Raw genomic sequence first — 576,716 nt, 5'->3', positions numbered from 1 at the left:
TTATGAATTATCAAATCATTGCATTGTATCTATTTATAATTTCCTATTTCTTTTGCTACGATACTCTTTCCATGCATATTCCAAAGGTATTGAGCCATTGCAAGCAAATGAATGACGGATGAATGTTGGAAAATTTCAGAAAATGCTACACAGCAGTGTAAAAATAGGTTTTGTCTTTGTTTACATTTCGAACCAGCGCAGTCTTTCGAGCACAGCGTTCGTTTTCACACCAAATATGTTTCTTGTCTCATTTTATCTAGACAGTTGGCATTGGTGACAAAGACCACTTGCAGTTTGAGTCTAAAATGCGGGGAGTTTATTGATGCATTTTTCGAAGCTGAATATGAAATATACGTGATGTAATATGCGTCTCAATACCGGCCTTCGCGAAACGTGATTTTGTAAACACTATCCAATATGGCGGAAAGCGCTCTACGGCGTTCGTGTAAGTGCATTTTGAAAACATCCCAACCGATTCTAGATTCATCGGCAACGTTTCAGAATTTTACTTAGCGATTTCATGTAAAACTGATATGAGTGATCATGAATATGTTATTTTGAAATTCAATACTCCCAGTAATTATCCGGTTTTCACATTTCAAAACATACAGCAAATAACGCTGTGAATCGCGATTTCGTACTGTGTCAAAAAATGGCGACATTTTCGATGAAGCCTATTTTGAAAGGTCATTTTCAGCACTTGAACTTTGTCTAAAATAATAGTGGGATGGTATCAAGAAACAGGAAATTTCCCGAAGAATTCGAAACTGTGAAGTGTATTTGTGTGCGTGGAATATTTTTTATTTTTATTGGACTTGAAATTGAGGGTTGAAGGGGAAGGACATATATGTCCCTGTGGCATCCAGGGGTTAAAGTGAATTTTGACAAGTCTTCCCAAATTCCTGCTACAGAGGTGGAGTATCTTGGTTACACCATTCATTCTGTTTCTTCAACAGGTCATCCAGTAATTAAGGTTAGGAAGGACAGGATATACCGTATAAAGCGGAGCATAAGACAGGTAGTAAGAAAACAGTGTTGTAGTGCTAGGTCCCTAGCCTCGAATCGCAGGACAGTGTGTTTCTGTTGCTTGGGTAGTATCCCCGGCGAAGTTGTTTTTATGGTTCAGGCTCATAACGCCGACCTTTCGACCAAACTTCACGGTTGAGCGAAAAAATATCGGCGTCCTGAGACTAGTTTTATTTTGCCAATTAATATAGGATTACGAGGACAATGAAGGATGAACGAGTTGCTAGAAGAGGATAATCCGGATTATGCGGATGAGAGCACACCTATAATGAGAAGACGACAACAGTTTATATTTATATCAGTTTATTTCCATACTTGAAGCACTCATCAACAAACACAGTTGACAGATTTTAACATTTTTTTACAATGATTCACATAAGTAAATACGTGACAATTGTAATAAAGACATTGCATATCCGATGCGTATTCATGATACATAGCAGACAGTTGATCCACAGAACCAAAAATGCCACAGGTGGAATGCTGAATCAGCAAACAGTTTCACGGACAGTGTTCCTTGCCTTGTCATCCAGTCGTCGCTCCAAGTCCCTGTATTTCTTGTTCTTGACGGACGCTTCTGACCAGCAGCGTACTGGGCCAGATTGTTTTCCGTGTTCGTCTGTTCTCGTGACAGGAACGGCACGATCGTGAAGATGTTTGGGTGAGCCTTGCCGACGTATCTCTTCAGACGTAAATGGTTGTTGGTTCTTATCCCATCTGAGTTGTGGTGGTTCCATATCGTTCCACTGCGATATGTTTACCTAGTGCGACGAGTTCACCTCATCAAAACATCTAGAGTAGATTATCCGCAACCCTAATTGCCTAATCAGAACCTAACCTTCAAAGGAAACCGCAGGTCGGCGTCCTGAGACTAGTGGAAAATCGAAAGGTCGGCGTCCTGAGACGACACCCGTTTTTACGTGAGATATACAGGTTGATTGCATCAATGACGTCTTGGGACACTGCACTATATCTTACTAGGCAGGCCACCGGAGAACTTGAGTGGTGGTTGGATGCTGTGGATGAATGGAATATTAGAACTTTTATTGATAGACCAATTGATGGAGCAGTTGACAACCGACTCTTCTGGTATCGGTTGGGGTGCCGTATTTGAAGGAAAGTTAGCGTCGGGTGAATCGAACAATAGAGTTAGTAGTTTGTCTCCAACAAGCGTGAGCTTTATGCAATCTTGATGGGCCTGATATCATTCAGACGTTCTATGTGTAATAAACATATACAGATATTGTCAGACAATGTTACTGCGCTTGCATATATTTCCAACAAGGGAGGTCCAAATGTATACTTGACCAAAATTGCCAAAGCAATATGGGCAGAGGCAGAAGACTGTGGACCTTTGCTGAGTTGCAGGCATTTGGCAGGAAGGGAAAACGTGACAGCAGATGCCTTGAGTCGCACTCTAGACAAGGCCAATTGGATGTTACACCCTCAGTTATTCAAAATGTTGGACAGAGTTTGGGGTCCCCACACGTTCGACAGATTTGCAAGTTGCACAAACACTCATTTACCAAACTTCAACAGTCGGTTTTACGAACCGTTGAGTGCAGGGGTGGATGCTCTGGCACAGGACGACTGGGACAGTCACAACAACTGGGTGAATCCACTGTTCTGTCTTCTACCCAAAGTTATCGAGAAAATCATTCAGCAAGGGGCAAGTGCAACAGTGATTGCCCCTCTATTTCCAGGTCGAGTGTGGTTCCAGAAGTTAAAGAAAATTGCGATAGCACCCCCAATCAGGATTCCAAATTGCAAGAAAGCGTTCCAAAGGATGGGCCCAGTTCCAGAGCCCAGGCGGAATCTGGGTTGGAAAATTCTTGCTTTGAGAGTTTGTGGCGGAGTGAGCTCAGATCTAGGGGTTGGCCTGAGAGGGCAATAACACAATTCCCTCTTTGTTGGGCTAAGTCAACTTTGCAGTCTTATAATGCTATCTTAAACCAGCTGTGTGTGTTTTGTAAAAAGCATAGTTATAATTTCCCACCCGTGTCTGAGGTAGCCACTGTATCTTTCTTTGTATGCTAGCAGATTGTTCTGAAAACCCAGATCTGTACTCAACACTGCCTTAGCAGCTATGTCAGCAATGTTTGAGGCGGTTCGCCTCCCCTGATTTAACTCGAATATCAGCTGTTCGACGGTTAGTTACCGCCCTGGTTAAATCTGGTACTTGTGAACCTATGAAATACTCTTCAATAATGCCTGTTGAAGCATTTTGTGCCTTGTTTTCAGGTATGGACATTAATGAACAATTATCCATAAAAGACTTGAGACTTAAAACCATTTGTCTGATGGCGCTAACACTGATGTTGAGACCGTCTGATATTGTTCCCAAGGGGATGCTGTTTGACCCTGTGTCACATTCTGAAACACCTATGGTTCTATCTACAAGTGACATTGTGTTTACAGATGAGGGCACAGCCAAGATAAAGTTGCATGGAATAAAAAATGACATTAGTAGAGCAGGTTTTACTGTTGAACTTCAGAGACACTCAGATACTAAGTTGGACCCTGTGCGTGCCCTTCGTTGTTACATTTACCGTACAAAAGGGCAAAGACAGTTAGTTGCAAGGAAACCAGTCTTTTTGAGTTTACGTCCGCCGTTCAACGCTATAACGGCTGCTACAGTGGGACATATTCTGGAGACTGGTATTCAGTTGGCTGGTTTAGGTGGTCGTGACTTTTCTGCAAAATCCTATCGGCCAACAAGTGCAACACATAGAAAAGAGTAGGGTGTAGATCCTAAGACTGTTCAAACAATTGGACGATGGAAGAGTTCGAGGTGTTCTATCAACATTACGTCCATACTAAGGTACCACAGGGTGTGGCCACTGATGTTTTATCATAGTTTACCCTCTAATGTTTTGGGAGGAATATGTTACTGTTACACATGGTTAATATGTTGAGGTTATAAGAGTTGTGAGTTTCAGGATATTTGTGTCTAACTTGAGTCATGTTTGTATGTGCTCATGGATTTGACTACCTTCATGTTCTTGTGAATCACTATGCTATATTTTATGGAGCTTCACAGGATTAGGTTACTGGTTATCTCCCCTTGACCATCATGAGCATTTAAGTGTTGAGAGTTATATTTCTGTGTTTTTATTACAAGCTTTCCAGTGTATTTTATTATATTCTTTGCACTCAGTAGTTGGTCATTTCGTGTAATAAAAGTTATTCTAAAATTTTATCACTAGTTGTGTTGCTTCACAATGATAGATATTTGTTAAAATAGTTGTCATGTGAAGCGCCAACGTGTACTATTACACCGGTGACGTCACTCTCTCGTGACGTCACGTTTTCATTTTTGTTTGTTCACTCTTTTCCTAGATTGTTATTATTATTGCATTGTGCATGTTGTATATTACTATCATAAGGATGTATAAGGAGACAACTATGCTGCGTGTAATATTGCAGGGATGGGCATTTCGTGTAATAAAATTTATGCTAAAATTTTATCATTAGTTGTGTTGCTTCTCAATGACAGATATTTGTTAAAACGACACTCAGCTTTCATTGTACACCTGAAGAACCGTTGAACGGCGAAAGATCTTGTGCAGATATAAAGGAGATTTGACAAGAAGAAATATCTGGACTCATGTTTATCACGTAGATAAATGAAAACAATGCCTTTTTCTCCAACATGTTTCGTTCTTTACTCTTCAGGGAGATTGTAGCGGTTACAGTATGACGTCATCTCTCTTAAACAAATGTGAACATGCCTAAATCAAAGAATTTATGTAAATATTTTTGGAATCTCTCTAATGTGTCAGTAGCTCTGCTGATGATACACAAATTCCTGAGGTCGTAACATTATTCACAATCATTCTGGCTCACTGATTACACCTGTTATGTGTTTTTTGCGCTTATTCAGTGTAGCTCTGTAACGCACAATGTGATTGATATAATATCAATTCCGTACCAGACCGTCAAACGTTTCTAGCGGCAGAGGCTTGTTTTGAGTTTTCCACGATTTCCAGGTTTCCTTTGTCAGAGCTCGCTGTACGACAGAGCACGCTGCACGACGTGTTTGCAAGGATTAGAAGGAGCGCAGTGTTGCAATATACAAGTGCTTAGATGTATCAAATAATACTGAATAATATTTATGTATCCAGTTTAAATGAATTGGTCTCAAAGTTCTGGACTGGCAATTGTCCTATTGCGCAATAGGAAAACCCAGTCGAGACTGTTGTGTAATCAATGTTTCTATAGTATAGAAAATTGTTTCACGGATTCATGTGTACTAAAGATATGAAATGATTCCATACATGGTGTCATCTTACTATATTTAATGCGCGATTGTATACACATACAGTAGATATACAAGTTACAAACATGTAGTGCTTGCTAGTTTTACACCCATGAACCATACCGTAAAAGTACGGGGATTTCCCGTAATTAAGCCCACTCGAAATTACGCCCATGGGCTTAAAAACGGGTATTTTTCCATTATTAAGCCCATGGGCCTAAATTAAGATTTCAAATGTTTTTGTTTAGAGTGACGTCCCTTTGCAAAAGCACATGGCGAACGTAAGCATATATAACTTTTGTAGTGCAGTTAGGGTTTTCACGTGTACAGAACGTTTCTGGAGTCCCAAGAGAGTCAGGTACTCTATACTCAAATAGACAATCTCAATTCATATGACTCAAAAGTAGTCGCAATAAAATATGATAATATCATTATTAAAGTTCATTCCATTTTACTGTGTCTTAGAATCATTTTCTTCAGTTACAAGCATTTCCTGAATTTAAGCCCTGGGCTTAATTATGGGGTTTATATTTGTTAACGAGGGGGGTCATTTTCCGTTATTAAGCCCAGGGCTTAAATACGGGAAATCCCGGTAGTAAATCCTACATAAGCTTGCAATCAGCTAAATACAGTTCTTGAAATGTTTGGTAGAATTTTAACAGTTGAGTGGTACCCCCGTCCATTCAGGTTCCAGTTGATAACACTACATTTGAGAAAGCTTCAAGACTTTAATGCTAAAACAAGTCCAGTGAAGAAATAACTGTCCGTTTTCATCATGTCCTTTTATGACTTTCATATAATATTATCACTACCCTCCCTAAACACTGCAGAGTTTGTTTTTGTTGCCACCTTTGACACGCCCACACATGTAAAATATGAAATCAAATCCCACAGAATTGGTCCCCATAGAGTACCTTAGATGACAACAAATGGGAAGCTCAGGCTAGATGACTTGGTTGATAGTGTGTACCAACCAACCATTAGTCTGGTTCATGTTCAGGCCAGTAGGAAATAATTTGAGCGTTCTGACATTGGTGTAAAACGTCCCATATCTCCATAAGGCATGTTTTGTCTAGTACCTGATAGTGCAGTGGTATCTCAGATGATTAAGAAATTGAAGCTTAACTTGGGATGAGTCATCATCAATCCAGTCTAAGTAAACCTAGGCTTAGTATTATTCGTTACACTGCTATACTGTATAGCAGAGCCTAAATTTACTTAGACTGTCATCAATCGTACTTTGCCGCACATATTATGAGCGCTTCAATCAGTCATTTAATATATAACTACAGTTTGGTTAATAGGACTGGATATTGCCCTGATTCCCATATTGCGATATATTTCAATAATTTAAGAGATATTACAATACATATTGTGATATATTGACTGGAAGGTTTCTGTCCAAGTGCGTACATCAAAAATTCATAACAGCTCTCTGTGTGTGACATCATCTTCTTAGTTGCTGTTACACCATACTTTCAGGCTCCCTGTCCCCATTGTGTATGGCTGTATGCCAATGGTTTACAGATAAATAAAATGATATAGAGCCTTAATGTAGAATGTTTAATTGAAGTACTGTATTGCAACAAAGTTTTGCGAACATAATGATAAAGGTAATAGTATAACATGATTTTCATGGTCAGTGTTGTTTGCTTCAACAGAATACACTTCAATGCAGTATGTAATTATTGTTACTGTATGTCAGTGATTCATTCAGATTCAATGCCAATTTAAACATGTGTTAACATGGACGTATTGCAAACTGAAAAAAAAATTGATTTAGGTGAACTACTTGAGCTTAAAATCTCATGTGACCTCCAATAGCTAAGATCCTTGACTAGAATGTCATTATACAGTGGTACAAATTTGACTTTGGCCTTTATGATGAATTGATAACATATGACCCATTATGAAAATAACAAAATTGTGAATTGTGAAATGGTCACTCAGAGCTAGAGGTTCTACTAATAAGTCCAAATAAAAGATTGGTCAAATCTTTGAAGGGCATTTATAAGTTGAATGCATAAGAAAAGCAAGATTTATGGATGTCAACTTCTTTATTGTGAAGAACACGACGTTTCGGAGTTTATATTTGCTCCTTCATGACCTGATGAAGGAGCAAGCATACACTCTGAAACGTCGTGTTATTCACAACAAGAAGTTGTCATCTTGACAAACCTTAAATCTTGCTTTTATTAAAAGATTGGTCTATTTGAGGCCACTTAATTCCTCCAAAACGTCACATATGAAACCATTCAAACCCACAAAACTTAAATCGTTTGGTAAAATATTTGGCAGTTTGGGTGCCACTTATAAAGACACTTCCACTTGTAAAATATTACATGAAACCTACAGAAATAAAAGTATATTTGGCACTTTCAGAGGCTCAGAGCACATTTGTTGTTATGGAATAAGGGCAGATAATTCAAAGGGAGCTAAGTCTGGATGGCCCCAATATATTGCAGAACCCGAACCATATCACGATAATCGTATCGTATTGTATTTATCTCCCAGTTCTTCACAAAAACAGTGCTTCTCAAACTTGAATCGTGTCCGTCCAAATTCGTGCCAACCTTATCTAAAGGTATGTTTGTGTAATACACAGTCGTCTAGAGAATGGTCACCCTGGATTGGGTTATGTCATCTGAGAATGGTCCTACCCTGGATTGGGTTATATCATCTGAGAATGGTCACATCATAATGGACACTACAGTTACTGATATGCAATTGTCGGACCATTTTGTGATAACAATGTCCTGGAATATGATGAAACCAAAGAATTCCACAAGGACTATTTACTGTCGGAATGTAAATAATATGAACGTTGAAGAGTTTAGAAGAGATATTGCTCATTCTGAACTTGTATGTAATCCACCGCAGGATGTGAATGAACTGGTTCAACTTTGCAATGAAACTCTGACAAATGTTCTTCAGAAACATGCTCCAGTCGTTACAAAGAAAGTGAGTGATCGGGAAAGCTCATACTGATTTGATGAACGTGTTCTGAAGGCTAAACGTAAACGTGGCATAGCTGAACGTCAGTGGCGAAAGTCTGGCCTTGAAGTACATCGACAGATCTACAAGAGTGCTAGGAATGATCTCAACCGGATTAACAGCAAATGTGGAAGTGACTACAAATAGGATAAAGGGAATGGAAGGGAATCCTGGTAAACTTCATAATTTAATGAAGCAACTGCTCGGTACAGAAGATGATCCTAAGTTACCGGATCATACTTGCAAGAAGACTCTTGCTGACTCTTTATCAGGATATTTTGAGGATAAAATCGCAAAGAACAAGGATGGTTTCAAACATGATGATCTGCCTCCCAAGACATCAAGTGAAATTGAGGATCTTGTGCAATTTCAAACATTCACCCAAGAGGAAGTTGAGAAGCTGCTTAAGTCTCCAAAGAGGACCACATACCTGTTGGACCCACTTCCTACGAAACTGCTTTTGATCATTTGGAAATCTTGCTGCCGGCCATTACTAACATAATGTAATTTTCTGAATAAAATTGATATTTTATACTTATCCTGACTCATGCTTATTGCTTGTCTCCCTTTCTTTCCGAATGCTAGTGGAACACTTGAATCCCCTTTTGAAGCTCCCTTCAAAAAGGCGGACGTAAAATGACTTACCAGGAGTCATCTCCCTTCTCAGGTTTTGGCGGGAAACGGCGCCACCTGTCTCCCATGCTCCTCACTCTCTCCGTATTTTACAGCCCGACACACTGATTTACTGGGAAATCCAGAGTTCCTTGAGGGGAGGTTGGGAGGGCTCACCTCATGAGTCAGGATAAGTATAAAATATCAATTTTATTCAGAAAATTACATATTTTTCCTTATCCTGACTCATGCTTATTGCTTGTAGAATCCGACGGAATTGGTGGTGGGTCAAGCCACTTCTGGATTCCTTAGTGATGAATTTACGTCCTATTTACCCCCCATGGGAACTTTTGATGGCACTGCTGCTGCTGTTGATCCATATGTCGAACTCTATCTGGTAAATTGGGGGGACCACAATATATCAAACTCTTCTGTAACCGTACATGTGGATTTCAATAACTCCAACTCTTGATGTTCGTATCAAGTGGAGCAGTGACCCTATCTGTGTACAAGTAATTCCTTACAAGTACAGGGTCCAATATTCATGCTAGTCTGTTCTAGACGTGTACATGGACGATAAGCTCTATTCTTTGGAGTATGAGCTTTGCATGACATGCGGTAAAAGGCCCAAACTGGTGGATACCGGAGACGTCCTCGGTAGCGATGTCTCTGAGGTAGTGGTTAGCAAACACTGTCTCCGATTTCCAATAACACCCTTCCATGATCGTGGATATTGAGCAGTTTCCATGTAGAGCGAGTGTAGATGCCAATGCTCTAACTTCGTGCGGTTTGGAGGCTCGTGGAGGCTCAAGTCCTGCTGCCTTGTAGGCTCGTAGTATGATTGCTCTCATCCAAACTGATATCGTAGTACGTGAGATCTCTGTGGGTGTCTCCGACGATATGGGGATGAAAAGGCGTTTGAATTTTCGTCTCCTGGTTTTAGACTTTTTGTAGATAGATTTTCAGTGCTCTGACTGGACATAAGGATAAGTCTTGTATATCCTGTGGACCAAGGATTGTAGATAATGCTGGGATGTGGAATTGTCTGTCCGGCTGACCTGGCAGTTGATTCTTGGCTATGAAATCCCATCTCAATCCTAGATGAACTATGTTGTGATGTGTCAAAAAATATTCGTTCGAAGTCCAGAGCATGTATTTCTGACATCTGCGCCGTTGTTGCCAAGGCGATCAGAAATAGCGTTTTCTGTGTAAGAAATTCATAAGAAGTTCTTTCTAGTGGTTCGTACGCATCACTGGTGAGATGTCGTAACACCACGTTGAGATCCCAAGCCGGCGCTTTAAATTTCCTTTGTTGGTCTTCCAGTTTAAAAGAGCGTAGCAAGGCCAGTAACTCTGGCACTTTCGTCAGTTTCACGCCTGTCTTCATAGTGATAACTGAGCTGAGAGCCGCTAGGTATGTAGATAACGTCGAACCTATTAATCTCTTTATTTGTCTGAGATGACAAAGATATTCCGCCACTTGAGGATGTGTTGCTTTCACTGCTGTGAAACCTTTCCTCGATGCATATTTCTCAAAGCTTTGCCACTTGTCGTCATACAAGTTACGAGTAGATCTGCGTAAAGCTAGTGTAACTGCTTTCGCTGCTCTGGCGGAGTATCCTCTTTTCGACAAGCAAGTCGTGATACGTTCCATACGTGTAGGTGGAATGATCTGGGATACTTGTGAACTTGCTTGGTGTGAGGGTGAATTAGTAGGTTCGACCAAACTGGAAGTTGTATTGTTGGTTTTCCGAGTTCTTGTAAGAGAACGGGAAGCCACATTCTTGCCGGCCAGTAAGGGGCGACCAAAATCAGTTGTAGATTGTTTGTCTGCCTCATTTTCTGTAATACCTGTGGTATTAACATTGGCGGAGGGAACGCATACGCGTTTAGTCCTTCCCATGGGATGCTTAGAGCGTCTGTCGCCCAAGCTTGCGGATCGGGAATTGGAGAGACGAATGTTGCCAATTGATTGTTGAATCTTGTGGCGAATAGGTCTACGAGTGGAGATCCTATCGTCTGTATGATGCATCTGTATGCTTGTGGATGTAACATCCATTCTGTTGGGGATGGTTGATGTGGTCGAGATAGCGCATCTGCTATTACACTCTTGGCTCCCGGAATGTGACATGCTTTCACATAGATGTTCAGATTGTCTATTATGTTGAATAGTTGAAAGCTGAAGTCTAGAAGATTCCAAGATCTTGTTGATCTTTTTTGTTTATGTAGAATGCCACTGTTGAGTTGTCCATATGGATCATCAATTTTGCGTTTCTTAGTATGTTGGACCAATGTAGTAGGGCATTTATTACTGCTTCCATCTCGAGCATCTTGATATGCAGATTCATTTCTTGTTTCGACCATTTCCCGGCAGCCTATTCGTTGTCGAGGTGTGCTCCCCATCCTTGCAGTGATGCATCTACGTAGAGGTGGACGTTGCACTCCGGCTCTATTAAGTAATTTCCGCCGCAAACATTCGACTTCGGAGTCCACCATAGTAGATATGGAATTTTGAAGGGATCCAGACTGTGTAAGTGAGCGTTCACAAATCTCTTTAGTGGACGCAGTTGTAGTCTTCCTCTGTGCGTCATGTCTTGATCTGACGTGAGGAGACCTAATAGGCTCTGCCATTCTCGTAGTGGTAACGGAGAGAGTAGAACTTGAGAGATCATTTGTTGTATCTTGATCCAACGATCCTCTGGAACGAGAATGCGATTCTTCGTTGCTATAAGCCGTATTCCTAGGAATTGTAAGTCCTGAGTAGGCTCTAGTTCCGACTTGAGGAGATTTACTAGCCATCCTAGTTGAGTGAGAAGTCTGATGGTGAAGTTCAATTGCAGTCTGAGTTGACTGGGATCTTGCTGAGCTTGAATCCCGTCGTCTAGGAAGAACGCACTGCGTAGACCTCGACAATGTAGATATATATGGATGGGCTTTGTCACTCGAGTAAACAACCAGGGGGCCGACGATATTCCAAATGGCAGGACCTTCCATTGGAAATGACGTCCGTTGAACAGGAATAGAAGATATTTCCTTGACTCCGGATGGATCGGGTTGTGTAAGTATGCATCCTGTAAATCTATGCTGGCGAGGTAGTCTAGCGGACGTATGAGATGTCGTAGTTGTGGTAGATTGAATTTCCTCATGTTGTAAATGAGTCGGAACTTTTCTTTTGAGTTTTTCTTTGGTACCAGAAAAATTGGGGAGTAAAAACCTGGTGTGACGCAGTCCTGTTTTATCTCTTCTATTGCCTCTTTCTCTAGTAGAGATGTGATGGCTTTCTAGTAGATTTTCCTTCTGGTCTGCAGCGTAGTTGTGAACCAGTGGGTTGATTGTTACTGGTGGTACTGCTTGTAGCTGTATCATGTAACCTTTGCGTAGAATCTGAGATACGAAGTCGTCTTGAAGAATTCCCCAATTCTTCCAGTAGAGTTGCAGACGTCCACCCACTTGTGAAGGTTGTACTGGAACGGCTGGGGGGTGGAAGACTCCAGTCGTTCCGAACCCGTTTTTCATCGTCTGGAACTTCTGGCACCTCAAAAGGGCCGACCTCTTCCGTAGTTACCTCTTGGAGCTGCGGATGGGCGACGAAAAGAATCCTTACTCCCTTTAGCGTTGCCTAATTTCTTATCCCTTGCTCTCTGGATGCCTGCAAACTTCGATTTGCCGGAATAATGTTGGGAGGTCTGACGTATCACACTGGCCAGTGTATCGATAGACTTGATCATCATCACCTCTCTGGAATCTTTAGCGACTTCTTTGGCGACTTCATCAATTTCTCCTGCAAAAATGGATGGTGCTGACCAAGGGGCTCTGTAGAGTGTCTTGCTAAATTTCTCGCTCCAAGTACAGGAAGATAACAGTCCTTGCCTTCTTGATAATGTTAAGCCTGCAGAAATGGATGATAGGTGTTCAGACATGAACTGATGATCCTTTTTCTGTGTAAATTGAGCTGAATAAACCATTCCATCTTCCTCTGATGTTGAATTCTTAAACTTTGAGATGAGGGTCTCGTTGATAGCTCTTGACGTGGCTCGACCGAAGAAGGTTCGTCTGGTTACTGTGTCTATCTGTGCCAGCTTTTTATCTTCTATCTTGTAAGATTTCGTCCGAGTGTCGTTGATGATCTTATAATTCTCGTCTATCTTGGAGCCTTCATGAAGGGTTCCATATGGTGTAGAGAGAACTTCTTAGCGTTGAACGACGGAATACTCTGAGTCTGGTATTTAGTTGCCTTCTTGAAGGCTGTGCTGAGGTTGTCTGGAACGTCTGAGACAGGGTCGATAGGTGGCATCGTGAGTGTTTCTATATCATCATTCAACATCAAGAACAATAGTGCTTTGTTGGTATCCTTAGAGGGTGATGCGAGTTCCAAACCGTCGTCATCTTCCTGCTCTGAGGATAGATGTCTTCTAGTGTCGTTTGAACGAGGAGATCTGTAAGGTGATCTGTAAGACGATCTGTAAGGCGACCTGCGTGGTGACCTTCGTGGCGAACCATACGTTCGTGAATGTGTTCGTGACTTCCTTCGTGGGGACCTGCGTGGAGATAGAGATGATCGTGCGCGCCTTCGTGCGAACCTGCGTGTAGGTGAACGGCTTTGTCGAGGGTTGGAGTCTTGTGACGAATTTCTATGCCTTCTTACGGGTGTTGATTCTCTTCTCCTTGGTAACGAACCGTTACGTGCAGGTTCGTGACGAACGTCCGTATCTGAAGTCGATGATGATCCAAGTAGGTTCGGCGAACGTCTAGTCCTTCCGCCGAACGGAGTCGGTGCAGGTTCCACGTTGGTATGGCTGCCAGATATTCGTGAAGACGCTGTAGTAGAGCTGGAATCTTCCTGTACGCTCTGCAGGACGTTGGTTCCCAACGGACATGGTGTGCAGCTCAGTTGACCTTCACTCTGGTTCGTCGCAGACGTCGTCTTCGTCGCAGCTCTCTCGCGTGCGAACCGTTGTTCCATCAGATCCAACATCTGTTGGGTAAATTGCTGCATAAAGGCGCCCGGGTTGAAGGTCTGCGTTGTCTGTTGTAACGACAACGCATCTGAGACGGATGAGGCTTCTTCCGAAGGGCGTTGACCCTCTCTGCCGAACGTCTGCGTTGCAAGGTTGTCCTGTGTGGTCACGGTAGAAGACGCCTTCGTCTTCTTCTTAGATGTGATCTCAGGGATGAGGATGGGCGGCTCATCGTAGACATCTATTTCTTCCAGAGGGACGATCTCAGCTGAAAAAGACCTCGTTTTCTGCATTGCCCTATGTGGAGACTTCGACGAAGTCTTAGTTGTAGCTGACTTCTTCCTCTGGGAAGATGATGCCCTAGTCTTCTTAGACTGCGATGAGGAATTATCAGATGTAGATGACCTCTTCCTCGAGCCAGCGTTGTCTACGGCAGCAACCTCCTCTGTAGACGACCCCGGTAGACCACTGGAATGGTGAATCTGCGCAGACACCAACTGCCGGTCCTCTGCAAGCTTAGCCGGTTTAGACATGTCGTGTAAATCTCGTCTGGACCTGTCCTTTGCACGTCTAGACAGATAATATGAATATTTGTAAAATGCAATATCAGACAGGTGAAAACACAACTGACAACGAGAGTCAGATAAACATACGGGCTTGCAATTAGGACATAGGTTATGTGGATCAACAGCAGACAATCGATACCTACAACCAGAACAAGATTTCATCAATTGTAAACAATCTGAACAGTCACGTAAAAACGTGATAAAACAGAGAAATTTGAAAAATAATTCTGTAGAATATTGTAGGTAAATGTTAACTAAAGCCTTATACAGCTAATTTAGAAGAAAGGCCTAAATAATAAAAGGATATAATGCCGTATAGGGGACCAGGTGCTCTCACAACCGCCCACTCTGGCGAATCAGGAGAGAGTGAGGAGCTTTGGAGACAGGTGGCGCCGTTTCCCGCCAAAACCTGAGAAGGGAGATGACTCCTGGTAAGTGATTTTACGTCTGCTGTTTTGAAGGGAGCTTCAAAAGGGGATTCAAGTGTTCCACTAGCATTCGGAAGGAAAGGGAGACAAACAATAAGCATGAGTCAGGATAAGGAAAAATATAAACACTAGCTTGTCTCCGGGTGTTTCCCCTGACGTCCTCAAGAAGGCAGTTATCACACCTCTTATAAAGAAGAACAACCTGGATCGAAATTATAGACCTGTATCTAATCTTACTTTTCTTTCATAGGAGAAGGCAGCACATGCAAGGTTGAGAGAACATTTGGTGAATAATAAACTTCTGGATGACTTTCAGTCTGCTTATCTCACCAATCACAGTACCGGGAGAGCATTATTGCGGGTACTGAATGAACTCAGTTCCTTTTCCAGAGGGCCAAGGTTGACAAGGGCCATATGGCTTCTCTTACATTATTGGATCTCTCAGTGGAGTTTGACACAGTGAATCATCAACAGCTTCTCCAACGAGTCAAGGATGAGATGAACATTCTTGGTGTTCCTCTTACCTGGATCCAATCTTATCTTGACACCGAAGTCAGCATGTTATCATAGGAGACAAACAATCTTGCTGTGCCAATCTTACATGTGGAGTACCACAGGGATCAGTTCTGGGTCCTTTACTCTTTGTGATATACATCATATATATCCTTTTCCAGTCTCCAGGTCTGTTTTGGACCTCTTTTACTCTTGCCTTGTGGGTTCGTCAAGCGCTACATTTATCACAGTTGCATCCCTCCTCCTCCTCCCCCTTCCAACAATTTCTCCAAATAAAAATACACGTTTAAGAACAGAATCATGTCAAAATGTGTGAAAAACCTGTGTTTAATAAAGTATAAAGTGTATATTTCAATGTCTGCTTCTGTGTATTTGTTTACATCATATGCCTGTGATGACAACCACATTGCCAGTGAACTTGCCAGATTTACTACAACAAGAAGACAAAGTCATCAATATCCCCCGCAATGACAAAATACTCTTCATGATTGTCTACGAGTTATGATTATGTCAAATATTTAGGTGTGTATAAAGAAAAGTGGAAGGAGAGTATTGAAAGGTTTTTAAAGTTCTGCTCCAGAAAGGAGCACTATCACCAATTTCAGTCTATGTCAAACTTGTTGCCATGGAAATGCCAAAAACATTTTATTCAAGATTCCAAAACTACCAAAAGGCACCCGTACACCACCAGATCTATCTATGTGCCAAGTTTGGTGAAGAAACATTGAACGGCTTTAGAGTTCTGCTCCGGAAAAGTGCACTACCACTAATTTCTGTTTGAGTCAAACTTGTTGCCACGTAAAAAGACAAAACTAGTTTGGTGAAAAGGCACCAGCACACCACCAGATCTATCTATGTGCCAAGTTTGGTGAAGAAATAGTGAATGGGCTTTAGAGTTCTGCTCCGGAAGAAATAGTGAACCAGAGTTTTCATTTCAGGCTAAGTCAAACTTGTTGCCATGGAAACGACGAAAATATTTTATTCTGAATTCCAAAACTACCAAAAGGCACCCGTACACCACCAGATCTATCTATGTGCCAAGTTTGGGGAAGAAATAGTGAACGGTTTTAGAGTTCTGCTCCGGAAAAAACACTACCACCAATTTCAGGCTAAGTCAAACTTGTTGTCATGGAAACACCAAAAATATTTTATTCAGAATTCCAAAACTACCAAAAGGCACCAGTACACCACCAGATCTATCTATGTGCCAAGTTTGGGGAAGAAATAGTGAACAGTTTTAGAGTTCTGCACCAGAAAAGAGCACTACCACCAATTTCAGGCTAAGTCAAACTTGTTGCCATGGAAACACCAAAAATATTTTTTTCAGAATTCCAAAACTACCAAAAGGCACCCGTACACCACCAGATCTATGTATGTGCCAAGTTTGGTGAAGAAATAGTGAACGGCTTTAGAGTTCTGCTCCAGAAAAGTGCACTACCACTAGTTTCTGTTTTAGTCAAACTTGTTGCCACGGAAAAGCCAAAAATATTTTATTCAGAATTCCAAAACTACCAAAAGGCACCAGTACACCACCAGATCTATCTATGTGCCAAGTTTGGTGAAGAAATAGTGAACGGTTTTAGAGTTCTGCTCCGGAAAAGAGCACTACCACTAATTTCATTCTAAGTCGAACTTGTTGCCATGGAAACGCCAAAAATGTTTTATTCAGAATTCCAAAACTACCAAAAGGCACCAGTACACCACCAGATCTATGTATGTGCCAAGTTTGGTGAAGAAATAGTGAACGGTTTTAGAGTTCTGCTCCAGAAAAGACAAATGTGCACGGACTGACGGAGTCCATTTTAATACCCCCTGCAAAACGCAATCCCTAAACCACATTATTTTCCCCATGTTGCCTGGCCCTCCATGCAATGCTAAAGCTCTAATTCAGAGCAAATGTAGGTTTCCTCAGGATCTTAATTTATCCATCTCACTGGGGCTCCTTTTCAATTTATATGCGATTATTTACCTTCAAATTATATATATTCAGAGACTGAGCGTCAAGATGTGCAGAACCAGTTGGGGCATCATGACATGCCTGCAGTACATATGGATACATCGAGATACAAATGTGATGTGTAATGTGCACTGTAGAATAAGCTGGAGTGATTACTGCACCAAACTAAACAAAGTCAACTTCTAACAATATTTAGCAATTATCTGCAGACCAATAGTTATCATAAGTGGTGGTGTTGTGCATAGAGCTCAGGGCCTCCTTTCACAAAGCACTAAGGTGGTCGTAAGTCACAATGTTAAAGAATGGGAGTTAAGGTTAACTTTAGTCAAGGTTGCTTCGTGAAAGGAGCCCCAGGTCACAAATCAGTTAAAAGTTAAGCAATGTTGAGCATAAAGAATCCTTGGATGGGTGACCATGTTTGGCGGCTTGACTCCAGAGTCCTGCCCCACTGATACATGCAGTCCAACCTTGGGCAAGTGAGTTTGTTCAAAACTTAACCATTCACTGAGGCAGAAAAATGGGTACCTGGTGGGACAAGTCATGTGACTTAACTTTCTTGAGCCTCACAGACAGCTTGGGTTATCATGGGTAACAATCAGATTGTATCGTGTGCTAAGAGCATGTCCCCGAGTGAGGTGGATGAGGTGCTATGAAAGTACTTATTACAATTATGTTACCTTTCGGAAACAAATACAACTTTAAAACTATCATAACGCAGTTAGCACACCAAGTTTTGCAGCAATCTTGTGTAAAGTTGGCATCTACCGACAGTGATTACATCTTGCCATGCTTAAAACCATGTCAGAATTTATCAGTGAAACAGTTCAATCCTTTGTTATTAACAACAAAACATAATTCAATGAAACGGTTTATTTGTTGTAAAATAAAACATTGGTTTAACAGACTCAATAGATTATTAACTGCATCCATTACAGTAGTCCCTCTTCTCATGTTCTCTTAAATGCTTCCACACAACTCAACTGACAAGCAATGGTTTAGTCATTCAAAGAAATTTGACAAACATACAATACAGCAAAGAACTGAACAAACACTATAGTACACAATAGAAAGATTTTTTTAGTCTGTTGCTATTTTTATATCGCTATTACACACATTGTATGTCATAACAGCAGAGTTATGGATAGAGTTAATAATCTATCAGTACCTGACTGCAACTGATGTTTTTTTAACAGTGAAAACAGGAGAACTCTCCTATTTTGTACTTATTTTAACATATTTTGCTAGTTTTTTCTAGTTTTTTTTTCAAACTGTAAGAAAGCAATTCTGCACCATCAAAAGGACAGACAAAATCATGCAAGACAAATCTTGCTTGCACAAACAGCTACAATTTACAATCCAGCTTCTTTTTACAGCTTAATTGTCTTTTGTCCAGATGTTCCCTGTCTAGCTTGACGGTGCAGAAATGACAAACGGAGGAAGTGATGAGAGATCACTTGTCGCCCTTGGACATGGCAGCAGCTTCTTTGGCCTGGTGGGCTTGCAATACAGCAACAGCCTCATCAACCTGGGGACAAAATAACATACTGATTAGCATTTCTAACATTAGAGAAAACACTCATTGACAGCATCAACCTATTCTATATCAGAAACAATCTATAGCCAAAATATTTTGAAAGCCGTTTTCATTCTCAGTGCTTAGCCAAGTATGATCTATCAAGACAGGAAATTACAAACATATCAATCCGATACTGTATCCAGTTTTACAGAAAATTCACTCAAAAAGGATTACAAGACAATAAATCTGAAAAATACTTTACTCAAAAGATAAACCCTCAATTCTGTTATTTCACTGAGGTAATTATGTCTGGTGGATATTGCAACAGTCTTGCAATTGCAGGTGTTTAGTAGTACACATACAGAGATAATTTCTTTGCTCCACCTACCTTTGCCTTGAGAGACTCGTTTGACTCCAACATATGAAGAAGTTCTGAGTTGTCGATCTCTAGCAACATGCCAGTGATTTTTTCAGCAAGCTCGGGGTACATCCTCTGGATCAGAGGGAACAGCCTCTCTCCTAGCATCTGCTTCTGTTCCTGTGGTGGGGCAGCAGCCAACATGGAGGCTGTCAGAGGCTCCTGCACTGGGATGACAACCGACTGCTGGGGCTGTAACAGGAGGAATGAAGACCTGTTAGCAACTTATCTTCCCATAACCTCAAAACAGTATTGTAGCGCCTAAACTTCCATCTTGAAAGATTGTTTAGTTCATACATTAGTTCTATTGCATCACACAGAAGACATAACATAAAAACTGGTGGTTGAAAAGATGTTGGGATATAAACTATAGTATTACAACATCCAACTACAACATTTCAACAGAAAGATGTCTCGAAAACATCTGAGCCATGTTTCAGTCAAGTGTAACGCAGAAAGCTCTACTGAACTATGTTTCAGACACTTGAAGACATGTAGGTCAAATATTACTACTAAAAGCAGTGATGTGGCTCTAACATTATCACAAAGATAACAAATCTTACATTTGAACACAATTGAGGTTCTGATTGACTGAAATCACTCTAAAAGCCTAGAAGTATAGTCTTTAAAATTGAAGGATGCCTACTCTTGTGCAATAAAAAATGAAGACAACCTGCCACTTGTCGCCCTTGGACATGGCAGCAGCTTCTTTGGCCTGGTGGGCTTGCAATACAGCAACAGCCTCATCAACCTGGGGACAAAATAACATACTGATTAGCATCTCTAACATTAGAGAAAACACTCATTGACAGCATCAACCTATTCTATATCAGAAACAATCTATAGCCAATATATTTTGAAAGCCGTTTTCATTCTCAGTGCTTAGCCAAGTATGATCTTATCAAGACAGGAAATTACAAACATATCAATCCGATACTGTATCCAGTTTTACAGAAAATTCACTCAAAAAGGATTACAAGACAATAAATCTGAAAAATACTGTACTCAAACGTAAACCCTCAATTCTGTTATTTCACTGAGGTAATTATGTCTGGTGGATATTGCAACAGTCTTGCAATTGCAGGTGTTTAGTAGTACACCATTCTCTTCCCACAGAGGTTACTTGTCATATCTTCCTACGAACCTCAGTTCTAATACGGCCATATTTCCCGGTTCTCGTAAAATCCCCTAGCGGCAAAAGATCGCAACACGAATTATCTCCCTTCTTTCTATCCAATCAGAACACATGTTAAATCGACTTAGATTCAACTTGACTAACACAAGCAAATGTGAGGCCACAAATATCCCCCATCTGCCGGGGACTTGTGTTGATGTTACACACAAGATGTTTAATGGCTAGCTTGTCCGTTGTCAACGAGGGCGATGGAGACGCCACTGATCCGCAATAACATGACTGAGTTCTGTCTAGAAACGTTTGCGCTTCGCGCAGGGGAAGAGGTTTAGTTTTCTCAAAGTATACGGAAATTACCGAGGCCTTGCGAATGATCACTTCTGAAACGTCACTGATTGCACAACTAAATCTGATTGCCTCCAATCACGAGTCTTGAACACTCACACCATGAAAGGGCCGTATTAGAACAGAGGTTACGTAGGAAGATATGACAGGAGTAACCTCTGTGGGAAGAGAATGGTAGTACACATACAGAGATAATTTCTTTGCTCCACCTACCTTTGCCTTGAGAGACTCGTATGACTCCAACATATGAAGAAGTTCTGAGTTGTCGATCTCGAGCAACATGCCAGTGATTTTTTCAGCAAGCTCGGGGTACATCCTCTGGATCAGAGGGAACAGCCTCTCTCCTAGCATCTGCTTCTGTTCCTGTGGTGGGGCAGCAGCCAACATGGAGGCTGTCAGAGGCTCCTGCACTGGGATGACAACCGACTGCTGGGGCTGTAACAGGAGGAATGAAGACCTGTTAGCAACTTATCTTCCCATAACCTCAAAACAGTATTGTAGCGCCTAAACTTCCATCTTGAAAGATTGTTTAGTTCATACATTAGTTCTATTGCATCACACAGAAGACATAACATAAAAACTTGTGGTTGAATAGATGTTGGGATATAAACTATAGTATTACAACATCCAACTACAACATTTCAACAGAAAGATGTCTCTAAAACATCTGAGCCATGAATCAGTCAAATGTATCGCAGAAAGCTCTACTGAACTATGTTTCAGACACTTGAAGACATGTAGGTCAAATATTACTACTAAAAGCAGTGATGTGGCTCTAACATTATCACAAAGATAACAAATCTTACATTTGAACACAATTGAGGTTCTGATTGACTGAAATCACTCTAAAAGCCTAGAAGTATAGTCTTTAAAATTGAAGGATGCCTACTCTTGTGCAATAAAAAATGAAGACAACCTGCCACTTGTCGCCCTTGGACATGGCAGCAGCTTCTTTGGCCTGGTGGGCTTGCAATACAGCAACAGCCTCATCAACCTGGGGACAAAATAACATACTGATTAGCATCTCTAACATTAGAGAAAACACTCATTGACAGCATCAACCTATTCTATATCAGAAACAATCTATAGCCAATATATTTTGAAAGCCGTTTTCATTCTCAGTGCTTAGCCAAGTATGATCTTATCAAGACAGGAAATTACAAACATATCAATCCGATACTGTATCCAGTTTTACAGAAAATTCACTCAAAAAGGATTACAAGACAATAAATCTGAAAAATACTGTACTCAAACGTAAACCCTCAATTCTGTTATTTCACTGAGGTAATTATGTCTGGTGGATATTGCAACAGTCTTGCAATTGCAGGTGTTTAGTAGTACACCATTCTCTTCCCACAGAGGTTACTTGTCATATCTTCCTACGAACCTCAGTTCTAATACGGCCATATTTCCCGGTTCTCGTAAAATCCCCTAGCGGCAAAAGATCGCAAACACGAATTATCTCCCTTCTTTCTATCCAATCAGAACACATGTTAAATCGACTTAGATTCAACTTGACTAACACAAGCAAATGTGAGGCCACAAATATCCCCCATCTGCCGGGGACTTGTGTTGATGTTACACACAAGATGTTTAATGGCTAGCTTGTCCGTTGTCAACGAGGGCGATGGAGACGCCACTGATCCGCAATAACATGACTGAGTTCTGTCTAGAAACGTTTGCGCTTCGCGCAGGGGAAGAGGTTTAGTTTTCTCAAAGTATACGGAAATTACCGAGGCCTTGCGAATGATCACTTCTGAAACAACGTCGCTGATTGCACAACTAAATCTGATTGCCTCCAATCACGAGTCTTGAACGCTCACACCATGAAAGGGCCGTATTAGAACAGAGGTTACGTAGGAAGATATGACAGGAGTAACCTCTGTGGGAAGAGAATGGTAGTACACATACAGAGATAATTTCTTTGCTCCACCTACCTTTGCCTTGAGAGACTCGTATGACTCCAACATATGAAGAAGTTCTGAGTTGTCGATCTCGAGCAACATGCCAGTGATTTTTCCAGCAAGCTCGGGGTACATCCCCTGGATGAGAGGGAACAGCCTCTCTCCTAGCATCTGCTTCTGTTCCTGTGGTGGGGCAGCAGCCAACATGGAGGCTGTCAGAGGCTCCTGCACTGGGATGACAACCGACTGCTGGGGCTGTAACAGGAGGAATGAAGACCTGTTAGCAACTTATCTTCCCATAACCTCAAAACAGTATTGTAGTGCCTAAACTTCCATCTTGAAAGATTGTTTAGTTCATACATTAGTTCTATTGCATCACACAGAGGACATAACATAAAAACTTGTGGTTGAATAGATGTTGGGATATAAACCATAGTATTACAACAGCCAACTACAAAATTTCAACAGAAAGATGTCTCGAAAACATCTGAGCCATGTTTCAGTCAAGTGTAACGCAGAAAGCTCTACTGAACTATGTTTCAGACACTTGAAGACATGTAGGTCAAATATTACTACTAAAAGCAGTGATGTGGCTCTAACATTATCACAAAGATAACAAATCTTACATTTGAACACAATTGAGGTTCTGATTGACTGAAATCACTCTAAAAGCCTAGAAGTATAGTCTTTAAAATTGAAGGATGCCTACTCTTGTGCAATAAAATATGAAGACAAGCTGAAATTTAAAGCTACCTGCTGCATGACCTGTGACTGTGGTACAGCTGTTGGGGGATTGCGCATCTGGGTGTTGAACTTGAATCCCTGTCTGGTGGGGGCGTTGGGCAACGCTGGAGCAGCAGCTGTTGGTCGGTTGCCCATACTGGGGCCCATCGCAGCCATGCGAGCATTGGGATTGGTTGGCACTGCACCAGACTGTCCAGTGATTGGCCGGGCATTGACACCTGCACGGACAGCTGGCTGACCAGCTCGTAGGGCAGTGGTGCGCATCTGGCCACTGGCAGGCATGCCTTGGAAACCTGCAAACAGCAACAGGTCAGTTTTTGCAGGGTAGTTAATTTACAGCACTTCTTTAAAGCACTTCTTTAAATGTTTCATAACAGGTGGAGACTACTTCCATGTAACCCAAACTATAGCAAAGTTCAGAAGTGACTCATTAGAATTCCTGTGAACAGTCTTATAACTTGTTACACAAGCAAGTGTACAATGTTCAATAACAGGTTTAGCTACATCATTAAAACTGGATCAACTAATGTTTAGTCTAACAAATACTTCTGTACATTCAGCACATACCCAATTTCTTGGAGACGAAAAATGTAATTTTTCAAGTAAAATTGATATTTTTATACTTATCCTGACTCATGATCTTTTGCTTATCTCCCTTTCCCTTGCGAATGGTAGTGGAACACTTGAAGCCCTTGAAGTTCCCGAAGCAGACGTAAAAATACACTCACCCACGAGTTACCTCCCCTTTTGCCCTTTCCCACGCAAACAGTCATGTGACCAGCCTTACTTGTCACTCTCTCCTGATTTTTCTGCCCATGCACTTGGATCTGCTGTGAAATCCAAAGTGTTTCAAGCGGGCAGGTTTAGATACATCCTGTATCCCCCCATGGGAACTGCGAAATGGCATTTCCGTGATCCTATTCTTCCAACTTTCTTTATAACTCGGGAGGACCACTTTCTTGTCTTACTTCCATCTCAGACAAGTTGAATTATCTTGATTCATGTGGCTTAAGATATACTAGTATCTTCTTTTTACTAGATATCTATAACAACCCATAGATTAAGATAAGATCTTTGTCATAAATGAGTTGCGACCCCTTCACGTACAGGTAAGATCCTTACCCGTACAGCATCTTTAATCACTGATGCTAGTCTGTCCTAGACTGTGTGCATGGACTTTCAAACTAATACTTTTCCTTAGTAAAAGTTATCAACAAGTCAACGTGATAAAGGGTGATATTTTCCAACTCAGCGCCTTTGAGGAACCGTTAGTTGCTGTGCTACAACGAGAGGCCCAAATTGGTGAATGCCTGAGACGTCTTCGGTGGCTATGTCTCAGAGGTAGTGGTTGGCAAACACCATGTCCGACTTCCAAAAGCAGCCCTCCATAATTGCTGATATAGAGCAATTCCCATGCAGAGCTAGTGTTGATGCCAGTGCTCTGACTTCGTGTGAGTTGGAAGCTCTTGGAGGTTCTAGTCCTGCTGCTTTGTAGGCTCTCAATATAACGGCTCTCATCTAAAATGATATCGTCCATTCTTGAGACTTCAGCTGATGTCTCTGTGGATAATGGGATGAACAGGCGCTTGCATTTTCGTCTCCTTGTCTTAAGTCTTTTGAAGATATATCTTCAGGGCGCTGACCGGACACAAGAATAGGTCCTCTATATTCTCTGGTCCGAGGATTGTAGATAGCGCTGGTACGTGGAACTGTCTATCTGGCTGACCAGGTGGTTGGTTCTTGGTAATGAAGTCCCATCTAAGTCCTAGATGAACTGCAGCATGTTGCCCCTTGTCGAATCTGGTTCGACCAAAGTCCAGCGTGTGTATCTCTGATATTCAAGCTGCCGTGGCTAGCGCAAGCAGGAACAGAGTCTTCTGTGTCAGCAACACGAAGGTAGTCTGGTCTAGAGGTTCGTAGGCATCACTTGTAAGATGCCGTAGAATTACATTCAGATCCCAGGCCGGAGCTCTGAACTTCTTTTGCTGGTCCTCCAGTTTAAAAGATCTCAGCAGAGCAAGTAATTCTGGTACTTTCATCAACTTGATGCCTGTTTTCATGGTAACCACTGTACTGATGGCATCGAGGTATGTAGATAATGTCGAACCCTTCAGATGTCTAGTCTGCCTAAGATGACACAGGTATTCCGCCACTTAAGGATGAGTAACTTTCATAGCAATGAAGCCTTTCCGCCTTGCTGAAGTCTCAAACTTCAGCCACTTGTCATTATACAGGATACGAGTAGATCTACGTAACGCTAGTGTTACTGCCTTGGCTGCCCTAGCGGAGTATCCTCTCTTCTTCAAACATGTTTTGATACGGTCCACACGTGTAGCTGGAACAGTGTTGGGTCCCGTGGACTTGCTTGGTGTGCGGATGTATGAGTAGGTTCGGCCAATCTGGTAACTTGATTGTTGGACTTCCGAGATCTTCTATTAGGTCTAGGAACTATACTCTCGCTGGCCAGTATGGCGCGACCAAAGTCAGTTGTAGCGCCTGCGTCTGTTTGATCTTCAACAGTACTTTCGGTAGTAATATCAGTGGTGGAAACGCATAAGCGTTTAGTTCTTCCCATGATATGCTCAGTGCATCTGTTGCCCAGGCTTGAGGATCTGGAACTGGTGAGACAAATGTCTGTAGTTGTTTGTTGAACCTCGTGGCAAACAGGTCTATGCATGGGCATCCTATTTCCCTTATGATGAGCCGAAATGCTTCTGGATGGAGCATCCATTCCGTAGGAGACGGGTGCAGTGGTCGGGAGAGAGCATCTGCAAGCACGTTCTTGGCTCCGGGTATGTGACACACCTTTATCCAGATGTTTGCCTCCTCCGTGATGTCAAACACTGGAATGTGAGCTGTAGCAGGCTTGGTGATCTTGTAGATCCTTGCCGATTTATGGAGACACTGTAGAGTCGACCATCAGCATTCTGTTGATCAGCAAGCTCGACCATAGTTGTAAAGTGTTGATCACAGCTTTCATCTCCAGCAGATTGATGTGAAGATGCTGCTCTGTTTTGGACCACTTCCTTGATGCAACTAGATTGTTGAGATGTGCACCCCAACCTTGTATCAATGGGTCTATGTAGAGATGTGTGTCAAAGGCCGGCTCTTGTAAATAGGTCCCTCCGCAGACGTTCGACCTGTGGGTCCACCAAAGTAGGTACCTCTTAAGATTGTCTGGCAGCAAGATAGGGTCAACGCTGTCCAGATGTTTTGTTGCAGCGGCCTTAGTTGTAACCTTCCTGTGCGAGTCAAGTCTTGCGCCGAGGTTAGTAGACAGAGTAGACATTGCCATGTTCATAGTGTTAAAGGAGAGATGACTGCTTGTGGAATCATGGCTTGTATCTTGACCAAATGATCTTCTGGGGCCACAATTCAATTCTGTGTTGTGATAATTCTTATTCCCAGCAATTGAAGATCTTGTTTGATTCTAACTCCAACTTCATCAGGTTCACTAGCCATCCTAGTTGCGTGAGCAACTTAATTGTGAAGTTCAGCTGCTGTCTAATTGATTGGCACTTTGAAGAACCTGTATGCTGTCATCCAGATAACCAGAACTGCGTAGACCTCGATGCTGCAGATAGGTGCCGATACGCTTGGTTATTCCTATGAAAAGGGAGAGAGTGACAAGTAAGGCTGGCCACATGACTGTTTGCGCGGGAAAGAGCAAAAGGGAGGTAACTCGTGGGTGAGTGTAGTTTTACGTCCGCTTCAGGAACATCAAGGGATTCAAGTGTTCCACTACCATTCGCAAGGGAAAGGGAGATAAGCAAAAGATCATGAGTCAGGATAAGAAAAAATAAAGACTTCTGAAATGCTCCTACAAGCTTTTTACAATAGAAGGGTCAACTGGCTCAACATTTCAACTCACCAGCAGTTGGCTGCATGGGTCGGACTTGTGTCTGCCACCTGGGACTGGCTCTGACCTGGGGCATCTGTGTTGGTGCAAAGAATCCACGATGGGCTTGGGGCATGGTGGGCACAAAGTAACCTGCTCCAGTTGGCTGGAACATCTCGTTAAACTGTGGGGTTTGCTGAAGAAGACAATTGCAAATATTTAACTAATCATTCACATCAAAACTAATTGTGAACCTGAGCTTTTTATATTACTTTCAATGTGTCAACTATAGAAGGAGAGTTAAGTGTAGTGTAAATACGGATTCCCAAAGGTTAAATGCACACCTGTTTATGTCATGTAACTTCAATAAGCGGATGCAGAATATCCTTCACACAGTAGGAAATAGGTTATAATTAGTGATAATTTACCATGCGAGGCAAAATGTTGCTTGAGCTATTTCAAACAATTACAGACAAAAGTTTGCCTATTCATTATGAACTTTGGTGAATTTATTGTCAGGTGACTTGTAACATATCAAAAGTTGAGATTAACCGAGCGTTTTTGTAAAAGGTCATACCTTGGCACTCATGATCTTGCCACATGGATCAAACAATTCCCTAATCTTGTCATCATCTAACGCGTCTTTGAAGTTCTTGATGTAAACATTGTTGAAGCGTTTCATCTTGTCTCCAAGGAGGGCGATTCGCTCTTTCCTAGGGATGAACTTGCCAACATACCTGTTACAAAGAGGGAGAAAGAAAGTAAGGAAAGCTGCTTAAATGCATTTGTGTACAAAATGTACTACATTATACATGTAAAATTGTAGTTCATGCACAAGAAACTTTCTTTAGAATGTACTTGTTTGAATTCTCAGTTTAAAACCATGACTCTAGCATTTCCAGGTGATATAAAATACCCCTAACCAACATTTCTGGAAAGAAACAAGTATCTTCACGTTCCATTTAGAGTCACTTTGAAACCTGTAACTAGCATGCAGAAATGTCAGACCATGCCGAAAAGACTAGTTTCATGTATGCAAAACCAGAACTGATTTAATTCATAGAACTAAACGTTTAAAGGCTTTGAATGGCATTCATATGCAAATGAGGGAACGTATGGACATGAACTTCTGTAATGAGGAACAACGTTTCAGAGTATGTCCTTAATCCTCCACCTGATGAAGTAATGAGGTAATGTACTCTGAAATGTTCATCATATTACAAAGTTGATGTCCATCAATTCCCCTTCAATTCAATGTGATCAAAAAGCAACCAGACTGAAATCTCCCAGTGCATTATAATTGGTTAACCCCATAGGATCTTCCACAAAGTATGAACAGACATGTAATCATGGGCAAGAGAAAACCTGTGTTAGGATTTATTGTGACTAACATTGCACATCATTATTAGACAGCACCATGGCCACTATATGCAACTGAATGCACTCATGCTCCTCAGTATCAAAGATGTCATCTGACAACTAAACAGTTAAGGATTGGTGACTTTTGGGTCACCAACACAATGCAAACATCTTTGGTATCAACCGAAGCGACGAGCATGGCATGGAATCAATACCATACGGCTGAATCAGCTTCCCAGGAACATGCAGGTGGTCAACACTGTTCCAAAACAGTAAAACCATTATCTCTTAACTGCAGAGACATTACTTCACCCTACTCAAAAGTGACCCTGTGAACACTTGAGACATTAAAATGTCTGCTTGATGTGTAATCGTCACAATGCCGTCTGTCACATTGGGGAAGCATTTGCAAACGACTTATGACCTCACAGGCAGATACATTGTGATTGGGTTGAAGATGTCAGTTTGACAGAAATTATCTGTACCACTGAGCAGCCTTCAACAATTTCTCTGAAGCTTCGAACTTTCAGTCTTGGTCAGATACCCGTTTTCACGGATGATCAGACTGCTTCTTAGCCACACATTTGTTGGCATTGTGTAACATGCGGGACATTTTCCTTCATTAAACATGTTTTCATGCAATATCATCTTTGGCTACCTTAAAGGTCACATGCAACCAAAAAATCAAACATAATTAAAACACAAGTATCACTTATTCATGACATATAATATACATCGCTGGTTATGACAAAAACATATAAACAAAATTATAAGCGTACAATCGCAAATCAAAAGTGCAATATTTTGTACTTGGGTTTACTTCCCAAGAAACGAAGCAGCCGTGATACCGAACCCAGTCAGAGCAGGTGGGTGTGCACTCAAGTGTAACGGCTGGTTCATTTGCAGATGCCGCCCTCATGCACGGCTCATTGTGTGTGTATATATAGAGATGTTGGGTTTTGTAAATACATGCTCATTTTTTGTGTATAACATTTTGCAATCAACAGACATCATAACACGTCATGTGTTAAGTATCACACCTGCCTGTCTGTGTAATTACATAATGTGACAGAGACCGAACTCGGGCCATAAATCAATGCATTTTGTTTATGGTGTATAGCCTGATAGGTGTTAAGTTCAAATTGCATGTGGTCAGTGATCGCAGTTGTGTATTGAATATTGTCATTAGCAGACAGGCAGGCACACACACAGGTGTCAATAAAACAAGACATTGAGTTTTGTCTGTGACAACAACATATCTATATCACAGTTAGAAATTCTGTCAACACTAAATAATGACATTGCTTTTAAGTATCGAACTGAGAAAGTGACTCGGTAAGAAGAACGTGTGGTGAAATAGACAAATGAAATTACATAAACAGTTAATTTACTGTCATAACATATCAAAAGCTCGCGCCAGTGAGATATCAACGAAACATTAGCAAAATAGCTCACACCAAAGCCTTCACCGAGTATTCACCTGACAACCCGCTTCCAAGTTGCGCGAACCTATGTCACTCGCGCACGTGCTATGAGCGCAGCCCAGCTGTTGGAACCACTTGAATTCCCCCCAAACGCTGGGGGAAATTTAGTGAATCGTTTGAACTAAGATTTCGCGCGTTTTTTTTCATTGCGTTATTTTTCAACTTTATAAGTTGAATTTGCATTTTTGATGATTTGTTTCGGTAAGTCCATACCGAAAGATATCAGAATCTGCAAAGTTGTGTTTTACGTTGCATGTGACCTTTAACAGATGTACACAATTTGATGCAGTTATGATTCCTAACATACAGTTGCATATGTCAGGAAAATGTAATTTTCTGATTAAAATTGATATTTTATACTTATCCTGAGTCATGCTTAATTGCTTGTCTTCTTCTTCTTGCTGGAACACTTGAATCCCCTTTTGAAGCTCCCTTCAAAAAAGTGGACATAAAATCACTCACCCCAGTAGTCTCCCTTTCCCCCATCTTTTGGCACGAAAAGTTGGTCACATGATCGGCCATGCTTGTCACTCTCTCCGTATGTTCGAGCCCGACACTTGGATTTGCAGGGAAATCCAGAGTGCCATGAGGGGAGGTTGGGAGGTCTAACCTCATGAGTCAGGATAAGTATAAAATATCAATTTTAATCAGAAAATTACATATTTTTCCTTATCCTGACTCATGCTTAATTGCTTGTAGAATCCGACGGAAACGGTGGTGTGTCAAGCCACTCTGGATTCTCTGCTGATTTATGTCCTTATACCCCCTTGGGAACTTCTAATGGCATTTGTCCTTTCTTCCAGCTTCTTCTGATGAGTAGGGGGACCACAACTTGTCAGATTTATCCTGGAATATCTTCTCCTGACATTCTGTGTGGATTTATGCAACTCCATCTATTGATGCTTGCATCAAGTGGAGAAGTGACCCTACTTCGTGTACAAGTAAGTCCTTACAAGTACAGGGTCCATCACTCATGCTAGCCTGTCCTAGACGTGCGCATGGACTTTAAAACCGTAACTCTGTTGAGTGTTGGCTTTTACAAGTCACGTGACAAAGGGGTGAGATTTATCTCAGCGCCTTTGAGGTACCGTCAATTGTTGTGCTACAACAAGGGGCCCAAACTGGTGGATGCCGGAGACATCCTCTGTAGCCATGTCTCTGAGGTAGTGGTTGGCAAACACTGTCTCCGATCTCCAAAAGCAGCCCTCCATTATTGTTGAGATGGAGCAGTTTCCATGCAGAGCTAGTGTGGATGCCAGTGCTCTGACTTCATGAGGATTGGAGGCTCGTGGAGGATCAAGTCCTGCTGCTTTATAGGCTTTCAATATGACGGCTCTCATCCATATTGATATAGTTGTACGTGAGACTTCTGTAGGTGTCTCCGTGGATAGAGGGATGAAAAGGCGCTTGAATTTTCGTCTCCTCAATTCAGACCTCTGTAGATATATTTTCAATGCTCTGACTGGACATAAGGATCGATCTTGCGTATCCTGTGGTCCTAATATCGACGAAAGTGCTGGGATGTGGAATTGTCTGACTGGTTGACCGGGCAGTTGATTGTTTGCTATAATCCCATCTTAGTCCCAGATGCACTGTGTCACGATGCGTGTCAAATCTTGTTCTTCCGAAGTCTAGAGCATGAATTTCTGACATCCTTGCCGCTGTTGCTAGGGCTATGAGGAACAGGGTTTTATGAGTTAATTTCTCATATGATGTCCTTTCTAGTGGTTCATAATCTTCACTGGTAAGATGCTGTAAAACCACAATGAGATCCCAAGCGGGCGCCTTGAATTTCCTTTGTTGGTCTTCCAACTTGAATGAGCGTAGTAGTGCCAGTATCTCTGGTACTTTGATCAGTTTTATACCCAATTCCATCGTGATAACTGTGCTCAAGGCCGCTAGGTATGTAGAGAGTGTAGATCCCTTCAATTGTTTTGTCTGTCTAAGATGACAAAGATATTCCGCCACTTGAGGATGTGTTGCTTCCATCGCAGTGAAGCCTTTATTCCGTGCATATTTCTCAATTTTGTCATCATAGTTACGGGTTGATCTACATAAGGCTAAAGTTGCTGCTTTGGCCGCTCTGGTGGAATATCCTCTTTTCTTCAAGCAAGTCGTGATATGCTCCATGTGTGTAGCTGAAACATTGTTGGATTTCAGTGTGCTTGCTTGGTGTGTGGATGAATCAGTAGATTTAGCTACTTAGAAGTTGTAGGATTGGCTTTCCTAGATCTTGTATAAGGTTGGGAAACTGCACTCTCGCTGGCCAATAGGGCGTGACCATAATCAGTTGTAACTTGTTTGTCACCTTGATTCCCTGTAATACCGACCGCCTGCGTGGTGTAGTGGTTAGAGCGTCCGCCCGGAGAGCGGAAGGTCGCTGGTTCGATCCCCGACCGCGTCATACCAAAAGACGTTAAAATATGGTACTTGTTGGTCCCTGCCTGGCGTTCGGCATTAATGGGTACAACAAGGACTGGTCGGCTCGGAGTCAGTATAATGTGTCTGAGTGGGGTATTCATGCTTCACTGCGGTATGGTATCTCAGTGGGCTAGCACTATAAAACCACCCTAAGTCTGATCTAGTACAAGCAGCCGCACATACACATACACACACATGCACGTTGTCATATGAGCGAAATATTCTCAAGCACGACGTTAAACCCAATTTCACCTCACCTCACCCTGTAATACCTTCGGTATTAACGCTGGAGGAGGGAACGCGTAAGCGTTTAGTCCTACCCAAGATATGCTTAGAGCATCTGTTGCCCATGCTTGTGGATCTGGAAACGGAGAGACGAATGTTGGTAGCTGTTTGTTGAACTTGGTTGCAAACAAGTGTACCAGTGGGGATCCTACTGTCTGAATGATGTCTCTGAACGCCTCTGGATATAACATCCACTCCGTAGGTAATGGATTCATTGGACAGTATAGGGCGTCTGCTATCACATTTCTGGCTTCGGGAATGTGCGATGCTTTTATGTCGATGTTCAGGTTGTCTTCTATGCTGAATAGATGAAGGCTGAGGTCTAACATATTCTTTGATCTTGTTGACCCTTGTTTGTTGATGTAGAACGCCACTGTGGAGTTGTCCGTATGGATCATCAGTTGTGCGTTCCTTAGTATGCTGGACCAGTGTAGTAAGGCGTTTATTACTGCTTCCATCTTGAGCATGTTGTTGTGCAGACTCTGCTCCTGATTCAACCATTTCCCTGCTGCCACTTCGTTGTCAAGGTGAACTTCCCAGCCTTGAAGTGATGCATCTACGTAGAGATGAGTGTTGCTCTGATAAGTAGGATCCTCCACAAATATTCGACTTCCTAGTCCACCATAGAAGATATGGTTTCAATCCGTCCAGTAGTCCTAAGGAGAACAGACGGTTGAGATGGGCGTTCACAAACACTTGTAGTGTGTGCAATTGTAGACCTCCTCTGCGAGTCCGGTTCTGGCATCATGACTTGAAGTTTATTTCTTCAATCTTCCGATAATATGTCAAAAGGACTTGTCATCAGAATCACCACAAGTGCAGTGATGCTGCATAATTCATCGTCTCTAGATGTACTCTGAAGTCTAATTATAGTAGACTGGCTGCCTCGAGCAGAAATCGTCAAAAGTATGTTGCTGCAATTCGTCAGATTACCAATCTTCAAACTGCTGACAGGGAAGGTCCTTATGACCCGTGAAGACAGTCGAATCACGCTGTACCCTGCTAACTGGACTGTAAATGGAGCCTTCCTCCCATGTTGAAAAGTTGTTTACGATTGTAGATAACTTCCTGACACGTGAGCTGTGCCTGACTTCTGCACAGGGCGTTGTCTCTCATGGACCAATCAGATTGCAGCATTTGATTCATGTCAGATTCCCAAGACGTGACATCACCGGTGTTGCAGGAAAAGATCCTTGTAAAATCTTGTGCAGTCGCTGATTTCTCTCATCAACACTCGCCTTGTCCGCAACTTCCTGGAATACACTAATGAACATGTGTATAACAGGCTGAGTGGAAAACGCGCGAAAGATTTCGCCGCGTAATACCGATGTAGGTAGACTGTTTCCCTGGCTGTTGTGACTTTTCTCTTCTTCACTGAAGATAATGCAGTTGTCATTTTAAACAGATGATCAGCTGAAGTTCCATACTTGCTTAACGTTGATACTTGTAGACTGTAGTCATCAGTCTCAATGAAGCGCCTTAAAATAACCGATTGTGTTGAATACACAAGAGTTATTGTAGAGTTGATACTTCACTACGATGATCGGAAAAAACGATATTACGCTGAAGACTGCAACAATGCCAATGCTACGACAGTGATAATTGTTAAGCTATCCCCTTCCTCACAAGAGCCAGCTCCCTGCAATGGAAGTCGTTGATAATTTTGTAGTTCTCGTCTATCTCTGGGGCCTTCATGAAGGGTTCCATATGGTGAAGAGAACTTCTTAGCGTTGAAAAGTGGTATACTTTGACTCTGGTACTTCGTTGCCTTCTTGAAGGCTGTACTGAGTTGTCTGGTACATTCAAGACAGGATGGAAGGGTGAACTTGTCAAAATCGTCGTTAGATTATTAGGTTATTAACGCATTCACCCTGTTGAGACATGACTTGTAATTGCTGCCTCAACTTGTCCTTGGCACGTCTATGAATAGAATATAAATAATTACAAAATTCAATTTGAGATAAATGCTGACAAAGTTTACAGCGGAGGCTGGAAGAACATATAGAAGTGCAGTTAGGACATAAAGAATGTGGATCAGCAGCTGACAACCAAAACCTGCAAGAAATGTAAACATGTTGTCAACAACGTGAAAAACGGACAAATTTAGAATAAATTTCAAACCATATTGCTGGTAAATCCTTGCTAAAGCCCTTATACAGCCTAATTTAGTATAAAAGCCGTATAGGGGACCCAGGCGCTCTTACAATCGTCCACTAGGGCGAAGAAGGAGAGAGTGACAAGCATGGCTGATCATGTGACCAACTTTTCGCGCCAAAAGATGGGGGAAAGGGAGACTACTGGGTAGGGCTTCCACGGGTACTCGAGTACTCGAGGACGAGTCGGGTTTAGCTGGACTCGAGTCCATTTTCAAGGACTCGAGGACTCGAAAAGGGGAGATAACTCGAATTATTGACGTTGACGGACTGTCTGCCATGTGCTAAGCATGAGCGGCCGTTAACGTCTAATATTAAGAAAAAGATATAACTTTATTATCCCGGAGGAAATTCTCATACATCCAAACTGTCTCAAAATAAATATATACACAGTTCACAAAAATATACACAACAATTACATGCTCAAAACGAATGCTATTTACAAATAAAACTGACATGATATAATTCAGTTAACCACATAGGTATAGAGGCTGAATAATTCTAGTTCTAATCACATGATGGTGATTCAAAATATTTGTTGCATTCACGAATACTTGATGGTATGAAAGACTGTCAAGCTCTGTTTTGAGGGAAGGTAATCGACAGCAGCGTCCAGAAGGAAGTACATGTAGTTCAAAATGGTGAGATCAAATATGTCAACTATCAAATCTAATTTTAGCTGTCTTTTGACTATACTCGAAATACACTCCAGAAATTTTGCAAGCAGTATTAACAATTTTGAAAAGTCTGTTTTTGTTAAGATGAGACAGATCCACATACCAAGATACAAAATTGTAGGTCAACACAGTTTGAATAAAGGTTTGATGAAAAACTGTCATTACGGTTTTGTCAATGCCTTGACGATAATAATGTTCAGAATCAGAAATTAGGCCAGTAACAGTGGCGTCATCTGCAAATTTCACAGTAAACAAGTCATATATTGACAAGTAACAGTCATTGGTATACAAAACGAAGAGTACGGATGAAGGAACACAGCCATGTGGATCTCCAGTAGAGGTTGAGAGAAAAGAAGATTGATAGCCATTGACACTGACATATTGAGTTCTATGTACCATGAATTCTTTAACCCATCTGATAATGTTTTTATTAACACCTAGATTAAATAGTTTACTCCTCACACGGTGTGGCTGTATGGTATGAGTTGTTACAAGTCTGCAGATGAGAGTAAATATTATACATCGATTGAGATTTCACTTCTTAAAATGATTAGGTAACTATCTTGACAATTGATCGTTTGCTTGAAAGGTATGAATTTCGAGTACTCGGGTCCGAGTCGAGTCTCACCCCTCGAGTACTCGAGTCCAAAAAAATGGACTCGTTGAAGCCCTACTACTGGGGTGAGTGATTTTACGTCCACTTTTTTTAAGGGAGCTTCAAAAGGGGATTCAAGTGTTCCACTATAGTTAGCAAGAAGAAGACAAGCAATTAAGCATGAGTCAGGATAAGGAAAAATGTAACAGACTGTCAAGGTACACCAAGGATTTGATAATGGCCAAAAATACCTAAAAACAGAACATTCCTTTAAAAAGAAAACCATAGGACTGGGTGACCTTGTCTCACAAGCCATTCGATAATTTGACACTGAGTGGCAAATACAACCAGATTAACCTGCATAAGCATTTCTCAAGGATGGTCGTCCATAGAGATGTCCAATGTTGCAAGTACTATCCATAAAGAGGATTGCATTCATTCACCTCACTGTTTCATGTAACTTTTGCAACAAAAGCCGGCCATGACACATTTGTCCTGTGTTAAGACAGTTTATGTTTAAGACAAACTTACACTTTCTTGCCGTTGAGCAACATGCCATTAACTTTCTCAATGGCCTGTCTGGCTGCTTCTTCAGTCTCAAAATAGACAAAGCCATAACCCTTTGAGCCATTTTCATCGGAAGCTATCTGCAAAAGCAAAATTTGGGGCCCTTACTTAAAATCTACAGACTAAAGGAATGTCAGTAGTAATGACTATAAAGAATTGTTGGAAATCAGATAAATGTAATTTTTAGAGTAAAATTGATATTTTATACTTATCCTGAATCATGCTCTTTTGCTTGTCTTCTTCTTCTTGCGAACATAGTGGAACACTTGTATCTCCTTAATTGAAGCTCCCTTCAATGTAAAATCACTAATTAGTACTCACCACGAGTTGCCTCCCTTTGCCTTCGGGCGGGAAAAGGTGGCGCCACCCTCTGGCCTCATGCTTCACTCTCTCCTGATTTTGCGAGCCCAACACTTGAATTTACAGGGAAATCCAAAGTGCTATGTGGGGAGGATGGGAGGGCTTACCTCATGAGTCAGGATAAGTATAAAATATCAATTTTACTCTAAAAATTACATATTTTTCCTTATCCTGACTCATGCTCTTTTGCTTGTAGAATCCTACGGAAACGGAGGTGGGAAAGAACAGAATACTTTGGATTTATAAAATTAGTGATTTATATAGATATAGCTGTAATAACCCCCTAACGGGAACTTCATAAAGGCACTGACTTAGGATATTTCCTCTACTATAAACCATAAGTTTATATATATTGCCATAAATGGGGTATTACAATAATAATATACTATGATATTAACAAATAAAGATATAAAAGCGACTCTGATAAGGAGAAGCTATACAACTGAACATAATCATCAGTATAAGCTTAAAGCTGAGTAGACTTAAGCTAAGTATATACATAGCCCTAGAACTCCGTAGAGTTATAAGCTAGATAATACAGGTATGAAATATACATAATAATCTCGTAAGACTATGTGTTAACGTCTACGAGGGACTGTCAACTGCTGTGCGAGGACCAAGGGACCGAAATGGTGAATACCTGAGACGTCCTCGGTGGTGATATCTCTCAGATAGTGATTAGCAAACACCATGTTAGATTTCCAAAAGCATCCTTCCATAATTGTATTCAATGAACAGTTACCGTGTAGAGCGAGTGTGGAAGCCAATGCCCTGATCTCATGGGGATTTGATGCTGTTGGAGGGTCCAGTCCTGCTGCCTTGTAGGCGCGAAGTATGACAGTTCTTATCCATATAGATATGGTGGTACGAGAGACTTCTGTCTGAGTTGTTGCCGATAAGGGGATGAATAATCGTTTGAGAAATCTTCGCCTTGTTTTGGAACGTCGTAAATAGACTTTGAGAGCTCTGACTGGGCATAGAGATAAGTCCAGTGTATCCTGAGATCCGAGAATCGAGGAGAGTGCAGGAATATGGAATAACCTGTCTGGTTGACCTGGCAATTGATTTTTGGCGATGAAATCCCATCTTAATCCCAGGTGCGCTGTGTTTTGATTGTCATCAAACTGTATCCTCTCATAATCTAGTCGTGAATTTCTGACATCCTGGCTGCCGTGGCTAGAGATAACAGGAAAAGCGTTTTTCTGTCAGAGAAATTCAAAGGTTGTCGATTCCAACGGTTCATAAGCCTCACTTGTGAGGTGTTGGAGCACTATATTCAGATCCCAAGCTGGGGCGTGGAACTTCCGCTTTTGATCCTCCAATAGGAAAGCACGTAGTAAGGCCAGTAACTCTGGAGTCTTGGTTAACTTGACACCCGTTCTCATAGTTATCACAGAACTAAGAGCGGCAAGATATGTTGACAATGTCGAGCCTTTTAAATGTTTGTTTTGACGTAGGTAACACAAATAATCTGCCACTTGTGGATGAGTAGCAACTCTCGCTGTAAATCCCTTATTTGCTGCGTAACTTTCGAAACTGTGCCACTTGTCGTCGTACAAGTTACGTGTAGAATAGCGTAAAGCAAGCGTGACTGCTTTTGCCGCTCTGGTTGAATATCCTCTCTTGTTTAAACACATTTTAATACAGTCCATACGTGAAGTTGGAATACTCCTGGGCTTCCGTGCACCTGTTTGGTGTGTGGATGAACTAATAGATTCGAGAGCTTTGGTAGCTCTAGTGTTGGTTGACCGAGTTCTTGAATTAGAATGGAAAACCACGTTCTGGCTGGCCAGTAGGGCGCGACGAAAGTGAGTTGGAGGCTCTGTGTTTGTCTGATTTTCTGTAACACTTGAGGGATTATTGCTGGCGGCGGAAACGCGTACGCATTGAGGCCTTCCCAGGATATGCTTAGAGCGTCCGTTGCCCATGCTTGTGGGTCCGGGACTGGTGACACGAATGTTGGTAGCTGATTGTTGAAGCGTGTGGCGAATAGATCTATTAGCGGAGCTCCTATTTGCTTGATAATCTGTGCAAAGATTTCTGTGTTGAGCATCCATTCTGTCGGTGACGGTTGATGTGGCCGAGAGAGTGCGTCTGCTAGTACATTCTTGGCTCCGGGAATGTGACATGCTCTGACATGTAAGTTGAGATCGTGGATTAGATCGAACAGTTGAAAGCTTAAAGTCAATAGGTTCAGTGATCTCGTTGAGCCTTGTTTGTTCACATAAAACGCCACTGTCGAGTTGTCGGTATGAATCATCAGATGCGCATTTTGTAGAATGGTGCTCCAATGAAGTATGGCGTTGATTACCGCTTTCATCTCTAACATGTTTATATGGAGCTTGCTTTCTTGCTGATTCCATAACCCTGATGCCGTCCGGTTGGCGAGATGAGCTCCCCAACCCTGGAGCGACGCGTCTACATATAGATGGGTTTTGAATTCCTGCTCTGTTAAACAAATACCTTCGCAGACATTCGACCTCCTGGTCCACCATAGTAGATGAGGTCTGAGGTGTTTCGGTAGACTGAATGGTTGTAGGTCGTTGAGATGTGCATTGATGAAGACCTGTAACGGACGTAACTGTATTCTGCCTCTGACTGTCATGTCTTGGGCTGACGTGAGGAGACCCAACAGGCTCTGCCAATGTCGTAGTGGTAACGGAGAGAGTAGAGCTGGCGGAATGGTCTGTTGGATCTTGAGCCAACGGTCTTCTGGTACGACGATACGGTTGAGAGTCGTGATAAATCGAATGCCTAGGAATTGCAGATCTTGCGATGGTACTAGGTCCGACTTGAGTAAGTTTACTAACCATCCTAGCTGTGTTAGTAGCTTTATGATGTAGTTTAACTGTAGTTTGAGACGCTGTGGATCTTGATCTACTTGTATCCCGTCGTCGAGGTAGAGCGCTCGCGTAGCCCTAGGCGATGTAGATAGGTGACAATAGGTTTCGTTATCCTGAAATTGAATAGCCAGGGGCTGATGATATTCGAATGGGAGTACTTTCCATTGGTAATGCAGCCCGTCTAGTCTAAATCGTAGGTATTTCCTGGATTCGGGATGTATCGGGATGTGAAGATATGCGTCTTGCAGATCTATACTGGCCATGTAATCCATGGGACGAATCAACTGCCGTAACTGAGGTAGATGTATCATCGCGAAACTTTGGCGGTTTGCGTAGATAATTTCTGTTGAATATGCTCATGTTGTAAATGAGTCTGTATTTCTCCTTGGAGTTTTTCTTGGGTACTAGGAAAACTGGGGAGTAGAAGCCTGGTCCGATGTTTACTTGATCTAGTACTTCTATGGCCTGCTTGGTTAAGAGCGATGTAACAGCCTCTCTTAACTTTGGTAGTTGTTGTGCCTGGAAGTCGAACTTGTGAGGGTTGACTGCCAGCGGAGGCGTGGCCTGTAGTGGGATACGAAATCCGTGTTGAAGAATGTTGGAGACATAAGGGTCTTGTAACATTCCCCAGTTCTGCCAGTGTAGTTGAAGGCGTCCACCCACTTGTGACGGCTGTACTGGAACGGCTGGGGGTGGAAGACTCCAGTCGTTCCGAACCTGTCTTTCAGCGTTTATAGTTGCGGGAACCTCTGGGTGCCCTGCCTCTTCCTGATCCTCCTCTATAGTTGCCATATGGGCGATGAAAAGAATCTTTTCCCCTGGAGCTGGCCATCTTCCTATCCCGTGCTCTCTGTAATCCAGTGAATTTAGATCTCCCTGAATATCTTTGTGAAGTCTGCCTGATGACGCTGGCTAGCGTGTCCATCGACTTAATCATAAGGACTTCTCTGGAATCCTTAGTGACTTCCTTGGAGACTTTCTCAATTCCTCCGTCAAAGATGGATGGGGAGGACCACGGGGGTGTATAGAGTGGAGCTGTAAAGTTCTCACCCCAGCTGCAGGAAGCGAGGAGGCCTTGACGACGAGCTAAGGTTAGCGCTGCTGAGACTGATGTGAGATGATCCGTTAGGAACTGCTGGTCCTTCTTTTGCATCAGTAGGGCCGAGTAGATCATCCTATCATCTTCAGAAGTCGTGTCACGAAATCTGGTGATAAGTGTCTCATTGATCGTTCTAGATCTATTAAGGCCAAAGAACATGCGTCTCGTCATGGTTTCTATCTGCACCAGCTTGCGATCGTCAATCTTGTAGTTCTTGTTCTTGACATCACTGATCAGCTTGTAGTTGTCATCGATGTCTTGTGCCTTGAAGAAGGGGTCCATGTTATGAGTTGAGAACTTCTTCTTAGCGTGAAAGTTCGGTAGGTGTGGCGTCTGAACTTTCGCATTGGCTTTATGGAAGGCTGTATCTAGATTCTGTGGCACGCGGCAATCGAATTCGATCGGAGGTAAGGTGGCGGCGTCTGCATCGTCTTCCTTCATCAGGTAGGTCTGCGCCGAGTTGCCACTCTTGGAAGGTGAAGAAAGGTCTAGGTTGTTTACCATCCAATATATCATTATCTCAGCGTCTGAGAAAATGATGCCTCCATCATCTTCTACCCCAGAATTAAGCTGATGAGAGGTTGATGCTCTTCAGATGGTGGACTGTGTGCTTCTACCACTGTGCCGGGTGACGTTAGGGGAGACCTGACTGTAGACTTCTGTGCAGACTTGTGTGGTGACCTGCGAGGAGATCGACGTGGTGATGAACGAGGAGATCGGCGCGGTGAACGGCGAGGTGATCGTTTTGGTGATTTGCGTCTATGGGTTGACCTTCTCGGAGACCTGTGAGGTGAATGTTGATAGCTTCGCGAAGCTCTTGTGGAGTCCCTCGATGTCCTTCTGGACGACGATGATATGGAGCCAGGTCCCCTTCCTCTGCATTCGGTCCTGGGGAACGGCGACTTGACCTTCGCGAAGGCTTTCGTGAAGTCTGGTGGTCTGAGTCCGCATCTAAGGATGAAGCCGAGGAAGGTGATGATCTATCCCGCCTTCGCGAAGGCTGTACATCTGGGTCCTTCGTCGAGGTGGTCTGTGACTTCCTTCGCGAAGGTGGCTTCGTCGTGGCCGCTACGTTGACGGGGGGTCCCTCTGGGGTGTCGTCTGCGTTGGAGCCTTCGCGAAGGCTCAGGCCCTGGGCTGGCTGCTTCTCCAGTCTGTAGTGGTCTTCCATCATGGCCATGATTTTCCGCATCAGTTCATCTGGGACGGTCTGCGACGAAGTAGTGGGTGCCCTCTCTGCGATGTTAGCGGCGGGGCCCTCAGGGAGATCGTCCGACATCGGTGTAGACACATCAGGCTGCATGGCGATCTCTGCTGACGTCACTGTAGCTGTCACCGGTCGCTTCTTGTGGCGTAGGTCGGGGATGATGATCGGCTGATCATCGTAGAGGCCCAGTTCAGAGGCTGGAACGATCTCGGCTGAGAAAGTTCTTGACGACTTCGTAGACTTTCCCTTGGAGGTAGACGCTGCCCTGGGGGTACGGAGTCTGCATTGAGTAGGCGTCGAGGCCCTCTTAGACTTTGGCTGCGATGGCCGGGATGTCTGGTGAGGCAGGGCGCTTCTTGGAAGGCGGGCGGACTGCATCCCACGCCCTCCTCGAGGGGCGCTCTAGCGGAACACCAGGCGGGAGGGGTCGACCAACAGCAGCTGACTGGATGGGGATTCGAAGTATCGGCCATGTCTAACCCTTGTTTGCGTGACCTATCTGCTGCACGTCTCAAGGCATAAAGATGATATTTATTAAAAGCAGAATTAGATAGATTAATGCAGTAACTGCAGCGTGAATCAAACGCACAAAGGCATTAGAACAACTAGGGCATATTACATGCGGGTCAGCAGCAGAAAAGCGTAATCTACAAATAGTACAGATTTTCATCAGCGTAATACTAGCTGAACAATCACGAACTCACGTGAATAAACAGTAGAAATACGATTAATTATCAATACATATTAATGAAGGATACTAGCTATACCTCTATAGTAACCTATAGGAGGTAACTAACTAAGAAAAACCAAAGGATATAGTGTGTAAGGAGACACAGGCGCTCTCACATCCTGCTCACTGGGCGAAGAAGGAGAGAGTGAAGCATGAGGCCAGAGGGTGGCGCCACCTTTTCCCGAGCGAAGGCAAAGGGAGGCAACTCGTGGTGAGTACTAATTAGTGATTTTACATTGAAGGGAGCTTCAATTAAGGAGATACAAGTGTTCCACTATGTTCGCAAGAAGAAGAAGACAAGCAAAAGAGCATGAGTCAGGATAAGGAAAAATTTGTACTTTTTAGACTTACAATTGAGCTTACTACACAAAATTAACTTGACAATAGCCTTGGTCTAGTGGTTAAGTCAGGCTTGCACCGATCGAAATCAAATGTAGATTAGTTGTGTGCATCAGGTGTGAAACAATACACCAAGGACACTATACAAAAAAATGACAAAGGACCCGCTAGGACAATGCGATATAGACAGTCATGTCATATCTCGAAGAAAAAGAGGAAAGAGTTCCTTCCGTTCACCCAACCCTAAACCTAACTCTAAACCTAACCCTAACTTTTTAGTCACTTTATGAGTTCTCCTGTAATTGTTATGTTAAGTTTTTTTAATAATTTCAGTATATTTATAAATATTATTTGGGATGGGGAACGGGAGGAACTCTTACCGGAAAAGATAGCAGTAGAAGCATGTTCATAATGGCTATTTCTCGTAGTAAATTCAAAACACTGATTATAATTCATTTTGCATTAAGTCCACAAACAATTGGCACACTAAGCATATCACCTTGTATAATAGAGGAAAAACTTATTTCATTAAGACTCAATACACCAGTGTATCTTTCACAACAGAGAATTTCATTGAATCTACCAAAATTAAATTCAATTAAATTCCTTGTCAATTGCCACTACCCAAAAATCCAATGTCAAGATCAACATAATCTTGTCTAACATACCTTACAAGACAGGATGTTCCCAAAAGCTGAGAAAGTATCGTATAGAGCCTTGTTGTCAATGCTCTTGTCCAAATTCTTGATGAACACATTGCCCACCCCAGACTTTCTCAAGGAAGGGTCACTTCGAGACAACATTATTCTGATTGGTCTACCTTGATAGTATCAAAGTTCATCGTGTCCAAAGCCCTTTCAGCTGTAAATACATAGAAAATACATGAAGAACATGAACATGGTATAAAAAAATGACTAGACTACAAAAAGCTTGTATTCGTTGTTGGTATAATGCAACATAACTGATTTTTTAAAGGGTACATTCAAATAATAGCTGAGAATGATATTACAGGAGAGGGGCGGTGGGGTAGCCTAGTGGTTAAAGCGTTGGCCCGTCACGCCGAAGACCGGGTTCGATTCCCCACATGGGCACAATGTGTGAAGCCCATTTCTGGTGTCCCCCGCCGTGATATTGCTGGAATATTGCTAAAAGCGGCGTAAAACTAAACTCAGTCAGTCAGTCAGTATTACAGGAGATATGCACAACATTTTATCTAAATATGAATAGCAACACTACAGCTAAAAACACCAAGTGCATGGATGTAAATTTATGGGAGTAATTACGAAAACAAGTTAATGCCAAATCCTTGATTAACAAGGAAACACAGCTCGAGGTAGCCCAGCATATAACTAGACTACTTGGCACTATTCATGGATCCGGGCATCTTCGCTAAGCCCCGCCCCCTTGGATACTGTCGCGAGGCACCCCATGCTTTCTAACAAAATGGCCGCCGCCGAGCAAAGCAATTGTCTCGCATGCATTCCTGAAAACTTTTCTGTGTCCTTTTTACCGATTGCTGATCAAATATCGACTAAGAGCATGCAAAAGGGACTTAATTATTACCAGCAAGGCTACATTTATGAGGTGACACTTCAGTTCCCGACCGTATCCGCCAAGTGTTGGCCATCACTCAGGAAAAACAACTCGCCTCATCGACTGTCACTTGACCTTGATGTCGACCGAATCAAATATGCTTATTGCTCTTGTAAAGCTGGGTAAGTTGCTATTTTCGCAGATGATTTTATACCTGTTACAAAACTGTGTGCGTACGATTTTAATTTATTGTGATGCATAGTACAGCCAATCTTGAAAGGGTCTAGAACGTAGAGGCCAGGCTCGTCAATGTCAAAATACTGTTTGGTTTTAATTATTGTGAGAGGCCCTAAATCAAATTTGTTGTTTATGAAGTTTTAGTCATTTCTAAAAATAAATTTCTCAAAGTGAATTAATGCAAATATACCACAATTTTTTGGTCCAGCATTTTCCCAATAAATCCATGCTTGAAGAAAATCTTAAATATTAGGTTAGAAGGCACATTTGTATGGTCATGGCATTATTTATTAGAACCAGTCTACTGAGTATCAAGTAAACAAGGTAAACTATAAAATCTACTCATAATCTGCTAAATAAATTTGATCTTTGCTATTTCTCTTTCAGATTAAGTGGAAAGTGTTCCCATATGATAGGTCTAATCAAGACATTGCAGGGATTCGAGCTCCACAACTTCAAAGAAATTCCATCTGATTTGAGTTCCACATCCATGCCACAACAATGGAACAAGCCAAGGGGAGACAAAATCTTGCCAGTGCCTATCAGCCAGGTTGTGGTTGCTAGACCAACTGAGCAACGCAAGCGGAAGCCAATACAATGCCACACCAACATGAATTACAAGTACATGTATAGTTATATTCTTATTTCATCAGACATTTTGCTAAAATTGATAATTCAAGATATCCATGTAACATATGTACATTTTTACTTGATTACAAGTTAAGAATGAATGATAACTGCCCTTATGTATCAGAATGAAGGAATTCTCTATTCATGATAGAAAATCTGCATTTTTAATGATGTGTAATTCATGTTACAAACAACTGTAAGATGATATTTTGTATATGATCTGTATGTATATCTGTGTATTTCAGGCTACCAAGGGTTGATATGGCAAGTCTTCAAACTCTACAGGGCACACCACTCCTGCATAGAACAGCACAACATGATTTGCCTTCGGTGCAAACTCCTATGGGAGATGTGCCAATTGGATCTGCACTATCTTATCAGGTATATATCTACATATCTATGTCAAAGAGGTGCAACTAACTTAAAACATTTCAGAAGAGTTTGAAAGTTTGTTTTATTACGAGTTGTTGTATACAGTAGTAGCTTGACCTCATTGAACAACTTAGATATGCACCAGTACTTAACAAAAACATCCTGAAATAATGTCAGGTGGCAACAAACAGACCAAATCTTGTTTATCCTTGAGAATAGAGATGTTGGAACACAATTTGACAATAATTTATATTGTTTCACCTTGTTAATAAGTCTCTCAATGTGAACTCTGTGCTTTGCCACTTTTTCTGTACATGAATTTTCTCCCATGTTGAATTGTTTTCCTGTCTTTCCTTTTAGAGGTATATTCAGTTTCAAACCTAGTTTTCAACTTCATTCTTGATAGAAAAACCTTTGTCAACCATGATGCCATCACCTTCATTAATGTGTCCAATTTCTTTCATTGACTTAATGACATCATAAAACCCAGACTGTTCAGTGATTGCTTTATCAGATATTGAACCAGTAAATAGTTCTGAAACAAACATTAAGCTTCCATTTGGATCACATCCAATCAAACCCATAAGAGTAGAAGAGGACTTGTAATCACTGTAGACTTGACTTTGCAAACTTACAGCACATGGGGTCTGTGTTTTGACTTCTGTCCCATCAATGATAATTAATGTTGTTGGATAGTCTCTACGGTATTTTACAGGCATATGTTGTATTATATCATCCCTATGTGGCCATATTGGAATCTGCCCTAGCTTGAAATATAACAGATCAAGCCATGTGTTGAAAATGATACCTGCTGACTGAGGACTTAGCCCAAAGCGAACTGCAATGTCTTTAAGTCCAAACCCATGCCTTAACCGACAGAGAGTAAGCAATAATGCATCCTGAGGTTTAAGTCTCTTGATGTCTTTTCTCCCTGATGAATAATCAATGTCCTCTCCTTGGGGTAGCAGAAATGTTAGTAGTGTGAGAAATCTCACAAATGTAACACCTGTATAGTGTTTGAATAAGTTTTTGATTTTTTTACCCCTGGTGATCACAACATCTATGGAAAATAATGATGATTGTTGAAGCTCTCTCTGTAATTCCTGAATTGTCTTCTCATGTGATGCCACTTTGATGTTCAACTCTCTTATTTCTCTTGACTTGTCTTGTAATTGTTGCTCCAAATCATGTTTCTCTGCTGCCAGAGCTAGTATGTCCATTGCTGATATCCCTGAAACGACAAAATATTTGAATGATTTATTTATAATTTCAGATCAAACACATCAAGAATGCAACACCAACTTCACACATATGTGGGAACACCAGTGTTATCTTGCCACCACCAGTGAAGCTAACCCAGGAATTTGCTCATCTAAATGATGAAGATACAATCTGTAAGGATCCCAAATCTCTTGAAATGAAAACACAGAGTCAGTCAAATGAACTCTGGTTTGATGAAGCAGAGGAAGCGTCTAACTGCATCAAGTTTTGGAAAGGTTTTGTCCAGAAAAAAAGACCAAATCATGGCTTCTTGAACTCTATTTTCACTAGAAAAATATAAAAGCACAATCACTAGAATATGGGAAGAAACATGAAAAAGATGCTAAGGCAAGGTACCATCAGAAATATCCAGACAGACATTTTCATGAATGCGGGTTTGTTGTAAACAATGAGTTTTCATTTTTGGGAGCAACACCTGATGGCAAGATTTGTGACAATGGTGAAAGTGGGATTGTTGAGATCAAATGTCCCTACTCAGCACGCAACATGACCATTGACAATGCTTGTGAAGCTTTAGACTTTTTCCTTAAAAAGGAAAATGGTGTAACTTCTTTGAAAGATCTCACCATCACTCACGCACAAGTACAAGGTCAGTTGATGGTTACTGGGTGCAGGTTTTGTGAATTTATTGGGTTCACTCAACTGGACATGCATGTGGAGAGAATAACTCCAGATATTGCTTTCATGCAGTCAATGTTAATCAAACTAGCCATGTTTTACAGAGATCATGCGGTATCCTACCTAAAGAATGCAACCACCGAGGAATAAATGAACACAGAATCTCCATATATACATACATGTTTCATCAGTCTGTGTAGATGTGTTGATCAGGAAGTCAGTGGACTTGTTTTCTGCTTGGTCATTGGGTAACAATATCTGAACTGAAGCAGTCGACTGGGTGGATGGCTTGCTGGTGTTTAGTCTGAAAAAAGCGAATGTATAATGTTTGACATGACTATGATGATGTTTATTATTTATTGTCATTATGAATATTATTTACATGTATCTTTCCATCATTAAAAAAACATGAATGAATCTACTCTGATGTGTGTAATTTGTGAAACGTATACAAGTCAATATTCTCTCTGAGAACAGACTACACTACATAATGAAAATAAACAAACATCTACAGTGAATAAGGGGATAATGAAAACTCTGGGCACTCTGAAAAAAGATATGAAAGACATAGAAATAGCAATGAAACCTAAAATTTGATTGAAGTTATTTAAAATAAATTTGCATACATACATTTCCAGAAATATTAATAATTATCCCACAATTATGATTTAGGCCTACGGTATATATGTATTTTCCATTATTGAATTTGAAGAATGCATCTAGTTTGATTTGTGTAAGTTTTTAAATACACACATGTCAATATTCTCTCCGACAAGAGATGACCTCTGCTTTTTATCCGACATGCAGGGAGTGTACTGGCTTGGGCGTTTCAGGGGTGGTTTCCTGACTGGCTTGGGGCAGGCTCCGTCTGCAGGCACTGGGTCAGGATATTCTCTGCTCGGTCCTTTTCCTCCTACAAAATGCTGGAATAAAACAAAATACTATCAGATAAGACAAACAGAAATACATGTCCATTGTCCAGCTATCTATATCTAATTACGCATCAGGCCTAAAAAATTACGTCGAATCAGAGATCGAGTTTCCTTTGCCAGAAATGGTTACAAATGAATTCTCCAGATATATTATTGCTCCGATCTCGTGTTATAACAGTGAACATTCTGTATAAAACTAAGTATGCCTTTTTTATAAATATTATTTAAGTGCAATAATTTTTACCTTAGAACATACAGGTTTGTGTTGATTTATTCTGGATAAATTTAGCTGCTCATGGGGACGACCGCAAGCTTTAATCCAGAGCTTGCATTTTTCTTCTTTCCGTTTGACAGTTGGAAATCGGACGAAAAAACCTCCTTCCAGTCTCTCAGGGTAACGTTCGTCAGCACCACACGGTAACTAAGGACAACGGCGTTTGTTTGTGGGTAAAATATGGCGGGCGTTTGATAGCAGATCGGCACAGAATGGAAGCTTTTTTCTGATTGGTTGATACCAGCTGTCAATCAATATGTGCGGATCCATGAATACCAAGGTGTGCTCAACGATGTAGGCCTTGGCTGGAATACGAGTTTATTCATATGAACTAAACTTGACGTTGATAGCGCTAATTAACGTATCGCCACCTGTCAATAAAACAAATGATTACGATTACACAATGCCATTTAGAAAGTGGTCAAAGGTAACATGTGTTATATTTGGGATTACACTTTCTTAATAAAGTACAAATTCTAGTACTTTTTGAGTTGAGCCCCATCCGGGATTCGAACTCACACCCTCAGAGTCAGGCACCCAATCGCCAGCACACAAAGTCAGCCGCCTAACCCACTCAGCTACCGCGACTTCCACAAGTTGCCTGATTGGGTGCCTGACTCTGAGGGTGTGAGTTCGAATCCCGGATGGGGCTCAACTCAAAAAGTACTAGAATTTGTACTTTACTAAGAAAGTGTAATCCCAAATATAACACATGTTACAATTAAACAAATGACTTGACCAATGAGAAACGTCAAATTATTCAATCCGTATCGCGCTGCCGTCAGCTGACAGCTGACCACCATTTTGTCTGACATCAGCGGTCTGGCGGACTTTTAAAAAATAAATCGACGTTTACAGTCAACTTTTTGATCATGGTGAAAAGGTGTAGCTGGGGTACCTGCAACTAGGACACGCGGTACCCGGAACGACTTGCTGGTGGTATCACCCTTATTCCATTCCCCAAGCCTGCCAGAAATTTTGACAAATGTCACGATGGATACGTTTGTGTGGTCGCCTCAAGTATCAACTGAACATGGACATACTTCGTGACCACAGCCGAGGAAAACATTTCTTCATATGTACAAAGGTATGGAAACTAAAATTGAATAACATCTTAACCAATGTTGAAGTTAATGTAAATTTAGAAATCTTTGACTTGGTAGACTTTCAGTGCTTTTTAGTTGTTATATAACCAGCTTACACCGATTTTCACTGATTTAGTTATTAATGTTTCACGCGTGGTATGTCAAGGACAGACGATGTCTGTGTTTGAGCATACGATTTCAGATACATCCATGTTGTTTTTCGTCGTTTCTATCGACTAATAAATGCGAGCTTATTTACAGCACTTTGTTGATGGAAAACCCTCCAAGACATTTCCGGACCCTGCGTCTGCACATGAACAAAATGAAAATCCAAAGACAGTAAGACCACGACCCAAACCACGCTTGCCATTTATGGGCGACAGAAAAAGGAAAGTTATTCTTGAAACACACAGGTAAAACATTGTTGCCTTTATACTTACTGCTCACAAAACACGAAGAAACCATTGAAACATAAAAATCAAACAAATCCTTGTTTATTCTGAGAGTATCACAGAAAGTTAGTAAAGGTAATGTCACACATTTAGATCCTTTGTAGTTACGAAAAGACAGAAGTATCACATGCATCACAAGATCACAATCATACTCAAGTTCTATTCATATAAGCATGATGAAGGGACTGATATCGCAGGTGCATATTGACATAAAAATCTAATTGCTCCAGACAAAACTGTTTCACGCAGGTCCCATAATATTGAGTGATAATACACAATAACTCTGAAGGATTCAAACTATTGATCACAATCCATCATGAATATTTCATCAACATGGACATTTGCTGTAACCACTGAAATCAGCCACGACAGTGGTTCTTTTAAATATGTTTAAATACAACATTAATTTACATGGACATTTGCTGTAACCACTGAGATCAGCCACGACAGTGGTTCTTTTATAAATATGTTTAAATACAACATTAATTTACATATTTATAGATGTTTTTTATATGGCATGGCCAGACACAGCCATTAGTCCCCTATCCAGAGATCGCTAGTATTTCATACAGAAAAGATGACTTCTCAAATATAGAGATAATGTATGAATCAGATGGTAATATCCACATACAACTAGTCCATTCATACTTGTCATTTCTCTGACGGGCACAGTGTTTCAGAATATATTCTTACTCCTTCATCAGCTGGGAGATGAATAAAACTAGGAAGCAGATGGCAATATTGAAAATTTTATAATACATTGTATATTTATATACTTATCCTATCTCACGGTATGCACCATCTCTCTCTTCTACGACCATGTGTGGAAACGTGCTGTCAGCTAAGTTAAGTCAAATCTAACTGGCCTCTGACCCGCCCTGACCTCTGCCCTCACCCCGACATCAACGCCTGTCAATCATCCACCAAAGCATGCAGCTCGCCCAAATGATCACATGACCACCTCTACCTGTCATTCACGTCTTGGAGCTTCCAGTAATCTGTGATGTGGGGCAGGTCGGGTGGGTCCTATCGCGTGAGATAGGATAAGTATATAAATATACAATTTATTATAAAATTTTCAAATTTTTAAACTTATCCTATCTCACGGTATGCACAATCCCACGGTTGGTAGGTGGGTCGCAGATTACCCCGTTACTACTACCACCAGGAAAAACGCATAACCCAAGGAGGCCAGGAGAAAGCACCAACTCCCGATATGCAAACTCCAAACTTGAGATGGGTTTCTTCAGGTAACCCCTTGGCTTATACAGCACAAAAACTCTAGGGAGTGGGCGCGCCCGAATTAATGTGGTTTTCAGCCGCAACTTTTGACAAGCAAAAGGACACAGTTTGGCAAGTAGGCCCCGCCGCCCCGCGATTTATCAGGTGACCCCAGTGAATTAAAGTCGAGGACCTTAATCTGGCCAGTCCCTGCTTCAAAACTACCCCCCACAGACACATGCTGGAAGGCGGTGAAAGAGGGAATAGCCCGGTTGCTCAACTAGTTTAACGTTCAGTACCAATCTCCCTAACTTGCCAACGGTGAGAAAGGACTTAGGAGCAGAACGCTTCGAAAACCACACAGGTAATCTGAATCAACACTTCACTGAAGAGTAGAGGTCAGTAAGTGGAATGTCGACAATCTCTGCATGTAGTACAGGACTTGCCTCATAGTCTTCTCGCCATGGATGACGCAAGAGCTCGGGTCTCATGAGGCTTGGCCGTTGCTGGTGGAGGTAGGTCAGCAAAGGTGTAGGCACGCAGGATCGTAGTTCTCATCCAAAAAGGTAGTACGGGAGACTTCCGGGTGGAGGCAGTAGATATAGGGATGAACAGTCTCTTACGTAGTCTTCGACGATCCTGTGAGGCAGCTAGATAAATCCTCAATGCTCGAACTGGGCATAAGGAAAGATCTTCAGTGTCTTCTGGGCCAAAGATGGTAGACAATGGTGGGATCGTGATTTGCGATCCGGCTGTCCTGGTACCTGATTTTTGGCAAGGAAATCCCACCGCAAACCAAGGACAACTCTCGCATGTCTAGACCTTCCAAACCATACCCGAGAAACATCAAGAGCATGCAACTCAGATATATGGGCAGCTGCAGCCAAGGCCAAGAGAAAAGATCTTAAATGAGACATGTTTGAAATCTTCTCCTCCAGAGGTTCATATTCAGCTGACGTGAGATGAGCAAGTACAACGGAGATATCCCAAGCTGGAGGCCGGAACTTCCAGGATTGGTCAGCCAATTTGAAAGACCTAGGAGAGACTGGAGTTCAGGGACAGTGGAAATCTTCACACCCAAGGCCGTTGCAATAACCATGTTAAGAGCAGCCAGGTAGGTAGACAGTGTAGAACCTCTAAGTTTCCTGGAGGTTCAGAGATGCTGAAGATAATCTGCCACCATCTGCGGGGATGCCGTAGTGGGGGATGAGATGCCCTTCTTCCTGCAGTATGCTTAAAACTTTCCCACTTGTCCTAGTAGAGTGACCTTGTAGAAGTACGATGCGCTGTTGTAATGGCAGTAGCAACCCGCTTCGAATAACCTTTAGCCGTTAAGGATTGATGTAGATGTGCCAAATGCAGATGTAGCGTCAACAGGGACCAATGTAGTTGGTGGGAGTGCGGATGAACCAGTAGATCGGGTCGATCGGGAAGCGGTATGGGATCTGGTTCGGCTAGGTCTTGAAGATTTACGAACCAACTTCTGGCCAGTCAGTAGGGCGCGATCAAAGTAGAGTCAACCTCCGTGTTGCTCACAGTTCCCTAGAATGCGAGGAAAAAGGGCCACTGGCGGAAACGCGTAAGCATTCAGGTCTTCCCACGGGATGGCTAGAGCCTCGAGGTCCCAAGCGATATTGGTGAAAGTCAAAGATATTGGTGACACAAACCAAAGCAGCTGATGGGCTTCACAAGTTGTACCCATGTGGGAAATCGAACCTGGGCATTAAGCGTGACGAGCGAACGCTTTAACCACTAGGCTACCCCACCGCCCCTACTGTCGGAGAAGTCATTGGAAGGCAGAAGGTTTGAAACACCTGAGGATGTAATTTCCATTCCGTTGGAGAAGGACGACTCAGTCGGGACAGGGCATCTCGATGACATTCTTCACCCCCGGAAAGTGGTTGGCTCGTACCATGATGTTGAGAAAGTCCACCAGATCCAAGAACTGTTGAGTCCACTGTAGAAGCTGTGGAGACCCCGTTGACCCCATTCTGTTGATATGCCAAACCACTGCTGCGTTGTCCGATCTGACCATGAGGGAAGTTGCTCATAGGACATTGTGCCAGTGACTGATTGCCAAAATCACCGCCCTGAACTCCAGAACGTTGATGTGACAGGCGCGATCTATGATAGACCAAGCCCTGCCACTTGTTGACTTTGATGCCTTGTGTTAGCAGTAGCGTCAGCGTACGGCATGAGGCGCCAGTATCCTCCTCTGTTAATCAGTCATCAAGACCTGCGACTACTCCAGTTCTACCTTTAGAGCAGGTTCATCGTTCAACGACGTCGTCTCTATCTTCGGATGGTACGTCCCAATCGGATGGTAGCATGTATGTTGTTGACACACCTTAACTACTCATCAGGATTGCCGATAACCTCCGTATACAGCGTAGTACTTAGTCGGAAGATTTATTATCCATTTTGATATGAAGCCAGGTAATTTTGGTTCCATCACGTTCCCACCTCGACCGTGTATCACTCAATTGGCAGCGTCTCTGGATAAGGCTTTTGGTAACTTGAGGAAGATTAAGTCCCCCTTCCAGTGGATGATAATATCACGTTGTTGGGAACTTAACAGAAAGCCTAGACGTAGGATCCCGTGCACTGATCCCGTGAGCTGAACTGAGTGGACCTAGCGCCGAAGTCAACACCTGGCAGGAAGCGCTGAAACCTGAGGAAGCGTTGTACCATGAGTCAATACAGAAGCCAGTGAACTATGAGGCAGCACCGAACCGGGAACACCATGAGTAAGCGCTGAACCTGGAGCACCATGAGTGAGCGTCGAACCAGGAACCCCAGGAGTAAGCGTTGAACCGGTAATACTGTAGGTAGGCGCTGAACCAGGAAGACTGTGAAGCGCTGAACTAAAAGCACCGTGATGAAGCGCCGAACCGGGAACACCGGGAGCAAGCGCCGAACCAAAGTCAATATGAGTAAGCGCCGAACCGGGAGTCCAGGAGGAAACCCCAAGCCAGTAACACCGGGAGGAAGCGCCTAACCAGGAACACTGGGAGGAAGCGCCGAACCGGGAGCGCCAAACCAGGAACACTGGGAGAAGCGCCAAACCAGGAACACTGGGAGAAGCGCCGAACAAGGAACACTGGGAGGAAGCGCTGAACCGGGAGAAAGCGCCAAACCAGGAATACTGGGAGGAAGCGCCGAACCAGGAACACTGGGAGGAAGCGCCAAACCAGGGACAAGCGTCGAACCGGAACCAAACAAGAGCGCCGAACTGGAAGTAAACGGCGCTCTGACCAAACATATGGGATCCATGACAATCGGCGCTCTGATCGTAGATACCTGTCCTGATGGAAGCGTCGCGTCAAAAGTAATCGGCGCACTGGTAGAAAAGCGCCGAACTGGAAGTAAGTGGCCCTCTGACCAAACACGTGGGATCCGCGACAAGTGGCGCTCTAATCGTAGATAACTGTCCTGATGTAAGCGTCGCTTCAAAAGTAAGCAGCGCACTGGTAGAAAGCGCCGAACTGGAAGTAAGCAGCGCTCTGAGCAAACACATGGAATCAGTGACAAGCGGTAACTCCTGATGTAAGCGTCGAACTGGAAGTAAACGTCACTTGTGATGTAATGTTAGGAATCACAATAGGCGCCGCATGAGTAGTCCCCATCTCCGACACGTAAAGGCGCTGAGGAACATTCACCACCAAAGACTGCTGGGATGAATACCAGACGTAGATAGCACAACAACTTGTGGTGGAGAAGAATCTTCTAGAGTAATGAGGCTATAAGAATGGGGACGGAAGAGTTGACGCAGATTTTCACGGAGGTAGGAATCAGACGCCTCTCTAAGAAATCTTCATTAGGAGACTTTGACTTCGAACGTCGTACTGCAGATATCAAACGGCGATCTAACTTAGGACGTTTACTACTCACACCCTCAGATGGATTCCGACAATCTCTGTCAAACTTGCGTCTACAAGCTACCCGCCGATATTTCGGAAAACCCATCGTCGTCACGGTTTGCACGCAAAGTGCAACGTCTAGACCATTCACACCGGCCTAAACAGTCAACACATAGGTTATGTGGGTCTGCCGCCGAGAAATTACTGTTGCAATTATCGCAATGTTTGCATTTATTAGAACCATAACGATTCGATTTTCCCATTGTAGAAACACAATCAAACTCTCTTATAGACAAACACACGTCCACACAACGTGGCGACAAGAAAGAGAATGACAGGTAGAGGTGGTCATGTGATCATTTGGGCGAGCGCTCTGGTGGATGATTGACAGGCATTGATGTCGGGGTGAGGGCAGAGGTCAGGGCGGGTCAGAGGCCAGTTAGATTTGACTCAACTTAGCTGACAGCACGTTTCCCACATGGTCGTAGAAGAGAGAGATGGTGCATACCGTGAGATAGGATAAGTTTAAAAATTTACATGTGAAACAACAACAGTCATATGATGTCAACTGTGGGCACTTAACAAGTGAAGCCAAAAGTTATTTATCGCTGAATTGTAATAGCAATAAACACATATATTAGAAAAGTTAATCCAGGCATAAATAGTCCTGATAGGTAATCAAGAAGTTATAGGAAATCGACAAAGATGGTAACCATTTAAAGGCTGAAATACATTTAAAGTTCAGGTATAAGATAATTTGGTCTTCATCTTCTTTTTCAGATGTAATCATGGTACTGGTATTTCTGATACACCAAATCATATGGATATGGAACATCCAGAGCCTACAACCATGCAGCAGGAATCTGATATTCTTGTCCAACAAAGTGACACCATGGGTAATTTTTTATGACGTTTGTTTCCTTGCAAAGTATGGTTTGAAGTGATTGACATATGTTTGTGACAGAGTTTCAAGCAGAGTCCTCAAGGTATTCCTATCTGGATATATCCGTTCAATGTTAAAGTCTTGTCTGGTGTAGGTTACAAAGTCACAAAATGGTGCCCCAGTTACAAGTAGTTGGCCCTGTACCTGATACCAATGCCTATCACATCTCTTCAAGTTGTAATATTTTCCTTCTTTTTTCAAAAAGAAACCAGTCATACAGGAGGCTTCATTAATGGTAAAGTCCCTTACAGCATAAGGACACTTAATTTCCACAATACAAGAAACAGAAGTGTCACACACTATAGCATCAGGGGTGGCTCCTATAAATGGAATAGATGGATTTACAACAAAGCCAATGTCATGAAGATGATTTTGAGGGTTTTTTAATGTACATTTGTTTCGCTATTTTCTCATTAGAATTCCCATAAGTTGTTGGATTGGAGGAAATTTTCTTTTTGTCAAAGGTGTTTCTGATAAATGTGTCATTGATTTGTTTTTTTGCGAGTCATAAGCAGACTAAAGTTTGAAGCATTAATTCGCCCTTTCCTCGCTTTGTACCACAAATCAGAATTGCTTTGAGATCTTGTATATGTTTCTAAACTATGGGACTCGTCAACTGAAAGTTCTAAATCTTTCTACTGACGTTTTAAAGTTGCAATTGAATCCAGTTCAGGTAAGTTGTCATCTTTGGGAAATGTGACATCTCCGCACCTGTCCTCCATCTTTGGGACCACTATTGGTCTAATTAGGGGTGCCTGTAAAGAGAAGAAGCCTGTTTATTCACAATAACTTTTATACAAGGGAGGTAATAAGGCTGTTTTATTTCTTAAATCTCAAATTGAAACAAGTATGTTGTGGGTGCTATGTGTTCATTCTTAACTTATTCTTTTGTGTGCAAAGCATTTTTTAAACATTACAAGAAGTCAGATTGATAATAGGTAAGTCTGTTTCAGGCCTAATAATGAGTTTGGTGCCCTAAACTAGCCAGATCATTTCTTCTCTGTAGAATGTATTATTGCTTGAAACAGTTGTAATTGCTTTTACAGGCCCTCTGCCACTGGATATGCTGGCTCTAGCTGCAGAGAACAAACAACTTAAAGAAGATATGGCCAAACTGATCCTAGAAAAGGAGGAGCTCATGCGTGCCCAGCAGATCAACACCAAAATTAGTGCTAAAAATGTTAAGCATGATGTGTATTCTTTTTGTAAAAATATAGAGAAAAAAGATTACAAGTATTACACAGGATTTCCCTATGAACAGTTTCAGAAAAGATATAATTTTGTTGTCCCTGGCAATGCTGATGATGAACCTTTTCAATTTACCAGAACAGTTAGCAGTTTGAAGTGTATGGGTCTTGAAGACCAGCTTTTGCTTGTTCTGATTAAACTTCGACAGAATTTTGATTTTAAACATCTCTCAAAGTTGTTTCTGATATCACCCCAAGATTGCAGTACTGCGTTTTCAAATTGGATAATACTTATATTATAGGTTTGAATCTGTGTAAATTTGGCCTTGATATTTTGCAGCAACATATGCCTTCAAAATTTCGCCAGGAATTTCCAAACACTTTAAGTATCATTGATGGAACAGAAATAAAAATTCAGAGACCCTCTTCACTGACAAGGCAAAGTCAAGCATATTCAGATTACAAATCAAGTACTACCCTGAAAGGTCTCATTGGTGTGGACCCAAGAGGTTCAATTACATTCATATCAATGATGTTTTCTGGGGCGATATCAGACAAAGAATTAACTGAAAAAAGTAGTTATCTGTCCCTCCTCAGAGAAATGGTTAAGTGTGGGAAACTTAAAGAGATGGTTTGATGGCAGACAAGGGCTTTAACATAGAAAATAAGGGCCACTGGATTACACCTCAACATTCCCCCTTTTGCACCAGGTAAAGGTCAGATGCATGTGTCTGATGTGGCAGAAACAGTGAAAATTGCAACACAGAGAGTGGTGGTTGAAAATGCCATTGGAAGGGTAAAAAATTCAAAACTGTTGGTAAAAAATTGCATTTAAGTTTGTTTTCCTCAGTAAATCAAATTTGGTTTGTGTGCTGTTTCTGTTTTATGCCATATTTAATTCAACATAAAGATTACTTACTTGATGTCCAAGAGTTGATCCAACAACCTGAGGACCTATTGGTGTGTGAACTGTCTGACTGGTGCTGGTACATGTATCTGTCAGGTATGAAATAGGGAATCCCTTCATACTGTGCAGCAGAGACATGTCAGACTCCTGTATTTGAACTTTCCTGCAAGTACAAAAAGTATTAGTCACAAATATTGTATTTGTGTATGTTAAAAACGTGCAATGTCAATGAATATTTTGTATGTGCTCTTGTTCCTTGTTCACTTAACTGAACTGTAATATTTATGCAAACAACTGCTCAATAGTCATCTGATATTGCTTTCTAAACTGTGATGAGTATTTTCTACCTTGGAAATATCTGATGATCATGGAGTAAAAATGTCATATAGATAATGCTTGCATTATGAGACATCATTTTCATAAAACAAGTTCAGAATCTGAAATAAAACTGTAAGTATATAATAACATCACCTGTTGTCATTGAATGTGGCCATCACAGGTCTCCTTGTCCTATTAAGATTTCCAGGCCTGGCAATAATTATCTGTGTCACTGCTTCAGATTCAATCTTTGGTCACCTTGGTTTATCCCACTGCTGAGGCAGGCTAGTGGAAGAGGGCTGTGAAGGAATGGCTTGATAGCCTGATATCTTCCAGCCTTCCAGTATCAGGACAAGTGCCAGTACATGGGAACACTTTTCACTTGCACTGAAGAGAATAATGTGAATAATGTAATTTTCTGAGTAAAATTGATATTTTATACTTATCCTGACTCATGTATTATTGCTTGTCTCCTTCCTTTCCCGAACGTTAGTGGAACACTTGTATCTCCTTTTTGAAGCTCCCTTAAAAAAAGCAGACGCAAAATCACTACTCACCACGAGTTGTCTCCCTCTGGTTTTGGCGGGAAAACGGCGCCACCCGTCTTCCCACACTTCACTCTCTTGGAATTGCTAGCCCGACACTTCGATTTACAGGGAAATCCAAAGTGCCTAGCGGGGAGGTTGGGAGGGCTTACCTCATGAGTCAGGATAAGTATAAAATATCAATTTTACTCAGAAAATTACATATTTTTCCTTATCCTGACTCATGTATTATTGCTTGTAGAATCCGACGGATCTGGTGGTGGGTCAAGCCACTTCTGGATTCCAATTAGTGATTTACGTCTTGCATACCCCCCCTATGGGAACTTCCTGGTAGCACTTCTATTTACTGCTAGGCTCTGCTGCTGCTGTAACCCTTTACTTCCAGCTTTCTCTGATGGGGGGACCACAATTGTTAACTTTTGGTCCTTGCTTCTGTTAACATTTTTATGTGGATTTTTGCAACTCCATCTCTTGATGCAAGCATCAAGTGGAGAAGCGACCCTTCTTATGTACGAGTACGTCCTTACAAGTACTGGGTCTTATCACTTATGCTAGTCTGTCTTAGACGTGCATATGGACTCTAAAGCTGTAACTCTCCTGAGTGTAGGCTTTTGCAAGTCATGTGATAAAAGGGCGAGACTCTGTCCCAGCGCCTCTGTGGAACTGTCAATTGTTGTGATACAACAAGTGGGCCGAAATGGTGAATGCCAGACGTCCTCGGTGGCGATGTCTCTCAGAAGCAGCCCTCCATTATCGTCGTGATAGAGCAATTTCCATGTAGAGCGAGTGTTGATGCCAGAGCTCTAATTTCATGTGGATTGGAGGCTCTTGGAGGATCAAGTCCTGCTGCTTTGTAAGCCCGTAGTATGACAGTTCTCATCCATATTGATATCGTAGTGCGAGAGATCTCAGTCTGTGTTGCTGTCGATATAGGGATGAAAAGACGCTTGAATTTTCGTCTCCTGGTCCTAGACCTTTGTTGGTAGACTTTCAATGCTCTTACTGGGCATAAGGATAGATCCTGTGTATCCTGTGGCCCAAGGACTGATGATAGTGCTGGGACGTGGAATTGTCTGTCCGGTTGACCTCGCCGTTGATTCTTTGCTATAAAGTCCCATCTCAATCCCACATGCACAATGTTTCGATTTTCATCAAATCGTGTCCTTTCAAAGTCGAGAGCATGTATTTCGGACATCCTTGTTGCTGTTGCTAAGGCGATCAGGAATAGAGTTTTCTGCGTCAAGAACTCAAAAGATGTCCTATCTAATGGTTTATAAGCGTCACTGGTGAGATGCCGCAGAACTATGTTGAGGTCCCAAGCCGGAGCTTTAAATCTCTGTTGTTGGTCCTCCAGTTTAAAAGAGCGTAGTAAGGCCAGTAACTCTGGTACCTTAGTCAGTTTTACACTCGTCCTCATAGTGATAACTGAGCTCAATGCCGCTAGGTATGTTAAGAGTGTTGACCCTTTTAACCGCTTCGTTTATCTTAGATGACAAAGGTAGTACGCCACTTGAGGGTGTGTCGCTTTTATGGCTGTGAAGCTTGTTTTCAAAGCGTAGGTCTCGAAGCTTCGCCACTTGTCGTCATACAAGTTGCGTGTTGACTTGCGTAAAGCTAGTGTGACCTGCTCTAGCTGCTCTGGCGGAATATCCTCTCTTATTCAAGCACGCCTTGATACGGTCCATGCGTATAGGCGGAACACCTTGGGGTTGCCATGCGCTTGCTTTGTGTGTGGATGTACTAGCAAGTTCGTCCACTCTGGTAGTTGCAGTTGAGGTGGTCCTAGTTCTTGTATGAGAATGGGGAACCATATTCTCGCTGGCCAGTAAGGCGCGACCAAAATCAGTTGCAGATTCTTCGTCAGCCTGATTTTCTGCAACACTTTTGGTATTAGAGCTGGTGGTGGGAACGCGTAAGCGTTTAGTCCTTCCCAAGAGATGCTTAGAGCATCTGTTGCCAATGCTCGTGGATCTGGTATTGGAGAGACGAATGTTATCAGTTGATTGTTGAATCTTGTGGCAAACAAGTCTATTAGTGGCGCTCCTATCTCTTGTATGATCTGTTTGAAGATTTCTGGATGTAGCATCCATTCTGTTGGGGATGGCTGAGTTGGACGAGATAGTGTGTCTGCTATCACATTCTTGGCTCCTGGAATGTGGCATGCTTTTATGTGGATGTTCAGATTGTTTATTATGCTGAACAGTTGAAAGCAGAGGTTCAGAAGGTTCGCCGACCTTGTTGATCCTTGTTTGTTTATGTAGAACGCCACTGTGGAGCTGTCCGTGTGTACCGTTAGATGAGCATTCTTTAAAATGCTGGTCCAGTGGAGTATGGCGTTTATCACTGCTTTCATTTCCAGCATGTTGATGTGCAGATCTTTCTCTTCTATTGCCCATTTCCCAGCTGACACTTCGTTGTCGAGGTGTGCTCCCCAACCTTGGAGAGATGCGTCCACATAGAGATGCGTCTTGCACTCAGGCTCTGCTAAGTAGGTGCCTCCGCAAACATTCGATCTCTGAGTCCACCATAGTAGATATGGTTTTAGTCTGTCCGGGAGTCCGAAGAGGTCCGGATCGTCCAGATGTACATTTACGTAGACCTGTAGTGGGAGTAGTTGTAATCTCCCTCTGCGCGTCATATCCTGTGCTGATGTGAGGAGACCTAACAGGTTCTGCCACTGTCGGAGTGGCCACGGAGAGAGTAGAGCTTGCGATACCATCTGTTGTATCTTTAGCCAACGGTCCTCTGGTACTGTTATGCGGTTTTCTGTTGTGATGAGCCGAATTGCTAGGAACTGCAGGTCCTGTGTAGGCTCTAGTTCCGACTTGAGGAGATTCACTAGCCACCCTAGTTGAGTGAGAAGCCTGATGGTAAAGTCCAGCTGTAGTCTGAGATGACTGGGATCTCGATGAACTTGAATCCCATCGTCTAGGTAGAACGCACTGCGTAGACCTCAATGATGTAGGAATGTGACTATGGGCTTCGTCACTCTTGTAAACAACCAGGGGACCAATGATATTCCAAATGGCAGGACTTTCCATTGGTAGTGTCGTCCGTCTAGTAGGAATCTGAGGTACTTCCTTGATTCCGGATGTATAGGAATTTGCAGATATGCATCCTGTAGATCTATGCTGGCCATGTGGTCTAACGGACGGACGAGATGTAGTAGTTGAGGCAGATGAATCATGCTGAACTTTGCTGGTTTGCGTAGATAATTTCTGTTGAATGTCCTCATGTTGTAAATAAGTCAGAACTTTTCTTTGGAGTTTTCTTTTGGTACGAGGAAAACTGGGGAGTAGAATCCTGGTGAGATCTGGTCCTGGTCTATCACCTCTATAGCGTCCTTCTCTAGTAGAGATGTGACCGCTTCTTGTAGCCTCTCTGTCCGATGGGTTGCAAAGTTGAACCTCTGTGGTGCCTTTGTTAATGGAGGGGCTGCTTGTAGTTGTATATGATATCCGTCTCTTAGGATGTTGGATACAAATGGATCTTGAAGAATTCCCCAGTTCTCCCAGTAGTGTTGTAGACATCCACCCACTTGGGAAGGTTGAACAGGAACGGCTGGGGGTGGAAGACTCCAGTCATTCGAACCCGTCCTTCATCGTCTATAGCCTCCGGCACCTCTGGGTGCCCTGCCTCGTCCGGATGGGCGACGAAAGGAATCCTTTCCTCCTTTGGAGTTCCCCATTTTCTTTTCTCTTGCTTTCTGGATGCCTGCAAACTTAGATTTGCCAGAGTAGCGTTGGGACGTCTGTCTGATGACACTGGCTAGTGTATCAATGGACTTAATCATCAAGACTTCCCTAGGTTCCTTAGTGACTTCCTTGGCAACCTCGTCAATCTCCCCTGCGAAGATGGATGTTGTAGACCATGGAGCTCTGTACAGCGTCTTAGTGAAGCGTTCACTCCAGTTACATGACGACAATAGTCCTTGTCTTATAGCGAAGCGTCAATGCTGCTGATATGGATGATAAATGCTCCGACATAAATTGGTGGTCCTTTTTCTGTGTTAGTAGGGCAGAATAAATCATCCGGTCTTCCTCTGCAGTAGAGTTCCTCAACTTGGCGATGAGCGTCTCATTAACTGCCCTGGATCTGTTCAAGCCGAAGAACATCCTTCTGGTCATAGTGTCTATCTGTGCCAGCTTTTTGTCATCAATCTTGTAAGATTTGGTCCGGGAGTCGTTGATGATTTTATAGTTCTCGTCTATTTCTTATGCCTTCATAAAGGGGTCCATGTTGTGTAGAGAGAACTTCTTTGCGTTGAACTGTGGGATATTAGGAGACTGGACTTAGTTGCCTTTCTAAAGGCTGCATCCAAATCATCTGGTACTTCCGAGATCAGATCAATTGGAGGTAGAGTGATCGTGTCCACATCATCGTCCTTCATTAGGTACGTAAATGCTTCATTCTCTTCCTTAGAGGGTGACGCTAGGTCCAGTCCATTAGCCATCCAATATTTTATCTCTGAGTCCGAAAATATGATACCGCCATCGTCCTCTGTATCATGTCCACTGGTATAAGATTGTTGACCATCCTTTGTTGGGGATCTGCGTGGCGATCTATGTGGCGATCTACGTGGCGATCTATGTGGGGATGAGTGTGTTGAACTACGTCTAGTTCTAAGAGGTGATCTGTATGGTGACCTGCGTGTAGGTGAGCGTCTTCTAGGCCGGGATTGCCTTCCTGGCAATGTATTCCTAAGTGGTGAATCCCATGACGACCTGCGAGATGTTGTTGACGCCCTTGAAGATAATTTGGATGACCTTCGCGGAGGTGAGAGGTTTTGTTGAGGGTCTGAGTCCCGAGACGTCTCTCTAAACCTTCTAGGTGGTGTAGGTTTCTTTCTCTGTGAAGTGGGTAGCCTGCGTGAAGGTTCTTCATTAGCCTCATCATCTGATGACGATCTATTTGGTTCTGAAGAGCGTGCCGTCCTGCGCGCAAGTTTGCTGACGTCATGTAGCATAGATCTGCCCTTGGTACTACAGCTAGATTCTCTGGTAGGCCTCTCAGATGTATCATCAGTGTGGGGTCCTTCGTGCAGCACTGGATCCTCTCTGAGGTTGATGACTTGGGCATGAGAGCCGCCTGGCTGTCCATCATGCGAGGTTCTTTCTTGTGCGAAGCGCTTCTCCATCATCTCCATCATTTGTTGAGAGAATTGCTGCATAAAGGCCCCGGGGTTGAATGTCTGCGACGACTGTAGAGATGTCGTATCTGAGATGGTAGCGATATGGTTCAGGGATCGCTGTGCCTCATGGATCTCTGTTGTCAGTGTAGAAGGTAACTCTGACTGCGTAGAGATGGCTGCTGACGTTACCGTTGCTGAGGCCTGCTTCCTTTTCTTATGCTGTATCTCTGGGATGATCAACAGCGGCTCATCATAAAGGCCTCTCTCTTCCATCAGGACGATTTCGGCCGAAAAGGTCCTCGTAATCTGCGACGAACTCCCCGTAGAACTGGTTGAAGTCTTAGGGTTGTAAGACTTCTTCTGCGTTGAAGATGGCCTCTTTTTCTTCATATGGGTTGAGGAGTTATCTGACGTAGAAGACCTTTTCTTGGATGTAATGGCGGACATCATCCCACGCCCATCTTCCGAGGACGCCTCCGGCAGGTCACTGGATGGAAGTATGTCGTCTGACGATAGACAGCTCTTTAGGGACTCAGCCGGTTTAGCCATGACTTGCAAAAGTCGTCTGGATTTATCCTTAGCACGCCTAAGTACAGAGAAATAATAATTATTAAATTCAATTTGTGTTAATTGCTGACATAATTTACAGCGAGAGCTGGAAGTACATATTGTTGTGCAACTGGGGCACAATAAATGCGGGTCTGCAGCAAATAACCTAAACCTACAAAGAAAACAGGTTTTCATGAAATGTAAACAAACTGAACAATCACGTAAAACCGTGAATACACAGTCAAATTACGAATAAATTTCAAACCATATTGTAGAAGGATACTCCCTGAAACCTTATAAAGGTAACTTATAGGGAAATAACTAAGTTAGCAAAGGATATAGTGCCGTGTTGGAGACACAGGTGCTCTCCCAACCGTCCACTAGGGCGAAGAAGGAGAGAATGAACCTTAGGAAGACGGGTGGCGCCGCATTTTCCCGCCAAAACCAGAGGGAGACAACTCGTGGTGAGTAGTGATTTTACATCTGCTTTTTTAAGGGAGCTTCAAAAAGGAGATACAAGTGTTCCACTAACGTTCGGGAAAGGAAGGAGACAAGCAATAAAACATGAGTCAGGATAAGGAAAAATAATTTGTTACAGAACTGTGATTGACAGCAGGAATATATAAAATAATTGAGAAGAAAATACATTTATACTGGGACTCTCTATTATCGCAGGCTCTCTGTTATCACGGCACGTGTAAACATCGGGAAAGCAGAAACACCACACCCCGCATCGGCTGTTTACATTTGCAAATTACGTAAATATATTCATAGCTCTTGAAAAAGTCATTATTTCATTTGGAATGTCATGTCTAATTGTAGAAATAGTAAAGCTTTCATCTTTTCAGTAAGTTCTAGAACATTTTGAAACTAGTATGATCCCTACTGCCATTACATCTAGCATGAATCAAAACTTACTTCGTCAAGAGTAATCCTGTGACAACTATGAGGTCATTTGCATATTTTCCATGCTAAAAATATAACAGGAAGTGACGTATTATGCAACTTAACTCTACACACGGCAGCAACATGTATGGTACGTTTTAAGGCGAAAAACAATATCTTGTAACAAAGTTACGTTATTGTTACCTTGTATCCAAATGAATAGAAGTTTCAGATGTTTGGGTTAAAAACAAGATGATATTATTAATGTGAATGAAATTCCTAAATATTTTTTAATGATCAAACTATTTAGATTCATTACTTGTCTTAGTAAACGTTTCACAGTGTCATCTGCTTGTACCGTGTGCCATAGTAAGAAAATAGCAACACCGCGATAATAGAGAGTTGCTTCAATTTCCGGGTGAAACGAGACAATCGGAATTGCCGCAATGGTATTAAACGAGTTGCGGCTATGTGTCACATTATTTGTGACAGAAATGAAGATTGAAATCAGTCAACTGAAAGTATATATAAAATACTAAATGCCAGTAGCCGTTCATAATCCCAATGGCGACAACATTAACTACCGCGATAATAGAGGGTCCCATGATACATGGTTTTATTCCCGCAATGCCTAATAACAGATATTGCATTTACCTCTTACATTTATTACAGAATCTGTTTCTTATGCGATGATTTAAAATATAATTTAAAGGTCACATGCAACGTAAAACACAACTTTGCAGATTCTGATAACTTTCGGTATGGACATACCGAAACAAATCGTCAAAAATGCAAATTCAACTTATAAAGTTGAAAAATAACGCGATGAAAAAAAACGCGCGAAATCGGAGTTCAAACGTTTCACTAAATTTCCCCAGACTTTTCTGGGGAAAATGGGTTTCAACAGCTGGGCTGCGCTCATAGCACGTGCGCAAGTAAATAGGTTCGCGCAGCTTGGAAGCGGGTTGTCGGGTGAATACTCGGTGAAGGCTTTGGTGTGAGCTATTTTTCTAATGTTTTGTTGATATCTCACAGGTGCAAGCTTTTTATATGTTATGACAGTAAATTAACTGTTAATATAAATTCATTTGTCTATTTCACCATACGTTCTTCTTACCGAGACACTTTCTCAGTTCGATACTTAAAAGCAATGTCATTATTTAGTGTTGACAGAATTTCTAACTGTGATATAGATATGTCGTTGTCACAGACAAAACTCAATGTCTTGTTTTATTGACACCTGTGTGTCTGCCTGCCTGTCTGCTAATGACAATATTCAATACACAGCTGCTATCACTGACCACATGCAATTTGAACTTAACACTTATCAGGCTATACACCATAAACAAAACGCATTGATTTATGGCCCGAGTTCGGTCTCTGTCACATTATGTAATTACACAGACAGGCAGGTGTGATACTTAACACATGACATGTTATGATGTCTGTTGATTGCAAAATGTTATACACAAAAAATGAGCATGTATTTACAAAACCCAACATCTCTATATATACACACACAATGAGCCGTGCATGAGGGCGGCATCTGCAAATGAACCAGCCGTTACACTTGAGTGCACACCCACCAGCTCTGACTGGGTTCGGTATCCCGGCTGATTCGTTTCGAGGGAGGTAAACCCAAGTACAAAATATTGCACTTTTGATTTGCGATTATACGCTTATAATTTTGTTTATTTGTTTTTTCATAATCAGCAATGCATATTATATGTCATGAAGAAGTGATAATTGTGTTTTAATTATGTTTGATTTTTTGGTTGCATGTGACCTTTAACATAATCATATGGGATAACATGGGTTTCATGGTCAACAACTGAAACGGCCGGCACACAGAGTGTAATTGATTTGATATCTATATATGCCGCTTATAAAACCCCAACAGATTTACACCATAAATTGGAAAGACACCCGAAGTTATTACGTGTACTACTCACCCACATTTGCAGCTACAATGGGCGTCAGTGAACGATTTGTGAATTCTGTCAAGGGACAAGTTGATTACATGAGCAGTTTCGGTTTTCCGTTGACTTCTATAAATCCTCCCGCAAATTGACACGATATTATCACAACATGAATGGAAAGTAATGGAATGAAGGTTTGAGGCCAAACTAAAAAAGCCACCCCAAGTAGGTTCATAAGGCAAATATTTTGGGCCAATATCATCGGGAATGTCTCTAAACGTTATCACGACTGCCATTTTGACAGTTGGTTTTGACAGCTATGTTGTCGAACCTTTTGAGAGTTATCTCCCTTTCTTTTTGGGGGCGTGGTTAAATCTCCATTGGCGATCAGTTAATAGACCGATCCAGTTCCGGCCGATAAGCCTCGCCCACTTCGTTTTTGACGTTAGGGGGGACAACCACTGACAAATCACAATGGCGTCACCGCCGGCGAAACGTTGTTGATGAATTCTGCTTGTGATACTTTGGTATCCGTCGTTTGTGAATGTTATTTAAAGAGGCAAGTTATACGCATGTGATTTTTAATATATTTTAGCTGGCAGATTGCAACTGGCGTGTGAAAATGAGGCACATGCCCGATGAAAAATCGTCTCGACTAGCTGCTGAGACTGTAGGAAGTATACAATTTCTTTCGAATCAATTAATCAATCTGGCAATTCACCTCCGTCACAGATATTAGCAGGGGAAGAGTAACTGAATTTTGTTGTTTGGGTTTATAATTTTATAAAACTTGTGAACACAACTACATGTTCATGTTGCAGATCGTTTCGGTATCTATAAATAGATTATCAACACTGCGCGTGGCGCCTTTACTTATCCGTTGGCGTTGTTCAAATTTAGTTAAATAATCTGAAAACATGGGTTTCTATTTTTAATGAATTAAGAGAATGGTAAATAAAAAGCAGAAAATATTTCCCGTCTACTACTTCATGCACCTTATTTGTCTGTATATAAGTAATGTAAACAAATCAATCACGGCATAACCTATTTGATCTTATTTGGAAATCTGAAAAAGGTAATTGGGCTTGTAAACAATATGTTTCCATGGACGTATCTGGACATACCCAGAAGCAAATATTCAACAGCTGATCTGCAGCAATTCTCAGTAAAGTTTCTCTCTTCAAAATCTGTACACCATGATAAAATGACACTAAATATAAGGAAATAATTTTTTAATCATCATTTCCATTTTATTTTTCTATATGTACTTTGTTGTGGAATCCTAATTTACATACAAACTTCCACAATACTGGACTTCATGAACTGCCAGCGTTTATGTACAGGTATGTCACACCACCAGAACATAAAAAAAGATCCAAGATACAGTCTGCACCTGTACACTGATCCATCTTCCAGAAATAGGAAACGTGTGATGCAAAATCTTGGAACAGAGGATCCACAGTTATCCGAACAATTAACTAGCATTGAAATAGAATGTTACACAAAATACAAATGTAGATCTATTGTTTTTTCATCAGAGATGTTTAACTGCTAACTACTAGTGTAAATAAGGTGCAAAGAATATATCCTATGTTCAAAGCTTTTTGTCAATACAATTACATATTGACATTATTGCTTCTTAATTATACAATGATAATCTTTGTTTTATTAGATCTGAGACCATATCCCTAGAGGACATAACACTGATTTTAATCTATTTCCTTTTCTGAGATACTTACTGGTGTCATAAAAATTATAGTAAAGTTGATTCAAAATGTGGTTAAAGTCATAACAAAGGTTTAGGAAAACAGACATGAAAATGTCCTGAAGCGTTCACCTCCTACAAACCAGTGTGCAATTTAATATGAAACTCATTTTACAAATAATCATCAACAAACCTTGAACAATTTGTCCAAATCCATCATCTTAATAAACACTAGCTCTGGCTCAGTCTCCAAATATTAGTAACCTCCTAAAAAACTGATTTATCAGAAGAATTACATCAAATATGGGTTAAATATATGTTTCAATATTTATTCCGTTACATGAAAGTCAACTGAGATTTGTGTAAGTTATTCTGTTCTAGGACTGGATAATGCCTGACCAGGGTTTGACCAAAACGTAGCATTTGCTTTTTCAAATTCTCTGGATGTTGAAATCACTTTAATGAGTTATGATACTAGCAATCACTTTCAGAATTATCTTATTAGTAAATGTAGTATTTAAAAAAACATCTAAAAGCAGGAGCCAAGAAACTAAGTTAATACCAAGTGATTGTCCTGCCATGATATGTATGGTGTTTGTTTGCCTAGTTCTGCCTTAAAATCATAAGAATCTGATATGTCAATCAATTAAATAAATATTTATTATTGATTAGATTATTATTAATTTTATTACCCTTCCACGTTTACTAAAAAAAGCAAGATTCTTAAAACATACCTTGCTATCATTTCCAGTGAATTAATCAAAATTACAGTTGTAATATTACTCCTAAAATGTACCAATATATGTGAATAATTTATGTGGTAACAAAACTTCAAATAATGTTCTCATAATTAAGATATACACTTTATTTCACTCCATCCAATACTCCAGAAAGTTACTATTCTTCTCACATAGTTTTCGTATTCGATCAACATGGAGGAAGGTAATTCAATTCAAAGTCCCATGCATCTCTTTATAAAAAATCTGAAATATGTAAAGCATGGTTTTATAGGCACTCATATGAGCTAATTTTGATACTTGGATATTGCATGACAGGCCACTGCTGACACTGACAATATTTCCGTTTGAATAAAAAATATTACTCCTCGATTACTTTGCTCTGTTAACAAGATACTGTAGGCCTTCAGATTGTGCTTATGAAACTTAAAACATCCTAAAATGTGTGACAAACTGAAGAATATCTAAGAGCGAAGGGGACAATATCTGCCACATTGTTCTTTCATGTAACAAGTTTTGCTATTTCGGTTGACCCTAACCGCAATGGAGATTTGTTTACATTGTGTCACGGCTTTCTCACCTGTCTCATTTGAGCTTTATGGCGTACCAACTCAATGCCTAGTAGTGACTAAAAACGTTAAGCAAAAACAATTTTGTAGTTGCAAGAATTGTCCGTGTTTATAACACTTTCAAAGTCTTGCATGCTGGGTATTGTGAGAGTGTACACATGTCGACGAAGCTCCCGAGATGGGTATTAGTCTAGAACAATACCGAATGAAAATAGGGACCTTCTGTCAACCCCACAAGTCAAGATAGACTGTGCATGGCATATCAATCGGAAAAAAGTATGTTTCGATGACTTTGAGACTAGTTTTGATCATGTCTTTGTTGCTTACCGAGTGTGGTGACGTGGAGACTAACCCCGGCCCCAAGTCTAACAGGCAGTCAACGCTCTCGCTAGAAGATACAGGTGCTGTAGGTATTAGTAAGGCCAAATACACTAACGATGATTTAATAATTGCTATATTGGACTTGAAATCTGACCTAAAGACTATTAATGATCATGAAGCAACATTGGATACGAAAGTTGACAAAATGGCGGCACAGGCAAGTGAGCAGAGGGAAGAAATTACCCAGCTCCGTTCTGATAATAAACTCATGTGTGACCAGGTAAAGCAGCTAAATGATAGACTTGATGATTATGAGTCCCGTTCAAGGAGAAATAACTTGCTATTCCACGGCATTGAAGAAGAGAAGGAGGAGACTTGGGACAAATCTGAAAATAAAGTCAGGGCTTTTATCAGAGACAATCTGGATATAGCTGAAGCGGACGATATTCTTATCACAAGAGCCCATCATCTACGGAATGGAAAACGAAATCCACCGATCATCATCAACTTTGTTCTCACAAGCGACAAGAATAATATTCTGCCTACATCCACAAGGAAACTACGAGACCGGGAAACCCCAAGACGTGTTACAGTGGATCTCACACAGCGTGTACGAGAAGCTCGCCGATCGCTTGCACCATTGTATTCATATTCTCTCGCGGGATTGAAACCAAAGATCCGACATGATAAGTTACGTTGATGGGAAAGTGTTCATTCATGACAGAGAAAATAATAAGAATGTGTGTATCTCGGGTGGAAACCAACGATCTCATAATTCAAACGGAGCACACACTCAAACAGAAAGCCACGAGAGAGAACTCCAAGTAGAATCACGCGATCAACAACTTACCGAGACAAATGCGGATTAGGCCATGGCTCATGTATTATCCTTAGTTGGAATATCGAAGGATTATACAAACACGTGAGTTCTATGTTTAGTGACTTTAAACAATTCTGCTCTAGATATGACATAATTGGACTCTGTGAGACCTTTGCTAGAGATCCGAAGGATTTTGAGACATTACTGTCCGGTTTTCGTTAATACCATTATTGTAGACCAAAGCAAAAGTTGATGGGTCGATACAGTGGTGGTGTCTCTTTGTTCATTAAACAAGAACTTGTAGACTATATTAGAAGAACGTTTGCTCATTTTGAGGATTGTGTGGTCATACTGTTTGAAACATCTAAGCTTGGACTTGATAAAGACACTGTGATGATGTTTGTTTATATCTCACCTGAAACTTCCCCCATATATGCTGATAAGGACATGGACGGAATCCAATGTCTGGAAAAGTATATTGTGACAATTAGCCAAAAATATAACCAACACCATATATTAGTGGGAGGGGATTTTAATGCAAGAATGGGTAACTTTTTAGATTTTATTCCCAGTGACAAGTTGCAATATATTCACGATAACAGTGAGGATTACCCGTATGATACTTTTAACATTCCAAGAAATACAAAGGATAACACATTGGACAAAAGGATTGTCCACGTACACAAATGTATTGTTCAATCGTTGTACTGATTTATTCACTACTGTTAACCATGGGCACAATGTGTTAAGCCCATTTCTGGTGTTCCCCGCCGTGATATTGCTGGAATATTGCTAAAAGCGGCGTAAAACCAAACTCAGTCAGTCAGTCAGTACTGTTAACCAGACAGGTTATTAGGTTTCAGTTTGTGTACATACGAACAGTTCGCGAAAACACACCTGACAACAACTTACTTCGCGGAAAGCTTGAGCATGCAAAAAGCATGCGTTTTCGCCACCTGTGGAGTTCGAAGTGAAAATGTAGTTAGTTCGTTTCGATAAGTTGATAAGGCAGCACGCCTTGAGATAGTTCGTTAGTGGTAACCATTTGGGCGTTAGATTGTTTGACAGAGGTTTAGTGTAATAGAAAGTTAGGAATGTAAGATATTGTAACGGTAATAAAAGCTAAATTAAAACAAATATTAGATTCTGATTTAGTGGTTTTATTTTGATATCACAACTAGTACAGTTCCTGCTGACCAAACAAGATACAACAAATATGGTGTTTCACTTGCAGATTTATGTTGTACCCATGGTCTTCATGCACTAAATGGGAGACTATTTGATGATAAACTAGGTAACTTCACTTGTATAACCCATAACGGTGCCAGTGTGGTTGACTATTTCATTTCAAGCACTGACTTATTTCCACACTTTAGCTCTTTCGGTGTGCTTGAGAAGGATGAGTCCAATCATTTCCCCTTACATTGTGCTATTGTCTTTCCTCTGGTGCCAGATCAACCAGCTCCATCAGATAATCAGTCAAATGACACAGAGCAAATGGACCAGGAGAGTTGGACCAAATATTACTGGTCTCAGGATACTTGCAATATATTTATGCTTCATTTCCAGGAGTTATTTTTAGAATAAAGTGATGATATTTTTAAGCAGATAGAGGAAAATGTTGAACAGAGTGTGGAATCTATAACATATCTTTATCAAAGAGCAGCAGATCAGTTCAAGAAAACTTATAGAAACCCAGGTACTGGTTCAATGAATATACATCAGCCACCTGAGGAGGAGTTGAAGCACAAGAAATACTCAGCCCTGAGATCTCATAGGGCTGTTGGAGGTAGTATTGATACCTACATATATTACAAAAGGCATTTTAAACTCACATTTCACCTAAAGAAAGAAAATTATGTTCAAATTCAAAGAAAAAGACTCAGTGAATCAAGGAAAGATCCAAAACAATTTTGGAAAGTGTTAAAATCATGTAAGATGAATCTTTCAGCTACTCCGGGCATATCTGTAGAAAAATGATTTAAGTATTTTAATGAACTTTTAAACTGTGTTTCCATTGATGATAATATTGAAGATGTGTGGAGCAAAGTGGATACTGACACTGATATAGAGGATGAACATTTAACTGTATTAAATGATCCTTTTTCGGAAGAGGAGGTATTTCTAAGCTTGAAAAATATTAAAAATAATAAATCACCAGGACCGGATGGATTAGTCGCAGAGTTCTTTAAAGCTACTAAGAATTACATATCACCTATATTAACTAAACTCTTTAACAAACTGTATGATAGTTCATTTGGGGGAAAAGCATCATATGCCCTTTGCATAAATCTGGTGATAAAACAGATCCAAACAATTATAGAGGCATTTCATTGATCAACTGCTTATGCAAGGTTCTAGCCTCAATTGCTGATAATAGACTGAAACAATGGTGTGACAATAATGTAATTTTTAGAGTAAAATTGATATTTTATACTTATCCTGACTCATGCTTATTGCTTGTCTTCTTCTTCTTGCGAACATAGTGGAACACGTGTATCTCCCAATTGAAGTTCCCTTCAATAAAAAATCACTAATTAGTACTCACCACGAGTTACCTCCCTTCCACAAGCGCGGGAACGAGGGCGCCACCTCAACCCATGTGCCTCACTCTCTCCTCATATACTGAGCCCAACGCTTGAATTTCCAGGGAAATCCAAAGTGTTATGTGGGGAGGATGGGAGGGCATACCTCATGAGTCAGGATAAGTATAAAATATCAATTTTACTCTAAAATTACATATTTTTCCTTATCCTGACTCATGCTTATTGCTTGTAGAATCTGAACGGAAAAGGAGGTGGGAATATATAATACTTTGGATTTTAATAATTAGTGATTTGAACTGTGATGATTGTAATAACCCTATGGGAACTTCATAAAGGCACTGAACTGATGAATTCCTGCTGCTAACTTATCAGCTGCCATATAAAGGTTATTACAATTTACTTATTATGATAAAAGTATATATAACATTAATACAATGCTTAAGACTAATAGACTTAAGCTTGTTAATATGATAGCATAAACTCCTTAGAGTTTGTTAGCTAAAATACTTTTATGATATAAACATAGTACTGAGCTTAAGATATGATTAAACTTAAGCTAAATATATAATAGCAAAAACTCCTTAGAGTTTATTAGCTAATATACTTTTATGAAGTAAACATAGTACTAAGCTTAAGATATGAATAAAACTTAAGCTATATATATAATAGCAAAACTTCGTAGAGTTTGTTAGCTAATATATTTTATGATATGAGTATAGTACTGTGCTTAAGATATAATTAACTTAAGCTACCTAAATAGCCAAAACTCCGTAGAGTTTGTTAGCTAATACATGTTATAATGTAACCATAATGCTTAAGATATGATGAAACTTAAGCTAAATATATAATAGCAAAAAACTCTTTAGAGTTTGTTAGCTAATATACTTATATGATATAAACATAGTACTGAGCTTAAGATATGAATAAACTTAAGCTACATATATAATAGCAAAAACTCCGTAGAGTTTGTTAGCTAATATATTTTTATGATATGAGTATAGTACTGTGCTTAAGATATAATTAACTTAAGCTACATATATAATAGCAAAAACTCCGTAGAGTTGTTAGCTTATATATTGTATGATATAATAACCATAGTACTGAGCTTAAGATAATAAAAGAACTTAAGCAAAATATATATAGCATGTAGGTATTTAGTACTGTTATAAGATAAGTAGAAATCTGTAAGATTGACTTATCTTCTCCGAGGAACTGTCAACTGTTGTGCGAGGACCATGGGACCGAATTGGTGGATACCTGAGACGTCCTCGGTGGTGATATCTCTCAGATAGTGGTTGGCAAACACCATATCGGATCTCCAGAAATAACCCTCCATTATGGTATTTCAATAGCACTTGCCGTGTAGAGCAAGTGTAGATGTTAGCGCTCTAATATCATGAGGATTAGAAGCTCTTGGAGGGTCGAGTCCTGCAGTCTTGTAGGCACGTAGTATGACAGTTCTGATCCAAAAGGAGATAGTAGTACGTGAGACTTCAGTCTGCGTAGCTTGTTGATAGAGGAAATAAATCTCTTGAATTTTTCCCTCCTGTTTGGCTCGGTGGAGATATATTTTCAGTGCTCTTACTGGCCATCGTGATAGATTCATCGTATCATGGGGTCCAAGTATATCATCAAAGCGTGTTCATAAACCTCACTTGTGAGGTGTTGGAGCACTATATTCAGATCCCAAGTTGGAGCGTGAAACTTCCGTTTTAATCCTCCAATCGGAAAGCTCGTAGCAAGGCGAGTAACTGGGTTTAGGTTAACTTGACGCCCGTTCTCAGTTATGACAGAGCTATTGCTGCAAGATAGGTGGACAAGTTGAGCCTTTTAAAATCTTAGTCTGACGTAGATAACATAAGTAGTCAGCCACTTGAGGATGAGTAGCATATCTAGCTGTAAATCCTTTCTTTGCAGCATAATTGACAAAACTGTGCCATTTGTCATCGTATAAGTTGCAAGTTGAGTTACGCAGGGCAAGCTAGACTGCTTTGCCGCTCTGGCTGAATAACCTGTTATTCAGACACGCCTTGATACAATCCATACGTGAAGTTGGAATATTTCTGGCTTTCCGTGCGCTTGTTTGGTGTGCGGATGTATTAACAGATTCGAGCACTCTGTAAGATGTAGTATTGGTTGTCCGATTTCTTGAATAAGAGTTGGAAACCACGTTCTCGCTGGTCAGTAGGCCGCGACCAAATTCAGATGGAGGCTCTGCGTTTGACTGATTTTGAGTAAACTTGTGAGATTAACGCTGGTGGCGGAAAAGCGTACGCGTTGAGTCCTTCCCACGATATGCTTAGTGCGTCTGTTGCCAATGCTAGTGGGTCTGGAACTGGCGATACGAATGTTGTCAGTTGTTTGTTGAATCGAGTGGCAAATAGGTCTATTAGTGGAGTTCCTATTTCCTTGATAATTTGAGTGAATATCTCTGTATGGAGCATTCATTCTGTCGGCGATGGTATGTGTGGCCGAGAGAGAGCGTCTGCTATCACATTCTTTGCTCCTGGAATGTGATATGCTCTGACATGTATGTTGAGATTGTCGATTAAATCGAACAATTGAAAACATAGAGTCGATAGGTTCGGGGACCTGGTTGAGCTTAGTTTGTTCACATAAAACGCCACTGTCGAATTGACTGTGTGAATCATCCACTGGGTATACTGTAGTAAGTTGCTCCAGTGCATTAAGGCGTTTATCACTGCTTGCATCTCTAGCAGATTTATGTGTAATTTGCTCTCTTGATTGCTCATAGCCCTGATGCCGTCCTGTTGGCAAGATGGGCTCCCCAACCTTGTAGTGACACATCTACGTAGAGAAGTGTTATCGATTCCAGCTCTATTAACGAGACGCCTATTCAAACATTCGATCTCTTGGTCCACCATAGTAGATGAGGTTTGACCTGAACCGGTAAATTGAACGGTAGAGATTCGTCTAGATGCGAATTGATGATGACTTGTAACGGATGTAATTGTAGTCTGCCTCTGCCTGTCATGTCTTGAGCTGAAGTGCGTAACCCCAACAGGCTCTGCCACTGTCGTAGTGGTAGCGGAGAGAGTAAGGCTTGTGGAAATGACTGTTGGATCTTGATCCATGGTCCTCCGGTACAATTATACGATTCTGCGCCGTTACAAATCAAAAACCTAGAATTAGCAGATTTTGCGAAGGTTCTAGGTCCAACTTAAGTAGGTTTACTAACCATCTAGTTGTGTTAATAGCTTGATGATGAAATTCAACTGTAGTCTGAGACGCTATGGATTTGGATCCACTTGTATCCCGTCGTCGAGGTAAATTCGCTGCGAAGTCCTTGACGATGTAGGTGCACAACCAGGGGTGACTGCCATCGTTGAACTTTATGTAAAAATTCGCCTGACTGCCGTGCCCTCGTCCTTACTTGACAGGGGAGGTCTCTAACCTCAAGAAGGCAGCCCAATCATGAAGGTTCAGATTAGCTGGACTGTAAGGAGGCTTGCTCGTTCACTGATATATTGTTGTCACTTGCAACCTATGTCTTGAACTGTGAACTATGATCGACCTCTGCGTAGGGCGTTGTCCATCTCGCACCAATCAGAACAAGGCATTTTGATTCTGTAGAGTACCCGAGCTGTGATGTCACCGGTGTAGCAGGAAAACGAACCTTGTATAATATAGTGCCGTCGTTGATATTAGAACAATCGTCGGTCTTCACCGTAGCTTCCCGAAGTTACCCGAGTGACCACGTGTTTCGAGGGTTAATGGTAAACGCGCGAAACCTCCGGCGCGAAATACCTCGCTCTGTAATATTAATGCTGGGTAGGTTATTTTCCTGGCTGTCGTGAAAGTAACTTCAGTCTTGAAGATAATTCCGACTTCCTTATATAAGGTTCAATAAAACTTGCAAGTTGTCAGCTTGTAGACTGTTAAAGCTGAACTTGTTGTACATATTTCTTCTCAGGAAATCGTTGACGATTATGAGTTTTACTCGCTGTAACAAGGCTGCTGTTCAATTTCGTTATTGAATTGTCTGCAGATCTGCGTAATGGTCACGCATGTAGATAATCGTATCGTAGTCCGGGATTGCATACCTAGCAATCTATACGGAAATGTTGATTCCTGTGAAGATCTACGAAACGTTGTTGATGCCCTTGATGTAGGTAGTCGGCTTGAAGATCCTTAATTAGGCTCTTCATCTGTTGATAAAATAATACAGCGACGTTCTGTGTTGTAAATAGCCTGTGCAATTGTCTTCGCGTAGGCTTGTAGACGGCATATGGCATACAGTTGATAGACAACTCATGCGATGTCTTGAACGGACTGACGAGTGGCTATATATGACGAGTGGCTAGTATATGGAGACCTTGGAGGAGACTTCCTCGGCGAACGCCGGGGACTTCGCGAAGATCTCGAATTATCCCTTCTAGATCTTCTGGGTGAAGTAGACTTGGAGCCACTTAGCCTTCGCGACCTTCGCGAAAGTATCTAGTCAGAGTCCGATCAATATATGAGCGCTTGCTTCGCGAACGACCTCTGTGTTCTACAGGGTGTGGGCTCGGCGAAGCGCTCCTCCTCCGCGATGTCCCTCGCAACTGGTGAGGCTCTAGCTCCTTCGCGGAGGCGGCCTGGGACTTCCTTAGTGAAGTGTCTAGAGTCCGATCAATATATGAGCGCTTGCTTCGCGAACGACCTCTGTGTTCTACAGGGTGTGGGCTCGGCAAAGCGCTCCTCCTCCGCGATGTCCCTCGCAACTGGTGAGGCTCTAGCTCCTTCGCGGAGGCGGCCTGGGACTTCCTTAGCGAAGTGTTCGCTACGGGCTGGATTGCCCTTCACGGAGGCGCGTTTGTGGGCTCTGGGGCCCTACGCGAAGCCAAGGCGGGCTCTGGGGCCCTGTATGACTTATTATGGGTTGGGCTCTGGGGCCCGTGGCTTTGGGGCCTCTGTAAACCGTAACGGTCCTCCATCAGTCTCATGATTTGGTTGACCAGGTTGTCTGGGATGGTCTGCGCTGGCGTTGAGGGTGTCCTCTCTGTGATAGTGACGGGACCCTCAGTTATAATCTCCGGCGTCAGCGTAGGCATTTCTGGTTGCATGTTGATCTGCGCTGAAGTGACGGTAGCCGATACTGGTCACTTCTTATGACGTACATCTGGAATGATAATCAGAATGTCATCATCATATAAACATAATTCTGAATATCAGAAGCAAAGTTTTTTAGTAGCCTTCGTGGATTTCCCTTTTGACGAAGCTGTAGACCTGGGGGTTCGAAGCGTACATTGAGACGACGTGGAAGCTCTTCTATTCTTAGACTGTGATGAAGGAACGTCCTGGGATGCAGGTCGCTTCTAGGATATAGCGGACTGCGTCCCACGCTTATCCCCCGAAGGTAACTCAGGATATATCTGACTCCGATCTATTAGCCATGACTGAAGATTGTTTCCGAGATCTATCTGCCATCCGTCACAAGACGGAATATAAATATTTATCAAAGGCAGAATTAGACAAATTAATACATAATTTACAGCGTGAAACAATAGAGCATGGAGATATGCAACTAGGGCATCCTAAATGCGGATCGGTAGCAGAGTAACGTAATTTACAAACAGTGCAGATTTTTATTAATGCAAACTGCTGAGCGAACATGGCGAACCGTGAATCAAGCAGCAGAAACACGAATAATTATCAATGCATGTTGAATAAGGATACTAGTTACACCTCTATAGATGAATATAAGAGGTAACAAACTAAATATAAATAAAGGATATTGCAGGGAGACACAGGCGCTCTCACGTCTTGCTCACTGGGCGAAGAAGGAGAGAGTGTGGCACATGGGTTGAGGTGGCGCCCTCGTTCCCGCGCTTTTGGAAGGGAGGTAACTCGTGGTGAGTACTAATTAGTGATTTTTTATTGAAGGGAACTTCAATTGGGAGATACACGTGTTCCACTATGTTCGCAAGAAGAAGAAGACAAGCAATAAGCATGAGTCAGGATAAGGAAAAATATGATACAATTTCAGAGGCACAAGCTGGATTCAGACGTAGTCCAAGAGCCCAGGGGTGATTTTTGTACCAAGAGAGGCCAAAAGGTTTGAACATGTATTCTGATGTAAAATTGCCGCACGAATCCAAAAATTTCAGTCTTACAAATCAAAGCTGTGGCTTTAGCCCACAAGGGGGCATGGAAGCGATGACTCCGCATTTTTTTCAGGTAAACTGCTGCATCCTTCTAAATGCCATTTCCCAACTACAAATACTCAGTATTTCACCCAAACTGGTTGCAATGCAAAGAAGAAAGATATATGTGTAATTTCACAAAATAAAATGTTTAACAATGTGGTATGTAGAGTAATGACATATTGCTTTTCTTCGTAGATTTACAATTTTTTTGTCATTTTACCACCTGAAGTTCAGTGTAATGAAACTAAAGTATAATATAATACAGTATTTAAGGCTTTTAATTGTGTAAAAATGTGTAAGGAATTCATATATCAAATATAGCTGCGAGCAGCGATTTAGGGCTCCTTTGGTTTCATACAATCTAGCCACTTGTACCTGTGATGTAGATGTTGAAAGTAGTAATGGCTACAGTTAATAGGAATCATATCACTGCCAGTAATGGGAAATTCGTCATTCGTTGACTTTGAATTCATATGGTCCAGGGTTAGATGCGTTAGATACAAAGAATTGTGTAGTATTGTGTGGATAATGACACTTTCGATGTAGATTCTTACATTGGCAAAACATCTAAGCCAGTAAACACCAGAGTGAAAGAGCACCAGGCATCAACAAACAAATTCGACAACAAATCAGCTATTTCAGAAGACATTCAGACCAACCTCAATCACCAAATACAGAATACACCAGAATACACAATCCTGGCAAACAATCTGGCTTTACCAAACGGATATTAACTTATGCCATCCACATCAAACGACACCGACCCCTGATCAACAGAGATCAAGATTATTTCATCCCCTCAGCATACGACGAACTCATCAACCAACCCTAACTGCTTGGATAACTTGTATAAACATGTCCAACCTCTCCTGCTCTGTACATCCCACTGGCTTATAAATGTAATCCATTGTCACTGGCTTCTACATGTAAGCCTTTATCATCACATTGTTTCTGTACTTTCCAATTAACTTCTTGTTCTTGTTATTATTTACTGTACATTTGATACATGCTATTTCATTTATCTCGAACAAGCATGAAAAACATATGTACCAAACGGTGTTACTATCCACATGCACCATAGAACATCAGCAAACGTTTGGGACACATACTGCTAACTTTCATTGTGCACCGATAGCAACTGTAGTGTGGAAAATATAATCATTTCTCCCACTATTGTGTTTGGAGATACATTACTGAAATCGGCAGATATGATCAGAACTAAAAGCCTACATGTACAGGTAAATATTAGTCGAAATCGGACGGTTGGTTTCAGAGTTAGGGGTGTTTGAAACGTATTTGAGGGCTTTAAATCGTCCAAAACAGAGCCAGAACACGTTTTTGACAGGCGAGCGGATCTTCCAAATACAGCCGAGGTCGCGGGGTCATGTACCTTTTAAGAAGTTCCCGAGAAGAAAGAGTTCCCTCTTTGACAGGCTGTAGCTCCGTTGTCCTTCGGTCTACAGTTAAAACAATTAGTGTTCTGGAATCGCCAGGACTTCAGCTATCAGATGCACACACACATGACAAGCGGATGACCGGAAATGCCTACCCGTCAAAAATGTGAAATTTCCTTAAATCCAATATGGCGGCCAAACGGTGCCTCGTAGCCCCATGGATCCTGCAGTTGAAATTGAAGGTAATTGGATTCCAGACCTGATCCAGAAATTTGGTAGTCATCGGACTTGTAGTTTCGGATGGATGGAAGTTGGAGGATGGAACTTTTCAACTTGTATGGTACGAAGGACCACAGGTACCTACATGTGTCACAAAACAAATGAGTAGCACATTTCCAGACCCTGAAGAATCAGATGAGGGTGAGGCTGGAGAAGATGACAGTGACTCAGCTACTGACGATGAGTATGATCCGTGATGAGGTAGCCCTTGCATTTTAACAGAAATACCAAAATCTCAATGTGAGTTTTCATAATTAGCTTAATAATTTTAAAACTATTACATGTGTGTGTGCGTGCATGCATGTATGTTTTACTGGCCTGATGACCTGTTATGTAACATGAAGAAATGTTGGTGATTAATTACTCTTTAAATATATGTCCAACTACATGTATATACACTAAAAAGCAAATTATATCGCTTTCTGAAAACCACATTTTACAGAGTTATCTCCCCTTGAGGGATTTTATGAAAACCACATTTACAGAGTTATCTCCCCTTGAGGGATTTTAAAGAAATACCCTTACTCTCTTTATCTTAGATAAAACACTAACCCTGAGTGACATATGCATTTTATTGATATATTTGAATTCCTTACACATTTTTACACAATTAAAAGCCTTAAATACCATATTATATTATACTTTAGTTTCATTACACTGAACTTCAGGTGGTAAAATGACAAAAAATTGTAAATCTACGAAGAAAAGCAATATGTCATTACTCTACATACCACATTGTTAAACATTTTATTTTGTGAAATTACACATATATCTTTCTTCTTTACATTGCAACCAGTTTGGGTGAAATACTGAGTATTTGTAGTTGGGAAATGGCATTTAAAAGGATGCAGCAGTTTACCTGAAAAAAATGCGGAGTCATCGCTTCAATGCCCCCTTGTGGGCTAAAGCTACAGCTTTGATTTGTAAGACTGAAATTTTTGGATTCGTGCGGCAATTTTACATCAGAATACATGTTCAAACCTTTTGGCCTCTCTCGGTACAAAAATCACCCCTGGGCTCTTGGACTAATGATTATTCTACAACAGACCATATCTTCACCCTTCAAGCTATGGTCACTAAATATCTGTCAAAGCAAAATGGAAGGTTCTATTGCCTTTTTATTGACTTTTCCAAGGCATTTGACTCATAAATTACTTTTTATGAGTTTGATAGAAAAGGGGGTAAAGTGAAAATTCCTTAAATTTATTATCAACATGTATTCTACACTGTGCGCTTGTGTAAGAACTGATTCGGGGTTATCACCCTATTTCAAATGTAATATTGGTACCCGCCAAGGATGCACTCTGAGTCCGCAGATTTTTATTATATTCATAAACAAACTTACTCAAATGCTGGAGGAAGATGGTGGAAGAGGTGTATTCACATCAACTCATATTCCTGATGTATTTTTGCTATTATTTGCCGATGATGTATCAACTGCTTTACAGCTCCAAAAGAAAATTAATATTGTTGAAAAATTCTGTGCAGATGCAGGAATGAAAGTTAATCTGAACAAAACAAAAATTATTGTTTTTAGAAATGGTGGTCCTCTCCGTTCTTATGAGAAATGGTTTTTAAATGGTGAACAAATAGAAGTTGTGAATATGTACAGATATCTTGGGATTGGGTTCACCCCTAAATTGTCATGGACTAAAGCCAAATCCTGTTTAGCAGCTCAAGCAAGCAAAGCTATATTCTCCGTCTATAATTACCAGAAACATTTTGGATGTATTAATCACAAGGACATTTTTAAGATATTTGACTCCATGATTACACCTATTCTGTGTTATGGATCAGAGATTTGGGGAACCACTTGTTGCAGACATACTGAAACTGTACATTTTAAGTTCTGTAAGACTTTTCTCAAAGTCAGCAAGTATACCAACAATAGCATGGTGCTTGGAGAGTGTGGCAGACTCTCACTGCAATACCACTATACCTCTAGATCAATAATGTACTGGTGTAGACTGTTGCAGCTACAACACCATAGACTTCCTTATCAGGCCTACCAAATGCTCAAATCTCTCGATGATAATAATAAATCTACTTGGGCTTCACATATAAGACAAATCCTTTTTCAGTATGGTTTTGGGTTTGTATGGATCTCACAAGAAATTGGCTGCATTAAAACATTTATATCCATCTTCAAGCAGCGATTTTATGACTGCTTCCTTCAAAATTGGCGTTCCTCACTTGACTCTTCATCTAAATGTAAATATTATTCACAATTTAAATCTTTACTTAATGTCGAACACTACTTGTCATGTGACCTCCTCTCATATCAAAGGAAAGTTATGGCTATGTTCCGCTGTAACAACTTTATATTAGCAGTGGAAACCGGCCGCCACACAAATACACCCTATGATCAACGTCTCTGCCTTTACTGCCACTTTGTTGGTTTAAACTATGTTGAAGATGAGTTCCATGTTCTACTCATCTGTGGTAAATATTCTGAAATATGAAATAAATGTTTCACAACCCACCAGACCCACCCTCCAACAATTGAAACTCGCAACGACATAAATTATCTAAAATTATTAACCACATTCCTCTCCACCGTATTAAAACTAAGACATAAATCCACTACTACTATCAATTGACCCTGTACTCCAATCGTCATCCTATATCCAGCATGTATGTATTCTTTATAATTGCACTATGTTGTATTATGGGCCAAGGGCCTATTATACTGAAATAAAATGTCTGTCTGTCTGTCTGTCAAAGTCTTAAACTGCTATTTGTTGTCATCAATTGGTAATGACTTTGCACATGTGCAAAAGTGTGGAAATTCGTGCAAATTATCTTTAAAAATCAGCAGGGAGACGTAGGTTTCCTGAACGATGGTGCAGACATTTAACTGATCGTTGGGCCTATCGCGTTTCTTGATCCGCCTCCATTTTTGTTTTCTTGACCATAATGGTTTTGTTAAAGGTACACATCAAATCGCAGCAATATGTAATAAATATAGCGAGTGTAAATGGCATAATTCGAAGCACATCGCTTCGGAGGCATCGTTTGACCCCGGAAATAAGTCTGACAAATCCACACAGCGCGCCCGGCCTGCTGATTGGCCAAAATTGACGCATGCGCCAGTTTTGATTGACAGACTGGATCGGTCCATATGCCAACCATCCATACAGTCTTTAACGATGAAAGTAAACATATATGATGCAAACGTGACAGAGGCGTGGGGAAATGTTTCAACATGTTGCCTGCCTTCACAATCCAAACCTCGTGGTGCGCATTTTCTTTTCAAACGCCGTCAACAACTTCAATATGCAATTTTAGTAAAATCTAAATATTTTTATATATTTGTGTACTTATCCTGCGCTACTTACTTCCTGCACTTATTGGCGTGGCTTGCCAGACGATGTTAAAAGACGTAGAACTGCAATCACTTCCTGGTCTCGGCTGCTACTCGTCTGCGCATGCGTCACCGGAAGGTGACGTCCGCCACCTCATTCGTAACTACTCGCCTCTTTCCGTGACCTACAAGAAGACTCGTACGCCAATCAAATCGCGCGTAGTAAAACGCATTTCGAAGCATGAAAATGGCGGCACCGTTGAAGTTTGAAACTTCGCTAAACTATGCAAAGCACAATTTCAACATAAACTTTGAGCTAAAGGACCAGAAACTTAAAACACTGAAACATATATACAAAGCGAGTGAGTGTATTGCTGTTTTGCCCAAGGGAAATAGGATATTCAAGGAACCATGTCTTGAAATTCAGAGTTATCTTTCCTTGGTAATAGTGCTAGACTATTTTCATCTCCATGCTCGTTTGCGCTTAGACAGGGCTAGCTAAGATACATAGCGTTCACTGACATGAACGCTATTTAGTCTCTGAATATATTTAATTTTGATAGTAACAAACAAGCCCATTTATATTATGCAGCACCTCCATAGGCTTTAGCGCAATGGTGGAAATCCTTTGTCGCACTTTCGCGCACTCGTTACGATTTTTGCGCACGAAAAACTTATATGAATTACTTCTTTGTGCTTATACCTACACGTGCGCCCTATTTTCGTTATCAAAATATCCAAAAATATATCTTTACAAGCCATCAAACATCTCAGTCGATCGCTCACATATGAGCGGGGCCATTTTGAATCACGTGATCTGTGACGCGATGGGGATATCCCTCCCAAAAATAGTAACACACGTGTTCCATACCTCGTTGCTTGTTGACAACACATTTTCATACATTTTAGGCAATTAAAACGATTGTATGGAGATTTTCGTTTCCAATCTAGACTGACTGACCACCCCTGCTTTTTCAATAGCTGTTTTCAAAGGAATTGCTGGTGAGTTTTCAATGCTTCATATAATATAAGATTATTGCTGTTACCTTCACAGTTCCATGGGTGTCTCTGTACTACTCCTGAACATTTGCCTTCAAAACACAGTTTACTAATTGAATTTAGGACTTAAATAAGTAATGAGTTCACGAATTAATTATCTATAAATTTCATGTATACCCCAAAACCTTAAATATTTCTCAGTTCACAACTCTCCTACCTTGTATAATATTTTAAATATTTCCATGTTGTATTAGGTCTCAAGCACCAGCTACAAACCTTGCCAAAATCATCTTTTCATTTCCATATTAGCAACCAAGTGGCCAAAAAGCGTTATTTGTCATCATGAATTATAAACAAATACTAAAATAAGGAGATACATCAATAAATCAATTGTTGAGGGGATCATTCAAATTACAGCACAATGCCACATATCATATTTAAACTCTTGTGCATAGCGTTCATGTCAGTGAACGCTATGTATCTTAGCTAAGACAGGGCCCAATCGTAAACATGGCCACGAGAGAGGTACGAGACGCCATCCGGCTTGCCGGAATGACACGAGTAGTTACGAATGCAGCCACCTCAGATTATTGCCAGAAATCCCACAGATGGCAAATAAAGCGGGGAGGTAGCTGATAGCGCAGGGTGGGCCCTTATCATAAGTAGTGCAGGATAAGTATACAAATATAAAAAATATTTAGATTTTACTAAATTTTTAACTATAATCCTGCACTACTGACTTCCTGCACTTTTATCCGACAGGCTGGAAGGTGGGCGTGTCATCTGAGGGATCGCCTCGCTTATGTAATAGCAGCCAGCTCAATCCGTAAATCCCCTGCTCGGGAAGCGTTGGTAATGCGCCTATAACAGAGAGCGAATCAGCTAGTGACCACCAAGTAGTGGTAATTCGCAAATCAGAACGAGTCTTAAATGAAAAGAAACCACTAATTTTAAAGCTGACGAAGCTTAAGGAATGCAGTAAAAAGCATGGACTTGAAATACAAGGATAACTCCTTAACTGACATACCTAGTTGTTTCTGAAGAAAAACAACTCATTCCCCACATGGTGGTCCGTGGGAAGAAACACAATGCAGGAGGGTCACTTTCTTCGGGCAATGGCTAGTTGCTGAGCAACCACCAATGGTCCGAAGCTGTGGACATCGTTAACGTCCATGTCAAGCTGTGGACATCGTTAACGTCCATGTCACGCAAATAATGACTGGAAAAAACTGTGTCCGACCGCCAAAAACAACCTTGCATAATGGATGACACAGTACAATTACTGTGAAGTGCCATAGTCGAAGCAAGTGCTCGAATCTCGTGTGGATGAGAGGAGGTAGGAGGGTCCAGCCCAGCCGCTTTATATGACTGAAGAATGGTCGTTCTTAACCATAAGGAAATTGTGTTTTTGCTGACATCTGACTGTAACGCCCGGGATAGGGGAAGAAATAACCGTTTCCTTTTACCACGGACGCCTTTGGTGCGATCAGTGTAAGTTTTGAGCGCACGAATCGGGCATAAAGGCAATTCAGCATCGTCTTCAGTGCCAACAATAGATGATAATGGCGGAATGGAAAACTGTCGATCAGGTTGACCTGGTAGTTGGTTTTTAGCGATGAAATCCCAACACAGACCCAAATGCACAGAACCATGACATCGACGTTCAAACTTGACCCTAGTCACGTCAAGGGCGTGAACCTCACTCACTCTAGCCGCAGTCGCTAAAGACAAAAGAAAAGCCGTCTTCCTGGATAAATCAGCGAGGGAAGCGTTCTCAAGAGGTTCATAAGGTGCACCATACAATGTCGTCATACAAGCGTCTAGTAGAAGTTCTGTGCGCCATCGCACTGGCCGAAAACCCCTTAGCACTCAGTGCTTTCCGCAAATGGTCCATGCGTGCAGATTGAACCGATCTGGAGCAGGATGCGGGAGACGGCTGTGAGGGTGCACGAGAACGTTCCTCCACGTGGGTAGAGGGAAGGGATCTCCTACCATTAGACTTTTTAGAACGGGAAACCAGTTCCTGGCCGGCCACCAAGGCGCGACCAAAATCAGTCGCAGGCAAGTTGTCACCTTGACTTTTGCGAGAACTTTGTGTAGTAGAACTGGTGGCTGAAACGCATCCGCGTGCAGTCCCTCCCATGATAGGCTGAGAGCATCCACCGCCGAAGCCGCTGGATCTGGGACTGGAGACATATACACTGGCAGTTGATGGTTTTGGCTGGTGGCAAACAGATCCATGTTGGAGAACCCAGTGCGTGACTTAGGAGAGTGAAGGCCTCCTTGTGTAGCATCCATTTCGTGGGAGCAACCCTGTCGGGTCTCGAGAGAGCGTCTGCTAGTATATTGCGGCACCCCGAAATATGCCGAACTCTCAACAGAATGTGGAGATCATCGACCAGTTGAAAGAGCCGAAAAGTCTGATCGAGAAGAAACTGTGAGCGTGTCGACCCTTCCTTCCGGATGTACCATACCACCGATGTTTTGTCTGTGGCCACTAGAAGACAAGTTCCTCGTAGTCGATGCGCCCAGTGATGGATAGCGAGGATCACGGCCTCCAACTCCAGACTGTTTATATGCCAGCTTTGGTGTTGACCCGACCAAAGGCCGGTGGCTGTCTGATCGTGTAAGTGAGCACCCCAACTCTGCATAGAGGCGTCCACGAACAGTTGGTAATCCGGAGGCCGCTCTGTCAAAGAGAATCCTCCTAAGACGTTCAATGGGCGAGTCCACCACAGAAGATAGCGATGTAACTGAGGTGGAAGACAAAACCCTTGATGAACGTCTGCCCGACGAATGTATGGTTGAAGAAAACGCTGCAGAGGACGAAGTTGAAGACGCCCTCTGCTGGTAAGATCCTGCGCCGACGTCAAAAATCCCATGAGTGCCTGCCACTCTCGGAGAGACAGAGGTTCGGAGAGCTCACGTGGAATCAGAGACTGAATCTTGTCCCACCTGTCCAGAGGAATCTGAACTAGGTTCTTGTCCGTCTGGAAATGGCCTCCGATGAATGTCAGTGTGTGAGACGGGACAAGCTCCGATTTGTCCAAGTTGACCAGCCAACCTAGTTGGCGCAACAGACGAAGGGTGAAATTCCGTTGTTGTATTAGAAGCAGATGGTCTAACAGGTGCATAAGGCAATCGTCCAGGTACGGGTCGAAATTGATGCCCCTCAAATGCAGATACCGGGAATAGGAGTTGTGATACGCGTGAGCAACGACGGGGCCGTTGAAATTACAAATGGGAGGACAGCCCATTGGGAATGTTGATTGTTGAAAATAAAGATCAGGTACTTCCTGTCGCTGCAGGTCCAGGCTGATGAGGAAGTCGTTGACGCATACCATAGATTGAGGTATTCAAGGCACGTCATTCGGAAGTGCGGAGGACGTTCCAGGAAAGTCTCGTTGAAATAGGACAGATTGTGAATCATCCTCATTTTCGTGGACCCTTTCTTCGGCACTTAGAATATTGGAGAATACAACCCTGGTGTTGTGACGGGATACAGGAGTAATTCAACGGCTCTTTTCTCAAACAGAATCGCTATGTTCTCCGCTAAGAGGTCGTGTTGAATCTGGGAGTGATTGTGCCGGAGCGGGAACAGCGTCAGAGGTGGATCGGAGAGGAGGGGGAGCCGAAACCCCTGCCTCAATATATCGGTGACGTATGGATCCTCTAGGATGGAACAATTTTCCCAAAAGATCCCTACTCTCCCACCTACCGGTGTAGGATAAACTGGGACGACTGGAGGTGGGAGTGTCCAGTCGTGCATGTCCCTCACTTCACTTGCCTCTAGCTATGCCCGTCGCCCCGGGCGGGAGCACGGCGACGTTGATATCCTCCCCTGTCTGATCTAGGCTTGGCACCACATCCCCTGCCACGAGACGGCGCTGTGTTTCTGGCACGCCGAACAGACGGTTGCCGAGGCTGGTAGGTGTTGGATGGCATGGAAGAAGGACGTTGTCCCTTTTGAAAAGCTTTCAAGGCAGTCTCCCCTTTGGCAAATTCACACACCTCCCGATAAATGTCATGAATGGCATTGTTAAACAGTGTCGACGATGACCAGGGTTGGTGGAATAATTTCCGTTGAACTCCGAATCCCATGAAGAAAAGGAGAGGAAGCCTTGCCGACGAATTACGCACACGTTGGCAAGCGCTGACAGAAGGTGCTCACGCACGACATGAGCATGTGTAGTGACGGCACGAGGGTGAGTTAGCCGTCGAATCATTACTGAACAAATGTTGCGTGTGAAAGAGGCTTGAGTGCAATTCCAGGCCAATTTCCATTAGCCCCAAATTTCTACATTAAACCATTTAATAGTGTACTTTCGACGTTTTTCGTTTCCCGTTTTTGTGTGAAAAAAAGTATTAAAATGCAAACGGAAAAACAACAAATGGTACTCACGTATTACACCGGACATGTAGATCTACCTCATATATTGGATTAGGTCCCTAACCCTAACGCTAACCCTAACCCCTCAGCCCTAACCCTAACCCTAACTCCTTGAAATAATCCTAATAAATAGAATGGATTGACCGAACCGGCAGTATTAAAATGCAAAAGGAAAAACAACATGTAACTAATATATTGGATTAGGACCCTAAACCCTAACCCTAACCCGAACCCGAACCCGAACCCCTTGAAATAATCCTAATGAATAAAATGTATTGACCGAACCGGCACAAACATGACTGACGTGTGCAGTGTAATGCATCATTACCGCTTCGAAAATAAAATACTAATTTCTATGTAATGGTTCAAATTACTGAATGAAAAAAATATATATGTATGTCAGTTCACATTGGTAAATCATTTAGACTTAATAGTTACTTAGAAACCGAAATATAAAATATACTTACATAATTTAAATAATTACATGGACCAAAATTGCGAATAATCGAATATATATAATATAGACCGGTGTAACGCATTCTCGCTAAATTTAAAAAATACAAAATACAATAATACACAAAACATTACACCTCAGCACCCCGTAATACAAATAAATATGAGCGTATTAGTGAAAAAAAGAAAAATATTTCAAACTGGTGCTTGCAAAAAACTACTGGAAACTCTCAACATCGTTGGGCATATGCAATGACATAGTTCGTAGAGATGAAACACCAGTGCGCGGACCTTATACACACTCGCTGAGCTAGACAACCGTGTTGCCATGGAGGCGTCATAGGGCATTGTTTCGAGAACGTGCTTTCGAACAAAATCACATTACATTACGTAAAAGGGTATTATGACGTATTTTTAAAGTTTGTGGTGCTGTATTCTAAAGGTAGGCCATTTATATATATGTATATCCACGTGGGGTAGTTGAAAATGCCGTTCATAAAGCAGTAAAAGTTCCAAAAGAGACACTTATGAAAACTAAAGAAACAAATACAGAGGTGGACATTCTTCCATTTGTTTGTACCTACAATCCTAATAACTGTACAATTATGCCCATTATAAAAGCAAATCTTCCAATTTTGTATAAAAGTGAACTATGAAAAAGGGTTTATCCAAGACTAAATTTATACGAAGCACTAGGCAGCCTAAAAATCTAAAACAAATCCTTTGTCCATCTAAATATTCACAAGATGCAAACGCTGTCAGTGTAACAAAATGTCACACACCTCGATGTGGAACTTCCTCAATCATAACTGAACACTGTTAATTTACATTTTGTGAAGACAAACTATTAACTATCAAAACCAACATGAACTGCCGCAGCAAAAATGTTATATATGTTTTAACATGTGCGGGATGTGGTGAGCATTATATTGGAGAAACTGGAACGCAACTAAAGGACCGACTCACTGTACACAAACAGCAAATTCGAGATCCTAATCTGCGATGTATAAATGTAAGCAAACACATTGATGAATGCGGGAATTTTACTATCTTTCCGTTTTATCAATTGTTTAACGAATGGAAAAAGAACAAATGTTCATAAGGCTGGTTAAACCTAAGCTTAATACAAAAGTATAATTTTGTAACTTTCTCAGTGTAACTCAGTATGTATTTGTGCACTGAAACCATAATGCATACACGTCCACCACTATTTTTTCTAACTATGACGTCAAAAACACGATGACGTCACAAACGTAACCTTACTGTCACCCATGACTACCTTTTACGTCTCCCGCTATTGTCACTAACTGCTTAACGTCATACGCATGATGACGACATAGCTATTACCGTTATGTGTCGCCTATGATAGTTGTCATGTGAAGCGCCAACGTGTACTATTACACCGGTGACGTCACGTTATCATTTTTGCTCTGTTCACTGATTACAGATCATTCTGATCTACTACTACACACTTTACATGATTTGGGTGTTAACCCCCCTGGATGCCACAGGGACATATATGTCCTTCCCCTTCAACCCTCAATTTGAAGTCGAATAAAAATCAAAATATCCCACGCACACACATACACTTGACAGTTTCGAATGCTGCGGGAAATTTCCTGTTTCTTGATACCATCCAGTATTATTTTAGACAAAGCTCAAGTGCTGAAAATGACCTTTTAACCCCCTGGCTGCCGAGTTTTTTTTCAGGCGCACATTTTCATACGGTTTGAAAAGTGATCGTTGTGCGAGAATTGCGCTCGCGTGGTCCTGGATCTACGTACGGCTATAAACTTATACCCAGAAATGTAGAATATTACATTTCCTATCCGATGGTATAAATATAAGTGCAACTACCTCGGCGGTTTGAGAAATAGACCTTGCTAAATGTTGTCCAATTTTTTTTGATGCGTTAAAAAACAGTAATTTTATCCGCTTTTTATCGCGCACCGATAAAAGCACTGTGCTACGAATTTTTTAATGTGGCATCTTTACGGAAAGTGTTAGCGAAGAAAATACAGCTTGATATCTGAACGACATAAGTGTATATGAATTGGGTTTATGTGCTTGTGCATAACGTTATACGCTCAACATTAAAAATGACTCGCAATAAATGTCAAAAATGGATTTTCTTCTATGACGTCAAACGACGACAGAGAGGTCATACACATATAATGATAAGGGGGGCATAACTCCGTTATGCGTAACACTAGGTCCATGTAACTCAGATCACTTGGAGAGAATTTGTTGTGGATACGGACGCTATATTTTCGTTATTTTATGTTCATGGTGAACCAAACTATCCCAATTCAAAGTTCCCCAATGTGAGCGGATGCAGTTTGGTAGTTTCACAATTTACAAGAAAAATGACAACGTATTACATGTGAAAGCACGTAATAGCGATTTGGATGGCCCTATCCGATATATAAGTTAGTTCTTAGATTCCCATATTGTCCTGTTTGTGTAGATGTATTTTGACTAATTTTGCATCGTTATTACCAGAGTACTAGCCATATCTTCAAATGTAATGAAATTGCTGAAAATAATACACCATTTTAGTTGACGTCATTGCTTGTTTTATGCATTTTGCGACGTCGAAAAAGACGACACTGGTATGCTGTTTAGTACATATCTCACCTAATTTCCTTTAATTGTGTGAAAGGTCTCGGCTTCTATGTCAGAATTTAAGACTCTTTAGACAAAACATAAAATGACTGATTTTTCCATTTAAATAGTGTCCTGAATATATCAACAATTAGACAGTTTGACTGTGTATCTTTTTTGAGAAACACGCGCACCTGTTTGGCATCAATTTAACGTAAATGAAAATAACATTTCACAACACCCGAATATTTTGTTTAGGATAAGAATTTTCTGATTATGTAGCTATTTCTCTTCATAAGTATGCATTGGAAGATGCAAAAAGATAGCTTTTTATATATGGGACTAGTACGTACTATATATTAGAATATGGATGTAAGATTTGTCCAAATTAAGACATGACATGGTTTATATATTTTTAAACAATTTTCGTATAAATATAGTTAGAGTTTGATATCCTGTCATCACAATATTTTTAAATCGAATATGAATTGATTATATTATCGAAAACAATGATAGTGAATCATAAAACGTTTCCGACAAACGCGCACCTGGCCAATCAATTTACATCATTGTTTTCTCTATAAACCGACACACAAATGTGCAAAAAAACAAGACAATTCCTTTAAATATGTGTGCATATACATTTCATACCATATATAAATCATTTTCATTAATATTATCAGTTTTACTTATAAGGTTGAATTAAATCGACGTTCATTAACCTGTTCATGTGAAACTGCAATATTAGTCCAAATGCATTGAATATTGTACATCATCGGAACTAACGCAATTGCAGTTATGGCTACGTTTGATCTTCTAACACTTGTGTAAAGGTTTAGAATATGGTGTATTGCACTAAATATGTCAATTTCCTATGTAAATATGATTCAAACAATCAAAAACTTTCAAAGAATAAAACACCGTAAACCCTATACGCACGTATGATATGATATTGAACAAGGCTAAATGTGGATACTGAAGTCAGTTTCATGAAAAAGTATCTGAACTATACGCAAAATATACACCATAATACTGACAGTGTAATCGGAAGGATTGGGCGATTGTGTTTACTCTTGTTCAACCGACCTTCACCTCAAAGAAATTGCCTAATATGTACAACAATGTTGACGTATGACATCACTACCGCTGACCGATTTCTTACAAAATGGCGGCTTTGCTGACAAGGGTACACAGGATTTTGCGAGGACCCTTCCATTGATTCAGGGATCGTTTGTTCATAAATATGAGATGTAAGTAATCAGAATGATTCTGACTATCTGTGTATTGTTATATGTTTTATCGTTTTCACTAAAAGTAAAGAGAAAAGACAGAAATCCAGATAATTACCGTTGTCGTTCTGCGTGATTTTCCGTCAGTCATGGCGTCACGCTGCACGGAAACTTTGACAATTTCTTATGAATTATCAAATCCTTGCATTGTATCTATTTATAATTTCCTATTTCTTGCTACGATACTCTTTCCATGCATATTCCAAAGGTATTGAGCCATTGCAAGCAATGAATAGACGGATGAATGTTGGAAAATTTCAGAAAATGCTACACAGTGTAAAATAGGTTTTGTCTTTGTTTACATTTCGAACCAGCGCAGTCTTTCGAGCACAGCGTTCGTTTTCACACCAAATATGTTTCGTCTCATTTTATCTAGACAGTTGGCATTGGTGACAAAGACCACTTGCAGTTTGAGTCTAAAATGTATGGGGAGTTTATTGATGCATTTTTCGAAGCTGAATATGAAATATACGTGATGTAATATGCGTCTCAATACCGGCCTTCGCGAAACGTGATTTTGTAAACACTATCAATATGGCGGAAAGCGCTCTACGGCGTTCGTGTAAGTGCATTTTCGAAAACATCCCAACCGATTCTAGATTCATCGGCAACGTTTCAGAATTTTTACTTAGCGATTTCATGTAAAACTGATATGAGTGATCATGAATATGTTATTTTTGAAATTCAATACTCCCAGTAATTATCCGGTTTCACATTTCAAAACATACAGCAAATAACGCTGTGAATCGCGATTTCGTACTGTGTCAAAAATGGCGACATTTTCGATGAAGCTTATTTTGAAAGGTCATTTTCAGCACTTGAACTTTGTCTAAAATAATAGTGGATGGTATCAAGAAACAGGAAATTTCCCGAAGAATTCGAAACTGTGCAGTGTATTTGTGTGCGTGGGATATTTTGATTTTTATTCGACTTGAAATTGAGGGTTGAAGGGGAAGGACATATATGTCCCTGTGGCATCCAGGGGGTTAAAATAGGCTTCATCGAAAATGGCGACATTTTTACACAGTATGAAATCGCGATTCACAGCGTTATTTGCTGTATGTTTTGAAATGTGAAAATCGGATAATTCCTGGGAGTATTGAATTTAAAAAATAACCTATTCATGATCACTGATATCAGTTTTACATGAAATCGCTAATTATAATTCTGAAACGTTGCCGACGAATCTAGAATCGGTTGGGATGTTTTCGAAAATGCACTTACACGAACACCGTAGAGCGCTTTCCGCCATATTGGACAGTGTTTACAAAATCACGTTTCGCGAAGGCCGGTATTGAGACGCCTATTACATCACGTATATTTCATATTTAGCTTCGAAAAATGCATCACTGAATTCCCCATGCATTTTAGAATCAGTTTGAAACTGGTCTGTGTCACCAATAATAACTGTCTAGATAAAATGAGACGAAACATATTGGGTGTGAAAACGAACGCTGTGCTTGGAAGACTGCGTTTGTGTGAAATGTAAATAAAGACAAATTCCGATTTTACACTGCGTAGCATTTTCTGAAATTTTCAACATTCATCCGTCTATTCATTGCTTGCAATGGCTCGATACCTTTAGAATATACATGGAAAGAGTATCGTAGCAAGAAATAGGAAATTATAAATAGATACAATGCAATGATTTGATAATTCATAAGAAATTGTCAAAGTTTCCGTGCAGCGTGACGCCATGACTGACGCCAAATCACGCAGAACGACAACGGTAATTATCTGCATTTCTGTCCTTTTCTCTTACTTATAGTGAAAACGATAAAAACATATAACAATACACAGATAGTCAGAATCATTCTGATTACTTACATCTCATATTTATGTACAAACGATCCCTGAATCAGTGGAAGGGTCCTCGCAAAATCCTGTGTACCCTTGTCAGCAAAGCCGCCATTTTGTAAGAAATCGGTCAGCGGTAGTGATGTCATACGTCAACATTGTTCTACATATTAGGCAATTTCTTTGAGGTGAAGGTCGGTCGAACAAGAGTAAACACAATCGCCATATCCTTCCGATTACACTGTCAGTATTATGATGTATATTTTGCGGATAGTTCGGATGCTTTTTCATGAAACTGACTTCAGTATCTACATTTAGCCTTGTTCAATATCATATCATACGTGCATATGGGGTTTACGGTGTTTTATTCTTTGAAGGTTTTGGATTGTTTGAATCATATTTACATAAGAAATTGACATATTTATTGCAATACACCATATTCTAAACCTTTACACAAGTGTTAGAAGATCAAACGTAGCCATAACTGCATTTACTTTAGTTCCTATGATGTACAATATGCAATTTATTTGGACTAATATTGCAATTTCATATGAACAGGTTAATGAACGGTGATATAATTCAACCTTATATGAAAAACTGATAATATTAATGACAATGATTTATATATGGTATGAAATGTATATGCACACATATTTAAAGGAATTGTCTTGTTCATTGCATAATTTTGTGTCGTTTTATAGACAAAGAATGATGCATATAGATCGGCAAGGTGCGCGTTTGTTGGAAACGTTTTATGATTCTCTATCATTGTTTTCGATAATATATTCAATTCATATTCGATTAAATAATATTGTGATGACAGGATATCAAACTCTAACTACTTATAGGAAAATTGTTGAAAAATATATATACCATCTCATGTGTTAATTCGGACAAATCTTATATCCATATTCTAATATATAGTTCCATATATAAAAAGCTATCTTTTTGCATCTTTCATTGCATACGTATGAAGAGAAATAGCTTCATAATCATAAACAAACAAAATTCTTATCCCAAACAAAATATTCGGGTGTTGTGAAATATTATTTTTATTTACGTTAAATTGATGCCAAACAGGTGCGCGTGTTTTTCACAATAAGATACGCTGTCAAACTGTCTAATTGTTGATATATTCAGGACACTATTTAAATGGAAAAATCAGTCATTTTATGTTTTGTCTAAAGAGTGTTAAATTCTGACATAGAAGGTCTAGACCTTTGATACAATTAATGGAAATTAAGTGAGATATATACTAATCAGCATACCAATGTCGTCTTTTTCCGACGTCGCAAAATGCATAAAACAAGCGATGACGTCAACTAAAATGTTGTATTATTTTCAGCAATTTCGTTACATTTGAAGATATGGCTAGTACTCTGGTAATAACGATGCAAAATTAGTCAAATTACATCTACACAAACAGGAGAATATGGGAATCTAAGAACTAACTTATATATCGGATAGGGCCATTCAAATCGCTATTACGTGCTTTCACATGTAATACGTTGTCATCTTTTCTTATAAATTGTGAAACTACCAAAGCGCATCCGTTCACATTGGGGAACTTTGAATTGGAATAGTTTGGTTCACCATGAATATAAAATAACGAAAATATAGCGTCCGTATCCACAACAAATTCTCTCCAAGTGATCTGAGTTACATTGACCTAGTGTTACGCATAACGGAGTTATGCCCCCTTATCATTATACGTGTATGACCTCTCTGTCGTCGTTTGACGTCATAGAAGAAAATACATTTTTGACATTTATTGCGAGTCATTTTTAATGTTGAGCGTATAACGTTATGCACAAGCACATAAACCCAATTCATATACACTTATGTCGTTCAGATATCAGGCTGTATTTTCTTCGCTCACACTTTCCGTAAAGATGCCCCATTAAAAAATTCGTAGCACAGTGCTTTTATCGGTGCGCGATAAAAAGCGGTGAAATTTACTGTTTTTTAACGCATAACAAAAATTTGGACAACATTTAGCAAGGTCTATTTCTCAAACCGCCAAGGAAGTTGCACTTATATTTATACCAACGGATAGGAAATTTAATATTCTACATTTCTGTGTAAATTTATAGCCTTACGTAGATCCAGGACCACGCGAGAGCAATTCTCGCACAACGTTCACTTTTCAAAGCGTATGAAAATGTGCGCCTGAAAAAAAACTCGGCAGCCAGGGGGTTAAAGTGAATTTTGACAAGTCTTCCCAAATTCCTGCTACAGAGGTGGAGTATCTTGGTTACACCATTCATTCTGTTTCTTCAACAGGTCATCCAGTAATTAAGGTTAGGAAGGACAGGATATACCGTATAAAGCGGAGCATAAGACAGGTAGTAAGAAAACAGTGTTGTAGTGCTAGGTCCCTAGCTCGAATCGCAGGACAGTGTGTTTCTGTTGCTTGGGTAGTATCCCCGGCGAAGTTGTTTTTACGGTTCAGGCTCATAACGCCGACCTTTCGACCAAACTTCACGGTTGAGCGAAAAAAAAATATCGGCGTCCTGAGACTAGTTTTATTTTGCCAATTAATATAGGATTACGAGGACAATGAAGGATGAACGAGTTGCTAGAAGAGGATAATCCGGATTATGCGGATGAGAGCACACCTATAATGAGAAGACGACAACAGTTTATATTTATATCAGTTTATTTCCATACTTGAAGCACTCATCAACAAACACAGTTGACAGATTTTAACATTTTTTTACAATGATTCACATAAGTAAATACGTGACAATTGTAATAAAGACATTGCATATCCGATGCGTATTCATGATACATAGCAGACAGTTGATCCACAGAACCAAAAATGCCACAGGTGGAATGCTGAATCAGCAAACAGTTTCACGGACAGTGTTCCTTGCCTTGTCATCCAGTCGTCGCTCCAAGTCCCTGTATTTCTTGTTCTTGGACGGACGCTTCTGACCAGCAGCGTACTGGGCCAGATTGTTTTCCGTGTTCGTCTGTTCTCGTGACAGGAACGGCACGATCGTGAAGATGTTTGGGTGAGCCTTGCCGACGTATCTCTTCAGACGTAAATGGTTGTTGGTTCTTATCCCATCTGAGTTGTGGTGGTTCCATATCGTTCCACTGCGATATGTTTACCTAGTGCGACGAGTTCACCTCATCAAAACATCTAGAGTAGATTATCCGCAACCCTAATTGCCTAATCAGAACCTAACCTTCAAAGGAAACCGCAGGTCGGCGTCCTGAGACTAGTGGAAAATCGAAAGGTCGGCGTCCTGAGACGACACCGTTTTTACGTGAGATATACAGGTTGATTGCATCAATGACGTCTTGGGACACTGCACTATATCTTACTAGGCAGGCCACCGGAGAACTTGAGTGGTGGTTGGATGCTGTGGATGAATGGAATATTAGAACTTTTATTGATAGACCAATTGATGGGCAGTTGACAACCGACTCTTCTGGTATCGGTTGGGGTGCCGTATTTGAAGGAAAGTTAGCGTCGGGTGAATCGAACAATAGAGTTAGTAGTTTGTCTTCCAACAAGCGTGAGCTTTATGCCATCTTGATGGGCCTGATATCATTCAGACGTTCTATGTGTAATAAACATATACAGATATTGTCAGACAATGTTACTGCGCTTGCATATATTTCCAACAAGGGAGGTCCAAATGTATACTTGACCAAAATTGCCAAAGCAATATGGGCAGAGGCAGAAGACTGTGGACCTTTGCTGAGTTGCAGGCATTTGGCAGGAAGGGAAAACGTGACAGCAGATGCCTTGAGTCGCACTCTAGACAAGGCCAATTGGATGTTACACCCTCAGTTATTCAAAATGTTGGACAGAGTTTGGGGTCCCCACACGTTCGACAGATTTGCAAGTTGCACAAACACTCATTTACCAAACTTCAACAGTCGGTTTTACGAACCGTTGAGTGCAGGGGTGGATGCTCTGGCACAGGACGACTGGGACAGTCACAACAACTGGGTGAATCCACTGTTCTGTCTTCTACCCAAAGTTATCGAGAAAATCATTCAGCAAGGGGCAAGTGCAACAGTGATTGCCCCTCTATTTCCAGGTCGAGTGTGGTTCCAGAAGTTAAAGAAAATTGCGATAGCACCCCCAATCAGGATTCCAAATTGCAAGAAAGCGTTCCAAAGGATGGGCCCAGTTCCAGAGCCCAGGCGGAATCTGGGTTGGAAAATTCTTGCTTTGAGAGTTTGTGGCGGAGTGAGCTCAGATCTAGGGGTTGGCCTGAGAGGGCAATAGCACAGTTCCCTCTTTGTTGGGCTAAGTCATCTTTGCAGTCTTATAATGCTATCTTAAACAAGCTGTGTGTGTTTTGTAAAAAAAGCATAGTTATAATTTCCCACCCGTGTCTGAGGTAGCCACTGTATCTTTTCTTTGTATGCTAGCAGATTGTTCTGAAAAACCCAGATCTGTACTCAACACTGCCTTAGCAGCTATGTCAGCAATGTTTGAGGCGGTTCGCCTCCCTGATTTAACTCGAATATCAGCTGTTCGACGGTTAGTTACCGCCCTGGTTAAATCTGGTAGTTGTGAACCTATGAAATACTCTTCAATAATGCCTGTTGAAGCATTTTGTGCCTTGTTTTCAGGTATGGACAATAATGAACAATTATCCATAAAAGACTTGAGACTTAAAACCATTTGTCTGATGGCGCTAACACTGATGTTGAGACCGTCTGATATTGCTCCCAAGGGGATGCTGTTTGACCCTGTGTCACATTCTGAAACACCTATGGTTCTATCTACAAGTGACATTGTGTTTACAGATGAGGGCACAGCCAAGATAAAGTTGCATGGAATAAAAAATGACATTAGTAGAGCAGGTTTTACTGTTGAACTTCAGAGACACTCAGATACTAAGTTGGACCCTGTGCGTGCCCTTCGTTGTTACATTGACCGTACAAAAGGGCAAAGACAGTTAGTTGCAAGGAAACCAGTCTTTTTGAGTTTACGTCCGCCGTTCAACGCTATAACGGCTGCTACAGTGGGACATATTCTGGAGACTGGTATTCAGTTGGCTGGTTTAGGTGGTCGTGACTTTTCTGCAAAATCCTATCGGCCAACAGGTGCAACACATGCAATAGAGAAGGGTGTAGATCCTAAGACTGTTCAAACAATTGGACGATGGGAGAGTTCGGAGGTGTTCTATCAACATTACGTCCATACTAAGGTACCACAGGGTGTGGTCACTGATGTTTTATCATAGTTTACCCTCTAATGTTTTGGGAGGAATATGTTACTGTTAAACATGGTTAATATGTTGAGGTTATAAGAGTTGTGAGTTTCAGGATATTTGTGTCTAACTTGAGTCATGTTTGCATGTGCTCATGATTTGACTACCTTCATGTTCTTGTGAATCACTATGCTATATTTTATGGGAGCTTCACAGGATTAGGTTACTGGTTATCTCCCCTTGACCATCTTGAGCATTTAAGTGTTGAGAGTTATATTTCTGTGTTTTTTATTACAAGCTTTTCCAGTGTATTTTATTATATTCTTTGCACTCAGTAGTTGGTCATTTCGTGTAATAAAAGTTATTCTAAAATTTTATCACTAGTTGTGTTGCTTCACAATGATAGATATTTGTTAAAATAGTTGTCATGTGAAGCGCCAACGTGTACTATTACACCGGTGACGTCACTCTCTCGTGACGTCACGTTTTCATTTTTGTTTGTTCACTCTTTTCCTAGATTGTTATTATTATTGCATTGTGCATGTTGTATATTACTATCATAAGGATGTATAAGGAGACAACTATGCTGCGTGTAATATTGCAGGGATGGGCATTTCGTGTAATAAAATTTATGCTAAAATTTTATCATTAGTTGTGTTGCTTCTCAATGACAGATATTTGTTAAAACGACACTCAGCTTTCATTGTACACCTGAAGAACCGTTGAACGGCGAAAGATCTTGTGCAGATATAAAGGAGATTTGACAAGAAGAAATATCTGGACTCATGTTTATCACGTAGATAAATGAAAACAATGCCTTTTTCTCCAACATGTTTCGTTCTTTACTCTTCAGGGAGATTGTAGCGGTTACAGTATGACGTCATCTCTCTTAAACAAATGTGAACATGCCTAAATCAAAGAATTTATGTAAATATTTTTGGAATCTCTCTAATGTGTCAGTAGCTCTGCTGATGATACACAAATTCCTGAGGTCGTAACATTATTCACAATCATTCTGGCTCACTGATTACACCTGTTATGTGTTTTTTTGCGCTTATTCAGTGTAGCTCTGTAACGCACAATGTGATTGATATAATATCAATTCCGTACCAGACCGTCAAACGTTTCTAGCGGCAGAGCCTTGTTTTGAGTTTTCCACGATTTCCAGGTTTCCTTTTGTCAGAGCTCGCTGTACGACAGAGCACGCTGCACGACGTGTTTGCAAGGATTAGAAGGAGCGCAGTGTTGCAATATACAAGTGCTTAGATGTATCAAATAATACTGAATAATATTTATGTATCCAGTTTAAATGAATTGGTCTCAAAGTTCTGGACTGGCAATTGTCCTATTGCGCAATAGGAAAACGAGACTGTTGTGTAATCAATGTTTCTATAGTATAGAAAATTGTTTCACGGATTCATGTGTACTAAAGATATGAAATGATTCCATACATGGTGTCATCTTACTATATTTAATGCGCGATTGTATACACATACAGTAGATATACAAGTTACAAACATGTAGTGCTTGCTAGTTTTACACCCATGAACCATACCGTAAAAGTACGGGGATTTCCCGTAATTAAGCCCACTCGAAATTACGCCCATGGGCTTAAAAACGGGTATTTTTCCATTATTAAGATTTCAAATTTTATTGTTTAGAGTGACGTCCCTTTGCAAAAGCACATGGCGAACGTAAGCATATATAACTTTTGTAGTGCAGTTAGGGGTTTTCACGTGTACAGAACGTTTCGGAGTCGCAACAGAGGTCAATTCATATGACTCAAACGTAGTCGCAATAAAATATGATAATATCATTATTAAAGTTCATTCCATTTTACTGTGTCTTAGAATCATTTTCTTCAGTTACAAGCATTTCCTGAATTTAAGCCCTGGGCTTAATTATGGGGTTTATATTTGTTAACGAGGGGGGTCATTTTCCGTTATTAAGCCCAGGGCTTAAATACGGGAAATCCCGGTAGTAAATCCTACATAAGCTTGCAATCAGCTAAATACAGTTCTTGAAATGTTTGGTAGAATTTTAACAGTTGAGTGGTACCCCCGTCCATTCAGGTTCCAGTTGATAACACTACATTTGAGAAAGCTTCAAGACTTTAATGCTAAAACAAGTCCAGTGAAGAAATAACTGTCCGTTTTCATCATGTCCTTTTATGACTTTCATATAATATTATCACTACCCTCCCTAAACACTGCAGAGTTTGTTTTTGTTGCCACCTTTGACACGCCCACACATGTAAAATATGAAATCAAATCCCACAGAATTGGTCCCCATAGAGTACCTTAGATGACAACAAATGGGAAGCTCAGGCTAGATGACTTGGTTGATAGTGTGTACCAACCAACCATTAGTCTGCTTCATGTTCAGGCCAGTAGGAAATAATTTGAGCGTTCTGACATTGGTGTAAAACGTCCCATATCTCCATAAGGCATGTTTTGTCTAGTACCTGATAGTGCAGTGGTATCTCAGATGATTAAGAAATTGAAGCTTAACTTGGGATGAGTCATCATCAATCCAGTCTAAGTAAACCTAGGCTTAGTATTATTCGTTACACTGCTATACTGTATAGCAGAGCCTAAATTTACTTAGACTGTCATCAATCGTACTTTGCCGCACATATTATGAGCGTTTCAATCAGTCATTTAATATATAACTACAGTTTGGTTAATAGGACTGGATATTGCCCTGATTCTCATATTGCGATATATTACAATAATTTAAGAGATATTACAATACATATTGTGATATATTGACTAGAAGGTTTCTGTCCAAGTGTGTACATCAAAAATTCATAACAGCTCTCTGTGTGTGACATCATCTTCTTAGTTGCTGTTACACCATACTTTCAGGCTCCCCGTCCCCATTGTGTAAGGCTGTATGCCAATGGTGTACAGATAAATAAAATGATAAAGAGCCTTAATGTAGAATGTTTAATTGAAGTACTGTATTGCAACAACGTTTTGCGAACATAATGATAAAGGTAATAGTATAACATGATTTTCATGGTCAGTGTTGTTTGCTTCAACAGAAGGCTTTTCAATGCAGTATGTAATTATTGTTACTGTCAGTGGTTCATTCAGATTCATGCCAATATAAACATGTATTAACATGAAACTATTGCAAACTGAAACAAAAACATGATTTAGGTGAACTACTTGAGCTTAAAATCTCATGTGACCTCCAATAACTAAGATCCTTGACTAGAATGTCATTATACAGTGGTACAACATTTATAAGACTTTGGCCTTTATGATGAATTGATAACATATGACCCATTATGAAAATAACAAAATTGTGAATTGTGAAATGGTCACTCAGAGCTAGAGGTTCTACTAATAAGTCCAAATAAAAGATTGGTCAAATCTTTGAAGGGCATTTGGAAGTTGAATGCATAAGAAAAGCAAGATATATGGATGTCAACTTCTTTATTGTGAAGAACACGACGTTTCGGAGTTTATATTTGCTCCTTCATGACCTGAAGAAGGAGCAAGCATACACTCTGAAACGTCGTGTTATTCATAACAAGAAGTTGACATCTTGACAAACCATAAATCTTGCTTTTATTAAAAGATTTGTCTATTTGAGGCAACCTAATTCCTCCAAAATGTCACATATGAAACCATTCAAACCCACAAAACTTAAATCATTTGGTAAAATATTAACTCAAAGGGAGCTAAGTCTGGATGGCCCCAATATATTGCAGAACCCGAACCATATCGCGATAATCGTATCGTATTGTATTTATCTCCCAGTTCTTCACAAAAACAGTGCTTCTCAAACCTGAATCGTGTCCGTCCAAATTCGTGCCAACCTTATCTAAAGGTATGTTTGTATAATACACAGTCGTCTAGAAATAAGACTCTTGAAATTTGTGAACTGATACTTGAAAACAATGTTGACTTTTATAATTCTCACTGAAACCTGGCTGAGAGAGGTTGGCGATGAAGCTAAGGTCAGGGAATTGGTACCTCAGAACTACAAATTCTTTCATGCCCCTAGGAAACATGCTACAGGCGGTGGTATTGCAGTCATATATCGTAATTCATTGAATGTTGAACTTGTTGCTGCTTGTAATGATAATTCAATGTACAACTCTTTTGAGATGCTAACATTCAGAGTGAGGTCCCAAACAACATGTGTTAAGGTTATTTGTGTGTACAGACCTCCGCCATCCAAGAACAACAAACTCAGTCATGCCCAATTTGAATTTGAAACACTGCTTGATAATACTTTGAATAAGAACACTGTCATCTTGGACGATATTAATGTGCATTTTGAGGACAAAAATCGCAGTGACACTAAGAAGTTTGTGAAGTTATTGACAAGTCATGGCCTATCTCCTGGATTGGGTTATATCATCTGAGAATGGTCACCCTGGATTGCGTTATATCATCTGAGAATGGTCCTACCCTGGATTGGGTTATATCATCTGAGAATGGTCACATCATAATGGACACTACAGTTACTGATATGCAATTGTCGGACCATTTTGTGATAACAATGTCCTGGAATATGATGAAACCAAAGGATTCCACAAGGACTATTTACTGTCGGAATGTAAAGAATATGAACGTTGAAGAGTTTAGAAGAGATATTGCTCATTCTGAACTTGTATGTAATCCACCGCAGGATGTGAATGAACTGGTTCAACTTTGCAATGAAACTCTGACAAATGTTCTTCAGAAACATGCTCCAGTCGTTACAAAGAAAGTGAGTGATCGGGAAAGCTCATACTGATATGATGAACGTGTTCTGAAGGCTAAACGTAAACGTGGCATAGCTGAACGTCAGTGGCGAAAGTCTGGCCTTGAAGTACATCGACAGATCTACAAGAGTGCCAGGAATGATCTCAACCGGATTAACAGCAAATGTGGAAGTGACTACAAATAGGATAAAGGGAATGGAAGGGAATCCTGGTAAACTTCATAATTTAATGAAGCAACTACTTGGTAGAGAAGAGGATCCGAAGCTACCGGATCATACTTGCAAGAAGACTCTTGCTGACTCTTTATCAGGTTATTTTGAGGATAAAATCGCAAAGAACAAGGATGGTTTCAAACATGATGATCTGCCTCCCAAGACATCAAGTGAAAGCTCTCGTGAAATTGAGGATCTTGTGCAATTTCAAACATTCACCCAAGAGGAAGTTGAGAAGCTGCTTAAGTCTTCAAAGAGGACCACATGCCTGTTGGACCCACTTCCTACCAAACTGCTTTTTGATCATTTGGACATCTTGCTGCCGGCCATTACTAACATAATGTAATTTTCTGAATAAAATTGATATTTTATACTTGTCCTGACTCATGCTTATTGCTTGTCTCCCTTTCCTTCCGAATGCTAGTGGGACACTTGAATCCCCTTTTGAAGCTCCCTTCAAAAAAGCGGACGTAAAATCACTTACCAGGAGTCATCTCCCTTCTCAGGTTTTGCCTTGGAGTATGAGCTTTGCATGACATGCGGTAAAAGGGCGAGATACATCTCAGCGCCTTTGCGGGACCGTCAGCTGTTGTGCTACAACCAGAGGCCCAAACTGGTGGATACCGGAGACGTCCTCGGTAGCGATGTCTCTGAGGTAGTGGTTAGCAAACACTGTCTCCGATTTCCAAAAACACCCTTCCATGATCGTGGATATTGAGCAGTTTCCATGTAGAGCGAATGCTCTAACTTCGTGCGGGTTGGAGGCTCGTGGAGGCTCAAGTCCTGCTGCCTTGTAGGCTCGTAGTATGATTGCTCTCATCCAAACTGATATCGTAGTACGTGAGATCTCTGTGGGTGTCTCCGACGATATGGGGATGAAAAGGCGTTTGAATTTTCGTCTCCTGGTTTTAGACTTTTGTAGATAGATTTTCAGTGTTCTGACTGGATATAAGGATAAGTCTTGTATATCCTGTGGACCAAGGATTGTAGATAATGCTGGGATGTGGAATTGTCTGTCCGGTTGACCTGGCAGTTGATTCTTGGCTATGAAATCCCATCTCAATCCTAGATGAACTATGTTGTGACGTGTGTCAAAACGTATTCTTTCCAAGTCCAGAGCATGTATTTCTGACATCCGCGCCGTTGTTGCCAAGGCGATCAGAAATAGCGTTTTCTGTGTAAGAAATTCGTAAGAAGTTCTTTCTAGTGGTTTGTATGCATCACTGGTGAGATGTCGTAACACAACGTTGAGATCCCAAGCCGGCGCTTTAAATTTCCTTTGTTGGTCTTCCAGTTTAAAAGAGCGTAGCAAGGCCAGTAACTCTGGCACTTTCGTCAGTTTCACGCCTGTCTTCATAGTGATAACTGAGCTGAGAGCCGCTAGGTATGTAGATAATGTCGAACCTATTAATCTCTTTATTTGTCTGAGATGACAAAGATATTCCGCCACTTGAGGATGTGTTGCTTTCACTGCTGTGAAACCTTTCCTCGATGCATATTTCTCAAAGCTTTGCCACTTGTCGTCATACAAGTTACGAGTAGATCTGCGAAAAGCTAGTGTAACTGCTTTCGCTGCTCTGGCGGAGTATCCTCTTTTCGACAAGCAAGTCGTGATACGTTCCATACGTGGAGGTGGAATGATCTGGGATACTTGTGAACTTGCTTGGTGTGAGGATGAATTAGTAGGTTCGACCAAACTGGAAGTTGTATTGTTGGTTTTCCGAGTTCTTGTAAGAGAACGGGAAGCCACGTTCTTGCCGGCCAGTAAGGCGCGACCAAAATCAGTTGTAGATTGTTTGTCTGCCTGATTTTCTGTAATACCTGTGGTATTAACGCTGGCGGAGGGAACGCATGTACGCGTTTAGTCCTTCCCATGGGATGCTTAGAGCGTCTGTCGCCCATACTTGCAGATCGGGAATTGGAGAGACGAATGTTGCCAGTTGATTGTTGAATCTTGTGGCGAATAGGTCTACGAGTGGAGATCCTATCGTCTGTATGATGCATCTGAATGCTTGTGGATGTAACATCAATTCTGTTGGGGATGGTTGATGTGGTCGAGATAGCGTATCTGCTATTACATTCTTGGCTCCCGGAATGTGACATGCTTTCACATAGATGTTCAGATTGTCTATTATGTTGAATAGTTGAAAGATGAGGTCTAGAAGATTCCAAGATCTTGTTGATCCTTGTTTGTTTATGTAGAATGCCACTGTTGAGTTGTCCATATGGATCATCAATTTTGCATTTCTTAGTATGTTGGACCAATGTAGTGGGGCATTTACTACTGCTTTCATCTCGAGCATGTTGATATGCAGATTCATTTCTTGTTTTGACCATTTCCCGGCAGCCACTTCGTTGTCGAGGTGTGCTCCCCATCCTTGCAGTGATGCATCTACATAGAGGTGGACGTTGCACTCCGGCTCTATTAAGTAATTTCCACCGCAAACATTCGACTTGAGTCCACCATAGTAGGTATGGTTTTAGTCTGTCTGGTATTTCGAAGGGATCCAGACTGTGTAAGTGAGCGCTCACAAATCTCTGTAGGGGACACAGTTGTAGTCTTCCTCTGTGCGTCATGTCTTGAGCTGACGTGAGGAGACCTAATAGGCTCAGCCATTCTCGTAGTGGTAACGGAGAGAGTAGAACTTGAGAGATCATTTGTTGTATCTTGATCCAACGATCCTCTGGAACGAGAATGCGATTCTTCGTTGTTATAAGCCGTATTCCTAGGAATTGTAAGTCCTGAGTAGGCTCTAGTTCCGACTTGAGGAGATTTACTAGCCATCCTCGTTGAGTGAGAAGTCTGAAGGTGAAGTTCAATTGCAGTCTGAGTTGACTGGGATCTTGCTGAGCTTGAATCCCGTTGTCTAGGAAGAACGCACTGCGTAGACCTCGACAATGTAGATATATATTGATGGGCTTTGTCACTAGAGTAAACAACCAGGGGGCCGACGATATTCCAAATGGCAGGACCTTCCATTGGAAATGACGTCCGTTGAACAGGAATCGAAGATATTTCCTTGACTCTGGAAGGATCCTGTAAATCTATGCTGGCGAGGTAGTCTAGCGGACGTATGAGATGTCGTAGTTGTGGTAGATTGAATTTCCTCATGTTGTAAATGAGTCGGAACTTTTCTTTTGAGTTTTTCTTTGGTACCAGAATAATTGGGGAGTAAAAACCTGGTGTGACGCAGTCCTGTTTTATCTCTTCTATTGCCTCTTTCTCTAGTAGAGATGTGATGGCTTCTAGTAGATTTCCCTTCTGGTCTGCAGCGTAGTTGTGAACCAGTGGGTTGATTGTTACTGGTGGTACTGCTTGTAGCTGTATCCTTTAACCTTTGCGTAGAATCTGAGATACGAAGTCGTCTTGAAGAATTCCCCAATTCTTCCAGTAGATTTGCAGACGTCCACCCACTTGTGAAGGTTGTACTGGAACGGCTTGGGGTGGAAGACTCCAGTCGTTCCGAACCCGTTTTTCATCGTCTGGAACTTCTGGCACCTCGAAAGGGACGACCTCTTCCGTAGTTACCTCTTGGAGCTGCGGATGGGCGACTAAAAGAATCCTTATTCCCTTTAGCATTGCCTAATTTCTTATCCCTTGCTCTCTGGATGCCTGCAAACTTCGATTTGCCGGAATAACGTTGGGAGGTCTGACGTATCACACTGGCCAGTGTATCGATAGACTTGATCATCATCACCTCTCTGGAATCTTTAGCGACTTCTTTGGCGACTTCATCAATTTCTCCTGCAAAAATGGATGGTGCTGACCAAGGGGCTCTGTAGAGTGTCTTGCTAAATTTCTCACTCCAAGTACAGGAAGATAACAGTCCTTGCCTTCTTGATAATGTTAAGCCTGCAGAAATGGATGATAGGTGTTCAGACATGAACTGATGATCCTTTTTCTGTGTAAGTAGAGCTGAATAAACCATTCGATCTTCCTCTGAAGTTGAATTCTTAAACTTCGAGATGAGGGTCTCGTTGATAGCTCTTGACCTGGCTAGGCCGAAGAAGGTTCGTCTGGTTACTGTGTCTAACTGTGCCAGCTTTTTATCTTCTATCTTGTAAGATTTCGTCCGACTTTCATTGATGATCTTATAATTCTCGTCTATTTTTGCAGCCTTCATGAAGGGTTCCATATGGTGTAGAGAGAACTTCTTAGCGTTGAACGACGGAATGCTCTGAGTCTGGTATTTAGTTGCCTTCTTGAAGGCTGTGCTGAGGTTGTCTGGAACGTCTGAGACAGGGTCGATAGGTGGCATCGTGAGTGTGTCTATATCATCATTCAACATCAAGTACAATAGTGCTTCATTGGTCTCCTTAGAGGGTGATGCGAGTTCCAAACCGTCGTCATCTTCCTGCTCTGAGGATAGATGTCTTCTAGTGTCGTCTGAACGAGGAGATCTGTAAGGTGATCTGTAAGACGATCTATGTGGTGACCTGCGTGGCGATCTGTAAGGTGACCTGCGTGGTGACCTTCATGGCGAACCATACGTTCGTGAATGTGTTCGTGACTTCCTTCGTGGGGACCTGCGTGGAGATAGAGATGATCGTGCGTGCCTTCGCGCGAACCTGCGTGTAGGTGAGCGGCTTTTTCGAGGGTTAGAGTCTTGTGACGAATCTCTATGCCTTCGTACGGGTGTTGATTCTCTTCTCCTCGGTAACAAACCGTTACGTGCAGGTTCGTGACGAATGTCCGTATCTGAAGTCGATGATGATCTACGTGGGTTTGGCGAACGTCTACTCCTACCGCCCGAACGTAGTCGGTGCAGGTTCCACATTGGTATGGCTGCCAGATATTCGTGCGGACGCTGTAGTAGAGCTGGAATCTTCCTGTACGCTCTGCAGGACGTTGGTTCCCAACGGACGTGGTGTGCAACTCAGTTGGCCTTCACTTTCGGGTTAAATTCGCAGGCGTCGTCTTCGTCGCAGCTCTCTTGCGTGCGAACCGTTGTTCCATCAGATCCAACATCTGTTGGGTAAATTGCTGCATAAAGGAGCCCAGGTTGAAGGTCTGCTTTGTCTGTTGTAACGACGACGCATCTGAGACGGAGGAGGCTTCTTCCGAAGGGCGTTGACCCTCTCTGCCGAACGTCTGCTTTGAAAGGTTGTCCTGTGTGGTCACGGTAGAAGACGCCTTCGTCTTCTTCCTAGATGTGATCTCAGGGATGAGGATGGGCGGCTCATCGTAGACATCTATTTCTTCCAGAGGGACGATCTCAGCTGAAAAAGACCTCGTTTTCTGCGTTGCCCTATGTGGAGACTTCGACAAGGTCTTAGTTGTAGCTGACTTCTTCCTCTGGGAAGATGATGCCTTAGTCTTCTTAGACTGCGATGAGGAATTATCAGATGTAGATGACCTCTTCCTCGAGCCAGCATTGTCTACGGCAGCAACCTCCTCCGTAGACGACCCCGGTAGACCACTGGAATGGTGAATCTGCGCAGACACCAACTGCCGGTCCTCTGCAAGCTTAGCCGGTTTAGAAATGTCATGTAAATCTCATCTGGGCCTGTCCTTTGCACGTCTAGACAGATAATATGAATATTTGTAAAATGCAATATCAGACAGGTGAAAACACAACTGACAACGAGAGTCAGATAAACATACGGGCTTGCAATTAGGACATAGGTTATGTGGATCAACAGCAGACAATCGATACCTACAACCAGAACAAGATTTCATCAATTGTAAACAATCTGAACAGTCACGTAAAAACGTGATAAAACAGAAATTAAACGTTAACTAAAGCCTTATACAGCTAATTTAGAAGAAAGGCCTAAATAATAAAAGGATATAATGCCGTATAGGGGACCAGGTGCTCTCACAACCGCCCACTCGGGCGAATCAGGAGAGAGTGAGGTGCATGGGAGACAGGTGGCGCCGTTTCCCGCCAAAACCTGAGAAGGGAGATGACTCCTGGTAAGTGATTTTACGTCCGCTGTTTTGAAGGGAGCTTCAAAAGGGGATTCAAGTGTTCCACTAGCATTCGGAAGGAAAGGGAGACAAGCAATAAGCATGAGTCAGGATAAGGAAAAATATAAACACTAGCTTGTCTCCGGGTGTTTCCCCGGACGTCCTCAAGAAGGCAGTTATCACACCTCTTATAAAGAAGAACAACCTGGATCGAAATTATAGACCTGTATCTAATCTTACTTTTCTTTCATAGGAGAAGGCAGCACATGGAAGGTTGAGAGAACATCTGGTGAACAATAAACTGCTGGATGACTTTCAGTCTGCTTATCTCACCAATCACAGTACCGGGAGAGCATTATTGCGGGTACTGAATGAACTCAGTTCCTTTTCCAGAGGGCCAAGGTTGACAAGGGCCATATGGCGTCTCTTACATTATTGGATCTCTCAGTGGAGTTTGACACAGTGAATCATCAACAGCTTCTCCAACGAGTCAAGGATGAGATGAACATTCTTGGTGTTCCTCTTACCTGGATCCAATCTTATCTTGACACCGAAGTCAGCATGTTATCATAGGAGACAAACAATCTTGCTGTGCCAATCTTACATGTGGAGTACCACAGGGATCAGTTCTGGGTCCTTTACTCTTTGTGATATATATCATATATATCCTTTTCCAGTCTCCAGGTCTGTTTTGGACCTCTTTTACTCTTGCCTTGTGGGTTCGTCAAGCGCTACATTTATCACAGTTGCATCCCTCCTCCTCCTCCCCCTTCCAACAATTTCTCCAAATAAAAATACACGTTTAAGAACAGAATCATGTCAAAATGTGTGAAAAACCTGTGTTTAATAAAGTATAAAGTGTATATTTCAATGTCTGCTTCTGTATATTTGTTTACATCAGATGCCTGTGATGACAACCACTTTGCCAGTGAACTTGGCAAATCTACTACAACAAGAAGACAAAGTCATAAATATCCCCCGCAATGACAAAATACTCTTCATGATTGTCTACGAGTTATGATTATGTCAAATATTTAGGTGTGTATAAAGAAAAGTGGAAGGTATTGAAAGTTTTAAAGTATTGAAAAAGGTTTTAAAGTTCTGCTGCCAGAAAGGAGCACTATCACCAAGTTTTGAAGTCTATGTCAAACTTGTTGCCATGGAAATACCAAAAATATTTTATTCAAGATTCCAAAACTACCAAAATGCACCAGTACACCACCAGATCTATCTATGTGCCAAGTTTGGTGAAGAAACATTGAACGGTTTTAGAGTTCTGCTCGGAAAAGGAAAAGTGCACTACCACTAATTTCTGTTTAAGTCAAACAAACTTGTTGCCATGGAAACACCAAAAATATTTTATTCAGAATTCCAAAAATACCAAAAGGCACCAGTACACCACCAGATCTATCTATGTGCCAAGTTTGGTGAAGAAATAGTGAATGGTTTTAGAGTTCTGCTCCGAAAAGAGCACTACCACCAATTTCAGGCTAAGTCAAACTTGTTGCCATGGAAACGCCCGAAAATATTTTATTCAGAATTCCAAAACTACCAAAAGGCACCATTACACCACCAGATCTATCTATGTGCCAAGTTTGGTGAAGAAATAGTGAACGGCTTTAGAGTTCTGCTCGGAAAAACACTACCACCAATTTCAGGCTAAGTCAAACTTGTTGCCATGGAAACACCAAAAATATTTTATTCCAAAACTACCAAAAGGCACCAGTACACCACCAGATCTATCTATGTGCCAAGTTTGGTGAAGAAATAGTGAACAGTTTTAGAGTTCTGCTCCGGAAAAGTGCACTACCACTAATTTCAGTCTAAGTCAAACTTGTTGCCACGAAACGCCAAAAATATTTTATTCAGAATTCCAAAACTACCAAAAGGCACCAGTACACAACCAGATCTATCTATGTGCCAAGTTTGGTGAAGAAATAGTGAACGGTTTTAGAGTTCTGCTCCAGAAAAGACAAATGTGCACGGACGGACGGAGTCCATTTTAATACCCCCCGCAAAACGCAATCCCTAAACCACATTATTTTCCCCATGTTGCCTGGCCCTCCATGCAATGCTAAAGGCTCTAATTCAGAGCAAATGTAGGTTCCCTCAGGATCTTAATTTATCCATCTCACTGGGGCTCCTTTTCAATTTTTTATATGCGATTATTTACCATAAAATTATATATATTCAGAGACTGAGTGTCAAGATGTGCAGAACCAGTTTGGGCATCATGACATGCCTGCAGTACATATGGATACATCGAGATACAAATGTGATGTGTAATGTGCACTGTAGAATAAGCTGGAGTGATTACTGCACCAGACAAAACAAAGTCAACTTCTAACAATATTTAGCAATTATCTGCAGACCAATAGTTATCATAAGTGGTGGTGTTGTGCATAGAGCTCAGGGCCTCCTTTCAAAAAGCACTAAGGTGGTCGTAAGTCACAATGTTAAAGAATGGGAGTTAAGGTTAACTTTAGTCAAGGTTGCTTCGTGAAAGGAGCCCCAGGTCACAAATCAGTTAAAAGTTAAGCAATGTTGAGCATAAAGAATCCTTGGATGGGTGACCATGTTTGGCAGCTTGACTCCCGAGTCCTGCCCCACTGATACATGCAGTCCAACCTTGGGCAAGCGAGTTTGTTCAAAACTGCCCATTCACTGAGGCAGAAAAATGGGTACCTGGTGGGATCATGTGACTTAACTTTCTTGAGCCTCACAGACAGCTTGGGTTATCATAGGTAACAATCAGATTGTATCGTGTGCTAAGAGCATGTCCCCGAGTGAGGTGGATGAGGTGCTATAAAAGTACTTATTACAATAATGTTACCTTTCGGAAACAAATACAACTTTAAAACTATCATAACGCAGTTTAGCACACGAAGTTTTGCAGCAATCTGGTGTACAGTTGGCATCAACCGACAGTGATTACACATCTTGCCATGCTTAAAACCATGTCAGAATTTATCAGTGAAACAGTTCAATCCTTTGTTATTAACCACAAAACATAATTCAATGAAACGGTTTATTTGTTGTAAAATAAAACATTGGTTTAACAGACTCAATAGATTATTAACTGCATCCATTACAGTAGTCCCTCTTCTCATGTTCTCTTAAATGCTTCCACACAACTCAACTGACAAGCAATGGTTTAGTCATTCAAAGAAATTTGACAAACATACAATACAGCAAAGAACTGAACAAACACTATAGTACACAATAGAAAGATTTTTTTAGTCTGTTGCTATTTTTATATCGCTATTACACACATTGTATGTCATAACAGCAGAGTTATGGATAGAGTTAATAATCTATCAGTACCTGACTGCAACTGATGTTTTTTTAACAGTGAAAACAGGAGAACTCTCCTATTTTGTACTTATTTTAACATATTTTGCTATTTTTTTCTATTTTTTTTTTCAAACTGTAAGAAAGCAATTCTGCACCATCAAAAGGACAGACAAAATCATGCAAGACAAATTTTGCTTGCACAAACAGCTACAATTTACAATCCAGCTTCTTTTCAGCTAAATTGTCTTTTGTCCAGATGTTCCCTGTCTAGCTTGACGGTGCAGAAATGACAAACGGAGGAAGTGATGAGAGATCACTTGTCACCCTTGGACATGGCAGCGGCTTCTTTGGCCTGGTGGGCTTGCAATACAGCAACAGCCTCATCAACCTGGGGACAAAACAACATACTGATTAGCATCTCTAACATTAGAGAAAACACTCATTGACAGCATCAACCTATTCAATATCAGAAACAATCTATAGCCAAAATATTTTGAAAGCCGTTTTCATTCTCAGTGCTTTGCCAAGTATGATCTATCAAGACAGGAAATTACAAACATATCAATCTGATACTGTATCCACTTTTACAGAAAATTCACTCATAAAGGATTACAAGACAATAAATCTGAAAAATATTTTACTCAAAAGGTAAACCCTCAATTCTGTTTATTATGTCTGGTGGATATTGCAACAGTCTTGCAATTGCAGGTGTTTAGTAGTACACATACAGAGATAATTTCTTTGCTCCACCTACCTTTGCCTTGAGAGACTCGTTTGACTCCAACATATGAAGAAGTTCTGAGTTGTCGATCTCTAGCAACATGCCAGTGATTTTTCCAGCAAGCTCGGGGTACATCCTCTGGATCAGAGGGAACAGCCTCTCTCCTAGCATCTGCTTCTGTTCCTGTGGTGGTGCAGCAGCCAACATGGAGGCTGTCAGAGGCTCCTGCCCTGGGATGACAACCGACTGCTGGGGCTGTAACAGGAGGAATGAAGACCTGTTAGCAACTTATCTTCCCGTAATTTCAAAACAGTATTGTAGCGCCTAAACTTCCATCTTGAAAGATTGTTTAGTTCATACATTAGTTCTATTGCATCACACAGAAGACATAACAAAAAAATGGTGGTTGAATAGATGTTGGGATATAAACCATATAAACCATGGGATATAAACCAACAGCCAACTACAACATTTCAACAGAAAGATATCTCGAAAACATCTGAGCCATGTTTCAGTCAAGTGTAACGCAGAAAGCTCTACTGAACTATGTTTCAGACACTTGAAGACATGTAGGTCAAATATTACTACTAAAAGCAGCGATGTGGCTCTAACAAATCAAATTATCACTAAGATAACAAATCTTACATTTGAACCCAATTGAGGTTCTGATTGACTGAAATCACTCTAAAAGCCTAGAAGTTTAGTCTTTAAACTTGAAGGATGCCTACTCTTGTGCAATAAAAAATGAAGACAAGCTGAAATTTAAAGCTACCTGCTGCATGACCTGTGACTGTGGTACAGCTGTTGGGGGATTGCGCATCTGGGTGTTGAACTTGAATCCCTGTCTGGTGGGGGCGTTGGGCAACGCTGGAGCAGCAGCTGTTGGTCGGTTGCCCATACTGGGGCCCATCGCAGCCATGCGAGCATTGGGATTGGTTGGCACTGCACCAGACTGTCCAGTGATTGGCCGGGCATTGACACCTGCACGGACAGCTGGCTGACCAGCTCGTGGGGCACTGGTGCGCATCTGGCCACTGGCAGGCATGCCTTGGAAACCTGCAAACAGCAACAGGTCAGTTTTTGCAGGGTAGTTAATTTACAGCACTTCTTTAAATGTTTCAAAACAACTGGGGCTACTTCCATGTAACCCAAACTATAGAAAAGTTCAGAAGTGACTCATTAGAATTCCTGTGAACAGTCTTATTGAACATTGTACACTTGCTTGTGTAACAGTTATAACAGCTACATCATTTAAAACTGGATAACTAACGTTTAGTCTAACAAATACCCAATTTCTTAGGGACGAAAAAAAAAGACTTCAGAAATGTTCCTACAAGCTTTTTATAATAGAAGGGTCAACTGGCTAAACATTTCAACTCACCAGCAGTTGGCTGCGTGGGTCGGACTTGTGTCTGCCACCTGGGACTGGCTCTGACCTGGGGCATCTGTGTTGGTGCAAAGAATCCACGCTGGGCTTGGGGCATGGTGGGCACAAAGTAACCTGCTCCAGTTGGCTGGAACATCTGGTTAAACTGTGCAGTTTGCTGAAGAAGAAAATCATTACAAATATTTAACGAAACATTCCACATCAAAACTTATTGTGAACCTGAACTTTTTATATTACTTTCAATGTGTCAACTATAGAAGGAGAGTTATGTGTTGCAGATTGTGGACACCAGTTGAAAGATCTGTAGTACCATGGCCAAAACAACTAGGCACAGCAGTTTCCTGTCATCAGGATGAAAGATGTTCTATGGTCATGTTTTCCGAGCAATTCATTGTCTTGGACATTGATCCAAAATGACTGAAGACTTTACATAACCTGTAATTGTTTATGTAGCAAAACCATGTTTACCTGTTGTCTCATTGTGGTCATTCTCTGCATGTACTGTGAGGCGAGGTGAGCACGTCTGTCCTCCTTGCGCTGGGCCAGTGCCACATACAGAGGTTTTGACACAATGATACGACCATTCATCTCCGTCACAGCCTTGGTTGCCTCCTCTGGAGAGCTGAAGCACACAAAGCCGAAGCCTTTGGACCGCCCACCTTCACTCATGACCTAGAAAGATTTATAAACAAAATACCAACATTAGCCATACAGCATCTTTGTTCCAAGGTGGAAAAAAAATCAAAGTATAAAAGCATGGAAAGATTAACCAATTTGTTAGAAACCAGCTGGAAATTCAATGAAGCTTTTACTAATGTACAGGCAAGTGATCACAGAAACCTCTCATGGCAACTGTGCCATATGGATACACCTGTCTGATGTTCAATATTGCCCAGTATTAAGGAGGCAAATAGCTATTTGGGTAAAGCTACACACCAGGGTGTCTGGGCATGATACAATATCAACCATTTATGAATTCTACCACAAAACAAAAGTTTACTTACTCTAGCACTGGTGATGGTTCCAAACTGTGAGAACTCCTTCCTAAGTCTCTCGTCATCAACCACATCATCCAGATTTTTTACATACAGATTCACACCTTGGTATCGGTTGATCCTCTCCATTTTGATCTTCTCAAACTTGTCCTTCAGTTCAGCTTGACGTTCTGCTTTCTTTTGTGCACGCCCAGCATACAACACCTTCCCCCCTCCAAGCTCCATGCCGTTCAAGTTGTCTACGGCCTAACAAACAAACATAACTTTATTATATAAAGACAGATTTAACTATTCAGTCAACTAAGTAAAAGGGGTAGTATGGGGTTTTTTCACTAAAATGTGTAACAATGATTAGAATGTGATCCAAAAGCTTGATAATATAAAAAAAAAACACCCCAAAAAAACACATTTGGCTTAATGTTAGATCAAGTGTTCCTTATCAACTAACACAATACACACCTTCTCAGCTGCCTCAGGTTCTTCGTAGCTAACAAAACCAAACCCTCTAGACTTGCCAATTTCATCAGTCATAACCTGCAAACAAACATTCAATTCAGTCAAATATGGATTCCCAAAGGTTAAACGCACACCTGTTTATGTCATGTAACTTCAATAAGCGGATGCAGAATATCCTTCACACAGTAGGAAATAGGTTATATTTAGTGATCATTTACCAGCTGAAGCAAAATGTTGCTTGAGCTATTTCAAACAATTACAGACAAAAGTTTGCCTATTCATTACGAACTTTGGTGAATTTATCGTCAGGTGACTTGTAACATATCAAATGTTGAGATTAACCGAGCGTTTTTGTAAAAGGTCATACCTTGGCACTTATGATCTTGCCAAATGGATCAAACAATTCCCTAATCTTGTCATCATCTAACTCATCTCCGAAGTTCTTGATGTAAACATTGTTGAAGCGTTTCATCTTGTCACCAAGGAGGGCGATTCGCTCTTTCCTAGGGATGAACTTGCCAACATACCTGTTAAAAAGAGTGAGAAAGTAAGGAAAGCTGCTAAAATGCATTTGCGTACAAAATGTACTACATTATACATGTAAAATTGTAGTTCATGCACAAGAACCTTTCTTTAGAAAGCACCTTTTTGAATTCTCAGTTTAAAACCATGACTGTAGCATTTCCAGGTGACATAAAATACCCCTAACCAACATTTCTGGAAAGAAACAAGTATCTTCACGTTCCATTTAGAGTCCCTTTGAAACTAGCATGCAGAAATGTCAGACCATGCCTAAAAAGACTAATTTCATGTATGCAAAACCAGAACTGATTTAATTCATAGAACTAAACGTTTAAAGGCTTTGAATGGTATTCATATGCAAATGAGGAACGTATGAACTTCTGTAATCAGGAACAATGTTTCAGAGTATGTCCTTAATCCTCCACCTGATGAAGTAATGAGGTAATGTACTCTGAAATGTTCATTATATTACAAAGTTGATGTCCATCAATTCCCCTTCAATTCAATGTGATCAAAAAGCAACCAGACCGAAATCTCCCAGTGCATTATAATTGGTTAACCCCATAGGATCTTCCACAAAGTATGAACAGACATGTAATAATGGGCAAGAGAAAACCTGTGTTAGGATTTATTGTGACTAACATTGCACATCATTATTAGACAGCACCATGGCCACTGAATGCAACTGAATGCACTCATGCTCCTCAGTATCAAAGATGTCATCTGACAACTAAACAGGTAAGGATTGGTGACTTTTGGGTCACCAACACAATGCAAACATCTTTGGTATCAACCGAAGTGACGAGCATGGCATGGAATCAATACAATACGGCTGAATCAGCTTCCCAGGAACATGCAGGTGGTCAACACTGTTCCAAAACAGCAAGACCATTATCTCTTAACTGCAGAGACATTACTTCACCTCTCAAAAGTGACCTTGTGAACATCTGAGACATTAAAATGTCTGCTTGATGTGTAATCATCACATTGCGGAAGCATTCACAAACGACTTATGACCTCACAGGCAGATACCTTGTGATTGGGTTGAAGATGTCAGTTTGACAGAAATTATCTGCACCACTGAGCAGCCTTCAACAATTTCTCTGAAGCTTCGAACTTTCAGTCTTGGTCAGATACTCGTTTTCACGGATGATCAGACTGCTTCTTGGCCACACATTTGTTGGCATTGTCTAACATGCGTGACATTTTCCTTCATTAAACATGTTTTCAAGCAATATCATCTTTGGCTACCTTAACAGATGTACACAATTTGATGCAGTTATGATTCCTAACATACAGTTGTATGTCAGGTGAGTAACAGACTGTCAAGGTGCACCAAGGATTTGATAATGGCCAAAACTATCTAAAAACGGAACATTCCTTTAAATAGAAAACCATAGGACTGGGTGACCATGTCTAACAAGCCATTCGATAATTTGACACTGAGTGGAAAATACAACCAGATTAACCTGCATAAGCATTTCTCAAGGATGGTCGTCCCTAGAGATGTCCAATGTTGCAAGTACTATCCATAAAGAGGATTGCATTCACCTCACTGTTTCATGAAACTTTTGCAACAAAAGCCAGCCATGACACATTTTCCTGTGTTAAGACAGTTTATGTTTAAGACAAACTTACACTTTCTTGCCGTTGAGCAACATGCCATTAACTTTCTCAATGGCCTGTCTGGCTGCTTCTTCAGTCTCAAAATGGACAAAGCCATAACCCTTGGAGCCATTTTCATCGGAAGCTATCTGCAAAAGCAAAATTTGGGGCCCTTACTTAAAATCTACAGACTAAAGGAATGTCAGTATTAATGACTATAAACAATTGTTGGAAATCAGATAATTGTACTTTTTAGACTTACAATTGAGCTTACTACACAAAATTAACTTGACAATAGTCTTGGGCTAGTGGTTAAGTCAGGCTTGCACCGATCGAAATCAAATGTGGATTAGTTGTGTACATCAGGTGTGAAACAATACACCAAGGCCACTATACAAAAATATGACAAAGGACCCGCTAGGACAAAGCGATATAGACAGTCATGTCATATCTCTAAGAAAGAGGAAAGAGCTCCTTCCGTTCCCCCAACCCTAAACCTTACTCTAAACCTAACCCTAACTTAAAGTTTGGACTTTTAGTCATTTTGTGAGTTCTCTAGTAATTGTGTTAAGTTTTGTTAATAATTTCAGTATACTTATAAATATTATTAGGGATGGGGGAACGGGAGGAACTCTTACCGAAAAAGATCGTCTTACATCATTGAATTCAATTAAATTCCTTGTCAATTGCCACTACCCAAAAATCCAATGTCAAGATCAACATAATCTTGTCTAACATACCTTACAAGACAGGATGTTGCCAAAAGCTGAGAAAGTATCGTATAGAGCCTTGTTGTCAATGCTCTTGTCCAAATTCTTGATGAACACATTGCCCACGCCAGACTTTCTCAAGGAAGGGTCACGTTGAGACCACATTATTCTGATTGGTCTACCCTTGATAGTATCAAAGTTCATCGTGTCCAAAGCCCTTTCAGCTGTAAATACATAGAAAATACATGAACATGGTATTAAAAAAATGACTAGACTTCAAAAAACTTGTATTCATTGTTGGTATAATGCAACATTACTGATTTTTTAATGGGTACATTCAAATAACAGCTGAGAATGATATTACAGGAGATATGCACAACATTTTATCTAAATATGAATGGCAACACTACAGCTAAAAACACCAAGTGCATGGATGTAAATTTATGGGAGTAATTACGAAAACAAGTTAATGCCAAATCCTTGATTAACAAGGAAACACAGCTTGAGGTTGATAGCGCTAATTCCAACCATCCATACAGTCTTTAACGATGAAAGTAAACGTGCAAACGTGCCAGGGGCGTGAGGAAATGTTTCAACATGTTGCCTGCCTTCACAAACACGTAGGCCCAGCCTACACGTGTCCTGAATCCAAACCTCGTGATGCGCATTTTCTTTTCAAACGCCATCAACTTCAATATGCAATTAAAACGAATACACACACGACTGATATTTCACTTACCGTCAGCAGGTTGTTGAAAATTAACATAAGCATAACCAAGTGATCGTCGAGTTATCATGTCTCGACATACACGAATGGACAACACGGGTCCTGCTGTCGAGAATTTCTCGAACAACATGGCTTCGGTGACATCGGGGTGGAGATCTCCAACGTAGAGGGATGCCATCGGATAGCTTGGTCCTGCGGGATTCATCTTGGCTTGTTTGTTTTCTCGTAGTTCTTCAAAATCAATGTGGTTTGGATACTTGGTTGATGACTTCCTCCGTATGTCGCCTCAGGAACTGCCGTTTCAATAACTTTTTTTGGTATTTTTAGATAAGTTTTTCAGATTTTTTTGGTTGTTTTTTCAATGTTTTATGTTTTTTATGGTATTTTTTAGAATAATTATTCCTATCTTACGAGTGACACGGAATCTAACACGGCACGTGTTTGGGATTCCGTCACCACTGATGTCCTGAGAAGAGGGACGAACAGACAGAACATTTACGTTTATATAGGTCCTCGAGCAGAAGTTACTCCGCAGCAAAACGTAGTTCTACCAATCAGCGTTGCTCCAATTCATTTGTGATGAGACACACCCTGATCGAAACTTCCACAAATAGGGAGAAACAATGCTAGATTCAAAATGTATGTTTACCTGTAATATTATTGTGTGTATGTAAAAATGTTCCTGGATTGCATTTTCTTAACATAATTATCACTACGCGCCTGGTGACGTGGTATCACGTGAAGATAAATGAAGTGTTTTCGAGTTAGGTGTTTTTCAAATCATGAACTCTGTTCTTCTTCTGAATTGTAAACCACTACATTATTTTTGCTGCTAGACGCATTCTGTTGACATATTCATTTACAAGTTTTAATATAAATGTCGCAATTTGAAGGACCGAAATACCATATCAAGGAGAATATTTAAAAAACCCAAAAGACATTTGTAAATGCTTAAGACTGAAAATATAGGGTGATGTGCCCGAACTGATGTAAAGTGAACATTCAGTTAAAATCTGGTTGAAATAGAACATTTTGGAGCTAATAGGACAAACAGTGTTTCATATTCATTTGCTTATAATACGTACTCATTCGCATCGCAAGACAGCAAACGCGTCAACTATAGTAACACTTGATTCAGCAATACTGTATATTAGGGGTAATTTTCGCCTTGATTTATCAGACAATGCGAAAAATGCAAAAAATTCAAATACTTTTTCATAGGAGGAGTTGAATAGACTGTCTTGTGCAGGAAATGTTTCTAATATCGTGACTTGTATATTTTAGCATTAAACCAATTAGCTATAGCTCTGGGTGTTTTTGAAAAAAAGATAATGATTCATATAAAAGCCAAATTTAAGAATTATTTAATAGAAAGCATCATTACAAATGACACCAATCACATGTATAAAATAAAGAACGATTTCTTTTTCATAACTGAATATGTTGTCGTCGGTTGTTTCTCGGACTCCCAAGAACATTCGGTCTACTGCGCTGAAACACAACTATGCCATGTGGTTGCCGTTTTCCATAATAGGTTGCTTCCGGGTTTTAACAGATGGGGGCTCCGTCAGACATGCGTGTAGGGATATGTGTTGCGCATTTTCGTTTACCACGTGTTTGTCATACAATAACTGACCTACTGAAACTGGACAGATCAAAATATGGAAGCAGTGGTAGAACGAATAAAATAGACAGCTGGGAATGTGTTAAAAATATAGCCTCGCGTTCAGGCGATATGGGTTTTCATAAAATATAATAGCCTAGCTATATATAGCAAATCAATTTATTCCATACTGTAGGGATTTTCTCGACCTGATATGATTATTTTTACAGAAACTTTGTAAACATTATTAATGACTTGCCCATCTGTTTGAATAAACTGGAATTTTCAGGTGTTTTATTTCTATTCTGGCTATCTATACATCCTCGACACCTATGTTTAACACCGCGTGCGATATACGCATTATGTCGGAAAGAGCATAATCATAATCATCATCACCCTATTTGCATCAGTCCCCGAAACAAACATGCACGCGGTGTTAAACATAGGGGTCGAGGATGTCCATTTGGGCAATTAGAAAATATTAATATTAATTACACTTGAAGTACCGAATCAATATGTTTTTATTGCAGGCAATGAACACAAAAAATGTCTTCAGATAAGTACATTGGGAGGTGTTACCCCCAGAAGCTAACGCGCACGACTCCTCGCCCCCGATCAGTCACTGCGTGTTTTCCTTACCTACCTAGTTTTAGGAGATATAAAACATGATCACAGCAATAACTACATTTAAACATTAAATTTATAGGCCTACTCTAAAGACAAAATTCTGCATTTCACATACATTGTTTTATGGTGCGGTAATCAGAGGGCTTATACACTCGCACGATCACCCTGAATGACGCAATTACTTCTCGTTGTGCACGGAGTATTCAAGGTCTCGTCTGGTACACTGGCAATGCCACGGGCAAGGTGCACGACATCTAAGGACAACCGACGATCATTGTTTTGGTCCATCGAGAAAAGGATAATGTCAGAGTAGGAAACTGTTTTATGAAAGTTATCAGAATTGTCAACTAATGCTGACCATTCATATGACTATATTTTCAAAACTAATGTAATTTAAAATATACTACTCACACTTGGCTAAGGATCACAAAGATTCACAACTTTACTGAAACGTAGATTTATAATTTGAAATTGTATCCATTTAAAACTGGGTAAATAATAATATGGTAGCCCCTCCTTAGGCAAACACTCACTTTAATCTAACCTTATGCACCTGATACATGAGTAAAAATAAAAATAAAACTGGTTTTCACGGCACCAGTCAGCTATTTTGCAAATTATAGAACAAGTCATCGACAGGTAGACAACACCTGTCAGTAGCAGGTACGAGATCCACAAGATGAAATGACATACTGAAACCTAGAATACATGCTTACAATAAACTTAGATATTTCAACCTAAATTTGACCCCACATCATAGTTTTCTGTTGAATCCACGATTTGATCCTTAGCAAAGTGTGAATAGTATAGTTCAGTAGATAACATGTGAAGCAGAGATTAACTGACAACTTGGTAATATATAAGTAAATATAAATGGTAATATAACTAATATCACGTCCGAAGACGTCTTTTAATCTTTGAATCTACATTACATGTATATGATATGTACTTTAGTATTTGATGCTAACATATTACCTATGGGTGTGAAATATGAGGTCTTCGTAAATTTAATTGTACAGAAAAATCTCATTTACTTGCATTCAAACGTTTTATTGGTCTAAGAAGATCAACGCTAACTAAAATGGGGGAATGTGGCAGATTTCCAATAGATGTTTATACAGTTAAACGTTCTGTCTTATGGGGGAAACCATTTATCCGTGCAATCATATCTCAACCCACTGAAAACATGAAATGCTACATAACGTTGACCAAAATGCAAGTGAAGCTAGAAGCCGAAATACTTGGGCTTCTCTGTTAAAGCTCTCACTCTATAAACTAGACCTGGTTCTGCAGGGATTGAACAAGGGGTCGGAAACAAAGCCATATGCCTGTCACTTGTACTACAGAGATGTAAAGACTGTTTCCAAGGAACTGGCGCGCCTACTTGCTCGTACATGTTACCTATTCAAGGAACAATTTATTTGTAAAAAGAACTTCTATTGTATAAACATGATTCAGTAAGAACATCATAAACCCAGTTCCGTGGTTGTTATAATTTATGTTTTACAAAGGAATATTTAATGCAGTTGAAAATATATGTAAATTCTGTAGTTGCAATGCTGCTGAAGATGAATATCGTGTTCTTTTGGTATGTGAGTATTACTCAGAGTTGAGACAGCGCTACATTCCACCTAAGTTTACTTATCGTCCATCCAAGCAAACCTCTCGTATTCTTATTATGTAACCTTGCATTGTTCGTTTACCATGCGTTGTTAAAAAGAACGCTCACCACTCACCCACTGTAGTCCTTGTGTATTCTGTACATTGGGTGAACGGCCTGCAGTTAAGAGAAATAAAGCACATCAAATTCGAAATGGTATCACGTTCGCCACACCATTACATAAATCACATCCCTGAAATGATCCGGGTTAGTTCTCTCCTTTTATCAACTTCATTTTTTAATCTTTTATATGTTCATCATTATTCACTTAATAAATATGTTTTTAAACAATAACAATAACCATTTATTATACTACATCTATATTAAATTCCAAATCGCTATTATACTCTTTACCTATTTCATAATTTTTACCTACCTATTATGGCCGCTCATTTAAGTCCCCTCAATACTAAGTTAATAGTCAGTTGGTTTTTGGTTTTTTTGTTGTTGTTTTTGTGTGTGTGTGTTGTCTTTGTTTGGGTAGTAACACCACTCTTTCAAAATGTATATTTTCTGTTCCCCCTCATTTCATACTAAGTGTACTACCCCGTCACCGAAATACCTTAGTTGTGCGTGCGACGTTAAATAAAACAACTATATAACTATCCGGGTTAGAGTGGATCTCCGACAACCTATGTCGTTCACATTTCTTCAGCTGCAGCTGCAAGATGAGGTACCTTTATAATTGATGTACCTAAAAATTTAAAAACCCAAACAATTAATTGTGGTCATTTTCACAACATTTTCCCTCGCAGTCAGGGCCATTAATTATTTTTCAAGCATTTTCTGGGATAGATTAGTTTTGATAAAATCTTCCACTCAAATACATATGAGTACAATAAGATCTAACAGTATACTTTAATATTATAACAGCTTTCATGAATTAGTGTGTATCTAGGATCCCCTGCGAATCTGGCATGAATGACTAGCGTTAGCAAAAGTTTGAATCTGTTCAAACAAATTGAAAAGTTTTTTTAAGGGCTACAATATCAAGGAAATATTATTGGAGTTTCAGTTCTGGCCACAAGGAAGACTTGGGTGGAGGCGGATACAACCTCCCAGTGACATACACACTCCTGATATAAAATCCTTTTGAAATTAACATTTCTCGACTTGGCAAAAATAAACTAAATTCCGTCCTTAATGTTACCTTATAATCTGATGGTGTGTACGTGGATTGCAAGCTTGAAAAAAACCCCACATCGTCACTTTACTCAATGGATTTTCATCATTTAAAAGTAGGCTACCCTTGAAGACTCGTCTAAAGAGGCGACTATACCGGCTTGGGTGGTCAGGCTCGCTGACCTGTTTATACATGTCATCTTGTCCCAATTTCAAAGATCGATGCTCATGATGTCGATCACCGGTTCGTCTGAAGCAGGCTCGGTTATTCACGGACCACAGTCATATAACTGGAATATCGGTGAGTGCGGCACCAAACAATACAGGAACAAACAAATCGTAATGAGTGAGTGAGTGAGTGAATTTAGTTTTACGCCGCACTCAGCAATATTCCAGCTATATGACAGCGGTACAAATCGTAATGAAGCTTGTAGACAAGAAACGTTTTGTTTCTCTGTGATAATGTTTTAGAAGCCCAAGCCGAGTTGTCAGGTTGAACCATCAAGATCCTTCACATGACGATAGTTAACTGACCACACTTGAGAATAATATCGCTCTATGGTATAGAAATTCTGAAGTATTATTCAGATGGATAGTAAGTTCCTCAACATATGCTAGTGTTGATTTTGTTATAAAATTATGTAGACTTTGATGAATAATTTGGTTTCTTTTAAAAAAATGTTCACTTAGATAAAGATGTTGATTTTTATGTAAAATTTGGATTTCATAGTAATGTTGACTTTATAACAATGTTAACGTAAATGGATGTAGAATTTGATTTACGAAATAGACAAAATAACAGGTACATAGAATAGAATGGAATAGAATAGAATAATACTTTAATGCCTTTTCAGGAATTTGTGTTACATCAGCAGAGCTACTGACACATTAGAGAGATACCAAACATATAAATTAAATAAATTCTTTGATTTAGGTATCTTCACATTTGTTTAAGAGAGATATGGTACTTGGATTAAAGGATGTACGGGCTCTCTTAGTTTTCACAATTGGAACTTTGTAGCGGCGGCCTGAAGGGAGGAGGTTGTATTCCGAATTTAAGTAGTGAGTAATGACAAAACTACTTAGCCTGTTGAAGTAGCGTTAACATGAGATGTTTTGCTAAGATGGAAGTAAGGAGGATTAATGAAAACAAATGTAATTTTGTTCTTTGCTGTGTAAAGGAAAATGAAATATCATGGAAAAACATCTGGAATATTGTGTAGGTGGTTTTTATTTTTATTTGGGTCGCATTTGTCCAAGGTGGCTTTTGTCCGGGTGGTTTTTGTCCGGGTGACATTTGTACGGGTGGCTTTTGTCCTAGACCCTATATTATGTTGCCAGTTACAGCACAGTCAGTAATTTAGGTGTGTATACACGGAGCTGTAATATATATTCTTTCAAACAAGTAGGGGATCACGAACTATCAGCGTTATGATCGGTTGTCAGAAGAATCATGACTGCCATCAGAGACCATATACCGCTATATGGCACTGGTGCCATGGTTAGTATGGTGCCAAACTAAAACCCCCAACATTAATCCTTATAAAATATTGGACGCCATTGTAAACTGTTGTTATTACTTCCGGGGCGATGGGGTAGCCTAGTGGTTAAAGGGTTCGCTCGTCACGCCGAAAACCCGGGTTCAATTCCCCACATGGGTACAATGTGTGAAGCCCATTTCTGGTGACCCGCGCCGTGATATTGCTGGAATATTGCTAAAAGCGGCGTAAAACTCTCTCACTAACTCACTCACTCATTCACTCACTGTTATTACTTCCAATGAATGTTTTTAAAAGCAATGATTGGCGGTATTATGATCAGTTGGTCTACAGTCATAAATAATTATCATGCTTCTTTTTGACGTGGGTGCTTGAAATAAAGAGATATCGGTGCTCAAGGACACACACATTTAATTAATTGGGCTGGGCAGGACACGCTGTCCTTTGGTTAACACCTGGTATAATCACAGTTTGACAGCGATTCATTACATGCTAATTATATGATTGGAATAATAAAAATAAAAATATTTTAATGATTGTGAAAATGTTTTATCGTTTTTTCAACAAGAATCGTTTCTTCATGCCGTGAATCATCCCAGGGGCATGTTGTCTGTAGGCCCGGGGTCAACGCTGTGAGTTTCCGGGTTTGTTTATCAGTCCTACATTTGAAAAAACAGGCGAGGAAACAAACGATTCATATTCTATGTCTCGAATTGTCTGGGATGTTCAAACCTGGAAAGAATATGTCATAAGTAATTTGTACACATTTTCCGAATCTGTGTCTTTAAGTGATCCGAATGGCGGAAATGATCTTAGTGACATTGTAATATTTGTTTTGCGCAAATATATTTGTATAATAATTACTTGAATTTATATATTTATATATTTATATATTTATATATTTATATTCACAGTCGCCGAGTGTAAACAGGTTCAGTGTGTGTGTGTGTGTGTGTGTATGTGTGTGTGTGTGAGAGAGAGAGAGAGAGAGAGAGAGGAGAGAGAGAGAGAGAGAGAGAGAGAGAGAGAGAGAGAGAGAGAGAGAGAGAGAGAGAGAGAGAGAGAGTTTTTGTTGTTTTCTTATACTCCTTCTCTCTAGGCCCCTTAGTCGCGATTATCTCAATTTTTAAACTTATCCTATCTCACGCGATGGATACCGTGGGATAGGAAAAGTATATAAATATACAATTTATTATAAAATTTACAAATTTTTAAACTTATCCTTTCTCACGGTATCCATCGCGTGAGATAAGATAAGTATATAAATATACAATTTATTATAAAATTTACAATTTGTTCTTGCTCTAAGCGAAATGATTGATGTTTGCTTCAATTAACCACGTGCTGGTTAATATGTCGTTACAGCGTTTCATTAACTAACAGATTCAATCACCGTATACTGCTTTCTAATAGTGCATTGAATTTATGATTATTATTCCATTAAGCGACAATGAGTTCCGGGGTAGCTCAAGTGCTGCGCTCTGAGCCCATGTTATGTAATATATGACAGTCGATTACATCAGCTTACACAACAAGTACGCGATACTCCTTGACAATAGCATTGTTTAAGGTTCGAGCAGTTTATGACTGTTGACAGATCTATTTTCGTCACGATAATGTTTTATGGTATCTTTCAACCTGGGGTCACGGAAGCCCCCCAAGGGGTGGAAGGGATTATCTGCAGGGTCACTGTGGCGACTGTGTCTTCTCGGATTTGTGTGTAAATATGGCACCGTATAGGTCCTTATGTTCAACATGCAGTTGTGTGTAAATATGGCACCGTATAGGTCCTTATGTTTATGTAAATATGGCAAGGTCCATGTTCAGTTGGCGTATAGGTCCTTATGTTCAACATGCAGTTGTGTAAAGATGGCACCGTATAGGTCCTTATGTTCAACAGGCAGTTGTGTGTAAAGATGGCACCGTATAGGTCCTTATGTTCAACATGCAGTTGGCGAAAACAATATATCCACACTTCATCAATAAACTGATTCGAGAAATATCTGCTCAAAATACTGTGTTAACGTTAGAACATCACAGAAACGACATGGGTCCAGCAGTTGTTTCAGGTCCTGTGTTCCTGTACGAGACAGAGGAAGCATTTAGACGAGTCGTGTTCCTGGTTATAGTCATGGACTTAGTAGGAGGCGACGTAGTATTGTAATAATGCCTTCCTCCAGGTGGGAGACGAGGAGGTGGTGCACTGCCTTCCTCCAGGTGGGAGACGAGGTAGTGGTGCACTGCCTTCCTCCAGGTGGGAGACGAGGAGGTGGTGCACTGCCTTCCTCCAGCTGGGAGACTAGATAGTGGTGCACTGGGAGACGAGGAGGTGGTGCACTGCCTCCTCCAGGTGGGAGACGAGGAGGTGGTGCACTGCCTTCCAGGCGGGAGACGAGGGAGGTGGTGCACTGCGTTCCTCCAGGTGGGAGACTAGATAGTGGTGCACTGCCTTCCTCCAGGTGGGAGACGAGGAGGTGGTGCACTGCCTTCCTCCAGGTGGGAGACGAGGAGGTGGTGCACTGCCTTCCCCAGGTGGGAGACGAGGAGGTGGTGCACTGCCTTCCCCAGGCGGGAGACGAGGAGGTGGTGCACTGCCTTCCTCCAGGTGGGAGACTAGATAGTGGTGCACTGCCTTCCTCCAGGTGGGAGACGAAGAGGTGGTGCACTGCCTTCCTCCAGGTGGGCGACGAGGAGGTGGTGCACTGCCTTCCTCCAGGTGGGCGACGAGGAGGTGGTGCACTGCCTTCCTCCAGGTGGGAGACGAGGAGGTGGTGCACTGCCTTCCTCCAGGTGGGAGACGAGGAGGTGGTGCACTGCCTTCCTCCAGATGGGAGACGAGGAGGTGGTGCACTGCCTTCCTCCAGGTGGGAGACGAGGAGGTGGTGCACTGCCTTCCCTCCAAATACTACAGTCAGGCCGCTGACTTGGTTGACACATGTCATCGGTTCCCAATTGCGCAGATCGATGCTCATGCTGTTCATCACTGGGTTGTCTGGTCCAGACTCGATTATTTACAGACCGCCGCCATATAGCTGGAATATTGCTGAGTGTGGCGTAAAACTAAACTCACTCACTCACTCACTACAGTCAGGCTTTGTTTGAGTGAGTGAGTGAGTTTACTTTTACGCCGCTTTTAGCACTATTCAAGCAATATCACAGCGGGGGACACCAGAAATGCTTCGTTTGAAGGCACTTGGCTTGAAATGTAACCGCCGACCCTGGCTCACGTTTATATTTTACGGACCCTTCTATGATTCGAAGACAGCGCGCAAGTGTTTAGTGGCCGAAGCACTCGTAAATGCATATTCCGAAAGTACAAGATTCTACTAAAGTAGTCTCTTTGTCGCTCTGCAGGTACATGATGTCAAAGAATTTAACACTGCGTTTTTTAATCGCTCTGTTTCTTGGATGTTCACGAAATATTGTAGCTTCAACTACAGTCATATCTATTTTCAAATGTGCCCAGGTTTGACTACGCTCCAAAGAATGTCCTCGGGACCACTGCCACGAACCAATCAAAGGTCTAGACCCGTTAATATTAAAGAACTTGAGTTATACCAAATGTAATGGTTTGGTGGCTTTGTGCAAGTGGGTCTTCATGTTCAAAAACATATGAATAAATCATATTGGAATGAGGCGTTTGATTACATATGCAGAAACCATTCACCATATGCAATTAATTTTTAAGTATGCCAATTTACCGTGAAATGCCTGTTGTGCTAGTTCCTTTGAAAGAACAGATTCTAGGAGTGCAGGTCAAGGTACATGTTTTGTACATCCCTGCACACACCGGGGCATCACAGAACGTTTACAAGTCTTTGTGACGGCAGACTGTCTCCTTGTACACAAGGACCGCCTCCGTGGTGTAGTGGTTAGAGCGTCCGCCCGGAGAGCGGAAGGTCGCGGGTTCGATCCCCGACCGCGTCATACCAAAAGACGTTAAAATATGGTACTTGTTGGTCCCTGCCTGGCGCTCGGCATTAATGGGTACAACAAGGACTGGTCGGCTCGGAGTCAGTATAATGTGTCTGAGTGGGGTATTCATGCTTCACTGCGGCATGGTATCTCAGTGGGCTAGCACTATAAAACCAGCTTAAGTCTGGGCTGGTACAAGCAGCCGCACATACACATACACACGCATGCACGTCGTCATATGAGCGAAATATTCTCAAGCACGACGTTAAACCCAATTTCACCTCACCTCCTTGTACACAAGAGAGAGGGTGCGACTATGTATAATGCCACTGTGAAAAGTACCTCCGTTATTGTATTAACTCTGCCTTAGCATGCGCCCCCTGATACCCTTGTGCCCAGTCTGTATGTAATATATACGAGTACCCCATTACAAAGATCGGACATTTACATGACTGTCAGAATTATCTTGTGTATGTGTACTATAACAAAACAACAGGGCAGGAGTAGGTCATTTCCCTGTAATTAATTTTGTAAGAATTCTAAGTTGCCTATCTCTTGATTGCTCAAAAAAGATTTAACTTGTGTTTTGTTTTAATAAGAGTCCCCCATTTCTGATTCTGTAATTAATCAGTGTGTTTGCTATCTAGACTGTCACTGGTACACCGCCCAGTGTTGATGTAAGGGGAAACCAGCAAGTCGGCCAGTCTTGAATCGTTCTGATTCACTCAGCACACCCCTTAGGATGTAGTTCAGTGCTCACACTTTCCCCTCACTCCCCCACTTATTGACCTCTCCCTTAGATGTGTGTTCAGTGTTCTTAAACCCACAAATTAACTGACTGCATCCCACAAATAGGGCTCAGTACTCACACTGCCAACCCACCTATCCACTGACGGCAAGATATCTCTCAGTGCTCATAATGTCACTCACACACTGCACCCCTAAGATATGGACCCGTGAAGATCCGGGTTAGAATTGATCTTCAGTAACCCATGCTTGTCATAAGAGGCGACAAACGGGATCCGGTGTTCAGGCTCTGACTTGGTTGACACATGTCATCGTATCCCATTTGCGTAGATAAATGCTCATGCTGTTGATCACTTGATTGTCTAGTGCAGACTCGATTATTTACAGACCGCCGCCATGTAGTTGGGGTATTGCTGAGTGCGGCATACAACTCAACTCACTCATTCTAAGATACGGCTCAGTGATCATAATGTCTACCCACTCTCACAGGGCACCCCTAAGATATGTCTCAGTGATCATAATGTCTACCCACTCTCACAGGGCACCCCTAAGATATGTCTCAGTGCTCATAATGTCTACCCACTCTCACAGGGCACCCCTAAGATATGGCTCAGTGCTCATAATGTCTACCCACTCTCACAGGGCACCCCTAAGATATGGCTCAGTGCTCATAATGTCTACCCACTCTCACAGGGCACCCCTAAGATATGGCTCAGTGATCATAATGTCTACCTCAGTGCTCATGTCTACTGCTCCTCACTCTCACAGGGCACCCCTAAGATATGGCTCAGTGCTCATAATGTTCACTACCCACTCTCACAGGGCACCCCTAAGATATGGCTCAGTGCTCATAATGTCTACCCACTCTCACAGGGCACCCCTAAGATATGGCTCAGTGCTCATAATGTCTACCCACTCTCACAGGGCACCCCTAAGATATGTCTCAGTGCTCATAATGTCTACCCACTCTCACAGGGCACCCCTAAGATATGTCTCAGTGCTCATAATGTCTACCCACTCTCACAGGGCACCCCTAAGATATGGCTCAGTGCTCATAATGTCTACCCACTCTCACAGGGCACCCCTAAGATATGGCTCAGTGTTCACCCACTCTCAGTGATCTCATAATGTCTCAGTGATCATAATGTCTACCCACCCACTCTCACAGGGCACCCCTAAGATATGGCTCAGTGATCATAATGTCTACCCACTCTCACAGGGCACCCCTAAGATATGGCTCAGTGCTCATAATGTCTACCCACTCTCACAGGGCACCCCTAAGATATGGCTCAGTGCTCATAATGTCTACCCACTCTCACAGGGCACCCCTAAGATATGGCTCAGTGCTCATAATGTCTACCCACTCTCACAGGGCACCCCTAAGATATGGCTCAGTGCTCATAATGTCTACCCACTCTCACAGGGCACCTCACAGGGCACCCCTAAGATAAGATATGGCTCAGTGCTCATAATGTCTACCCACTCTCAGTGCTCATAATGTCTACCCATCACAGGGTCTCAGTGCTCATAATGTCTACCCACTCTCACAGGGCACCCCCTAAGATATGTCTCAGTGCTCATAATGTCTACCCACTCTCACAGGGCACCCCTAAGATATGGCTCAGTGCTCATAATGTCTACCCACTCTCACAGGGCACCCCTAAGATATGCTCAGTGCTCATAATGTCTACCCACTCTCACAGGGCTCATAATGTCTACCCACTCTCACAGGGCACCCCTAAGATATGGCTCAGTGCTCATAATGTCTACCCACTCTCACAGGGCACCCCTAAGATATGGCTCAGTGCTCATAATGTCTACCCACTCTCACAGGGCACCCCTAAGATATGGCTCAGTGCTCATAATGTCTACCCACTCTCACAGGGCACCCCTAAGATATGGCTCAGTGCTCATAATGTCTACCCACTCTCACAGGGCACCCCTAAGATATGGCTCAGTGCTCATAATGTCTACCCACTCTCACAGGGCATCCCTAAGATATGGCTCAGTGCTCATAATGTCTACCCACTCTCACAGGGCATCCCTAAGATATGGCTCAGTGATCATAATGTCCAGTCACTGCACCCCAGAGAATTGGTTCAGTCCCAAAATCTTGCATGCTGGTGTGCCTGTTCCAGTTCTTATATGTCTTTGCAGGCAGCTGACGATATCATCTGGTGCACCACCCATTTTATCCAAGAACTGTTCTCATATGAATCTGATTTCCAAGAACAAATGTGAAGGCATGGTGAAGTGTCAGTACTTATTTATTTTCAAAGCAGTGATATGACAGGGCCCAAATTTTGGGTAGTACCCACAAAGGCTACTATTCTGGGCAGAATCGTACAGAAACAGCCACTCATCTCCATAGCAACACAGCAATGCCCTCTGCGCATGACAGTACCAGTTCCCCTTTGTGGGGCAGACTAACGATCATCATGGATGCTACTGACAAAACTCACAACAGCCCTGGTGAAGCCCCCCATATCAAGTCACACAGTGACATGCCACGCCATCCTCGGAATCTGCCAGGACGATGATGTGCCACACAAGCTCGTATCTAAACAAATGTGAACTCCTTGCAGAGTCATGAAACATTTCAATCTATCCTAACTCAAGCAATTTTAACAGTTTACACTAAATTTCATTTTTTCCATAAAAATATAAAATCTAAATTCCATTGGCCATATTTATATACATAGTGTTCAACTAGAAGTTTTTAGTGTGAGCCCATTATGCTTCCATAGCTTGTTCCGTGACAGTTCTGTGACAGTTTCTGTGACTGGATATGAGAGGGAAGGATGAGCACAACACAAGCACATGGTGAATCACAAACATTGACAAAAATACAGACAGCTGGAGCCAGTCACAAATTACCCAGCAGCCACTCTGACTAGTCTTCCAGTATGCTAGCATTTCTATGTACGCATCTTATGCCCTCAGTGATCTGTCTGTCCATATTATTTTGATCATTGCCAAGAATCACAACATTCCGTTATTGTTCCTGCTCATTAACTGTAAACAACATATCAATGTCAACATTAATCCAAAACTAGCCGACAACTGTGGCACATGTATGTTCGTGTTTTAGAATCTGATGATGGTATGAGGACATAATCCAGTGAGTTACTGATGACTGTGAATGACCCGGGAGTCTGGGAACACACTGACTGGCTGACTGTAATCATGTTGAGGTATGGGTAATTATGGAATGGACTGGGAATATGATAACAAAAACACATAGACTTCACTGAGATCAACAAGAAATCTCACAAATGTTTCTAAAATAGAGATGTATGGGCCTCATGTACTCATTGTACATGGCACGTAAAATATAACAATGTTTCTGTCCACAGGATAGTCTGCTACTGCTGTGTTGAGTTGACAGCCTGTCGCTGGCTGTGTATGTACAAGCCTCTCCATGCTTGGACAATAAGACCAACAAAACACATAAACAGACTCAGTAACTTTACAATCTGTATCTAGATCTTTTGGAAAATAATCAAAATGTTCTCAAGAGATCAAACCACAAAGCATTGACTGAAACATGAACAACAGGCCGGATGTTCAACAGAATTCTGGGTAGAATATTCTTCTTTGGGAAGAATATGTACAATTATTCTGTTTATTATTATCAAACTAATTGCATCATGATTTATTAGCGTCATTTGCAGAATCAATTTGATGTTCCAGTGAACTGTTCCTATACAACAGGCTTGTGCAATCATATCATTATCAATGAAAATTTACAATAAGCAGTTATTTGCTTAATATCATACATCTATGTCTTGACCAGTTGTCAGGTCACAGGGAGAGGACAAGGAAACAGCCTATGTCCTATCACATTAACACAATTGACGAGCATCTTGAAAATTGGTAACAGACATAATTTCTATGGCATCATTAGAGCAATATCAACAGCAAGTGGAGTCAGCCACAAGACTACCAGAACATACTTTAAGACATCTTAAAGAAGAGAAAACAAAGGTGCATCTGTCTTCATATATAGAGGTTGTTGTATGAGGACAATAAATGATTCAAACGTGTATCTGATAATCAAATGTGCACAATTAAAGAGGATGATACACAGAAATACAATAACAACACAGTAATTAAATGCATCAAGGTCCTGTACTGGTGAACACTGACTAAGCAGAATCAGCAGGCAGCTATGCCTTAAAATCTGCAACAGCAGATTTGGCTACATAAACAGATGCTGATATTTTCTAGTAAATACACACTAGAGCTGGCCAACTTGGCAATAATATCAGTGTTATCCTGCAATGTTAAGATAGTAGCAAGCACCATTTAACTTTGACCAAATTAAACTTTGGAATGATGTAAACGTTTTAATATAGGCTTAAATGGACAAGAGAAGTATCTCCATTTCATGGGCTTGTCTTTTTTTTTTTAAAACTTCAACAATTGATGGATGTGTGTGAAGATGAAGGTAGGACTAGGGGTTTATACATTGTACAGTATGGAAAAACAAGTATGACACCATCATCCTATAGTATATATATATACATGTATATGCCGGGCAGTGCTGTTTGTACACTGTTCCTCATCATAGCACAGGCAGGATAAATTATTATTACAAATCAATATATTATCACATATAAACTGTTCAACATTGTGTGGCTAGTGAATGAAGCTATTTCGGTATTGTGGTGGGGAGTTGCAGATTTGATTTCATGATGTACCTACCTACTGGTATAACTTTGTACATCTTCAAAATATTCAAACTAAACAGATTCAGATACACTACAGATTTTCTTATTTGGTATATTTCTTTGAGATCACAGCTGTGAATCCAGCCATTTTGTCAGCTTTCATGAAACTGCTTTCATTATACCCTGTAGTCTTTAACTGAAATATGATGTCGTATTATACTTTACCAAAGAAGTATTAGTTATGAAGTTGAATGTATCAGTTGAATTAGCATACAGATAAGCAAATATGTTCACATCTAGTGTGGAGTAACATGTCTTCATGGGTCTGTCAAGTCCACAATAGGGGGATTATTGAGGTCACTATTGCCATAGCACTGCGATAGTTTGACAAGCATTTGAAAATGTGCTTCAATGAAGATTTCCATCCATTATTTCACATGACAAAATGATGCAATTGCCAAGTCCTAGATTCAGCAGTGAGTGGGTGAGTGAGTGAGAGTGTTCAGCAATATTCCAGCAATATCACAGCAGAGACACCAACAATGGGTTCCATACATTGTACACAACCTGGGCCAGCAGCGTGATGTCGAATGTTTTGACCATGAAGCTCCTCCACAATCCCCAGACTATTTGGAAAGTGCTCTAGATTCACAGGAGAAACTGTAGGTGTATATAGTAAATATGGTGTACTTTAGGTTATGTCATCTGACTAGATACCTGTCTCTTCAAACAAGGTACAACAATAATTAAACCAATAAATGATTAACAGAATTAATTACATGTGTCAACATGGCTTGGTTGGCATCCATGTTAACAGAAGATATCTGCAGCTATATACTGATATCTGCCATGGATAATGATGATAATCACGGTTCAATGAATTGTTACTCCCCAGCACCCTGTACTTGGTTGTATATGATCAATGTGGATTTGGGTCATTAGGCCTGGGCACATATTGGGTCAGTGTGAGACAAGGGCATTGCCCCCACCAGAGGCAACAGCACTATGATGTCAGACAGTAACGGAGGCACTACTGTATACACCTATATCTACATAAACATTCACAGGTTGGTTTAAAAATTCAGTGGCATAGTTTGACTTAACTAATCTGAAGGAAAAAGAAAGTATGTATCATGACTATATTCTTGAGCAATAACATCTATCTTGAATGTATATAATTACAAATATTCAAATAAATAAAGTTGTATGTAAAAGTTGCCATTATTTACACCATTGCACTACTGTGAGCTTTGATTGCCTTGTCCTCCTTCATATCTTGGCTACCCTCATCCATTAACTACACAACAGTCAGCTTACATGAGATCAAACTGCTCGGACAATATTCTTCTAGCACTCTTGTGGCAAACCGCCTACGATAGAACTACTCTTGTAGCTTCTACCATGAAGACACAGTCATGTCAATCTTTCATAAGCAGTATGTTCTTGTAGATTCAGGTTAATTTGATTCTGTCTTCAATAGCACTAAGCTTCTACCTGATGTTGCCCTAACAGATGTCGCCTGCAGGGTTACCACCATACCTTGAACAGATAGAAGAAGCATTCGAAATAACGAAAGCTAATACTCCTTCTTGTTTCCATGGTGATTCAACACCGACAATGCTGGGAATGATTCTGTTTAGCTGAGCGGTTTCCCGTGACAGATGCTGTGTGTATTATGCAGAAGAGGAAGCAGCCATCAGTGTAGCTTGTCAGGGACTCCACAACGTAGACAGGAATCTTTGTCACAGTTGGATCTGTCTCTCACGATAATATCATGACCTTCCACAACTCAAGGCTATTATGGTTTCTGGGGCTGGACTTCTGATGTCACACATAAAAGATTGTAGCAACTGCTCTCTTCGCATCTCCAACAAACTGATGAAATATTTTCAAGAAATTCTTGGCAAACTTGGTAGAAATTAACAAGTTATTCATCAACTTCTTCTGTAATCCATCTTGTGTCAGTCTTGTGACAGAATCTTCCTTCTTACGTCCATCTCAAACATTGTAACACTAATGTGTACAGGAAGTCCAGATGTTGGCCAGGCCCCTCAGTGGGTGGATCTCCAACAGCAACAACACTTACTGAGTCTTTTAACGTAGTCAGACAATATCATAACAAATACTAGTAAACAAACACCAGTAAAAATCTGGCAAAACTTATGTCTCATCTGTTCTTGTTTGTCACAGGCTTCCATTTTGATCTTGGAGTGGGACATGTGACTCCACATTCAGCAAGTGGTCCTCTTTCAAATACTCAGCTTATTTCTGAATTATCTCTGGATTATGAAGAAGTTCCGACAATTTGACTCTGTGTTCGTCTGTTTGAACATTCTGTTCACTTCAATCACATTCTCTTGATCAGCCACGTTCTGTTGCACATTCACATTCTGTTGATCAAGCCAGTTCCATCCATGCAAACAACTGAATTTCATTTCAAACTGCAAACTTAATGTAACATCTTCAAAATTAAACAGTCTTGCCAAGCTGTGAGAACCTTCACAGAAGTGATGATAAAGGGGGACAACCCAAGAGGTTGAAACTAAGGGCAGGTAATCCATGCCCACTTGTGCCAAGGGTTGTCACTGACAAGTCAAGGATTATGGTCATCTGCATCTGATTATGAAGAGTCCTATAAAGGACGTATCATGCATCATTGGTAACATAAGAAAAGTGACAAATCTCTGCAAATGAATCACAAACAACCATCTTCTATTTCACAACAGGAAAAGCTTGATGATAAAGCTTGTTCTTATCACAATACAGATAAACAGATTCAACTATACATAGCAATATGCACATCAGTCTCAAATATACAAATGGCAGCTAAAAGTTTTAACAAATCACAACAACTATGTTCAACTATGTATATATATATATATATGCCAACTGAAAGTGAGAGAACTAACAGTATTGACTGGAGTTCACCAAAGTCTGAAGCAGTTTCAGGACTAATTTATGGACTATATTCAATGAGACAGGAAACAAGAAATGACGATAGCCATTTAGTACATCTACAACTTGGGCAAATCCTAACCCAAAGTCAGTTCCCTTCAAAGATGAAATTTGTAAATCTGTAAAATCAACTCTGACTGACTATGTATGTACATAGAGGCTGACTTATGTCGTCTCTATACCTCCCCTGCGACGCACTAGTTCCTGAAGGGTATGGGTTTTGCAATGATATGTCAACGTTATCTATTTATTATGGAGATAAGAAATGATGCAAAGTCAGCATAAACATCAGCTCATTTTTTCTTGGCATGGCTGGCGGAAGTGGCTCGCATGTACGACCCCCCTGCACTGGACTGCTGGGAAATGTTAGAAGATGAATGCGACAAGTTGCTGGACGATCCCACTAAGCTCCGACGACTTGAGGACAGACTCTTCCTTGACCCTTTCCTCTTCTTGTCCCAGATAAGTTTCTCTGTTCGGACAAAGACACCATGTCGGTGACGGCATTTGAAGTATCGAACACCATTCACAGAGCCGTCATTTTTACCTGGAGAAAAAGGACAAATGATACATTGTGTGATAACTGTACTGTAAAGTGTCAGTAATTCACAAGCAACAATTCAAAAAAATTAATACCTGTTGTCAGAGGAAGTGAGCCAAACATGTCTGACAAGAAACATGATAAGCAGTAAGTTTAAGCACCTTCCTGACAGTCCAGGTGAGTTAAATCAAGAAAACCATGAACTTTGACAGGGATCTTCTCATTTCTCCGATACACAAAACTGGTAATCTGATAAATAAATGCCCCACAGTGGTTTCCATATGACAGCATCCTTATCTAAAGCTCATCTGAGATGAAGCTCACCTTCAGGCAGATCCAGTTCCACCCCGATCCAGGGACCCGCTGCAAACTCCACGTTCCCCACAAAGCGTACCACCCCTGTCTTGGGCCCCACACGAGAGGAAGTGACAGTCACAAACTCCCCCTCCTGAATCCAGGACGGGACTGGGCCATCGTGCAGACGGTCTAGGTCAGCTCTGCTTCCAAAGGAGCACTCACTCAGGGAGTCATCCATAGCTGCACAGACAGTTCAACATACATGGTAAAACAAATATTATCATAAACAACCACTGTGTTTTTTATTAACAGTTCTAAGTAAGAAACAGACTTAGTTCCTGTCTGTGTGTCAAACAAAAACTTTTTCCACTGGAGGTTGAATATATATTTCATTAATCTGAACAGGGATAAGATATCAAATAAAACTTGGACAGAAACAATCTCAGACATGTTAAGTCACAAAGCACCTTACCATTTAGCTGATCCTCTGACACATGAAGACTACTTCTCCTGTCCATACCGAGGTCCTCCTGCCACGCCTTCATGGCTGTGTCGATCTGAGGTGAGACTGTGCAGGACATTGGACGCTGGCGTGACCCGGATCCCTTCCGACGTACAACTCCCTTAGAATCAGGTGTTTTCTGTCCACTACCCAACAATGCAGACTTGTCTGTCTTAGGTGAAATAATGTTTGACAAAGAAGAAGATTTCAAACCAACAACTGGCGTTTCGGTGGTCTTGCCTTGCGTCTTCTTGTCAAGGTTCTCTGATTCAGATACAGACAATCTTGGGGTATCCTTTACCTCTGGCTTGGCACTTCCTAAAGAAGATTTGTCCACGGTCTCTGAGTCAGCTCCTTCATCTTCCCCAAGCTTCTCCAGTTCCTCCATTGCAGTTACACTATATGGATCATTGTCCCCATCGCCACGACCTATTGCACTGTCACTTGGTTCAGAGTTGCTTGAGTCTATACGTGAGAGAGGTTCATGGCTGGATGTCTCAGCAGCAGATTTCACAGCTTCATGATCATTCTCCGTCTGACTGAAATCAAACTCTTTCCCATTGGGAGGTGGCGTCGGTATAGGCTTGAGAGGGGCATCATGAATCTCAGGCACTCCCTCATCAAGCAAAGAATCGGATCGGGATTTGCGATTACCACCAGTGTCATTATCACCAGAATCATTTGAATCATTTTGAACCAATCCATTGGAATCATCAAGAGTTGTTTCAGAATTGCCACCGCCCATTCTGGCCGTATCACCATCAACCTTGGCATGGTCCTCATCTTCCATCTTTGCGTGGTCCTCATTCTCTACCTTGGCTTGGTCCTCCTCATCGCTGTCTCCACTGTGTTCTGTGCTGCCAGACTTGTGAGCTGTCTTGTTTTTGATATTCTCATTGTCATCAATGCTCTTAACACTGAGTGAATCCTCTGAAGACAAGGTGAGAGAGGACACAGCTTGAGAGCCATAGCCACTGGACGTCATACTGGGTGTGCAGCTCTTCGCCTGCACCTCCACTAGACTGTCATTGGTGGAGGAGTGGGTCATGTGACTAAGAGCCAGAGCGCCCTCTCTCTGCACACGAGCTGTCTGCTGGCTCTGGTATGACTCAAAATCCTGAAAATCATCTGAGTCAAGACTGCGTGAATCATGGTCCTGTTGCTGAAGGCGAGATACTGACTTTGGTATCAACTCCTCTTCATCATCCAAGTCCTGAAACCAAACATGGAAACACACGACTGAGTTGGCATTCTACAACTCTTTACAAATATAACATCAAAGAGTAGAAATGGTGTTAACATTTTCAGAATGAACTACAGTTTGAGAGCTCCTTAGAATAACATGTGTATTTAGACCAGCACGAAGACCAGATGCTGATTAGACACAGACTGTTAAAACATCCCGGGCTTTTTCTCCAATCAAATGCTTTTGCAAGAAAAAATGACACAAGTGGGGCCATGACACAATGTGACATAAAATAGGGTGTGTGTGTCCAAATAGGATACAGGCCAATTCCTCCCCATCCCCATACTTATGATAAATCACTAGTCCTTAGACAAAGGATACAAAGAGGACCGAAAACATAATGGAGGACCCCATACAGGGAAAGTTTGGGCATAGGGATAATTGGGACAATTCCTAACAGGCAAATGAACCATTACACGCCATCAGTACCTCCTCTGTGTCTTGGTGTAGAAGTGGCCGAGACTCTCTCTGGTGCTGTTCCTCAATCAGAGTCCTCATCGGCTTCACCAGCTTGGATGTGTGGGGACTCAGCACAGACTTGGGGGATGCTGTTCAGGAAAGAAGAAGCAGCATTAGATGTCTTCTTACAGCTTAGCAATCTTCCAGTCAACATCATAGAACAAACAATTAGAAATAAGTCCACTTCAACTAACAGTATGATAGGTTATCCTTCATTACTGGTTTACTGTTCGTTCCATCACAAACACTTAGGGTACTGTTACTTGGACACCGGGCGCACAATTCAAGTACTGACAAAACTCGGAAGAGGAACCACATCTTGGAATATGCTGTGTTCCTTCCTGCAGTAATACACCTGAACTGAGACATCAGAAAATATCTCCATTAATTGTTCCTGTGTTTTAAATTCATTAATGTACTAGATACTCACCCTTCTTTTGCAGAAACTTTAAATAATGTAGCATGTTTAATACATCTTTCAACTCAGTATGGAATACAATATCATTTGTCTTTTGGAAAAGCAGTTAAAATGTTTCATAAAATAATTAGGTCAGATTAGAATTTTTTGAAGTAAAATATACAAGTTTGATACCAACACAAAGCTTGAGGCCAACATAAAATAGACAACAGATAATCAAAACTAATGAGTTCAGGGGAAGGTATTTATTTGAACATGCAAAAACCCAACCTTGTCAACACAAAACAATGGTGACCATACTTTTGAATCTTGAGAAAAACCTGTACTAGATTGTGACTAGATAACAAAACATGAGCAGAGACAAGAGGCAGCCAGTGCTATACTGGCAGACACAGCTTCCTGTTGGGCAAGTACTGGGTGCAGATGAGGGACTTCTCATTTGGTACTTACTCTTTTACAGAGTGTTCAAAAGGTCTCCCTCCCTAAGTATATCTAATTTTTCAAGGCCTTCACAGCCATGTCCATGATGTTTACCATGGAAATGCCTAATCTTTTAACAGTTATGCTTTCTCCCCCAAGTCATATTACTGTTGCCACCCACCCTAGACCTAGTTTTGTCCTCCCAATCTACTTGTTCATAGGCTATGCTACCAAACTTTACTGAAGATGTGCCTTATGGAACACAAATGTCGGTTGTGGAATATCTCAGTTAATGTACTTCAGTGTGTCTTTCTTCTGTCCTCGGCTGCATCACAAGTGCCATGATTAGAGTTGAAACAGAACCTGCCCTCAGTTTAACAGTAGATACAAGCCTTCTGTGATTCTCCATTAGACTGAATACTCTCCAACATGAACATCCTTACAACCTTCTGATCTACAGCGTCTGAATACTGAACTTCCACAAGGAGCTGCTGCAAGTCACAGCATCAGGCTGTTTCCTAAGTGACACACTGACATTATTGCTGCCACAGCATTGGGTGTGTATATAACAGTCACACTGCATCATTAGGGGAGGATCATCTGAATGACCTCATTGTTAGTCGTCAATGGTGATTTCAGGTACAGAAGACAAACCAGGGCTTTTGAGATTGCCATGGTAATGGTTGTGATATCCAGTCTTGTGCAGAGAAACCTGTACTTCAGAGATTACCATGGCAACGTCTGTGATATCCTGTATGGTGCAGGGAAACCAGTGGTTCTGAGATTACCACGGCAACATCTGTGATATCCTGTATGGTGCAGGGAAACCAGTGGTTCTGTGATTGCCACGGCAATGTTTGAGATATCCTGCATGGTGCAGGGAAACCAGTGGTTCTGAGATTGCCATGGCAACAATGGAAATGAGCAGACAAACCTGTACACCTGAGACAAACCGATGTAATGACTCCATCAGAGAACATGGTGGCAAATGAATAACTATTCTGTTTGGACTGCAGAGTGAAGATCCTGCACCATTTCTACCATAATTAACTCAGAAAATGCTTTCAAGCAACTTCATGACATACACCATCCCAAAAGCTGCACTATCATGCCCAAGACACCTACCACATCAAAATCAACAAACAACATCTTCATGCAAGAAGCAAAACACATCTCAAGAATGCAAACTCCAAATGACCAGCACAAAAACATCACCATACTGCACACACACACACACATACACACACACACACACACACAAGGACCTGACCTTACACATACGAGGAACTATGACCTTGCATAGTAAGAACCTATTAGGCTGAACATCCTAATTGTGTAAATGAATGTTAAACAGTGGCTTAAATGAAGCCAACACAAATCTTCTTTAAATACATATATTTTCTGTACACTTCTATTTTCAAGTGCATGATTCGACCAAAATGTTTATCATTTTGTAAAATGAATTTTTTCCCCAAAGAAATTTCACATATCATCATGGCCCTCTTCTGTAGTTGCATCACGGGATATATACTGCTAAAAAGTTCAGGGTCACACAATTCTTTCATGCCACAATAGTTAATCTGTCATGGCATGAAAAATTACCCAGAATAATATGAAACAATCTCGACTTTTTTAGCAGTATATGTGTAAGACAGAAACCAAACAGGAAGTGTTGGTATGTCCATATGATTTGAAAACAATAGAAAACAAATGGTGTACAACAATCTCATGCTGACAACACTGACTTAGTCTCATGCAGATCCAACAGCCAGTACATTGAAAGATGAAGATGTAAACTAATTGGATGGAGAAGGAAAACATGCACAGATGTAGAAAACAATATGAAATATCCTGAAACTGTTACTACCATGTTCTTCACGGAAGAAACGAGACAATAGTTTAAACGTACGCTTAGCCGAGTTACCATTGGTACTAGAACGGAGGTTGAGGAAGCTCGGGCGGGCTGCAAGGGGAATAACTCTTCATCAGAGGATGACATTCAATCGTCATGGTAACAAAAGCATGATATGGTTATCTATGTTGTCATGGAAACTTAAATTGGAAGAAGCACAGACAAGGCAGATCTGCCAAGTTTAAAGTGAAAACAAATGTATGACAAAGCATGAAACAAAAGACATGTTGTCATGGAAACAGTTGGAAGAAACAAAATGAAGTGTATATATAGTTGTGACAACAGCAATATGAAGCATCTAGTTCAGGTGGCAATCCTAGATTTAGTATCAAGCTTGTAGGAGGCAGTGGGATGACACAGTAACAAGCAGTTCCTTGGCAAGAACAAAACAAAGAAGCATCAAACATGTTAAAGTCTGCAGGAGTACCCTACATTGTATTAGTATGCTGTAAATGTGGGTGATCTGTTGACATCACTCAAGTAGTAGGAAGGCACCAGGAACAATCTGCCAGGAGCCAGCAGACTACGGACTGGATGTAACCTAGTTCATGGCGTACCTCGATCAGACACTACTGCACTTTACTGTGCGTCATTGTGGATACATCAATCTACACAGTGTATGTTATCTAAGTCATTGCGTAATCGCTGTCGGGCAATACTGCAAAAAGACCTGACCTCATTTTATTTTGCTTTGATGGAAGAATAAACATTCAAACTGATGTGCACAGGAAAAAAAACAATGTAGTGTGTTGTAACCGCGTCTCTGGCCCGCAATATGGACCCATCAGTCTAATGATTGTATGGAACCTAGGTTGTGGCATTCTTTCTGGCAGGGTAATATTGCACTTTGTTATGGGTGGTTGTCAATATGGACCCATCAGTCTGCTGAATGTATGGAACCTAGGTTGTGGCAGGATAATATTGCACTTTGTTATGGGTGTTTGTCAATATGAAAACATCAGTCTGCTGAATGTATGGAACCTAGGTTGTGGCAAGATAATATTGCACTTTGGTATAGGTGTTTGTCAATATGAACACATCAGTCTGCTGAATGTATGGATCCTAGGTTGTGGCAGGATAATATTGCACATTGTTATGGGTGGTTGTCAATATGAACACATCAGTCTGCTGAATGTATGGAACCAAGGTTGTGGCAGGATAATATTGCACATTGTTATGGGTGGTTGTCAATATGAACACATCAGTCTGCTGAATGTATGGAACCAAGGTTGTGTCAGGATAATATTGCACATTGTTATGGGTGGTTGTCAATATGAACACATCAGTCTGCTGAATGTATGGATCCTAGGTTGTGGCAGGATAATATTGCACATTGTTATGGGTGGTTGTCAATATGAACACATCAGTCTGCTGAATGTATGGATCCTAGGTTGTGGCAGGATAATATTGCACATTGTTATGGGTGGTTGTCAATATGAACACATCAGTCTGCTGAATGTATGGATCCTAGGTTGTGGCAGGATAATATTGCACATTGTTATGGGTGGTTGTCAATATGAACACATCAGTCTGCTGAATGTATGGAACCAAGGTTGTGGCAGGATAATATTGCACATTGTTATGGGTGGTTGTCAATATGAACACATCAGTCTGCTGAATGTTTGGATCCTAGGTTGTGGCAGGATAATATTGCACATTGTTATGGGTGGTTGTCAATATGAACACATCAGTCTGCTGAATGTATGGAACCTAGGTTGTGGCAGGATAATATTGCACATTGTTATGGGTGGTTGTCAATATGACACATCAGTCTGCTGAATGTATGGAACCAAGGTTGTGTCAAGATAATATTGCACATTGTTATGGGTGGTTGTCAATATGAACACATCAGTCTGCTGAATGTATGGATCCTAGGTTGTGGCAGGATAATATTGCACATTGTTATGGGTGGTTGTCAATATGAACACATCAGTCTGCTGAATGTATGGAACCAAGGTTGTGTCAAGATAATATTGCACATTGTTATGGGTGGTTGTCAATATGAACACATCAGTCTGCTGAATGTATGGAACCAAGGTTGTGGCAAGATAATATTGCACATTGTTATGGGTGGTTGTCAATATGAACACATCAGTCTGCTGAATGTATGGATCCAAGGTTGTGGCAAGATAATATTGCACTTTGGTATAGGTGTTTGTCAATATGAACACATCAGTCTGCTGAATGTATGGATCCTAGGTTGTGTCAGGATAATATTGCACATTGTTATGGGTGGTTGTCAATATGAACACATCAGTCTGCTGAATGTATGGATCCTAGGTTGTGTCAGGATAATATTGCACATTGTTATGGGTGGTTGTCAATATGAACACATCAGTCTGCTGAATGTATGGAACCAAGGTTGTGTCAGGATAATATTGCACATTGTTATGGGTGGTTGTCAATATGAACACATCAGTCTGCTGAATGTATGGATCCTAGGTTGTGGCAGGATAATATTGCACATTGTTATGGGTGGTTGTCAATATGAACACATCAGTCTGCTGAATGTATGGATCCTAGGTTGTGGCAGGATAATATTGCACATTGTTATGGGTGTTTGTCAATATGAACACATCAGTCTGCTGAATGTATGGAACCTAGGTTGTGGCAGGATAATATTGCACATTGTTATGGGTGGTTGTCAATATGGACCCATCAGTCTGCTGAATGTATGGAACCTAGGTTGTGGCAGGATAATATTGCACATTGTTATGGGTGGTTGTCAATATGAACACATCAGTCTGCTGAATGTATGGAACCAAGGTTGTGTCAAGATAATATTGCACATTGTTATGGGTGGTTGTCAATATGGACCCATCAGTCTGCTGAATGTATGGAACCAAGGTTGTGTCAAGATAATATTGCACATTGTTATGGGTGGTTGTCAATATGGACCCATCAGTCTGCTGAATGTATGGAACCTAGGTTGTGGCAGGATAACATTGCACATTGTTATGGGTGGTTGTCAATATGGACCCATCAGTCTGCTGAATGTATGGAACCAAGGTTGTGTCAAGATAATATTGCACATTGTTATGGGTGGTTGTCAATATGGACCCATCAGTCTGCTGAATGTATGGAACCTAGGTTGTGGCAGGATAACATTGCACATTGTTATGGGTGGTTGTCAATATGGACCCATCAGTCTGCTGAATGTATGGAACCTAGGTTGTGGCAGGATAACATTGCACATTGTTATGGGTGGTTGTCAATATGAACACATCAGTCTGCTGAATGTATGGATCCTAGGTTGTGGCAGGATAATATTGCACATTGTTATGGGTGGTTGTCAATATGAACACATCAGTCTGCTGAATGTATGGAACCAAGGTTGTGGCAGGATAATATTGCACATTGTTATGGGTGGTTGTCAATATGGACCCATCAGTCTGCTGAATGTATGGAACCTAGGTTGTGGCAGGATAACATTGCACATTGTTATGGGTGGTTGTCAATATGAACACATCAGTCTGCTGAATGTATGGATCCTAGGTTGTGGCAGGATAATATTGCACATTGTTATGGGTGGTTGTCAATATGAACACATCAGTCTGCTGAATGTATGGAACCAAGGTTGTGGCAGGATAATATTGCACATTGTTATGGGTGGTTGTCAATATGGACCCATCAGTCTGCTGAATGTATGGAACCTAGGTTGTGGCAGGATAATATTGCACATTGTTATGGGTGGTTGTCAATATGGACCCATCAGTCTGCTGAATGTATGGAACCTAGGTTGTGGCAGGATAACATTGCACATTGTTATGGGTGGTTGTCAATATGAACACATCAGTCTGCTGAATGTATGGATCCCTAGGTTGTGGCAGGATAATATTGCACATTGTTATGGGTGGTTGTCAATATGAACACATCAGTCTGCTGAATGTATGGAACCAAGGTTGTGGCAGGATAATATTGCACATTGTTATGGGTGGTTGTCAATATGGACCCATCAGTCTGCTGAATGTATGGAACCTAGGTTGTGGCAGGATAACATTGCACATTGTTATGGGTGGTTGTCAATATGAACACATCAGTCTGCTGAATGTATGGATCCTAGGTTGTGGCAGGATAATATTGCACATTGTTATGGGTGGTTGTCAATATGAACACATCAGTCTGCTGAATGTATGGAACCAAGGTTGTGGCAGGATAATATTGCACATTGTTATGGGTGGTTGTCAATATGGACCCATCAGTCTGCTGAATGTATGGAACCTAGGTTGTGGCAGGATAATATTGCACATTGTTATGGGTGGTTGTCAATATGGACCCATCAGTCTGCTGAATGTATGGAACCTAGGTTGTGGCAGGATAATATTGCACATTGTTATGGGTGGTTGTCAATATGGACCCATCAGTCTGCTGAATGTATGGAACCTAGGTTGTGGCAGGATAATATTGCACATTGTTATGGGTGGTTGTCAATATGGACCCATCAGTCTGCTGAATGTATGGAACCAAGGTTGTGTCAAGATAATATTGCACATTGTTATGGGTGGTTGTCAATATGAACACATCAGTCTGCTGAATGTATGGATCCTAGGTTGTGGCAGGATAATATTGCACATTGTTATGGGTGGTTGTCAATATGAACACATCAGTCTGCTGAATGTATGGAACCAAGGTTGTGGCAGGATAATATTGCACATTGTTATGGGTGGTTGTCAATATGGACCCATCAGTCTGCTGAATGTATGGAACCTAGGTTGTGGCAGGATAACATTGCACATTGTTATGGGTGGTTGTCAATATGAACACATCAGTCTGCTGAATGTATGGATCCTAGGTTGTGGCAGGATAATATTGCACATTGTTATGGGTGGTTGTCAATATGAACACATCAGTCTGCTGAATGTATGGAACCAAGGTTGTGGCAGGATAATATTGCACATTGTTATGGGTGGTTGTCAATATGGACCCATCAGTCTGCTGAATGTATGGAACCTAGGTTGTGGCAGGATAATATTGCACATTGTTATGGGTGGTTGTCAATATGGACCCATCAGTCTGCTGAATGTATGGAACCTAGGTTGTGGCAGGATAATATTGCACATTGTTATGGGTGGTTGTCAATATGGACCCATCAGTCTGCTGAATGTATGGAACCTAGGTTGTGGCAGGATAATATTGCACATTGTTATGGGTGGTTGTCAATATGGACCCATCAGTCTGCTGAATGTATGGAACCAAGGTTGTGGCAGGATAATATTGCACATTGTTATGGGTGGTTGTCAATATGGACCCATCAGTCTGCTGAATGTATGGAACCTAGGTTGTGGCAGGATAATATTGCACATTGTTATGGGTGGTTGTCAATATGGACCCATCAGTCTGCTGAATGTATGGAACCTAGGTTGTGGCAGGATAATATTGCACATTGTTATGGGTGGTTGTCAATATGGACCCATCAGTCTGCTGAATGTATGGAACCTAGGTTGTGGCAGGATAATATTGCACATTGTTATGGGTGGTTGTCAATATGGACCCATCAGTCTGCTGAATGTATGGAACCAAGGTTGTGGCAGGATAATATTGCACATTGTTATGGGTGGTTGTCAATATGGACCCATCAGTCTGCTGAATGTATGGAACCTAGGTTGTGGCAGGATAATATTGCACATTGTTATGGGTGGTTGTCAATATGAACACATCAGTCTGCTGAATGTATGGAACCTAGGTTGTGGCAGGATAACATTGCACATTGTTATGGGTGGTTGTCAATATGAACACATCAGTCTGCTGAATGTATGGAACCAAGGTTGTGGCAGGATAATATTGCACATTGTTATGGGTGGTTGTCAATATGAACACATCAGTCTGCTGAATGTATGGAACCTAGGTTGTGGCAGGATAATATTGCACATTGTTATGGGTGGTTGTCAATATGAACACATCAGTCTGCTGAATGTATGGAACCAAGGTTGTGGCAGGATAATATTGCACATTGTTATGGGTGGTTGTCAATATGGACCCATCAGTCTGCTGAATGTATGGAACCTAGGTTGTGGCAGGATAATATTGCACATTGTTATGGGTGGTTGTCAATATGAACACATCAGTCTGCTGAATGTATGGAACCTAGGTTGTGGCAGGATAATATTGCACATTGTTATGGGTGGTTGTCAATATGAACACATCAGTCTGCTGAATGTATGGAACCAAGGTTGTGGCAGGATAATATTGCACATTGTTATCAGGTTTATTTTGTCTTTGTCAATATCTCAGACCACAGAGTCTATGTAACTTTGACCACTGTGTATGTCAGACTGCATGTCTGTTCAAAAGTATCTCATCTGATACTCATCTACACTTATTAGGGGCTTGACCAGCCAGAATATGCCTTGACAAACTGTACATGTCTGAGTACCAGGTACCAGGATTTACCTAGTCACTAGCAGAAGCTGATACTCAATCCAACAGGACAAAATCCCCAAATAGATAAGAGATATCCCAGTACAGGTTATCATCAATTTTAAGTTTGTATGTTATATAAGACTGCTTTGCATCCATGTCAGAATTCTGATGAATTTATAAGAACCTTACGAACATTCCCAATGTAGAAAATACATAAACTGTGTGTTCTTTAAATATGCCTTTTCCCAAATCTAATATAATATAATTGCCAGGCATATTTCCTACTTCCATTGTTCAATTGGAGAAATAGGGTATAAAAATAATACATTACACCCAAGTAGAAGTTAAGCCCCATGTATATACACCACTGTGTGAACGGCCACTGGTCAGATAGTATCACATGACAGACTGTGTGACCGGTCACTGGTCAGATTGGCCAGATAGTATCACATGGCACACTGTGTGACCGGTCACTGGTCACTGTCAGATCGGTCAGTTTGAATCACATGACACAGTGGACAAGATTTCTTCCCATCCAACCACAGGATTTCCCAATAATACCCACGAATATTCTCAGAATAATCCAACAACCAATGAAAAGGAAGAAAAATATGTATACAAATTTGACTTATTTCCCAGAAGTCCAGGGCCTAGATTTTCGAAGCTCTCTTAGCGCTAAGATAGTCGTAAGTGCCATACATTAACATTAACTTACGACAGTATTAGCGTTAAGAGAGCTTCGAAATCTAGGCCCAGGTATTGGGGACATAGATAAGGATTATTCTGACAGAAATGGTTAATCTCATGCAGAAACTACATGCATGGAAACCTGGCAAGTAAAACAACTTACGAAAACAGAACCTTGCAAATGTAAACAGCTCTGTAAATATGACACATGCTGACATGAGACATGAGACAATGATGTGGCCTCTCGATGTGGTCTGGTATGGTGTAGCCATAGTCAATTAAATGAGACAAGGTGCTGTCACTCATGTCTATGGACTCAACTACAGTAAGAAATGTATAATTTCATACTTTCATCACTGATGATAAAAATATGTTTAAATAATACTTTTCATCATTTTTAAGTGATATTTGTCCTTAAACATACTTTAATCAATATTACTAATTATAAACATTTATAAAAAGTGAATTACAGGTGAATAAATTTGGTTTAAACAAAACAATGTTTTTTGAAAAGCATCTCAGTTCAAATCTTCCTGTTGATATGATGTGAAATGTAGATGATGTTTGATGGTGTTGTGTTGGAGAGGTTAGCTAGCGATGAGGGTGCTAGTGATGAGGGTGCAGAGACGTGTTTCATCAAGCAACTTCGGCACTGGGCTAGCTAGGCTTGTTACAATAGCAGTAGTTCTAAGGTTGCCTGGTGGAAGGGAGAAAGGCAGTCAATACTTCCTGGGTTTGTTTACACTATGTTTCTCCATCATCTGGGTTACATACAAGGTGCTGTTCTTCATGAATCAAGTGAAGGCAAAAGCTCCAGGGAATGAGAAGCCAGTGAGTGTTCGAACCAAGGAAGACTGCATTTGCATTGAAGAAATAACAATGTTTCTGATTATGCAGTATGAGATCAAAAGCTTCCTTCTCCACAGAACTTCCTCAACAGAATGCTCTACCCTGCATTGTGGGTGCCTGCCTGCTCTACACAGCCTTGAAGCTGCCTGCTCTACCCAGCCTTGAAGCTGCCTGCTCTACCCAGCCTTGAAGCTGCCTGCTCTACCCAGCCTTGTGGGTGCCTGCTCTACCCAGCTTTGTGGCAGACTGCTCTACACAGCCTTGTAACTGCCAGCTCTACACAGCCTTGTCGGTGCCTGCTCTACCCAACCTTGTCGTGCCTGCTCTACACAGCCTTGTAGCTGCCTGCTCTACCCAGCCTTGTGGCTGTCTGCCTGCTCTACACAGCCTTGTAGCTGCCTGTCTGCTCTACACAGCCTTGTGGCAGACTGCCTGCTCTACACAGCCTTGTGGCAGACTGCCTGCTCTACCCAGCCTTGTGGCAGACTGCCTGCTCTACACAGCCTTGTGGCAGACTGCTCTACACAGCCTTGTGGCCGCCTGCCTGCTCTACACAGCCTTGTGGCCACCTGCCTGCTCTACACAGCCTTGTGGCAGACTGCCTGCTCTACCCAGCCTTGTAGCTGCCTGCTCTACCCAGCCTTGTGGCAGACTGCCTGCTTTACCCAGCCTTGTGGCAGACTGCCTGCTCTACACAGCCTTGTGGCAGACTGCTCTACACAGCCTTGTGGCTGCCTGCCTGCTCTACACAGCCTTGTGGCAGACTGCCTGCTCTACACAGCCTTGTGGCAGACTGCCTGCTCTACCCAGCCTTGTAGCTGCCTGCTCTACACAGCCTTGTGGCAGACTGCCTGCTCTACACAGCCTTGTGGCAGACTGCCTGCTCTACACAGCCTTGTAGCTGCCTGCTCTACCCAGCCTTGTGGCAGACTGCCTGCTTTACCCAGCCTTGTGGCAGACTGCCTGCTCTACACAGCCTTGTGGCAGACTGCCTGCTCTACCCAGCTTTGTAGCTGCCTGCTCTACACAGCCTTGTGGCTGCCTGCCTGCTCTACACAGCCTTGTGGCAGACTGCCTGCTCTACACAGCCTTGTGGCAGACTGCCTGCTCTACCCAGCCTTGTAGCTGCCTGCTCTACACAGCCTTGTGGCAGACTGCCTGCTCTACACAGCCTTGTGGCAGACTGCCTGCTCTACACAGCCTTGTAGCTGCCTGCTCTACCCAGCCTTGTGGCAGACTGCCTGCTCTACACAGCCTTGTGGCAGACTGCCTGCTCTACACAGCCTTGTGGCAGACTGCCTGCCTACACAGCCTTGTGGCTGCCTGCCTGCTCTACACAGCCTTGTGGCAGACTGCCTGCTCTACACAGCCTTGTGGCAGACTGCCTGCTCTACCCAGCCTTGTAGCTGCCTGCTCTACACAGCCTTGTGGCAGACTGCCTGCTCTACACAGCCTTGTGGCAGACTGCCTGCTCTACACAGCCTTGTAGCTGCCTGCTCTACCCAGCCTTGTAGCTGCCTGCTCTACCCAGCCTTGTGGCAGACTGCCTGCTCTACACAGCCTTGTGGCAGACTGCCTGCTCTACCCAGCCTTGCAGCTGCCTGCTCTACCCAGCCTTGTGGCAGACTGCCTGCTCTACACAGCCTTGTAGCTGCCTGTCTGCTCTACACAGCCTGGTAGCCACCTGCTCTACGCAGCCTTGTGGCCGCCTGCCTGCTCTACACAGCCTTGTGGCTGTCTGCCTGCTCTACACAGCCTTGTAGCTGCCTGTCTGCTCTACACAGCCTTGTGGCAGACTGCCTGCTCTACACAGCCTTGTGGCAGACTGCCTGCTCTACCCAGCCTTGTGGCAGACTGCCTGCTCTACACAGCCTTGTGGCAGACTGCTCTACACAGCCTTGTGGCTGCCTGCCTGCTCTACACAGCCTTGTGGCAGACTGCCTGCTCTACACAGCCTTGTGGCAGACTGCCTGCTCTACCCAGCCTTGTAGCTGCCTGCTCTACCCAGCCTTGTGGCAGCCTGCCTGCTAGCCACAGCCTTGTGGCAGACTGCCTGCTCTACACAGCCTTGTGGCAGACTGCTCTGCACTGCTCACAGCCTTGGCTGCCTGCCTGCTCTACACAGCCTTGTGGCAGACTGCCTGCTCTACACAGCCTTGTGGCAGACTGCCTGCTCTACCCAGCCTTGTAGCTGCCTGCTCTACACAGCCTTGTGGCAGACTGCCTGCTCTACACAGCCTTGTGGCAGACTGCCTGCTCTACACAGCCTTGTGGCAGACTGCCTGCTGTACCCAGCCTTCTACACCCAGCCTTTGCTGGCACAGCCTTGTGGCAGACTGCCTGCTCTACACAGCCTTGTGGCAGACTGCCTGCTCTACACAGCCTTGTGGCAGCCTGCCTGCTCTACACAGCCTTGTGGCAGACTGCCTGCTGTACCCAGCCTTGTAGCTGCCTGCCTGCTCTACACAGCCTTGTAGCTGCCATTTTTGCTCTACACAGCCTTGTGGCTGCCTGCCTGCTCTACACAGCCTTGTGGCTGGCTGCCTGCCTGCTCTACACAGCCTTGTGGCTGGCTGCCTGCCTGCTCTACACAGCCTTGTGGCAGACTGCCTGCTCTACACAGCCTTGTGGCAGACTGCCTGCTCTACACAGCCTTGTGGCTGCCTGTCTGCTCTACCCAGCCTTGTAGCAGACTACCTGCTCTACACAGATTAGGCTGCCTGCCTGCTCTACAAAGATTATAAGCTGCCTGCCCATCCTTGTGGCCTCCTTTTCTGTACAGCCTTGTATGTAATCACATGATGGAGAAATGTAGTGTTTACATCCTCTGAAGTGTTGATGACAGAAACATGGGCAAGGGGGAAGTGGATGATCTGTGAGTGTTAACAGCTGATATGAGCGATGTGAGCACCAACTTAAATGTGAGAACCAACTTAAATGTGAACACCAACTTAAATGTGTCTGATTGAAGAGTTAGACTGTAAGTGCGATATTGGCAAATACAACCAAATCTAATCGGTCAGTCAACTCTACATATTAACTGAAAACAGAGTTTGCATTACCCGATTTGTTGAATAACTGTGCATTTAAAGTCAATGAAATATAACTACATTAATAATCCATTTATGCACTGAACATTAAGACCTTCATCATCATTTGATTGTCAAACTTTGGGACGAGAATAACGTCCTTGTATATATAAGCATGGAAAATAATTACACAGTTTATTTGCACTAAAGAGATGGCTTTATTTAATACAACAAAACATTGTCATAGCTTTAATCAAGCTATGATTCTGTATCAGCCCTAGAAGCATACAAATATGAGGCAAGCGAGCATATAACCATGGCGACCATACACACAGGAAGTGGGTGAAGGATCATGGGAAACATCGCTGACGAAGCAATATCACAGTATAAATCGAAAATTTAATGGAATGGAAGTATATGAGAAAACACAAAAAATTCCATAATCACTTCAATGCAGTCACAATCTCAACATATGTGAGAAGAATTTTTAAATTTTATCGAAAACAAATAAAAGTAAATGCTCTGATCTATGCTAGGATTTTGATGGTGATTTTGACATGATCTGCCTACTTGTGTATTGACTGCAAAACAATGCGGAGACTTGAAGCCGTCTATACACTTTGCGATGTGCAATAATCAAGCTGAACTTAAAATGGTTGCTGCCAAACAAAAAAGAGAAACTGGGTGACACTGTCATTTAACCCACCTAGGCCGACCGAAAGCTTTTTAAGACGACCCACTTCCCTGCGGTAAGACGCGATCATGGACTCGTTCACGTCGGAAAATGCTCGTTGTCGAAACTCACCCGCAAAAGTCGGGGATTTTGACAATGCGGCATCACTGGTGAGATCCTGTATGCTGTCAGCTCGTATCTGCAACAACAAGTAGGAGAGTGTGACACATGATACTGTTTAACTGTAAATGAATGGACTTATGGGTAAGTAAAACCAGTGGTACCATTTTGTTGTCTTACAAAACAGTTTTCTAATGCCTCATAACTAATATCTGGAAAAAAATACACAGAAACATACATGACAAATTTCAGCTTCATAAATCTGGAAACTTTAAGAAGTAGACAGAAATATATTTTGAGAAAATTGAAGAGCTCTACAGAATATTTTGTCATTTTGTGCAAAAATAGCTGAGAGGACATATACAGCTGCCAATGGTGGCCATTTTAAAAATCAGATCAAATCCTCTTGAACAAATTCAGATGTGATGACTGACGGAAAAAAACTTCAATGTTCAGTGGAGTCTGGGGAGACAATGTTTACAGTGAGAACTGAAAAGCATGGTTCAAAGTAAAAACGTAAAAACACATTCAAAATTTTAAATACAGTGGAACGTGTTGAGATTCACAACTAACTACACACTTTAATGCCCATATATAAACATGTACACAATGGCTGAATGCATCATGATGTTTTGGAGATAAAACTAAACAATTTACAGCTGAGATATACAGATGAGGGATGACTTGCTCGACAAAGTCACTTGTCCTTTCAGATGTATTGAAGATGAAATTGAAAACTATAAGGTTTATGACATAAACAGATAAGGGATGACCTACTGGACAAGGTCACTTGTTCTTTCAGATGTATTGAAGATGAAATTGAAAACTATAAGGTTTATGACATCAACAGATAAGGGTGACCTACTGGACAAGGTCACTTGTTCTTTCAGATGCTTTGAAGATGAAATTGAAAACTATAAGGTTTATAACATCAACAGATAATGGATGACTTGCTTGACAAGGTCACTTGCCCTTTAAGGCCAGGTGAGCAAAAAATCTATCTAAAACAGAGAGAGCCTAGAGAGTGTTACCTGATCTTCAAGCTTGGTGGGTGAGGTTAGCATCTGTGGAAGCAAGAAGACTGGCTTGAGAAACCCACCACAAGCTACATGATAGAGCACTTCCTTGAATAAATACCAAGTTGGATTGGTTTTGACAGACTTTGGAGACTGATCAGTCAGTTCAAATTGTCCAAATAACATGTTCAATAACTTCCATGTCTGAAGCAGTACAGACATCAAACACCACAGTTGGAACTGTTAACAGGAAAGTAAATATACCCATCTTGTAAGAAATCGCATAAGTAAAATCAATTAGTCAATCAGAATGTCTGGTCCATGTTTCGATCATCTTATCCAGCTGTTGATTTGGTGCCAATATGAGAGACTTCAGACAAGATGCACAGCAGAAAAAGATTAAGGAATTAACAAGATACTTGAGAAGTTACAAAGATAGAAACTGAGGCAGTCATGGCTGCCGGTTCAATTTACATAATGTTATGCCATTCTTTTAACAAGTTGCTTGAGAATTGTTGCGATATTACTTCCCCATGGATTGAAAACAACCTGGTGTAGATCTTTCACATACAATGCTTTTCTGATTAAAATAGAAAAAATGTGGCAGTTATTCAAAGCAGTCACAAAGCAGAGTCTAAGATGGTAAATATCTAATGTGCTTAAGATAGTTATATTGCGAACTACAAGACAAAACACGATTTAGTCACCACACCAGTGAATATATTCAATAATGTGTCATTCTATAACATTTCACAGACATGAATGTTTTTCTACATTGGGGTGTTCATGAAGACAGCAAACCTGATTGATGTTAGGGACACTGGTGGTCTTCCGTAATGATCTCCCACTGACGGCAAGGTGTTCCTTGACTACGACCTCCTGTTGGAGACACACGGAAATGTCAGTTACATTTGTTATGCATTTTTGTAAAAAAATCAAGAAATATCATTGAATTGTTCTGTCACATTAACAGGCTTCTCTGTCTTATTCAGTGCACTCTTGAGAAGGAAGGGATTAACCCTAGCCCAAGCTAGGACCTGGACCTGCCTGGACCTTCACTGAGCTTTGAAGTTGCCCTCCTTCACTGAGTATGAAGTGCCCTGCCCTTTACTGAGCTTGAAAAATCCTGGTCCCCCTTTGAGTCTGAAAATGCCCTCCCTAGCTGAGCTTATAACTGCCTCTATTGGCACTTACCTGACGAAGCCTGTCGATAGTGAGGATGCTCTCCACGGCCGAGATTCCCTTGATGTACTTCTCGATGTAGGTCTCCCCATCCACAGCTTTGGTCTCATTCTGACTAGCGGCCATCTGTGCCAGGGTCTCCATACCCTCCAGGTCCTCTGACCCCTTTGGAATGTTGGACACAACCTCATAGGTGATACCACTGGCATACAGATAGTCCTGGAAGACAGGGATAAATGCTCACACCAATGAGGTAATGCAGTTTCTACACATATCTGTCATAACATAACTTAGGTAAAGATCTTATACATCCAATTATGCCATCCCTGTCAAAGCATGAATATGACAAATTACCCATTTATAAACCTGTTGTTCTGGATGTATGGGTATGACCTTGAAAAGTACTACATCAACAGCACCTTCACATCGCAATGAACCCAGTACAATGTGTCCTATCCCTTTCATGAACCCAGTACAATGTGTCCTATCCCTTTCATGAACCCAGTACAATGTGTCCTATCCCTTTCATCAACCCAGTACAATGTGTCCTATCCCTTTCATGAACCCAGTACAATGTGTCCTATCCCTTTCATGAACCCAGTACAATGTGTCCTATCCCTTTCATGAACCCAGTACAATGTGTCCTATCCCTTTCATGAACCCAGTACAATGTGTCCTATCCCTTTCATCAACCCAGTACAATGTGTCCTATCCCTTTCATCAACCCAGTACAATGTGTCCTATCCCTTTCATCAACCCAGAACAATGTGTCCTATCCCTTTCATCAACCCAGTACAATGTGTCCTATCCCTGTCATGAACCCAGTACAATGTGTCCTATCCCTTTCATCAACCCAGAACAATGTGTCCTATCCCTTTCATCAACCCAGTACAATGTGTCCTATCCCTTCATGAACCCAGTACAATGTGTCCTATCCCCTTTCATGAACCCAGTACAATGTGTCCTATCCCTTCATCAACCCAGTACAATGTGTCCTATCCCTTTCATGAACCCAGTACAATGTGTCCTATCCCTTTCATGAACCCAGTACAATGTGTCCTATCCCTTTCATGAACCCAGTACAATGTGTCCTATCCCTTTCATGAACCCAGTACAATGTGTCCTATCCCTTTCATGAACCCAGTACAATGTGTCCTATCCCTTTCATGAACCCAGTACAATGTGTCCTATCCCTTTCATGAACCCAGTACAATGTGTCCTATCCCTTTCATCAACCCAGAACAATGTGTCCTATCCCTTTCATCAACCCAGAACAATGTGTCCTATCCTTTCATCAACGAAGTACAATGTGTCCTATCCCTTTCATGAACCCAGTACAATGTGTGCCTATCCCCCCCAGAACAATGTGTCCTATCCTTTCATCAACCCAGAACAATGTGTCCTATCCCTTTCATCAACCCAGAACAATGTGTCCTATCCCTTTCATCAACCCAGTACAATGTGTCCTATCCCTTTCATGAACCCAGTACAATGTGTCCTATCCCTTTCATCAACCCAGAACAATGTGTCCTATCCTTTCATGAACCCAGTACAATGTGTCCTATCCCTGTCATGAACCCAGTACAATGTGTCCTATCCCTACCTAGCCCTCCAGAACAATGTGTCCTATCCCTTTCATCAACCCAGAAATGTGTCCTATCCCTTTCATGAACACTGTGTCCTATCCCCTTCATGAACCCAGTACAATGTGTCCTATCCCTTTCATCAACCCCAATGTGCCCTATCCATCAACCCAGTACCCTATCCCTGTCATGAACCCAGTACAATGTGCCTATCCTCCGATGAACCCAGTACAATGTGTCCTATCCCTCCGATGAACCCAGTACAATGTGACTTATCACTCTAAAGAACCCAATACAATGTGCCCTGTTCATGAACCCCAGTACCTACCCCTCCGATGAACCCCTGTACCTACCCCTCCGATAAACCTGTTCTTGAGGATGTTGGTGAAGGAGGAGAGACTTTGCTTCTTGTAGATGTTGATGCAGACTCGCTTGCGAAGGACTAGCTCCATGGATGCGGGGTGACTCAGGCGGACAACTGCCTTTAGGATGACATATATCCTCTCATTGGTGGGCGTTAATCGGTTCAGGTGGGGAGAGTCGTGGATGGAGGAGTCCCAGGATACCAGTGCACACACCTAGAAATGCACACCACCATAGTTTGATATGTATTTTTCACATAAGGAAAAGAACATCAACAACTCCAAAACCCCACATAACCTTAGATTTTCTCTCAAGATTTTTGATAATATTTTGTGATAGTAGGCAATCCAAATGAACTTACATTTTCCTTTTCTGTGAAGCTCTTGATGATCGGCAGTGAAACAAACTGAGCTCCATGTTCTTTGGGCAGGATGGAGTTGATACCGGCAGCTTGAGAGCCTTCCTTGGCACTTGGGGTGCTCATGTCCTCTGCTGCAGTGTATAGAACAGGTGGGTGACATATAGAACTGGGAGTACCATTGTAATCTACATTAACATGTACAGTGGTAGGGGTGACACAGAACTGGGAAGACCATTGTAATCAACACTAACATGTACACGTGATAAAACTGTTGAGCTAAGTTAGAACCATGAGCCAATATGCATAATGCAGTTTCTATGGAGACTTTATGTACAAGTGTTTTGCATGTGCAAGATGTACTTACCATTAAGATCCAGGAACAGGACTGGGGAGTGCTCCTCCATGTCATGTGGGGGATCCCTACAATTAACAAACACCTCAGGAAACATGTTCACTGACACACAAGTTATAGTTTGGATCAGTATTTCAGCTACATGACTGGGATAACACATGATGCACATCTATGACTTTGCCGAAACCTGTGAGCAAGGGTATGGTGCTGAGACACGAAGAATCATAATCAGCGAAAATACTGGATTTCTTGGGATACTGGCATCAAAATCTGTACAGCAACATGCAATGTCTCAGATGACAAGGAAAGTTATGCCCCAAAATAAGTCACAGAAGTCTGCTGTACAAAAAAGTTTGAAGAATGCTTGGTTACTTCATCTAACTTTGCATGGATTCAGTGTGTTACAAGTGAACTATTATCATTAACTTTCAAAGTGCACATGTGAAGAGATTGTTGTTTTCAGGCAAGGATCAAGAGAAGAAGGGAACAAAGCAGGTATGTTGGTTGTCTGTCTCACAGTCCCTGAACCAAATTATTTTCGCTTCTACCTAGGCCTTTCTGCAATGCTAAAACCTAAATGAAGTAAGTCTAGATTTCCACATGCTCGAATCTGAATCTCGATTCTCACTGGGACTTCTTTTCAGTTTCAAAGGAATTGTTTGTTTGTAACAAACTTATACATATTTAGAGACCAAACATTAGTCTAGTATGTTGGTAGTGAGTCAAGGAGCACCGGAGGAGTCAGGATGCATGGTAATCTGTTTCTCAGAAGTGAGATAGGATCAAGCAGGAAAAAAGAAATCTATGGATGTGTATGAAATGCTTCAATGACGTACCAGTCTGCAGGTGCCCCTGGTATACTACTTCCGGGGGCAGGCACCAGAACAGCATTCCTTTCCTCTGTCAGAGACACCCACTGCTCAATGAGTGCTCTTTCCCTCTCAGAATCAGCCTCAGATTTATCTGAAATCATTACACATAAAATAGTGGGAACCGTAGGCTTGTTATGTCTTTAATGTTGACAACAGTGATTGACAGCCATGATCATTGGTAATGTCTGGTACCTGGTTAGTTGATTACTGGATTACTGAAGTTACTGGTATCTGTTTACCTTGTTCATGTTCACTGGAAGAGACACCTACCTGGCTTGTTGATGAGCTTCTGTATCTGCTCATCTAAGTAGTCTTTCCTCCTCTTGAGGGCATCAGACCAACGCTCACGGAGATGATTCAAATCCTCCTCTTGGTAACTGTCCAGACCCTTCTGAAGTTTGGATCGCACAGAAATGGAACCAATGGAAACCGATGTGATAGCCTCACAGATGAGAGGCAGTGTCCCAGAGTTGGCCACTGGCTTGACACGCACAAGGATGCGCCGGGAGTGACCCTGTTGAGAGAGAAAGGATGTGTGAGAGTGAGTGAGTGATATTCTAGATTTAGTAAATAACCCCCATTTCGCCCAGACAGTAATGCTGTTCAGGCCAGCCATGGCCCTGGACTAATCTTGTGTGTAGGCCCTGGACTAATCTTGTGTGTAGGCCCTGGACTAATCTTGTGTGTAGGCCCTGGGCTAATCTTGTGTGTGGACACTGACCTGTCGGAGTTGGAAGACACCAGCGGTGGGGACATCAGGTTTGGGCATGACTTCGACTGGCATATACTCTCCCTGGTCATTCAACTCGTGCACCTCTGACCAGAACTCAATCTTCCTCATCACCTCGTTCCATCTGAATTATAAAGGAACTTGTAGACCATTACACACACACAAATCATATTACTGAAACATATTACAAACAAAAATAATCAAGTCTTGACCACACAATCCAGTGACTGACATAACAATCAATCCAAGCATTAGGGACATGTGGACAGGCATCAACCAAGCCAGTGAGTCTGTCCACCCGATCATGTTTGTAGCCTTGTACAAAAAGTACAAGAGAGGTGGTCTACACTTTGACAAACTGTAAAAACTTATCTTCACTCTTCTTGACTACGGACAACTACTGGTATTTGGAACCTGGGTTTTAATGCCCATGGCAATGATCAACACAAAGACCAGATACTGTGTGACACTCACCTGTCTGATAGCGTGCGTGTCTTGGCCTGAGCCGACTCCATCATGGTACCGTTGAGTCCGAAGCCCTGACTCCTGTGGCCCCACACTTCTATGGACAGTGCACCTTCAGAACAATGCTCTATGAACTCCTCGGATATCGGGATGCGGATGTCCTGACAAAAGTATTGCAATGTTAACATTGACATGTAAGTCATAACAAGTGCTTCTGCGACCTTACACTTCCATAGACAGCACCAACAGGATCATCCTCTGTTAACTCAGGATGCAGACATTTTGTTATGTTCAACCATTTCAGTAATTATATTCACCCACAGTAGCCCAAGAGAAACCATTTACTAGACAAAGATTAACTATACAATGAGTATTGGCTTTAGGTTGGTTTCTTTCCTCTACAAGTTACAAGCACTACACATCTTGTAGATTTCAAGCAACATTTCTTGAGTTTTTGAGTGACATATTCCTTTGACCTTCAAGCAGCATTTCCCTTTGATCTTCACCTTAATAGGTGGCTTCTGTGACTTTTAAGGTGATAGTGGCTTAGTACCTGGGGCACAATCATGTGAATGTGATCTTATTCAACTCACATTTTCATGGTTGAATATAAAGGAGACAGTGTCCTGCTTGGTGATGATCTCTGGGTTGACCTCGGGAGGTACCACCATGGGGTCTCGCTCCCCCCAGAATGAGTACTGACAGAACACAAAGTTACACAAGGCTGGCGGCAGACCACGGGCTTCTCGGATCTTGATCTGCAAAAACAGGCGCAGTGTACATACATTACATAAAATGCACACAACATGTGATTTCCTTGAGAGAAAATATGATATCCTTATTGGGAGATACTGAAAGAGGGCATTATGATTGCTGGAGATCCTTCAAAGAGAACATTGGCATAATGGGAGATCCTTGAACCAAGACATCCGATTTTGGGAGACCCTTGATAGATGACATTGATATAAGGGACATTGTTGGCAGATGGTTTGACATAATGGGAGATCCTTTAGAAACGACATTGACATAATGGGAGATCCTTTAGAAACGACATTGACATAATGGGAGATCCTTTAGAAACGACATTGACATAATGGGAGATCCTTTAGAAACGACATTGACATAATGGGAGATCCTTGAACCAAGACATCCGATTTTGGGAGACCCTTGATAGATGACATTGATATAAGGGACATTGTTGGCAGATGGTTTGACATAATGGGAGATCCTTTAAACATGACATTGACATAATGGGAGATCCTTTGAATAGGATATCATCATCACAGTGAAACCTTGACAAATGATATTGATACACTGTGAGCTTCCTGACAAGGGACCAATATCTCATTAAAGATCCTTCACGTTCGGTACAACTTACCCGCACCATCAGTGGGGCTCCCATGGGCACATTATTATCCTCGTCCCCACTTTCAGATGTCAGGTCCACGTAGCGGTCCAAAACAGCTCCACCCATCTTGGACACCTCCACATGCAGCTTTCCCGCAACCTACACACACCACCATTATTAACACACAACCCTTATTTGCTGGCAACAGCAAACACAAATCTTCAAACATGAGAAGCTATACAGAGCAGGAGTTTGTCAAAGGAACAGGTTCTTATCAACACGGTTCTGCAAGGATCTGTAATGGTCCCGAAACGTTGTGTGGGAAAGATTAAAGGAGCTTTAATCCATAAAAACATTGCACATCTATATACAAGTTCTAAATGCCGCTAAAAGACATCAATGTTTTGCTTGTCTATTGGCAAATACAAATTACATAAAGGGCAATGAAAACTCTGTGAAATATAAAAAAAATGTAAGGGATGTTGCAGATACTTTTTATCATTTCAGCTTGTAAATGAATTATCAAACAATGTTATTGTTAACGATTTAAAAAAGCCACCTCCATTACATCACTGCAGTATCTCTTGTACTTCAGCTGTCACACACAATAAAATTCTTTATATTTTAAAACAGAAGTCCACTTCAACATCAGCTATACATAATTAGTTTTGTGGAAAATTGTCTTCCACTGCAGGAAGAATAACATTGGAGATGGGACCAGCTTACTTCTTCCCAAAAGTCAAACATCAACCTGGATGCAGATAACTAGGGCTATGGGAGGTTTGGCGCAAACGTGGGTGCTTTGGCAGGTGGGATAATGTTACTTTCACAACTGAATACAGATTGTTGATAGTGAAGATTAACCCTGTTGAAAATCTGAAGACTTTGCAATGGCAGCCAGGATTTATGGCAATGATGCACTCAACATCATTGTGACTTCATAAGTGTTTCCGGACATAATGAGCTCAATCCACACACCATCAGAGAACAACATGCAACCAACCACAACACGAAGCTGTCTTTGAAGAAGAAGAAGACATTCTAACATCCTTCAGCACCCACCTCGCCTTGTTGACTGATGATTGGTACATGGTAGTCCAACTTCACGTCATAAAACAGACACTCCAGAAAGATATTGGCCACCCCGATAAGGTTGTGATTCTCCTGAGACTCGTAGAAAGGGTCGCCTTTGACTGGGGGCCCTCGTCCTGAAGAAAAACACAGTCAGTCAAATGAACAACAATTTATTATATTCACAAATATTTATTCACATTTATGAAATCTGAAGGTTAACTTAATTTTACTGAATCATCGACTTAAAGAAATCACTGTACTGTACATTTAGTGTTTCTTGTTAAAGAGAAGCTGATGTTTTTCTGTACAAAACATAAGATTGACGTGGATGAAACAGTGACAATTCCCATAGCCAGTTGTTAGTGAAAACTTGCATCACAAAGTCCTCTTTCAAGAAAAATGTGCTGAAATAAACAGTAGGCCCTGTTTTATAATGAAGCAAAAAACTTTGATGGCAAAGCTTATTTCTTAACAATTTTCAAAGAATCTTGTTTGCAAGCAATGATTAAGCCTAATAATTCCCATCTGACTAAAAACACACTTTCTCCTAATTGGTTTGCTCAGAGATGAAGCCAGACCGATTTCCACAACTCCTTGAAAAGGATTAGGCCATGCTATTTAGTAATGGTGCTTTGATAAAAACATGTGGAACACAGAACTGAGGAAGACAATATTGCAGCTGAGCTGGCATCGACCAGAGCCAAGTGACGGACTTCAAGACCCAGCAATGAAGAGAGGCACATCACTTGAAGCAAATTAACATACTGACGACTATCAGTGAACGACAGATGGGGAGGTGGAAAATAATCGGAGAAATACAAAGCTGTGGTCAGTGACAGAACCTGAGACAGAGAGTTGGTAAAGACAGTTGCACTGACATAGATGACTTACCTCCAGTATTCCCTATGCTACACAGCTGAAACTATGTGTTCACAAACGCCAGTCAAATGTCTAATTGAAGCTTTACTTGTGACTGCATGAATATGTCAACTGACTGAACATTACTTGAAAACTCCCTTCAATATGAAGGACTTGTTTCGGAAGTAGAACTTTTAAGTTTTAAGACACTTGAAGAAACTTCATAACTTTTCCCAAGTTATAACCCAATTCTAACAGAAATTCACTTTCTAAAAAATGAACCAAACCTGTTTTATCCTGTAAAGAAAGTATCATCATCCTGATTTCTCAATGAATCAGTAATTTGTAATGATACCATGATATCAAAAACAAATCATCCTTTTCTGAAAACATTTTACCATTACTGACTTTTCTCCAATGCAGGATATACTCAATACAGTTTGTGTGACTGTTACAAGTTTCCGCTCTGACATACAGTCAACATGCAGAGATGGGCAAGAGGATAATAAAAATGAATATTTCAGTGTCCATATCAAGAACTGACTGAATATCACATCAAACATATATTGGTGACACGGTCAATCAGCTGATGAAATATCAAACAAAACTGACTAATATCTTGTCCAAATTAAATCATGACCTTTGTCACACTGGTGTGTGTGAGACAGGTTTATTCTCTAGCAGCCAGGTATTGATCTAGGATTTTGTACCAAGTCCCTGAGGCAATCAATTTGATAAAAAGTCATAATTGGTAGAATATGTTCAGAGGACAATTATTTTTTAAATTCTGAGGTATTTTAACATTTTATCAAATACAATAACGTAAAACTAAGAAGTAACTAAGGCTATTTATGAACTTCAAAACTGTGGCAAAAACCTTAATAGGGAATTTACACAAATGTAGGAGCTTCTGTATTTTCAATTGCATCTGATGCTGCCCATCTATATTAGGGAGTATCACAGTGAGGTTCATTCTAGCCCGTGTTGACTGTATGTGGAGACTGTATATCATGCAGTACACAATCTGTAACAACGCAAGCCATGCAGTGAAGCCAACACACCAGATTGCCGTCAGAGATGTCAAAGAAGGACATCTCAGAGTCACTGACTCCCAGGACGTTTTGTACCATCATCGGAAGTCCCTGTGACTTGCGCTCTTCATACATCTCACGCATGTCAATGATCTTGTTCTCCAACTTCTCCATCGACCAGATCTGATTGGCTCGACCACGCCGCTTCACCTGGATGGCGGGTTCGCTGACAAATGTTCCTCTCTGAAATATTGGTACTGGTTTTACATCACATGCAATACAATGGTTCATTATGGGAGACAAACAGTACAAGTATCCTTGTCTTACAATGTAAAAATCCAATCTCTAGAACAGTCACCTCTTAAGTTAGGTGAAACTGGGTGAGCGACATGTTAAGGTCATATAGCCACAGGCTTGTAGGTTAACAAGAAGTACCATATTTAAACATCATTTGGTAAATGCAGTTGGGAATCAAACCAGCAACCCTCACATTTCTGCATAACATTTAAAACTTCTTATTTTTCAAAAACGAAGAAAATTAACTCTTATCACTGAATAAATGGTTAAAATAACAAGAATTATGGAAATCTAAAGAATTTTCACATCTAGACGATCAAGTGCAACACAAGTGCATCCTCACATTCCTTTTTGTCAAGACAATCTCTTGGCAAGAGAAAAACTCTTTGCATGAATATATTTGATGACATTTGTTCTGAACATCACAAGATGGCATCAACAAAAGCAGCCAATATCTCATACACAGAGCTGTAATGTTCTTTCAGAACATGCTACAAGTGTTCCCCTTCTGGAATTAGCACTAGATATCTCAGTTAGAATTGTGGAAAACACAAGGCATCCCTTATTCACTTTGAATAACAATTCAAATAATGCATTTTGAAAAAAGAACAAGAGTCAAGACTACAGAATCAATGAATACATTTTCATTAAATAGAAAGCTGAATGAAAAAAAACATTTTGCAAACACTGTGTATAAATCTCTTATTCAATTAGTTATTTCTGAAAATCCATATATTTAGTTCCAAATTTTCATTACTGTTTCCACAGCAACAGATGTGAATCTTGTTAATTGGTACAGAACACAGATATAGAAGGCTGAACACTTTTCATTGATCATCACTGTATCAGCTTCATGTCCATAGGAGGGTGTTCTGATGACATCTGCAGCTGATGAACAAGCAGCTTCATTGCTTTTATTTTCATATTCAATGCCAGTAAATATTTTTATCTATGTACTGTTTGTGTTCACACATATAATATAAAATGTGGGTTATGTTTATGTACAGTTCATATGTACATTTATGTTTATGCAAAATGTTCACTGTGGGTTAAGTTTATCTTTAATAAAAAACATAGTTCACTGTGAGTTATACTTGTGTTTATGCACAATGCTGACTGGTTTATACATCTAAAATTACAACACAAACCACGCGTATAAGGTACATATAAGATACCATTACAATAAGATGCCATTATTGTGTGTCAGTCATGTCACATGTGACTAGCATCCCTTTGTCACCATCTCTGTTTAATCAAAGTCGTCACATCTCAAGTGACACGAATCCAATCACATCTTTACGTCAGTGATAAAGTATATGGCACAGGGCACAGGGCTAATCCTGGTATGTCCATTCCTCACTTCTGTTGTAGGGTGAGGCAGGGTCTGTTTGCTCCCCTTCAGAGCCAGCACGACTTGCTTTATGACCAGCTGATGGATTTTTAGAAGATATGAAATCTGGAGTAATCTTTTATTTGAAAGAGTGATCTTATATTTGAAAGAGCAATCTTCAAATGAAATATAAACATTCGTTGATGGACTGTTCATATTGCCGTTTTGGAAAATAATGGAGGCCATGCTGAAAACTTCAATATAGAGTGCTTCATATTGATTAAGCATGCTTGTGAAACCCCACTATTTGTCTTCAGTGTTTCACACACACAAAACAAGATGGTTTGGAAAAAGCTGCAAAGAAGTCATCTCTGATGGATATGAGTGAATATGCTGCTGATCAATGGTGAATACACCTCTCCGCTATTGATAGAGACACTGAGATATTTCACACTGTTTACATGCAGTTGAAGCAATTCTGAGGATTGTAGAATGATGAAAATAGTTTTCAAATAAATGAATTGCCTAACAGTGGATATGTGATCTTTGTATTTTCATAGCTCTGTGAGCAATTAAATAAATGAAAATATCTTAAGTAGATGTGTAAAAATGACTTTTTGTTTTTTTTTTGCAAGGCAGTTAAGAAGGGAAGCGCAATAATGACAAATTTTATGGATAACAAATTCTCTTATTTCATGAATGCGACGTTTCCATTCAGAGTCTTTGGCCATTGTCAAGCAGGAATGAAAACGGTACAAGAAGGTTTATCAAAACGTTGCACTCCCAAAATAAAGAAATTGTTATCCATAAAATTTGTTATTTACATAACTTTTTTCATTTTGCTGCAAAAATATTTGTGTGTAGACATTAACTGGAAACTGCAGTTAACAAGTATCACTGGATGCACACGAGACCAATGCATAAATTAAATTCAATTGAAAGGTTTCACTTGGCATTTAGTACACCATTTGTGTGGGGATAACAAGCTTCATCTTACACAGAAAATAGCAAAAATGAAAATGGCCATTTCTGAGTCCTGAAAACACATTCATGCTTAAAAATAATAATCCTGTTAATCCTTATGTCTACTTAAGAAGACATTCATATAGTAATTTTGCAAACATTTTTCCTCCAAACTGTACTCATCAATATCAATAACACGGTCAACAATTTTGAATCACAGGCAGGGAAATACTGAGAAGAGTCTGTGACATTTGGCATTCTTTTGATTTGCCTACAGTGACTGAATTTGGTGGCAGAAGCCATGGCCAACATGAGACTGTGGCTGAAGTCAGAGGCTGCTACAACTTTGGCTAAAGTTACAGACCTCTCCTGCAGCAACTGGAGATCAAGAAAGAGTCACTTACCTTCCTGTTGGGGCTCAGGTTGGCAGCAGGTATCTGTAGTGTCACGTGGAACTCAGTCTGCTTGCCCATCTCCTTTGCCAGGTTGTTGGCCTCCCTAACCAGAGTGTTGGCTTTGACCACCTCCTCCCGCAGCTTGACGAGGCTGTGCAGGAACACCTTCTCTCTACAATACAGGAGGGCATGTGTGAGGGAAGATAGCAACATCTTCTCTCTACAATACAGGAGGGCATGTGTGAGGGAAGATAGCAACACGCTCTCTACAATACAGGAGCGTTCTTCTCTACAATACAGGAGGGCAGGTGTGAGGGAAGATAGCTTCTCTCTACAATACAGGAGGGCATGTGTGAGGGAAGATAGCAACACTTCTCTCTACAATACAGGAGGGCATGTGTGAGGGAAGATAGCAACACGTTCTCTCTACAATACAGGAGGACATGTGTGAGGGAGAGGCAACAGTTCTCTCTACAATACAGGAGGGCATGTGTGAGAGGAAGAAGCAAACACGTTCTCTCTACAATACAGGAGGACATGTGTGAGGGAAGATAGCAACACGCTCTCTCTACAATACAGGAGGGCATGTGTGAGGGAAGATAGCAACACGTTCTCTCTACAATACAGGAGGGCATGTGTGAGGGGAAGATAGCAACACGTTCTCTCTACAATACAGGAGGGCATGTGTGAGGGAAGATAGCAACACTTTCTCTCTACAATACAGGAGGGCATGTGTGAGGGAAGATAGCAACACCTTCTCTCTACAATACAGGAGGGCATGTGTGGGAAGATAGCGTTCTCTCTACAATACAGGAGGACATGTGTGAGGGAAGATAGCAACTTCTCTCTACAATACAGGAGGACATGTGTGAGGGAAGATAGCAACCTTCTCTCTACAATACAGGAGGGCAGGTGTGTGAGGGAAGATAGCTTCTCTCTACAATACAGGAGGGCATGTGTGAGGGAAGATAGCAACACCTTCTCTCTACAATACAGGAGGGCATGTGTGAGGGAAGATAGCTTCTCTCTACAATACAGGAGGGCATGTGTGAGGGAAGATAGCAACACGTTCTCTCTACAATACAGGAGGGCATGTGTGAGGGAAGATAGCAACACTTCTCTCTACAATACAGGAGGGCATGTGTGAGGGAAGATAGCAACACGTTCTCTCTACAATACAGGAGGACATGTGTGAGGGAAGATAGCAACACGTTCTCTCTACAATACAGGAGGGCATGTGTGAGGGAAGATAGCAACACCTTCTCTCTACAATACAGGAGGGCATGTGTGAGGGAAGATAGCAACACGTTCTCTCTACAATACAGGAGGGCATGTGTGAGGGAAGATAGCAACACGTTCTCTCTACAATACAGGAGGGCATGTGTGAGGGAAGATAGCAACACCTTCTCTCTACAATACAGGAGGACAGGTGTGAGGGAAGATAGCAACACCTTCTCTCTACAATACAGGAGGGCAGGTGTGAGGGAAGATAGCAACACCTTCTCTCTACAATACAGGAGGACAGGTGTGAGGGAAGATAGCAACACCTTCTCTCTACAATACAGGAGGACATGTATAAGGGAAGATAGCTTCTCTCTACAATACAAGAGGACATGTGTGAGGGAAGATAGCTTCTCTCTACAATACAGGAGGACATGTGTGAGGGAAGATAGCAACACCTTCTCTCTACAATACAGGAGGACAGGTGTGAGGGAAGATGGCTTCTCTCTAGAATACAGGAGGGGGTGTGAGGGAAGATAGCAACACGTTCTCTCTACAATACAGGACAGGTGTGAGGGAAGATAACATAACCTTCTCTCTACAATACAGGAGGACATGTGTGAGGGAAGATAGCAACACCTCCCTACAACACAAGGACATATAAGGGGTGACTGATAAATACTGAACCTAACATAGAAAGACTTGTCCTGAGGACAATAAAATTATATCAATATATCCCCTTCCACTTAATGATTTTCCAACAGCTTAAGTAGAAGCCCTTCTCTTTGCTCTTCAAAACTGCTTTGATGTAATTGTTTAGTTGAAAAAGGGTTCTGTACAGAGTTTTCTTTATGTTTGCTTTCGTTTTCTTTGGTGGTGGTGATGTCACATGCTTCCACTGTTTGGATTGTTGTTTGAAAGTTGTAAACCCAGCTTTTTTTTGCAAGAACCTTTCTGGAACAGCTTCAAACTGAGACAGACTATCGTGGGACATGTTCATCCTGGTGCATGTTTTATCAGATGCCAGAAGCTACGGAGCAAGTTTGTCCATTTTGTAAAGGTCAAAGTCCCCAGCTTACTTAACTGACTTCCGAAAAACACTTTGGTCACATGACCCAGTTATTGTGAATAAAGTTCTATGACATCAAGCTATGTCCATGACAAAAGATTTTACTGTTATACGGTTCCTTAAATGTGAGCTTCACTTGTCAATTACGCCTCGTATGTGAGGAACAGCAGTATCATCTCTCCCTAACTCACAGCCGAGGATGTGTCACAGACAATAATATAACATGATTTCTTCACCACAGGGTGGACAGGCGTGAGGGAAAAAGCATATGTTCCATGACAACATTTATTACATTTGATAGATATTTGCAAGGTCTGTCATTCTTGGAAAAACTATATGTTTTCTGGATATGGAGTTGTCTTATTCTTGAGTTCAAAAGCTGACATTTTAACAAATCATTTTGAACCTCACTCCAAAGTGACCGAGGCCAAAATCCATACACATAAAATGAAATAATTGTGTGGAAGTAACGTGTTGTGTTTGATTGTTGGCAGTGCGACAGTTGACCTTATCACTGGTCAATGTCAGTGGCTATAAACCTTGAAATATGTTTGCTATGAGTGGTCTAAAAAAACAAATCTAGTCCTTACCATCAATATTTATTGAAGGGCAGTGGAGGGTTGGATCAGCCACATTAAGCTGTGAGTGTATGTCAGTAAAATGTCATGTCTGGATAAAGGTATGCATGGTAACAATACCCTCTTCGAGATATACTTAGTCCATGAGTCAGCCTGGTGCAGACAGGTTGTACAAACACATGACGACCAGTTGTTCCAGTAGCAGACAATCTCAATAGGACACAATTCCAAATTCTTACAAAGACTGGAACAAGTTCATAACAATACTAAGGAGAATACTGAAAAGCACTTTTCAAATGTTCAATTAATATACATCGTCAGACCAAAGGAAGAGTGAGTTAATATTTAACGTCACATCGGCAATATTTCAGCCAGACCAAAGGAAGAAATTCTATGGCTTGAGAATCATGCCTGTAAACAACTGCAGCATACACTGTCCATGTTGATGTTGAGGTCACCTAATTAGTCATAAGCTAACTATAGTGTATGTGGAGCAGGACTGCCTGACTGACTGAGTTTTGGTTTTACGCCGCTTTTAGCAATATTCCAGCAACATCACGGCGGGGGACACCAGAAATGGGCTTCACAACATTGTACCCATGTAGGGATTCGAACCCGGGTCCTCGGCGTGACGAGCCAACGCTTTAACCACTAGGCTACCCCACCGCCCCATGTGGAGCAGGAAGGCCATTAGACATTGAAAGCATGTCTTCTGTCTCACCAGTGAGGAAGATTTAAACCAGAAACAAGAAACAAATTTTATGAGAGACAAGGAACATATCACCAGAAACAAGAAAAAGGAACCCATCTCAAAAGATTGAACATGTGTAGAAGAAGACTTCTCAAGGAAAAGCATCAAGAACAAATCTCCTCAGAAATATATGGCAACATTTTTGGGAAGAATAGCATGCCCCATAAAGAGTCACAGGTAAATTCTGATAGTTTTTGACTAATTGATCTTTCACTGTAATGAATACAGCATGCAGTTCTACACATCTCGAACTCTGCACAATATTCATCAACAAATAATTACATTCTTCTAGGCGGCATCATTTCCCCAACACCTCAGCACACATCCTAGTAAAGGCCTTGTATTCCTCTTCATGAATAACTAGCACCAAAAATCTATTCATCAAAAGCATTATGGATGGTTTGGTGTTTAAGCCTGATCAAAGAGTATTTCACAAAGAATAATTTCTTGACCATCTTCCAATTACAGTTCAATGAATGCTCCCATTATAAAGTCATCCCCATTTTTGCAAATCTCCATGTCTCTGGGAGTCTCGACTGAAGCTGGAAGACGCTTCAAAGGAATGCCTGTTTGAAGATTGAACCACAAGGGACTGTGAAAGGATACTGTGCAAAGTAAATCCCTATCTTATGGCTTCACACTGCTTATTTGTCAAAGTGATCGGGACGTTTGGTGCAAAAAGGGTTATGGATGAAATCATACAACAATTATTCTTGTTAATTCCCCATGAACACATGTTAAACTTGATTGCAAAAAGTATCAACATTTTGTCAGTCAATTCCGACTTGTTAAAGTCTCATTATCCGATGATCCACAAGAAACATTCTTGGCTGATCAAGCAAATAACAATGATATGATTTCAATCCCATATCTTTTACTGGTTTACTTGCTAGTTAACTGATGTAGAACACAAGCAGCACATCCTGAATTATCTATATCCTACCTGGTACCCTTTTTACACAACTATATTGTGAGAAGTCTATACCATATATATACTGCTGCCTCCAACTGATTGTTTATAAATAGTTGATACCTGGCAACTCTTTATACAAGGGTATTCCAAAACCATGCATAATCTGCACACATTTCTCATAGAACCTTTGTATAACTGTAGCGTTAGAAGCCATTACCATCTGTACACAGACATCAATACTTCTGACTTACTGGTTCCCCTTTATACAAATGTATTGGACTTAGACAAAGAGTGCACACCATTGTATATAAATTCACATATATGCAAATATATATCAGTTCAATCTTGTCAAACACACATTGATTGGTATGATGTACTAACTTACAGTTTATTTATAGTACATGAAACATTCTTCAACCCTTATCACACAGGACAACACCCTACATTTGGCTTCACATAATGTACATGTGTGAAGTATTGAAGCCTTACAGGACAAGAAGTAAGTACTGAATGACACGTTCTGGCTGCCATGCTTCTAGTGTTTCTACAGTGTCTACCACTGACCTGTCCTGTGCCCACTGCTGGTACTTCTTCTGGATGCTGTTCTGTGTGTTCATGTTTCCTGTTGGGGTGAGGCGAGTGGCATCAAATGGGGGGAAGGGGTACGATGGGGTGCCTGGAGACATCAACTGATTCCGCAACATCTGCATCTGCCTCTCGTACATCTGGCGCTGCTTCTCCAGGGCCTCTACAAGACAAAGATGGCAAATGAATCAAGTTTATTGTAACAAGAACCACAGACCTGCACTGGGATCCATTCCACAAAGTGAACTGAGCACGAGGGTCCTTGTATGTGTATGTTAAAGTATGGGAATTATGACCATCTTAGCGCTAGGGTCCTTGTATGTCTATGTCAAAGTATGGGAATTATGACCATCTTAGCGCTGGGGTCCTTGTATGTCTATGTTAAAGTATGGGAGTAATGACCATCTTAGCACTGGGGTCCTTGTATGTCTATGTTAAAGTATGGGAGTTATGACCATCTTAGCACTGGGATCCTTGTATGTCTATGTTAAAGTATGGGAGTTATGACCATCTTAGCATTTGTCCAAAGTGTCCTTGTATGTCTATGTTAAAGTATGGGAGTTATGACCATCTTAGCACTGGGTCCTTGTATGTCTATGTTACAGTATGGGAGTTATGACCATCTTAGCACTGCGGTCCTTGTATGTCTATGTTAAAGTATGGGAGTTATGACCATCTTAGCTGGGGTCCTTGTATGTCTATGTTAAAAGTATGGGAGTTAGTACCATCTTAGCACTCTGGGGTCCTTGTATGTCTATGTTATGTTAAAATATGGGAATTATGACCATCTTAGTGCTGGGGTCCTTGTATGTCTATGTTAAAGTATGGGAATTATGACCATCTTAGCGCTGGGGTCCTTGTATGTCTATGTTAAAGTATGGGAATTATGACCATCTTAGTGCTGGGGTCCTTGTATGCCTATGTTAAAGTCTGGGAATTATGACCATCTTAGCACTAGGGTCCTTGTATGTCTATGTTAAAGTATGGGAATTATGACCATCTTAGTGCTGGGGTCCTTGTATGTCTATGTTAAAGTATGGGAATTATGACCATCTTAGCTGGGGGTCCTTGTATGTCTATGTTAAAGTATGGGAATTATGACCATCTTAGCGCTGGGGTCCTTGTATGTCTATGTTAAAGTATGGGATTTTTTACCATCTTAGCACTGCAGTCCTTGTATGTCTATGTTAAAGTATGGGAGTTATGACCATCTTAGCACTAGGGTCCTTGTATGTTTATGTTAAAGTATGGGAGTTATGACCATCTTAGCACTAGGGTCCTTGTATGTCTATGTTAAAGTATGGGAGTTATGACAATCTTAGTGCTGGGGTCCTTGTATGTCTATGTTAAAGTATGGGAATTATGACCATCTTAGCACTAGGGTCCTTGTATGTCTATGTTAAAGTATGGGAGTTATGACCATCTTAGCACTAGGGTCCTTGTATGTTTATGTTAAAGTATGGGAGTTATGACAATCTTAGCACTAAAAGCAGTTGAAAAATCTGTGATTCAACCCAAATATATTCTGATCCTGGATATGGATGAAAATCTTGACAGTATATTGTGAAACCCTAGACCACTGGGCTACTGGTGTGCTTAGTCCAACTGGGATCAGAAAGAAAAAAATAGTTTATTGATTTTTGTTTAGAAGGCAGATACTCGCAAATCAATGATAGTGTTCTGGTCAGTGACTGTCAAGGGCAAAGCAAAGCACTTTAAACCAATCACTTTCAGCATACTTAACAACCTGAAGTCCACCTCCAAACTACTTGTCAGCATGTCAGTAACTTGGCAGCTGGAGGTCCAAGCACTAAGACACAAGTACAGTCGTACACAGATATATTGATAATGGCATTAACTATAGGATTATCTTCTTAAACATGATACATGCAAGTTATCCCAGTTGTCAGAAACAGGAATGATGTATCTGCAACAGACACTATGTGATACACTCAATATTTGACTAGAACTAGCTACATCAACAAACATTGTTCCACTAATCAGTCAGACTAACACTTAGTCTCAGAATATATATAATTTTGATAGTAACAAACAAACCCATTTACATTGAAAAGGAGCCCTAGGTGGACCAGAGATCCTGAACCTGGGGAGATATAGACTTGCTTCAGTTAGGGCTTTAGCATTGCAGGGAGGGCTAGGCTGTAGGGAAAGTATTGTGGTTCAGGGACTGAGAGGCAGATTACTAATCAGTATGTTACCGGTTGACCAGTAATGAGTTGGTCAGTTTGGAATTAGCCTGTCATTAACACGCTCATTGTTGTTACGGCATACCATGCAGGGACCTAACCAGGACTCTAAACTAACGAAGTGCTCTTGGCAGGCAATTTTGAAAAAAATTGTGGCATTGTTAAAAATTTGATTACATTAATGTTCTCATTTTTGTAAAGTCGAGAAGTTGGGAGATTATTACTTCAAATTGGGAATTTTTACGATCAGACTGCAGACTTGGGGCCAAATATCATCTTCTGAGTGGTCCAAACAGATCCCTGGAGTAGCCCCTGTGGCAGTATGGAGATGGTGGAGGAAGGCCAGAACAGGCTCCTGATGTATGTCCACACTAATAACACTCACATCACCTGTCTGCAGAACACACTGCAGCAAGTTTCCACAGGCAGGGAGTGTGATATAATTACAATTTCCACTTGTGGGCAAGAATTCATAACACATAGTCTGTAATACCACAGAAATTAACATTTCAATATGTAACTCTCAAAACACTGGGTCTTATACAATTTCCAAGGTACTAGATCACCGATTACTAACCAGGGATGCAAATTGTCTAAAAAATATGTGCCTTGTTATTAACAGAGTATTGAAGATATACCTGAAACAGGATCAGGTGAGAAAAACAACTACGCAGATATTACATATAACATTTGGCTCAGACTTCTGGAGACACAGGTAGAAAGTAATTTATATCTTGCATAACATAGTTTGCAGAAATTACTCACATAAATGATACGTAAGAGTCTCCATAAATATATCACGAATGAAAGCAGGGACATACCTGCAGACACCATCTTTACTGTGTATGTAAGCCAGGACCCAAGTATATGTGACACACACTAGGAACCTAGTTACATTCACTGGAACTGTAGACTTGAAGGATTACCTTAATTTCCAACAAAGCAGACATTGTGTCCTTCAGTATAGGTACAAGTATTTACTCGTTAACACAACCAACTTACAATGATGTGGTCAACCATACTACTGTTTGTAGAGTCAGATAGAATACATACATATTGTCTCCATCACATCTAGTTACCCCGGCCTCACTATCCGTGTCTACCAACCAGGGACAACAGACACGCTGTACACTGCCCCACTATGTCACCAGGCATTGTTTCAGGTCAACTGAGACAGCTAATAAATTCAATGTGTGGTCATACAATCACAAAGCCCACACAAACCAAGCAGCTAGGGTCATGACGACCTTTAACTCCAAGTCATGAGTAACTTAAAATCTAATTCCCATGCATCTGTAAGTTTCATTAACTTTTTCTACAAAATGGTAACTTTTTCACCCTTACTTTATTTTCCTTTGGAACTGTGATTTCGGGAATGACTAAATAAAGCTGATATTCTCTACAAACAGGAATTGTTATTATGCCCCCTCTGTTATGAGTGAAAATATGATTGATCTGTTCGAATTATTGTTATTTAATACAAACAAGGAATCATAGCTTGTGACGCATAAATCCCGACATTTCCCTACAAAGCACAATCCAAATTTGAAACAGGTTCGGAAATCGATAACAGGTTTCTACTATGAATTTATCACACAAATTGAAACAAATACACTCCACAAAAAGAGAAGAAAATGAATTACAGGCAGGCCACCTTTCATCACTCTCATAAACTTCTGATCAATAGTCAAGGCTTGAAGCTTTATCGAATCTGAAGGACAAATTGCTTTCCCAAAACATCTGTTGGAGACTAACGAAATTATAATGCTCCATAACAGATTGAATAGTAACAAGTCACATTGATCTATCAATCCGTTCCACTCCAAGTGCCTTCTCGATTAATCTGAGTTGACCATGACAAACTCTGTGGTCGAACTTCCATGGATTTCCACTGATGGAAGGATCCTAACTTTACCAGTTCAAAGTGAAGAAATGCCACACCAAACCCTCTTCGCGAGGAAAATTACAATACAAATTGCTGCCCAAAGAAAACTATAAATCTGATTTTAGAACAGATGTTTCTCTAAATGTTTTTCAAAGGACAATGATTTGTGATGACAGATGATTCCAAGATGAGAGAAGTAATTTAAATTTTCTCATCATTTTTAGGTTGAACTATAGAAACAAGAAACCACAAGTGCTAAATACATGTATGGAATAAGGACAGTTTCATGATTGACCATTTTTGATATAACTTTCTTCTGTGTAATTAACGTATCGTAAAACATCTTTAGGACAATTCCAATGACATCGGCCAGCATCATATAATATGAATGAATCTGAAATACTGGTACATATAGATGGAAAAATGTACCCAAATTGTTATTGTTTTGTAATCTATTCCATATGACAGATGAAACATGCTTTGGCATCCATTTTTCAAATTGCAGTGGCACTTTTTTATTTCTGAAATCAACATTGGAATACCACTTATTTTTTCCTATTCTACATTTCTTGTAACACAGCCATGCTGTTCTAGTGGGGAATCAATACCGATATCTACATCAGTGAAATGGTGGCAAGCCTTGGACTCACTCACAGCTGCCTTCAGATCTTGTTTATCTCCAAAGTTATCTCTCTTGCTTCAGAAGTTTTTATTATAAAACTTTATAAAATTTTCTTGCCAGCAAATGAAGTATAAGTAAGTCCTCCTAATCCATTTAAGATTCCATCACACCATTGGATGGGTGACTGTTAATCTAGAAACAAAATAAGAGTGTGTTACATTAGGAACAGCCATTTGTTGGGCAGGAAGGTAGCTTGATTGTCACAGTGCTTGCTGACTTGATTGTCACATACTGAACTGTTGGCAGGAAGGTAGCTTTGCAGCCATTGTCAGGAAGTGCTTGATTGTCACACACAGCCATATGTTGGGCAGGACTGACTGACTGAGTTTGGTTTTCGCTTTTAGCAATATTCCAGCAACATCACGGTGAGGGACATGTTGGGCAGGAAGGTAGCGGGTAGTCACAGAAATGGGCTTCACACATTGTACCCATGTGGGGATTGAACCCAGGTCTTCGGCGTGAGGAGCCAACGCTTTAACCACTAGGCTACCCCACTGCCCCTGTTGGGCAGGAAGGTAGCTTGATTGTCACAGTGCTTGCTAAATACACACAGCCATGGTTGAATCTCTCAAATCTTTCTCTCACTGATTTCCTTTGCGAGTTTTTGTGAGATAATGTTGGCAATTCAGTAAGTAAAGAGGTTTTTGAGTCAGGGTTTGGGTAGATTCTTGGTTGGCTGGCTGACTACTGGAAGGGTTGGCAGTTTGTTACCTGGGAAAATGTATGGGTTGGTGACTGACAATTGGAAGGGTTGGTGGTTGGTTACCTGGGAAAATGTATGGGTTGGTGACTTGACAATTGGGAGGGTTGGCGGCTGGTTACCTGGGAAAATGTGTGGGTTGGTGACTGACAATTGGAAGGGTTGGTGGTTGGTTACCTGGGAAAATGTATGGGTTGGTGACTGACAATTGGGAGGGTTGGTGGTTGGTTACCTGGGAAAATGTATGGGTTGGTGACTGACAATTGGAAGGGTTGGTGGTTGGTTACCTGGGAAAATGTATGGGTTGGTGACTGACAATTGGGAGGGTTGGCGGTTGGTTACCTGGGAAAATGTATGGGTTGGTGACTGACAATTGGGAGGGTTGGCGGTTGGTTACCTGGGAAAATGTGTGGGTTGGTGACTGACAATTGGAAGGGTTGGTTACTTGGGAAAATGTATGGGTTGGTGACTGACAATTGGAAGGGTTCGTGGTTGGTTGACTGGGAAAATGTGTGGGTTGATGACTGACAATTGGGAGGGTTGGCGGTTGGTTACCTGGGAAAATGTGTGGGTTGATGACTGACAATTGGAAGGGTTGGCGGTTGGTTACCTGGGTGACTGACTATTGGAAGGGTTGGCGGTTGGTTGACTGGAAGAATATGTGGGTTGGTGACTGGAAGGGTTGGTCATTGGTTGGGTGGGAGAGTAAATGTGTTAGAAAGAAACACAAAGAATTAACCTGTTTCTTATACGTAAAAACCCCCAGAGTTCAAACTTAAGAAAGCCTTGGTGGTCCTTGATGTTAGCTCCAACATGAAACCTGGGACCCCCTAAATATGTAACCTTAAAATGAACTTAATACACAGACCAGTTCTGACCAACGTGACTGAGGAGAGTGAACCTACCCTGCTTGTCTTCCTCGTGCTGTTTCTCAATGGCACAGATGGCTTCCTGTATGGGGTCGTCACACAGTTCTTGCATCATCAGCTCCTGCTGGGCAAAGTTATAGTCGATCTTCTGTTCTGATGGGTCAGCATGCTGGGTCTGGGGACCTGTAGAAATGAATAATCAGTGTACACCATCAACACATCAACACAGTACACTGAAACCTGGTAGGAAATATACCTGACTAAACATATAACATACAAGGGGTATAGGTATTTTGGGGCAAGGTTGGTAGAGCAAGGGTAGTATTGAACACTCCCAAAGTAATAAAATATACCTGTTAAGTGTCTGAAGAATTGGGTGTATGGCCACTTGCTTCCCTTGCCCTACACTATATGAGTTCCTTACACATAAGGATTTCTTTGCCCTACAACCCATAAGTCCCTTACATGTAAGGATTTGCTTGCCCTACAATTCATGAGTCCCTAACACATAAGGATTTCCTTGTCCCATAACCTTTGAGTTCCTTACATATAACTATCTAAAACAATTTGAAACTGACTTTCCATAGATTAATCTTCATTGAGCTATCTACATGTTCTGTTTGTTCTGTCCTGTTTACATCTCAGACCTTCAAGGTTAAACACAAACATTTATCAACATGTCACCAGCAGCACTAACCACTCAGACTGCTACGTCTTTGTGCACATCACTGACTTTAAGTGACAAAACATGACTTGATTGTTACATGTGGATCAAGACATCAGGTTTAACATAAAGTGAGTGAGTATGGTTTTATGCCGCTTTTAGCAATATTCCAGCAATATCACGACACTAGAAATGGGCTTCACATATTGTACCCATGTGGGAAACGAACCTGGGCCTTCGGCGAGATGAGAGGACACTAAAACCACTAGGCTACCCCTCCGTCACCGTTTACATAAAATGTATGACATGCTAGCACAGGTTTTACACAATACATATGAAATGTAAGATGGTACACATTTTACACACAATGTACAAAATGTTAGATGGAACAGATTTAAAATTAGAGACTTACTATTAGTTGGTCGTGGGCAGTTAAGACGAAAGAAGTGATTATTCCCCCACAGAATACGATCTCCATGTCGGACCTTCTTTCTTTCGTGGATGACGGCACCATTAACACACGTTCTGAAAACACACAAATATTGCCATGATTGGTGGGAAGGTACACAACTCTTCTGTTTAGAGGATGAAAAACAGCTGCACTAATTAGAAAAAACACCTCCATCATGAGGATGTAAAATCCCCAGAGTGGTGTCTTCTTTCACAGCAGCTCCAACTGGTTGCAGAAACAGGAACTGCAGCAGCAGCCGCAGCCGCACGCAACAGTAGCCAAGCAAGTCCTCCACCGCAACACTATTGGTAAAACTCTATGTGACATCAACATATTGAATACACACTCACACAACTACAGAAGCTACAAACTTGGGTCTTGAGTCTTCCTGCAGGTCAGTCTGATCTGATGTCATACATATTTGTGAAATCTGCTGTCATGTGACAGGTCACATCTCAATGACAGGTCACGTCTTGCATCTTCATAGAATGCACCTTCAAGTCTCAAACATTAACCACAGTCAGATTCCTTGTCCTGATGATTAAAGCCTAACATGATCCAACCTGGGTGACATTCATTCTTACATCATTCCTTGTCCTGATGATATACAGCCTAACATGATCCAACCTGGGTGATATACATTCTTACATCATTCCTTGTCTTGATGATATACAGCCTAACATGATCCAACCTGAGTGACATACATTCTTACATCATTCCTTGTCTTGATGATAACCATCCAACATGATCCAACCTGGGTGATATACATTCTTACATCATTCCTTGTCTTGATGATATACCATCCAACAAGATCCAACCTGGGTGATATACATTCTTACATCATACCTTGTCTTGATGATATGTAATCAGACATGATCCATCCTAGATGACACCATCCAACATGATCCAGCCTGGGAGATACACATTCTAACCTGAGTGATACACATCCTTACATGATTCAGCCTAGATGATATACATCAATACATGATCCTGGCCTGGATGATATTCAGTTCAACATATCAAGCCAAGGTGATATACAATCCAACACACATTCTAACATGATTCTGACCAAAATGATAATGTAATCCAGCATGATCCAGCCTGGTTGATACACATTCCTTCATGATTCTGGTCCTGGAGACATATAGTTGAACATGTTCCAGCTTGGTCACACATGGTCCAACATGATTCTGGCCTGTATGACATATGGTGCTCATGATCCCACTAAGGTGTTATACACTCCAAAGAAAAATCTGGTCCTAGTGATACACACTGAAGCATGATCACAACCTCAATTTGATTCCAATGAAAGATGTCTCAATCTGATTCTGATCCATACGAAGATATATATTCCATACTCCATGAATGGAGTCCCAAATAGGACTGGTCAATAAGTCAGCGATATTCATTATCAAATTAGCTGGGTTGAATTAATGTAAACAAGTGTTGCTATGTGTTCAATCTGATTACAAGGGTTAGGGACATATTAGATTTCAGTCGAATTAACCAGCATCGATAACTAATTGAGCACTCTGCCCATTCCTCATTTCCTCCGCCAGGCACTGCTGGGTCCTTGTTGGGCATATTACAGTCTCTTCGATAATTCTGCTATCTCAACACGCTATCGATACTCTCAGCGTTATCATCATGTTATCATGTTACCTGGCCAGAACGGCCTGGGCACAACCTGGCGCCATGCTTGTCATGATAATTTTGTTGAAAAGAAACGCAATGGTCTAGAAGGTTGTACTTCATCACTATCAGAGACAACAGTTGTCTTGTTTGTTAAACAAATGATACTGTGTACATTTCACTACATAAACGTGAATATCCATCCACGTCCACGGCCCACATGTGAAAGGAGGCTGAGTGAATACTGCTGTACCATGGAACTTGTTTAAGGAATCGGCCCAGTGCAAAAAGCATCCTTTGGGGAGCAATAAGTTTGTGCTTCTCATAGACTGTTCTTATGCCATCATCATTTGGAAGAGCGCTGAGAAAAATGAGTCATTTGTCCAGTTTTATGCCATCTCTCTGATAAAAAACAAATTCACATCATGGACTGTACTCAGTTACAGACAGTGAATGGCGTTAAACTCTGCAATATTCTAGCAATTTCACAGATGCCTGTAAATAACCAAGCCTTGACCAAACTAATATCTGCTGTGACAGAGGCAGACACAAGTATTTCACAATCTATGTAGGAGCGAAAGAATGCATATGGTCGTTACACGCTTCCAGCAATAGTCTAGCAATAGGCACCAATCTACACAGGGAAATCTAATTACTTGTTCTTTCTAACATTAATACTGTACATTATTTGTTGGATAAGAATCCTAGATTGTTAAAATTCCACAAATCTACAGGCTCACAATAATGTAAACTCGTTGTGCAGACGTATTTCTGGGTGTCGAGTAATGATGTCGAAATGACTTTTTGCCATGACATTTCAATGAAATTGCTTAAGCTTTACTTGATTTGTTGGATACCAATACAAAACTAGGCAGAGAGCCATGGACTAGAGCAGGTTTCTAAGCATGAAACAGCAAGATATTCCTTGTAAAAAGCCCTTGCTCCTATTAACAAACTACAGCTACACACAAGCACAACCAACTCAGCAACTCTTATAATTATCCTCATCTCATTACACACTTGCATTTGACAGAGTTAAAAGGTTCAAGGTAATTTGTATCACTGGACATGAGCGTAAATTCAATGCTGTTTTGTGCCCAATTCAAATCAATCACCAGCTCAGTTTGACAAATATGAATGCTTTTAAGAATATGCATTCAGGATACGACATGATCACAATTTCAATCATCAAAACCCTTCAGATGGACATAGTCTAAAACCAATCAGGCAGCTAAAATCAATGCTGTTCTGCAAACCATCTGTATGCAATCACCACGACTTACAGCAATCAGCATCCGGACTTCAGAAACCACAAAGGCACCAAAAGCACTGACAGCCACTTCCTGCCTGGGTGCAGATTTGCTACAACATTTGAACTTGTAACCATCTATTACACAGCCCAGATTGACATGGGTCAAATGGGCAGTATTTACATATTGCTTCCCTTCAACGTTCACGTTCTCCATGAATTATCCCATCATATGAGCCGTGTTGAGCACGCCAATGACTTTACAATGATGACTGATTACCATGGATTATCACAGTTACCACTGTCCGAATTGTATAAGCTGAGGCATTGACTCTGTCTGTCAGTGTCTCCTTCCTCCAGTATACTTATTGCACTAATTTTCCTCTCTTCTCTCTCTCACCCACTCATGAAGTATGAGCAGTCATCCCATATATGACATGTGACTGCTATCTCACACACAAACACAAGCTTGCCAACATGTGACTTCTATCTCACACACAAACACAAGCCTGCCAACATGTGACTTCTATCTCACACACAAACACAAGCTTGCCAACATGTTTGTCTTCTATCTCACACACAAACACAAGCTTGCCAACATGTGACTTCTATCTTACACACAAACACAAGCTTGCCAACATGTGACTTCTATCTCACACACAAACACAAGCTTGCCAACATGTTTGTCTTCTATCTCACACACAAACACAAGCTTGCCAACATGTGACTTCTATCTTACACACAAACACAAGCCTGCCAACATGTGACTTCTATCTCACACACAAACACAAGCTTGCCAACATGTGACTTCTATCTCACACACAAACAACGGCCTGCCAACATGTGACTTCTATCTTACACACAAACACAAGCTTGCCAACATGTGACTTCTGTGTCACACACAAACACAAGCTTGCCAACATGTTTGTCTTCTATCTCACACACAAACACAAGCTTGCCAACATGTGACTTCTATCTCACACACAAACACAAGCTTGCCAACATGTTTGTCTTCTATCTCACACACAAACACAAGCTTGCCAACATGTGACTTCTATCTTACACACAAACACAAGCTTGCCAACATGTGACTTCTATCTCACACACAAACACAAGCTTGCCAACATGTGACTTCTATATCACACACAAACACAAGCCTGCCAACATGTGACTTCTATCTCACACACAAACACAAGCTTGCCAACATGTGACTTCTGTGTCACACACAAACACAAGCTTGCCAATATGTTTGTCTTCTATCTCACACACAAACACAAGCTTGCCAACATGTGACTTCTATCTCACACACAAACACAAGCTTGCCAACATGTGACTTCTATCTTACACACAAACACAAGCTTGCCAACACGTTCGTCTTCTATCTCACACACAAACACAAGCTTGCCAACATGTGACTTCTGTCTCACACACAAACACAAGCTTGCCAACATGTTGTCTTCTGTGTCACACACAAACACAAGCTTGCCAACATGTGTCTTCTATCTCACACACAAACACAAGCTTGCCAACATGTTTGTCTTCTATCTCACAAACACAAGCTTGCCAACATGTGACTTCTATCTCACACACAAACACAAGCTTGCCAACATGTGACTTCTATCTCACACACAAACACAAGCTTGCCAACATGTGACTTCTATCTCACCCACAAACACAAGCTTGCCAACATGTTTGTCTTCTATCTCACACACAAACACAAGCTTGCCAACATGTTTGTCTTCTATCTCACACACAAACACAAGCTTGCCAACATGTGACTTCTATCTTACACACAAACACAAGCTTGCCAACATGTTTGTCTTCTGTCTCACACACAAACACAAGCTTGCCAACATGTTTGTCTTCTATCTCACACACAAACACAAGCTTGCCAACATGTAACTTCTGTCTCACACACAAACACAAGCTTGCCAACATGTTTGTCTTCTGTGTCACACACAAACACAAGCTTGCCAACATGTGACTTCTGTGTCACACACAAACACAAGCTTGCCAACATGTGACTTCTATCTTACACACAAACACAAGCCTGCCAACATGTTTGTCTTCTGTCTCACACACAAACACAAGCTTGCCAACATGTGACTTCTATCTTACACACAAACACAAGCTAGCCACTTCTATCTGCCACACAAACACATGCCAACATGTTCGTCTTCTATCTCACACACACACAAGCCTGCCAACATGTTTATCTTCTGTCTCACACACAATCACAAGCCTGCCAACATGTTTGTCTTCCCACACATACATATGCTTGCCCACGTTTACTAACGTTTTTGTCCTGTGACAGCCACTTTAACATCCAACACTGATTAACAGAAGGGAAACATCAATAAATCTGATGTTCAGAGTTAATATGATTAAAAAACCATTCCACATCTAAAATCCAATTAAGGAATTCAATACTTGCCACTGTTTGCCAGAGATAAACAGATACCTCAATAAACCTGTTTGGAAACCTTTTTGATATCAATTTCCTGTAATAATCTTTCAGCACAAAACACGGTGCTCAGGAGCTGTAGCTCATCTGGTCACAGGACTGACCAACATAAGGACTGCCTGATGGCAACAACATCAGCCGTGTAAGATACTGTTAGTATCAAGGATTTCATATCTATCAGGGGCTAATGGGTTAATGAGCTCGTTCATCACACCGAAGACCCAGGTTCGATTCCTCACATGGGTACTTTGTGTGAAGCCCATTTCTGGTATCACCCTCCATGATATTGCGGCAATATTGCTGAAAGCGGCATAAAACTATACTCACTCACTCATATCATATGTTATATGCATTTGTGGCTCAAAAGAAGTTAACAACACCCACTTTTTACATATGAAAAAAAGTTAATCTGTCAGGACATAATGAACTAAAGTCACATGAAAAACCCTTGTTGTCCTTTGACCTCTTTTGAGTACCGGTAATAGAAAAATACTTTTCTATTATCCATCAACTTCTAAAATGCCAATCAAACAGATCGCTCTTTTGAGTAGGACACATCATTGTGATAAGAATTCAAGTAAGTCTGTAACCCGTGGAGTCTGTTGCTGGAGTGGTGCACACCCTGACTTTGTGTACCTATGTTTCCACACTTCAAAATTGCTAAATCTTTGTTACTGATGTATAACTAGCTAGAAAATGCGTGTAACCCATGAAGTTTGCTGCTGGAGTTGTGCACTCCCTGACTTTGTATACTAGTAACTATATTTTCTTACTTTGAACATTTGTAACTCTTTGATGCCAAAATGTAACCAGCCCTAACATGGAGTTGTGTACTCCCTGTCTTTGTATACCTATCTGAAATGAATAAAAATATTGAAAAAAAAAAAAAAAAAAAAAAAAAATTCAAGTAAGTAAACATGGCATTGGCACTGAGTTGACGAAGCACCTGGCACCACTGTACTTATGTAAGTGTTTGTAGAGTTGTACAGGCTACACTTTACCTTGTGTTCAATGACTCTAAATTGATCTCAACAATTTGTCAATGAACAGGTCAGGCCATAAGAGATCAAGAAAACTATCGGGTTGATCATTCTGCCAGACTAAGGACCATATTTTAAATCCTGATCTTTCATTAATCTCAATAGGTGTCAACACCAAAGCTGCAGACAGCAGAATGTGAAAATCATTGGAGGTCAAGTGCCACCTCCATCAGCTTGGTGGTTTCAGAAGGTAAGATGGTCAAAGGAATTTAGTGTTCACCCTCCCCAACTACAGAGGAACAGATGGAGGATGCCAGCAATATTGGTGTCACCAGTACAAGGAAACTACATACCAACTTACAGCTCCACTGGGCTCCTGCAGAGATGTCAATCCTAATTTAGCCCAATTAGTATTTTGGCCAAAAACTGATGCAAAAATTAGTATTTTTGTCCAAAATTAGTATTCACTTTTCCAAAGTATTTTCATATTAAATAAAATATGTAAATATATTGTCTAAGACCTTGTTATAGACATTGTACTTGCCAAAATCAGTAGTAAGTCTCCATATATGGCTTGATACTGAATTAATATGATTGAAATTTATTGTGTACGGTACATATGCTACATATGCTATTTGATAATTTGATTTAATGTATTATTTTTAAAAATTCGTATATTTTTACTGCTATCATAGTTGCGTATTTTGTGGGTTTTTTCGTAACGAATATGATAAAACCGTATGGGTTGGCATCTCTGCTACTGGTTCAGTAGAGAAGCTGTGTACATGCATCCAAGCATAACAGACAATACAGCCTTGATATCAACTTCCTTCGATCTTTGATCCCTTGTGAACCAGAAACTCGAATAATGACGACGGCTCAAGTGTGGCGTCTCTATACTAACTCTAAAACAATGATCTGTATGCTTTTTCATCTGTCATGCTTTGCTGCATGCAAACATCTTCTCCACTAACCACTGGAGGTCTATTCTATCTCTAAAATAATGATCTGTAGACATTTCTGTGACTTAAAAGAAATGCAATGAAGACTAGGTGTTGAATTTAGAGGATTCAATGGATTTTTATTGAATATTTATTTGTTTTATGATAGTAATCTCAAGAATTCTGAGACTGTTTCCATGGTTTATTTTCAAAACCCTGATATTAAGCCAAACTCATCATCAATAATATCCTGTGATCTGACGCTAAATTGATATAATAGGATCTCCACATAATGTCTGTTGAAGAAGGATAGGGAGTAGGAGAACAAAGATGTAAGTTCTCATTCTGCATAAGCTCATAACAATAATCTTGCCGCATCAATAGGACTCCAGCTCTGCCACATCAAAAGACCATCACACAGTTTTAAGCCTCCTAACCATTATATAAGACACACAATACGGTGATGTATTTACTGACTGTAATCAGGCCTGACAGACATGAACAATCTACGTAAACTGGTGGAGCAGTTATCTGCTGTAAACTTGTAGGATATTGCATGTCTTGCCACCATAATGTCCCTTCCCCATGTAGTCTACCCCGGCAACATGAAGAACACAATCCACACTCACTGGCAGGCCTCTGCTGAAAGCAATCTCCCACCATAATTTACCCTGATTGAGATGGAAGAGAGTCTGATTGGCCAACTGGAGAATTGCTCAGTGTCAGGACAGCATGGAATAACCTACTGTGCTTATCTGGACCAGTTTCAGACAGAGCACTATGTCAGACGGGTCATACTGCACACATTCCAATAACACTTGCTGCTTCCATGATCAAACACAATCTGGAAGAGGTTCAACTGGATGGGCAGAATTAATTTTAAATAAAGTGGATTTCAATTCTTGTTCCAAAGAATTAACAGAGGAATTGTTGAGAACTTGGACAAAAAGGCGACAGAAGATTGAGTGTGGTGTTCTAGTGGGATGGACAGATGGGTTTTGTTAAACCAGGCATCGATATTATTTGATACTTCAGATGTGACACAGACAGACCTTCAATCCTTCACATTGATGACAAGATATTCCTTATGCAAAACCCTCACATGTCTATACATACGAGAACATTGCATGTCATGGGCTAGCTCCTTGTCAATACTAGCAGTGACACCTAATACCACTACTGTGACACCTAAAAGGGGCTTAGTCCACATGACTTCACAAAGTGCGTTCATTCTTTCAGACAAGCCATCCTATTGTGCAGTCTTTGCAGTGTGCATTCAACTCAACTCACAGACACCAGAGCATATTTTTCTCAACCTTTATCCTTTGTCTTTGAATAAATCAAGATAGATCATCTCAATCTCAGTCTGAAGGAACATTATGCGATTGTGGTCCATAAATTCCTGTCAATGTAACAGCCTCTCTGGTTGCTAGACAAGTTAACAAACACAGAAGATATAGGCAAATAAAAGGGAGACAACCCTTTCCATATTCATACTCTGTGGTAAGAGCATAATCAGTTGTCTGATTCCGACTGTATAATGACCATGTGAAATGAATCACTATCAAACAGTTTGATACAAGGTATTTACAAAAAGCTAAATGTATCCTGCCCAACTGGGGGCTTGACAACAACTTCCTTAACTCACCTGGCTCCCTCTAGTGGTGTGATGTAGACTTCTGGACCATCGACATCCACAAGACAGTGTTCCGGCATAATGCCCAGCCCGCGCAGCTGGATGTCCTGTTGGGTGGGCGCATCCGGCCGCCCAACCATCGTGTGCTCCTGAAACCAAAACATCAATTGTCATCCGGCTATCAGAGAATAACAAGAAGATAACTATGATTTCTAACCTAAGAATAACCAATAACTGAGACACAGTAATCAGGACCAGGCTGAGTCAAGCCCCCCTCTACTGGATCCATGTATGAAGTCTACTGGCTGAACCTGTCAACAACAGCAGCAGAGACAAGGGTATATTACCAATGGTGACATGACATTGCATCCACTCTTTACAGTTCATTAACATTACCAAGATCTAACAGAAGGTCAAGTAGGCAAGTTGTGCACAATTCTTGCATTACTGCACACTACAGTGTGTGATTATGAATGTTGGTCTTCGCCTGACTCTGAAGACTCTCATCCCCCTCAGTGACAGCTCCATCTGGGTTGTATAACCATGATAAAGTCTAGGACTCCTGTTACCTAGCAAGTCTATAACGTTGTTCACCATGGATCCCTGTGCCTGGGTTCACCTACTCTTCTCTACCAGGTCTGCTTAGCCAATAGGAAATTGGCGTTTCAGACTGGCGGAAATTCATCATGACCAAATAATCTACAGCTAACTGGGAAATAGACTCTGCATGCAAAAGACACACAAAAATAGACCCTTGATGATGAGAAGTCTGTCCTTGGGATGTCTGGCAATAAACCTTTATCTTAAGACACTTCCATCAACAAATGAGTTCTTTGCAAATTTGTACTTACACTAAAACATGCCAAATTCTTTAGAAAACAACTATACTTCTGCAGGTGTGACTAAAATATTATCCAAATTGCACAGACATTTATAAGATAACCAAAATATGTAATTTACAGTTTTGTAATAACAGGCACCACTTCAAAATGCTCAGCAGGTGGTTCCTGTACCGCAAATGATGTTACTGCCCAACATACAGGCCTTTCAAAAACTTTTGTCAGTTGGTTTAAACATTTTGATCCCAAATTTAAATGTTGGTCATCAGAGAAAAATTCTAATAAATTCCAACTTTCATATCTATACATCTAGTAATAAATGAAAAACAAAGGAATTTTATCATGTGTGTGTTTCTGAATAAGCACTTTTGAACACATTGACTGTTTTTACTGAACTGTGGCAATAACATATTGTGTTTTTTGTCCATTTCAATTAATCATAAAAAGGAATCAATCAAGTTTCTCTTGCCAAAGGTCTGTGTATTCCTTTTAGTCTTTCAGAACTGATTTTGTTGCTAAGCAAAAAGAACATAAAAATCCCTACAATTCCACACAGGGGCACATGTACTTTCTGTTCATAAGTTTCAATAAAAACTTGATTTTGATGAATTGCAGGTACTGGCATACGTTAACATCTATTGAGAAACAATAGAGTTTTTGGCAACATATTGACCCATAAGCCAGCAGTATCCCAACAGGGATATCCTGAATGGCCTTATAACCATGTGGGGAATCAAACCCAGGAAACAGCCTGACAAGCTGTCAGGAGCACACCATCATTGAACCTCAGTTCTACCAAAAGGTTTTATTATTTTCTCACATGTTTGTCAGCTCTGCTATTTTAGTGCCTACGCTACCTATCAGCTGTCATCCAATTGTTTGACACGATGTATTTTCAGGCAAACCGAAATATAATGTGCAAAAAATAAACATGACCATAAAAAAACAAAAAAACATTCTGCAACTTGAACAACATCTAACCTTTAGCAGTACAAGATGCTGTACAAGTATAAGCAGTTATTCTAGGCAGCAGTGACAAAATATGATGCCATCAGGTTCTAAAATGGAAATAATCCCAGCTTAAACACTACTAACAGCAAAGTAAACATGAAATAGACTTTACCAAGGTTTCTGTCCCTGCAGATCTCATTACGTCCCCAGCTATAACTTGAGGATGATGTCGGAACAAATTTGCTCATATTCTCATCATTTCTTGTGCATGACACAGAGATATTAGCCCACCTGATAGGGGCTCCCTAACTACCTCACACTGATAGACACAGATAATCCTGGGGAAGATTACAGCGACCAAACTGTAATAAAGGCTACGTTCATTTAAAAACACCCATAAATAGGCAAGTAAATTCAAGAATTGTTGCCAACAAATGAACTTTACGAGATCCAAGCTTAACCAAGGTGCATGATGATAGGTTTTCTCTACTGCAGCCAGGTTCCACACACAAGCAGCTCGATAATTTGGTCGAAAGAGTTAAAAAAATATCTGACAGATATTCTGCTGGTATTTCAACTATGTCTCACGTTGTAATGTATGTAAACAGAATACATCCAGCCTGTTAAGAGTTGAAATGATATTTCAAAGGCTGTCTTCCAACATGGCTACCACCATTTATGGTAAGATCTGACGACAAGTTATGTATTCTGCCCTGATATCCCCATTAGAAGCCTTAGAAGGCGCAATGTCTCAACGTTGTGCTCAGCGTGTGGAGTCAATCAATTACCCAGTGACACTGGTATACTGACACTTAATCCCACCCATTTGTCAGCAGACATGACGTTTTGTTAGTACAAAATCATTTTTGGAATAGAATGAGTGAGATATAAATGCAAACGACAACATTGCTGTGTTTGATTGCCTGATGACAGAATACACAGAAGTTAACAAACTTTTGCCACCATTCCGTCAATCTACAAATATTTGAATATGCAGTTTTAAAGTGTTTTTAGAGTCGTCATCATACAGTCCAGTCTTTGATATGAAGCATGAAATGCATGTGGTCCTTGTCACTACCATCATTCCAAAAGTTACAAAAGTCTGTAAATTCAAATACCAACGGGTGATAACCTCAGGGCCAAGCATATCCCTAAAATTTGAACTCCACACTCTGAAAGAAGGAGCTCTTCAACATAGACCTTAGAGAACCATTGAGCGGACAGACAGTCTGAGCAGTGGGCGCTGCTGCTTGTGCTGAATCTGCGTTTATGTCTCTAGACATACATAAAAAGCAGTTGTGAGTAAACAGGTCATCGACATCCACAAAACTAACTTGAAACTAGATATTAACCCCTGGGAATGCTGTTGTATCATCACACAGGGAGGAATACTAACATGACCGCAGGACTCCCAGACTGTCAATGTTGCCCCAATTTATTCATCTGTACGCTATTGTATGATTGTTTGCAGACGTTTGTTCATCCTGTACAGATGAGTGCATGGAAAGATTAATTAAACATGGACAGAAAGTCCATAACCACTGGTTAATACAACCAAAGAAACAAGTCAACTCCCAAGAAATACCTCAGTTATAGAATTGAAACAGTTTCACTTTCCTTCACATTAAGCTTAGTTTTAGAACCACAAAGGTTAACAATGAATCATGAAAAGAAACAGATACTGTCCTCCATTAGGAAACATGGCAGGGAACTCTACAGGATGACAAGACCATGTTCTTTATGTCATATCTACATCAAAATGAAAGTGACTTGTCATTTCGGCTTAAGGGAAAATGGCAAGTTTTTCAATATGAAACTGTCAAAAAATTTTGGATTTCAAAATACCATCCTCCTTAGATGTAGTAATCATATTTCATCTATGACAAAAATATGCACTAAAAATGTCACTGTTGCCTTGCATGCTACCAACATCTCAGAGAATGCTTATTGAGAATGTCAGAATTATCCATTAACATACATGGCCTAAGCTTCAAGATAAATTCTAACTCTATCCTGTTCACATCCAAATGTCATTTCTTCCATCCAAAATGCCAGAAACATCTTTCAAAAAGTGATTATTTTGTCACATGAAAAGCCCATGTACAGAATTCATTTGAAGAGATTCAAATGTCAAAATAATGCTTCTTGGCAATTCAACAGAACTGTAATATTGTGCTATTGAATAACAGTAACTCTGAGTTTGAAGACTACTATTTGTTAGGAAGGGCATGCTACTTGAACAATTGAAATTACCAGTCTCCCAGGACAGGCCGTCTTCCACTTTGGGCAATTAAAGATTCCTACAAGAATTTCCATTCAAAACTCTACAACCAAGAAAACATGTGAAAATAATCAAATTTCCCAAAATAATTGGTAGATCCATGATAGTGGTTTAAATTTAGTTGAATGTAAAAATAATAATAATTGTCATCATTTTTCTGCCTAGGATTTTTGTGTTCAGGTCCACCAATAAATTTAGGACGGAAATTTAACCAAGAATGTTTACTAGCCAGAAAAGTGATAACGCCCCTTAAAAGTTAGAAATTCTACTGGACCTTAGGATACCGGTAACATGAACAGAACTGGTGCAAGTCAGTGCTAATTTCCATCTCCGCTAGACAATATGTACCATGTTCAATAAATGTTACTGGTTAGTTAGTCTACAGGATCAGTGCCATTAGATCACTTGTTACACAGAATACTTGTCAGACGCTCACAACAATTAGTTTCCTCCACTCACTGTTCTTTCATTCCAAGCAAGGTGGCTACTAAAAACAACATTTCATCATATTCACTAGACATTTAGACCAATTCTATACTTTGTCCTAATGAAAGTTTACTGGCATTTGTCCAGTTGATAAGCATATTTGTCGCAGATGGTAACAGTACATATTACAAAAACAAATCAGGGAAAAACAAACAACACATTTACATGAGAACACCTGCTTGTTGTATTTGTGGAAGGATGAAAGACATGTAACGTCCTACTGGTGCCACTATGGCAGCAGCTTCACACGCAGCCTCTATTCATCTCCATGTCTGGACTCCCTACATACTGCCCTACAGCCAATACCCCAGGGACATCCGTAATTGAGTTTGGAATATCACCAGGGTTTGGGTCTTCAGATTATTTCTGGATCTTGCCTTGATTAACAGCCCTTAGACAAACATATTTTGAAGTTTTGTAAAAGTCCCAAACTATATAGAACTAATGAAGACAATCTGTTTTGGATATAGTTAGTAGGAACGTTTCTCTTGAATTATCTCTCATGCCTGAAGGTATCCTTATAATTGCACATGAGTAGCAGGGAATACTTTACTCAGTAAAGTCATGGATGAATGACAATATGCTAAAACTAAATGAGGACAAGACAGAGGCTATGCTTGTAGGCCCTAAAGCCCGTGTGTCAAAGGTGAACATCAGCCATCTCACTATTGGGGAAACAGAGATTTACTTCTCAACTTCTGTAAAAGATCTAGGAGTATACTTAGAGTCACACCTTTCAATGGAAAGACAAGTATCGGAGATCTGCAAGTCATGTTATCATCATATCCGGACCATCGGAAAAATACGCCATCTACTGTTTGAATGTTCTACAGCTGCCCTTGTTCGTTCCCTCATTCTTTCCAGAATAGACTATTGCAATAGCTTGCTTTTAAACATCCCACAAGAGCTCTTAAACCATCTGCAACACATAGAAAATATTGCTTCACGTATTGTGAGCAAAGCACCAAAGTTCTCAAGCATGACCCCTATTCTAAAACAGTTACACTGGTTGCCCATAAGAGCTCGAGTGAACTTTAAAGTTTTAACCCTTGTCTACCAGTGCATACTAGGCACTGCTCCAGCCTATCTCAAAGAACTGTTCAAACCATATCTTCCATGCAGACAGCTTCGCTCCGGTGACAAAAACTTACTTCACATTCAAAAGCGGAAGTTGAAATCCTACGGTTTTCGCTCATTTCAAGTGGCGGCCACGATGAACTGGAATGAGTTACCAGCTCACCTTAGAACAGGCCCCACAGTCACATGTTTCAAATCAAACCTACAGACATACCTTTTCTCTATGTTTTACAAGTGACTCCTAAATTGTATCTTGTCTGCGTTATGAGCATGCTGTCGGTGTGGATTTAGTGCAATACAAATGGACTAATTATTATTATTTATTACTTTTAAAACTCTTCCAAAGTGTCAAGGCAGTGAATTTGAGTGCTTGATGAGTGAATTTCCTTCACATCATCTGCTAAATGCAAGATTCCATATGAACAACATCCATTCTAACATGAGTGAGTGAGTGAGTTTAGTTTTACGCCACTTTTAGCAATATTCCAGCAATATCACAGCGGGGGACACCAGAAATGGGCCTCACACATTGTACCCATGTGGGGAATCAAAACCGGGTCTTCGGCGTGACGAACGAATGCTTTTACCACTAGGCTAGCCCAGCGCCCCCATTCCAACATGAAAGAAACAATTCTTTCCAAATCATTATTAACTATCACAACTGGTAAGCAGCTATCACAACTGGTAAGCAGCTATCGCAACAGGTAAGCAGCTATCACAACTGGTAAGCAGCTATCACAACTGGTAGGCAGCTATCACAACTGGTAAGCACAACTGAGAGCTGTGAATGTCTATATAACAACTGCTTTACACAGCCACAAGTCAACAACTAAACAGTCTCTGAGAGCTGGGAATGTCTGTATAACAACTGCTTTACACAGCCACAAGTCAACAACTAAACAGTCTCTGAGAGCTGCGAATGTCTGTATAACAACTGCTTTACACAGCCACAAGTCAACAACTAAACAGTCTCTGAGAGCTGGGAATGTCTATAACAACTGCTTTACACAGCCACAAGTCAACAACTAAACAGTCTCTGAGAGCTGTGAATGTCTATATAACAACTGCTTTACACAGCCACAAGTCAACAACTAAACAGTCTCTGAGAGCTGGGAATGTCTGTATAACAACTGCTTTACACAGCCACTCAACAACTAAACAGTCTCTGAGGCTGTCATATAACAACTGCTTTACACAGCCACAAGTCAACAACTAAACAGTCTCTGAGAGCTGGGAATGTCTATATAACAACTGCTTTACACAGCCACAAGTCAACAACTAAACAAGTCTAAACAGTCTCTCTGTATAACAAACAAGTCAACAGAGCTGAGAACTGGAATGTCTGTATAACAACTGCTTTACACAGCCACAAGTCAACAACTAAACAGTCTCTGAGAGCTGTGAATGTCTATATAACAAGTCAGCCACAACTCAACAACTAAACAGTCTCTGAGAACTGTGAATGTCTGTATAACAACTGCTTTACACAGCCACAAGTCAACAACTAAACAGTCTCTGAGAGCTGTGAATGTCTGTATAACAACTGCTTTACACAGCCACAAGTCAACAACTAAACAGTCTCTGAGAGCTGGGAATGTCTATATAACAACTGCTTTACACAGCCACAAGTCAACAACTAAACAGTCTCTGAGAGCTGGGAATGTCTATATAACAACTATTTTACACAGCCAAAAGTCAATACTTAACAGAATGTTTACATCACAACCTTTTCACACAACTACAAGTCAACACCAAACAATCTTCTGATAGTTGTGAACATGAACATCACAATTATTAACACCAAGTAACTCACCTCTAAACTGAGATCCATGAACACAACATTCCCCCATCAACAAAGACCAACTCACGGGCAACCACCAAACGAGGAGGATCTACCAAGCTACATCACAACTTGAAGCCTGCAGAAATCATCACCTGCTTCAGGAGGAAGCATCAAGTAAAGCACATAAAAACCTTGTAGTCAACTGCCTTGTTTGTGGCGGTGGACAATCAGACCCTTCCCTCCAGTTCTCAATGGGAGGTTAATACACTTCCCCACTCAAAAGTTTATCCTGTACTTGAAGCTATTTGTGTGATATTTTGTATTTAAGATCGAGCAAAATACAGTTTCATGCCAGAAGAAGAAAACATTTTATTTCTATGCACGGCATGATTTTGCACAATCATGAAGCAGAACCTTAGGGAATTAGTCAGTTGGTTTTGGTTGGCGGAAAGTGGGGTAGCTCCAGCAAGCTTTCTTCACATCTATCAAAAGCTTTAGCACAATGCTTGAGCAGCCTTCGCAGGTTTACCATCTGCATACAATTAAATCTAATTTGTTGATTTGTTTTCTATGGAAGCATTTATGTCTCCTTCTCTCATCCCACAGTGCGTGCTGATGATGTGCAGGCGTGCACAGAGGTTGCTTCTTGCATCTGACATGAGAATTTATCTCATGCAGCATGCAGATACTCCAGAGAATCCACCCACCGAGCTTAGAAAGTGATTTACCTGAAAACTGATTTCCTACAGTGCTATGAAACTAGCTGGGCACCTGTCGGTGATTCGTCTGAACATCTCTATCACCTCGTCAGCTGATGATGGGCCGTGTGGTAGCAACGGGTGAAAGGGTTCACGCAATACGACCATGGAACTGTTACACACATGGGTAAAGTGTGGGAATCTCATTCAAGCAGCCAGTACCATAGTCTCAGGATATTGCAAAAAGCTCAGTAAAAATTCACCCAGCTGCTCCAGTAATGAAATGAAAACACTTGGTGAATTAAAGTTAATGATATACATGTACTGAGAAGAACCAAAACACAAATTGACCTGGTTTGTTGTTCAACCCAACACTAGCAATACTTGACCCACATGATGTGGTTTGTAAATAGTTACGTCTAGGCCATACAATTTAGAGATTGATCACATACATACACATCAGTAACATGTAACACATAAGATATACAATTCAGCATTTGATAATGTATCAATGTCAGAGAATCAGCCTTCAGTATTTGGTGATATAGATTCCACTGTGATTTAAGGTAAAATAAAGCTGAAAATCATTTGAATAGATCTCTAAAATTATTGATGAACCTAGGGGTTTATGAAAAATGCACCAGACAAAATAGTAATGAAAATTATAAGAAAGGATCCCTGAAACTAGTGGTCACACTAGGTGTTTATAGAATGGAAAGGACAGTAATAGTCTATAAGTGTAAAGTCACGTTGTAACATTTAGCTAATATTCATGAGAGAGTGTTCCCTTATTTTCAAACACCTAATGACAAGGGAGGCTCGAGACAATATAATTGCCTTGTGTCCCACCTACCAATGAAAACCTATTTGCAAAATTCCCTTGACAACACCATTGTCCGTTTTCATTCCCCCCCAAATAGGTTTCTAGGGCAACAAATAAATTCAGCCAATTGGAAAATTGCATGAATTAACCCCCGAAAGTTGTCAAATTGTGGAATATAATGAAACATAAACATTCCGAACTACCCACGAGGTCAGACACACTGGAAATACGAAGCAATGAAAACGACCTTCACCAAATATCTTGTGCACCACCAAAACACTTCTCTAGATTTAGTACAAGTCCTCGGCACAATTCTTTCACTGACTCATGACATATATATCATACAACATAAATAACATTGTTGGTTTTGCACGTGAAACACTATTCCTGCCAATTTATACGTTTTGATACATAACTGTCTACAACCATAACTGGAAGCCGGAAGAAAGTGTCAGAACCTTTTCCACTCATCCAGTCTCTGGTAGGTAATCCATCTGGACATCGCCAATATCTAAAAACATGTTAAAATTCAATAACAGCATCATTTCAGGGATAGGTATTACTGTGATAGATCAAGCTGGCCTGTTGGCTGAAGGCTGGCAGACAGAGAGGGTTTAGCTGCCGCCTAGAATCAGTCTGGATGACAGACATACTTACACAACATAATAACACCAGTGACAAGCCCTCTCCCACCAGCCCAAGTCAACATCTCTATTGATTGAAAGAAATTCAGCTAGTTTTAAAGCTCAGCAGTTAAATCACCAAGCATGAGGAACTTGGGAAACAAACTGCCAATTGAAAGTCTTATAATTTATTCAGAGATATTCTAAAATCTGAGTCCTGATGGTTGGAGATTTGTTGTGAGGTACAAGCCCCAAGAGTAAATTACATAATGAAGCAAAAGCTTGATAAAGAGACGTCAAGTTTGAAAATGTTCTTTTGCTTTGAAATGTGTAATGAAATCTCCCAGATCATAGCCGTGCTAAGAGTGCTCTGTTCACGAGGGAGGTGACGTGTCTCAAACGTACAATAAAACCTCATTAAACCTTAACATACACATCAGCTGGCATTTCCCTACTCCAAGATGCTCCTTGAAACCACAGTAATACCACTTAACCTCAAATAAGCCATGGCTTTCCCTTTCGTATTGGGGAATTAACCACAAAAAGCAGCAAAGACAGAAATTGAAAAGCTTCTCAAACAGAATTGGTAAATACAAAATCAGACTTGGTAGAGTTGTAGATAAGTGGAAGCATAGGTGAGAAATCTCACAGACTGATGGTTTGGAGCACAAAACTTAAAATGTCCAAAAAATGAAGAAAAGAAATCTTGAAGGCTTCAAGCATAGATGATGCCAAATCCTAGCAACTGATGCCTGTGCACAAAATTTGCAAAACCCTTGAAGTTGATGGTTTGAAGCATAGAAAGTTACACGAATCCTTAAAGTTGATGGTTTGAAGCATAGAAAGTTACACAAATCCTTAAAGTTGATTGTTTGAAGCATAGAAAGTTACACAAATCCTTTAAGTTGAGGGCTTGAAGCATAGAAGGTAACAAACATTATACAAATTGATGGCTAGGAGCAAATTCAAGGTAACAAAACCTAGCAAGTGTTTGCAAGAAGTATAGAAAGTGACAAATCCTACAACCTAACAAATAATTATGTTTTGTTTAAACTAACATGGGAAGACCAGCACTAGGAACTACATGCAGAGCAGACTTGCAGAACAACATGTTAAAACAGCAAGCAAATGGGTGTTACATTCATTGGTCATAGAAATGTGGCACCCCAATGACTGGATCTACACACTGCATTACATCAGAGGCCGGTCACAAGCTGAGTTTGAAAAGGGAACCTTCCCATCACTGTTTTGATAAAAACACTTTTCCTAGAGTATAAACTACACTGAAAAAGTCCTGGGAACTTTTTATAGAAAACTGCATAGAAAATTCAGCAAAAATTCTGAAAGGCACTGGCCTGTGGTATCTGTTCACCATACAAATTGCGTGAGTGAGTGAGTGAGTTTAATTTTATGCCGCTTTTAGCAATGTTCCAGCAATATCATGGAGTGGACACCAGAAATGGGCTTCACACATTGTGTCCATGTGGGGAATCGAACCCGGGACTTTGGCGTGCCGAGCCAACACCTTAACCACCAGGCCTACCCCATCGCCCCACGTAGTGATAAGATAAAAACGGTTACTACTGCTGTCACAGCTAATGGTTGGACTGACTGACTGGCATTATTGTGAATATTTCAACAATACATAAAAGAAAATAATCTGTAAAACACTGAAATGTGTATATGACAGTATTTTCTCCACAACTGCAGAATCCTTCCATACTGATATAAAAACTCACTAGTTCAGTTGGCTACCTACCAACGAATGGCTTTGCAAATATATATGGATACCTCACAAGAACTTACAGTAGCCCTGGGAGATTGCTCTTTGTAAAATTAAACAAAAGATTAATGTGGAACACAGCCATGAACAATCTATCACTTCTTTGATGACTCATATCCTGACAAAATGTGAATATTGCTGAGAGAGATTGCTTGCACAATGCTTTACGTTACACATGCTCAGAATGACGATGACCTGCAACACCAACTTTAAGATCAGGCCCCGATTTCTCGAAACAAACTTAAGTTTTTACTCAAATTTCAAACTGAGTTTGACAATTTGAAACAGATGAATTTTTAACTCAACTGCATTTTTTAAATAAAAAAAATCAACACAACTTAAGTCATCTATCCACCAAACTCAATTTGTCTACTAAGTTTGAGTTTAATATTGATTTCAGTTTATTCTGGGAAATGCATTTTTCTGCGTTTTCTCAAATTTGAGTAAAAACTCAGACTTAAGTCAAAACACAGACTTAAGTTTGTTTCGAGAAATCGGGGCCAGGTCTTCGGCAAAGGACTGTGCCTTTCCTAGAAGTCTACACTATGTGTGTATGGTTTCACTATTCAGCAAAATTCCAGCAGTATCAATGGGTAGGACACAATAAATGTGTACTTTACAAGCTTGGGTATGAGTGGATACCCAGTCTTCAGGCAACACAGAGTCCAAGAGTCTTAGGAGCAAAGGTGAATAAGTGCGAGAGGGAGTGAATGAGTGAGTTAGTGCTGGAAGTGAGGGAGTGAATGATTGTGCTAGAGGGGAAGTGAGGGAGTGAATGATTGTGCTAGAGGGGAAGTGAGGGAGTGAATGATTGTGCTAGAGGGGAAGCACTAAAAGAAGTAAGTGAATTTGGTTTCAAAGTGCTCTGAACAGTATTCGAGTCTCAGGATAGCACAACAACCACCCAGAACTAACATTAAAATCTAAACCAGAACTAAACCTAGATCCACCTGGAAGTATGTGCTCTAACCATGTGCCCAGATATAGATGACAAGATTGTTCACATCAAGTCTTTAAACACTGAGTCGAGAGAGAAGTGGTGATCTGATGCTACTTAAATGACCCCGGTCCCAGGAGTGAAGGTGATAGGTAGGTGGAATGGCCGACATCACAGCCACATCTCAGGAGATCCTGTAATTTGTCCTGAAGCAGATTCCTTCTGACATGGTGACTCTCTAGACACAAGATTTGATGGTTGCAAGCAGTACTGATAGCAATATCAGCAGATATAGGAGATGGTGAGTGCAAACTGGAGATATCAATACTCAGACAGGCCTTTACACTCTTAGAATCTCTATGTAGAGGAATCAAGGCCAGCAGCAGCCATTAAGACAAACCCCAGACACATAGCTTTCACAGTGATTCAAACACACATTTTTCAATTACTTACATGAGAAAAAGATGAAAACTTATTTGATATCAATAACATACATATGCATAGGGATACATGGAAAGCATAATTCCACCATATATGTATACAATATCTTCTACTAAAACAAATGGCTGCAGAGATCTATCCACAGCAAGACATGGAGGGATTTCTCTCACAAAATCCTTCCCGGATATAAATCTTAGAAGCAAAATTCAGAAAAAGTTCAAATTGATGACAACATATGCGATGAACATTTAACCTGACACATTCACTGCCGCTCGTTCATACTGATGATATGCTCCAGAACCAACGCTGGTCCAACGCATGGTTAGATTCATCTTTCTGACACAAATTTTTCCAGAAAAAGAAGATGGTAATTTCCATTTTATAACAACCAGTCATAGCCACCGTATCCTGGCCCTGACAATCACAAGCGGATGATTGGGGGGATCATACTGTCAGGCACGGCTTGTTAGGTGGCGGTCAACTGTCATAGCTGCAGAAAATTATTATCACAGAAGGGTAGGGGTAGACTGGAAATAAAATTATCTTATAAACAAAATACAAAAAGAAATAATAAGATATTACAAAGAAAGTAGCCTTGCTGAGTCATTCTAGATTTACTCCTATTTTAATCCCATTTTATGACTCCTATTTTAATCTATTCCCTTGGCTCTGGGATACAGATAAGAGTTGGGGCATCCAGGTGTTTGAAGGATTCAGATGGGTTTTGTTTGTCTGTTATTTAATGCCTAACATAGTTATATCCATCAATACAACAGTGCTCTGTTAAAGTCTTGACCAGACATACCAAGGATTGATATTATCTATTTTCTCGCCTCTTGGGACAAGCAGTAAGTCAGGGGCTGCTAAGGGTCAGAAGTACCATGACCTTAACTAGACAGTGTTGGGCATATAATCAAGGAAAGCCAAGAAGGGTTTGTTAGGGGTCACAAATGTCATTGGTGAAACTAGCCGATGTTGGAAGGAAGTGTAAAGGTGGCCAGCCGACATCCTTGATGGGTTAATTATCAGTAGATGATGATCACTACAGCACCTTTCCAGTATGAGGACTCCTCCCTTTCTCGTTTCTAATCAGCTACTGACAACTGACTAATTCACAATTGTTCCAGTTTGGGGACTAAAGACATATTTGGCCCATACAGAAATTTCAGCATGAATCTTTCATGTCTAAATTATGTAAGGAAGGCAACCATTGATTACCGGCACAAATTTTGAAACAGTATTTTACTCCATAAACAAACATAGTGCAAGTGATTGAGAGAGTGGACAAAATGTTGGCACGTTCCCTGTAATCGGTTAATGACTTCTCACAGGAACACAGCAAAGACAAATGATGTGTCCAATCCATGTGGCACCTCTACAGTTTAGTCCAACTTCCATCTTGAGCCAGACCTATTGATCCAGAGGTGTGGACAGAGGATGGTACTAATCTTGCTATCATTTCCTAATGACTGCTTTTGGGGACTGGGATAAAGAAGCCACACATGCTAATTTCCCTATCTCTGTGTTGCTGAGGCCATGTGACCCTGTTTAAATAGCCATCGACAGCTGCTGGCGCACCACCTACTCATACACCTACATCGCTGCTGCCTGGATGTCAGCATGGAGATTCCCACTGCCTTCACTCAATCCCGGCAGGTTATCCTCCAGTAAATCATCTCATTTTGCAAAGTTTGATGCTACTCTGACTGTGATTTACTGCAAAAATATTCTGCTGCACTTGTGCAATGATTGCAAAATGATTTCATATTCAAACCTTGATATGCCTTCTTCCACTATCTTCGGTAGTTATAGGGTTCAGTTGCTCATCTGCAGCGATTATCGGCAAACATTTTGTGTAAAAGATGACAGAAATATATAATTTTTTTCGTCTTAATATGCTAAATGTATTCAAAGCTAGAAGTGGAAGACTTACTGGGGCACAAATGTGCACAATTGCACAAATGAAACAAATCAGATAAATTCACATTCATTCACCCTAAAGCCAATCTTCCTCCAATCAATCGGTTTCATCTAACGGATAACTGGGCATATTTATACCTCATACCACACCAGCCTCATGCCACAAGGGCACTGTAAAGTCCTCCGTCTCTAGCAATGTTTTCCAGAGCCACTCACGCTGACTTTAATGATCCATATTTCAGAAGTTGCTGGTTATAACGGTTTTGATCAAGGTCCTCATTTCCAGCAAATTGCTCCATCGGTTTTGTCACAGACAGCCAGAGACTTGAAGCCTCCTTGTTGTACTTGGTTAGGTAATCAACATGTTTGTTGAAACTGCCTCTGCTGACACGATCAAAGGTTTTCAGGACAGCATGGAGGTATCCAATACCATCACGCCTCGGTGACCTGCTACTTGCTATTCCAGAACCATATCCTGACCAGACCCTGGGGTGTGTCTCTACCAGACTACAGCACTTGGTAGGCTTCACTGACCACCCTATAGAGTATATCCTCCAGGAAACTGTGTGTGCACAGATCCTTTACACAACCACAGGCATTAGGATTTTTCCTCAAAGCATATGCCGAGTAAAGGAGAATTTCGGTAAGCATGGAAAAGAGAATCTTTTCAAACATTTGATTGGCATCAGGACTGATGTTATCTTGTTCAGCATGGAATAAATCCATAATCTCTGCATATGTAACAGTGCTGGACTTCCTTACTTTTATCCCACAAGGCCCATCCATTACCAACACATAAGCAATCGGTCCTCTTGGGTACAACTCAGTTTCAGATTCTAAGAGAAAAGTACATCAATATCTTTGATACTGTATAATCTTCCATTTGTAACTGTGATGTATTGGTCTTATTACCATTCAGGGCATGCTGGTGCTGGGACATGACAGCAGCATTACCGCATGTCATCCATAAAGGCAACACTGTTGTAACACTGTCTCATTATCTCATGTGCTATAGTTATTCAGGTGCCATAGTGCTGCCATGTTTCATAATCACATGTACTGTAATAGAACCATTGCTCTGAAGTATTTCATTATTTTATGTTGTATAGCACTGTGGTTGTACACTATTATATTCCTACATGTCCTATTTAGGCACAAGTGTTGTACACTATTGCATTATAGTTATTTTCATTATTTTCATTATTTCATGTTATATCATGGCACCTCTTTTGTACAGTACAACTGCTAGTGCTATAAGCATACATCTGTTGTACAGTATTTCATTATTACATGTCCTATAAGTGCACATCTGTTGTACATTATTTCATTATTACATGTCCTATAAGTGCACGTCTGTTGTACAGTATTTCATTATTACATGTCCTATAAAATTTACATCTGTTGTACAGTATTTCATTATTACATGTCCTATAAGTGCACAACTGTTGTACAGTATTTCATTATTACATGTCCTATAAAATTTACATCTGTTGTACAGTATTTCATTATTACATGTCCTATAAGTGCACATCTGTTGTACAGTATTTCATTATTACATGTGCTATAAGTGGATAGTATTTCAGTATCACTTCAGATGATGGTAGAATGCTTGATTATATTTAATAAAAACTAAAATGAGAAAATGAAAACAAATCCTTCATGTCTACCATTTTGAGGAATTGTTTCATGAAGACAGGAAATCATTTTCAGTATGTACAGGTTGGGCGCTGATCTGTTTTCAATTGCAGACTACATGTTGATGAAACACTTCTTCATCCTGAGAGGAAACTACCAGACCAAATGTTTACTGTGTAGAGACCATTTAAAAAACAGGAATCGATTAGTCTCTCATATAATGATTTCAGAGCTTTCACATCTTATGATAAAGCAATAAAAAGAATATCCAGGTGCATTAAATAACTAATCTATCACACTCAGCTCTCTGTAATCAAGAACAGACACCTTACTTTCACTTCCTACACACATGTTGAAGGAGGTCACTAGACCACTTGTTAAGATGTGTTTCATATTTCTCTGTTTGTAACAGTCAGAAAGGGTTATCATGTTTCATGAGAAATGTGAAAGTAAGCACATGAAGATGGGGATCAAGTATAAGTGAGTGAGTGAGTTTAGTTTTACGCCACACTCAGCAATATTCCAGCTATATGGCAGCGGTCTGTAAATAATCGAGCCTGGGCCAGACAATCCAGTGATCAACAGCATGAGCATCGATCTGCGCAATTGGGAACAGATGACATGCGCAACCAAGTCAGCAAGCCTGACCATCCAATCCCGTTAGTCGCCTTTTACGACAAGCATAGTCACCTTTTATGACAAGAATGGGTTGCTGAAGATCTATTCTACCCCGGATCTTCACGGGTCGGATCAAGTATAAAGGTGATGCAAGTGTTGGCTGCTGCTGCTGCTGCTGGAGATAATCCTGACATTAATTCAAACTGGAAGCTATGTCCACCATTAGCACCAGTGAGTGAGTGAGTGAGTGAGTGAGTGAGTGAGTAGTGAGTGAGTGAGTGAGTGAGTGAGTGAGTGAGTGAGTGAGTGAGTGAGTTTAGTTTTCCTGCAACATTCCAGCAACATCACGGCCGGGGAGACCAGAAATGGGCTTCCCAAATTGTACCCATATGGGGAATCGAACCCTGGTCTTCAGCGTGACGAGTGAACGCTTTAATCACTAGGCTACCCCACCACTCCACCTGTGACTGAGTGCAATGTAGGTAACTTAAATAACACATCTGACCTTTCTCTTGGTTTAGGATAACTGTTGAAGAGGAAGGGGAATAATCAAGCAAGTGATCAAAGACTTACAGAAGTTGTACTGGAATTCTTGACATAAACACAGTACATTGCACATGGAACTACATCAAGAACATTAGGTGAGTGAGTGAGTATGGTTTTACGCCGCTTTTAGCAATATTCCAGCAATATCACGTTGGGGGACACCGGAATAGGCTTCACACATTGTACCCATGTGGGGAATCGAACCCGGTCATCGGCATGACGAGCGAACGCTTTAACCACTAGGCTACACCACCGCCCCAAGAACATTAAGTAAGTTCTACAGAAGACAGAAACTTCCTACAGTGGAAATATAACATGCCACTGTTCTTGTGTTAATTCCCCCAAAGCATAGAATGAGTCACTCTAACAACCCAAATGATTAATAGAATAAACATTTGTTCTTCTTTGCTGGTGCTACAGCGACATATTACCCATAAAACAAGGGATCAGAGAGTCCTGCAGCGGAGCTGTGGTGACATACAACATGTGACAAGCAAGTCCATAGCGGAACAGCACATTTCCAGGTGACGAGACCTTCGAGCAAGAAATTAACCTGCACATGCAACAAGAAATGAACAAAAAGATTCCCTAAATCCTCAGTGTAATGAATTATGGCCAGGACATTGAAGTAATTTGTGACTTTGACAACACTGTAAAACATGCACTCTGGTGTCCAACACATGGGGCTCGGTACAAACACATAATTCCAAAGCTGATTGGAGGCAAACTTGGCCAGTGAAGGAAACGGTCTTGTTACTAATGAGTTTGTCATAGCACTATGTGTGATTAACTGATCGTGGTTAAACCTGGTGCACATGCAACTTTTATAGTTTGAACACATTCAGAAATCAATTGAAGATTCTAATCATGCATTTCATAATGTCGTTTAGAAAATCTGCATGAAAATATCAGCACTTTAAAACTTTCACAATTTAAAGTGATGGTTAATACATAACCAATATTTAGAATGTCACAGAGCGGGTATATTAGATTGCTGTCCTGACAGCTTGGGCAGTGAAACTTTACCAGATTGAGTTTGTGAGTTCATGAGTGTATCAATAAATGCTTCTGTGACAACTCTATTTCACACATATCACAACATGTCTACTTACAGTGGAAAGAACGGTAAAAATGACCATTGTGGAAACATAACACTTGGTTAAAACCCCTAACCATGGTAAGTTAGCAACATGCTAACAGCTACAGTCAACAGGATTTGTGGGTTGAAGCAATGAACAGTGGATCCTGATATTGCTGAAAGCCACTTTTCTGCCAAATGACTCAACACCGGGTAGATACCGGGTCCAAGGTTTAAAACTATCATATGAGGCATCAGTACTTTAAATATTTCACCAATACTGCACACCTCCATTTTGTCCTTCATAGACTACATGAGGCACCAGAAGATCCAGTGTAACAATTGGCCTTCACACAGCCATGTTGAGGTGACTAACAGGATCATGTGATCAGGCTTGGTAGATGCATGTCATCAAATCCCAGATGCATAGCTCAATGCTCATGATGTCAATCACTGGATTGTGTGGCCAAGATCTGCACATCTACCGACCACCATCACACAGCTGGTATATTGCTGAGTGTGATGTTAGCAACAAACACACAGGAAGCAATATACAGTACAACTCTGATGAAGTTGATAACACGCATTATAACATGTTCATCATTGCACTGAGCCCTACTGGTGTGTGCAACTGCAGCAGGGAGTCCCATGTGACCAACACATTGGTTGAGAGCCAACAGCAATGGTGTCCCTACACCAAGTACTGCCATGTTCCATCATCCATAACGTGACTCCCTTCCATACATACACTCACCCAGCTCATGGCTGCAGGTGGGAATTAACGTTTTATTGACAGTTGGATACTTGTCTGGAGCTAATCTGGAATTCTTCTACACTAGAATGGGTAATGTTGACATCACGCAGGTCTTCTACCTGACATGGGATCAACATTGCACAATACCTCGCGTCGGCCACTCAGTATCATGGCAGCCACAGCTTACAACTTCAGACAAAAGACTTCAACTGTGCACATTCTTGAAATAGTAATGAGGCCTTTGCACTTTGAAGTTTCAAATTTATGGCTCTGCAGAAATGATGTTTTTACTTTGACAAGGCAATTCAATCAGCACTGTATCTGACACAAGTTGAGTGGGTGCAGAGAGGATTAAATTATCAATAAGTATGATCAAAGATGGGAACTTGTAACAAAATGTTAATTTTTTGGGATGCTGGGGGAGGAGGTAGGTTGGAGGGATCAGGATAAATATGTAGCAAATGTTGTGATATGATCAACACAAACGAATCTCTAACATAATAAGTGAAGTTCATTACAGCTGATTACCAAACTGACTAATCGAAGCCAACATTTCAGGCTGATTACTGGTTGCAATATTGACTGAGGTGGCTGACATGGGTGACTGACTGGGCTGGCTGGTGCATGCAGATCAAAGGCTGAGTCTAGATTTGATCTGTGGCCCTGAACATTATGTTTAATGGGTAAATACGTGGCTGCATTTGGTTGTAGACACATCACATTTGGTCATCATTACCTTGATCTTGTTGTCTCGATAGAGCAAATGCCTTTGTGAAGCGGCGACAGAAAGATGTTCATTACAACATCATACATATTCTGCTAAGCCTCCGTGAAACCACTTCAAGAGCTACAAGGGAATCCATTAGATATGTCTTCGCACACTGACCCTAGGGAGCACTGTGGTCTCTGGGCCCTAGACATCCATAAGCCACAGCGATTCGCAGTGCAGAGCTGGATCCTTTAGACATACTAAAATCCAATGACCATGGGTTTAAATCCCTGATTTTTTGGATTGTAATCACTATACGCTTGCTTGTGGGTTTCACTCAGGTCGTACATTTCTTCCAACACACGACATAAGTGAAATACAGTTCAAAGTGCCCTTGAACTCAACTGACTCACTCACCCATAGCCCCTGGCAGTGAAGGTACTCTTGTCCTAGCAGCCTGGACACAGGAGCCTCTAACCACTGACAAGTACATCATATAGGATGGACTAACTGATGGTAGGGTGATCCAGCCATATTGACAGATGGTAGCTGCTCTGCTGGAATGCTGCTCAGTTACTTTCTCCATCCATTCTGACAGTGAGACATGTAGTCAAGCACATTTCATCATGAAAATGTCTCCATCAGATAAAGAGGTCTGGCATTTCAGGAAGGTCCAACAATATCGGGCCCAGTAATGATGACCTTGTGTTGTTGGCATGACCTAGCCCAGGGCTTGTGGAAGTTGGCAATCAGAGAGGAGGCATGAGCTTCATGACCCAGTGTTACAGCAAGGTTGAATTCCCACTCGTTTGGTCTATTACTGTAACTATACTCACTCCATGCCCAGCATCAGGTCTGGACTGTGTTCGATATTCCCTAATGTGCCTTAATCAACCCAACAGAAGATAATATACATTTCCTATCCAGCCAGAAACATGTATGTAAAATCCTTGATATGAAAGAAAAGAAACCATCTGAATGCTGAATTGCCATGGTATGGGCATAAATGTCTAAAAACAATACTGTTTATTTGGGAGATTTGAAATAGAAATGCAACGATAATTTGCAACTGTTTGCCAAGCATTTGCAAAAACAGACCAAATGTTCAGGGCAAAGTAATTGCAGAAGTATGTAGTTACTTGGTTCAGGAGATGGCCATTGTACAAGAACTAAAGCTTGTGATTTGGTCAATATTTTAACTTGGCTTCAGATTAGGCAGAGCACCCCACAAAGTCTGTAGACTCTACTTAATGATCAATTAATTAAGGAACACAAGTCACAAAAAGAAACCTGCTACAACAAATCTATTCTGTCCCAGTGCAACTTTATTGACCAGTTCTGCTGTACAATGCTTGGGGCTACAGTATCCCCTTTCTATCCACAAGGGCCAATATTGACACATTCTGGTTCCACAGCCCTGAGATACTGGCACCCTAACAACTAGCAGTACCCATCCATCAGCCTCTAGATACAGACTAACTGCCAACAAGCTATACTCATCCTCAAGGCATGATCAGCAACCTTTGATGCAGTATTCCTAAAACTGTTCACAACCTTGCTGCCAGCTAGTTTGTTAGGAAACAAAATATAATTAATATCCCAATAACGTCAAAAGGGTTGTGGTAACCAGAGGTGTTAATATATTTTGTTTCATCTCCTTCACAAGGCTCTGCATTATTTCTTATTTAATTTTCAATTCGCCTGAAACGATTGGTATTGTACAAAGATCTTATGTTTTTTCATGTGGAAAAGGCAATAATGTGCTGCCATCCATGAGGAAGTTGGTCTAGCTGTAGTTCAACATTTTATTATTCATGACCTGAACACCAGAAGTAAGTTCTTCGGACAGGCATATCACAATAACTCACTGTCATATTTGTTAATAGTTTGATTTGTAAGTTGACCAACTTGGTTTGACTTGTGTCTCCTTGACTGGTGTTCACAAAGATACCAGGTATTTATTCTGTGGGGGATCACTAAACAACAAAAGTTGAAGTGGGAGTAAAATACAGTCACTCTTTTGACAATAGTGAATTCATAACATGTGGCATAACAGAAAGGCATACTGCTCTTCATTATTTCTGAAGGTTCCATCTATGTATCCAGGGTAACCATCATGTTGTCTTTGCACCCAAACACACTCAGCCCAAAACCCCCTATCCTAATCTCCAACCCTAATCATGCAATCATCTAATCCATCTCCCTTACAAGACTAAGCCCTCCCCCAATCCTATTTCACCCCTAATCCAACACCCCAACTATCATCAACACTGTCAGCATCTGAATAAAGATAGACAATTGCCTGGTTGTTAAAAATCAGAAATCAGCAATAATACCCAAATGTCAACATGGTAAAATGACTTCCACACAAATTGGTATAAACCTAATGTCAAAACGGACCTAAGTGAGTCAGTTCAGTTCACAATATTCCAGCAATATCATGGCAGGGGACAACACAAATGGGCTTCACACATTGTACCCATGTGGGGAATCGAACCCGGGTCTTCAGCGTGCCGAGTAAATGCTTTAACCACTAAGCTACCCCACTGCCCCCAAAACGGACCTGAAGTTATGAATGCAGAATACTGCTTCTGATCAATATTATCGCCACAATTACTTTAAATCAGGTTGACTAGTTTTCTTTAAACTATATACATTACATGAGAGCATATCAACTTTACAGCCAGAGGGATATTAAAATAGATTCAAACTACTGATATCTTATCTGGCAGTCTTGTAAACATCTTCACAATGTATGTGATTAATTTCCTGCCAGCAGGGGACAAGGAAACAGGATCTGGAGGAGGCAGAATCGATTCTCAGAACATACACAGTTCCATAGCTCTTCTTACCTCCAATTCATGATACATACGCAGTTAGACGGTTCTGTTTACGGACTATAAGCAGTCTTTATATTGCTAAGCAAATCTTCTTCCCTACGATTCATGTTACGTTCACAGCTTAATCGAGCTGTCAGCAAAAGTTCACAAATATCACATCACATGAGGTGGTAAGTAATCCTGTATCATCCAGCAAAACCAGCCATTGACAGCATGAGAAAATGATCTTTTCATGTCAGGGAATGATGTAACAGCAGTTTCAACTATCATCCATATGATTGGTATTTATACCCTTCTTCCATTGTTAGACACAGCAATACTAAATCTGTCCTTACAACAAGCAGGAAGCTTGTGTAGATCTGGGAAGGGAAAATGAAGAGGGAAGCACACTAGTTTCCATGCTATCATGAGCTATTCTCATTTTGTGACTTAGGCATATTTTTTACTCCTTCATTTTTCAGAATGCAAGATGTGCTTATTGCAGTTCACAGACTTCCTAGTTACTCTGTCTTGAGATCCCCATGGACCTCTCAGCTGGAAGGAAGTTGTACATGGCAATATGGGAAATAAACAATGTGCTATTTCTGGCAGAATCCAGTCACATCCAATGTGAGATCAGTAGCTGTCAGAAAAATATATCAACTTGTCGAAAGGCAGACAAATATTTTGTTTAAAGTAGGTATGAAAATCAGAACTGATAAAGTCATCAATTTCAAACAATGACATTTACAAGGCAGCATCTTTGTCTTGACTGACTGCCACTGGGGGTAATATGATGGACAGTAACTACCATATGTACTGACTAACTCATTGTTTGACACAATCAAACACTTAATCTCAAGGCAACCTTAAGGAGTTCCAGTCCAAGACCCATTAATGTGACTCAAGCCAATCATGAAGCTCTGAAGCTAATGTCCAAAACCTCCAGCGTGTGGAACGTGCCCTGGAGTCTCTCAGAAAATTGCTGGATCAAAAAGTCTCTTGAGAACAGACCATGAGATTGCAAATGGGGATCTAACGAATGTCTTAAAGAACCCACTAATGAATGGTCAGGTGTTGATGATCGCAATCACTGCTCTGGACCAATCTGAGTTAATCAAGCAGGCCCGGACAACGGAAACCCTTGACCAACGTCCAGGACTTCCTAACGAGGCCACTTGTTGACCATAATTCCAACTGCACAATGGTGAATGGCATTCCTGTAAGTCTTGGATGGCAGTAATGGTCACTTCAGTTGTTGATCAAGGATTTCTTGACCACTGATTTGATTCATCAGCACGTTTTGAATACTTGCAGCCATGACACTGGGCACTTAGCCTGTCAGATGGACCCTTTGGGTACTCTTCCTTCATTCAACTGGCTTGTCTTCTTCTGCCACAGGCAACAAGGGATATGTCTAGCAAACACAAAGTTGATAACATTTCCATTTCAAATCCTGCATTCACAAATAGAATATTGAGCATAGAGTCTTCCCATAAATAATCTGTCATGAGCCTTGATACGTGGGTGTAAGGCAGTTAGTCAATGGATATTTAAGTTACTTTAACGCTTCCAAAAACTCATTACAGCTTTTAAACATTTAACTCTTCACTGAACTGACATTGAAAATTCACTATTCCTATCCCAAATACAGATAATTTTACCTGTGAAATTACCAATGTCAATCTTATTTTATCTAAACCCAACATTGAAGCCTTGAAACCTCCATCTCCGACGTAAGTGGTGATAAATCAGACATATGTGTCTCATGAAGCCATCAAAACACAATTGATTCCAAAGCTCTACCTTGAGTAACATCTTGGGTACGACAGTTTTCAAAAAGGGTTATGAGTAAGCTGACCATTATATCTGCTTCCAGAGAAGCCATCAGTCAAAATGATCCCTATTTCTGTATGACCTTGGCCATTGGCCCATTAGTGTAGTGGACGTCAAAATTGGCCTGACGTTGTGTCACTGCATCGTGACAGTCTACGCACACTAGCGACAGGAGATGGCCTATGCATACACAAAAGAGGGAATAACTGGCCAGAGCTTGCTCAAATCTAAATGAATAACTGGCTCGGGCACACTCAAATCTAAACGAATTTATCTCATTCTATTGATCTACAATCTTTACGATCTTCACCCGATTTTCTTGCTGCCATCTTCCCGTGGCCTATCAGTATTGATCAGAGGTAGGGGATGAGAGGGTAAATGAAGTGCAGGAACTGGCTGTGATTTAGCGGCCCCTATGGCACGGACGCACATCTTCCCCACCAACCAATGCACCCCCGACTTGAAAGACATGATCACCTTGATAACGTTAATCACATAATTTAATAGAAAGAAATCCATGCCTGACCATTGAGTCTACAGATTCCACATCCAGCCCTGTGAGATTACCTCAATAATGGTGAGAAGTAAAACAGACAAACATAGCTATTTCCTGAAGCAACACCGACTTTTGGAAATCCATCTAAGTGAAGTTGCCAAATGAAATCACTGTCAGTTCAGGAAAAGACAAACCAGTTTGAACCATTGTCAACACAGAAAGAAAACCTACCCGAGTTATGTAGTTTGAACCATTGTCAACACAGAAAGAAAACCTACCTGAGTTATGTAGTTTGAACCATTGTCAACACAGAAAGAAAATCTACCTGAGTTATGAAGTTTTGTCCTCTGCCACTACATTGTATACATATATTTCCATTTCAAAAATATTTTTTAATGTGAATTCACACAAAATAAGACTGAAGAGGAAAACTGAGGGTTCAGCGTTTCGGCATGACAGTGCAGCTGCAGTGATGGAGACACTGCCAACTCATCAACATACCAAAGGAAATCCGTGAGATATATTTTGACTATACTCAGAGTCAGTGAATTTTTCATCTTTTTGATAACTTGAATAGGTGACATTGCATCCAGTCCAAGAAATTGATTTATGAAATGGTTTAACTGAGTTCATCTGAAAAGGTAACATATAGAAATAATCACAAGAATTGACTTACAAATAATCAAATAACCCAGATTTAAACCTTGATGTATAAATTATATAAAGTATGTAAATTTAGTCAAAAACAATTTGGTTTAGAAACATATGCAAAACTTGTGTTGACCATTGAGTCTACAGATTCCACAAACATACAGCCCTCTGAGATTACATCAATAATGGTGAGAAGTAAAATCATCATTAATGATCCAAAGGGAGTGAGTGAGTTTAGCTTTACACAACTTTTATCAATATTCAAGCAATATCACGGCAGGGGACACAAGATATGGGCTTCACACAGTGTACCCATGTGGGGAAAATTGATCCAGAAGTGAGTGTTGGAAACAAGGGAGAATGTGGTTTCTGGAGGTTTTCTGCTGGAGCATTTGAATCTGAGGCCTCGTTAATCAACCAGAACATTCAATGTTTCTGATCGTTTAGTTTCTAGGACTGATTGTCATCCAAATGTTGTTATGAACTGTTTTCATGTCTGCTAAGGATAAACAATGTCCAGTCAAGAGATAACACTGTGTAACATTTTGTTGTGTTTGGGCTACAAACTTGAAAAAAAGGAAAACAGAATTGAAATTCTGATAAAAAAAATTAATCAGAATGGTCAAATGTCTTACATGTCAGTGATGAGAAATTGTCAACAAAAATAATCGAAAAGATTTAAATACAACTAGTACAGAATTTTTTAAACAATAAATTGTCATTATATATAAGTTTTTACAATAAAAATATTCATATTAACTCAGCGATTTGCGATCAAAATCCATTAAAAAAAACAACCAAACTGGCTAAATGCATGAAAATATCCTGATACCATTTTTCTTTCACACTTACTTTACAGTGACATGAACTGATTGCCCATTAGGGCACGGACTGAGGCAAGGACAAACATCTTTCATTGCAGATGTGATTTCCTAGATATTAGAAGCAATTATTTTCCACTCAAACCAGCATTGTTTATGCCTGTCAACACTCAATATGCTGAAATGGTTGAAGCGATGGATCACAGATCACGTGGAAGATCCTGAATTTGACATGTAAATTATTCGATGTGCTTGACGTGACTCAAATCATATGACAACAAAGCCAATATCTGCTGGCATCTTAGAGACCCTCCTCACGTGACGGCGTTATTTGAAATATTCATTACAGCTAACAAAATCAATATTTCAACAATATGCCATTATTGATGGAACACAGCCCATGACGGAACACAATCCTGGTTTGTTTGTCACATACAGTATACATCTACCTCTGAGGAATAGAAGAGCATGTTCCAGCATCTGTAGTTATAATTACAGTTGCAATAATCTGTAGTGTAATCAGACAGACACGGAAAGTAACTCAAATATTTTCAAATATTGTCCATCATGACAAGAAACAATTCTGTAACATTCTGAACATGGCACTTTGCTCCAGATGAGGATATCATGTACATATGATGTCAACACTTCCTGCACCCTTCAACACTTGAAGCATCCTTTAACACCTATAACCAACGTACTGTGGCAAAAACTCTTCTGTAACCTTAAGCATATGGTGTAAATATGTGGCTATGATAGTGTGTACCCTTGAGTGAGTGAGTATGGTTTTACGCTGCTTTTAGCAATATTCCAGCAATATCACGGCGGGGTACACCAGAAATGGGCTTAACACATTGCACCCATGTTGGGAATCGAACCCGGGTCTTCAGCATGTCGAGCGGATGCTTTAACCACTAGGCTACCCCACCGCCCCTGTGTACCCATGAACACCAGACTTCAAGGTAACTAATGACAGAGATTAAAGTACACTTATTGTTGGGTTGTGGCGTGGTTCATGTACTTGGAACACCTGGTGTTGTGGACTTAGTTTATGGACTTGGTGTGGAACTGATAATGATTCAAGCATCCTCAAACACTTGTTGTTTGGCTGTGATAATGATTTACATATCCTGGAATACTAGGTTTTTTGGCTCTGGTAGAAGTTCATGTGTGGTCTTTGACATGTCAGGCTGTGGCAGGAAATCATACTTCTGAACACCTGGTGTTATTCTCTGGCAATGCCTCATGGAAGTTCTTGGCATTTAGTTAATCCTTTTGTGATTGCATCTGACTCAAGAATGTCACATTTCCACCCTGGTGAGTCTGGTTTAGAAAGTTGTAAAGGTGAATGATAATACCCTCAGCTTTAGCTGCTCCCAGCAGTTGATCATTACCTGTGCAGTGAATTGGCAGGACATGCCTACCACGTTGTTTGGTGCACAGCCTTAGCTAGGAGACGCCTGGTAACTAAGGTAGTTACACCACTTTATCACAGTTCGTCAGGCAGATAGTCACTGATGGCTTCGCTAAACAAAACACACAGGGATGAGAACAAACTTTGACATACTTCTTACCAAAAATCGATATCAAATAAAGAAATTTTCCCTTTGAGTGAAATCTGAATCATCTTGTTCACTAAAACTGCTCATACATACTCTGTGCGTCACTTACGGAATGCAGATATAGCTGCTGATTGACAAGTATTAAGCTATGTCGGACCAGGGCAAAATGGATTCGTCAGTGAAATCAAGGCAAGTTAGGGATGTAATTGTCCATACAATTAAGCATGGAGCACACACAAAGCTGGCAGTAAAAGCCATCAGCCCGAACTAACCAACACTGTTGACATACATCAATGGGGTTAATGCCACGTGGTCATCCTGTTAAAAGGAGTAATGAAAGCCCAGCTTGTCTGCTCGCAAGATGTTCGTGGTGGGTATGCACATATTGGCTATAGCCTGTGATGTCTGCTCCTCTCCTAATGGCATACCCAATAGCTTATCTATGGAGACCGAGCAAGTCCTTATCATCTTGTAAATTCATCTTACATCAATTTATGTCCTCTGTGATTGGGAAATGTTCCTCACTCTCATCACAGCAATCCGTCATTATCCATTTGGGGAGAAATAAGTATCTACTTATGTACTCAAGTTAAAATATTAAAAACACTGCTATCAGCCAATGACATTGCCAATGTACTAATATTTGTACTGATATTGTTTATGAACTTTATCTTTATTCAACACTGTTTACTGGCCAGATAGTGTTTACGGTTATACATTCAATCCTGTTTACTCACTCCAGGTTTAAACTAAAAATGTTTACTGAACAGACATATCTATTAAACCTAATGTTTACTGACTATATGTTAAAATTCAAAAGTGTTTACTGACTAAACATATCTGTTCTTTGCTGTGTATTCTGACAAGGTCTGGTGTTCCCTTAAACGTTCATCTTGTTTAGTTTACGCTTATGACAATAGGACATATTGTATTACTTTTAACCAGCTGTGTGTCCTTGACAATTTCATTTTGTAACCGCAAAAAAGGCTGGATGTATGTTCTATACGTTTGCCTCCTATTTCTTATGCCTGTTCTCATACAAAGGTTAAAAGACATTTTTCTAGATTTCTGGGCGTTATGTTTCACAGAGATAGAACATCCTTTAACTAAATGTCAGAAGAGATTTCTCAGCAGAGTATTCTAAGGATAGTGTTTCACAGGGATTAACTGATTGTGTCTTAAGGACAACAAGTCCTTCCACTTGGAATACTTTCACGGAGTGTCCATATCATAGGGACATAGGATTCAGCCCTGATGCAGTGATGCTTCTTAGTATCAGGAATAAGAGGAACTGGAAGGATGTGGGTCAATTGATTGGTGGACAAGAATGTAACGTGGAGTGCTCATCTGTACAAACCCTCTGGCTTAATATTGCCTTAATCAGAACACAGAGTATCAGTTTTCAGAGTTTTCAGATCTCTTGCACTGGTCATATCAACTTCAGCTATTGAATTTCAATGTATTGTAATCTTATGTATAAACTGATGATCAGGTGCTGGTTTGGCTATTTTATGAAGATGTCTGTTGTTGTCACATAAACCATATTCATTGTCCTTTTTTATTTATAAAATAATCTTTTACACAAAACTGCAGCATAAGTCCTGTGAATGTTTATGTCTTTTTCTGGCAATAATACTAAGACCATGTTCTAACTACATCTCTTCTAAATAATGTCTTGATTTCATCTCCAACTAAGCTTGTTTCAAAAATTGTACTGCCTCGATTTCATCTCCAGCTATGCCTGTTTCATGTACTCCCTCGATTTCATCTCCAACTAAGCTTGTTTCAAGAACTGTACAGCCTTGATTTCATCTCCAACTATGCTACTTCCAAACACTTCCTTGATACCATCCCCAGCAGTACTGGGCATGCTCAGCAGACTCAATAGTAATTGTACTTCAAAGGTTTCAATGGTCCAGTACAACAGTAAGATAACAGTACCAACAGTAAGATAATACCTTGAAATGGTTGCTGTAAAGCACAATAAGTCTTGTCAATGCTGTCAGACAGAATAAAGAAGAAGCCATGATGAATTCTGGCAGCAAAAGATTACCATCTTTTAATATGGTAAAAAAACCCAGACTATTCCTACTGACAACATCTACATGGTGTAGAATGTCTTCCTTCATGATACCAGAGCATTACTATTGACAATATCTATATGGTGTAGAATGCCTCCCTTCCTCTATGATACCACAGTAATCCTAGTGAAAATGACAGCATTGTGGAACAAGACATCTTTCCATCACAGTGTCACAGGGTGTTCCATAGACTGACCTGTCAAATCAGATCACAGTGATATCCTTACCACACATCCCCACGGACAACTTGACTCATCCCAACATTTGTTTCCACCATTCGTCTCCATGACAAGATTGCCTTGGCAAACTCCTGCTCCAGCTTTGCCTAATTCAGTTATGGAAACATATTTACATCTAAAGTCTTGATCCCTGTACGCAAGTGTAATGAGAGTTCATGTCTGTCACTGAGGTGTAGACCATCTTGAACAGAATGAGTGCATTCAGTACAAGTTAACGGAATGAACCCGAGCATCTTAGATTTTCCTGGAGTCATTAGGGCCCCAATGGACTCAAATAAACTCAATTTCATGATGTTGATGGAAATTTTGTAATCTGCAATGGAATTCTTCTCGAAGCATAATACGAATTTAACACCAACAACAGAATACAACAACATAATACAAAATATTTACAAAAGCTTGTGGATTTGTTTTTCAAATATCATCAATATGTCACTTATACTCCAGCTTAGGAGTCATATTAATGAAGGGTAATATTTCATGTTTACCATGGCAACACAATGTATAACCTTTCACAAGAATAAAAATGGTAGCTAACAGAGCCCTATGTGTCATTGGATAAGCTAACCTGACTCTACAGGCACAACTCTGTTGGAACTTATCTGTATCCATGTACAGTATAGATGCTCAATATGAGTGAGTGAGTGAGTATGGTTTTACGCCGCTTTAAGCAATATTCCAGCAATATCACGGCGGGGTACACCAGAAAAGGGCTTCACACATTGTGCCCATGTGGGGAATTGAACCCGGGTCTTCTGCGTGACGAGCCAATGCTTTCACCACTGGGCTACCCCACCGTCCCTGCTCAATATGAAGTAGGATAGGTGCACAATTTCTTCATAAGTCATATGACTTTCACAGCTTCTCCTAATTGGATGTAACATGAACCTATCTGCATTCATGTACAGGATGCTCATGATGAAGCAGAACATATATATTGGTATGCAATTTCTTCATAAGTCGTATGATTTTCAAAAGTCTTCGTCATGGACGTAACCTAATGTCCATAGTTATGGACAATGTGTCTGAACTGATACAATCTGGTAACTCTGTCGAGCGTACAATCCTTGCTTAATTCCCATGACAAAATCCTTTGAGTATTTGTGTGCGCGGACATTTCTTGTAGCTGGAAGGGACTGTAAACTGTCATTTCTAAATTCCATCAAAAGAAAGGCAATAGCTGGAAAATTGAGTGAAATCAGTTGACAAATATCTGTGGAATGGACGTAATTTCATGTGAAATTTGCTACCATTACTTTTTTACTTCTCAGGGAAATGACAAGTAATTACTATTTCTCTCATACAAGTTTCATAAAAGTTCATAAGGCTGGCCAATCAGAATTGAGTGAGTGGAGTTGCCATGGTAACCTCTGCTTGAGGTACAAGTAGACGATATATTTAATTACTGCTGAGCATTGCGCCAGCAGCAAACTGTAAGTCCTCTACCTGGAAGGGTCTCAAGAAATGTGACTTCCGCTATGCGGCGACAAGTTTTCGTGCTAATCAAGGACTGATAAAAAGGTTGGACAATTGCCTCGTGACAATTTAGCGCTTGAGCTACTTGTGATAAATGGAGTTTCAATACAATTACCAACCATGATATATTTTTTTCTCTCCATATTTACTGACAATCCGTCCAATCACTTGCACAAATGCAACAGCAGACTGATAAACTTCGACTTGTATGCTCTAGCGTTAAACTGAAACAAGTTGACGACCCCACATCCAAGACACAGGAATCTGTTGAACATCAGAAGCATTCTAAAACCACATTGCCAAAAGGTCCACAAGAAACATTATGAAGCTGATGGTCATATTCTTTTGTCTTAATTTCTGGTCTATTTAAAGCTCAGTCATTCTAAGTCATCATAGATCATAAAAAGATCAAATTGATATTTATCATTCTTTCAACTGTTCTGAATAATAGCTGGAAGTGCTGTGCTGAGAATTATTGCAACCTATCAGCTGTGGTCTGTTTAACAAGGAAGAAAATCAGATAATGAAGAAATCCCACTTCTGAAGAAATCCCTGTCCTGGTTTTCATCGACCCCATACTAACACAGGGCGAAATACTTACATTACATTTTTTATTTCTTTCTGCAACCCGATTGTCGCTTCTCTTAACCATGGCATTAGTTCAGCTGCAAATATTTACAAACCCGAGTCAACATGGTAGAAACCACATAACCCCCTCCTCTTATTGGTTTTGTGCTCTGACTTTGAGGCTGCAGTTTAGCAGGGATTTAGAATCGATGGGTGTACGCCATTTCCTTGCACATTCGATTCCACAGCCGTTGAGAGAAGAACAGATGGCACTTAATTACCACATATAGAGCAATCAAAACATTGAGGGGGAAAAAATATGGGGACCTCTTAAATTGATTACATCCCCTCAGTGTGGGTGACATACAGACTCTGTATATTTCTGTGTCATGGGATGCCACTCTGTAGATAATGATCAGGCACCTTCACATCAGTATAGTCTTGTCTACCTTGACATATCGATTATTTTAAAAAGTTTGCAAAAACATTAACTTAGCACAGAGATATACATTTCTGTCCCAGTAAATATTCTAATCAAATAAAACATCCGTGGACTGAAGTGAAATCATTGTTTCTGAGAACAAAAAGAGTTATGTTCTTTTTAATAAGAGCTGTGCAGCTTTTCCAAAAACAGTTTGGTGGCAGATATTTGATAATCAATATTTTTTCATGTACTCTGTTTTTTAAAATCAATCACGGTGTACTTTGAAAGAAGAGAAAATTGATCTAGAATCAAAAATGAAGTTACCATCTTGAATATCTCTAGACAGAAGAAATATTAAAAGTTTTCTACCAGGCAAAAATCAGACATACCAATAACCACATCATAATACAGTTTTCTGGTATTCCCATGTTCACAGATTTTTGTGGGCAGAATATTGATGATGTCAAAGAAGAAGTAACTGCTAGGCTTTCTACATAATTTCAAGTTTATCATTGCTAACAAATGTAACCAAATATGATCATTTTTGTAGAAAATATTTTGTTACCAACTGTGCAAATTTATAATTAACCAATAACAAAATATAGCTGGTGCTAATGTTTTTCCCCAACTTTTTTTCACACTCATGTTACAACATATACCAACAAAATCATGTACTTCCTTACGCAAGAGGCCACGGTTACAATGTCAAGGCATTTCTGTGAAGTGCACTTGGTCACAACACAACTACCATGCCACTCCTCCTTAGAACAAAAGTAATCTAGTTGGAACGAAACCTCTTCCAATATACAAGGACATTTGGACACAGCAGCATTTTTCATCTCAGACAATCATCTTTCCCCCATTTCTTGCTTAATGCCCTCACCTCCTCATTTTAAATTGCCACATTTCTGGTGAGTCGGATTGGCATCGCCCCAGTACTTCGGAGCTCCAGTAGTTCTGGTGATTCTCAAGGTGATCACCAAACCCTGATAGGATATACTAATATAAGAGAATCTATGATGACACTATTGAGGACGGTGTCTGCCTCATGTTTCAGTCCGGTCCTTGAGGGTGTACAGGCCATGGGGATCACTGTCACACTGATGAGGACGGTGTCTGCCTCATGTTTCAGTCCGGTCCTTGAGGGTGTACAGGCTGGGGGATCACTGTCACACTGTTGAGGACGGTGTCTGCCTCATGTTTCAGTCCGGTCCTTGAGGGTGTACAGGCTGGGGGATCACTGTCACACTGTTGAGGACGGTGTCTGCCTCATGTTTCAGTCCGGTCCTTGAGGGTGTACAGGCCATTGAGGGTGTGGGGATCACTGTCACACTGTTGAGGACGGTGTGTGCCTCAGTCCGGTCATGTGTCAGTCCTGTCCTTGAGGGTGTACAGTCCTTGAGGGTGTACAGGCCGGGGGGATCACTGTCACACTGTTGAGGACAGTGTCTGCCTCATGTTTCAGTCCCGTCATTGAGGGGGTGTACAGGCAGGAGGGATGCTGTCACACTGTTGAGGACGGTGTATGCCTCATGTTTTCAGTCCGGTCCTTGAGGGTGTACAGGCCGTGGGGATCACTGTCACACTGTTGAGGATGCAAGACTGGAGATACCAGAGTGGATGTGGGATGGGAGAGTGAGAGAGGAGGAGAGAGAGAGGAGAGAGAGAGAGAGAGAGAGAGAGAGAGAGAGAGAGAGAGAGAGAGAGAGAGAGAGAGAGAGAGAGAGAGAGAGAGAGAGAAGGTAAGTGGAGGGACAGTAAGAGAGTGTGTGTCTCAGATGAACTCGTAAGTCACCTTGAATTGTTCGACTGATGATCAATCATCTTTGTAAATTTCTCGCGTTTAAACATTTCCTATATTTCCCCTGACAATAACATGCTAATGCTTGTGACGCTCACTTGTCTGTAAGAACAAGCAATTCCTTAGAAGAGCAATCTGCATCAGCTATGCATCCCCAAAACTTTGTGTTCTTTGTCTTGACTCCAGGAGAAAAAGGGCCTTTCCGGAGTCAAGAGAAAAAGCACTGTAAAATTTGATTATAAGGCTCACCCATCTATCACTCTGATGGCTCATCCAAGTGATCCCTTTTAATTGACATCTTCGGGCAAAAAAGAACAAATATTCACTCTGGAAGCTCATTGACTCCAGTTAACTGGTGGAATAGATTCAATTTATGGGAAAAGTTAATCAAAGTTACAACGAAGAGCCAAGGAAAGAAAAGTGTACATATATTTGTTGAAACTCTATTGGACTCTATCATGATTATCAAACTGAATGTATCAAATTGCGATACATAAAACAAATACTTTTATACATTTTAACAAGTGCAGAATACATTTGCTATTTACTTCATGAAATGAGTTCTTTATTTCATTTGGATCCATAAGAATGAAACCATGAACATTCAGGGAGGCATGGTATTGCATGCTGGCTGCAATAACACAGGAGAACAGTGACAGATCGTGGTCACCCAACAGGTTTTATATCCAAACACTTGAATATTTTATCTGAATAATGTGCCAGATTTATCAAAAGTGACAGCAGAGCCAGAGAGCTGGAACTACATTAGATGATATTTATTTCTCAGGATCATCAATATCAATGCTAAATGGTCCCAGGATGCTCCACAAAGTTACAGCTTGGAATTGACACAATTGAAATCTATGTTATTATTGAACATGAACAAAAAGGACATAACTAAAACACAATGAATACCTCTCCTACAAGATTATCAATATGAAACATTTCACATCATCAAAATTTCATCGGTAATGGAAACAGCTCCACTTTATGTCCCATAAGGGAAATATTCCACAGCTGTGTAAATGTGCAGAACATTTCACAATAGTGCTGGCATTCATTAGAGAAAACAGACCATCTTTTTCTCCACAGTTAATCATCACAATGCAAATGTCAGAATGGAAACAAACTTGAGTTTAACTCAATAATCATGATGGATGCTACCGCCGCCATCTTAAATCTCTCGTGAAAAGTAATTAATACAGGAATATTAACTCCCACATGTCACAGTCAGCCAAATTGAAATGGGGAGTGAACAGCAACTAGTGGCGCCAGGACAGAAAACCAAAATTTGCATTTGTGTTTGTCCCAGTGATTGCTGTGACAGAAACACCAACTTAGAGCTGAGACATTGAATGAAGTGGGGAAAACATCACTTAGAGATTTGGTGATTGGGTGATACTGATCAAATCATTTGATGATAAAATGTTTGGACAGCTCTCAACAGTATTTCAGTTATACCATGGCAGGGAGGAAAGCCTTCAGCCACATCAGCCATAGTATAGGTGATGACAGACCATGGACATATTTAACATAAAATTTGAGGATTATAATATATACCTAATTAAGACTGAATGTACACATGTTGTGTCTTTACCTTGTTGAAAATAAAAGTCCAATGTATGATTCTGACTATCTGACTGACTGACTGAGTTTGGTTTTACGCCCGCTCTTAGCAATATTCCAGCAACATCACGGCGGGGGACACCAGAAATGGGCTTCACACATTTTACCCATGTGGGGATTCGAACCTGGGTCTTCGGCGTGACGAGCCAACACTTCTGACTATCTGAGTATGTGTTTGTGAATGACTATTATTTACTGATGGTAGCAGGTGTTTGTGAAATCCTTCAAATGTTCCCATTTCAGAGGCTCTATTGTTCTGAGTTTGGTAAGTATAAGATGTCAAGGCCAGATAATGAGCTGTCACAGTTGTTTGCCAAAATAGAATCCAGTTACGTAAATAGAAAAATAGCAGTGAAAATTATAAGAAAGGATCAATGTCCTGAATTAACAGGATGAAGTTCAACCATATCTTGGCAAGCAGAGTTCATCCCCATGCCTAGCTCACTAATACCTAAGACACATGCTGTTTTGCCCTGGCTTAGTGCTTCAATATCAATTCAAACCAACCAACCACTGGGAACAAGCACCTTACCTTCCTGACCTTCAGAAAAACATTCTGCTGGAAAATATGCTCAAGGTCTTGGAGGCAATAAAGGCAGAATATTCTGAGATCTGCTGTAAATACATCTACAAATACATATCTCTGCATGACAAATTAAATGTCAAGTTCTTTTTCGTCTGTTCTTGATGGTCTTCATAATGTCCCCATTTCCACTGGATCTGTGAAGCTGATCACCAGTTTTCCAGCACCGTCCTTTGTTCTGAACTGCAGACATGCAGTGTCCAGGAAGAGATTGCCATTTAATGACAAGCTGACACTTACATCCTCCACAAAGAGCACCAGTAAGAAGTGTACAGCATCAGGAAGATCCAGTTTCGGTGTGCCGTAAGCGAGAAGCAGGATAATGTTACATTTCTGGGAGATTGTGCAAGACTAAAACATTATGATGGCCTTAATTGCCTTGTTTTCAACAGAAATTCCTTAATCTATATCCTGATGATGTCCTCTTCCTCACAAACTGTCACTGGGACTTCATACAAAATCAATCTACTACATCATCTGTTCTGATAAATATATTTTTTTACTTCCCAAGAAATACAAAAATGCATAAGTGATTATAGCTTCTTCCTCTGAAGAAGTGAACTTGGTGGTGTTTAATGTCATATTCAAGCTTATTTTCCTGATATAAATAGAGTGTACATGAGCGAATCTGTGGGAGTCCACTGGAATATACTTATCACAAATAAACATGGATACCTCACTCACACAACAGAGAGCCCACAGAGCCAACCAACCCTTCTTCGACACACCATGAAAGGGAGGTACATCAAAACAAGATCTTGTAGGTCATCTATCCATGACTGATGCCAGTGCAGTGAAACAGGGTGAACTTTTGTTTGGAGTATACATTCTTACATTCTGAGGTATTCTGACATTGAATTCAATGATATAATCCTAAATTTAGTCACCAAATCTATAATACATAAAAAAATGACACAATTTCACATCTTTCCAATTCTTGATGAATACTTGGCTTCAAATAGCAGCCCCTGAAATGTTATACAAAATGTCCTGGGCCTAGATTGTCGAAGCTCTCTCAGTGCTAAGATAGTCGTAAGTGCCATACATTAACATTAACTTACAACTATCTTAGCTCTAAGAGAGTTTCGACAATCTAGCCCCTGATTTCAAACAATGAGGTGTAACTTTTGTAACTGCTTCTGCAGCAAGGGAATTGGGATAGCTGTAACATTATAGAGTACAAGACTGATGTATAATTTGGCAAATAAGACCAGCTGGTGATGGGGCACCTTTTGCCAGTGAAATATAATTGGTGATTTGGTATTCTGCTGTTCAATGTCTGTTAAGACAGCTTGTAAAGGACCAAGTTTGTACACAGGTTGGTAAACTCCAGCAGTTTGCCACTGTGTGTTTATTATATATACATGTTGTTGTTACTTCTTCTTAAGTTCTCTCAACTGTTGACATCAATCTGCAGCTGATCTAGTATAATTCAAGAAACAACTAAACACTGTATCTGATTGGTTGTAATCAGCTATTACATATATTGGAGTATTATCCCTATCATCAAAGCCCAAACCTTACAACTGTTCAAAACACAGGGATTCAAATCACTGTTTGGACAATCATTTTTAATAATAAAAATCTAGACTTTTGCAATCGTATATTGTATATGTTATGAATAACATATATTTAAAATTTGAACGAAATTGGTGAAAAAATGAATATTTTAGAAAATTATATCGCCACACTCTTTACATAAAATACACAAGGGGTGACACTCGCTAAGCTAAAAACATGAAAAAACCCAACACAGCCCGATATTTTAACGATGCGGTTCAATCAAACCTTATGTTTTCGTAAAAAATTACGTTGAGCTTGCAGGTCATTATTTTACCTTTTGTTGATCGTATTCAACTTGTCTGACTGCATTTTATTTTTTGACCACTGACCCTTGAATTAGCACTACCCTCTGCTTTGAGTAAGTAAGCGTCTGGCCTCTCTTAAGCTAAACATTGACAGTTTCCGTTAATCTTTAACTCTTTCAACACCCAGTCAACCAGAGGCATTTACTGCCATGACACCGAGTTCCCAGAGACTCTGAGGTCATAGATGAAGCCTATGTTTATGAAGGAAATTAACTTATCACAAATAAACATGGATACCTCACTCACACAACAGAGAGCCCACAGAGCCAACCAACCCTTCTTCTGACACACCATGAAAGGGAGGTACATCAAAACAAGATCTTGTAGGTCATCTATCCATGACTGATGCCAGTGCAGTGAAAAAGCAGGGCGAGTTGAACTTTTGTTTGGAGTATACATTCTTACATTCTGAGCCGCCCGCTGCCCGCTTGGGGGAATTATTCTGACATTGAATTCAATGATATAATCCTAAATTTAGTCACAAAATCTATAATGCATAAAAAATGATGACAATTTCACATCTTTCCAATTCTTGATGAATACGTATGGATCATTAGGGCTGCATTTTGTGTTGGCTTCAAATAGCAGCCCCTGAAATGTTATACAAAATGTCCTGACGGCTTAGATTGTCGAGCTCTCTTGCAAGTGCTAAGATAGTCGTAGTGCCATACATTAACATTAACTTCGACTACTAGTATCTTAGCTCTAAGAGTTTGAAGTTTAATCTAGCCTCTGATTTCAAACAATGATGTGTAACTTTTGTAACTGCTTCTGCAGCAAGAGAATTAGGATACCTGTAACATTATAGAGTACAAGACTGATGTATAATTTGGCAAATAAGACCAGCTGGTGATGGGGATATACCTTTGCCAGTGAAATATAAGTGGTGATATGGTATTCTGCTGTTCAATGTCTGTTAAGACAGCTTGTAAAGGACAAGTTTGTACACAGGTTGGTAAACTCCAGCAGTTTGCCACTGTGTGTTTATTATATATACATGTTGTTGTTACTTCTTCTTAAGTTCTCTCAACTGTTGACATCAATCTGCAGCTGATCTAGTATAATTCAAGAAACAACTAAACACTGTATCTGATTGGTTGTAATCAGCTATTACATATATTGGAGTATTATCCATATCATCAAAGCCCAAACCTTACAACTGTTCAAAACACAGGGGATTCAAATCACTGCTTGGACAATCATTTTTAATAATAAAATCTAGATGCTTTTGCAATGCATTATATTGTATATGTTATGAATAATTTAAAATTGAGCGAAATTGGTGAAAAAATGAATATTTTAGAAAATTATAGCCACACTCTTTACATAAAATACACAAAGGGTGACACTTTGCTTAAGCTAAAACATGAAAGAAACCCAACACAGCCCGATATTTTTAATGTCGGTTCAATCAAACCTTATGTTTTCATAAAAATTGACGAAAAATAAATTTGAGCTTGCAGGTCATTATTTTACCTTTTGCTGGCAGTATTCAAAACACTATTTATGCAGTTTCCTTGAATTAGCACTAAAAATCGCTTTACATGGGAATAATGTAAACGATGACGCAGACCCCATTTTCAACACCGACAAGTGGGTTGATATTTCATGTCAGCTCACTATTGTGTCCAAATCATACACATAAAACATGGATCTGAACGACCACATTGATTGAATGTAGGACTTATCTTTATTTTAGCAAATTTGATGATAATTCGATGGTTTGGTCCCATTTTATCCTGTTGTATGCTGGAAATAAACTGAACACCCAGTAATAGTAACTAGAAAATGGTTGTTTACCACATTATATAATTAATAATAAATAGATCTAATACATTTGAAAAACGTAACTGATTAAATCAATCATGGACTTTTAACAATGTATGTGCTTTCAAAAATGTAATAATGATAAAGATGATTTTTATTAATTTGGCATATATCATTTTAATATACCATCCATGTCTATTCTTCCATTTTGCATGGGGGTTGATCATGGTGATGCAATATAGGCATTGATCTTAAAAAGTATAACAATAGTCATGGTATGGCAACATCTGTGTGATGCTACCGAGAAGTTGATTACACATCGGACCATCTGCGTGTTATCTACTGGATATGGAAAATCACATCACTATGATATAAACTAATGGGCAAAAGAAACGATATATACCAAGTCAAAATCACTGATATTACAAAACGAAAAAATAACATTATGAAAAGGACAGTGAATTTTAATAAAAGGTGTATGGGCAACATGCACAAGTTGGTGCCCATACACCTGTTATCAACATTTACTAGTTTATATAAAACTGAATGTACTCCATTCCCCACCCACTCAAACCCCAGATACAGCTACAGTTTTTAATGTAATAGGAAAACGGACACATTATGAAATATTAATAGAAGGAATCAGATAAACTGTTGACAGAACTACACCCTGTTTGTTGTAGGTTTGTCAGATAATCATGGTTTAAAAAGGTGAATAAATATCTTCACATTTCCATGTGTTAACCACACATATTCAAATCCAAGTGTAAACAGAATATTTTTAATATGAGTAGTTCATGTTGTACAGCCAGCATTAGAGTAAGGCTTAGTCTCTGAATATATATAATTTTGATAGTAACAAACAAGCCCATTTATATTGAAAAGGAGCCCTAGGGAGACCAGAGATTCAGAACCTGAGGAAATCTAGACTTGCTTTATTTAGGGCTTTAGCACTGCAGAGAGGGCTTGGCAGTAGGGGAAATAATGTGGTTCAGGACTGTGAGACAGACTAAGCCAGCATTGGCAGTTCATCCAAATACAGTAGCCTGCACCAATACTTAAAAGCCCTTGTGGTGTTGACAAGTTGACACAAATTCGAGATACACACCATAAAATATTAATTCAATGGTGAACTGGTCAACAAATTCAGAGCACATTCTCCAAAATTCAAAGCAAATCACTGATTGTGTGTTGAACTATGTATGTATGCACTGCTGTAAGAGTAATAAAGTAAATAAAAAGAGTCCATTGCAGCATTTAATCAAACTTAACTGCTATCTGGCTGAATAATTGCTGATATCAAATTATATGATTAATATTATTGACATGTATCAGATCTATTCTAATATCACCTGGGTTATCATGCTCAAAATGATCAATATATAGCAAATGTATACTCTGATACTGGCTTCAAGCCATAAAAACTACAGTACTCAGGACAGGTTTCATTAGCAAAAATCACAAATAGTGGAATGTACATCAGTCTAAAAAGTTGATCTTCAAATATATTTCCTTTTAAGGCAATGTATGTATTTTCATGATAACACATTAACATACTGATCATACTGTGTATTTTTATATATTCCGTTTAGTAAAATACTGAGTCAAATTCATTGTATTGAGCAGTACATTTGTGTGTATTTTAGTGTACAGATCATTTGAAAATGGGTTTTTAGCTTAGCGAGTGTCACCCCTTGTGTATTTTATGTAAAGAGTGTGGCGATATAATTCTCTAAAATATTCATTTTTTCACCGATTTCGTTCAAATTTCAAAGATATGTTATTCATAACATATACAAAGAATATACGATCGCAAAAGTCCAGATTTATATTTTTGTAAATTATTGTCCAAACAGTGATTCGAACCCCTGTGGTTCAAAATACCACTGCAACCAATAAGATACAACAGAAACCTTCCAAAATACTACTGCAACCACTAAAATAGCACTGAAACATTCCAAAATACCACTGTAACCACTAAAATACCACTGAAAATGGCAGCTATTATCACAATTGTCTACAACCTTATATCCTATTCCATAAGACAGTTAAATCTGATGTTCTTGCACTGCAGAAATGCCAACACTGATTATTATATATCAAATAAACTAGATGGTCCTCGCTGCTGGAATCTAAATGGCACCAAAGTCCAGGTAAAAATCAATCTCCTCATCCAACGGGGGCAGAGGGTTCACATTTAAGCTTAGGCATTAACAGGAAGAATTTCACCGTCCTGAATTATTGCATGCATTTATTGTAAGTGAATTCTTACTTCATCAACTGATAAACCTTGCCTTGTTAGTAATGCCTGACAGCACAGCTATATATTTTAAATAATGTTCCTGCCAAAAGCATATTAACACATAAAATCATTGATTTTTAACATAAAATTTAAAATCTTTTATGATGACATATGGACATCAGAACCGCTAAACACCCACGTGACAAAACGCTATATTTCACCTTTGTAATTCAACGATTCTATTACCGATATTTTACCAACATTATTTCTACAATATGCAGTTCTTACAACATCACCTAGCCAACCATGGAATGTGGAAACAACAGAGCAATTAAATGGAAAGCAGGAGAAAAACTGAGAAGTAAATTCATTAGAATCCAAACAAATCTGCCCAGGGAACACATTTTCAAAAGTCAAATGTCAAGACGAAGAATTCAAGCCAAGAGAAACTAATCTGACTTTATGGAATAATACAAGATAGTTTCCCTATTAGAAGCTTTTTGGTGAGGTTGGTAATGAGCAGCTTCAATAAACTGTATGACTCGATGGTGAGGAAATGGCAGCCAATGCTGCTAACATCACAGCAGAGACTTGTGTACCTGACAATTGATATGTCGGTGCTTTCACATATAAAGAAAACTACTAAAGATGAAATAATTTTTTGTGATCAATAAGTTCCTATTTAGTGACGCTGCAATGTTACTAATGACAATAATGCACTTTCCCCTCTGTATGATAATCACAACATACTGTTCCAGTACACCTCTATGCAAATCGCTCACTTACCAACATAACATTGAACTTTTTGTTCTTTTAAAGCCCTGCAGATTGGTGACATTAATTTCTGTAGGCAAGTACCTATTGTCTTGTACACCTACCGTTATGAGAACATGCTATTTCCAGACAGGTAAACCATCCAATGCACCATCTAGAACAGGATGCATGTTTAAGCCTTGGCCATATCAGTGGTCCATACCTCATCTGAGGTAGCAAGCGAGCACACTAGCGAGGAGGAGAGGCTACGTGCTTTCTCTTCCACTATAGCGATTCCTCGATCAATACTCCGCAGCAGGGCCTTCTTGACAGTGCAGCGTGCGGAGCACAATAGCTCTGGAAACGTTACATTGTGGAGCAAAATTCTTTTTGCCTTTCTGTTGATAGTCGTCGTCAATTGTAAGACCTTAAGAGTGGCCAGTTGAAACTGGTGGTCTGGTGTCAGCACCAAGTGGATAAAATGATGCGTCCATCTGTTCGACTACTGGGTACTTCTGGTGGACGTGTATGCGTATGTGCCCAGTCATCACAAAATTGGATTAAATCCTAAACCACTGACCCTTTGCCATTTTGAGGCACTTGAAGATGATAAATTTTTCGATTTTTGAATTCCTGATCTAACCACATTTGAAGACTGATGCATCTGGATCAGGGACAGGAATTTTGTGACTTAGCCAAGGAGTTCCTGCCAACCAATGTCCATTACAAGTATAAGATGAATTACTTCTGATATTGGCAATGTATCAAACTGACATGTGGATCAGTCTTCATCTATACACTTTATTACTTAAGTATATCATCTCTGGCGTTTCTGATAAAACCATCAGATACAATTTCACCATACATGAATATCTTAGCAGGAGTCAGAAATAATGTGTTTTCTGGAAATTGTTCACTTGTTTCTGCATACATAGTTCAATGGTAAGTGGATGGATGGGTGGATGGGTGGTTGAAGATTAGGAGAGTTGTTGATAGGAGGATGATGTGCAGATGGATGGTGGATGGATGGGTGAGTGGATGGTGGAAGATAGTAGGGTTGTTGATAGCAGGATGGTGTGAGAATGGATGGTGGATGGATGGGAGGATGGTGGAAGCCCCATATATGTTTGGAAGATAGGGCTGTTGGTAGCAGGATGGTGTGAGGATGGATAGTGGATGGATGGGAGGATGGTGGAAGCCCCATATATGTTTGGAAGATAGGAGGGTTGTTGATAGCAGGATGGTGTGAGGATGGATGGGAGGATGGTGGAAGCCCCATATATGTTTGGAAGATAGTAGGGTTGTTGGTAGCAGGATGGTGTGAGGATGGATGGTGGATGGATGGGAGGATGGTGGAAGCCCCATATATGTTTGGAAGATAGGAGGGTTGTTGGTAGCAGGATGGTGTGAGGATGGATGGTGGATGGATGGGAGGATGGTGGAAGCCCCATATATGTTTGGAAGATAGGAGGGTTGTTGGTAGCAGGATAGTGTGAGGATGGATGGTGGATGGATGGGTGGATGGATGGGAGAATGGTGGAAGCCCCATATATGTTTGGAAGATAGGAGGGTTGTTGGTAGCAGGATGGTGTGAGGCTGGATGAGGGAGGCTGGAGGGAGTATAGATAGTGGGAGGCTGGATGGGCAGTGGAGGACGGATGAGTGTGGTGTCTGGACAGGATGGATGGGTAGGTAAATGGTTTGTTCTTGAATGGTGGATGAAAGAAGGTGGAATGGTGGAAGTGTGGGAAGAAGATAGAAGGTTGCATGACTTGCCAAGATTGAAGGCATGTAAAGGAAAGTAGGTGGAAACTGGTTGGATGGCTTACTGCCACTTTATGCCACCCAACAGCTGAGACCACCAGTATAAGGCTTCACTCATCATGGATGTCACAGAGGTGACAACACTACATTCAATACCTACAGACAGTTTGAAGGCTATACTCTACTTCAACAAGTCCCAGCCAGGCTGTATTGGTGCTGTGGAGGCAGGAGGCAGTGATTCAAGAGGTCAGGTTGGGATATCCAGGACACATCCATATCATTATTAGTACATCCTCCAAAACGGTCATTGGTGAATGTCTTGCCTTCAGATTAACATTCACGGTTATCTATTTGTTCAGAATTTGGCTAAGCAGCTGGTAGATGTGAATCGACCTAATACTGAATGACTAACAATAAGAACACAATATCCTGCAGTCCACCAGGTTCATCCTAGTGGAAACTCCTTGGTCCTGACAGAATATCTCCATGGTTACAGAGGTGTGGCATTACAGTTGCACAATACTTGAACACAACATACTTAATATGCAATACAACTGATACCCAAACATGGACAACAAAAGACCCCTTTAGTAATTGAGAACTGTTTGACACAACTGAAACTAATGACAAATATGTAAACATTTACACTTCACCTTATCTTGAAAGAATGTCTTTGAAATGAATATCAGCACAAAGTCTTCAGGTGTTGAAAACTGAAGGACATTTATGTCAATTCGTACAGAGACACAGCTGTCACTGGCCACCACTTATGTGCCATGAAGTCCCATGTGGTGGCACCACAAGCAGGAAATTCTTGACATATTTAAGAACCATTTGGTAGTCGACAATCACCATTTACACATCCTGTCAATTTCATGTCTGGCCATTTCCTGAAACTGCCATGTATACCTGTCATAAGCTACACTTCATGTTATCTCAGGCAGGATATTTGTCATTCACAATAGATCCTAGAAAGCAGCTGATGACTTAAATGTTCTAGTATGGTCACATGTTTGTTTAATGCCACATTCAGCAATCTTCTAGCAAACTAGTGATATGCATGTAAATGCCTGGACCAGACAAACCGGTGGTTGATGTTATGAGCATTGATCCATGCAGCTGGGACACCTTGACATGAAACCAACCAACTCAGTAAACCTCACCATCCCGTTAGTCACCTTTTATGGTTAGGATCAAATGTTGAAGACAAATTCTTGCCGAAACTTGTCACAAAGATTAAAGTGTGTTGTCAGTCGGAAACCAGAGAATACAATAAAGTTTTCAGTTTCTTTTTCAACCCACGTCAATGCAGCTTCAAAATGTCTGGATACATTCTAAAAAAATCCCAAACAAAATGTCACAGCTCGAGACAGACAGTGGGATGGCTGAACATGCCGAGCTACAGTCAGTTCCTGCAGCAGCCATTTGGACATCTTCAGACTCTGAGAGCCAGGCCATGCTGGTCAATCAAACCCTGAAGTATTGTTGTCAGCATTAACACAAAGTTTTTGCAAAGAAACAAATGGTTAGAGGGCCTCTTTATCAAGTCACTCACGGCCCACACTCATGTAGCAGTTCGTGTCCTAGTTAAGCTAATTACTGAAAAAAAGTTTCAACCAAAGTCTCTTGACTGAAACATAATCCACAAATAACATCTTTTTTTTCAGTGAAGTTTACTACGAAGCTAATCCACAAAACCATAGCAAAGGTCAGGCTCTAGAAGTATGACATCATTTTAGGGGCTTCTACCCCCTTAAGTGCCTCTAATTTAGACACATTACCCCAGTTCAATTCCTAAGATGCTCATAAAGGACTTTATTGCCAAATCACCATTGCACCAAAACTACAGATTCCCTTGGTGTAATGTTTCTAAGGGTTCATCCCTAGAGGCCTTGTTTATCAAACCTTTCAAAGCGGCCTTTTCCAAGAGTAATAAACATCATAAACAAACCCTTTCAACAAAAGAGTTGAATGAATGAGAAAACATGTCTGTATAAACTGCAAACAAACCACTATTCCGACCACAAAAGGAAGATTATTTTTGGTTGTGTGATTCAAATATAAATCCTTGCTAAAACATGCGAGTGTGTCAGTGAGTTGACTATATGCTGCCTTTAGCAATAAACCATTGTATTGTCAAGGGACTTCAGAAATGAGCATTACATGCTGGGAAGCAAACCAGGACTGTATGTGTGGTAGGCAAGTGCTCTCAACACTTGGCTATGTCACTGTCCCTTATGTACATCGGAACCTCCATTATTGTCATTTGATCCTTACAAGACGATCAGGACTATAGGTTCCAGGCAGGCGTTCTGCAGGCACTAAGCAGGTTAAATACCCTGACACAAAGGCCAGGTCTACTCTAATGCTTCAGTGTAGCACTGCACCTCCAGCCCAGGCCGTATTAACAAGAAACAGTCACGACACCCAGACATGATCGGCATGATGCGGTGCTGGACACAGCTTCATCAGCCAGATACACAACCAAGTTTCAATAGCTGGCTGTGCCTAAAGAGAAGTCCCTTACACATCTATTCCATGAGAATTGAGTGTATCAGCTCCTCATAAACATCCTAACCAGAAATAGCGATTCATGATCAAATTTGTTAGCACATACCGAGGAATACTGGCTGATATATGTCATTGGATGGATATAACAGATTGCCAATTTGCTTCAGACAATGGTCACTAGAGTTATATTGTAGAGGCAAATCCGCAACAAAATGCTTGACTGACAGTGGAGGGGATTTCAGTATTCGTAACATGGCTTCATAAAGCTTGGTCTCATCGTGGAACCCTACAGAACTCAAACAGTGTAGTTACTGTCTCGATTGTATTGATTCTCAGGCCACGGGGGACGTAGTTGTGAGGCCACCACCTTCTCTACAATAAGCTTTCCGCTTGTTTACAGTCATGGGATTTGAATTATACTCTTCAATAATATTTTGTGTACAAGGAAATGTTTGTCAAATAAACAACTATTTCACTGAACCAAGTATGGTGCCATTACTATTTTGTTTTGCAATTCAAACATAACGCCTGTCCTGTGAAATACATCCATTAAACTGCATTAAGAATAATTGTATCATCTGAAGATTCTGCCCCAAAGCAAATAATGGACACTGCTTTTGATCAGTGGTCTATAAGAGTGAAAATGAAAGTGTCTACAGCTTAAGTGCAAGTATTGTTTGATTTGGGTGATAAGAGTTTATGCAATAATATAGATGACAAAAGTGTGATTTGGTGGACACATAACTGATGGTGATGGTACATAGAAGACCTTAGTTATCAAGTAAAAATCAACACTTCTGAACAAGAGATGAAGTTACAGTCTTAGACCAAGTGGTGAAACTGCCTTCTGAGATCATGTGTTGAAGCTACACTTTCAGATCAGGTGGTGAATCTGTACTGGGAGATCAAGTGATGAAGCTACACTGTGAGAACAAGCCATGAAGCTACACTGTGAGATCATGTGTTGAAACTACATTGTCAGGTCAAGTGATGAAACTACATTGTGAGATCAAGCCATGAAGCTACACTGTGAGATCATGTGTTGAAGCTATACTGTGAGATCAAGTGATGTAACTACATTGTGAGATCAAGCCATGAAGCTACACTGTGAGATCATGTGTTGAAGCTATACTGTGAGATCATGTGTTGAAGCTACACTGTGATCAAGTGGTGAAGTCTCTGTGAAATCATGCATTGAAGCTACACTGTGAGATAAAGTGATGAAGCTACACTGTGATCAAGTGGTGAAGTCTCCGTGAGATCATGTGTTGAAGCTACACTGTGAGATCATGTGTTGAAGCTACACTGTGAGATCATGTGATGAAGCTACACTGTGAGATCATGTGTTGAAGCTACACTGTGAGATCATGTGTTGAAGCTACACTGTGAGATCATGTGTTGAAGCTACACTGTGAGATCAAGCCATGAAGCTACACTGTGAGATCAAGAGATGAAGCTACATTGTGAGATCAAGTGATGAAGCTACACTGTGAGATCAAGTGATGAAGCTACACTGCGAGATCAAGTGGTGAAGCTACACTGCGAGATCAAGTGGTGAAGCTACACTGCAAGAACAAGTGATTAAGCTACACTGCGAGATCAAGTGGTGAAGCTACACTGTGAGATCATGTGTTGAAGCTACACTGTGAGATCAAGCCATGAAGCTACACTGTGAGATCAAGTGATGAAGCTACATTGTGAGATCAAGTGATGAAGCTACACTGTGAGATCAAGTGATGAAGCTACACTGTGAGATCAAGTGATGAAGTTAGTGTGAACTCAAGTGATGAAGCTACAAGTTAAGATCATGAGATGAAGCTACGCTGAGATCAAGTAGTGAAGTCAGTGTGAGATCAAGTGATGAAGCTACAAGTTAAGATCATGAGATAAAGCTACGCTCAGATCAAGTAGTGAAGTCGTGTGAGATCAAGTGATGAAGCTACAAGTTAAGATCATGAGATAAAGCTACGCTCAGATCAAGTAGTGAAGTAGTGTGAGATCAAGTGATGAAGCTACAAGTTAAGATCATGAGATAAAGCTACGCTGAGATCAAGTAGTGAAGTCGTGTGAGATCAAGTGATATGAACCACTACAGACTTCAGCTTAAAACCTCATAGCTTGATGATTGTGTGTGATAAACCTGAAGTAATCAACTACCACAAGAATAACAGGTGTATTGGATATCAATAACAGAAAAGAAATTCATTGATTACTTTGAGAAGAAATTCTTTCTATTTAAAGTATATAAAAACAGCTATGAATCATGTTTACATTAAGACACCTTGATATCGATCACCTTAACTTGAATAAAATGAATTGCAAAGAAAATTAAAATCCGACTGCAATATTCATTATTTACTTCAAGTGATTACGAACTTTACACAAGGAGCAGCATGGACATTAAGATCAATAATTCATGTAAGGCTTTAGTCTGTTCATTATCCTTGTATGAAGTTTGTCATTGAATCGAGGTTAAAACACTTCACGTGATAATATCTTGAATACATTTCCATGAAATACGACCTCTGACAGCGAGAATATCTTCCAACTTGATGACTTAGAACCCTCGTCTCCAGCTGAACATCCAAGGCCCCTTTAAACTAAATAGCACATGATTTGTACCAGAACTCACCTTGAAAAAGTTAAACTCTTTTCACATCGACTGCTATCTTAGCACACAGAAAATGCATTAGAATATCCCAACTACCCAATCTTCTAATCAATCAAATGCCAAAACATTTCCTGTTGAACCTCTCATCATCTGATTGGGCTAATCTCTTGTATAATCATTTAAACTAGCCGAAAAGAAGCAGGAACTTAGTCCCTGTAGAATGTAAAATTCAAAGGAAACTATAAATATCCCACCAGTCATTTCTTCAACCTGCATGTGTTCTTTTTATGATTGAGATGATGATATTCTCTTTTTTATTTTCACTTCTGATAATTACGAGATGATCAAAGTCCTCAGACTAAGTTCATCACGCAAGCCCAGGAAGGCCGTCAAGGAGAGAAAACAGAGTCTTGCTTCATTTCTATAATTGGGTCCTCTTGGATGTCTTCATCTAGTGATGCAGCACCAAACATGTGTGCCTTAATATAAAACAACCTAAGTGGAATAAAAACTGGTCATTTTCAGATGATAACACACGCCTAATTATTATGACTTTATTAGAACACGGCAGTGTATTTCCCAGTGTGAAATGTAAGCTTACAGAACACATGAGAAGATCCAATTACTGACGGATGGGATTAAATAAAGGCTAGGCTGCTGCTATGGAATATAACATTTGTAGGGAAATATCTCAAGGCTAAATGTCATCATGTGGAATATTCAGTTGAAACCATTTGCTTTCAAGGATGGAATCAGATCATCATTCAAACCTTGTTGGATTGCTTAATATGGCGTGAATCTTGTTTTCAGAACCTTATCTTTCATCAAAGCAGGAGTTTGCATTATGAATAATTGAACACGTCACTGATGACATTACTATTTAATATGCCTTCCACACCTAACATTTTTTTATCATTGCATAAAAAGTATTTTATTTCAGGGCATCTTGAAAACTGAAAACCAAACATTGCTTGACGTGAAATAATTGCCAAAGAATAAAATGTTGGAAAACTTCTTTCTTCTCAGAAAATGCATTTCCGAAAACAAATTCTTTCCTGAATTAACATCCTGCAAACAAATCCCTCGAAATGGATTTTTTGAAAACTAGAGAGAAAGGCAAACTTTAATCTATTTCAAAGCTCCAAATAAAAAATTACATGACACAGACAAGATATTCATTTATTTTTGTTTGTACAAAATTCAGCAAAGTATGTTATGGTGGGTTGACCTGACATTTGAAATGACCCTATCTTCAGGGATGATTGTCTATCCTGGACAAGAGCTTGCTCCATGGAGAGATACACTAGTCTGGAGTTAGACGTACCATTCGTCATGGTGACAAAAACCTGTTTAACACAGGGCTGTTTGAGGATTACAAGTGTTTAAGGCTCTGCAGGGAGCCACCAGAGAGGTCTCGACAACTGAAGGGGAACAACACATCATCCACAAAAACAGAAATTCTGGGCAAAATATCTTTTTCACACCTGTATGGCAATTTAGAATCATAACAGGAAGAAAACATTTGCTTACTACTTTTCCATGAAAACAATCTCTGCTGAACAAAGAAAATAATCTGGCCTTATTTAGGAGATAAACCTAGTGTGTTTGAAAATCAGAGACATGCTTTACTGAATTGATGGCGACTAAATTTCAATTGGAACCGAACGCGTGGCGTGAGGTTTCAATTGAAATATTTTGTCGCCATCAATTCAATAAAGCATGTCTCTGATTTTCAAACACACTAGGGTTATCTCCATTCTACCATGACCCATTTAAAAGCGAACTTCCTCGGCTCTGCGGAAGACACGTCGTAATCCGGCATGGGACGAGAGGCGAATTGAACTTCGTCTGTGAAGGGGGCGGTAGGTGCCGTTCAGTATTTTTTAACATTACAACATAACAATATTCTGTCCAAAGAAATCAAACTACTGTTTATTCAATGCAATTATGTAATACCGAGATCTTGGTTTTTCCATCCCAACTCCACCGCGACCAAAACCAGCCTATTGTTTTGTGTGCCGTGAAACTGTACCCCCTGGCCACACTATAATGGAATCGTCTGACCTACTTATTTTCTTGAAGTAGACAGTTACGCTTAACAGTTTGAAATGGCGGACGAGCCAGTGTTTACATTTTGCGAAAGGTTGAAATTTGAAGTGACAATGGACAATACTTGACTGACTGTTGAATCTGAACCCTGCAGAATCGAAGAATAGATCCTTTCCTGATCAACCTACGACCTGTAACTCATCAAAGACTGTTGATTTTTATGACCCGGCCGATCATGATTTCGCGTACTGCCTCCACCCGGCATGCGACAAAGAGTCACAGTGCTGCTGCTTAGTGTACATCGCGACTTACTTGTGATTCCTTGGAACTTTGTTTTCATCGTTTGGGACTGGACTGTGTCCAAAGCGTTTTCAAAGTAGATGAACATAACAGTGACAACCAAGGAAGCTGGCAGAGAGCAGAATTGTTTTTGAGCGATGCAGCGGGATATGATGGAGTATGACTATGAGTGGCATAAATGGGGTGTTTAAGCCAGACCCTTAGATCTATCTTGCAAATTTCCCATTCTAAACGGAATTAAATATACCATTTACCAGGTAGGTAAATATTTACTAATGTTTTGCTGCATATTTTGTATAGATAGGGATTTATATTTACAAGGCTTTCTGATTTATATGTTAGATATTGTTTTGTTTATGCTTGGGGCTGTGTATTGTAATTGAGTTTGAATATTTTTTATAATAGAAGGTAATATGATAGTGAGGTTCCCTCATAATTGTAGGGAAAAATCATATAACTGTATTTTTCGAGTTTAATAAATGTTTCATCAGCATTTCCATCACGTCTGTTGTGTTGATATTAGTCATGTTGGTGGTCAAGCTGAAGTAGTGGGGCAGTGTTCTATCGCGCGCAGTGAAGCGTAATGAAATCAAATGCATTTTTAATCCAAAAATTTCCAATTGCCTATGTGTAAAATTCGAAAGTCAGCGTCAAAATGCATGGAGTTGTTGTTATGATCCGCCATCATTGTGGTCAAACGGAAGTAGTTCTCACAATAAGATTTGTTAATGCGCGGTGAAGCGGCCTTACAATCAGATGAGCGTCAATCCACAATTGATGCCGTCTGATTTTTCTGAACAACCAATCAGAATCTAGTATTTTCTTGATTCATGGTAGAATATCAAATAACTACTCTGCAAAAGATGTTCCCTGTACATACTAAATCAAGTTGGATCACGTAGTGTCACAGGATCACTTGGCTCCCATTGGTTCCTATTGTACCTCATGTGGACCTTGTTGCATATAATTTGAATCACCTGGACCCTGTTGTAAAATACCTGGACCCTGTTGCAAAATATTTGAACCCCATTGCAAAATACTTGGACCCCATTGCAAAATACTTGAACCCCATTGCAAAATACTTGAACCCTGTTGCGAACTGTTTGACCTGTGTTGCAAACCATTTAGATCAATTGGATCCTGTTCCAAACCACAAGGATCTCGCATGAAACCACTAGTTATAAAACCATGTGGATCCTGTAGCAAACCACTAAAACAGTCTGTTATCACTCAGAGTAATGCAGGTGCAAATAATCTATTATCATCATCTATTGTAAGTGTAAATAAACAAACATTGGGCACACTTTGCACTTGTTGAAGACATGACTTCAAGAAATCAGGACAACACACAGGCCCTCGTGTCTTTGCGAGGATTAAAGATGAAAAAATATTGTTTTTGAGATGACCCACTGACTCAAAAAGCTTACGTACAATACGCTATGACAAGGCCGGACACTTCGGTGCACCCCACCCGCCTGCTTAGCCAATCGCTACGCTACCATCACATGCAATCGTTTAAAACTTAACGTAAACATAATCATGGATGATTGGCCTATCGAGCACCATTCATGACACCTACCAATTCTTTATTGTTATCTCTGGAAATCAATAGAAACCCGATTTTGACTCTCAACTAAACGATCTTGACACAAATGGATGCTGATATATACGCACACAATGGGGGTGTGGTCGGGGGTCATCTCAAATTTTTATATATTTTTAAAAAATCCTTAATCCTCGCAAAGACACGAGGGCCTGTGGGACAACACTAAACCTGCACCATCCTGAGTTCCTTGTGATGACAAACCTGTTTACATCAGTGCCTGGAATCTGCCTCCCTGCTGAGCACATTACAAAATCTGGAGTCTAATCCTGCACTTTTATCAAGGAGACAAAATTCAACATTGTTCTCTAGATGACACAAACATGATCTACAGATGTTTCTACACTTTCAGACAACACAAACAATCTGAATCAACCTTGATGCTGAAATGAACTTTTTTTTGTGATAATAAGCAATTCATTATTTGATCATGTACAAGGAATATAAGCTTATATTTTTAGTGTACATTCTGAAGGAAATCGACAGAGTGACATCAATCAAAGAATGGATGTAGAATGTGCCTACCTTGAGATAGTAGACAAGCAGCTCATTGAGGGACGGGTCAGCATTAAGGTTGACAAGGAACGCCCCTTCATGTTCCACCTTGATGCCAGACGTCTCCACAGAGATGCCCATTTGTTCCAGAGCCTTGTGGCGTTCCTGAAGAGCAGAAATGGCCGTATTGTAATGCTTACCACCAATTTCTAGCAAACCAACCTCTGAACATTCTCTGTACTTACAACCCTGAAGTATATGATCTGTACCTGCCCAATGACTGTGTCCGAAGTGTATGTTCTGTATCCAAAGTGTATATTCTGTATCTCAACACCTGGTGTCTACATGACCTGTATCTGCTCAACTAGTGTGTATGTCCACCATGACTGTATCTACCCACCTGGTGTATACATATACCCACCTGATCTACCCACCTGGTGCATAACACGCTATCAACTACATAACCTGTATCTACCCACCTGGTGTATGTTAACCTGTATATACCCACCAGGTGTATGGTATCTACCCACCAGGTGTATACATAACCTGTATCTACCCACCTGGTGTATACATAACCTGTATCTACCCACCTGGTGTATACATAACCCGTATCTACCCACCTGGTGTATACATAACCCGTATCTACCCACCTGGTGTATACATAACCGTATCTACCCACCTGGTGTATACATAACCTGTATCTACCCACCTGGTGTATACATAACCTGTATATACCCACCAGGTGTATACATAACCTGTATCTACCCACCAGGTGTATACATAACCTTTATCTACCCACCTGGTGTCTACATAACCTTTATCTACCCACCTGGTGTCTACATAACCTTTATCTACCACCCTGGTGTCTACATAACCTGTATCTACCCACCTGGTGTCTACATAACCTGTATCTACCAACCTGGTGTATACATAACCTGTATCTACCCACCTGGTGTATACATAACCTTTATCTACCCACTTGGTGTAGACTTAACCCGTATCTACCAACCTGGTGTATGCATAAGCTGTATCTACCCACCTGGTGTATACATAACCTTTATCTACCCACTTGGTGTATACATAACCTGTATCTACCCACCTGGTGTATACATAACCCGTATCTACCCACTTGGTGTATACATAACCTTTATCTACCCACTTGGTGTATACATAACCTGTATCTACCCACTTGGTGTATACATAACCCGTATCTACCCACCTGGTGTATACATAACCTGTATCTACCAACTTGGTGTATACATAACCTTTATCTACCCACTTGGTGTATACATAACCTGTATCTACCCACCTGGTGTATACATAACCCGTATCTACCCACCTGGTGTATACATAACCATTATCTACCCACTTGATGTATACATAACCCGTATCTACCCACCTGGTGTATACATAACCTGTATCTACCCATTTGGTGCATACATAACCTGAATCTACCCACCTGGGTGTATACATAACCCGAATCTACCCACCTGGTGTATACATAACCCGTATCTACCCACCTGGTGTATACATAACCTGTATCTACCCACCTGGTGTATACATAACCTGAATCTACCAACCTGATGTATACATAACCTTTATCTACCCACCTGGTGTATACATAACCCGTATCTACCAACCTGGTGTATACATAACCTGAATCTACCCACCTGGTGTATACATAACCTGAATCTACCCACCTGGTGTATACATAACCTGTATCTACCCACCTGGTGTATACATAACCTGTATCTACCCACCTGGTGTATACATGAATCTACCAACCTGGTGTATACATAACCTTTATCTACCCACCTGGTGTATACATAACCTTTATCTACCCACCTGGTGTATACATAACCTTTATCTACCCACCTGGTGTATACATAACCCGTATCTACCAACCTGGTGTATACATAACCTGAATCTACCCACCTGGTGTATACGTTCCGTTTCAGCCAGCTTCTCCTCCCATGTTTTGCTCATCTCCTTCATCAACTTCTCTGATTCCTCCAGACGATCCTTCAGGTCCGGAGCTCGCATGTTCTACAAATATCAATAGAATATAGTTGTAACATATAAACAGCCTGTTTTGACTGTGAGAGTGACATATAGTCTACATATATTGATCTACCTTCATTTACCCACACAAGTTCCCAGGAGGACTCAGGTAAGCCTTTCCTGTCTTTAATATGCTGAAATAACATAAATCAGCCTCAATGTTTCACTATGTTAACCCAGCTCCTGTGTCAGTATAGCTTGGTAAAGTGAAGAATGAGTGAGTGAGTGAGGAATATCTTAGCACCAAGTGGTTGCCAGAGTGACATTCCACATTTCATGGAGGTGTTGACATAACCTGAGTCTCAATTCACAATAAAGTTTTCAATGCATCTTTAATCATACCATCCATCAAACAGCAGGTGAATCTTCTTCGTTACACATCAACACACCTGTGCATGAATTCTTAATTGTGCTTTAATTGTCTCACCTGTGATTCCATGTGCATCCAGTATTCCAGGAACCTCATTCTGCATGTGCCTTGACTTGTATTAATTATGCATCATGGATTATTTCACAAGTTCTTCATTGAACAATATTTCATCCATGCCTATCTCACTCCATTGCATGACTTAAGCATTTCCTCATCCAAGCCATATTTTACTTTTGTGTGCATCTTCTGCATACACATGTTCCTCAACAAGCATAAATCTACACGTCCACGCTTCATTGCAGATTATCACTGAAGATCATCTGCTCTACAAACAAGGAACTCAACCAAGCACCTTTCTGGATTATCTATCTACCCGACACACTTAGCATACCCATGACTCATTGTGGATTATCTCCCCTTTACAAAAATTCGTCTGTGACTCTACAATATAAACATGTAATTTTTAGATTCAAATTGATATTTTATACTTATCCTGACTCATACCTAATTGCTATAGAAGCCAATGTTAAAATATTTGGTTTTGTGTAACCTTAATGTTTCATCTCAACTGTGCCTGATGGTGCATTATCTTCCCAAATACATAAACTCATCCATGAATTGTGAATTGTACCCCCTATGTATCAACTCACCTGTTCCTTGTCATAGGTGCATCACATTTATGTATCAACTCATCCATGCCTCATAGTGGATTATCTCTCCTAATAAATAACTCACCTGTGCCTCTAGGTGGATTGCCTCCTATACACATGGACTCACCTGTGCTTCATTGAGCTGCTTCACTAAGGTCTCAACCTCCTCACGAAGTTCTCGGATTATTCGTGCATTTGGATCCTCATTAATGACAGCATGGTTGACAATCCTCTTGGCTCGGTCTGCATAGCGCAGCGTGGACAATGTTTCTTCGTAGTTGTCGCCAGCTGGACTGATGGTTGCCACCATTACAGTCTTGGAGTTGCCGCCCAGGTTGTCCTGAAAATACAAAATAAAACTCATTCGTAGCCTTATTACAATAATTGACCATTAGACTGACAGTGTATTGCTACCAACTGGTTTAGACTGACAGTGTATTGCTACCAACTGGTTTAGACTGACAGTGTATTGCCACCAACTGGTTTAGACTGACAGTGTATTGCTACCAACTGGTTTAGACTGACAGTGTATTGCCACCAACTGGTTTGCCACCAACTGGTTTTAGACTGACAGTGGTTTAGACTGACAGTGTATGCTACCAACTGGTTTACCACTGACAGTGTATTGCCACCAACTGGTTTAGACTGACAGTGTATGGCTACCAACTGGTTTAGACTGACAGTGTATTGCTACCAACTGGTTTAGACTGACAGTGTATGGCTACCAACTGGTTTAGACTGACAGTGTATTGCTACCAACTGGTTTAGACTGACAGTGTATTGCCACCAACTGGTTTAGACTGACAGTGTATTGCCACCAACTGGTTTAGACTGACAGTGTATTGCAACCAACTGGTTTAGACTGACAGTGTATTGCTACCAACTGGTTTAGACTGACAGTGTATTGCCACCAACTGGTTTAGACTGACAGTGTATGGCTACCAACTGGTTTAGACTGACAGTGTATTGCTACCAACTGGTTTAGGCTGACAGTGTTTTGCTACTAAGCTGTTGTAAAGAACTGTGCACTCCTGCAAACTGATTAACGTATAAAACACTTAAATCTTTTAAGAAACACATTGACTACCTTTGCCAAGAGCAGATAATTACATACAGTCCCGTGCTGAAATTGATGAGATCACAGTTTGTAAGTGTCACAATTCTCTTTTATTTTCGATTTAAAAAAGGTTCATAAAAAGGAATATATCATCAGTTATTTAATATACATCAGTTCTATAAAAATGAGAATGTGAGCTTGACTTCACAGATCATATATCCAGAAGCACATTTTAGAATTTGTTTTTGCCTTTCCTGTCTGCAATGCAATGACAACAAGCATTGTCACTAAGGTGACATAATCCCCCGCCGCAAATTATCAAATCAAACTTATAAAGTAATGAAAGTTTAAGAAGAAGTTAAATGTCAACAAAAACATTATCTTGCTCTTTAGCTGTTCAAACACACACATATTTTCAAGACTGACTTTGACCTTGACATGAATGTCATAGTGTATGAAATATGCAAAACTAGTACTAAAGAAATTGCTTATTGAAAAACATTCAAGGGAGGTCTTGAAAGTCTATGAAGAAAATCTGGTGAACCGTTCTTAAAATATCTTGCTGACAATTCAGGTTAACATTTCTGGATGAAGCTTGGTGTCAAATATGAAGAAATTCCAGTGAATGGTCCTTGAGGTATCTCGGTGACAAGCATAACATGTAGGTTGATATGCTGAAATCTTCAAAGTGTCGCTGTGACCTTGAAAATTAAGTGAAGGTCACCAAAATTGAATGGGCCCTGCGCCTTCCCTGGATAAAGCTTGGGGTTGAATATGAAGAAAATCCAGTGAACAGTTCTTGTGAGAGCTTAACATGCAGGTAAAACGTGAAAGTCCCCTTGTGACCTTGAAATGAAGGTCAAGGTCACCAAACCTGACTTGGACCTTTCTTATAGTGTGAAGAACCTAGGTACCAAATATGAAAAGAATCTAGTGAATGGTTCTTAAGATATTCGAATTTGTACATAAGGACGGAGCCTAATACTATATCCCCCGATTCGCTCTAAATTAGAAACTCTTGGTGTTAATTGAAACGGTTGTCTGTGATTCTTATGCTCACTTTTGTGATGGCATTTTGCATCTGCCAGAAACGTATTCTTCGAATTCAACACCTATACCCGAGGAAACACTCAGTGTTTACTGACATGTCTAAGATGTTGAAAATTAAACTCATTCTCTAAAGTCCCAAATCTCCTCTCTCTGTCGGACAAGATGGTGTATATATAAAGAGATCTGCAGGAGTTTCTCTCAACATAATACCTCCTCCATGGACAGTATCGACTCAGTGTATCTACCTTCCACCATTTGTGGGAGAAACACAGAATCTGATTGTCACTCATCTTGATAGAGTCTAGACAGCCTTGGAATCAAATCAACAACGTCTCAATGGACACTCTTTTATAGGCCTATCATTATTTAGATTAACGTTCTCATCTTTAACAAAATTTGTCTGAATCCCTGCACAGAATCCTCAAACAGATGCCTGCTGCCTAATAAATTGCCTATGGGGGAAAGAGGTGACTCTTAAAAAGGATTTTAATCAACAATAATGGTAGGGTAAACAGAGTTGTCTCCCTTACACTTGGAGCCTTGTCATTTTATTGTCTGGATGTCAGATTGAGTGCTTTAACTGAAGTACACACTGACAATCTGCATTGATTGATCATGAGCCTCGTATTCATAAGGAAACTGAATAATGTTACTTATGCAGTGTAATGAGAGAGAGAGAGAGAGAGAGAGAGAGAGAGAGAGAGAGAGAGAGAGAGAGAGAGAGAGAGAGAGAGAGAGAGAGAGAGAGAGAGAGAGAGAGAGAGAGAGAGAGAGAGAGAGAGAGAGAGAGAATGGTTCATCTTAGTATAATAATTGACGTTTAATGTAAGTTCTGGCCATAACAACTATCATACAGCTGAAATATTGCTGAGTGCGGCGTTAAACAACCAACCAACCAACCAATGGACATAACAACCCTAATGAAGTCATTCTTTGAATTTCCAGTCTTAAGTTAGCGAAATAACGTTCATTGCTGTCATCATAGCAGTGTTTATAATAGAGAAAATAAAACTAATCTGTCAGGGCTGTTTTTCTGCATCCTGATGTTCGCAGTGTGAGCAATGGACCATTCGCTGCCTTTACAGCCAGGTGTGCCATGTGACCTCGCGTTAAGACCCTGTATCTAGGCCACTAATTCTGTCATGTCACTCTTTTAAGAATATTTTTGACAAACTGTTTCCTGTTGTCATTGTTCAGTGTAATCATGATACAGGAGATCTTAAAGCACCTGTCAAAACATTGCAAACATGCACTTTAAGCTGAACTGATGCAGCTGTAGGTCATCATGAAAAATGTTAGAAAAATCATACATAGTTATAACTGGGTCAGAGAAATTACGTAAATCTGTTGACTCCAGAAGCAGAAGCAACTTGACCCTTCATTATAAAAAGTACTGGCTCATATTAATTTCAAAAATATTTGGTCACGTCAGTCATGGAAGAACTTGTTCAGATTAATGTGATATTAAGTTGATACTAACTGGTCAAGTGGACCACTGAAAAATACTGTAAAATATGTCCTCTTGTTCTGTAACGACTATGTCAGGGCTCCAGATAACTTTTGGGGGTGTGAGTGTACTTACACATCATATTGCAAGTGGAGGTGTACTGAGAATTTTGAAGGAGTACCGACATGTTTTTGTGTGAGCGAATTGGTGATGTGGTTTGTCTGGACGATTCATCGATCACTATTTCCAACCATGTATTTGTATTTGAAGACGCATGAGAAATAACTGAGCGACCGTGTGATGCGCGAAATGTCAGGTCCGACTGGATATAAATAGGAACAGTGTAGTTTTTAGCCAATCGAAAAATAGTGACGCATATCGTTGCATGGCAACGCAAGGGATTCCTACTGTCGGGGTTTCCTCATGTGTCAAATCGTGTTTCGCAAAAGAAACTTGACAAGTATTTATCCGAAATAGATTTCCATTTGCACGATACGCATGGAAATTAAATGTTAGACATACAAAGGTATTTATGTGCGTATACGATACGCTTGAAATCTTATATTATGTCGTACTTAATTGATTTTGAGGCGTACATTATGCCTGTACACCCCTTATCTGTAGCCCTGTATGTTTAGCATCACATTATCATCTCTTGGCTATCCTTACCTTGAGAAGCCATGTTAGGACAGAGTCCCGGTATGGGACGAACTTGTTCTTGTTTTTCCCAGCTGCAGAGTCTGCTAGCGCGGAGATGACGAGGCCGAGAGTGGTCAGTGACCTGGAAGGAACATCAATACAGCCTTAGACAACAGTGCCACCAGCCACATCAGGGCAAACCTCCGCAGGCAAGAGTCATGTACAAGGACTGACGTGGACATTAGTTTGTGGTTGGTCTTATTTCTTTAAAGATAATTTTTTTTCAAGCTTTTATTTTTGTGACTTCCCCAGGTTCTGAATTTCCCATTTCACTGGGTCTCTTTTTGATTTAAAAGGAACTATTTGTCTAACACAAGTATGCATATTCAGAGACTATGTGTTAGTCTAGATATTCCCCCTGTTCATCAGACTACTTAGGCTGTTTAAATTGGCAGATATGATTTTTATACAGAAATTGTTATCACAAATCTAAAACATTACTTTGTATTACATGATAGTTTTTAAAGAACAAGAGTGGCCATATGTCCTCCTCGTATGACACAGTTCTCTACTGCAAGGTGATATTGATCAACTGATAATGAAACTTGCCACAATGCCTGTAAGGACTACTGATACAGACAAGAACAGTATTATATGAGAGCTTCAAACAGTTCCTGTTACAAGAAACCACTACAGTGACATAATACCCATAAATGGTCTTTTAATTACAGTTACCGACATGTCAAGGTTTATAACACCTTCTACAGTCCATCAATAAGAAACAGTCCTTGTACAGACACCTAAGCTCATCACTGCAGACACTTACAGTCGGTTGACTAATGGTTGCATCCGGTCTTAACAGCAGTTTGGGCACAAGTCCTCAGCGGACACCTCCATCTGCCCTTGTCCAACATCCAGTCTCACACCTACATCAGTCCTTATCAACACCTGTGTCCAGTTGACACCTATATCAGTCTTTATCCCCACACTGACATCCAATCCGACACCTGTGTCCAGTTGACATCTATATCAATCCTTATTCCAACACCACATCCAATCTGACACTTGTGTCCAGTTGACACCTATATCAATCCTTATCCCAACACCCAATCTGACACATGTGTCCAGATGACACCTATATCAATCCTTATCCCAACACCAACATCCAATCTGACACCTGTGTCCAGATGACACCTATATAAATCCTTTTCCCAACACCAACATCCAGTCTGACACCTGTGTCCAGTTGATACCTATATCAATCCTTATCCCAACACCAACATCCAATCTGACACCTGTGTCCAGATGACACCTATATAAATCCTTTTTCCAACACCGACATCCAGTCTGACACCTGTGTTCAGTTGACACCTATACCAATCCTTATCCCAACACCGACATCCAATCTGACACCTGTGTCCAGTCCAACCCTGTATCCCCAGTGGACTTACTTGTTGATGTTGCTGCCCTCCTTGAGCCGCTCCCCAACTGCCCCGGTCTTCTGGGCTCGCTCGCTCCCTGCCAGATCCACCAGGGATAACTTGCTGACTTTCTCCCCCGACACCTGGAAACACAAGTGTTATTGTCAGACAGGCCAAACAGTTCAAACTCACTGAATCTTGATTCCAAGTGAAGCAGTATTTGTTTGTTTGACTATTTATTGTTAGATGCCACACTTAGCAATGTTCAAACTACATGATGGTAGTCTGTAAATGACCGAGTTTGGACCAGACAATCCAGTGACCAACACAAGCACTCATGTAAGGAACTGAGATGACATGACATGGAATCAACCAAGTCAGCAAACACCAGGAAGCAGCAAGATAATTCTGCCTGGACACAACTGATAAGTCACTTTGAGATATAAAAGAGTGTTTACGAACAAATGAGTGAAATTTAAACCTATGTAAGTGGCTGGAAAGCAATATTTCCAAAAGGTGTAGCTTTAACAGGTAGAATGTGTGAACCTGTCTACATGTTCCAACACTTACACATTTTAAAATATCGTTGTCATGATTCCTTTGTACTGAATTAAAAAGATGTCGCCATTTATTCCACTGATGAATGATCCCCAAAGTAATCCTTTTCAATTAAAACCTTTATCAAATCTAACCCCATAGCAGTGCTACATCCATGTCTACAGTTTCATTCATGTTCAATTTGATCACTCTCCTCACTCAACATTTAGCATTCAACACTGAACTTTTCAGGGCTATTTGCTCACCTTTTGTAAAGAAATGTCACAAACTACTTTGTCCACACAGGTGAAAGACAACAGCTAATTGTCGAAACAAATATGTCTGAAACATCACCCTCCCATTACTAGCCCCTTCCTGGAGGTAACCCCCTTTACTCAGCATACTCCCACATGTAGCCCCCTCCCCCTGGGAAGACTGGCATGTACTGGTGAGACTCCTCAGACCGAGGGTCTATGGGTGGGGTATAACAGGCTAACGGTGCATACAGTCTCACTTCCAACATCAACCACTTGTCAGTGTAGCCTTCAGTTTCAATCTTCAATTCTACTTCACTTGTATATGGAAGAAACATGCCATGGAAAAGTAATATGAAGCTTGTCATGTTGTAATAATCAAGCAATAATCAAAATAAATTACATCACGCAAAATGGTAAGTTCTTATGTTTCTGTCACTTAGGACAATGCCTCAGTTAGAAGAAACTATAAACTTCATAGCTCTGTTTTGACGACTGAACTGTTTTTGCTTCCTAAGCAAATGACACATTTTTCACACATCTTACTTTATAACAATATATGTAAACCTTGTCAACAAAATGTGCTAAGCATCAGTGGCAATGTCACCTGATACAGAAAGTATTTAGATCGCTCTATCTGCTTGGTAATATCGTGTGACTTCAGGGGCTCTGGGAGTGCTGCTCCAGTGGGGATTCCCCCGCCATCATGGCTGCTGATTCCACACAGAAGCCAATGTCTGGGAGAATGACTCACAGAAGTCTGGCACCGGCAAGATAAGGAAGCTTCCACCAAATAGCCAAGTCGGACTCAATACTCAGCGAGGCCTTCCAAGATATCAGGCAATATTGCCTACCCTCAAGTAAGTTGCAACATTGTTTATGATTCATTATTGAATAACTGTGGTTTGATTAAACAGATTTATATCCATATATCATGCATTAAGTGCATGTTCAAGTTCTTCAGAGACTGTATGAATTGTAAGCTGTAACATTGTTTCTCATTCATTATGAAATACCTGTGGTTTGATAAAACAGATTTATATCCATGCATTATGCATTAAGTGCATGTTCTTCAGAGACTGTATGAACTGTAAGTTGTAACATTGTTTCTCATTCATTATGAAATACCTGTGGTTTGATAAAACAGATTTATATCCATGCATTATGCATTAAGTGCATGTTCAAGTTCTTCAGAGACTGTATGAACTGTAAGTTGTAACATTGTTTCTCATTCATTACTGGAACACTGCTATATCGGTTGGATAACAGATTAACACTAGTATATTCATGTATACAGCTGTATCTCTAAAGGAGTCTTTCTCCTATATAACTGGATGTAAGAATATACTGTGATTGTAGTTGGCCAAATATGCTGAAGATTGTTTAGTGCCCAAGAAGTATTCAACTGACCTAAAACTGATGCATGCTGAGCATTCACTATAGTCTGTGATGCAGACCCTGAAACAAATATAACCAAGAAATCCCATGCAAGTCTAGAATATTTCTAGAATCTAAGCCTAGATTTCCAGATGTAAAATATGTTCATAATAGAGACTGGTTGTTAGTCTACATTGCCCACAGAGCAACCTCACATTGGGTTTCAGATGGGTTCCTTTACTACCACATCAATTGTCTGTCATTCCAGATGTCTCAAGTGTTATAGTTTTGTATTGACGTACATAAGTGATGAAAAAAATCACAAAAATGTCCTAATGTCATTTGTCTGTAGCCTCACATTAAATGTGTGGATAGCCATTGTAAGTGCTGCAACAACTTCACAGGATATTACAATGCAACATTGTCTACCTCTGGGTATGGGTTCCAACAGGGATATTTATTATTGTGCAGGTATATACATATATACTGTGCCAAATCCACACTCAAAGGTGTTTATCAATGGATCATTCTCAGCTTCTTGGGAAGTATACAACCCAAGTTGATTCTGTGGTGCTAGGAGATTAACAGTCATTCCACCTCATCCTACAAGGTTTCCACTCATTGCTGGGTACCTGTGAAGATCCGGGATAGAATTGGTCTTCAGTAACCCATGCTTGTTGTAAGAGGCGACTAATGGGATCGGGTGGTCAGGCTAACTGATTTGGTTGACACATTTCATCGGTCTCAATTGCGTAGGTTGATGCTTATGATGTTGATCACTGGATTGTCTGGTTCAGACTTGATTATTTACAGACCGCCACCATATAGCTGGAATATTGCTAAGTGTGGCGTAAAACAAAACTCACTCACTCATTGCTGGGTGAACAGAGACATATGTCAAACGAAGTCACGTGCTAAGTGCGACATGACATGCGCTACAGGTAGGAGCCCCAGAAACCAAGGATGAGTGAGTGAGTGTGTGTGTGAAAACACTTTTAGCAATATCCCATCAATACCATGGTGGGTACAGAAAAGTGCTTCACAGATTGTACACATGAGGAAATGAATCCTCACAGGCCTTAAGGGGAGATGGGTAAGCCTAGTGGGTACAATGTGTAAAGCCTATTTCTGGTGTCCCCTGCTATGATATTGCTGGAATAATGCTACAAGCAGCATAAAACCCAAATCACTCACTCCCTCCCCACCACAGAAGCAAGTAAATGCCTCACCACTTGACTACCTCACTACTTCATGTGCTTCTTGTAAACATCACCAAACTATTAAAAAAATATCACCACATCCTTCTTTCATAAAACTAAATCAACACTGATTTTATTTTCCATTCTTTTGGTTGTTCTAATAGAGGTAACTGACTGGTGTTTAATCCACCATCCACTCCAGGAAATGATACCTATATTGCCAAGCCTATTTAAGACACTCCAGCATATAAAGCAGTCAATGAAGAACAAAAGAAATGTGTTGACCAGTCAGTTAGAACATCCTCATTAACACACATTTGTTGCCTTGTAAGGAGCCCCGGGGGTAGAGACTTTGGCAGAGCAGTCATATCTGTCAGTCACTCAATCACAATCGCCTGGTGCACCCCGAGGAGTCATGAGTATGGACACTGGGAGCCAGCATTGTCTCACCATCCCCATCTATCATCAGTTATGACACTTGTGTCATCTGTCTTCACAACCCTTTGCATGCTTTATTAATATTTTATTCATTCACATGACTTATTTTCATAGTACATACTCATAACTCATAGGAAAGTTAATAAATTGTCTTCTTTAGTTTAATAACTTTATTGACCTTTGGTATTCAAAAACAATGAGTAAAATATCCATTTCTGTTCAACTAAAATATATTACTAGGTTACTAGAGTACCAACAACACAATGTCTATTTGAAAGTAACAAAAGCAGAGAAAATATATCCAGAAATAGAAGTTCACTTCTCAATACATATACACACCTAAAATGAATTGACAGATATGACAAACTGTTGTTGGTTCTGTCCTTCCACTGTATATTTTGGTCAAAATTACTATCATGATTTGTTTATAATGTATTCTGTCGAATGCAAATTTCAATAGCGTTAATAAATATACACACTTTTAGCATTTGAAACTGTAAGATATATGAAATCAGAAAGACTATTTAATATAAATATCAATAGAAATGATTCTGATACATCTTTCTCCTCCAAACTAAGAAATATCAAATGTCTAGCATAAACTGCAACAATATACTGATATTATATCAGTACAAAGAGGGTTCGTTTCCCTCAGTGTCATGTCAGTACAAACGTATAATTGAATCTCTTTTCAGATCGATCAAACAATTTTTGTGTGAAACAACCATAACTGTCATCATTCAAAACACAGGCACACATTCTGAGTGTTAGGTGGGGCAAAAACATCCATTTGATCTTTTCAGTTAAAACTTAACTGGCAATGTTTCGGTTTCAGATGTGTGTTCTGTACATCCAGCTGACTGAGACAATTAAATACACATCATCCTACTGGCTGACCCATAATCATGATGAAGGTAATATGTTCTTACAAGACATTGACAGTTTAAGAAAGACTGATGCTTGTTCCAGTACCCTGAGGCACCTCCAAGATGAGATGACGTGTGCATGGGAGGTGCCAATCACAGGCTACTCATTACAGCATACATCACCGCCATGCGTGTCAGTGGCCAGAAACACCACACGATAAACTGCATTGTCACAGATGTCAATAAGCGTTTGACTCAGCAGGTGAGGACGATGGTGATTTCCACATTGTCTTGAAGTTGTATCGCTAATGATCTCGTTGGTGCACCGACAGTGACAGATTTATGCATCGAAGTGTACGAGCTGGCTTAACGACTTACAGTTCATAAAGGGTTGCTGTCTGGATCAACAACCATTGGTATCTTGTGCACTGGTGGAGAGACTACTGTTTTGTGTGGTTGGTTTGGACACTAGTCACAGAACATTCTCCTCATACATAACAAAGGTTATAGAAATAGAGGAACAGATTCTGTACGTTTATTCCAATAATAAGGACCAACCTGTTGGATGTACTAAAGCAGATTGTGAACCACTATGAATCGACACCTGGTGTTAAGCATGTTTCATGTGTGTGTGACAGTGTGCCTGGTATTCCTGGTTCCATGTCATTCAGCAGCTACAGGTGGTGTCAATATAGGAATGACTTCAAGGATGACCAAAGATTCAAAGGATAACCCTGAACAATTGGTCATTGTACCCAGCATGTCAGGTGTTCCAGCAACTTCTGCATCAGGAACAAGGAAAACATCACAAGGCGGAGATGTCCCATCCCACAATGCCCTTCTACAGGGAGGAGATGTTACAAGGAAACACAACCCCAGGATTATGTCCAACATGAGACGGGAGGAGCAGAAGAAGACAAATGGCCATCCACGTCCTGTCCGCTCACCTCAACAGGGAACAGACCCACTGCCCTTACTTCCTGGTAAATATAACCACCGTCATGTCCTCGTATCACAACCCAGAAGCTTAATTAGTTAAGGGTTACTTTGTCATATGAAAACTGTCAGCAAGATGTCTTATTCAGGAAAGTTATCCTTTCCATAATACTAGCAAAATATAGTAAATGAAAAGTTGACCTATTCAACAGATAATTAAGAGGGAAAAACTCATGAATGTACAGAAAGTGACCTCTTCCTTTGATATGTTATGATTATTGTTTAAAACACTCACTACTGTATTTTTGACAGCATTCACTGCTACTGAATCACAAATAACTGTCACTTGTAAAGCTGGCTCATGTTCACAGCAATACCCAGTCAGATTTGTTCTGCATAGGATACAATAGACCATCTACAATCTTCTCCTTTTACCAACACCGTTTCTGAGCTGAAGCATGAAACTCACGGCTCACATTGCCTTCATTCATTGAAGCCATGAAACTGTATATATTGCTTGCATTCACGGAAACCAAAACATGTAAATATTGCTTGCAATTCACTGAAGCCGTGAAACTGTAAATATTGCATGCATACACTAAAGCCATGAAACTGTTGACATTGAATATGTTCATCTACTTTGCTTTGTAATGAGTTATGAGTTAACTTTGGGTGTCCGAGTGTTGATGTGTGTGTCGTTCACACCATGCTGATCACACACAAGGGGCACCTGTCAGTGCTTCCTTCCCCTGCCTCCTTCATCCAACTGACTCTAACTGTATTGGGACAGGGATTACAGGCAGTTTACCAGGTGTCATCATCAAACAGGAACACTTGGCCACAAGTCTTCACACCTAGTCTCCAGGCAGGCAACTGTATGCTAGAATATTGAAGTCAAAACCACTTACATGTCAGGCCTACAGAGTAACACAGGCCATGATTGGAATTATTTTAATCTTGTGTTATCTTCCACAACAAATACTATGTTTCTTGGCCAAACTGTTCAACAGTGAGACTGAATACCTAATGACACATTCATATCCAACATTAGAGAAAGGCACTTGACCCATAGTTCAAACACACTTAAAAGAGTTAAGGTATTCTCAGGATTGGTTGACATTACTAAAACTTAGATTACATATAAGAATTATTGATTACATCATCCCTTGATTAGCTATTTCTCATAACATTAACTAAGGGCAGATTTCCTGCAGGGTTTACTATAAATAAAACATTCAGACAGTTTTTTATAATTGTTACGAATTCAACAAAATGACAACAAAGATTAATAGCTGCTGCATCACAACTTTAACCTTCCAATCTTATGTTCCAGAAGCAAAAATGCAGAACGGACCAGTGGACCAACAGTTGGGGTACTACGGTGAAATCATCCCATCACTGACAATAGACCAACGAGGCACTGAGTACGAAAGTCCAGCCGAACAGCGAGATGATGAGTTAGAGGAAAAACTAGATATGCTCCGTCTACGCTATGGTTACATGAACTCAGTGTTGCCTGAAAACATGTCCATGTACCCCGACATCATGAACTACACCGAGCCTGCCGAGGAGGCAGAGGAGGCTGAGGAGGCTGGAGAACAAGAGGAACAGGAAGAGTATGAAGCTGACGAACATCTGATGTCAGCATCGACCAACATCAGTATGTATGGTAGAGAAGGTGCCGAGTATGAGGCTGACGAGGGACTACAGCCAAGTGGATCAGAACTCCGCCCTTACAAAGTGCACAACATGTCCAGTATGGCCTCTGATGTGTATGACCCCTATTATAACTATGGCTATCAATACAGACCTAAGAAAGACAACCCAGCTCAGGAGATTGAGCCCACCCCTGCCATGAATGGTGCTAGCAAGTTCAAGGATGCTAAGATTACAGGATTAGCTTCAGCTGGTGCCAATGGGACAATGGGAACAAATGCTAAGATAACTGATGTCAAAACAATCACACAGAAAAAGAACTTAGCAGATTTTGGAGGAATGTCAGCTAGTGCCACATTTGGAATAGTGGTTGGAACAATGGTCGGGTTCTGGTTGGTCATGGGTCCTTTAATCTGTCTTCTGATGAAGGTGCGTGATCACCACAAGGAGAAGCAGAAGCGGTTCATGTTGGCACCCGACATGGCAAGGACAAGTCAGACAATGGCATCATGGAGGCGATGATCATGACTGAGTTGGGCAAGTTGTCTTTACAATCCAAGAAAAAGTACACCGCAGTGCGGAACCCAGCCAAAACATCAGACCGACAATCCCTCACCGATGACAAAGACCTTGACACATTTCATGATGCATTCGATACACCAACTTTGTTACCATAGACACTGCAAGAACAATGTTGTTACAGAAACATTCAAAGACTTCTGAAACTATCAGCTTTGTGGCAGCCATGAATAATCCCCAAGTTCAGAGGCCATTATGTTCATCTGGAGAATTGATGAAATTTTGCATAGTGCTTAAACCATGCTGTCACCTCTTCGTTATCATTGTCAAGTGAAACCGTCATAGATTCTTCGCCTATCATTCTGTATTCTAATACAAAGTCAAACTGTATTGATTCTTTCATAATATGAAATAAATTATTTAAAAGATCCAAAACATTTCAAAAATATTTTTTGCTTGACAAATCACTTTTTCTGGAAATGGGTAAGCTGGTCCAAGTGCATACCTCAGTGCAGCAAACTGAACATCAACAGGATGAGAGGGATGGAACTGTTTGTAAAACATCACTTTATCACACGAATTGGTCTTATAACTTGCTAATACAAATACTTGTAAATCTGAAGGTGTTCAAAGTACATACTGATCTATTTGACTATGAAAAAAGGACTCAAAATTGGCTTCGAGTCACACAGGCCTTATCAAGTCTCTCAACAAGTGGTAGTAAGATTGGTGTTAAACTTGAAAATCCCATTAAGCTAAATAAAGAAACAAATCCTATCTGTAACTTTTGAACACCAGAGTTGTTAGGCATGTGTTTGTTTTAGGGTCATTATTTAAGAAGAAAATGTTTCTCTGTCACCAAATTAATTCCTTTCAATCGACATATCCTGCTTGGCTGGCAGGATGCAGGACTTTCAAATGTGAATGTCGTTGTGACCCCAGCACAATTCTCAGGTGGAGTCAATACCTGTAGCCAACACACTTGTGTGCAAGCCAGGTAACGAGACAGGTAACTCGTTACAGGTAGAACAAACATGGGGTCGTGTGTGGGAACAGGTACCCTGTAGCCTACATGTCAGCTTCCATGACAACTCACGGACGACTTGTGAATACAGTTTCTGCACAGGAGGACAATTCAGGGACAAACTGAGGGTTAGGTGATAATTGGCAGAGAATACTTCACTCTTAAACTTTAGAAAAATCAGAGCCAAGCAGTTCTCTAGTTTACATGGTACGTAGTGTATCATGATAAACCCCCCCAGGGTTCAAAAGCCAGAAGATATACAGATCATTTGTACAGCTGGCTAACTCCAGGCAAAGGTCATTCAACAAGGAGCAACACTGTTGAAGACACCAGGCTGCCCACACTTAGAACAAAATATTTTTTGACCAAGACAAAACAAATCAAATTTAGGGAGAATCCAAGAAGTTAAGGTAATTCTAATGAAATTGTTTGGTGAATCTTCGCAAAAATACACCAAAATATTTAGGATACCTAACTAATTTTGTTCAGTACATAATCTACACCGGAATAGTGGATGATCCTATTCCCGCATCAAACTCCAACATCTTCAGAAAAAAATTCCTCTTTTGTATATATCTTACTTAACCTGGTAGTCACCATTTAGTACTATTCAATATGCTACAAGAAATAAAGAAGCATCAAATTGTTTCCTATGACTGTAGTTAATCTGCTATGACCATGGTGATATGAAAGGATAGTGTGGTCTTCAACTTGTACCATGTAGTGTACTGCACATGGATGTATTGTAATGAGTGGCAATCCCTTCCCACAATACAGCTGGAATACTGCTGACATCAGCATACACCACCCCCATTGCCCCCTAACATGTAGGATTAAAATGTACGGCATTTGTACAATCTGAGGAAATCATACATGACATATGCTACCACACCTCATTTTATCCATATTCAAAATCCTATCCTCTTATACAAAGGTCCACTATCCTCTAGGTTGCATAAAAACATTTGAAACACAATTTGATTTGTTTGCCAAAGCATGTATGCTTAACATCAAAAGTGGTAAAAGCTGCATCCTATTGTTTACAAAGAATACATTGAGTGCTGTTCCAAGTGGAACAAATTTGCAAACTTAGAAAATAATATCGACGTCATGAAGAGACAATCCATATATTCAACACACATTTCAGGCTGCATTACTACAGACAGGCACACATCTCCACTGCCTAGCAACATGTACTTGAAATCTTTACTGATCTCCAAAATATAAACATTTAAAGCAATGTACATAGTTTCCTAGCACCCAATAAGGACTTCTCAAGGCAGCGTGATGAATTTTCTGAAAACAGCTTATCTTAGAAAAATGCAATGAATTCTGTGCTGGAGAAAAACAATCAACAGGATCGTCTTCAATTCATGTAATTTTTAGATTTTTAAAGTTTCAACACATAGGAAACAGTATATCATCACCAGAATGTTTAAGAGTGTGTTGTAACAGAAGTTAAAATAGACAAGATTTCACAAATACATAGGTACACTATGCCAACCTACAGATTTATCTGTTACCTCACTGCCCTGAATCAACATTAGCAGGTTACCTACACAGCTTAACACAGGGAAATTAAGTGAAACCCTATTTTTATTTACACAAGCTTATGGGAAGTGCATTGATATGCACTAGCATGTCCACAAGCCAGATGGGCTTCATCAGGTTCAAAGGCCAAACTTTACTTTTTACCCATAACACTGGCTGTTCCTAGGACATCCAGTGAAAATTCATGAATTCCGAGGGTGTGTGGGTGTGTGAGTGAGTGAGTGAGTTTTGTTTGTGTGCATGCATTTGTGCCTGTGTGTGTGTGTGTGTGTGTGTGCGTGTGCGTGTGCATGTGCATGATTGTGTAAAAAAATATTTTACAGGAATATTTTGGGGAACAGGTTATTACTTAATTACTCCTCAGAATATCAATGGATCGATAATAAACAAAACATTTCTTAATATTTTCTTAATACTCGCTCTTGAATTGAGGTAATGTGGTAATATTCTGTACAGGATTGAGGGTGGTAATATTCTGTACAGGTGAGGTCAAATTGGGTTTAACGCCGAGAATTTTTTTTCCGCTCATATGACGACGTGCATGCGTGTGTATGTGTATGTACGGCTGCTTGTACTAGCCCAGACTGAAGCCGGTTTTATAGTGCTAGCCCACTGAGATACAATGCCGCAGTGAAGCATGAATACCCCACTCAGACACATTATACTGACTCTGAGCCGACCAGTCCTTGTTGTACCCATTAATGCCGAGCGCCAACAAGTACCATATTTTAAGGTCTTTTGGTATGACGCGGTCGGGGATCGAACCCCGCGACCTTCTGCTCTCCGGGCGGACGCCCTAACCACTACACCACGGAGGTGGTATATTCTGTACAGGAAAGAGGATGGTAATATTCTGTACAGGAAAGAGGGTGGTAATATTCTGTACAGGAAAGAGGATGGTAATATTCTGTACTGGATTGAGGGTGGTACTATTCTGTACAAGAAAGGGGGTGGTAATATTCTGTACAGGAAAGAGGATGATAATATTCTGTTCTGGATTGAGGGTGGTAATATTCTGTATTGGACTGAGGATGGTCCTATTCTGTATTGGATTGAGGGTGGTAATATTCTGTATTGGATTGAGGGTGGTAATATTCTGTACTGGACTGGAGATGGTAATTGTCTGTACTATATTGAGGATGGTAGTTGCCTGTCTCCAGTGTGAAAGTAGTGGAGATCTAAGACAAAAGTCCACCCAACAGGAGGCTAATTGTTGTGAGCCCTGTGTCGCTCCCTGCTACACAAACACCACCATATGACCGCAGACTTCTACTCACAATGACATAAGCTACCTCAAACATTTCGAAATTGTGTTCCTATTCTAACTCCCCTTTACATGCAGTACGCTATTCTGTTCAGTAACTCGTACTTCAAGTACACAAATGAAATAAGTTGATCGCACCAGATAATCAATTAGTGTTTATCTGACATGTAACAGTAGGCCATGGGCACAGCATAGAGCTACAACTGTACCTCACCCAATACACGACGGAGGAACTTTATCTAATACTAGAAAATATGACACACAAAAGATGACATAAGACGACTGTTCGTCACCATTAGGAAGAATGTATGCACCTTTGATAAGGGAGGGACGGTGGGGTAGCCTAGTGGTTAAAGTGTTTGCTCGTCATGACGAAGACCCGGGTTCGATTCCCCACATGGTAAAATGTGTGAAGCCCATTTCTGGTGTCCCTGCCGTGATAATGCTGGAATATTGCTAAAAGCGGGGTAAAACTAAACTCATTCACTTACTCGTTGGCAAGGGAAATATCACAGCCAGTCTTATTCCTCTACACAGCTAACTGACAACGCATGAAGCACTGATTTTCCCAAACTGTCATTACACCTCTTACATTATATAAATGGAGAAATATTTTCAGAACAGATATCTTATACTACAATAGTACCTGATGTCCTCCATGTCTTGAGAATAACAATATCAACTGAACATAAACAGCGAAATATGTAAAAAAAAATTGAAACCAGCATTATTTAAAAGTTACACCACATTGTTAAGGAACAATGACAGAAAGTAAAAAAGTTCAACAAAATGGTAACACTTTAAGTGATTATATCACTGTGAAAACACTGATATTGTTTTAATCTGATCCTAGTTCAACAGAAAGCAGCAAATCCTGTCCTGAATGCCTGAATCTTGACCATGTCAACACAGGGAACAATGATGGGGCAAACATAGGCTGTGGACTGATGGCTGGATCCGCGTAAGAGTTGTGCACTCTGCTGCCCTCCTGCCATTAGCGAGGCCTTCGTGTATTTGACACATAGTCCGCCATTCACAACGTGTGCTCGGCTTAGAGGTAAAGCCTTGTTGTTACTTTGTGCCCGTGTAAGACAGTTGGTGCTGTCGACTATTGTACTAGCACGTGATATTCACTTTTACAGCTACAACCAGTTATAAGGCAACAAGGCTGGACGTGGTCAACACAAACTGCTCAGTGGACGTTACAATCAACAGGTAACTTTTATTTAATTAGTCATTACATTCATCTGGTAATAGTATGTATGTCCTACATCCCTTTCACCCAAATGTGCATTAGATTGGCAATTTCACTTAAATTTCATTTGATTAAAATTTTAAAGTTATTGTTATGATGATGGACCGTAATACTATAAATGATAAAATGCAGATTTTTAAAATACAGATTTTTCGTTCATTATGATCACTGATTTAAAATAAAATGAACATAAACAAATTGACAAATAATCAAATCAACATCATGAAAAAAGTATCAAACAAAACTGCCCAAACCCAACAAAATGTTTGATGTAACACAATGTAGGACTATTCTCAATAAAACTACAATAGCTGCTTGTTTCCCAATCCAATACACCTGGCGACTGAACACTGACACTGTTAGATCTGCCATGGACTGCGTTACACTGCCGAGCAATGCAACAGATTGTTAAAAATATTACACTGAAAGAAAGCCCATCCCTCGAAGACAAAACAGTTCCAGTATATCACGAAGATGAATGATGACAGATTTATATAAGGTTGAGGTTTATGAGACATACTTAATCACTTCAACAGGTATTCCTGTCGACACAGGAATGTCTGGAGTAAAAAGGAAACCATTGTTAGAGTCAAAGTTTGTCTAGATTTTACAATTTGTCCTAAGTTATACTTGTTTCACATTTCTTGATTTTCCCCAAGTAGAAATGTCTACAGTTTCCTGTGTGTACCCATACACCTGTGTGTGCACATAATCAGCCTAACTGTCACGTCACGACCCACTGCCGGGGAAGACAGGACTTAACATATACAGATGTGTATTTTAGATTAAACCAGCTTTGTATATTCTTTTTATATTCTATATTATATATAGCATTCTTTATACTATAAATCCAGTACTCACCACAATGGTTTTAGTAAGCAGTCTGAATGTAGAACAACATGTTCAGTCTATTAAACTCGAATGATAACTTACAAAAAACATAAAACATCATAAAAGTTCTGGTAAGTATTAAAAACATTTCGGTCCAGACTGTACAGCTTCATCTTAAAACAGTGGTAGAGGTATTTAACCCTCAACAGAAGGGAGTTATCCCTGTGCAGCAGGAGCACACCAGGCAGTAAGGAGCTCCTCATGCAGGGCCTGTCCTTGGTTGACCCGGACAGTGAAGGGGCATGGCACATCAAAGACAAGCTCCACACATGACTAGCACAACACACATATTTCCAATGCATGACATATACCTGCCAGACTCTGTGCCTCTACACACATACCTGTCCCAGTGGCCTTCAGGGTATGTTTTGTGGGGAACCTACGTGAGTATGCATCACACTGGAGGAGGAGTAACATGTCACACAATTTACCAACTGTCAACCCAATGTACATCATGTGGGTTATAACACACAGCCAACTGAGAGTGGCTGCTCAGTGATCAAGTCTGGACCAGATAAATCAGTGATGAGCAAGATATAATCACATGATGAATTTTCCTTGGCCTCCTGGTCAACAGATCCCCTTATGGCCAGTATCAGTACTTATATGGCTTTCTAAGGTGTGTTTACTGTACCAGCTGAATCTTTTCCAGTGACACCTCAACATCTTGATACCCAGAACAATAACACCATGACACCCCAAGCATCTTATAACCCTGACACCTTGAGATAATCCTGACTACACCTTACACAGTGACATCTTGACATCTTGATACCCAGAACAATAACACCCTCACACCCCAGCACCTTATAACCCTGACACCTTGAGATAATCCTGACTACACCTTATACAGTAACATCTTGACACCCAGAACAATAACACTCTGACACCCTAGCATCTTATAACCCTGACACCTGGAGCTATCCTGACTACACCTTATACAGTAACATCTTGACATCTTGATACCCAGAACAATAACACCCTGACACCCTAGCATCTTATAACCCTGACACCTTGAGATAATCCTAACTACACCTTATACAGTGACATCTTGACATCTTGATACCCAGAACAATAACACCCTCACACCCCAGCACCTTATAACCCTGACACCTTGAGCTATCCTAACTACACCTTACATAGTGACATCTTGATACCCAGAACAATAACACCATGACACCCCAGCATCTTATAACCCTGACACCTTGAGATAATCCTGACTACACCTTACACAGTGACATCTTGACATCTTGATACCCAGAACAATAACACCCTGACACCCCAGCACCTTATAACCCTGACACCTTGAGTTATCCTGACTACACCTTACACAATGACATCTTGACATCTTGATACCCAGAACAATAACACCCTCACACCTTAGCATCTTATAACCCTGACACCTTGAGTTATCCTGACTACACCTTAATGACAGTAACATCTTGATACCCAGAACAATAACACTAACATGACACCCACCTTGAGATTATCCTGACACCTTATAACCCTGACACCTTTGAGCTATCCTGACTACACCTTACTGGCTACATCAGTGACATCTTGATACCCAGAACAATAACACCCTCACACCCTAGCATCTTATAACCCTGACACCTTTGAGTTATCCTGACTACACCTTACACGGTGATACCCAGAAACATCTTGATTACCCATCTACCCCAGAACAATAACACCTCACACCCTAACATCTTAACAATAACACACTCTCACACCCAACATCCTGACTGATCTACACCTTATACCCAGTGACATCTTGATACCCAGAACAATAACACCTCACAGACCTACCCTGACATCTTATAACCCTGACACCTTGAGATAATCCTGACTACACCTTACACTGTAACAGCTTGATACCCAGAACAATAACACCCTCACACCCTAACATCTTATAAACCTGACACCTTGAGTTATCCTGACTACACCTTACACAGTAACATCTTGATACCCAGAACAATAACACCCTCACACCCTAGCATCTTATAACCCTGACACCTTGAGTTATCCTGACTACACCTTACATAGTGACATCTTGATACCCAGAACAATAACACCCTCACACCCCAGCACCTTATAACCCTGACACCTTGAGTTATCCTGACTACACCTTACATAGTGACACCTTGATACCCAGAACAATAACACCCTCACACCCCAGCATCTTATAACCCTGACACCTTGAGATATCCTGACTACACCTTACATAGTGACATCTTGATACCCAGAACATTAACACCATGACACCCCAGCATCTTATAACCCTGACACCTTGAGATATCCTGACTACACCTTACACAGTGACATCTTGATACCCAGAACAATAACACCCTCACACCCTAGCATCTTATAACCCTGACACCTTGAGTTACTGACTACACCTTACATACACCCTGACATCTTTGATACGGTGACATCTTGATACCCAGAACAATAACACCCTGACACCCTAGCATCTTATAACCCTGACACCTTGAGTTATCCTGACTACACCTTACATAGTGACATCTTGATACCCAGAACAATAACACCCTCACACCCTAGCATCTTATAACCCTGACACCTTGAGATATCCTGACTACACCTTACACAGTGACATCTTGATACCCAGAACATTAACACCTTATACAGTAACATCTTGATACCCAGACACCCTAGCATCACCCTGACACCTTGAGATATCCTATCCTGACCTACACCTTACACAGTGACATCTTGACATCTTGATACCCAGAACAATAACACCCCTGACACATGGTGACCCTAGCACCTTATAACCCTGACACCTTGAGCTATCCTAACTACACCTTACATAGTGACATCTTGATACCCAGAACAATAACACCCTTGAGTTATCCTGACACCCCAGCATCTTATAACCCTGACACCTTGAGTTATCCTGACTACACCTTACACAGTGACATCTTGATACTTGAGAACAATAACACCCTGACTTATAACCCTGACACCACTACACCCCATAGCATCTTATAACCCTGACACCTTGAGATATCCTGACTACACCTTACACAGTGACATCTTGACATCTTGATACCCAGAACAATAACACCCTGACACCCTAGCATCTTATAACCCTGACACCTTGAGTTATCCTGACTACACCTTACACAATGACATCTTGACATCTTGATACCCAGAACATTAACACCATGACACCCCAGCACCTTATAACTCTGACACCTTGAGCTATCCTGACTACACCTTACACAGCGACATCTTGACATCTTGATACCCAGAACAATAACACCCTCACACCCCAGCACCTTATAACCCTGACACTTTGAGTTATCCTGACTACACCTTATACAGTAACATCTTGACACCCAGAACAATAACACCCTCACACCCTAACATCTTATAAACCTGACATCTTGAGTTATCCTGACTACACCTTACACAATGACATCTTGATACCCAGAACACTGACACTCTGATACTTTTGTACCAATACAGTGAAAACCCAAACTAATATACGTTGAATTGAGACACCCTGGATGGTGCCACCCTGCACTGTGACACCCAACATAACACCCCCCGAGGTATGCCTGATGCATGGGACACGGCAGGCGGGAACACAGGCAGAAGCAGAGTACATGTAGATGCACATGCAGTGTGGATGTGGGGAAAATAACCATCATTATGCAACCGGGGTGAAAATAACAATGAACTGTAACCGACAGAGGTTTATCACAGGAACTTGAGATTAAATGTAACCTGGATTTTAGAAATCATTCATTTTCTTGGACACTGAAATTTTCATACAAAATGTGTAAATAGATTTACAAAACTAGTTGGTCTTGATACAGTTGAATGTCCTATAGAGTTGATAAATTATTTTAATATAAAAAACCATTTGTCTTAAGCAAAGTCACTGTTACAATGTTAACCACTAAGAATTGTAGGAGAACATGTAGTGAGGTGACTGTGCTGGTGTTTGGCAGGAAAAGCAATGCAAGGATATTTGCATATCAAACCTTTGCATTCTCTCAGTGTATACAGCAACACATAGAGATACAGATCTTTATTTACACACACAAGTCTCCTACCTCATAAACATTTTATTTCTCACACAAAACAACGAACAATGCAAAGTAACATGAATTCCATGACAGGCTCAATCATCTGCACATTGTTGGGATGGTCCTACTCAAACCCATTTAAAGAGATCATAACAGTGGAGACAATTGAAAAAAGAGAGCTCAATTACATCCAAACTTTACCCTTTGACCCCAGGGTAGGTACAAGGCCTGTCAAGCTCACATCTAGATACAGGCAAAATGGCATGCTCTATGATCATTCCAACACTAAGTAAACCAAGCTACATTCTTCTCTCACAGTTCTTGTAGGCTCTTCCTTTCTCCTCCCTCGGAGCACCTGCTAAATGACACGCAGCCATTGATATGTGATATACAGCCAGGTAAATAATATCTCCATTCCTAATACTACACATAGAGACCCTTTGGGTGACTCATCACTAGGCTCTTTGAATAGGGACAGCTCTAGAGACATAACCCACCCATGGTATATAATCACCAAATAAACCAGCCTAAATAGACTATCATGGCTTGTGGTTATAATAGACTCCCTTCCTTGAACATAACATACCGGCCAGTAACAGGGAGTGTTTATCACAGTGGGGGAAAGAAAGTCAATAAATGGAAATATAAGCACGGTTATTTTTGTTACGTAAATGGAAAGTACATGTACATTGCATGGACGATGATTGATGTGTGTCACATGAAGTTTCTTCATCTCATCATTCAAACTGCACATAAACAACAAAAACGACTAAGACAAAGGGAACACGAGGATGATATAACAAGCATGAAAAGTAAAATGTGGATAAATCAACACTATCATTTTTATATTCTCCAGCAAAGACTGCAACCTACCTCATAAAGGCAACATTTACTTGATATATTACATTCATATTTGACATTCACATGACTAAAAAAACACACCAAAATTACAAGAAAGCTGTTTCTTTAAATTTGCTTCTTGAAATCAGCAATTCAAGTTGCGGCATACATCATCAAAATTGCATTAATTGTCTACTTGTTCTAAAGTGCTATGAAATCTTATTTAAAAAGATAAAAAGAAGCCCCTTTGAGTGACAATAAGTTTTCAGCAGCTGAAAAACCTCTTAAACCAACAATCATGCACAAAAAATGTTATATCTCAATGATGATTTTTTATTTCAGGTACCATTACCCCAGAGATCAATGCACTCAATCATCTGATCTGAATCAGAAACATTCATTGACCAGAAAAACAATAAAATCCCAAAGTCTGTGAGATCAAGCTGTGTAGCAACAATCAGGAAGCTAAAGGGACATAACTCTGTATGGACTGCCACCAAACCATGCCAGAAGTTATTTGTGCACTATGTGAGCTTGGAATTCATGATTCAACTATTGCTTTGTTCAAATGAACAGAAGCCATGTGGTATACATCTGAAATATGTCCATCAGTTTAGTATCAAGTGATATTACAGTTTGCTTCAAATTAGCAATGGTTAAACTGGACTGATTGACAAAATTGTAACTATTTTCCAAACGAATTTACTCCACTGCAACAGCTTCAGAATGGAAGACCATGTTGTAAATGCCACGATGACAACACCTGTCAATATAACACAGGCACAGATTGTAACAACGGCTGTGATTGGTTCAATTCTTGTCATCTTGGTAGTGTCAAACCTTGTTATGTTTTCCATTTACAAGAAACTGACAAACGATCATGATTCCACCAATAAATCCAAGAAACGTGAGAGTGTGCAGCTGTACCAGGTGAAGCCAGCTGGAGAATACAACTCCGTATCACACAGCAGCCATCTCAACAAATCATATTCCAGGGAAAACATCACACACACCATTTCCTTAAATGGAGAGGACAATATATCAGGTGATTATTCTCCAGCAGATAGGTCCCTGAGCCGAGACAGGAGTTTGGAAACAGCTAGTGGCCTTGAAGTCTCCCCCCAGTTAGATACTTCATTTATTTCACACCAGTTTCGCAGGAATGAAAATCTTGAAAAATCACACGAGACAATTTCAAACTTAGAGTTGAACCAATCCACAGACTCATCACAGATTGAAACTGAGGCTCAGATTCATCTTCATCATTTATCAAGTGATAGAAAATCGAGTGGATTTAGTGATGTTCATAGATATCGCAGCACAAAATATCAAATGTGGGAGAAACCATCCAACATAGGTCCTCGTCAACATCAAGATGCCCCCTTTCCCATTCCAGCAGGAATAACTAGGGAGATGCACATCACTATGAAGTGTTCTCAAGGCCGACACTGCCACCAACAGGTGCGGGGCTACGTGGATCTGACAGACTTTGAAAATGACACTGATACAGACATCCAGTGCATGTGCAGCATGGCTAGTGTGGAACTGCCCTCTATGGTGGTCGGGAAGAATCTCTTAGGGGCCATGGAACCAAACCGAACAGCCCAATCAGTGTTCTTGGAAGACCTATTGTAGAATTTCAGAACCAAGCATTTGAATTTTCAGAAACCAAAACAGCCCTGGAAGAATTTACCGACACAGAATTGTGATGGCAGTTCCCCGACTGAATGTGTCTAATCAAACAGTCCTTGTGCTTGTAAGTTTTTCCCCCAAGCTATAAACCAGAATCTGGATTTAGCTGCTCAATGTGCTTCCTCCATTTTCTGAGATGTACAGTTGAATCAATAGTTCCAAGTAATGGAGAGAATCTGTATTGAACTTTGTACATAAAGACTGATGATCCAGTGAAACTTGACTGTTTTGATTTATAGCCAGTGATGACACTTCCTGAAGTACTCATAAAATTAGCAGAGCAACTCCTGATGGCAACATCCAACTGGCCTCTTCAGGTGTGGCAGTCAGTTAATTGTGCACTGAGCAACATGCCAGCCATGCGATGGTATAATGTAGGGTATAATGACACACAACCATAAATAATATAAGAGGACTAATTGTTTTCTCTTCTGTCTTTGTCTTAGTCATGCAAGGCTGATCAAGTTTCTTGTAGGAAGGTAATTATAGAAACAATGTGTGTTTCAGTACAGGAAATCATGAGTCTGTTATTCAAGGAGGTTTAGTTAATCATGTCTGGCTCACCTGGCTCACCTGGCTCACCATCTTACACAACTTTGCTTTGTGAGGACATCAGTTTTGATAAAACAAACAAATGGGAGACTTTCTTTTGGTACCGTAATTAGATTAATTCATTGACTCAAATCATAAGAAAAAGGTGGAACAGTTATAATGTTACTCTGTGCAATAGTCAAACTCTGACTTCGAGGTCATAATTGTTCTAGCTCACATGTCTCACATGACGTCATCTACGGCCCCATTACATATCTGATTAATCTTCTCAGATGTGCTTCCTTCAACAGGAAACAGTTAACATGTGACGGACAGAAGACATTGTTTACAAAACTCAAACCTGTAATCAATCAAGAACATGGCATACTGTTGATATGTCATGACACTGCAAAATACAAACAGGGATGACAAAACAATTAAAAAAAATATACAGATCTCTAAAATATCTTTCACAACATAAGCTGTCATCATATGCGTGTTGCTATTCTGTGTATGATACATGATAAACAAACAGCCACGTAAGGCTGGGTGTACTTTGGTAACATTTGTTTAAAAAAAAAGAAGTCCAAACCCTTTCAATCATCATTTAGAAAATTTGAAAAATAAATAACACCCAAAACAAACAAAAACTCCATCCACTGTATGATTCCACAATGTATCATGAGCACATGTCAATGAACAACTATCAAACAGATGTTTCTAGGGAAAAATATCACCCTTAAGCGTGGAACATAGGGTAAAAGTAAACAAGAACCATTGTCACTAATACAAATTTGGAAATGTACAACAAATATAAAAGTTGCATGAAAATGATAATCCTTGAAAGTACAGTTCCTTGGGTGTTTATTCCATTTATGACTCAGCCCTGAGTGAGTAAGTGAATTTGGTTTTACTCCGCTTTTAGCAATATTCCAGCAATATCATGGCGGGGGACACCAGAAATGGGCTTCACACATTGTATTCATGAGGGGAATCGAACTCGGGTCTTCTGCATGACAAACGAACGCTTTACCCACTAGGCTACCCCACCGCCCCAACTCAGCCCTGATGTGTTGCTGCTACTACAAAGGTTCTTAAAACACATGAAATTTAAAATATCACCTTAAAAATACCCTTTGAATCTTAATGCCATGAATACAATGACAGTGCTGTATACACAGCCAAACCAGTATTCTGAAAGAAGCTCATTATGGCAATGAGTGAGTATTACCAACAAAAGATAAACAACACTGATATAAGGAACGGCACATTTTAACCAGTTTGGCAAGGTCCAACAGGTTCACAGGGAGTTTGGAATTCATATTATTTCTGTAATCTTTCGTATTACCTACATCAAGTAAAGTTTATACCACCATGACTGGCGCACTCATTTATCACTTCAGAAATATTCATGTCTGATTCTGTCATGGTAAGTACACATAAGCTTAGTTTCTATAAAGAGCAGCCAAACACGTCCGTTGCGAAAAATTCTTAATAGCTGGATAGCAACAAAGCGATCAGTTAATCCAATCTTAACTCATGAAATAACAATTCATTAAAGGTATATGAAATTATGACAACACAAGGCACCCAAAATATATCTGTGAAAGCGAGACTGCGTCATTGCATTACATAGTCTTGTGCAGAGATTCTTTATCTTCAAAGGTTAATGATAACGTAAACCAACGTTTGAGAGAAGGACACCATCGTTGCTGTGAAAAGGGACTTTTATGTAGTTCTTCAAAACTACTACAGCAACAGAAATGTGAACACGGCAAGTAAATAGTTTCCACCACAAAAGACAGATGACATTTGAGGAAATCACCTGTGTTCTGCTGAGAGGTACATAACAATATCAAATAATCAAGGAGACTGTTATTTAGCCGATAGTGGCTTCTTGCAGCCAAATACTGATTTCCTTCAAATCCTTCAATTTGCTGTTGAAGAAGTCTGAAAGAATGGAGTACGTCACTGTAACAGCAATGCTCCTTCTGTGTGCTATAGCTGGTAGCAGTTCGTGCAGCCTACCTCCCTGTATGAAATGTGATGTGGGGCCAAGTGGACAACAAGAAAATTTTGTGTGCCAGCAGATCTGTCCAAATGCCCTCCCACCAAGTGTAAAAACTCTGGTGTTGATGAACGGGAAGTGTCCACCTATGGAATCTATGATGATGTCCAGATACATCAGCAGAATGACCCAACTGGAGTCTCTCACCATCAACCGGTACAACATCCACAGGTTCTGGGGGTCCGTCTTTGAGAGCAACACTCAACTGAAACATCTCAACCTCATGCTTAATGACTTCAGTACTTTTGGGACAACAACTTTCCAAGGTCTAACAAGGTTGGAAGAACTGAACATGATGAGAAGCAATATTGTAACTCTTCCTGACAATGGCTTCTCTCCGCTGTCATCTCTGAAGACTCTCAACATAATGGCAAACAAGATTACAGGCATATCTGAGGCAGCATTTGCTGGACTGTCCAGTCTTGAGACAATAGACCTGACATATAACCCAAGCACTACAGTTGCCAGCAAGTCCTTCCAACCCCTACGATCAGTCCAAACCATCAAACTTGCGAACAACCAGCTCACTGCAATCCCTACATCACTTTTTTCTAACCTCCGGAACCTGAAGACGTTGGACATGACCTCGAACAAGATATCCTCTGTGGCATCAGATGCCTTCACAGGAACTGCCATGGACACACTGGACATATCGCAGAACATGCTTACATCTGTTCCAAACCTCAAGACTTGTCAATCAGCTCCTGTAACACTAAACCTTCAAAATAATAGGATCACATCCGTGGGAGCAGGTGATTTCAGTGGCTTGACAATGAAGACTCTGAACCTGAGAAACAACTCAATCAGTAAAGTGGAAAATGGTGCCTTTGCTGGAAGTCACATTTCAGAGTTGGACTTGGGAGAAAACCAGCTTAGCTCCTTGCCGGAGTCAATGTCAGTCATGTTGACATCAGTGAACACATTGAAGCTGGATCACCATGACAACTGGCAGTGTGTGTGTAGCCAGCTATGGCTCTCTCGTTACCTCAGCACACGTCATGTACAGGATGGACCTACATGCATGAGTCCTATTATGTACATGGGTAGAAAATTGTCAGAATCCACACCAGATCTGGAGATTGAATGCAAAACAACAACTACAACTACTACTACTACTACTACTACTACTACTACTACCACTACCACCACAACAACTACCACTCCTACTACAACTACAACCACTACAACAACTACTACAACAACTCCAACAACCACCACAACTCCAACAACAACAACTACAACTACAACAACAACAACTACAACTACCACAACTCCTACCACAACTAAAACTACTACAACCACCACAACGCCTTCAACAACAATTACAACAAGAATACCAACAACAACGACAACAACCACATCAAAACCTCTTCCCAAGGTGAAGGTTATGACCACTGACACCAGTGCAGCTCAGATGGCGACTGATGACACCTCTCTCATACCCATAATTGCTGGCGTGGCATGTGGTGTGCTGCTGTTGGCAGGCATTGCCACAACCTGCATTGTGTACAAGAACAAGAACAAGAACAAGAACAAAGTGTCCCCAAGAATGCATGCTGACAGTTCCAGCAGATGAAAGAACTGGTACCTGCTGACACTGACTACACTTGTTTAAGAAGCTTCCATGGTTAGGAGCCACCTGTTGACTCATACATGTCCAAAATGGCTAAGTTGTGTGTCAGGCCGTGATGTTCTTGTGGATTGAAACCATGATGAGCTGTATTTCATTAGCAGTTTCAAGACAAGCAGGTTTGTTTCTTGTGAGTGTAAACATATCCACTTTCTTTACATTGGGCCATATTAAATGTTATGTGTTAATCAATTGTTTATGGCTCATATTTCTCCTAAAGTGACTGATCAAATATGTGACAGATATCAACTAACATAATCCAGAGCTCAAGCTTGCCTGGTTGGCAATTTACTACAATTAACAAGAACTAGCCATTTTGGCATCATAGAACATTAACCTGAGAATGTACAGTACAACAAGTCAATTATGGCAACATGAGAAAAGAGATCACCATATTTGGTACAACAAATATGACTGAAGATGCCACTATTGAGGTAATTAACAAATTTTCGTGTATGAATATATAGTTTGAATGAGCTGGGAATTACAATGTTTTGGCAATAATCCTGCAATATGACAGCAGGGGACAGCGGATATGGTTTCCATGTATTGTGGGAATCGACCCTGTGTCTTGTGGTGAGTGATAGCCTTAACAACGAGGCCACCACCCTACAATGTACATGGAAGCTAACTGCACTAACATGAAGCAGTCTGTGTACTAAATGACTTGTGACAATGTTTAATGACATTTCATATCCTCACTTTAAGAAGTGACCTCACTTGTACTACTGCAACATATCACTATTCAATCATGGGAGTTTGTTGGTTATACAGTTGCAATTGCTTTGTAAAACTGGACTCATCTTACAATCACATACCAACTATGTGAGCACGTTAATATGGTTTCAACAAACACTTTACAGAACTTATAATAAATTGTCCATTAGATATTTGTTTTTTTACCTTAAAAGCATCTGGCAATCTGTAGGAAACTTTGCCCACCCAAAATAACCTTTAATATTTTGATATGAACTTAAGAAGCTGTAATAAATCACTGTGTGTGACTGCTGGCCCTGATAAGCCATTAATGAGCCTACAGACCTGAGGGTCAAGGCATTGATCAAGTCTAATGTATATTAAACTTTAACAAAATCAATAGTCTGAGCAAATATCACAGCAGACTCAACAATTACATCAAACAGTGTTTTGCGAAGGAATTTTTAATTTGGAATCTCTATAACACATCAAGTGTGTGCTTATTTAAGTAAGTGTTACAAGAAACATGATTTAGTTGAAGTTGATGGTGAGGTGTAGACAGCTTCAGAAGTCCGCCAGTGAGTCTGTTTGTGAATGTTAAGTGGGTGACAAGTATGTAGAGATAGGCAATCACAACCAGTTCAAGTGTACGTTAATGACATTTTGGTGACCAAATGACTGATATTGCCATCAACCGACACAGATGTTGAAGTATTCTGCTCTCAGGAACCAATCTTTGTAAGGATACTGGAATCATAACCGAACAACATCATGGTAAGTCACCACACTTAATAATCTAACAGTTCTGTCGAAACTTCGCTGGTGATGACAATGGCGGCCATGATGGTGAAGTTTATGTTTCCGGTTCTGACACTGCTGAGTGTTGGAAATTGTGGCCCAGACAATAGTTGTCCCCCAGAAAAAAGATGTCCAATTGAACTTCCTCCTTCTCTGACTTGCCTGACCATGCTGAACACTCCATGTGATGCATTCAAGGATGGGGTGATGGTAAGTGCAAAACTTGGGAGTCTGACAAATCTCCAGACTTTGATTATAAATAATTGTAACATCATCATGTTTCGGGGCTCACCATTCGCAGGCAATGCCAACTTGACTGACCTGCAGCTCATATCAAACAAGTTCAGCACATATGACCTTAGAACATTTCAAAACTTGAGAAAACTGGAATCTCTCAAGATAACAAGGAGCAATGTGGCTGTTCTTCCTGATGATGCTCTTGGGGATTTAATCTCCCTAATCCATCTTAACCTGCAGCTGAATCGCATCACAACCTTAAAACAAGGAAGCTTCTCTGGACTGGGAAGACTGCAGTCTTTGGATCTTAGCTACAACAGCATAACAACTATTGAGGCCAATACATTTGACTCACTGACTTCTGTACAAAGCATAAACCTTCAAAATAACCAGATCTCATCCCTTCCAGATGCCGTTTTTGAAATGGCAATAAAATTGAATACACTAACTCTAAAATCAAACAATCTTACAAAATTTGCCACAAGCCTGACTTTGGACAAACTTGACCTGTCCTCAAATGAACTTACATTGATTCCAAAGGCCCATTCAAAAATGCTTCAACTTGGAAATAACAAGATCTCCATTGTGAAAAGTGGAGATTTTGCTGGAATGACAACTGCATTGGTAGATATGAAAAACAACCCGATGTTTCGCATTGAACCCGGTGCTTTCAGTGGCAGTACTATCGCTGAGCTGAATCTTGACTCAACCAAGTTAACATCTCTGCCCCAGTCAATGTCCTCACTGACTAACAGGAACACCACATTGAAGCTGGACAACAACCCTGACTGGAAGTGTGTGTGTGACCAATTATGGCTGGCCCGGTATCTGCAGACACAACAGGGTGGAGGAGGACCTTCCTGCAGCTCACTGAAGCATGTAGGTAAGAAATTAGGGGACATAGTGCTGGACCTAGAAACTGAATGCGTGACTACCACAACTCCAACCACTACTGGAAGGATGACAACTTCTTCAGGAGACATCAAGACATTGTTTCCAACATCGAATCAGCACGGAATAAGCAGCAGTCCTCCTGTCACCAAAAGTCTCCTAAAACATCCTCCTCCTCACCAAACTTCCGTAATCCCCAACAGCATCCATACACAAAACCAAGCAACCACAGAAAGTAAGTTAAAGAACTCTTCAAGCCAAGGACCAGAAGAAGCTGGGCAGTCCAGCCCCGCTCCCATCATTGCTGGTGTGATCTGTGCAATCCTCCTGGCAGCTGCAGTCATTCTGGGGCTCCTGCTATGGAAGAAGAAGTTCAAAGTGAAACCTTCTCAAGAATCACCCTGGCACAAGGAGCTGCCAGACTCTCTGACCAACAGGAGTGAGCCTGGACACGCTCCTTCCTCCACTGGGTGTCATCAAGGGTTCACAAATGGACCACTGCAAAAGAGGTATCTGCGCCCATGAATAGAAGATTGGTATATATGGAAAATCCAAATGTTTTGATGTAATGAAAGTGTACAGTGTTAGGCTGTAAGGCTGTAAGAAATGAGGGTTAAACAAGTGGGCTGTAACTCTTTTTAAACGTTTCCATGGAAATGACATACATCAAAAAACACAATTCCCAAGCTTCCTAAATGTAATGATCTTTGTAACTGGATGTACTGTACAGATTGTTGGACAAGGAGTTGTTATAATGTCTAACCACCATGTAGATTATAGAACAGGGAGAGGTTCTTATGACTTATGTATTATATCACCATATTGTACAGACTGATAGACAAATTGTAATCATTTTGCTCGAATATCAATCTTCTATGTAGTGAATAGGCCGGAGTGGGGTTGCAATGACTGTACTATATTATCAGGTGGTACAATCCACCAATATACAGACTATAGGCCAGGATTTGTTAGGACTCAATCCACTTACAGTACACACTGTAGGCCGGAGTGGGGTTGCAATGACTGTACTATATTATCAGGTTGTAGAATCCACCAATATACAGACTATAGGCCAGGATTTGTTAGGACTCAATCCACTTACAGTACACACTGTAGGATGGAGTGGGGTTGCAATGACTGTACTATATTATCAGGTTGTAGAATCCACCAATATACAGACTATAGGCCAGGATTTGTTAGGACTCAATCCACTTACAGTACACACTGTAGGATGGAGTGGGGTTGCAATGACTGTACTATATTATCAGGTTGTAGAATCCACCAATATACAGACTATAGGCCAGGATTTGTTAGGACTCAATCCACTTACAGTACACACTGTAGGATGGAGTGGGGTTGCAATGACTGTACTATATTATCAGGTTGTAGAATCCACCAATATACAGACTATAGGCCAGGATTTGTTAGGACTCAATCCACTTACAGTACACACTGTAGGATGGGGTGGGGTTGCAATGACTGTACTATATTATCAGGTTGTAGAATCCACCAATATACAGACTATAGGCCAGGATTTGTTAGGACTCAATCCACTTACAGTACACACTGTAGGATGGGGGTGGGGTTGCAATGACTGTACTATATTATCAGGTTGTAGAATCCACCAATATACAGACTATAGGCCAGGATTTGTTAGGACTCAATCCACTTACAGTACACACTGTAGGATGGGGTGGGGTTGCAATGACTGTACTATATTATCAGGTTGTAGAATCCACCAATATACAGACTATAGGCCAGGATTTGTTGGGACTCAATCCACTTAAAGTACATACTGTAGGATGGGGTTGGGTTGCAATGACTGTACTATATTATCAGGTTGTAGAATCCACCAATATACAGACTATAGGCCAGGATTTGTTAGGACTCAATCCACTTACAGTACACACTGTAGGCCGGAGTGGGGTTGCAATGACTGTACTATATTATCAGGTAGTACAATCCACCAATATACAGACTATAGGCCAGGATTTGTTGGGACTCAATCCACTTACAGTACACACTGTAGGATGGGGTGGGGTTGCAATGACTGTACTATATCATCAGGTTGTAGAATCCACCAATATACAGACTATAGGCCAGGATTTGTTGGGACTCAATCCACTTAAAGTACATACTGTAGGATGGGGTGGGGTTGCAATGACTGTACTATATTATCAGGTTGTAGAATCCACCAATATACAGACTATAGGCCAGGATTTGTTAGGACTCAATCCACTTACAGTACACACTGTAGGCCGGAGTGGGGTTGCAATGACTGTACTATATTATCAGGTTGTAGAATCCACCAATATACAGACTATAGGCCAGGATTTGTTAGGACTCAATCCACTTACAGTACATACTGTAGGATGGGGTGCGGTTGTAATCATAGTGATATCAAACAAACGCACATAGGACAGTGATTGTTTCTTATGTCTCAAACCATCTGCTGTAAAGGTTGTAGCATTTTGACAGGGTTGTAATAACTGAGATATCAACCTACCATACAGATTATATGATCAAACAGGGTTGAAATGACAGTGATATTCAACTTCTGATTAAAGAATTCCACTTTTTGGACAAATACCTGCTTTCATGCAGGATCTGCTTCGTAACCAAAATTATTCTTCAGCCTACTTACAGTTTTTTTATGCAAAATTCAATCGATCCATACTCAGGGCCAATACATATGTCCCTGTCAGTCTCGCTGTCAACCTGCCTGTCACTACCACATTGTCTACAAGTACCTGCTCATGTAGAAATTTGCTGTGCAGTCTGTTTGATTATTTCTTAACTAGATGAAATACATTAGTATGTAGTCCTAAGAAAAATTAAAGATTTATGTCAACTGCTTCCATGGATTATTAGACACAGATTCAACAAAATGACTCCCTTATCCTGTCTGACAGAAACATGGAGTACAAGGACAAGCCCAGTGGGCTCCAGTACTCATCTGACTTGTCACTGGGTTATCTTGATTAATGAATTTCCATATCCAGCTTATTTCCATTACTTGTTGCAATATACAGACACGGCCATATATCAAACTCGGCGTGGGTATGACCATTAATAACATGTGTTATCTTATCTTTTCTCCTGATGAATGAACGGCTGTAATTGGGTGACAATGTGAGCCATTAGCGGCCATTAGTCCCCCAGGTGGTCGGCACATTCATCCTAGACACGCATTCATACTCGGGTGAGGTACAGAGATCTATAATGTTAAAGATGGCTGCTTGTCACTCCTTCAGTGTTCATATATCTCTCTAAGATTGATTAAATCATCTAAAAGTAACAAACTGTCCAACTGATGAGAGGAACTGAGCTACTGAACACTCTGTTTCTCGAGGTATACTTATTAACTATAGTTTAAAATTAACAATTTACACAAGAGACAAATAGGGAAAACTTCATGGTGACAGTTTTGCATAAAAGTATCATTAACATTATTTAAATATTGTGCCACATGAACCAGTGCCAAATGTTCATCTCCAAGAAACCATGACAATCCCAGCACAAAGAATGTTGACATGTTAAGTGAACAAAAAGGGAATCAACCAATTGTTGGTTCTGCTTCTTGGTTGGTATAACACTGGTCATTGATCTTCAGCTTCAACTCTTTATATCAGTGATGAACTGATTGACAGGATGTAGGATCACTTTCTGATACAACAGTTCAAGTTGTGTAGTGAGCATGAAAACATGCCAGCAGCCATCCTTAACCAACATGTCATGTCAGCTTACCTGCCTCATGGGAAAACATATATATACCATGGTATTTATTTGTCTTGACATTCCTTTCAAAAAAATGTCAATGCAGTTATATTTTGATTAAAAATGATATTCTGTGAAGTGTTATAACATTGTCTGTTATTTGTCAACATGACCTGTACATTACAGGTAGGAAGAACATGTTACACTGTGTATACTGTGCTATAACGTAAATAGAACAGTTCTATTGTGTGAAGTGTTATACCATTGTCTGTTATTTGTCAACATAACCTGTACATTACAGGTAGGGAGAACATGTTGCACTGTGTATACTGTGCTATAACGTCAATAGAACACTTCTATTGTGTGAAGTGTTATAACATTGTCTGTTACTTGTCAACATGACCTGTACATTACAGGTAGGAGAACATGTTGCACTGTGTATACTGTGCTATAACGTCAATAGAACACTTCTATTGTGTGAAGTGTTATAACATTGTTATTTGTCAACATGACCTGTACATTACAGGTAGGAAGAACATGTTGCACTGTGTATACTGTGCTATAACGTCAATAGAACACTTCTATTGTGTGAAGTGTTATAACATTGTCTGTTACTTGTCAACATGACCTGTACATTACAGGTAGGGAGAACATGTTGCACTGTGTATACTGTGCTATAACGTCAATAGAACAATTCTCACGCACAAACACTCATGAGACAAAAGATGTTTCTTAAAATTGATTAAAAAAGTTGAAAATTAATCTAGCTGCTATGACCAATATTTCAGTTAATGAATGAGGAAAGGTTGAAGTGATGCATTTCTTAGAATTTACCCACTTTGGTGAAGTAAACATGACTGGGTAGTGAGTGTACTAGGTGCCCAGGTAACTCAAGATGACATGTCATCTTATCTCACAGGGAATTATGGATGAGTATCTGCAGTCAAAATTGAATTATGGTACATTAGGGCTGATCTGCCATACTTATTGATATGACACCAGCTGACAGGTTCATGGAGGAACTCCAACTCTGCACAGAGTGAGTGAGTGGGAGCGTTTGGGTAAGTGAGTGAGTTTGCAGCCAATCTGCCCTATATTCAAGCTATATGATGAATTATACTGGAACTGCTCTTCACATGCTGGGGTCTATGATGTGGCAAAAATAACTCCCCAATCAAATACAGGCCTGCTGTGTATGTGTCAAGTTACCACATATCCTCTATGCATGTCTCCAGTTTTATCCCGAGACACGATCACATACAGTCACATACAATCACATACAGTCAGTGTTGGCTATAACAACATGCAATCCTCTAAATAATAATAATGTCATATTTGAATGTTATAAATCACATCAGCAAGATTCAGTTCAGGTACTGGGGATAAGGTCTGAGTTTGCTGCAACCACCACCTTGAAATACCCAGCACTGACAACATTCTATTTCTCTATGTTGTCAATAATAGTGAGTGACTTTTGTTTTACGCCGCTTTTAGCAATATTCCAGCAATATCACGGCGAGGGACCCCAGAAATGGGCTTCACACATTGTACCCATGTGGGGAATCGAACCTGGGTCTTCGGCGTGACAAGTGTCAATAATAGTAAGAGTTACCTACCCCTGACTGGAGGTCGGTGAGTGTCTGTGTGATGATGATATTGAAGACTGCGTGAGATCGGCTACTTTCACTGTTCATGTTGGTCGCTGCTACTGTTCTAGATTTGTTCCCTTCACTCATCAGACTGTCTATATCCTGCAACAACAGAACAACATCAGTTGGAGGTGAGTTCTGTTCTGACGAACATTCACTAACAGTCCATGGATGAGAGTAGCCTTGCAGATACAACAGGACAATAGGGAGTGAGTGAGTGAGTTTAGTTTTAAGTCTCTTTTAGCAATATTTCGGCAATATTAGCAATATTGCAGGGGTAACAGGACAATAGGGAGTGAGTGAGTGAGTTTATTTTTAAGTCTCCTTTAGCAATATTTCAGCAATATCACTGCAGGGGTAACAGGACAATGAAGAGCTGCAAGTCTGCTAATGCAACTGTAAGCAAACAACACTTGACTCTACAGGTATGGGAATCAAACCCGGTCTGTGGGTCTATGTTCAACAGTACCTACTGAGCCACCTCACTTCCCTGAATACATGAATGTAGCATGGGGAAACACAGCTGACTGGAACTGTCAATACTGAAAAAAGACATCTTCAGTTAGTGAATAACTATACTGAACATCTGTTCCTTCATGACTGCCCTAATTCCGGTACATATTACCTAAAATATCTGCCAAGACTCGTCTAGTTAACATCGCTGTGATGTGCTGAAGCCTACCTGGAAGGATCCGACTGCCAAGGTAGATAACCCATCCACGTATGGCCCCAAAATGTTGTGTTCCCGAACCTTAAGGTTCTGTTTGTTCCTGCAACATGACGGATGATATCAGTGAGCTGACACATAACACTATCAGAATTACAGGAAACAGGGTACAGGTGTTGCAACACACAGGTTAATATATCTCAATCTGGACACATGTGTTGACATATCTGGACCTGGACACATGGGTTGACATATCTGGACCTGGACACATGGGTTGACATATCTCTGGACCTGGACACATGGGTTGACATATCTCTGGACCTGGACACATGGGTTGACATATCTGAACCTGGACACATGGGTTGACATATCTGGACCTGGACACATGGGTTGACATATCTGGACCTGGACACATGGGTTGACATATCTGGACCTTGACACATGGGTTGACATATCTGACCTGGACACATGGGTTGACATATCTGAACCTGGACACATGGGTTGACATATCTGAACCTGGACACATGGGTTGACATATCTGGACCTGGACACATGGGTTGACATGGACACATCATATCTGACCTGGATCACATGGGTTGACATATCTGGACCTGGGTTGACATATCTGACCTGGACACTGGACACATGGGTTTGACACATGGGTTGACATATCTGAACCTGGACACATGGGTTGATATCATATCTGACCTGGACACATGGGTTGACATATCTGCATGACACCTGGACACATGGGTTGACATATCTGAACCTGGACACATGGGTTGAATGAATATGACATATCTGAACCATGACACTGGGTTGACAAATCTCACATGGGTTGACATATCTGACCTGGACACATGGGTTGACTGGACACATATGGACCTGGACACATGGGTTGACGTTGACATATCTGAACCTGGACACATGGGTTGTATATCTGAACCTGGACACATGGGTTGACGAATATCTGGACCTGGACACATGGGTTGACATATCTGAACCTGGACACATGTGGTTGATATATCTGGAACCTGGACACATGTGTTAAGATATCACATGGGTTAGATATAGGACACATGGGTTGCCATATACATATAGACACATGAAAGGTTTGCGTCAGTTGCATATTCTTATTGATGACTGCCCTTCCTCACCATCAGCCCAGAGGAATGACCTACTTCCCCTTCAAAGAATTCAGAAATTGTTTGATCATTTGATCAAGGTTACAACTTTGATGGCCTCAGTAAGTTTTATGGTAGACATGTGGGGGACATTTACACATTTGACACATCAGTGACAAAAATGATACATGAAACTCCCTATTTTGAGCATATGTTCCTCTGATTATTTGGCAAATAACTGACGATGTAGTCACAACTGACTCTGCTTTTGGTTGAGATTTGTGAATATGGAAAGTAAATATGTTAACAAATTCAGGAAAGGTAAAAAACAAATAAGAGAAACAAGCATCCCCCCTACCTGTAAGCAAAATACATAAAAATTCAAACTTCTGATAATTATCTTGTCATCCTTTAAGCAAGCAGATTATCTCCCCTGTGTGACTTCAGGCATGCTTTTACATGATATTTTTCATGAAACTGACCATGCCATCATCTCAGGACTAGCCCGCAATAGTCGGTGTGAACTGACTGAGGGCCATTGATCATGCATGGCTTGTAAAAAGTAAGTGAGCTGTCAAGAAACAAACATCTTGTTATTGATTTACAGCGGCCATCAGTGATGGATATTCAGCATTTCTTGTGAAGTTTTCTTTTCCACTTAATTTGGGTCACATTGTTTGGAAAAAAGATTAAATTTTGATTTAAACTTTACTGCAAACTCCAAGTTTCACATTTGATTACTACGCTATCAGGGTTTAATCGAGAACATCAGGAACATGAATATTGCACAGACAACATAGGATGCCCCTGCTTAAAAGGTTCCAGATTCTTCCATATCAAGGGAAGAAGATGTTTTTACAACTCTAACTGATAGTCATGGCAGAGAACATGATGATGTGACCAACCCTGTCAGATCTAGCAAGTCGTGGACTTTCTCATTGTAGATTTCCATGTAGGACACCTCCACCTTGAAAGACAGGTTTGCCTTAGTGACCTTGGCGATGTGGTCAAACAGAGCATCACAGAGGCGAGGGATGATTCCCTTCTGTTCCTTCGTCCCCATCATCGTGTATGACTTCCCCGACCCTGCAACAATAACATCAACCATCATCACCGGGATGAAGATGCAGCATCAGTTATTGGTGGAGATGCAGGTCTCCTTCATTACCATACTGAGTGCATAGGAAAGTTATATGCATAGGAAAATATATTCAGATACTGTTGTGTTGAACTATGGTGAGTCATATTTATGGTTGTCTCTATGTAAAAACTTGGTCCATGCGCATTCCTTATCAAGTCACCATTTTGTAGTTGTGTCCAACTTCAGATAACTACATGTTGATGTAGGTCTCTATAACCTAGACACCATGGTGTTTGACCATATATTTATCCACAGCAACCATTATCACCACCCAATCAAAATCCTACTTTACAACAAAGGTGTTTTTAAAAACAGGGGCCTACTCCACTTAGCAGCTTTAGAACTGAAAAAGTTTATGTTAAACTGTAGATGTTAATCATAGGGCTATGGTCATTCTGTGAACTGGACACCTGGACAAATTTCACACAGTGATCTATGGATTAAGACTGTTTCAGCTCAAATTCTTCAACACAGTCTTATGATATTCAAACATAAATAAATTTGTTGCAACTTTGTTATCCTAACTATTACAAATGAGATTAACTAAGACTGTTCTTACAACTGCCTTCTTACCTGTTTGTCCATAAGCAAATATACAGCCATTGTATCCCTCGTAGGCACACTCCAAGATGTCGTTGCCCAGACAGTTGAATACTGACTCTTGGTCTACAACAAACCATTAGTGAGCTATATTTATCACATATACTGAATTCCAAAATTGGGGTCAATCTCTGGTATGGTTATTTAATTTTGATCTTATTTCAACAATACTAATGTGTGTTATAAATACAAACTTATGACATGATGAATATAACATCAGTTGTACACAGAATATATCAACTATTACTTTGAAAGAAAAAAATCATGGAAATCATTCATGAAGAGTGTACTCCTTCATATGCTCAGGATTTAGTTCCAAACCAAACAGTATCATTACCTGCAAATTTCGGATCATTTGGACGCATGGACCAGAAACAATGGTCAAAGGCAAAAGTCTGAAAAGAAAAAAAAAAGTGATGTGTTAAACAAATATATATTGCAACCCCAGTCTTAAGAAACTGGAGTGTTTGCTTACAATATACTGAAACATTGACTAAAAAGAAAATAAGTTAAGTGATTTATGACTACTTCATGTACCCTTTGCCCGACTATAGTTTGGTATAAGGGAGGCAACTCTTGTAGCCTTATTGCCAAGGCTTTCCCGGTCTGTTCACAAAGGGTCATGATCAGAGTGAGTGAGTGAGTTAGTTAGTTTAGTTTATGCAGCACTCAGCAATATTCCAGCTATATGGCGGCGGTCTGTAAATAATCGAGTCAGGAGCAGGCAATCCAGTGATCAACAATATGAGCATCGATCTGCGTAATTGGGAACCGATGACATGTTTCAACCAAGTCAGTGAGCCTGACCACCCAATCCCGTTAGTCGCCTCTTCCGACAAGCATGGGTTACTGAAGGTTAATTTTAACCCGGATCTTCACTGGTCGTTTTAATCAGGAACAGAATAGTTTGCTTCATGATGTCATATAGGTAGTGTGTGTTTTGGACTTCTTCTTGTACTAGTCTGGACTAATGTGATTATTTTTAAAATATTTATAGCCAACAGAGAAACCCCACTCAGACACAATATATGGACTCAAAATCAATCAGTCCTTTTATGCGATGAGCCAAGCAGGTGAACAAAAGTACTCTAACACTGAAAACATTTTTGAAAAATGCAGGTGGGGATCGAACCAGTAATCTTCTGTTTTCCAGGTAGACACTCTATACACTAGACCATGGAGGTGGGGACACACAGAAAGGCATTAATGGGCCTCCCAGGTATAACAGTCACATTTCACAAACAACGAAAACAGCAACATCACTCATATGGAAATCTGAATTGTTTAATGATTCAACGTTGCAAAAGATGTACACACTGATTGATAATACACTACTATTCAGACACTTTCATAAGAAGTAATCCAACTTAAAATATTTTCATCACACTAAATGCCGTTTGTTTGACAAGTTATTTCAGTAAAATACACAAAAGATCAGCAGCCTATAATAACTGATGATTGATTGGTTGGAAGAAACCCATTTCAGCCAATGATCGATGACAAAATTCCAAGCAATTTTCATCACTAGGATAATAGTCGTGATCTCTTCTATAGTTAAAAAGAACCTGATTTCATGAAGAAATATAATTGACAAAACCCAGTACGGGCTGAAGCTCCTCTGTCACTGAGTTAAGTGGCATACAGATATCAGCTTCAATATCTGCATATTACCATTATATAGAATCTTTTTCACATCACATCAGATAAAGCTTTATTTCGGCGAATTACACCGAAAATTTCCATGACAAAATAATTTTTTATTTATGCCTAAGAATCAACTAACAAACCCATTCACAGCTCTCAGCTAAAACTCAGTGATTCATCGGCTAGCAGTGGCCACCACTTTAATCAGCTACAACAATTGCAAATCGATAACCAAGGCAGTTCGTATTCATATTACGAGCTACCTTTATTACACACTTATTTCATCAGTGAGAAAATTTGTCATTTTTTGGGCTCCAACTATTGCAGGGGTCACACAACACCCTGGTTGAGGACTGAGATACGGAACGGTATTCACTGATGACTGGGAAGATGCTAGGGGCCCTGAACATGGATTTTTGCATATGGTGTGTGAGGAATGTGTCAGAAGGCGTCAAGAAGACAGTCTTTCAGAAGCATTGTCTTTGGTGCTGAAGACGTATCTGCAGGCTCAACTTAAATATTGACATTTCACTTGGGTGAAATGGGATATTTATCAACTACGATGAACATGATATGATTCTCACATATGGACACAATGCTGAACAACTACTCTGTCATAATTAAATCCATCATAAAATTTAACTCCATGGGATCCATAATGAAATCTCTGGTTAATGAAATACGACCAGAATCAGATTACTTCTGCAAAACTGAGTCATGTTTGGATGATTAACAAAGCAGTATTGAATTTATGAGATCAGATGGTTGTTTTGACAACACACCTGATAAACTCTCCATTTGATCTGGACAGTGATAAAAGTGATGAAAAGATGAATGTTATTAAGAGGCTACTCATATACTGTTGTATCATATATGTAAATGGAGTCTTATCTGGCAATTATATAACAGAATAGAGAGCATAAAGGCTGAACACTCATGGGTTTTAAAATGTCAAAGTTTACAGATGTTCTAGAAACAGCTAAAATAACTTGCAAGTATTCAGTCTCCTTGCTGGAGTTACTATAACTGGGTGAGTGAGTTAACATCTTCATTGTGCTGGGCCAGCTTCATCTAGGAAGGAAGACCCAGTTACAGCAAGGAGCATGGACAAGGTGCTGACAACCTAGAATCATAACCAGGGCCACTCAGCCACCATGACCAGTGCTGTCTGTGAATGATGACACACAATCAGCTGATTGCAGGACTCCAACCACTTGATTCAAGTTACACAGCAAATGATGGAACTGTTGCTTGAAGAGCTTGCTGTACAACAACGACAAAAGAGATATCCAAGGCTTTTCAGGTTTGCTTCTTATCTACTTGCCAAATGTGGTATGGACACCTATTTGGAAACACCAAACTCTTGCAATCTTCCAATCCTGGGTTCAAGAACGGAAGCAGGCAATACTGTGAACATTCATGAGAGGACTACAGTAATTCTAGGGCCTGTTACTTATTGCTTCTGCCACTTATATGACCCACTGCATTGACATTTTTATTGACAATCTGAGACGGTGTATAAATATTATTTATTGATTATTCATTGATTTTGTGTGGTCTTCAACTGGTTTCACAAATTAGTTCTGTGAGAAATGATTTTGGCTTAACCTCTGCATTTCTGTTAAGAAGTCACCTTGTCCAATCAGGGAGATGACACTTACACACTGGGTGTTACATATAGTTTTGAGTGAGTGAGTGAGTGAGTGAGTTTAGTTTTATGCCGCACTCAGCAATATTCCAACTATATGGCAGCGGTCTGTAAATAATCGAGTCTGGACCAGACAATCCAGTGATCAAAAGCATGAGCATCGATCTGCGTAATTGGGAACCCATGACATGTGTCAACTAAGTCAGCGAGCCTGACCACCCGATCCCGTTAGTCGCCTTTTACGACAAGCATAGTCGCCTTTTATGACAAGAATGGGTTGCTGAAGACCTATTCTACCCCGGATCTTCACGGGTCACATATAGTTTTTGATATACCTTCACAATTATGCAGCATGATGTGGTTCCAATGTAGTGGCATCATTACTGAATTACTCTGAATGATAACATTCACTATTGCCATGATGTCATCTGCCAAGTTGGAGTTTTTCTCAATCAGAAAAAAAATGTAATGCTCAGTTTATCCGCTGTCAGTAGCATATTGGGAACTCATCAGAATCACAACCTGTCGGTGTCATCTGCATTGATTGGAACACATATGCAAATAATTCAGGTTCATTAGGACCACAGTTTCATTGAGAACTGTGCTGACCTCTTGACCACAGTTTCAGCCAGCTTGAATTACACCTGTTTCCTACATACTACTACAGACCACAGTGACTCACCTGTTTCCTACATACTACTACAGACCACAGTTTTGCTTGGATTTTACATACTGCTACAGACCACAGTTTCAGCCAGCTTGAATTACCTCTCACCTGTTTCCTACAATATGTTTCCTACATACTACTACAGACCACAGTTTCAGCCAGCTTGAATTACTCACTACTACAGACCACAGTTTCACCTGCTACATACCACAGACCACATACATACATGCTACTACAGACCACTTACTTGGAATTACTCACCTGTTTCCACCATGAATTACTACTACAGTTTCAGCCAGCTTGAATTACTCACCTGTTTCCTCATACTACTACAGCAGTTTCAGACTTGGATTACTCACCTGTTTCCTACATACTACTACAGACCACAGTTTCAGCCAGCTTGAATTACTCACCTGTTTCCTACATACTACTACAGACCACAGTTTCAGCCAGCTTGAATTACTCACCTGTTTCCTACATACTACTACAGACCACAGTTTCAGCCAGCTTGAATTATTCACCTGTTTCCTACATACTACTACAGACCACAGTTTCAGCCAGCTTGAATTACTCACCTGTTTCCTACATACTACTACAGACCACAGTTTCAGCCAGCTTGAATTACTCACCTGTTTCCTACATACTGCTACAGACCATCTGTGATCACAAATGAACTAGGGCTGCAACAATTTACCCAGGCCTCGATTCGATTTTTTGTTGTTGATATTGGTCACTCGATTCGATCATTTTCGATTCGATTCTTCATAAAGTAAAAACATCAGATTTCATTTAACTCTCAGTCAGACTTTTTAGTGTGAAATCCATCGTCAACTTGGCGATGTCTACTAACAACAATTCTCATTCGATAACTTAGCCCAGCGTCAACTAATCTGCGTTTCACCTTATTTCAGCACTCGAAACTGCTCGAGTTGGAGTCAAAATGTCGTTCTGGCTGTGTGGAAATAATTTAAATAGGTATTTCAAATATCAAATTGAAATAGTGATAATGGTTATCGAAAATCGAAACTAAGGTGTCAGATTCGAATTTCGCTCTATCGAACCAAATCGTTGCACCCCTAAAATGAACAACAAGAATTATCACTTAAACTTACAACTTGAGTGAGTAAATCAGGTTGTATGTTGCTGTGGGGTAGTTAAGGGTGAAAACCCTGTGTTAGTCTGTTGTGTGGGGAAAGCCTCAAGGAGTGATGCAAGCCAGAGATGCTGGTGACTTTGTAGGAACCCTCAGAACAGGTAATCTGTGGACTGATACTTCTCAGGCAAGAACATGAACCACGACCAGCAACTGAACCTGGCATGATGAAGCCATGCAAGCCGCACATCACCTCCAACATCACCTCCGCTTCACAACTTGGTACAGTGCTTAATAGATTAGCTTATCACATGTAAACTACTCTTTAAGTCTTAGTTCAGATTTATTTACATAAAGGGAGTTATTGGAAATCAGAACCTACACATCACCACAGACCGAGTCCAATACCAGAGATGGTGGTATAGAAAAGCCTCCAGCTATGGGAACTGTCTCTGTGCTCCCTTTTCCATGCTAATTACATAGGTTCTAGTTGCACAAAAAAGGTGAATATAAACTGGCAACAATTTAAACCCTTGACTTTCAACTGCTCATATAGCTTCCTAGTTAGATATGAAATTTATACTTCATGGACAAGACACTCCTTCAGGAAACCACTTTGACTTTTTGTTAAGATGGAGCAGGTTTTGTCTGTTTGGGGAGATGGCTGCTTTAGTGTTCCTTAATAGACATGAATAGCATGAATATTCATTATTTGAGCAATGTTGAGTGAAAAGGGCCTCCCAAGCGAGGAATTTAGGATAAAATGGTTGACCTTTTATATTCTCTTTATGCAGTAAAATGCATTAAACGTTTTTGATGTCTAAAATCATTATCTAAAAATAAAAATGTTATGGGTTCTTGGTGCCAATAACAGGAGTCATTTTCCCCATTTACTTAGCATGTTGTAATACAGGAACAAATTAATAACCAATAACTGTCTCAGCTGCACAATCCAGCACTTGCACTTTTAAGAGAACGTAACAGACTGAAAAAAGATATCATCTGTTCATTTCTTTCATGAAACAAAGACTGACATACAGCTTTATGAAGTGCTGCCTTTACTTTCTGCACTAGGTTCATGGAACAACCTTTGGTCTCTACATATCGTACTAGGTTCGCAGACAACTTCTGGAGGTCATGATTTTGTCTGCACATGACACATGAGGATCTGGGTTAGAATTCATCTTTAGCAACCCATGCTTGTTGTAAGAGACAACTGATCAGAATTGGGTGTTCTGGCTTGCTGACATGGTTGATGCATATCAACGTATCCGAGCTGCATAGACTGATGCTCATGACATCAATCACTGGATTATCTGGACCGGACTCAATTATTTACAGGCCACTGTCAAAAGAGCAGGAATATTGCTGAGTACATTAAAGAACAAGTAAACTTTGTTTTTGGTACTCTTTTAACCATTACATATGAAAGATTTGTGGTTAGTCTTATGCGGAACACCAAATTCATTCTTAAAAAACGTGTGGTTAATTAATACCGAGCGTTAAATAGTTGCCAAAAAGTCGCCTGCTTCACTCTCGCCTGCCAACGAAACCACAGACAGGTTACGTAACTCTGTCGCCAGAGCACTGCAGTGACGTCATATGAGGAAGGATTTTCAGTTAGTTGTATATAAAGTGTGTAGCAAGCTCGTCATTTTGATTATTTCGACATCAACGAAGACATGCCAAATCGTTGCATTGTCGTCAATTGCTCCTAGGGTCGGGCGATGGTGTCACCATGCACAGATTTCCACAGGACCCCGCAGTTCATGCTAAATGGGTTATGTTTGTGAGTGCGAAGCAAGCGTTGTGGAAGCCTGAAACGATATCTTACTTGTGTTCAGATCGCTAACACGGAAGTTAAAGAATCAAAACTACTTACTAGTTGTAGTAAAATATGTATATGATTGATGACCATAAAGATTTTCCATGACACAACTTGTTCAAAAAAACACACAGAAATGGGATCAATTTGTATCAGTCATTATTCCATCCAGGCATTAGAAAACCTGAAAAAGCCCACACTGCTTTGATAACTTTATTAGAATCAGACAAGAACTACGGGCATATTTTCAAATAACTGCATCTGATGGGCATCCACCCTTCTTAATGTCGCACTGTTTAGGTTGAAGAAATTAACCGTAATCGTGATGGGCGAGGCTGATCATCGTTTTCACTATCACAAGCGTCTGGCTCGAACAAATAAGGCCTAGCGATACCATGCGATTTTGACAGAATCGTCTATGAAAACAAGTTGTAACTCGGAAACTAGGCAAAGCAGGAAACAAAATTAAATGACAGTAGATTGTGAGAACATATAGCTTTCATTTTTCACAACAGTTGTCACGATTTCAGGTTTATACAAACCTGTAAACAAGATAATTTACCCCCTGAAATGTACATGAATTCTGCATCGGCCCTCATATCTATTCCTCATATGACGTCACAGAGACGCACCGCTCTGATTGGTTGAAATTTCGTTCGCGGGTGAGAATTGTGCACTGTTGTCAAAAAGGTCGATTTAAGTTAATTAAAGATCGAAATGAGTGGTTTTAATGACGGGGTTTCATTTATAACGATGCCAATTAGTGATTTATGTATTTGTACCCCCCTAGAGTATATGTGACCTTTAATAAACAACCAACAAATAAAATGAAATAAATGCTCTAACCACATTCTGAACTGAATTACTGAATGGCATGTCAATACCATAAAGGCTCAATTACTTGTAGATAAGTGAAAGTGTTTGGGCATTTTCTTTAATATCAGTTGTTTTCCAGATCAGAAATGGCCGAGACATACCACTGGTTAAAAGCATGAACATCATGCTCTGACATAAACCCAGTCAATCTTCATTAGTCAGCTGTACGACAAGTACGTGTTCCCCGGTAACATGTCCATCCCGGATTATCCTGAGTGATTATCCTGAGTGAGTGAGTGAGTGAGTGAGTGAGTGAGTGAGTGAGTGATTATCCTGAGTGAGTGAGTGAGTGATTATCCTGAGGGAGTGAGTGAGTGAGTGAGTGAGTGAGTGAGCAGTATAAGAGTTTCAAAGAGACATGGTAAAAAATCTATCGCTCTGATATTTGTCAAACTGTACATAGAAAAAATGTTTATTCACACTAACATATTTTGAGTATCCTGCTAAACTTGGTTTTGATGAAATATGAAAAAAAACACAACTACTACAATATTTCAAATGCCACCAAAAACAAATTTATTATCAATATTGTTGTCATCAATGGCTACCACTCAGTCAGAAAATGATCACCACCAGAATGGCTTACGATGAACTTGGGATATCATTTTATTTGGGTATTAGGTTTGTCTGTATAAATTGCAACTTTTCCCCCGCACAGTGATGCACTTTTGACCATCAGCATATACGTATCTGCTGACATCCATCAAGGCAAGAAGCTGTTCATCCATCATTCAACTGTCGTGCGGTGGCAGAGAAGCATTCACAAGCCCATGTGCATGGCAGCTTGATCCAGGATCATCTCTTGTGCGAGATTTATAACCTGGATTATTATTCTGGACAACATTTACAACCTGTAGCCCACTTACAACGATGGCAACTTCATTAAGATACTTGTTTCTTGTAGATTAGATTGGGCGATCACATGACAGCTCAAACACCAATAAAAATGGATTATTGGACAATTCGGTATCGTGACTGCATTAGTGTCGTCTCTGTGGACCTCTCAGGTATCTGGCCGATCCACAGCACTCTGAGTTACTGGGCTGTAGTTTGACGGATTAAGAAACCCATCCCTTTATCCCATCTTTTCATGGTAAAAGTAGAGGAAAAGTAACGAAGTGAGGACATATATCAGATGGATGAGACTTTATGACCATCATATAGTTCATACTTTGAGGAATTATTTAGGCTGGTGGCCATGAAACAGGGAATGTTGGCTGTCCCTTTCATTATACTTCAAACTAAACTGACATCTACTGCAAAAGTTTGAATAATTTTGAATGACTTAGTGGGTGTTTTAGTCATTAAACCTTGAAATATGACACGAAAGAAGTTCTTGTTAATTTGTTACACCATCAAATTAGGAGTGAGTGAGTGAAAATTGTTCAATGCCGCACCAGCTATTTTGCAGCTATTCGGGCGAATCAAATATGGAGGACACCTTCGGCATGGTCCTCAAGGAATGAAAATGTTCATACATGTTTTTTGATGTTCAATCATCTCATAAGCAGCTCTTCTGTGGGTAAGTTTAACATTACATCAACTCTGGCAACTTGAAGAATACTCATGTGTTTTGTGATAGTCTGCATTGTTTTTCCCCAGTAAGTACAACACCACACGTAGTTTGTTAATCTGCTTTAGTATTCAAGGTGAAAAAAAGGTGGCCTAAAGGCCTTAAATGAGGCCATGACAGGGGCAGTGTCCAGCATACAAGGTTACTCTCTAGGTTATAAACTGCAGTGCCACACAATGTATTTAGACAAGGAGTAATGTGGTCTTCCATTACAATCAGGCAATTCTGTGTGTAGTGGAGGTGGGTGGTGATGGCAATTAAAGATTGGGCCAGAGCCTGTACATACAGTCAATCAACATCACAAACTTCCTTTACACAGAATTAAAAAGTCTAAAGCAGTCTGTGCCAAACACCTGTAAGGCCACTTTCCTGAACTCTTGGCAAAGGATTATCCGGCCAATATTTACCCATGAGAGAAAAATCTCCCTTGGTTTAAAAGCAATGAGATGTTTTGGAGTGTGATGCAGTTTTGCTGTTTTCCTCTTCATGATATGGACATACAAGTCACTTCAGACATTGGGCAGGGTGGGATGATTAGGTTTTACCATCTTCTTGCAGTTCAATTTTAGTTAGGAATATTAAGAATATGAAAAGTTTGTCAGAAAGTGAATGTGTATTATTTAAGAAAATGGTTGTTTGTGAATTTTAGTCTCACTTTACTTGAGATTGGGTATCATTTTAAGGTCAGGGTCAATGTTGCATTCAAGATTATTGCAGTTGAACAGCAACGTGTACTACGTGTATCTATGTGTGGCTGCCTGTATGGCCTTGATGGGTCTATAGTTCCAGCCCACTAACATACCATACCATACTGACTCAGACCTTGTTTGAGCCCTTACCGCCAAGTGCCAGGCTGGGCAACAACAAGTAACACTTGTACTGTACCTTGGTGTGACACAACCACGGCATTGAACCAAGGACCTTTAGCTGTCTATGCAACAGCATGTGAATAAGATAAATTGGAAGACAGCAGGCCACAACAGTTGAGCATGACAGCTCAAATAGCTTTAGGAATACCTGCATCTAGACGAAAATATATAATTTTGATAGAAACAAATAACTTCATTAAGGCACTGGCTTAGTACCCAAGGGAAGGCTGAATACCTGCCGCTCACCCATAACATACTTAAGCTTCCTCATGTTCCATGTACCGGGTACCTTACCTAATGACTCAGTGTGACTCACTGGTCAAGGCAGGGTTGGGGTGAGGGACAAGGAGTTATCTGGGATTCCAAACCAGGTGTCTTTTCTAGGGATATTGTGAATGAACGAACATACTGTATTGTTGCAACATTTATTTATTTTTTCTTTCTTATTGTCATTAATTCTGATGAAATGGGAAATTTTCAGTTTCAGCTTTTCAGTACTGTCATTTCCTTGCAGACTTGGGGATAAATATCAGCTCTGAGCAGATTTAGATAAATCTCTGTTAGATCGTGTGGCTCGAGGATAGAAATAGTGGGTTTTAAACTTCTGTAACCATTGTTTGGATTAGAAGATTTAAAATGTCAAGTTCTGCCTTTTGCAAAAAATATCTCTCATGGGCAGAAATTTATATTTCAAATATTTAATTGAGAACAACCCTTCCATGAAATTGAAATTCTGTTATAGAGGTCTCGTTTGGGGTTTGTTGGACTTTATTGTCTGAAATAACTATGCTTCTGACAGCTCCTCATCATAAATATTCCTTGGTGCATCGAAATACGTTGTATACAGGATTTATACCTTGTTGTTCTCCTGTGTACCAATATAAAGTCAGGGGATTTAATAGATAACGATTCTTCTTGTTAAGTGGCTGTCATGAAGACAATTGTATCTATCATGATAAAATATTTCTTCCTAAAACTTATGCATTGCAGAAGATTTTAAAAAATATCTACAAAATAAGATTCAATTGGGACCGAGATCTGGAATATTGCCTTTTCAGACCAAATGGCCAGTCGGACCTTGAGGGGTAATTTGGGGTATGTTCAACAGTATCAAACAGCCCTTTGTTTCACTTGTTTTGATTCAACACAACTGGGACCCTTGGATGATTAAAAAATATTTCACTGTCATGGACTTCAGTAGACATTGTTTGCAAGTCAAAGAGAATCGTATGTAAGCCACAAAACAAAATATGTCATAATAATAAGGGGAGTTTAAATTCAGTAAAGAAACTATTAAAGTATAATAATCTATCTATTTCATATTAAATTTTGAAAAATATTGTGAGAATTAAATATCGTCAAAAATAAGAATTGGTTCTATATATTTATACATAACACATTTACGTCATAGACAAAAAGCACAAAATTCACTAAAATATCAAATGCTGAACTTCATCTTCTTTTTAGGAACCCTTTCCCTTTCCCCAGCAAAAAACAGCTGTGTACAGGGGTGCATGTATTCAGACAATGACTATTGACTCTTGATTATTAAAATTTCAAATGCAAGGACACTAGAGCCAAAAATTACCACCAGAAAAAGCAAGACAACCAATCCATACTAAAGTATGCCAGTTATTAAACTGTCTGATTAGAAAAACTCTCTGGTGTACATCAAAGACAGTACTTTTATACTCAGATCTGGTACAATAATATTAATGGTTTGAGGAATTGTGATATTGATTATATATATACATCACTTACATCGGTTTCAATGAACGCTGATGCTGTAATAAACGTAAATAAACAAAAATATCCTTCTTGTCAAAAAAAATAATTAGCAGGTCTCACATGTCAGTGATGTTGGAACTGCAACTTACTTATCTTCCGTCACCAATGAAAGGTTACAGCAGAATTATTTCCATCCCATAAAACCATGTGATGTGATATTTTGTTCATGCTAGAGTAATGCTAAGAACTTTCTATGAGATTTCTGTCAACACTATCTGGCCAAAGGAAGCCCGTTCAGATATTTCACTCACTCTTAACGCATATGAAATGTCAAAGCTCTTCCAGTGGTCTGTCTCAAAGTCCCTGAACCACATTATTTTCCCTACTGCCTTGCCCTCCGCTCAAAGCTGAAGCACTAAATGAAGCAAGTCTAGATTTCCCCAGGTTCAGAATGAATCTCCCAACTCACTGGGGCTCCTTTTCAATTTAAATGGGTTTATTTGTTATTATCAAAATTATACATATTCAGAGACTAAGCATTACTCTACTCTTCAAGTAACTGTTTCTGTTTTGATAAGTTGATTGAAAGTGATACAATAATGACATGATTGCACATTCACATAACTCAACTGACTGTGTCATGAGTGTAACTGTTTATAGTTGGTATATATACTGATAGAAACTAACTAATGGAATCACAGGAAAATTAAAAAATTCCTTAAATATTTTCCAATATTCATCACCAGCTTTGAATTGTGCTGGGGGAGGAAATATGAGAATAAATAAAGGACAATGCCGTGAAGTGGTGTTCCCTTATTTGTTTCCTTCAGTATATAATAGCATAATTTTGGCCTCTACTATACAGTTGTTGTGGTGTACCAGTAGGGTACAGTACCGTATTCTGTAACAGCTGACTGTATCAGGACAGGGGTGTGGTGTACCAGTAGGGTACAGTACCGTATTCTGTAACAGCTGACTGTATCAGGACAGGGTGTGTGGTGTACCAGTAGGGTACAGTACCGTATTCTGTAACAGCTGACTGTATCAGGACAGGGTGTGTGGTGTACCAGTAGGGTACAGTACCGTATTCTGTAACAGCTGTATCAGGACTGTATCACAGGACAGGACTGTATCAGGACAGGGTGTGTGGTGTACCAGTAGGGTACAGTACCGTATTCTGTAACAGCTGACTGTATCAGGACAGGGTGTGTGGTGTACCAGTAGGGTACAGTACCGTATTCTGTAACAGCTGACTGTATCAGGACAGAGGGGTGTGGTGTACCAGTAGGGTACAGTACCGTATTCTGTAACAGCTGACTGTATCAGGACAGGGTGTGTGGTGTACCAGTACAGTACCGGTACAGTACAGGACCAGCAGGGTACAGTACCGTGATTCCGATTCTGTAACAGCCGTGACTGTATCAGGACAGGGGTGTACCAGTAGGGTACAGTACCGTATTCTGTAACAGCTGACTGTATCAGGACAGGGTGTGTGGTGTACCAGTAGGGTACAGGGTAGGGTACAGCGTGACTGTAACAGCTGACCGTATCAGGACAGGGTGTGTGGTGTATCAGTAGGGTACAGTACCGTATTCTGTAACAGCTGACTGTATCAGGACAAGGGGGTGTGGTGTAACCTGAGTATCAGGAGGGTACAGTACCAGTAGGGTACAGCATTCTGTAACAGCTGACTGTATCAGGACAGGGGTGTGGTGTACCAGTAGGGTACAGTACCGTGATTCTGTAACAGCTGACTGTATCAGGACAGGGGTGTGGTGTACCAGTGTACAGTACGTATTCTGTAACAATGACTGTATCAGGACAGGGGTGTGCAAGTGTACCAGTAGGATTACAGTAGCGTGACATTCTGTAACAGCCGACTGTATCAGGACAGGGTGTGTGGTGTATCAGTAGGGTACAGTACGTATTCTGTAACAGCTGACTGTATCAGGACAGGGTGTGTGGTGTGGTGTACCAGTAGGGTACAGTGTATTCTGTAACAGCTGACTGTATCAGGACAGGGTGTGGTAGGGTACAGCAATCGTGATTCAGTAACAGGTACTGTATCAGTACAGGGGTGTGGTGTACCAGTAGGGTATTCTGTAACAGCTGACTGTATCAGGACAGGGTGTGTGGTGTACCAGTAGGGTACAGCAATCGTGATTCTGTAACAGCTGACTGTATCAGGACAAGGGGTGTGGTGTACCAGTAGGGTACAGTACCGTATTCTGTAACAGCTGACTGTATCAGGACAGGGTGTGTGGTGTACCAGTAGGGTACAGTACCGTATTCTGTAACAGCTGACTGTATCAGGACAGGGTGTGTGGTGTATCAGTAGGGTACAGTACCGTATTCTGTAACAGCTGACTGTATCAGGACAAGGGTGTGGTGTACCAGTAGGGTACAGTACAGTAAATTGCATTCTGTAACAGCTGACTGTATCAGGACAGGGTGTGTGGTGTACCAGTAGGGTACAGTACCGTATTCTGTAACAGCTGACTGTATCAGGACAGTACCGTGGTGTGGTATAAAACAACAGCTGACTGTATCAGCTGGACAGGGGTGTGTGTGGTGTACCAGTAGGGTACAGTACCGTATTCTGTAACAGCTGACTGTATCAGGACAAGGGGTGTGGTGTACCAGTAGGGTACAGTACCGTATTCTGTAACAGCTGACTGTATCAGGACAGGGTGTGTGGTGTACCAGTAGGGAGTACAGTACCGATTCTGTAACAGCTGACTGTATCAGGACAGGGTGGTGGTGTACCAGTAGGGTACAGTACCGTATTCTGTAACAGCTGACTGTATCAGGACAGGGGTGTGGTGTACCAGTAGGGTACAGTACCGTATTCTGTAACAGCTGACTGTATCAGGACAGGGTGTGTGGTGTACCAGTAGGGTACAGTAATCGTATTCTGTAACAGCTGGCTGTATCAGGACAGGGTGTGTGGTGTACCAGTAGGGTACAGTACTGTATTCTGTAACAGCTGACTGTATCAGGACAGTGTGTGTGGTGTACCAGTAGGGTACAGTACCGTATTCTGTAACAGCTGACTGTTTCAGGACACTGTGTTAAGTGTACATGGAATGTGAAATGACAACAATTTTCTACAACAAAGCTCAGTGTCTTGTTGCTGTTCTTCTTACCTTTGGCACCTTGCGACCAGTCCCATCATGTCTGAAATACAGAAAGACAAATTTAGAATAAGGTCATTAGAGGTATAGAAATCCAAATTGTGTACATTTTGTTTTTGACACATTTCTTTTCTGAATGTTACAGTCTCAAGTCTTTATGAAAGGAAAGAGGTCTCACAATTCCTTGAGTCTAATTGTTCTTGGTCGACCGGAATGATTACACCACACAAACCATGTTTCATATTTAGCGTTCCAGATCTAATTTGTTCATGTGTTCAGTTAACGCAGAGTGACTGGTTGAGATTGTTTGATTGATGACTGCATAAGTTTCCTTGTCAGCTGGACACTAATTGAAACACTGCAAATAAGTAACAAAAATACAACTTTGATCTTTACTTGGTGAAAGTACATTTCAACCAACATGGGCAAAAAATCATTACACCATTTTGTAAAGCAATCAATATTTGAACACAGCAGATATCTGTTTTCTCTCAACCAAGCTCTGCAAAGTTTCAGTTGCAAGAAAAGAGTTTTTTTTGTCAAAATCATTTAGCCACGTTCCTTGATCTCTGCCAAAAGATACACCAAATCTAGATAAAGGAACAAGAGTAATAAGCTTTGAGGGCTTTCGGAAACTAATGATGTTTTTTCATTTTTTTTATTTCTAAGTTAATGATTCCAGAGGAATTGTATTTTAATGTGTTGCAATGCTAAACTCATCTGGTAGTCATGAGTGGATTATAATTAACCGGAGCTTAAGAAGTCTTTATCATGCAGGAGTTGTATATTTTACAATGATTCCTTGTCCTGAAACTTGTTTTCCTAACTTGCATGTATATTGATCTAAACTGATACATGGCCTCTTATTTATACATGGACTCAGCAAGCGACTCCCACAAAACATGCATGGACACTGACATCCAGGATCCCATCTGATACCGGATTATTATCAACCATTAAGGTAAAGAGTCACAAACATAGCATCATCAGGTCTGATTTTACACACATGTTCACATACTTTTTAAAGTATGTGTTTTGTAAAGTTGGGAATAGCTTGAAGGTTGGGAAGCACATCCTCCATACCATAATTCTTGTTATAGAAGTTTCAACATCAATATAGTCATGACAATATGTATTGGGAGTAAACTCTGGTAGACTTATGCAGGAGATCTCTACACTGTGCTGTTGCTAATTACTTCATTAGCTATGTTCAGCTGCTTGGAAATTCAGCCAAAGTGGCCTCTCAGAGCAGTTTTGTGAATCAATACTTCACTGTGAGCTATACACTGTGTTTGTTGATGCAACAACTCCACAGAAAGTCAAGTAAGCAAACATCATCAGCTTCTGTATTCACAAGAAGCTGACAAACTCCTTTGTGGTGAGATATATCATTGTGGTAAAAGCATTTACTCTTCAAGTCTAAAGCCAGATCCAATTCCCAAATGACTTCAATTCTTAAAGTCTGCTCCATATGTCACCTACTGCTAAAAGCAAAGGAAAATCTCACTCCAACACTCACAAGTTAATTAGGGTGACATGTATTCTGCTGAAGGTAAAACATTTGGTGAGGAACAAAACTCACAAACAAGTAAGAGTTGTCTCCCCAACCAAAACCTTACACTGACAGTGATCTTTCTTTCACTCTGTTTTAAACAGTGTTTTGATAATTTGCAGTGTGTGAGCTTGATGTAGACGGATGCCGCAAAGTGACACAGATTGTAGACATATTTTGTGAAATCCATCAGCTACAGTGCTGACATATATGGCCATGCTTTCAGAGGGAATCTAGGATCCGAAGCTGTTAGTACAGATTTCTATCAAGCCTAAAGGATACTACACATAACAATAACAGAGGCAACCAGGCCCACCATGACACCCACAAGTTATAACATCAATTGTTCATGAATATTTACGAACACAAAGTCACAGGTAAAAACAATAAAAGAATGACAACAGTCTTCTCGAGCCAACAGCCAACCCTACTGTTGACAAGCCCAGACAATTGTATTCACTGTCAAACATAGCCCTAATTACCAAGAAAACTACACAATCATTAAGAAGGCAATAACCACTTCTCCTATTCCCAAACAACCACAAACTTGTTGCCATAGAACTATCCAAGCATTCCCTAAGTTCTAATTATATCCTCGTAGGCTTACAACTTGTAAAGATACCATTCCATGGGCAGTCTCAGGAGCTATAGATTTGGAATCAGCAAGTATTGAAGAGGCCAACACTAATTACGGCCGAGTTAGGGTAAGGCCATAAGCAAACACAATGTCGTTCACCTAAGACATCCTGTAAATAGATTAAGATTTTATTATCGGACCTTGCTAGTATCTTACAGGATCGGAAGAATTAGTCAACATGCATCAAATTGAAACACCTACTCACATAGGTTGTGTCACCATCATCAAAAAGTTTCAACTCAAATAAATCGCTTTTCCTCAAAAAATGTTCGCATGTTTCCCCTGCACTGACTGAGATAACATTGAACATCATTGATGCAAATGTCGGCAGCCTTTCAGCAGCCAGTAGGTCAACATTGCCCATGTTCTGCAGGGAAAATCTTCATATCAATCGAATCTTTGATTCTTGAAGACACATATTGATGGATAAGAGAGTTTCATTTGAATAACTCATTGATGTCAGAGTGGAGAATACAATAGTTTCAAATTCCTAAAAATCTGATTCCTTAAATAAAGACTGCATGGTAAATGACTTTAGGTGCATGATTGAGAGATCTGAATCAGTGGTCCCTTCTGTGGATCTATAGACCCAGTCAGCCCTAGGGTTCCATTCTCCATGTGGATACTATGTATCATCTATTCTTCACAAAAATGTAAAATAGCAGTAACATTTCACACATCATAATTAGGAATGTTAAGAATTTGCTACATATTATGATTGTCCCGTATTAATAAACTATCAAAGACTTCCTGTTCTGCCTTGTCAGGTCTAGCAGATTAAGATAAGATAATATATTTACTGCAAAAACCATTCCATTATGGAATATAACCATAGAGTTAGTGCTGCAAGTCTGCCTGTGGAACCATACAGCTATTATTCACTCTGGGTACGACACACCTTGATGAACGAGCAGGTAAGACAACTCATTGATTAATGCATGTTACCAGGTACGCTGTATCGTACCACCGCAACTGAATCACATCGCGCTGTACGTCTCAACCAATCAGAGCCCACCTTTCACCACAATTGTCACTCTCCAATCAATAAAGGTTAATTTTTAAATATCAGCACAACAGGCCAACCACAGACTGAAACCTGACTCAATTAGAGCTCTGAGTGCATGTCAGGATGTCAAAATCTGACCCCAATATTTCACAATGGCCCACATACCAGGAGGTCCAGTGAATCCCCAAACTGCTCAATACCTCACTGAACACAAATAGAACTGAGAGGAAGACAGCCAGCATGAAATACATGAACGACCTCAACTGTGAGTCACTGGTATCAGACTACTCTGCTCATATCCCAGTCAAACCCACAATGAATAAAGTAACACTTACTCCAAACCTGACAAAATCAGGCCAGACATGTTTGTTCATAGATCACACTAAAGACAAGTCTATGTTAAATTCAACAGTCAACAAGCATTTTCCCCCATTCTATAAAAAGCCTGCATGTCTGTGAGGCTTCAGCTGACAGACTGACATATCCATCCCAGTTTGACATTTCTATGGATTCCCGGTAGTGACATTAGGTCAGCCGGCAGAGCTGCCATCATTCAGAGATATCAACATTCATCCTAAAACTCTACAACAGATTGTCTGTATTTTTCTTTTTTCAGAACACATTTTTTTGTACATAATGTTGGATGATTTCTCTATTCATTTTTAGACATTAGACTGAATGTCACAATGTCAAAAATTCCTCTTAACATGTTCTACTTTGTTTTGTCTGTTGATTGTTGGTTTGTTAGTAAGAAGGATACTTTGTGATTGGTGACTTCTTTAACATATTAAGATTCAACTTCTCATTTTACTCATCAACTTCTAAATGCCAATCAAACAGATCATGTTGGTTTGATGAAGAAAGTATCAGAATACAATAGTTTCAAATTCCAAAAATCTGATTCCTTAAATAAAGACTGCATGGTAAATGACTTTAGGTGCATGATTGAGAGATCTGAATCAGTGGTCCTTCTCTGTGGATCTATAGACCCAGTCAGCCCTAGGGTTCCATTCTCCATGTGGATACTATGTATCATCTATTCTTCACAAAAAATGTAAAATAGCAGTAACATATTTCACACATCATAATTAGGAATGTTAAGAATTTGCTACATATTATGATTGTCCCGCATTAATAAACTATCAAAGACTTCCTGTTCTGCCTTGTCAGGTCTAGCAGATTAAGATAAGATAATATATTTACTGCAAAAACCATTCCATTATGGAATATAACCATAGAGTTAGTGCTGCAAGTCTGCCTGTGGAACCATACAGCTATTATTCACTCTGGGTACGACACACCTTGATGAACGAGCAGGTAAGACAACTCATTGATTAATGCATGTTACCAGGTATGCTGTATCGTACCACCGCAACTGAATCACATCGCGCTGTATGTCTCAACCAATCAGAGCCCACCTTTCACCACAATTGTCACTCTCCAATCAATAAAGGTTAATTTTTAAATATCAGCACAACAGGCCAACCACAGACTGAAACCTGACTCAATTAGAGCTCTGAGTGCATGTCAGGATGTCAAAATCTGACCCCAATATTTCACAATGGCCCACATACCAGGAGGTCCAGTGAATCCCCAAACTGCTCAATACCTCACTGAACACAAATAGAACTGAGAGGAAGACAGCCAGCATGAAATACATGAACGACCTCAACTGTGAGTCACTGGTATCAGACTACTCTGCTCATATCCCAGTCAAACCCACAATGAATAAAGTAACACTTACTCCAAACCTGACAAAATCAGGCCAGACATGTTTGTTCATAGATCACACTAAAGACAAGTCTATGTTAAATTCAACAGTCAACAAGCATTTTCCCCCATTCTATAAAAAGCCTGCATGTCTGTGAGGCTTCAGCTGACAGACTGACACATCCATCCCAGTTTGACATTTCTATGGATTCCCGGTAGTGACATTAGGTCAGCCGGCAGAGCTGCCATCATTCAGAGATATCAACATTCATCCTAAAACTCTACAACAGATTGTCTGTATTTTTCTTTTTTCAGAACACATTTTTTTACATAATGTTGGATGATTTCTCTATTCATTTTTAGACATTAGACTGAATGTCACAATGTCAAAAATTCCTTTTAACATGTTCTACTTTGTTTTGTCTGTTGATTGTTGGTTTGTTAGTAAAGAAGGATACTTTGTGGATGGTGACTTGTTTAGCATATTAAGATTCAAGCCATTCTTATTACTCATCAACTTCTAAATGCCAATCAAACAGATCATATTGGTTTGATGCAAGAAAGTATCAGTAAATAATATCCCCTCGAAGAAGGGAACCACCTGGGAGAATGCAAGCATACTGGTGCATGCTAGTTCTTTTTGCGTTAATGGTCCTGCTGAGGAATTTCCATATCAGCACTAACTTGACTGAATAATCTCTTAAAGATTCATTTGTGGTGATATATGTGATTATATATTGCTTACAATCTTTAAAAATGATGAAATTATTCAACAAAAAATTATCCATCACATTCAACAGTATATCTGTAAAATCACTGCAGACAGCAGAAAAAACAAAACGTTGTCGACCTTCACCACTTTGTTTCTGACAATAAGCATGGGCTTGGTGCTGCCAAGCCTCAAGGACCCAAGGACAATTCTACTTATACTAAACACTAAGACTGAAACTAAGCAAAGGTCCCAGTGTCCATACTCCACACAATCTCCTAATGACATATACATTGTGTTATTTCTTTGTATCTGTAACGGTAACATGCCATTCCTGCGGGAATATGGACTCCAGTGAGAGTAACGAGTGTTATGTGTTTTTATGTACGCGCCCTTTTTACTTAATTGTTCATGTCTGCAAAACGTTTATCCTTAACATTAGGTATCATCTGAAAGATCATGTTCTCACCTTTCTTAGTGAGTAATCTGTTTTGTTGTATATATAATCTTGAAAACATACCTTCACTACAAAGTATACCAACGCACTCCTGTAGCTCAATTTCATCAGTTAAATCCCTATATCTCATACTAAGTTCAGTATTATGATTCTAATACCCAGGCAGTCTGATAGGGAAGTTTCTCAGCTTTCCATCCATGTATGGATTTATAACTTTACCATTACTTTAGTAAGTAATGTAGTATGTTCTGAAATTGCAAAAGCACAATTCCTTGGGACTGGCGGGTCTGAGAGGGTGTCCTGCTAATTGCTTCCTCCGACGTCCGCCCATTCCCCTTATCTAGACCATGGTCAAGCCCAGTGCAGTGTCAACATCGCCACTGCTCTAAGGAACGGGGAGGACCTCAAGGAAGCCGGACCTGGGTAACTATGGTACACCTCCTTCATGTGCTCTATGGGGTTGCTTTGAATAAGCCAACTGTCAGGATTTATATTAGCTAGACTTCCAAAGAGTAGGTCTACGCCTATTCCTTCTTTTAAGCCTTATGTAGAAGTATATCTAGTTCCTTGACTTATCCCCAGTCCGTGCTTCCCTAGTCCATCATATATTTTTTGTGTTTGATCCACCCCCGCTCCACTATTGTGTAATTGTATGGCAGTGACCATTGCCTTGTACTTGCTATGATTGAAGATAACAATATATTGTCATTCTCACCCAACCTGTGTTTGTTCATATTTGACTCCTAGTACAATGGATATTAGTTTGTGAAAACGTCATTTTGGACACTAGTGTGGAAGTTTGGTTTGCCTAAAGCTACGCTTCTGTCTGCTATTTTTATGTTATGGTACGGGAACTATGTCAGCAGTACACCAGTATACTGTGAGGGGCTAGGTCAGCGTAACATAAATTGGGGCTCGTCCGGGATCCTATTTCATTAACCTGTCATTAGGCTTCTTGTTTTATGACCACACAAGGTCACAAGGGGTCAGGTTTGACTGTTGGGTTATGTGAGCAGCGGCGAGAGACAAGGGAGCCGGGTTTGTGTATTTTAGCAGATGGTAATTGTGTCAGTTAGATCACAATCTGTAGTTAATTGAGGGGTGAAACAAAATGTCTTTGCATACTCTTGTTCAGTTTAAACGGGCTAAAATTACCCGAAGTTGTTGAGTTTGGCTGAAGAGCATGGAATTGAAATTCCTGAAACCATAAGAGAATGCTCAGAAAGTTAGGAAGTTACTGATTAATGAATTATCTCATGATCAGTCAGCTGGTGGGGACGATACCCCAAATGACATAGAATCGGACCACCAAGGCTTGACCTTTGAACAGCAGCTAGAGCTAAAGAAATTAGAACTAGAGGCTAGGAAGTTTGAGAAAGGGCAGGAATTAGAAGCCAAGAAATTAGAACTGGAGGCTAAGAAGTTAGACTTAGAGCGGGAAAAGTTGGACCGGCTACAACCTAAAAATAGTAGGGTCAACCTTAGTGAGTGCTATCGGTCAGTGCCTAACTTTGACGAAGACGATTTGGATCAGTTCTTTGCTCAATTTGAGTATGTAGCAGAGTCGCTTCAAGTGGGCCCAAAGAACAATGGGGTTTGATTCTTCAGAGCAAACTTAAAGGCAGGGCCAGCACAGCTTTAACGGACTTAGCATTCCTGATAGGGCTGATTTGAAAAGGTTAAGGAGTGTATTTTTCTTACTTATTGTTTGACACCTGAGGCATACAGGCAGAAGTTTAGGGATGTCAAGAAACTTTCTCAAGAAACTTATTGTGATTTTGCTGCGAGGTCCAGTAAAGTATTTGGCTTTTGGTTAAAAAAGCAGAAGAAGTAGATGGAAGCTATGATAAGTTGAAGGAATTAGTAATCTTGGAAAACTTCAAGAACAAGTTACCTAACAATATCCGGATACATTTGGAAGATAAGAATGTCAAGGAAGTCAGGGAAGCGGTTTTGGCCGACAAGTATGCTCTCATTCATAAAGACCAGACAGCCGAGGGTACCTATAGCGATTTCTTCGGAACAAGAAGTTCAGTTCACAAAGGGGGCAAAATCCTAGGACATCGTAAAAGGGTGATAGTTCTAAAACTAGTGAAGGGCAGAGTAAGACTGAATCTAAGAAGTCAGGTTTGAACGCTGATGCACGTAGCTTTGCACCCAGGTGTAACTATTGTCAGAAACCAGGTCACTTGGCGTAACCTGCTATTTGAGAAAAAGGATCAGGAAAAGGCAGTGGCTTTTGTTAGGACAGAAACCGGTTTGGAAACCATTAGTCAGTCTCGGCACGATCGGAGGCGAGGATAGGTCCCAAACCGCTCAGGCAGTAAGAGTGAGGTGACTATATTTAGAGACACGGGGCGTTTTGTTCGCTGGTCAGGCGAGAGGTAGTTCAGGGGTGGAAAGGAACGGCTGTGGGGTCGCTTCAGCTATCATACAATCTATCGCTGGGTGCCTACAAGCGTGCTCTACACAAGTTGTATCTAGACTCAGATTATGTCACCGGGGAGGTTCTGGTCGGGTGATCGACGACTTACCCATTCCCGGGTAGATGTTCTGTTAGGTTCGGACTTGACAGACAAATGTTGTGCTAGCAAGTGTCTAACTGTATCTGAGCTGCCATTGAGTCAGAGGAGATTCAGGATGAGGAGGTCTATCCAGCTTGGCGCAGTAACTAGGTCTATGTTTAGGCAGAAGCAACCTAGTGAGACTGTTCTAGACTCCGATGATAGTGGGCTAGACAGATTGTTTGATGAGAGTGAGAGAGTGAGCAGGGCTGCCAAGTGAAATCGTAACTGAAAATGACAGAGAGAAGGAGAGGGATAAGGACAAAGTGAATGAAAACCCAGTTGAGAGGGATCTTCTTGGTAAGGACCTCAGCATAGATTGAATCGGGCAGAGTTGATAAGGCAACAACTACACGACACTACACTTCAGGAGTGTAGAGATAGAGCTAAGGACTTAGCTAACAGTGGGGAAGGAGATGGGGGTCGCTTTTGCCTATGAAAATGACCTGCTAGTTAGGAAGCATCACCTTCAGCATGGTGATGATTTCACTGAGGAACGGGTCCAAATTGTTGTACCACAAGCTTTCCCGTGAGGAGTTACTGGGATTAGCGATGGTGGCTTATTTGCTGGGCACTTTAGGGCTTAACTAAGACCTATGATAGGATAGAGAGGGATTTTTACTGGCAGGGCATTTATGCCGACACTGAGCAGTATTGCAAGACGGTCATACTTGTCAAGTAGTAGGCAAACCAAACCAAACTATTCCACCTAGCAAAATTCAAAGTATTCCTGTACAGGAGGTATTTTCTAGAGTACAATTGATGTAGTCGGGCCTTTGCCAAGGACCTCAGGAGGAAATCAATACATCCTTACTGTGATGTGTTTGACTACACGATTCCCAGAAGCCATTCCCTTCGGAAAGTAACTGCAGCTGTAGTTGCAAAGGCCTTAGTCAAATATTTTACAATGACTGGACTACCTAGGGAAATTCAGTCAGACAGGGGTACAAACTTCACTTCCAAATTGTTCTCCCAAGTCAGCTGATTTGCTAGGCATTAAGCATGTTTTGTCTCCGCTACCATCCTCAAAGTCAAGGTGCTATTGAGTTGCCACCAAACTTTGAAAAACTTGTTGAGATGTTATGTGTTCGAAATGAAAGGAGTTGGGACACAGGATTGCCTTTTTGTGCTTTTTGCTGTTAGGGATGCAAAGCAGGAATCATTAGGTTTCTCACCGCTTGAACTGTTGTATGGCCATAAGCCCAGGGACCCTTACAACTAGTTAAGGCCAATTGGATTGAAGAGCACAACCAAAACAGCATGCCAGGCCATGTCTCTAAGGTTAAGGATAGATTATTTCAAGCCACAGAGCTAGCTAGGAAACATTTGAAAAAGCGCAAGGAAAATCCAGATTGTATCATGATGCTAAGGCCAAGAACAGGCAATTCAAACCAGGGGATAAAGTGTTACTCTATCTTCCCATTGAGAAATCTGCTTTGGAAGCCAGATATTTTGGCCGATATGAAGTAATTAGGAAGGTTAGGGACGCTATTATGTCATTGCTACCCCAGACAGGCGTGAGGAAGAGCAGGTATTGCCATGTTAATCTTTTGAAGGCCTACCATGAGCGTCCGACATCTGTACCTGTTGGCTGTGTGACTAAAGACGATGTTCCAGTCCACGAAGAAGTTGTTTCTGCGAAGCTAAACAACTCTGAGGTGTTGGCCAATCTTGACACCAAGCTAAGTCATCTGGAGCCTCTACAGAGTCAGCAACTCAAGAACCTGATCCTAGAGTACACCTGTATCTTCCCAGATAGTCCCAGCGTCACTTCCCTGATCCATCATATATTTTTTTGTGTTTGATCCACCCCGTTCCACTATTGTGTAATTGTATGGCAGTGACCATTGCGCCTTGTACTTGTTATGATTGAAGATAACAATATATTGTCATTCTCACCCAACCTGTGTTTGTTCATATTTGACTCCTAGTACAATGGATATTAGTTTGTGAAAACGTCATTTTGGACACTAGTGTGGAAGTTTGGTTTGCCTAAAGCTACGTTTCTGTCTGCTATTTTTATGTTATGGTACGGGAACTATGTCAGCAGTACACCAGTATACTGTGAGGGGCTAGGTCGCCGTAACATAAACGGTGACTTTCTTCAACAGATTGGTGAGTGGTGAGGCCACGGCGGCGAAGTTCGGGCAGAACCGGCGGTAGTAACCGGCCATTCCCAGGAATCGTCGGACTTCCTTCTTGCAGGTCGGGGTGGGAAAGTGGTGGATCCCTGTGGTCTTGGCTTCCACTGGAGCGACACTGCCGAGTCCGACCATATGTCCCAGGAACTGAACTTGGGCTTTCCCGAACTCGCACTTTGAGAGGTTGACTGTCAGGTTCGACGCCTTCAGCCGTTCAAACACAGCCCGTAAGAGGTCTAGATGTTCCTCCCACGCCATGCTGCCCAGTACTCCATCATCGAGGAAAACATGCAGGTCCTCCATATCTCCTAAGACGAGTTCATTAGGTTGAAAGCCGCTGGGGCTGTTTTCAGGTCGGCGGGTAGTCGCTTGTATTGGTAGAGACCTGTCGGAGTACAGAATGCTAGAATTTTCCTTGCTCGCCGGTCAGGGAATGCCGTAGTATCCCTTCAAGAGGTCGACATCTTGGTCAAGAACTGGGCTGCTCCAATCCTGTCAATGCAATCGTCGATGCGTGGCATGGGAAAGGCGTCATCTACCACCAACTTGTTCACCTGTCTCAGGTCTGCACATAGACGATAGCTGGTACCCCCATCTTTTGGCACTAGGACACATGGAGACGCCCACTCGCTGTTAGACGGTTCAATGATGTCATTGTCGAGTAGGTACTGGATCTCGCCGTCGAGGACAGTTCTCTTGGTTAGGCTCATCCGGTACGGGTGCTGCTTGATCGGTTTGGCTCCTGCCACGTCTACATCGTGTTGGATCAGGAGGATACCCATGGAGTAGATCACCCCGTGAGTTTCTACTCAAAAAAATTCAACCGACACGAGGTGAACTATTCAACGGTGGAGAAGGAGGCCTTGGGGCTCATTTCAGCTCTGAAACACTACGAGGTCTACCTCAAGTCCCATACAGACCCAGTGGTAGTGTTTACAGACCACAATCCGCTGACCTTCATCCACCGAATGAAAGCCTCCAACCAGAAGATCCTCCGTTGGAGTCTCCTCCTGCAGGACTTCAGCCTATCCATCCAACACATTCCCCGAAGTGAAAATGTTATTATGGACGCTTTGTCACGTGCACCTGTATAAAAGGACATTCGGAAACCGTGATACAATGCCTTGTTGCAGTAATTTTGTTAAAAACTTGTGAGTGTCTCAAAAATTTTCAATGCATTGTATTGCAAATTTCTTTGTTTTTGGTGGGGTGGTAACGGTAACATGCCATTCTAAGCGGGAATATGGACTCCAGTGAGAGTAACGAGTGTTATGTGTTTTTATGTACGCCTTTTTACTTAATTGTTCATGTCTGCAAAACGCTTTATCCTTAACATTAGGTATCATCTGAAAGATCATGTTCTCACCTTTCTTAGTGAGTAATCTGTTTTGTTGTATATATAATCTTGAAAACATACCTTCACTACAAAGTATACCAACGTTACTCCCTGTAGCTCAATTTCATCAGTTAAATCCCTATATCTCATACTAAGTTCAGATATGATTCTAATACCCAGGCAGTCTGATAGGGAAGTTTCTCAGCTTTCCATCCATGTATGGATTTATAACTTTACCATTACTTTAGTAAGTAATGTAGTATGTTTACTTAAATTGCAAAGCACAATTCCTTTGGGACTGGCGGGTCTGAGAGGGTGTCCTGCTAATTGCTTCCTCCCGCCCCGCCCATTCCCTTATCTAGACCATGGTCAAGCCCATCAGTGCTCTAACATCGCCACTGCTCTAAGGAACGTTGGGGAGGACCTCGGGAAGCCGGACCTGGGTAACTATGGTACACCTCCTTCATGTGCTCTATGGGGTTGCTTTGAATAAGCCAACTGTCAGGATTTATATTAGCTAGACTTCCAAAGAGTAGGTCTACGCCTATTCCTTCTTTTAAGCCTTATGTAGAAGTATATCTAGTTCCTTGACTTATCCCCAGTCCGTGCTTCCCTAGTCCATCATATATTTTTGTGTTTGATCCACCCTGCCCACTATTGTGTAATTGTATGGCAGTGACCATTGGCGCCTTGTACTTGCTATGATTGAAGATAACAATATATTGTCATTCTCACCCAACCTGTGTTTGTTCATATTTGACTCCTAGTACAATGGATATTAGTTTGTGAAAACGTCATTTTGGACACTAGTGTGGAAGTTTGGTTTGCCTAAAGCTACGTTTCTGTCTGCTATTTTTATGTTATGGTACGGGAACTATGTCAGCAGTACACCAGTATACTGTGAGGGGCTAGGTCGACGTAACAGTATCTAAGTTACTTTGTCATGACAGATAACCACAATAATATGAAAGAATCAGGTGGTCCTTAACTTCTTTTGAGCTGAATATGTCAGATTGGAAACCCAACTATAACACTGAACATCCATTAGTATGGAAATACCCATACACAGGTCAGTAGGTTTAAAGCAGGGGCTTCTTCAACACCTTCATGAAATGTCTCGATAAAAGTTACTTGGGTTATAAACATGACTGAGTACAGTCACAGAAGGTCAGGCTTATCCAAAAGCTACTAGCTTGCCAATTGTTTGTGTAACGAAGCATGTCATAGATAAGGTCTACAGGTCCTGGTTACTCTGCAGACATCATTCCCTGAGTACTCTGTTGCACTCTGGGTAGCAACTCTGCCATATGGGAAGGGAAATGACTTCGACCAGTTCAGCTGGAAAACGTGATGAATGCCTTCATTTATATCATGTAGTGCCACCACGACCTCCAACCTCTGGGGTCGTACTACCCTCCAGCTACCAATACCAGGAGAGTTTTATTTCCGTGATCAATACAAATTCCCGCCTTGAGATCAACCAATCGATACAAGTCATTTAAGGTCATGTGATATTTAGCACTGAGGTGCTTGGTCCAGCAGAGTGATTGTACCATCTCTTATACCATCGTTCACAAGCATTGGATAATCCCATAAACCACTGTGCTGATAAAAGAATTATCGCGCAAAGATGGCATTGCACTTACGCAAGACTGACTAGCTTCTGATGGTTGGGGCTAAGTGAATTATCCAGGTCTAAGGTTTGATTGGCACAACGCCTGTCAACTGTTTGACTCGTTTCTTTGTGTCCTTTATTCAAATAAGTGACTTAAGTTTTTCTGACCATATGTTTCATTGAGCAAGAGAACAAATTTCTTACGTAAATGAACTATCAATAAACATATAAAGAAAAGACAAAATGTAAAAGACTGCATAATAGCCGCAAGCTAATGGATGAAGAGAAACACACTTTATGACATCGATATATTTTTCAAGTCCGAGCATCAGAACCGTGATATGATTAATGGTATTTGCATGAAGAAAGAGGATGCAGCTATTTTGGTCCCACTCTGTCATCTTTCAAGATAAAACAAATATTAAAACTGGCCATTATTTTCTGTGCAGTCATAAGTCATTAGGCTTGACCAAATTAATTACTTGTTTCATGGGAAGTATTATTTTATATGTCTTGATGCAGGAAGCGAAAAATAATGGCATTTGTTTAAATGTTCAAGAAATATAATCTAGAATTCAAAAGATACAAACATGAAGATGAGTTTGGGTTTTTCATCAGACGCACAAACTGTCTCTTTCCAAACATATGTTGGTGCTAGTTTTGTTAGAACAAACTAACATCACTCCCAGCAATCATTCACCCTGACAAGGTTGAAGGACTGTTCACAATTGTAACTATAAAGAAATTTAATGCAAGAAGAAACCTATACAAGAAATTCAAAAGGTACAAAAAGCACTTCCATTTTTTTATCCGCTAGCCTTCATGTGTTTACTGCCATAATAGTGTTTTAGCAACAGGCTAAAAAAATAAGCAATCGGATTGGCTATTGCTGGTGAATTAGCCAATGGTTGTATGGTTCTCATATTGATTACTGTAATGAATTGAATTGAAAGCAGCCTGATGTACAAAAAACATCTGGTACCAAGGTTGTTGTTTTTCCAGAACACAAGAAAATACTTTGATCTACTATTGATATATGAAATAAATATATGAAAAAGGTGTATTACATATATAAAAAAATATATACATATAATAATGAAATGATCTTCAGTGTTACCAGATGATAAAGATGCACATTTGCCAACCTGGGCCCCATTTCACAAAGCTCTCGTAAGCCTACGATCTCGTCACTTTTCTCATAGCATTCGTACCTCCTATACCGTAACATTGATTTACGATAGTCGTAGTGCTACGACACCTTTGAGAAACAGGGCCCAGGGATTTCAGGGTGAGTGAGTGAGTTTGGTTTAACACTGCTTTTAACAGTATTCCAGTTACATCATGTCGTGTTAGCTTAATGTGGGAAGAATGCCAAAAGAGAATATGTACATTGTTGATGTTTATTGAAAACATCAGGAACATGTATGTAAGTTTGTTTACCTCAGCACTTATCAATAATACAGCTATATGGCACATAACTTTCCTGGTTTATTCTGCATGCACTTTTAGAATCAACTCTGCCAAAGGTTAAAGGAAATGATTTTGACCATTCCACTTGGATGTTATTAATCAAGCCTTTACCAGATGAACCAGGACTGATATTGTCTTGGTTGACATGCAATCACCTATCCTGATAACCTTAACTGTTTAGTTGTCTCTTACATGAAGCAATGTGAGGTAGCTGTAGACCTATTCTAATCCAGCATCCCACGAAGAGAGTGGAAAACAGACATATGCACCTTTGGGAAACATGCAAATAGGTGACAAGGCATGGAAGGTTGGGCTGGGCTAGAGCATTACTGGCAACAAAATTGAACATCATCTCATGATGTGGTTAATATATCTCCATTAATTTATTCATTACAAAGTAGAACACAAATAGATGTTTAAATTTTCAGGAAATTGATTTAATCTGACCAGTGCCCTCCTGATGAACTGCGATAGGCTTGCAGCTGTATATTTAACATATCCACATGACTGTGTGTGGGTGGTTTAGATAATTAGAGCTTCTGATCCTGATACCTGAGACAGGCCTTTGGCAGATGTACTACCATTACTAAGGATGTTTCTGTGTAATGGTTGTCCTGGCGGTAAGCTTCTTCCCTGTCATCCCATTCCATGCGACCACATCTCGGACACTTATAACTCCCCCACCACCATTCCCACCTACACAAAGAGTTGGGAATCGGAAACCAAATCCACTATTGATTATTGGAGGACTTGTGGTGAATGATTATCGATAATAATCGAAATATATACATATTTAATGTAATCAACAATTTTACGTTTTTTTCTAATTAATGTTTTTTTATAACTTATACTGTCATGCAATGAAATGCACACATGCAAGAAAGACACTGGAATTGTAATTAAACAATAAAAGTGCTTAAAAAATTGTACAATGCGCATAGCTTTATGCTGTTGAGCGCATGTTTGTTCATGAATATTTGTCAAAATGTATGGTTAGTTTACTTCATTCAAGTGTGTTATACTAGAACAACAAAATTCCGATTTAATCGAAAATGTTTTTTACAATCAATAATTATTTTTAATCCTTCTTTCAATTGATTTTCGATTATTTTCAATCATCGGAACACCACTACCCACACACACTGTCACTATTTTTCTCACAGTCCCTGAAACACATTAATTTCCCTTCCGTCCCACCCTTTCTGCAATGTGAAAGCTCTACATGAAGGGAGTCTAGATTTCCATTTCGGCAGGGCTACTTTTCAATATTCATGGAATTAACTGTTTCTATCAAAATTATATGTTTTCAGAGCAGGATAAAACAGATTCCTCAGTTGTGATATATACGTTATTATAGTAGATCTATTAATACCATGTTGATATCAAAAGGTCATAAATCTTAAATTTCCATAGCTATTCCCGAATATTGAGATACAAAGCAGGACAATAGATTCCTCAGTTGTGGTATGTACATGAACATATGTGAACATTATCAGCTTCCACAGAACTGAGTGGTCCTGTAGGCTTTAACATGAACATGTAAGGAATTGCATCTCACACCAACTCTTTCAGCAAAACCCAAATTGACATCATTTCTGTCTAAATCTTTGTGAATCAATCTGCTCAGACAGGCAGAGCAGGTATGAACTGTCTGCACCATGGCCTCCATGTTGACATCTCCCATGCGACAACCTAGATCTCATTTACCATAACTGACGCCCTGCGTTTTTACAAAACTGATGAATCTGATTATAACACAGTGCTGGCCTGGGCTTGAGAGGCTTCTTTCGTATTACAAGTGAATCAAGAAATCACGGCCGACCATTGGGGAATTTTTTACACGTTGTCAAGGCAAATATGATGGATATATCCCGCATCCTAATGAGTTCAATATAGCAGTGCCCAAGAGGCAAAGATCGATTGACTACAGATCGAGGATAAATTAGTCCCCACTTGTGCCTATCAGCATATTCTTCAAATTTCATAGCACTTTCCACACCAGCGGTATTGTGATATTTTCCAAATGGTTTCCATAGCCACATGACTACATTCTTGATACTACAGACTGGAACACTGGAAAACATTCCAGAAATACATTTGATACATTCAGGCTGGAATGCAAGTCAAAGGAACATTTTTGCTGGCAGTGTCAGTCAGCTTGAGAACATTACTTTGGTTAATGATTAGTGACTAGGAGATAAATCTGGACAAAACATCACTCAACGGATCATGAAAAGTGTAACTATTTCTGCCAACTCGGCAGAATATTGAATAATGCAGGCCTGGCCTGAGAAGAATTTCATAAGAAGCCAAACCATTATCAATGGCTTTATTACCTACATATAGAATTGATTACAGATGATCAAGCTCTGAGACAGTCATAATATATGGAAAGTCAATTTCCACAGACACTGGCTTAACCCCAATTACCCCAGTACCTCTGAATCATCCAGTTATGTTCTGTACAATTCTTTGTGCCACAAGTAGATGCCCCTGGCAACAAGTCGTCTGCTTACATTGTTCAACATACATTGTGGCAACTATACAAGTCCATACAGCCGTCTGCTTACATTGTTGTACATACATTGTGGCAACTATACAAGTCCATACAGCCGTCTGCTTACATTGTTGTACATACATTGTGGCAACTATACAAGTCCATACAGCCGTCTGCTTACATTGTTGTACATACATTGTGGCAACTATACAAGTCCATACAGCCGTCTGCTTACATTGTTGTACATACATTGTGGCAACTATACAAGTCCATACAGCCGCTCTGCTTACATTTGTTGTACATACATTGTGGCAACTATACAAGTCCATACAGCCGCCTGCTTACATTGTTGTACATACATTGTGGCAACTATACAAGTCCATACAGCTGCCTGCTTACATTGTTGTACATACATTGTGGCAACTATACAAGTCCATACAGCCGCTCTGCTTACATTGTTGTACATACATTGTGGCAACTATACAAGTCCATACAGCCGCCTGCTTACATTGTTTACATTGTTGTGCTTACATTATTGTTGTACATACATTGTGGCAACTATACAAGTCCATACAGCTGTCTGCTTACTATACAACATTGTCCATACAGTCCATACAGCTGCCTGCTTACATTGTTGTACATACATTGTGGCAACTATACAAGTCCATACAGCCGCCTGCTTTACATTGTTCAACATACATTGTGGCAACTATACAAGTCCATACAGACTCTGTTTACATTGTTGTACATACATTGTGGCAACTATACAAGTCCATACAGCCGCCTGCTTTACATTGTTGTACATACATTGTGGCAACTATACAAGTCCATACAGCCGCCTGCTTACATTGTTGTACATACATTGTGGCAACTATACAAGTCCATACAGCCGCTCTGCTTACATTGTTGTACATACATTGTGGCAACTATACAAGTCCATACAGCCGCCTGTTTACATTGTTGTACATACATTGTGGCAACTATACAAGTCCATACAGCCGTCTGCTTACATTGTTGTACATACATTGTGGCAACTATACAAGTCCATACAGCCGTCTGCTTACATTGTTGTACATACATTGTGGCAACTATACAAGTCCATACAGCTGTCTGCTTACATTGTTGTACATACATTGTGGCAACTATACAAGTCCATACAGCCGTCTGCTTACATTGTTGTACATACATTGTGGCAACTATACAAGTCCATACAGCTGTCTGCTTACATTGTTCAACATACATTGTAGCAACTATACAAGTCCATACAGCCGCCTGCTTTACATTGTTGTACATACATTGTGGCAACTATACAAGTCCATACAGCCGTCTGCTTACATTGTTGTACATACATTTTGGAAACTATACAAGTCCATACAGACTCTGTTTACGCTTGTTGTACATACATTGTGGCAACTATACAAGTCCATACAGCCGCCTGCTTACATTGTTCAACATACATTGTGGCAACTATACAAGTCCATACAGCCGCCTGCTTACATTGTTGTACATACATTGTGGCAACTATACAAGTCCATACAGCTGTCTGCTTTACATTGTTGTACATACATTGTGGCAACTATACAAGTCCATACAGCCAGTCAGCCTGCTTACATTGTTGTACATACATTGTGGCAACTATACAAGTCCATACAGCCGCCTGCTTACATTGTTGTACAGCCGCCTGCTTACATTGTTGTATACATTGTGGCAACTATACAAGTCCATACAGCCCGCCTGCTTACATTGTTGTACATACATTGTGGCAACTATACAAGTCCATACAGCTGTCTGCTTACATATTGTTGTACATACATTGTGGCAACTATACAAGTCCATACAGCCGCCTGCTTACATTGTTGTACATACATTGTGGCAACTATACAAGTCCATACAGACTCTGCTTTACATTTTACTTTGTTCAACATACATTGTGGCAACTATACAAGTCCATACAGCTTACATTGTTGTACATCTGCTTACATTGTTGTACATACATTGTGGCAACTATACAAGTCCATACAGCTGTCTGCTTACATTGTTGTTGTACATACATTGTGGCAACTATACAAGTCCATACAGCTGTCTGCTTACATTGTTGTACATACATTGTGGCAACTATACAAGTCCATACAGCCGTCTGCTTTTACATTGTTGTACATACATTGTGGCAACTATACAAGTCCATACAGCCGCTCTGCTTACATTGTTGTACATACATTGTGGCAACTATACAAGTCCATACAGCCGTCTGCTTTACATTGTTGTACATACATTGTGGCAACTATACAAGTCCATACAGCCGTCTGCTTACATTGTTGTACATACATTGTGGCAACTATACAAGTCCATACAGCTGTCTGCTTACATTGTTGTACATACATTGTGGCAACTATACAAGTCCATACAGCCGTCTGCTTACATTGTTGTACATACATTGTGGCAACTATACAAGTCCATACAGCCGTCTGCTTACATTGTTGTACATACATTGTGGCAACTATACAAGTCCATACAGCCGTCTGCTTACATTGTTGTACATACATTGTGGCAACTATACAAGTCCATACAGCCGTCTGCTTACATTGTTGTACATACATTGTGGCAACTATACAAGTCCATACAGACTCTGTTTACGCTATACAAGTTGTTGTACATACATTGTGGCAACTATACAAGTCCATACAGCCGCCTGCTTACATTGTTGTACATACATTGTGGCAACTATACAAGTCCATACAGCCGCTTCTGCTTACATTGTTGTACATACATTACATTGGCAACATTGTGGCAACTATACAAGTCCATACAGCCGTCTGCTTACATTGTTGTACATACATTGTGGCAACTATACAAGTCCATACAGCCGATCTGCTTACATTGTTGTACATACATTGTGGCAACTATACAAGTCCATACAGCTGTCTGCTTACATTGTTGTACATACATTGTGGCAACTATACAAGTCCATACAGCCCGTCTGCTTTACATTGTTGTACATACATTGTGGCAACTATACAAGTCCATACAGCCGCCTGCTTACATTGTTCAACATACATTGTGGCAACTATACAAGTCCATACAGACTCTGTTTTACGTTGTTGTTGTACATACATTGTGGCAACTATACAAGTCCATACAGCTGTCTGCTTACATTGTTGTACATACATTGTGGCAACTATACAAGTCCATACAGACTCTGTTTACATTGTTGTACATACATTGTGGCAACTATACAAGTCCATACAGCTGTCTGCTTACATTGTTGTACATACATTGTGGCAACTATACAAGTCCATACAGCCAGCTCTGCTTACATTGTTGTACATACATTGTGGCAACTATACAAGTCCATACAGCCGTCTGCTTACATTGTTGTACATACATTGTGGCAACTATACAAGTCCATACAGCCGTCTGCTTACATTGTTGTACATACATTGTGGCAACTATACAAGTCCATACAGCCGTCTGCTTACATTGTTGTACATACATTGTGGCAACTATACAAGTCCATACAGCCGTCTGCTTACATTGTTGTACATACATTGTGGCAACTATACAAGTCCATACAGCTGTCTGCTTACATTGTTGTACATACATTGTGGCAACTATACAAGTCCATACAGCCGTCTGCTTACATTGTTGTACATACATTGTGGCAACTATACAAGTCCATACAGCCCGTCTGCTTACATTGTTATTACATACATTGTGGCAACTATACAAGTCCATACAGCCGTCTGCTTACATTGTTGTACATACATTGTGGCAACTATACAAGTCCATACAGCCGTCTGCTTACATTGTTGTACATACATTGTGGCAACTATACAAGTCCATACAGACTCTGTTTACGTTTTTGTTGTACATACATTGTGGCAACTATACAAGTCCATACAGCCGTCTGCTTACATTGTTGTACATACATTGTGGCAACTATACAAGTCCATACAGCCGTCTGCTTACATTGTTGTACATACATTGTGGCAACTATACAAGTCCATACAGCCGTCTGCTTACATTGTTGTACATACATTGTGGCAACTATACAAGTCCATACAGCTGTCTGCTTGTAGACTGCTTACACTGAGGGAAATATACAAGGCTATAGAGTTGTCTGTTTTCCTTGTTGAATATTGCTCTTCAAGAAAATACAGTTCCTGTTTTGAACATACATCTAGGGAGTTATATAGCACCAAACAGATGCCATAAATCACTTGGAAGACATCACAGAAACTAAACCATCTAATTCAGTTTTCAGTCAGTTCCTAGAAGGGATCATTGTACTTCTCTACACAGAATTGTAACAATGCGCAGACTAGAGCTGGTTATCGTTGCATTTTGTCAGATCGATAATTGCTTTAGATCGATAATCGATCGATTATAATCGTTTGGACGGTCATTTCATAGTCAAATACCTACGTTAGCGAACTAACTTCCGGGATGTTGTCAGCAAGTGTCAATTGTTAACGCTAGCAAGTTACTTACATTTGCAGCGTCTTTAGATCTCAAGTATCCTATTGTCTTACATTTCCGATCGTTATATGTTTTTGATCCGCCACTACAATTCCCGTTTATAGCATGAAAATGCGAGAAAATCCCCGCTATATGGTTCTGACATTGATGTGCTTCGAATCAAGTTTCCATGCGTAGGCAACAGTATAAAAAACCCACAAGAGATTAATTTTAACTCTCGGATCCTTACTGCAATATCTACCTCATAATCAAATGCACAAAAATCCTAAATCTTTACTCCAAAGATGCCATTAATGCCATTAATGTTTCGTCTGTTTAGTTGACATCCTACCTTACAAGATCACGCTATGAGTTATGTGACCTCGCTGGTAGATTTATTTTTAATGGCATGCCATTTAAAAAAAACCTTTTTGTTTACGTTGAAGGGTGAACAAAGACATTTCCTTGAGGTTGAAACACATAATTTGTTCCGGGAAGTATTATAATTTACCACTGTATTGAAAGTTCAATAGAATTCATGAAACTGAAAATAGCTCTATTTTACCCGCCTTGCGTAAGTCACGTGTTTGTATGCAAATGCAACTCAAGGAATTCCCTCTTTCAGCCAATTAGAAAATAGCTAACCTGTAATACCTGGGTCGTCTGGTGACGTTTTGTTGCATGATTGGACGAATGAGTTTTGCACAGTTTGCTCATGAATATTAAATAATTTCTATAAACCACTTTACAACTCGTAGTATTTCAATGACGAAATAGGACACCCCAATCTAAATATATATAGCATTGCCATTGGCTGACAGGGGAGGCATGCGCACTTGTGTAGTACACAGCTTCCGTTTAAGTGGTAAACAAGCAATGACAACCAGAGTGTTCAGTATAAGAAAACATGACAAGGTAGAATAAAACATTTTAATGTATGCGCATCCAAATAATGATTATTTTCGATTATCGATCTGTAGTTCATTTGTAATCGACAATCGTTTATTTTGACTTAGATCGAACGTTTAACCAATCCTATGATTAATCGCTCCAGCACTAGCGCGGACAGAATTACATATCGGAGATCTGATACATATACCACTGAATCAACTCAGCACCTGATCAGAGATGGCATTCATGTTAAGTGCCATGAAAAAGGATATTTATGCACCCAAGGCTGTTTCCTTATTTCAAATTAAAGAAAACCCATAAAACTAAGACAATATTGTGTGTTACAACAAGGTGCCAGAAAATGAAACTGCACCCATGAACATTGTTAATACTGTTCTAAGTCTTACAAAACCTCAGTTCATCATGTTATCGATCAGGTAGGCAGTATCCGACATGGAAGTTGAAGTTTTCGATAAAGCAATGACAAATACATCCAATTAACCTTCCAAACCCGAGGATTTGCTTGTCAATGTTTATTTACATGGTGGAATGACACACCTGAAACTGATTTCCTCCATCTAATCAAGAGAGTGAGGAAGTCTTCCAGCAACAAGCAGGCGTAGATGATTACCCTCAACACATGGCGGCAGCTTCCCCCTTCACTGAATAATATCCACACATCTTTCACACACAGAAAAATCCCACTCATGCAGTTAATTTAGGCCTAATTATCTCCATTACAACATCTTTATGACCTAGGTGTTTGTAGCCAGGAACATTTCATGCATTTTGATGAGGGATTTTATTCCCAAGCAAACATAAGCATCCTGTAACGGTTGAGGCAACTTAGTTTGATCCCCCCCCGAAATTGATTCCGGATTATTTGGCAGCAAAGGTGAGTACCTGGGGTAACATTCCCACAGGTGATTAGGTGGATAATTCCTCCATGATCAGCAGCTGATGGGTTGGCTGTGAGATGATAGGAGCAGGCCAGAAGCAGCACATCCTCATCACTGAGGTCAGGTTGAATACGACACACAAAATTGTTTACAAAGTTCACATGAACCTCAGAGTAATCATCTTGGAAATGTTAACTTCTCCATTTCAACATTTATCACAATGCACACTTAAAGCATGAATAAAAAACTATCAACAACATTCTTCATAACAAACACCCTGGCTGCTTAACAACCTAATGCATGTTTACCAAATTCATACAAAAGTTATGTCAAGATATCAAATGGGAAAGAATAGACTTAATTTCCCTAACTGAAAATGCTTTACCTGTTACACTTGAGTGGTACAATTGTTATACTTATCTTGGTCACATGTTCATCTCCCAGTGGATATAGGGTGATATACCTACCATGAACACCGGAGGGTTATATTTGTTACACTGGAATTGTTAGCTCCTGGCCTTAGTTATAATGAATGGTTCATCTGCAGTAGAGTAATGATTCATCTGTGGTAGAGTAATGGTTTAAGTGTGGTGTATGGTAATGGTTCATCTGTGGTAGAGTAATGGTTCATCTGTGGTAGAGTAATGGTTTAACTGTGGTAGAGTAATGGTTCATCTGTGGTAGAGTAATGGTTCATCTGTGGTAGAGTAATGGTTCATCTGTGGTAGAGTAATGGTTTAACTGTGGTAGAGTAATGGTTTAACTGTGGTAGAGTAATGGTTCATCTGTGGTAGAGTAATGGTTCGTCTGCAGTAGAGTAATGATTCATCTGTGGTAGAGTAATGGTTTAAGTGTGGTGTATGGTAATGGTTCATCTGTGGTAGAGTAATGGTTTAACTGTGGTAGAGTAATGGTTCATCTGTGGTAGAGTAATGGTTCATCTGTGGTAGAGTAATGGTTCATCTGTGGTAGAGTAATGGTTCAACTGTGGTAGAGTAATGGTTTAACTGTGGTAAAGTAATGGTTCATCTGTGGTAGAGTAATGGTTCGTCTGCAGTAGAGTAATGATTCATCTGTGGTAGAGTAATGGTTTAAGTGTGGTGTATGGTAATGGTTCATCTGTGGTAGAGTAATGGTTCATCTGTGGTAGAGTAATGGTTTAACTGTGGTAGAGTAATGGTTCATCTGTGGTAGAGTAATGGTTCATCTGTGGTAGAGAAATGGTTCATCTGTGGTAGAGTAATGGTTTAACTGTGGTAGAGTAATGGTTTAACTGTGGTAGAGTAATGGTTTCAGTGTGGTGTATGCTAATGGTTCGTCTGTGGTAGAGTAATGGTTCATCTGTGGTAGAGTAATGGTTTAACTGTGGTAGAGTAATGGTTCATCTGTGGTAGAGTAATGGTTCATCTGTGGTAGAGTAATGGTTCATCTGTGGTAGAGTAATGGTTCATCTGTGGTAGAGTAATGGTTTAACTGTGGTAGAGTAATGATTTAACTGTGGTAAAGTAATGGTTCATCTGTGGTAGAGTAATGGTTTAACTGTGGTAGAGTAATGGTTTAACTGTGGTAGAGTAATGGTTCATCTGTGGTAGAGTAATGGTTTAAGTGTGGTGTGGTGTATGAGTAATGGTTCATCTAACTGTGGTAGAGTAATGGTTCATCTGTGGTAGAGTAATGGTTTAACTGTGGTAGAGTAATGGTTCATCTGTGGTAGAGTAATGGTTCATCTGTAATGGTTAACTGTGGTAGAGTAATGGTTCATCTGTGGTAGAGTAATGGTTCATCTGTGGTAGAGTAATGGTTCATCTGTGGTAGAGTAATGGTTCATCTGTGGTAGAGTAATGGTTTAACTGTGGTAGAGTAATGGTTCATCTGTGGTAGAGTAATGGTTCATCTGTGGTAGAGTAATGGTTCATCTGTGGTAGAGTAATGGTTCATCTGTGGTAGAGTAATGGTTCATCTGTGGTAGAGTAATGGTTCATCTGTGGTAGAGTAATGGTTCATCTGTGGTAGAGTAATGGTTCATCTGTGGTAGAGTAATGGTTCATCTGTGGTAGAGTAATGGTTCATCTGTGGTAGAGTAATGGTTCATCTGTGGTAGAGTAATGGTTCATCTGTGGTAATGGTTCATCTGTAGAGTAATGGTTCATCTGTGGTAGAGTAATGGTTCATCTGTGGTAGAGTAATGGTTCATCTGTGGTAGAGTAATGGTTTAACTGTGGTAGAGTAATGGTTCATGGTGTAATGGTAGTAGAGTAATGGTTCATCTGTGGTAGAGTAATGGTTCATCTGTGGTAGAGTAATGGTTCATCTGTGGTAGAGTAATGGTTCATCTGTGGTAGAGTAATGGTTCATCTGTGGTAGAGTAATGGTTCATCTGTGGTAGAGTAATGGTTCATCTGTGGTAGAGTAATGGTTCATCTTCGGTATGGTAATAGTTCATCTGCAGTATATGTTTATATTGTAATGGTTCATCTGTTGGACAGGAATAGTTCTTTAAACACACTGCAATCAATGCACTGTCCACAATCTACAAGAAAGGACTGTTGGTTCATCACTGACATGAAAGAAGACCATTAGTATACCATGATCTGATGTGTGATGTGTTTCGTCTGTTGGGTCAAGGTTCAAAGGCAACTACTAAATACAGAAGCTCCCTATAAACTAAGGCTGTAACGATTCACTCGCATATTCGTTGAATCGAACCGTAGCCCTTCATGAATTCGATTCGTTATTCGTGGTAACCAGAACCGAATATTAATGAATATTTACGATTTTTTTTAAGGGAACACGTGTTACTTGAACCCTTGTGTACTTTTGGAAAGTGAGATATGCAAGAATGGAATATGTACTAGCCTTGCAGTAGCGCAAGTCATGTGAGTTTGCCAAGGCCGCACATGGTACTGTTGACTAACTATTACATACCAAATTTTTAGTGTCAGGAGATCACTGGTTATTGCTGTGACAAATTAACACTGTCAACATGGGCGTTCATATTGTGCATAAATAACTTAACTACAATATTGTATTCGTGAATAATTATTTGTATTCATTACCCAATATTCATGATATGTATCATATTCGCCACATGGTGTTTTCGTTGCAGCCCTACTATAAACAGCTGCTGTGGGCAACCAGAAGCCCAAACACCATGGCATCATGGAAAATCTGAAAGCCTAGTTTGTATTGATAGCATCAAAAGGATCCCCCAAAGTTTGAAACTCTACCACCACACCTGTCTTTAACATTAGATTCCCATGAACTAATAGGCTACTGATGTTTCCATTCACACAGCCCACTGCTATCTGCATGATATACATAAAGATATACCACAATTGCTTGGCCTTACAGCAACGCACCCCCAAAACCTGTTCTTCACCTATAAGAGAACTCCTTTGATCCAGTCAAATCCATTTTAGAATTTACAAGCTACAGTCTTCAAAGACAAATTCCATAATTGAACAGATCCACGGAGAGGTATGCTGCCTGATCAGGCCTTCTGGATGACTTTGTTATGTATAAATTAAAGGGCTTTTCTCCTGCTTCTCACTGGATCTATGCAAGTGAGTTACATCTGACACCATGTTAACAACTCAGACAGGTTCCAAACCAGATCAAACAACATTCATTAACTGGCTAAATATAGTTCTTTTCACTCTCACTTTCCATGGAAAATCAAAGATTCCTTCTTAACACTGCTTCAGTTAAAAGAGTATTCTACAGATGTGATGTCAAACAGCAGATGACTCTACTTCAAAAGACAACTAAAATATCCTAAACATTACCAGCAGAATACCCTGGAATGATGTAACATGATTGTCAATTTGATATTGATAAGGGCAGTACTAAACCTGTGAGGTTCTAGAATTGGCTTGTAAAATAAGAATCATGATTGAGTATTGAGTGAGTGAGTGAATGATAGCAGCCTGTAGATACTGAAATACCAGCTAGGGAAACCAGTGGCCTACAGACTGAGCAGTGACACACATTTTCAAGACATGATGATATTCCAGTCATATCACTGCCTGTCAGCTTTATAGCTGAGAAAAGCCCCGGTGACAGTTGCCAAGGACATTTGCCACTTTATCCAAGCCAACAGTGAGTGAGTGAGTAAGTGAGTTTGGTTTTATGCCACTTTTAGCAATATTCCAGCAATATCATGGCTCCCCTAACCAACAAACATTGTCATGATCATGACAGAGCAATAATAATTGTGGCAATGGATATGGAATTCTGGCATCTGCTAAGGGACACAATTCTGCACAGCAAATCGCAGCATCATAGGCAACTGGAGTTGAACATGACTGCATCCAACAAACCTTGACATGATTGTTATGAATATGTGACAAGCACCAAGCTAATGGATGTTATGGACTCATCCAAGCTTTTTTTCCAAGGATATATGTACTTGATTAATCACTGGGAATGGGGAACTGACTCATTATTCTGCTAAATCTATACTTATCTAATAGTAGAAATCCTGAATAAATAAATCCTGAAGAGACTCCCTTCGGTCTTACTGTCTTTACGCTGGATGAACCAACTAGCAACCATGTCTCGTTGAAAACAAAACTAATCCTTACCACTCACAATAATTCTGGCATTATAAACCTAGTCCGAATATATCCCCATCACACATGTACAGTAGTATACCCTTGTCAGCCCTTCAATATACACACAGATTAGTTGGGATAGACTGATAGTCATTTCCGAGCTTGTAATAAAGAGGAAGAAGACCGGCTGGAAATTTGTCCACGGACACGCCAAAAGCAGCAGTCGTGGATCAATGGGAGCTCAATGAAACTGGCACATCTCTTCAGGTGCTGTAACATCATTATTGCTACATTAGTCCGGACGTGTCAGACGCAGTGTCATCACAATTAATACACAAAATAATTACCTTCCTGAGACTGTACTTCATCTCTCATCTGCAGATTGGTCGGGGAAGTAGATAAATTCCAATTCTGATTATGATTGTTTGCAAGGGAGAAATAATTCTGGCTACTAACATTCCCTGAATAGAAGGTAATTACACCTGTCTACCTTATCTCTTTGCTTCTCACAACAAACATAGAACAAACTGCATCAGAATAGACTTTTTATGTTGTTGTTTGTCTGTTTGTTTGTCTAAGACAGCTGTCTGTAAATAACAGCCTGGACCAGACAATCCAGTTATCGTTATTGTTAGCTGGGGTGGAAATAACCCATTGCCCAACGCCTGAGTCTAGTGTTTTTTTCTGTCAGGCAAGCAAATTTGTATATCACACTGTACCGGTGTCCAGTTGATATTCCAATGTTAATTATGTTGTTTATCTAAAAAATCAACAAGAAAATGGACGGTATAGTGGAAAAATTATCAGGGCAAGTGATTTTACATGTGCCAATGTACCGGAGTACACTAGCAATTTTAAAGTTATTTCCACCCCTGGTTAGTAACAACAGTTGGGGTAAAATTTATGACATCAGTTAAGTCAGCGAGACTGACCATCTGACCACCTGATCCATATGGTCTTTAACCAATAGCAAAGGATGCTAGGGATTCATCAATTCTAGCGTAAAACCCTTTTTCCATTAGAATGCAAAATACTGTGAGTATTTTGGTACTGGAAGTCCCTGGAGTAGCTCGTGATCTGTATCTTGGAAACAGCACTCATTGTAATACCATCAATGTGATGAACAGAAACAAAACTAGAAAGATACATAAACTGAAGACATTTACATACAATTATATCCTTTGTGAAACGTATTCATTATTTCCTGTACATTCCCTCATACTGATCCAGTCCTACAGTCCATTTGAACATTTTACTTTCTAGAGCATGATAAATGATGTCCACTGACATTTGGTGTTTGTTGCAGAATAGATGAGAATTGAGAAACATTTAACAACATATTTCACGTCAGTCTACTGAAGCAATGTTCAAAGAATAACAGACTTAAGATATAAAATCACGTAAGGACAAGTTTTATTATCATGGTTTGAACTAATGAATGAATGTCCATTTAAAGCTGCTGGCATATTTCTTTTTGTAAAAAAGTAAAGGAAAGAAGCACAACAATGTTCTTTAAAATGTCGTTTGAGTGTCATCCTATCACAGTGAAACTGGAAAGATAATATGTTATGTCAACCTGCTCAGAGGCTAAGTGACTTCCCTGCATGACTCGCTCTTATGCATAAACTTGGTGGGGTATTTAACATTCATTATGAACCCAGTGCAATACAACACCCATCGATCCCATTCTGTTTCCAACTGGATATAAAGCCAACATCTTCTAGAGTCTGTGAATCTAAAAGTTCAGTAACCTGAGTACAGTTCACACTGTCTTCAACAGTAGTCAGCTTCATTTTTATTCACATTCAGACTTGTTGAGGTTTGCCTGGACTGTTCACGATGAACCTGCCATCTAAACATATGACTTCCTGGTGGCAAAGAGACACAAGTCAGTTGGGAGTTGTGGGGGCTTGCACTACTGAGCCATCTTCTCCCACGTTTTCTTGTATCATTATAAATGCTGCAAGTCTATGCTCTGGATACAATGTGTGGAAAGACTAATGTTTGTGAAACCTCTATGCTTGAATCTCTACAAGGTTACGTGTATGAAACATATGATTCTGGCCCCTGTGATAAAGCTGTGATTAACGACAACCTTCCAAGTCACCAAGCCTTACCACCAACTACATTAACATACTGTTACAACCTGCATAGCTTGTTGAGAGACCTATCCTTACCCAGAATTCCCCCAGAGCCTGACAGAGATCTGACTAGACTCAGACTTTGACCAGAGTCTAGTTTGAGAGACTGGAATACATGTTAAAGATGTATAACCTAATTGTACAGGTCCAGAACTGTGTGAATAGATTAATAGCAACAGTGGTGAAAATTATCCCAGCACCCATATCCAATTAGTTTATTCATAATGTTTCAGTATTCAACAAACATCAGACACAGCATGCTACTGGACAGACAACAAACTACCTTCAACATTGATCACTCTATTTCATGCTTTGATTCCAAGCCTACTGCAGCAACTTCCTTCAATTCATACAAAGTGACATCTTGCCCTTGCCCAAAAGGAATGAAGGAAGAAAATTACGTTTCAAATTCAAGATCATGAAAAAGTCAGTGCACAAAATAAATGTGAAAATAAATCTGCCATCCACAGTACTGAAAGATTTCCTATGACTATCACAACGTTTCATTTTTGCAACCATATTAAAATATTTGAATAAAATAAATTTCAATCTTCCACCAAAATTGTATCACAATGCTGAGGTTATTTAATTAAATTAGGGCAGAAGGACATAACCCAGGATCTGTCAGTACTGTCAGGAGACAACTACTGTTATGTAACTCCACTCCACTGCCAATATCCGCTTCTGAAACAAAATTGATTTCCATCACGAAAACCTCCATGCAAAAAGCCCTAATGGACAAGAAGATGGTGGCGGAGTTTGGTACACACAAGCCAGTCACAGTTGCCAGCTCTTAAGCTGAGTCTTTGAAACCAGACAACAGGAAATGATGTGGAAACCTTGCAATGTAATCATATGCAATCTGCAGAGAAACCATTACAAAACATTACAAAAAGCTGGGCAAAAATCTGGTTTTCTGATCTAAACCATTTCTTTTAATAGTTCTTTGTACTGGATTAATCAATGGTACTTAAGCCTAAGTATTATGTCTTAATACTTTTTATAAAACTCCATACAGATGGCAGCATGAATAGACCTTTGGCTGATCCTTTAGTTTTTCCTGTTCTCTGAGTAAACTGATATGCAAAAACTATCCTGTTCAAAAGTAGCACTCGATGGTTAATTCAGGAGGTAAATAATCCCTCAATGAATGGTTCCTTCAGAAGCCAACAAAATGTTGCTAATTTGACCAGCATGGATGGTTCTTTGATAACAATTCACAAATAACAGCACTTTCACATCAATAATTCACACTTTGCTATGTAGTTATACCAGTTTTACATTGATCATCTGAATCAGACCTAATTGAGTTACAACATTGGTAAGATCAAGAGACATCATAATCAGAATTATTGTCAGAATGAGAATCAGAATGTTCCTCTTGGAACTTAAGAAAGAGTGCTTTCTACATATGGCAGGTTGTTAATAGATTCCCAAGACAAATGTTGTTTAATTTTTGGGCATTTTGGAGGATCAGAAATAACATTAAACAGAATGAAAAAAATTACATTATATGAAATTACCCTTATTTTTTGCTGTCAGACCTTTAGAAGAGCATTCCTACTAAATGAACTTATAACCATGGGTCCAAAACAGCTCAACTTCCTTTGTGTACCAAGATAGAATTCTCTCCAGACAAAGACTTAAAAATGTCCATTTTCTGCCAAACGTGTATTGGCCTTAAAGAAGTGTATTTCTCAGTAATCTCAGGCAGAATATCTTCAGGATGTGAAGGGCTATTCTACTGGAGGACAAGTGTTAAATGGGCCCTGACTTTTATGAACACAGATGTTGAACAACACACACAACATGTGCATCTCCTGCCATTCCAAGTTATGCCTGCCAATAACCTAAACCTGCTCCACTAAAATCAATAGTGTTATCATTAATCTTGAACACAGAGAGAAGAACAGGGGCCCTCCCCACATGCCTTATCGAGTTAGACGACCCATCACCATCCCTGAGTTCTCGCTAGATTGCCAGAGACATTGGTGAATGGCTACCAAAGGCACTTGGAAACCATTAAGCTTGTAGACACACCATCAAAATGACGGCTTTGTTTCCAAATCTAATTGTCCTTCTCTGCATGAAAAACACAGGCCATGCAAATTTGATAATATCTTCTCAAAGAGGGGTAATCAGTGTTGATAAACTGCTTTCACACCAAGCAAAACATTTCATCAAATGCTGGTTTCTGAATAAATAATGTAAAAGATTAAAACAAAACCCTGATCAGTGACTATTGACCAGTGTGACATCCTGGTGTCTTAATTCCATAATCTGACATGAAGTGAGTTACTTGGGTTACGTGGCACTTCGAATATAGTGTCAACTGCAAAGAAAGGTTTGTAAAATGGTTCTTTGTCATTTTCGGCAGTCAGTTACGGGACAGTGGTTTAACCTGATTGCTTGAATTAAAAGTATTTTGCACTGAATGATGCTTTAGGCATGGTATTGAAGATGGGTAAAGCGTGACCATTATTCCTGGTCTAGTGAGTAATGGCTGAAACACATTTGTAGATTAGCAGAGTCCATCAAGTGATTGCACCTTGCAAGTGTCATTACACAATTTCAGTAGTCCTGATGCCATCAGATGAATCATCCAATTTGAAACTCTGCAGAGAGTCACATCCACCGGAAATGATAATTCATGCAGCCATTCATATTGGATTGTGGCTGGACAGAATGAAAGGAGTCAAAATTCAACACCATCCTGTACAAGAGAACTTGTTGGCAGGCCCAATAAACCAGCTCCAGAAGCTGAGCAACACTATGTGCTGTGACAAGCACCATTATTCCAACAAACTGGGACTAATAATTGTGTTACTTGTGAAGATGGTCTGGACACAACTTTGGATCTGTTGATAATTACAGGCTGTTGTGTTAATACTTACAGGTTGTTGATCATGAGACCAAAAATGGCTGTATGACACTTTGAACAACATGGTTTATTGTATCACTGGGAGGCTGTATGAGATGTCACTGTAGCTGTATGGTAGGGTGTTGCAAGGACTGGGTGTTGGACTGACAGAGTGTCACTGACAGGGAGCTTTATGGAAAGTAGGGTGTATTGACAGGAAGTATAACTGACAGTGTGTTGTTTTGACTGAGTATAGCACTGGGTTGTACATCTGGGGTTAGCAGGGTGTTATATTGGCAGTATTGAACGGGTCTTGTATTAACTGGGGGCTGTATTAGTAGTATGTCATATTGACAAAGTGTTTTTGTAACAGTGTGTTGTTTTGATGGGGGGTTGAAATAGCAGGGTTTTTTGTTCAGGGCATTATATATTGTGTATTGACAGGAATCTGTATTCTGTATGACTGACATAAAGCTGCGACAGGTTACTACCTTGAAAGGTCATTGGAGTGAGTGAGTTAATATTTAACGTCACATCGGCAATATCTCAGCCATATCATGATGAAAGGTCATTAGAAGTTGTGGCAGACATGTACAAAAAAAGCCAAGTTAACAATAAAAAACAAAGGGTCTTGTCGGGACTGGAAGTCCTTTCATGTCTTCAATGACAAAGAAGATCTGTTACGACGTTGTCCTGCGCTGCATATTGCTACAGCTGGGAGCCACCACCCGTCAGAGAAGGTAGACGATCATCAGCTGCTGTCCAATTGATTACTCTGTAAAACCAGCACCCCACGAGAACTGCAGCTCTATTAATGCTCCGTACATCTGAGTGAATGGGTTACAAATTACATTTCAGTGAAACAAACTCTTAAACTGAACCCTGTTTTTGACCATATGAAGAGAAGCTTGAGTTATTTATTAGTCAGTACCGTAACAACAGTAGCTCAGGTGATGCACTTAATGAGGTTGTATCTCATAATACGGCTGGCAGTTGGTCATAGATCTTGTCATGTCTTGTTGACCAGTGGGAAAACAGTGCAGCTCAAGGTCTGGATCTTGGACACCATGACAGTGTTGATGAGAATACAGGTGGCCTTGGGATCCAGATGCTCTACTATGATATGTGAATCTGAGGACAATGTAAATCATTAATTTTTAACACTAGGTTATGACGGAACCCTTGCTACTGTGATATGTGAATCTCAGGACAATGTAAATCATTAATTTTTAACACTAGGTTATGACGGAACCCTTGCTATTATGATATGTGAATCTCAGGACAATGTAAATCATTAATTTTTAACACTAGGTTATGACGGAACCCTTGCTACTATGATATGTGAATCTCAGGACAATGTAAATTATTAATTTTTAACACTAGGTTATGACGGAACCCTTGCTACTATGATATGTGAATCTGAAGACAATGTAAATCATTAAATCTTAACACTGAGTTATAACAGGACCCTTGCTACTGTGATATGTGAATCTGAGGACAATGTAAATCATGACCTTTAACACTGGGTTTCATGACTTATTTCAAACACTGGATGCTCTTGTAATCCATCAGAAGAAACAATTTATTATTAGCCCCAAACTGGTAGTCTTGCAACACCAGCAAAAACATAATTTAACATTAGCCGAACATTTGTTCAACACTGACAGAATAATTTGTATGCTCCCATAGTAACAGAAGAAAAATTAAATGTTTTGCAACTTAATTCATAGACCTTGGTAATAACAGTGCTTCTCTAATGTGGTGTGGTAAAACAATAGAAATCTTTGTATTGTTAACATTTTGGGCGTGTTGTATTGTCAGTACATCTGTTTATTGAGGTTCATTCTTTCCACGATATGTATGACAATATTAGTTCTGAATGTGTGTATATCAGGTATATTGTATAACAGCAAGTGTTATCAAGAGTTTAATGTTATACACTAGTCAAACTCCTTAAAAATATTTCCATTATTCCAAAATGCAAGTCAGCGAAGATAAGAAGTTAATTCTCAGTTATCTCCCTTATGTCATGCACATTCCTACAACATCTGGTTCTCAAAGATGGCGGTATGGTGAGATTTTACCACCAGCATCGTGTTCTGTTCTATTTATGAACTTCAATTTACGCAATGATGTTTCTGATAACTTCTGAGTTCAAACTTTGGAATTATACAATATATTGTGATAAACATCACAGTACAGCGTTGTGTATTCTGATACCTTGCACCTCCAATACCCATCTCCAACATATCATTATCCTTATTACCATAGCACTCAATCATCTTAGCCTGTGTAGTGACACAAAATAAGTTATGCAACATTTACTTATGATCCAGTATTATCTCGCGAGGGACACCAAGAATGGACTTCAAACACAGTGCTACCGAAATGTCCCCTATGACAATTACACAATCTTTAACCTGCACCCTTTGCTCTCTATCTGTTTAGATAATAACAGAGTTCAGCCTGACCCATGACCATAAACACACTGATTACCATTGTGCTGCTAACACTTTTCCTAATCCTTATTAAAAAACTAAATATTTTTAGGAATTTTTCAATTACCTATTATCTAAATATTTCTGACTCATTTGTCTAGAAATCTACTGATTCTCTTTGCTATCAGAGATCAATATACAGTGAACATGAGAAACTTTCATCTATACCATTTTCCAGTTCCACAAAGGCTACAAGCAACCTCTATGGGCCCAAACTGAATTCTTCTTCCATCACTTGCTCCTTGGGGTCTATATCCTCTGATCATGACAAATCTCAAACTTGTTCCAGAGAACAGAAGGCTTCATCTAGTATCCTGAGCATACAGAGCCGTGAGGTATAGATTGCCTTCCCTTTGCACAGATCACAGTATGTCATAACATGTGCCACTGTCATCATTCAGCTGCTAGTCACAGGGGAAGTGATTAATAATAATATTGACAGGTTCTGAATAACAAAGGTCAAAAAGCTTAACCTGATCATATTAACTCCACCATTTATGTCCTACACTATGTCTTTCATGTTAGTGGCATTGTGGATGGCACAGATAATAATCAATACATGATATTCCACAACCATGATGAATGTTGGTGCCAGTATGGAAGGCAGCAAATATCAGACTTTCAAGACCCATTATGTCCAAAATGTTGGTGCCAGTATGGAAGATGGCAAATATCGGAATTTCTAGAACCATTATGTCCAAACCGCTGGTGCCAGTATGGAAGGGAGTAAATATCAGACTTTCTAGAACCATTATGTCCAAAATGTTGGTGCCAGTATGGAAGGCTGCAAATATCAGACTTTCTAGAACCATTATGACCAAAATGTTGGTGCCAGTATGGAAGATGGCAAATATCGGACATTTTAGAAAAAAATGCAATTATTAAAATTTATGTATTCATATCAAGTATTCATGAGCCTAATATTTTCCCACGGCACATGCACGTTTTTTGATGATCAGTCCCTCAAATGAAATTTCCAACAGAAAACGCACTGCTAATCTTAGAATTAAATCAACTGGACTAGGCAGCATTCACGTCAATAATTATTTCCCAACACGACAATGTTCATCTCATTTAGGAGAGCAATAAGGTGATGCTCATCAGGGTATTAATTATTGATGCAAGCAGAGTCATAAAGCATGTCATCAAGTAATCAATGTTACTATGCATGACATAATGAGAATGGAAAGACAGGAGCAGGTGCCCCCAAGAGTGGGCTGCAGTTTCATGCCTGTGTCTTCATAGGCACCATCCTGTCCACACTACTAATCCTCAACGCAACAAAGCTGGTGGCAATGTCAGGGGCAAGAAGGCTCATGTTCCTTGTGCTCCTTGCAAGAATGATGGTGAAACTGTTAGGGTCATAGCGGTATATGGTTGTGCTCAAAGATTGAGGCAATGTCTCAAAACACCTTTAAAGGGCAATCCTGTCTATTCATCTCAGACAAGCCTACAGGCCATCTCAACAAAGAACAGTCTCTGTTGTCATCACAATAGAAATTGAGGCAGATTAGTGGTCAGAGCTCCTAATGGTTTTGTTCTGCACTGTCATCACAACAAAGACTGAAACAGTGTTATGAAAACAGCTGTACCATATCCTAATGGTCATGCTCATCTCGGCACAGATGGAGGTAACATCAAGAACACACTACAGCCAACTCCAGTATATTATGATCTCAAACAAACAGCAAGGCACTGTTAGAGACATCACATCCTACATTCATAGTCCTGATTATTTCAAAATAATACTCAGAAAATTCCTTTCCCGTTCATCAGAAGGCTATTCCTAACAAAGTCTCCTCGTATTCAAGTGAAATATTAATCTGAAGTTAGCCCACCCTCGGTCCTTCATTTTGTAATTTCCCTCAATTCTCAGGACCACCATGAAGGCATACAGCCAGTACATATAACACAAGCAGAACCCTACTCCCAGAAATGGCAAAACTCCAGCCATCAAATATGGCACAAAATAACAGGAAAATGAAATCTGTATCTATCTTCTGCAATTTACTCTTTAATGTCAATATTATACTGTGTGTCATACCAATTTTCACAGTTTACATTTTATGCAGTGTAAATTAGGCCATTATCACTTATGGTGTGCAAATGATGGTTCTATCTGGGCATTCTGCGATGGTGATGGAGTAAGGTTGTGTAATGCGGCAATGATGATGGTATAGGTCAGAGATATTCAATACAGTAGACATCGCATCAGATGTACCAAGCCACCACAATAAATTCTTTGATGTAATTTTGCAATCACATCCGATTACACGCTGTCTGGTGCGCTGGCTGCGATTAGAAATGACAGGGTGCTTGTCCAAACTACCAGTGTCATCTCAGGTCACTTTCACAACAAACCGCTACAGACAACCGTGATGGTCATTGGATTGGCTGGCCAAAGCCAGGCCAATTTGGATAAGGGAAGGTCATCTCCAACTAACAGTACAACAAACTGCTATAGATGGAGCCAATCCTCAGAACCCATTGACTACAAAGTGCTAAGGGTTGTTCCATATTCACTGAACATTTTTCATCTCCCCAATCTGTGAATCAATACGCTGGGAATGAAGTTTTGGCGCCAGCAAAACATGTTCTCTTGCCTTCCTCATCTACTACAAGACAGTAACAATGTTTTTGTCCACAATGAGGAACCAGTTCTTACACTGAGGAATTCAATAGGAATCTTTGTTACTCGATTCCTATCAAGAAATACAAAAGTTTTCTTCTGAAAGCATTAGAACATCCATCTCAAGAGTTCCTGAATATCTTTTGCCAAACAACCATGATTTGGAAGGAATATCACTTTATCAGTTCCTCATTTCTAATGTATAGTATGTTATTTTTAGTTTGATCCGGTGTTCCAAATATTGTGTAATTTTTTAACTTGCCTGCGATATCATGAAAATATAAATACACAATAGCAATGACACACCCATCACAAAATCATGACATCAGGCCCATCTATTAAAGAGAAAGCAATATCAATTTGATTCGACAATATGTGCTTTTTAATCACTTTTCTATCTATATTACAACTCATACACTCATAGCAAATATTAATTCACTAATACTGTAAGTGGATGCCTGGACATATATGCCACTAAAACTATATAGGATGGGGAAGGTCTATGGCCCTGAGAGATGGGTACAGATGCTCCTTGAGATATGGGGAAGGTCTAGGTCGTTTGGGAGGTGGGTACAGACACTCCTTGAGATATGGGGAAGGTCTAGGTCGTTTGGGAGGTGGGTACAGACACTCCTTGAGATATGGGGAAGGTCTAGGTCGTTTGGGAGGTGGGTACAGACGCTCCTTGAGATATGGGAAATGTCTAGATCATTTGGAAGATGGGTACAGATGCTCCTTGAGATATGGGGAAGGTCTAGATCATTTGGAAGATGGGTAAAGATGCTCCTTGAGATATGGGGAAGGTCTAGATCATTTGGAAGATGGGTACAGACACTCCTTGAGATATGGGGAAGGTCTAGATCATTTGGAAGATGGGTAAAGATGCTCCTTGAGATATGGGGAAGGTCTAGATCATTTGGAAGATGGGTACAGACACTCCTTGAGATATGGGGAAGGTCTAGATCATTTGGAAGATGGGTAAAGATGCTCCTTGAGATATGGGGAAGGTCTAGATCATTTGGAAGATGGGTAAAGATGCTCCTTCAGAGATAGGAAAGGTCTAGGCCCTTTGGGAAATGGGTAAAGATGCTCCTTGAGAGATGGGGAAAGTCTAGGTAATTTGGGAGATGGGCACAGATGCTCCTTGAGACATGGGAAAGGTCTAGCTCATTTTGGAGATGAGAAAGATGCAAATTAAGAGATAGGGAAGGTCTATGTCCCATGGCAGACAGGTAAAAGATGCCCTTCGAGATATGGGGAAGGTCTAGGTCGTTTGGGAGGTGGGTACAGACACTCCTTGAGATATGGGGAAGGTCTAGGTCGTTTGGGAGGTGGGTACAGACACTCCTTGAGATATGGGGAAGGTCTAGGTCGTTTGGGAGGTGGGTACAGACGCTCCTTGAGATATGGGAAATGTCTAGATCATTTGGAAGATGGGTACAGATGCTCCTTGAGATATGGGGAAGGTCTAGATCATTTGGAAGATGGGTAAAGATGCTCCTTGAGATATGGGGAAGGTCTAGATCATTTGGAAGATGGGTACAGACACTCCTTGAGATATGGGGAAGGTCTAGATCATTTGGAAGATGGGTAAAGATGCTCCTTGAGATATGGGGAAGGTCTAGATCATTTGGAAGATGGGTAAAGATGCTCCTTCAGAGATAGGAAAGGTCTAGGCCCTTTGGGAAATGGGTAAAGATGCTCCTTGAGAGATGGGGAAAGTCTAGGTAATTTGGGAGATGGGCACAGATGCTCCTTGAGACATGGGAAAGGTCTAGCTCATTTTGGAGATGAGAAAGATGCAAATTAAGAGATAGGGAAGGTCTATGTCCCATGGCAGACAGGTAAAAGATGCCCTTCGAGATATAGGAATGAAAATGATCCTGCAGAGCTGCCCATCAGCTAGGAGCCCCTCCAAAGATCATAGCTGCTGTTCCCAAAGGGAAGTAAGGAAGGGTGATGACCTTTTAAATATCAAGAAGGATCAAGGCTCTATGGAGATAGGGACTAAGCAAGGCACTTCTGGGGATGGGAAGGGTGATGACCCTCTGGAGATAGGGCTTCTTGTTTACCTTGCTGGAAGATGCAAATTGTCATTTGGATTAGAGGGCTGAGAAACCCTCTTGAGACCCACAGAACACAATGAAACAAGGCATACAGCATGCATTTACATTAACTATTGATCAGTAATACACTTTTACCCTGTGAGTTTACTGTTATATTGTCTACACCATGTTATTAGAGTGTAAAATTCATACTCAAAGTGATATTTGACAGGCTGTTTGCAGAGACTCATCCATAACCTATGGAACAATTACTAAAGTGTTTATTGAGAAGGGAATGAATAACGCCTGACGTCACTATTTGTGGGGTTGCAAAATGCAACTATTGCTTCAAAACACAATCACATAATGTTTCACATGTGTGGTGCATGGTATTGTATGTATATTTAATTTGATTAATGTCAGATTTTCTATATAGGTCCATTGGGATGGGGATGGCTGAAGCTTCAGATGCCTGCACGTGTCAACAAGCGTAAAGAAGGAAAATGACTGCAACAATACCAATGCTTTGAAATACTCATAGTGCTGACGGTAATGATGATGATGAGGAGGAAGAGGAGGAGGAAGACAATATCAAACTGATCTCTTGATGATGATGACGATGATGATGATGATGATAAGGGTGAAGATATTAGATGATGAGAAGAAGAAAGAAGACAAAGTCAGACTGATGGTGGTGGTGACGATGATGACAAGGATGATGATGATGATGACGATGAAGATACCTTATCAGACTGATGATGATGGTGATGATGTTGGTGAAAATACCAGACACTGCAACTACTCCAACAAATACCCCACCACACAACTCCAGCCATCCAGATACTAGAGCCTGTGTCAATACTACAGGAATAGATCAGCAATCCCCTGTGGCACTGTGACAGGAGAACCAGGAAATGACCACATTATTGTTATCACTTCTCATGTCATGAGCTTGTCGGTGCTTTAACCTGATGCAATATTCAGTTAAAGAAGAAACTCTCAACTCCATTAACTATGCACTTTCAAATGTGGAAATAATTCACTACTCCAAAATGATTCTCTGATTTTCTTGGCGGTAAAATTAATTTTGTTCTGGCACCGATTGTGCAATAAAGACCCGAAGGATGCCAAAAATAGAACTACTTTGTTGGCATATAAATGAGTTCTGGTGACGTGCTTGTAGAACTGATATCATTATGCAGTGCCTGTAACATTTGTCATTCAGCCTCAGTACACATGGTGTAGGATTTCATACAAAACACATTACACAACAGTTCTAACATTCACGTCTGACCAAGTAACTCTGCGGTTTTAACTGCAACATAACCGCTGACTGAATGACTCAGCTCGGAACAAGGATTCTTGCCCACACAGTGACAATTTGATACACAATACATAGCTTGTCTGGTCTTTTAAAAAATGATGGTCCTACTTTTTAAGAGCACACCCATGCAACTGAGGAATCTGCACAAAGTGCCTGACATTTGTTCCTTTCCTGGTCAGAGCATTTCCACATTCCAAATGCATTCTCATCTCCCTGTGGAGTAATCTTTTGAAATAAGCCACAGCTTGTTTCGAAGTTTCCAAATTTCTAAAGATCAGAAGCATTGAAAAAAATGATACTGGACAAAAATACTTCTGCAGTCTTGAGATGACCAGAACCAGTCTTTGAATTTACAGGAGGACATAGATAAACACCGACAGAGATAAATACCAACTGACAGGGGAGAAGTAGTGAGTGAGTGAGCGATTGAGTTTAGTTTTATGCAGCTTTTAGCAATATTCCAGGAATATCACGGCGGTGGACACCAGAAATGGGCTTCACACATAGTACCCATGTGGGGAATCGAACCCGGGTCTTCAGCGTGACGAGTGAGCGCTTTAACCACTAGGCTACCCCACCACCCCGGGGCAGAAGCAGATTATTTCATAAAACATAACATGTCTGTAAGAGACTAGCAGTGTTCAGATTGGTACTGGGGTCCTTGAGGTTTGGTCTTTCAGTATTTGAATCTAGGGACGCCTTTTACTGAAGTTTGGACGTCAGTGATGACAAGGCCCCTTTGACCCCATTCAGGTTCAACTCCGACCACGGGACAAAGGATGGTTAGTGTCAGTGTATATAATTACAGTATCAACTGCTAGAATCCCCATTAGCTAGGCTACATTCCAACTGCAGGGTTAATTAGGAATGTACGTCTCTGCTGTGAGCAATGCCTGATGGAGAAGCTAGCGAGCTAGGGAAACAGAATCAGGCATGATGGATTCAAACCCTCGCGTGTCGGTCAGCCCAACTCCCAGGACAATTCCAATCAACTTTGCCAACAATTGATTACTTCTGTCAGTGTGCCCTTCCACCACAACACAGGCACTTGTACAATCAGCTTCATACAAACTGGCATGTAAACCTCACGTACCAAGGACCAGTGTTGTTGCCATGTAGTTACCATATTACCAGTTCCAAACTGATATGACAGACTGTTAAATCCAACTGTCTTTGATAGATATTTATGGTGATCTGTAAACAGTGATTGAAACATCATACTTAGAACATAAAAAAAATATAAACATTACATTCAAAACATGAAAAAAATAATTAATGTGCAAATGTAATGTTTCCATCAATCACATTATTGTTTTTAAAATAACTGTATCATATATCAGGGATCATTATTATTAGATATACTGGCAGTCAAAATTGTACAAGGACCCTGGGTTTTAAAAAATATAGAATCGGTTCTGTCCCTGTTGTTTCCATCAATATATGTGGAGAATAAACACCCCCCCCTCCCGAACACATTCTGTCAATGAAATCCTCCATGTGCCCTCAATGAAACCCTGTGGAAACGACCTATTCCGTTCCACTGCCAATAATGCATTCCCAGCAGACAGAATGACAGCCTAGACCGTTTCCGTCTTACAGTGTATACATCACACCTGATTCCTGCTGCTGTATCATGCCCTCAGGTGGCCATTCTGTCCACGACACAACATCACATAACTGCCCGTTGTGCTCACGGCTACTCGGACCAATCATTCATGTGCTGTCTACATGGGTAATTATTAGTGTTTTTGCAGTGAAGTACCCTTCTAGCATCCCCCTGAGCACAGGGAATTCCCTCCCTAATCTCACTCTTCCTTCATCACCACAGTAATAAATAAAATAAATCACTTAAAAGTTGTTTTTTTCAAGCAGTGTGACAAAATAAGAGTCTAAAACCAATCTCAGTGTAAGACAAGATTTCATCTTCACATTTGAATTATACTACAATGTGATATAAACAGGTTTTTTTCTTCTTTAATTGTCAAGAAGCTTTCAAATGAGTATTACAAGGAAATCTTCAAGGGAAATCAGCTTATGATACGAGCTCTATATAAAGCAGGCAAGAAAGTGATTTGAGATCATTACATAAAATTTATGATCATAACACAAATAACATTCTTGTGTTCTTTACTTATCTGCACTTAATTAGCATCTATCAGTACTTTTACGCCTGGATTTACTAATGGCTTCCCTGAGTCCACTGGTATGATCAATCAGTGCTAATTGACTACTAGCTTCCCTTGTTAAGTTCCCAGCGTTGTGATGTTATCACCTATGTTGTTTTTAACGGTTCCACATTTAACAATCTGCTTCCTTAAGAATCCATTCACCTTCCTGACATTACAGAAGTTGACATCTATAGAATTTTCTCATCTCCCCACTCCCTCTTCCCCATTTATGAGTGAGTGAGTTCAGTTTTATGCCGCACTCAGCAATATTGCAGCTACATGGTGGCAGTCTGTAAATAATCGAGTCGGGACCAGACAATCCAGTGATCAACCGCATGAGCATCAATATGCACAATTGGGAACCGATGACATGTGTCAACCAAATCAACGAGCCTGACCACCTGATCCCATTAGTTGCCTCTTATGACAAGCATGGGTTACTGAAGGTTCATTCTAACCCGGACCTTCACGGGTATCCCCATGTATGTGTATGGCCTGTAAATGTAATTCAGAATGTATATAAATGGTGGAGTCTATATTACCAGGGACATTTAATTCATTGAATTGAAGTACAGACAAAGAAAGAATTAACTACAGCAATACGAAAGAATCTGGTGGTCATTAGTAGTATATTAGCGTATCTTGTGAAAAATAAATCCTCACAGATTGGCTCCCCAAGATCTGAAACACACTGGATGTCATATTCTGATAACCTGACAGACAGTGGAAAAGTGAGTGTGTCTGCATGTGTACCGATCTATCAGCAGTCTCCATATGCTGCCTGTGGTCGGATCATCTTCTAATGTCATCAGTCAGACAGGCAACAAATACCCAGCCATACCCAGCATCATATATACTGTGGCCGATCTCAGGTCACAGGCTGAGTCACTGGCTGCAATGAATGTGAGGCTGTTTGCCAGCTCTGGTCTCACAATAGCCATTACTGTAAGTTCTGTCATAAAAAACAACAGACACCTGATCTGATATATCCCTAAGAAAAGAAAAATCAACATATAAGAAATGTTAATGTTTTTCAAAACACTTGAGCTGGAATCTCCAAATGGCTTCTTTAGCTAAACATGCCTTTTATCGCAGACTTGTGGTTATTTCATGTATACAGTCAGCACTGTTGTATTCTTTCAACTAAGCATACAGCTATTACAAGACTGAACAGAGATGAAAGCAATCCAAGGTCAGAAAGGTTTTACGTCAAAACAGCAACTCCTGAGAGTTGTAAAACTTCAGTCCTGACCCACAATGAACTCATCTGACATGTGGTCTCACCCAAGGCAGGTAAGTTTGTTCATAAATTGCCTCTGTTCACTTAGCAGTGAATGGATACCCGGTGGGATAAGACATATAATTGCTTACCTTCTAGTGCCTTACAGGCAGCTTGGGTTATCCGGGGTAATAATGTGTCAGTGCCTGGAAACACGCACGTTATAAATAGCCGTTATTGTTATCATTTAACACCATGTTTAAGGTCAATAAACTTATACAGCACTGTGCATGCACACACACAGTATGTGCACATCAGTGCATATGTGCGTGTGTCTGCTTGTAGTAGTTCGGACTAACTTCGATATTGCAAGCACAGTGAGATTAGGTAATCATATTTACAGATATGACATTTGCAGATCATGTCCATTAATCTTGTGAATGACTAAGGGACTAAGTCAGTCATGGAGCTAGAATTCTGCAACAAACTTTTTCTCAACTGAAGTATTCTTCATAACATTATTACAAGAGCAGTAGAGAGGAAACTAGCACTACTATGAACCCTGTTTTCCAGTTCCTACAGGAATGTAGTGTGCATGAGAACTGTTCTCATCAAACCAATGCACTAATGACAGGCATTTGTCTTATAATGGACGCAGAGCAACATAAGGGTAAAATCACCACTGGACTATTTCTGCAAACACGACACAATTACTGGATAAAAGTACTACCATTGAGATAGGGTCTTCTGATCTCTGAAAGTTGCCCTGATTTAAGATGGCTATGCTGGTCACCCAAAGTGGTATGGGCCTGGCCAGGCAGGCCACTACACAATTCAGTCCACGGTCACCCAGACGCATGCCGTCTGCTGTTGGGCAGACGCTCCCTCACACATCAAAAGCCAAATGAAGAGCAGACGCAAACAAAGTTGATGAGTTAAAAGAATTGGAGACATGTCATGGATAGACTGAGTCTTACTGATAACTGGGGAGGGGGAACTTCCGTGAGACCCAAGTGCTCCAGGCACTATTCATCCAGAGCCATTAGAACCAAACTGCAGACTCAAAGACACGTAATACTGTAGCTGTTTCAAAAGGAACCTGTGTCCACATATACCCTGTTAGGTAAAATAACAAACTTTGAAGCTTGTAGAACAACCTTTCAGAACCATCATGAAAGAGTTACATGAACTAAAGTAATTAATAATGAATCAGTTCCAATGTACAGTCCTCCTCTATCCTCCCTTGTCCATTTATTATGGCGGAAAGTATGTAAATGTTGTGTATGAACCAGAATAAACATAGACTCAGACGAGCAGTAACCTGGCCTGTCATACTCCTTTCAGCTATGATCATCAGACACATCTTATTACATCGCCATGGAGAACCTCAATGATGTGTCTGTTTGTCTAGATACAGAACACTCGAAAAGATGCCAAGCTGGCTATTTTAGTTCCTCTCTGGCAAGATCTGTCCAAGTCCCCACTGACTACAGTGATACCCTTCAAACTGGAAGTAGACAGACATGGCAAACAGACTGTGACTACAACAACTGCCCTCCACCATACATAACTACAGTATGCTGCCCAATGTAGAGAAAAGCCTTGAGGAACAGTGGAATTGTTAAACCATGGCTCATGTATGAATCCAATATTTCAAGTCTCGTAAACCTAGACTCTCCCCACACCCCCTCCCCTCTGATCTCTGGCCATTTATACCCACACTGTCTTATTGCCCTTGGATACCTCAGTTCAGTGAAGAAAAACATAATGTTGTTCAGTGTTTTTGAAAATGAACCAAATGAACAAAAGACATCAGTTCACCATCCTAAATAGCAAATTTCAACAAAAAATATTCTATAGTTTAAGAGGTCTGCTTCGAAATGGAGAACAGTTGGATAGACAAACTGATTTCTTTATCCATTGCTTTTTAAAATGTGGGTGGGGAATTCTCAAGCCAAGACAGACAAATTTAATGAAGTTGAACTTATAGTGACTTAAATTGTGTCAAAAGTGCGATCCCCTGTGTTTTGACTTGGACATTGTATACATGTAAAATTATAAGCTGTGTTAGAGGTTCACTTGTACTGGAATATGGAGAGGAGAGGATCACTGTTACAATATGGCCAACACGTCTTGGAATAAAGATGTTTTCCAGCACTTTCATCATTTGCTTCTAGTCTTCCTACACGTTCAACATCACTCACATATTATTTAAATCTTCTTATGACATGACTCTTCTCTATTTCTCTGGGAGTAATTTACAAGATGCACAGATAAATGCCAGTCATGACAACCTTGCTTTTTGTCCACTTTTTCACAATATCAATATGCTTAAGTCTTTGATATGCAATCATTCATTTTGACTCCTCTTAAAATCCACCACTTATAGCTCTTTAAGGATGCTTTGTTCATGGTAAAATTGGCCTGCAAGCAATCTTATCCAAGATCTATGAAATCAATATCCACTGATTGAGATAATTAGCAGCAGTGTTCAGGCTATGATGAATTGGAAGATGACGTGTTCAACTATTCATTAAAAAGAAGAGTTTTCCACTGCATTTCAATTCAAACACAGTCATCAGACTCTTAAATGTATATTTGACAATTCATAAATGACAGTTCAAATAGCTACAAACTGGTGGAGATATTTTCATATTTAGATAAATAATTTGATGTTTGGTTCTCTTCAGGGAGAAGAAGGCAAAATCAGAGAATCACAATATGAGATCGATAAGTTTACAAAGCATCAAAGCTCTGGCTCAGTACGAGGAGAAAGCTCATGTATGTGAAATATCACATCAAAGAATGATTGATGGCAGCACACATTGCCTACTGGACTGCTCCATGGGCAGGCATTGCAGTATTGACCATTACAAAGATTAATGGTCTCTCTTCCATACCATTACATCCCTGTTAGAAAGAGGCAACATCCAATTCCTCATTAGATGCATCAAAGATGGAAAAGTGCCCCAATATCAGTGCCATCTGATGCCGTTACTGATGATGAGCCACGGAACATGTATACATACATCATGCTGGATGAAAAGCGGATCAGCCTCGGATGAACCAATATGATTTGGAAATGGCACGAATGTCTTGCATAACTCACCAGCACCTGCTCAAAATACACACTATTGAATTCAGAGATAGTGTTTTTGCACATTGACAGTGTTGGGAGGTTGTATTTATCTAACATATCCGTACATCTTTAGAAGATGGATCAGCCTCTTAGAAAATGCCAAATTGTCAAATATATCTTGAGGATTAAAAAAATGGAGCTGATAATGAAAAGGAAGGAACATTCAATGATGTTTGACGCGTCTTATCATCGTTATTTCCTCAGTTCACACTGACGTATTACCACTGGACCCAGGCCTATAGACATTAGGGCACAGATTCTGACAATTTCATCTTTTTTCAAATAATATATTTTTTCATTTCTTTATAATTATAGAAAATTGTTCTGACTACTTCTATAAGAGGAGTCATCAAGGACAACAGGACAATTTGGCACAGTCTGTCATTAGAGACAAGAATTAATCTTGACTATCCAATCCAAGACATACATGGTACCCTGCATGCAATGACTGGTTGAGGTTTAATATCAGAGGGGCACTATCCAAAGGCCTCAGATGCTGCAAGTACTTGCATAGAGTTGTGTCCCTTAGATATGTAAGGATCTTCTAATCATGACTAGGGCTGCAAAAATTCACCTAGACCTCAATTCGATTCGATTTTTGATATTGGACCCTCGCTCCGATCATTTTCGTTTCGATTCTTCATATAAGTAAAAACATCAGATTCATTTAACTCGCAGAGTCGGCTTTTTTAAGTGTGAAATGTCGATGTCTACTAACAATAATTCTCAATGGATATTTAGCCCGGCGTCAACCAATCGCGTTTCACCTTATTTCAGTGCTTGAAAATGCTTGAGTTGGGAGTCAAAATTACTTTCTGGCTGTGTGGAAAAAATATAAATAGGTATTCAAATATTGAATCGAAATAGCGATAATGGTTATCAAAAACTAAGGTGTCAGATTCGATTTTTGATGAATCGAACCGAATCATTGTAGCCCTAGTCATGACTTTTAAATCTTTCATTCGCCGATTCTCTTATCACTAATTTCAAGAAAATTTGGCCTGTCAGGATAAAACTAGTGGTTATAAATTATAACTGATGCCACACTATGTAATGCAGTAGATTCTGATTAAACTGGAACATTCTGTGGTATCAAACCAGTCAAACTGATGCAACTAGTGGTTATTATGCAAAGTTATAGAGAAGGTCTATATGAACCATAATATAGTTTTAGTCAGAGAAATTGCTAAAATCTCAAGTGTTCTTCGCAACACTGTAGCTGTCATTAGAGCTTGCCACACACTAGGCTCTCCTTCCTAACTAAACTTTTACTTGATGCGTCCAAAGTGATGCCAAACCAAAATCCATCAGAAACATAAGTTATTGGAGACAATTGTTTTATCTCTTTACATGAGCCAGTTCAGAGCATACACTTCATGGTAGAGCCAACTGTTAGATGGTAGATAATATCTGACATTTATTCAGTAAGTGTCACCAATCTTGGTGTGATGGGATGTGTTTCTGGGAAATAGCTATAGGCAGATAACCAACACTTGAACTCCGAATCCTTCTATATGACAAAACTTTCCTTAACAATCCTCTCAAAAATCTCCAAAAAGTAATTAGCATCTAAACTACTGGTAGAATCTTGCCCCTCCCTACTGTAACAGGAAGTTGATTAATTTTGACAAGGTTTATCAACGAACTCTTCCAAGCAAATCTCTGGCTGTTGGCCAGATTCACACACCAAACTGTGTGTCTGCATCCATCAACCCGTCTGTAACAATATTATAACCAAAGCTGTACAATATTATAGCAAATTAATGGTCGGTTCTGGCTGGGGGAAGAGACTTGAGGCTGTGCAATATTATAGAATACCCAATTACAGCCTCTCCTCCTTCACTGACGAGCCATGTGCTGAGGGCCAGTATAGACCTTTACACCGATCACTACGCAATTGTAACTAAACGTGGAATTTACTAATTAACTTGTATTAAAGTGCCCAAGGGATTCAGAAGGGAGGGATAAAAAAACATTTAGCTGTGTTTTGGTTCTTAGCAAAGATGCTGCTGAGTTTGGGATGCCGAGGAGACATCAGGTGGCATTTGGTGATGCTAATCCACATCACTGCTGTCAGTGAGCAGCCATGAAGCCTGTCAGCTCATACTGCTGGATCCTCAGTACATCTGAATTCTCGACTCTGTTGGGTTTCATAACATTTGACAGTCCATGTCCGATTCATCTTGACAATTGAAATGAGCAAGACTGCTCATGAGTCATATGCCAAAATACAGATTTGTTTCACTATTTAGACAGGAGATTTTTCATTGTTTTTGTAGGACTCTATACATTATCAGATCAGTTTCATTAATTCAAGACACATTAATCTTCAGCAAAGGCTCAAATGCAGCAAATTACCAGTTGCATCCCTGTGGAGCAACACAGCCATGCTACTTCATTTTGTCAACATTTTCTTTCTCCCAAAAATGCTGTAAACACAAATACCAGACTACACAAAAATACACACAAACGATACAGTAGGTTCAGTGAGTAGTTGGATTTTCTGGATAGGGTGTGAATCTTGCTATAATATTGTCCAATAGCCCATTGTGTGTTAACACAGTGACCATGCATAAAGCGCACATGAGTAGTTGGAATTTCTGGGATAGGGTGTGAATCTTGCTATAATATTGTCCAATAGCCCATTGTGTGTTAACACAGTGACCATGCATAAAGCGCACATGAGTAGTTGGAATTTCTGGGATAGGGTGTGAATCTTGCTATAATATTGTCCAATAGCCCATTGTGTGTTAACACAGTGACCATGCTGGGATAGGGTGTGAATCTTGCTATAAATATTGTCCAATAGCCCATTGTGTGTTAACACAGTGACCATGCATAAAGCATTGAGTAGTTGGAATTTCTGGATATAGGGTGTGAATCTTGCTATAAATATTGTTAGCCCATTTTGACCATGCATAAAGCGGAGTAGTTGGAATTTCTGGATAGGGTGTGAATCTTGCTATAATATTGTCCAATAGCCCATTGTGTGTTAACATAGTGACCATGCATAAAGCACACATGAGTAGTTGGTGTTTCTGGGATAGGGTGTGAATCTTGCTATAAATATTGTCCAATAGCCCATTTGTGTGTTAACACAGTGACCATGCATAAAAGCACATGAGTAGTTGGAATTTTCTGGATAGGGTGTGAATCTTGCTATAATATTGTCCAATAGCCCATTTGTGTGTTAACACAGTGACCATGCATAAAGCGCACATGAGTAGTTGGAATTTCTGGGATAGGGTGTGAATCTTGCTATAAATATTGTCCAATAGCCCATTGTGTGTTAACACAGTGACCATGCATAAAGCGCACATGAGTAGTTGGATTTTCTGGGATAGGGTGTGAATCTTGCTATAAATATTGTCCAATAGCCCATTGTGTGTTAACACAGTGACCATGCATAAAGCGCACATGAGTAGTTGGATTTTCTGGATAGGGTGTGAATCTTGCTATAATATTGTCCAATAGCCCATTGTGTGTTAACACAGTGACCATGCATAAAGTCCAATTTAACACAGTGACCATGCATAAAAGCACATGAGTAGTTGGATTTTCTGGATAGGGTGTGAATCTTGCTATAATATTGTCCAATAGCCCATTGTGTGTTAACACAGTGACCATGCATAAAGCGCACATGAGTAGTTGGAATTTCTGGGATAGGGTGTGAATCTTGCTATAAATATTGTCCAATAGCCCATTGTGTGTTAACACAGTGACCATGCATAAAGCGCACATGAGTAGTTGGATTTTCTGGATAGGGTGTGAATCTTGCTATAATATTGTCCAATAGCCCATTGTGTGTTAACACAGTGACCATGCATAAAGCGCACATGAGTAGTTGGATTTTCTGGGATAGGGTGTGAATCTTGCTATAAATATTGTCCAATAGCCCATTGTGTGTTAACACAGTGACCATGCATAAAGCGCACATGAGTAGTTGGAATTTCTGGGATAGAATTTCTGGGGTGTGAATCTTGCTATAAATATTGTCCAATAGCCCATTGTGTGTTAACACAGTGACCATGCATAAAGCACATGAGTAGTTGGATTTTCTGGGATAGGGTGTGAATCTTGCTATAAATATTGTCCAATAGCCCATTGTGTGTTAACACAGTGACCATGCATAAAGTTTATTATGAGTAGTTGGATTTTCTGGGATAGGGTGTGAATCTTGCTATAAATATTGTCCAATAGCCCATTGTGTGTTAACACAGTGACCATGCATAAAGCGCAAGTGAGTAGTTGGATTTTCTGGATAGGGTGTGAATCTTGCTATAAATATTGTCCAATAGCCCATTGTGTGTTAACACAGTGACCATGCATGGGATAGCGTGTGAATCTTGCTATAAATATTGTAGTTGGTAGTTGGATTTCTGGGATAGGGTGTGAATCTTGCTATAAATATTGTCCAATAGCCCATTGTGTGTTAACACAGTGACCATGCATAAAGCACATGAGTAGTTGGAATTTCTGGGATAGGGTGTGAATCTTGCTATAAATATTGTCCAATAGCCCATTGTGTGTTAACACAGTGACCATGCATAAAGCGCACATGAGTAGTTGGAATTTCTGGGATAGGGTGTGAATCTTGCTATAAATATTGTCCAATAGCCCATTGTGTGTTAACACAGTGACCATGCATAAAGCGCACATGAGTAGTTGGAATTTCTGGGATAGGGTGTGAATCTTGCTATAAATATTGTCCAATAGCCCATTGTGTGTTAACACAGTGACCATGCATAAAGCGCATTATGAGTAGTTGGAATTTCTGGGATAGGGTGTGAATCTTGCTATAAATATTGTCCAATAGCCCATTGTGTGTTAACACAGTGACCATGCATAAAGCACATGAGTAGTTGGAATTTCTGGGATAGGGTGTGAATCTTGCTATAAATATTGTCCAATAGCCCATTGTGTGTTAACACAGTGACCATGCATAAAGCGCACATGAGTAGTTGGAATTTCTGGGATAGGGTGTGAATCTTGCTATAAATATTGTCCAATAGCTCATTTGTGTGTTAACACAGTGCATGGCTGCTTATAGTCAGTACATGCGAGTAGGTTGGGTTGGCTCATCTGTGAAAGAAAATTGACAGAGCCTGCGATCTTAGCACTCCTGGCAGATGCTGTATCCACCTACTCGTGAAGATCCGGGTTAGAACTGATCATCAGTAACCCATGCTTGTCGTAAGAGGTGGCAAACGGGATCAGGTGGTCAGGCTGGCTTACTTGGTTGACACATCATCGTATCCCAATTGTGTAGATTGATGTTCATGATGTTGATCACTGGATTGTCTGGTCCAGACTCGATTATTTACACACTGCCACCATATAGCTGGAATATTGCTGAGTGCGGCGTAAAATTAAACTCACTCACTGTATCCATCAGAGTTGGTCAATTCCATCATATGTTGTAAAAGCCACAAATAACAGACCAGTTTATCTAGGAATTCATAGGAGCCCAGAACAAGTACAACATATTATTCCATGTATGTGCACTAAATCACAAGATAAAAAGGGAAATAAACTATGACGTCATTCCAAAAAGGTCGGCATGTTACATTGTTCACAAATATAACTCTTTTCTACACTGACAAACTGTCCATGTCATCATAACCAAATTAGGACCATCACTTGTCTAACCACCTCTCAGAATAATCTGTGGCATTTCACAAAATTGCAGTATAGAGAGTTACATGATTAGATAACAAATAGCACCAACATATTAGATCCCAGCATGACACACACTTTGTCTTCCTGTCGTATTGCCCATCTACCTGCCCTGGATGCCCCTTTGATATTTCATCTGTTTCATAAACATGCTATATCTGCCATAATGCCTGAGCTCTTGGAAACCTGAGCCTGAAAGGCTGTCTTGTTTGATGTAGGGGATATGAAAGACCTGCATGTTGAACCAAGAGATTCAATGCATTGACATTTAATGCATCAATTTTAATGCTCATAGTGTAAACATGACAACAAAGTGTAACAAATGATTTGCAGTTTTCCCTTCTTGTGCCGTGGTTTTACCCAGCTCTTCATGTGCCTAATCCAATATCTTGATGTTTTTGTCATCAAATCTGTGAGAACTACCACCCACATATCATCAGAATTATGAATAAGGTGCCTGTAAATGATCACACACTTCAATTCCAAGTGGTGAGAAAACTAATCAACACCTCCCTGCTTTATTAAGCCTAATTATGCCGAATGTGAAAAAGCCATGAAGTCCTCGCAAAATATCAGCAGTAATACATAGCCCTGAGACTCTTGAAGAAGCCAGGTCAAGGAGCTCATCTCACATTTAATCAAGCCAAGAAAATCCACCACTGATAAAAGAAAAAAATCCCTTTCTTGTCTATTTGAAAGCCAGGCATTCATGTGCAACAAACAAAATTAGGCCATGCTGACCGCGATACAGCCACATGAGCAGATCTTGGTTTAGTTGAGGCAGCACAGTCGTGATTTGGAAGAAGAAACCATCAATAATTTAATCGCCTACGTGAGCTCATCCCTAATATGGCTAAGACCCCCTAAAAGTGAACTCATTCCTGGAAGACGGATTTGTGGCCTACTTTAATCACAACAGATCATGTGCTATCTAAGTCAGCCAACTAGAGGCTGTTGGTCAATTACATCTTCCCTCTGTGGTGGTTTCATCCTCAGCTTCCATAGCATCACACATCCCGAGCAGTTGGAGTCCAATTGGCATTACTGTATGTTATACACAGCAAATCAAACTTTTCACTGGGATTTCACAAATGTCCATTTAGACATGTTTGATGTGGAAAGTCTGTGAAATATGCCAGATGAATCAATAGCTTTACATGCTTTGTTTTTAAAATTTGGAATTTACAGCTTAAAACACAAAAGATGTTGCTTTGATGGCAGCCTTTTAAAAAATAGGTATGAATTCAAAGTTGTATCTTTCCTTGAACATGAAGTGTAGAGTGGCCATTATATATTTTGTGGCTGCAGTCATATCGGTTCTCTGGCTTAACAAAAAGTTGTAACAAAGAGTGCCACTTCAGTGATCGGTGATGGTATCAAAGCTGGGATAAATCTGATCCCGTGACATCTAAGGGTGACAACTCTGCACTAGAAATTTTGAAGCCTAACACTCCATCATCCATACCCTCACTGCAAACAATTTGGCACAAGAAAATGTTTCCTTGACAGTTTGATGATGTGTATTTTAATGTCTTATACTGACAGATGTTCAACATTCCTTGAAATATTTCACATGCCTATCAAACCACTCAAACATTTCTGTTACAATATCATGAAATAAATAATTCATAACGATGAACACCAAGTGTTGAGTTCAGTCAAACATTACATCACCATTTGTTGAAGTACATATTGAAAGTTGACACCACAGTAATTGGTTAACCAAGCAATTGCTTTTGCCTTTATGTAGTAAACCGAATTAACAATTAGCCCAACCCACTGATGGACTAATGTTTCTGGATTGGCAGATAACACCATGGACGGCCTTGTGTTACTTTCTCCACTGAATGATGTCAGGGTTTCATATTGTTAAGTGTGTATGTGTGTAAATGATTTATGAACAGTGTGTATGGGATATGGTTGATGTATTTACTCATCAAAATGTCGGCAAGTGAAAGTTACACATTGCGTGAAGATGTTGTCAGACAAATAGGATTGCCCATGATAAAATGGCTTTAAAAGTCACACATCTTTAGCCTCAGTCAAAACAAGCAGAACTGATATTCCACAACTGAATGACATGATAGACACTTCATCAAAAGTTGAGTGGTACAATGAGAATACTGGTTCAGCCCACACCCGACAAGTGAAATTCTGCCTTCCACAACATCACAGTGAAGGTGCGGACACATAATACAGTATGCTAATAAACCTTCATCCCAAAGGAAAGCTATCAACAAACAATATTGTATTTTTAGAAACGTTAACAACTTGATGAAACACAGGGAATGATGGGAGAATGTCCCTCTATCAACACAGTTAATGTTAATCTATTACACTAGCACACCCACACATAGACATGCCATGGTGGAAATCTGAACAAATTCAGCAATCATAATTTTAGGCTCCATTTAAATTAGAATACATGACAAGAGTTTTTAGCACCATGAAAAAGCCAAGGTGTCTCTGTCACAATCCTCATGTTCACTATAAAAATTGTTGGGCTTTGATTCAAACGCATTTATTCCTGCAAATCTAAAGGACTTCCAATTTAAAACAGTGAAAATAAAACATATACTCTCTGATATTGAAGTTAACAGTATGACAAATCCACAAAAACAAATCTATCAATCTCCTGGAAAATTCACTTAATTGACTCTGCAAACGGAATGTGTTAGAAGAGGATCTTGGAACTCAGCAATCTTAGTCATTAAAAAGTTCATTTCAAGTTACAAATTGCAAGCAGTTGTCACATTACATGTTTTTTGCTCATTTACTGGCCGCATCCTGATAATGGCCTCCAATTAGGTCGATGATGAGATCAAGAATTCACATTGTCTGACAGGTGTGGAAGAGGAAGTATTCAATTGAGACATAATCTCTCTCCATCTTCGGATTCTTGTTTGGCAACCTATTAAATGCCATCGGGAGCTATGTTACTTTCTTTGTGACTTAACTTTTTGGCCAACATATCATCAGTTCAGCGAGCAGATATGACACACACAACTTGACAGTTTGCTACTACTTTCCCACAACGTTCCCACATCATTTCTGCAGCACCAGTCATAACATGATAAGACCTTTTTGGACCATATCTTGAAATGAACATCTGTGACTTGCTGTCAAGGCTAGAGAAGTTTGCTGGGCTGAAATATAATTTCTTAGTTGGCCATCAAAATATAATTTAGTACCTGCTTGCAAGATAAATATCAGCATAACATTTGCAAAACATGGGATAAAATATTTACTGCATGGATTTCATCAGCAGATATTGATTATTGTTATAGTCCTGTGACCCTGGATGGAGTCTAGAACCACGTACAATTCTCCACTGCACTGTACAGCTGTACATCACATTATCATACTGTACTGTAATGAGACCAAATAAGACAAACCTGCAGAATTTGGAGTTCGAATGGTTCTAATGTCTATATGCATGGACTATAGTGAGCGTTACATGTTTCAGGGGTTATGGGGACAAGCAGGGGGTTGTGGGGATAAGCAGGGTTTATGGGGACAAGCAGCAGGGGTTATGGGGACAAGCAGGGGTTATTGGCGACAAGCAGGAGGTTATTGGGACAAGCAGGGGTTTATGGGGACAAGCAGGGGGTTATGGGGACAAGCAGGGGTTATGGGGACAAGCAGGGGGGTATTGGTGACAAGCAGGGGGTTATTGGTGACAAGCAGGAGGTTATTGGGACAAGCTGGGGGTATTGGAGACAAGCAGGGGGTTATTGGGACATACTCTGAGCACATCTCTAACTTCAATGGACCCTTAAGTTTAAGACTTAATGAGACACCTCGTTTGTGACCATATAAAGTCTGTGGCCTCCTCCTTTGTGACCATATAATGTCTTTGGCTTGTAACTTTAAATACCAACTTCTTTCTTCCTGTGAGAAGTAAAGAAGCATCCGGTTGCCATAACTCCCCTTCTGACATATTTATCTGTCCAGGGACACTCCTCCTGATAGTCAAAATGAACTCAAAAACACATTTCTACATCTGGCTAATGAATAATTTAAAAATCCTTTTTTACCTAGCACGAAAAAACTGTAATCATATTTCCCAAACTCGATCAATATGTCACAAGTCTCTGGCATAAAGGCACACAAGATTGGGTGTGGGAGAACTTCCTCCAAGAGAGGCAACTCTTTAGAAGGAAACCCAATTGATTTTCTTGAGAAAAAAATCTGTGTACATTTAACGATGAAGGAAGTTATACCAGGAACTTGCCAAGATGGTGGAATATCCGAGCGAGAGAGTTTCGAAACATATTCTGTATTGATTCTATGAGCAGACGCATTGTAAGTATTCCCTCCAACATGGCTGATGAGAACAGACGTACTAGAATCAGGTCAGATGAAGATCCAGTTGGTCAATGACTTCAAGCATGCACAGAAATCCTACAAGCTCTACTTCACAACTCATAGAGCTCTCTAACCGAGATGTAGTTCTCAATCAATCATATCTCAATGAATTAAAAAATTCATAACACTAGATGCACTAGAAAATATCAACAGAAATAGGAAAGGAGCCATTCAGAAACTTATATAGTTGAATGAGACAGAAAAGTATTCTGACAGTGGGAGAAGTTCTCTTGTCCATTTCATTCACTACTTCGCTTCCATTATCAAATTGCCATGATCCAAATTTCTATATGTTCGTACTGTCACGGTCCGAAAAAACATTTTAAGCATAGTATCCAAAATGTAAAACCTGTCTTTTATAATAATTTTTACCAAATTTAAATCTTATATTATTGATTGTATATTAAACTGAAGGACATAACTCATGACCATAAAATCTAGTCCTGTAGACACTTTTACACCAAAACAATCCATTTCATTGGTCAGTGAGTGAGTGAGTGTCTGAGTGTCCAACTGAGTGAGTGAGTGAGTGAGTGAGTGAGTGAGTGAGTGAGTGAGTGAGTGAGTGAGTGAGTGAGTGCAACTCTGGCAACATCATGGCAGGAAAAAAGAAAAGAAATGATCTTCACGCTTTGTAAACTTTGGGGGGCGGTGGTGTAGCCTAATGGTTAAAGCGTTGGCTCGTCACGCCGAAGACCCGGGTTCGAATCCCCACATGGGCACAATGTGTGAAGCCCATTTCTGGTGTCCCCCGCCGTGATGTTGCTGGAATATTGCTAAAAGCGGCGTAAAACCAAACTCAGTCAGTCAGTCAGTGTAAACTTTGGAAACAAACCCAGTCCTTTGGACACATAAGCAAATGTTTTAACCACTTGGCTACCTTACCACACATCAAGTAAAGACATTTAAAACATTTATACACACTGTGGATCCCATTGCCACATGTGTCCAAAAAACTACATAATGATGTTGTGAACAGACACGTTTCAATGCTACATTGATCAATCACATATCAGTAAATATATGGTATGAAGAACTCATCAGTATTGCATGACTCAACAAAAAAAGTATATTACCAATAAATATAGATAAACCATAGATGACAATAGGGGAGAAATCCATACATTATCAACATGTTTATATATATCCACAGCTGCCATCCAGTACAGCGATGATGACATGATGTACCGGAGAAACCTCCAGCAGCCTCCCACACTATACCTACATAATCAATACACATTCAGTGTCCTGCTCATCATCTACTCACGTCTCCCCAAGCCAGAACTACATACAGGTCATACCACATGACACGGACTATATCATCCTGAAATGTTTTAAAAACATTTTTGCTTGTAGGAACTTGTTACTACTACCTCACTGATGGAACGTGTTGCCAAATCACCCAGAATTACCTTAGTATGTATGGATGATGTTGTTTCTTCACCTACAATAACCTCTACTTGTAGGGATAAGTCACCTTGTCACCCAGAATATCCCTTTCTTCTTGAAGATTCAATACTATAATACAGCTCTCTTGAAAGATAAGATTTTTGGAAACCTAGAATACACTCTACCTGTGGAGACACATCCCTCTATCACCCAGAATACCCTCTACCTGTGGAGACACATCCCTCTATCACCCAGAATACCCTTTATTACAAGGGACATATTTCACTAACAACTTGCTGGGATACATCACAGAATCAACCTGGACCTAGCAAATGTGCATCGGATCTTCTGTGAGTTTTTCAATGGCTATTTCAGTCAGGTGGAATTCCTGCAGTTGAACTGCTGCACTGATTATCACGTGCTGGTGTGGAGGCTCATACTGCAATCAATCCTACTGATTTGCAATTCTGAGTTACATGTACATGGAACTGCTGGATCAATGATCTCTTTTACCTTTAGACTCCTTAAAAAGTCCTCCTCCTTTCAATGAGCATGTGAAGATAATTTCAAGTACAGAAACCATGAAACAAGCTATGAGTTGCATAGAACACGTGGCACCTTATGATATGTTGTTTATTTTAGTAAATAATGTAAGACTTAATTATTCTTTGCCTGGCAGATTACAGTCGCAGCATTAGCCTCTGGTCAATAAACTGACACTACATCAATCATTTTCTGGCTAGTATATTCCACATGATGTGAGAAAAATCTATCAAAAACCTGTGAAAAACCTGGCAGCTTTAAGTTTGAAATACTAGCACATAAGCATGGACATTTTCAAAGAAATTGCATCAGTGAAAACAAATAATCTGATCTTCCTAAGTAATGAGTCAACCTAACCTTACCTAGCCTTGACCTCTCACCTTAGCCAGGTAACAAACCCTTCCACTCCAGGAAATGGTTTACATTTCCGTCACTGAGCAGCCATGAAACCATGGAAACAAGATGTTTCTGTGACAGATCTGTAAACTCAAACATTAACAGGCACATATCTCTACCAATTCTTTTTGCAGCCAACCCAACATGTGTTTCTTGTCTACCGATTTACATCACTTGGACAAGTCCTTTTTTGTACCCAGGTGAACAGTTTGTGTGTACAAGGACCAGGAAATGAGTGCTGCATATCAATAACAAGAACACTGCAGTAGACTGTGATAAACACTACACGTCACAGACATGTTTTTAATGCAGCATTTACATTGTACTGCTAACTGTAGGTTTTATAGTCTAAGCTCTTTTACCGTCATGACAAGAAACATAAATATCGCACATAAGTGTGAACCTCTAACAGGCGAAAGACAAAGGTATTTGGCCTTGTATTCTGCCTTGCCTTCCAGGCATCCAGCAAGCGATGGTGCTGTTTACCATTCTTTATCTTTCATCTACTCGTACATGCTGTTGAAGGTGAGATATTTCCTTGACTGCTAGCATGTCCAATCTTCATTGAATCAAAAAGCACAGCCAACAAAATCGTGGTACCATGAACCTTATTGGCTCTGCGAAGGCCACATTGTCTATGTTAGGTCAGACTGGCTTATTGTTGCTGATTGATTGGAAAGAAACTTGAACATTAAAGTCAATAAACACATGTGAACAATATGAGAAATGTGAGGCCTAGTGTATACGAGGTCATATCCCCTGTGACAGAGGAATGGCAGGTTACACTTGTCAACATCAGGTGACCGGACCTCTGAGGAATTACTTCTAAAAGGCACACAAGCTGTTCTCCGAGGAAATTAGAGTTTGAAATAATGTTGAAAACAGACTCTGAACCTGTGAGATGTGTTGATGTTTTGGGCTTCCATTCCAGCTGCAGAAAACTACAGATTAACTGAGACTGAGTGCATGTCCGTCAAATCACTCCTCCATCTCCAACGGAAATTGCTAAGGTGGTTTTCAGAATATTTTCCTCCTGAATACCACATTATCAAGACAACTTACATCAGCACCTCAAAAAATGGTAACATATACTTACTGATGGGTTTGACGTTGAGAAATATTACCAGTGTATGAAATAAGCCAAAACTCCAGCCAGACATCAGGGCTGGTAACTTCAAAATGTTACCATCCCAAAATGGATTCAACCAGACCAAATATGGTGAATTTACTCAGATGTATGGAACATCTACAAAAATTTACCAGACCATCGTGCTGGCTAGCTGTAAATTTAGACCGTCCATCAGAAATCTAGACTGTCTCGGGCGGTTGGACGGGCCTTATTTCATACTCTGATATTACTGAGTTGAAATGACATTACACATAGAAAATATTATTGTTTTGGATACTTGACTGAAAGAGAGATTTGGATTTACTCTGTACAACACAGTATATATGTGGGGGAAAGGTGGGACGGTTACTCAAAGCAGAACCGAAGAGTACAAATTCGATTTTCACAGAACAGACATGACATAACTGAGTTAGCCTGGAAGCAGATTCTGGCAAGCTGTCAAAGTGAGTGAGTGAGTTGAGTTTGACACTACTTTTAGCAATATTCCAGCAATATCACGGCAGGGGACACCAGAAATGGGCTTCAGACATTGTGCCCATTTGGGAATCGAACCCGGGCCTTTGGCGTGACGAGCAAACGCTTTAACCACTAGGCTACCCCACCACCCCTTTGCCAAGCTGAAGGGAAGCAATACAGGAAATATAGGAACGAACTTAAAACGCCTAATATAGCATGAAATATTTGTGAATTATACAGTTTACACAAGCGTTCAGTTGGGCTTTATCTGGTAATAAGAGATGTACTGCATAAACTTTCTATCTTTACTGTAAACTGCTGGAAGATGTTGGAAACAACAATCTGATTCCATCGACAGTTTACAGTTTTTGGTGTGGGGGCTGCTGACCCTGTAGCAGGTTTATAACAACACGATACTGCATGTAAAGCTGTGGTAGCTAAAGAGAGATAAAGAAGATGTGTTGCTGATTGCAAGTGCATATTAACTGAGCTACTTTCTGCGTACTGCACCGGAAAATACTGGAATTACGTAACGCCAAGTGTTTTCAGGTTATTGTGGCTGGTACCTTAAAGAGGTATCACACTTGCCACATTCCACTCCAAAAGGAGGGATTTTTCGTCTCTCATTACACAAACTGATTTCAACTTGGCAAAATATGATTCCACTTCATTCCTGCGTGCACCCGTATCACTGATGATGCTGGGAACTCAACATTTGTTGAAACCTGTTAGAGACTGACACCACAAGTCAAAATCCCAAGTTGAGCAATATTTCTTTCTGTTTATAAAGTTCAGCTAATCATAATACATTCATCAAAACCCTAATCTGTTGATGGCAAAAGTGCAGCAAACAGACTTTAATACAGTTGAAGATTTCACGGTGGTTGGGTCAAAATGAGAGTGGACTTCTCCTCACTTCAACAGGTGTTGTACATGGGATATCAAGTTACTTTCATCATTATGTATTTTGTACAGCACTCCTGTTGTTCTCACAAAAAAAAGCTCTACAACTGAGGCAAAATGTAACTTAAACTTTATATGCTTTATAATTCCATGTTTCAAAAAAACATATATTTGTACAAATATTTTCTATATTCACTAAAGAATACAATCATAAATATGTATATTGTCTATTTGCGCTGGTCATTTGTATTTTGTAATGTGTACATATGTACATTTCCTTTTACAGAGTAACTTGTCTGTCTGTTTGTTTCACGCTGTTTCATGGTGTTATATCTGGATGTATTGGTCACACAGCACTCTCACATACACCATCATCCCTCCATGTTGTGTGAAGTTGGACTACAACAATTCATCTTGCAGCAGGACCACAGGGTGCACAGGATGCACAGGATCACAGGATGCACAGGATCACAGGGTGCACAAGATCACAGGGTACACAAGATCACAGGGTGCACAGGATGCACAGGTTTACAAGGAGCACAGGATCACAGGGTGCACAGGATTACAGGGTTCATCAGGATCACAGGGTGCATCAGGGGCCTGATATTACTGTTTACATTCTGATACTGACAAATTTCACATGGTGACAAAATGTCATAAGCATACAAACAATCAAAGATGTAGGTCCTTCCGAAACACTGTGGTAAACCACTGTCACTGATACTTCTGGCATGTGCCACTATCACACACCTATCTGCAGGCTATAGGCCACGCTGTCAAGCAGATTGAATCATATGCACAGTTTATTCAGTTTGGTATACTTGAAATTCAATCCCTGAATTGTAATGTCAGTGCCCAGACAGTATGAGATGTATTTGATGATCGTGAAATGAATAATGGACACAATAATGTCTGCATAACATTCCTCAAGTTACTCAACAGTGTAAGTGACTGGGTAGGTGGGTAGGTGGGTAGGTGTGTAGGTGGGTAGGTAAAGGTAAGAGTGAGAGGAAGTGAGCGTGGGAGGCGAAAATAAAGGAGATGAGCAATACAAATATGGAACTAAAAAACATGGATATCAAAAGCATTTTGAAGAAATTTTTAAAAGTCAATATTTGAAGCCAAAAACATTTCAAACCTATTTTGCATTAAAACCTACTACCTAACGTAATTGAGCATGTGTCGCCATAGAAGTCACGGTTTCCACATAGTGTTGGGTTGATAGCTAGTGCTTGCAATGTTATCATCAGCCAAGTACACTTATTACAACTAGTAATTTTCACTCAGTGACCTTAAACATTTGAGTCTGAGGTTAGTGAAAAAAGCAAGGTTGATCAGACTTAGTGCAGATAATCAATTCAACATGGAAAACTAGAGACCACATTCTGGTATTTAACACTATCCTGACATATATGAATAAAATAGCTGGGTTTTTATAAAGAAATTTGACAGTTATTCTTGCATAAAGAGTGTCAGCTGTAGATTGATGTTTGTTTGTTGTGTTGACATAATGCCAAGCAATTAGTATAGGACTGAAAAATATTTATTTGTGCTGAGCTGGTTCTGGATGAGTGTCTGTATGTTGGTGAATCGGTGGGATAAGATGGAGTGATACACTGGAACTCCATCCTACAAACCAGCTGCTGACAATCACCTCGCAAGGCACAGCAGTCAGGGAGGTTTGTTTATCTGGGACAGTTACAAAAGGATTTTCTGCATCTAAGCAACTGATGGGTAACTGACTTATTTGTTTCTTTAGAATGAAAAAAAACCCCAACATTCATAGCCTTGGTGTTAACAGCCTCAAGATATATATTGTTCAGTGGGTAGTTTATCCATATACTACTGCATCATAGCCTTCAATATTATTGTCCCACAGATGGATAGGATAATTTGGTGGGTGGACAGCGAGCATTATGGGTGGTGTGTGGGTGATTTGGTATTTGGGAGGGAGATTTGATGGGTGGGTCATTAATTGAGACCAAGTGTTGTGTTATTAAGGGTGAAGATCTCCTCAGTCACTGTTTTGTTAATATGGCCTAACCAATCTTCCCAGACATCTCAAGTTCCTTGAGATATATAAAGTCTTCCCATTCTAACTTTTCGCTAATATGTCCACTTAAATGATTGCGAAAGAGATCCATGAGAGTTCTTCAATATCCTATAACTGACCAAGCTGGGCAAGATGGAGATGGTCAAGACTTGGGTTGTCCCTGGCAACAGTCATCATCAATATCAGATGTGGCTGAAGAGGGTTACAGACTTCTATACTAAATGACCTTGTTTTGATCATGACAGTCTGCTAATCTATACAATAATGATCTTTCTTAAGAATTATAATCTTTGCGAGATCTAGAAGGTATCAATTTGAAATTACCGTGGTGCAGATAGTCGTAATGAAATGCACCTGATCCAGCAGATTCATGTGAAGAGCCTTATCAATAGGTTTTTCCTGGCTGACCCTGTCTAGATACTACATTATGGTGGACTTGCTACAGGGAGAGAAACACTGACAACATCATTACAGTGAGGAGGTGAACAGGAACAGCTTTTATTGGCTCAATTGTTTGAAGTTTATTCAAGAATACATTCCTCATGAAGAAATGCCCCTAATCAAGATGCACAACCAGAGCCAGGTTTAACTAGTCCACTAATGTATAAACCCACAGAGCAAGGTCATGTGCTCTCTCAGTCAACATCTCCCTTGCACCTAATAGTCTCAGATGTTCTCAGAACACCCTGTCACCAGCATGGTAAGTCACTCTATTCTCACAGTTTCAAAGAAAGAAGAGTTAAAAAAACAACCAGTAGTTTTATGAATAATAATTAACATTCCATTACAAAGAAATATGACAAACACAACTCTTGATCTATTCATGACCTTAACATCTAATACAATATGTCTCAGTGAAGACATGACTTTCTGCTGTGCTTTCACAGCCACATTTCAGTACAGATTAGGACCTTCAGCACTTGCTTTGACAGCAGCATTTCAGTACAGATTAGGACCTTCAGCACTTGCTTTGACAGCAGCATTTCAGTACAGATTAGGACCTTCAGCACTTGCTTTGACAGCAGCATTTCAGTACAGATTAGGACCTTCAGCACTTGCTTTGACAGCAGCATTTCAGTACAGATTAGGACCTTCAGCACTTGCTTTGCCACATTTCAGTACACTTGCTTTCACAGCATTTCAGTACAGATTAGGACCTTCAGCACTTGCTTTCACAGCAGCATTTCAGTACAGATTAGGACCTTCAGCACTTGCTTTGACAGCCACATTTCAGTACAGATTAGGACCTTCAGCACTTGCTTTCACAGCCACATTTCAGTACAGATTAGGACCTTCAGCACTTGCTTTGACAGCCACATTTCAGTACAGATTAGGACCTTCAGCACTTGCTTTCACAGCCACATTTCAGTACAGATTAGGACCTTCAGCACTTGCTTTGACAGCAACAGCTGATGCATATCATATCAGTCATGACCCATGAAGATCTGGGTTGGAATTGGTCTTCAGCAACCAATGCTTTTCGTAAGAGGCGACAAACAGGATCGGGTGGTCATGTTCCCTGACTTGGTTGACACATATCATTCCATCCCAACTGCATAGATCGATGCCCATGGTGTCAATCACAGGATTGTCTGGTCCAGACTTGATTATTTTCAGACCGGCCTCATATAGCTGGAATATTGCTGAGAACGGCACTAAACAACAGCCAAGCCACATCGTATGAGTCACTGGTTTGTCTGGTCCAGGTTCAATCACTACCAGGTCACCACCACATACCTGCCATATTGCTACTGGCAGCACGGCACACAGAAGCAGGTAAAACCTTACAAAACAGTTTGAGTATCATCTGTCACAGCTTGCAAGCATAAATAGGATCAGTCATCTAGAAAAAGAACACAAGCAAATATCTATACCAGAGAACAAAATAAAACTATTCCATATTGACCGTGAATACATTAAACTGAAGACTATAGTTAACATGGTGGCTAGCCCTGAAGCTATTCCTTCAGCAATCAAATCAGTACAGCCAGAGTGTTCTCAGACCATGTCCTTGCTGGTAATTCACAGCACTGATCCACACACATCAAGTCAAGTACTATAATAATGACCAGTCAATGCCTGGAATCTCAAGTTCAGAAGTACACAAGCTCCTATATGTCTCAGATATCCATCAAACCATGATGGACAGGCTTCGGTCAGGAGTTGGGAAATCCTATCCTTCATTCACTGCAACCTAAAGAACAAGAACAGTGCACTACACACAATGCTATCATCATGGTCTCTGACTTCAACCAGAGTGTCACGGGCCTTCAAGTAAAGTCTGGTCCCTAGGGTCAGCTTAGGTGTCCTACACCATTGAACATGTTCAAGTATTCACAGTCTGTAAGAAGTACAAAAGTTCCACCGTTTTGCTCCAATGAACAGATCCAGAATTAGTAATAGTCTTTTACATCATTCAAGGGCAATACAAGGGATACTGTGTTTCACAATCTTCAAGGATGTCTATAAATCTTTATCTTCAGGACCACCATTTAAGTAAAGATTGGGCAATTCTCATTATCGTTCTCATCTGACACAGGTTACATAACAATGTAGTATGTTTCACAATACAACTGTAACAACAGTATTCATCTAATGCTGTGTTATCTTGTGTACTAAGTGTTTTGTGAAATGTGAGTAATATACATGATAAACTGATTAATTTGTACATGACCCTGTCCAATTTTAAGCAGTATTTTCTGCAACTAATGACATTGACTCCAAGAATAAAAATCAATTCATCTGAAAAATGTAGTTTCACACAATGCACCACACAACAGTTTTGACTAATATTTAGTCTTAATTTTTTTTAAGATCCGGGTTAGAATTGATCTTCAGTAACCCATGTTTGTTGTAAGAGGTGACTAACGGAATCGGGTGGTCAGGCTCACTGACTTGGTTGAAACATCCCAATTGCGTAGATCGATGCTCATACTGTTGACCACTGGATTGTCTATCCAGACTCAATTATTTAGAGACCGCCACCATATAGCTGGTATATTGCTGAGTGCAGCGTAAAATTAAGTCACTTACTCACTGTTAATTTTTTTATTGCATCATATTCTTATCACATTACAATACTTCAAAATTTGTCACAACATCCTCCTAAACTGTTTACTTAAGTGAAAACTTCATCACATGGTGGATGACATGCTGACACCTGGGGCTGCATCCTCACACTCCATCACAGCAAGTTGAATCTACATCGACAGCCAAAGGGGATGATTGTGTAACCTGTCATAATCAATGCTTCAAGTCTTGTCATGGCTAATTCATTAACACATTCATCGGATACCTGTCTCTGTTTCTCAGCCTCTGGGTGTCAATATCGTCATTATCATATGGTACCATCATAACGCTGTTATAGTTAACACTGTTGCCAACTGACACTGGATTGTTACATCAGTAATTCAGCATCCATGATGTAACATATGTACAGAGTATAACTGCTCCAGAAGCCAGGATATATCATCAGGTTATCCAATAGCAGATATTATTGATTGGGGATGTTGGGAGGCATTAGAGCCACAGACAGCAATGACTGTTGGATAATTGAAAGGCAGAACAAGCTGTCATAAACTGCTTCCATTATTATTTCCTGCCTCTACTGCGGCAGGTCAAAGGTAAAGGACTACAACTACCTCTGCAGACTTAAGCTTACAGACTAACGTTTTGAGAGAGTGTAGACCAGAGACCATATAATAGATTATATGGTCTCTGTGTAGACTAAAAGTAACTGCTGTGTTCAGAAACTATGCAGACTGACTAGAGTTCCCCAAATTTGCCAAGAAACATCAAGCCTGCAAAGAAGCATCTAGTCTGACAAGAAGCATCATACTGATTATTCCTCAAACATGTTTGCCTTTTCACAAATTCTTTTTATTGAAAATATGCCTTCATACAAGGACAAAAAATATTATTCTATAATGAATCTATGATGAAGTATAATAAGATCTTTCTAAAGCTGTGATAACAAACCTTCAGTTGCCATAAACACCATGAGGAGTACAGAGACAGATAGACTAATGCTTAGTCTCTGAATATATATAATTTTGATAGTAACAAACAAGCCCATTTAAATTGAAAATGAGCCCCAGGGAGACCAGAGATTCAGGAAACCTGAGGAAATCTAGACTTGCTTTATTTAGAGCTTTAGCACTGCAGAGAGGGCTAGGCAATAGGGGAAATAATGTGGTTCAGGGACTGTGAGACAGACTATGAGACAGACTGCATAAGTGAGTGAGAAGCTGCTGCTTCTAGCAGTAATGTAGTCATATACTCTGTTCCAGCAAAAGAGGAAGCCATCAATGGCCAGTGTTACTGACATTTACCACTTTCATGAAATCCTTCATATTATACAGAACGAGACAATCAAGAAGTCAGAGTACTTTGTAACAAGGCTCAAGAGCTGAATCAGTCAAGTATGGAGGGACCTTTACTTTACCTCAATAAATCAGACCCCTCACAGATCCTGAGGGACATTCTAACATATTTACTACATAACTCATCAGTCAGCACTTCTCTGGGCCAGCTGAACTTTGACAAAAGGTTATTGACAGACACAGACAAAGGCACAATGCTTATGAATAGACAATCCTAATGTCTTGTGAGGTAGCAGGGCTGAGCAAGGAGAACAGTTTGTAACGTTTGTCCTTACAAATCCCGGTCTGGTCTTGAGTCTGGTCCTAATTAGTTGTCCAGTGTCTGCAGCAGAGCTGTTACAATCATGGACACTTAGCGACCCACCCACTACCTACGTCATTTGATGCTAATATAGTGAAACAAGTACTTATATAGTGAACATATACAGCACACACACTTATATCTGTTTGGACACAGCATAGACATTTTTATCAGGTCAGACGTTGTCCCTGAGTAATTGGTAGCTTTTGCCTTTTAGTACTAAGCACAAACTTGCAGTCATCTGTGGAAGAAAAGGCTTACCCCATTAAACTGTACAAGCACCTGCTGGGTATGTCAGTGCTACCATTAGCCTACATTTGGAAAGAAAAGTTCCCCACAAGTAAGAATGAAGTGTGATCATGTATTTTAGAAAAAAACAAACCAAACCAACACAAAGGCACCTGAAAAAACTCTGCCAATGTTCAAAGCTCCATTCCTTCCTGAACAATACTAGCGGCCAGTGTATTACGCAACTGTTTTTATTACAAGAACGTCAGATGAAGATGAATCTAGACATGAAGGAAAGGGCACATGGTGGAATTGAGCGTGGGTCTAGATTGAGATATTCTCCACACAAATGTCAAGCCTTCCCCCCAGAGCTCCTTGAGTGGATGATGCCTTGAGGCAGGTGCAGGAGAATGACCAACTGACTGTAGGGGACGCATACACAACAAACACACTGCAGACTACTAACACAGATAACACTACAATGGAATCACACTGCAGATTACTTCAGAGAACTGCCAACTATTCCTGTCCTAGCAAAGGTTAATGCATGTGTCATAGACATGTTTGAAGTAGATGCCATGCAGCATCCTGTAAATGCAACATCCATCTCTAACAGATAACTTTATCGATATTTCCTATAACATTTCCATGTTACATCACCTCCTGCTACTATATAATTACCAATGTAGACCACCAACTAACCAATTAAAGCTATATAAACTGAGTATGTTTTTGATCTACAGCTACAGAAGCCACATCACAATATGTGCCCATCATCCGAAACATACAGGTCCATGATTTCCCTGCATCAGCAATTCTCCCAGTAATCTACCTAGACAGCACAACTACTTATGTAACATCTGACAATGTACACATCAGACATTCCTACAAACACATGTCACCTCATAATATATTAAACAGCCATACCTTAGATTAAGAATTGCCTTCGAATTGCTCATAAAATTTGAAATAGACATCTATTGCACCTGTCCTCATAACAGGAACAGTCATACACATTAAGAATTCCTAACAGCCAAGATGCAATATTGACTACAGCAGTCTGCCATCATTTAGTGGAGCAACGCCAGCTCACAGTGTACACCATGATGTTCTTCCAAGCACCTGCCACAGATTCTGAAACTAAGACAGAAAAATTTACCTTGTTTATCAAGATGTTTATAGCACTGTTTACTCTGTGCATCAAACTGCAGATATCGTAGTCTTGTCATGAAACAGCTAAATGCACCACAACCCTAGAAATTTCATTTCAAAGTGTGTACGATCTAATTTACATATGTTCTCGTAACAATCTAATTTACATATGTTCTCGTAACAATCATAAGGTAACGATGCCCTCCCACTTATCACTTCCTTCAGTATGAATGTTTGTTTTGATTTTCCAGTATGATATGAATGGTGTGGGATGAAGGCGCAGACGAAACATGTGAATCCATCATCTCCACCATCGCATCCCTCAAACCTCCATCTGGTTCTGTGAAGAACTGAATCTCCACCAGGTGGAGCCACTACGCCCAGACAGACTTACACCTGTACCAACAACAGGTATACTTCCAACTCGACCCCCAGTGTCTACCTCCTTCCTTCCTTCCTTCCCCAGGTGTATCACCTCACTCTCTCATCATGGGAGGTACTGGTCACCCAGCCACCATGATTCCCTGTCCCCAGTTGTGCCCCTTCGCACACCAGAATCCTATGACAATAGGTATGAATGCACCACTTTTATCAAATGACATCCATTATTCAGACAATAGTGTACATTATCAAACTGAATGTCATATGATAAACATATTATCAGTACCAGTTGAAAACCATCATATATGCAGATAATAAAATGGGTGAAATATATATTGATATGTTATTGGTATTCTATTATCAAGGTTGGATGACCTTAAGTACACAAGCCCCGAGTGCATGGTCTCTCAGTGCACAAACAGCTTGAACAGACAGGGATATTTCTAGCCACACAAAACTGTCAGAACATGAAATAATTTCATCTCAAACGTAATCTATATTTTCATGTGTTTTTCTATTTTATTGTATTTCTCATTGTTCATGTTTTCATTCCATTATTTTATATATCTTGTCACATTTTCAAGACAAACTATTTGACTAACAGGTCAATTAGTCAAGTGACAGTCAACTGATAATGTCCACGAATAGAATGACAAGGAAGATAATCAAGCATTACGCTGACAGAGATAAAATGACCTGAATGCTGTATTTATATGTCAGCTCAGAGTGAGATCATCAGATAAACTGGTTCAAGTCACCACTACAATATATCTTGTTCTCTCTGTGAACATTGGCTAACTTTATCAAATAGATCACACATGCAAAACTATAGTTTTTGGCCTTGCATTCTAAAATCAGCCATAAGGACACATAACCTAATGTTACAGAAGCTGATGATTATCTTTTGTTTACACTTGCACAAGTCTAAAAGGCAATAATTATTAGTGTAAAACATTATTTTTGTAGTACATGTATAGGGACAATAAGATGTCCGTACTAAAGACTGGCATCCTGAGCTGTAACTTATCTCGACTTGCCTATTATACTTATAGAACTACTATACACATGCAGATTTATCATGCAGTACAGCCTTGGAGCAAGGCTATGTATTTTAGTGCAGTATGAATGGGGTGCTGATAGTGATGACTACATGACTGCTGGCAGGTGCTCCTTCTACTGCAAATACTCCACATTGCTGGGAATTACCACTTTACACTGCACTCCACTGATAGCTGCTGCTGTTGTTGCTGAACCCCGACTCCATACAACCCAGCATCCAGAGCTTGGATGTGTACTCGCTCATTGGCACATTACTGATTATACACTGTGTGATATGTGCAACATTACAACACATACCACCTGTTCTAATCGTTAACCATTAAGCTATACTTATAAGCTGATGTTACTAGTCACTTGAATTGACTCAAAATATGAAACTTACAAAGAATTTTATCCATGACATAATTGTGGTTACTTAAAATTTTACTTTTGAAAAAATATCTGCACATTGGCAGCCAACAAGGGGAAATTTGGAGTCGAACAAGATTATTTATCATTTTAGGACAAATATATTACAAAAAACCTCATGATATTATTTGGTAGTTAGACTAAAAAAAGTCAACAGGTTTAATGTAATCTGACACTTAAGCCACGTAGAAATCTTGACATTCAAGTTTTTAAAATACCTATTGTACTTGTGGTCAATAAAGCTGTTGCTCACATAGTCAATGGTTCCTGCATTGTTTACTGCAGAGAATGTTGATATCAGCACAATACAATCAGTGCTAGACACCCGAGACGTCATCATCCTTTCAACCTATCTGACCTGTCACAATTCTGATACAATCATATACCTTGAAATCATCAGACTGTCTCCACAGAATGCATTCATCATTGAACCATTATATCTCACACCACACCAGTCTCCAACACATACATCACACAATATGTGAACTTTGCAGCCATCACACAGATACAGACGCTATGGAGCCATCACAGAACAACGACTCATACACCCAGGAAAGATATCTTACTTTAGGAATCTGATAACATACCAATCAACCGTTGACATTATCTTTAATAATATATTTCTTCCACAACAATAATCTGGAAACTGAACTTTGATGATAGTCTACTGGTGAAAACTAGTATTTTTGTGTCAGGGATTGCCCGGAGGCAGAAACCTAGCACATTTGATGCAATCTGTGTTAAAAATACTAAGGTTAATTGTTTTCTCTCAGTTTTTGTGTGAACGCCACACTCAGCAATTATCCAGCTATAAGACGGCAGTCTGTAAATATTCAAGTTTGACAAGCCAGTGATTGACACCATGAGCACCGATCTATGCAAGTGGGAAACAAGGGCATGTATCAACCAAGTCAGCGAGTCTGACCACCCGATCCCATTAGTCGCCTCTTATGACAAGCATGGGTTGCTGAAGACCAATTCTAACCTAAATCTCCATGGGTCAACTATCTTTCAAAGTCAGCCTAGTGTTCTGTAAATATGTAAAATGGCCACAACATCATGTATAGATTGGAACAGCTATTTCATCCATGTAGGAATATCATCCACACAGCAAAACAGCAGAAACAGATGATGACCAAGACGTTGAGGACATCTCAATACCATGGGTTCAACCTCCTCTCTCCTGATGCCTTCACTAACTTGTGTGTCTAACTAAGCCAGCCTGCAGAGTTTCAACTAATCATGTACACTTGGTATACTTGCCGACACTCATCACGCTAAAACATTACAAGTTCACATGGACATTAAAAGGTTTACTCCAGGGCGAAGACTGCAAACTTTTTAAGTTGTACAACTTCCATGTCTATCTTCCTCCTCCTCCAGTCATCAGTTCCTGGAGTCGGTTGCAACGTAATCAATACACAGCTGAATCAGTGGAACATTGACATTTGCAACGACTGGTCTTGAAAAGAAGATGTTAAAGTGTCTACAGATCATATAAAAACGTCAAAGTCCCACATTCAGACTCAAGACGCCCATTCAAGTATAGAGTAATATCATTCCCAGACCAGTGATAAGGGTAACTCAGTACATCACAGTACTCGGTAAGTATATTAAATATCTCATTCTCAACAAGTAGGAATTATATCTCAACCTTTTAAAATACTGAGGTTTTAGCATTGTTCCAGCTATCTGACTCTGGTAGACTAAAGGAACAGGTTTCCACATTGTATTCACACTGTGAATCAAACCCACATCTTTGTAAAGACAAACTTTTCATTCACAATTTGAACAACCAAGCAACATATATCTATATTTAGTCACACAAAACCCCTTGAGATCCCTTTAAACTCTGGATCATAAGGAAGACCATCATCGTATCTCTTGTGAGTTTTAGGAATAAAGTATATCTAATTAAGAAATAAAGTTCGCTCTACCCCAATGTGTTTTGTAATAAAGTATAGTTTTGCCCTGAACTATTATAATTAAAGCATGAGGACGGTAGTCCGAAAGTGCTTTGATGTTATAATAGTTCAGGGCAAAACTATACTTTATTACAAAACACATTGGGGTAGAGCTTAACTTTACATCTTTTCTAAGATGCTAAATTTAATACTTTCTAAGGATAATTACGATTAATTTAAGGTAGAAAACAAATGACGGTGTCGGTGACCTAAATTAAGAATCCTCGACAGGGCTAACTGGTGCGCTTGTTCTATTGATGTGTCTGCCCCCTAATGCTAAGATCTAACGCTACCAGAATAAACAAATGATAACAGTTTGATGACGGGTTTACGCTCGATTAAATATCTTCTGAATTATTTTAATTACATCTGTCATTAACGTAAACCATATGGGGCAATATGAACGTTGCATTTCTACTATCAGCGTAAGTTTAGATCAGTACATCCAGAGGAAGTTGAGTAGTCAAGCGACATTCCACGCATTGCATTGTGGGAATGTAAACATTGCTAACGCTACCGTGTTGCTGAAATCTTGTGAGTCGAATTGACACATTTTAACCGTCGTAAAACATAAACGTAATGTTTCCACCAGTGATGTTAGCTGCGCGGAAGCAACTGCAAACCAAGAAACTGGATGCAACGGAGTAGTTTACTGTAGGAGGTCGCGACGGCGATGACAACTGACATGCATCGTGGACGCCACTTACATTGTGACGTAATGTAAAATAATTCGATTACGAGGGGCACACTAGAATGGCGCAGTGACGGGATAACGTCATTCAATTGTTACGTCATCAAAAAACTATACCTTTATTGTCTCATAATGTATTTTTTTTTCGATTGTTCTAACAGCTAGGCATCTTAGAAATATGAATAAAGTATATCTAAATATGAAATATGAGTTCAGTTGTTAAAAACCACAGTGACTAATATTTCAGCTGTTTCAAGACAGCCTGTAAATAACTGTATCCATCTAGACCAACCAGAGGTCGATATTATGACAATCAGTCCAACCATTCAAGTCACTTATTGCTCTAAGTGCAGTTTGAGTGCAACTGTACCTAAATACCATACCTTAAACAGAGTTTTTGACCTAATACTGAAGACAAATGTAAGCTGATTTAAATTTCTTCACATAGGCACACATGTCCATGTCTTGATGTACGAGTAACAGCGAGGTCTGTGGAGCAGGAAGATCGACTAGGAGACTGCCACAAGACGCAGCCTTGATCAATAGCAGCAGAGACAATGAAACATGTAGCTTCCTCTCTTTCCTCTTTATCTGTTTCCACAATTCAAACTGAATCGTTCATCAATATTAAACATGATCAAATCAATAGTTTGACTAATCTTCTGTCCAAAAGCATCTTTAGCTGCAAGCCTATCAGCTGAAACTGCTGCCTGAGAAGAAGACTGTAACAAATTATGATACATCGATTTGAATATGTATGAGATGTCCGTCTTAAGTATAGATAGCCTGTCAAACAGAGGAATCATCATCATTCCACTCAGTATGGGGCTTCGTTCTCGAGCATCATACTGATCCATGTTCTAAAGAAACAGTCATTTGTTTAAGACTTAGCTGGTTACTAGGAGATTCTTTATTCATGAGTATGTTAAATGATATCACCCTCGCCAAATACATTTCCAATCTTTTTATGACACTCCTCGTTTGGTCTCTGATGTTTCCAATGAAACAAGACTTTTGTCTATGCTTGTTTTCAATGTCATAACAGTGAGATGAATTTGTAACCTTCGTCAGCTTCTATAGGGAGGGATCTGGCCAATGTCCATTTTGTGTGACCCTCGCCTGTAAACAAACTCCAGTGATTGTTCCCAAATGTACTTACACAATTGACACCCTAGGTCCACCACATTTGTGACATCATAATTCAACACCAGGTTGAAAGGAAAGAGCATATCCTAATTTGTAACTGAATTCATATAACAAGATTATAGTTGATAAAAATATTCAACACTATCCTCTGTCTATAGTCGATACTGTGTTAGAAAAAGTTGAACATTTTATTAGATAAAAGAATGGCATCCCTTTGCAGCCATCTTGTCGGGATGTTTGATCAAATTAGCTATAATTTCATCTATATTTCTGTCACTGGTTGGTTTACACATAACAATATTCCATCTATAGTAGCATCTCATCAGCACTAAAGCAGTCTCTCGGCATTAAATCCCATCTCACAGATGTGGATGGTGACATATCTGTCTCCAACCACAGGATGAGGCCGACTTCTATGTCTGCAATATGATTGGCACAATGTAACCTGCAGACAGATGTCTGATAAACCAAACACAGACAGGATTTATGGGAGCAGGATATGAATACCAATACAACATGGGACAGTGTTGTGTTGTCCAGATTGTTATAACTAATCATGTGTGTGTTCCTGTAGATCATGATTCTAATGTTGTCTTTAGAAAGAAATATTCGGTTTTATCACAGACTCATTTCTCACCAATAGAAATCATTTTGATGTAACGAAGCATGCATGGCTTAAATCTGACCAGCAACAGATTCTGTCAACTGCTTTTTAGAAGTTGGGAAGTACAATAATGACAATCATTTATTCTGGAAACATTTTCTTTCATTTCATGTGTGCCACGTTTTGATACTCATTCTTGTACCGTTGTCAAAATGTCACACTCAAAAAGCAAAAGCAGTTGTTATCCATAAAAGTATGTCCTTAACAGTTCAAGTGTAACTGCACTTACATGGAACAGGCAACAGTCCCTGTGAAATAATACATACATGGCTTAATCCAAACAGCATCGCTAAACAAATGAATGATTCTGTCATATGATAGCACAAGGCCCGGAATCATTAATATACTTGGTGTCCAAAGTTCAGGCTGAACAGAGCCATTGACATAGCACCAGTAGCAATGCCTACACTTAGCAGAGATCAAATCTGAGGCACAAGGGTTTACTGACACAACAAGGATTTAAACAGACAGAGGTAACGCTTGAACGTTGTCTCTGTGATAACTTTAGATTGTTTGTACTACTAACATCAGTCACGAGAAGTACAATTAGGTAATAATTATATATTGACTAAATAATGGAATATAAATTGAAAATGAATAAACCAAAAAGATTAATTACAAAAGCCTTGACAGACTCAACACTATAGTCAGCAGGAGTAGTTCACAGCTTCCCTCAATGCGCTGTTTTAACTTTCTGAAAATAACTTTTAGACATCAATAATAGTTACTTCATTCCACAGAAATCAATCTTAATAACTTTTAGGTTCACAGTAATATGATCATATGCCATTCAAAGGCCAGGATATTAATTGTATCAACAAAATGTGGAGGGGGTCTAAATTCCGTTTGAGCTTCCAAATGAGAAAGGAAGGATCTGAAAGGGGAACTTAACTAAAAACCTCAGGAGACAGACACTGTTAACTTTCATTTGGAAGTCTATGGACCATGCTTCTACTGGCTTTTTACATGAGAAAACACTTTACTCAGGATTGGCCTCCAAATCCTATCAAGACATGGAAGAGCTGTAACTCAAGGCTCAAAATTAGCAAAAGTCTTCTCTTCTGAGATTGAACTCGGAAGGATTAGTAACATATATTGTTGACTACCGCTTTACCATAACATCCAGCTGTCAGCATCCCCTATATCAAACAGTCTGCATACATCACATCCTGCAGACAGCATCCCCTACATCCTAAAGATCGCATCCTTTACATCCTGCAGACAGCATCCTGTTCATCCTACGGTGAGCATCCCTTACATCCAACAGATGCCATCCCCTATGCCGTACAGACAACATCCCCTAAATCCAACAGCCAGCATCACATCCTTAGATGGCAAACCCTACATCCTACTGATGGCAACCCTTGAATCGTAGTCAGCATCCCCTACAGACAGCATCCTGTTCATCCTACAGTGAGTATCCCCTACATCCTACAGCAACATGTGAAACATTTCACATGGAAAGATAGACTAGTATCAGTTCTGTGATGTCTATGTCTCTGCAGAGAACCCGATAGTTTGTCCAATAAAGCATCTATGAACATAGAATATACAGGAAACTTAAATACACGATTCATTTCCTTAGAAAACAAAACAACCTGGCTGCAAGTTTACAGGAAAGTTTTCTGTACAGGTGTTTACAAGATCCCTCTCTGAACATAAACAAGAGGGGATCGCTTTACATCCTGTACTCCTCTCCCCCATCCACATGGACGTCTACAGCATCTGCATCACTCACAGACATCTTGCCACAGACACTACAGAAGCCTACATCAAACATTGGGGCACTGGAAGAGTAGCAATTTTTTTAGAACCATTTTTAAAAAAAACCCAAAAAAACAAGAAACATTTCCATTGTCACAACCTTCTCAAAGGATAAACTAGGAGAAAAATATCTGACCTTGTGCTGATGATCTTACTAAGCTGAGAGAACACTTCAGACTCATATTTCTTGAAATCTTCTTCTATATGAACATTGCACATTATCATGATTATGTAGTTCCAATAAGGAATGTTATAATATATTACATCCGTTGATATTTTTCTATTTAAAAAGCCCAAACAACAAACAGGTTATCCAAGGTAACATACTTTTGTCTGTATGTTTCCCCAAGGTTTTTTTGTCAATTTCAGGTGTTAAGTTAACAAAAAATAACTATTTACTCCTGAAAGAAGACAATATTCAAAGATATGTTAAAGAAAACAGGATATCCCAAAAATTACATCAAACATATTCACAATATTTATAAACTGAAAATGTAAAATAAAGGCAATGTGTCGACAAGTCTCCACTATTAACAATACATGTAGGTAGTTACGCCCACAAGTATCTGTATGAGTTTACAACAACTTACAATAACATCACTAACCCACAAGCTCAGGAGCAGTTACATCTTTTTTCAAAATCAAGTTATTTGCTTACACAACCAGAAGTTGTGAATAATTGAAGTATGGTCAATTCAAAGAATCATATTGATATAAATAGGCTGTAAAATATGAAACACAACTAGTTCAGCCTTTTTTATCATAATGGTGTTAAAAGGACTGTAAGGGGAAGAGGAAAGCTTTCAGTTTCTGTGGAATTCAGCAGACAGAGCATGTTTACATAATATACATATTCAAAAATGAAAAACCTTCCAAAGGGTTTCAGATAGGTTCATACTCTAGGACACAGTGATTTTAGTAGGAAATGTCATAGACATGTTTATATGAATATACACATAGACTCTATAAAATATTTATAACATCATAAAAACTTCTCAAATGCTGGTATAGATTTTGGCTTAAGGAAATCATGGCTTCCATAATTCAGTTATTTGTACAGGACATTTGAATGCCAGAATACCATGTATGTTTATTCTTGTTGTAGAACTCATGTCAGCATTTGATTTCACTTCAAGATCAGGAATTTTGTCATCCAGGACAGTCAATGAATTTATGTCATGAAATCAAAACAACCAAAAACATAACTACCTCATGTAATTTCAAACATCCAGACAAGTATCTCTTCCAAACTAATAAGCCTCACTGGTTTAAGTGCTCAGAACAGGAACATACAATATAAATATCAATGATCAGAGTGAACTGATTGGGATTAGATCTTTCAAAGCAAAGGACATAGAGGAACAATATGATATGAGACAGGTTTGAGTTCTGACATTTATTCCTTCTTTTTGGTAATGTGCTTTGACATAAAGATTAGTGATGCGAGCTACTGGAGCACTCAATTACCTCACAGTCCAAGACTACTTCAAGGACGAGATGTGGAATTGTTTCAGATGATTACTGATGAAGCGGTGATGGAGATGACATTTAACAATGTTATTCTTCTCTATCATACAGTCCCCAGACCAATAACTTTGTGAATATTACCCTCTGCCAGCGTTTTCAAACATAATAAGAAAAGTATTACACAGCTTAGCGAAGACAAAATAAACACTGGATATGGAAATCAGCTACAAGTTCAATCTATCTCTCCTCCAGTGCTCCCAAGGATGCACTGAATAACCCTGAGTATGATGTATTCATCAACATAAAGATTCCTGCATTAACATAACAGAGATTATCATCATCTGGAAGACATCTGAGAGATTGTAGAAGGTGCTATAGCTTTCATTTGGCATGTAGGATCCAGTAGAACAGGTGGGTTTGGTTGTACTACCACTGAATGGCATGCATCATGCCAGCGCCACAGATCAATGCAGACTGGAGCAGGGGAGTCATAACAATGGCAAAAGTACTTGGACTACCGATCAACATAATTGATTTACAATGCAAGGTGTGTTCAAGGCAACGTAACCTTAATGAATATCATATCGTCTTACAGGAACTAGGCTCAGATTATTAACAATCTTTTCAGAGTTCACTCAGACCTGTCTTATTACCCTTATCAATTGTAAAGCATTAAATTAAATCAAATATATAGATTAACCTGTGACATGACTGACCAGGAATTCATAATATTAGAAATATTTGTGTTTCAGGTACGAACAGATATGGTTCTGTAGGCAGGTAACCTGCACAATAACGTGACACAAGTATCAGGGAAGGAGAGACATAATCACTAGTCAGTTGGGTTACAAGATGGGGACGGGGACGGGAACAGGGCTGGCGAGGGGAATGGGGACAGGGACGAGGACAGGGTGGGGCTGGGGTTGGAGAAAAGGTGGGCAATACATGTATCAGAAAGACAGTAGACAGTAATATGTATTGTGATATAGATGTATGCAAAAGACTTTAACAAATGAAAAAGGACCATATTACCAAATGTGTGATTGTTATCACTTCACCAGCAAACAGAGTTAAAAAAACATGCCAGTAGAAAAAATAAGATATGAAGTAACTAGACATTGGCTGTTCTTATTTAAACCTTGGCACAATAGATAATGAGCAGAACTGCTCTGAATCACAGCTGTCCAGTGTCCACACCGAATGTCCACCATGTCACAGCAACAGGTAACTTACATCATCTTTGGATTAGCATACTCTCACAACAAACCTCACACAATCTTCATCTAATCTTATCTGAATGAGGTACAAATCCCCATTTACTAAATGATACATAACAGAGGATTAATATGTAACAAGATGCAACTTGGACAATACCCTGCCAAGTCACAATACACTGTTATTCTCACCTGCCCCTTATCATCTGCTTCTGATGGAGATAACAGTTACTTATATGGCAGGCAATTATATAATGGTGTTAATTGGTATTCTATAATTGGCCTAATATAAACAATTACATTGTTGATGGAGTAATACTACATACATCAAATAATGCCTTTGGCTGTGGGGGCGTGGCAACCCACGACCATGGTACCCAATAAACAATCCATATCGGTCCAATCAGCGTACAGTAGAAATCAAGAAAATGTGAGAAATATGAATTAATGTAGATTGTTTTATAGGACTTTTAATACTATTTCGTAATGAGGTTGTTTTTGAAGCGTGTTATGTGATGTTATAATATTACACAATCGTATGAGGTGACAGCGTCCTACCTGTCTTTTAATGGACGTAGAATCGTCTGATCTCTCTCCATATCCACCACGATCTGCGTTGTCATATCCAGCTCTGAATTAAACGTACAATAAAGTACATGTTACAAATTTTTTAACTAAAAAGTTAAAAAACAGTAAAATCCTTATTCGCGATGTGCTTACTGAAATTTTCATAATGATCGCCGCCTGTTCTTACCTCGCTTATTCATAGGGCGAACCCTAACAGCGACTTTAACCTTATCCGTCGTCATTTTCCTTAGTAGAATTCACACTCCTCCAGTAAATGTATCTCCTAGATATGAAATGTCGCCAACACTAGCTGTAAACAAACGACAGCATCTCCATTCAATATTTTCCTCCGTTTCACCTGGTAAATTCACACAAGAGTCGCCATATTGGCTATACTAATGCACCATCCGGGCCCCTTATGATTCATACTTCCGGTTTACGATTGGGTAGACTACGCGCGAAATTCAAAAACTTGGATTTTTAATCATGTTGTATTTCACAAAGTCTGAATATTTCCTGAGCGGAAATTAGGAAACAGATGATGTTTGCTTTCAATTTTCATTGAAATAACGTGTTGTTATATCTCTAGAGTCTTTTGGAGACAACGATCTTGAGTTGCCCAAACCAAACGATCACAGTTCATGTGTTGAATTTTAAAAATACTGCGCAAATATGCATAACTCTCTAATTCTCATAAAATATGTAATTGATTTCACATTTACGATTTTTACAAGAAATCCATACAAAGATCGTGTTTTGCTGTGTTATTAAATGATAATCACAACCATATGTGTGTACCCGTGCCAATTTCAAGACACCTCAACAAATAATGCATTAATATGAGCTGGACACGAATGATGTCATCTAATAATAATAATAATAATAATGATAATAACAAGGATAATAATGATGTGCGTATCTGTAGTGGTATTATTCTGTTGTTGTTTTGTTGTTAAAGAAAGAATGTAATCAAGAATGTGTTCATAACAACATAATATTAATTGGTATTATGCGTTAGATCAGTACGTATTACTGCGCATAAAGCACTGATGACCAAGTTAAAAAAATATAATCATAAGGTAGTGACATATTTTAATTGTTACCTTCAGTGGGAAGGAATATTTGGACGTTGGAAGATTCACATTTCCAAGGTGATGCGGTGTATGTGTGTGTGAGTGGTTTTTTTTGTGTTTGTGGGAGCGCGCGCGCGCGTCTTTGTGAGTGTGAGAATGTTTTTTGGTTTGTTGTTGTTGTGTGTGTCTGTCTGTTGAGTGTATATAGAGGCATCACTGAGATATATTTCAAAAGGAGGATATTTCGAACCCCTGAATTCCACCCGAATCCACCCTAAAATCCCACCACAATGTCCTTTAAACACTATTACCATTGTAAAGCAGGTGTTTCAATCTTCGAGAACACTGAAAGATGGCTCCTCTCAGTCCATGTGTTGTTCAGAGAACAGTATCAACTGATATCGTTATAGAGAACTCTTCACCGAAACCCCGTAAACAGCAGCAACTTATTGACCAATAACTTACGTCATGCGTGTAGATCAGGCCTTCATTGCAGATTAGATAGAGTGATGTGATTTATGCGACCGTGGTTTCGATCGCTGTATCCGCGTTATTGCCTCGCGCTTGTGTGGTTTTCACTATGGGCGTATTTCAAATTATTCATTAGGCTGCCAAGCGTATGGGCTTTTGAAATTACTTAGGTATTTTGTTCCAAGTTTCGATATTGTGATTGTTTAATTCAGGCGAATGAGACAACTCATTTAAAAGGTATATCAATTTTAGGATTGGATATGTCAAGTAGAATTGCTCACCCTAAGCAACTATTTTATGAATCTCTATATTAATTAACAGAAGTTCTCCGTGTGTTCAACGCCTGTAATTTTCAGTTTGATCACTGGGAACCTCGTGAATGGATATTGCAAATAACATATTTACTAGAAATGCGTTATACTGAAACAGGCTGTCTCCAAACATGGTTCACCTCTTCGGTAAACTCAATGATGTCTATTGGCGAGGTAGCCTGGGTTTTACGACGCTTTTAGGAAATATTCCAGCAACATCACGGTGGGGAACAGAAAAGATGTAAACTAAACCTGGCCTTTTGTATGACGTCAAAACGCTTTAACCACTAGCCTGAAACACCGCCCCAATCATGGGTACGATGGGTTTAACTCCACAGTTCCACAGATATATTACTGCGTGTCAGTTTTGTGTAGGAGGAGAGCACGATCTGATGTATGTGCTGGATGTTTACCGCAGTTGTGACGCCCGCAAGAACGGATTTCTTTGTTGTTTAACGCCGCACTCCGCAATCTTTCAGATACATGGCCTCGGCCTGTAAATAAGCGAGTCTGGATCAGACAATCCAGTGATCAACATCATGAGCAGCGTTCTACTCAATTTGGTTACAATAACATGACTGTAATTGCAAATGCCTTCTTTGGACTTTGTTTGTGACTTATATACTTTTGTACACGGTCGCTTTGGCCTTGACGTCAATAAAAGCCCACCCAGTGTTGGGACCAGACATGCCGAATAATAATATAATGATACTGAGCGAAAGTTTCAGGTTTAATTAAAAGCATCATGGAAAACACTGACAAAACCTCATCAAACGGTGTCGTAGGTACTTGGATGACGGAATACTGTTCATGGGTTTATAAATACATTCATGAAAAACTATACTTACTTAAAATAGTATGTGTAACTCTCTCTCTCTCTCTCTCTCTCTCTCTCTCTCTCTCACACACACACACACACACACACGGTGCAACAAATAGGACCTATACGAGCTTTAAAGCTATTTCAGTATAATTAATATTTATCAATCACGCGGAATTCAGTAGACTATTCCTCTTCACATGGCCTTAACACAAAACTAAAATGAACTTTCTGTATTGGCACCATTAAGAACTTGAATGATATACGCGTCTAGTTTCCAGATCCCAGATCGAGCATGTTTAACGGTCAATAGGTTTTCACCAGGCAACCACTATTTAAATCCCAAGAATATACAGATCAAAAGAAATTAATTTTAAGATGTTTTAACCATTATTACAGTAAGTATTCTCTGAAAGCGACCGATCGTGAGGCTACATGCATTTTCAAATGTTTTAGCAGTCCTGTAGTACAAGCAGTGCATGGCTCCAAACGTCGCCCTCACTGCCATCCTCTCTTAATGATGTGACAAACTGCCCTAAGCGTCGAAGAGGTCCTATCAGCATCCATTGCTGTCTATACCGCTCAATTAGAATAAGGATCTTCTGGCTACAAGTGTCTGCACTTTCCCGCTCGTTATAGATTGAGGGGAGACAGGCTGTCAAATATACTTACCGCACAGACCGAGTTGGCCGTCATAGGTGATATATGTATTTATATATGGTATAGATGGAGAACCAGCTGAGCTGGATCGGGGAGTTTTTCAACAGATATATTATTCATGCTCACCTAAAAGATACTTTTGGCTGGACTTCAGATTTATACATATTTTTACATTGTTTTTATCAAGTGAAAATTGGACTTTTTTTCAATATTTCGTAGCAAAAGGGCAAATACATTGATACATATTTTAAGTCAATGTCTTTAAATATAAAAGCCAAAATATTACGAATATACACAAATATATATATGCACTTGTACACTGTCCTTGAATTAAAATTAGATATGTTCCTTCATCAGATCGTAATGTTTTGTTGCACACTGTTAAATTTAGTATCCTCATCTAGGGCTTATTAGCACGGCAGTTTGGGCTCCATTATGGATACTTATAGAAAGCTGGTCTAATTTGATCCAACATGCGATAGCTGTGTTAATATTTTCTTCACGTATCTACACACAGTGGAATTAGACAAGCTAGAGAAAGGCATTATATTGGAGAATAAGCCGTGTGTTCGAGCCTCAGTCTCGGCTGTCAGGGTAAACAACACCCTGGTGGATTGATAGCGTACTTCTCGTTGATGTTCAACTCTCGCGCCATCACAGCGCCCTGAGGTGTTGCACGTGGCAGCCAAATTGACATCAAGAGTCGATTGAGACAGTATTTTGGTCAATTTGGCCTCTCCGACACAACCAAGGTAGTTGCAGCAATTGTCGTTCCGGTTACGTTATTACTTTAGACAGGGAGGGACTCGTTATTGACCCGACAGACTGCAGGCTGCGGTAACTCGGGTAGAGGTCTCCGTTGTTTCGTGTAACCCACCTATACACTATACACGTTAACGGCACACACATGCAGATAGCGCTCAGTTCCCTGGAGGGACTGTTCGGTACAGGAGCCTTGATCCCACAGAAGATGTTCCGATTGTAGTTGTTCCCTTTGTACCTTGGTTGGTTTCTAGTTTAACGCCGCACTCAGCAATATTCCTGGTATATGGCGGCAGTCTGTAAATAATCGAGCCTGGACCAGACAATCCAGTGATCAACAACATGAGGATCGATTTACGCAATTGCGATACGATGACCTGTGTCAGCCAAGTCAGCGAGCCTGACCACCCGATCCCGTTAGTCGCCTTTTACGACAAGCATGGGTTGCTGAAGACCAATTCTAAAGCAGATCTTCACAGGTACTTTGTACCTTAAAAAAAGGTGTTCTACATAATACCCGAAGCCAAACTATCTGGAACCGTCCGTTGCAATTAGTTAGCCTAATACTACACTTTAAAGCGTACTTTGAACAACTGGATATAAGTTTGACCATGTTTCAATCAATCTGTGGGGCGGTGGGGTAGCCGAGTGGTTAAAGCGTTCGCTAGGCACGCCGAAGACCCGGGTTCAAATCCCCACATGTGTAAGATGTGTGAAACCCATTTCTGGTGTGCCCCGCCGTCATATTGCTGGAGTATTGTTAAAAGCGGCGTAAAACTAAACTCACTCACAGTCAATCTGTATTGTCAATGTGTCTTGATTGCGTGAGTATGATTTTATGACGCTTTTAGGAATATCTAAGCTATATGAGGACAAGAGAAACAAGAGAGTCCAAGATTCACATCGTGTACCGTTCAGGAAAATCAAACTCCGATCTTTGTCGTGGGATGTGGATTGCTATCGGCTGATCACACTCCCAACTGAAATTGAGAATCTCCTCCTTCATCCAGAAGTCGGGTTTTACGCCGGGTTCAACATTAATAAAGCAACATCACGACGGAGGAAACGGGCTTCGTACACTGTACTCTAGCCTTGCTCATTTCTGGTGTCCCTCGCCGTGATATTGCTGGAGTATTGCTAAAAGCGGTGTAAAACTAAACTCACTCATTCACTCCAAGGCTGTACTGAGTGCTGAGCCCATGGATGCAAAGAGGCAAGTCCAGATAAGGGAACAGTATGGACCCCAGTCTTTTATATATATTTTTGTTAGAAGTTATCATTTACACTATTAATTATTACCTTAGAGACTTATACAAGTCTAGCTGTACCCATGAGGAGCATTGAACCCGGAGCTTCAAAGATCGTTGAAACCATTAGGCTACTCTACTGCTCCGATGCTGCGTTGAAGTAATCTCGTAAATAAACATTAAATTCCCGAAACATATCGTAAAAAGCAAATGTCATAACGTTAGTGAGTGAGTTAAGTTTTACGCCGTTTTTAGCAATATTCAAGCTTTTAGCAAAATTCCTTGTTGGGAATCGAACCCGGGCCTACATCTTTAACCACTAGGCTATCCCACCTCCCTGTCATGACATTACCATTCCAAATATATGTCCGTATTCCCATGGACAGTGTGTGAACCAGTGTATGTTTTCCGCCAGCTGGAATGGACACAATGCCACTAATCAGCTAACTGAATACAACAGTCTGGAAGGGAGGACGTAACAATAGTCTATACTGATCTCCAAGTGTTATAATGTAACTGAGGCAAGACAATGAAGTACTGTGTTGTGGACGACTAGTACAGGTGTGTGTGGTAAATGAGGACGAATAGCGTCTGGAGGGGTTAACGTTAGACGTAAATCACAGTTTACCTCGCCTATCTTTAACGAGGCCTTGAGACTTCAGTAGTAAATTAAGGGAGTCTTAGTCACCAAGATTGGCTAGCAACCTGAGCAGTGCCTCACTTGAAATGATTTCAGAGAATTGAATTGATGTCAGTTTGCATGTCATTGTCAGGAACATACAGGTGGTGATGTCGGCGTCTGATTGCAGGAACATACAGGTGGTGATGTCGGCGTCTGATTGCAGGAACATACAGGTGGTGATGTCGGCGTCTGATTGCAGGAACATACAGGTGGTGATGTCGGCGTCTGATTGCAGAAAAAGAGCAATTGTCACCAAGAACTCTATACGCCATAGACTACTGAGACATCTTCGTCATCGCCTTTGTGAATACTGAAACAACGACTACGACTAGTCAGTGAGATGTTATATCTTTTTGCCGCTATGGACAACGTCAGACGGTATACACAAGGTAGATCCAAGTGGGATTCGAACCCGGGTGCTTGATGACCAAATGTTTTGAGCAACCAGTACAAGAACCCTCACTACAATGTTTCCACGCCTTACCGAGTATGCAGTTCACCTGTTCTTTCAGGCGGTATTCATAGTTCCATGAGGATAGATAAACACACATTGGGCCCACACTGAGGAAGCATAGACTGTCGGGCAATAACTGGTTAATTGAAACCCGAGTATAGCGGGTCGAGCTACCCCGACCCAGCCCGACATACTGTTGCATGGATGTTGTCGCTTCGATGTAGACGATGCCGTCTCGGTGTTCTATCAGATTCCAATGGAATAAACGTGTTGCCTGTCGCCGGGAACATGAACGTCGGTCAACCCCTCAAAGCACCTCAGGCAGTGTAGGGCACACACCGGCGGCGACTTGTACAGCACCGTGTCTAGAAAGGAGGGTTCAAGGCAACTGCTTCATTCGCGTGTCGATGCCGAATAATTAATTGGGTTTTTTTATCTTTCCTTCTACTTTTTAACTGTCGTGCGAAAAGAAAGACTACACCAGAAAACTGGGTTAGGCCACATAATGACAAAGGTATTCAAACGTTTCTAGACTGAAACCAGTCGTCGAATCAAACGTAGGGTCCAAAACACGACCATGTACGTGTATCAAAGACATCACCATTGAAAGACCTAGTACGTTTCAGTTTTACCCATCATCCAACATGGGCGTGTACTCCCTTCCACCCGGAAGTTGAAACTGTTATCAACGTTCTCAAGTTCTCAGATAAGGACAGGTTCAACAAAGCTAGTACATGCAGTCACTTTCCTCAACACTCAGTGTGAACTAGTCCGTGGAAACGTCAGACTGTTGGGAAGGCACGTCAGCTTGGAGGTTTACCTGCTCACTTTCCCGATCTCACGGATCTCCTAAACATATGAAGGCTTCGTGTTTGTGGGCTTCCCGCCACCTTGACATGGCCGTCTTGACCATGACATTATATTCAAGGAAGTTGTAGTTAGTCACGAGTTTGAGATGCAATATAACGTCATGTTTCAGCCAACAAAAAGTAGGAGCCGAGGTGGAAAAAGAGTTTTTGTCAGTATTTAACTAAGGGAATTATTCATGAAAAGCCGGATTATGGTTCAGGAATCGGTCAAGTGTTCTTTGAATCAAGTAATAACACCAGTTACATCCCCTTAGTGACACACAGAGGCTAGTTATTCCCCTTGGTTGATCAATGAAGAACTTGATATGGGTCGTTTATTTAAAATTAAAAGAGATGTATATTCACTTTATCTATTTGTGAGTTTGATAGCGAAGCACGCATTCAAAGCCTTAAGTTTGAAGGCAGATTTGTATACCACAGCCTCACCATATATTCCTCACACGGCCATCAGTGGCTATCTGTAACGGTAGTTTGCATTTGTCACCAAGAATTAAATTGCAAATTCATTTTTTCTAAATTTCAGGGTGAACGCGACATTAAACGATTTTGTACTGCTGAGTAAGTGGTATTCTGATGTACACACAGCCTTCAGCTGGTTTAGCCCTTAATTTGATTACTGGCACCGTGTCTTGGAAAACTCAATCAGATGACGAAGGATCCCAAAGGCGTGGCGCGACAAGTATGACTGACATTCTCCCACCAACACATCACATCCGGGGATAATCTAGTCACGACAAATAGGATGATCTAATCAAGGGCGGTAACTCGAGCACAAACTAATCACTGACATTCCATTTTCGAAATCGATAAAGGAATTAACGCAGATTAATGGCGGCGTGCTTTGTCGGAGGTCTGCCACAAGTCAGGAAAGGTCAAATAGAGGTTAAGATGATATCGGAAGAGAAGAAACTAAATTAAGGATTAGATGGTGTTGGGGGAATAGTCTCTTTTCGGAGTAACTTTTCTACTTTCACCGTCTGGGGAACAGGTGAAGAGTCAGCTCATGCTTAGGTATATACCATGCATTGACTCGCAATTTGACAGCTGGAATAATCAGACGTTTTTCCTGCCACCGGAATCCTATTTTCGATTCTTGAGGTGATCGGCAAATCATGTTAGTGCCGAAAGAAATCGAAATTAAAGCCCAGTTCTGTCCATGTAATTATCTGCAGTTGTGGATTGGAGTAAAGCATCACCTTTGTTACGTAATGTTTCAACACTCCTGGGGCATTTGCCTCTTCTTGTCTCAGACAATGTTGTTAAACTTTGTCAATGTGTTAAGTTTTTCGATTGTTTTCCTACGCAAAAATAAGTAAGTTCATGAAATGGAATTAAAGAACCCAAGAGAATCAACGATACATCTCCGTTTAGTGCATGGTCTTGTTGACGATTCGCCATGATCCGCGGTACCGTGTGTCTTCCGCTCCCGGTAATGACAGAAATACCTGGCCTACCAAGGTATTACCGAAGCTTTTAAGTCGGAACGGTTGCCGGTGTGACACAATTAGTCTGCAGGAAACCATTATTTTAGAACGAGGTGGTTGTTACATTGTCAGAATGTCTGGCAATGACGTGTAGTGTTCATACGAGCGTACTTCCGGTCTGTGACCTCGGGGTTGGGGTCCAGTAGGGGTTGAATAGATAATCTGAGTCTCCCCAGAGAACGTAACCGTTGCACTTTGTGACCATAGCAACCACAACGACAACGACAACCACAATCACAACAACAACGACACCAATGGATGGGTAGAAGGTGTGCTGTGTCATGTATGGTCTTCAATCATCTGCATCATCAACGACCGAGGATGAGTAAGGATTGATGCTGTGATTGGTCGAGTACTTGGTGACATCGGAGTTCCTTTAGCTCCAGAAGGAAGGAGCCCTGCAGTTTCTGTCTACCTAGTATATCCTTTATGTGTTTTTCTGTACTTGTTATTTGGCAACTCATCTCTTCAAGTTAAATAGTCGCTGTATTTGTTCGACAGCAAGAAGTCGAAGATGAAAGGAACACTGTACGCATTTCGTTGTATGTATGAGTGAGTGAGTGAGCGAGCGAGCGAGTGAGTGAGTGAGTGAGTGAGTGAGTGAGATTTAAGTCCTTTGTATGTTCCAGAAATATAACAGCGAGGGTAGCAAGTCATTTCTTGACTTCATACATTGCCCTCAACTGGGAATCATCGGGCGAAAAGCTCCACAGGGAATAGATTCGCCGCAGGGCAATACAGGTGAGACAACCATTGTCTTTAGTAGGTGCAAAGTTCCTGGACAAAACAATCAACACGACCAGGAGTGTTACGAGTCGTGTCTAATGCTATACTACATCTTGGACGTGTCAGGGGGATCCAGGTAATTGAAATCTAAAGTCTAGCCAGTGTCACAGATAGGGCTGCACCCAGGTTCCTCGTCAAAGACACCCAGGAGGTCTGGAATGGACATTATTCATGATGGCGACTTTTTTTCTCATCAAGTAATGGCAGTAGCAGATGAACAGTCTTGATGACCCACTGTCTCAGTTGGCTCATCGGGCTAAATACACCATTAACTCCCTGTCTTAGTGTCGTGTGTGTGGATGTATCTATGACAGAGAAACAGAGTATTGGTGTCGTTTGAAAACCACCCCACGTGATTGAGAAACAACGGTTTCTTGATTTACAAAGACGAAATCGCCCTACCCCTCCCACCCTCCCCCGACACACACAGAACAGAAAGGGCGTGTGTGTTTGCCAGGGTCACCCTGGTTCACCTGTATTATGATTCTAGGTTTGTCGGCACCACACCCATGCCTGCCACTTTTCACTAAAGGTGTAAACGTCTAGGACCTGCATTACCTCGGGCTTCCCCCCACATTAAACAGACCATACTACAATGAAAATGCTTTAAAAAGCTGTCTCCACAATATTGCGTTGTGCGCATGTGTGGTGGCAGTCTAAGTAAACTTAGCCTCAGTATTATTCGTTACACTACTATACTGAATAGAGGAGTGTAACGAATAGTGCTGAGGCTAAATTTACTTAGACTGGTGTGGTGAATAGAAGTTTTAGATATAGGTGAGTTTATGGTTAAAGCAACGTGACGAGAGCATATTCTGGAATGAATATCCACTGATGCAGTTAATCATAGGAATAGCCCTTTGAAGCAATATTCCTGAAACTTTTGCCTAAGCAGGCATACAACACAATGCATCCATATATGGAATCCAACCCGTGTTTTCAACGTGACGAGCCAACGCTTTAACCACTAGGCCAATCTTCAGTTCCTGGGCGAGGGAAGCTGCAACATTAAGGCAAGGATTCATATCAGTAGTTGATGTATGGACCGTAAAAGTAATAAGACAAACAAGAGAATGAGAAATACCATTGGAACAATGCTTGATAGTTGGCCATGGGTTAAACACGTTTGGTCCTGAAAGCATAAAAGGGATGGCCTTTTGCAATTGGTGTCATGAAGGCGACTAACTGGATCGGGTGGTCGGACTCGCTGCTTGATGCCTGTCATCGTGTAGATCTATGATCCATGTGAATCACTTGTCTTATATACATACTTATATATTTACAGGTTAGTATTCCTGGAATATTGTTGAGCTGAACAAGCAAGCATGCAAACAAACAAATTAACAAACAAACAAACCCGACCTTTTCCGTAACGTGATCAGGAAATTCCGGCGTAAAAACACTATCCCAGCAGCTCGCACTTGCCAATGGGTATTGGTTGGGCACAATGAGGATCCAAATATACAGACAAACTTTATGAAATGTTCCTGCTTCACAAAGGTACACAAAGCGAAACGTCGGACTCATAAAATCAAGAAGTTGTTATCCATAATGTTTGTCTGTATTGTACTTCCCAAATTCCCAATGCTACTCAAAGAAGTCAGGATCTAGCTGACTGTATGTGATTGTCAGTCATTACTGACGTTATCAACCCAGGGTTTGTATGGCCTACTAGCAATATGCATCCAGTCCGTGATATACCTGGAATATTACAGGCCGTGACGTCCACTGACATTCATGTCTTCTGATCAGTGTAATAGGCCCACAGAGTTGATGCTTGGTTTACTTGCCCCAGAAACAACTGATACAAAACATGTGATTCAAGCTCTTTAGAAGGTGAACAGTTTACGTCCTTGACCTTTTCCGAACCACGGGTCCGCAGGTGATCACAAAATAAGATTAGTACGGTATCCTGTTGTGTTTATTATTAGAGAATACACTGAAACGTCTTAACATTGGCCAGGTATATCATGATGGCGGAGTCATTGTCCCAGCTCAAGGAATCCACCGGAATGATTTCCTACACCGGATTGAAACTAATTGCTACATTCTCTCTGTGTTCGTTTCAGGAGACTGTGGGACTTCCGGATGACGTAGAGTCTAGACTGACAGACTCCGTGGCCAGCACTTGGAACCGGTTAGGTAAGTGAAGTTGGCGCTGCATGGAGCTTTACAAACTGTTAAAGGCCTAAACTTTGATCCGCTCCAATGGCAATATTACGAACTATGACCATCGCAAGCAGCGTGATCACTGGTGTGTAGATTTATATTCACTTCTATGGACATGTATAACGAAGTTGGCAGACTATAAAGCCAACGACGTCTTTGACAGACATTTTGAAGTTGTTAGAACAGGAAGACGTGAAACCACGTTACTGACAAGTTCTAAATGATTCCCCATGATTCTGTAACAGCGTCTGACCCTTCATCAGGTGACATGACCCCAGTGTCCAGTCAAGGTCACAAGGCACAGCTTACACAACGTCGCGTAGGAGTTAAAGAGGGGAAGTCAGCCACCAGTTATAGGTCTCTCTGGGATTAACAATAAACGACCTGTGTTTGGATGAAATAGTTTGAGGGCTGGACGCAGCATATAGGACGGGGAGTTATTTGCATTGCAGGAACAACGCGTACCCTCAATCCGCGAACATATCATGGTACTGGATCTTCAGATCGGCAGATATGTATATCACCCATTGCGCTTGAGTTATGTATAGTTGTTGTTGTTGTTGTTGTTGTTGTTGTTGTAAGCTTCTCCGAATAGAATGATCAAATATGAACCTCTTAAGATTGCGGTGTTTCAGATTGAATGTATACTTTACGCGTAAAGATCAGAACATTGTGGTTGTGATTATAGTGGCCCTGGTCACCTACCACAAGCCTGACTGGGTTAGAAGGGTGTGGCCTTATCTTTCTTCTCGGGTTATGGCTAACACAGGCAAGTCACTTCACAGTGATCAGTTAATAGCTACAAACAACAATACAAATGATGATGAAAATATCAGAGTTGCACCGGTCGTTTATGATGACTAAATCTTCAGTGAAGGATTAAAATAACACTCGAGTGTGTCTGCGGATTAGCGTTTTGTAATTGACAGTTGACTCTATACTCCTGTCATAAGTACAGGGTAACTATTTTTGTTCATTCGGACAATGGTAGCCATGAGCAAGTCGCTATGACAATGTTGCTATTGGCAACTAGAGATGATTATACCTGGCCTTTTCTCCACAAAGCCGGATACAGAGTTACTGTAAGAAGCAGTTTCACGTTCGCTGTGTAATTTCAGCTGTAACAGTCGCGTGTGTTTGGTCAAGTTTTCTCGTGATTGGTGTAAATAATTACACCTATTGGTCACGAAGCAAAACCCGTGGTCTGCAGCCCAATATTCATGTCAGCTGGAGATTAGATGGAGCAGACGACAGGGAAGCACATTAAATATTTTATCCTTATTTTGGGACACATTAAATAAGTATAGGCTATGTTTAAAACATGTAGCGATTCTTCAAACTGGCTGGCTGGCTTTAAATGTGGAATTCATGAAACATGTTCGGGATGGAATGAAATTAACAAAAACCTGTCCACAATATGAAGAAATGTATTATTCTCACTATATCGTGAGGTGTTGACGAAGCGATAAGCGTAATGCATTCTGTTCACCCGAAGGAACCCGTCAGAAACACTGGTAAATGTAAGAAAATGACAAAACACAAAACGCAAGGGAAAATAAAAATTGTACAGAACATCAAGTTTGTCATTGATGAGTCAAATAGAGAAATCTGCCCTGCATATCTAAAATAAAACTTTTGAAAACACATTACGCTCTTTCAAATCTAAAAAGCTGTGAACAACAAAGTCTGAAACTGCTTGAACATAAAGAATAAACTGACGTTGTAAAGTAAGACACCCCATGTGTCAGACAGCTTGGTAGTTTTACGTCACTTTGAGTAATTTGCCAAAGGCCTAGATTTAGTGTGAGTAAATCACTGGGATAGAAGCTCTGGACTGATACACGATCATCGATACACTGAAGTTCAATTGCCTGGCCAAATTCAAACACAAGTTGTTAGTAAACGCGGTTTTGGCATATTATTCCTCAGTTTACACACTGTCCTATCTGACATTATTTTATTTGTCACTTATATCAAGTTCTTCGATCAACAATTGATGTAGTGATGCGAATATATAATGGTGTGCACTGTTTAGTTGGACTATGGATCTATTCCAGTTATGTGACATGCATTTTAGTTGGGTTTGTTTCAGTGAGAAAAAGCGAAATTTCTGCAGTGGATTATACAATGGGTCTATTTCAATTCTGTTTACTCTTTTCAGTTTGTACTTTCTACCCATGACGACTGACTTCTACCACCTTGAAGAACAATCAGCAGGGTCACCTTGGCCCGTGGATGGAATATGCATCCACAACTTTTCTTAATTAGTGATCCCAATTCGTAGCAGACAGTTTGATCGGTTGTTGTTTAACGCCGCATTCAGCAATATTCTAGTTATATCGGACAATCCAGTGATCAACACCATGAACACCCATTTACGCAACTGGGATACGATGACATGTGTCAACCAAGTCAGCGAGCCTGACCACCCGATCCCTCTTACAACAAGGATGAGTTGCTGAAGACCAGTTGTACTCCGGATATTCATTGGTCAATGCTAACATAAGCACCAGGTTGGTGACAGTCTGCTACATCTACCACAAGTAACGGAACTAACGTCATGAGCTGCTAAATCCATGTTCTGCAAACACGTTCCTATAATTGTATAACATGGATGGAATGGTTTTCGTACAGGAAAATGAAACTGTTGGTGCTTCCTGAATTTTGAGGGATGTTTAGGCAAATTTATTTTTTGTCCGAGATTGCATTTCATTTTTGTTGAAACTTTCAACGTTCACGTTCTTTGCTGATTTTGTGGAGCCAAAAGTTTGTTTGGCCAACGTTTCCCAGCAACACCAAGAACTATTTTCTCCAGTCGATAATGAGGAGGCTTACTGTTTGTAGACCCATTCATCTGCAGGTCGTTTGATTACTTTCAACGAAACACAGTACATGTAATCTTCTTCTAGCTTTGTGCAGCCCCATGGTTCCTGAAAGAGGAACAAATCTTCCAGATCGAACCATTACGATCATTATTCGCCTGATTTCAGTCAGACAAACAGACTTTTGCATCAACGAACAACTACTGAGAGCGAATGTCAAGAACTGAAGCAAAGGTCACAGGGACCTCTTTGCATCTGATGTGTTGTCTACACTGAAAAGTGTGCCACTTGGTAGGCTATATGTCGGTGTGCGTGTGTTCGTGCTTGTGCGTGAGGGATGTGGTGGGTTTTGCAATTTATACATTATTTACAATATTTCCGAGGTATTGAAAATAGCAAAATTGAGAACCCATCCCACCCACCCCACACACTACTCCCTCATAGTATTTACTGACAACTTATGTTACTCTTCACCGTTTATCCATTGATGTGTACATACACATTGGCATGGATGTAACCAGAACACGATTTGGAGACAAGGTCATTAAGAATTGGGTGATCATAACTGAAGCCTGAAGTCTTCAACCTGATGGGCAAATGCTTCAATTAATTAGGCTAGCATCAGCTCAGCATTCCAGCCTCATGTCTGTGTGTAATTGGTGCCGCTGGTGCGTTATTACTGGAAGTCGTATAATGCAACCTGGAATTATTTCATAAGATAAACCAATGTTGTTGGCAGGCCACGGCGTCAATATAGTCTACACTAATGACGTTTCATTTTTGTGCTTTGAACAAAAAAATCATTCTGAAAATCAATCTCAGAAAAGTTCAGAATGTTTCCCATCTTGACAGCGGGATTAATGAAAGTGCTGATACGTAGATACCGGCAACAATTTCAGCCATTACAGACCGCCGCGACAGGAACACTGGCGACTTGGACAATTGAAATACAGATGAAAACTTGCGAGCAGACGTCATGCGCCAACAGATGAAGCTAATATCGGAGCAAGGCTTGAGACAGCATCACTCAACGTCTTGTTTTTGTTGCCGCTTTGGAGAGTCACAATTGTAACTTCGTGACTGAGGACAGATACTTGGCAACGTTAACGTCAAAGAAACGTCAAACACACGGGAATCATGAGCATGAATTACAGCAGAGGCCATACTGAAATCTCGGCTTTCATCTGAAGTCATTGGTAGTTCTTCTCTATACCCATACATGTAGAACATGAGTGATGGGGCCAATGGCTTTGGCCGTTGTTTTTGTATATATTGTATACCATCATAAAAAGTATGGCAAAAGTTTATATCAAAAATGCTTGAGGATTGTCTGTTTTGTTTGTCGTTTAACGCGCCCCCAGCTAAATGTAAATATCAAGTTTGGACCAGACAATCCAATTATCAACATCATTTGCATTGATCAACGCAACTGGGATACGATGACATGTGTCAACGAAGTGAGCGAGCCTGACCACCCGATCCTGTAAGTCTCCTCTTACCACAAGCATGGGTTACAGAAGACCAATTCTAACCCGGATCTTCACGGGTAACGATTGGCTGTATCAAACTGAGCTTACTAAAAATTAATCCGACAACCATATGAGGAACATGCATCTTGAAATATTTCAGCTTTAACACCCACAGGTATCGGAGCGCTCTATAGGGGGGAGGACGGGAGGGATTTATTTGGACAGTATCCCAGTCACCGCATGTCAGCTTGACGTGGATAACGTCACTAACTCGTTGTATATTGAAGTGTCTGTTTAATGCAGACTGACAAACCAACTTTCATAATCATGGAAACACGTGTTTACAGAAGATTACAATCCAATGTTAATTGGTTAGTATAAATAGAACGACACAGGCATGCACGCACACACGTATGCTTGTATGCACGGCTACACACACACACACGTGTTTTAAATATATTTGTATATATGCACAAGCATCTTGCAGCATTATTAACGTAAATAGATGCAGACATTAGTATGGGCATTGTGTTAAATGACATAACAGCAGATGTGGCCGAATATGTCTTTTTCCTCATTATGCTTTTTATATAACAGACAATATTTCTTCGCTGAAGATAATCCTAAATTTCCAATGATTATGAAATTATTAAAATGGTGCGTGTATCACAGTAAAACTAACCAAGATAATGCCATCAGTTGTTCGTGGTCTAACAGAACATTAATTAAACGGCTTGATATCCTCAGGGATGACATTAATTCTGGGGATGGGTAATCCATAAATTCCTCGCAGCTTATCGGAGAATTCTTTCCTTCATCAATCTTCATCTCCCAACCAAACTGGCACGCCATAGACATACAAAGGCATACAGATGTATTTCCAATCTGTCCACAGCTCGTTTTGGACCAGTAGTAGCACAAAATCAGAGAGTCTATGAATAGGTAAATATTGGAGACGTGTATAGACTATTTGACAAAACGGGGTGAGAATGTAACCTCGTGGTTAAAGCATTCGCTTGTCACACCGAAGGCCCGGGTTCGATTCCCAACATGGGTATGGTGAAAAACCAAACTCCCCTCTCTCAATACTTATAACAGAAGTAATACCAAGACCTTTATGATTTTCACCGGAATGATGGGTAGCCTAGTGGTTAAAGTGTTCGCACGTCAGCTCGTCACAGACCCGTGCTCGATCCCCAATGTGTGACGTCCTGCTTTGTGACATATTGCTCAAAGAGGCGCAAAACTACATTCACTCAGATATTTAGTCCTCTAATGCGGTGATGTATACCCAGAACACAGGCTGAGACGTTTTGCGCAGTAGAAATCCTTCTGACAAAATGAATATTTCAGTTCCTAAAACGAGCTATCGCCGTCCCAGCCACGACCGATAACTTTGTTACATATATCAGGCAGGGTCCCTGAACGTGATCCCCAACATACAAATCTGCACTCTCATTAGCTCTCCCACAGACATGCAACCGATTGTTGCCGATGTGAAGGATATATTAATGGATACACATAACGCTAAGTAAGGAGCGGGCGTAATATTATGCCGCCGACCACGTCTGGCTCTCGTGATGGAACGCCGTGGTCGACAGGAACTGAGAGACTGTGGATGCTAAGTTGAAGACAGAGTGTGCTTTAGTAACGAGCAGAAAAATGCGACAAAAACTTTATTCTGTAGACTCGATCCTACTATCAAAAAGCCGAAATACATTGTTTCTAGCCGCCAGTAGCTTGCCTCGTTGGTATGGAATTATCTCCCTTGGGTTCAGGGATGGCTTGATCACGTGACCTCGTTGCTAGCAGACGATACCGAAGCTTTGCCATGACGTTACAAAACAACAGAAATCGACTCTTGGCATATTATGAAGCAGGTATTACATCCGTAACTAGACTTGTGAAACTGACGGGACTGCATCGGGCCTCTGTTTACCGAAATTTGAAGAAATTTGACGCAGGGTTAGGGACAGAGCGACAGGCTGGATCGGGACGTCGTGCTACTCTTGGGGCAAATGACAGACGACGTATCGCGCGTCTCGCGGCGGCGTACCCAAACTGGTCTGCAAAACAGCTTGCTGTGAAGGCGTCAAGTCAAGGAACCCCTAAGGTATCAGAATGGACAATCAGAAGATCTTTAAAGCAATCTGGATATGTCAAGCGAGTGCCGAAGAAAGTTCCATTGATGACAACAGCACATATGGAGAAAAGGCTCGAGTGGTGCAGGGAAATGCAGGGTACAGACTTTTCAAATGTGATTTTTACGGACGAATCAAAGTTTCAGTTTTATAGGATCACAAGAAAGAGGTGGTCAAGAGGTGGACGTAGCTGCAAAATGGTTCCGAAGTTCTCACCCAGTGTCATGGTTTGGGGTGGTATAGGCAAACTCGGGGTAACGCCGCTGCTAACTATTACAGGAAGGATGGATTCACGCAAGTACTGTCAACTTATACAAGAAGGCATAGTGGAATCCCATATAGGACAGAGTGGAATACCTTTCAAACTTTTACAGGACAATGCACCTGTACACAAGTCAAGACACACCTGTAACTGGTTTGAAACGAGTCACGTGACCTTACAGAAATTTCCAGCGGCATCACCAGACCTGAACCCAATTGAAAATGTGTGGCAGATTATGAAGGACAAATTAGAAAAGTTGGAACCGAAGAGTGTCGTTGAGTGGTCTAATCTCATCAGTCAAATATGGGTGGACCTACCCCAGGACTACATAGACAATTTGATTGACAGCATGGGACGCCGTATTCAGCAGTGCATCGAGAGAAACGGTGGACTAACAGACTATTGACTTGCATAAATGTAAACTTCAGTATCCAGAGTGGATGTATGAAAAATATAACTGAATTTATCAGTAAATAAATTTTGAAACTACGTCTGTGAAAAGTCGCATTTTTTCTGCTCGTTACTGTTTAAAACGTTTTGACAGCTTTACCGCGGCCTTGAAGGAACAACTTCCGAGCAAGAGCAGTATGACGTTCTTTGAAATTTGGTAAAATGAGATGCTCGATTGTACCTCCAAGTTGTGATATGTAATCACCAAAATGCTGGAGCGGTTGTAATTTTGCTCGACATGATGGGACTATTTGTAAGTTGAAATCATCCCTTTAGTCATACAGCCTTGTGGAGAGTTTTTGTCACCCTGAATCTTTCCGCATAAATCTAAATATGAAACAGATGAAGCAGTCTCACTTGTCTCCTTAAGTTCAGTGAGGTAAATCAATGGAAGGGAATGGACTATTTGATGGGTATTGAACGGTGTCAGATCATCGATATACCTATTGCCTATACTGTACTTCTTGGCCAAATCACCGCGTTCTGGTTTTGCCAACCTGAGCAGAAATTCTGAGTAATATACAGAAAGACAAAGATCTGAGAGGAGGGGAGCACATTGGGATGACTATTTCTTGTCTAAATGGTTTACCCCCACATTTTACATAGGTGTTATTAATGAGGAAGTCCACCATTTCACACATTCTTTTCTCAGTAAACTTCAAATGACATTTGTTTTTATTTTCTACAAATTGCCCTGAACCTCTGACTGACTGACTGACTAGTGATCAGTTAAATTGCCACATCTGATCTGAATGGTCAAACCTGTTTATTGTGAACGAGATCACTGTTAATTGTGAACGAGATCAACCGTTCGGCTGTTTCATCACAGAAATATATTGTGAGTGAGTGAGGTTAGTTTTACACCGCTTTTAGCAATATTCCAGCAATATCACGGCGGGGGACACCAGACTGACTGAGTGAGTTTGGTTTTACGCCGCTTTTTGCAATATTCCAGCAACATCACGGCGGGGGACACCAGAAATGGGCTTCACACATTGCGCCCATGTGGGGATTCGAACCCGGGTCTTCGGCGTGACGAGCCAAATCTTTAACCATTAGGCTACCCCACCGCCCCCCGAACCTCTGAGGATAGATATATAAGTATATACTAGTATTTATTCGCCACGTATATTTACAGATGTCAGATGGAACTAGGAATGAAGGAAGTGAAGCGTTGAAAAATTCAATGAATTAAAAGAATTCGTGAGTGAGTTTAGTTTTACGCCGCACTCAGCAATATTCCAGCTATATGGCGGCAATTGAAAGAATTAAACTAGGTCAATTTCTACATCTGTAAAATCATCAAGGAAATTCTTTGAGGTTTTGAGAATCCACTTGCTATTAATTCTGCTTGTATCAAATTCTTTCTCTGTGAATATAGTTAATCTTATGGTTAATCTTTGAGACAGGGATTTGGATATACATTTGATCGTCCCAGCAATATATCTCTCTATGGACGGATATTTTTTTGTAGCTTTGGAATCCAGAACAAAGGAGGAATTGACATGTCTTCAGATTTTAGAGTCAATCCAAAACTTGATAGCACCGATGAATGGTTTGGGGAGATCTGATCCTGAGTTACAATTTGATTAAAATTGCATTTTTGTCTAAGATACCGCTGCTACCTGCTGAAGATCTGCTGTATGAACACAAGCAGCCCTAGGCACTGTGTCATGTCACATGATGCAAATTCTCAGAGGGCAGGAAAACATTGCCATTGAACATGAATATGAATATGTCAATGTGATTATTGAAAAACAACAGGAAATTAATACAGCATACAGCTTAAGCAATCTACTTGTTATGGAATAAAACTCTTACATATCCATTCATAACAAGTCTAATCATTACGACAATGTCTTGTGTTTAATCCCAACTCATCGCTGTTTAATTTGCGCCCTTTTGAATCATGCGTAACGTAATCATTCAGTACTCTGATGTTCCGGAAACGATCGAGGGTTGTCTGGGTTTCCGCTCAGCTCATTCCTGTCTGTGCTGGAAACTCCTCTCATCACCGTGGTGATGCTGTCTGTGTTGGGATTCTGTTTATTCAAAGCTTGTGACATCTGATCCCATCGAACATCTGATCCCAAACGCACCTGCCACAAGAAATATATGCTTAGTTAAAGTACAAAGCAATTATAGAAAATGATATTGGCAAAGATACATACAATGTTTATGTATAATCCATGTATACAAAATGTGAATGACAAATGTCCATATGGAACGCAAACGTCTGTCTTGGTTACATGCCGAAGAAGATTCCACTGGTTTTATTCCAGAGATTCTCCTTTTCTATATTGTACAAAATGGGCGATTCACGGTAAATCACCGGCAGACATTGTCTCTAAGCCCGTATACCGACCTGGCATTCTTTGTGTCTAATTAGAACATCTTGTGTTGGACCCCTGACGCGGCGCTTGTATCTCGTTACTACACCCGCACTAGCATTAACAATGACTACGGTCGAAGCCAATTCGCCGTCTGTTAACAACGCAGGGAATATACACCTGATAAATGTTAAGCACAACTTGACTCCTTAATTTCTTGACGTACATGTGACCTTGAGTTATTGCTCAAAAAATGTGTATGGTACAACCGATACCTCAACGTTGTCTAGTGAACTTCGTCAATATCATGGTAAGGAATTGATCAGGAGAATTGGACGCAAATACCCATTGGCAAAATCACTGTGGAAAAGATACCAAATATGTTATGAGATAATTATAACATCATGAGATATTCAGTTTCTGTATTTCAAAGCAAAGATGTCGCCTTGTCAAAAACAATGTCTATTTCCTCAGAATATAAATGCAGGCTACTATAAATAAATAAATAGCCATTTTTATGTAGATGTACAGGAAGATGTTTAGATATTTCCAAAGTGCATATTTACCCACCTCCTGCCGCGATCACATCACCATTACGTCTCGTTGTCGATCTAATTCATAAAATACAAACACATTACAAGTACAAAATAGGATAACGACTCTCTTGTGAATGTACGTTTTATTTTGGTTCCACAATGAATACTTTCCTAACTCACGCTTATATCAATTATTTACATGACACTGAAACAAACAAAAGAACTCACTGGAAATGAAATGGAATGAAGTGAAAACGTTTTCCGGAAACATTCTGCTGCTCTGAGCAAATTAAACATAAAAACATTGAAATGCAAGCAGTGCATGAAAGGATTATCATTAGCTTCCGTCGAGTCATTTCGTAGCCAAATCAATATGTAATACGTCGGGTACTTTATTCGTGTCGGTAATTATATGCATTTCGTAATCTTTTTATTCATTGATTTTAAAACTCCTTTAAGTAATATGGAATTTGCGAACTTTGCACTAGCTAATCTGTTCGGTGGAAAAGTGAAACAAATTTAGCGTAATGCATGTAAATTGAAAATCTGTAAAAATCACATGTAGCAAAACAAGTGCTAGAAGCCAGCAGAGCAGAGTAGAACGTTGGATTACGCGTACGAAGTTTTCATCTGAGTTAGTTGCAATGATAATTTTTCCTTATAAAATTACCGCATTACAATATGACCTCCATGTGCTTATATGCCTCAAGGCAACGCACAAATGCTTGCATGCTTGGACATAATTGGAACCTGTTACATTCTACAATATTATCGGTAGTGTCGTATCAACTGTTTTGCCAACTGTAAAGTCTTATAACGCCTGACAACGGTCAGCACCAGAGGCGTGTGCAGCTGAGAAACAGATATGCCCAGTAGAGTGTCCAGTGCCTGGGTAATAGCTGATTATTGGGGTAGAATAGGTTCCAGAAGCCTCTATGGAGGATCGGTGTCTACAGTGTGATCCTTCGAGGTCACACTGCCCCGACGTCGGGTGCTCCTACTGCAACCACAAGTGTGCCTCTCTCAGACTCGTTGTTATACAGCTCGCAGTAACACACTGGCAATGCTTCGTGTGTTGTGTGCGCCGTGTTCCTCCTTCCTACTCAACTAATGGATGTATGCTACATGTGCACTCTAGAGATGTACCGGAATGTTCGGGTCTTGGATGTTCTTTACAGCACGATACAAAAGGTTGAAAGTGGTCCAGATCATTAAACTAATGAATCATTACGGTTTCATAAGAAAAAGGTGAATTTTAGGTATTTGTTTGTGAGAAAGTCTAGGTTGAAACCGCTATTAAAACTCACTGTATCAATACCAAGTGCCAATAGGTTCACTTGTGAGGCAAAATTCAACATTTTGGCGTAATTATATACATACCAGCAGATGTCTATTCTACAAGCCTGCAACTGACCAAAGAGATGGCTACATTTAGAAGTATATATGTTACATGTAACCAGGAAAGGGACAAGCTGACCTGCTCGCCAGTACGGAGGATGAACCCCCTACCTCTTCCTGTTAAATCTGACTGAGGCGTAAAACAACACTAACTCACTTACTCATCATATTCACGGTTAGCGCAAGACCACGTCATTCAAAGTACATATATTCGTATCATGATTTGAATCGTAGGATATGTGTTCATTTAATTCATGGCTAAATTTGTTAAAATCGCTAACATCTGAAGGGATTGTGTAAATCCAGCTAGGGTCCATGCAGGTAGCAAAGGTACTAGAAGTCCCCATGGTCTCTAGTATGGTGATCTACCTTTAGTTGTTTGCGATCTGTGGCCCATTTTTATATTGTACTGTTAAAAATAGAGATAGTTTTTAATGGTTATATGCTAGTTTTAAGTATAAATCTGTGATAGACTAGTAATTTTACTATCCTTTGCAGACAGGTAAGTACATAAGTTTGTTTCTATTTCGTTTATACATTTTATAGTCACTATATAAATTTTAACTACTCGCTATTCACGGTTATGCGATGGTTCACTGTTCTCATAGCCATGTCATGAATGACATTATCCTATGTTCATTGGGTATAATGAAACCAAGCACCTGCACTTGGGTCACTGAAACGTGCACTTGCTCACCCGAACACGATCTTGTACGTAACACAATGTTCCTTTGGGGGGTTTTGCACAGGGAACTAAACTTATGTGACGAGTACCGTTTTAGTGCCTCATCACCAGTTTGCTTGTCGACTTGATAAACCTCATTATGATCAATCAAGACAACCATAATTGAAAATATATCTTAGTTAAATCTCAATGTTCAAAGATATCTTGCTGCAACCACGGTTTGTAGTCTTGGTGGTAAACAGACATAATGGAGACGGTCTATTTTATATCGCTGTTATCAAGGAGGTACTTTAGTGATGAGCCTGGTCTTTGGCAACCGTTACAGATATATCCATTAATTCAATACCGTCACGGCCATAAAGTTGAGTCATAACTTGCAGCACCACACTGTGACATTTTAAGATGCAGCTTAAAGAGGATGTTATCGAATTTTGTAACCTAATCAGATGTTGGAAGATGAGCACTCGACAATGAACATATATTTCCAATAAAACCGTGGCTTTTGAAATATAAGTCTTTTACTCTCGTCGTTTGTTTGAAGACGACACCATGTCCATCCTTCTAGAAAATAATGAAGAAAACTGTAACAAGAAAAAACGTTAACATGATTCTCTGGAGGATGTGATCAATTCTGATATTGTCCATTCACAGTGTGGGAAGTGGAACAAGCCACTGAAGAAGAAGGAATCTGGTTTGAAGACAGGTGATTATGGAATACAGCAAACATTCCAGCTATCTAGAGGTCTCGACCTTTGGAAATGCGATACATGACAACCGTGCCAGAATGTTTGATTAGTATTATGGAAGTTGGTAAATAAAACTGAAAACATGCTGCTGCATTTATCGACGTTTCGATGTAGATTTTAACCGTTATCAGGCCGGGGTGACGTTAACCAGTGATAACGTGATACAGATCCACATCGAAACATCGCCAGATACAACACACCACGGTGTCATTGTCCAAAACAGCCTTAGCGCTAAGATTACATTATCTCCTTAAGTTGTAACCTTAGTATATGTTGTTTTGTACAACGGCACCCTGAAGTTGTTTTCCATAGAGTTGTGTGTTATCTGTGTGGCTGATTGTTCTAAGGGCGGTGGTTAAGCGTTCGCTCGTCACGATGAAGGCCCGGGTTTGATTCCCCACATGGGTACAATGTGTGAAGCCATTTCTGGTGTTCCTCAGCAGAATATTGAAAGGGGCGTTAAACAAAACTAACACAGAATGTCCTAACACAGCGCATTGCCGCTCATTGGGCATATTTAGCTTGTAAAGGTCGAGGACACTAGAACGACTCTAATCTCATTTCCTTCATGGTCTCTCCTCATATGCCCGAAACCGAAGCTCATCTTGTAGATAAACCATCATTGGTGACTGATGTCATGGTATCGGTTTACCTCAGATTATTCTTCATGACTCATTGTCATAAAAACCCTCCCCTGGAAGAGGCACACGCTATATTAGTCGTTGAGAGACGTACGGAGATGTAGTTTGGGGTCAAAGCGTCTGATATAACATTCTGGTGTGAAACTTGACACGAGTCATCACGTCCTCGCCAGTGGATGTACACGGTATCAGAGCCGAGAGTCACATGACACAAGGTTGATTTGAAGGCGAGGGCTAGGTTGCAGATTAAGTGTTGTGACAACACTGACCGTTCAGGAACCTATGTTATTTGATTAATGCTTTCCTGATACTTTGAATATTGTTTTGTTTTCGGTCAGAGCCTGAACAATTTACATGTGATAATTAATTACACATTCAAATCTTTGTAGTGAGTCTAAATTCCAGTTGTTCAAACCTTCAAGTATCAGCAAACAGCCAACGATTGATCCTACTGTTTTGTGCCGTCATAAACAGCAGCAAACTAAAATGTACTTTCACAGATAAAGATGGTGTCAGATTTAAAGTGGACATCATTTGTCATCATTGTGATACTCGGAGGAATCTATTATGTTTCCAATTGGTTTTGCTGTTTGAATGTACCGATAAAGATTGTGTCAGATTTATAGTGGGCATAATTTTGTCATCTTTGGGATACTCGGAGGATTCTGTTGTTTTTCTTCTACGTTCATCTAATGTAGACTGTTACTCACAGCTGAGAGTGTGGGAGGTTCATGCGTCGTTAAGAGGCACCGGTTGTAGTGTATTTGTATGGCGAGCGATTCCGTTAATGGCCTTGACAGTTGTAAGTGTACAGTGATTGATGGTATGTATTTACTGCATATATTGTACTTGTGAATGTAGACATTTATCGCGCATAATGAATGTGTATATTGACGGTTTATTGTGATACTGAATTTCGATAGTGTACATTGACGGTTAATACTGATAGAGCTTATTGACAGTGGACATTGGCAGCTTGAAACGACGGCACATACTGATGGAGTATGCCTTTGGTATATATTGACGTAATATATCACATTACAGTGTTATATTTCGATACAGTATATGGGCTGTGTATATCTGGCAACTTATATTGACGGCAAATACTAATTGATATATTGACGATACATAGTAATGTTATATTTACAATATTTACATACATATTGATGGGGATATTGACGGTAAATGTTGTTAGAGTTATAGAGCAAAATTTCAGCAAATATTGATGAAGTGCATTGGCAGTAAATACTGATAGGTTATATTGACAGTATATATCAATAAGGTATATTCAAAGTTAATATTGATGCATACTACTGAAAATCCTCGGCGGGGAGCAAACTGGCAGTGGACACGTGGCATGTTGTAAGTCCTTGGTAGGACATTGTGTGATAGGGTGTGAGGCAAGCTGATAGTGGACACGTGACCTACTGTAAGTCCTTGGTAGGATATTGTGTGATAGGGTGTGAGGCAAGCTGATAGTGGACACGTGACCTACTGTAAGTCCTTGGTAGGATATTGTGTGAGTAAGGGTGTGTGGACACGTGAGGTAATCTGATAGTGGACACGTGATAGTGGACACGTGACCTACTGTAAGTCCTTGGTAGGACATTGTGTGATAGGGTGTGAGGCAATCTGATAGTGGACACGTGACCTACTGTAAGTCCTTGGTAGGACATTGTGTGATAGGGTGTGAGGCAAGCTGATAGTGGACACGTGACCTACTGTAAGTCCTTGGTAGGACATTGTGTGATAGGGTTGTGGGGCAACACGAGATCGGACACGTGACCTACTGTAACTCCTTGGTAGGACATTGTGTGACATTGTGTGATAGGGTTGTGGGGCAACACGATAGCGGACACGTGACCTACTGTAAGTCCTTGGTAGGACATTGTGTGATAGGGGTGTGAGGCAAGCTGATAGTGGACACGTGACCTACTGTAAGTCCTTGGTAGGACATTGTGTGATAGGGTGTGAGGCAAGCTGATAGTGGACACGTGACCTACTGTAAGTCCTTGGTAGGACATTGTGTGGAAAGGGTGTTAGGCAAGCTGATAGTGGACACGTGACCTACTGTAAGTCCTTGGTGGGACATTGTGTGATAGGGTTGTGGGGCAACACGAGAGTGGACACGTGTCCTACTTTAAGACCTGTTCAATATAAACGGGCCCTGCTGTTAGCCTTAGGTGGGAAGAGCGATGTGGCAAGTGTATCGGGTTAGCCTTAGCGGGGTACACGTGCACTAAGAGCTGTAAGACTTTTAGTGCTGGGATCTCTTAGGGGTCATGTGATTCTGTTTCTCCTGAAATAAATCAGTGTTTACAGAGCAAATCTCAGCTCGGTTGACATACACCATGAAGCAAGTGCTCCTAATTCACCAACATCCTCTTTGATTGACAATTCTCCATTTGGATGCCGGAAAGTGGCTACAGCCTAGCAACCATTAGCTGCGTGGTGAGGCGGGACTGTCAGCCCACAGCAGATCTGCACATCAACATTACTACTAGATCCGGACTAAATGCTGCTGCTGTTGTCAACATTGTTGCTGCGATCAGCAATTAGAAGGCTAGCCAGCCACCTGGTGACAGAGCTTCCTAACACATTAGACCAACGAGGTTGGAAGAAAGGTCAGAATGGAAACAATACTCGTAAGGTTTCTCATGATTTGTATGTATTGTAAACAGGTCTTCTATGCTATGCTACGTCTGTACCAGGTCTATGCTATGATACGTCTGTACCAGGCAGTGTCATGTTACGTCTGTACCAGGTCTATGCTATGATACGTCTGTACCAGGTCTATGCTATGATACGTCTGTACCAGGCAGTGCCATGTTACGTCTGTACCAGGTCTATGCTATGATACGTCTGTACCAGGCAGTGCTATGATTAGTCTGTACCAGGCAGTGCATGATTAGTCTGCCATGATTAGTCTGTACCAGGTCTATGCTATGATACGTCTGTACCAGGCAGTGCCATGTTACGTCTGTACCAGGCTGTACCAGGTCTATGCTATGATACGTCTGTACCAGGGTTTGGTCTGTACCAGGCAGTGCCATGATTAGTCTGTACCGTCTAACGTGCCTGTACCAGGTCTATGATGATACGTCTGTACAGGTCGTGCCATGTTGATTAGTCGTCTGAGGTTCTATGATACGTCTGTCTGCCATGATTAGTCTGCCAGTGGAATTGTACCGTTGCTCGATTCAAATTCTTCTGCATCACAGCCAGTGATTTCCTGCCGCACTTATCAATGACTGTCGTTGTTTCCGCGCAACTACATTCGGACAACAGTTCAACTCGAGTAGAGCAAAATGCATTTTATCAAAGTATCGATTACTGATTCTCCTCGCAGCCCGCTGACAATTGCATCACCTCTATGACATTGAGGTTGGGATGGAGGCCGTAGGTCATAGAACGTAAGCACTTCCTATATATGGCGCTACCTATAGGTGCTTTACTGACATTAAATGATCACATGTATTCTTCAAAAGTTACATTTTGCGACTTTTTCTCCATAAACCTAACCCTATGAACACAGTTTTAAATAATGTAAGTGTTAATAATTAAAATTAAGTGAAGTACATGTAAAGTACAATAAATCTGTCGAAAGAGGTTGCTCGTATGTTTGTTTTCTCTATCTCCCTACATCAACCAAATGCATTGTGCTGTCTGAGAGCTAGCTCGCCCATGTGGTTTACCCAACATTTCTATAGATATTTCGCAGGAAACGCAGTATTCGTTTGGCCTTAGGTGCCTTCATAATAATATCATATATTTAAGTGACGCTAACAGAAAGGCTTTACTTTTGTGGTTTACTTAAGTGTTTAATTGTAGTTCGAGCAAAGAGGGACTCCCACACCAATACTCAGACAGCTCCACTGGCTACCTGTCAAACAACAGATTGAGTATAAAGTGCTAGTATTGACCCACCAGTGTGTGTGTACGGGAAAGCTACACAGTATCTGCAAGACCTTGTCTGTGTGTATACCCCTTCAAGGTCATTGCGGTTCAGCACCCAGCTTCAACTTCAAGTGCCCACATATAGACTGAAAACTTCTGTCTACAGATCATTTCACTTTGCAGCAGCACATCTTTGGAACTCTCTCCCCACGGAATTCAGAACTATTTCTTCATATGAACTTTTCAAACGCAAACTCAAAACCCAACTTTCCCCTGATACCTGTTAGCGCTTTGAGCATGCAATGCATGTATTTTATGCGCAATACAAGCAGGCAATAGCAGCTGCTTATATGAAATACATCATGCCAAGTTAAAAGCTGTTCTGTTTTTGCGAAATGTTTGAAATCATCTAAACGTTTACACCTGATACCTGTCATACAAACGCCTCCGAGCCGTGCTTTTAGGGCAAGTAACATCATGCAGACACGGGGAAGCCTAATCTTCGCTCGTCACGCCAAAAGCTAAAATTCGATTCCCTATAAGGATACAATCAGTGAAGCCAACATCTGATGTTGCTAAGCGCGGCATAAAACAGGACTCAGCATGTCTCTCCAAGCAGACCTTGCATTCGTCAACCATACTATCATGAATTGGATATTCCCAAAAGAAGTGTTTCCAAAATCAAAATGTCCCACAGACTAGATCATGTTTTTAGATATACGGACAGTGGGCTGGAGGTCCCACCTATGCGTTTCTTTTTTTTGAAGAGTGTAAAAGACATCCATACCGTTGTGCTCATTTAATCGACCGATCCGTAAACCAGGCAAGCATTTGTAAGGCAAGTTAGAAAATATGTAGTTTAGTTATATCAAATACGCCATTTGTCCTCAAAAGGCATTAAACATATACCTGGTGATGATTTGCAGATTTAACGTGCGCTTTCTGATGTGATGCGTATTTCGCACACGGGTACCAGGTACATATGACGTAGATCTTTGGTCTGAAGGAAGTTCCCGTGGTTAATATTATACTAACTGAAAAGTTTTGAGCCACCATCAAACATTGATTGATTGATTATTGTTCTTTAATGCCACACAGCTATATAGCGGCGGTCTGTAGATAATCGAGTCTTAACCAGAAAATCTAGTGATCAACATCATGAGCATCGATCAGTTAGGATACAATGACATGTGTCAACCAAGTAAGCGAGAATGACCACCCGATCCCGTTAGTCGCCTCTTCCGTTGCTGAAGACCAATTCTAACCCGGATCTTCACGGGTGCAGCGCAGTCTTTATCCACAACCTACAATTCCATGTACTGACACAAATTACATTTTAAATACACAATATTACAGTACACAGTTTCATTACACATCGCCATTGCTTATCATATCATTGTTACATGACATGAAAAGTCCAGAGGGCGGTGGGGTAGCCTAGTGGTTAAAGCGTTCGCTCGTCACGCCGAAGACCCGGATTCGATTCCCCACATGGGTACAATGTCTGAAGCCCATTTCTGGTGTCTCCCGCCGTAATATTGCTGGAATATTGCTAAAAGCGGCGTAAAACCAAACTCACTCACTCACTGTAAAGTCCAGAAACATTCAGCATGAGGAACATTTCCAAAATTAGGTTTTCCTTGACCCACCCTGTATGGTCAGCTTGATACCCGACTGTTACTGAATTATTATACATAACTGTGAGATCACATTGTCATTTCGAATTCATCTTTTAAATAGCCTAATCCCATCTCAAACAGATTTGCCATGTTTATACCTTTGTCATAGTTTGTGGTCCGTTCTCCAAAGCTCCGAAACTCGCCTTGAGTATTACTTTAATCCTTTATTAATCCCGATTATGATCCTTGGTCTGTCAGCTGTATATCCTTGCTCAGCTTTCAGAAAGGGTTTATTGTAAAAACCTGTAGAGGATACTAATCCAAATGTGACGAATCGGTGACTTGGGAGCAATTTATCATTTTCATTTGCACCACGTGTTTCCTTGTTGTTTGTTTGTAATGAAAACAGTTAATTTGCCTTTTTAAGTGAAGGTGACGGGATCCACCCTGTTGGTGAATGTATGATGACCTTTTTGTTAAGACCTGATGCCATCACACTTTGATTGAAACCCTTGAAGATCATGGTTGGAATTGGTCTACAGCAATCTATGCTTGTCGTAAGAAGCGGCAACAGGAACAGGAGGCCAGGCTCGGTGACCTGCTTGATGACCTGCCACATGATCGATGCTCATGCTGTCACTTACCCTATAGTCTGTTCCAGACTCGAATATTTACAGCTGGAACATTGCTGAGTGCGGCGTTAAACGACAGTTTGATAGGTGTTTACGAACATATGCTTATGATATGGTCGGAATATTTAAATCAGTGGTTAACGAATGGTTTTGGGCTTTCATTTAGTTATATGAGGTCAGCCTGACCAAGTCTGGGCACACACGCCCTCGCGTTTGGCAAACATTCGCAATAATTATGCACACAGCTTTGTCATTTTATACACCAAAGTAATCGTCCATGATGTGTCTCTGCCATAGTGAGCTGTCAAGGCGATATACAGCGTAAATGTTGTACAAACCTGTATTTAACTGACACATTCATTCATAGAGCTTTAGGACCTAATAGGAAGTAATTTGCACTGAATTCCGTCGTTATATTCTAGCATGGAGTACAATGTCAGCACATTTGGCCTGGTCCCTGGAGTGACAGAATGTGCGTGATGGCAGCAGACCATTTCAAATCGACAAAATGTGCTGTCAGAGCTCCAAATCCGTGCATGCGCTGTATGGAGTTTCGGCTCGTCAGATCTGACCGCTGTGCACTTTACTGCCCTGGAGCCTCAATGTGGGAACAGAGTTGGGACATAGTTCAATATGTGCGCCCTGGAGGTCGGAATCACAGTCAGGGCGACCCGTCCCGACATGACTATATGTCGGCTGGAGTTTATCTAAATTTTATAGGCTTTCATTGGATTTGTTGAATGTTTTCACGTCAATCCATATAACAGCTGTTGACTTTTCCCAGGGTGTTTGTGCTAGTAGACCACAGCAGTGTGCATATTATCGTTACAGCGTAAATAATACCGCAAATAACCAACGAAGCATACACGATGCAAAAAATATATTTGAAGCATTGTTCCGAAATGTGTTCAAGCATTCAGAACTCAACATTACGAGGAAAACAATATCTCATAGTTTTCTAAGGTATGCATTTACATTCAAACTTTATCTGTTGTGTTCATATTCAACGGAAATATGGTGCGCAGTCAGTCTGCTGAGGTCGGTTCTCTGATAGTAATTGTGCAACGGGATATCAGTAGGGGAAAGTATTAAATATGGTATGACTATACTAAGTCTTATTTTTTAATTTCCTTTTCACCCAGTGACGTGTCTGTGGGTACGGATTGCAACAGTCCACTCTGCAGAGTTGCCTCCCTTTAGCACGCCAGAAACCTTTACCAGTGAATTTGAATTCCGGTTCGAATCTCGATTATGTTTCTGCTTGTGAGTGGTAAACGTGTAATACCGTAATCAGCTAGGGATGTCCTCCAACATCATCAAGGGACATGGGATTACTGTTACTGCGTTCACTCACTCACCCATCACACTGTCATGGTAACACCATGCTCGTTGGTTTCTCCATAGTAGAACCCTAGCAGTATAATCTTCGATAGTGTTGGTTAACCCCGACATTGAGCCGCCGCCCTGATGAAGCTGAATAACTGTTAAACTCACTCAAAAACACAAAGCTCAAACCAAGGAAACATAAATCTTCAAGAGGTCCGACTCAATCATTTATCAATGACTCAATGATACATCGATGGATTTAGAACTGGTAAGGTATCTGTCATGAACATTCACAAATACGGTTGATACCCCAATGCAAGACTGTTCCTATATATACCAACATTCCAACAATGGCGTGCCTTTGCATGACCTTCCTCGAGAACTAGATGATTTTACTGACCTTCGCCGATTCTTTTTCTATAAACCGGCTTCACCCTGCTTCCATATGTAGCGGCGTGTCCCATCATTTGATATTCAATTATTCCCCTGCTGTTCTCAGGATACAAAGCAGATTATGACGAGTCATAAAGATATTGAAATTCCCAATAAATTCTACCTCATTTGAATTCTTTTAGAATCTGATAGTAGAAAAAACCCACAGAACATAAGTTGAGATAGCAGCCTTTGTCGCTATAGATTCTTATTTCACCCCAAAAAAATGAGAAAGAACTGAAAAAATGCAATCGGTAATTTACTACATCGTACAGCTGACGCACAAACAAGACGGGCAAATTAAAAATGTCTTGATCGTCGATATCCGAGCAGACATCTGATCACTCATCCGACCGTTAGATATGTAAAACGCAAGACAAAAACTGCGACTGAGATACCCAGAGACGCGTCACGACTTCACCTCAGTGTTGCTGTAACAACCAACCTTATGTCAGGTGAACACAACTCCAATCCGTCTCAGCAAACGATGGCCTCATAACGATATCATTAATCCTCAAATCATCCTGTCTGTCTCGCGCTAATAGTGTGTTGCCTGGCAACGACGTCGGGAATTACCTTGACAAGGAATGTCGCGTTTCAAATAGTCGGCGTAATGAAACAAATCCAAGTCTGACTGTTGACCCTTGTGATTGGCTGATTTAATACTGGAATCCTGGACCACGTAACAGTTATTCCTGACACGGCTGTCGCAGGGGAGAGCTCAAGTGATGCCTATCGATTCCTATATTCTGAGCTTCCGGTCGCCATTATTTGCATGATAACCTCTTCGTAACCCGAGTCATGAAGGCGAATATATATATTCTCATTAACTACCATTTACAAATTTATGGCTCTTCCGACAAACGCCATTAAAGTTTGTGATCCGTGATATTTCTCACCTGTAAAACAGTCGGATATTACCCTTATGACTAAGGGGGGTTGTCATGTATCAAAACGCCCCTGTTCAGTATTCCGGACACGGCAGTGCTAGGTTTGTTGCTCCTGTTAAAATATTAGTGGTTCGGGCGTCGTAAGGTTGAAGTTGTGTTGTTGAACGGGGCCCAGGTGGCAGTAAACCATATTAAGTATGGGTCTCCACGGAGTCTCGTTGCAGTCTCGCGGGATTAGACAGTGAAAGTTTTCATGATATGGCAACCTTGTGCCATAACAAAGCTTTTTCATAGCCAGTAACAGGACCGAATCTGTCATGAAGCATTTGCGATGATGCTTTTTTCTTTAATAATCCACAGGGAAATCGGATATTGACACATGTGTAGAGGAAATATACATCCTCATTTCGTGCGTATTAACAATTGCGATACTTTTTGCTCGAATACAAATATTAAACAGCTGCCATGGCAACGTCACGTCAATGTTACTTTGTTATTGTCATCAGGCTGACAGAGTGAATGAATCCTACTTCATGAAATTTTATGGAATGTGTGAAAATGTTAAAATATTTTCATTTTTTAAACTTTATGGATTCTTCTTGTCATTTATAATCATTCTGATGACATGTTTTTTATGGATGGCACTTCATTCACGCTTTATGAAATAAACAAATGTGATTTATTATTTTCACATTAAGATGAAGACGATAATCCTGGCCTTATGTCGGACTTATTGAAATCGTTTCTGAGAAATGCAATGAAAGAAAATGAGAATCAGTTCACTGATAAACTACCCAAAACTGACTAAACTGAAGTTGAGCAAATTATTAAAATATTGCAACCGTATGTTTCTCACCCCAAGACGACCTATGGTTATTTGAGCAACTGAGCCGGGTTAGAATTGGTCTTCGGCAACCCTTGCTTGTCGTAAGAGGCGGGTGATCAGTCTCGCTGATTTGGTTGACACATGCTGTCATAGGCCAATTGTGTAGATCGATGATCATGATGTCAATCCCTGGACTGTCCAATCTAAACTTGATTATTTACAGACTGCCGTCATATAGCTGGAAAACTGAGTTGGGCGTTAAACAGCAAACAAAATACAACAACTCGGCACTTAACCATAACAAGGCCTGAATAATAACACGAAACTCATTAAATAACAAAATACCCATTTGAATTGCAAATACCACTGTCAAACTTGATGTACAGCAATGTAAAAATGTAAATACTGAATTACTGAAGTGTACAGAATGTAATTATAACGTCATTCAAGATGAATTTCCCTTTTTATTCGTTTGTCCGTACGATCAAGAAAGCAGAAAACTGTTGCTACCAACTTATTTGTATACTTATCCAACACATGAATAAACATCTTCTTCTTCTTAATACCACTGTCAATGCGCTTATTCCACGACCTATTTCGTGTGCAAGTTAAACCTAAACATTTGTAAGATGTAATACATTCAATAGGAATTTTCCGATAATGCCGCCTCTGCCATTTTGAAAGTACCCCTCTATTTTTGAAAATAACACTATTACTTTTATCTAGATTAACACTAAGATGATAATCATAAATATATTATTGTAGCATATCGATACTTCTTTGTAGAACCTTGTCGTCTGCGAATAACAAAATAAAACAAGAGTTAAATAAGCGTGCAACTGAATTCCCGTATCATTTACAGTGGAAAACAAACCTTGACTCAATCCAAAGCCCAGACGGACACCGACGATCACCTCAAACATACATTGACGCAATCCACAGCCCAGACGGACACCGACGATCACCTCAAACATACCTTGACTCAATCCAAAGCCCAGACGGGCACCGACGATCACCTCAAACATACCTTGACTCAATCCACAGCCCAGACGGACACCGACGATCACCTCAAACATACATTGACGCAATCCACAGCCCAGACGGACACCGACGATCACCTCAAACATACCTTGACTCAATCCAAAGCCCAGACGGACACCGACGATCACCTCAAACATACCTTGACTCAATCCACAGCCCAGACGGACACCGACGATCACCTCAAACATATCCGACGAGCAACTCTTACACATGTTTAACAGATAGCCCACAGACATTAAAAATGTGTTCTGAGAATAATAATAATTTAAACATATCAACCATATCGAATGCCTGAGAAAAGTCAACAAATAAGGTATAAACTTTACCCCTTTTTACCTAAAGGGTAGCGTAGCACTTCAGAAAACGATTCTGAAACGTTTTCATCAGCATCACCCAAAAGATTTATTATCTGAAAACGCTTGCTAAATTACTTAATACCTCTGTAGATGTGTAAATCTCCCTTTTCATGTGATAGGACAATAAAACAACAGACCAAGATGTATTGAATCCACTACTATCAAATTGTTGATAAACACGGCAATTATGTCGTCATATGATGGTGATTTAAATAAAATCGTGAGCTAAAGATGCATCCACAATATCAGCAGTAAATAAGTCATGACTATGATTACTATCTCCGAAATTATCAACATCATCAGATTCATAATTAGAGGTATATATCGCTCCTGTGGGTTAATTTTAGGTTTGACTGCAGTTGAGGTAACTGTAAATCTATTTAGAGTATACCTCTACAGACCAGCCATCGGTTTTAGTGTAATATTTTTGATATACATGCAACGCATTCTTCTTACAGTAGCTGCAATGCTTGCTGACAGACAATCCCCCAGAAAATGTTCACATATTTTCTAAATACTTTACGAAGCATGCCATGTTCTCAACGAAACTAATAACAATCCCTGTCAAACCATAGTTAGAATCGATGACAATAGGAGTCAGCAGCTTGACAACTGGCTTCAGTCAACAAGGCAATGGCACCATTGATATCAGTATTCATAACCAATAGACATTTTTGTAGCAAGTTAATATTATCTGAGAGTAAATTTCCATTAAACTGTTCAGACTTGTTGTCGTCCCACTAAAAAAGAAAATCAGCGTCAATGTCTATTGTGCAGTGGTACCGAGATGTAAGAGTGGGTGACATTGTTAACATCAGCCAGAAGTTTTCAAGGTATTTCACGACAGGCTGTAAAGAATCAAGTCCAGTGTGTTCCATCTAGTTGTTGATCACTTGATTCATGTATGTGCCAGTAGTCTGGCACCACTGACTAAATGTCGCATTGAAGGAAGAGAAGAAGTTGAAATGCCAATCATCGTGATCAAGAAATTACATTTTGTGTATTACAAGCTCAAACGCATGTACACGTGTCTGTTGGGTCTCTGTTATTACAAGTTTTAATTTATCTGCTGATCTAGGTTTCAACGCTTTCTTACATACTACGGTATACTAGCTGAACAACTTTATTCTGAATTCCCTATCTGAATCTTTCATTCCTTTCACGTGTCCTCCCCTGTGCAACATCAATAGTGCTCACAACTATTGAAGGAACTGCATCACAACTATTGAAGGAACTGAACCACAACTGTTGAAGGAACTGACTCACAACTGTTGAAGGAACTGACTCATAAGTATTGAAGGAACTGACTCCCAACTATTAAAGGTACTGACTCACAACTATTAAAGGTACTGACTCACAAATTGAAGGAACTATTAGAAGGAACTGACTGAGCTATTGCACGGACTGAGTCACAACTATTGAGGGAACTGAATCACAACTATTGAAGGAACTGAACCACAACTGTTGAAGGAACTGACTCCCAACTATTAAAGGTACTGACTCACAACTATTGAAGGAACTGACTCAGAGCTATTGCACGGACTGAGTCACAACTATTGAGGGAACTGAATCACAACTATTGAAGGAACTGAGCCACAACTATTGAGGGAACTGACTCACAACTGTTTGAAGGAACTGTACCACAACTATTGAAGGAACTGACTCACAACTATTGAAGGAACTGAACCACAACTATTGAAGGAACTGACTCACAACTATTAAAGGTACTGACTCACAACTGATTCTGACTCCCAACTATTAAAGGTACTGACTACCAACTGAAGGAACTTATTCATTGAGGGCTACTTGAAGGAACTGAACCACAACTATTGAAGGAACTGAACCACAACTGTTGAAGGAACTGAACCACAACTATTGAAGGAACTGACTCACAACTATTGAAGGAACCGAATCACAACTATTGAAGGAACTGAACCACAACTGTTGAAGGAACTGACTCACAACTATTGAAGGAACTGACTCCCAACTATTAAAGGTACTGACTCACAACTATTGAAGGAACTGACTCAGAGCTATTGCACGGACTGAGTCACAACTATTGAGGGAACTGAATCACAACTATTGAAGGAACTGAGCCACAACTATTGAAGGAACTGAACCACAACTGTTGAAGGAACTGAACCACAACTATTAAAGGAACTGACTGAGAACTATTGAATCACAACTATTTGAAGGAACTGACTCCACAACTATTGTACTGACTACCAACTATTGAGGAACTGAACTGTTCACAACTATTGAAGGAACTGAACTATCACAACTATTGAAGGAACTGAGCCACAACTATTGAAGGAACTGACTCACAACTATTGAAGGAACTGAACCACAACTATTGAAGGAACTGACTCACAACTATTAAAGGAACTGACTCACAACTATTGAAGGAACTGAATCACAACTATTGAAGGAACTGACTCCACAACTATTGAAGGAACTGACTCACAAGTATTGAAGGAACTGACTCCAAACTATTAAAGGTACTGACTCACAACTATTGAAGGAACTGACTCAGAGCTATTGCACGGACTGAGTCACAACTATTGAGGGAACTGAATCACAACTATTGAAGGAACTGAGCCACAACTGTTGAAGGAACTGACTCCCAACTATTAAAGGTACTGACTACCAACTGTTGAAGGAACTTAATCACAACTATTGAGGGAACTGACTCACAACTGTTGAAGGAACTGAACCACAACTGTTGAAGGAATTGACTCCCAACTATTGAAGGAATTGACTAACAACTATTGAAGGAACTGAACCACAACTTTTGAAGGAACTGACTGTCAACTGTTGAAGGAATTGACACCCAACTATTGAAGGAATTGACTCCCAACTATTAAAGGTACTGACTCACAACTATTGAAGGAACTGAACCACAACTGTTGAAGGACCTGAATCACAACTATTGAAGGAATTGACTCCCAACGATTAAAGGTACTGACTCACAACTATTGAGGGAACTGAACCACAACTGTTGAAGGAACTGAACCACAACTGTTGAAGGAACTGAATCACAACTATTGAAGGAACTGACTCAGAGCTATTGCATGGACTGATTCACAACTATTGAAGGAACTGACTCACAACTGTTGAAGGAACTGAATCACAAGTATTGAAGGAACTGAAACACAACTGTTGAAGAAACTGGGGCGGTGGGGTAGCCTAGTGTTTAAAGCGTTTGCTCGTCACGCCGAAGACCCGGGTTCGATTCCCCACATGGGCACAATATGTTAAGCCCATTTCTGGTGTCCCCCGCCGTGATATTGCTGGAATATTGCTAAAAGCGGCGTAAAACTAAACTCAGTCAGTCAGTGTTGAAGAAACTGAGAACGCGTTCATTTAATTAAATGCATCGCATTCTGACAGGAAGAAAACATATCTGGAGAGGGGTAAACATTACTGGACTTACATTCTATGTAATCGGTCATGCATGGTAAATATCACTGAAAACTCTCTGATGATAGTCTACATCTCTACCATCAACGACTGTCAAAGCTGTCGTTTGAACTATTTCCTGTCACGACTCAAGGTGCACCTGCCAATATAAACACGCAATTAGCCAGCCACTCGTCCCTTCACTATTTTCTGAAGCTAAACAGTATAGTGACCTTGACCTCATAACCTCTCCCGGCAATGCACAATTAAATTTCTCTGCCAAAACTCGATTGCCCCACTGAACGGCTACAAATAATTCGGGTAATGTAATTTCTTAACTTTATTTTATCATATTTCATTTTTGTGACTCTACCATACGAATATAGATAAATACCGCTATTCTCTTGGTGTTTTCATATTTTTTTATTCCATCTTTATCATTCATTTCAGCAAAGATTTCATTTCGTTTTTATCAGTTATAAGAATCAAATTCACAAATGTTCTTCTTTTATCATTCGTGGAAATGTCGAATCAGGAGCGACCTCCAGAAACCAGCATATTTCAGTTGGAACTAGACAAAGAACTCAACTAAACCTATTTATGGCCGAATAATGCACAGTAATTACGTATTTGTGAGTCGTCTGCCAGTTTTGGGTCTCAGGTCTGAATCATTTTAATCCATTCAGCACCAGGTCTAGGTTCTTGGAGGAACGAAGTTACCAGGATACAATTTTATAAACATTCTATTCTACTCGACTTAAATTGTCGTACAAAATGGAATATATGGAGATGTACAACACTGATTATTCGGGCGCGTTATTAATATGAGCTGTAAGAGATGATGATACATGATGTTAACTACGGTGTTGTGCGTGGAGATGATCCCAAGATACACAATATATCAAGTCGTTTAATATTTCACACACTGTCTTTTAACACTAAGTGTATAAATAACCCCCTCCCTCCCCAACCCCTCGCACAGCCCCCTCCCTTCTCATCCCAAACCTGCGTTTACCGAAGTCCAGCATGTATCTCCTTTCTTCTCGTCTCCTCTGCGTTCTTCTATGTACAAGCAGGTATCCCCCCTTCCCCGAGATTGCGATGTCCGTGTCCCCAGCTCTTCTCCCCATCCCCCACTCCGTCCTGTTGCGTGTGGCAGGCCAGTCTCATGATATATTCATGACTGTATCTCTCCACCGGAAGGTTAATGAAAAACATCACGAGATCTAGACTTGCTTTCCGAGTCAAGCTGCTGAGCTCTGGTAGATTCAACTGACTTTGGTATTATAGCTCGTCTAAATTACATCCCGTACACAGCTGCTCTGCGGACACAATACAGCCAGGATGGAACACACGAAATAGACTTTATTAACGTCCCTTCTATATAAATAAATCTACTTATTAAGCTTGCGGATCCTGGGGTATTTTGGCCAGTTTTGGGCTTGAATATGTTATAATAAATCTAGCAACGTGCTGTGCTGATTTACGTCCCCTGGTCGTGCCAGAATCCGATGATCGTGGATCTGACTTACAGATTCTTCCTGATCATGGTTCTAGTTTAGTCAGCACCATATCCCTGGGTTTCGTGAAAGCGGTCAAAGCCTAAACTCCGCATCACGTCGGCGTTCGTTCTACACTGAGCTGACATACCGCTATGTGACTGGAATAGACGGCAGCGTTCATCCGAACTCACTCACTGTCAAGTTTGGTTAATTACACCGGTGACTGTTGCGTGGACGACGTTCCGAATGTTGCCGAATTCCCCAAAGCCAGGCAACTCGGCACACGGTAGTACTGGCACAGCTCTGGCTTGACAGGGGACTTCATCACACTCTAACGTCAATCTAGCGTTGGAGCGTAATCATTAGTTAAGTATTGACATCAATATTGTACGACTGTATTGACATCTGAGGTGATTAATGACAAGTAAATATGCACGGGATGTCATTAAGTACCTTCCCATAAAACACTGATGTTCACAATCCATTGAAATCTATATACTATATTTGCATATTTGCAGATATTGTGTCTCCTGAAAGTCTATTACACAAAGATTATTTTTAAACAATGTCCATCGAAGAGTTATATATCAGGTCTTGAATATAATTTTCGATACATAAAGATGTAGAAAATACAAAGATCCATTTGAAATGAAATGAATTATGCTGATCAAATCTGAAACTACTCTGTCATCTAACCGATCCTCCGTTCACGGTTATTAGTGAAAAATGTCTTGTTTCATATCAAGATTTCGTATTTTACTCAAAAACCCGTAATCACCTTCTCTCATGGGTCCGGAGAAACGACCAGCCTTGTCGTCTCCAGTATTCACTCGAAGCCATGCCTATCCAAAATGCAGATTTATCTGATTGGTTTTCACAAGCCTGAGACATTTTCAAGACGAAATCATTAGCATTGCAACCTTAACCAGGCCTTGAAGAGAGTTCTTCTTTTGAGATGAGGGTAACGTAATGGTTTCGACGTTCGGCTTAGCGTGAACTTGATGAAGAGCTTTGGAACGTTACTACACCATGGAATACAATTAACATAACCAGTTGGCCAAACCGGTTCCTCGTAGAACAGCTTAGCGTCCGACATGCCAAATGCTTGACCCCTTTCCTGGCACTACAACGCCTACGACGATGCTGCTGCTGATGCAGCGATATTCCTGTTAGATAAGGAGACAGTCACGACTGCATGAGTAGGAGCGCGGCACGAGGTCAGAACTACCATTGGTTCCACTACCACAGCAATACGTCATGGTGGAGCGGGTAGCGGGGCAGGCCTGCAGTAGCAGGCAAAGGGTGGGTTAATTACATGGACTGATCGTGCGAAACACATTCTTAATGTTAATGTAGCGTCAAGGCGAATCTATTACATACTTGACATGGAGTGTGAGTGGGTTCTGTTTATCTTCTGGTTTGAAGATTATTTGATAATTATGTTATGTTTTAATGTCGGGGTGAAGTTCGAAGTGGTGTGTTAGAATTTGATACTGGTGAAACCACCCTGAGAGTAGGTTAAATATTTTACTGACAAGCCTAGAGACATTATCGCGAAGTGTGGCTTGTGGTGGTGTGGTGGTGGCGGTGTAGCTTAAGGGCGACTTGGACCAAATATATGGCCTATTTATGCCCCAAAGGGACGTGTGGCAAGTAGTCTATGATTGTCTCCCTTGATAGAGGCTCCTGGTGCAGAGATTGTCTCCCACTTACACACAAAGGCGGACTCGATTGTCTCCCTTGCTGGATACATACTCAGCACAAACACACATATCAACGTTGTCAGAAACTATAGGGCAGTTACATGCTGATCAGCTGTTTCTCTCTTTGTGAGCTCAAAAGACAAGTTAAACCCAGTCAGTTTCGAATTGTCTGCCTTACCGGAGGCTCAAACTACCTTTTCGTAAAGGTCAAGGACTTGAAGAGGAATGAATACAGAGGGTTACGTTAGAAGTAAGTAGAAACTGGGTACGTGCTTATAGTCGGAGACTGCACCAGTGAGGCCATTAACCACTACTGGAGGCGCTGTCGTAACAACGTTACCACCACGTATGCAGGTTGTTGCAGCATCAATAACACTGGAATTGTGTCAGAGGAAGTTAATTTGCTCGTCTGGGCCGACCACGGCGTGTGTATCTTCCACCAGGAGCTTCCATTAACAGCGGCGACAGCAACGGTTAGAACACTGGTTAATGAAGGGTTCTCCCCACCGGTGGATTCCTAATAAAGGATATACTTACAAAGATAAGTAATTGTGTTTGAGACAAGAATCATCCGCCGGCTACAGATGGATTGGTGTACGCATTATCAAAGTCTTGGTTTCCTCACAGCCAGGATAAGACTAGTGTGGACAGCCATCCCTCTTATCTGATGCTTGCTACAGACAGGCTATTTATACTCTTGTTATCAGCCAGCTCGCAGAATTTCTGTAATAAGTATATCAATAAGTGCGTAGTTACCAATAGTTACCACTGAACGGTACCGAGATCTCTGAGATCTTGCTGGCGTGTAATTGATGGGTATGGGGAGTTTATAGACCCACAGGAATATTAAAATATTGATGGGTTTGATTTCATCACTCATGGGAATTAATTACAAAAAAATGTGTGGTCCATATAGAACTGACTCGGATATTGTTTTTCAGTGTTGGTGAGTGTTAGTGTAGCTTTAGACCTTTATTGCACTATTCCAGTGATTGGCAACGTTACTGAGCTTCACACATTGTTCAACAGGGGAATCGAACCTGGGTCATCAGCTGAATGAGCGAACACTTTATCCTCTAAGCTAAGCCACCGCCCTGGATTATCTATAGAATGTGTAAATATTCATGACGTCTCTATCAATGAATGACGTACACACGATGGCAAAGTGGTCAAATCTCGGCTCCAGGAGAGTTAAAAATTCGTTTCCTTCTTCACGATCATTAAGAACTTTCACCAACAACGTTTGATGTGAAAATTAAATATTTACAAAGTCAGATTTTACAGCCTGGATCAATCCTCAGATAAGCTCACGGGCTCTGTGACAAGGAGTATTGAGGATAACAACTTCATTTGTGTGCGTACACTGCGTTTACTTGGTCTTTCTTCTGGTGATTGGAGTGAAAATAACAGGCATGTATATATATATATATTGTCCATCCATCCATCCATCCATCACACACACACAGACACACACACTCACACACACACACATATACATACATATATACGTACATACATACATGCATACATACATACGGGATCGGGTGGTTAAGGCTCGCTGACTTGGTTGACACATGTCATCGTATCGCAATTGCGTAAATCGATCCTCATGCTTTTGATCACTGGATTGCCTGGTCCAGACTCGATTATTTACAGACCACCGTAATATAGCTGGAATATTGCTGAGTGCGGCGTAAAACTAAACTAGCTCACCCACTTATTCCAGAATCATCTGTCTGAGAGAGGCGTATGATGGGAGCTAACTATTGCTTCTTATCTCACATTACATCTCAAGCCACAAAAAGACCAGACTTTTGTGTGATCGACCCGAGAAGGTGCGGGTTAGAATATTGATCTTCATTAACCCATGCTTGTCGTAAGAGGCGACTAACGGGATCGGGTGGTCAGGCTCGCTGACTTGGTTGACACATGTCATCGGTTCCCAATTGCGCAAATCGATGCTCATGTTGTTGATCACTGGATTGTCTGGTCCAGACTCTATTATTAACAGATCGCCTCCATATAGCTGGAATATTGCTGAGTGCGGCGTAAAACTAAATTCACTCACTCACTTTTGTGTGATCACTCTCTAACCTGAGATATACATGTATATATCGCTGTAATCACTACTATTGTGTTATACTGCAAACCTACAACTTGTACTGCTACACAGTCGTGTACTGCCATAGTGATACCTAGATAATGTTTGGAATACAGTTGTTAATTACATCACATTTCTTTATCGTTTGTTGGTTTTACCTCGGGTTCTGTTACCGACTGATTGCAGGTTAACTGTTTAGTTTCAACAAAGGAATCATCACTTCACAATATACATACCCACACCTGAAACATTGTGTAAGTATAATGAAACTACTCGCCTCAATAATCTGGTCATAATGACATCCACCTGAAAGAATACAAAGAAACACACGGGAGTTCAACAGGCTAGTGTAACTTATGTAAGAAACCAGCAGCTGTTCCGTGCAATAAACCTCTTACAACCCAAAACATATACTACTCTGTGAGACTGGCCATTGAATGGTGCCCCACTTCGTTCATTCTGTATTCAATGCGGTTAATTTACAACGTCTCCCCAATGTTCAGTAGTGCCATCATCGTATGCTATCTGTATACAGAACATTGCCAGACCCGTTGCCCAGACTCCTCGGGATCAATGTGGCGGCCCGTGTCACGTGATTACCGCTCCGACACACACGGAAAGGATAGAAAATTGCCAAGAGTCATTTCCACGATTGTGTTGGTCGTTTCCGGCAATCTTTCACCACGATCATTCAGGCTGAGAAGACTTTTCCTTTCCTTAACTCTGGCTTAATCAAAGCATATCTGATCGAAGCTTGTGTCTAGCAGTTCTGGCTATCAAGCTCGCTATCACCGAAGTGTGAGGTGCGTGTCGAGAATATATGACGGTGGTATATGACACCGCCATGTTGTGTACACGTTACCCTGACGCCAACAGAGCACGTACGCATGCTTGATGGACCATCTTCATATAGACCAAATTACCCATACCATTACCGTGATGATAAGTGGGAGATGTTCTATAATGACGGATTTCTCAGATTCGTGGTATCTATAAGAAACTACCCTCCTCGTTACTTATCGTACATCCCGAATGGGTTGCGTGAAATTAATTAAATATCTTCTGACAATATATTTTCCTCCTTTTATTCGTTTTCTTTGTCAACATAACACCGTAGAAGGAAGTCCAGCCGAACCTAAGTAATTACCTGACAGATGTTGATCTGGCTTCTGGAAGAGTCAAGACTTCATATACACATGGTGTAGAACTATTTCTTTCCAGACAGTGACTGGTGTCTTGGAAAGTAGGCCTGAAATACAATGGTATACAGTTATCTATTGACAGATCATGACCGAGTTCTAGGAAAGCTGTAAACATGTAGAAGAGAGTTTGTTTCCGTGTATGGCAATTGACAGGTATACGTGTATTACCATTCAACTAGTGCAGATTTACATTTCAGAGCTTCCTTAATAAACTTTGCACTTTTAATCAGAATACTCACATCATGTGAGGTCAATAATTTATGGAATTTACAAATATTTGGTAAAGAATCCCAATTTGGTATATACTTCTTTCTTAAAGAAACATATGCATCACATTCAAATATGAAGTAAAACTCATTTTCAATACTATTAGTATTACACATTGTCGCACAAGCATGTCACACAAGTGGTAAGAATTCTGTTTCAGTTTCATCCTAAAGGAACCACCACTGGTGGTGAGAGAGTTTAACCACACATCAGCGGTATTTCAGTCACATTGGTGGTAACCGAGATTTTACTGGTAAACAATTTTAATAAATCTAAACGAATGTCATTGTACCCTTTACCCATTTCATAAGTTGTACATCATTTAAATCTATTTTGTCATAAGTAGCATTATTAACATACATATTTCTTTGTTGGAGAAGAGCTTCACATCCGAAAAAATGGTTAATCACAGCATTGGCAAATAACTTTATTTTCTGGGTGTATTCTTCCATCGACCAGTCTCCACGGGAACGTTATCATGTGAAGTACGTCATTTTAACATCTTTTTGCTTGTAGGTAGTATCACATAATTTTCAAAATATAATTTAAGCTTCCACCATCCGACATTAAACTCTAGAGACATCACAGGACGCCAAGTTAATCATTCTAGTGTCACTCAAATACTTACAATATATATCGTAAATAAGGTCCTATGTCCTCAAACAAATTGCTTGGAAGCTGGAGGTTTTGTAAATGTAAGTCTCTGTAGGCTCAACAAGGAGCAGATCAATGACAGAAGTAGATTCCTCGTTTCGAATGACACCATCAACAGTATTATTCCCAGTGCGCTATGTCTCTATGTGGTGCCAGCATCTCACAGTAGGACCTCCTCGGTATCACTGGATACAGCAGACAGTGGGTGTAATGACTGGATATAGTGCCAGCATCTCACAGTAGGACCTCCTCGGTATTACTGGATACAGCAGACAGTGAATGTAATGACTGGATATAGTGTCAGCATCTCAAAGTAGGACCTCCTCGGTATCACTGGATACAGCAGACAGTGGGTGTAATGACTGGATATAGTGCCAGCATCTCACAGTAGGACCTCTGTATTACTGGATGCTGCAGACATTGGGTGTAATGACAGGATATAGAGCCAGCATCTCACAGTAGGACCTCTGTATCACTGGATGCTGCAGACAGTGGGTGTACTGACTGGATATAGAGCCAGCATCTCACAGTAGGACCTCTGTATCACTGGATACAGCAGACAGTGGGTGTACTGACTGGATATAGAGCCAGCATCTCACAGTAGGACCTCCTCTGTATCACTGGATGCTGCAGACATTGGGTGTACTGACTGGATATAGAGCCAGCATCTCACAGTAGGACCTCTGTATCACTGGATGCTGCAGACAGTGGGTGTACTGACAGGATATAGTGCCAGCATCTCACAGTAGGACCTGGGCATCACTGGAAACAACAGACAGTGAATGTAATGACTGGATATAGAGCCAGCATCTCACAGTAGGACCTCTGTATCACTGGATGCTGCAGACATCGGGTGTAATGACTGGATATAGTGCCAGCATCTCACAGTAGGACCTGGGCATCACTGGATACAGCAGACAGTGGGTGTACTGACTGGATATAGTGCCAGCATCTCAAAGTAGGACCTCTGTATCACTGGATGCTGCAGACAGTGGGTGTAATGACTGGATATAGTGCCAGCATCTCACAGTAGGACCTGGGCATCACTGGATACAGCAGACAGTGGGTGTACTGACTGGATATAGTGCCAGCATCTCACAGTAGGACCTCTGTATCACTGGATGCTGCTGATAGTGAATGTAATGACTGGATATAGAGCCAGCATCTCACAGTAGGACCTGGGCATCACTGGATACAGCAGACAGTTGGTGTACTGACTGGATATAGAGCCAGCATCTCACAATAGGACCTCTGTATTACTGGATGCTGCAGACAGTGGATGTAATGACTGGATATAGAGCCAGCATCTCACAGTAGGACCTCTGTATTACTGGATGCTGCAGACAGTGAATGTAATTGTCTTTCAGACAATGTACAAGGACTACTTAGTGAGTCTCTGGATTCAGCATTTACTGATATCGATAGAAGTGTTGATTTGATAACTGAAGCTCTTTGCATAGCTGCTAGCGACATGAAAAAAATAAATCACACCAGTAGACAATATGAAAATCCATAGCAGATACTGAATGCAGGAAACTTAAAAAAAGAAAGAAGTAGATATTTAAACAAATTTAGGAAATCGAAAGACGCAGACACTCTAGAAAAATACCACCGCAGTAGGAATGCATACCATGCACTTTGTAGACAAAAGCGAAATGAATATTTTAAGGTAAAACAACAAAAATTAGAGAATTGTATAAATGATTCAAAAACATTCTGGTCTATGCTGAAACAAATAAACGGACAAGCGCATTCGCGAAATAATATACAAATTGAAGATTGGTACAATTATTTCAGTGACCTGTTCTTCCACTCGGATAATGACAGTGCATTACGTGACCAGTCTGACACAGAAGTGAACAATTCTGATTGTTCTGATTTTAGTCCAAGCTTCGTAGAAGATATTCTTGACTCACCAATTACTAAGGAGGAAATACTTCATAGTATCACAAACTTAAAAGCTAATAAATCTTCTGGTATAGACTCTACCATCTCTGAATTTTTTTAACACTCTACAGATTTACTATTGCCACTCTTAGAACTGATATTTAATATCATCTTGGAAAAGGGATACTTCCCAAAATCCTGGTCCACTGACATAATAGTTCCTATACATAAGAACGGAGACGTAAACGATCCTGAAAATTATAGGGGCATAACGTTATTAAGCATATTTAGCAAAATATTTACATCTACCATAAATAAGAGGTTAGTTAAATGGGCAGATACTCTAGACAAGATAACAGAATCACAAGCTGGCTTTAGGAAGGGATACACTACTATTGATAACATATTTGTTTTACATTCTATTATTCAGAAATATCTTAATCAAAAGGGACAAAAATGCTATGTCTTATTTGTAGATTTTTCCAAGGCGTTCGATTCAATAAACAGGGACAAACTATGGAATCTCTTAGACAAGCATGGTGTCAGTCGCAAAATGGGAAATTACTGCGGAGCATATATGCAAATGTGAAAATTTGTGTAAGGAGTGATAATGAATTATCAGATACATTTCTGAGCCAATTAGGAGTCAGACAAGGCTGTATATTAAGCCCTTTTCTATTTACATTTTTCATAAATGAACTAGCAACCCAAATCCAAGAAAACTGTTCAAACCGTATCTAATTACATCCAGATATAATACAAATATTCCTGTTACTATTTGCTGATGACATCATATTGTTTTCAAGCACAATTAAAGGCCTACAAAGAGAGATTATTGAACTAGAGAATTTTTGTGATAAATGGAAACTAACTGTAAACCAGGCTAAGACAAAGATAGTTGTTTTTAAAAATGGAGGTTAGCTAGCCAATAATGAAAAATGGTTCTTTAAGGGAAATAGACTGGAAACAACCACTTCGTATAAATACTTAGGTGTGCATTTTACCAATCATCTTTCATGGGCAGTACACACATCACAGGCAGCTATACAAGTAAAGAAAATATTAATAGGTATAACAAAATATATACATATTTTAGGCGACTTGTCTTACAAGTCTTTTTCAAAACATTTGACTCCAAAATATACCCAATTTTGTTATATGGTGCAGAAGTATGGGGTTTTAAAACTTTTGATGTTATAGAAAAAGTCAATTTGTATGCATGCAAGAAATTTCTGGGCGTAAAAACAGCCACGTCAACTTGTATGGTCTACGGAGAATGTGGAAGATATCCATTGTACATAGAATCAAATGTAAAAATTATTAGATATTGGTTAAAATTATTAACAATGCCCTCACACAGATTGCCAAGAAAATGTTATGAAATGATGATACTATATGATAGCCATGGGAAACGTAATTGGGTAACAGACATAAAACAGTTATTATCATCTATCGGTTTCGGCAATGCCTGGCATGAACAATTTGTAGATTCTCATTCTCACTTTGTCTGTACAGTTAAACAAAGACTTAAAGATATATTCCTTCAAAATTGGTTAACTAGTCTCTCATTATCTAATAAATGTTTTTACTACAAAATGATAAAAGATTCCATGTATACAGAACATTATCTTTCAGTCTTGACCATAAGGAAATATAAATCTTCATTGGCGAGATTCCGCTGCTCCGCGCATGATTTATATGTTGAAACTGGGAGATACCAAGGTATTGAGAAAGAAAGTAGAATCTGCCAAATGTGCAACTTACACGAGGTCGAAGATGAGTTTCACTTTTTATGTGTTTGCCCAGCATACTTATCGTTAAGAAAAAGATATATAAAGAAATATTATTATGTACATCCTGAAACGCATAAGTTTATATCATTGATGAATAATTCTAGTAAAACACATTTAGAAAGATTGTCCATATATATCCATAAAGCTTTTATTCTCAGAAAGAATGTTCTACTACCCGCACATCATTAATCAATGTACTACAGGCCTGTGGCCTTTCAGTATGAAATAAAGATTGATTGATTGACTGTATAGAGCCAGCATCTCACAGTAGGACCTCTGCATCACTGGGTACAGCAGACAGTGGGTGTACTGACTGGATATAGAGCCAGCATCTCACAGTAGGACCTCTGTATCACTGGATACAGCAGACAGTGGGTGTACTGACTGGATATAGTGCCAGCATCTCACAGTAGGACCTCTGTATCACTGGATGCTGCAGACAGTGGGTGTACTGACTGCATATAGAGCCAGCATCTCACAGTAGGACCTCTGTATCACTGGATACAGCAGACAGTGGGTGTACTGACTGGATATAGTGCCAGCATCTCACAGTAGGACCTCTGTATCACTGGATACTGCAGACAGTGGGTGTACTGACAGGATATAGTGCCAGCATCTCACAGTAGGACCTCTGTATCACTGGATACAGCAGACATTGGGTGTACTGACTGGATATAGAGCCAGCATCTCACAGTAGGACCTCTGTATCACTGGATACAGCAGACATTGGGTGTACTGACTGGATATAGAGCCAGCATCTCACAGTAGGACCTCTGTATCACTGGATGCTGCAGACAGTGGGTGTACTGACTGGATATAGTGCCAGCATCTCACAGTAGGACCTCTGTATCACTGGATGCTGCAGACATTGGGTGTAATGACTGGATATAGAGCCAGCATCTCACAGTAGGACCTCTGTATCACTGGATACAGCAGACAGTGGGTGTACTGACTGGATATAGTGACAGCATCTCACAGTAGGACCTCAGTATCACTGGATGCTGCAGACATTGGGTGTAATGACTGGATATAGAGACAGCATCTCACAGTAGGACCTCCTCTGTATCACTGGATGCTGCAGACATTGGGTGTACTGACTGCATATAGAGCCAGCATCTCACAGTAGGACCTGGGCATCACTGGATACTGCAGACAGTGGGTGTACTGACTGGATATAGAGCCAGCATCTCACAGTAGGACCTCTGTATCACTGGATGCTGCAGACAGTGGGTGTAATGACTGCATATAGAGCCAGCATCTCACAGTAGGACCTCTGTATCACTGGGTACAGCAGACAGTGGGTGTACTGACTGGATATAGAGCCAGCATCTCACAGTAGGACCTCTGTATCACTGGATACAGCAGACAGTGGGTGTACTGACTGGATATAGAGCCAGCATCTCACAGTAGGACCTCTGTATCACTGGATGCTGCAGACAGTGGGTGTACTGACTGGATATAGAGCCAGCATCTCACAGTAGGACCTCTGTATCACTGGATACAGCAGACATTGGGTGTACTGACTGGATATAGAGCCAGCATCTCACAGTAGGACCTCTTTATTACTGGATACAGCAGACATTGGGTGTAATGACTGGATATAGAGCCAGCATCTCACAGTAGGACCTCTGTATCACTGGATGCTGCAGACAGTGGGTGTACTGACTGGATATAGTGCCAGCATCTCACAGTAGGACCTCTGTATCACTGGATGCTGCAGACATTGGGTGTACTGACAGGATATAGTGCCAGCATCTCAAAGTAGGACCTCTGTATCACTGGATACAGCAGACAGTGGGTGTACTGACTGGATATAGTGCCAGCATCTCACAGTAGGACCTCTGTATCACTGGATACAGCAGACAGTGGGTGTACTGACTGGATATAGAGCCAGCATCTCACAGTAGGACCTCTGTATCACTGGATGCTGCAGACAGTGGGTGTACTGACTGCATATAGAGCCAGCATCTCACAGTAGGACCTCTGTATCACTGGATACAGCAGACAGTGGGTGTACTGACTGCATATAGAGCCAGCATCTCACAGTAGGACCTCTGTATCACTGGATACAGCAGACATTGGGTGTACTGACTGGATATAGAGCCAGCATCTCACAGTAGGACCTCTGTATCACTGGATGCTGCAGACAGTGGGTGTACTGACTGGATATAGAGCCAGCATCTCACAGTAGGACCTCTGTATCACTGGATACACAGCAGACAGTGGGTGTACTGACTGGATATAGAGCCAGCATCTCACAGTAGGACCTCTGTATCACTGGATACAGCAGACAGTGGGTGTACTGACTGGATATAGAGCCAGCATCTCACAGTAGGACCTCTGTATCACTGGATACAGCAGACATTGGGTGTACTGACTGGATATAGAGCCAGCATCTCACAGTAGGACCTCTGTATCACTGGATACTGCAGACAGTGGGTGTACTGACTGGATATAGAGCCAGCATCTCACAGTAGGACCTCTGTATCACTGGATGCTGCAGACAGTTGGTGTACTGACTGGATATAGAGCCAGCATCTCACAGTAGGACCTCTGTATCACTGGATACAGCAGACATTGGGTGTACTGACTGGATATAGAGCCAGCATCTCACAGTAGGACCTCCTCTGTATCACTGGATACAGCAGACATTGGGTGTACTGACTGGATATAGTGCCAGCATCTCACAGTAGGACCTCTGTATCACTGGATACTGCAGACAGTGGGTGTACTGACTGGATATAGAGCCAGCATCTCACAGTAGGACCTCTGTATCACTGGATACAGCAGACATTGGGTGTAATGACTGGATATAGAGCCAGCATCTCACAGTAGGACCTCTGTATCACTGGATACAGCAGACAGTGGGTGTACTGACTGGATATAGAGCCAGCATCTCACAGTAGGACCTCTGTATCACTGGATGCTGCAGACAGTGGGTGTACTGACTGGATATAGAGCCAGCATCTCACAGTAGGACCTCTGTATCACTGGATACAGCAGACAGTGGGTGTACTGACTGGATATAGAGCCAGCATCTCACAGTAGGACCTCCTCTGTATCACTGGATGCTGCAGACATTGGGTGTACTGACTGGATATAGTGCCAGCATCTCACAGTAGGACCTCTGTATCACTGGATACTGCAGACAGTGGGTGTACTGACTGGATATAGAGCCAGCATCTCACAGTAGGACCTCTGTATCACTGGATACAGCAGACATTGGGTGTAATGACTGGATATAGAGCCAGCATCTCACAGTAGGACCTCTGTATCACTGGATACAGCAGACAGTGGGTGTACTGACTGCATATAGAGCCAGCATCTCACAGTAGGACCTCTGTATCACTGGATACAGCAGACAGTGGGTGTACTGACTGCATATAGAGCCAGCATCTCACAGTAGGACCTCTGTATCACTGGATACAGCAGACAGTGGGTGTACTGACTGGATATAGAGCCAGCATCTCACAGTAGGACCTCTGTATCACTGGATACTGCAGACATTGGGTGTACTGACTGGATATAGAGCCAGCATCTCACAGTAGGACCTCTGTATCACTGGATACAGCAGACAGTGGGTGTACTGACTGGATATAGTGCCAGCATCTCACAGTAGGACCTCTGTATCACTGGATACAGCAGACAGTGGGTGTACTGACTGCATATAGAGCCAGCATCTCACAGTAGGACCTCTGTATCACTGGATACAGCAGACAGTGGGTGTACTGACTGGATATAGAGCCAGCATCTCACAGTAGGACCTCTGTATCACTGGATGCAGCAGACACTGGATGTAATGACTGGATATAGAGCCAGCATCTCACAGTAGGACCTGGGCATCACTGCATACTTCCGTCCATGAGTGTAATGGCAACATCCCAATGGACACTAGAATTACTTGATTTAGTTCATTCATCAATCATATAATAGACATGAAAGAGTATAACGGATCAATGACATAAACCGATTTTTTTACCAATTTCTGTGTTTTCACTTCATGGTGTAGGTGAAGAAAAACGTACAGTTTTTGTTTTACATTGTTCATCTTCTGTGATCATGTCTTCGGCGAAGGTCATGAATCGTGACCTTCCATTTTGTTCAAAAAGTCCGCAATCGATTATGTTTGAAGCGTTGTATGTTTTACTCTTTGTTCTGTTTGAAGTCTTTTATTTTTCTCCCTGGTGGGAGTCTTGTCTTGATCTTTGATTTCTATAAAAATTCAGCAAGAATTTATGTCCTTGATTCAATATAAAAACACAATTGCAAGTCAAAACTGAATATCAAAACATAAACAAAGGGCCCTCTCTCCGGTCTGGCTCCAGCAATCCTGCATGACAAAACCTCAAGTTTTTCCAACCAATTTGTTGCATATCGACCGGATACCTCCCTAGGAAGTAACAACTTAACTAATGAAACATGATTAAATTTTGACATACAGTTACAAATATAGGAGAAGGTGAGAAATGCTATACAAGTAATTATCGGGACCAATCTAGCCTATTCCAGTTTATCTTGTTAATCTGTACTCTCGTATATCACGTTAATCCCCGCTGTGAATCCCACATGGACCTGTGTTTATGTGGCCTGTACTGTCACAGATATCACACCCATCGGATGAGATATATACACAAAGTAGGTCGTTCCTGGACGCCTTGCTTACTTGACTTCCAGAATGGCCGTTGTGGAGGATGATCATGTGTGATATGACGGTTTCCATGTCCTTGTGGTGCGCACGATAAAGTTAGAAGGCACGAAATAAGGTCAATTTTTGTAGAGGTCAAAAACCGACTTCCCACCGATCTTCACACAAAGTTATTTTTACGATAGGATTTACAATGCTAATACAGAAATTGTCCCAAAATATACCCACGCGCAATCAAAACGCAATACCGTTTGCAATGATTTTCAGAAATATTTGAAACCTCGATCACGGTGGCTGGTAGGCCAAGGTGACGCAACTCTGTATGGCAAGGCACCTTAGACGCCATTCGTGCCCCCAATGTCTTTAGCAAATGTCTCTAAGAAATATTTCTATTTTTTCTGATCGTAACAAATGATCGATGCTAGAAGATTGTAAAACATGCAGATAGCGTTTTTTTGTACAGTTGCGTATATTAGAAAGCTGATTTCGTCTTCAAAATAGATGAAAAAATGCCATAGTTGCTAGGCCCGTGTTATATATCCATGTTTGTTAATCAGCACAATACTTAAACGCAGACTTAAAGTCGCTGTATTGCCAGACACATATGTCTTCTGAGACAACGAGACAGCAGCTAGCTGGCAACGGTGGCTGTCTTTGATGGAACAAGGTCAAACTACAAGCATCATAATTTCTGACTTCGGTGTGCTGCGGTCAGAGTATTAGACAGGCACTCATTATCAGGAACTGAGTCTGTGAAACCACCAAGTCTGCTGTCATGCAGCGCCCAAGTAATTTTGTTTCTCAAAGAAGGCTTACTTCCATGGATGCATGCGTTTTTGCCTCTGATTACATTTTGTATTTATGGTTTGTTGTTGCAGGCGAGGACTGAGGAGGTGTGTTGTGACTGTGAAGGTGTGTTGTGACTGTGAAGGTGTGTTGTGTTGTGACTGTGAAGGTGTGTTGTGACTGTGAAGGTGTGTTGTGACTGTGAAGACTGTGAAGGTGTATTGTGACTGTGAAGGTGTGTTGTGACTGTGAAGGTGTATTGTGACTGTGAAGGTGTATTGTGACTGTGCAGGTGTATTGTGACTGTGAAGGTGTGTTGTGACTGTGAAGGTGTATTGTGACTGTGAGGGTGTGTTGTGACTGTGAAGGTGTATTGTGACTGTGTGAAGATTGTATTGTATTGTGACTATGAAGGTGTATTGTGACTGTGACTGTGAAGGTGTGTTGTGACTGTGCAGGTGTGTGACTGTTGTGACTGTGATTGTGACTGTGTGTTGTGACTGTGAAGGTGTATTGTGAGGTGTGCAGGTGTATTGTGACTATGTAGGTGTATTGTGACTGTGTGAAGGTGTGTTGTGACTGTGAAGATGTATGACTATGTAGGTGACATTGTGACTGTGACTGTGCAGGTGTATGTGACATTGTGACTGTGAAGATGTATTGTGACTGTGAAGGTGTGTCGTGACTATGTAGGTACATTGTGACCGTGAAGGTGTATTGACAGAGGAAGATTCAGGTTGCATGCCAATTTTATCCCACAGCCTGTACCGGATTGGACGTAATGTCATTTACAGGAGACATGTAATTGTTGACAATGTTTTGTTTCTCATCGCCCGACAGTCTGTGATTTGGCCACCGACCCGAAAATGAAACAATGTTTGTTTATTTCGTCCAACTCAAACTCGGGACGTACCGATTGGTCACTCATTTCCAGTGCCAGGTCTGTGGTGAAGGTTGTAAGTTGAGGACAAGTGAAGATGCACAGGAAGGCTAATCGCGAGGCCCTTTCTTTACATTTCACTTATTTATACACTATCAAATATACAAAGCATACAGAAGCCTTTTAATGACCGAAATGTCTACCGTTGTGACAATAACATCTGATTCAGTCGTCTTTGCTGTTATCAGCTGCTTTTGCTTGCACTGCAAAATGTGTCATGAATTCAAAATCTGCAAATTTGACAACAAAAGATTTTGTTCTCTTTTCCAGATGCAGATTTCACTCCCAAAACATGTGAAATAAAGCAGGATGAAAGCTACAGATGTTTTTTGTCTTTACTATATCAAGACTTTTTACTTCATATCTCTGTATTTTTTTTTAACCGACCGACTTTAGATCATGGTGGTGAAACTCCAGCCCCAACTGTGTTGATCAGCCCCAACTTTGTTGATGAGGACAGAAAGTAAACATACGCGGAAAACGCAGAACCCAAAACAGGGGATTAAGAGTTTTATAAATGTTTGATAACTGGCAATGTAGCGGTTTTACCGTAAGAAATGCATTATACACCACCGTCTGTATCATTGCATTAATGTATTTTTTATGGGAAAATACCAGTGACGTCAGGGTCAAGCTTTACGTTTTTAGCAATATTTCAGTAATATCACGACAGGGGACACCGCAAATGGGCTTTACATATTGTACCCATGTGAGGAATCGAACCCGGGTCTTCGGCGTGACGAACGAACGCTTTAACCACTACCCTACCCTATCGCCCCCGATTCGGTATGAATGGTATACAGTAAGGTACTATTACATTACTGTTAAACACTCAATCAACGTTTACGTAGGCACTGCATCAAATACGGTTCTTTTGCTGGCATACACTACTGTATAAATTGCAGTATGCTCCACTATGTGTTTGTAAACGAATTCCTGCAAAACCACACAATGTATATTGTTCTTACTCCTCAAGTATAACCAGGACAGTACAGCTGGGAAATGAAGGGGTGTGTGTTCCAAGACATGTTGCACTAGGGCTAGAGCTGCAGGGGAGGTGAACAAGTGAAATAGGAAAAACATTCTGTTTACAGCACGCACCTGCTTCGTCAAACAAAAGGACAAAACCATTTCATAAGAAAGTCCACTGTACGACTGCGGCCATAGCATGGGCTTAGGATTCCCTATCAAATGGTGGTGGAATCAAGTGTTCGCAAAGAAATCCTGTCCAACATACTCCATCGGTGCTACCCGTTACAAACACATGTGAAAAATAACTCTGATGTTTACGTCAAGAAATACTGGAACATGTGGTACAAGTCAAGATAAGATATTGCTTTGGACACATTTGGTGTTATTTATTAAAGAATTGAATGATGCTAGCCTGATCAAACAAACACATCCAAGAACGGAGAAACATGGTCAGAGAATACATTGTATGGAATTAACTCCACGTGAGTGTGTCATAAACGGAACAAGTGGTCATCCTGTGGGACCACAACAACCAACATTTATACAGACACAAAACATACAAGCAATACATAACTATCGAAAATACTAGCCATCTGAAACCTTCAATCTGAGGAGATAATGTAAACAAACTATTAAATAATTATACATCTACATCTACATATAAAGAACAGCTGAGCATTACAATCCAGATTTGTATTCCCAATTAACAGGTGAGCAACGTTGTGTGTGTTTTCATAATTAATGTATATTTACCTTTAATAACTCAAAACTCTAAAGGTGTTTACTGCATGGTCAGAATTATGTCTTCTTTCGTGGAGTAAGAGATGCAAGCAATACTCCTTCATCCCGCTTCTTAAAGATCGGGGCGGTTGGGTAGCCTAGTGGTTAAAGCGTTGGTTCGTCACGCCGAAGACCCGGGTTCGAATCCCCACATGGGTACATTGTGTGAAGCCCTTTTCTGGTGTCCCCTGCCGTGATGTTGCGGGAATATTGCTAAAAGCGGCCTAAACCAAACTCAGTCAGTCAGTCTTAAAGATCAATTTTCATTTAACATTTTACCGGACATTGCTTAACGGATTGAAAATAGAAAATTATGTAACTATATTTTACAGTGTCATTTCACATATTTGCGACTGTAGGGACGGGTAATATTCCATTAAAACCAGGTTTAAAGACACTGCCTGAAGGAAGATCTTGCGGTCTGAAACATCAATAAAGCCCTTAATAAAAGATACTCCGTCTGTTCGATGAAACGAAATGAAGTAGAGAAATGAATGTAAAAAACGTAATTAAAACAGTTTCATGATCAATTGCACTGTAGATCTAAAAAAGTCTTTCCAAGTGAAGTTTTCTGTTCCCAACAAAACTACTGGAATCTGTACTTTACTAAGAAAGTGTAGTACCAAATATAACAAATGTTACATGAGTTAAGTCATGACGTGCCAACACTTCAACCACTCGACCACACGACATTCCCTTTCTTCCACCAGTTAGATAAGTTAATGTGGTATCAGATGAAACCTATGATCTTCTTCTTCACACACTGAACATGTTGACCAGTTGCATGAAGCGAAACACAACCCTTGTCACACTGGACAGTTGAAAACATTTAATTCATGTACGACAGCAAGGCCCCATTCTGAAATACATCTTCGGAACAGAATACTACACTTGGAAATATTTTTTTAGATCTACAGTGCAATTGATCATGAAACTGTTTAAATTACGTTTTTTTACATTCATTTCTCTATTTCATTTCGTTTCATTTCTGTGTTTGAAGGAAAGCTTGGTGTCGAGTGTCGTTATATGACAAGATTACTGATAAGAGCAGTGTTTGTCATACCTGCTTGACAACGGTACAAGAATTTGTATAGGAACGTTGCACTAACAAAATATAAGAAGCTGTTGTCCACAAGGTTTGTTCAATATTATAACACCTTTAACTGACATACATTTTCACACTTGTACACTCGAAAACCCAACTGTTAAAATGGTGAAAATATGATTATGGTAACAATGGAATGATGACAAAGAAACATAAGCCTTAGCGTGGTGCCGATCTCTGGCGGCTTCTTTAACGTTTAAACCACCAGTCACGTTAGCATAGGTTGGCAGACACCTTGGTGTTCTCGTGAAGATTTCCTTCCAGACAAGTATGTAATCAAGCGCTCCCAAATGTTCAGTTTAACACAGTGCCCATTTCATACTTATACCCTCACTATGACGGGACACGCACACCGCACCATCCATCCAGGCCAAACCGATACATCTTCCCCATCAGTTCCCAAGGTCTGCATCAATACAATATACATGCGTTATATAAATGTAGCCCTTCATAGGCAAGTCGGACGCCAATGGTTCAAGACTGCCTGGTATCTATTTGCGTAATGGGAATCCAACTACGATTGCCGAGCACTACAAATGCCCACTTAGCCGGAATAGCAGCACAGCACTCATATTGTCTTCCCTTAGGTGCAATTCCTTTGCTTTGGCATTCCCTTGGCGGTAACCGTCTTTGTTTAATAGGTCGGTATCGGCCTGGAAACGACTCCATTGCAGCTATATATCTACCACTAACAACCGCACGGCACGATGGTGCAAGCCTTGTTCTATTGCTGATCTATCCAATGCAAATAAAGATGGAACTGACATCTTGGAGCGACATTACAGGGGCTGCAGAACCATTATCTACCGCCTACCATGACATTGTTCACAGAGAAAGTCCTATTTAGACAGTGCCTCTAAATGGCTATACACCATTGTACCAACAAGTATTTGCACTGTTGCGCCAATAAGGAAATACTGGGTTATATAGTATGTTGCTTGTTGGGAAGTTGGAACATATTCTGACGCCAATGGGGCCAGGGTGCTTTGTGTCTAAAAGTATACACTAGGTTCAACAAACTGCACACTACTTTCCTGTACAACTGAGAACTGTATTATATGTCTTGTCAGTAAGACAACAGCATATGTCACATCATTGTGTTAAGACGATGATATGCAATTGTTTTACCAGAGTGATATACGACAATGTGAGTAGGCTGTTTTACTTTTGGTCATTAAAGATATACCAATTTATCAAAAACTCCATCTGGGCCGGGGCTGCAGCACACATCATTACTCTCTCTGGGCAGAGGTCACAGCTTCGCTTTGGCATCTCATTTTTCACTGTATGGGGGTTAGTCGGCTTATTTCATTTCCGCTATCATTTTGAAAATGGATCGCTATGACTGTCCAACAGTGTGGATATCCGGCTTAGGACACCGCCTCGTAAAGTGACTTAGTGCCCCGTTCCTCCCTCGGGGACATGGCACAGCTTTTGTATCTACCGAATGGACCATCAGCAACCGTTCATGCAGTGCTCAGCCTTCAAATTCACCGGGTGTTTATAGATTTATTGAAACGTTTACCCAGCGCGCCCGGGCTGAACTGTCGAAACTCAGTCTGGATCTCCAAAGCGATCTGTCTACGATTGTCGTTTCCCCATACCGTAACATGGACTGAAGTTGGCCGTAACGTTAAGATGGCCTCGTGGGCGCGGGCACAGCTTCTATATCCCCACCCACATCTAAATTACCACTAAATAATTGGGCTGTTTGAGTAGGATGGTTAAAGGCAATTTAGACATGTACATGAGACCCTAGCAATTTCATCAAATCTTTGCGTCTGTGGTTTGAGCAGTTGTGCGGTTTCTCTACGTACCTATATTGCCAGGCTTCTACCACGCCACCACCGACCGGCTTCACCGCTACTCCATAAAAAACATCCGACAAATTGAGGTCTGGACATAAATACGATGATGTGGAAATTTTGCTACGCTCTCACATAAATAATCTTTATAAAGCTGGCTAAAATTATTAAAGTGGCATTCGGCAATAGATTTCTCCTTCATTGGGAGACGTCTCGCGTGGAGCTAAAGGTTTATGGATCATTAGCCAGTCAGCCACAGTAGAAGGGCATCCAACCAAACCCGCTCAGACCGAGGACTTAATATTCACTGAGCCTTCACACACATCTAAACCTATATTTGAGTGTTGATACAACTGATGATCCAGTAATAAATGACTGTGCGGAGTTTGCTTTGGTAATCGCCTATCAAAATACAGCGGTTACTAGTACCGGTTGTCCCTTGTTAAACTCTGGAAGTAAGACTCGTGGGAATTGTGGGAAACGTTGGCCAATTAGCAAAATAGTCCCCCCTTGAAGGAGGGAGCGGTCAACACGCGACTGGCCATTACATCGACCAATTGGAGGACGGATTAGCGGACAATAACACAGACCTTTACAAATAGTGCTTGGAGATTGTTTGCTAACAAATCAGACATACTTATGTAAAGCAAAGCTGTCTGAAGATATTGAAAACGTGCGTGATTATATTCCAGCTGATCTGTGGATACTCGGATATTTGGGGACTGCACACAGTATCCATAGTTTCGATGTTGTGTTAAAGCACGAGTTGCTGATCTATGTATAAACAATGAAATAACAAATTACGTGATTGGCGAATTGATGGATAAACGGGTGCTTAATGGGCGATGTTGTTGAGTATTCAGATCAATTTAGTAAATTGAGTCAGCAAATTCGCCGAATCAACACATGGAAAGTACATACAGTCTTTAGGAATCGAATATATGCAATAAAAACAGGTCATGGAACAATTGTCTATTCACACATTCTGGAACGTTCAGATGAAGATGCTAACGACAGAGAGATGGACGTTTGAACTGCACGTTTGAATTTTTCCAAAACAATCGCTGGCCGTTTCTATATATTTTTGCACCAGTCCTTCATTTGATGGACTAATGCTGAACCCTGTTGATACTTATATATGATTTATACAAATACATACATACATACATACATACATACATACATACATACATACATACATACATACATACATACATACATACATACATACATACATACATACATACATACATACATACATACATACGGAAGTTAAAGAATGTATTGTACTTTGAGGGACATTCCATGATATTCAGTCTTCTTTCCTCAAGCCAATTCAGTTGAGTTTTGTCCCTTTGCTTCGCCGGTGGATACTGGTTTCACCAAAGTGGTAAAACATTTTACGTTCACGACATCCGCCTTGCTTTGATATTACTGAAATAGCATTTGAAGGGTATGTGGCAGGATACGTTCCCCTGTTCGCAAATACCAGTTATTTTCACTGTTTTACCAGTACACGCTGTTGATCCATGATTTGTGACGGAATGGCATGGCGGTGGTGTGATCGCACTTTAATTCATACCCGACCATGTTTCACGAAGTTTTATTACAGAACCAAATCACCGTCTGAAGAATTACTTGGTATGGTAAACACATTTATCTATATTTGTCTCTCATCGCTTGCGACTCCGTCGTCTTGTGTCGTCTGCTCCACCTAATCTCCAACCAGCATAAGCAGGGGGCGGCAGACGACAGGTTTGCTTCGTCACCAGTAGCTGTAATTATCGATACTAATCACGGGAAATGTTGACCAAACACACACGATTGGTACAGCTGGTACACAGCCAACGTGAAACTGCTTCTTCAAGCAGCTCTGTATACAAATTTGTATTCAAATGGCCACATATAATCATCTCTGGTTACCAACAGCAACATTGTCATGGTGACGTATGGCTACCGTTAAGATGCAAATGTCTGTCCAGGGTGTTCCCCGTGAGGAGACACCCACGAGGCACATTCAGACAAAATAACTGACCTTTGCTTGGTGCAAGGGGTGGCAAAAATGTATTTGGTGTTCAGGCCCAGTTGATAGCGTGCAATGTCGCCCCGGCGATATTCGACAATACTAATTATATCCACCAGTTGTATGTCTGGGGTAGATTCGTGTATTTCTAGGCTGTAATACTTGTATGTCTGGGGTAGACTCGTATATTTCTAGGCTGTAATACTTGTATGTCTGGGGTAGATTCGTGTATTTCGGCTGTAATACTTGTATGTCTGGGGTAGATTCGTGTATTTCTAGGCTGTAATACGTGTATGTCTGGGGTAGTTTCGTGTATTTCTAGGCTGTAATACTTGTATGTCTGAGGTAGATTCGTATGTTTCTAGGCTGTTATACTTGTATTTCTGAGGTAGATTCGTGTATTTCTAGGCTGTAATACTTGTATGTCTGAGGTAGATTCGTATATTTCTAGGCTGTAATACTTGTATGTCTGAGGTAGATTCGTATATTTCTAGGCTGTTATACTTGTATGTCTGGGGTAGATTCGTGTATTTCTAGGCTGTAATACGTGTATGTCTGGGGTAGATTCGTATATTTCTAGGCTGTAATACTTGTATGTCTGGGGTAGATTCGTATGTTTCTAGGCTGTAATACTTGTATGTCTGAGGTAGATTCGTGTATTTCTAGGCTGTAATACTTGTATGTCTGAGGTAGATTCGTATATTTCTAGACTGTAATACTTGTATGTCTGGAGTAGATTCGTATGTTTCTAGGCTGTAATACGTGTATGTCTGAGGTAGATTCGTGTATTTCTAGGCTGTAATACGTGTATGTCTGGGGTAGTTTCGTGTATTTCTAGGCTGTAATACTTGTATGTCTGAGGTAGATTCGTATGTTTCTAGGCTGTTATACTTGTATTTCTGAGGTAGATTCGTATATTTCTAGGCTGTAATACTTGTATGTCTGAGGTAGATTCGTATATTTCTAGGCTGTTATACTTGTATGTCTGGGGTAGATTCGTGTATTTCTAGGCTGTAATACGTGTATGTCTGGGGTAGATTCGTATATTTCTAGGCTGTAATACGTGTATGTTTGGGGTAGATTCGTATGTTTCTAGGCTGTAATACTTGTATGTCTGAGGTAGATTCGTGTATTTCTAGGCTGTAATACTTGTATGTCTGAGGTAGATTCGTATATTTCTAGACTGTAATACTTGTATGTCTGGAGTAGATTCGTATGTTTCTAGGCTGTAATACTTGTATGTCTGAGGTAGATTCGTGTATTTCTAGGCTGTAATCCTTGTATGTCTTGGGTAGATTCGTGTATTTCTAGGCTGTAATACTTGTATGTCTGGGGTAGATTCGCATATTTCTAGGCTGTAATACTTGTATTTCTGGGGTAGAATCGTGTATATCTAGGCTGTAATCCTTGTATGTCTTGGGTGGAATCGTGTATATCTAGGCTGTAATACTTATATGTCTCGGGTAGATTCGTGTATTTCTAGGCTGTAATACTTGTATGTCTGGGGTAGATTCGTATGTTTCTAGGCTGTTATACTTGTATTTCTGAGGTAGATTCGTGTATTTCTAGGCTGTAATACTTGTATGTCTGAGGTAGATTCGTATATTTCTAGGCTGTAATACTTGTATGTGTGAGGTAGATTGTATATTTCTAGGCTGTTATACTTGTATGTCTGGGGGTAGATTCGTGTATTTCTAGGCTGTAATACGTGTATGTCTGGGGTAGATCTGCATATTTCTAGGCTGTAATACGTGTATGTTTGGGGTAGATCTGCATGTTTCTAGGCTGTAATACTTGTATGTCTGGAGGTAGATTCGTGTATTTCTAGGCTGTAATACTTGTATGTCTGAGGTAGATTCGTATATTTCTAGGCTGTAATACTTGTATGTCTGGAGTAGATTCTGTATGTTTCTAGGCTGTAATACTTGTATGTCTGAGGTAGATTCGTATATTTCTAGGCTGTAATACTTGTATGTCTGGGGTAGTTTCGTGTATTTCTAGGCTGTAATACTTGTATGTCTGAGGTAGATTCGTATGTTTCTAGGCTGTAATACTTGTATGTCTGAGGTAGATTCGTATGTTTCTAGGCTGTAATACTTGTATGTCTGAGGTAGATTCGTATATTTCTAGGCTGTAATACTTGTATGTCTGGGGTAGATTCGTGTATTTCTAGGCTGTAATACTTGTATGTCTGAGGTAGATTCGTATATTTCTAGGCTGTAATACTTGTATGTTTGGGGTAGATTCGTATGTTTCTAGGCTGTAATACTTGTATGTCTGAGGTAGATTCGTGTATTTCTAGGCTGTAATACTTGTATGTCTGAGGTAGATTCGTATATTTCTAGACTGTAATACTTGTATGTCTGGAGTAGATTCGTATGTTTCTAGGCTGTAATACTTGTATGTCTGAGGTAGATTCGTGTATTTCTAGGCTGCAATCCTTGTATGTCTGGGGTAGATTCGTGTATTTCTAGGCTGTAATACTTGTATGTCTGGGGTAGATTCGCATATTTCTAGGCTGTAATACTTGTATTTCTGGGGTAGAATCGTGTATATCTAGGCTGTAATCCTTGTATGTCTTGGGTGGAATCGTGTATATCTAGGCTGTAATACTTATATGTCTGGGGTAGATTCGTGTATTTCTAGGCTGTAATACTTGTATGTCTGGGGTAGATTCGTGTATTTCTAGGCTGTAATACTTGTACAACAGGAAATTGGAGACTGCAGTGTAAAACTACATTCACTAACTGTTTTGATCACAGGCTAGGTCTTTAACATACTAGCTATTTTTCTTTCTGAAAGAAATGTAAAATCCACCACAGTAAGTCTTGATTTTGGTTTGACTCGTGCTAGTCACACTGACCAGACTGAGAATTTGATGGTGCAAAGCCTAACATCACTTTTATCGATAGACATCGAAACGACTTTCACTACGATCTCACTCGAATGCTCCATTGTCCATCTTCCAAGGGCGAATCCTGTACGTAATTCAATTTGGAATCGTTTTGAAAGTTTTGCTTCGTCGAAATAGTTTACCGCAAGCCCACACTCGTCCTTAAAGTTTAAGAAATTGAGAAGACAGCCAACGAACAGTCCCAAAAGAACGCTTCTAGCAACACTGGATTGATTCCAGGGTGGGCTTGTACTAACAGGGACAGAAGGAATCAATAGGAAGCAGAATGGAATTTGCCCTCACCTTGGTAGTTGCAGTCCTTCCGTCTACAATCACAAGCTCATATCATTACACTGAAACAAAATTACCAACAACACAAAAAATATTATCTATTACCAAACATAGCATACGTCTGATGCTCTTATTTCCAGGGCCACAGAAAACTACCTTCTCGATAGATATTTTGGTTGATAAAAAGCCCTCAAATAATCACCTTTGAAATGACTAATCGCATATAGAACATACCCCGTGTGGCGTTCTCAACATACCATGTATTCATTAATACCCCGTGTGACGCTGTATTGTATGGGGCGTACCCTGTGTAGTGTTCCTGTTTAAAATATTGACTGTGTATCGTTTCTGACAAAAGTATAGAACATACCCTGTGAAGTGTTCCCGACACTCCGTGATCTGTTTCCAAGCATGCTGTGTGGTGTTTGTGTGACGAGCTTTGAGCCCCACGCAGAAGGAAATGCATAATAGTGAAATATTGTGTTGCGAACATTACATGATGTCAAAGAGGTATCTACAATATTTAGCCTGAGTAAGTTGTGTGCTAATAGCATAATAAGCAGGGGCCTCTGCCTGTTGGACAGGGATCAAGTACGTGCACAAAAAAGACACCAAAAGATATCATCCATGAATCAATGTTTATAACACTAGGGAAGGATGACCCTTCCCATACTACAGTTAAGTGATGGAGAGCACAGTTTAAGTGTGTAGGGAAGCGTCTTGAAAGGCCTGTCACGTCAACAACACCAGATGCGATCCAGAGAATCCTCGATGTACTGACGACAGTTCGGCAAATGACTGAGCAAGACGTTGCTAGAGTTCGGTCCATATTTTCCAGGAGAGTACATTAGAACAGAAACATGGGTAGAGATGAAAGTAATACATCTTGGGATTCGGAAATTTCTGACATCTAATAAGGATTGCAACAGGCTTGATGTATTTCGTGATGGTCCAGCTCTGCCTGGAGTTGATACAGAAAGAACTACTGCTTCTTCGACTTGTGATAGTGGATGAAGCATGGGGTCACCTCTTCCCGTCAACAATCAAAAGAGTGGGAGGACAAACAGTGGCCGTCGTGTTTTCGAATGCCGAAGCTGTACTGTCTTTCAAAAGACAATATATAGAACACATTGTGCTGCTCATTTGATGCAAGTATGGGATGAAATTAAGACCAAGTGACGTGAGAAGCTGATGAAAGGTTTGGTTTTCCTTCAGGACAATGTGCAGAAATCAGTCATTGTCATGGCTACAATCGAGATCTCCTTCAAGGCCTATCTGATTCTCGTGATTTGACTCCGTCCGACTTCTATCTGTTCTCACGCAGGAAAAATACTCGAGCGTGAGCCCATTTCGCCCGAACGATGACGTCAAAGCAGCTGTGGACAACTTTTCAGGCAAAGGGAAATCAACACCTAAATTGGCAAAAATGTATCAATGTTGCAGATATTATATTGAAAAGTAAATCACCATATTGTCTTAAGGTCCGTTCTTTCCAGAACGCCCCTCTACATATTAGTGGCCTCACAGACATGAGGGAATGTAACATGAACAACACCACAAAACACGTTTCTCTGTAGTTTGCCTTAACCCGATTCCTGTAATGTGAATACGCAGAGGAGTCGGTGTTGTTGTGGTTGGTACGCAGAACCGCATTGATTAAATGTAATAAGAAGCGTAGGACTGCAAAGGGACGTGCAGCATGTTGGATTCAGCAGGTCTGGTACATGCTGTTTATACATGTATGGTGTCAGTACAACAACTTGATCAGGCATGACATCATCAAGCCGAAGCGGGGCATATCTGACGCGTTGTGATCATCTTCTTTACTCGCCTGTTTAAGACACCGGTGTTTGATATACAGTCATTATTCAGGAGGCATGTTACCACGATGTTATCAACATTAGGTTTGTGTATCAATGTCATCAGTGGTCACTTATGAAAGGTGCACTTTTTGCTTGGGCGATCATCCAGTTCAGCAGAATTTAAACCATTGAATGTCAGTAAATAGGTTATGCTCCGTTAAATACTGATTCTGATCAGTGCCTTGCTTCAAATAGGCGGATCAATTTGGATTAAAATGTGTCTGATGTTATGTTCGCTTCAACGCGCTCTAAAATATCTTTTACTGCTCGCTGGATTTCTTCATTGTGAGCTTTATGAGTCTTCGGCGATCAGAATGGGTACTTTTCTTCGATTGGATTAGATAGTCAGTCATGGATCATCCTGTATCACTTCACATTTCAAACAAGTCGATCACGCACAAATGTAAGAAACACACGTCCGAGTCATCAATTGTTCCTATAGCTGTCAACTGTTATTTCTCCGGACGACAGTTGGTCATGACTGGGACAATCTATGTTGAATAGGGAGGGGAAATACTCCCTTTGCACCGATCGTAATCTGAACAATGGACGTGTAGTTTTTGATATAGTCAATTGTCGCTTCCATGAGAACATGTTGAAATGTTTTGCTGAAAGAATCAGTTGTTTGTTCCCTTGAAGGACTCTTTTAGATTTGGATGTAAAACCCAAAGTTGGCCTAGTGCCAAAGTAATCTGGCACCAATTCCTTCCATGTAATTATCCTCGCTGCATTAGGCACAGTTCCCCCGCCTACTAAAAGTTCCATACAAAATCGGTCATGGAGGGTTGGAGATAAGCCGGCGATAGCGCCTTGTCTGTTTTTAAGGAATGTTTTAGCGAATTCATAGCTTCTAAATGTCATCTGAAACTGAGCTTTATCAGCTTAGTTTTTACATTGAAATTGATAACTCTCGAGTTTTATAGATTACTTGACGAGTATGTATGTTCTTAACTTATTTGATGAATAACAATCACTTAATGGATGCTTGAGCAAGTCTTGACATTTGGACTGACGTTATTTATGGTGGATGTATTGTATTATCTGTGTTCACTATTTCAAATGTTGGTTTCCTTTTATCGACTTGATGAACCCAGCATATATTTTGATCAGAAAAACTGATGTTTGCCTCCAAGGCATCTTTACGGATGTCATTTGTTGTGTTCTCAGTATGGAACATGTTGATTTTTGGTACGAGTAATGGGTACACACTCAGTTCGGCGCGACAGGCCCAGTTATATGCTTTCTTTCCTACTCCTAGACTAAGTAATGATTTACAAAATTAAACTTTTTTTTGAGAAGTGTGTGAGTGTTGTTTATCATTGTAAAATCTACACCCCAAACTTCACAACTGTATAACGTTAATGGTTCTTTGAAGGTTTTAAACTCATCATGGAAACCGATGTTTTAGCAAATACAACTTTTCTTTTGTGTGCTTGTATAAAGGTTTTGAAGTTTCCCTTTTCATGGAGTTGTATTCCTAAATACGTATACCTGTCAGCTGTGGCGATTGATCTTCCCTGTTCTGTCCATGTAGACACTTTGTTACATTTATTGCGCTTTCAATAGATAGCTATCATATATTTATCATGGTTGAAGATGAGAGTACTCACACAGCGATCGATCAGTACAGAGGAAGTAATCCATTGTTCAGTTGTCAGTGTAAGGGAGACAACTCATGTCGGAACAGATCCAATCATTTCTCTTGCTTGTTGTATCTGAGTGACGATAAGAGAAATTTTTCATCAATAGGATATTTTCAAGAGGAATACAATTACCATTCATTCTCATTGCCTTGTACCAAGTTTTATACGAAAAACTTTCCTAGCATCACAATAATAGGAAACTGAGCAGTTGAATGAATAGCACACCCAGTATAACCCAGGCTTCTGCTGTACTGGGGTATATTGTGCTTGAGTGTATGGGGTAATGTGTGTGTGCGTACGTGCGTGCGTGTTGGTTGGGTGTGTGGGGTGTATGGGGTTATTCAGGCGACATATCAGGCACAGGTATACCTAAAGCACATCTTGTGATTGATAATATAAGCATTAATGCTAGCATAGAAAAACACTCATATTTTGGGTTCGTATCAGTAAATCTTTAATTCAAGATATTGTTAATTGATTAAAAAATAACATCGTTGGTGGGTGATATTTACCGGAAATTTGTCAGGAACAGCAGGCGCAGGGATTTGATTTCTGGCATTTTCACGTTTTGTGTTATTGCTCATTGGCTTCTTAATACATGCGAACTGGAAGTCCTGCTCGGATTGGAAGTCCTTGGAAGTCCTGCTCGGATTGGCAAACTCTAAACAAGGGAATCAGGCCAAGACATTTAACTAAAGCTTGAGGTATATGGATGACCTGATATCGTTTGATAACGTTTACATAATCAGTTCTCATCCAACAGAACAATCTGAAGTACAAATGAAGGAGACCAGTGAGACCGCCTTTATATTTAAAACTATACACAACTTCCTGCCCCACACTACTAATATTGCGATCGACTGGTTACACTATGCAACTCATGTTCTCCTCTACACCGTTGCTCGTATTATCAACCCTTGACCAATCTCAGCTGTGTTATAGATTGAATATTACAGACAGACACGTCATGTTTGATTTACCTAATCACTTGACTGGCTGTCTAGTCTATGACGCCAGATTCGTGGTGATAATTGGTCTGCCAGCACCATATACTCTGTGGTACGAATGAGGTTAGCGTCCAAAGCAGGCCATTCCTAATCAGGCTGATGTGTCGCGATGAAGTTGACACACTATTTAATGAAATGTTGCACACAGCTCGTCAAACTTGCTCACATTCACCATCGAGGCGCCAATGTCATAACAGCACTGACAATGTCGTGGACAGATTTTCTGTAGGTTTTGCAAACAAAAATAAAGTAAACATTATTTCATTCTGTTTCATTTGAAACACGTGGTCAGTCGACAAAGACAGCAATTGACTGTTCAGAGTTGGGACTGAATGAACCTGCGGACGTTGTATCGAATCCTTGTTCGCTCTGACACCATACCCGTACTCTGAGGTTCCTCAGAAATGGTAATCATCTAAAATCCTGCATCACTTCTGAGATTCCTACCTCATCGGGGAGATGGGGTAGATTAATGGTTAAAGTGTCCGCTAGTCACGCCGAAGATCCGGGTTCGATTCCCCACATGGGTACAATGTGTGAAGCCCATGTCTGTTGTCATCCGCCGTGACATTGCTGGAATATATCTAAAAGCGGCGTAATACTATACTCACTCACCCACTCTTACCACATCAAGCTGACACCCTGCGATGTAGCTGAAATTCCGGCCCCATCGTCGTTAAATCCAAACAGTTGATCAATTCAAGATGATTTTTTTAAAAACCTCGACATCCAGACCAACAATGAGAAAAGGTGTTCACTGAAAAAAACCTTCACTTATGTTGGAAAGGCATTTATTTCAGGGAGAATCTTTAGTCTAGAATCTAGACGTCCCTCTTCATCCTAAAACATTGCTGTTGTCCATCGAACCTGCGGGCGCACCTGCAACATCAAATAAATGGTGTTTGGCGCACCTGCAACATAAAAAGTGATATTTGCACTAACTGTGTGTGTGTGTATTATTGTGTGTGTGTGTGTGTGTGTGTGTGTGTGTGTGTTTGTGTGTGTGTGTTTGTGTGTGTTTGTGTTATATATAGATGTTTGTGCGTATCGGACAACTGTTGACTCATATTAGAGTCTAACATATTGGAAACTTATATTTTGACATACTTATTTTAACTTTCCCTTCAACACACTATGAGTACACACTGCCATTTAGAAAGTGGTCAAATGTAACATACGTTTATTGAGAAAGTGTAATCACAAATATATCATTTTACATGCAACAAACACACTGAAGGTTATCACTGGATTTATCACACAGCTCGACCAATAATCTCATTACTTTGTGTGGCGCTGACACATAACCCACACGTCTTCCGGCAGTGGTCCTCTGCCCACTTCCGGTAGAAGCTGTTGGTGCACGTGTCGGCCTGGTACTCGCTACAGTTTGGGAGGTGGTCCTTGCACAGTGGAGGCGGGCTAGCGGGCGGTGGGGAGCCTGGCAGGTGGATAACATTCTGTCTTTAGTCCCCACCCTCCATTATCCGATGTACATTATTAAGTTGTTCACTGGTCACGAGGGGGACATGGGTTGATGTACCCTCTGTGTTTGTTTATGTATGGAATATAAACACACATAGATGGTGCATCAACCCATGGGCCCCGAGGACCAATGAACAACGTATTTATCTTACCGAACACCTCAATGTTAATCTTGAACTGTTTGAAGCACGGGTATTGGATCATTATGAGGAGTACCGGAGTTAGGCAACAGCCCAAACACTACTGGCACGAAGTACCAAACGAATTTCCACAGTTCGGCATTTCCAGCGGGTATCATAGAACATGTTACTCGCTTGTACGCGGGGTACATTCATAGACTCAGCCAATCAGAAAACGACATTTATGTGTGAGGTAAGATAATTATCTATATTGTTATTATGATGAATTCATTGGTCAGTTTAACGCTTATTTTGACTCCTGATGTAGTAGTCTATAGGATGCACGCATGCTGTCAATGTTTCCAGAAGTATTATTCAGGAAAAGACGTTTCGTTTGGGGAGAGGAGAGGAGGCTTTTGATGTAAATTTACCATGGCTATGGTAATGGAATGGCCCTCTGCAGGTTTCAATAGATTCCAGGTGACAGATAATATATGCATATGAATCTATTTAACGAGATGGTGAGGACCCAATATGTAACCTCCAAGATACTCGATGGGTTCAACTGTCACAGCTACCTTTCGGTACCAACCAGTGACTGGCCGCAGTAGTTACACTGTATATATACAGAAAACTTTAACATGATTGACCTGTTTTTTTTGCTGGACATTGTACTTTATAATGACTATGAGGTTGATAATCAATTAATTGGGCGCCAAGCGGATGGCTGAGGGCAGGACATTATTATTATCCCAGTCGATGCATTCATTAACGTTAGGTCAGATTAGGGGGAACTGGACCTCGGCATGTGGAGCTAACACTTCTAAGCATTAGGCAACGCCATTTCCCTCTGAAAATGGATCTCTAATTCATTGGATAGAACGTGGGCCGTGGGTTTGTTTTGTGGGTTTGACTCGCCATCACGCTGACACACGGTGATATTACTATAATATGGATCAAAACTCCCTCGATCTAATCACCTGTTTGATAGCTATAATATGATGGAGACTTGGCTTCATCGACACAGTTGAAGCACAGATTATTCATCCATGCCAGCACATAACACAAGAAGGAAGAATCCATGCATTATTTGTTTAAAAGTGATAATGTTTAACTGCTCAAATATAGTGAAAAATAACGGCGTACAGTAATGAACCTATCACTCACATTAAGAATCCCTAATGCCATTTCGCTTTGTCAGTTGATGACGTTAAGCAGTACCAAGAAATGTTGCATTAATGCTGATACTGACCACAGAAGCCACATCTGTGCGCGCAGTGGACTCTAGCCCACGACTCGTAGTCCCCAGTGCAGGCAGTCTCCTTGTAGGCGCCGCAGTTAGGCAGGTAATCGGTGCAGGCTGCAACATTCATGTAGACACACGTACCAGACATGTAAGCAGACGTACCATCCACGTAAACACACGTATCAGTCTTGTAAACAGACGTACCACTCTTGTTTACAGACGTACCATCCATGTAAACACACGTACCAGACATGTAAACACACGTACAAGTCATGTAAACACACGTACCTCTCTTGTAAACAGACGCACCATCCATGTAAACACACGTACCAGTCTTGTAAATAGACGTACCACTCTTGTAAACACACGTACCAGTGTAGATTAACGCTTAGTCGCTGAATATATAATTTTGATAGTAACAAACAAACCCATTAAAATTGAAAAACTAGCTCCAGGGAGGCCAGAGACTCAGAACCTGAGGAAATCTAGGTTGATTCATTTAGGACTTCTGCATTGCAGAGGGGGCTAGGCAGTAAATGATAATAATGTGGTTCAGGGTCTTTGAGACAGACTAGTACCAGTGATTTAAACAAACGTACCAATCATGTACATTCACCTGTGTTCCTACTAACAGACTGTAACCCGACTGTAACCTAGTTTATGGTGCACCAACTAGACAAGACTTACACAACATCAATACTATCTCTCTGGTAGTTGGTAAAGTTGAATGTACTCCCAGTACTTCACCAGCTTGACTTCACTACCACACGTGAAGCCATGCCTCATGGCTAGCTATATATATATAATAACAGTTTCAGAAAAGACATCTCTCAGAATGACATAAGGAAACATTTGACAAGAATCATTGTTAAAAATATTATTTGTATGTTATTAAATACACTCCCACCAATGCATCCGAAATGAAATTGTACCTTAGTGATAGATACAGTAACATATTATCCTTTCCGGAGAAAGTGAAGCTCTATGATGAGTGAATGTGTGTATGTATCAGAAGAGTGTATTGATTATACTCACGTAAGGGCGGTGGACTCTGGGTATCCACCACAGTCAGAGCTAAGAGTAGGGGAAACAGGCTCAGGGTCATCATGGTGTACACGTATATACAGGGAGTGGGGTCGGCACTTTCACCTATCAGGAACTGTATTGAATTCAGATAACGTTGGCTTAAAAACGACGTGACCCTTGCCATGCCTTTATCTATGAACCATTTCTGGTCTTAGATAAGCTTCTCACGTCCGTATATTTGTGCCGCACAAATGGAGAATAATAAATGTTCAATATGGAAATATTGTGAGTAATCTGATATGACGACACGCAAAGTAAATGCAGGGTTGTAAGTTCGGTTTATTTCCAAGTGGATGGAGATTTTCAACATACACGACAAACCCTGAAATAATTGTGGCAACAACATAATAACAATATAATAAATAAATAATGTTCAGCATGTTTACAGAACATACATTTGTATCTGTTTATAAATATTCAGTACATTAACATTATAAATGTAAATAAATGTTATAAATTAGTTACAGAAATATAATGATAACTGAGGGGTAGAACGTTTACAAGATCAGGGGCGATAACTCATGGCAATGACTTAAACAATGCCATAAATGATATCGGCGGTAATCGCCGCATATCATACAATATTTACCTTAGAAGGTTAACATAAAGGAATGATGATTCTTTATGTTAGAATGATATGTATACATGATATAAACAGTATAGTATATTGCATACCCTATGTATGGCACTGGGGCCCGTGTTCATGCTGGCTGCCATAGCAGATGATGGAATACATGTGTACTGGAAATAAGATACATTGTGATAAAAAAAACAACTGATTGAGGTACAAACTCCATACAGACATAATGATAAGCATGGAAAGATGTACTTTATACACTATAAAACCTTAGATTGAGATACTTTGCCATTATTTTTTCAACATAAGATAATAATAATTAGACAACATTCATACACAAAGCATACTCACAATGCCTCGCTTTATAGGTATTTAATGCTATTTACGTTGAAAAGGGAATATATGATACACATTAAAATAGAACCTTTGCGTTTACCCGCGTGCCGATTACAACACACGCTAACTACCCTGACGGCATTAATTACCCTTATTTAATATATGTTATGAGTTTAAGATTACTTTTTGAGTTATTGCTACATTAGATATGCATAAACAATACTTAAGATAGTTAGTTTACTAACCTGATGAGAATTTAGTCGACGGCTATGCTTACATATTCGTCTGTCACACACGTTTTGTCAGTTGTGTCTGGTGACGATATGACGTCAAGGTGTGAGGTGTTCATCCATAGAAAAAGCATCCAGGTTTAAATGGACCAAACGTAACGTGTTGTCACAGTTGAGTAAACACTATTTTGCATGCTTGTTATCATTTCCTGTGAACATGCTAATAGTTCCCGAGGAACTCATCTAATATACGGGCGGTGGGGTAGCCTAATGGTTAAAGTGTTGGCTCGTCACGCTGAAGACCCGGGTTCGAATCCCCACATGGGTACAATGTGTGAAGCCCATTTCTGGTGTCCTCCGCCGTGATGTTGCTGGAATATTTCTAAAAGCGGCTTAAACCAAACTCAATCAGTCATTCATCTAATATAATCATTAAATACGACATAATGCGTTTAGATGCAATTGTAACAAAAGTATTATGCATGAGATCAATATTTTCTAGAATATTCTGTAATATAATGTGTCTATATTATAATATGATTGCAGGAAAATGTTATATTGTACATATAAATGTATTTTTTTGTGGAATGGAGTTTTAAAGGTCTACTCATTACGTGTGACATGATTTCATGTGGAGGTAGTACCGAGTGACATCTAGTTTCGAAGCATCTTGCTTATAATAATAAACTCCATCTCACTGGATGGAGACATACCTGATGACCATTCTGGTACAAGTTTGAGGTGAAAAAGTACTAAGGCATAAGCAGGATATGTGTTTATTAGTTTCATAATAATCGTTGGCAGTGGTTACAGTGTCAGTATGTCCTAGTCAATCTTAGGAGTGGGCACACCTGAAAAATACAAAGTCTTGTGAGTCTTGCCATAAAACTCGTCCTGTGTTGGGCTGCCTGAACAACTGTGTGGCGCTTCATTGTATTGTATATAGGACATATCTCGTGTGATGTCTCTGCATACATAGATCACACCTCGCATTGTACTGTATATAGGACATACCTCGTATGATGTCCCAGCATACATAGATCACACCTCGCATACTGTATATAGGACATACCTCGTGTGATGTCCCTACATACATAGATCACACCTCGCATTGTACTGTATATAGGACATACCTCGTGTGATGTCCCTACATACATAGATCACACCTCGCATTGTACTGTATATAGGACATACCTCGTGTGATGTCCCTACATACATAGATCACACCTCGCATTGTACTGTATATAGGACATACCTCGTGTGATGTCCCTGCATACATAGATCACACCTCGCATTGTACTGTATATACCTCGTGTGGACATACCTCGTGTGATGTCCCTACATACATAGATCACACCTCGCATTGTACTGTATATAGGACATACCTCGTGTGATGTCCCTACATACATAGATCACACCTCGCATTGTACTGTATATAGGACATACCTCGTGTGATGTCCCTACATACATAGATCACACCTCGCATTGTACTGTATATAGGACATACCTCGTGTGATGTCCCCTAGATCACACCTCGCATTGTACTGTATATAGGACATACCTCCTCGTGATGTCCCTACATACATAGATCACATCGCATTGTACTGTATATAGGACATACCTCGTGTGATGTCCCTACATACATAGATCACACCTCGCATTGTACTGTATATAGGACATACCTCGTGTGATGTCCCTACATACATAGATCACACCTCGCATTGTACTGTATATAGGACATACCTCGTGTGATGTCCCTGCATACATAGATCACACCTCGCATTGTACTGTATATAGGACATACCTCGTGTGATGTCCCTGCATACATAGATCACACCTCGCATTGTACTGTATATAGGACATACCTCGTGTGATGTCCCTGCATACATAGATCACACCTCGCATTGTACTGTATATAGGACATACCTCGTGTGATGTCCCTACATACATAGATCACACCTCGCATTGTACTGTATATAGGACATACCTCGTGTGATGTCCCTGCATACATAGATCACACCTCGCATTGTACTGTATATAGGACATACCTCGTGTGATGTCCCTACATACATAGATCACACCTCGCATTGTACTGTATATAGGACATACCTCGTGTGATGTCCCTACATACATAGATCACACCTCGCATTGTACTGTATATAGGACATACCTCGTGTGATGTCCCTACATACATAGATCACACCTCGCATTGTACTGTATATAGGACATACCTCGTGTGATGTCCCTGCATACATAGATCACACCTCGCATTGTACTGTATATAGGACATACCTCGTGTGATGTCCCTGCATACATAGATCACACCTCGCATTGTACTGTATATAGGACATACCTCGTGTGATGTCCCTGCATACATAGATCACACCTCGCATTGCGCTTTTCATTTGTATAACGTAAGCTACTCCAGGTAAGGATCATGTTGTGCTCCCGTATAACGCGGGGTTCTCCTTATAACGTATAGGACATATTAGCGTTCTAATATAAGCAATGGAACCTACCCTGAACAACGCCACAGAACCCACAGGTCACCCGGCAGTGAGCCTTTGCCCATGCCCTGTACAGATCTTTCGTGCATATGTCGTCCGGGTAGCTGTGACAGTTGGCTTCCGTGTCAATACACGGTGGAGTTGGTGTAGTCGTTGTCGTAGTCGCTACGGAGGAACACGTTGGTTAGTAACAAACAGTGCATTTAGATGTGCAGAGGTTCTGGTAAAGTAAAGCGGCACACTCTTGTGATCATGGACCATGTGGACAAACCATGAAAACAGCGTGATGGGACATGAGGCCATGGTACTGATATAGTAGTAGTTCATCCTGATGTACCGTGTACTGTTTACTCTCTTGTTGAAATACTACTGGGGAGGTGGGGTAGCCTAGTGGTTAAAGCGTTCGCTCGTCACGCAGAGGCCCGTGTTCGATTCCCCACATGGGTACAGTATGTGAAGCCGATTTCCGGTGTCCAAGGCCGTGAAATTGCTCGAATGTTTCTGAAAGCCGAGTAAAACTGAAATCCCTCGTTCATTGTTGAAATAGTGGTGTTTTATATTCAGATGTAACCCAGGATGACAGGGGCAGTATGATCTATGTCGGGCGTGTGTATGTTCAACACAGCTCACTGACGAAACGGCTTGGTTGATCATCTCGTAGGATCGAAAGCCAGGGGCTAATTTTAACCCTAGAAAATAGATTCTCTAATAACCCCGCCCCATTAAACACATGATTCCGATTTACCGCTGGCAATGAACAAGACCGATCAATTGGTTCTGGAACACGTTGGATTTTATGACCGCTTCATCGTGCATTAAAACCGTTATAAAGGCATTGGACTTCCGTTGGTTGAGTTACATTTCCAATATAGACTATCAAATGTTCAATGCTATGGGTATTTAATTATTTATTTATTGTATCCATGTTAGCTAACGGTTTCATAATATCTTGTAGATTTCAAGACGTTTTAAACTCGTTTGAAAAGGACCTCATATATATTCATTTGTGACATTGTGCGTTTTATTTTTCAGCTCGGCAAAACCAGTACACACTTGTGACGTCTTCACACCAGTGCGTCCTAGACACCAAGTATTCACATGAGAGAGTGTCCTAAACACCAACTATTCACATCAGAGCGTATCCTTAATACCAACTATTCACATCAGAGAGTGTCCTTAACACCAACTATTTACACCAGAGAGTGTCCTAAACACCAACTATTTACATCAGAGAGTGTCCTAAACACCAACTTCTCACATCAGAGTGTCCTAGACCAACTATTCACATGAGAGTGTTTTAAACACCAACTATTCACATATCACTATTCACATATCACATACGTACTAGGTCCAATACAAAGCTTGCAATACTGGATGCAGTTGTCTATCACCCATTGCTTGAACAGTTTGTTGAGACATGTGTCCCACTGGAACTCATGGCAGTTGTCCAGATGGTCCTTGCAGTTGGGGTCAAAAATACCTGTGGAGGAATACTTACAACATCAGTCAAACAAGCATTGGTCAGGAGAAATACTTGACATCACTGACAGTCTCTGGCATCCACTTGTTAAACATATATGATATGTATGAGGGTCCAGATTGGGCATGAACAGCCTATTTAGACACGTGATGAATCAACTGTTTATTGTGAAAGAATAGCGATAATTTCGGATTTTAGGTTTTGGTTTGTAACGTTTAACAGACTAAATATGATACAGAAAGTATTTTCTACGCAGAAAATACACGGACCCTAAATTGTACTCACACTCTTCAACGGGACCCTCATTTATGTTATTGAAAAACAAATGAACTATACAGTATATAAAGGTTCATTGGTATACAACACGAGTCAGGAGGCTTTTTTACAAAAATGAAAGATTATAAAAGTTGAATTTATTGAATGACGTTAAACAAATGATGGTCACGTCTAGAGAAGTCACATACGGTAACACGAACAGTACCGTGTGTTGTCCATTAGGGCGACCTGTCAATATGAGTTGTGATTCCCCAGTATGGGATGTATTCCTCCTATGTGAGCTCAAAACGTTCAGGTACACTCGGGATGCATGTAAAAGCTTTCGAATAAGTATTCCATGTAAACGATCTATAACGGTGAAAGCATCATAGTTATAATGTGTCTTCTCTCAAGTGAGAGAATTATCAGATTTTGACGAAAACCGGGCGCTATCACGTATATTAGGTGATCCATTTATAAAATGTTCGCCGCTATGACTTTTACACCCAATGGAATCTGTTTGGTTAGATTTGAAATGATCTGGTTTTGACGGTTTATGTAAAGGTTCAGTCAACACGATGAGTGTAATATGATTAGGTTGAGCTGACTCAACGGATGGTGTGAAGCGTAGAGAGGTTTATACGTAACGATTGTGTCCCATTTTTAAGGTGTTTTCATATTGAATGCCAGTATTTCCCATTTAAACGCCTTGTGCTCCTGCATTTTAATTCAAATATAAACTAATCTATTTAATACAATTTGATCAGATTATTCTCTAAATATTCAATTTATGGTGGCTTAATATTGGGAATTCTGTTGTCAATTAGTGCATTGAAATATGCGGATATGTGTGCTAGAAAATGGCTGCCCCTTGCCTATTTTGTCCCAAACTTGAGGTAAAGCTGTTTCAGTGTTACCTTGAAAACCTGCGTTGGACTATTTGTGATGATTGTTCAAATGAGTGATAGATGTAGGTTCCATCTTAATAGTGATAGTAAACATGTGGGTATCATAATGTGGAGATCGTACAACGGATTCTGCATCTAAAGAGGTTTCGTCTAATAGTGAATATCGTTTTGATGCTTGTATTTATATCCCACCTATGAACTGGTTTCTTATTCCGAATATACGTGTATTGGCCTTCACTACAGTGTGAACGGGGGTATAATACATACACTATACTTTACTTACACGCAAGCTAATAATAATTTTGAGGATTTGGTGAACCAAAGATACATAATATTTCATGTCAAGTCATTCCATGTCATTGGATTGGCTAACCAAGCAATATGGCTTCCTTCATCTTTTCATAAACCTAAGGAGTAGGCACGCCCACTAACGTACGGGAGTTTCTGATTGGTTGGCCAGCTTGTTGTATTATTATTTGTATTACTGCTGAACTCGTATCGTTGACTACAATTTGGTTGGTAATAATGATCAAATAAGCAGTCTTATTTATTTCAATTAAGTGACAGAACTCCTTTCATATTCACAAGAGCTTACAGCTGAAAGAGGTTTGTTAATCAACTGTTGACTTTATGCCACTTACACGATGTGCACACCGTTTTATTGACGTTATACATCCCGAAAATCGAATAAATACATTGAAGTAAATTTATCATTGCATGTGTGCTAAGGGATTTTCGAAAGACATAACAAGGGACAGGTAAGGAGGAAATGAACCTTTTCATTTAAAGAGTACAAAATCTGTGTTATCTAATCTGGAGCATGGTCGCGTGTCCAATATGAGCGACAAAAGAATTTTCCATGAATAAATACGTACAGAGGAGTGTCTTTTCAACGAAATTCATATGTTTAAAGTCTTGTTCTACACCGCTCGAAACACACTACTAATGAGCTATACCAATTAATACAAGTGGTGAATCTTATCATTAAATCATAATCCTATTTGATAGTGAAGTCTTGAGATATTCATCACTAACCAAAATTGACAAATTGGACTCATTAATACACTACCAAGAAGATTTAAATTTAAATTTATTAAAAATACCATGACATATTTATAGGACGTCTGTGATAATATTTGAGATTTAACAACACATGCTTGTATGAACAGTTCGCGTGGCGATCTCCTGCATCGGGATAATGATGAGTGAAAAGGGAGGCAACCCATATTGGAATAAATCCAGTCAACTGGTGTCGGTTGCTGTCTGACACAAATTAAAGGGGTCACGATTATATCAGAATATATTGTGTCATGGCGGTTTATTGTTAAAAGGAAGATATTGCACATAGTATCATTCATTGTCAATGCAACGAAATGCAACAAATATCCAACTGAATGGAGGCGTCGCTCATGTAAAGGCAGAGATAGAATAACATAGCTTTGAATGAATACCACACTCGGCATAGCCAAGGCTTCAAGAGGTGTTGCGCCGGAATGTATGGCTGATGTTAAAGGCGACCTATCAGGCAATTGCTTTCCTGAAAAATGACCATCTTGTGATTAAACGTTTAAGCACATAAAGCCAACGAACAACACAATAACACTCGTGAGCTATCTGCAGAATAGTGAACAATGTATTCGTGGCATAGACTGATATAGACTATAGTGTAGTTTTGGGTTAAACACACTTACCAGGATTTGAGACTTGGGCTTCTCCTCCAAGAAACAGAGCTAAGATCAGGGTACCAAGACTGAGAAGCATTGCTTCTGTGAGTTAGGTCTGGACTTGACAAAATGGCCTTTGCAGATATATAATCTGTGATATGTCACTAAGATAATCTGTGAAATGTCACTATGACCGGAGCCAAAAACAGCATGAAAAATAGTATACTGTTGTCTGGAGAACCTTGAATGCTAAGATAAGATAATACACATGCGAGTGTGTCTAAATAACCGAAATGTCATATTCCTTACGCATGGCTTTGAATTGACTTTTTACTTTTGTTAGGGTGAATTATAAGACTATTAGTCTTTTTGATACTTTAAATATTATCATTGCATGTTTATATGTTACAATAATAACAAGAATTGGTAGCACACACATTATTCTTCAATTTATATGATTTCATGATACCTAATGTACTATATATCCTTCTGGTATTGTTTGAATATTTCGGAGTACCTAGTACAATTAATTATATTTTTAGTAAGACTTATTCAGTAAAGCATATTCTATTACTAAATTCTAACTCTATTAAAACTAGCCGGTTATCATGTACACGTGATCGAGAGCGACTGCAGCAGCTTATATCCAGTTTCCACAAATGTTGAAATCACATGGGACTGACCTAGGTCTGACAGAACCAGATAGTGTGATACCACGTGCATCGATGCTCAACAAGATCAGTCATTTCAAGACATGCGGCCGGGCAGGTAGACAGACATACATGTACCAATAGTTTATTATTTGAGTGTCACAAGACGGGTACAAAGATTTTACACTGAGTATATCCGATGTTCTGTTCTCGCTGGGAGTCTATACAAAGTCAAGTGGTACATACATTTGTAGAGACAAACACTGAAATGGGAGTTCCTTGATACGTATTATGCAACCAAGAAACGGGAGTCAAGTATATACCATCAAATAGACTGGTATAAACCGAATGTAGTAACTGCATAAAGAGACGTGGTACATCAGCCTTTTCTTTAATTTACCTAAACACTCGAAGCAACGAGAAAGTTCGCTGAAAACATATTTCATGCTACAAATGTGGCATCACAAGGCTTTCGTAAGTTCGTGCCTCATCCACTCAAGCAGCCCGACAAACCAAACGGAAAGATCAGTGATCATTCAAATCAACTTAGTGTGGGTAGGTGGAGTTGACCAGTCAGTGAAGCTAACTCGTATATCTTGTTGGAAAGGTCCAAAATGAAAATATCAATTGAAGACAATTCAGAATACGAAAGTGACATAAATCATTTCTACATTTTGTGTACAGGGAATCTGTCAAGTCATCAATATACAACAGAACATTACTAGCTAGCAATACGTTTTGCCGTTTAAACGATAAACATGATTTAGTAATAAATGTCCAAAGCAAATTAAACGTGCATCACCGAACAATCCTTGCAATAGATTAGTGATGCGTACAATATAAAGTTCGGAATTCGGAATTCAAGCTGGTGTGAAACTATGGACGAGAAATAATAAATCAACATAATTCAAAACAAGGAAGCCCCTTACTTCACTACTATGATGTTTACAGAGTGGCAACGTTCCAAATATCCCGTTCACTCTGTCAATACGTTTTGCCATTTTAAGATGAACATAATTTAATAATAAACTCCTTAGTTATGTTCAATATCCATTCAACGCCTGTCCTCAGCTAGAGTTGCCTGTTTAAGACAGCAACATTGACGTTGTCAATACACGTCATATACTTGTCTTTAATTTCTTCTTTCATTTTGTCCTTGAACCCAGAAACATTTATGTTTTGCCAATTTAGAGTCGCGTCAGCATCAATTTCTTTATGACTGAGGACGACATTGACACAGAAGTCTCCCAGTCCCTGCCGATAGTCGAGGACAGCCATTCCAGCCAGAACCAGGCCCTGCAGTGCCTCCAGTCTCAGGTTGGTCTCTGTGTCTGTGGAGCAGGAGATACGTACACGTTTATAACATGGATGATAACACATACGGAAAATCAACCTTTTCACAGTCATGGAGATGATTTGTATGGGGTTTAACGTCGCAAAGGAAATCGACTCAGGACTAGGGAGTTCATTGAATATTGCGAGCAATAATCTGCGAGCCACGAGCCACGAGCTACTTCAGGGCATGACGACACACAGTAAAGCATGCTCCCCAGTCTGACCACGTGATCGCTTTCATTGCTTCAAGCACTGGTTTCTTAGGACCTATTCTTATCTGGAATCCCACTTGGAACGGGAGATAACACATGTGGTTCGGCGTCGGTTCTTCGAGTTCGGTTTCATCAGACATATTCAGGATAATATTCATACGTGGAAGTACGCAAGTTTAGCGTGTTTTGACCGACGTACAACGATAACCTCAGGATATTGTTCCCAGTAGGGTCCCAACAAGGGGTCAAGTACTGGTAGTCACATGTAAAGACTCGTTGGTATTCTAAAAACAACTAACATATCTAGTATTTAACAAAGAGGAGTTCCTTACTCAACTCTTGGGAGTATTTGGCGGCATTGAGATAGGCCTCGTAGGTTTTCCAGATCTTCGCTCTTCCCATCTGACTCCAGGCGAATCCCAGATTCAGGTACAGATGGGCTCGCCTCTCGCTCGCTCTTCCAGCTGAAGCGAACCAGATCCAACACAATTATATATCCATTTACTCACAGTGTTATATACAGACAAACCTGGGCTCCAGTATCGTGGGGCCAAACTGACAAGCAGCACAGACATTAGAGATAGTATTGTTCATAAGTCACTGGAAAGCTTTCTATGGTGACTCAAACACAAACTTCAGTCTTGGGATTAAAAGGGTGAGTGAACAAAATCCCGGCATGTCAAGATTACATTGCTGAAGATTAATTATTCCCTGTGACATCTAAAGCATACTACATTAGGGCAAATTCAAATATTTAAGTACCTGGTTGCCATCGCGACAGGAAAACGAGATCAAATGTACAACTGTCATGTCCTACACCCCTCTTACTTTGGAAACCAAACAGACTCAGTTTGTAGATGTTTACCACTTTCGGAAGAATCAATCGATTCTGACATTTTGATAAGAAAACCCTAAGGTTCATGTCCGTTCATATCCGCTTGAGTTCGAGACTGTAGCCCAAGGGTGGATAATACGGTTGAAACGATGCATGTACATCTCATTCAACATGCCCGGGTTCAGCAGGCTCACCTATCACACCCAGAGCATCTTTGAAGTATTGCGTGGCCTCTTGATACTTCCGTTCCAAAACACACACAGCCCCTAGGTTTTGAAACATGTGACATTGGACCTCTTGTTCTTCGAGTTCGTTGATGTTTTGACACAGCTGTGTCTTTCGGAAACATAGCTTTGCTTTCTCGTAAGCTCCAATCTCGGTGAAGAGAACGGCCAGATCAGAGCACGTGTTCACTGTAATGACATAAACAGATCAACATGGATCACGATATAGCAATATATAATTATCCTAAAGTGCCAAAGTCCTCAACATTTGCTACAGAAGATACAAGTGTGAAATAAATTCAAACTTGGTAAAACTCTGGAACGAGTAATGTAGACTATGTATTATCATACAAAGTCGTATCATTGCTGAAATATTAACTGTTAATACATTTAATGATACATCTATTTCATAATGTAACAATCTAAAGCTTTACTAAGCCTTACTAAGCCTTACTAAGAAAAGCGAAAGCGTATCATGCAACTGTTGATTTATCTTCTCTAAGGTACCCGCTACATGTACATTAGCACCGTTTTGTTACTTTCTGTCTTGGATAGAGACATGTCTTCCATGTCTACAAAACACGACTTGCATGTCACATCAAGGGTCGTCTTACCTTGGACACGAGACCAGTCTTCTTCTAATATACTCAGACATTCATGTGCGTACATTCGAGCGTTTTGTCTGTTTTGGGCTACTGTCATATTGGCCATTGCAAGCAGATTGGCCACACGTTTGCTGCAGAGGACAGTCTCCGACTCCTCCATCTCCGTGTAGGCCTCCACTGATAAACGTTTACACACGTCAGCTAACTGTTTCCTGCACTTCAGCTTCTTCTCATCGTGTTTTCTTTCTTGTTTATCACCTGGCTCATTTCCTTGACACCGTTCCTCTTTCTCCCTGACATTTATTAACCGCAGCCGTTCCTCTAGCGCCTTCTGCTGCAGGATCAAAGTCTCAGCCTTAGCATCTTTCACACGTTCCAGAATCTCCAGACATGTCTCCAGATAAGTATCCTTTTTGTCATTGTCCGGCGATGCAAGCGCCAGATTGAAGTTAATACAAGCTGACAACATGTTGTCCTCTGTGTTCTCTTCCAGTAACTGTTCCAGTGCTTTTCTTCCATCCGTCTTTTCTGCTTCATCCCCTCTACCTATTTGTGCTGATGCCAGGTTCAATCTGCAAAGGGCAACACTTTCTCTCTTTCTTATTATAAGACGGTTTGAGTCCCTTAAGGCAAGTTTAAACTGTTCCAAAGCCCCTTTGAGGTCTCCACTGTCATACATTTCTTTTGCAAGAGTAGACTTGTGTTTCACACCTACGGCTATGGCGTTGATACTCTCGTCCATCTCCTGAAAATTATGCATACATTTTTAGTGCCTTTTCGAGAACACCTGGAGTTTCAGTTTCTTCGGTATAATTTTCACTGTTAATTTACCTTTTGGGCCCAAAGGATTGTGTTTTTCTGTGGCGTTGACGTTTAAATTTTATAATGAATACACGGTAATTTCCTGAGCATAATTTCGTGCGTAATGTAAGTTCCAGTGTTGAGGTAATAAATGAGTACAGTATACCCTGGTTATAATGCCACCGTTTGTCCAGAAGAAAATGTGGCATTATATCCGGTGTGGCATTATAACCAGGTAGGGCAGTTAGCGGCCCTATGCAATCAACAAGGTGATTCACATGGTGTCTCCTGTAATGAGCCATGAATGGCTGGATCATCACTAAACCAATTAAGGTATATTTACTACATGCAGCCAGTGAAATTGGCATTATAATCAGGGGAAAATGACTTTTTGTCCCAAAAAACTTTGGCAAATGGCATTATATCCAGTTTGGCATTAAAACCAGGGGCATTATAACCAGGATGCACTGTATATGGTTACATTAGGTAACACCTCGTAGTACCATACTAGTTTCTTACCGATATTCCATTCAGACTGAGTGTATTTCCCTCCTTCATAAAGCAAATACTAGAAAGGTTTCGTATAATCAGCACAATGTTATGATACCAATATCGTCAGTGAGTCATCTACTAAACTAATCAGTTCAATCAAACCAGGAATATGCAATTAGTAGTTGATAGTGTGAGCACGGAACTATACAATGATATACTGAAAGAAGCACATCCTTGCGGATGAACAGAAGGTTCTTAAGATTTACCGCTCTGACTTAACACTGGCCCCCGTTCCTCAAAGCGATCGTAGCTCTACGACAGTCGTAAGTCTATGTTAAAGCATGGGAGTTACGACTGTCGTAGAGCTACGATCGCTTTGAGGAACGGGGCCCTGGACGTTTGTAGCCTTAACATTTGATGGTTTGATTGTTGACTGTTTGACGCCGCACTCAGCAATTCTCCCAACTATATACGACGACTGTCTGCAATAATCGAATCTCTACCAGACAATCAAGTGATTAACATCATGAGCATCGACCTACGCAACTGACATACGATGATATGTGTCATTCAAGTCAGCGAGTGTGACCAGCTGATCCTGCTAATCGCCTCTTAAGACACGCATTGGTTGCTGTAGACCAATTCTAACCCGGATCTTCACTGATCTTCACGCTCTCCACTTGACAGCTACTACTTTCCTATTGTATATACAGAATATATCACCTTACAAATTGTTCACATGTAGCGTCTGATCATGACACCATGTGTACGAAGATAATTCCTGGAAACACCTACCTTGTTTGAATATCGGAATCCTGTGAACGTAGTCAAACAGACAATCTTCTGCTACAGGCCACCGTATAGAGGTTTGTGGTTGCCACAGAGCGAGGGGTAGGCGGCCATGTTTAGACTGTCGCTGTGAAGGTCAAGGTCTCCAGGGATTGAAGCAGGTCAAGCACAACTATAATCTGTCTTTAACCTTTTGCGGTATAACGGGGACTACAACTTCCTGGTGTGTCGTTAAGTCTAGTGTTTTGATATGCGGCCTTGGTGATATACACGATCGTATTGACGTGTATAAGTTGGATGTATTAGAAATCACCACACTGAATAGCTCGCAGACACCGTATAGTGGTAGGGTGAATTCAGTATTCTTGGAAATGGATATACAGCTTTGACAGTTGAGTGTGTTTACAACGGACTGTACAACATATAACTCACATTCCAAGCCATCTACGTTCATGTCAGACAAAACTCGATGAACCATGCTTCGTACACAGTCACGCTGTTTTGAGATATTTTCCTTATTCAACGTGTTTGATAATCGGATCCCTATATTTTTCTCTCGTCAGCCAAACTATCCCCAAATGAAAATATCCGTATGTCTGTCATTTCCCTCAAAACATCATTTATTCGCATTTTAACATTTCAGAGTCATTAACCAATCCCTTGCACTAAAACAAGAATGTAACCCTAAACAACCAGGTTTGTGGTCTGTTGCCATGCATCCCGTCTCTATATGTTGTGAGAAACGTATATTATTATTACTAGGAAATTATGAGAGTTGTCGACATATTTTAGCTTCAAGATTTTCTTGTGCTTTTTATTGACAACGATTAAAGACGTGAGTGAGTGTTTTTTGGTTCTACTCCGGTTTTTGCAATATTCCAGCAACATCACGGCGGGGGACACCAGAAATGGGCTTCACATATTGTACCCATGTTGGGAATCAAACCTGGGTCTCCGGCGTGACGAGCCAACGCTTTAACCTCTAGGCTACCCAACGACCATCGATTAAAGACGAGTTGACACGCTTAAATTATTTACTGGCTCAGTGTGATGAGCCGCTGTTCTGTCACCTCAAGCCCTGGGCACGCTGCAACATTTGTATATCATATACAACATTAAAGCATGTATCGGAGAACATGTTTATTGAATAAAAACAGGGGCGGTGGGGTATTATTGTGGTTAAGGCGTTTGCTCGTCATGCCGAAGACCCGGGTTCGATTCCTCACATGGGTATAATGTGAAGCCCATTTCTGGTGTCCCAGGCCGTGCTCGAAGCGGCGTAACACTAAACTCACTAACCTAATAAAAAATACAGGCTCTCCTGCCCCCGTCCCCCTCCGCCCCCAAGCGTCGTCTGCGTGTGAATAAGGATCTGCCAACACCATACCACACCATCTGGTGAAAGTCGACAGACTGAAAGGTTACAGGTCGAGCTAATTAAAAATGCTGTCCTAAAATTGACATATTGTCCAATGAAATGTGCAGCACAACTCGATCACTCCCCACGTGTCCTTGATAGTGTTCACCTTGCACTTGCTATGTCACAATGACACTGTCAAAAAGAAATATACAACGTCATAAAAGGAAGCATTGTTGTCTATAACTGTTGCTCTAGGTAACTTGGCTTGTCATAACATACATGCAATATAATTGTTTCGTGTTTGCACGCTCAACAGGTCATATCATTTGTAACTTTATCTCCGGCAAAATTAACATTACATGTTTGCGGTATTGAACAAACCGTACAACCCATGTATTGTATAGCCGCACCGGTAGCGGTACCCAAAGGGTAGTTATAAAGAAGGCTATTTTGACGCGACTTATAAGCTTTGCTTTTATGTCTATTTGTAAGACGATAAAGTGCTTTGCAGTGAGCAATAAACACCCTGATACCTTTCGAGCAGTGCATAAACACTTACATTTGTTGTGCTGAACATAATCACTATGTTATGCATAATCATTGTTGTAAGCCCCAGACATGGACATATTCGTGATTTCTCGAATGTGTACATTCTCAGGTAGACATCATTGCAGATTACTTGGTCACGATAATTCTTTCATCTCAAACATTCGAATCTTTCAAAGTTGGTTTTGCTGCATAATTGCTACTTTCTGCACACCCTTTTTAGTGAGTTCAAATTTAGCATTAAACGTCATAGCGACGACGACGTTTGACACCTGAATGAAAACAATCCCATTTTCTGAATCGATTACGCTTAAAAAACTACAAATGCTATGCTCAACATATTACTCATTTTTATTTGACAGAAGAAAGGGAAGATGTACACTGTCTATATTTTAACTAAAACTCTGAAAGTTAATATTGTAGACTAAAATTAATAATACAAATAATATGTTTAGACAGTAAGTAGTAATAAAACAATGTGTACCAATTTCTATAGAAGCAAATATTTGCTAACATTGGCTATTATGTCAATGGAACAAGCATTATATCAAAGGATATACACAAAATTGAATGGAACATACTTTAAGCACGGTATTTATACAAGTTCGTTATATCAGTACTTTAAAGCTTTTTCAACGTCAGTTGTTTTAGCAAGATTCCAGCTGTACGACTACGATCTGCAAATAATTGTGGCAAACAATCCAGTGATTGACATCACGAGCAACATTACAGGGATACAGTGACACGTGTAAAAAAAATCAGTGAGTCTCACCACCCGATCCAGTCAGTCTCCTCTAAAGACTTGTCACACTTTAGGCACGTCTTCTTGTGTATAACTAGCAAATACGAAATGTACGAAACAGATATGCATAGGACACAGTGGTCGGGTGGTCTGAGTAGGTTTCTGCCATGTATAATATCAAAGGACGCAGTGGACATGTGCACAACCGAAAAGATTTAACTAAGAAAATGTTTCGAGGAAACAAGCAGATTAAAATATCGAACGTACCTTAAAATACCGACCATTGGTCTTAGTTTCCTAAAACATGACATCAGTACACCTCAAACACTACCGGTGGCCTGCTTGCTTTCCACAAAAACACTTCTCGTTAAATTTACAAGAACATTTAGGATGACAGTAACAGTTAAAGTGGTCTCCATGCGACACCTTTTCATGTTTGGTTCCACCTAAAGTAGAATCATGTTCTCCGATGCTCTGTTTTGAGACCGTCTTAGTGACCGGTCTCCATGAGAAAATGTCTTTCATGGTAGAATCTTCTTCCCATTTCACATTAAAAAACACTGGACCACGTAAAGATGTAAGAATAGCACTTGTGTTCCTTCCCCGGCCCCTAAAACCCGAATCCCCCCCACTAAGGTTTTCACTGTTCACCACCGTGGCAGGCCTTCCTTCGCCCACTGTTCTGGTTCTGGTTCCTTTCAAGGTACGAGACATCCGGTGGGATGCACATTTCTTTATTCCAGTGGACACTTTTATCTGCGTATATTTCCTCTCTCCCTGTCTGCGAGTTTGGGTATCTTTAATCTTATGCGCTCCTGCCTCTGTGATCATCACTTTTGGTGACCCCTTGCTCTTCAAAGTTTTTGATTTACCGCCATGTCCCTGTGACGCATTTGTGAAACCAAGACCCCGATTTTTCAGCCTTGGAGCATGTTTCCAGCCCTCAAGCTTAGACTTAGCAACAGTCACTTTGGACTCTTTAGTGTTGCCGGAACCCATGACTTGAATCTTCACTGTGGGTAAAATTTTCCGTACACCCCTAGGTCCACATGGAGTGGTACTACGCCCTGCCTTTGCAATGTTAAATTTGGATGCATCCTTCCCCTCTCCATGCTTATACCCCTTGGTGGTCCCTTTTAGTGTTGTATTCTTTTTGACCGGCTCAGGTATTCCACCTTGCTGACTGGAAATAGTAGAGGTAACTAGACTCGCCCCTGAGATCTTCCTTTTGGATGCATCCCTCCTCTCTCCAGATTTAGCTCGATCACCTTTGAAAATCGTATTGTCACCTCCTCTTTCTAGAGTAACACTGGTCTTACTAGAATGTGCCTCAGGTATTCCACCCTTCTCATCTGAAATATTAGAGGTGACTAGACTCGCCTCTGGGATGTTCGTTTTCGTGGCACACTTTGTCGCCCCAGGTTTAGCTCCATCACCTATCACTCTTGAAACACTAGTGTCACCGGCACCTTCCTGTGGAATCTTCACTTTTGATGTGACCCTCATCTCTCCAGGTTTAGCTCCTTCACCTTTAACTTTGGAAACCCTAGTATCACCCATTTCCTTGGCATCCGAGCTTGCTCCTTTGATCTTCACTATCCGAGCATCCTTCCTTTCTTCAGATTTAGGCCTACCATTTGGCCTTTTGGAAACACTAGAGGGAACTGGTCTCATCTCTGGGATCTGTGCTGGGGGTGACTCATCCTTCTCTCCAACCTTCGATCTTACACCTTGTTCTTTGGAAACACGAGTTGGAACAGGTGTCGTCTCTGTGATCTTCATTTTGGATGTACCAATTTCCTCACCATATTTAGATCTATCACTTTGCTCTTTGGAAACCTTAGTATCACCTCTCTCTTTGGAAACTGTAGTGTTACCCTGGGGTGCTTCTTGGGACTTCACTTTGTGTGGATCCTTCATTTCTCCAGATTTAGATCTACCAGCCTGCTCGACACCACTGGTAACTACATCAAACGAGGGGATATTCACGTTGCGTGCATCCTTTCCCACTCCAGATTCAGCCACGTCACCATCCACTTTGGAAATCATATTGTCATCTCTTAATACAGTAACACTAGCGTCACTAGGATGCGGTTCAGGAATCTTCACTTTGGGTGTAACATTCTTCTCTACAGGCTCTTTGGAAATATTAGTGATAACTACACTCGCCTCTGTGCTGTTCTTTGTCTCCCCAGGGTTAGCTGCATCACCTCCCACTTTGGGAATCATAGTGTCATCTCTTGCTCTCACGAGAGTAACACTGCTGTTACCGATATGTGTCTCAGGAGTCTTCACTTTGGGTGTATCATTCTTCTCGGCAAGCTCAGGCATTCCACCCTTCTCACTGGAAATATTAGAGGTGACTAGACTCGTTTCTGGGATTTTTGTGACACACTTCGTCTTTCCAGGTTTAGCCCCACCTTCTATCACTCTTGACACACTAGTGTCACTGGCACCTGCCTCTGGAACCTTCACTGTGGATGTGTCCTTCATTTCTTCAGTTTTAGCCCCTTCACCTTTAACTTTGGAAACCTTTATGTCATCCTTTTCTTTGGAGACCTTAGACTTACCCGGACTTGCTTCTTTGATCTTTGCTACAGGAGGAGCCTTCCTTTCTTCAGATTTAGGCCTACCATCTTGCCTTTTGGAAACACTTGTGGAAGCTGGTCTGATCTCTGGGATCTTCACTGGGAGTGGTTCATTCTTCTCTCTGGCAATTGATCTTACACCTTGCACTTTAGAATCAGTAGTGCCATCTCGGCTTGTCTCTGTGATCTTAATTGTCTCTCCGGGATTAGGCCTATTAACTTGCACTTGGGAGACCTTTGTGTCACCTCTCTCTTTGGAAACCATACGGTTACCCTGGGGTGCTTCTTGGATCTTCACTTCGTGTACATCTTTCTTTTCTACAGGTTTAGATTTACCAGTCTGCTTGTTGGGAACACCACTGGTAACTACAGTCGGGATCTTCACGCTGTGTGCATCCTTCCTATCTCCAGATTTAGGACCATCAACTTGATCTTTTGAAACATTTGTTGTAACTAGACTCGTCCCTTGTGCTTTGACTTTGGGTGGATTATTGTCCTCACCAGGCTGAGGTATTTCGTCATGCTTTTTGGAAATATTAGCAATAACTAGACTCGCATCTGTGATGTTCTTTTGAGATGCACCTTTCCTCTCTCCAGGTTTAGCTCGATCAACTTCCACTTTGGAAATCGTATTGTCACCTCTTGATGGAGTAACACTGGTGTTACTGGGATGTGACTCAGGAATCTTCACTTCTTTTGGTGTATCAGTCTTTTCTACTGGCTCAGGCATTCCACCCTTCTCAGTGGAAATATTACAGGTGACTAGACTTGTCTCTGTGATGTTTGTTGTTGGGGCACGCTTCATTTCTCCAGGTTTAGCTCCGTCAACTGTCACTCTTGAAACACTATTGTCACCGGGACCATCAATTGGAATCATCACTTTTGATGTGACCCTCATCTCTCCAGTTGTAGCACCTTCACCTTTAACTTTGAAAATCTTAGTGTCAGCCATTTCCGTGGTGGCCTTAGATTTACCCGAGTCTGTTTCTTTGATCTTTGCTACGGGAGCATCCTTCCTTTCTTCAGATTTAGGCCTACCATCTTGCCTTTTGGAAACACTTGTGGAAGCTGGTCTGATCTCTGGTATCTTCGTTGGGGGTGGTTCATTCTTCTCTCTGGCACTTGATCTTACACCTTGCTCTTTAGAACCAGTAGTGCTACCTCGGCTCGTCTCTGTGATCTTCATTTTGGATCCTGGATTAGGCCTATCAACTTGCACTTGGGAGACCTTTGTGTCACCTCTCTCTTTGGAAACCATACGGTTACCCTGGGGTGCTTCTTGGATCTTCACTTCGTGTACATCTTTCTTTTCTACAGGTTTAGATATACCAGTCTGCTTGTCGGGAACACCACTGGTAACTACAGTCGGGATCTTCACGCCGTGTGCATCCTTCCTATCTCCAGATTTGGGACCATCAACTTGATCTTTTGAAACATTTGTTGTAACTAGACTCGTCCCTTGTGCTTTGACTTTGGGTGGATTATTGTCCTCATCAGGCTGAGGTATTTCGTCATGCTTTTTGGAAATATTAGCAATAACTAGACTCGCATCTGTGATGTTCTTTTGAGATGCACCTTTCCTCTCTCCAGGTTTAGCTCGATCAACTTCCACTTTGGAAATCGTATTGTCACCTCTTGATGGAGTAACACTGGTGTTACTGGGATGTGACTCAGGAATCTTCACTTCTTTTGGTGTATCAGTCTTTTCTACTGGCTCAGGCATTCCACCCTTCTCAGTGGAAATATTACAGGTGACTAGACTTGTCTCTGTGATGTTTGTTGTTGGGGCACGCTTCATTTCTCCAGGTTTAGCCCCGTCAACTGTCACTCTTGAAACACTATTGTCACCGGGACCATCAATTGGAATCATCACTTTTGATGTGACCCTCATCTCTCCAGTTGTAGCACCTTCACCTTTAACTTTGAAAATCTTAGTGTCAGCCATTTCCGTGGTGGCCTTAGATTTACCCGAGTCTGTTTCTTTGATCTTTGCTACGGGAGCATCCTTCCTTTCTTCAGATTTAGGCCTACCATCTTGCCTTTTGGAAACACTTGTGGAAGCTGGTCTGATCTCTTGGATCTTCACTGGGGGTGGTTCATTCTTCTCTCTGGCACTTGATCTTACACCTTGCTCTTTAGAACCAGTAGTGCTACCTCGGCTCGTCTCTGTGATCTTCATTTTGGATCCTGGATTAGGCCTATCAACTTGCACTTGGGAGACCTTTGTGTCACCTCTCTCTTTGGAAACCATACGGTTACCCTGGGGTGCTTCTTGGATCTTCACTTTGTGTACATCTTTCTTTTCTACAGGTTTAGATTTACCAGTCTGCTTGTCGGGAACACCACTGGTAACTACAGTCGGGATCTTCACGCCGTGTGCATCCTTCCTATCTCCAGATTTAGGACCATCAACTTGATCTTTTGAAACATTTGTTGTAACTAGACTCGTCCCTTGTGCTTTGACTTTGGGTGGATTATTGTCCTCACCAGGCTGAGGTATTTCGTCATGCTTTTTTGGAAATATTAGCAATAACTAGACTCGCATCTGTGATGTTCTTTTGAGATGCACCTTTCCTCTCTCCAGGTTTAGCTCGATCAACTTCCACTTTGGAAATCGTATTGTCACCTCTTGATGGAGTAACACTGGTGTTACTGGGATGTGACTCAGGAATCTTCACTTCTTTTGGTGTATCAGTCTTTTCTACTGGCTCAGGCATTCCACCCTTCTCAGTGGAAATATTACAGGTGACTAGACTTGTCTCTGTGATGTTTGTTGTTGGGGCACGCTTCATTTCTCCAGGTTTAGCCCCGTCAACTGTCACTCTTGAAACACTATTGTCACCGGGACCATCAATTGGAATCATCACTTTTGATGTGACCCTCATCTCTCCAGTTGTAGCACCTTCACCTTTAACTTTGAAAATCTTAGTGTCAGCCATTTCCGTGGTGGCCTTAGATTTACCCGAGTCTGTTTCTTTGATCTTTGCTACGGGAGCATCCTTCCTTTCTTCAGATTTAGGCCTACCATCTTGCCTTTTGGAAACACTTGTGGAAGCTGGTCTGATCTCTTGGATCTTCACTGGGGTGGTTCATTCTTCTCTCTGGCACTTGATCTTACACCTTGCTCTTTAGAACCAGTAGTGCTACCTCGGCTCGTCTCTGTGATCTTCATTTTGGATCCTGGATTAGGCCTATCAACTTGCACTTGGGAGACCTTTGTGTCACCTCTCTCTTTGGAAACCATACGGTTACCCTGGGGTGCTTCTTGGATCTTCACTTTGTGTACATCTTTCTTTTCTACAGGTTTAGATATACCAGTCTGCTTGTCGGGAACACCACTGGTAACTACAGCCGGGATCTTCACGCTGTGTGCATCCTTCCTATCTCCAGATTTAGGACCATCAACTTGATCTTTTGAAACATTTGTTGTAACTAGACTCGTCCCTTGTGCTTTGACTTTGGGTGGATTATTGTCCTCACCAGGCTGAGGTATTTCGTCATGCTTTTTGGAAATATTAGCAATAACTAGACTCGCATCTGTGATGTTCTTTTGAGATGCACCTTTCCTCTCTCCAGGTTTAGCTCGATCAACTTCCACTTTGGAAATCGTATTGTCACCTCTTGATGGAGTAACACAGGTGTTACTGGGATGTGACTCAGGAATCTTCACTTCTTTTGGTGTATCAGTCTTTTCTACTGGCTCAGGCATTCCACCCTTCTCAGTGGAAATATTACAGGTGACTAGACTTGTCTCTGTGATGTTTGTTGTTGGGGCACGCTTCATTTCTCCAGGTTTAGCCCGTCAACTGTCACTCTTTGAAACACTATTGTCACCGGGACCATCAATTGGAATCATCACTTTTGATGTGACCCTCATCTCTCCAGTTGTAGCACCTTCACCTTTAACTTTGAAAATCTTAGTGTCAGCCATTTCCGTGGTGGCCTTAGATTTACCCGAGTCTGTTTCTTTGATCTTTGCTACGGGAGCATCCTTCCTTTCTTCAGATTTAGGCCTACCATCTTGCCTTTTGGAAACACTTGTGGAAGCTGGTCTGATCTCTGGTATCTTCGTTGGGGGGTGGTTCATTCTTCTCTCTGGCACTTGATCTTACACCTTGCTCTTTGGAAAGACTACTGTCACCTCGGCTTGTCTCTTTGATCTTCATTTTAGATCTACTATCACCTTGCTCTTTGGAAACCTTAGTGTCGCCTATCTCTTTTGAAACCTTAGTGTTACCCTCGGTTGCTTCTTGGGTCTTAACTCTGTCTGCTTCCTTCTTTTCTCCGGGTTTAGGCCAACCATCCTGCCTTTTGGAAACATTAGTCGGAAGTGGTGTCGTCTTCATTTGGGATGTACCAGAATTAAGTCGATCACCTTGCTCTTTGGAAACATTAGTGTTGATGAGAATAGTCTCTTGTATGTTCCCTTCACGTGTTTCAGTCGTCTCTCTTGTCTTAGATACACCACGTTTCCATTCGGAATCTTTAACCAGACCTGCTTCTGAGTTCTTCGGTTTGGACGCAGCAAACCTCTCAAACCTAGGTTGATCGGTATTCTCTTGTGTATCTGCATCTGATTCTGGAGCTTGATTACCCCTGTCTGCATCTGTATCCTTTGTTTCAATTTCGACACAATGACTTTTGATGACCGTACTTTTAGCGCCAGTCACTGTTAGAATTTTATGGCCTATCCTTGTTGCTTCTTCGGTCATAATGCCAATAACAGTGATATCATCAGCAGTATGTGCTCCGTTTGGCTCTCTGGTCTTTACTGGGATATTGCTTCTTTTCATAGCATGTGCATCCTCAGTGGTATTTTTCGAGGTTTTGCCTTTCAGGTCTGTTATTGATCCTGTTCCTGTTATGTTCTTTCCAGTCTTGTTCTTTGCAATGTTATTGACGTCCCCATTATCAACTTTAAGCACATCAGCTTTCAGCCTCTGGTCTCTGGTGATCACTGCAGCTGTATGTGAAGGTTTATTTTTTGATGAAACAGCCTCCACTGGGAAATTGCTTGTTCTTACGGAAATTCTATGAATTTCAGACTCATCTCCTTGGCCCATGCATTGGTTCTGTGGTGTAGTTTGAAGTGAATCTGTATTTCTTTTGTAGGCGATCTGCCTTTGATCAGTTCGTTTTGATCCATTTGTTTCCTCTGAATAGTCATCCGCTACCATGATTGTGCTCCATTTTTTAATGTTTTCTTCTTTCCTTTGGAATACTGTGGTTATGTCTGATGGATCATTGCTGTCTCCATGATCTCGATCTCTTTGGAGCCAATCACTCGCAGTTGCTTCAGCAGAACGTATTGATAACGCTTGATCCTCCTGATTTCCTCCAAGTGTTTCCAACAGAGAAGACATACACTGCTCATTTTTGTACGGATCCGTCATGCTGTTTAGGAGCCAGGAGTGACTTGTTCGAGTCCTCAATGCTGTATTTTGTTGCAGGCCTTGTGCTATACCAAGACCAACATTGAAAATGCATCACATCATCTTCCTTGGTATCTTCCAGGTCAGAATTGTCAACTGTTAAGGAGTTGGTTTGGTTGATGCTGCTGTCAGCTACATCTGTGTCATTAACATTTTTATCATCACATTTTATTGTAACAGTTTTTGTTTCCTTGTTTACATTGATTTCGTCGACTTTCATAACTGCTTCACGAGATCCTCCCACTTTTGCTGTTACCACCATCCTCATATTTCTGGGTTGTGTTTTCGGAGGTAAGGCAAATTCTGAGCTTTTCTTATCGGCAGCCATAAGTCCTTTCATTGTAATAATTCCAGATTCCTTTGCCGCGCCAGTTTTGGCTCCCATTACCATAGCAGTAGCAACACACTTCATAATGGTTGTTTCAGCGTCTGATGAAGTCGAAGAAGCATCAAGAGTTGCTGAATGGACCCCAGTTCCCTGCAGGCTCTTTCTGTCTTTTGTTGTCCTTTCTCTTGCTTGAACATCATCACTGGCCTTGGGCACCCTACTGACTTTAGAAGTTAGCTTTGCTTTACCATTCATTGTAGAAGGTTCATGTATGATTTGCCTCGTGAGATTCCTCTGTCGTTTAGAAGTCTTTTGGGGATCTTTCTGCCTGGAGGCCATAGTGGAAAATACGTATCAGTCTCTCTGATCTGTCTGACTGTTGAGTTGAGGAGTGCAGGGGTGGAAAAGTAACCTGTGGAAAATGTATGTAGAACTGATTAAACATATCCATTTGATCTAGAATCCAGCTCGTACAATCACTTAAATTTATTTGAAACTATCTCTTCGTGCATATTAAAGAGGATGCATACTTGATGGGACTGGGGTGTGTCTGTGGGGGTGGGGTAGGGTGTGTGTGGTGTGTGTGTGTGTTGTGATCCTGGTGCAAAGAGCTGACTAGGCTCTGTAACTATAATGAGTTTGGGGTCATCAACACCCCTGGAACTGGACCATTATCTGTAACTGGTCCTGAAGTTGGTAATTAGATGGAATATTTCTGGCAGTGGCGTAAAAATACAGTGAACGCCCCCACCAGGAGAGGCTGCAGTAAATTAAGATTAAGAAGCTTTCACCTTCAGCTAGCGGAGGTATTAAATAGACTGATCCATCAGACCATATCAATGGATATTTTGATCACCTATGGTACTATTTGTTGTAATTCAAATAGTTGCATTGTTATTCAGAAGACATGCCCAAGACTTTAACTTAATACTATGATCTTCATATGAATACGTCATGCTTTGACCAATGAACTTGCAGTAAATGGGTGGTAAATGAGTTATAGGATTGATGGAGACACAACATAACGCTGATCTTCACATTGAGGATTTTGAAGGTTCTAAAGTATCAACCTCATATAGTAGTAGCCAATAAGAGACAGGAATATGGACTAACGTATTGATGGTAACGCAGGAATTGCATTCCAGACAGGACATGCTTACCCTTGTCCCGAACGCCTGATGTCATTACTGATTTTCAGTGATCCATTGACATAATTTTCATATCTATTTTTGCCCTTTACACCAAACGGAATTTTTTTCAGGGGATAGTCAAGACTGGGTATCCTTTTGCACTGACGGTCTATATATATTTTAACTGGGTCGTTTTTTCTGCTGTAGGACTGAAGTAAGCTCAGTAGCATATTTAAGTATGCTGAGTCAACTAGAAACGAAAAACTAGACACAAAAACTATCCACCAATGTGTTTTGAACAAATCTCTTTCCCAAACGATTTTCTTTACTTATAACCATCGGAATCTCTGCACTGAACAGCACAAGCTTACTGATTCCCTAAAATGGAATTTAGAATTGAGATTACAGGCAACAACAAATTAGGTTGCCATACATACCCTCAACCAAATATATCAAATACAGCCAATGCAATGAAGAGAATCGGTGGGCTCCTACTGATAGTATGTCATTGAGATAATTTAACATCGGGGAAATATACTTTAGTATTCATTAGAGACTAGATGTTGGTCTACCGACAAATGCAAGTATATCAAAACATATATGTATTGCATTATAGAATATAGTTTTAGCATTTGTAATATTTAAATGAAACACAAACATAACAATTGTTACAACTGTTTATTCGATCAAATAAATGAATTTATATATATGACTTAATCCCACCTTTACTGACTGACTGACTGAGTTTGGTTTTACGCCGCTTTTAGCAATATTCCAGCTACATCACGTCGGGGGAACACCAGAAATGGGCTTCACACATTGTGCCCATGTGGGGATTCGAACCCGGGTCTTCGGCTTGACGAGCCAACGCTTTAACCACTAGGCTACCCCACCGCCCCAATCCCACCTTTAAAACATGCATGCAACATCACGGTAGCACATGAGAAATGGTTGGGAATCAAACCTGAACATGACGACCGAACGCTTTACGTGCGACGTCAGATGCTCTGTTTATTTCCTAAATGAAAGTTTACTAACCTAATACTCCTCAGGACATCCTACTGTAAACCATCCCCACGTACCTCGGGAGACTACATGTTCGAGGAATCCTTGGCAGTTAGTGCGTCGACACGGATGATAATCTTCATACATTGACCATTTGATCTCGTGAATCCTCTAGAAAATGAAGAGTGTTGCTGCATAGGTGCACACTAAAATTTTCTTACATCCCTCTTGAACACTCAACAGCACCCGTCATAACTCAGTACGAGACCAACTGTCACCCAAACGTAGCCCGGTCCCTCTTATCTCTGCACCAGTACAGGTGTGTACGACTAAGCGAGGAGAATTATTAGTAATAGGTTTGTTTGGTCTCAGTTCATAAAGGACGAACTACTATATTCATATATGTGCCCATTCAAACCTATACATATATAACCTATGGTTATCCTGACAGTAGAGCCGTATTGTGTGTTACATGCAGTCTCATTTGTTGACGCTGGGTATCGTAACCACGCCGGGACATGCAGGACATAAAGACCCGTGAAGGCGCTGTAGATGTGACTGGACATGGCGTGAAAGGTGACTTATGGTCCTCACAATGGCCCCGTCACAGCACTGATAGAACCCGTGCCCAGCTGCAAACACTGCTCGATAGACATGCCCGAGTGTTTGAACTCAGTCCAATGCCACCATGAACTGGTATTTACAATGTACACAGTGCCATGTTCTAGTTGCAAGATCTGATTGTACCTCTGTAGATGGTATACAGAATAACCAAATCTTGTGAAAAAAGTTATATATATTCATCATAAAATATACTGAAACGCTAAAATTACACTGTGTCCAGCAATTGAATAAGGTCACGTGATTTACACCTCAGTGATCTGAGGTCTACATTCCGATAAGGCAACATTGTTCATAGTAGACCCGCGCTGAAATGTCGGGCAATGGGTCACTTTAATGAACCCTCATAAATGGTGTACATTATCGGGATTTGGCTTTGACTGATCAGTTGAGTCAACTATATCACCAGCATTCCCTTCTCACAACACAAGATGCAGCAACAGTTGGTTGGCGAGTATATTAACCACTCGCTTGTCTGGGTCCAATATTCCTGCATCTGCCTGCGACTGGCCAAAGTAACTATTGTCCATTATTCAACAGAATCGAACATGCAGGTTTAAAACAAAAGTTACAGAGGACCTGTAGTGTACCAGTGAATACATACTACAATTTGGAGGAAACATGCTTGTAATGTGCCTATCATTCTGAACGCGTAAGTTGCTGCGCGTTGCTGCAAGTATTCTAGGCGAAATATACTATTCCAAAAGAAAAAACGCATAACCCAGAAATCTGTTGCGAAAATGTTGTATTTTCAAACATGTATAACCACAAACAGACTTTAAAAAATGATTTTTTACATCAGTTGAGAAGAAGGCAATGTCTATACAACCAAGTGGATAATTTTAGATAACGGAGACGTTGAACGCGATGGTGACTACGTAGCATGGTTCCGACGTCGGGTCTCCTGGCTCTCAGTCCAATCTTTCTCAACACGTCCGGACAGTTTGACCGGATATCCTCCGAAGTCCAGGCACCTTGGCTGCTGTGCTCTTACAGTGGTGACTCGAGGTCTGCCTGTACAGGGACGGTCATTTGTTATACCTGTTTGGTTGGAACGAGCTGCAAGCCGTGATATCGTGCTCAGACTAACATTCAGACGCCTGGCAACAGAAAATTGGTAATCTCCAGCGTGCATTCTTTCAATGGCGATGTTCCGTGTCGCAGCGCCAAGACTTGGCGTAGTGATTTGACCTTGAGACTCCTTCAAAACGGATGCCGATTGCCGAAGGTAATCTGGATTTTTATACCCAGACAGTGCATGCTCTTTGCTACACAATTTCAACTGGAAGGTGATTTCTGTTGCGTTGTGGCGATGCCTTTTTAATTCTTGTAAGAAATCTCATCAAAATCAACATTTTCAGGTAAAGTCGACTTTTCACTTGTGCAATTGTGTAAAATCATGTTATCAACACTTTGGTTATATATTTTGACGATTGTTTGAACACAATAGGTAATTAATATATTTTTAAAATACAAAAGCGCCTATGCGTTTCTTTTTTGGGACAGTATTAATATATTCTGGTACACCCAATGTAGTGCGCATGCATGACTGCACGTCCGCCCACTGCATACCTTCAGGCAGCAACTACCACGTCACCTTGTTCCACTGTTGATATGTGTGTTGGTTTGTATACATTCAATGTTCATGCACACTCTATTTACAACCAACAAAGAAAAACGCTGATATATCTATGATCATGTAATCAGTGAAGCGTTACATATAACGTGTACTGAAGACGCTTAGCTGTTCAATATACTTCTTGTGAATATTGCATAGTATGTGCGTTATTTACCGCTGCCGGGGAGGAGTGGGTATCAGCTTTCTTTGTGTGAATGCAGGTTATACCAACGTGTTGCATGCATGTTTTGGCTTCCACTTGTGTATCCAGCATAAAGACAGCCTAAAGAGAAAGTACTAGTAATCTGAGTCGTACAGAATATAAAATATTCGTAAGTGATTTGGGGCCGGAGAGGGAAGTGTAAGGGCAGTGAGCATGTTTCCAGCATAAAGACCTGAGAAAGTAGCCTGAGTCGTACAGAATATTAAATAACGTATGCAGTCCTGATTCTTAAGTGGTTATGGGCCGGAGAGGGAAGTGTAAGTGTGGCAGATTCAACTTTGTATTGTATATAGTTGTAAATATAATAAACATGTGAATCTTTTAAAGTTGTGTGTCATTATGATGAGATATACAATCTCATTAAATAACCTAAGTCTAATCATTTTATCAATAATTTTATATTCAACATTTTATATCACACCCTTAGCCCTTCTAAACATCAATCTAATCTTAAATGTAATCTATTTCAGCAATACTCATTTGCACTGCATGCTTTTCTCCCTGCAATCCCTTCTAAAGCATGTCCCTTGCTCAGACTAGTGTGTAAGTTCTATTGTTCTCTGTTCAGCCAAGCGTATAAGGTATTAGGTATTTAAAGGTTAATTTCATCTAGTCTCTTGGTCAGTATCTTATGTGGTTGTCATCGGGCATGTTGCGGTTTAGTCCATATTCTCTAGGATCGAGATCATGGTGATCTGGACTGTTTTTTCCATGTATATAAGATGACGTAAACACCAGCAGTGTCACCTATGCATTGAATGCAGGAGCTCAGGTCATACCAACCTGGCTAAAGCTTTTGTTTATTACATTCGTTGTAATAAAAGTCCATCCGCCTCACACCCCAGTGGCTTTGTGGTTCTTGTTAGAACAATCACTACATCCTGACGCTACTACATAAGGGTGGTGAGCATGGACGTGTTTCAGTGTCTCCTGTACACATTTGTCACTAACAGTTGATACTCATTTGCCATTAATACTGTTTGTCATTGGCATTAGCAAACAGGCTGACTGTTCAGAGTGTGCGGACACGAAATTGCCATTATTTTTGTGGCGTCATGGACTTTCACTTCAATTTGGATGCAAAGCGGAGCGTGACACCGGGTCTTTAAACATTGTTTGGCGCTGAAAACAAGGTTCCTACATGTAAACTTGTAACTGAAACTAATCTGGTGTTCGAATCCATAACTAGTGGATCCTTTCACGGCAAAGGGGCGCCACTCATATAGATCATGAAGGTATCTCATACCACCGGGGAATGTTTGGGTATGTTTATTATGTTTACGCAAGTTGTGTTTAGCAGCATCAAGTAGTTAAGAATCATTGACACATAGAAACCAAGTTAAATCGGAAAATACCTATTCAAAGTCAATCACGAAAGGCAGAAAACGTTTTAAGGAACATTGGTGTGAATAAAACATTTTTGATGACATGCATGTGTATGTAAACAAACAAAACAAATACTAGTAGTACCGTGGAGGTGCTGATACAGGGAACCTCTCCTGGAAACGTGTGACACAAGAGAGGGCAAGGCAAATGTGAAATCTTTTATACCTTTAAAATACCTGGCTGGAGGGTCAACCCTAGGTCCCAGTGATCTTGTAATACATCCGAATAATGAGACTGGGTGGTCCTGTCTTGCAGATTGAGGCGTGATGATTGCCACCAACAGACATGCTAGAAACCCATGTTTGTGAGTTCGAAACTAAGATCCACCACACCACGATAATGATACTTTCCAACATAATAGCCTGCCGTTGTTTGTATACCACACTGACCCAATCTTCGGGCTTCTCCGACAGCAAACAGACACGTCGTGACCAAAGTCATGTAGAATAGTTCACTCACTCACTCATCCGTCACGACAAACCTGAGCAAATACTTCGAGATCTCCGAGGTTCGACCCAATCAGGAATACGCGTCGACCAAGCTTTTACTTGGACAACTGCATGTTACACACAACTGTATCCCCCTTTCAAATTTCTGACAACGCCCACTCACCAGGATATCAAACCATTCTATATGGCTGTCATACGTTCATCATAATTAAAAACACCAGTAACAGTAAAGTGAACGAAACACATTGTTTTTATTCTGGAATGTTTCAGACGAAAATAGGCATAGTATCAACTACATATACGAGCTGAGCGTGTAAAATCATATTTTCTACTCGTAAATCAGACCGCCTCCGTGGTGTAGTGGTTAGAGCGTCCGCCCGGAGAGCGGAAGATCGCGGGTTCGATTCCCGACTGCGTCATACCAAAGGACGTTAAAATATGGTACTTGTTGGTCCCCGCCTGGTGCTTGGCATTAATGGGTACAACAAGGACTGGTCGGCTCGGAGTCAGTATAATGTGTCTGAGTGGGGTATTCATGCTTCACTGCGGCATGGTATCTCAGTGGGCTAGCACGATAAAACCAGCTTAAGTCTGGGCTAGTACAAGCAGCCGCACATACACATACACATCCATGCACGTCGTCATATGAGCGAAATATTCTCAAGCACGATGTTAAACCCAATTTCACCTCACCTCACCTCGTAAATACTGAAGTATATTTCTAGTATATCATATATCTCTGTATTTAGTACGACGTGTCTTTTTAAATGTCAAAGAACCCAGCATGCTGTCGCTGACAAACATCGGAACTAGCAAACTACAACAGAAATATTGGTGACAGTGAATGTGTTACTTTGAAAGAGTTTATTAAACAAAGTGTTATGTGTTATGTCTCATCTTGACTACTGCAATTCACTTCTTTATGGCCTCCCAAATCGTCTTATCAACAAACTCCAGAATTCCGCTGCTCGATTAATCAGAACTAGAAAATCAGATCACATCACCCCTCTACTGAAGAATCGACATTGTCTTAAGACTGTAGACAGAATCAAGTTCAAAACACTGGCTCTAACTTTCCGTGGATACCACTCTGAAAAACCTCCCTACTCAACGAACTTATTCACAAATACCAACCTGCAAGATAATTGCGATCCGATAGCCAACTCCTACTGACAGTTCCCTCCGCCCGAACATCTTTTGGAATTCTCTCTCTTTTGAATTACGATCTTCTCAGAACATAGAAACATTCAAATCACACCTGAAAACCTACCTCTTCTAATGTTACGCCTGAACTGCAAACTCCCCGTGCATATATAGACTAACTGTTGTAGATATTCCCCAGGACAATTCATTGCCCAAAAGCGCTTTTGAGCAGTTTAAACTAACTGGAATTAGCGCTATATGAATATATATATTTTTTATTATTAAACTATTTGTCCCTCTAATGGTCTATGTATTACAGAGTTGTAACAAAAGCAGACTCCAGAGGAAAGGGTTCATTAAGTAATGTTCAAGAACTAATCCCTATCAAAACGTTATACTGCAGCCACCAACAAATATAAGTCCGTTTGTCATGCTGGTAATTCCTCACGGGCCCGTTTTCTGTCTTTCACATTCTTACGGGATTTCTTGTCAATGTCTTTGTTTGGTGAATCGCTCTTTTTACCAGATGAATGAGATTCTGGCTCCATGCCAGCTGATGTATATTCGACATTATTCTTACCAGCTGATTTAGATTCGTCCTCCGTCACAGCTGAGCTGGATTCTGCCTTCTTAACAGACACTTTAGGGTCATGTTTCTTATTAAAGGTTTTAGCATAACTTGTATTTTTCTCGGTCTTATGTTTCCCCTGAACAGAATTTTTTCGACTATTAAATGTCATCTCCGTCTCTTTCACAAGATCGTCATGGGCAGTTTTCATGGCTTCCAGTTTGTCCTTTATCTCCCCGACTTTCAGCTGGGGAGCCTGGTAGTCCATCAGTCCCAGTTCCAGCTTCAGCCACTCCAAGGTCTTCACCGACTTCTTCAACGTCAGTACTGTGGCGGCCAAACCCTCCAGGGACTTGCGTGCCCCGTCCATGTCTCCTGCTCAACGGAAATAGAACAGTTCTAAATTGTTTGTTTGTTTAACGCCGCACTAAGCAATATTCCAGCTATATGGCAGCGGTCTGTAAATTATCGAATTTGGACCAGACAATCATGAGCCTCGATGTATGCAATTGGGATACGAAGACATAAGTCAACCAAGTCAGTGAGACCATGACCATTCTAACCCGGATATTCAGGGGTCCAGTTGATGATGATGATGATGATGATGATGATGATGCTTGATCATGATGATGATGATTGAATGAGTGAGAGAACGAGGTTTAATAGGGAATTCAGGAAAGTAGGAAGACATCCCAGATTGCATGAGGCCATAGTCACCAATTTTCGTGAAACCCACGGCCAGGTATACGTACATGGTGCTGACGAACCAATGGTGATAATGGGAATATCAGGACTGGTGCCTGGGAGCAGTTGTGCAGGCCACAGACATCAACATGTACCATTTTGTGTGTAACATGGACTGTGCACATTTTATACACTATATACTGTAAAATAATATATATATATCTATGAAGAGCCAGTCCATACCCATGGGTTACTGGAAATTAGGAGTCACTGCATGTCATACTTATTAGACCTTGAACATTACTGAATGGCTCAAACACGGTGGTACTGACCAGTTTCAGTCTGTATGTCCAGAGCATTCTTGTAGTTTGTGTAGGCAAGCTGCAGGGCTTTCTCCTGCCCCAAAGAGTCCTCCGGGAACCGCTGTCGCAGATACCCAAAGGCCAAGTTTAAGTAGGCATGGGACAATAGATCCTTGTCCTGGATCTCCTCTCGGAGATCATCGAGACTTTTCTCGCCATCTTCGCCTGTGACATTGGAAAGAAAAAAAACAGTAATTCCCTACTCATCTTCCATGAAGACATTTCGTTCACCGTAACCTTTGCATTCTAGACTTATTCGACTGATGATTATGGAATCTACCTGTACCTGCGTATGTACTGATTGCTGTCGTGAAGTCTTTCTGTAGAAGATTCACGGCTGCTATGTTGTGGCGCATCTGCAGACATTGCTGTGGTAGGTCCTTACATAAGTCAGACTTCTGAAGTTTATGATGAGATCTTTCGAAGTACCTCACAGCCTTTCCGTATTCTTGTATTTGGGTGGAGATAAGTCCAAGGTCACACCAGGTTGTCGTTGAGATTTTGTCACCTTTATTCATAAGGAATGAACCATGTCAGTGTTGTTGCATATGTTCATCAGGTATTAACCACTGACACTCATAGTTCGACATGCTATTGTTACAGCATCATACAGTGTGGTTTGATTGACAAACAGTTGTTATATGACATTGTTAGTCATTGATAGGTTACTACATTGTTTCTACAACTGTAGTGCTCACTAGTGTGTATGTCACTATATTTAAATACTTTTGGGATCAAGGGTCATTTGGAATCTTCTAGAACAGCCGGAAAATCCGGCATCGTATAGAATTTTCTGGAAGCATTTCAAGACTATAAGACAAGCAAGCGCAAGTATCTATCATTTCAAATTATATGACGACCATCGGTTGTTTGAAGATCATACTTTCACCCTGGACTTAAGAAGTTTAACCACTGTTGTTTCTAGGTAAATAATATTGTTATTAACTTCACTGCTATCATCCCTGTTATTTTATTTGGTACTGCCATTGCAATTCTACTGCAACTCTATTGTGAACCGTCACTGTAGTTATTTTGCATTCATTTGTTTTGTTTTGTAAACTTTTGGAATTCACCCGTCACTATTCATCTTATCATTTCTAAGCTGGGTATCTCTAATAGTATAAGCCTCTTTCTTAACTTCTCATAAATGCTTGCATGAACCTCTGTCCCAAAAGTCTGCCTATCACTACTCTTCATTTTGACCTATATTAAACCCGTTTACTCTGAGACATTCCGGTCATTCAGACGGTATAGTTCATAGCAACGAGTACAGGTTACCAATCTTCGGGGTTAATCATGCCCACATAGACACATATCTTTATGTCGATCCAAATCATGCAAACGGTTCCCAAACAGAGTTAAATTTTAATGGAAGTCAGCTACATACTTACAACTGTCTTCAGGAATAACGGCCATATAGAGCGGTCCATCCTTTTTAGCTTCCGATGGGTCACGTTTCAACAACAGGTTCATCAATTCACACACCATCTGAAGCACGGTGTCCTCATCTGCTGACTCCTTGTCCTGTCGGAACGCGAGAATCTTTTGTTTCAGGAGTTCACAACGCTCGCTGTCTCTGCGTTCGAAACGCAGTAGAGATTTCAGGATGTGTTTCTTCAGAGGTGTATCTGAGTCACTACTGTCATCATAGTGCTTAGCGCGATACAGAGCATCTAGGATAGCATCTGACTCTCTGTGTGTAAAGTCTCCATTCCCCTTCACACGCATCATCCCCACAGCTTTGTAATAATATATGTCTCCAAGGATGGCGGGGTGATGTGTCTCCGCCTCTGTTGTCATGGCCGTCAACATGTCTATACCTTTCCGGATGCTGTCAGCACTGTGGACGTACGCTGTGGCAAGGTTAAGACGACATATACAAACGTTTTGCTCTCTGTTTGAGCTAAGTTGTTTTGCTTCAGCTAGCGCCTTTGTAAAGAGTTCAATTTGTTCTGGAACGTCCTTTTTACTCCCTTCCTGGCAGAGTCGTCTAACTTTCTCAGCACGTGTATTAATCAGCAGCGGCATGACGTCGGTGTTTATGTCATTGAAGACGTTGCAAATGAATTACACCATAAGGCTACGTGGATAACGTGTACCGGACTGAAAGCGTTCACAAAACAACACTGTTGAATAATTACTGTTTCCTACTTCTATTGAATATAACGCTGAGGGTTAAATCTCTCAAACTCTCCACATATCTAGAACACCTTGTCGTCATGACCTGTGACAACAAGATCAAACGCCGATGTTTGTTGATTTAGAGAAACAAACACTTCACTGCCAACATTAAAGTTACACAACCTGTTAAAGCACTCTCCACATGTATAGTTACTGTCTTCGGGCAGCCGCAGTTATATCCCCATATTTAAGACAGCAGTCCAAACAGGCAGACTAAGCATGGTACTGCCGGCTACAGTATTGCCTGTTGCGGGCCCCCTTGCGTTAAGCGAGGTAATACATTCGTTGTATTATGAGCTTCTGAACTGTAATATATCATATTGGCACAGTCAGTTTTACCTCCTGTCCCCGTTGTAGCGCGTATGTGATCAGGGGCTCTTGATATACGTCAGCTGCGTGTTTACCGTGAGGCCGTTAGCCGTGATTACATATCACTAACTCGAGGTATTTCAAGATCGATATTTGCGTTCAATAAACAATGTGTGTAAAATGATTAAATTTGATGTCCACGATAACATGACACCCTGAATGTCGGGTTTAGATTTGGTAAGAAACTGGTTGTGTCAACATACGATTAACGGGATCAAGGGGTATTGCTCGCTGACTGGTGCATCGTGCCCGTTGACTGATGTTCACTACGTCAATCTGGTTCAGTTATTTACAGACAGCCGTCATGTAACTGACGTATCGCGGAGTGCGTCTTTGAACAAACAAACAAACAAACCAAGGTGTCATCCTGTCATCAACAAAACTAATGTCAGATACCCCAAACTGACAACAAAACAGAAGACAAAATATATAAAAAATATGAGAGAAACAAAATGATCCAAAACCAAAATATATAAGATCTCAAAGATAGAGTTAGGTATAGTATCCCGATCACAACTTCCAAGTTTGTAAAGAGATCGTTCAAGTCCGCAACACTATATAGTGAAGCCATGGCCAAGTGTATTGTGATAAGACTGAAGCCAAAGTCCACGGTCCGTTTCTTTGTGTCATATAGCAAGTGTAGCATATAGGTCGAACATATGCAACTTCCCATATTATCAGCATTACAGTAGTATTACATGGTGCAAGGTGTGTGTTGTAGAAGCCTTCAATATGTTCATTTGCTATATCATCCTTGCCCTCCCTCTACTACAGGTTGAAGGTAGGAAACGTTGACTGTGTGCTCTTTCACATATGAACATTTGCACTGATAAAATATCTGGAAAAAAATGATTATAGAAGTAAGAAGTCTTAGATATAATTGACTTTTACGTAATCTTGAATTTGAGTTAACCGTAAGGGCGGTGTCAGCCTAGTATCGAAACCGACACACTAAGATCTGGAAAGTTGCGTCCCCTACCAATGCCAGGATGCCAATGGAGATTCGAATCTTGAATCTACCTGATTATGATTCTTGGTTTGGCGACACCATAGCCATACTGGGGGGTTTCAGCAAAGGGTTAAAGGTCTGGGGCATGCATCCCTAGGGAGTCATCTCGCCCAGTGAGTGTGCACCTTACTGGGGGGTTTCAGCAAAGGTTTAAAGGTCTGGGGAATGCATCCCTAGGGAGTCAACTCGCCCAGTGTACACGCCATGATACAAATAAAATTCATTTAAGATGAGCGTAAAATTCAAATCATGAAACATAAACATGGATTTTTTCTAAATATTCAGGAAGTTGGGTGGAACTTGGCACTTAAACATATCTTATGGACACTAACAATGTGAAAGACCAACTATGTGACAAACAGTTGATATATACGGAGGTATACATTGTGATATACTACAGCATGTCTGTTTTGCTTTTCATCGTTTCAGGCAGACTCGATTATGAAGGCAAAACATTTACTGTAGCGTTTTTTCCAAACTACGTGAGCCTCTACGGCAGATCGGTGACTGGACACCTGTATTTTCGAAGTCAGTCAGGGGGCACCTGCTCGGTCACAGACGACGACGGGAATGTCCATCAAAGTTACACTCAACCAGACCAAGGATGCTTTCACACAGTTCGATCTGCCTGGCGGTAAATTCTACAATCTCGGAATGTACGTTCAGAAGAGGGCCATATTTGTCCAGTGTACCGAAAATGTCCAGCTATACGGCATGAGCACCAGGGACCAGGATGTTGGAGCAGCATCTGCCTTTTACATCCTTCCCACCAGATCACTTGACATGCAGCCCGAGTACATCATCCCATCCGTCCCTAACAACGCCATGCTTGGGGTCGTTGCTATAGAGAATAACACGTCGGTCAGTGTTGACATTAAATCTAACTGTCCCTTTTTCGGTAACGGAGGGTCTAAAGTACTGAATGCCCGAGATGTGTACCAAGTGGCGTCTCTTCAGTCAGGGAAGGGAGTGTATTGTACCCTCGGAGGTACACATATCAAAAGTAGTAAACCGGTAGCTTTATATTCCGGCGGAGTGATACTTCTATATCCGGGTGACCATGGTGATCACGTTCTGAATCAGGTACGACCGCTATCGCAGTGGGGGCGTGAATACATAATACCACAGGTGATTAACATGGACAAGTACAATATTCGCATTGTAGCAGCCCATAATGACACGAACGTTACCATATATGGGAAAACAACCACGTCATTTGTACTTGGTGAAAGACAGGTTCACCAAGAAGACCATTCCACCGACGACAATGTCTTCATCTCGGCCTCCAAGTCAATCCTGGTGTCCCAGATTGCTGGCAACGACCAGGGTTATGACGTATTCGGCTCCCTCGTCCCTCCCGTCACAGAATATACGTCACAGTACGTCATACCCGACATCCAGGCGGCAGGAAGACATTTCAACCTTAACGCCACCATCATCACAGAATCTGAATGCATCCCGGACATCGGGGTCAAGGCCAATTGGACTTCTTTCAAAGCTGGATCACGTCAGTTCTCCGTGACAACAATTTCAGCCAACGACAATCTGACGGAAATCAAGAGCAGGTCACCGACGTGTACGTTCGGCGTGCAGATGACTGGGTTTGCCACCTACGAGGCCTACGCATACTTTCTGACACCTTTTAGTGCAAACTCTTAATCAACGAAACTCTTTGGTAAGCACGTATTCCAACAGATGTAAACCGTAAATCCCCGTTAACCGAGGAACCAAGGACTATCCATTCTGTTTGATACAAGCGGAATATCTACCCCCAAAAATAAACATACCCAAAAAATCTAAAACAAACAAAGCAAAATATTTAGATAAAATAAATTTTCTGGCATGTTGATTTATGACTGTTTTGTGTTTTTGTCTAATGCAGTCAGCAGTGTCTGGGCTACTGGACTAAACCAGTGACTGATATTATGAGTCCCGTTCAAAGCCAACACGCAATTAACCAAATTACATAGGCTTACCACTGATGCTTTCTCTTAAGATAAGTACACGTTACCTGATTATACCCGTCAGAAGAGCTTGACAATTGACTTCAGCAACACGGTCGTGTCTGTCGGAGGAGGCGGTTACCGATATCAAGTTGTTGATGTATGTCATTGTATCCCCAAAAAGTTGAACGATGTTCACGAGTCAAATTACAGAGATTAAACTGTATTTGCTTCAAAGCCTTAATGTACTAAACAGATCCTTGGCGAATAAACTTCGTAAATAGACTTTTTCGAAATAAAGAATGCCAATCTTCATATTGTTCGTTCAAATAATAAATCTTTCCTTTCTTGCCATGGCCTTCATTTTAGATGCGATTAAGCTTTACAGGTCTTACATTAACTTGTATATCACCGACGTATTTCTGGATCTTCTACTCACACTGTGCTTTAGTTCACTGTATTGTCCTTCAACATCTCTCCAATAGTACCTTTTATGAACTACCATAACCAACAACGACTTCTTTGCTCTGAATATTACAATCCATTTTTTAACTAAAGATGTAATACTTGATTAGATCTTTTTCGAGCCTCATCGATTCAGATGCCCAAAACTACCTTTCACGTCATATGTATGCGTAATAAATTTTGCTAACAAGTGAGGTGAGGTGAAATTGGGTTTAACGTCGTGCTTGAGAATATTTCGCTCATATGACGACGTGCATGTGTGTGTATGTGCGGCTGCTTGTACTAGCCCAGACTGAAGCTGGTTTTATAGTGCTAGCCCACTGAGATACCATGCCGCAGTGAAGCATGACTATCCCACTCAGAGACATTATACTGACTCCGAGCCGACCAGTCCTTGTTGTACCCATTAATGCCGAGCGCCAGGCAGGGACCAACAAGTACCATATTTTAACGTCTTTTGGTATGACGTTCGGGGATCGAACCCGCGACCTTCCGCTCTCCGGGCGGACGCTCTAACCACTACACCACGGAGGCGGTCTTTTACGAGTATTTTCGCTGCCCAAGTCGCTGTTACCAAATGAAGTGTGACAGTGTCATATTAAAGCTTTGTCTCTGTGTGACAATGTCTTCTTTGTACCCTATATTTCCGTCATATTGTCCTCTGCGTACCCTGTGTCATAACATCCTCTGCGTACCCTGTGTCGTCACATCCTCTGTGTAACCTGTGTTGTAATATCCTGTGTACCCTGTGTTTCCGCGTCATAATATCCCCTGTGTACCCTGTGTCGTAACATCCTCTGTGTACCCCGTGTTTCTGTGCCATAACATCCTCTGTGTACCCTGTGTCGTCACATCCTCTGTGTACCCTGTGTCGTCACATCCTCTGTGTACCCTGTGTTATAACATCCTCTGTGTACCCTGTGTCGTCACATCCTCTGTGTACCCTGTGTCATAATATCCTGTGTACCCTGTGTTTCCGTGTCATAATATCCCCTGTGTACCCTGTATCATAACATCCTGTGTGTACCCTGTGTTATAACATCCCTGTGTACCCTGTGTCATAACACCCCTTCGTGTACCCTGTGTCATAACATCCTCTGTGTACCTTGTGTCATAACATCCACTGTGTACCCTGTGTCATAACATCCTGTGTACCCTGTGTTATAACATCCTGTGTGTACCCTGTGTTTCCGTGTCATAACATCCTCTGTGTACCCTATGTCATAACATCCTCTGTGTACCCTGTGTCATAACATCCTTCGAGTACCCCGTTTTTCCGTGTCATAACATCCTGTGTACCCTGCGTTCAAACATCCTGTGTACCCTTTGTTTTCTGTGTTATAACATCCTCTGTGTACCCAGTGTTTCTGTGTCATAACATCCTCTGTGTTATAACATCCTCTGTGTACCCTGTGTCGTCACATCCCCTGTGTATCTGTGTTATAATATCCTGTGTACCCTGTGTTTCTGTGTCATAATATCCTCTGCGTACCCTGTGTTTCTGCTATAATATCCTGTGTACCCAGTGTTTCTGTGTCATAATATCCTGTGTACCCTGTGTTATAACATCCTCTGTGTACCCTGTGTTATAACATCCTCTGTGTACCCTGTGTCACACCATCCTCTGTGTACCCTGTGCTATAATAGCCTGTGTCTACCCTGTGTTTCCTTGTCATATTGTCCTGTCTACCCTGTGTTTCATTGTTATATTGTCCTGTCTACCCTGTTTCCTTGTTATATTGTCCTGTCTACCCTGTGTTTCCTTGTCATATTGTCCTCTGTCTACCCTGTGTTTCCTTGTTATATTGTCCTCTGTGTACCCTGTTTCCTTGTTATATTGTCCTCTGTCTACCCTGTGTTTCCTTGTTATATTGTCCTCTGTTTACCTTGTGTTTCCTTGTCATATTGTCCTGTCTACCATGTGTTTCCTTGTTATATTGTCCTGTCTACCCTGTGTTTCCTTGTCATATTGTGCTGTCTACCGTTTCCTTGTTATATTGTCCTCTTTCTACCCTGTTTCCTTGTTATATTGTCCTGTCTACCCTGTTTCCTTGTTATATTGTCCTCTGTGTACCCTGTTTCCTTGTTATATTGTCCTGTCTACCCTGTGTTTCCTTGTTATATTGTCCTGTCTACCCTGTGTTTCCTTGTTACATTGTCCTCTGTGTATCCTGTTTCCTTGTTATATTGTCCTCTGTGTACCCTGTGTTTCCTTGTTATATTGTCCTCTGTGTACCCTGTGTTTCCTTGTTATATTGTCCCTGTCTACCCTGTGTTTCCTTGTTATATTGTCCTCTGTGTACCCTGTGTTTCCTTGTCATATTGTCCTCTGTGTACCCTGTGTTTCCTTGTTATATTGTCCTCTGTGTACCCTGTGTTTCCTTGTTATATTGTCCTCTGTGTACCTTGTTTCCTTGTTATATTGTCCTCTGTGTACCCTGTGTTTCCTTGTTATATTGTCCTCTGTGTACCCTGTGTTTCCTTGTCATATTGTCCTCTGTGTACCCTGTTTCCTTGTTATATTGTCCTCTGTGTACCCTGTTTCATTGTCATATTGTCCTCTGTGTACCCTGTGTTTCATATTGTCATATTGTCCTTGTCATATTGTCCCTGTACCCTGTGTTTCCTTGTCATATTGTCCTCTACCCCCTGTGTTTCCTTGTCATATTGTCCTCTGTGTACCCTGTGTTTCCTTGTCATATTGTCCTCTGTGTACCCTGTGTTTCCTTGTCATATTGCACCCTCTGTATTGTCCTCTGTGTACCCTGTTTCCTTGTCTACCCTGTATTTCCTCTGTGTACCTTTGTTGTGTTTCCTTGTCATATTGTCCTCTGTGTACCCTGTGTTTCCTTGTCATATTGTCCTCTGTGTACCCTGTGTTTCCTTGTCATATTGTCCTCTGTGTACCTTGTTTCCTTGTTATATTGTCCTCTGTTTACCTTGTTTCCTTGTCATATTGTCCTCTGTTTACCCTTGTTTCCTTGTCATATTGTCCTCTGTGTACCCTGTTTCCTTGTCATAACATCCTGCGTTTGCAGGATCTCAATAAGTATTGGCAACATGTAAATTCAACAACAAATATGTTAGAAGTCATTTAATGGTTTGATACAAAGATATGTACAAATACAAGGTCACATCTGTTGGACACTACGTACATGAACATGTGTAGCCACACACAAGATTTAGACACTTATTCAGCATGTACAATACTAGAAGTAAAATTGATAAATACCTGTAATAAATATACCAGTGAATCCACAATGAGCATTCTTGCAAGGTTTGAGTATGAACATTTGCTGAAGGGATACATTATGTGCCAGTATTGTACACATGAATGCAAACATGTCTCAAAGTTTAAAAACATTTCAGTATATATCTACAAATACATTTTAACTGAAATAATCTCAACAAGTACATGTGGTTTCTTTCTCCAACTGTCTCGTGGTGCCACAACTATATATGAATAACCTAAAAATATTATGTCATTGTTGGAAAATAGGTCTGTCAAAAGTGGGTTTGTTTAAAGGCCATAGATTCAGATTTAAACGATTAGCCTACATTGATGGATCAAGAGTAATTCAACTCATATCTCTGAAATCAAGAACCCAGAAACTGATGCATGCATGTGTGATGACTGTCTCTTTATATACAGAAAATACTCATTGAGCAGATTCATGTGGTCTACCCTGTGCTGGGGTGGACTTGTGAAGCCTCTTGGTTACAGCCTTCTCCACACAGCACCAGGAAGGTTACTTGAAATTTGAGAAAATAATTTCATCTGAATAGTTTATAAAAATTAAGTTCGAAAATTATTCACATATCTTTGTTGATAACAACATGAAATCAAAGTGAATGTGCATTTCTATGACGTCAAGCCCTGTCTGCTGCATGTGATCAAATCTGGAGCTAAGATTTTTTGAGTGTAAGCATTGACCTTGGCTGTAGGAAGGACTGAGTGAAAATAGCTGATGTATGAAACCATACGCAGTAATAATACAACTGTAAACAGTGAGATACCCACACAAGTACAGACTGAGCAGAATAAACATCAGGGCTTCACTCTCCAAGCAGTGTGAGATTGTCACTTTCATCCCCATAGCCCAAAGTAGCCATCCGGGCTGTTAGACGATCTTGGACAGAGGTGACTGCAGTTGTTGACCACTCGTTGTCAAGTATTTCCAGGGCAGTTTTGAAGTACATGACTGCCTCGTCCTTGTGGTCCTTCATATTCTCCACCACACCAAGCCCCTCCAGAGCAGACCACAGCAGCTCCTTGCTATCTGCAAACATAACAAACAACATGATTACATGTAGCCTGCCAGCAAGAAGTAATGAATACAGTGACGAGTTACATGTAGCCTTCCAGCAAGAAGTAATGAATACAGTGAGGAGTTACATGTAGCCTGCCAGCAAGAAGTAATGAATACAGTGGGGAGTTACATGTAGCCTACCAGCAAGAAGTAATGAATACAGTGGGGAGTTACATGTAGCCTGCCAGCAAGAAGTAATGAATACAGTGAGGAGTTACATGTAGCCTGCCAGGAAGAAGTAATGAATACAGTGAGGAGTTACATGTAGCCTACCAGCAAGAAGTAATGAATACAGTGAGGAGTTACATGTAGCCTGCCAGCAAGAAGTAATGAATACAGTGAGGAGTTACATGTAGCCTGCCAGCAAGAAGTAATGAATACAGTGAGGAGTTACATGTAGCCTGCCAGCAAGAAGTAATGAATACAGTGACGAAGTTACATGTAGCCTGCCAGCAAGAAGTAATGAATACAGTGACGAGTTACATGTAGCCTGCCAGCAAGAAGTAATGAATACAGTGAGGAGTTACATGTAGCCTGCCAGCAAGAAGTAATGAATACAGTGAGGAGTTACATGTAGCCTGCCAGCAAGAAGTAATGAATACAGTGACGAAGTTACATGTAGCCTGCCAGCAAGAAGTAATGAATACAGTGAGGAGTTACATGTAGCCCGCCAGCAAGAAGTAATGAATACAGTGAGGAGTTACATGTAGCCTGCCAGCAAGAAGTAATGAATACAGTGACGAAGTTACATGTAGCCTGCCAGCAAGAAGTAATGAATACAGTGACGGAGTTACATGTAGCCTGCCAGCAAGAAGTAATGAATACAGTGAGGAGTTACATGTAGCCCGCCAGCCATGCAAAGAAGTAATGAATACAGTGACGAGTTACATGTAGCCCTGCCAGCAAGAAGTAATGAATACAGTGAGGAGTTACATGTAGCCTGCCAGCAAGAAGTAATGAATACAGTGAGGAGTTACATGTATGTAGCCAGCAAGAAGTAATGAATACAGTGAGGAGTTACATGTAGCCTGCCAGCAAGAAGTAATGAATACAGTGAGGAGTTACATGTAGCCTGCCAGCAAGAAGTAATGAATACAGTGAGGAGTTACATGTAGCCTGCCAGCAAGAAGTAATGAATACAGTGAGGAGTTACATGTAGCCTGCCAGCAAGAAGTAATGAATACAGTGAGGAGTTACATGTAGCCTGCCAGCAAGAAGTAATGAATACAGTGAGGAGTTACATGTAGCCTGCCAGCAAGAAGTAATGAATACAGTGAGGGAGTTACATGTAGCCTGCCAGCAAGAAGTAATGAATACAGTGAGGAGTTACATGTAGCCTGCCAGCAAGAAGTAATGAATACAGTGAGGAGTTACATGTAGCCTGCCAGCAAGAAGTAATGAATACAGTGAGGAGTTACATGTAGCCTGCCAGCAAGAAGTAATGAATACAGTGAGGAGTTACATGTAGCCTGCCAGCAAGAAGTAATGAATACAGTGAGGAGTTACATGTAGCCTGCCAGCAAGAAGTAATGAATACAGTGACGAGTTACATGTAGCCTGCCAGCAAGAAGTAATGATGAATACAGTGAGGAGTTACATGTAGCCTGCCAGCAAGTAATGAATACAGTGAGGAGTTACAAATGAGTTACATGTATGCCAGCAAGAAGTAATGAATACATGAATACAGTGAGGAAGTTACAGTGAGGAGTAGCCTGCCAGCAAGTAATAATGAATACAGTGAGGAGTTACATGTAGCCTGCCAGCAAGAAGTAATGAATACAGTGAGGAGTTACATGTAGCCTGCCAGCAAGAAGTAATGAATACAGTGAGGAGTTACATGTAGCCTGCCAGCAAGAAGTAATGAATACAGTGAGGAGTTACATGTAGCCTGCCAGCAAGAAGTAATGAATACAGTGAGGAGTTACATGTAGCCTGCCAGCAAGAAGTAATGAATACAGTGAGGAGTTACATGTAGCCTGCCAGCAAGAAGTAATGAATACAGTGAGGGAGTTACATGTAGCCTGCCAGCAAGAAGTAATGAATACAGTGAGGAGTTACATGTAGCCTGCCAGCAAGAAGTAATGAATACAGTGAGGAGTTACATGTAGCCTGCCAGCAAGAAGTAATGAATACAGTGACGAGTTACATGTAGCCTGCCAGCAAGAAGTAATGAATACAGTGACGAGTTACATGTAGCCTGCCAGCAAGAAGTAATGAATACAGTGAGGAGTTACATGTAGCCTGCCAGCAAGAAGTAATGAATACAGTGACGGAGTTACATGTAGCCTGCCAGCAAGAAGTAATGAATACAGCAAGCCTGCCAGCAAGTAATGAATACAGTGACGAGTTACATGTAGCCTGCCAGCAAGAAGTAATGAATACAGTGAGGAGTTACATGTAGCCTGCCAGCAAGAAGTAATGAATACAGTGAGGAGTTACATGTAGCCTGCCAGCAAGAAGTAATGAATACAGTGAGGAGTTACATGTAGCCTGCCAGCAAGAAGTAATGAATACAGTGGCGAGTTACATGAGTTACATGTAGCGAGTTACATGTAGCCAGCCAGCAAGTAATGAATACAGTGAGGAGTTACATGTAGCCCTGCCAGCAAGAAGTAATGAATACAGTGAGGAGTTACATGTAGCCTGCCAGCAAGAAGTAATGAATACAGTGAGGAGTTACATGTAGCCTGCCAGCAAGAAGTAATGAATACAGTGAGGAGTTACATGTAGCCTGCCAGCAAGAAGTAATGAATACAGTGTGGGAGTTACATGTAGCCTGTCAGCAAGAAGTAATGAATACAGTGGGAGTTACATGTAGCCTGCCAGCAAGAAGTAATGAATACAGTGAGGAGTTACATGTAGCCTGCCAGGAAGAAGTAATGAATACAGTGAGGAGTTACATGTAGCCTGCCAGCAAGAAGTAATGAATACAGTGAGGAGTGACATGTAGCCTGCCAGCAAGAAGTAATGAATACAGTGGGGAGTTACATGTAGCCTGCCAGCAAGAAGTAATGAATACAGTGGGGAGTTACATGTAGCCTGCCAGCAAGAAGTAATGAATACAGTGAGGAGTTACATGTAGCCTGCCAGCAAGAAGTAATGAATACAGTGAGGAGTTACATGTAGCCTGCCAGCAAGAAGTGAAATGAATACAGTGACGAAGTTACATGTAGCCTGCCAGCAAGAAGTAATGAATACAGTGAGGAGTTACATGTAGCCTGCCAGCAAGAAGTAATGAATACAGTGGGGAGTTACATGTAGCCTGCCAGCAAGAAGTAATGAATACAGTGAGGAGTTACATGTAGCCTGCCAGCAAGAAGTAATGAATACAGTGACGAGTTACATGTAGCCTGCCAGCAAGAAGTAATGAATACAGTGAGGAGTTACATGTAGCCTGCCAGCAAGAAGTAATGAATACAGTGAGGAGTTACATGTAGCCTGCCAGCAAGAAGTAATGAATACAGTGACGAGTTACATGTAGCCTGCCAGCAAGAAGTAATGAATACAGTGACGAGTTACATGTAGCCTGCCAGCAAGAAGTAATGAATACAGTGAGGAGTTACATGTAGCCTGCCAGCAAGAAGTAATGAATACAGTGAGGAGTTACATGTAGCCTGCCAGCAAGAAGTAATGAATACAGTGAGGAGTTACATGTAGCCTGCCAGCAAGAAGTAATGAATACAGTGGACGAGTTACATGTAGCCTGCCAGCAAGAAGTAATGAATACAGTGAGGAGTTACATGTAGCCTGCGAGCAAGAAGTAATGAATACAGTGACGAGTTACATGTAAGACATTTTTCTAAGCATGTTTTGCGTAAGAGTGAAGATAGGAAAAGTTTTAACCAAATCAGCAGACAGAGGTTAAAGTTACTGCTACTTCTTACCATTCACAGATATGAATGCATGTGTTTAGGTTTGAGTGTAATATATCAGGCAGCTACTTTACAGGGATAACCCTGACGAGGACAAGTCCATATCAAAACTTATGTCTGATGCAGTTCCCTAGTTTAACTTTGAACCACATGTTTCAGCTGAACAACTGACTTGTGTTTGCACATGCTTGTGACGGGTGCCACTGGTGGGACAATTTACTCTTACCTTTCATAAACACATGGTGGTGTTATGTTTGATAGCGCTTCATGGACATATGCTATAGCAACAATACAACTGACCTTGCTTTTAGCAGGGAGTTCTTATGAATATGGAAAGGGTTTTGTCACATCTTTACACATTTATTAATATTTCACATGCATGCAGTTGTATGAATCCTTTAGACCACAGTGATTTTACTAGATGATACAAGATTCACCACAGTGATGTTACTAAACCACTAAAGTCCTAACAAGCGAGTATGTTTCCCCCTGACATGGCTAGTGACAAAGTCCTACCTTCCTCCCGGGCGATGGTCAAGGCCTCCTGGTAGGCCACGCTGGCCTTGTCAGCATTCCCTCTGTGCACCTCAGCCAGACCTATGTGGATGTAGCACTGCCCTAAATCCTTCACAGACATCCGGTGGTCAGCCTCGTTGTCGTCTGTCACCAGTTGTAAATTATACACCATACATCATTTATTTGCATATACACTGGTAGATAAAGCAATTACAAAGGCAGACAACACACTTGCTGTTTCCAACAGCATTAATACAGACATGGGGGACTGTGGTGCAGTATTGCACTAAACAATGTCCCCGCATGAAGCTATTGATGCTGACTTATTAATTTATAAGATTCAACTTCAACATATTTTCGCTTTTATTGAAGCATTAACAGAAACACCGCTGTGCACACTGTCTAAATCTGCTATTCACTCTGAAATTATCAAACTGTTCTCTGAACTCAGGATCAAACATGAGTGAATGCTGGTGAAGAGTGTAGTCAGCAATATTCCTTCCCATGACACCTGCATGGAGTCTAGACCTGACAGCCTATGATTGGCAATACAGCCAATCCAAACTAGCAGCGCACTATCAACTAGCTTACACATAGGAACCATCCAATCTCCATTTAAGCAGGATCTGACGATGAGTTCTGGATGCTGCGGACATTCAGGCAGGTGATCGGAAAAAAAGTCACAGGAAAAACATAACTAGTATAAAACATCCTGTTCTCCAGTTATTTACTTTGTTTATACTGCATTATACTGTATTTTATGAACACTATTTCACTTTCATCTATAGTATGAAAGTGAAATAGTGTTCATAAAATACAGTATAATGCAGTATAAACAAAGTAAATAACTGGAGAACACTGCGACACCGAGCCCCAACAAATTGCCTTATCAAAACAGGACAAATGAACATATTATACGTTATTTAGTTCTTAAAGGATTATAGACCTGTCTCCAACCTTTCTTTCCTTTCCAAGATATTTGAACGTGCAGTTGATGTCGGACTCAGATCCTATCTCTCTTCAAATGATTTTCTGAACAGATTCCAATCAGCCTATCGTCCTAGGCACAGTACTGAGACCGCCTTACTTCAAATTCTGAATAACCTGAGATGCCATGCGGACTTGGGTAATGTGTCACTTCTCCTCTTGCTTGATCTCTCAGCGGCTTTCGACACGGTCAACCATCAGAAGCTCCTTAGCCGTCTTCAGGATGACTATAACATACAAGGGGATGCATTGGCCTGGTTCCGTTCCTATCTGAGCACAAGGAGTCAGTCAGTTCTTGTCTCTGAAAGCATGTCTGAGTCAACGATCCTAGAGTGTGGTGTACCCCAGGGCTCAGTCCTTGGGCCGCTTCTCTTTGTGTTATACACAAACCAGTTGGAGAAGGTCATTGATAACTTTGATGTGAATCACCACGCATTTGCAGACGACCTCCAATTGATGGATTCCTTCAAACCAGAGGATGTACAAATAGCCAGATCAAGAGTAAGGCAGTGCACGAAGGCAATTAGTTCATGGATGATGACAAATGAGCTGAAGCTCAATAATGATAAGACTGAGGCTATGTTGATTGGCACATCGCAACGTCTGAAAAGGATAAACTCTACGGACATCACAGTAGCCAACTCAGATATCCCACTTTCATTCAGTGTAAAAAACCTAGGTGTTTATCTTGATCCTTGTCTCACCATGGAGCAACATGTCAACCATCTTTGTAGAGTAGGCTACTTCCATCTCCACTCTATTGGTAACATCCGCCATCTTGTAACCACAGATGCAGCTAAAGTTCTCACTCAGTCACTTGTTCTCTCCAGGATTGACTATTGCAATAGCCTACTGTTTGGAATCTCCAATGATCTTCTCTTCAGACTTCAAAAACTTCAAAATGCTGCCGCCAGAGTTGTCACTAAAACATCCAAATGGACTCACATAACCCCAATCCTCCAGAGTCTGCAATTCATTTCAAGATCTGCACTCTTGTTTTCCGCTGCAAACACGGCCTAGCTCCTCCATACCTCTCTGAGATGTTGTCAACATATATGCCTGCCCGTTCTGTCCGCTCTCAGAATCAACATCTTCTCTCAGTTCCCCAAGTTCGTCTCAAACACTTTGGCCATAGGTCATTCAAATTTGCAGCACCAACCCTAACCAACACCAAACCTATCTGGCTAGTCTTCCTACTCCCATAAAAAATGCTTCATCCTTAGAAGCATTCAAATCGGGACTCAAAACCTTCCTCTTCAAAAAAGTCTACAACCTATAACTGCGAAATATTCTCATGGTCATTTTGACGAATTGTCATATCTTCCTCTTGAACTCTAGTGACTCTTTTTAAATGTAGCGCTTTGAGCATGCTCTGGATGGACTATGGCGCATAAGAAATATCCATTTTTTATTATTATTATTATGGGATTAAAAGTCACAAGTCATTTGATTGTTTGTTTCACTGGCTTTGAGCTTTGATGTACTGCTATTGCAGATGATCTGTTTATTCTATGATGTCACGTATTACACTTGAGTAATTACATTAATTTTATAAGTTAGGTTTAAATGTGGCTCAGAGAAATGTATGTAGTGCTATTGATGATAATATCATTATGACTTGTTGAATAAATACATTATCAAAACTAACTTTTTGTTGAGCTTATTGTTGAGTTTTTCCTATGACTTTTTTTCCTACAACCTTCAGACATACTTTTCCATCAACAGTCTCATCTCCTTCCATGCTTTATATTGACCTATTGGATTTATGACTGGGTATATATTACAACGCGTTTTAATCTTAAAGCCTCTTTCTTAAATCTTGAGAGTATGTTTTTCTCAATTCATGTTTACTTTTGCAAGCAAATTATGAGATGAAAGAAAATAACTAATTAATTATTAAGTTTAAGACTGACGGGAAAAGGTTTGTCTTACTCTTGCATTCTCTCATCTTCTGATCTGGACCACCTCCCAGAGCTATGGTCAGTTTGTTCTTGAATAAGGTGTCAATGTTGCTCACTTTCCTCTTTTCTTCAACAGTCTTAAACAGTTCATCACTGATGGCATTCCACTGGTCTCTCTGCAAGGCGACTATATCTGATGTGAAACACAGAAAGCTCCCATGAGAACTACATTTTGTACATAAAACACTATTACTTTTGAGGCACAGGATTTATTACATTTTACTGAGCAAATCCAGTGCCCAAGAAAACTATCAAACTATCCTCATACAACTTGAAGTATATATAGAGACAAGAATCCATAAGACAATCAAGTTATGTCACATGGTGGATCATGTCATGTGGAGTCATGATTTTATGCGATTTCTATACCAGTCTAATGATATGTGGTGTATCAAGTCATGTCATGTGGTGTATTGAGTAATGATATGTGGTGTATCAAATCATATGTGGTGTATCACATCATGATATGTGGTGTATTGAGTAATGATATGTGGTGTATCAAATCATGATATGTGGTGTATCACATCATGATATGTGGTGTATCAAGTCATGATATGTGGTGTATCACATCATATGTGGTGTATCAAATCATGATATGTGGTGTATCAAGTCATGTCATGTGGTGTATTGAGTAATGATATGTGGTGTATCACATCATGATATGTGGTGTATTGAGTCATGATATGTGGTGTATTAAGTAATGATATGTGGTGTATCACATCATGATATGTGGTGTATCAAATAATGATATGTGGTGTATCAAATCATGATATGTGGTGTATTGAGTAATGATATGTGGTGTATCAAATCATGATATGTGGTGTATCACATCATGATATGTGGTGTATTGAGTAATGATATGTGGTGTATCAAATCATGATATGTGGTGTATTGAGTAATGATATGTGGTGTATCAAATCATGATATGTGGTGTATCACATCATGATATGTGGCGTATTGAGCCATGTCATGTGGTGTATCAAGTCATCTCATGTGGTGTATCATGTCATCTCATGTGGTGTATCAAGTCATCTCATGTGGTGTATCATGTCATCTCATGTGGTGTATCATGTCATGTCATGTGGTGTATCAACTATCATCTCATATAGTGTATAATGTCATGTCATGTGGTGTATCAAGTCATCTCATATAGTGTATAATGTCATGTCATGTGGTGTATCAAGTCATTTCATGTGGTGTGTCACGTCATGTGGTGTATCAAGTCATGCGGTGTATCATGTCATGTCAGGTGATGTATCAAGTTATGTGGTGTATCCAGTCATGATATGTGGTGTACAAAGTCATGTGGTGTATCAAGTCATGTCATGTATCAAGTCATGATATGTTGTATATCAAGTCATGCTATGTTGTGTATTAAGTCATGCTATGTTGTGTATCCAGTCATGATATGTGGTGTACAAAGTCATTTGGTGTATCAAGTCATGTCATGTATCAAGTCATGCTATGTTGTGTATCAAGTCATGCTATGTTGTGTATCAAGTCATGCTATGTTGTGTATCAAGTCATGCTACAAGGCTCCAGATAAGGGCCGTATCGGCGTATGTACGGATAAAAAATATGCACGATACGGTAGGAAATAATTTAGAAACAGTAGCAGATACGTATCATACGTGTATAATCTTAAAATCATTTACAGACGTATTTATCTGATTGTATTGTTTTATTGTTTATTGACCTGTTTACACAAGAGTAGCAATGTTGTGGTGCATATATGAAACGAAACACAAGATCACTTACTCCATTAAATTCAATTCAGTACTCTAAAAGTTTTTCCAGTACTCCTATATTTAAAAAATAAGGAGTAGGTACTCCTGATGTTGAAAAATTATCTGGAGCCCTGATGATATGTGGTGTATTGAGTCATGTAGTGTATTGAGTCATGTCATGTGGTGTATTGAGTCATGATATGTGGTGAATTGAGTCATGTCATGTGGTGTATTGAGTCATGATATGTTGTGTATCAAGTCATGCTCCGTGGTGTATCAAGTCATGATATGTGGTGTATTGAGTCATGGCATGTGGTGTATTGAGTCATGATGAGTCATTGTGTATCAAGTCATGCTCCGTGGTGTATCAAGTCATGATATGTGGTGTATTGAGTCATGTCATGTGGTGTATTGAGTCATGATATGTTGTGTATCAAGTCATGCTCCGTGGTGTATCAAGTCATGATATGTGGTGTATTGAGTCATGATATGTGGTGTATTGAGTCATGTCATGTGGTGTATTGAGTCATGATATGTTGTGTATCAAGTCATGCTCCGTGGTGTATCAAGTCATGATATGTGGTGTATTGAGTCATGGCATGTGGTGTATTGAGTCATGTCATGTGGTGTATTGAGTCATGATATGTTGTGTATCAAGTCATGCTCCGTGGTGTATCAAGTCATGATATGTGGTGTATTGAGTCATGTCATGTGGTTTATTGAGTCATGATATCTGAGAGCAGGGTGTGTTGTCAGGAACCTACATCCTTGTGGGGAGTCAGCAGACACAGATTGTGTAACACACTGTGATGTAACGCCTCACCAACTCCTCAACATGAACACACATGTCAAATTACCTTCACTTAGCCTATATTCCGACTCTGAGTCTGAGCTGTCACTGTAATCTTCAAGGACTAGTGAGTTCTCCAGTGTCGACAGATCTTTATATTGCTTCCTTGCAACAACATCGCCATCAACTCCCGCACACTTGTTTACATCCTGAGAACTAAAACCAGGTTCAGAGTCATCATCATCACTGGATGTAGAGTAATCCACACCAACAGCAGCAGGAGCAGCAGCACCTACTGGACTATCATGTGGGGGTGGGTGCCATTTTACTTTAGGTTCAATCAAAGGCTCTGGTGTTTTTTCTTGGAACACAGGGTCATTTCGTAATTTTGAAACAGTTTGTAGTTTTTCTAGAAGAGAGATTTCGGTGCCGGTTGAATCTGGGCGGTATTTGAATGATGCATCATCAGCAGCTTCTTCTATCAGTCTGTCCAGCTTCTCCCTCATCAACTCCAATCTCCCGGCATGGGCCAGCTCATCCAGCTCATCCTCCTGCTCTCTGAAATGCCCACATTGCTAATGATTAGCACCAGATATAGAACATGGATCTGTTTGGTTGTTGGTAAACACTGCACTCCCTAATCATGTTAACAATCTAGCAGTATGATGTCAGTCTGTAACTAAAGACTGGACCAGATAATCAAGTGACTGGGATACAAACACATGCACAACCAAGTCAGTGGTCCAAACAACGTGATCCCACTAGTTGTCTCTGACAACATGCATGGGATGCTTATACTGATACTGATTGTTATGTTGATTGTTTCGGGTGTGTAGAAGGTGCAGCCTATGAAATACTAACACCTGGGTGTGTAGAAGGTGCAGCCTATGAAATACTAACACCTGGGTGTGTAGAAGGTGCAGCCTATGAAATACTAACACCTGGGTGTGTAGAAGGTGCAGCCTATGAAATACTAACACCTGGGTGTGTAGAAGGTGCAGCCTATGAAATACTAACACCTCAGTATTCCAGGAAAGCGGACTCACTTGACAAACTCCCAACAGTTTTAACATCCAGCTAAATGTTTTCACAAATACTTGTTATATGGGACTTAAGGATATGCGAATAGTATCTGCTGTCTCAACTTGAAGGAGTTACAACTTGTTTTACAAAACAGGTACTTTCTCTATTTTCAGTCTGGAATCCTTATTGAAAGGTGACTAATGATGCTGATTTTCAAAAGGTAGTCTGTCTACATAATCCCTCTGGCTAACAGAGGATGTTAGTTTACATGTATTAACCTGTACACATAGAACCCCTGCCTCAACAGATGGTGGTTGACAGAGGTTAACTTATGTACTTAGAATCCCTGCCTGAAAAGGATGTCAGTTTACAGACGTAGGCCTGTGTACGTAAACCTCTACTTAAATGCATGTTCCTTTAAAGAGGCTGGCCTGTACACAAAAACCTCCCTTTCAACTTTTGTTGGTTTACAGAGGTTGGCCTGTATAATTGAAGCTGAGACTTATTTCAGCATACATCTGTTGTCAGAGATTACCGTGCAAACATGGAACCCAATGCCTAAGAAGATATAATTTTAACCTTTATGTTAAATAGTCCTGCCTCAACTGGTTGTTGGTTTACAGAGGTTGGTCCATGTAGATAAAGCCTCCATTTCACCAAGTTCATTGTATGTCTGTTTACTGAAAGCAGAGACTATGGTCTCTGCTGAAAGAAGTCTTTACATGTACAAACATGCACACAAAATCTCTGCTTTTACAATCACAAGGTGTCAGTTTACAAAATTTGTCCTGTACATAGAGGAACTCCATTTTCACTGATGTCAGTTTAGAGAGGTTACAAAAAAACCTTCAACCTTTTCATCACATGTCAGTTTACCACTGTATAGAGAGGTTGGCTTGTGTGTAGAAAACCTTCAGGCTCAACAATAACAGAAATCAGTACAGATAGCTTGTAAGCACAAAACTCAGGCTTAAATATTGGTGGTTTATATACTATATAATACCATACTGTACCATAGCATACTTCAATTAGTAAATAATTACCACACTTCAAATGTTTGGTATATTTCAGATATCTAGATCCCCCTTTAATACATGTAACAAAATAATTTAAAACTATTTCCACAATCATAGAGGTTTTCATCCCATGGAATTAACTTTGGTCAGAGTTCCGCCTGTACCCCCAGCTTGAAATGTATTCTACTTATTAGGATTATTTTGAGGTTTCAGGGTTAGGTTTAGTGTTTTAGGTTTAGTGTTTTAGGCTTAGGGTTTGGTTTAGGGTTAGGATTAGGGTAAGGGTTAGTGTTAAGTTTTATTTAATAAAAGCCATTTGGTCTTAGGCATAGAATGATCAAAAACGGGGCGGAAACATCTTTCCTTAACTTTTCTAAATCGCGTTTCAATATGCTTATATCTGTTATGAAAAGAAATTAAATACAATTTCCATAATCACTGGGACTTTCTGACTTTTGCGTCAAACTTAATACAACATGTGTCAATTTGACATTAAAGCTCCGGACAGGGCGTGATGCATTCGTACCGTTCTCGTTCATGAACAACTACAGATAGTAACGAAACATCGCTGCAAGGAGCCAAATGAATAGTATGCACAAACTCACTTCCGGGTTTCTGTGCAGTGGAAATATTCTTTAAAATACCTTCCTTTGATTTATCTGAAAATTGTCCACCAAATAAAAAATATGATTTCACCTTTTCAGTCTCTGTAGAAAGTTGTAAAAATCCCGTTCAAACTGACTGTAACACGGAAATTCATCCATGTCGGCCGACGCCCCCGACTGGTTAGATCAGTCACTGAGTCGGTGAGTTTGAAGATCCTCTTGTTTTCCATTGCATAGTGAACATGCTCTTTCACGTAGACTTAAACATTCACACCAACATCCACATATCCGTGTAATGGGCACACAATGCTCAGATCCTATCAAATATTGTGACTATATACGAACACTTGCAGTGTTCGTCCGAAGTGAGTGGGATTCCAAAAATAGCACACGCTGTTTCAAAGGTCAGAGGTCAATTGCCCTTTCTATCATAAGCGCATCACGAACGCTGTCTTACATGGGCATGTTGACTACTGCGTCTATCGATCGACAGTTTGCGTTTGTTTAATTTACAGTGGAAGACACACTACTTAATTAAAAACAACCTGACAGCTCGAGTGAATGAGCGATTTCCTTCAAGCAGAGACCATATAATAGATCTATTATATATGGTCTCTGCTTCAAATACTCTTCCGATTTCATCATTTAAGATACCGCTAAAGTTTTTGGTGTCAACATTGTCAAAAACAAAATATTTGTATTTTCGGCGAATTAAAAGAAGTTTAAATGAGTACGTATAACCGTATCGAGGTTTATCTGGAACTTTTCACAGAGCATCAACAAGAATACTGACACTGCTTTTCAAACAAGAAATATAGAGGATATTATATATGAGTGCCCATGTCATACTATGTTTACGACACGAGTGCCTAAATGTTGGTATTTCCCGAGCGAGAGCGAGGGATATACCGATATTTAGGCACGAGTGTCGTAAACATAGTATGATATGGGCACGAATATGATATTCTGTTTATTACCGAAGTCGTCAAATTGAGGAAAATAAATCCAATTCTAATTCAACATAGTATGTAACACGAGTTCTGATTGGTCAATGCTATAGATTTCCGACCGTATAATCAGCAATTTGGAAGCCGATTCACCAAAACCTATGAATGTGTCCATACACTATTGGGGGTAACGATGTTTTTCGGGGCATTGTGATTTGCAGAAGCCTTAGGTCAATTAACTCCCCTATCACTCTAAACAAGATGGAATTTGTGTTAAAAAAGACAAAACAGTATCATAAATTTAATTGTAAGTTGAAACAATTTACTCGCAACGGACTATTGACCCAACACTGTTAGATCATGAAACAAGATTTACGACGTCATTATGGAGCGTGACGTCACCTGCTGTGACGTCATTTGACAACAAAACTGATAATGGCCCGTCGTTGAGGAATCAGCGGGTCATTATCATTTGCAGCGGCCCGCTCATTTCTGATAACTAGAGGGCGGTTTCATGATAATTCTGTCCATTTTAGTTATAACACTATGATTTATTCATCATTGTCAGATTTAGTCAGTGTGCACATAATAAACGTGTTGAAATGTGAAAATGGAGCTACTTTTTCTTGCGATGGTGTAAGTTCAAGGAGTGATATGATTAACCTTTGACCTAGAGGAACTTTGATCTGGTTTAAATAATGGATTTCTGTCATGATAAAAAAGCGTAAAACGAGTTGAATTAGAATGGGGATAACTGTACTGTGTTTGGCGAACTGGGGACATATACCGGTGTTTATATAGCCGCAAATTTAACGTTATATCGGCGACTAAAATCGCGGCTATATAACCACCGGTATACGTCCCCAATTCGTCAAACACAGCACAGTTATCCCCTAAATCTGCTTTCAAACATAGGCTGGCTTCCCGCCGTCGCCGCATGTAGAACGCAACATCACAGAAGAAACGTGACGTCATAGCATTGTCACCATGTCAAAGTGATATTTTGCCCGAGGGCATCGTATGAAAAATATGAACCCCGATATTTTCGCCCTCGTACGTAATAAAAATCGTTATGACCCCCTGCTTTCCTTAATATGTTCGGCAACACACGTACTCTTCATCTTCAGACGACAATTCATCACGCCTAGCGTCACATAACGAAACGAATCATTAAAGGTATGGCTTTGGCTAAATCCATATCGATATCATCAAACTTTGAGTTCACATACCATCACAATGATGTCTGGGCTATTCATAACCATGACAAGTTAATACAAGTCTGAAGAGCAGTTTTGGCCTGGCCATATTTAATACAGTAGCTGGAGTCGCGTATGAAGTAGTCTGGGTCGGAAATAGTTGGTTTGATGCCTTTTATTTGCCTGAATCTTTCTTGCGCTGGTATACAGAAATTCTTTCCCTCTGGGTAACATGGGCCTCAGATTATCATAACATTTACATACAGGGACGTTGAACGAGGAAACTACGTTTCCATCACCTGTAGCATGTATACATACATACAGTGAAGCCTCGTTAATCCGGACGGTTGCGTTTCTCAGCAAATTCGCCCGGATTTCGAATCGTCCGGACTACTGAATCAAGACCCAAGTTCAAGCAAGAGTTGCTTCCCTTACTATTACAAAAACGACACGGCTCTGGATAAAACAAATAAGCATTTAATGTAAAGCTTATAAAACGATGAATAGCAAGCACAACAATAAATTATAGTTACAGCAAAAAGTCTTTCATAGTTGTTTGTGTATTTTTAACCTTCCTCATCCATTTTCTGATGTTTGGCGTTTCTTGCTCGAGACCGATTGTAGATTTTCCCACTGAGTGCCCAAATAATTCACCAAAGTGTTTACTTAGGAAATTTAAATCTAAACTTGCTTTTGGATGTTCTTCCTTGTATCTTGCAATCTCTCTCTTTTCGAATGCGGTAGTCTCATATATCTTTGTTTCGGTTAATTTACTCATCTTTGCTGGGCCAGAAAGGGACAAACTGTTCATAGAGATACAGTTACCGGACTGTACTTATACACTAATTACACGTCTTCTCATTAATTACGGCCAGTGCAGGTAAGTGTAATCTAATCTAAAATATAATCTATTATATGGTCTCTGGTGTAATTAACTGCTGGGGGCGGTGGTGTAGCCTGGTGGTTAAAGCGTTCGCTCGTCACACAGAAGACCCGGGTTCGATTCCCACATGGGTAGGGCCTACTATGTGTGAAGCCCATTTCTGGTGTCCACCGCCGTGATATTGCTGGAATATAGCTAAATGCGTCGTAAAACCATTCTCATTCATAAGTGTGAATTTGTACAGGTGTCCGTAGCCATATGGTGTTTCATCAAATATAATATGATAATAACTATATGATACAAATAGCAATTTTGCTTGATGTATGAAGTTAATGTGTCGCTGACATACCGTGTGTGTGTGTGTGTGTGTGTGTGTGTGTGTGTGTGTATTTGCTGCAATATTCGCGCAGGCATTCAGTAGCCTAATATATGCCAGTTACATCCATCACTACCATGCAATAACGAAACCTGACACTAGTTTCTGTCGTAAGTTATGTACATGTGTATTAGACATTTGTCCCGAATCACACCCCACCATCACCCGTGTCATGCCAGGATCCGCAGCTGGTCGGGTTCGAACCTGAGACTTATCCAGTTTAGGATGCCTGGTCTGCAGGCGTTTCCATACTTGTGTGGTTCGCTAATGTAGTAAATATAAGTGACTTGAATTGATGGTCTTTAGAAACATCTGCTAGAAAACCTACAAAATGTGGAATATAGACTTCCTAGCTAGTGGAATATTGTTCGATATTGAGGGAGAAGTTGACTATAAGAAAACCTTCTCTGGGAAGAATCGCCATTCTGAATATTTATATATATTTTTTTATTTCACATAACATTTTACATTTCAATGTCACACATAAAATGTGCATATAGTAGTATTTGCATCTATTATATATTATTTTATCACATTTTTGTTCAGTATTTATAAATAACATATGCGGAGCAGTCCAGAAGACATGGAAACGTACATAATTACAATTTTAACAAGCAATAAATTTGTAGTTTCAGGTTTAAGTATTTCGTTTCAAACAAGTAAAAAAGGGGTTTAACCTTTTTCCAATAAATCTGTAAAGCATAGATTTTGTTAGTACCATAATTATTACATTGTTAAGCTTCCCTTCCAATCAAAATCAGACACAATTTCATCAACACGAAAACGATACAAAAAGAGGTTTAATGATCATCTCAACTTTACTTTCTAAGCAACAGTACACCTAATAGAAGACTATAAGCTATATCATGAACCATTTCAGATGCCCTATGATGCATACCAATAAAATGTTCAAATAACGAAAGGTAAGCTTTAAGACGAGTCTTATGACAGACAACAGATTATTAGGATTCAAGCAGGTATGACAGTATGTATACAAATGTATCCTGACGAATAGAACTAGGTGGTGGATTCTTCTCGTTCTACTTCATATTTGCTAAAATTACACGCCTTCTTCTATTCCTCTTCGTCAACTTGTTTGCTCTTCGGTTCCCTCTCCCTTTCCACGGTGTCCTTATTTGTCACTATCGTCTTCAAATATGAAATTAACAGAGAAAGTGAATGAACATGAAATAAAGTGTAAGAAGGTTTCATGTTTCTATTTTAAGAGTGTTAGAAACGAGGTGAATGCCGTGTAAAAGGTTTATATCATATGAAAATCATTACAGTACCTTACGATGAGTGAGTGAGGCCACGTTCATTTTCTTCCGGATGGACCTTGTCCTGTAAACATATACAGAAAACCGTAAAGGGCTGTGTCAAAGTGGTGAGACAATGGACCCTAAATATTGTATTTAGTGTCATGGTTGTACTGAGGTACATTTACATGAGTGTAATTACTAAGGCTTTGAGGTTTTTCCTGGTCACAGCTTTGTTCCAATAGGGCTTAACGTCGCCTTCAAGATCATTGCGTGTGTGTGCGCGCGTGTGAGAGTGTGCGTGTGATTGTGCCAGTACGGACACAAACCGCTTTTAGAGTGCTGGGCTACTGAGGCACCATACTGGGATTTCTCTAAAGTATCCCATCTCATCACATCTTATGGTATGAGGCAGTCAGGGATTAAACCATCGACCTTCAGCTCTCCGACCTTGGAGACGGATCCCGAGTTGACCATATACATGTATTTCGTGGACTGGAATGTGGATTGGGGGTCAAAATGTGTGTCCTGTCTGATTGTCGTCGTGTTGTTGGTAAATGATCTGTGTTGCTGTATAGGATTAGGTTATAGTCGGAATACCGTGATCTACAAACAACGTTATTTACCAGCTTAGTAAATATAACATAATGACAAATGATATTTAAATCACGTCTTGGTACAAATATGTGAAGATGTATTTAGAACAACGCCCCCAAATCACACTGCACTGTATTTTCTCTACATTCATTGAGGCGTATCAGGTTCTCCCCCGTTACATCTGCACATAACAACTCAAACCTTTGTCAGCACGGTGATTTGATAATGCTGGCAATGTAGGGGTAATCAACGTCCTCCTGCTTGTACTGAAACAACAAAACAAATACGGTCATCGTACGCGTCATGGGAGGATTATTTGTTATTTCTTTGCACGTGGGGAATCTTCATGTTTTGTTAAAAGTGAATGTTTGATGTCCCACCATAGACCGGAGCCCCCCCAAAAGCGATGTTATGCAACAGCGACCTCCCGTGTGACAATGAAGACGTTACGTTCACTATTGAGGGAAGACAACTCTTGTCGCCAAAGCCGGCTTGTTTTCACGGAGACCAACACTGACACTAAAGATACTGCGGTGGTCCGGGGATGATATTCCATTCTATTTGTTGACACACTTCATGTTGAAATCGTATTATATGAAGAGTCGGAGACCAGAAGCTCTAAATACAGACCAAGGAAGACTGGTAAATCAGGTTACGAGAGAAAGTTCACCAAACAACAGTAAAGTTTCAAATGTGGCTGACAAGTCTCATGCGAAGTGTCCAACTGAACAAGAGCTTTTCAAATAATCAGGGATGAATAGTAGTGTTTTGACCTAAGACATCTCTGAAAACTTTGCAATATTCCGCTGTAACTGTTAACTTTGGGTCGGGTAATTTCGACAATTTCGCTAGCCGTAGCGCCAGTCTTTGACAAGAGTGAAACCCATGTTGAGCAAACACAGTAGCTTGTGTACAGTTTACTAAGACCGCAGTTAAGAATTTCATTCACATCAGTTGAATCAAGTTGTTGTCATCGAACCAGTTTTAGTCCAATCCGTCTTCAAACACCTCGTGGAGGTTAGACCGTCCGTATTTTTTTTCTGTGTTTCTCATCTCCCGACCTACCAAATTTTCCTTCCGAAAAAAATACAAATGTCGCCGACAGCAATAACTTCAGCCCGATCAAACGAAAAAATGTGTCAAACTCCAAAAAAATATATAATATTTTGAAAAGTCTTCGCCATAACGTTCACGCTGGTGCATATGGACAGTATATATTTTCCCCTTGACCGATCATATATCAAGTGTTATGTCCTGAAATACCTGTTCCGTGATTCCACGATACACCGGGGATAGCCATGACTGCTTATATTGCAATAATGAATCGCGAAATGGCCATTCGGAGCGAAGCGGTGGAATCAGCTGATCGTTTTCAGGTCATGTTTTGTCGTTTTCTTGACGCTTTGCAATCGGTAATTTAAGTCTGGCACGACATAATATCACACTTTTAAGCCTGCAGTGTATTTTCATTGCATATGTACTCACGTCTATATCGTATTACGCCGATTAGGCTGCATTCATGTGATTCAGTACGGCCGGGAGTTGATGCGGTGCGCGAAATGTGAAAGTATTAGAGGTTCTTGAGAGGCATGTGAAAGTATTGTTATGTACAACGTGTGAATTTCGTCGTGAATTTTATCTGATATTTTATGATGGTTCATGTGTACTTTAATAATTTTTTCAGTCATTGTACATATAAGTATCATCTTTTAAATTGTAAAAATAGAAGTAAATGCATACACATCTACATGGAATGATTGTGAGGTTAAATTCAATTTTTTGTCATCAAAAACATATTTGATTTTAAACACATTTTCTGTGTTAATTCTTAACATACAGGCAAACGATGCCTAGACAAACGACTGAGCAGAGGGGAATGGCCATTGGAAAGTTGCACGGAGGTAGCCCTGCAACCGCTGTAGCTAGACAATTGGGCTGTCATCTTACCACCATAACACAATTTGCTCAACGTCATCATCAAACCGGGGTTGCTGCTGATCGTCCCCGTACCGGACGGCAACGAGTGACAACTCATGCGCAAGATCGGTTCACCCGGGTCACTCATCTAAGGAACCGAACTCAAGCAGCAACAGTAACAGCAGCCTTGGTTCTTGGGTCAATGGGAGCAGTGCCAAGCGATACGATTAGGCGTCGTCTTCGGGATGCTGGAATCCACTGCCGAAGGCAATATGTGGGGCCAATGTTGGCACGTCAACAACGCCAGCGACGTTTGCAGCTCTCACACAGCAGGGGTGTCGATGGATTATCTGGCTCAGAACAACATTAACGTTCTTCCATGGCCGTCTCTATCCCCGGATATGGATCCCATTGAACATTCTGAGACGAAACTGGACGGAGGATTGCTGCAGGTAGGCAGCCACTCACACTTGCACAATTGGAATAGAGATTGGTGTTTGAGCGAAACCAATTGCCTCAGGCATTCTTTCAGACACTCGTGAACTCAATGAGGCCACGTTGCACGGCCTGTGTGCAAGCTAAAGGTGGCTATACGCGCTACTAAAGAGACTGTCACTTTTCGCGTTCAAGGGTATCTCCGTTTGAACTTATTGCAATTCAGTGTCATCAGCAACTTATAGCTGTTAAATTGACAGTGTTTTCTATAGAATAAAGGATTAGACATGATTTTGGTTGTCTTCTATCAAAAAACTTGACAAAAAGCCAGACTTGCGTTTCTTTTGCTGTTCAATATACATGTATGATGACTGGTATTTATGCTGCAACCGACTAATTGGATAAGAGGCGTGTGGTACATTAAGTATGCATCAGAATTTGAAAACAAAATAAAATGTGTGAGGAACTGCTGATCAAAACGTACTATTACTATTTATAACTTGATGTTACATTCAATATAAAAATTTTCATGGCGTTTTCCCTGTTCTTTTATCGTGTCAATTCGTATTGCGCTTAGAAATTAAATTTGGGGTCCTTTGATTTCCGTTGAAGATCGATCGTGGTCAGTAATCAAGCAGTAATGAATACCACAGAGTGGTGCTAGAATGTCAGTTCAGATCGGCTCTGTTACTGAATGTTTTGCTTTTACCTTTTGCGGAGAGTTGACCAATGGCTGGTAGTCTTGTTGAAGTCTTCCTGAAACTATTATAAATATGTATTTGCATATTCACATTCTGATGACGTACAGGCCAAATACCATTGAGTAACTTTTTCCGATTTATTTTCATATCAAAAGAGACGCGTATTTAAACAGCTATAATTTTCTTGATGTTTCATGCAAATAAAACAAAGAATATGAATCATTCTATGAACCGTTTATGTTGTTAGATTCTGATTGTAAAGTTAATTGACTGTTGAGTAAAGATAATGCTTATGACAAACTGAGGTCACACTGGGACGTACATTTGTCATGTCCTTACATATAATATAGGATACATATTACGTGTATATATGAAACGATGTTATAACAATATTACCACCGTAAGCTCTCTGTGTGCTGGACATACTATAGAAATGCCTACGAATTTGTACCTTACGAATGGATTTTGAGGTCTCTGGAATGTATTGACCTCCCTTGGGGATAGCTTGCTTTACTCAAGTCTGTAATAAATTGCTAGTCAACTCAACCCGAGAAGTATTCACGGGCACAGGCCCTCGTGTCTTTGCGAGGATTAAAGATTAAAAAAACCAAAAAGATTTGGAGATGACCCCCGACTCGAACTGCTTCACAGCACAATAAATTAGGACGAGGCTGGACGCTTCTGTATGTTCACAGGTGCAGGTGCTGACCTCCGAACACAGCTCTAATGGAAAGGAATACTTCATTATAATTATATAATTATCTCAGAACCTTTCTCCACCACTATGTAATACTGTTGAAAACTATGTTTCATTCACCAGATTCACTACCAACATACCCTTTCTGCGCTCATGGTCACAGGTAGTTTGGACAGCTTGTCTGTAATGCGCTGGACGTCGTAGGTGTCATGTTGACCCTGACCTTCATCACCTCTCCAGCCCTTAATAGAGAAGGCGAGTTTCATCGCTGTCACCAGGTACTCCCTGGCTGCACGCGACTCGCGGCATCGCATGGCAATACTTGCCAGCGCTTCATACGCCTGCATCATGGTGCGTGTGTCCTGTCCTGAGAAAGTAAGAGTGAGTTTAGTGTAAGGTTGCTTTTAGCAATATTCCAGCAATATCAGAAATAGGCTTCACAAATTGTACACATGTGGGGATTTAAACCCGGGTCTTCGGCGTGACGTGCGAACGATGTAACCACTAGGCTACCCTACCGCCCCTGATACGCTGTTGATACAGATCAAAACTAATGAATGAGGGAATGTTGTTCAACGCAGCTTTACGCTAGTCACACGTGTTTGGGGAACATATGGCCAAACGGAAGTCAATCCTCTAGGCGACACGTCTATTACCTCGTCTCAATATGGCTGAAATATTGCCGATGCGACGTAAAATTTTAACTCCATGATGTGGATTATGGTATTGAGGAGTGAACCGAAAGTAAGGAATTTTACTGTTTAAGAGGAAGAATTGAAACAAGGAATTCGGTTAACAAGAACTGATGGAAAAGTTTGAAGTAAATTACAACTCAGAGTATGCGTAATCCTAATAGTATTGTGTTTACCTTTTTCTGCATACACGTACGCTTGTGAGAACGTGTCGTGGGCATCCATTATGTCCCCCAGCTTGATGTGGGCGTTTCCCATGTTGAGGAAGCTACGAGCAGCGCCAGCACAGGCTGCTTGATCTTCCTTCAGTGCCTCTGTCAATAGTGTCTAAGCTCTGTCTAAACTGATTCACGGAAGGTAATTTTCCCGTTGTGTTAAATCAGTCAGCCCATTTATCGGACTCACCTACATCAATCTGAGTGTATATCTTTGGCACAGCTATTCTTTTGAAATATTTTTAGTCTTTTTTTTGTAACAAAAAACAAAATACTTTTGGAACATGCGTCATTCAAAATTAATATGTCCAGAATTCCTGATTTGATTAATCGACTTTCAGCAACAACAGACAGACGTGATATCGTAGCCGTTTTCAAACGTCCTATACATGACATATATACTATACTTTTAAATACGTTTATAGTGATGTTTTATGGATATGCAAGATCTCTTTTCATGTTTAGAATCACATCAATATTCTGTGTCGATATGGCAGTGTTCGGTATGGATGCTGTGGTCTTACCGTAGATCACCCATCGTCTGTTGTTTTCAATTGTGTACATCAGTCCCTCATCACTCCCTATTGGTATCAAGAACACAAACATAAACTCAAACAACACCTAGAAGAGTTAGCGCCACTATATCGAGGCTCACGTCGCTCTACTCTCCATCTGACATTTATCAATGCCCATATAGAATTCTACTATTCAGTTTGAGATAATGAAGGTATCAATGATACTATTTTTTCAGCTGTTTTAGTGAAGCAAATATTTGTATGTCATTCATGGACGTATCTCGCCTCCACAATTTATGAAAATTGTCAGGGACTTCACGCTGCAACAGGAAAAGACGCCTGCATACACAACGTCAAGTCCACGTCTCTGGGTTATATGTAACTTCTTCTGGGAAATCATATCAACAAATTGATTTCGTACCTGTCAGTCCTATTCTTTACTAGAATGTGAGAGACAAGTATAAGCTAAAATAGAAGTTGTTTAGCATTAAATAACTATAAAAAGCGATTGGTTTCGCTGCTTCTGTTTTAAAGTAACTCACCCGTGCAAGTGTTCTCCAATTTCTCCCTTCCCGGCAGCTTCTTGCCCCGTGTTACTTCCTTTAATTGCATTGGCGTAATCATCTGCAGCGGAAAGAGCGAGTGAGGGTTTTCTTCTCCGTCGAATGTTATCTACTTTGTATCTACTTTGTCAACTGTATATATTCAGAAAACTGTCTAAATTAATTTCACGAAAGATAATTCTTCTGCTATGTTAAATGAGTCATTACTCAGTATTTGGGTCGGATTTATCTACTTCCTATGACTTTGGATAATGAAAGAAACCCATGCTTTTGGGATTTTCAGACAAATATGGACTGGATTTTGAAGCTTTTTGAGTTGAAGCGACAATAGACGGACATGAACAGTAACCTTTTATAAGTCGTGGACGACTGACATGAAGAAACACAACATACATACCAAATGTTTTAATGGCGTCTGAGTGGGATTCTATGGCAAGCTCAAAGTCTTCCTTCATGTTTTGTACCGCACCAATGTTCTGTTTCAACACAGCAGTGTTTATAGATGCTCGTGTCTTGTTGGTGATAGATTTCAGTCCTTTCTCAAAGCATTCCAAAGCTTTCTGGTACTTTGTCAGGAACGTGAACATCAGCCCCATCTCATTCCACAGTGGCACTGAAACAGTAGCTAACAAGTCATTGACTGAAACGTATGAAGCACTACAACAACGACTTGCCAGATGTAAAGAAAGAAAGACTATCGATGTTATGCAGTATGCGAATGGAGCTTCCTGTGTCCTTAACTTGAACTAACCTGCTTCACAACGTCCATGAGAGAAGTGCAAGTGCCAGAGAAATGTGTACACAAATAATTATCAACACTTGGTAAACTACATTTGTATACATCGGCCAACAGTCAAGCTTCTTTGTTTTCAGTCTTTGTAAATATGAAGCTTTTTCTAAGTCATAACAGTGAAGGAAACATAATTTCATAAATTTATCACATCGATAGACGCGCAGTTCGACAATACGCTCGAAGACATAACTTTAAGCCCGTCTGCGCCATTGTCTTCTGTAACACTCACAAGAGAGCCTATTCGTTAATCACCACTCACAGTCAAACTACATTGACTCCTTGTCTCTCTGCCCAAGTCCCTTCCCTACATGACGATGTGACAGACTAGTGTAAGAGACAACTCACCCAGACATCTCGTCTCCTGTACCTCCGTTCTCAGCGACCTTGCACCCAACGATATATTTCCTGATGGCAACGTGGTGTAATCAGCTGCAGAAGAAAGAGGGATGTTAAGTTTGGGTAGGATTATAAGGCTGAGGATTATAATGGGTTTGCGGATTGGTGGTTATAGTTCTGTCTCTCTCTCTGTCTGTCTGTCTGTCTCTCTCTCTCTCTCTGTCACTCTCCCTCTGTCTCTCTCTCGTGATGTGTGCGTGCAAGTGCGCGCGCGCGTGTGTGTGTGTGTGAGAGAGAGACACAGAGACAGAGAGAGAGAGAGAGCGACGTGTGTGTGTTTGTTATTTACATTGGATACAGTCATCGCTGTGATTTTGCTGTAATATTGCAGACTGTGTCGTAAAACAACATCCACTCAAAACACAAATAAAATCTGGTCTCACCAACTTCCTTCTTCAATTCCCGCAGGACCTTTTCTGCATCTTCTGTTCTATTGTCCCGGATGTAAAGCCTAGCCAATTGACATATCACCTTGAAACGTCTCATGTCGTTCCGCTGGACTTGATACGCTTCTTTAAGTTGCTCCAGGTACTTAGTCTGCATACATTTGTCTTGTTTTCCCCTGTGCAGTTTTACAAGCTGTTCAAGCAGATAAGTTTGGTTCTTGAAATCGTTGGGAACTTTTAAAGCCTGTTCATAGTGCCAGGGGGATCTGTTTGCAACTGCTCGTAGATAAAGTATGCTGTTTCCCCCTTCTTGCAACATGTCGTCAATAAACTGGTTTGGCAAGTTTTGCAGTATCTGCTCAAACTCCTCTTTGTTTCCGTTCGCGGCGTACACACTTGCCAAATTATAACTACAAATGTTTTCATAGTGTCTTTCGTTTATCGATTTCGCCTTTTCCAGTGCCTTTTGGAAAGAGCCAATGGCTTTCTTTACATTGCCTTGATTATAGTGCCTCTCTCCTTCTTGATGAAGGCAAACGACTTCCATTACTGCAGCGTCGGCCATATTCAATACTCTGAAACAAGTCCAAAATGTATCTCCGTCAAATGAGAGAAAACAATCTTTGAAACAATATATACACGTGATACATGTATATATACACATGGAAAAAGTATCGCAACACTCCATATTTTTCATGGTATCAATATGTTACCATTAACCACAACAAAGCAACTCATCCAAACCTCACTTACTTACATGGACATTCAGGGAATAATTAATGGCAAATCTAAACGCAAACATTGTAATCCTCACTGACTGTATACGATATAGGACTTGTTCCGATAATTCATGAGTTTCAAAAGGATTTCTGTGGCATATAATGCAACCCATAATGTCCCAAAGAAGCTCTACGCTAACTTGGCATCTCTGAGCAGTTATCAGTTGAGGACGCTACATATTTGCTTATCAACAACGAAATCAACTGATTCCAACTATCCACGTTATCGAGCTGTAAGAACACTACGCTCCTTCTAATCCTTGCAAACACGTCGTACAGCGAGTTCTGACAAAAGGAAACCTGGAAATCGTGGAAATCTCAAAACGAGGCTCTCCCGCTAGAAACGTTTGGCGGTCTGGTACGGATTTGATATTATATCAATCACATTGTGCGTTACAGAATTACACTGAACCAGTGAGCCAGATGCATTGTGAATCATTTTACGACCTCATCAAACAGGGGCAGTCTTAGTTAAGGTCGTGCTGCCTACACCTCGCCATAAAATATAGATATACGATGTTATTACAGTTTAAAGTTATAATTCATTTGTAAATACCATTTTCTTATGAAACAAGGAATTGGAATTCAGTGTAACCATAGTTGTTTGTGATGTCTATTTTCACTTTCACACGAGAAAATTCGGATCGTCTGAAAAGTAGGTCATTGTCTGAATAGGTTAATGAGACTGATGTTTCGGTTTGACTTGATATTTGCTTCATGACTGGTACACGTTTTGCACGTGTATCTACAATCAATGTATTGTGCGCAGAAGGGTCCGAATAGTCATACGTACATGATTCTGATATGACTATATGAATCATATAAAATAATAGGTGTTGCGATACTTTTGTACATGTGTATAGCTGGGCATTTCTTGTTACGTATGATAGATCTATGTGGGATCTCGTACGTTGTTTGGATTTTTTAAGGGTAGGGTGTCATCTGTTCACCTTTTGTTTTCCTGGAACATGCCCACTTACTGGCATGCTGTTGTAAAACAGGTGCAGTGATGTGGATTATAACAACATGCATTAAAAATACCCTAAAAACATATAGGGCACTTTATTTTTAATTTATGATTGAAAATATTAAGAGATATATCGGAGTCAATCAGCTTTGATATGGTAATAATGAATGTTTTGATACTGCATCACCACTTGCACTTCCTTACGACCATAGGTGTTTGTCCAGTCCTATAAAGGTATTCATCTTAATTCCAATGCTCTTAATGTGTGTATAGAAACAGTAGTTGTTTGGTTATTACTGTTATATGCCGGTGATTATCAAAAATCAAACTGCTTAACGTTATTCATATATATGGCAGAAACAAAATTATGAATTGTTCTCCCGAATCTATCAAATGCATTATCAAGAAAGTATTAGAGGATCAGTATGTACAAAATTGGTTCACGGATACTAATAATTCATCTAAAGCTTACAGAATTTTTAAAACGAAATTTTGCTTTGAATAATACCTTGATGTACTTCCAAAACATATCTTATACACCGAACTAGTGATCATCGTCGTTGGAATGGTACTTCATTAAATGAAATGTATTTTTGGTAATGTTAGTCCAGGTGATGAATATCATGCTGTACTAAAATGTCCTTATTTTAATGTACAAAGAAAACAATATCTAGAAATGTATTACTACCAGCATCCGAATACTGTTAAATGTTGTGAATTACTGCAGAATTGTAAACTGTGCGTTTTAAGGAAATTGAGTATTTTTGGTAAAATCATCATGAATGATTATAGGACAAGTATTTATATAAAATGTAAATTTGTGTTAACCTGTCGCCATTGTGGAAATGTATATTGTGTTTAGGGTGGTGATAAATGGCAATGGTGGTGCGTCTTTGAGAGTTTTAAACGCTTATACTTCCTATCCAAACTGAAAGTTCAGGTTCCTCTACTTTTTTAAAGAGTATAGTTGCTCTATTCTGCCTCAAATATATGCTGTTTGTCTGATTATTCAAGGTTTCATATTTAATAGATAATCCTTTACTTTCAAATAGGTGTTAGGCGAGGAGATGATGTTGAAGACCTCGATTCTGTTTATTGGTTTATCTCGTACAATCAGTAATATTGCTGGAATACTGTTAATGCGACTTAATACTGTATTCTATCACTAAGCAGTTTTATGGCTACGGTGGGACATGGGAGCTATTACAATGTGAGATCACTGTGGTGAACGGGACCCGACACGATGATAGTCCAGGGGATAATTGGGTGAGCTTCACCTGATACGTTATGTTAACTCGAAGTGCACGACATACACCATTGGCGGAACCAATGTGTTGGGTGTGTTGGGGTGGTGAAGTTGACCAGGGGTTCGACCCCTCACCCTCCTCCCTTTTTGAAAATGTCTAAAGACCACATTGAGGTTATTGTTTTGCATTGGCGGCGTCAAGGGGGATTCAGGGGGTTCAAATTCCCCCACACCCCTACATCCGCCTTGAAAATTCCTGGGTCCGACTATGCACACCCTAGTTTATGCAATCGCAAGCTATGTAATCGGAGTAACGGTGTTCGGGTGAATTTCGGCTCTAAGTTCAATACAGGTTTATAGCGTGGTGCTTACAGCTACGTGGTTAGAACAACGCCGGTGTTACATTTAACGAATATGTTCACAAACACATACATTTTCTATAATTTGATGTAAGCTTACCGAGCTCGGGTTTGCGGTGAGGGCCAAAGGAAATCTTGTTTGGATTGCCTTAAAACCGGACCAACACCGGCCAGCGATGTGACTGGATAATTACTTCATTATTGACAACCATGCCTGCAATTCATTATTGCAACATACACACATTATATTAACCAACAATCGCAAACCACAAATGTGCGGCATAATAACGTTATTGCGACTAAATCACTTAAAATTTAGGAAGGCGAACGTGGCCGAGATGGTTACGTGTAAAAATCAATCGTTAAACGAAACAGGATTTGAATCGTATGAATAATTGAAACTTTCCTGATACACATTTCCGTTTGCCCGGTGGAGCTTTTACATCTATATCCAAGCAGATTCCACTCTAGAAGGCCACTGTTGATTGTATTTAAAGCATACCCGCTACATACTAATCACCTTTTAGAGCCTCAAAGTATCTTAAAAACACGTTGCTAACTGCCTCGTGAAAATGTAGCAGCTCGGCTTTGAACAGATTAGATCGTATAAAATACGATGAAAAGTCACATTTAATGAAGGTATTCATATACATGTAGATATGATACTGGTCTATCAATGTGAACACATACGATCTGGTATGTTTGGGGGTGTTTTACAGTCGGACCAAACAACACAGACCAATCACTTCTGATAGAGACTATTATGAGACCACAGGGTAATTACTCCACTTTAATCAATAGGATTGCTTTAAATACGACGAACTTTGATGTAATATTTTGGTATTTAAGTAGATATGATACTATACATGTACATTGTATGCAGATTTGATTATGCATTTGCCACGATTGAGTCGATATTAACAGCCAAAGATGTAAAAACATTTAATGATGCATCTATGACATTAGTAATTGTGACAGTCCGGACCAAGTTGTACAGAACACTCCGGTCAAGGAAAATCCAACACAAACGTATAACGATTATATACGGTACTGTGTTTTGAAAAGGCTTCACTTTAGTCCACCTATTGTTCGGAGTATTCATCGTTCCATCTTAGAGTGTAAAACATAATAATGATCACAACGCATTATGTGAAGCATGTGTAACTTTTCTTGGATTTGTTTGAAAAAACCCATGCTTCAACTGTAAGTATACAGGCATGTTGAAAATAGTTATGGAGTTAGATCCATCTTTGAAACCACATTGCTCTTTATTTGTACTTGTAGAGCTGGAAGAGCTGTAACCTATGTTAAAACAGGTCGTGTCAGTCCCATTGACATTCGCTGATTTCCAGTTCCATATAAAATAAACATCCTGTACTGTTTCAACAACAATAAAGATTTATCAGTTAGATCCATTGGTTAGCTAAGGAAAGAGGTGAAAATAATTTTACTTCCAGCAGGACGTTACAGGTTATATGCTGAAGCAGTGAGATGCCATCTCACACAGACAAATGAATGAAACACCTAACATTGGCCTGATACGGGGACACTCGGTATGCAGTCATACATAGAAGGATATGCATTTTGATTCAAACTTGGCCAGAATAATGCTTTTGTGTGCGCCCAGATAAGCATGTTTCGTTTTATATTTCTGCAATCCATGTTATTATTACCCGCTGGTCCGGTACGGCCCGGGTATTAGGCGTGTTTATGTGTATCGCGTTGCTGTGTTTATTTGTTGCGACGGGCGTTTTTTCATGCTTGAGAACAGCTATTGATGGTTTAAATTCTATCGGCTGTACAGTTCTCGAGGAATCAGTCGTTACAGGTAACAGTCCCTGCTCGCGCTGGGCGTACGGTGTGCAGTGTGCGGTGTGCGGCGTGCGGTGTCTAGTGGTATCTGATGATCATCATGTCAGATATTCAACGCCTCTCCTGACAGCGAGGGCGCAGCTAAATTTATATTTAAATAAAATGTTTGAATTCAAATTATGCAAATGATAACCTTTCAGACGAAATTAAACATTTTAGATTAACTGCCACGTTTGGGCGAGGCCGAGGAGTGTGTCAGAAAATCAAGGTACGGGTTTAATGAACTCATGACAGAGTAACATTGGCATAAATATATGTTTGGGATATATGAAAACTACAATATTGTTTCTAACTTGTTTCAGAGACTTTTAGAATTTGAAGCAGTAAGGACGGATAACGCTGTATGGATGAACAACTTCTTCATTACAACGAGGAAATTTACAGATTAAGGGATTCACACAGAAATATTTTGGTAATAAGGTTTTTCGTTGTTCAACAAGTGATGGACATAGTAGTAAAAAATGGAATTCGTCACATATAGCTTTATTACAAAGATTACAAAGTCGGGTTTCTTTCAAATATTTAGCCAGCGCCGTTTCTATTGGTAACCTATGATTTGTTATTCTAAACTTTGTTAGCCAAATTCTACTTTGAAAGGGTAATTTAAGATAAGGTTCAGGAATAAGTGCATTTTTATACATTGAATAATAAAATTCTTTTGATGATTGAGTAATACTTGAATTCCAACATTGTACAAACTGGTCTTCAAGGGCCCTCTTCATATTATTCTTGAACAAAAGTAACGTTATTAACATACTGAGAGACCCATAAATAATTTAACAAAACGAAATTAGAATTGTTGCTATTAATTGTCAAATTGTACATAAGGTTTTAGATGATATGAGAAAACTTATGACTAGGTTGTAATAATTTAGCCCAATAGGAAATCACTTTAACTTTAACATTAATCGAGAGGGGAAAACGCCCCAATTCTCCATAAACCATAAAGTCTGGGGTTAATTGTTTAACACTTGAAATATATTTACAAAAGCGAAGGTTTAACATTTTCATAAACCCAGACCTCGGCACCATAATTATGACTAAACAGGTTGAACAAGTTGGTCAAACAATTTAAGCTGACAATCAATGGGGATATCTAACAGGTGAATAAGTCTAAAAACTGAAAACATTGCCTTAGAGGTTTGGTCTGGCAATCATTTTATAGCTTCACAAAATCCTCCGTTACCACAAAATAGTGTACCAAGATAAACATATTCCTTAACTACTTCCAATGTTTTACCAAATAAAGAAAGATGTAATTTTTACGTACATATACCTTAGAGAAAATAACAATCTTTGTTTTACTTAAACTGACATTGAGTTTCCACAATTTACAAAACTTTTCAAAGTGATATAAACATTGTTGTAAACCTTCAGGGGTTTCAGCAAATAGAACAGTATCATCTGCATACAACAGAACAGTATCATCTGCATGCAACAGAACAGAATCATCTGCATACAACAGAACAGTATCATCTACATACAACAGAACAGTATCATCTGCATACAACAGAACAGTATCATCTGCATACAACAGAACAGTATCATCTGCATACAACAGAACAGTATCATATGCATACAACAGAACACTATCATCTGCATACAACAGAACAGTATCATCTGCATACAACAGAACAGTATCATCTGCATACAACAGAACACTATCATCTGCATACAACAGAACAGTATCATCTGCATACAACAGAACAGTATCATCTGCATGCAACAGAACAGAATCAACTGCATACAACAGAGAACATCTGCACAGAATCATCTGCATACAACAGAAGAGTATCATCTGCATACAACAGAACACTATCATCTGCATACAATAGAACAGTATCATCTGCACACAACAGAACAGTATCATCTACATACAACAGAACTAACAACTTTATATACACATTGTTGTAAACCTTCAGGGGTTTCAGCAAATAGAACAGTATCATCTGCATACAACAGAACAGTATCATTTGCATACAACAGAACAGAATCATCTGCATACAACAGAACAGAATCATCTGCATACAACAGAACAGTATCATCTGCATACAACAGAAAAGTATCATCTGCATACAACAGAACAGTATCATCTGCACACAACAGAACAGAATCATCTGCATACAACAGAACAGAATCATCTGCATACAACAGAACAGTATCATCATGCATACAACAACAGAACAGTATCATCTGCATACAACAGAACAGTATCATCTGCATACAACAGAACAGTATCATCTGCATACAACAGAACAGTATCATCTGCATACAACAGAACAGTATCATCTGCATACAACAGAACAGTATCATCTACATACAACAGAACAGTATCATATGCATACAACAGAACAGAATCATCTGCATACAAAGAACAGAATCAGAACAGTATCATCTGCATACAACAGAACAGTATCATCTGCATACAACAGAACAGAATCATCTGCATACAACAGAACAGTATCATCTGCATACAACAGAACAGTATCATCTGCATACAACAGAAAAGTATCATCTGCATACAACAGAACAGTATCATCTGCATACAACAGAAAAGTATCATCTGCATACAACAGAACAGTATCATCTGCATACAACAGAACAGTATCATTTGCATGCAACAGAACAGAATCATCTGCATACAACAGAACAGTATCATCTGCATACAACAGAACAGTATCATCTACATACAACAGAACAGTATCATATGCATACAACAGAACAGAATCATCTGCATACAACAGAAAAGTATCATCTGCATACAACAGAACAGTATCATCTGCATACAACAGAACAGTATCATCTGCATACAACAGAACAGTATCATCTACATACAACAGAACAGTATCATATGCATACAACAGAACAGAATCATCTGCATACAACAGAACAGTATCATCTGCATCATCTGCATACAACAGAACAGTATCATCTGCATACAACAGAACAGAATCATCTGCATACAACAGAACAGAATCATCTGCATACAACAGAACAGTATCATCTGCATACAACAGAAAAGTATCATCTGCATACAACAGAACAGTATCATCTGCATACAACAGAAAAGTATCATCTGCATACAACAGAACAGTATCATCTGCATACAACAGAACAGTATCATTTGCATGCAACAGAACAGAATCATCTGCATACAACAGAACAGTATCATCTGCATACAACAGAACAGTATCATCTGCATACAACAGAACAGTATCATCTGCATACAACAGAACAGAATCATCTGCATACAACAGAACAGTATCATCTACATACAACAGAACTAACAACTTTATATACACATTATTGTAAACCTTCAGGGGTTTCAGCAAACAGAACAGTATCATCTGCATACAACAGAACTAACAACTTTATATACACATCCAAATTATTCTCAACCAACATATTTACAGTAGCAAGCCCATCTACATTATGTTCCTTTAAAAATAACCGTGAGTCATTGAAATAAATAGCAAAAAGAAATGGTGACAGGTTCTCACCTTGTCTTACTCCTATTTTAAATGGGAAAAATCTGTTCATCTATCATTATGTAGAACACATGACTGTATTTGTTGATACATGTTAAAGATAATTTTGAAATTTGTTCCGCTTATATTACTTTTTATCATTTTGAGCCAAAGTCCATGTGTCCATACTGTATCAAAAGCTTTACTCAAATCAATAAAAGCGCAATGAAATTTTTTATTGTAATTTTGATAAATATCAATTAGGGCTTTAGGAGTACAGACATGGTCAATTGTTGAGTAATTTTGACGAAAGCCGGCTTGCGCTTCACTCATAAGATAAGTCATATCAGAGAAATGTGGTAACCCTACACTGATAATAGACATGAAGGGCTTACCCAAGCAACTAACAATAGATATGTCCCATGTAATTCTCAGGGTCTTGAGGGCTACCTTTGTCCTTATAGATAGGTTTAATATAACCCACAAGCCATGATTTGGGCGTTATACCACTAAAATAGCATTAAATGGCGTTATATACACAGGCATGAGAACATTGATTGATGCATTAATATATTCATTACAAATACCATCAAGGCCACAAGCCTTGTTATCATGCAAACCTTTAACAGCATTAAGTATTTCTGTAATCTTAAAATCTAACATCTCACAATTAGCTACATTTGACAAATCAAAACCAACATCATCGTCATCACAAGCATTAAATTCTTTAAAATGGTCAAATAGTTTGTCTAAACTAATCTTTTCAGGGCTCGATTCATTTGAAAAAGATTTTAGAATTGCCCAAAATGTTTTCGTGTTTATATAGTTTCTCGAATGGTAAGAGCTCATTTATTTGTATAAGAATTTTGAGAGCGTTTACGTGTTTTGCTGTAATGATTACTAGCAAATTCTAACTTTTTCCTTAGGGAAATATTTTTTCATAATCCATAATACATGCCAAGGTAGATGGGAGGGGTTAACACGTAAAGCCAAGGTAGATGGGAGGGTTGACATGTGAAGCCTAGGTAGATGGTAAGGATTAACACGTGAAGCCAAGGTAGATGGGATGGGTTAACACGTGAAGCCAAGGTAGATGGGAGGGGTTAACACGTGAAGCCAAGGTAGATGGGAGGGGTTAACACGTGAAGCCAAGGTAGATGGGAGAGGTTAATACGTGAAGCCAAGGTAGATGGGAGGGATTAACACGTGAAGCCAAGGTAGGTGGGAGGGGTTAACACGTGAAGCCTAGGTAGATGGGAAGGGTTAACACGTGAAGCCTAGGTAGATGGGAGGGGTTAACCCGTAATGCCTAGGTAGATGGGAAGGGTTAACACGTGTAGCCTAGGTAGATGGGAAGGGTTAACTCGTAATGCCTAGGTAGATGGGAAGGGTTAACACGTGAAGCCTAGGTAGATGGGAAGGGTTAACACGTGAATCCTACGTAGATGGGAGGGTAAACACGTGAAGCCTAGGTAGATGGGAGGTGTTAACACGTGAAGCCTAGGTAGATGGGAAGGGTTAACACGTGAAGCCTAGGTAGATGGGAGGTGTTAACACGTGAAGCCTTGGTAGATGGGAAGGGTTAACACGTGGAGCCTAGGTAGATGGGAAGGGTTAACACGTGAAGCCTAGGTAGATGGGAGGTGTTAACACGTGAAGCCTAGGTAGATGGGAAGGGTTAACACGTGAAGCCTAGATAGATGGGAGGTGTTAACACGTGAAGCCTAGGTAGATGGGAAGGGTTAACACGTGAAGCCTAGGTAGATGGGAGGTGTTAACACGTGAAGCCTAGGTAGATGGGAAGGGTTAACACGTGAAGCCTAGGTAGATGGGAAGGGTTAACACGTGAAGCCTAGGTACATGGGAGGGGTTAACACGTGAAGCCTAGGTACATGGGAGGGGTTAACACGTGAAGCCTAGGTAGATGGGAAGGGTTAACACGTGAAGCCTAGGTAGATGGGAAGGGTTAACACGTGAAGCCTAGGTAGATGGGAGGTGTTAACACGTGAAGCCTAGGTAGATGGGAAGGGTTAACACGTGAAGCCTAGGTAGATGGGAAGGGTTAACACGTGAAGCCTAGGTAGATGGGAAGGGTTAACACGTGAAGCCAAGGTAGATGGGAAGGGTTAACACGTGAAGCCTAGGTAGATGGGAAGGGTTAACACGTGAAGCCTAGGTAGATGGGAAGGGTTAACACGTGAAGCCTAGGTAGATGGGAAGGGTTAACACGTGAAGCCTAGGTAGATGGGAAGGGTTAACACGTGAAGCCTTGGTAGATGGGAAGGGTTAACACGTGAAGCCTGCAGTCTGCAGCGTAAGCAGCCTGATAGTGAAGCCTCTGATCAAGATCAGCATCAGTCATCATAATACCTTTGTGTCTACAGGCTACACTATCCCTTTGCGTGAGGCGCTTGTATGTGAGTGCGTGTGTCTGTGAAGGACATGTTTTGCGTGTGCATTCCAATATGCTAGGATATGATTGTCTGCTTGGGAATCTAGGAAAATTGGATTCAGTCGGTGCTTGTTTAATGCCTATGTGTATATGACAAGCTGCACCGGCCATTAGTCTGTTGATGCGCGAGTAAAATATTTCCTGAGAAAGACATGAATGGCGACTGGTAATGTCTGATGCTGTTAAGCTGATCATCTCCTCCACAAAGATCAATAATAGTATACTACCCAATTAAAGTTGAGACTCACTTAAAGCACTCACTATATGTTATGTATAAATTTGTTACATCGAAGATGAATTTCTCCACTAACTTATGGGAACCAACTGCAAACCTTATGCAAATGAATTGCACGAGGATCATGCATCAAATTGCTGAAATGCATGTGGAAATATCGTGCATGTGAACACATGCGTTTTGGTGTAAAATGTTGTTATTAATTCGCCATTTTTTACTGACTTTCATCTTTTATTGAACTCATGACAATAATCTTTTCAACGTTACGAATTTGTTTTACAATTTATCAGTTGGTGTGTAAACGGTACCTTTAAACAATACGGAATATTTAGCAAAATCTACTTTAGAACAGTTGACTGAAGTAAGTGGCTACATTTACACTAGTGAGTCTAAACCTTTGATGGGTAGTATATTTTCACGGGCATATGAACCAACAGTTGGTAGTTTTGTTATTTTGATTAATTTAAGCAATATCTGACTATATAATAAAACTCTGTGCATGTGATAATACATGTATTCCAACATTTCTATCGCCAGGCAGGAGCGCGCTGTCAGAGGCAGGATACACAGCGGATTTTAATCTTCTTTGTCACGGTATGGACGTTTCACACGAGTCATACAGTACACGAGTAGACGCGTACCCTTTTAGCGGGGAAAATCATGACAGTGCCCAGAGCTACAGATAACTTTTTTGGGTCATTGAGTTTTGTACTCGCTTGTGTTCATCTTAATTGGGTATCCTAATTTTCCTTTGAGTAACCAAATATATTGTACCCACCTCACTCAAACGCAATTGGGTATTTTACCCTTTTCCATTAATTGTAAAAAAATATTAAAGTTTAACTTTTGGTTTACGTGTTTGTTATTTATATTTGATCTGTTATATGAGAAACGATAAGAAAGACTGCAAGTTGCCAAGTCCGGGTGCTGAAATACAAACTCTCAATATACCTCAGTTATTTTATCTATTTTTGTTTGTACGCATGTAACATCAAATGTATTGAGTATTTACAAAAAATGAAGCGTACCTGTACGCAATAGACTTAATAGGAACTGAGTTTTCACATAAATATTTGCGTAATTTCCTGCTTATCTGTACCTCTGGGATTCAGAGTGACGTCCACGAATGAGCCCCAGATAGACACTGTCGGCGGGTTTTCAACCTGAATTAAGTTTTCTGTTGCCGAGGTATCAAAACGTATGCACAGTAACAACCTGTTCGTGTATTGTGATCAGCAGTGAAGACATGTTTGAACTTTTTCGAATGCCAAAACATCAAGAAATGACGAATCGTTGGAACTGCTTCACGAAATGTGTTTGTTTTCAAGAAGAAGAAAAGTATTTTCTGAGAAGAACGTTGGTCGTATCCACATCTGTTTACGTACAATTACGTTTTTCAAGAACTAAACAATACCGGGCACGAATCCCCAAGACAGAGAAAGACATTTTTATATTCTTGTAAAATCTGTCATCTGCATATCAGTAAGTCAACTGCTACAGTTTGTTTTGTACTTTTTTCTGTACTCGAGGAGATGCACCAGAGCTTGCGTTGCATTATATGCAAATGTAGCGGCCATAAAATTTCCGAATCCCGTCCTGGGATTCGAACCACGGATCTTCTGATCCAAGGTCGGACGCCTTGTCCACATGACCAAAGAGGTTTACCCGTCAGCAAGCTGACAAGGTAAGGATGTCATCTGTGGGATGACTCCACGCCCTGCCACATACTCCCCTGTCAACAGAAGGCACGCCCCGAGACGCATAGTTGGGTACTGAGGCTTATTTTGCTCAAATGTAATATGAACGTGCTTAGCCCCACGTTGGGCGCCAATGTAGCGGCCATAAAATGTCCGAGTCCCGTGCTGGGATTCGAACCACGAACCTTCTAATCCGACGTCGGTCGCCTTGTCCACATGACCAAAGAAGTTAACCCCGTCAGCAAGCTGACATGGTAAGGATGTCATCTGTGGGATGACTCCACGTCCTGCTGCACAAATAACAAGGAGGAAATGGACCATGGACCGTCTTTGAAACCTTTGGCAGCAAGTAAAAGTTAATCGACCAGTGAGGAATCTGAGAGATCCTTCATTGGACGAAATAAGAGCGACAGGCGACAGGACACAACACATTATTGATGTTTACAAGGATATTTATTTTCATGTATTGTATGTATACAACCTCTTGCTGGGAACACTTCATGCATAACCTTGTATTTTATGTTCACCATCCAGGTGTTATTGGTGACTGGTCGTTAAAGTGTAACAACTGAATGGTTCTTTTCAACTCGATTACAATTACAGACAGGATCATTGCGATCAATGAAATGTAAATTGGAGTCAAATGACTCCTCACATCAATACGTGTATTAATTAAGATCTTGAAATGTGGAGGAGCTGATGGAGTAGTCAAGTGGTTTAAGCTTTCCCAACACTATTGTCACCTCGGGATCCGTCTGGATGGAGACAACTACTGCTATCGACCGAAGAGTCGCTATACAAACAGTGACACAAGCGTCAAGAACCATCATGAATATTTCAACATTTCATCCCATAAAATTCCACTGGAGGTTCGGCTTTCCAAAAGCAAATGTGATTCCTAATTGTGCATTTACGGATGTCCTGTTTGTGTACAAGCTATGTAATGGTTTGAGTGAGTGAGTGAGTTGGGTTTTACACCACTTTTAGCAATATTCCAGTAATATCACGACGGGGGACACCGGAAATGGGTTTCACACATTGTACCCATATGTGGAATCGAACCCTGATCTCGGGCGTGACGAGAGAACGCTTTAACCACTAGGCTACCCCACCGCCCCTGTAATTTTATGATGATCGTGATGGTGATGTCGTTAAGTAAACAACGCCATTCCCGAATATCTGCTTAAACAGACTCCAGTTGTTCCCAAACAGATTATTATGGTTTAGACAATCGTGGCAGGTTGTTGATGGCTAGAGATTATCTCCAATGAATACAACTTCACATTGTCAACTTGTGTTGGGCTCTTTGGTCGACAAGTGTTTAGGCCTTGACTTGCAGAACATCTGGTGCTTCCACTGTGTCCATTCTTTAATTTTCCCATCGTAGTCTTGGAATCAACAAGAATACATAATTAGTCACTTTTAACACATTATAAGGCGCAAATGTAAAATGTTGAACGTTCAAACAGGATGAACAACAGAAATAAAATAATATTGTCAAAAATCCATTCGATTGATACTGCATTTTAACCAGTGTACGATTATTACTGACAAGAAGCATGCGCACAGACCATATACTGCCATGGATCTCTAGGTGTGTGTTTATGAATTACTCCCAAAGAAGATATAACACTAGGAGTTCTCAAACAGGCTGCATAATTTCCAGTTTCACAATATACTATGAGAATAACAGAAGGAATAAAGCGCATCCTTGTCTGACTGCACCTAATGTGCGGAAATAGTATGTCATGTTTCTATTCGATATCGTAACAGCAGCTTTAACGTTAGAATAAAGTCCGTGGAGAATGTTGAAGAATTTGTCGTGAACATCACTCTTTAAAAATAAGCAACCATGAAAGTTGTGTATTTATGCAATCAAATGCTTTACCGGTGTCAACGAACAAGCAATAAAACTTTCCATTAGGTTTTGTGAGATATATCTGAACAAGACCCCGCTGAAAAAATATGTTGTCAGTAGGACTGTATCCTGAACGACCAGTTGAGTGCAACTGACCAATCCTCCGGGAAATATCCTCCGTTGAAGATTCGACACAGAAGTATGGAGATATATATTAGTAACACGGTTTCAAAACACATCAACGGTTTTGGCAAAGTCCAATCACAGAAAAACCGGTTTTCTTTATCAGTAGTGGGATTTGTCAAATTCAGAATGTTTTCAAACTACGTCTGCCAGTCTTCAATACAACTGATACTATTTCTTTGTTGATAACTGCTTGACTATCCAACTACATTGTACTGTCTGTACAGGTCTGTTCAAGATGATGTTTGTAGATTTTTTTTATATTCATTGTCACGACACACCTGTCTATAAGAATTACTCAAATAACGAAAAATACCAAATAGTCTTGGTCACCAGTGGTTGTATATCTATTTAAAACATCTAAAGTTTAAGGGAAGTATATTCGTTTTGAAACCATTCTGCATCACGACGTGATCGCAAGTTGCACTTCTTTGATTGCAGACCACTCTCGTCGACAGCTGGAGGTGTCAAACTAGACGGAAAGTAAGGATCGCATGCTATTTTGTTTTACAAATGTAGTTCAACGTGTTCTTTGCTGAATGTTGAGAAACGTAGCCATCCAAGATATGTTTCGACATCAAGGGAAGTTGGGTCTTGTCATACAGTCTGAGAGATGTCACATCCTGACTCTACCGAGACACGTTGTAAGCATGTTACAACATTTTCAGCAATATGGTAGTAAAGTTTACACGTAAAGAAAAGCGGTCAAACGAATCTTTAACCTCGGGTTGTGTACATGCGTACGTTTGTTCAACAATTGTTTTAATCAATAGGCGTGATCTCGTATATGAGCTATCCAAGCTAAATATTGTCGGGGAACATTCCTGGAGTTGCACCCCCCATTCGTAACTACTCGTGTCATTCCGGCAAGCCGGATGGCGACTCGTACCCCTCTCGTGGCCATGTTTACGACTGGGCTCTGTCTAAGCGCAAACGGGCATGGAGATGGAAATAGTCTAGTACTATTACCAAGGAAAGATAACTCTGAATTCCCAAACATAACTCCTAGAATATCTCTTTCCCGTGGGCAAAACAGCAATACAGACATTCCTTTTGTAAATATGTTTCAGTGTTTAAAGTTTCTGATCCTTTAGCTAAATGTTTATGTTTAAATTGTGCTTTGCATAGTTTAGCGAAGCTTCAAACTTCAACGGTGCCGCCATTTTCATGCTTCGAAATGCGTTTTACTACGCGCGATTTGATTGGTTTGCCACGATTGTTGGCAATAATGGCGTACGATAGGGGTACGAGTTTTCTTGTAGGTCACGGAAAGAGGCGAGTAGTTACGAATGTTGCGCCCCCTTGCCCGCTTGGAGCGCTGCGGTAGTTACGGTCCAACAGTAGCTGTCACTCTGATACTGGCCTGCCTATCGGCCAAATCTTGGTAAGAGTTCCTCCCGTTCCCCCCATCCCAAATAATATATAATATTTAAGATATAAGGAAAATAATATCAAATCGAATCACAACAATTACTAGAGAACTCACAAAAATTACTAAAAGTCACAAAAATATTTCATATATGTAGGCTCGAACCATGTTGTGTTACCTCTGTTAATCAGCGGAAGACGGAAGTGGCCAATAAGCGGAAGCGGAAGTGAAGTGTTTTCACTCCCCTAACCACATTTCCATGCGCGTACTACTGTCTTTGTAAGATGGGTCTCTGTTACCGTTGCACTCGATTGAACCTGCGATATGCGAGGCATAAGTGAAGCAAACGATTCAGACTGGTTCATGTCCAAATATGTAGTGTCAACCTGAGAAGATTGAAGTTTCATTTATAGTGGCAGCGTATGGTAACTGGTGGCAGAAAGAGTAAATTAATAATAAGGATTTGCGAAATGACAGATTTGAGTAGTGTCCAAACCAAGTGTTTGTGCGTAATTGAACCTGATTACGATTGCCCTCTTTCTTGCATAAAGCCTTATTGCATTGGTATCGGTAATCTTTTCTCCTCCGTTGTGTTCTCTGGATGGATAATCGTTTGGTCAATGTGGCACCACAGTTGGGACAAGAATCCTGAGTGGGGAGCAAGTTTCGGATTTCGCAAAATTTTAATGTTTCACTTTCACTAGCCAAAAAAGTGGAAAGCCTGAACATGTTCAGATCTTTTAATTTACCAGATCGTTTTTCAGGAACGGAGGTAACAGAAAATTCGGCAGTGACCACACCTTTAGTATTGGATCTAGTCGTCATACCTGTAGAGGTGCTGGGTGTTGGATCATTCGAAGATGACTGAAGAGGTTTTTCCACATTTCTCTTCTCGTCAAGATGAGTGTCAACAAAATCCATACAGTCATTCTCATCTGATGATTCTAGCAAATCGAACAAGTCCTTTGATGCATCGAATTCAGGTTCCGATTTATCAGATCGTAAATCGAAAGGTTGCTGTAAACACACTTGCTGACCGCAAATATAAATCACTATCAGATGAATAATTATCCGCCATGTTGAATGAACAGGAAATTAATAGAAACAACCCACAATACACTGAAAAAGTGCATGAAAAAAGAATAAGGAAAAATAAATTGGCCCACGAAGTGGGGTCGAACTCGGAGTGCATGACTCTAAGTTTCAAAGCGTTACCTTCACACTACTGAGTATTGCGATACACAACAAGGTGACATTCATTGTCATGTTATCACAGGTACGGTCGAGAACGTTAGGTTGTATATTACATAAGACCAATAGCAATCACCAAATCCCCTGTGGTGTAAAGGATGCGGCAGTGGACTACCGATTGGAGGATCAGCGTTCGAGTCCCGAGATAGCTTGATCGAAATAAAAGATGTTTGTGTTGTGTTGTACAATATGTGACATGTCTTAAATAAACTTGTCTAAATGTAAACATGTGTTGTGTAATGATATGATTATGGAAGGATAGACATTGGAAAGTGTACATAGTAGGAGAGAAAACCGGAAGTTCAGATGGGATTCTGGGAAGGCGATATGAACCGCTAAGAGGTAAGATTTTTCATTCCCCCACGTCCCCACTTTTTAGTATTACCCCCAAACTTCTATATCCCCATTAAACGCTTCAAACCCCCCCAAAATTAACAAAGCGCCCCTTTTTAGTATCAAAATGATCCCAATAACGGTATTCCTTAAAAAAACACAGAGAGGAACGGAAGGAACTGTTTCCCAAACCTTAACTAAATCGACATTAAACTTTTTTACTCTGTGATTCTTATATTACGAATTACGGATGCTGGAAGTTGCCCCGACTGAAGACTGTGCTCAAATCACGAAGAACTAGCGTGTCTGGACGAAAAATTATGCTAATAGAACGGTACTGCAGTTATTGATAATACCGTTTCTCAGAATTTCTTACTGTGCAGTTGCTTTTTAAATTCGTCAAACCATTTACTTCCCATTATGTCACATTACACAGAGCATTAATGGCGTCGTAGTAGTTGTTAGAACATGTGTTCAGTGTACACTGAAATTAGCCTTAAACAATAAATAATTTTAAACGATAAATAATTTTAAGCATAATCTTTTTTATGTGCAAATACGCTGACCCGTACATGTGTACAAAATTGATGAACCCTACCTTTCCAGAACAAAAGGCGACCCCCTTAAAATCATCACCTCACCCCACCCCCCCAAAAATATTATGAACGGCCCCTTAGGCCATTAGTCAATCCCGAAACGTACAGTAAATTGGCATATTGCTTGCATAATATATTTTCTAAGTATCGTTTGGGACCCCACCCCAATCTTTACCATTTTCAAAGGCAGTCCCTTCTCTACACAAATAACCAGTACCTAAATGTCAGATCACATTTTGAAAACACAAGAATATTATTTGATATTGTGTTTCATGTGTTGTCAAATAATGTAACCATTACTGGAGGTCTGAACTATCTGATGCCAGAAGCAAGGGGGTATCAGGTTCATTGTCATTTAAGGTGGGAGCCTTTTAGATCTGAAAATAAAATATTTCACATTTGTTTTTCCAGCATGTGTGAAGGGTTTGCAAATTACATCAAGGCTCATCACAATTATAATGGGCTCACGGTGTCAGTGAACACAGTGTGCATTTGAAATATCGAGAAAAGGAATAATTTAGCTTTTGAATGGTAGTGTAAATGGTACAACTGAGAATCTACAAGACTTAGGACTATTCTCATGTGTCAGTTATCATCAGCCAAAAAGCAACAAAGTCTGGGTTGTCATTTCAGTTTTTATTGTTGAACATATTATATTCTGCATGTATGGACATTCATAATATAGACATAAATACAGTGAAATATGACGGTCTCCTTTGAAAAATCTTGATTAACACTTACACCAGATGCATGTTAACATTTTCCACACTGACAATCATTCTGTCAATATTGCTGTACAGATAATTTAGGTGACATGCATATGGACCCAAAATGGAAGTACAACAGTGAACTCTGAATAGTTTGACAGTCCTGTGTAAATGAAAATTGCTGCAGCACTAAGCATAATACTAATAGTAAGTACTGGAAGCACTGCATGTTTGTCTCTCTGTGTTGATATACAAGTACTTTCATATTTGGCCTCTGCCCAGTCTGGAAAGAAAATGTTTTGCTCAATATTCTTGCCATCAAAATCATCATGGGTGATTGTTTCCTCCCCTGCAACCTCACTGATGTTACATTCAACATCACAAGTATCCACCAGCATTAAGTGGGTCAGTTGATACAGTCCAGGGAAAGAACTGGTCATACAGCATCTGTTTTTCTCTCTTGCCCCAGAGGTGTTCATCCTGGAAAACGTCAGTGTAGTATTACTATCCCAACTGATACAGGGTAATATTATCTGATGACTGCTAGTTATGAGAAAATGTATCATTATCAGATTTAAGTTACTGTTGTGGAGAAAGACATGTCACATGATGAACATATTCATTGGGATAAGTCAAAGCTAGAACACATTATTCTTAACAAATATTTCAACTATGGAGAAGCATAATTTATATATACTGACATTTCTTTTCCTTCTTTGAGTGGCATTTAGAAGTTGGTGTGATGAACAACAGGGAGAGTTCTATGAATATACAACTTCTTTAATATAATAATGAGCGACATTTCGGTGTAGCTACTAACACCTTTATCAAGCAAGTAACTCTCCTCGTTATTTTTTTTTCTGTAGGGAGAAATGTCTGATACAAAGAAGTGTGTTCAACAAGTACACCAGACATCATTCAGACAAATTCATACCAAAAGGAAACAAACATTAACCTGTATCATGTGTATTCTGGAATCACCTGGGCCTCATCTTTGTGGACAACAGGCACCTGTAGGGAGATGCATTAAAGGGAAAAATTCAATTGTGTATTAGCATTCTTGGTATACTTTAGTTCAACAATGAAGGGAGCAAAGGTGTTATAGTCAAACATAAACAACTTTGCAAACATGTATATAATGATGTTAACTTGCTTTTTAAAAGAAAGAAGCAAATGAAAGTTAACCCACAGGTTTACATGAAAATTTACTTGTGAAATGCCAATTACCTTAAAACATTGAAAATAATAAATTGGGGTCTCTTCCAACTTACTCGCCAACTCTACCTACCTGTCATCAGGAGATATTTAAGCATATGTGAAAATATCACATACATTAGAATTTTATGTACATTACTCAATTTAACTCAGTGTCAAACTGACAAGTGTATTTAAGGTGCATGACCAGGTGCTGTCATATTGATGTGCTGTATGAGAGAAGACAAGCAGGTAAAATCAACAGGCCATATCAACGTGATCAAGTGATGAATGCTTTGCTAAAATATAATTTAAAAAAAGTTGAAAAAGATTCAATAGATTAACCTGAATCCAATAGCTGTGTTTAAGTACGGTGGAGAGTTTTGAATCAATGTTAACAATGAATAAAGGCTAACTACTACAGATAACATCAGTGGCATTCTACAGATGCCTGAGATGGTGACGCCTTTGGCGGCACCCTTTGTAAAGCGAAAAGATTGTGTACTGTAAGTTTTGATGATTACTACAGTGAGAGCCCCCTATTGTTTCGCGTGAAAGGTTTTGTACAGCATGTGTCCCTCTTGAAGCAACATATTCTTTTTCCCCGAATCGATTCAAAAAAATTGGCAAGGAGAATAACAATAACAAACGTTTTCTTCAAACTTTAAAATTTACAAAATACCTGGTACTTACCATTATTAGTTACAGTAATGAAATCGCTCTGTCAGAAGAGGAAATGGCACACAACACTGAGAGTGAGACCAGCGAGAGCTGACGGCTACCTCGGCATGCCTTGGTTTAATTCGTCACTACTTCGAATGACAGTCAACCACCATTTCAGCAAATTTTCACCTCTCGGACACGTCGAACCACCTCTATTGCAGCATCCCAGGGCACAGCAGAACGTCTCAGGCATAGAAATTGCTGCGCATTTGAAATCAACCGGGCTACAAACTTCGAACGCTATGATTATACCGGAAGTACACTTAGGACCGTAGTGATTGGCGCAATCTATTGGCGAAGCGGTAAAGGGAGATAACTGATCACCTCGGAAATTCAAGCACTGTCTGATAACTTTATGTCGAGCCAAGATAAGTGAACATATTTACTGAGAAATGGCTCATATGTGTTTTCTATAAGTTTGACAGAGTTTCAATATAGCATCTTCATGTACCGACGTATAGTACAACCAGAAATTATTGAGAATTTACAGATTGTAATTTATATATATTTTTTTAATCATTACTCACGTATTAAATGTGAATATTAGCAGAACATAACTCCAGATTCAAAGACAGGTGAATAATCAGTATTTTGTCAAGTCACCATAAGCAGCAATGCAGGCTTCAATGCGGCGGGGCATACTACTGATCAAAGAAGTTAGAAAGTCGTGGGTATAACATGCTGTCCCAATATCGGACCACCTGTTCTTTCATTTCAGCAATATTTGTCAGATATTTCTTATTGACACTTTCCTTCATAAGTCCCCAAACATTTTCTATTGGATTTAGGTCAGGGCTATAGCTTGGCCAATCTAATAATGTCATATTTTGGGTCCGAAACCAGGCCTGTGAGTGCTTTGAACGATGTTTTGGGTCGTTGTCCTGCTGGAAAATACAAAAATTTCCATAGAACACGTGAGCAGATGGAAGTAAATGTCCCTCGAGAATATATGTGTACCGCTCACTGTTCATATTCCCTTCAAATACACAGAAGGGCGTTGCCCCTAACACAGATATGCCACCTCACACGTTAAATTTCGGACTGTACTTTGGGCGCTGATACAAAGGTTTTTCAGTTTGTTTGGTCCAGAATTTCAGTGTATTAGGAAACAGCCACACAGAACTTTCATCTGAGAAAATCACATTGTCCCAGTTACAATTTCTATGCTGTAAGCACCAGTTCAACCTTCGTTCCTTTTGTTCAGGTTGCATGATCGGTGATGGAATTCCTCGACTTTTCTGCCAACCCATTGCATGCAGCTCAGTTCTAATCGTCTCCTTACAGACAGCCACAGTTCCTCTATCAATCATACCCAGCCTTAAGTTTTCTAAACTCCTTCATTTGTTTTTAGAAATAAGAATACCAAGCCGCCTCCTGTCACCGACAGTCAATTTTCTGGGCCTACCTGCGCCTCCCTGGTGCTCAGTGCCATATCCATTTGCAATATTTTTCAAAACACGATAAACAGTGGACAAAGGGATGCCTGTTCTACTTGAAATCACTTTAGCTGATCTGATGTCCTTGTTATAATACTCTAAAATCAACTTCCTCTTCTCTAAATCATCCATACTGAGGATCACTGAAAGTGTTGTCTGCTAGCAAGTAAACAAATGGGGATAACTCTTCATCAGCAGCAGCTTCGCAAAATAGACGAGTGTAGTCTCACAGTTGGAGATCAGTCTATCTGCCCTGTGCCCCAGGTGAAGAATCTTGGTGTTGTTTTCCGTTCTTCAATGTCGCCAGAATCACAATCCCTAACAGCAGCAAGATCAGCAACCTTTCATCTCCGCCGAATAGGAAAAATCCGCCGCTATTTGGACATTGACACAACCAAACGTTTAGTATAGTCATACGTCATCTCACGCCTAGACTACTGTAACTCCCTCGTGTCAGGAGCAGCAGCAATCCAACATCTCCAGCTTGTACAAAACAGAGCTGCCAGGATCATAACCAGGACAAAATGTCAGGAACACATCACCCCTGTGCTGAGGTCGTTGCACTGGCTCCCAGTAAAGAGGAGAATACAGTACAAAATAATTTGCATCACCTACTCAACCCTCTATGACATCAATTCACCAGCTTACCTAAAAGACATCATCGAATTCTATCGTCCAACTCGTGTCTTGAGGTCTGAGAAAAGAGGCAGCCTGAAAATGCCAGCTACAAAAACATCCATGGGAGACAGAGCTTTCAGTGCTGCTGCACCAGCTTTGTGGAACTCTCTGCCAGTTGAACTGAGAGCAGTATCTTCCCTGGAAGCATTTAGGAGCCAACTAAAAACTCATCTCTTTCTAGCTACCTACTAGTTTCTCCACTTTCTCTGCGCAGCGCCACTGAGCAGCACTGGTTGGACATTAGGCGCTTAAACAAATGCATTATTATTATTATTATTATTATTATTCACAAACTAATGGAAAAGGATTAACGGAGTTGTCTCTCTGAATGAAACCAAGCACTTGATAGCTGGTCATGGTTGTTTATACTAGAAATCCAATTAAACATATTCCTTAAATTCTCAATAATTTCTGGTCATACTATACCTTGATTGTTTACATAGTGGGGCTAACGGTGAACACAAGATATCTCTAAGCGAAGACTCTTTTACGATACATGTACATCTAATGCATTGTTGTCACGGCGGACAAGGACGGGCTCATGTATAGTAAATGAGCAATTGCCTTGAAGGGTTTTGTTATATTGGCAAAGCGTGGGAATTTTTAAATAGATTGTTGATGTTAATGAAGAATAAGTCCCCAAGGTCTGGGGTACTATAGAAGACTGGATGAAGTGCTCACTCTCACTGACATGTCTAATTGTGTCATGGTGCTCACTGAATGTCTAATTGTGTCGTGGTGCTCACTGGCATGTCTGACTGTGTCGTGGTGCTCACTGACATGTCTGACTCTGTCGTGTGTTCACTGAATGTTTGACTGTGTCATGGTGCTCACTGAATGTCTGACTGTGTCGTGGTTGACTGAATGTCTGACTGTGTCGTGGTGCTGATTGAATGTCCGTTTGTGTCATGGTGTTCACTGAATGTCTGACTGTGTCGTGGTGCTCACTAAATGTCTGATTGTGTCGTGGTGCTGACTGAATGTCTGACTGTGTCGTGGTGCTGACTGAATGTCTGACTGTGTCGTGGTGCTCACTGGCATGTCTGACTGTGTCGTGGTGCTGACTGAATGTCTGACTGTGTCATGGTGCTGACTGAATGTCTGACTGTGTCGTGGTTGACTGAATGTCCGTTTGTGTCGTGGTGCTCACTAAATGTCTGACTGTGTCGTGGTGCTGACTGAATGTCTGACTGTGTCGTGGTGCTGACTGAATGTCTGACTGTGTCGTGGTGCTGACTGAATGTCTGACTGTGTCGTGGTGCTCACTAAATGTCTGATTGTGTCATGGTGCTCACTGGCATGTCTGACTGTGTCGTGGTGCTGACTGAATGTCTGACTGTGTCGTGGTGCTGACTGAATGTCTGACTGTGTCGTGGTGCTCACTAAATGTCCGATTGTGTCGTGGTGCTCACTGGCATGTCTGACTGTGTCATGGTGCTCACTGACATGTCTGATTGTGTCGTGGTGCTCACTGAATGTCTGACTGTGTCATGGTGCTCACTGAATGTCTGACTGTGTCGTGGTGCTGACTGAATGTCTGACTGTGTCGTGGTGCTGACTGAATGTCTGACTGTGTCGTGGTGCTGACTGAATGTCTGACTGTGTCGTGGTGCTCACTGAATGTCTGACTGTGTCGTGGTGCTGACTGAATGTCTGACTGTGTCGTGGTGCTGACTGAATGTCTGACTGTGTCGTTGTGCTGACTGAATGTCTGACTGTGTCGTGGTGCTGACTGAATGTCTGACTGTGTCGTGGTGCTGACTGAATGTCTGACTGTGTCGTGGTGCTGACTGAATGTCTGACTGTGTCGTGGTGCTGACTGAATGTCTGACTGTGTCGTGGTGCTGACTGAATGTCTGACTGTGTCGTGGTGCTGACTGAATGTCTGACTGTGTCGTGGTGCTGATTGAATGTCTGTTTGTGTCGTGGTGCTGACTGAATGTCTGTTTGTGTCATGGTGCTGACTGAATGTTTGACTGTGTCATGGTGCTGACTGAATGTCTGACTGTGTCATGGTGCTGACTGAATGTCTGACTGTGTCGTGGTGCTGACTGAATGTCTGTTTGTGTCGTGGTGCTGACTGAATGTCTGATTGTGTCGTGGTGCTGACTGAATGTCTGACTGTGTCGTGGTGCTGACTGAATGTCTGTTTGTGTCGTGGTGCTGACTGAATGTCTGTTTGTGTCATGGTGCTGACTGAATGTCTGACTGTGTCATGGTGCTGACTGAATGTCTGACTGTGTCGTGGTGCTGACTGAATGTCTGATTGTGTCGTGGTGCTGACTGAATGTCTGACTGTGTCGTGGTGCTCACTGAATGTCTGTCTGTGTCGTGGTGCTGACTAAATGTCTGATTGTGTCGTGGTGCTGACTGAATGTCTGACTGTGTCGTGGTGCTGACTGAATGTCTGTCTGTGTCGTGGTGCTGACTAAATGTCTGATTGTGTCATGGTGCTGACTGAATGTCTGACTGTGTCATGGTGCTGACTGAATGTCTGACTGTGTCATGGTGCTGACTGAATGTCTGACTGTGTCGTGGTGCTGACTGAATGTCTGTTTGTGTCGTGGTGCTCACTGAATGTCTGATTGTGTCAATGTTTAGATTACAAGTCTGTGTCGTAAAAAGGGTATGGCCAAATATAGAACGTCATGCTTGTACATTTGGACAATAGCAAACTGGAAGATGCCATGGTAGGAAAAAGCAACGGGTTCGAATAGACATAACTGTGTACTTATCTCCCGAAGGACGACTCACTGGTGGTTGTAAACTGATTGATCGAAACATTACCGTAATGGAATAATTCATGGTCATCATCAGGTACACAACTTTACACTGGCTTCTGTATTGATTGTTAGATTTTCCATGTCGCTAGGTGGCATCAAAATGACAGTTCCATATGTAATACTTTGGACACAAACATTAACTTTGTTACTCTCGATGAGAGTAATCATTTGCCATAATCACTGTAACTGTATTGCCAAGATGATTGACGGCTACGCGGACAAGAAGTTGTCAGTGGAGGTGAAGTGGATGCACGATGCAAGTTCACGACTGGAATGTGCATCCGATTGTTTCAGAGATGAGAAATGTGTGAGTTTTCAGTTTTCAAAGACAGCCAGCCAGTGTGCAGGATATGTTGTCAACTCGGAGAACACCCCCAAAAGCGTCGGCGGCGTCGGCTACGTCATGTACGATACATGTCGATGTAGGTACCTCGGTTTTTCATCCTGATCCTAACAGTTGATACACTTTCATTCTTATTTTCATTCTCAAGTTGAAGTGATATGTTTTAAGTCACGTAACACACGACTTAATAACAAACACGTTTACATATTTTCCGTTGACTTTCTGTATACCATAACTTTCAATTTACAAACTATGTTTGAAATATACACATATCAAGCAGAGTTTTTTGGGTAAACATATGAATCTGATTCTGATGAAATTATGTTTTGGGAAAAGGCAATAACCAATATAACTGATTTGGATAATAATTATATGGCGTATGCTTTTCACATTTCTAGATGTTTTCAATTTCTTACCGTAAGCAATGTTTATAGAATGGCTAAGTGTGCTCCTTACATTGAATACATGGAATAGGTGACACAAAGTATAAATATACTGATCTTCAGTAATAACTGTGTCATAATCCTAAATGCTTTCTGAAATGTCTTTCTTCAGAGTGAGAAACTAAGTAACAAGTGGGCGTTTTCTTTTCTCCAATAACTGTCCCGATTAAACAAACCCCATTCATTTGTCATTCATAAGAAATCTCTGCTAAAAGCGGAGTAGATTGTTTGATCCAGACTACATTACGAGTATGTGATATTATGAATAACTGTAAAACATACATGATAGCAGGTGGTCGCGAAAAGGTAAGTGCATATTGTCCAAACCGTGACACCCGTTGCAAACACACGCGAAGGCAAGGAAATTGTTTAAGGAACATATTGAACAAATCAACTCTTCACGAACCATAAAACATGAACAAAATTTGCGAGAGGGAGTGGGTGGCCAATGTCCAGTCCTCTTCCTAGCTGCACTGACAAATACGTTATCACAGGGTTGTGTGGGTTGTTTACATCATATCGGAAAAGAAGGTGTAGGAGAAGTAACTTGGAGCTACTTACATGCACATCACCAAATTCCAAGCTGGAGATAATTATCTTATTTTCAGTGAAGTGCGGACCCCATTCAGGGCATAAAGTAGTTTGGAAAAAAAAAATATTTCCAATATTGCGCTGAGCACAAATCCCCATTGTATCTCAGATGAATAGGCGAAAGCAAACTTTGACAACAAAATACGAAATTCCACATATAAGGGCACTAGATCTTTGCCACAAAAATTTAATTTGCTTGGCATTATATTATACACAGAGAATGAGATTTAAGAATAGAATAGCACTCTTTTTAAGGCGAGTACATCGGTATATGAAGTACAAAGAGTAATTGGGGTAAGCAATGGGCTTGAGTCGCCCAATGCTACAGTTATAACCACACCAGTCTCCCAATGATACAGTTATACCCACACCAGTCTCCCAATGCTACAGTTATACCCACATCAGTCTCCCAATGTTACAGTTTTACCCATGTCAGTCTCCCAATGATTCAGTTATAACCATGTCAGTCTCCTAATGATACAGTTATACCCACACCAGTCTCCCAATGATACAGGTACACCCTCACCACTCTCCCAATGATGCAGTCATACCCAAACCAGCCACCCAATGCTACAGTTATAACCACATAAGTCTCCCAATTATCCAGTTATACCCACAGCAGTCTCCCAATCCTACAGTTATACCCACAGCAGTCTCCTAATGATACAGTTATACCCACACTCAGTCTCCCAATCCTACAGTTATACCCACAGAAGTCTCCTAATGCTACAGGTATACCCACAGCAGTCTCCCAATGCTACAGTTATACCCATACCAGTCTCCCAATGATACAGTTATACCCACATCAGTCTCCCAATGATACAGCTATACCCACACCAGTCTCCGAATGATACAGTTATACCCACACTTGTCTCCCAATGATGCAGTTATACCCACACCAGTCTCCCAATGATACAGTTATACCAACACAAGTCTCCCGATGATACAGTTATACCGACAGCAGTCTCCCAAAGATACAGTTATACCCACACCAGGCTCCCAATGATTCAGTTATAGCCACACCAGTCTCCCAATGATACAGTTATACCCACACCAGTCTCCCAAAGATACAGTTATACCCACACCAGGCACCCAAAGATACAGTTATACCCACACCAGCCACCCAAAGATACAGTTTTACTCACACCAGTCACCCAATCCTACAGTTATACGGGCGGTGGGGTAGCCTAGTGGTTAAAGCGTTCGCTCGTCACGCCGAAGACCCGGGTTCGAATCCCCACATGGGTACAATGTGTGAAGCCCATTTCTGGTGTCCCCCGCTGTGATGTTGCTGGAATATTGCTAAAAGCGGCGTAAACCCAAACTCAGTCAGTCAGCCTACAGTTATACCCACAGCAGTCTCCCAATGCTACAGAGGTACCCACAGCAGTCTCCCAATGCTACAGTTATACCCACACTAGTCTCCCAATGATACAATTATACCAATGTCAGTCTCCCAATGATACAGTCATACCCATGTCCTTCTCCCAATGATACAGTTATACCCACACCAGTCTCCCAATGATGCAGTTATAGCAACACCAGCCACCCAATGCTACAGTTATACCCACACCAGCCACCCAATGCTACAGTTATACCCACAGCAGTATCCCAATGATACAGTTATAACCATGTCAGTCTCCCAATGATACAGTTATACCCACACCAGTCTCCCAATGATACAGGTACACCTACATCAGTCTCCCAATGATACAGTTATGCCCACACCAGTCTCCCAATGATACAGTTATACCAACACCAGTTTCCCAATGATACAGTTATACCAACACCAGTCACCCAATGATACAGTTATACCCTCACCAGCCACCCAATGATACAGTTATACCAACACCAGTCACCCAATGATACAGTTATACCCTCACCAGCCACCCAATGATACAGTTATGCCCACACCAGTCTCCCAATGATACAGTTATACCAACACCAGTTTCCCAATTATACAGTTATACCAAAACCAGTCACCCAATGATACAGTTATACCCTTACCAGCCACCCAATGATAATAGCATGCTTGTAATGCGCTGTTTTCCATGTACAACATGCTCAAAGCGCAAGACATAGATGTACATACAAACAGACTATAGGAGAGAATAAAAGATTAGAGAGATACATGGAAACAATGCAATGTATTATCGTTTACACTCATAAGCTAATCTGAAAAAGTGAGTCTTTAGTAAGGATTTAAAATTAGAAAGTTCTGTACAGTCACGTAGATATTGAGGTAGTTGATTCCAGGCTGCAGAGGCTGCATACGAAAAGGACCTTTCACCATACGTAGAAGTCCTTACAGTGGGGATAACTAGGAAACGTTTATCCTGTGAACGGAGAGAGCGACATGGGCGGTGCTGTGTGAGGGACTTGGCCAGATACGAAGGGGCAGATCCAGACAGACAGCGGAAAGTGAGGCACAGAAGCTTGAATTGAATCCTGTAGTGAATGGGCAGCCAGTGTAAAGAATGTAGGAGTTTCAGAGCGTCATCAGATTTAGGTGACTGGGTCACTATACGTGCAGCAGCGTTTTCCACACGCTGAAGTTTCCTTATCTGTGTCTTAGTGGCACCAGCGAGAAGGGAGTTACAGTAATCAATCCTGCTCATAACTAGAGACAGGACAAGAGTGGTGGCAGATTCGGTGGTGCGATATGGTCGGATATGTCCAATAGTACGCAACTGAGCAAAGCAGCTCTGGACTAGATGGGAAACGTGATCATCCAGTGACACATCTGAGTCGATAATCACACCAAGGTCTTTGACCTTGTCAGCGATTTGGATGTTTGTATTATCAAACCTAAAACATGTAAGACCACACTGTGATCTCCTTTTCTGTGGCCCTAGGACAATGCATTCCGTCTTGTCACCATTCAGTTTTAGTTTGTTGTAATACATCCACGCCTTGATATCTTCACAACAAGTGCTCAATTCACTCAAAGCCCTGTGCGCCTGAAGTGGCCTTGACTCCATGGATCTGTAGACTTGAGAGTCATCAGCATAGTGATGTCTGTCCGCTTCATGTCCTTCCACGACACTTCCAAGCTCCTTTATATACAAGGTGAAAAGAACCGGTCCTAAGACGGATCCTTGTGGAACCCCACACGTAAGATATGATGGGTCAGATGACAACTTGTCATTGATTACACACTGACTTCTATCGGACAGGTATGATTTAAACCACTCTAAAGCTGTTCCATCGATGAGAAATTCCAACCTCAGACGTTCCAGGAGTTTGCAGTGATCGATGTAGTCAAATGCACTGCTTAGGTCAAGAAGTGCCAAGACTGCGAGATTCTTGTTATCGATGCCAAGCCGAATGTCACTGATCACTTTCAGCAATGCAGTCTCGGTGCTATGATGACTACGGTAGGCGGACTGTAGATGATCATGAAGGTCATGTTTATCAAGATGTTCAGAAAGTCGTGTGCATACAGCACGCTCAACTAACTTACCAAGAAGGCGGGACATGAGTCTGTACAGTGATCTTGTGTCAGACATTGAATCCTGGATTTGAGAGTTCAGTGACATCTGTTTGGCCTGCCTTATCAAAGACGTCACTTTATTTCTCGCAACACAGTAAATTTGCCTGTGGATTTCAAGATGGAAGCGTCTCCAGGCTCTCTCAGCACGGCGCCTGGCTTTCTTCGCAGCAATAACTTCCGGTGTTACAGACCATGGTGTAACAGGGCGATCTGTTACACGCTTAGATCTAAGAGGGGCATATTTATCTAAGAGTTCAATGAGGACACAGTTATATTTGTCAATGAGTTTGCTAATATCGGACGGTGGATTCTGTATGAGATCAGAATTTGACAAATCACGTCTAAACGCATCTCGATCTAAATGTTTTAGATTCCGACACTGAATGAACTTTTTTGGGAGTGGAGGTTTGTCTGTATCAAGTTCGAAAGAAACAAGGAAATGGTCAGAAATTTGGAGGTCAATGACAGAGGGATTCAGGACACAACACTGATCTTTCAAAGTAACTACCCAGTCTAAGCAGTTACCACGATTATGTGTGGGCGCAGACACAACTTGAATACATCCGAGACTTTTGAAAAGTTTTGTCATTTTCACAGCCTGTGCACAAGTAGTATTCCCAAAGTCAATGTTGAAGTCCCCTAGAACAACCAATCTAGATCGTGCTGTACATTTTGTTTCTATGCGGGTTGAGAATTCATCAAAGAACTGATCAAATGTAAGTTTGTTTTTCACTGAAGGAGGAGGTCTGTACAGTGCCAAAATATTTTTTGTAGTTTTGCCCACAATCAACACAAAGTCTAGGGTTTCAAACGAAGAGGAAACAGTATCATGCAAAAGTTTAACTTTGAAATGAGACCTGTATATGATGGCCAAACCTCCGCCACGTGTGGGGCGAGGCTTATGCTGGCACAAATATCCAAATGGTGTCATGGAGACAACTTTTGCCTCGTCGACGGACTGCCGGAGCCATGTCTCTGTCAACACAAGTATATCAATGTCATTGTCATTGATAAGATCTTCAATTTCCTGACACTTATTGCAACATGACCGTACGTTAAGCAGGGAAACTTTGACTCTCGTTGGCAGATTAGTTGGTGTGACATATGTGAGATTGGCAGTATTTACTGAGTTGCTTTCAGCTGGTTTTCCAGGACGGTATCCAGTTACAATGCTGATAGCCCTCTGGTGACGCCTACCACCTTTTTTCCCTCTCTTGAAGGGGCGTGATCTCCTGTGATTGACAGGTCTGATTGAGTCAGCACAATGCAGTAGATTAGTCTGTTGTCTAATGTTCAGCAGGTCCACTCTGGAATACGTAATCCGATCACCCATGCCCATACTCAGGCTTGTCCAGTTGATTGGCCTACAATAGCAGCTTACATTTGTATTGTCATTGAGTGGCAGCTCACATTTGAAAATTTCAAAGTTTTGAGTAAAAGTACACAACAAAGTCAATATTTCTGCAAGATGCACAAAAGTCATTTTTCATATTTAGAAAATACACACCAGATAAGAATCCCATGCCAATTTTCAGATCCGAATAGTGGGAATAAACACCTAAAAACACTAAAACATGAGAGAGCAGAAGGTCGTGTGTGCTGCCTGTGAAGCGCTCCAATATGATACAGTTATACCCAAACCAGTCTCCCAATGCTACAGTTATACACAGAAAAAGTTCAGTTTGAGGCCGCCAGGATAGTTACTGGTTTACCAAAATATACTACTAGAGATACTCTGATATATGAAACAGGTTGGCAAATGTTAAAAGAAAGAAGAAGATGTCGTAAACTGTCTTTGTTCTATAATATCTACAACAAAAATGCTCCATCCTACCTTTGTGATCTTATGCCTCAAACTGTTGAATCTAGGACAAATTATAATCTTAGAAACATTCGTGATCTTTCCCTGTACTATTCCCGCACAAATCTCTACAGTCAATCATTTTTCCCATCATCTGCACAACTTTGGAATAATCTCCCTTTATATGTTAGAGAATCAGTTTCCCTTAAAAGTTTTAAATCGCATATAAGCTCGCGTAAGTCAAAAGCACCAGGATATTTCTCATTTGGTAATAGAAAACTCAATGTAATTCATACCCAGCTAAGATATTCAAATAGTAGATTAAATGGTGATCTATATAGGATCGGTCTTATAGAGAACCCAGAATGTAATTGTAAATTTACCTGTGAAAATTCTCAACATTATTTTATGGAATGTTCTTTGTATTCTGTTATCAGACAGGAAATGTTTAAAAATATTAGCAGAATTTGTAACATTAAAGCACCAACAAACCTAGACGTACTATTAAATGGCAGTGCAGATCTTCCGTATAGTGACAATATTCAAATTTTTAAAGAAGTTCAAAAATATATATCAAATTCCAAAAGGTTCAGTGATTGGATATAATGTGTATGATCTAAATAATTCATGTATTCATTGTATTGTATATATCATTTTGTATATATCTTTCTACCCCTGTACATATAGTTTGTTTCACTTTTGCATGTAAGCACTGTAAATAGGAGAGGGTTTCACTAAGTTGGCATAACTTGTACCCAATCCATTCTCTTGAATAAATATGTTTAAATCAAACAGTTATACACACACCAGTCACCCAATGATACAGTTATACCCACAGCAGTCTCCCAATGATACAGTTTTACCCATGTCAGTCTCCCAATGATATAATTATAACCATGTCACTCTCCCAATGATACAGTTATACCCACACTTGTCTCCCAATAATACAGTTATACCCACACAAGTCTCCCGATGATACAGTTATACCCACACCAGGCTCCTAATGATACAGTTATACCCACTGCAGTCTTCCAATAATTCAGTTATACCCACACCAGTCTCCCAATGATACAGTTATACCCATACCAGTCTCCCAAAGATACAGTTATACTCACACCAGGCACCCAAAGATACAGTTATACCCACACCAGCCACCCAAAGATACAGATGTACCCACAGCAGTCTCCCAATGCTACAGTTACACCCACACTAGTCTCCAAATGCTACAGTCATACCCATGTCAGTCTCCCAATGATACAGTTATACCTATGTCATTCTCCCAATGATACAGTCTCCAAATGATACAGTTATACGGACACCAGTCTCCTTATGCAACAGTTATACCCACAGCAGTTTCCCAATGATACAGTTATACCCACACCCGCCAGCCAAAGGTACAGTTGTTCCCACAGCAGTCTCCCAATGCTACAGTTGTACCCACATCAGTCTCCCAATGATACACTTATAACCTCACCAATCTCCCAATGCTACAGCTATACCCACAGCAGTCACCAACTGACTCAGTTATACACCCACCAGTCTCCCAATGACACAGTTATACCCACAGCAGTCTCCCAATGATACAGTTATACCCACACCAGTCTCCCAATGCTACAGTTATACACACAACAGTCTCCCAATGACACAGTTATACCCACACCAGTCTCCCAATGACACAGGTATACCCCATAGCAGTCTCCACACTACAGATATACCCACACCAGCTACCTAATGCCACAGTTATACACACAACAGTCTCCCAATGACACAGTTATACCCACACCAGTCTCCCAATGCCACAGGTATACCCATAGCAGTCTCCGAATGCTACAGATATACCCACACCAGCTACCTAATGCCACAGTTATACCCCCAGCAGTCTCCTAATGCTACAGTTATACCCACACCAGCCTCCCAATGCCACAGTTTTACCCACACCAGCCTCCCAATGCTACAGTTATACCCACACCAGTCTCTTAATGCCACAGTTATACCCACACCAGTCTCCCAATGATACAGTTATACCAACAGAAGTGTCCCAATGCTACAGTTATACCCACACCAGTTAAATAATGCTACAGTTATACACACAGCAGTCTTCCAATGACACAGTTATACCCACACCCGTTTCCCAATGACACAGTTATACCCGAACCAGTCTCCCAATGATACAGTTATACCCACACTTGTCTCCCAATGATACATTTTTACGCACACCATTCTCCCAATGACACAGTTATAACCACACCTACCAGTCAAAGGTACAGTTGTACCCACATCAGTCTCCCAATGATACGTTTATAACAACACCAATCTCCCAATGCCACAGTTATACCCACAGCAGTCACCAACTGATACAGTTATACCCACACCAGTCTCCCAATGCCACAGTTATACCCACAACAGTCTCCCAATGACACAGTTATACCCACACCAGTCTCCCAATGCCACAGTTATACCCACAGCAGTCTCCCAATGCTACAGTTATACCCACACCAGCTACCTAATGCTACAGTTATACCCACAGCAGTCTCCCAATGCTACAACTGTACTCACAGCATTCTCCCAATGATACAGTTATACCCACACCAGCCTCCCAATGCCACAGTTATACCCACACCAGTCTCCCAATGATACAGGTAAATCCACAGCAGTCTCCCACTCCTGCAGTTATACCCACACCAGTCTCCCAATGATACAGCTAAACCCACATCAGTCTCCCAATGACACAGTTTTACAAATGTGAGTCTCCCAATTATACAGTTTTAAACAAGTCAGTATGAAAATGATACAGTTTTACCAACACCAGTCTCCCCATGATACAGTTATACCAACACCAGTCTCCCAATGATACAGTTATACCCAGATCAGTCTCCCAATGAAACAGTTATACCCACACCAGTCTCCCAATGATACAGTTATACCCACACCAGTCTCCCACTGCTACAGTTAAACCCACACCAGTCTCCCATTGCTAGAGTTATACCCATGTCAGTCTCCCAATGATACAGTTATACCACCAGTCTCCCAATGATACAGTTATACCCTTACGAGTCTCCCAATGACACAATTATACCCACACCAGTCTCCCAATGATACAGTTATACCCGCACCAGTCTCCAAATGATACAGTTATACCCACAAAAGTCTCCCAATGATACAGTATACCCACACAAGCCACCCAATCATACAGTTGTATCCTCATCAGTCTCCCAATGAACAGTTATACACACACCAGTCTCCCAATGATACAGTTATACCCACACCAGTCTCCCAATAATACAGTTACACCCACACCATTTTCCCAATGATACAGTTATACCCACATCAGTCTCCTAATGATACAGTTATACCCACAGCAGTCTCCCACCGATACAGTTATACCCACCAGTCTCCAAATGATCCATGTTTACCTCACTAGTCTCCCAATGATACAGTTATACCCTCACCAGTCTCCCTGTTGTACGCACAGCAGTCTGCAAATTATACAGTTGTACTCACACCAGCCACCCAGTGATACAGGTATTACCACACGTCTCCCAAAGCTACAGCTGTACCAACACCAGTCTCCCAATGATAAAGTTATATCCACACCAGTCTCCCAATGATACAGTTATATCCAAATCAGTCTCTCAATGATACAGTTATACCCATGTCAGTCTCCCAATGATACAGTTATACCCATGTCAGTCTCCCAATGCTACGGTTACAACCATGTCAGCCTCCCAGTGCTGCAGTTACACTGACATCAGTCACCCAATGACATAGTTATACCCACATCAGTCTCTCAATGATACAGTTACAACCATGTCAGTCTCCAAAAGATACAGCTATTTCCACACCAGTAAACCAACGATACAGGTACACCCACACCAGTCTCCAAATGATGCAGTTATACCCACACAAGTTACCCAATGCTACAGTTATACCCAGATCAGTCTCCCAATGATACAGTTATACCCACATCAGTCTCGCCAATGTTATACAGTTATGCAGTTGTACCCACATCAGTCTCAGTTATACCCACATCAGTTCCCAATGACATAGTTATACCAACACCAGTCTCCCAATGATACAGTTATACCCACAGCAGTCTCCTAATGCTACAGTTATACCCACAGGAGTCTCCCAATGATACAGTTATACCCACACCAGTCTCCCAATTACACAGTTATACCCACACCAGTCTCCCAATGACACAGGTACACCCACATCAGTCTTCAAATGATACAGTTATACCCATGTCAGTCTCCCAGATATACAGTTACACCCACATCAGTATCCCAATGATACAGTTATACCTACACCAGTTTCCCATTGCTACAGTTATAACCACATCAGTCTCCCAATGACACAGTTTTAACCATGTCAGTCTCCCAATTATACAGTTTTAAACATGTCAGTCTGACAATGATACAGTTATATCCACACCAGTCTCCTAATGATACAGTTATACCAACACCAGTCTCCCAATGATACAGTTATACACACCAGTCTCCCAATGATACAGTTATACCCACACCAGTCTCCCAATGATACAGTTATACCCACATCAGTCTCCCAATGATACAGTTATACCCACACCAGTCTCCCAATGATACAGTTATACCCACACTAGTCTCCCAATGATACAGTTATACCCACATCAGTCTCCCAATGATACAGTTATACCCACACCAGTCTCCAAATGACACAGTTTTACCCATGTCAGTCTCCCAATGATACAGTTTTAAACATGTCAGTCTGACAATGACACAGCTATACCCACACCAGTCTCCCAATGCTACAGTTACAACCATATCAGTCTCCCAATTATACAGTTATACCCATGTCCTTCTCCCAATGATACAGTTATACCCATGTCAGTCTCCCAATGATACAGTTATACCCACATCAGTGTCCCAATGCTACAGTTACAACCATGTCAGTCTCCCAATTATGCAGTTATACCCACATCAGTCTCCCAATGACACAGTTTTAACCATGTCAGTGTCCGAAAGATACAGTCATTTCCACACCAGTAAACCAACGATACAGGTACACCCACACCAGTCTCCCAATGATACAGTTATACCAACATCAGTCTCCCAATGATACAGTTTTAACCATGTCAGTGTCCGAAAGATACAGTCATTTCCACACCAGTAAACCAACGATACAGGTACACCCACACCAGTCTCCCAATGATACAGTTATACCCACACCAGTTACCCAATGCTACAGTTATACCCAGATCAGTCTCCCAATGACACAGTTATACCCACAGCAGTCACCTAATGCTACAGTTATACCCACGGCCGTCTCCCAATGCTACAGTTATACCTACACCAGTCTC

The 576,716-nt window shown here is 40.6% G+C and overlaps 15 protein-coding genes and 1 long non-coding RNA gene across 16 annotated transcripts in view; 6 read left to right on the top strand and 10 right to left on the bottom strand.

Moving 5' to 3' along the window:
• Nucleotides 1-18,167: 18,167 nt before the first annotated feature.
• LOC124268085 (polyadenylate-binding protein 4-like) lies at nt 18,168-86,092 on the bottom strand. Its single transcript, XM_046703104.1, is given in 14 exon segments — nt 18,168-18,837; nt 19,217-19,438; nt 19,893-19,997; nt 20,937-21,158; nt 21,613-21,717; nt 22,661-22,882; nt 23,381-23,664; nt 27,243-27,405; nt 27,787-27,946; nt 36,715-36,830; nt 43,997-44,148; nt 44,151-44,189; nt 72,775-72,824; nt 86,066-86,092. Coding segments are annotated over 13 exon segments (1,899 nt in total). The 5' UTR covers nt 72,809-72,824; nt 86,066-86,092; the 3' UTR covers nt 18,168-18,762.
• Nucleotides 86,093-89,099: 3,007 nt separating this feature from the next.
• LOC124268105 lies at nt 89,100-90,287 on the bottom strand. The gene has a single exon (XM_046703124.1). The coding sequence runs from the start codon at nt 90,285-90,287 to the stop codon at nt 89,100-89,102; it is 1,188 nt and encodes a 395-aa protein (XP_046559080.1).
• A 26,319-nt stretch (nt 90,288-116,606) lies between these two features.
• LOC124268084 (polyadenylate-binding protein 4-like) lies at nt 116,607-124,508 on the bottom strand. The gene is made up of 11 exons (XM_046703102.1): nt 124,022-124,508; nt 123,313-123,506; nt 122,606-122,721; nt 120,813-120,972; nt 120,449-120,523; nt 119,999-120,235; nt 119,463-119,666; nt 118,989-119,151; nt 118,380-118,663; nt 117,641-117,862; nt 116,607-117,274 (listed from the first exon to the last, which is right to left on the bottom strand). The coding sequence occupies exons 1-11, from the start codon at nt 124,212-124,214 to the stop codon at nt 117,200-117,202; spliced, it is 1,923 nt and encodes a 640-aa protein (XP_046559058.1). The 5' UTR covers nt 124,215-124,508; the 3' UTR covers nt 116,607-117,199.
• A 9,719-nt stretch (nt 124,509-134,227) lies between these two features.
• LOC124268104 lies at nt 134,228-137,423 on the top strand. Its single transcript, XM_046703121.1, has 4 exons — nt 134,228-134,281; nt 135,672-136,298; nt 136,402-136,644; nt 136,785-137,423. Exons 1-4 carry the CDS (start codon nt 134,228-134,230, stop codon nt 137,421-137,423), a joined length of 1,563 nt encoding a protein of 520 aa, XP_046559077.1.
• Nucleotides 137,424-137,431: 8 nt separating this feature from the next.
• LOC124268083 (kinesin-like protein KIF13B) lies at nt 137,432-394,019 on the bottom strand. Its single transcript, XM_046703101.1, is given in 38 exon segments — nt 137,432-143,357; nt 143,676-143,888; nt 144,121-145,363; nt 145,826-145,944; nt 148,561-148,656; nt 160,237-160,402; nt 161,355-161,387; nt 162,141-162,218; nt 162,534-162,740; nt 164,458-164,682; nt 164,829-164,959; nt 165,193-165,248; nt 166,017-166,143; nt 166,323-166,566; nt 166,774-166,906; nt 167,257-167,408; nt 167,841-168,005; nt 168,626-168,754; nt 169,658-169,877; nt 171,620-171,801; nt 174,553-174,715; nt 179,640-179,823; nt 186,040-186,186; nt 187,080-187,192; nt 196,033-196,169; nt 250,978-251,112; nt 252,883-252,993; nt 254,156-254,368; nt 258,252-258,363; nt 259,673-259,785; nt 292,184-292,318; nt 292,899-292,986; nt 294,913-295,093; nt 295,722-295,814; nt 296,086-296,143; nt 310,818-310,848; nt 393,613-393,685; nt 393,809-394,019. Coding segments are annotated over 38 exon segments (6,315 nt in total). The 5' UTR covers nt 393,864-394,019; the 3' UTR covers nt 137,432-143,103.
• LOC124268080 lies at nt 261,192-267,847 on the top strand. Its single transcript, XM_046703099.1, has 3 exons — nt 261,192-261,293; nt 264,283-265,296; nt 266,583-267,847. Exons 2-3 carry the CDS (start codon nt 264,906-264,908, stop codon nt 267,425-267,427), a joined length of 1,236 nt encoding a protein of 411 aa, XP_046559055.1. The 5' UTR covers nt 261,192-261,293; nt 264,283-264,905; the 3' UTR covers nt 267,428-267,847.
• Nucleotides 272,298-280,212, top strand: LOC124268082. The gene is made up of 2 exons (XM_046703100.1): nt 272,298-272,478; nt 278,650-280,212. Exon 2 carries the CDS (start codon nt 279,034-279,036, stop codon nt 279,940-279,942), a length of 909 nt encoding a protein of 302 aa, XP_046559056.1. The 5' UTR covers nt 272,298-272,478; nt 278,650-279,033; the 3' UTR covers nt 279,943-280,212.
• Nucleotides 394,020-421,370: 27,351 nt separating the features above from the next.
• Nucleotides 421,371-426,260, top strand: LOC124268110. Its single transcript, XR_006896200.1, has 3 exons — nt 421,371-421,513; nt 425,460-425,597; nt 426,180-426,260. It is a non-coding gene; the product is annotated as an uncharacterized LOC124268110 (long non-coding RNA).
• Nucleotides 426,261-465,942: 39,682 nt separating this feature from the next.
• LOC124268109 lies at nt 465,943-470,389 on the bottom strand. The gene is made up of 5 exons (XM_046703128.1): nt 470,260-470,389; nt 469,777-469,842; nt 469,051-469,174; nt 468,022-468,129; nt 465,943-466,047 (listed from the first exon to the last, which is right to left on the bottom strand). Exons 2-5 carry the CDS (start codon nt 469,816-469,818, stop codon nt 466,004-466,006), a joined length of 318 nt encoding a protein of 105 aa, XP_046559084.1. The 5' UTR covers nt 469,819-469,842; nt 470,260-470,389; the 3' UTR covers nt 465,943-466,003.
• A 615-nt stretch (nt 470,390-471,004) lies between these two features.
• On the bottom strand, nt 471,005-483,149 carry LOC124268079. The gene is made up of 8 exons (XM_046703098.1): nt 483,008-483,149; nt 480,929-481,664; nt 480,285-480,503; nt 479,588-479,719; nt 477,086-479,039; nt 474,097-474,231; nt 472,764-472,916; nt 471,005-471,095 (listed from the first exon to the last, which is right to left on the bottom strand). Exons 2-5 carry the CDS (start codon nt 481,659-481,661, stop codon nt 478,780-478,782), a joined length of 1,344 nt encoding a protein of 447 aa, XP_046559054.1. The 5' UTR covers nt 481,662-481,664; nt 483,008-483,149; the 3' UTR covers nt 471,005-471,095; nt 472,764-472,916; nt 474,097-474,231; nt 477,086-478,779.
• Nucleotides 471,070-477,155, bottom strand: LOC124268103. Its single transcript, XM_046703120.1, has 4 exons — nt 477,086-477,155; nt 474,097-474,231; nt 472,764-472,916; nt 471,070-471,095 (listed from the first exon to the last, which is right to left on the bottom strand). Exons 1-4 carry the CDS (start codon nt 477,153-477,155, stop codon nt 471,070-471,072), a joined length of 384 nt encoding a protein of 127 aa, XP_046559076.1.
• Nucleotides 483,150-501,278: 18,129 nt separating the features above from the next.
• On the bottom strand, nt 501,279-505,670 carry LOC124268078. Its single transcript, XM_046703097.1, has 4 exons — nt 504,578-505,670; nt 503,473-503,694; nt 503,157-503,351; nt 501,279-502,515 (listed from the first exon to the last, which is right to left on the bottom strand). Exons 1-4 carry the CDS (start codon nt 505,212-505,214, stop codon nt 502,001-502,003), a joined length of 1,569 nt encoding a protein of 522 aa, XP_046559053.1. The 5' UTR covers nt 505,215-505,670; the 3' UTR covers nt 501,279-502,000.
• Nucleotides 505,671-506,400: 730 nt separating this feature from the next.
• LOC124268077 (IgGFc-binding protein-like) lies at nt 506,401-508,598 on the top strand. Its single transcript, XM_046703096.1, has 2 exons — nt 506,401-506,517; nt 507,175-508,598. The coding sequence occupies exon 2, from the start codon at nt 507,316-507,318 to the stop codon at nt 508,402-508,404; it is 1,089 nt and encodes a 362-aa protein (XP_046559052.1). The 5' UTR covers nt 506,401-506,517; nt 507,175-507,315; the 3' UTR covers nt 508,405-508,598.
• Nucleotides 508,599-512,232: 3,634 nt separating this feature from the next.
• Nucleotides 512,233-526,361, bottom strand: LOC124268076. Its single transcript, XM_046703095.1, has 5 exons — nt 526,052-526,361; nt 523,384-523,874; nt 520,771-520,932; nt 517,852-517,995; nt 512,233-513,433 (listed from the first exon to the last, which is right to left on the bottom strand). Exons 1-5 carry the CDS (start codon nt 526,117-526,119, stop codon nt 513,210-513,212), a joined length of 1,089 nt encoding a protein of 362 aa, XP_046559051.1. The 5' UTR covers nt 526,120-526,361; the 3' UTR covers nt 512,233-513,209.
• A 3,433-nt stretch (nt 526,362-529,794) lies between these two features.
• On the bottom strand, nt 529,795-537,449 carry LOC124268075. The gene is made up of 9 exons (XM_046703094.1): nt 537,346-537,449; nt 536,930-537,009; nt 536,397-536,453; nt 535,834-535,971; nt 535,106-535,332; nt 534,277-534,329; nt 531,417-531,481; nt 530,652-530,703; nt 529,795-530,511 (listed from the first exon to the last, which is right to left on the bottom strand). The coding sequence occupies exons 2-8, from the start codon at nt 536,997-536,999 to the stop codon at nt 530,678-530,680; spliced, it is 636 nt and encodes a 211-aa protein (XP_046559050.1). The 5' UTR covers nt 537,000-537,009; nt 537,346-537,449; the 3' UTR covers nt 529,795-530,511; nt 530,652-530,677.
• Nucleotides 537,450-564,652: 27,203 nt separating this feature from the next.
• Nucleotides 564,653-576,716, top strand: part of LOC124268102 (acrosin-like) — a 17,447-nt gene continuing 5,383 nt past the window's right edge. Inside the window, exon 1 of the mRNA XM_046703119.1 lies at nt 564,653-565,132. Within this exon, the coding sequence (XP_046559075.1) occupies nt 564,790-565,132 (343 nt within the window). The 5' untranslated portion in view covers nt 564,653-564,789. The remainder of the gene's footprint in view (nt 565,133-576,716) is intronic.

This window comes from Haliotis rubra, unplaced genomic scaffold, assembly GCF_003918875.1.
Source record: "Haliotis rubra isolate DU_JTF1 unplaced genomic scaffold, ASM391887v1 Scf136, whole genome shotgun sequence".
NCBI lineage: Eukaryota > Metazoa > Mollusca > Gastropoda > Lepetellida > Haliotidae > Haliotis > Haliotis rubra.
Note: the sequence above shows the minus strand (reverse complement) of the source record. Positions and strands in the feature narration are given on the sequence as shown.

What these genes read in the sequence shown, in the direction of transcription:
- LOC124268105 (XM_046703124.1), bottom strand. Translation starts at nt 90,287, where the DNA reads ATGGGCTGTCCTCCCATTTGTAATTTCAACGGCCCCGTCGTTGCTCAC.
- LOC124268084 (XM_046703102.1), bottom strand. Translation starts at nt 124,214, where the DNA reads ATGAATCCCGCAGGACCAAGCTATCCGATGGCATCCCTCTACGTTGGA. An exon ending in AACCTGAGGCAGCTGAGAAG is followed by an intron (nt 120,236 to 120,448) that starts GTGTGTATTGTG and finishes TTTGTTTGTTAG; the next exon opens with GCCGTAGACAACTTGAACGG. An exon ending in ACGAGTCTCTCAAGGCAAAG is followed by an intron (nt 117,275 to 117,640) that starts GTAGGTGGAGCA and finishes TTTTGTCCCCAG; the next exon opens with GTTGATGAGGCTGTTGCTGT.
- LOC124268104 (XM_046703121.1), top strand. Translation starts at nt 134,228, where the DNA reads ATGCCTGTTGTGCTAGTTCCTTTGAAAGAACAGATTCTAGGAGTGCAG. An exon ending in TTCTAGGAGTGCAGGTCAAG is followed by an intron (nt 134,282 to 135,671) that starts GTACATGTTTTG and finishes CCACTCTCACAG; the next exon opens with GGCACCCCTAAGATATGTCT. An exon ending in TCAGTGTTCACCCACTCTCA is followed by an intron (nt 136,299 to 136,401) that starts GTGATCTCATAA and finishes CCACTCTCACAG; the next exon opens with GGCACCCCTAAGATATGGCT.
- LOC124268080 (XM_046703099.1), top strand. Translation starts at nt 264,906, where the DNA reads ATGAATCGACACCTGGTGTTAAGCATGTTTCATGTGTGTGTGACAGTG. An exon ending in CCCACTGCCCTTACTTCCTG is followed by an intron (nt 265,297 to 266,582) that starts GTAAATATAACC and finishes CTTATGTTCCAG; the next exon opens with AAGCAAAAATGCAGAACGGA.
- LOC124268082 (XM_046703100.1), top strand. Translation starts at nt 279,034, where the DNA reads ATGGAAGACCATGTTGTAAATGCCACGATGACAACACCTGTCAATATA.
- LOC124268109 (XM_046703128.1), bottom strand. Translation starts at nt 469,818, where the DNA reads ATGGCAGCCAGCATGAACACGGGCCCCAGTGCCATACATAGG. An exon ending in GCCCCAGTGCCATACATAGG is followed by an intron (nt 469,175 to 469,776) that starts GTATGCAATATA and finishes AATTCAATACAG; the next exon opens with TTCCTGATAGGTGAAAGTGC. An exon ending in GCACAGATGTGGCTTCTGTG is followed by an intron (nt 466,048 to 468,021) that starts GTCAGTATCAGC and finishes TTGATGTTGCAG; the next exon opens with GTGCGCCCGCAGGTTCGATG.
- LOC124268103 (XM_046703120.1), bottom strand. Translation starts at nt 477,155, where the DNA reads ATGCTTCTCAGTCTTGGTACCCTGATCTTAGCTCTGTTTCTTGGAGGA. An exon ending in AGCCCAAGTCTCAAATCCTG is followed by an intron (nt 474,232 to 477,085) that starts GTAAGTGTGTTT and finishes ATTCCTCCACAG; the next exon opens with GTATTTTTGACCCCAACTGC. An exon ending in GTTCTGTGGCGTTGTTCAGG is followed by an intron (nt 471,096 to 472,763) that starts GTAGGTTCCATT and finishes TGTATTTTTCAG; the next exon opens with GTGTGCCCACTCCTAAGATT.
- LOC124268079 (XM_046703098.1), bottom strand. Translation starts at nt 481,661, where the DNA reads ATGGACGAGAGTATCAACGCCATAGCCGTAGGTGTGAAACACAAGTCT. An exon ending in AGATGCTCTGGGTGTGATAG is followed by an intron (nt 479,720 to 480,284) that starts GTGAGCCTGCTG and finishes GGTTCGCTTCAG; the next exon opens with CTGGAAGAGCGAGCGAGAGG. An exon ending in CAAATACTCCCAAGAGTTGA is followed by an intron (nt 479,040 to 479,587) that starts GTAAGGAACTCC and finishes CCTGCTCCACAG; the next exon opens with ACACAGAGACCAACCTGAGA.
- LOC124268078 (XM_046703097.1), bottom strand. Translation starts at nt 505,214, where the DNA reads ATGCCGCTGCTGATTAATACACGTGCTGAGAAAGTTAGACGACTCTGC. An exon ending in AGCAATCAGTACATACGCAG is followed by an intron (nt 503,352 to 503,472) that starts GTACAGGTAGAT and finishes CCAATGTCACAG; the next exon opens with GCGAAGATGGCGAGAAAAGT. An exon ending in GGACATACAGACTGAAACTG is followed by an intron (nt 502,516 to 503,156) that starts GTCAGTACCACC and finishes TCCGTTGAGCAG; the next exon opens with GAGACATGGACGGGGCACGC.
- LOC124268077 (XM_046703096.1), top strand. Translation starts at nt 507,316, where the DNA reads ATGTCCATCAAAGTTACACTCAACCAGACCAAGGATGCTTTCACACAG.
- LOC124268076 (XM_046703095.1), bottom strand. Translation starts at nt 526,119, where the DNA reads ATGGATGAATTTCCGTGTTACAGTCAGTTTGAACGGGATTTTTACAAC. An exon ending in GGAATATAGGCTAAGTGAAG is followed by an intron (nt 520,933 to 523,383) that starts GTAATTTGACAT and finishes GTTTCACATCAG; the next exon opens with ATATAGTCGCCTTGCAGAGA. An exon ending in GAAGATGAGAGAATGCAAGA is followed by an intron (nt 517,996 to 520,770) that starts GTAAGACAAACC and finishes AACTGGTGACAG; the next exon opens with ACGACAACGAGGCTGACCAC.
- LOC124268075 (XM_046703094.1), bottom strand. Translation starts at nt 536,999, where the DNA reads ATGCAATTAAAGGAAGTAACACGGGGCAAGAAGCTGCCGGGAAGGGAG. An exon ending in CAGACGATGGGTGATCTACG is followed by an intron (nt 535,972 to 536,396) that starts GTAAGACCACAG and finishes CACTATTGACAG; the next exon opens with AGGCACTGAAGGAAGATCAA. An exon ending in GTACGTGTATGCAGAAAAAG is followed by an intron (nt 535,333 to 535,833) that starts GTAAACACAATA and finishes TTACTTTCTCAG; the next exon opens with GACAGGACACACGCACCATG.